The sequence below is a fragment of the Paramisgurnus dabryanus genome, chromosome 8, assembly GCF_030506205.2.
Source record: "Paramisgurnus dabryanus chromosome 8, PD_genome_1.1, whole genome shotgun sequence".
Lineage (NCBI taxonomy): Eukaryota > Metazoa > Chordata > Actinopteri > Cypriniformes > Cobitidae > Paramisgurnus > Paramisgurnus dabryanus.
In genome coordinates, this window is record NC_133344.1 from 33,782,171 (window position 1) to 34,224,587 (window position 442,417).

The 442,417-nt window shown below is 37.7% G+C and overlaps 3 protein-coding genes across 15 annotated transcripts; 1 reads left to right on the top strand and 2 right to left on the bottom strand.

The window, feature by feature from the left end:
* The first annotated feature begins 1,108 nt into the window (after positions 1-1,108).
* Positions 1,109-15,470, top strand: slc7a1b (solute carrier family 7 member 1b). Of its 2 annotated transcripts, none has more exons than XM_065281612.2 (12): positions 1,109-1,330; positions 8,917-9,320; positions 9,506-9,664; positions 9,750-9,906; positions 10,349-10,482; positions 10,666-10,888; positions 11,161-11,300; positions 12,655-12,757; positions 12,863-13,071; positions 13,176-13,327; positions 13,481-13,589; positions 13,667-15,470. In XM_065281612.2, exons 2-12 carry the CDS (start codon positions 8,951-8,953, stop codon positions 13,846-13,848), a joined length of 1,938 nt encoding a protein of 645 aa, XP_065137684.1. In that variant the 5' UTR covers positions 1,109-1,330; positions 8,917-8,950; the 3' UTR covers positions 13,849-15,470. The 2 variants fall into 2 exon arrangements, with proteins under 2 accessions (XP_065137684.1, XP_065137685.1); XM_065281613.2 differs by lacking the exon at positions 1,109-1,330 and adding an exon at positions 5,829-6,077.
* A 5,979-nt stretch (positions 15,471-21,449) lies between these two features.
* On the bottom strand, positions 21,450-117,312 carry LOC135771397 (asparaginyl-tRNA synthetase). Of its 4 annotated transcripts, XM_065281618.2 has the most exons (15): positions 116,917-117,312; positions 116,737-116,846; positions 116,442-116,562; positions 116,219-116,359; positions 115,858-115,938; positions 115,607-115,710; positions 114,400-114,532; positions 114,220-114,318; positions 114,077-114,114; positions 112,103-112,169; positions 111,135-111,272; positions 110,637-110,734; positions 110,137-110,163; positions 109,989-110,051; positions 59,923-60,085 (listed from the first exon to the last, which is right to left on the bottom strand). In XM_065281618.2, the coding sequence occupies exons 1-15, from the start codon at positions 117,079-117,081 to the stop codon at positions 60,043-60,045; spliced, it is 1,428 nt and encodes a 475-aa protein (XP_065137690.1). In that variant the 5' UTR covers positions 117,082-117,312; the 3' UTR covers positions 59,923-60,042. The 4 variants fall into 4 exon arrangements, with proteins under 4 accessions (XP_065137688.1, XP_065137686.1, XP_065137690.1 ...); XM_065281617.1 differs by lacking the exon at positions 59,923-60,085 and having other exon boundaries at positions 109,610-110,051; positions 116,917-117,311; XM_065281616.1 differs by lacking the exons at positions 110,637-110,734; positions 111,135-111,272; positions 112,103-112,169; ... (7 more) ...; positions 116,737-116,846; positions 116,917-117,312 and adding exons at positions 21,450-24,905; positions 27,466-27,588; positions 27,670-27,772; ... (3 more) ...; positions 31,987-32,561; positions 34,763-34,994 and having other exon boundaries at positions 59,782-60,085.
* A 19,354-nt stretch (positions 117,313-136,666) lies between these two features.
* tenm4 (teneurin transmembrane protein 4) lies at positions 136,667-405,415 on the bottom strand. 9 transcript variants are annotated; one of them, XM_065281627.1, is made up of 33 exons: positions 405,195-405,415; positions 329,935-330,215; positions 322,916-323,188; positions 290,321-290,539; positions 277,618-277,864; positions 267,714-267,788; positions 267,401-267,499; positions 266,290-266,525; positions 244,332-244,496; positions 240,510-240,724; positions 237,645-237,861; positions 230,497-230,598; positions 229,738-229,932; positions 225,375-225,575; positions 217,576-217,761; positions 214,275-214,301; positions 209,943-210,089; positions 208,098-208,314; positions 203,016-203,135; positions 198,163-198,424; positions 194,569-194,836; positions 194,262-194,405; positions 189,595-189,844; positions 187,972-187,992; positions 179,118-179,350; positions 177,120-177,274; positions 169,338-170,215; positions 164,770-164,942; positions 160,458-160,693; positions 150,869-151,165; positions 148,376-149,990; positions 146,522-146,664; positions 136,667-140,711 (listed from the first exon to the last, which is right to left on the bottom strand). In XM_065281627.1, the coding sequence occupies exons 2-33, from the start codon at positions 330,155-330,157 to the stop codon at positions 139,953-139,955; spliced, it is 8,598 nt and encodes a 2,865-aa protein (XP_065137699.1). In that variant the 5' UTR covers positions 330,158-330,215; positions 405,195-405,415; the 3' UTR covers positions 136,667-139,952. The 9 variants fall into 9 exon arrangements, with proteins under 9 accessions (XP_065137699.1, XP_065137691.1, XP_065137693.1 ...); XM_065281619.1 differs by lacking the exon at positions 267,714-267,788; XM_065281621.1 differs by lacking the exon at positions 267,401-267,499.
* Between the last annotated feature and the right edge of the window lie 37,002 nt (positions 405,416-442,417).

The window sequence follows — 442,417 nt, forward strand, 5'->3', positions numbered from 1 at the left end:
AAAGCACAAGATTACATTAACAACAGTTGCGAGTCAGAAAGGAACACACAAACAGTACAAACAACCAAACAACGCCATAAAAAGTCTCAGACTGTATTTGCCAATATTTGTGAATATTAGAAAAAAACTCATTGACTGATTTGGTCAGGTTATATATTGCTCATACTATTTTTATGCAATGTTTTACATGTTTTATCAGTTATCCATTTTCTACTTATTCTAATGTAACGTTTGATGGCTAATTCATTTCTAAATACAGTGTGTTATTGAAAACAACATGTGTAGACAATATGTACAGATAGCCTGTATTTATGTATCACATATAATCATTATCAGCAACCCACAATTCAATGATATTCTAATTATGTCACTTTTTGGAATATACATAACTATATGAGATGAAGTAAAGTACATACAAATAATGAACATAAAGTAAACTCAGGATATTGCATCATGTGTTTTTCTGAAGGTATTTGTTAATAATAAAGGGCATGGCTTGTGTCAACTGATTGGATCTCAAAAAGAAGGCGTTTCATTCAGAAATGGAGCGTTGAAAGGGAGGGGTTAACAGATCATGCCCAAGCCATCCAACTGACGTCATCAGTAAAGGACCGCCGTTCCAGGGCTTGAATACGTTTTCAAAATATAATTTTAGATTATAAAGACAATTTATCGATTTGTACGGAAAAATTGTTCACCACATCACTAGTATTCTATTATTTAGTTAAATATGACATGTGCTCCTGTTAACTAGAAATTTGCATCTACAAAAGAAGAAAACTGAATATGTTTGATGAATTATTATTATTATTTAGGAAATAAACTTGATAGGATCATGAACTTAGTGGATAGGAAGTAACACTTTAATGCAAATTAATCTTTAATGCACCTTAGTGAGGGTTTAACTGTTTTTTTTATTTATTTATTTTTTGCAAGTATCACATTTGAATTCATAAGGAACATCAAATTAAGTTTGGACGACAGTTAATGTAATAGCAAATAATTTGGATTTTGCACGAAAGCAAGGACATACATAATCTAAACATTGTATTTAAATTTTGACAGGGCTTCTTTTCACTTTACATGGACATGCGCTCAGCCGTAACATCCTCGCGCGCGGGTGTTGGCAGGCACACGGAAGGATGTGATAGACAATCGACCAATGATCAGTTAAGGGTGGGTTACTAGAACTCGTATGGGTAGTATTACTAGCAATAGTAAAGTCAACTAAACCTGGGTTTACGTGTAGTATTTACCGTGTTTAAATGTGCCAAATCGAATGTGGTAAATTGCTTATTTCGCCAAGAGATAAACCAGGAGCTCGTGCAAGGTAAGAAACGAAGCATATTCATTTAAACGGCATTTATATTTATTTATTTATGCACAAGTTACTTCCTCATACTATAAACGATTCGTTTTATATGAGAAAACCTTTTCCTGCTTATCCGCGGTGCACATTTTTGACTGAAACTTACACATTCAATGGCTGATGCAACACTTTAGTTGATTAAAAAAAGATCCGGAGATAACATTGAATTTCCCTCTCGCTGTGTTTTGCATATGTATTCGTTTCATTTTGATACATGTACCGCGTCAGAAAACTATTTCGTTTTTTATTTATAGATACATTTTAATCTTCGAGATTGACTTTTAAGAACTGCCGTCTCCTCGTGGCTAGACCAACACATGCGCTTTTACCTCATTGTGTTGTAGACGATGCGAAAGACAATAACCTAAAAGAAACCGGGACATAGCGATGGTTTGTGAAATGCGTGTTTCTGCATTTTACAATATTTGAACGTTTGCATAACTTTAAGATGTTAGGAGCGGTTTTACAACGATTTGTAGAGGATATGGAATTCGCGTCCGTACACCAACGAATTATTTTAAAGTGGTTCTTTAATGATTCGTTTGAACCGATTAGCTACACGATTCCTTTGCATATCCGCTGACTTGTAGAGTTTTGTTTGTAAGTTAAATTATTATAAAATGGTGTGGACGTTGGAAACAAATAATAAAATATGTAACACTGGCATTTAACTAATTGTCTTGTTACAAAATGACGTAAATTGGTATACAAAGGAGTTCTGACTGGAAGTAAAGTAATGCATCATTTATTCAAACATTTCGTTAATGAACCGTTCGAACGAACCGATTCTCTAAAAAACTCTGAATTCAGACGAAAGGGGCATCAGACGATCCACATTTTTACAGGTTTGGTGTGACGCCACGCTTTGACTTTTGAGAATTTGTGGGAATTTGTTTTACTGAAACTAGGACACAGAAAACTACAAATAAATGTCAGATTGAGTCATATAAATCCAGTGCATATTCACTTACTTATTATTTATATTTGTCTATATCAGTTTAATATGATGCTAACGCATTTTAAATGTAGATGAAATAATTAATTTAACGTTTAAATATAAATGTAAAATCTGATTTTACACTGAATGTCATTCTAGTGCAAGTATTCATGTGCAATGTTCATGGCAAATAGACTCAAAGTCTTTGAATGCAGTGCACCACAAACAACATATGCCCACTAAAACAATGATATATACTTATTAAAACCCTTTCAGTGGGTTAATTTGCAAAATACAAAGGCTAACTTTTACTACCATCACTAGACATGTAGTATACATGCAGGCGGTTTCCACACCCTATGACGTAAGTTTAGCAGGGTTCCCAAACCTGAATATTCCTGAGAACAACATTGTGATTTTTGGTTCTGGGAAAGTCACAAAACTTTGCATTAGTGTCACCTGTTTGGCTTAAATAAAATAAATAAAAACAAAATATAATAAAACATGAGGGAATAACAAAAAAATGCATTGCGAACTTGCTACTGTAAACAAAACCTTGCGACACTTGTCCCGCCTCCAGGGTTTCCTTATTGGTGGTAATGCACATATTGACCACGGTGGTTATTGAAAGTGTGTGTGTGGGAATGCGTTGATGCATATGATTATGTATATAATTCATAGGTATATTGGAGGATCAGATATACATTTCTTAACAAACGTGCTTGTTTAAAGGTGCTGGGTTCTTTTTCCGCCGGGGGTTGCTCGTCACAACATCAAGCCATGCTTAGGTTACATGGCAATCACCGATGCTCTGGAGCACCCATGCGCTTTTAAAAGAAAGAGGGAAGTGGCATGGCCAGATTTTCCATGTGAAGCAATTGAGCATATTTGCCTAGCCATTTTGCCATTTCGGGGGAGCCACCCAAGGGATCTGCGCCTATATGTGCGTGCTGTCCATCCGTATATACTTCCACCCGGTTCAAGTGAGAGATCTTTTTGGGGTTCTGGTGGTGTAGTGGTAGCGCAGATTGCTACTTTTTCGCAACCTTGAGTGACCAAGAGAGAATATCTTATCTCAATGATACACCCCCAAGCCAGCGGGTCATCACTGATATCAGTGACCTCCCGTGGCAAATAGCGCACTAACTCTACTGGCCGTTTATATTAACACGAACTTGAATACATCTTGCTGTGCGAGATCGTACTTGATATTTTTCATAGTATGTGATGTCACACCAACGCGGGTCGCACTTCGCCACCAAAAGTCCTGTACCGAATCTGTTCGGTACGAATACATATACCGTTACGCACCTAGTGACTACATATTGTTCTTGTTATTGTTTGCTTTAAAATACTTAATTGGCCAAAAGTAGTGGTTTGGGATGATTACGTGTACCATTAAACCCCAGTTAACAAAATGAAACCACTTTCACTTTGAAAATGTCAGATTAAAGCTGGCTATATTTTCTCATTAGTGGCAAAAATGTTTAGCGTAGTACTCCTGCGATCGTTTTGGGTGTTTGTGTCTTGCCTAAACACATACTGTATTGTGCTTAAAAACAGCGTTTCAAACGTTTAAACTCTGCAAAGCCTCTCCATGTTATTGTTTAATAGATTGTTACAGCTGGTCATTATCATCTTTCAGTAGCGTAATAAACGTCATATGATAGGGGCTTGACAAATTTATAAATGATACATAATGATCCAGAACAAAAATTAAAACCGAATCTGCAAGCATTTACAAAAATCTCCGTTTACAAAGTTTAAAACTCTGGAGTAGTTCAGATAATAGGCGTAACCGTAGCAAAAGTAATGCGTTTTAAAACAAAAATGCATGAATGTAAAAGTAGCCTTATTAAAAGCATCACTGTGTATCATAACATGACTTGTAGTCTATAGAAGTTGTTTGGTTTGGCTGTTTATTTTGGGAATTTCTATGGATCAAACACTTTGTCTGGAGTCATTTTGTCAACAGGATGGCTTTAGAAATGGCCGACACCTGGGCAGTGTCTTAGACTATCGACGTACACACAAATAACTGAGGACACTTTTACTTTAACTATGATGGGTATGAAGATGATTTGTAAACAACATCAAAGAGAAGGTCAGCAAAATAAAGTTCTTTGTGTCAGGGCTTTATTTTCTTCAGAAAATAATCTTCATGATAGCATAATGAGATGTCTCTCCCTTACTATCATCAATCTATTCACAAAAAAGCTCCTCCATGGTCCATTTTTTTACTGTCTTAAGGTTACAGCCTCCAAAATTGATTAAAGTAGTTATTTTTCAGATCGATGAACTTTGGACAAAATTAATGTGTTTGAGGAAGACAGGGAAATCTGGAGCTACAATAATGTTCGCTATGTGAAAAATGTGTTTTTTAACCATAAACCACGTGAACACATTGTATTATACCAAATACAAAAAAACATTGTTTTTAGCAATGAAATAAGTGCACTTTAAAAAACAACAACTAATGGACCATGTGTATTTGATTTCCACAGCATGTCAAGTTCAAATGTCATTGTGACTTTGTTGACAGAGATTTGTTTGGATAGGTTAAACTGCAGATAGAGGTTTTAAGGCTCTTGTTTTACTTGCATTACTGTTTCTCACCATTTGAAGATAATTTATAACAAGTACAATAAGTTACATTTTGGCTTTATTTTGCATTATTCTTAACAAGGAGTCAAAGTCGACCGACATGGACAACGTAACCAGATTAAACCATGTGTGTACGTAAACAGGCTGGCACAATGTGATTGTCTGACATTCCCAAATTCTTGCCAGTGTGTTCTCTGCGATAGGTGGAAAAAGGGGCAAGGCACGTTCCCCGCCCACATTCTTGATTTTACAGCGCTTGACTGAAGCACGTGTTATCGTGAATGTTGCTTGAGCACTTGTGAAAATAGATGCATTTATTAGTTTCTCCTTCAGTGTTGCGAATGGCAAATGTCACAAAAGCTCTTGCGCAATACGTGTTGCTACACAACAGCATCCGGCTGTATAATAATTCATGAGTTTATTTTCCGTGACCCACCTATAAGTAAATACAGAGATCAGTATGTGAATGTTGAAGTTGACTGGCGTCAATAGAGAATGTGTTCGGAAAATTCCTGCCTATTTTTGTTCCCAATATCAAGCGGTTGTTGTGCCTTTCGTAGCCTAATAATAGTTCATAGTTTTAAGAAAAGACACATTCACCTAATCTGTATGCGATTCTAGTATAATTTTAACCACTTTCAAACCAATATGATTTTCTATAGTTATAAAACATCCATGTTCATATGCAGTGAAAGTCTATATGATCATTTGCAAAATTAGCAGAAAGAAAATGACTCGCATCAGAAGTATGTTTCTGTTAGGTGTTCTTCTTTCATGTCACTCCCTACTTTTGGGCTATATCACTCCGCCCTAATGTGTCTCTGGCGTGTGAACTGACAGGAAGTGACTGAGGTAACAGAAGTGAACGTGAAATGAGTGCATGCCGACCACAGCTGCTGATGCGTGACCTCACTGAGTGCTATTTGTGGCTTTGAGCTTTGAATGGGTTAATAGCCAAAACGGCATCTGACTCGTGCTACAGCAGACACAGATTGTAAACGCCTCCTCATGTCTGTATTTATTAATGGTCAAGACAGAAAAGGGTCTCCTCAAACATAAAGGTTCTTCATTGTGTTGGAAACCCGAATCTCTGATCAAAGAATCTGAAAGAATCGACGGATTTGATCTGCGTCCGAGGGATTTCCTTGGCTCTGTTGTTTTAATTTGGTAAGAAAAGGACTTTAAATTTCAAAGCGCCCTAAAATAATTCGAACCTTTCTGTTTGTTTATAGAGTTTATGCAATCATTTACTGGCATTTTGTTATTTGTCTTATGTCTACAAATGGTGATTTTCACATGGTTTAGAGTCTTTCTTTTTGAGAGCCAATTTTTCAAATTATTTTCTGATGTCTTTCATTGAATGAATGCAATATAATTTTTTGCGTGTGTTTTCACCATAATATGTTGGTCATTTTTTGAATCAAGAAGGGGAACAAGACATTATTTTGTTTTAGTTTTGAATGAAACAAAGTCAAGTTTTAGGGATTTACTGTTTTCTACATAAAATCATCCGGTAACACTTTACTTAAAGGGGTGTTCATTAGAATGACATGATGACGCCTTTTATAATCATGATATGAATGAGATTTATGCACGTTTATAACAACTGTCATTAAGTGTCATTTTTTTAATTTTGTCATTTTTAATGCAAAGATGACATTGTTTAAAATTTGACTTGACATTAACCAATACATCATAACTTGTCATGACAACTTGACATTACCAAGACAACATAACTGACCACTTTTTACCAGTGATACAAACTGAATTTGTCATTAAAATGTAATTTCGTGTTAAAGCTCACGTAACACACGCTGTTTCTGCATTTCTGATGTTAATCTGGAGTACCTATAGAGTATTGCATCCTTTATATCTCTGAAGAGTCTTTAGTTTAATCAGATTTATAAAAGAAAAATTAGCTTTACCGAAGAAGGAGGAGTTACTACCGCGGGTGGAGCGAGTACGAGTAATGCAACACTATACAACACTGTTTAACTTATGATTCGCTACATGTTCGTGTCATTTATATAATATGCACGTGCCTATTTCCGACATAAGACATAAGTCTTACTTACAGCATGCAACTTATGACCCGGTTGCAGGGCTCCAGACTAACTTTTTTTACTAGGAGCACAATGGCCCCCAACTGAAAATTTTATGGGCGCAACCAAAAAATTTAGGGGCACAAACCGTAAATCAACATGCCAACCAAATAATCACATTTCTTCAAATTTCCACTGTATTACTAACTCATACTTTGATGATAGATGCAGAAAGTACAATGTGCGACTGGATGTAAAATTCAGTGGCACACTCTCAAATTTTGGTGGCAAAATGCCACTATTTTATGGCAGTCTTGAGCCCAAGTTATGACAAGTTACGATGTATTGATTTATGTCAAGTTGTCATTAAAAGTGACATAATTGAACAAATGATATTTAAAGTTGTCATAACCGTGTGTAAAATCTCCTTCATGTTCATGACAAGTCTCATGTCATGATTAGAAAGGTGTCACTTCAGTCGTATGAACACCCCTTCAAGTAAAGTGCTACCAATCATCCTATATAATATAAAGAGCATTCTGTGAAAATATAATCTTAAAAATCGAAAATTAAAGCAAATGTTGATGCTCCTAATCTCAATTGAGATTGAGACTTTAAAGGGCCCATGTCACAGGACTTTTTTAAGATGTCAAATACATCTTTGGTGTCCCCAGAGCACGTGTGAAGTTTTAGCTCAAAATACCATATAAATAATTTATTATAGCATGTTAAAATTGCCACTTTGTAGGTGTGTGCAAAAATGTGCCGTTTTTGGGTGTGTCCTCTAAAATGCACATGTGCAGATCAAGTGCAAACACTGATCACAATGATGGTGGTTTGTTGAAATTGAAACTCAATTGTTCTGTGAATTATTTTCTCTCTGCACTAAATAGCAGTGCTGTGGTTGGATTAAGGGGTTGGATTATTATAATAAGAGCTCCTTCTGACATCATAAGGAGAGCCAAATTTCAACGACCTATTTTTTCATGTGCTTGTAGAGAATTGATCTTTTTCAAATTTTCTAGGTTGATAGCATCACTAGGGACCCAATCATAGCACTTAAACATGGAAAAAGTCAGATTTTCATGTCATGGCCCCTTTAATCTGGATTTCACAGACAGGGTCCCAAATTATATTTATGGGATTTATTCACCCCTCCTCTTATAACTTTTGCATTATTTACACATGATAATGTGCTACATCCCGACACAACCACATTGCCTCCACCAATGGCGTGAGTTTGGGACGGGACCGTTTGTTTGCTTAGCCAATGACAGACGGGGGTGTGTTTGTGTTGGTTTTCTCTACAAACTTTATCTCGTGGTGCAGTATAACCCAAACATGAGATTTACTCAATTTCCATCCACCTGTTCAGATCTCACATGTGTTTGCTGACGTACATTCGTGCATTAGTCGTGACATGGTTAGCGTTAGCTCGGCACATGTTTAAAAAAAGATCCTACTGTAAAGTTCAAGCGATAGCTCGGCTTAACTCCAACCTGATATTAGCTGACAGCTATTACAGTAGAGATGAGTAAGAGAAATTAGACAGGTTGTAGTGGCAGCTCATATATCATCACCCATGTGGCTCTACCAGCAGGAGGTGTGCCAGGATATACCTTACTTAAAGGCATAATTCACCCAAAAATAAAAACTTCTCTTGTGATTTATTCACTGGCGTTTTGTTGCAAACTGCTATGGCTTTCTTCGATGGAAACCGATTGGAGAAGAATTAAAAACTGTGTTTGAAAATACTTTTTAATGTTCGTTACCTTGCCTTCTGTATTTCAATAGTAAGTGCTTTACTGTGACACTTGTTGTTTTGGAGGAAGGACGGCTCACAAATATTTTGAAGAATTGAAAGAGATTAAGCGGTAACTTTATCGCACTTAACGTTTTGACATGTCAAGACAACCTTTCACTGTACTGTAAATAAACAGTACTATCACTCTTGTGTTTTTTAGGTCTACCGTGAAGTTTGTGTGACAGAGAGCGAAGATGGTTCTTGCCCACCTGAAAGGATTTGGAAATAAGCTGCTGAGGGTGAAGGTGGTGGACTGCAGCACAGAAGAGTCTCGACTTTCTCGATGCCTCAACACGTTCGATCTGGTGGCCCTCGGAGTGGGCAGCACGTTGGGCGCCGGCGTGTACGTGTTGGCCGGAGCTGTGGCGCGAGAAAACGCCGGGCCGGCTATCATCTTGTCCTTTCTCATTGCGGCCCTGGCCTCGGTCATGGCCGGACTGTGTTACGCCGAGTTTGGAGCGCGTGTTCCAAGGACGGGCTCTGCATATCTTTACAGTTACGTTACTGTGGGCGAACTGTGGGCCTTCATCACTGGCTGGAACCTCATCCTCTCTTATGTCATAGGTACGAGTACTGCCCACCCAAATTTGATTGCTTTTGTGTTGTCCAATAGTAGTGGTTACATGTAGCAGGCGGTACCTGTACTGCTATATTGTAAATTTACCAAATATTAAATATATCAAGATTATAAAAAATGTAAATGAAAAATCAAAAACAATTAATTGTACAGCCCTACTTTACTCTCACAGGGACGTCTAGCGTCGCTCGGGCATGGAGCGCCACCTTTGATGAGCTTATTGGGAACCACATAGAAAAGTTTTGCAAGCTTAACATGAGCATGAACGTCCCAGGACTCCTAGCCGAGTATCCAGACTTGTTCGCCGTGCTCATAATCCTCACGCTAACAGGCAAGCCGATGACTTTCTGTAGTAATACGTCAGTGAATGTAATGGTTCTGAATGTACCATCTGATGTCTGGCTTTTGATCTGCAGGTTTGTTGGCGTTTGGGGTAAAGGAGTCCGCTATGATCAATAAGGTGTTCACCTGCATCAATGTTCTTGTCTTGATGTTTGTGGTGGTGTCGGGCCTGATCAAAGGAAAGTCCAGTAACTGGACTCTAAACCCTGACGAGATCCTCAACAATACGAAGTAAAGAACAGTTTGTACTGTTAGACTCTTTAATTGTATACGATATGCATGTTTTTGTTTAGAAATTTAAGCAGAAATATTGATTAGTCCATTGCATGTTCAACTAAATTTAAATATTTCTAAAGATGAAAATCATAGCAAAGTTTTGCCACCAATTTTCATAACCACAATGTAATTATCTATAGAGTGCCGCAGGAATGACGTATTTTTGTAGGCCAACCCAGAAGTTAGTGGGACACTGGTTGCCTTGCAAAAAAAAAAACATTCCAATATCGCAAAAATAAGCTATGTTTATGACACATTTTATCCATGAAGTCATGTAATGAGAATGAGGTTACAAACAAACAATCACACAACATCTCCACATGCTAATGAGAATTGTCATGCAAAATGTGTTTATTGCAAAAAAACAAACTTTTAATTGTTCAAAAACATTTGACAGTTCATCAGGGCCGTTACCATCTAAAGAGAGTTTGGGTACTGGCGGCTTCATGCCCTTTGGTTTCTCTGGAGTTTTGTCTGGTGCTGCGACCTGTTTCTACGCTTTCGTTGGGTTTGACTGTATCGCCACAACAGGTAAGCTTTTTACTTTGATCTTGAATATGCATCTGAATTTCCATTCATTTTAAAACTATTATGATCATATAAATTGTTATTTAAATGATATAGATTATAACATGCGTTGGTGATTTTTCTAATATGCAAATCAGAGTTGTTTATAGCTACGGTTTCAGTTGCCCTGTTCCTATTGTTTTTCAGGAGAGGAGGTGAAGAACCCACAGCGGGCGATACCCATCGGCATCGTTGCGTCACTGCTCATCTGTTTTTTCGCGTACTTCGGCGTGTCAGCCGCTCTCACGATGATGATGCCGTACTACATGCTGGATAAAAACAGTCCTCTACCTGTAGCCTTCAAATATGTAGGCTGGGAAGGTGCAACGTATGCGGTAGCTGTTGGCTCTCTGTGTGCTTTATCCACCAGGTAAGAGCTACACAACAATTTTTGAACAAGTCTTAGTGCTGTATATCGACATATTTGTGTGTGTGTTTGCACAACTGCTCCCAAATGCTTTACTCGGCTGCCAGTGGTTAACCAACAGGAAGTTCAACACTGCACCAGTGATTGAAAGACTGTACATTGTGAATGCATATATCCATTAAATATCATTGTAAGAAAACACAAGTGTGGATTAAATTCCTGAAACAAAATTTAGATTTTATGAAAATTTAATATGCTTCTCATTTTCTCTCTAGTCTTTTGGGCTCTATGTTCCCGATGCCCCGGGTAATATGGGCCATGGCTGAAGATGGGCTTCTCTTTGAGTTCCTGGCCAAAATCAATGAAAAATCCAAAACTCCTATAATGGCCACTATCACCTCAGGAGTAGTAGCAGGTGAGGGTGGCTTTTAAACTTCCAACAGATTTATTCCTTGTCTCTAATGATTTTATGTACGTTTCTCCTTTAAAGATGATCAAAGTAGGGGATTCTGTTGATCCTTTGTTGGCCTTTTTGATAATACTTACCAGCAGTTATTCAGCATTTTTTTGTTATAAATGTCATGTCGGCATGTATGGCTGCTTTCAAGATTTCCACATTATTCCAAAGTGAATTACAGTACATATCAAGTATGGCCTGGTTTCACAGACAGGGATTATGACGCTTTTCCATTGGAAAGTGCGGACAGGTCCTGCTCACTTTTGGGGGTTTTCTACTGTGTAGAGTACCTTAGTACCTGATTTGTTTTAGCACCACCTCAGTTGAGCCATACTGATATTGCAATGTTATGTGTAAACGCAGCAGATCACTGACTGGTCAGAGAGAATTGTCACTACTTGCGTCATTGCTAAATGGAAGATTAGCTTACCTTTGTGTGCCATCAAGGGAAGTCATCATCTGTGCTGTTTCAAACTCCCTTTAAGCAGTGAAAAACATCCACATGCCTAAAATCAGGAACACCATTGCATTGGCAAGCTTCATTGCTTCTGTGTTGAGTGTTTATTTGTATCGCTTTTACGATGATATCACCGCAGTTGAGGTGGCGCAACTACAATAAGTCTATAATCCCACCTACTATAAAACTGCAATGGAAAAGCAAACCGAGCCAAAGTAAAGCGAGTCGAGCCGTGTGGTGCCAAGCCGGAAAAGCAGCTTTAGTTTAAGCCAGGAGTAAGTTTTAGGTTCATCGTGTAACTTTTAGGAGGATATATAATAAAATGTACATAACTATATTATCAGTGGTGAATAGACCTTACATAATGAACTATTAGAATGCATGTATTGTTTTATTACCTTACAACAAGCCGTTTTTATCTACATACACCATGGGTCCCCTTACATGGAAGTCGACGCAAAGTTTCTACAGAAGCCCTAAACGGACAAACTGCTCTACAGAGTGCATTTCATCACTGTTGTCTCAGACAATTTCGTGTTTGTCTTGTGGCGGCTACTGTAGCTTATCTGTATGCAGAGGTGACATTTTGATTTTGTGCTCCATACTTTCATCAACGTGTCTGTCCCGTGAATTGAACCTAATGCTTCACCATGCACGGAACTACACAAGCGTGAACAACAATAAGTATATTTTTAGTTTAATAACACTGTGTTAGGCAGTAAAAAAAAAATTTATTGAGTTTTTACATCAGATTATTATCACTGGTGTGTTTTTGTCTATTAATATGCTTTATGTTTTTGTGCTTGTTGCTCTATGGTTGTCCTGTAGTAAAACTCTGTGTTTTTTTTTCAACAGCTGTGATGGCTTTCCTGTTTGATCTGAAAGATTTGGTTGATCTCATGTCTATTGGCACCCTGCTGGCATACACGCTAGTAGCAGCATGTGTTTTAGTATTGCGGTACGTCAGGAAATCTGTGTGCATACATTTGGAAAATGTTGTATACAAATCTTATATCAGATATAGATGGTTGTCTTCATTTCTCCCTGTCTGTCTGTGTCTCAGGTACCAGCCAGAGCAGCCCAGTGTAATCGTCCAGTATCAGGTAGCCAGCTGTCAGGAGGAAACCGAAGCAGAGTCCATAAATGACAGCAATGCCGACATCCTAACTGAATCTCAAGAAACCTGCACCCTGCGCAACGTCCTGTGTCCCGAAAACGAAGAGCCGTCCCGACTCTCTGGGTTTACGGTCAACATCTGCACCAGTGTATTAGGTCAGACATTCGTTTCAATTGAATTACTAATTGCATGATTTCCCATTCAAGTCCCTCAAATGATTTGACAACGTGTGATGTGAATATTGTTTGTATTTCTGCAGGTGTGCTGGTGTGTGTATTCTGTGTTGTGGCAGTACAGGGCGGTTTTCAGACCTGGACTTATGTCATTCTCATAGCTCTGGGCTTAGTTTGTTTCGTCATCACCGTGATAATTTGGCGTCAACCAGAGAGCAAGACGAAACTCTCTTTTAAGGTAAAAGCAAACTTGAAAGCATTGGTTGAAAGCAGGACTATACAAAGCTTAAGCTGGTTTGCTGGCCTGTTAGCCTGGTCTGAATAGTTTCAGTATTGCTCTCGGCAGGCAAGGCTTTGAGACTAAAGCTGTTTTTTGTGTGTTTTTCCTCAGGTTCCCTTGCTGCCGTTCCTCCCTGTCCTCAGCATGTTTATTAACGTCTACCTGATGATGCAGCTGGATACAGGCACCTGGATGCGTTTTGCCGTTTGGATGCTCATAGGTCAGTACGTTTGATATCAAGTTTAATAGTCCTTAAACGCAGTCTTTTTCAGCTTCTTTCTTAAATCTTTCCTCTAGGTTTTGTTATTTATTTTGCCTATGGGATCAGACACAGCAAAGAAAGAGAGTTGAGCATTACCGGCACAGAAGATAACGCCTTTAAACCATTGGAGACAGATGAATCTCCTTCACCGGAAAAAGAGGCTTTTCTGAGCAACGGTATTTCCGCCACAGCCGAAGAGGAGGACGGCGACCCTTGAAAACACAATTGATGTGTCAGTTTGTGAAGCGATTTTTCAAGTGCTAACTTGAGCTGACACCAAACCAACCTGCTACTGAAGTTCAAAATAACTTTTATGTGTTACTAGATCCAAAGCACCTTTAAGCAGCATTATGAGATGCGAGAGTCGGTTGTGAGGATTCATTTTTTACCTGATGGATGGATGGATGAATGGCCATCTTTTATTCATCTGAAACTTGAAGAACAGCGTTACTTAACATATGTAAGGACTTGCACTGCACTGTGTGAACAGTCGGTTCTTCCTTACTGTGTACATTTTTTAATCTATTTATTTGTGCATGTGTCCATCATGCTTTTCTATTGACTTCTTTTTAAAATGGTCCTGAGTGAGAGCACAACGTTACCCATAATTCCCCTGTGCTGTGCATGAGGTTACATTGGGCCCTATTCCTTTTGATGGTCAGAACTCTTGATATGCAAATTTTAGAGGTAGTTGCACAATTGTGTCAATACTGTGCTCTATTCGGCAAGTGTATTTTAATCAGCCAATGAAAAACAACATCATGTTTAGCAACTGTTTATGTGACGTCCCCTATTTAAAGTGCCTTGCAGGGGTGCAAAAATGGTGTTTGGGTTTTACCCGGTCTGTCAACATTGAAAAGCACTGATTATGTCTATGCAAATGGGAGCTGGTTTAAGATATATCTCAATTATTCAGAGAGATTTCAATGCTTTTCTTTGGTTAGTTATCCTAACCGAGTCGTCTATTGTGTGCACGCTGCTTGTCTGATAGTATGATGGAGTTTTATATTTGCATCTGGTGTTGGGTTGTTTATTTTTGTACAGTGTTAAGTGTATATTATTGTTTTAAAGAGCACAAATTGTCCGATTCACGATTTTACATTTCCTTTGGTGTGTATTAGTACATGTTAACAATATGCAAAAGGTACATACCCAAAAGTAAGTGATGATGCGAGTTATCATCTCCAATGTAAATCACTTTTCTACAACAAACACACGGATTGTAGGCAACAATTTACTTCCTGGGACTGGGGATGTAGACAAGACTGACATTATCTTAATTCCTGTAAGTTAACTCCTGTTAGCATTGCATTGTGACCGAATCCTTCAAACGTGGTAAGGAGCGTCACATTTCCTGCTGATGTCAGAGCTATTCAGGCCAGTACCAACGTACAGCTAATCTGCTGGCCAATCAGGGGCACAGAGCTTTTCAAATTGATGAGCTTTGTACAAAATCTGTGCATTTGAGAAAGGGAGGGATTTATGGATCTACACAAGTATACGGTATGTGGAAAATGGGTTTCTTTGAACCATTAACCACGCAAACACATTGTATTATACCAAATACACAAAATAACGTATTTAGCAACGTAATAGGTGCTCTTTAACCTTTAGTTTTGAAAAATGTTTTTTTTAACCATTTCAAAGCTTTAATTATCCTGATTGGATTTCAATTTCACAATGTGCATTACAAAAATCTTTTGGGAAAAATTACAATAAATATCAAGTCATGTATATAAAATTTGGATTGTTTCACAGCAAACGATGTTAAACGAAACTGTAAATTACTGTAAATAGCTGTTTTTTCGTGCAATAAATTATTTTCTTGTTTGTAAAGAACATTTGTGATTGTGTCACCAATTTTACCATGTAAGCAGTATTTAAAAAATGCTGGGTTATTTCAATTCCAAACCAACGTTGGGTCAAAAACCACGAAGCCAACCCGTTGCGTTGTAATTTAACCTATGCTGGGTTGTTTTAACTCTTTGTTCATACATATTTTGCCCAGCCTTTCGACCAAAAGGCTGGGCTTGTCTCTTTTTTCCCTACACTGGGTTGAAAATACCCCAGCATTTATTTATTTTTTAGAGTTTACATCATTTTAATAATAAGTCTCTATTCTCACTTTTATGTACTACATTTACTGTTACAGTATACTTCAGGGGTAGGCAACGTCAGTCCTGCAGATTTTAGCTTCAAACCCTGATAAAACCTTGCCTACCTGTAATTTCCAGGTGACTCTTTCGGTGATGGGTCGTTCGCGAAGAGCCGCTTCTTTGTAACGAACGAGAAGAGCCGACTCTCGTCAGCGAGAGAGCCGAATCTTCAGCCGCAGGCAGGGGCGGGAACTATTTGTATGTGGCACACGATGCGTCCAATCAAATGAAAAGACAGACTAGGGTTATACCATTATGCGAAAGAAGAAAGGGGGATAGACGCTCCAAAAAGCCAGTGTAGTGGTACAGGCCAGGGACACAAAGCGATAGAGAGAGGACGGGGAGCCGGATTTAAATGTAGGCGCGTTGGCAGAAAGAAAAGGCATTTACCAAAAAGAAGAAGAAAGATAAGTTATAAGTGAATAATTTTGCCTTTATTTATTAGGTTTGTTTGCTGTGGTTCTGTATGCATTGTTCAATTGTTTATTTAAAGTTTTAGTATAATGTTAAATAATAGTAACTGTGTATTTTTTCTAACAAAAACGTAAAAAAATAAGGCTTTTATAAAAACAATTGATACAAAATATTGCATACCAACACACAAACCGTTCACAGTTGCAAATTTGGGCTTAAAAATAAGTCTCCCAGTGATACTAAATGAAGAGTCGGCTCTTTTAAGGGAGCAGAGCCAGAAGTGCCGAACCTTTGACTCTTTACTCCTTGATTAGCTATTTTAGGTGTGCTTGAGTAGAGCTGAAGTTAATAGGCTTGTTTGACTTCATGCGGCGCCGCAAAAACCGATATCCAGATGACGTCAAAGTTCCGCGAGAGTATTTAAAAGCAAACTCCTCGTATGATTTCGCGAATGGCTCTCGCGGTACTTTAACATCATCCTGCTGTCGATTTGCGGCGCCGGATTAAGTCGAACAATCTTAAACTCTCCATGACCGACGTTGCCTAACCCTGAAGTATACTTGAACATGCTACATAACTTATTAAGCCTGTAAGTGCCTTGCAGATTTATCAAATATTAAATGTATAAGCTAAGGTATAATTAAAATAGCCATTTTTGTTTAATACCTCTAACACTGTGGTTCACCCAAGCATGATGGAGTTATTTTTAAAACATTATGTGATAAAGGTAAAGCCGAAACGACCGAATACTCAGTCAGAGCTCATCAACCCTCCTGCATACTTCCAACCCTGCTTTAGCGCACCTGCCTCTTATTTTTGGGTAGCCTTGCAAATCTGGACTAGCAGGTTCAGGTGTGTTGGAGGTGAACTTTGCAGGAACAGGATTGGTGACCACTGATAGAGACACAAAGCAGTGCTTTGGATCCTAATGCTATCACTCAAATGTCAGAAGAAAATAATCCCTAGCTGTCACTGAGGCGGTGCCCTTTCAAAAAAAATACACATTTGCACTTTTAAAAGTTCATATTGATACCAAGGTATAGACGGTTTCATTGGATGCATGCGAATTATGTTTGGACCATGAAAGTCTTTGTTTATATTGCTACTGCACACCTGTACCTAAACGGTACATGTTAGGACCATTTTTAAAGGGTACTACTGCCCCAGGGAGAATTTTTAAGAATTTTCTTTTTTGTTAAAACAATAAATACAAATAATATTTAATAATTTTCACATTTTTCTGTGCTTTTTCGTTCCTATGTAAAGCTGCTATGAAACAATGTACTATTGTTAAAAAGCACTATATAAATTAATCGCAATTGAATTGAAAGACACTAAAACATTTCTAGTAAATAACTCTCTGTTTCCAAACCTTTCATATAGTTAAGTATTTTAGACCTGTTAGCAATACTTCTGCTATACTGTGCACTTTGCCTGGACGCCAGCAGGGGGCGACAGTAATTAGTGTTTGAATAGTTATATGTGTTAAATGCATATGCAAATGTTTGTAAGACCAGTGTTTTTGTGGAAGCACACCAACAGTACATATTTTGCAAATTACTTTTATCTGAAACGCCTATTCCAGGTACTCTAGCTGAGTTGAACGAGGTCTGCTTCTTTGACAAACATCAACATGACTTAGTTTGAGCGTTAGGGGTCCTGACAGGAATTAAACGAGGATTGTATATAGCAGAGTTCTCCTTAATAACGTTTAGTGTCAAATAAATGTGTCCAATGTATATGTGGAAGTTTACGCCAAGCTGTCTTGTCTGCATCTGAAACCACATACTTTCCTACTACGTTAGCCTATATAGTATGCGAGAATAGGCAAAAGGTCCCCGGATGACCTCTTTCTTTCGGTTGGCTTCTGAAGTGTGCATTTGATGGATGAGGCAATGAGAGAGGATTTGTGAATGGAGATTACACCACACAACAGATGCATTTGAATGATTATAAATTCAAAATAAGATAATTTGACATTATTTTATGTTTGATAAAATGTAAACAAGATGTTTAGATGTGTAAAAGCAAGTCATACACTCGCCTGAAGGATTATTAGGAACACCTGTTCAATTTCTCATTAATGCAATTATCTAATCAACCAATCACATGGCAGTTGCTTCAATGCATTTAGGGGTGTGGTCCTGGTCAAGACAATCTCCTGAACTCCAAACTGAATGTCAGAATGGGAAAGAAAGGTGATTTAAGCAATTTTGAGCGTGGCATGGTTGTTGGTGCCAGACGGGCCGGTCTGAGTATTTCACAATCTGCTCATTTACATTTTTTTTTCACACACAACCATTTCTAGGGTTTTCAAAGAATGGTGTGAAAAGGAAAAAACACCCAGTATGCGGCAGTCCTGTGGGCGAAAATATCTTGTTGATGCTAGAGGTCAGAGGAGAATGGGCCGACTGATTCAAGCTGATAGAAGAGCAACTTTGACTGAAATAACCACTCGTTACAACCGAGGTATGCAGCAAAGCATTTGTGAAGCCACAACACGCACAACCTTGAGGCAGAATTTGCACGAGCTCACCAAAATTGGACAGTTGAAGACTGGAAAAATGTTGCCAAGTGTAATGAGTCTTGATTTCTGTTGATAAATTCAGATGGTAGAGTCAGAATTTGGCGTAAACAGAATAAGAACATGGATCCATCATGCCTTGTTACCACTGTGCAGGCTGGTGGTGGTGGTGTAATGGTGTGGGGGATGTTTTCTTGGCACACTTTAGGCCTCTTAGTGCCAATTGGGCATCGTTTAAATGCCACGGCCTATCTGAGCATTGTTTCTGACCATGTCCAACCCTTTATGACCACCATGTACCCATCCTCTGATGGCTACTTCCAGCAGGATAATGCACCATGTCACAAAGCTCGAATCATTTCAAATTGGTTTCTTGAACATGCCAATGAGTTCACTGTACTAAAATGCCCCCCACAGTCACCAGATCTCAACACAATTGAGGATCTTTGGGATGTGGTGGAACGGGAGCTTCGTGCCCTGGATGTGCATCCCACAAATCTCCATCAACTGCAAAATGCTATCCTATCAATATCGGCCAACATTTCTAAAGAATGCTTTCAGCACCTTGTTGAATCAATGCCATGTAGAATTAAGGCAGCTCTGAAGGCGAAAGGGGGTCAAACACAGTATTAGTATGGTGTTCCTAATAATCCTTTAAGTAAGTGTACATCAAGTTTGTTGAAGGAGTGCTGTAAAAATCTTTACAAATTTGTACTGAATGTGTTTAAAGGTGTGTGAGTTTAACATAATTGTAACATAGAAACGTTAGGTTAAATGGAAAACTTTTATTCAAACCGAAAATAAATAAAACTATTGTGCTAAACATGTTGAAACAATAATATTCATTAGCTACTTAAGTCTATCTGAAGATCATTCCAGTCTTTACCAGTAGGTGTCAGTGGGGGTTTAGGGCTGGGTCAGAAGTAATGGGGAGTGGTGCTGTTATCTGTCAAAGCTACTAAATAGACAACAAGCACCATAAAAGTCCCATAAACATAGTCCTTAAGTCTTTTCAGAAGCCATAGTTTTGCTGACTTTAAATAAACTGTAACCTCCTGTTTTGAGCATATGACATCAAACATAATTGATTCGTCTGCACTAAAATGAAACTAAAGTGTGTTCAAAACATGATGAATCATCAGGGCTATGAAGGACTCGGTCCAGAGATGTGTAGTGAGTCATTTCTGCCTTCACCAGGAGAGGTCAGTGGGGTTTGGGGGATGTGTCAGACTGCGGGAGTAACAGGGAGTGGCTATCTGCACTGTCATGGTGTCAAAGTCTGGTACTCATCAACAACAGATTTAGTCTTTATCTAAAAAAAAAACACTAGTTTAAAGGTATAAGTATCCATGCTTTCAATGAGCTCAATACATCTAATGCACAGCTTGCATTGGTTGGAGATTTATATTGCACACTCAGCAATAAGAATTTATATATATATATATATATATATATATATATATATATATATATATATATATATATATATATATATATATATATATATTGAAAATTTTCTTTATAATTTGTTTGTCTTTTAACTTAAGATCATGGTCTGTACACCACCTAAAAAATATAACCCAGTGTTCGGTCATAAGTGAATAATCATAAACTTGGGGCGTAAATTAACATGTGCTGGGTTATTTGTTTTTACGTATTGTTGGGTCAAATTAACCTTTTTCTGGGATAATTTAACCCAGCGTCTTGTTCCTTACTGACACAATAAACTGCACTATGTAATTTACAATTCTGATTATTTTAATTTTTTTAATTCAATGTTGGGTAAATATTGGACGGCACACATTTTGGGATATAAATAAACCTATGCTAGGTTGTTGTTAACCCAACTATCAGTTGAAACAACCCAGCATTGCATCAAATGGCACCAATTATACACCTATTTGGACATAAATGTGTGTTGGCAGTGTGAACACAACCACCCTACAATACAAAAAAATCTCATTAGACAAGCTGTTTTGATTCTCTTATAGCAATGTGATGTCACACTGCTAATGCTCCGCCCACGCCGATGACCAACGGTCTTGAATTACCATAGTTTCTGCTTTCAGTAAATTAGATGCTATCTGATATTTTTCTGTGCTTTTTTGCAAAATCCGATCTGTTTGAACCAAAGCATCTCTGTTGGTAAGGGAGAGAAGAGCTTATTTGCATTTAAAGGTACAAACACAAAACATTTTTAGCCCCCCAAATGGGAGCATTTTGGACATGCTATGATAAAATGATCTGTGAGGTATTTTGAGCCGAAACTTCACAGACAAATTCTGGACACACCTAAGACTTATATTACATCTTGTAAAAATGGGCATAATAGGTGCCCTTTAAAAAAACCCAGCATAGGTTTATTTATAACCTAATGTGTGTTCTGTTCAATATTTACCCAGCATTGGGTTAAAAATAACCCAGCAGAATTTAGAGTGTACGTTCAACAATTCTGTATGAAACAAAATTACATTTAAAATCTAAATTTAGGCATGTTTGCACCACTCATATTTTCCTCTAAACATATAAAATGTCTATTAGTTAGGCAAGGATAAAAATATGCTATTCCCAGAAAACATGTTTCATTTTCAACTTCTAAGAAACATGACAAAGTGTAATATTGTTTACTCTTTGATAAAAGGGGTTTTGGTTTATGCACTGCAATTTATTTTGCTCAGTATAATAATATGAAACAACAACACCAAAAAGATTTCACAAATGTACCACATTTGACCATTTTACTGGCTTTGCTTTCACAAAATCAGGACACGTAGCATAAATTAATGTTAGTAGAGCAACAAATTCGTTCTTTTTACATCTTCCTCTCGTCCATCTGCAAAACACGTAATAAATTAATAAATTAATTCACAAGCAACCAAGAGCGGAACAGAAATGCATACAGAAAAGATCAACATTTCTCTCGTGGCTTCGACAAGACCCCTTACAAACGACAGCACAGATTCTACTACAGCTTGCACACAAGCATTATACAGTATTCACCTACAAGTACTCTTCCATTACAATACATATTCATCATAAAAAAAAGTATTAAAAAAACATTTCAGCCACACATTTAACATCATAATGGCAGTCTTATAATGCATGTTTTAAATAAACCACTGAACACATGTAAGGATCTCGGTCTAGCAATATACATAATGCTTATTTAACAGTGAGCGCAGACCACCTCACATGTAAAGTTTAAATTAATACAAAACAGTTTCTTATTATATGAAATGATGAATTCAAAGGCAAAAAGTTGTCTCCCAAACTGAAAAAAAAAATTATATTTGGAGGTCCCAGCCCACCATAAAATACTGAATGAAACAGAGTCTTCTCAATGTAATAAAAAATCAATAATGCGCTTGTCTCATTACATATCAATATGCATGTTTGTTATACCCCAACTCAAGCGCTGATCATTTAAATGTTATTATATACATTTATTGTTTTGTAATATTATGGTATTCATATTTTGAAAAAAGAAATAGTCAGCACACTCATTTCGAAACAATTGGCACTGTTGTCTTCACTTTTTTTTGTTAAGCATCACACACCCTCTCTTGACCTTTCATGGATGTTTACAGCTACTTTCATTACACAGCCGGTTTAAAGGTAATGAGGTCAGCATTGGTTTTATGAGCTTTGTTGCTGTTAGTAAATGAAAACCTTTTGTTAACTTGAAATAAAGAGTTAAAATAAAACTGCTCTGAGAGCAAAATGTAGCAATAAAATGCTAATAGATGTGTCCCAAATGACATACTTTGCACTTAAACTATGTACTTAATCGCCTACACTATAAAAAAAAATATTGTTGCACTCACATTTTTAGGTTCAATTAACTTTTTAATCAAATTTCTTGGCTAATGAGGAGTTACTATAAATTAAAAAAATTATTATTATTGACCTATTTCAACTTTATTTTTATAATTTGCAGCACTAATGAATTGTAAATTCAGTTGATTAAACTTAAAAAAAAAAAAAATAATTCATGCATGCACTGTAAAAATAATTTTTTTAAGTATTGTCCAAAATGTAACACTTAATTTTTTTGTAAAATAAGTATTAATGGTTCCCAGATGAGGGCAAATGACGATAAATGCATATGAAAATCACTTTCTACATTGTTTTTTTTACGTCAGTTTTATCTATTTAGCCCATATCTATTTCTGCTCATAACCTCCGTAACAGTCAGCCTAAAGTGTAATCGCCTCCGCAGGTAAAAAAAAAATGGCAACCCCGCCTCTCTTCCGTAAAAGTGTACATTGGACTGTTGAGTACATCGATACAGACTTAATTTTCGGTTGAAGTTGTGAATTATATAAGTACCTAAAGTGCACTTTTTTTACTTACAGTACACTAATTATACTACAAAATGGCGTTGAATAGTGCAAAAGTATACAATTTGTGACACATCTGGAGTGATATTTTGAATATTAAACTGGCAGGCAGTGTTGGGAAAGTTACTTTTAAAAGTAATGCATTACAATATTAAGTTACTCCCAAAAAAAGTAACTAATTGCATTACTTAGTTACTTTTCATGGAAAGTAATGCTTACGTTACTTTTAGTTACTTTTGCAATACTTTTTCTTGGCTGAGGCTTGATCTCTTTCAGGCCTTGCAATTGTTTTTAATGACTGAAAAGTTCTGCATTCAGAAATTGCATATTTCATCACAAAAATGTTGAGCTCTGTCCTGCCATCTCTGTTTCTGACTCAAACTGTTCCCACACAGGCGCAGAGAGTGCATACATTTAGTTTAATTCAGTGCATACTTTTTAATCAAATTAATTAAACTAAACTTTTTGAAAAAGTAACTCAAATATGAATGTGTACATTTAAAAAGTAATGCATTACTTTACTCGTTACTTCAGAAAAGTAATATTATTAATGTAATGCGTTACCCCCAACACTGCTGGCAGCGATTAAAAATATTGGCAAAAGTGTTGTTTTATTATATTAATTGATTATTTATTGAGTTTTTGCATATGCTTTTTCGTTTTTGTTGTACTGTATAACTGAACGGTTAAACTTGAAGCATTTAGGTTGAAGAAACATTACACGGATGACTCCGATTCATTTCATATAGTCACATTATAAACATTCATACTGCATGCAAAGTTAAAAAAAATGCCCAGTATTGTGGTGTTTAGCTAATATCAAAAATGAACTTTGGTGTTTATTTTTTCCAATCAAAGAGTTTTATGTGTTAACATTTCCTAGGACATTTCACCTTAATGTTAACAATACACGACCTTCAAAAATGTACTTCAAAGTGTGAAAAGAAATATTTAATAAGACATAAACTGCAGGGTGGGGCTTGGTGATGTCAGCCAAGGGGAAGTTGTTTTAGAGGCGGAGCTACCTTTTGATTCAATTTTAGAAGACAACCTCCTTTTTGTATTATCATTCGGAATATACGCACCGATGAATCATGCATGACAAGACCAGGAATTTAGTTTATATAGGTCATTTCTGATTTTATTTTAGTTCAAATGTGTTTATTTTATTCTTTATTAAACTAAGAGATCGTTCAATTAAAAAGTTGAAATTGAAAAATTTCTTTCCAGTTTTAATGACCCATAATCTGAAACCTTTGACCTTTAAACCTGGTATTAATTCATGCTGAACCTTAAATCGAATAGACCCGGATGTTTGACTTTACCTCTCTTTGAATTAATAGACAAACCAGCACGAATGTAACAGCTTCGATGAGAGACGAACAGATCACACAAGTAAACCATTTCAGATTTGCTGCTTAAGCTCACATTCAAAGAGAGCAAGCAGCTAAGTTTAAAAAGTTGAGGATGCATCTAACATGCGCTGCATGACAGTCCTGAAGCATCAGCTGCGTTCGTGTCTTTGAAAGAGCAAATAAATGGGATCTATGGCTTTAGTTTGTCCATCTCGTTCAGTGTTCTGTCCCAGATATGAATCTTCTTTAAATCACGGTGTAACAGGATGAGGGCATTGTGGGTAACGGGGATGAACACAACGTGTTGAATTTTTTCCAGTGTTTGAGGAGCGTTCAGTTCATCAAGATTTGATGGCTTTGGCAGGCTCGCTCGACTGTCGCACGTCGGTCCACTCCTGCATGGTGTTCTGAAGAGCCTGCGTCTTCTCTTTGTCCACCTGGACGTAGTCCACTTTTTCATCTGAGGTCACTGAAGAGGTGGATGGCTGTGGGAAAGATGATAATGCAAATCATATATCAACAACAACTAAACGATTGTGCTGGACTTCATCATCATTGTGTAAGAACATGCGGTAATAAAACATATGAACGTAGAGGTGGAGTAGCTATTGTATGTGGAAGATAGCAGTCAAAGCAAACCTCTGAGGTGTGGTTGAGGCTTTGCATTCACTTAGGGCGCACTCACATTATCCAAACCAAACCGCGCTCGGGCGCGTTTGACCCCCAAAGCCTGGTTTGTTTGACTAGTGTGATCGCTTCGTTCCGCGCCCGGGCGCGGATTGTTTAATCGCGCCGCGGCCGGGTTGCAGAGGTGGGCCGGAGCGCGGTTCACTTGGGCTCAGGCGCGGAAGGCTGTGGTGTGAGCGCAATCGCGCCTGAGCGCGATTCAAAAGGTGAAGACGTCAGTTGCGCGACCACTCACCTTCATCTGCCTCCGTAAAAACCTTTTGATGCGCGCAGCGGGGTTACGTGACTGTCCGAGCTGCGCACGTGACAGATGAACTAAGCAATATGATGACATGTGAGATGGCTGTCTGTAATCGCGCACCAAACGACTCCGAATAAAAAACACAGACTTATCATTACGGTGGGTTCCAGTGTTAAGAGAGAGCTTTACTTCCTGCTTTTTTCAAAACAATCGCATCTTAATGACGAAAGCGCGCCCGGACTCGGATCGATACAAGTACAGTGTGAGTGCGTGCACCTGGGGGAGTAGGGAGGGGTGGCAATCGCACCCAGGCATGGTTTGGTTTGGATAATGTGAGTGCGCCCTTAAGTTCATTGATTCATTCGTTTCATTATACTTGATCCATCCATCCATTCCTTCTTTTGTTTCATCCATCCATCAGGTTCATCCATCCATGCACCATCCTTTTCATTCATCCAACCACCCATTCATCCATCCATCTGTTTCATTCGTCCATCTGTCCATTCATCTGTCTATCAATCCATCCAACCATTCATCAGTTTCATTTATCCGTCCATCCATCCATTCCTTATTTTGTTTCATTCATCCATCCATCCATCCATCCATCTATTTCATTCATCCATCCCATTCATTTATCCACCCATTTGTTTCATCCATTTATTTCATTCATCCATCTGTCCACTTATCTGTCTATCAATCCATCCATCCATTCCTTCTTTTGTTTCATTCATTCATCCATCCATGCATCCATTTAATTCATTCATCCATCCATGCACCCATCCATTTCATTCATCCAACCACCCATTCATCCATCCATCCATTTCATTCATTCATTTCATTTATCCATCCATCCATTTGTTTAATTTGTCCATTCATCTGTCTATCCTTCCATCCATCCATCCATCCATTCATCAGATTCATTTAGCCGTCCATCCATCCATTCCTTCTTTTGTTTCATTCATTCATCCATCCATTTCATTTATCCATCCATCTCTTTCTTTCATCCATCTTACCATCCATCCATCTGTTTCATTCGTCCATCCATCCATTCATCTGTCTTTCAATCCATCCATCCATTCCTTCTTTTGTTTCATCCATCCACCCATCCACTTCATTCATCCAACCACCCATTCATCCATCCATCCATTTCATTAATTTCATTTATCCATCCATTTGTTTAATTCCTCCATCTGTCCATTTTTCTGTCTATCAATCCAACCAACCATTCATCAGTTTCATTTATTCGTCCGTCCATCCATCCATTCTTCTTTTGTTTCATTCATTTATTCATCCATTTCATTCATCCATCCATCCCATTCATTTATCCACCCATTTGTTTCATTCATCCATCTGTCCATTTATCCGTCTATCAATCCATCCATCCAATCAACCAACCATTCATCTGTTTCCTTCATCCATCCATCCATCTATCCATTCCTTCTTTTGTTTCATTCATTCATCCATCCACCCATGCATCCATTTTATACACTCATCCATCCTTCTGTTTCATCCATCCATCCATCCGTTTCATTCATCTATCCCATTCATCAAACCACCCATTTATCCATTCGTTTCATTCATCCATCATCCATCCATTTCTTTCATTCATCCATCCATCCATTCGTTTCATTCGTCCATCTGTCCATTCAACTGTCTATCAATCCATCCAACCAATTCACCCATTTCATTCATCCGTCCCCACGTCTATTCCATCTTTTTTATCTGTTTCATTCATTCATCCATCCATCAGCTTCATTCATCCATCCATACGTTTCATTTGTCCTTCTGTCCATTAATTCATCCATCATTTCCTTTTCCCATTTGTTTTATTTATCCGTCCATCCATCCATTTTTTCATTTGTTCATCCATCTGTTTAATTTATCCATCCAACATCTATCCATCCATCCATTCCTTTGTTTTATCAACCATTCCATTTAATTTTTATTAATTCGTCTGTCTGTTCATTCATCCATTGGTTTCATTCATTTATTTACCCATCCATCTGTTTCATTCATCAACGTATGGTTTATACATCCATCTATTTCTTTGTTTCATTCATATATCCATCCATGCATGTGGACAACTGCAGGCTTTGTTGATGGTGTGACAGGTGTACCTTTCTGTGTGGACCTGGCGAATTAGGCTGAAAGTCCAGGGCCAAATAGTCCACATTTCCACAGTTTCTAGGTGCAGGGCTGTTGGTACCACTCATCGCCGGGGAGGTAGACGCTGGGTTTTGCTGTAAGAAAATGTGCATGTTGGTGGATAAATAGCAGACTGAAACAGGAAAGAAGATGTAAACCTGAAGACTCGTCCTCACCATTGCCACATAGTTCTCCTCACTGTCTGCTGAATCTGTACTGGTGATGCTCTGGGTGGAAATTGGGCGACAGTGTTGTGAAGACATGGAGTTCATGATGGGCCTGTAATATAAAGCAAAGCATTACTGACACGATAGGTTATTGCTCATATCTTAAATTTAGAGGCATTCTTGATTTGATGTCCTATACATGGTGCTTACATGGGTCTGGTCCAGGACATGGTGACGGGACTCTTGAAGGGAAGCTCATCAATGATGCCGTTGTTCCTCAAGTCAAGAGGTGTTGGTTTTGCTGCAAATCATGATCATAATAAATCAGCGTAACTGTTTATAGTTCACCCAAAATGAAAATGTGAGAAATGAAAATTAAATAATTATTTACTGAACCATATGGCACTCTGAGCGCATTTACATTTTACACAAATGGCAATTTTATCCAAAGTGCATTCAAGCTATACTATCCTTTTATAAGTGTGTGTGTTCCCTGGGATCTAATCTATGACCTTTGATCTGTAATCTCTATGACTCTCTACCACTGAGCAACAGGGAGGCATAAGACAAACCTATGTAAATTTTGTTTTCTGAGGAACTTCTGATGAATGTATTGGTGGCTCTTATTCATGCAATTCCAATGAACAAGGTTAATAAGAAGAACATGGGAGTGCATGGGATTTTTTTGTAATCATTAAAACATTTTTGAGGTAATGCACACCTTCCCCAAATACAATAAAACATAATGACATGATATAACACATCACGGTGACAGTTATGTTGAGCTATGTATAGTAAATGTATTGATGCCCCCTCACCTGTCCTGGGTTTAAGGTTGCGATTGATTGGCGGCGGTGTGACGTCGCTGAGACGTCCCGGTCGGAGACACAGCGATGCCGTACTGCCCTTCCTGGCCGGTAGAGTTGCTGAGAATCCTGGGAAATCAAAATGGTGAGGACCTGGGCTCATGGGAATATAATTATTTTTTGGACTGTCAGCCAGGGCAGCGCTGAGAGGGGAAGATGATGAGCCAGGATTCATGGGTACGTAGTTATCATCAGAACCGGCACTGTCAGAACGGGTCAATGGGACTTTAGTTCTCTGTAAAGGAGAGCAGAACAATCTTGCTTACACGGTTTACGGATCAGTGTAGAAAAGCACTGTGACAAACACACACACCATTTGTTCTGTCATGGTTGGAATAGACTTGCTATTGTCAGTCCTCTGTGAGTTATTTTCAGGAAATGTGCCGTTTGTGTCCCCATGACTTAATACGGATATAACTGACTCTTGATTTGGCTCTGTTCAGTATGTAATTTAAATATAGATTGGATAAAAACAATATCAAGAAGAATTTTGCTCAGTTATCTATTCAATTACAGTATATATGTGACCATGTCTGTGAAGTCAAGTCTCATAATCTGATTTTGATCATAATCTGAGATTTGGAGCATCAAAGTTTGATTTCACATTGATTTACTAATTCAATTACTAATTCAATATTAAAGATATCAAGATTATATTTTCACAAAATGTTCTTTACATTATTTAAGATGTATTTTTTTATACCTACATGGTCTTAAAGGGGTCGCACACCAGACACATTGTTTTCTAGGAGTATACACACACCAGCGCCAACAGGTGGCGCCTGTCCGTGGCGCCCAGCTACGACTCAGGAAGTTGTTTAAATCCCTGTCGCGCCACAGAGCGCCACTCACATAGTTTAACATTAAATAACATCATATTTGTCCCAAATCATTAACGATTAACATTGGCTGCTAGCGTATATTTGCATTTTGAAGTAGACGCTATCTGACTAAGCTCGCGCTATTTAATGTGAACTTCCGGTGTACGATACCTCTGAGTTGTCCTAGACGCGACGCGGTGCTGAGCTGCACATCCGGTGTGCGACCCATATTTAGGCACTGACGCCTGGTGACCTCTTTTTCGGTGCGAAGCTTGTCAAAACATGTATTTAGTCCATCATGTGTGTGGCTCATCATGTCAAAATATGTGTTTGGCGTGTCATGTCCATCATGCGTCATGTCAAAATACGAGCCTGCTGCAGACGCTTCGAAAGGGTTTATGATAAAAGAAACGCTCATGTTTGCCAGATATTCACTTAATCTCATGTGTAATCAGAGTTTAGTGTTGCGGGAGTGTCTTGCGTGTATTTTTATCATAATCTTGTTCACAGGCACGTATTTTGATGCATGATGCACATGGTTCACATGACGCAACGAACACATTTTTTGAATTTGCGCTCCTCGGAAAAGAAGTCACCGGCCATCTTGGGTGTTAACTGTAACACTTTATAGTGAAATTATTATAATAAACCTTCAGGCATAAATGTTGAGGAGAAGATTACTTTACCAAATATGAGCTATAGCCATCATTGACAGACTCCACTGACTGTCCAGAGTTGTTAAAGTAGACCGGTCGTTGGTGACTGCCCGTCTCAAAGGAGGAACCTAAAATACATTAGATAAATGATAAAAAAGCTTAACAAACCAAGCAAACCAAGTAATCATGAGTTTATAAATTCACAGAAAGTTTTAGAAAGAAAATATAAAAAGCTGTTTTTATTACTTTAAAATAATTCCTGAATCTGTGTTTTGTATGACACTGAACTCTAATCCGGCATATTTATTTTCTGTAACAAATGCTTTTACACAAAGGCAAAATGTGACCATGGACCACTAAACCCGTCATAAGGGTCAATTTTTGAAATTGAGATTTATACATACACGGCAAAAAATAGTGCTAAATAGCACTAAAAGCTTGTAATTACAGGGGAACCATTTTAGTGCTATATAGCACCTATAAAGCACCTACTGTATTAAGAACCGGGGGTAATATGGTACCACTATAGCACCAGATATGGTTCTATATAACACAATATGGTTCTACACAGGTGCTATATGGTACTAATTCCTTTATGATTACGAGCCAGTGAACCACTTTAAGTGCTATTTAGCACTGTTTGTTTTCAGAGTGTAATCTGAAAGCTGAATAAATGCTTTCCATTGTTGTATGGTTTATAAGGATAGGACAATATGTGGCCGAGATATAACTATTTGAAAATCTGGAATCTAAAGCCTTTTGTGCAGCTAAATTATTATAATTTTTTTGGACGACCTAGTTAAGGCGGTAGGGTTTCCAAGCTAAGGTGGGCCGCCTGAACTGAAATGTTGCTGCGGGAAACCCTGTTTTTTTATATATTTACGTCAGGAAATTTACAAAATATCTTCTTGGAGCATGATCTTTACATAAAGTAACAGTATGTAAGAAATTTATATCAATTAATCATAAAATGGCCCTGATATGTCCCTGATATGTCACTAGACATATGTCACTAATTTTCATTTCAAAAACTTCTATCACTCACAACAGTGATCCGGCCAGGATATTGTCATTTAAAAAGTGGAGTTGCAGCCCTCAACTGATGTTTATGTTGTCATTTTGTGTATTGGCAACCAGTTTTGTGAATGCAGTACCAGTTTTAGCCACAAGTTTTGTTATTGCAATACCAGTTTTGGCCACAATCCTACATACTGTTCCTTTAATAATAATTTTTGGCATTAAAAATAATTTTGACTCACAAAATGTATTGTTGACTATTGCTACAAATATACCCATATGATTTATGACTGGTTATGTGGTCCAGGGTCCCAAATGTGACTGCAATGTCTGTATGCCCCATTGGCTATAACTTTCCTCTCTGGTAACATGGCTACTTAGCACAGGTGTGGGAAAGAGGAGACGATGGTCAAAAAGTCACTTCCTGTTCCTCCAAACACTAGTCTAGCCTTGCTGAGCACTAGGAAATCACTGAATTGTGTCTGCTATTTTTTTCACTGCTTATCAGGCCGGAACAAGGCATTCTGGGGCGGCCTGCATGGCTTGAATTTCATTAGCCTCCCTGCAGATCAGAGTAAACCTTGACCAGATTGCCTCTTGGTTGTGCAGATGCACAAATTTAACAGAAAAGAACATGAATGAAAGAAAGCAGAGAAGTGGGAAGAAGAGTATGGTTTGTCAGCTGCATTATTAAAGCTACTAAAAATGTCAGGAACTAAATAATTTCATTGCTCTTTCTCAATTTTTATCCAAATTGTGAATATTAAATGCTAAAAACATTGAATTACGTATTTAGACATGTTCCAAGTTCTGGTACCCGCGTTGCAAAATGTATAAATGAAATTTGAAGTGGACAAACTAAATTTGACCTCACATCACTGACCGTTTGCTGAAACAACGAGTAAAGATTGAACATACAAGACTAAAGCAAAAACAAAATTGAATACAAAATGATGCTTTCACTACCTCTATGGAGTTTGACGTTCTCCACAGCTGGCAGCGTGTTTCTCCTGGGAATCACTGATACTGTCGCTACATCGCCATTTTGGGCTCCTGTGGACAGTGGGCTGCCCCATCGCGTCTCTGAGCCTTGACTGGGTTTGGGTGGCCTGGGTGGGGGTGCGCTCGTGGAGTCACCGCTGGACGGCAGCAGTGCATTGTGGTTCTTGTCAAAGGTGCGGGGGATCTGGTAGACGGAGCCGGGAACGCTGGGTAAATCGTAGTTATCGAGGGCCCTCTGCTCAGCGGCAAGTGGGGCCGCTAGAGTGTTACTGGGGGTCTTATAGATGTAGACGTCCTCCGAGTCGAGCTCTGATTGCTCTTCGGAGCTGTAACCTCTGGGCAGGACGTAGCAGGCATCCTGAGAATCGGTCCGTGATGAGAGCTGCTGAAGTTTTCCAGGTTTGGGCAGGCTATAAAAACCGTGAAGTTGCCCCCCCATGCCATTCAAACAGTGAGAGAAGCCATGAGTAAGTCTCTGAACCGCAGAGTCGCTGCCCACTAACAGACTGCTGCGAGAGGCTTGTGAGAAACTGGCACTCCTTTGGGAAGAAGAAGGTGAAGAAGGTTTGTTTTATGATAAATATATGTCAAATAAAAATATATCTTTATATAAATTAAAGATGCACTAATATATCAATATCGATCGATAAAGACAAATTGTCACACTATTGGCCGATAGTTTAATAACAGCTGATAGTCATGGCCAATCAAAAGAGAACAGGAAAATGCAATGAATTTGAGCACTGTGTATAGAACATGTAAAAAACACCACTACCGTATTTTCTGAAATATAAATCAAATTTTTTTCGTAGTTCGGCTGGTCCTGCGACTTCTAGTCAGGTGCGACTTGTAGTCAGTATGAATAAATTTTGACATGTATGAACCAAGAGACATCATTACCGACTACAGCCGCGAGAGTCCGCTTTATGCTGCTCCTGTATTTATGTAATTTAATGAATTCAGTTTATAATGAAACTGTTTATAACCCAACAGTTGGTTCTGTCCAATATTTACCCAACCATGGGTTAAACCAACCCGATTTTTTTCAGAGTGCAATAAATCTTTCCTTTTGAATGTTAAATCCAAAAGGACAGCAGCCATATCGCCCTGTAGCCCAAGACTGGTTGCCCACTGAAGCTAAGTAGGATTTATGCTGGCCAGTACTTGGATGGGAGACCTCCTGGGTCATTATATTTCTACTGTCTATGATTAATATAATATCATGTATGGATTGTACCTGTATGTTTTGATGCTAAGCTACAGGCCGCTAACAAGCACATAATGCAAAATACATTTTTTATTTAGCTTCATCAATTTTTTGTTTTTCTTATTTACTCTAATTACATTTGTGTTATGTCAGCCTCATATCGCCCTCTGCTTTCTCAATATTGGTATAAGCCATTAAAAAAATCCATGTCAGGTGGACCACTAGTTAAAATGAAAATATATACTTATTTTTCTGCATATAACTGTCATTTATACATTATTTATATATCCTGTCCCAAGTCTGGGAAATATGTCACCACAAAAAAGAAAACGGCATGAGACATTAACAATGAAAGCACATCAGACAGTTCTGTGTAATGCTGTGATCTGACCACTGGTGGCAGTGTTTCTCTTTGTTTTTCAGTGCTTTGTTTACATGGAGAGAGGCTCTGCTGTGTGACTTTGAGTCTGTTAGGAGATGATTGAGAGTGTTTATGATACATGGAGGGAGTAAAAACTGTCTCTATATTGAGCAATGAATACATGAACATTCCCACACTAATACTGGCACGGCTGGTACTCGTGGGACAAAACCCGAGTCTGTTTACTTCCTGCAGGTTTTGAACTTACAGGCTAAATGAAATGTTTGAATTGAGGAGACATACAATGAATGCTATGTTGATCGATATGTTTCATTAATAACAGGCATCATAATGTCGATGGTTTAGGATGAAACAGATCAAGGTGAAATGACTGTTGAGCATATCCTGAAAGTGAATCCCTCTGCAAACATCAGTAGACGTAACGTTAGTGTTTGCTACTGATTTTTTGAAAAGCTCTTCTAGGTGTTTGCTTTATACTTATAAGTCGTGAGATAACAATGTCATATTTAAACACTTGCACGTCAAGAATCATTTTGTGGGGAGCATGATGTCATCAGATGATGTCATTGTCATGATGTCATTATCAAATGCGGGCAAAACCAGAAAGATAGGTGAATCTAATGAAGAAATGGATCACTACAAATCAAGGTTTTGAACCGAATCACGGAACGAAAACCAGAAACTTTTGATGTTTTGCAAGGAACAGAAACTAAACGAGAAACTTTCAAAAAATATATGTTCCGGAAAAGAAACGTTATTTAAGATAATGGTAACCAGTTAATAACGTTTTTTTTGCGCATTATGACTCTGTGAAGCATCCAATCCAGTGACATCAGTAACCATTTTTAATCTTAATGCTTAATCAATAACCAACACTGTTTTCATTACATGATTCCTGAGCTATGTGTTGTTATATCATTCATCAGCACATGACATGTCTCATATGAAGAATAATCTGTCTATAGAAAGATATATGTGAGGCAGAAGTAGTCACAATCACAAATTAACAATTTTAGCAAAGTATTAGACGTTCTGCTGTTTGATTCTCTTTAAAACCAGTAATACATGATTTCATGTAAATAGAGAAAGGACAACACCTCATCTTAATTTGTGGTTTGTAAGCTGTAGGAAGATGAGATCGTGACTCTTACCGTGTACTCTCGCTCTTTCGGCTCATGCACTGATGTAGCAGGAGGTAGTCCTGTGGAGCGCTGTTGGACAGGGTACTGTGAGAGTGCCGTACAGGTGTGTCGAACGTGAACAGCATTGGCTGGCTGGAGTTGGTGGGTACTGAAGTCTTACGTTCACCAATCAGAGGGACCAAAGAGCCACCCAGGTCATTAGTCAAAGAGCGTGAAACGTGGGTGTTGGACGTCCTCTCATCTGTATGGAGAAACGAGAAAAACAAACCTTGAGGAATCTAACAAACACAAACCAGTTTCATTTTCGTTTTTGAAAGCTGTCAGTCAGCTTACAGCGACACCCAAAGTAAACAACCAAACCAAAGCTACCGATGCAGTCAAAAAGCAGGGACAGAAAAAATTTGGGTTTTATGTTGTGATATTCATTCAATTGTCATCCGGAGACTGTGTGCCGAGCCACTTGATCGCTATCTGTTTTTCTGTCTATGTGAACGTCATGGCCTTTGCTTTGGGCTGTTTCACTGTGACATCGCTGATTTGTACCGCACGGGTCCGCTGAAGAAATATCTCAGGCCTGTGGACTTAAAATAGACCAGGCGGTGAGCCAAAACCAGGATGCGTGTACGACCCTCCTCCTACTACCACCCCGAACTGCCCCTGAGACTGACAGAAAGTAAGATGGGAGTTAGGCCGACATATATGATTGTAAAGAGATAAGTGGGTGGATAAGCCGGCCTATTGCACTGTAGTGCATTCTTGCCAGTGTAGCAGAATTTCTATCCACACATTTTGGGAATGGGTGGGCACTGAAGCTTTGTATAAAGACTTGCAGTCTGAAGTCTACTTAAACAGCCACTTTAAAGTAGAATAATAAATTTTCACAAGTGACTGTAACCTACTAATAGACATAAAAGTCACTGATGTGCTTCACATAGATAATGCAGAGACCTCACTTGCACTTGGTTCCAACAGTTGGCTTACACCATTATGTATGCAGAAAAATACATAATGGGCAAATATGTGACCCTGGACCACAAAACCGTACAGGTATATATGTAGCAATGGCAATATTTTATATGGGTCAAAATTGAGGGGCAACCTTCTGATCTCTCTGATGAAGCCAATACAGAAGTGACTTAAACTTATAGATAGATTATGGATGGGTGGGTAGATAGATAGATAGATGGATAGGTGGAGGTGTAGATAGATAGATAGTAAGGGTGTAACGATTTTGATTTGAAATCAAAATCGACTGAAATTAAGTCACAACCTCGAACTTCGAATAAAAAAATGGGATCGTCGATGCTGCCACGCCCCCATGTCACGTCTGGTCGGCTTGCCAAGCGGGGGAAAAGGGCGAGAGTGAGGCGCCAAGATGCAGCGGATTATATTTTAAACAAAAGGGATAGTTTGCCTCAGCTCGCATAAAACGCATAAAACTGAACAAATACGTAAGGATTACTACTTTAGTTTATGTTTAGACTTTGGACAGATGTGAGAGCGCGTGCACGTGAGACAGAGAGAAGCGCAGCTGCTTGACGTGCTGGATTTATTTCAGATGAGTCCAAGACGCGTACATTAAGTCCATGTGCGTGCAAGAAGGAATCCTCTATCTACAAGCTCTCTCGCGTAAAGTAAAGCCCACAAACCCCCATGCGAGGAAAGCACGCAATTTGCATGTTAATGTGAAACTATAATAATAATAATAAATATTATTGGCATAGTATTTTCTGTCTTTCAAAAAAAGTAAAAATCGAGAATTGAATCGAATCGAGGCCTTAGAATCGAAAATGTAATCGAATTGAGGATTTGGAGAATCGTGACACCCCAGATAGATAGATAGATAGATAGATAGATAGATAGATAGATAGATAGATAGATAGATAGATAGAAAGATAGATAGATAGATAGATGGATGGATAGATGGATGGATGGAGGAATGGATGGAGGAATGGATGGATGGGTAGATAGATGGAGGAATGGGTTGGTGGGTGCAGTGGATGGATGGATGGATGAATGGATAAATGGATAGATAGATGCACTGTAAAAATATGCAGCATTTTTGTCAAATAAACATATAGTTTTATTTTACTTTAACTCTTTCCCCGCAATTGACGAGATATCTCGTCAATTAAGAGAAAACGCTTCCCCGCCAATGACGAGATTTTCCGTCTTTCCGCAATACCGCTATTATCCACCAGGTGGCGCCCTTCCGCAACTTTTTAAACCCGGAAGTATTGCCCTATGGCAAGCTGCTGCATGTCCGTGTCTGTTTTAAAGATCGCTCTGAATGGGATCTCTATGAAAAGTCCGTCACAAAAATTGAATTATCTCTGCTTTTTGCTCAAAATATGGTAAAATAAACCTACCCATATTCAAAAGCTGATTGCAAAAGAACCACTAAAGGAAGGATGAAAAATTTTTTTTGTTTGAAAGCAGAGGGTCTGTTCTTTCATTTGGTATATTGTATGTTTATATATTTAAAGAAGAACATTTTCTGGAAGGCATTAAACTTTGGTGAAAATCATAAAAAACGCTGGCGCTGGCAACTTTTTTTTAAAAACGCTGGCAGTGAAAGAGTTAACTTAAACTTAAACTTAAAATGAAGTTAAACAATTTCAACTTGATTTTATAAGTTATGTCAACTTTTCACAAGCAAGTACTTAAAATAGTAGGTTGATTAACTTGCAAAACCAGGTTGTTTTAATGTCATGCTGCATTTTTTACAGTGTGGAATGGATGGATGGATGGATTCCTGACTTTCAATTTAAAATACCATGATATTCCAGAAATCCCATGACTGTGGGAAACCTAACTACAGCCAGAGCCTGGTTAAACATAATAGACCCAACAAATAACCACAATGTATACTAAACAAGTTAAAAATAGAAACATTTAAAAATAAAACACAAATGTACAAAAGTATATTGATATAAACAACAAACAGTGTCACTGAAGCTTTAATACAGTTTAACTCTGACTTTTTCATTGACCTTGTTGTTATACATTCTGGGATTGCCTTATCTACAAAGGAAACATACATGCTGCATCAACATTAGTCCAAAATTAGGTTAACTTAGAAGCTAGCTACCATTCGTAACGGCCTACGCATTGGATGTGTCTACAATGCCTTTAAAGTCCTCTAAGTAGAGATCTTAGAATAGAGACCTTGCAGTGATGCAACAAGCCTTCACAGTTCTTCTTTTATTGTATTGAGATCAAACTGACCACCACGCCTGTGCAATGTCCGTGACAACAGTTCAAGACGGGATGGGAGTGCTTGTGAATCATAAACGAGGTCACGTATCTGCCCGAGGGCACAGAAAGAAGACAGGGAGAGAAGAAGACTTCCTGTCTTCAGAACACGGACACAGTGTCAGGGGTCTTCAATTACTCCATTGTTCACCAGGACCCCTAAGCTACATGGGACCGTACTTCTCCGTTTGCTTCAGAGAGCTTTGTGTATGTGCTCAACCGTGACAGCGAGCTCAGGGTCCACCGATCGCCATCATTGTATTGATTTGTGGTAGAAGAGCACTCTGAACCCATCCTCTGAGAGAAGAGAAAGTGAGACGGGTAATGAGGAGCTCAGATTAAGACTCAGGCTTTGGTCTGCATCTGTCAAGTGTTATTGGCTAATGCAGTAAGGTAAAGCCACTTTAGTGCTATGACCGGTAGCAGACGAATTCGGTGTTGTGTTTGATTATATTGATGCTAATGGCAAACAGCGTTAGAGGCATAAGAGATGAAAATAAAGAGAGACGCCCTTTGGATTAGATGAGTAATACTCCTTCTGTTTTACATTTACTCAATCATGGGAAATAAGACGCCCATTGTTGATCTGTTTTTAAGAGAAACAACTGATGCAAACTCTGAATTTGGTGGCTTTTCAGCTCATGGGATAGAACAATGTCCATCTCACCCACATATCAGAATGTAATTTTGACCTCAGGATCAAAATTAAGAAGCCTTTTGTAGAGCATGACATCATATCCTGTTTCCCACATGCATTTCAGTGTATTTTGTTTTGCATGCTAAGAGTGACCAAACATGAAAACTGAACGAGGAAGTCAACTAATATTTAGAATTAAATCTTCACAGTGATGGTGGTGGGCGATTTTCACTTCGGCCAATAGGGAACCACCTAGCAACATCCTTAACATCGACCTTAACAACCGCATAGCAATGCACTACAAACATCTTTGAACACTTGAGCAACCACGTAGTAAAACCCAACCACCCACAACAACCTTACATCACTGTGGTGAGTTTTGTTGCACCATATGTAAAAATGCAACATTTATTTGAACATAACAAAGGTAAAAACTTGCGGTATTTGCATTTTAAATATTTATTCCAGTATTTGATTGTTTGATTTTGTTTTTTTAGTGTTTGTGGATATGTAAAAATAACTTAAATCTTTTGTGTAATTAACTCATTCCCCACCAGACTTTGTTTTTATAAAGTTCCCCACCTGCATTTTTTTTTTCTTAGATTTTTGTGAAACGAAAAAAAAAAATTCATCCTATCTATATATTTTTTTCTCTGCTTTTAGGGGCGGTTTCCTGGACAGGGATTAGACTAGTCTTAGACTAAAATAAATGTAAGAGCTGTCTAAACTGAAAACAACTTGCAGTGACATATCTTAAAATACATCAGTGCCTTTTCTTTTGCCTTAAAATGCACACAAGTAATATTTTTAAGACATGCTTGTTAAAACTAGTTATAATTCCTAATAAAACCAAGGTCTAGTCCTGGTTTAAATTAATCTCTGTCCGGGAAACCATAGACTCTTAAATATGGGTATTTTTCTTAGCAAAAAGCTAAAATAATTGCATTTTTGTGAATTAATTTTGTTATCAAGATTCAGTACAATTATCAAAACATACACGGAGTGTAAAATTAATAAATAATTTCTTGCTTCAGTTTTTTATAAATTGGGTAAGTAGTCATTAGTGGATCTAGTGGATAATCACGGTATTACAGATAACCATAAAAACTCAAAAGGATCAAGTTTTATCATGCAAATGTTTTCTCTTAATTGACGAGATAACTCATCAATGGTGGGGAAAGAGTTAAAAACCTTTTAATTGCATATTGAATTATTACAAGTACATGGCACCAAAGAAGGGTCATGTCTGGAACCCAAGAAGGGTTAATATCCAAAAATGTTTTGCTGCACTATTGCAACTTTTTGTATATTTGGTCACTGTATAATAAATGTATGTGAGCCTTGTGGCTGGCCTTGCTTGTGTGCAGATCTTTTTCTATTCTTAGATTAACATAACTTAAGTAAAAAGAGTTTTAAATGGCACATATTTTGTCAATTTTACAAGATGTAATATAAGTCTCAGGTGTGCCTAGAATGTGTCTGTGAAGTTTTAGCTAAAAAATACCCCCAGATCATTTGTTATAGCATGTCAAAAATGCCCCTATTTGGGTGGGAGCAAAAAAGTACCATCCTCACTCCCTTACCAATAGACAGTGAGAGCTTTCGGTTAAAATAGATCTGAGACAATAGTATCTTTAGCCACATTAGTGCTACAGTGGGCTAACAAACACATTTAGAAAAGCTTTTGGGTCAAATGAACTAGTCAGTCAGTGGGAGTGGGTGGAGCATTGTTTGTGTGATGTCACATTAACATGAGAATCAAAACAGCATGTCTCATAAGACTACTTTGGTTTGTTTGGGATTAAAAATAAAGGAGAGGGTGTTTTTTTCAGTGTAGGGGTTGTTGTGTTCACACTGCCAACAAACATTAATGGCCAAACACTTTGTAAAAGTGGATTTTGCATAATATGTGCAACAGCAATAGAAAAAGAAGTCCAGTAAATAGATATTAAATAAAATAACACTTTACAAAAGCAAAAAAATTATTCTTGGAAAAAAGGGAAATGAGACATGCAACTGGCAAATACCAAACATAGTATATGGTATTATTATTTATCATGTATATTTATAAGTTTTCTCTTATATATAGAGCAGTCACATGGGTTCAACCAAGCGTGCCGCACAAGCCCTGAAAAGTGAAGCCAAAACGTCTCGATCGCTTCCCAGTGACTGGTCCCAGTATAGGTCATAAACCCCGCCTCCCCATGTTATTCAATGGGACTTGAGACCAACTAAACAATTTAATTACACTTCAATTTTCTTTTTTTTCCAAAGCTGGTTTCTGTCATTTACTGTAGTTTTTATCACGCTGATGTAAACTCAAGTGTTAGTCACATCATGATTGACAGCTGTGATATCGTGTGATATGTGCATTCTGCAAAAGCAAGGGCGGGGCCTTGATTTCACAGCTTTACTTCCTGCTCACTACTGCGCAGGACTGGTCCCGAAATCGCTACTGCGCAGACTCAAGACCCAAGATGTCAGCACCGTATCGGGACACTGGCGGCTTCACTTTTCACCAATGGAAGAGAGCGAACGGGCATCGTCTATCTTTTTTTACAGTCTATGAGTTCAACATTCATAGTGTAGTAGAAAGAGACAAGGCAGGCTTTATCTAGATCTCATTTCTTCCTCGAGTCACTTCACCACAAAAGACATTGTGATAATTTTTTTTTAATATCCATGAATTTACGCATTTCATAGCAGTGGGCTAAATTGCAAATAATGCTTTTGTTGATAAATAGTTTGCTTTGTAAAAGTTATATCTATAAATGAATCCTCATAATTCTGCATCCACTGCATTATTTGTTTACATTTATATTTATGCATTTTATTTAAAGTGACCTACAATACATTAGAAGGTATACATATTTAAATTTTTAAATACTTGTTTTATTGCACACCCTATACCAGTCTAATGATACATGACCTCCTCAAAGTAATAGTTGACCCAAAAATGAAACTGAAACCCGAAACTGAAATCAAAACAAATTCAAGCTCTACATTTAAATATGGTGACACATCAATAACTTCAAATGTTATTAGTTTGATAACATTTATTAACTCACTTGAGTTGTTTAGATTACAACAATTTGGGACTCATAGATGCATGTAAACTGATATTCTATAAATAAATAAACTTCGTGCTCAGATGAATAAATGCATATTCATCTGGGGGATGACATGAAGGCTAAAGGTAATTTTAATTTAGGCAAAACCCACTCATTAGTAAAAATACTGTAGTGTTGCACATCTCAAATAAAATTCAACAATGTTATCACACACAAAAGTATCATCACGTCTTTGTATTTCTGTAGGGGGTGTCTCACTTTTCTCTAGTTTTAATGCCTGACTGGTTACAAGGGAGAAGCGATTTGGCCAACAGTTTCAGAGAAAGAGAGTACTTAAGGAAACAAGCCTTCGGGGGTAGAGGGCAGAGTCCAGAAAATTGACTTTAGATATGACTACTTCACCGCAACCTACAGCCAGACAATACAGCCACTATTGTCTCGTGGGTCTCATGGCCTGAGCATGGACACTCAGACAACAATATGTCAAATCCCAAATGGCATGTCGGGAACCATTTGCATTCCTTAAATTGGGAGAATCCATTTTCCTAAATGAGTCTGACGTCAGAACTTAATAGCATCCCTGGTCACTTCGGGGTTACTTTGGCATAATGGAATGACTTATCAGGGAATGACAATAGTGCTGGTGTACGGGCCAAATGTGCTTATCTGTACATGTAGTATGTCTGTGACTATCATCTTGCTAATTCTATAACTCAATCCGTTTAACATTGAACAGAAAAATCTTAGCAAAACCATTTTGTCCTTTATACACGTTTTGTAAAACCACAGCTGCTATTGCATTAAGTATTTGTGCAACAACAAGCTCCAACTTCAACATGAAACAAATGAACACAACATTACTTATATTTAATATATATATATATATATATATATATATATATACACACACACACATATATACATATATATACACACATATATAAATATACATATATATACATATACATATACATATACATATATATATATATATATATATATATATGTATATATATATATATATATATATATATATATATATATATATATATATATATATATATATATATATATATATAAAAATAAATAAATATATATAAATAAATAAATAAATATATTATATATATATATATATATATATATATATATATATATATATATATATATATAATATATTTATTTATTTATATATATTTGATCAATATTTGTTTTTACTAGGATCAAACCCATGAGCTTTGTGCTGCAAACGCATTGCTCTACTGATTGAGCTCAGGAGCAACCATCAGGTTTACAGGCTTATTTTTTCTGGTGGATGATAAAATTGTTACTAACTTGACTTGGGCATGTTGGTCCAAGCTGTCCATTTATGGTCATTAGCTGTTACATGCTGGTCCAGATGGTTGATCAGCTGGAATACCAGCTGGTCAGGCTTAGGTCGACCTGGTAGACAATCTTGATCAAGCTGAGTGGAGCTGGTAGTTCACCGCAGGCAAGCAACAAATCAGCCACCATGATTTAAAAATCAAGATTGACCACCATAAGGTCATGCAGGGCTAGTGGTTCAGATTTTGACTTGCCCTGACAACATTTTCAATGGCACCACCACAAATAAAATTGTTGTTTTTATTGTTTTTGAACCATTTATCCTTAAAGGGACCCTCTACTTTTTTGAAAATATGCTTTTTGTCCAGCTCCCCTAGAGTGAAACATTTCATTTTTCCCATTTTGGAATCCATTCAGCCGATCTTCGGGTGTGGTGCTAGCACTTTTAGCATAGGTTAGCATAATTCATTGAATCTGATTAGACCATTAGCATCGCGCAAAAAAAATAACCAAAGAGTTTCGATATTTTTCCTATTTAAAACTTGACGTAGTGATATTACGCAGTGCCCAAAAATAGTCCCCTTGGTTACTTTCAATAGCAGGGGACTATTTTTGGGCATTGCATAATATCACTACGCCTGCTGCAGCCATATTACATCAGCAAAGTCCTTGATTATTACGCCAGAATGTGATTATAGTTCCTAGCCATATCTGCCTAAAAAAACACAACTTTTAATTGGTGTAACTACAGTAGAGTCAAGTTTTAAAAACGAAATAAATGGTTATTTTTAGCACGATGCTAATGGTCTAATCAGATAAGCTATGCTAAAAGTGGTAGCGCCAGACCCTGAGATCAGCTGAATAGATTCCAAAATGGTAAAAATCAAATGTTTAACTCTAGGGGAGCTGGAAAATTAGCATATTTTCAAAAAAAGTGGAGTGACCCTTAAGAACTACTAGCCTACCTTATAAATTTAAAATATTGTTAAATGCATAAATAAATACAATAGAACAAACATACAAATGAAGTAAGCACTTCACTCACTTAAGACATAATAAACAATGTTTACGAGCATAATTGCAGCATTTTGTGCTCTGTCTGAACCATTTGCGCGTATTTGTCTGACGTCTTTAATTGTGTCTTTCTAAGTGACTACTGCGGATATGTTAAAAACAAAACATGTCATCTCGGTCGCGTCTTTTTTGCTTGAATATCTAAATTAGCAAGGCATAACACATGTCCACATGATTGGCTTTCGTGACGGTGCAGCACAGGCCTGAACTGGACAGAGCATCGCTCACGCTTACCCCAGGCCATCGGTCACTCCTTACTCTCGAGACCCGTCATGTGACCTTTTCCACAAAAACCACCACGATTATCACTTAACATGGACATACTATAGTTTAAGCAAAACAGCCTAATCTCAAAGGAATTCATAACTGTTTTACAACAAGGCTAATTTGTACAACATGAATTATTCAAAAACATGATAATTAGAAAAAGCAATAATGAAGCCCCATCCCTAATGCATAACGAATGAATGGGATTAACCAAGTTCGTATGAATAAGCCATATCGTAACGCACTTACGAATTACCATAAGATTGTTTTGGAGCAAAATACACACAATCGTATACATTTATGCATTTGGCAAACACTAATATCTAAAAAAAACTTTCAGTGCATATATGAAATACAGTTTTAATTAGTATGCGTGTTCCCGGGTATTGAACCCACAACCGTTTTGCTGCTAACACACAATGGAGCCAACACCAACTGAGCTAGGGGTAACACAAACATTTGCGCCAATAAGAAACTATACAACTGTCAGAGAGAGACGATGCAAAAAAAGGCCACGTTCCAGGATTAAGTCGATCACATTGTCCCCAACCCCCTGCACCATGTGACCACACAACAACATCAATTAGCTTCAGCAACTCTGACTGATCAATTGGCGGCACAGTAGCTCTTCGTCAAAACAAATAAATCATCAGGTTCAGGGTGATTTCATTCTTACAGGAGCGGCTGCCTGGGGTGGGGCTTCAGTCTGCATCGCATTCCCTGCACTAAAGCCATGAGATAAACACTTTGGAAAGATCATACAGCTGTCACACCAGAATACAGAGACTTGATAGAGTTTCATGAGATGTTTGGAGACTATCATAATATAAAAACTGGTACATCTCAGAGGAAAACTTTTTTCAGTAGTTTCAGAACATTTGAAGAAGTTTTGTTTCATTTAGGTATCTACACTCAAAATTTGGTGCTAAATAGCACTTTAAGCTCATAATTCTTTTTGGTGCTGTATAGCACCTATGAAGGACCATACCGGGGTGATATAGCACCACTATAGCACCAGATATGGTTCTAAATAGCTACAGAGGTACTCCATCGGTGCTATATGGCACTAAAAATGGTTCCTATATGATTATGAGCCAATAACCACTTTTAGTGTTATTTAGCACCGTTTGATTTTAGAGTGAAAGTCTTGGATTTCTTAGTCGCCGATGTTTCTTCAGGAGAAATAAAAAAGAAACACTCAAATACAATACAAAAACAATAACTCGAATGCATTGTATGGAACTGTAAAATGAATGAAGATATTGTTTGTATAGCCAAAATTACACTCTAAAAACAAACGGTGCTAAATAGCACTAAAAGTGGTTCTTGGCTCGTAGTCATAGAGGAACCATTTTAAGTGCAATATTTCACAGATGAAGTACCTGTGTAGAACCATATTGTGCTATGTAGAACCATATGTGGTGCTATATGACCCCAGTTTGGTTCTTCATAGGTGCTATACAGCACTAAAAATGGTCAGCACCACTTGTTTGTGTAGTCTGGATTTGGGTAAATTCAATAAGACATGTTTGAGTTCATATTGAAATCTTCAATATTGGATAGTGACCCAAGCTCCAAAAATTACATCCAGCCATAATAAATAAATAAATAAATAGGGTTATTACATATCATTTATAGTAAAGCAATGTTTTTTTTTTTGTAAAGTTGGACCAACTCTTTCATGAAAACGCGTGTAGCCATAGTTTATAGAGTTAGAAATACAAATGTTTCCTAGGCATGGGCCGTATAAGATTTTAGCGGTATGATAACCTTAAGCAAAAATACCAAAGTTTATGGTTATTTTCAAATGCTTATACAATAACTTTTCAACTAGAAACAATATATATACATATATACACACATATATATATATATATATATAATAGGCATGGGCCGGTTACCGGTTTCAAGGTATATGTATATGTATATATATGTATATGTATATATATGTATATGTATATGTATATATATGTATATGTATATGTATATATATATATATGTATATATTATATATATATATATATATATATATATATATATATATATATATATATATACGTATATATATATATATATATATATATATATATACGTATATATATATATATATATATATATATATATATATATATATATATACATATATATATATATATATACATATATATATATATATATATATATATATATACATATACATATATATACATATACATATATATATATATATACATATACATATACCTTGAAACCGGTAACCGGCCCATGCCTATTATTTACTTACCTACTACTTTAAGTCAAGAGACTGCATGGATTATGAAGGATAGGTGCACTTTTTTGAGCTTTAAAAATGGGGCACTACCCAATGCCATTATAAAGCTGAAATGAGTCAGGATATTATTTAATTTAACTACAATTGTGTTTGGCTAAAAGAAGAAATTCTTATATACCTACGGTGAGTCAAATATGGGCTAATTTTCATTTTGGGATGAACTATTCCTTTAAAAATTTCCAGTTGCTTTCCATTTGATCTCATTGATGTCTGGGATAAATATTATTAGATATTAAAGAGATCTCATTGGATTTTCTTTCTTATGGGATGTTTTTGGTTATGAATTGAATTTCCTGCTTCACTAAGCGAAATGTCCAATTACAGTACAGAAGGAAAATGTGTTGTGGATGCAGATTTCTGTTGACTAGGCCAAAGTCAGCAATTATAATTGCTGGAGTATTCAGGTCTCAAAATCAAAGTGCTTTGGGCTCAGTATTCATGTTTTCATCCATCATAGATCTGTGAAGCCGAGAACTGATAGTTGGATGCATTGGTGTCATGAGAACAGTAATTTCACAGGAACAATATTCTGCAGTCTTCTGTAATGCATGAGGAGTGGGAGTGTTTAGCGATCTGCCATCTTGACACCTGGCACAGCATCTTAAAATATGAAAACCAGAAGCTACTTTTTCAGCAAAACAGCACGTTATATGAGTCAATGTGAGTCAACATGCCCACAATTTTAACCGAACAATGACTATCTATTGTAATCGAGCTTTCAAACAGATGTAATAATCTAATGGGACTGACGTCACCAGAAGAGCCGTATTTGTTTTCAATTGTCGTTGTTTGACCAAACCTTTTCTCATCTTGTCATTCCCCTATTGTTTGGTCAAGAAAACACGAAGGCTTTGTGCTAAAGTGCCGACTTCAGACAGATTTCGTTTGGATTCGCTTTGACGTTTGTGTTAGCCAGCCATACAGCCGATGGGTAATTAATCACCAAGGATAAAATTAAAGTTAAAGATAGGAAATGCTTACAACACAAGTGCTCCTAAAACACGAGTGCCTATCGAGAAACCTGGCAACTAAAAAAGGCAATTGTTTATGTGAAAGTATATCAACAGACAGAGAGGTCTTATGCCACACACAGTCTGTTTTGACCCAATATAAGCTTGTGAATGAAATGTAAACAGGGTGAAATGAGAAAGCTGATCCTGACACCATGTGTCTTTACAAAGAGGAAATACTTTAAACTACTTTTTTTTTTTTAAATGTTCATGTTTACTTGATTAGTCTGAATTAAAGCCTTTCATTGGATAATAAAGACGGCAACATTACTCAACCACGTTCTATAAATGCTGTACATAACTTTTCCCACTTTGATTCACACAGAAGTAAAAGCAAATAGAGTCAGGGATCAAGACCCGACACGGTTAGAGTCGAACCTCTCTCTCCCGCACGAACACCATGAAGCATGTTCACCAACTGGCCACAACTTTAAACATCTCTTCAGTCAACCATTGGCGGACATACAGTATCATGTGTTCAGTATTTTGCCGTTTCCTCATCCACTCAATCTTCCTCGCAGAGCCAGGTGTCTTATACTCTGGGAAAGGAATAGCTGGACTTTTATAAAGCTCGGTGGTGTAAACGCCAGCGTGATTGATGGAGGCTCCCCGCTCTTTCCATTTTCATTTCGACTCACTTTCATCCACTCCGGGTAGCTAAGACAGATTTACATAGAGATCTATGAGCTCACCGCGCACGGACGAAAATTACATCCGTCTTTTAATTTCGCCGGTGACATAAATGTGATCACTGGGCTATTTTTGAACAGGTGATCTCATCGGGCATTAACGGGTAAGGGGGATATCACAGTGAATGTAGCGGGTCAACAAGTAAAACTTAAGCTGTTTAAAATGTCATGGTCACATCCTACATGTGGGGTGATTTTTCACTTGGTTTCATATTGTACCCAAGTATGCTTTAGAGGCCACTGTTAAAAATATACATGTGAACTTAACACATTCATTTGATACAAATAATGCATTTAAAAATATGATGAGAGACTCTTTTCCCCTTTTCAGTTTGGAGTTAGCCAGCGAGAGCTTCAAAAAACAACACTATGGATAAAGATTAGTGGACGCTCTGACGCTCAAATGCATTTTCTGGAATCCTCTCAAGCGGAAGACTGCTATGGGTTTCCGCCTTCTGATTGGTTGCCGCCGAACCGTGTCATAGCTCATTACTATAAAGTTCAGCTAATTTTAACTCTTCTCTATGCCCACACCGTCGCTCTCATTGGCAGTGGTGTGAACGCACAGTTAGCGGTTGCCACAGAAAACAACAAAACTGTAAAAAATAAGCTGTAATTATGCAGCTGGTTTCCAGTAACTTACTGTAAAAGAAAAAAAACTGAATATGTTTTATGTTTCTTTTAACTTTGAACAAACTGTTTCCAGTAAATAACATGAATGTAAAATCTACAGTAAGTTACTGGCAAGCTGCCTGTAATACTGTAATTTCTACAGATTTTTTTACAGTTCGTACCGCGGATATAAAGTCATAACCCACTGCTGTTATAAATACAAATATATTACTAGTTTCGTCCCGCAATGGTTTAGAGGAAAGTTCTGCTTTCTGAGGTATTTTGGTATTGATGTGTGAACATTCTTTGATGGATTCAATTAATTTAGCTTTGTTAAAAGTTGAATGTTACCCCTTACAGCAAGGCTTCCAAAAATTTGTAACAAACAAGCCTTGCTGGTTACAACAGGATGCTGAATACAAGTAAACAAACAAACAAACAAAATATTCATTCAATTCACTCATTTTTTTTTTTAAGGTGAGTGGTTGCAATCAATTTATTTAAGCTACATTTAAACAAAAGTTTTTTTGTTTAGTTTTGTATTTCAAATTTTTTTTTGTTTAAATGTAGCTTTAATAAATTAATTGCGACCACTTAAAATTGAGTAAATTGAATATATAATTGTTTTCAGTGTATTTAGTCCATTGTCAAAGACTGGTAGTTTTGTAAATGTGTACATTCAAACATGTTTGCAACTGTAAATTGAGTGCTAAAAGTTTGAACAACTTAATTATGCAAGTCAATGTAACCTACTGTTTTAAGTTTTGACTTGATAAGTTGACATAACTTGTAATTGTTTAACTTAATTTGTTAATTAAAAGTAACATAAAAATATATGTTGATGTAATATAAATTTGTACAGTGCAGTATTGTGCAAAAAGTGTTAGGTTATAACCATCTTTGCTGTTTTAGCAAAGTTTTATTATCCATCTATAAAACCGGGATTTTTTTCTCCTAGGAGGTTTTTTAACCCCTAGAGAGTCAGCTGACACTGGCTTAACTTATCACTTTCGTCTATACGTTACATTATTACTACGCTCGGTAGTACGGTTTAATAGCCGTTGTATTCTGCTGCTTATGTTATCCATCAATTTTTCTGTGTTTTCTCCTGCATTTATTAATGTAAAGCTGATGTTAAACACTAAACACTTGACACTTTAGCCTTTTATTTAATTTTATCCTGTTTTTAATTACATACAAATCTCTTGTATTCTTATAATTATATATATGATCACTATACCATTGCAAAAACAACAAATCTAATGATGGCATGATGACCTAAGAGTTTTGCATACTACTGTACATACTAGCTATACTACTTTTCTAGTATCAGACATTTATTACTGCATGTGTTTATGGGTATGAGCGCGGGGATTCTGGGATGCTGAGCAGAAGTCCGGGCAGAGAGCTGAGTGGCATCAGCAATCTGACCCCGGAGAAGCGCGGCGTCTCGTTATTTCAGCAAAATCGATACGATTGAAGGGCATTTTGTGTGTGTGCGCTTGTGCATTTTAGGGAGGGGCCGTCCCAGTGCTATGCAGGGCCGGGATGACCTTGTCTAACCTTGGTGTGCATCCCATGAGCAGCTTGCCAACCCATCCCCATGTACCCCAGCCAAACCCTGACAGACAGATCAGAGCATCGATAACAGCCTGCTGCTATCTCACCATCCCCCTTCGGAGCAAAAAGCCTTTTAAACACACACACATGCGCGCACACACACAGAGAGAGACTTCTGTGCTTTATAAAAGCCCTGTGGTCTCGGGCATGCATATTCAACAACAAACATAAAATGTGTTCATAAAATGCAAATACATGACATTACCTACTGTTTTCATGATAATTTCACAAATTAAAGTGGACATAATCATATAATTCTGACTTTTTTCATGTTTAAGTGCTATAATTGGGTCCCCCGTGCTTCTATCAACCTAGAAAAATAGAAAAAAAAAACTAGATAAAAGATCAACCCAGTAACCATTCTCTGCAAACATGTGAGGAAATAGGTAATTGAAATTTGGCTCCCCTTGTGATGTCAGAAGGGGATAATACCACTCCTTAATATGCATTATCCAAATAGCACTGCCATTTAGTGCATCTCATTTGCATTTAAAAGGACACACCCAAAAACGGCACAATTTTGCTCACACATACAAAGTGGTGATTTTAACGTTATAATAAATGATCCGTGAGCTAAAACTTCATATACGTATCTCTTTAATATCTCAGTTGTTTTTCCATAAAAGTAATACAAGCAATGAAAGCAAACAAAGAGCAGAATGAAACTTGTGCATAAGTCTTTTAGAGACTTTACAAAAATGTCTCAGACTGGACTCAGAGGTTTCGAAATGAACACAGCCTAATTATTTGAGCTGTGCAATGCTTACTTTAAATCTCTCACTGCACATCAACAGTTTTTTTCGTGTTTACACGCATAAACAAACAGTCATGAGCGTTCTATTAGTCAGCATGGGGGTGTGGTTTACCTCACATTACTTAATACACACTCCTCAGTAGAACTTACTTGGAAAATGAAACCGGGGGCAGACAGATAAGAGTCGAGTCAGGCTTAAACTCTGAATCATTGTTTTGACTATGCTGAGGACACAGTACTGCAGTAATACTCATGAAGTGTCTGTCTGCTTGAAGAAACACAGACCAAATCATTTACTTGCCTGCTCATCCAGGGAATCCCCAAAGTTTCCTGACAGACAGACAGACATGGTTTAGAATGAACATTTTTCCATCTTTTTCTCATTTGATGTAACTAAAACCAGGAACAGCGGATAATATGCTGAAAAATGTGTTGTTGTCTATGTCTATGTTAAGCAGGCACTTACTACGGTACTTCACCCAGACAATCAGATAGTTTTGTTCAAATCTGAGAGACAGACATAACAGCGTTTCAAGTGTGCAACAACCAACAAAAGCCTTGGCTTGATGTGCAGTGACCTTAAAAACTATTTGGAAACTTAAGCCAAACATTGCATAGATTTTCAGAAATCTCTTCACTTTTCTGAGCTTTCTGCAATGACTTTAAAGCAGCTGGACTCAGGGTTCAGAGTTTTAGTGGATGTATGGGGTCAGGTACACACAGGTGCAATACATCACCTTGACAATTCATCACAGTGTATTTTATTTATATTATAATTTTCTTGTTTTCTGTAATTACCTAAACTTTATTCCCATATCTCTACTGTTTGCTCTAAATCTATTTTAAATAAAGCTGCATTGTAACATAGCAATACAAATATTGTGAATATAATATAATATAATATAATAATGTATTTATAATTTTTTTGTTGGGTAAGGTTACTATAATAGGCTTTATGCCGAGCTGCACTACTTCCTGAACTTCAGCCAGCTCCTTGTTTCCTGTCTGCCATTATTGGACAAACTGATTAATCCAGGTGTGCCTGACCTCAGTATAATCAGACACACCTGGATTAATCAGTTTGTCCAATAATGGCAGACAGGAAACAAGGAGCTGGCTGAAGTTCAGGAAGTAGTGCAGCTGGGCATAAAGCCTATTGCACATACTGTAAAATAAAGTGCAACCTAATTTTAATACCATTGTGACTTTAAACCCAGACACAAATTCCTTCATGCAACCTAGTATAAGCTTAAAATAATACATTATTCTTCTTAAACTTTCTAATTAAAGGCGCAGTGCATGATTTTTGAAAAACACTTTGGAAAAGTGAGTCGGGCCGAGTTCCAAAACACACTTGTAGCCAATCAGCAGTAAGGGGCGTGTCTACTAACCGACATCATTGCCTGGGTTGCGTATGTGTGGGGCGGGTCTATCAAAAGAAGGTCCAGATTCTATTGGGGTAGGGGCGTGTTTGTTTAGATGATTTTAAATATCAACATTGGCTTTCAGAGATCATGCACCCCGCCTTTAAAGGGGTCATGACATGTGTTTTATATTTTATTTTACCATGTTCCCTGAGGTGTACTTATAATATTACAAATTATTTAAGTAATGTATGATCATTTCCACCCTGTTTTTCATCCTCTAATTCAGAAAGTCTGATTTGTATGCTTCCCTTTAGAGCGTTCGGCGTGGCTCGGTGTCCCGCCCCCTTCTATGATTGACAGGCTACATGCTGCAAGTCCCGATGATGTCTGTAGTCCCATCCAGCAAGCTCTTTTAAAAACACTTAAAGCTTTAAAATTCATGAGTGGGGGTATTACTGTGTGTTTCATGTCGTAGAATAAAACGTGAAAATATCTTGGGCTAGTGTTCTTAAAATAAGATCTTATTTGAGGCGTTTAGCCAAAATTTCAGGAGGTTGGAACCATAAGTGCTAAAATGCTTACTAGCTTCTGGGTTTGCCTACAAAAATTTGTCACCCCTGCAGCCTCATTTGTGTCGCTCCCCTTGCTAAATGCGAGTAGGCGGAGCCAACAATATGACAATGTGCTGTGTCTTTTTCTGGGAGGACATTTTTTTTTTATTAATCTTGTCACATCACTAACCCAGCCATCTTTTTTACAGAAAATGATAACATAAATGATTTCGTAATTGAAAAGGAGGGCATTTTAAGCTATGAAACTTGCAGGATGTATTAATGATACTAAGACATGTTATATGTCAAAAGATCAAGACAATATTGATTCCGAATGTCATGACCCCTTTAAAGACATGATCAAATCCATACACAAAGCACATGTACTTTGTTTCACTAGGAAACATTACATGTGCAAAACACGTTCCCGAAGCTCAGGTAGACACACAAATACCGCACCGTCCGGCTCTCATCGAAAACTTCCTCAGAGGCAAACCGGGCTCCCTGTTTTTCACGCTCACAGTGCATATGGCAACTTGATACTGTACTTGCTTAGGGGAAAAATATATCAAATGTATGTGTGTATGTGTGCATATGGCTGTAATCTCCACTGCTGTTATGGTGCGTTTTATTCTCAAAGAGACGAGGCTGCATCTCATCAAACATTCTTCTGTTTCAAATCAGCATTAGCCAAAAGGGATATATGGATGCAACCAGAGCACTGCAGTCTGTGTGTGTGTGTGAATACATCAGGTCATAGGGTAGCTGGGAATATTTGTCTGATTATGTGGAAAAAATTTGGGAGTTTTATGAGAAGGTGAGTAGATGTTGTGGGTGTGTGACTGAAAAGTCAAGTGCTGGTCTGTTGTTAAAGGTCAGATAAGGTACTCGTGCTACGGACATGGACTACCAAAACCCATGCATGATTTTCTCATTATCAAATCCTTCAACCTATGTTGCTTTCTCATAGATCAGTAGGTGGAAACAGATCTCTACAAAATGTTAAGGTAAACAGTTTACTCAGGGTTCCCACACATTAATTTTCATGTATTTTTCCATTTTTTCCATCTGTTTGTGAATAATGGATGATGATTTCACCGTATAACTTAGATATATTTAACTGAACAGATTTTAAATAGGATGAAAAAATTACATTTACCATAAAATATTTTTGAATTCATTTCCCCGATATTCCAGATGTTTTCCAGACATTTTCCAAACCTATTTTCAGATCAAGTCTCCCAACATGAGCACTGTCTCCTTTCCAAAGAATCCACAGGGTGCAAAACTGCCTTTGCCGATTTTTACACCTCAATGAAAAATATCCAGTACTGTCAGGATTTACGAGGTAACAAAACAAGTTTTTGACATTCAAAGAGAAATAATTTCTACTTTATTTAACATAAACATGAGCTCTATGTGCTTAAAACATCTGGATTTGCTATGTTCATCAAAATATCACTTCAACTTGACATTAGAAATATGTAAGGATTTCCTAAAGCTGAAAAGTGAACCTAATACAGGAATAATTCACCCAAAAGTGAAAATTCTGTCAACATATACTCTCCCTCGAATTAATCCAGACCCCTATGACATTATGTCTTCTGTGGAATCCTGAGACACCTTAAGCCACATTTATACTTCTAAGTAGGACCTACGCCGTAGCCTGTATGCCGTAGACTACTTCTGCGTATTGTTCACGTTGACATGCAATTAATATGCAGATCGCTAGTAGGCAGTGCCTACAAACATGTTATAGTATCAAGGCAAAAGCCAAAGAAGCAGATTGTGTATGTTGTTTGAGAAGTATCAGCAGTGATATAAAGACTTTTGTTGCAACTGAGTTGTTAACTGTCATTAAATGTCGGAAGCGGAAACGTGAACCCGGACATGCAATGTAGATTTTTTGACCCGAGGGAGGGGTTCTAGCACACCAATCACAGCGCTTGCAGTCTGCGTAGCATTGTCGCGTTGTTACATTTTTGGAAAGGTGCGCGTCAGGCTGTGCCAAAGGCTACTGCGTAGGGTCTGCGTCTCTGCATAGTGATGCAATTGATGCAAAAGTATAAATCGTACTTTAGTACCAGACTAAAATGCATTTTTGAGCTGTAATAACAAAAAACAACTTGCACTAACATAATATTGAAGGAAAACGCCACAGTTTTTCAATATTTACTATGTTTTTACCTCAACTTAGACAAATTAATACATACCTACCTTTTTTCAATGCGTGCACTTAATCTATGAGGCTGTTTACACTTGGTATTAAGATGTGTTTTCATCGATCGGATCATAAATGGACGAGAGAGACACATCACGTTTACACCTGGTATTTAAATCCGTCTCTTTTGTCCACTTTCGACCGCTTCTGTCCTGAATACTATGAGGGTGTGGTCTGTCGAGACGGGTTGGCGAGTCTCTCTGCTGTCATTCAAACCCGAGCGGGAGTGATTATGAGTTTATATGGACGCAAACTAATATTATGTCGGAGTCCGCTGCTTGTTTAGCAAGTAAACATGCTGCACAGTGTTTTGTACGTTTATATGTTAGAGCTTTCTCTGAATTTTCAGCGCAAATGATGAAATAGGATCGGGCAACTTTCACACACTTTCCAATTGAAAATACAGAGATCTAGCCTGGCTCCGCCCTCCTACGTGCTTCCGCTTAATTTTCATTTCCCTTCAGCAGTACGTCTGGGATTGCTCTATAGAGTTTCGTTTTCTCCTTCAAAAATCTGCAGGACCAATCAGCGAACAGATGGGGGTGGCTAAGAACGATGACGTAGAGGTCGCGCGTCAGTTTGAGTTGTAGTTCAGTAATGGCAGCGGAGAAAGACGTGAGAAAAGCTATTCGGTCCGTTGTTGCAAAACTGCCGAATATACAGAAGTTAAAGCCGGAGCAAGAACCAGGTTTTCTAAGTTTTGTTTGTCTGATTATTCTGACTTGTTGTTTCCGTCCGGTTTCGGTGCATGATATACGTCACGACCTCACGTTAGCGATTGGCTTTGGCAGATCCTGACTACTCTGGGCAGATCCAATAGTTTTAAACTTCAACAATGGACCCTCCTTAACGAAAGTAACGCTTTCCAATGGAGCGTGGCCAGACTCTCTGTACAAATGAAATGAATGTACGAGTGTCTGGTTGGACCAGGCTAACAGAGATCAGCAGATTTAGTTTTATCATTGAATGGCTAAAAATAGCGATGTTCACCTAGTGTTTGCGCCAGAAGTCAGAAAAGACGTAAAACTTGTGTTTAGTACCTCAGATTATATAAATGGGTGGAGGGAAGGCGGTTGCGTGTGGCAGTTCGAACACATTCAACCACATGTGCATTTACACTACAAAAGCAATCTGATCGAAAGGAATTTCGACTACCTTTGAATGTGGTTGAAAGTGGCTGAAAGTGGACGAGCTCAAAACGTTTTGAACACCGTTTATGCCTGGCATTAACTAACTTGTGATCTGATCGATGAAAATGCATGTTAATGCCAAGTGTAAACAGACTCTTTGTACAGTACAGCACGTCATGAATGTGTTAGCATTTAGCCTAGCCCCTTTCATTCCTTAGGATCCAAACAGGGATACATTTAGAAGCCACCAAACACTTCCATGTTTTCCCTATTTAAAGACTGTTACACGAGTCTTTAGTACACTGCAAAAAAGGACTTTCTTATTTAGTATTTTTGTCTTGTTTTCAGTATAAATATCTAAAAATTCTTAAATCAAGATGTATTTTCTTGATAAGCAAAATGACCTAAGAAAATAAGTCTAGTTATTAGACAAAAAATATACAATTTATGTGAAGTTGTGTTTAAAACAAGCAAAAATATATGCCAATGGGATGAGAATTTTTTTCTTGAATTAATGTTTCTTGAAAAAAAAAAAAGAGTATTTATCTCCCCCCTTTGCAGATATTTTTGCTGGTTTTAAGCACAAATTCACATAAATTGTATATCTTTTGTCTAAAAACTAGACTTATTTTCTTGGGTCATTTTGCTCATCAAGAAAATGCATCTTAATTTAAGAATTTTTAGATATTTGAACTAAAAACAATACAAAAATACTAAGTAATAAAATAAGGACATGCTTTTTAACTGGAAGGTGGGAGTTTCGTCACCAGAGCGGCCATATTGAGCATTGCATTGTCCCCTATTTACAGTAATAGCACTGCCACATCTTGTTATATCTATTCTCTTTGGTTGAGATCCAAGAGTGTTTATGTTTGTTAAAGGGAAAGGGATGTTTCTGGAGCTTGAGACCATTGTTATACAGTACAGTTGGAGTATAAAGATATAGGGACCTATTTTAACGATCTGAAACGCAAGTGCGAAGCGCAAAGCACAAGTGACTTTGTGGGCGGATCTTGGGTGCTGTTGCTATTTTACCGGCGGGAGAAATAACTCTTGCGTCAGACGCAAATCAATAAGGGGTTGGTCTTAGGTAGGTTCATTATTCATAGGTGTGGTTTGGGCGTAACGTCAAATAAACCAATCAGAACGCTATCCAACATTCCCTTTAAACGCAAGTGCACAAGTTCCATGGCGGGTTGCTATTATTATGACGGATTTACCAGGCGCACGCCAGGAGCGGTTCACAGCCGAGGAGACCGACGTTCTTGTAAGAGCAGTCAAAGACAGAGAAGTTGTTTTGTATGGGGATAGGAGAAACCCGCCCAAATCAGCGTCAGTTAAACAGGCGTGAGATAGCCACAATTGTCTCATCAGCTGGCATCCCCAGGACGTTGCGCCGCAAGCGCTACAATGATGTCAGGAGACGGGGGAATCCCAAGCTTGCCAGCATAAATCGGGCACGCCGTGTAACTGGACGTGGATCTGCCTCTACACAGGACCTGACGCCAGCAGAGGACATCGCTGCGTCCACCCTCACCGCTGAAAGCCAAGAAACGCAAGCAGTCCAACCCCAAAGTACTCTTACAAATCAAGTTCATATACATTAAGGTTTCTTATGAAAACATTTTAATTATTATTTACATAAAATAAACGTAATACAGCCACACAACAAACTTATGAAAATATTTTAATTGTTATTTGCATGAGAATTTTTTAACGCAGCCACACAAAATAATTAAAAACTATCACCACAATGCTCACCACAATGATTTCCCTTATCTCATGTTTTAATATTTTTTATTGTATCAATTTATGATTTGCAAAAATAACTGTTGCATCTGTGTAGATTAGATAAGCAAAGTGTATGCGCGTTGTGCACGCTATACATTATGGTCAAGCATGCGCCCTTAAAATAGCATAATGAACAACACGCAACACGCAACTGACTTTAGACTAGTTTTTTCTGGTCAGTGGCGCAATTGTTTTTTGAAACTGCAAAATAGCATCAGGGATGGTTTGCGCTGGAACACGCCTCCTTTTTTGCGCTGAACCGCCCAGGGAGCGCAAGTTCATTCCCTAGTTTGCCGACGTGCGTCTGTGGAGGGAAAAACCCGCTGTGCGCCGGTGCAAAATATGAAAGATACATGCGTCACTGACAAAGTCAATTGCGCTGGGTGCAAGATAGGGCCCATAATGTTTTTGTAGGTAGCATAGTACTCATACTGACTTAAGATTGCTTGAGTAAAGACGTTTACTAGGATGACTCCAAATAAAACTGAGAAAATTCACTGAAAAAAATAACAATGAGAACATGTGACTGTACTATTGGATTCCACATACAGTATGTAATAGATTTCCAATATACTGCTGCATTGCATGCATTTGTTTCAGTAAAAAGTGAAATAAACTATAAAGCAATACAATATACCACAAACACAGGATTTTTTATATCAAAAAGAGCTAACGTTTAAGACGGTCTTCTGCATATACGCCAGCACTGGGTCTGAAATGATGGCCAGCGTTCACTCCCTATTCTTCAACAAAACAAAAGAGAAAATCAATAAACCTTTCAGTCTGCATCCATTTAGCAGGGCTGGTCCAGCACAACTTTCTCAAATGACAAGAGATGGAGGGGAAAAGGGAAAAGCTATAAGATATGGTATCAGGTTTCTTTTCTAGCCTCCTTGTTATCAGTTTAGAGAAAGAAATAGCACAGTGCTCTCTAGATGAAAGGAAAGCTACAGTAAAACCAGAGATATATAAAATTTCATTACAATTGTCATTTTATCTTTAGACTAATATAGATTTGTGAACTAAATTTAGATGGTGGTGTTGAAACAATACTAATACATCCATCCATTTTTTATTCTGCTTTTCTCTCTTAGGGTGCCAGGACTTGGTATGTTACGTAAACTGGATATAAATTTGCGTTAAGAATAAGCGGTTGTTTGATAAAATAATTTAAACAGTTCGAGGTCTTTCAAAGTGATTTGTAAAAGGGAATTTGCAGCAAAACCCCTCAATTTCACCATTTTATACATACACAGCATAACATTACAATGCCAAAAAGAGCCTGCTAGAGTTTGAATACAAAAGTTTAGGTTGATTCTCATACCGTGGTGGTTTTCTTCAGACTGGTTGAATCCACAAAGTTGACAGATCGAACGCACCCAGCGGCTCATCTCCTCTTCAGTTTCTGCGACCAGGTAGAACGTCCTCTCCGCCGTCTTGATGTCAAACACAAAGCTGTCCTGAAACTCCTTGCGTTTGAAGGTCAGGCCTGCGTCCACCTGCTCACAGCAGTGCAGGTCTATAATACGAATGGGCTTTTTGGCATGGTCGCTCTTGTAGTACTCTAGCACATCTGGATCCCCGCTCATCCGTCCACTGCGGAGGATAAACCAGCGCTTTTTCCAAGCCTACGGAAACGACAGTAATAAGTATGGAATGAGAATTCATAAAGTCGGTATTGTGTTACAGACAACGCTTGCAATATATATTATAGATAGACTGATAACTGTTTTATCCGACAAAACATTTTGTGAATATATTGATACAGTGCTCGATTTGAATCAGGTCTTATGGGGGGTCCCCACCATGCAACATTACATAGCAAAAATATATATAAAAAATAATGCTTTTTTTAAAGAACTACACAGATGCAGATGTCATCGGTTAATATACACTATACTTTGATCCATGGCTGCAGGATCGAAAAAAAGTGAAAAATTTGCTGAATGATGGAGCGGAGCCGAATCGCTGACGTTTTCAAATTAGATTTAAATAGGACTTAAAAGCAACCACGAATTTGTGTACCAATTGTGGAATAAATCCGATTTTTTTAGGTGGACTGGGCAGAAATTTAATAAAAGGACCTAGTGATCCACTGACAATAATTATGAAATTATTAAAGAAAAAGTAAACCTAAATGCATCCAATTTATGTTGGTAATGTGGTATTTATGTGGTAATTTACTCTCTTTTTTTTTAAGTTAAAATGAAAGGCAAGATAAACATTCGTTAAATTATTCATCATAACATTTTAAAGCCACAATGTTCAGAACATCACACAAAGAATTAACAAAAAAGCATTTTTGATAACTAAACCTAAAAAAAACCCCGATGTGATCCTGCCTGAAAATTCCCGACTAAGTTCAGCAATCTTATTTAATTTAGAGATTTAGCGTTTCAAAGTATTTATGATTAACCGTCAAATGACATATAATTTGTGATTGTTGCTGTAAATGATAAAAACTAAACTTTATATACAATTCCTTAAATGTTAATTTATAACAAGAAAAATTTATGATTTTATAGACACTACGCGTTATTATTTTGCACAGAAATACCTGCTTGATTACTTTGACTTTGATCATCTATTTGAGTTTGTCAGCATTATCTGTACTAAAATAAAAATATCTTAGGAGGGAAGTATAATTTTGACATCTTATAGGGGGTCCCTAATGCCTTAATGGGGGTCCCGGATCCCCCCAGCCCCCCCTCAATTCGAGCACTGTATTGATATCTTGTATATTGCCTGAGTAAGATCATTGGAAAGTTGGGGGTCTACTTATATTGATTTATACACTTTCCTAAGAGATTTGACTTTTGCATGTTGGATGAGAAACATTAGAGATACACGAGCTATATAGGGACCAGAAGATCATATTTTGCATCAGACAACCACGTATGAAACCACTCAGAGCACCAACTGGATGGCAACACCCTCAAACCACACCCTGTTATTGTGTCAGTGACTTCTTCAGAAAATGTAAACATTTAATTTGGTTTCATTATGTTCCTTTAAGAATGGTCTGCACGATACAGAATTAAAGGAAAATGTGCAATTATTTTCAAAAACTAGTTTAAAAATGTAAACCCTGTGAACAAAAATAAAACCAACCAAGTATGATCCAAGTATATGTGTGTGTATATGTCGCATATTGTGTAAGTGTGTGAGTGTGTGTGTGTGTGTGTGGCTTATTTAAGACAGGTGCTACTCCCACACACAGTTTCCTGCTCAGATAAAGCTTTGAGGACACAAACACACACACACACACATACGCAGACACATACGCACACTACATTATGACACCTGCGAGTCAACTGAGTCTACAGTACAATCCATAAAATATTAAATTGTACACACGCACACCACCACAGCAAATATACATACAAGGATTCCCAATGGTATACAAACACAAACAGGTGTTTTCAAGCAAATCAGTCGGGAATTTCCCTAATTTGAATGCAAATTTAAAGTCTTGCATTAACCACATGCGACAGGAAAGTAACTTATGATAAAAAAGATACAAAATGGTTCGTGATGACACAGCTATGTTTGTGGGGAGAAAACAGATGGCCAAAACGGTTCCATAGAGAAACATTCAAAATACTTGGGGTACAGATAAATGCTGACCAACCTTACTTTCTTTTTTAGGTGGTGATACAATTTCTTATGTGCATATAAATGTAAACATCATTTATTTATCACAATAACAATTCATTTTAGGAAAACATTGACTTGCTGCACATCATTGGAAGATGGATAGAGGTTCTGTGGCCCAGTGCCAGAAATTCACTTCCGCCCCATCCATTCCTCTTATTCGCTCCCCTCTCTGCAACTCTTGTTGACACACAGATCCCACAGGCTCTCTTTCCTCCATCAACACCAACACACACACAGTCACCTCCGCTACCAAAACCAGGGACCCAAGGACACTATTTCCACCGAGCACTACACCCCCTCTTTTCCTCGTCCTGCTTCCAGTCCCACTATCCGACAGGAAGCGGAAAATGGATCCCACTGCACATCCTGTGTTTTCTCAAGCCTGCTGTTGACTTCACATCACTCCGTTCTGTCTCTACTCTCACTATGTTCACAATACAGCATACTGCATGACACTTTAACTAAATTAAGTTCACATTGGGAGGAGCATGTTTATTTCATCCAGCGAATCACAACATTAGTGTTAGCCAGTGGTTCTCAAACTTTTCATTGCGTAGGGTGCATCCCTTTGCACCCCCCCCCCAAAAAAAAAAGAATGACAGAAAACAATCACAAATTAGAATTTGAATTAAACACAACATATTAGACAATACAATGTAGTTTTGTTGCTTAGTAAGCCTTATTTTTATGAGGTTTGATTGCATAGAATTTATCTAGCACCATCTCACACCCCCTAAAGTTTGAGAACCACTGGTGTAAGCATACAATGTATAAACCACCGCTTACCTAGTGCTTACCAATACCTAAAGCTGTAATATTGCACAATTTAAATAATCCATGTAATCAATTGATACATAAATACATACACATACTGTACTGTTCAAAGTGCATACATTCTGTTTATATCACATCATTACTGTCTGTGCGCTCTCAATATGACCACTATCCCATCAACCAGAAGTAAGGACGCGCTGACAGTTTTCTGTCATGTTCTGAGCAAAACAGGAAATTGATACGACCTCCAAATTTAGATGCAGTTCAGCTGAAGCAGTTTTCTCTGATGTCATTTCTTTGACATATATAATGCATGTATGAACATAAAACTTGCAAATGTCAGGAGACTTTGAAGATATAATTTCTTGTTTAGGTCTCAAGTTTGTCTTCTTTGCGCTCCTATACTTTTAGGATATTGTTGACATATTATAAAGTTATAATATAAAAATGTCTATCTAGAATTACCTAGAATCTCTGAAAATTTATCTTTATCCCAGGCAGAAAAAGGTGCACTAAAATATACTTTATATCAGTACACTTAGTAAATAATGTTTGTACTAAATATACATCAAAAAATCTTTAGTACTTAAAGGGATAGTTCACCCAAACATAAAAAAATTTTTTTTCACTTCCAAACATCATTTTGAAGTGGAAGGGAATGGGGTTCATGAACGGTTTGGTTCCAAACATTCCTCAAAATATCTTCTTTCGTGTTTATCAGAACAAAGAAATTTATAAAGGTTTGTTACAGCATGAGAGTGAGTAAATGATAACAGATTTTTCATTTTTTAAAGGAACACGCCCAGATTTTGGGAATTTAACTTATTCACCGTATCCCCCAGACTTAACTCTTTCGCTGCCATTGACAAGATATCTCTCGTCAATTAAGAGAAAACGCTTCCCCCCAATGACGAGATTTTCCGTCTTTCCGCAATACCGCTATTATGCACCTTCCGCAACTTTTTAAACCCGGAAGTATTGCCCTATGGCAAGCGGCTGCATGTCCGTGTCTGTTTTAAAGATCGCTCTGAATGGGATCTTTATGAAAAGTCCGTCACAAAAATGAAATTATCTCTGTTTTTTGCTCAAAATGTGGTGTTTTTGCAGAAACCTACCCATATTCAAAAGCTGATTACAAAAGAACCACTGAAGGTAGAATGAAACGGGGTTTTTTGTTTGAAAGCAGAGGGTCTGTCCTTTCATTTCATATATTGTATGTTTATATATTTAAAGAAGAACATTTTCTGGAAGTTATAATATAAAACATTTTTTCATGGTGAAAATTATGAAAAACGCTGGCGCTGGCTGGCAACTTTTTTTAAAAACGCTGGCGGTGAAAGAGTTAAATAAGTCCATTCATACCTTTCTCATCTCAGTGCGTGCTGTAACTCTGTCTGACGCAGCCCCCGCTAGCTTAGCTAGGAAAATGTTCGCGTTATTTTGTCACTTATTGGGAGCAGTTTGCTAGCTGGAGCCATTCACTTCCAGTCTTTGTGCTGTGCTAAGCTAAGCTAGCGAGGGCTTCCTCAGACAGAGTTACAGCACGCACGGAGATGAGAAAGGTATGTATGGACTTATCTAACTCGGGGGATACGGTGAATAAGCTAAATTCCCAAAATCTGGGCATGTTCCTTTAAGTAGATAAACATGGGAACATCTAAGTGTACTCAACCGTTCTATTCTGAGACAACGTTTATTTCAACACACTAAATCAGTGCTCTTCACTATTTTTTTCATGAGAGCCCCACTGATAGGTCAGGGTCAATAGGAGAGGGTCCGCCTTTACAAGCAAAGTATCAAAAGTTACATCCAGTCATAAATAGCATGCCTGCTTATCAATCTCTCAATCTGTTGCAATGCAATACATACAAGGGCAAATCATTCTTTATCATTTACCAGTCAAATTGAGACAATATGATTTCCCTTAATGACAAAAATAGGATTTTAATGCTTAGCATTCTTATAATGTGCTTATGCAGTGCCCCCCAAACCACCAGGGGGCCACCTTTCTCGTAGTTTCATGCGGCATTAATTGACATTACTGTGCTGCGAAAGCATAACAAGCAGTCTTATCTCACGGTACTTTGATGTAATATGACGATCGCTGCAAGCGCTGCATGCGATTGAACACGCTTATCAACGTGCATCTTGATCTTATATGTATGGTTTTCTAGCGTCCGGAGCAGAAAGGACAGAAAAAGCGCATTTCTGCATGATCATATCACTGTATTATTTACTGCCATGCGAGCCACAAGTTAAAGCTTGCCGAGCCACGCAATGAAGAACACTGCACAGATGGGAGTAATAATATCTGCAGGTTATTTACTAAAAAAGCACAAATTAAATAACACAGGCGGAACAGCTGATTTCCATAATGACCAACGCAATGTACTAGGAGCAGCGCAAATAAGTTCAGGGTCGCAAATAAGCAGAGCTGATGATGTGCAGGCGATCTACTAACGCCTGATGCGCTTGAGTTCAGCACCACGGACGTCACAGCGGAAAATTCGGGGTGTGTAATCCCAGCTAACGAAGCCATAGTACACTTAAAAGTCTGGTATTGTGTGACTTCTCCTAGCGACTCCTCTTTTATTTACTTCAGCAAATAAAAAATAACATGGCTTGGCAAACAATATTTTTGTTCCTGTGGCATTCCAAATAAAGTGTTACGTGTTAAAACAATCATCTGCTTGTATCATGCGCTCTCTGCTATGCCTCTTTTTTTTTAGCAACAATTGCAGCCATTTCAAGTGCAAAATGGTTTGCATGCTTTTTTCGTCGTTAAATAATGGCACAAATACCAGTCATAACACAAATAATCTCCTCCCATTAATGTTGCATGCATCTAAAACGAAATATCCTAGAAATTCTTACGCAATAAGGTCCGTCGCAAAAATAACTTCTGCACCTTCTCAGCGCTAATAATTCATTGCTCATTTTTAGTAAATCCAGACAGTTTGTTTATGGTTTATGCTGGTGCAAGCTGTAAGTAAATCTGGCCCTAAATACTTGTATATATTTAAGTATTCCTGCTATTTAGTATACCTTGTTTCAAGTACACTTAGATACTACTAATGTAGAGCTATAGGGAACTTTAAATGAGTATATTTGTAAAGTATAACTGTTAGCTAAAAAAAATGATGTACTACAAATATACTTTCTGGTATTTAAGTACAATTTTCAGTGCATTTAAGTACACTTTACTTATTACAAAAGTGTACAGACTAAAACAACCAGATAATTTCTGCATTTGCTCTCCATTTAATCTCATTGTGATGAATAAACAGACTTAAAAAATACAGTGAGGCATTTCGAGAGATTTGTGATGTATCCCAACGTCTTAGAAATTGACTCACAACCGCTTTGATAAACAAAAAATCATTGTGGGAGAAATTGTCTACATGTTTATAAATCAAGTAAGCTAGATTCATATCACAATAATACCATGCTTATGTTTATGTAAGTGTGACAGAGATGTTGCTGTATTGACACTTTACTGTATAACCATATTAACATTTTTACTTTAGTTGAATCGATCGTGGGTATAGATTTCCTGAAATCAATATTAGGTGGGTTTTCGGAAAACATCCAGCCTTAGGTCATCATCCTCTACTGTAAATAACTGCAGCACAACTGCATAGGTTAATACATAGCGATGGGCTTTTGTTGTTCAAAAACATCCGTAGTACATCCTCGTTTGTGGTTTTTGGAGTGGCATCTATTGTGGTATGTGAAGCTCCAGCCTCCAAGCACACCACGGCACGCCTATTTTGGGTAGGGCACAATGTAAACAAATACATGATGTAACAACTACCGTAAATGATTTCTTTTAAGTATGTCGTTTTGCCAGTTGCTGCCGTCTAGCTGATTGCTTTGTTTTACGAGCGAGCGAATGAGAGTGCACAGAATGAAAGAGAGCGGAACAAGCTAGAGAGAAAGAGATGTAATCACTTTATCCTCTCAATTGATTTTATGGCGCTCTCATGGCTGTAACATGACTGAATGAGATTTGGAACAAAGCCCGGTTGAAGGAGGTCAGGATGGCCCAGCTGGAGCACTGAGCACATTCGTCAGATCAGTGGAGCCTTTTATGTATTTAACAGGGTATAACTAAACATATGTTTTTCAACTTGAAGAAAGATTTAAAAGGAAATATATAAACTCAATCATAAATGTCACTTTAAATTGATCAGACTTGCAAATAACTTTTACATAACTAGTAAGCAACTATGCAGAACATCCAATCAACCATTTAGAGCAAATAATCAACCACAATACAACAGCCAGGCGATCACATTTTTGTTGCAAGTTGTACAGTGTTTTTCATTTACTTCCATATAACTTTTTTTTTTTTTTTTTTTTTAACCATTTATTTTAGTACTTTTTCTTTTAACAGAACAAAGACAACAAATCTAAGAAAAGGAAAAAAAAAAAAAAAAAAAAAATCTAAAACAAAACAAACAGAACAATTGAGGGAGGAATGTACAAAAAGAAAAATAATTTTTTTAGACAGGTAATGCTTAAGCTGAATACAAATTCGTAAATGTTGTAGAGCCATTTAATCCTATTAAAATATATTAAAATAAACTACCAATTAGCCTTACGACTAATACATTATGCATTACAACAAAAATAAAAAATAAAATGCATTATCCTGACTATGTCAGCTGTCTAATAAAAACTTTGGGCACTACATTACACATTGCCAATATGTACAAACACAAAGAGGTTACACTCCATACTAATTTTGACATCAACAGGGGTTATTGGCTATGAATTAACTACATTTTCTAAAATCTCTCCCCAGATTTTATCAAATACCTCAGGTTTATCATTATTAATATATCTCAATCTTTCTAGTGCAAGCATGTTGACAAGATCTCTACCCCACATTTCAAACTTAGGCACAGATTCATTTTTCCACATTCGTAAAATCAGCCTCTTAGCAATTGTCATACCAAATAAAAGAGCTTGTCTTTCATGTTTATCAGGCGTTTCCAGATTGCTAAATATCCCAAGAATAGCTAATAGTGGACATGGTTCGAGATTCTTTTTAAATGCTTTAGAAAAACATTTAAATATGCTTTCCCAATAAACCTGTAATTTAGGGCACAGCCATAGTGTGTGGGTCAGGGTACCTTCTGCTACTTTACATCTATTGCAGAGTGGTGAAACCTCTGGAAAGATGCTGTGCAGTTTCACCTTAGAAAAATATATTCTGTGCAAAGTTTTAAACTGAATTAAATTATGCCTTACATTAATTGAACAAGTGTGTATATTCTCAAGCCCTTCCTCCCAGCTATCTGGATCAATCTCAAGCCCTAATTCTATCTCCCAGGCCTGTTTAACTGTAATTCTGTCTACAGCTTCTTGTTTTAGCAGAATACTATAGAAATATGACATCGCTCTCTGGTGCAGAGGATTGAACTTGTTGATTTCCTCAAGCACCTCATGTTTTGTCATCACATTCGAATTTGACAACTGTTTCTTCACAAAATCCCTAACTTGTAGATATCTAAAAAAACTTGAGGTACTGATATTAAATGTCTTCTTTAGTTGTTCAAATGAGGCAAATGTCTCATCTATATATAAATGTTTTATACTTTGTATGCCATTCCTCTCCCATTGCGTAAAGCCCGAGTCAAGTAAACCAGGAGGAAAGGCATGATTCTGACATATAGGACTATCCAGGTACATGTCAGGGGCCTTTAAGTAGGTCTTAATCTGTTTCCATATTTTCAGTGCATTACTTATAACAAAATGATTATCATATAAGGCTGAATCAATTTTAGTAGGACTATTAAGAAGAGCAGCAAGAGACGTTTTGTTACAAAATGCTTGTTCCATTATAAGCCAAGATGGATCTCTATCTGTTTCAAAGGGCCACTTTTTCCACCATGCAAAAATACCAAGGTTAGCTGCCCAATAATAATATTTAAACTGTGGCAACCCAAACCCTCCATCTTTTTTAATTTTACATAAATGTTTTTTAGATATTCTCACATTCTTATAATCCCACAAAAACGGCACAATTAGTGCATCTAATTTTTTAAAAAAACTTTGTGGGATAAAACAGGGGAGTGCCTGGAAAATGTACAAAAATCTCGGGAGTACCACCATCTTGATTGAGTTAATTCTCCCTGCCATTGACATTGGTAGTGTTCTCCAAAATTCAGTGTTTTGTTTTAACTGATTTAACACTCGTTGCCAATTCGTCTTAAGCAGATCCTTTGGTTCTTTAGTAATAGTAATTCCAAGATATACAAAAGAATGATATGCTTTTTTTAAAGGTATGGATTTCAGAAATTGGGGATCAATATTTGTTGTGACAGGCATCAGTTCACTCTTTTCCCAATTAATTGTAAAGCCTGAAAATGACCCAAATGTTTTAATTAAAGCCAAAACTGAAGGTATAGACCTTTGAGGGTTGGAGATATATAACAGGATGTCATCCGCATATAATGAAAGATGATGGGGGATACCTTTAATGTTTACAGGACAAATCTCTGGATGTTGCCTAATACTTACAGCTAGAGGTTCAATAAGAATTGCAAATAAAAAAGGCGAAAGTGGGCAACCCTGTCGCGTGCCTCTACATATTTTAAAGGGGGGAGACATATTTTGATTAGTGATGACAGACGCAACAGGATGAGCATAGATAGTATTAATCCAGCCCCTAAAGACTGGCCCAAAACCAAATGTTTCTATGACCGATCGCATATATGACCACTCCACTTGGTCGAAGGCACGTTGTGCGTCAAGAGAAATAACAACCGTGTCTGTGTGGTGTTTGGCGTATAGGATGTTAAATAGACGGCGCAGATTAAAAAACATGTGTCTTCCTGGCATAAAGCCTGTTTGATCTGAATGTATAATAGTGCAAATATGACTTTTTAAGCGATTTGCCAATATTTTTCCGATAAGTTTTGTTTCTATTGGGATCAACGATATAGGACGATAAGAAGAGACTAATAATGGATCACGTCCTGGTTTAGGAATTAGGGCTATATTTGCCTGATATAAAGTAGGCGGCAATTCAAGTGTATCAAAACTATATTTATACATGCGTAGAAGGAAGGGAGAGATTATGTCGTTAAACTTCTTAAAGAATTCAATATTAAACCCATCTGGGCCAGGAGATTTATTGTTTGGAAAAGAAAAAATGGCTTTATTAATCTCTTTTAGGCTTATGTCTGCATCTAGATGTTTAACTGCTTCTTCGTTTAATTTAGGAAGATTCAAATTGGCTAGAAAATCTACTGCAGTGTTTGTAGTTGTATTGTCCTGAGATCTGTATACGTCCTCATAAAATTTAGCGAAGCTCCTATTTATATCAATCGGGTCATTAATGAGTTTGCCGTTGCTCGTTTTAATGGAGTGAATAACTCGGGATGTCTGAGCCTGCCTTAACTGGCGAGCAAGCAACTTTTGCGGCTTGTCTCCTAATTCGAAATGTTTTTGTTTAACTTGATTAAGCATCTTTAATACGGTTTTGGACATAAATGCATTGTATTGATATTTTAGCTTAATAATTTTGCTTAGCGTTTCGGCATTCTGAATGGACCTATATTCTTTCTCTAACTGCGCTAGCGCATCTTCGATTTCCTTCAGTTTACCTTTTTCATGTTTCCTTTCTGCTACCTCATATGCGATTATATTTCCTCTCAACACCGCTTTCATAGATTCCCATAAGGTTGCATCATGAACATCACCTTTATCATTTGTAGAAATAAAAAATTCTATTTTCTCCCTAAGATATTGACAGAAGCGAGAATCTTTTAATAAATTATTATTCATTCGCCAAGTATATTCTTTATTAATTACACCAAAATTCAAATCTAACGAGTGTGGGGAATGATCCGATATTAACACATTATGATATTTTGAGGCAACAGCCCTAGAAATTAATTTAGAATCAACTAAAAAATAATCAATTCTTGAATAAGATTTGTGCACAGAAGAAAAAAAAGAATAATCTCTGTCAGAGGGGTGGAGTACTCTCCAAATATCTACTATATTGAGATTTTTTATGTAATTATTAATAGTTGTACCTGACTTTGATACATTTAACTGACTTGGCTGTCTATCAAGGGCTGGGTCTAAGACGCAGTTAAAATCTCCTCCAATAATAACATTTGTTGATTCTAAGTTAGGAATAGCTTCAATTACTTTAGTGAAAAATGATGGATCATCGAAATTCGGGCCATATAAATTAACAAGTGTAACTGGAATTTTATTAATCATCCCCTGAACCACAATGTATCTGCCATTTTGATCTGTAATAGTTCGCTTATGTATAAATGGAAAATTCTTCCTAATAAGTATTGCAACTCCTCTGGTTTTTGTTGTAAAATTAGACTGATATACCTGAGAGGCCCAAGCTGGTTTGAGGCATCTCTGAGCTGTTTTTTTCAAATGCGTTTCTTGGAGAAAATGGATATCTGCTTTAAATGTCTTTAGGTGTGCAAATACTTTCCCCCTTTTCAATGGGCTATTTAAGCCACGTACATTCCAACTTAATAACCTAGCCAACCCCTCAGTTGAATTACTCAAAGCTGTAATCTAGGATTCATTAATGATAAAGTGCCCTTAAAACAACACAAATTATGTAACATAACTCAAGAACGCCGACATAATAAGTTGTACATAGTCCCTCATAGAACACAAAGAACATTTTCCCACACTCCCAGGAAGTCCATTTCCCTCTTCTTCACTTAAACCTAACATAACAGAACTGTTAATGTAGGTTTCCATCCGTTGTATCTCTCGCCGATATCAATCAAAACGAATATTGCTTATACTCCATCTAACCTCCCTTTGAGTTATCACATTATGGAAAAAAAATATATATATCTCACCATATTTCCTTTACCAAGTCAGTCTCCTAACTTGTACGAGTTTAATTTGCCACTCATCTTCATCGAAATAACAGAATCAAAATAACACATCGATCATTCAAAACTTCAAAGTTCTTGGCCGCCGCTGGACCAGCTCTCCACCTTGTCGCTCAGAAACTCGTTCGCAGATTCTGGGGTCTCGAATGTCGCCGTGATGCCGTCCGCTGTTACAATGAATCTTGCCGGGAAACGAAATCCACACCGTATCTTCATAGCTCTACATTTCTCTCTGATGTTGTTGAAAACCTGCCGTTTTTTTAAGGTATCAGTTGTAAGGTCTGGGTATATTGATACCCGTGTTCCCATATAGATCAGCGGTTGATTTTGTCTGGCCAAACGCAAAACGAGCTCCTTGGTCTGATAATGGTGAAGCCTGGCGATGATTGCTCTCGGCCTGCCGTTCGTCGCTGGTTTTAGGCTACGATGCGCCCGGTCCACTTGTACCGGAGTTTGAAAATGTTCCTCTCCCAAGAGCTTTGGAAGTAGCATTTCTACAAACTTTGTAGGTTGTCCTTGCTCCTCTTTTTCTTTTATACCCACTATCCGGATGTTTTGGCGACGAGATCGAGATTCCAAGTCGTCCAGTTTTGCATGCATTTGCGACGATTCTGCAGTCAGCTTTGAGCACAGCGACTCCAAGGCCTCGATACGTTGTTCGTGTGCATTCGATGCTTGCTCTATTCCGTCTACTCGCACGACAACTTCATCGACTACGGTTTTTAGCGTGGAGAGTGAGGCTGAGATATCGTTAAACCTCTTGTCCATATTGGTGCTAAGGGTGTTAATAGCGACCATTAGATCGTCATTACTAACCGAAGGTGCGGAGGAGCTCGTGTTAGCATCTGATCCTTTAGCGCCATCGCTAGCTTTCATCATCTTCGTTTCTTCCTCCTCTGCGCCTTTATCTGCTTTTTTAGCTTTGTTCGGCTTTGTCATTGTTCGATGGGTTGTGCGTGACTAAACTTGTACTGCTTTTTTCAAAATTTAAATGATATAAGTGAGAAAATTAGGGAAGGTGAGGCAGAGCTTCAGAAAATGCGTCTATTCCATTTCGCGCCACCGGAAGTCCCCCCTACTTCCATATAACTTTAAATAAATTTTTAATAATCTCCATATAAATTCAGCGTGAAAAGTTTCACACACTGGCTTACGCAGCATTCACACGGTCCGTCAGCATTAACGCTTAACGGAAGGCTTGTCTGAAGCGTGGCCAACAGCCAATCACTGTGGCCGCAACACAAGCTCCGGTCTTCCATAAACGTAATTGGCTGGGTCTGCTTAGGTTATTTGCATAAGGCGATATGATTGGCTGACGCACGCGTTGCCGCTTGAAAAGTTGAGAAATGTTCAACTTCTGCCGCGAGCAACGGCACTGACGCGGCGCCGACGGATCCACAATTCAGTTCGCCAATGCTTGACGTCACCCATTAAAAGTGAATGGGAAGCGTCAACGCTTACGCCCCGTGTGAATGCGCCGTTAAAGTGCTTTTCTAAAGTCGCGTCACTCCATCCGTCATATTTGCAACACCTCCCAGGTAAACAAGACGTGTCAATTCTGTGCATGCGCAAAGTCCCTCTCCCAGATGATTCTGATTGACGATTGGCTCTTTTTACTGGGAGGTGGGACTAGATTATGATCTTTGGGATTTCCCCCATTCATATTAATACCAATGATGCATCTTGTTAAAAACTTTTTGCCGAACTTCAAATATTATGATACTTTTTTGATATTAAATAAGTTGGTGATGGTTCAATTGTAATGGCTGGTGCTCTCCTGGACCGGTTGCATGACAAACTGCTTAACTGTAAGTAAGTGTTTATACTAAGTATTTTTACGATAGTCTCTGTCAAAACACGGCAATGGAGAAGCAGTTGGTATAGTTAAAAAAAACTCACAGCGTAAATAAATCAATGGACCCAGCTCGACAGACGGTGGATTTGTGTACATTGAAGATGTCGGCAATAACAGACTGTGAATAAATCCACAAAGCAATTAAAACTTGAAGCACTTTGGATTGACTGACGATCAGACTGCTATTCTCCTGTGCATCACTTTGTTCCAAGGGATTATTTTGATCATTATAAATGCAACTCGGTACTTTCTCTTCTTTAATAACCATGAAATCAGCCATGGCGTTTGATGTTAAAGCCCAATTTATACTTCTTTGTCGATTGAATGCCATAGCCTACGCATAGATGCCAACTCTAGGCCATAGCTTAAGGCAGGGGTAGGCAGCGTCGGTCCTGGAGTGCCGATGTCCTGCAGGGTTTAGCTCCAGCTCTAATCAAGCACACCTGAACAAGCTAATCAAGGTCTAAAGAGTCACCTGAAAACTACAGGTAGGCAAGATTTTATCAGGGTTGGAGCTAAAATCTGCAGGACATCGGCACTCCAGGACCGACGTTGCCTACCCCTGGCTTAAGGCATAGACTGATGAGAACCTCTCCAAAAATGTAACAATGCATCAGTTCTACGTGAACCGCGGACCTGTTGTAGTCCCTTATTTCTTTTTTTAAGTTATATTTTTTGGCCAGTTTTTGCCTTTATTTAACAGTGAGTTTAGGAGAGGACAGGAAAGTACAGGGAGGAGAGGGGGGTCCGGGATTGGCAAATGACCACTAGCCGGGAATCGAATTTGTGTCGCTGAAAGTGCGAAAGCACCACATGTCGGAGCGCTGCCCACTACACCATCAGCTCCGACATTCACTTATTTTTTAAGGTAAAGTGGGTACTAGGGGCTTTGTAGCAATGCATAACAGAACTTAAAGACACACTATGCAGTTATTTTACCTTAATATAACAGCTTCAAAGTTATTTCGGTTGTAAACAAAGTCATAGTAGGGGCGAATCATCCTCCTGTTGAAGCTCGGAGCGGACGCCGCTAAAAAAACAGCAATTCAAGCTTGAGAGGATCGCACCTGACAAATCTCGCAAGAATCGCGACTTGCTTTACGGCAACGACGTCACACACGTTAGGCTTGTTCGACTTCGTGCGGCGCCGCTAGAACTGACAGACGGATGACGTCAAAGTACCGTCTCGGACCATTCTCGCAGTACTTTGACGTCATCCGCTGTCGGTTCTTGCAGTGCCGCATGAAGTCGAACAAGCCTACAAACAACAACTGCACGCGCAAATTTGATACGTGATGCTCAACGATGAAAAAGTTAAGAAAGCGCATTCGGAAGAGAGTAGGAAAAGACAATCTGACCTTGTTAGGAACCGGCTTTTACTCGTTGGCGTGGAATTTTGTAATGTTTACATTACAATAAAAGAACACAAATGAAATGATACAGTAGACATAGACTATAGACTGTTTACTTGTGATTTAGCTGCAATCATGTAAAAACATTATAAGCCAGCAAACGCGGTAGGCTACATTATTATTATATGCCTACTCTACACGTGGAATAAACTACTTATTATCCTATTACCATCATCAGTAGTTTAGTAGACTATGCAGTAGCCTAATATTTGTATGAAATTGTGAAACATTACCTGGTCATTATCTTCAGAGGTGTTCAGAGTGGGAAATTGTGACAGTTGCAAGTTTTCTCCAAAAACGGAAAATGCATAGAGCACCTTCAAGGGAAAACTTTAGCATTTAAGGGTAAATACTTATTGAAGTAAAGCCTTTAGGAAGGTTTTTTCTTGCAACCCGTGTTTCATTAATGGCATCTTTAAAAATGTAAAGGTTTTCATGCAACCGGGCCCAGAATTCAGAAATTGCTTCATGAAACATTTTGATATACACAAGAGTATATGAGCACCATATTGGTATTGATATATTGGTATTGATGCATCCTACTCTGATTTAAAAGCAACATATTACATGTAGTTGTTTACATGTTTTCTGTTGTACTTATGTACAGTGTGGTACCTGTCACGCAACATCTGCAGGCATCGGGAATGTATTTTCGGTTTCAGGGAGTGTACGGTACAGTATCATGGGAAACTATTGAAATGTGATCTCAAGGTGATAAACTATTAACAAAGAAAGGAATGATCACATCATACCAACTTATGAGAGATAGTTAGCATGTAACTAAAGATGACAGTGTTGATCTCACTTCGATGGCAAAATCCAGTAGCTCATTATTGATTGGACGCTGCTCAAATGCTGTAGCTTATTAAAAAGAAATAAAAAATGGGTTGTTTATCTTTTAGCTAACATTTTCTATCAAACTGCTATCAAACTGCTCGAAGATTAAAATAAGCTTTGTTTAAAACAAACATCTAATGAAGACAGAAATACTTGTTTTGAAGGAGTCACTTTCTAAAATTAGTTGCAAAGGCCCTTTTGTTTATACTCTGGCAAGTGGCCTTTGTCTTTTCTGGGCTGATAACTCGCACGCCTCTTATTTTTAGAGACGTTTAACAATTCTGTAGGAGAAACAAATAAACATGACAAACTCCGCCTGGTCATCTATAAAGGAAGAGGAACTCAGCGAGGTTCTTCCACCATGGATGGGAAACAAATCATGTGCATCTATGTAGTTTAAAAGCGCACTGTGAGTAATAAAAAGATAAATGGTACAGTTTTATTCAAGGATGCAAACATATGTAAACTATATCTGGTCACAGCCTGGCAGTTAGCATATTTGCTGTTAATCACAAAAGAAACAAAAGTTAAAATTTTTGTAACTGGTCAAAATAAGCTTTAAAGTCAACATGACATTAAAGGAATAGTTCACCCAAAAATAAAAATCTTGTAGTAAATCTCATGTAGTAAATAAAATAAGTTATCAAAGTGTTGGAAAAACAGGCAGGATTCTCTGCTCTCAAATGCGTGGGGGTGTGCACCACAGATATGTAAAAAGGCTAGATGTCTCGCCCGCGCTGCTGGCCAATTGAGTGGAACATCCGCATTTGGTGGCCATCTTACCACAGGCAGTTCGCTCACTCGTAGCATTGAGTTTTAATGGCACATGTACTTTTAAATGACAATAACTTGCTTAATTTTTTACAGATTTTCAAACAGCTTGGTTTGTTATAAACATCAAAGATGTACCTATGACACTGCATACTTATACTAAACATTTTTTATTCATGAAACATGTTAAAGCAACCAGAATTATAGCCACGTTAATAACGTTTGTAAGAAACTTGGGGTGCACCGAAATTTCGGTCGCCGAACATTTCGGCCGAAAATGGCATTATCGGTTTCGGGCGAAATAAAAAATCCAGCCGAAAATGTAAACCGAAAATGAATGTCAACCGCGCCCCTCCCATCTGTGCGCTAGCGCTTGGGTTTCACTCACGGTGATCAGTCGTTTCCCACCCCTCCCCTTCGTCCTCAAGCAGGTTTCACTCACGGTCGAGCTGTTTGCACGCGTCTGCAAAGATTAAGCTGTCTTGATGTGTAAACTTTAGAGAGAGTCGCGCTAATGTGTCTCATACTGTAATCCATTAACATACATTTGGCGAATAAAGCAATGAAACACAACGTAACGTTTTTATGTGGAGCGACTGTTGCCCTGTTTGGGATTCACCCTCGGTCTCTGTATGTGCATGCGTTTAAGTGCCCTCGGTAGTGCACATCCGAGAGAAACGCTTTAAAAAAAAACAAGCAAACATAAAATCTTGCTGTTATTGACAGGGCACATATAAACAAAATTCTCTCCACAGTATTCTTTTTCTAATAAAAACATTTGTTTATGTCTTAAGTGTATGTATAGATTACAGTCAGATTAACCTACTTAAGTCTGTGTTATTAATGTTAATCAAACAACCCATGACAAATAGCTCTAAAAAATAATTATATATTTAATTGATTGTGTTATGATTCATTTAATTTGATTTCTGTACCTAATGCTAATGTTAGCCCTTATTAATGTACAACTTTGTTCTCTTTTATAAATGTTTGCAATTTCTTTATTGTTTATTAGATTTTTCCCACCTGCTTTTTGCTGATCCGAAAAATAATCTGATCTGTGCCTCAAAAACTGTAATGTGATCCGAACTGTGAGTTTTTTTTTATTCGTCACACACCCCTAGTAAAGTTAGTACACAGTGATGGCCATAAATGCAATTGTACTAATAATTGGCATAATAATTTATTTCGGTGTTTCGGTTTCGGTTTTTCGGCCTTGGTTTCCTTTTTTCGGTTTTCGGTTTCGGCCAAGAATTTTCATTTCGGTGCATCACTATAAGAAACCAAACAGTTTGACAATTGGTAGAAAATTGAGCAAGTTATGGTAATTTAAAAGTACCTGAACCATTAAACTCAATGCTACGAGTTAGTGAGCTGCCTGTGGTAAGATGGCCACCAGCTGATGAGGTTAGAGACTCCACCGTAACAGCCTTTATACATATATATATGGTGTGTACACTGTCGGAGCTGAAACCACGCCCACTCACAGGAAAGCTGCCGTCACAACCATTTTTTAAATACCGCTACATCTAAAATAGATGCTCATGATTGTGTTAGGGGCGGGGTCATGTTCAGTTACTCCAGTATGTCATCAAGCCACCGTTTTAGCCCCGCCCAAATAATCCTGAAAACAGAAATTTGGAAAAACTCCACAATTCAGTACTACGTAGTTCACAGTCTTTGTAATGTGTTTCAGCTAGGGCTGCACCATGTGAGGAAAAGTTGCGATGTGCGATGACATTGTTTAATGTTGCGATGACGATGTGAGTTGCGATAAATATTTTATATTTTTTTCATGTTTTAGGGGCCATTCACATGTCGCGTCTAAAAACGCTAGACACGTAGGTTATTGTCACATGACCTTCACGCTGCGCTTTTGTCATTCTGAAAAGTTAAAATGTTTTAGAAAAGCCTGGAAAAACGACCGCGTCGCACCCCGTGCGAGTCGCGACCGCGGCGCTTCCAGAGCGCACATACTGCATGCCTACATTTGAAATAATGAACTTGAATGCGCAATAGACGCAATATGTGGATCACCACTTCCACAGTTCCTGTGTTTGCGGCGTCATCTCTCCTAAATCCAAAATAATTCCATGATATAGCTGAAGTGCTGTTCCTTTTCACCACAAGGTCTTCGTCTGACAACACATTTTCCTCACTCTTCTCTCCTTCCTCCGCAATCGTTTTTGCTAACAGGCACAGCGTCGCAACTGACACCTCACAAATCAATCTGAGCATAGCTGACTAGGGGGTTCCCCTGATTGGCCTATAGCATGAATGCGCAAACCATCCGTGCGTCCCAAACTGCCTACTTCCATACTATATAGTATGCAAAGAGTACGAGAAGTAGTGCTTTTCGCCTACTATATAGTATGGAAGTATGCGGTTTGGGACGCAGGGCATGTCTTCAGGACTAAACGTGATAGGTCAAACGTTTATTACATGCGCTTACCGATTTCCCTTCATTCATCGCGGCAAGGCTGTCTGTTGCGATGTGTTCATCGCGTGAGTTCATATCGCAATGACGATGAAAATTCAATGTATCGTTCAGCCCTAGTTTCAGCAATACATTTTTTAGCATTTATAATGTGTTCTGAAACAATTCTTTAAAATGACTTTATACGCTGACCACAAATGAATAATTTTATATTTTATGTCACCATGTTATCTTCTTATACGGGACTCAAAAGGTTAATAGATTCTTTGAAAAAATGGTTAAAACAATTGCAGTGAGCTAATATATGTCTAGTGAAGCAAAACGATACATTTACAAACCCGATAAATAATTTAAGCTCATTAGGCAAAAAACTAAAAACAAACATCCAAATTCAAATATGGCGGCACATTGATAACTTTAAATCGCATTGGTTCTTGCATGTCTCCTGACTAGTTGTCATATGATATTTCGACTATTCATTCAATGTCAATAATTCATAGGCAATCGGTGACCCTACCTGTGAAAACCCAGCTTTCTTCAAAAAATCATTCTACATAATGTAAATAACCTTAAGATCTTTAATATTGACTGAGGGAGGTCATGTCAAAGATTAAAATCTTTATCTCTCAAATTACTTGTGTCACCACCTCTCCCATCTCATCTACTGATCTCCTTAAGTGGACACGTAGTGTGTCGACAGCACGTTAGCTTTCATGGGAACAAAAATCTGCCCACCTGTAGTACCTGTTCTGAACATACAAGCGCACACACACAAATACACAGCTGAGCAAACACACGCCTGTTCAGAGCTACATCACACATCCAGACTGTTTGTTAATGCACCCTGTCCTGTGATAGACCCTTATGCAGCCTATATAAAGGTCAGGTCTCAGTAGCACACAAGGCTTTGTTTTGCAGTAGAAAGCAATGGTTATGGCCAGGCAAACTTCAGGGGCAAGCAGCTGCTCTTTTGTAGGTCACACGGGCCGGTCACATGGTCTTCAGCTTCCTCTGACATCACCCCATGTCTCGACTTTATCTGTTTTACTCCAGGTCATTGTAATACATTTGTTTTAACTTTCAGCATAAAATTAGTTACAAATAAATTAAATGGAAACTAATCATTATTAAGAAATAAAAATGTGGATCGGTCTGGATGTTTTACTAAGTTACAGAATGTAAAAGGAAAAGTTCAACCAAAAATGAAAATCCTGTCATTGTTGTTGCAAATCTGTATTTCTTTCTTCTGTGAAACACAAAAGGAGAAATATAGAGCACTGTGCAGTGGTTTTACAATGAATGGAGACTGAAGCTTTCAAACAAAGAAGCAGCATAAAACATAACAGCACTATTTCAAACCATATGAAGCCATAAGTCTTCAGAACATCTCATTTTTCGTTTTACCAAAGTTTTCATTTTTAAGTGAACTACTTTGAAGCTAAACTATAAGGAAAACAAGTTTCATCAACCCAAACGTATGTCTGAAAGGTGTCAACGCACTTTTAAGATGTTTGGAGTGCAATTCTTTACAAAGTACAAGTGTGTGTTGCATTACTAGAGTTTCCACAGGGGGCACTATAACGAGTCTTAATGTAAAAAGTCGATCTTTTCCATTGCATAGTACCCCACGGTTTAGGTCGGGTCAGCTCACTTTGGCTTGGTTAGCATTTCCATTGAGTTTGGGAGTGGGAGGGATTATAGGCGTGTCGTTATATTTGCGCTGCCTACTTTTCTGACATCATACAAGTGAGGGCGTCGTTGTACATTCCCATACATTTATTTATTTCTCAGTCCAACACAAAATTAAAATTGACCACCACAAATAGATATTTGCACATCATGTTTATCAGTACCTCTGTACAGTTTCTTTACAAACACCTGTGGCGTCGTCAACGCGCTCCACTGAGCCTCATTTAAGCATATTTGAGGACGTGTGCGTAGCGAATGTGAAGCCACAAACTGCAAGTCTGGAAAAAACTGGTATGATGTTCTTGATTCTTAACCTGTGGATGTTTTTATCGCTAAAAGAGAGTTTGTGAACTTACAGCAAAGCACAGATGACAACAGGTTTACTCGAGACAGCGCAAGCTAGCATGAAGGTAAAGCAAATCTTTTACATTATAGTGATGACGCTGGTAGTGATGATTCTCTCAGACCAATCAGTGATCTACAGGGTTTTTGCATAATGTTTTGAGCTTGGAACCCCAACCGAGGTGGTAAAGTATTGGGTACTACGTACTGCACCCAGTGAAAAAGCCCCTAAAAGTAAACTGACTCGTCCCAAACCGTGGGGTACTATGCAATGGAAAAGCACCCCTTTTGTACCCCTGCCTATAAACTCAAATATGTTTGTCCTGGTATATATCGCTGCATGCAACTTTCAGTTGGAGGGTCCACTAGACAGGGCTTCAGACTAACTTTTTTCACTAGGAGCACAGTGGCCCCCAACTGAAAATTTTAGGGGCGCAACCAGAAAATTTAGGGGCACACACCGTAAATCAACATGCTAACCAAATATTCACATTTCTACTAATTACCACTGTATTACTAATAAATACTTTAATGATAGATGCAGAAAGTACAATGTGCTGTTTCAAATTCAGTGTCACATTTTATTGTGCACTTTTGGGAAAAAAAGGTCAAATTTACTGGTTGCACATGTGCGACTGGATGTAAAATTCAGTGGCACACTCTCAAATTTTAGGGGCAAAATGCCACCATTTGGGGGCAGTCTGGAGCCCTGCTAGAGACAGTTTTTTCTCTTTTTTGATGCGGGTTCATTCAAGTTTACAAAGCAGACAATACTTGACATTACTGGTTTATATTCTAAACATGAACACATGTTATATTGCGCACCATAAACACAATCAAAGCATCGAAAACACAGAAAAACATGACTTTTAATGCTTGTGTGACTCCGGAAAATAAACGTTTGATGTTTGACGATTTTATGGTCTGTTGTCATTGACAATGTACTACTGGAGCTTAGACATATTCTTCATGCAATTCTGGAAGTGATGTACTGTGATGACAGAGCAAACGATGGGGTCACACGACAACTCACATTCCAGGAACGAGGCAGAAAAAAGAAAGAGGAACATGCTAAAGCCATTCTTAAGTATAGATATAGACAGTCTCAACTGTACACATACTCAAGTGAATGCTAAGGTCTATGACAGAAATAGATAAATAAACCACATGTGTTTGGTAATAGCATTCCGTCTCATCAGTTTTAGTCACGTCTAACTCAAGAAACCACAGGTTATATTTAACATTAAATGTAATGCCATGGAATTTTTACGAATATATTTCAGTACCATTTAAATAGAGTAGAGGAGAGCGGGGCTGAAAGTAAAATTTTTCAGAAAAAAATAATTTTAAAAGATAATGTTTTAGACAGAGATATATTTTTGGCTGTGGTCACACTCACAAGTGTGGTCTTTCAATACCAGGGGGTATTTTGAACGAATGTAGAACGACTTCTGTATTAATTTCACTTTGAACATAAGTAGCTCATTGCTACTTTTGACCCTGTCAGCAGGTGGGTCAAAAGTAACACAACAGTACAAGATAGATTTGTTTTTAGTAAATATACATGACTATGACCTTGTTAATGTAACGGCAAACATATTTTGTCGCTTATCTTTGCAAAAAAAATAATGAAATTACATTTTAATTTTTATAAAATATTTCAAAAGCAACCCGACAGTACAAACTGGAATTGTTAAGAATAAAACTTTTCTTAAGAGTATAAACACTATCACTTTAGGAACAGGGTTTCCCGCAACATATTTCAGTTAAGGTGGCCCGCCTAAGCTTGGAAACCCTACCGCCTTAACTAGGTCGTCCAAAAGAAAAAGAAAAATTCGCTGCACAAAAGGCTTTCAAGTGCATCTCGGAGAATAGCGCGTACGCACATCAAACCGCGAGCGGGGATGCGCGCCACACGGCCGAAATGAGAAAGACGTGGTCCGGACCGTTACTGTCTGGAGGATAACTAGCCAGTTGATAAAACATCTCGGAATATAGCGCAGACGCGCGTCACACCGCGGCGTGCACGCGCACCACACGGCCAAAATGAGATGTGGTCCGTCATGTCTGGAGGATAGCCAGTTGATAAAACGTGTGTCGGTAAGAACTGTAAGTGGACTTATGTTTTGGGTTTATTTAAGCCTGTTATTGTATTAGTCTATAGTTCTTGCAAATTTAAGGTAAGTTAGCTGGTGATTTTGTTGTTTGAGCAACCTGCTAGCTAGGTTTCACGTGCCTGTTGATTAGATATAATTGTTGAGCGCTCTTGCTCACTTTATTCATGTGCATTATTTACATGCTACAGTAGTTACACTCCTTTAAGATAATGTAATTAATAGTGGGAAATAATGATTTTTTACAATTTTTGCGCTATCTATCATCGTTCGCCAGACGTTTTGTTTATTAACCCTTTAGTTTCAATTCATCACGCCGCTATTATTCCTGTTAGAGGTAAAAACATTTAATTCATTAATAATCTAGTATGTGTTCATTTTTTGTCATAATTTCTTCAAAATTACGTTTTATTTGAGTGTTTTAAAAATAAATATTTTATTTATTTATTTTATTAAAATATTTTAATTTTCATCCTGACGCATACGCTCCGCCCCTTTGATTGCCACGCCCTCGGTCCCACCCACCCATCCAACCCTACCACCTTAACAAATTTTCTGCGGGAAACCCTGAGGAATTTACTTATCATGGTCGAAAACAGCTTTCTGGACCTACACGCGGAAAAAGATGATGAAAGATTTAACGCAATATTTGTCAGCTTCTTCAAGGGTTGTGTGCTAAAGATGCTGTCATAATTTTGGATGCAAATGTAGTCAGGTCTCTGAGAAAATAGCTTTGTTGCTTTCGTCCCACGTTTCTTTCGCCCCGGTTCTCCCCTACCATGGTATATGAAAATGGTAATCCATGGTATATGTCAAATATCATTAAAAACAATCATATGAAACCCTAAAGAACTCAAAATGGCATAAAGTAACCATTAACCAACTGTAGTAAATGTATAAATAAATACAAAAAAAGTAGTATTTTTAACAGTTCCACAAATAAGTTAAAATTCTACTAGGCCAACACAAGCATATGAAGAGTTTGGTTCCAAAATGAGAAAACACGTTTTTTAATTTTTTTGTCGAAATATGTTTATTATTATGTTATCATGTTTTGTTGTGCTACTTAGCTGTATTTTTTTACTTATGAACGTTTAAATTAAAACAAAACAACTGCAGTTTGATATTATTTTGGATGCACAATCAAAAAAGGAGATTTCTAAAAAACATGTATCTCCTTTTGGAACCAAACTCTTCATATATTTCTTTCATGTAAACAACACATTCACACAACATTCTGTAGCTCTGCAAGATTACAGTTACTCAGTTTCACCATTATCATAACCACATCAACCAAACTGGGAGGAGACGGATCAAAAATAGCTTCACCTTGTCTGAGGGCTTAGTTCTAGGGAAACCAGGAGTAAAAAGGTTTCGTAAAAAGAAAAAAAAAAGGTCTTGTGAAACTCAGACAAGCAACCTTCTGCCGCATGCCATCTCTAGAAGAAAGAGGAAGCAGGCACTTTATGTCTCTCTACATCATGTAAAGCAGTTAAAAGCTGTGAGAATATAAACTAAAGTAAATCTGACACCAGTGATAATGTATTCAGTCACAGTGTGAACAACAGACAATAAATGTGAAGTCACAAAAATCACAGTAGCCTAGTCATTAAATAGAAAATCCATATTGTCTTCTGTTTATTATTTTCAAAGGTTTATATAAAGCTAGCAATGTCATGAACAAACTTTAAAGATTAAGTTTAAACATTTTTTGAATTGCGTTCTGTAATGCACTGTAAGTCACTTCAGATAATTGCGTCTGCTAAATTTAAATGTGACGGACTATTTTTATGCCAACTTTAGGTCATACTCTTGAAGCATGATGGAGTAAATGGCGACAGATTTTTTCCCTTTCGAAAACTCCTCTTAGTGGTCTTTTAATTTGCTTTGCATCTTTTTTGCATATAAGCAATTAAGATTGATTTGTGGCTAAAAATCAGTTGCATTGGACTTTCCCCATCATCTTGCTTCAATAAAAATGTCTAGTAGATGTTTTGTATGCACGCCACAGACATGTACACCCTCCCACAAATCACACGCACACACATAAACACGGCTGATCCAAGCTAGTTCCTGCATGTTGAGCAGGTGTCACGTTTCTGTGTTTACATAGGTGACATCAGTTTATGACACTGGAAAGTCGTTACAAAAAAAAAACAATCCCTGCGTGTGAATGTTCAATCTAAAGTATAAAGTCTAAAAGTCTAATAGTCATAAAAACACCCAGATATGTTTTATGATACATGCATTTCCTAAAGACATCTGGGGCCCTCCACAGCATTTGTCTGGTAAACAGCATGTAAAAGGGATCTCCCGGTCCTTTTAAAATAATAGTTCACATTTTTCTTTTACATTTTTGCCATCATTTACTCTTTGCGTGCTGTTATAAATCTTTATAAGGTCCCATTTTTTTTAGATGTCTGTAACTATAAGAAAACATAAGTCAAGAGCAAGACTCATTTTTATTAGAAACACAAAATATGTTCTCAGTTCTCATTTCATGAGTTTATTGATAGCTCATTGACAATTTGTTCATAAGTCACTTAAACAACACTACTAAAATTAAACACACACTGTAAAAAAATTTGTTGGTTCAACTTAAACAAGTAAGTTACCTTAAGTTATTTCAAGTTAAAAATATTAGTTCATCACTCACTAAATGTTGTATAAAATGTTTTTATTAAAAAATGTAGGGTTGAATTTTAAAGAGCACCCATTGTCCGATTCACGTTTTAAATTTCCTTTGGTGTGTAAGTGTGTATTAGTACATGTTAACAATATGCAAAAGGTTCAAACCCCAAAGTAAATGATGATGCGAGTTATCGTCTCCAACATAATTCTCTTTTCTTGGACTACAACAAACACACGAATTGTAGGCGACAGTTTACTTCCTGGGATTGGTGATGTAGTAAAGACCGACATTATCATAATTCCTCCCGCTTTGGACTCAGCCCTTTAAATTAAGTCCTGTTAGCATTGCATTGTGAGCGAATCTTTCAAACATGGTAAGGAGCGTCACATTTCCTGCTGACGTCAGAGGTATTCAGGCCAATCACAACGTACTGATTAGCTGGCCAATCAGGGACACAGAGCTTTTCAAATCTGTGTGATTCAGGAAGAGTGAAATCTGGAGCTAGAAAAATGTACGGTATGTGGAAAATAATGCACGAGAACACATTGCATTATAACAAATACAAAAAATAAAGTTGTTTTTATCAATAAAACAGGTGCTCTTTAAGGCAACCAGGTAACTTACTTTTTTAAGTTGAAACAACTTTTCTTTATTATAGTGCCAGAGTAATGGCAGAGGGTACGATTTTAAGTAAACAACTATCTAAATATTATTGTTTCTCAAAGTTATTATATGATTCAGACAAGTGTTGCATAACTGTCACGTGGTCGACTTTTCATGACTCTTTTGTGACTGTGAAACTTCGTAGTACAAATCACAATCTGGCATCTCCTTTGGTTAATGGGTTAGTAAATAAATTTCTAAAAATAAAAATTCATTTTGCGGTGAACTATTCCTTTAATGACAAGCAGCATACAGCCTCCCCCATTAGTTTGAGAAGATCCAAACTAGGGCTGTGACGGTGGCAAATTTTTACCACCGCGGTGGAACCGTCAAGAACAACCGCCGGTGTTGCGGTGGTGGGGTCCATGGGGGGGTTAGGGTGGTTTAAATGGTGAAAGAAAATAAAGTTTCACTAAATGCGCTTCCTGATGCGCGCGACTTTAACCTGGTAAAATGTTTATTTCACAACAAAAGACAAACGTGATGTGTATGTATCACTGTCACTGGAGACCAAAAGAAACTAAAGCAGAAGCACAACACAGTGACATGGCTAAACTCCAACGTGCTGAGTTATGCTAAAATCCACCAGTTTAGTGGAAACGCCATACATGGTAATGTAGCGGAGATTTGTGTATTAACATAAAACAATGTTATAAATTTGTATCTTAGGCTTTAAATTACTGTACAACTTTTGTTATTATTATTTCACGTGTAAAAAACCTGCAATTTTTACTTATTATTTTGTTTAATCATTCACCTGATATGTGACGTCACACAACCGCCGGTGGCACTTCACCACTGCGGTGGCATTGCACCACCGCGGTGGTGCGGTGGTCATGACAGCCGTCCCACCCCTAATCCAAACCCTCGGTGGCTGGTGAAGGCCCTCTTCTGACCCACATAGATGGGAAGCAGAAAGGAAGTTAAACATTGTCATTACCTTCAGAAGTAATCTCGGGGCAGATGCCTGAGAGTCCCACTGCAATTTGCGTTAAACCTTTCTAGTTCCCCAATAGTCAAAACAGTGGCGTTTTGAGGGTCAGCAGCTGTTAAGACACCCCCATACACGCAAACGTATGCTCCAGATTCAAATGACCTTACAAGGATATCAACATCCTACAGCGACAGCAGATATCAGCATGTGCGATTTAATTTTTACAGTGGCACTACACATATGGCTACAGTAGTTGATAGGAAACTATTCAAAACAGCTTAGTAACAGCTAAACGTTTCTATCCATTGCGCGTTCTGAAATGTCAGGTATACATTGTATTCTGAATGCTGCCAAAAGGGGCACTGCAGCAGGCTTTAGCGTAATTTTTTTGCTTCTGTGGTCAACTACTTAGGGCGCACACACATTAGGTCTAACCCATAGACTGTAAAAAAAATATGGACGTAGTGTCCGTGACGTCACCCATTGGTTTGTGATGATTGTTTTGAAGCTTAAAGTAGGCGTTGCTTGCCATCGCCATCTTGGCCGTGCATCACCACGAATCACTCGCGGAAAACTGAAAATGGGTAAAGAGGTGGGACGTGGGTGAAGCTGAAACCACGCCCACCTAGCTCGAGTCTAGTTACAGCAGTGGCTCATTCAGTCCATGAATTGCAGTTTAACCCCGGATTTCCACCGACTGCGGAACGGCTGCGGATCCGTTGCGGAGCGGAGTCAATCGGTTTCCATTCAAGTCAATGTGTGTATTTCCACTGACTGCGCTCCGAATCCGTCACAGCTCCGGCCATCCGCAGCCCTCCGGCACAAATACACAGAGCTTCTATTTTTGACGGATGCCGGACAGCTCCGCAGGGCGGAGCCATGACTTTATCGCGTGATCATACCTGAATTTGCGAGAACTCGTGTTTTTTTTTCTTTCTTTGCAATACAAACATTACAAACAAAGTCATTAATACAAAAACAACAAATAATAGACAGGAACAGAGCCAGGGGGAGTTTCAAATAAATACATTAAAGATAGAGCATAAATAAATGTTTTAGCAGCCTTCTTATTTTTTTAATTTTGGATGGATTTGATGTACTGCTCTGTCTACGCGAGATCTCGTGTTGTGATCTGGGCTGGTTTGTTAAAACGTCATAATTCAACGGCAGAGGCAGAACTAGGTATCGCGCGTTCATCACGTGAATTTGCGAGACCTCATGGGTCCTCGTCACTTCAGCACGCAGCCGCTCTGCAACAAATACGGAACCGGTGGGTATTGACGGACGGGGAAGTGCGGAGCGGTAACGCAGCGGATCTGATCTGCAGCCGCTCCGCAGTCGGTGGAAATCTGGGGTAAGTCACTTCCACATTGGCTTCATCAGAGAGATCGGAATGTTGCCCCTCAGTCTAACCTAACCAAACCGTGCCTCAGCATGAATGACCCCCTTCCCACTGCCACAGAAGCACGCACTCGCACTGTACTTTGAGAGATTCGAGCAATGGCACGCTTTCGTCATTAGGATGCGATTGTTTTGGAGAAAACAGGAAGTGCTCTCTTAACCCTGGAGCCCATAAAGTCTGTGTTTTTATTCAAAGTCTTTGGTGTGCGATGACATACTGCCCTCTCACATGCCAGGGTTAGGAGTGGGGTTAAAGTGAACTGCGCTCGAGCCCACCTCTGCAAGCCGGCCAGGGCGCGGTACAGAGCGATCACCCTAGTCAAACAAACCAGGTTTGAATAGTGTAAGTGTGCCTTTAATGCCAGAACAGTTCAAAGTAAATTTGCTGAGACAGTTACTTCAAATTAGTAACACTATCAACAGGTTTATAGCTAGATACCTGAATGTGGTGACTTCCAGATAATGCCATAAAGTTTAAGCTTACAATCGTTTAGAATGCCATTACTCGCCATTTTAAACATTTGCCTGAGCACTTTGGACAGTTATATGCTTTATTTTATGGATCTGTTAAGTTTAGGGTTAGGGTAACTGAAATAACCAAAACTATTTTAGGGTTAGGGGTAGGCATGGGCAGGATACCAGTTTCAAGGTATACCGAGGTTTTAAAAACCACTAAAATTTTATGTGATACCGTTTTCAAGGTATAAGCTGTTTTTACAGAAAATTAAGTCAAATAATTAAATCATGTAATTGATTTGAGGTTTACATTTAATTTGATTTATATTAATACATTTTTTATATATTTTCTGAAAGAATATTATAATTTAAGGCCTTATTTTTGCCTGGCATCCATGTTGTATGTTGCTTAAAAATAAAATGTATTGTGTCCAGTTGAAAAGTTTGTATATGCAGACATTTGAAAATAACACATTTATTAAGTGTTGCAATAGCAATACTGCAACACCGTGAAACCGTGGTATTTTTGCTTATCATAGGTTATCATATGATTATTAAGGTTATCATACCGCCAAAATCCCATACCGGCCCATGCCTAGTTAGGGGTAAGGTTAGGGTTACACCGATTTTAAATAAAAACGGAAAATTTTCATTTTGGACACAACAACGGCATTTTTCCTGCTATTTTTTCCTGCAACAATGGCCAGTTTTTGATGACATACCATTATCCTCTCCATGTAAACAACAAAAACCAAAATTTGTGAAAACAGTGACGTCATAAGCATGCGTATTACATGCTCAAGCATCATGTGACATGGCATGCATAGCTAAGTGTTTTTAGTCATGTTTGCGAATTAATGTTTTGACAACGTCATCTGTACGCTAAACTTAAATCTGTATGCTTTTTTTAACGTACTAGGGATGCATGACGATTAATCGCGATTAATCTATAGCAGAATAAAAAAATTTGTTTATATCATATATGTGTGTAAAATGTGTATAATAATTATTTATACATAAAAATGCACTCATGCATTATATATATTATATTTGTTTATATTATAAGTATTTATATTAATACATATATGATGTAAATAAAAACTTTTATTCTGCTATAGATTAATTGCGATTAATCGTTATGTGTACCCTATTGGGTCTGCATATTTTGTCAATGGTTTACAGCCCCTTAGTTGTATAGAGAAAACATCCGACCTTACAAAACAGCAGCGTCTGCAATCTACTGATGGCAATTTGGATAAAGAAAGATTTATTTGATAAACTTTCTTTTCGATCTTTTAACTCTAAATAAAGATGCATGTGCTTTGGGTGACAGGAAGCATGATGGAAAAAACAGAAACCAAATAAGCTGATTATAATCTTATACTGCTTGATGAGCCAAGCTGCAGTACAACTACAACGCTCTGCATTAATCTGGTCAAAGGTGCAGAGCTCTAGCAAACATTATTTTCAGTGTTTTAACAGAACTGATGATCAAAAGACTCGTGCGTCACTTCTGAATGAAGCCATCGGGTGCTGATCGCTGGATCCAATCAGACTTTTTTACTCGACACCCACTCGTATTTAAAAACTCCAAAGCTGGCGTTGAATGGGCGCCTGGTCCATTCATAAAGCCATGCATGCGAGCGCCGAGTGACAGGGAAGCATTCTGGCTCATCAAAATTCTTTGTGTCACTTCCTCTGCTATCTACCATCTGTGCTGTTTGTGTTGAAAGCTGAACTGGAGTCATTTGGGTTCGAAACAAAGCGTGACACATTTCTGATGGGTGTGCAGAAAAAGCGCCCAAAATCTTGTATTCTATGTAATTTATTTTAGGCATTGAGAAACATAAACTTCACAGACTCTTTATTATTCTACACTTTCAGTACTTGCCGACTAACTCGTGACCCTGTTAAAAACACATCTGCTGGAGGGGTTTGTGCTTTAAAGGTAAAAAATGTAACAGTGGGCCACATCCTCAGTCACATAGGCTGACCTGTAGATGTCAGTTTAAACCACAAGTTGTGCAAAAGGTGATGTTGCAATCCAGAGCACCTTTGATGCATGTGTTGATGTAGATGAGGTGCTTAAAGGAATATTCCACTTTCATAAATCCTGATAATTTACTCACCCCCATGTCATCCAAGATGTTTATGTCTTTCTTTGTTCAGTCGAGAAGAATTTAAGGAATAAATAAAGGGCATTCCCTTTAGTGGACCTCAACAGTTAGCATTTTTCAATGCAGCTTCAAAGGGCTAAAAATGATCCCAACCGAGGCATAAAGTCTTATTTAGCAAAACGATCATCATTTTTGCCAAACAAAAAAGTACTTTTTAACCACAACTTCTCACATGAAGTATGCAAAACTACCACTCCAGTGTTTACAAGTGTGGAGAAAGAGGTTCCCACACCTTAGTTAACTTCAAAATTCAAGGACCTATCAAGGACTTTCCAGGTCCAATACCCTCAAATTCAAGGATTAAATGTGGGGACACATTTCAAGTGAGAGCAAGGTTACATAGTGTTACCTTTTAAGATACATTGTTACAGTTTCCTTTTAAGGGAACTTGCGCTGCGTCACTGCAGTAACACTTTGGGGACGCCTCCAGCGTCTGAATGTGTATAACAAATTCAACCAATGGTGAGGCTTAACGACAAAGACAGGGTGACGTGGGAGCCAGGAAGTATATCGCTATCTGAAATATTGCCAAAGACAGCATTACAGGGAAGGAGGAAGTATGGCAAAGCAAGGGAGACGCAGCTTCCCGTTCCCTTCTCAGGGAACAACAGTTACATACATAACCCCAGATGTTTTCATGTGTCAAACACAACTATGCAAAAAAGCATTTTGGTATGAATCAACATTCGCATACAGAAGATATAAGCATTTAAAGCAAACAGTTTAGCACGTGTGCTTAAAAAGTCTAGAATTTGTATGATGACTTCTATCTATGTATGCATATTTTTAAAAACTTCCCAGGGCCTTGAATTTTTTCCCCAGACTCACAAACTTTCAAGGATTTCAAGGACCGTGGGAACCCTGCATTTGGAATGATTGTAATTAAAGGGACACTGCACTTTTGTTTGAAAATATGCTTATTTTCCAGCTCCCCTAGAGTTTAAACATTTGATTCTTACAGTTTTGGAATCCATTCAGCTGATCTCTGGGTCTGGCGCTAGCACTTTTAGCATAGCTTAGCATAATCCATTAATTCTGATTAGACCATTAGCATCACGCTAAAAATAACCAAAGAGTTTCAATATTTTTCCTACTTAAAACTTGACTCTTCTGTAGTTACATCATGTACTAAGACCGACAGAAAATTAAAAGTTGTGATTTTCTAGGCCGATATAGCTAGGAACTATACTCTCATTCTGGCGTAATAATCAAGGACTTTGCTGCTGTAACATGACCGCAGGACGCTCAATATTACGCAGCGTGAAGGAGAGAAACATCGAAATTCTTTGGTTATTTTTGAGTGCGATGCTAATGGTCTAATCAGATTCAATGGATTATGCTAAGCTATGCTAAAAGTGCTAACGCCAGACCCGGAGATCGGCTGATAAGATTCCAAGAAGGTAAAAATCAAATGAGCATATTTTCAAAAAAAGGGTGTCCCTTTAATGTCTTCGTGTCAGTTTATTGTTTAAAATGGTCCGCAAGTGTGCATGTCACATCTTCACATGGCTAATGCAAGATGATAATCTGTGGATAAAATGTGGTTCCTCACACCATCGACCATTTGATGTACTTCACACCTCTGTTCGTCTGCGCTCTAAATGCGGATAAAGACAACTTGAAATACCAGCTTGTTACAACATTACAGTCAACCAGAATGATTAACCCGTCCATCAAGAATGTGTGAACTGATGTGCACACAGAGAAATGCAGCAGGCCTCCTCCGTATTTCAACAGTAAGTGATAATGATTTAACAGAAGCTGTAGAGAGGATCACTAAGACCATGTCCACATGAAGCCAGACCTATCTTTTACAACATTGTCACCAAAAAATATCACACAAAACAACTAAAACTCTCTCAAATCGATGTAGTATACATGCCTGAAACATATGTGGCACTGTAATTCTGCCACAGAGATACAATAAAACAGAAAAGAATAGACTTTAAAATTAATTTAAAATTAACAAGGTTTATGCACCAAGTCTATTATTTTCTATTCTGTAAATACCCAAAATTACATGAAACCAAATTTAAGTTTATTTTGACTAAAAGTGAATTACTCATAGCCATCCCAAGTTAATCAAGATGTGGCGGTTGCTTGCTGGGTTTGTATTAGAAAACCCATTGTATTATGTAATACTTTCACTTTCATAATAAATAGGTTATGAATAAATATATTTGTACAATAATCGTAATGCTTTAGCTAGTTTGTAAACATCAAGTATGTTCTAAAAAAATGCAGGGTTGTGTTAGTCATGCTTGCGTAAAATATAAACAAACCCAAGCATTGGTTTTAAATAAAGAAAATTCGATATCATTTTATTATAATGTTCATTATATAACATGAATATTAATGTATTAACTAACACGAACAAACCATGAGCAATACATTTGTTACAGTATTTATTAATCTTTGTTAATGTTAGTTAATAGAAATAAAGCTGTTCATTGTTTGTTCATGTTATTTCACAGTGCATTAACTAACGTTAACCAAATTTTAATTTGAAATAAAGATTAATTAATGCTGTATAAGTGCAGTTCATCATTAGTTCATGTTAACTAATGTAGTTAACTAATGTTAACTAATGAACATTATTGTAAAGTGTTACCGAAAATTTAAGGTTAATTTTAATGCAGCCGCTTTGACCCAAACATGAGTTCAAAACAATCCAGCATTTTTATAGTGCAAAACGTCATGGTAGGTCTGTTTTGAAAAACATTTTCACATTATCACCAAAGAGTTTTTATAACAATGACCCAACGTATGCGCTCTATAATCAACAAACAAATATTTTTTTTTTTTAGATAACCAGTTTAAAATCCTTATGATAGCCATAACAAACACTTTAAATGTCTCTTGCTAATAACACAAACTTTTTTCAAAGCTTTTTTTAAGTCTCTTTCTTGGTGGTGGATGGGTATTTCACACAGGCCTGTGATAAGTACAGTACATTAACCGTGTCTTTGTCTTGGATCAGGGTCTGAAGCATACATGGAGCAAAGCCAACACGGCTCCACTCCCATCATGACCAAGCAGCATGAAGCACTTTTAATCAAGAGTCACATGACCTCTATCATCTGCCGCACACCCGCAGGAGCTCATCCAATCACACGCATCATCACTGATATGATGACATCACCGGTATGGATAGGCTCAAATGTCAAAACAGACAAATGCTTTAATGATCAGTTTCCATAAAAAAGCCCTACCGTAATAGCAGCTCATCATAACCGCTCATCGACTAATAGATCTTGACAAATCTGTAAAGTGCTATGCTAGGACACGGTGAACACTGGGAATTGGCGTGCATGTGACTAAGTCCATTTTTCCGAGAAGTGAAGGGAAGGTTATCAGGGTCGTTTCAGCAGTATATTGATTGTGTATTGTATGGAGATGGGTGAAATAAGATGCTGGGTACTGTATGGAGAGATATAGATTAAAAAATACATTTTTATAGCATCTACATATTAAATGGGTAATTATTATATCAAATTGATAAAAATTTGGATCAAAGGGTCAACAGCTATGTTTCCATCTATAGTAAAGTGGCAAATGAAACTGGAATAATCGCATAAAACATTTGCGAAAAAAAAAACAAAATAAAGTCGAAAAGCACAAATGCGCCACTTTCTCATCGACTGGCATCAAATGTCAAAAATAAAAATAAAATTTGCTTCAGCCCACTTTGGGCTTTTTCGTCTATAATAAATTACTTGCGTGCAGACGAAACGCAACAAACGCATTAAGTTCATCTTGCATTCGAAGATAAAAGCAGCGTGCTGTTTGGTAACACAGTCATATAAGACTTTTTTATGCGCAATAATGCGTATATTTAGTAAATCTGTTTCTAGTGGAGTTCATGCATATGTTTTGTTTATCGAATAAGACATTTCTGACTCAGTTGAGAACATACGTTTTTTATGCGCATTTTTAAATTATGGGCACCTTGGCGTTTCCATCCAGTGAAACGATACCCCAAAATGCGCACAAAAATTGTTGGATGTAAACATAATGTTTCCAAGTATTTTTAAAATGTTTAAAATTTTGTTTATTAAGTTTATGAATTAGCCTTTAGAGTATATTTATATTTTCTAAGTTATTTATTTATATCCTAAGTAGGGATGCACCGATAGGATTTTTTTGGGCCGATACCGATGCCGATTTAAACAGACAACTTCTGGCCAATACCGATGCCGATATTAAACACTTGTATACAATACTATACAGTTTATTTCTGCATCAAATTATTTTTACTTAACATGGATTTGATCTAGTTAACATTCAACTGACCAACATAATAAGAGAGGCACAAATTAAGCTAAAACAAATATAATAAGACAGCATGACAACCTTCAAAGGTGGTTTTTGCTATTCAGCATTTATTTTATTAACAACATTAACTCTTTTTTTTTTACATATAATGGATTTCTTTATTCAGTTAATTAATAAACAATCAGTATCTGCCTTTTTCTTGCTATTCCCGATATGCCGATGGTTTCAAATTCGGCCGATAAATATCGGCGGCTGATACATCGGTGCATCACTAATCCTAAGCGATTCATCAATCCATTTAAACAGATTAATTGAAAATGAACAGATTCTTCGAAAATGATTTTGACTTCTTAAACTTATTTTTGCTCATACCAGCGGAGCAAAATAGAAACAACATAGATTGATTTCCAATCCTACCTTCAAATTTATATATTAAGTTGTTCAAGCTTTATATTTAGATACAAAATACTTGATATCTGTAACACACGTGTACATAATCAGTTAGCATACTTTGCAAATTTGGAAAGGGAACGGTATGTGAACATATTTAAGCCTCGTTATGAATGTCACCCGGTTGTAATTTAGCTAATAAAACAGATGCCAAGTCTCAATGGAGGTATTAAATAACATCTGGTAGTGAGAAGCGACCTTACAGTATTTAGACTATAGGTCCAAATCCCCAATTGTAAGCGAGATTATATAAACATACATCTGAACTGTATTTCCTAGTACAAAACGACAGACATATATTTAGCACCGGTCTCCTTTATATAAATCCTTGAAATAAACTAATAAAGTTATAAGTCACAATACTAGTGGGATTTGATTTCCTATGTTAAAAACAGACACTTTGTTTCATCACTCTGAACAACAGCCGACTTAAAAAAAAAAGTCAGAAGAAACCCCAAACACATCCCACTCATTTCCCCTCGATCATGAGATCCAGAGCTGAACACTTCCTGTAGGTGCCATCCACAGGAAGTCTGGATCATGCTACTGGTGCTGCTGTACAGTGTTCAGCTCATAACACAAACAGGTAGATCCACAGGACATGCTGAAGGCCAGGCTTATTTACTATTTAAAGATCTTGACTGTAATTTCCTGACTCAAAAGAGGTCAAAGAATTGGGTCAAATAAGAGGATCATGTAAGGAAGCCCATTGTGGATAAATGATGTAATTTCTATCTGACATGTCTATGTAAGCACAAACTGAGCAGAGACTGATCTTTGTTAAACAATGTTTAGTATATTGTGAATTATTATCTTAATTAGATTCCTACTTTTGTCTGAAAACTTTTACGTTTTAAAAATGTTTACATTTTATGACCCCATAATGGGTTAAAAATGACCCTATGCTGGGTTTTTGTTATAATAACCCATTAGTTTGAAGAGTGCAAAAGTTACAAACTGGTCCTGGACAAAGAATTAGAAGAATTGTGTGCTATTAAAGGAGGGGTTCATTTAAAAATGAAAATTGGCCCATAATTGACTCACCCTCAAGCCATCCTAGGTGTTTATGATTTTCTTATTTAAGACAAACACAATCAGAGTTACATTAAATAATATGCTAGCTCTTTAAAACTTTATAATGCGATTGAATAGTGCAACATTTTAAAGCTTCAGAAAGCGCATCCGTCCATCAAAACCTAATCCCTACAATTAAGAAATGTCTTTTGAGACAAAGTGATAGGTTTTTGTACCCCACGGTTTGATTTGGGTCGGGTCAGCTTACTTTTGGTTGCTTTTCCACTAGGTGCAGTATACTTTTTTTTTTAATACCTCATCGGTTTGGGTTCCAAGAGACCAGAGCTGATACAAAATGTGACGCGAAAACACTGTAGATCACTGTTTGGTCTGGGGGAATCATCACTACCAGCATCATCGCTATAATGTAAAAGATTAGCTTTACCTTCATGCTAGCTTGCGCTGTCTCGAGTAAACCTGCTGTCATCTGTGCTTTGCTGTAAGTTCCCAAACTCCCTTTTAGTGATGAAAACATCCACAGCTTGAGAATCAGGAACACCATAACGATATTTTTACAGACTTGCAGTTTGTGGCGGCACATTCGCGACACGCACGTCCGCATACATGCTTAAATGCAACTTAAAGGAATATTCCATTTTCTTAAAAGAAAAATCCAGATAATTTACTCACCACCATGTCATCCAAAATGTTGATGTCTTTCTTTGTTCAGTCGAGAAGAAATTATGTTTTTTGAGGAAAACATTGCAGGATTTTTCTCATTTTAATGGACTTTAATAGAGCCCAACATTTAATACTTAACTCAACACTTAACAGTTTTTTTCAACGGAGTTTTAAAGGACTCTAAATGATCCCAAACGAGGCATAAGGGTCTTATCTAGCAAAACGATTTGTCAACATTTTTGACAAGAAAAATAAAAAATTTGCACTTTTAAAGCACAACTTCTCGTCTAGATCCGGTCGTGATGCGCCAGCGTGACCCCACGCAATACGTCATGACGTCAAGGGGTCACAGAGGACGAACGCGAAACTACGCACCAGTGTTTACAAGTGTGTTGAAAGAGGACCGTTCCTACGTTGTTGTATGTCAACTGATACTAATTAATGTCTTTGTGTCAGTTTATTGTTTACAATGGTCCGCAAACGTGCATTTTATGTATGTGACACGTGACCTCCCTACGTCACTACGCATTTATGTTAGGTCGCGCTGGACCGGATCTAGATGAAAAGTTGTGCTTTAAAAGAGCATATTTTTATTTTTCTTGTCAAAAATGACAATCGTTTCGCAAGATAAGACCCTTATGCCTCATTTGGGATCGTTTATAGTCCTTTGAAACTCTGTTGATAAAAACTGTTAAGTGTTGAGTTAAGCATTAAGTGTTGGGCTCTATTAAAGTCCATTAAAATGAGAAAAATCCTGCAATATTTCCTCAAAAAACATAATTTCTTCTCGACTGAACAAAGAAAGACATCAACATTTTGAATGACATGGTGGTGAGTAAATTATCTGGATTTTTCTATTAAGAAAATTGAATATTCCTTTAAATGAGGCTCAGTGGAGTGCGTCGACTGAAGCCATGGGTGTTTGTACAGAAACTGTCATGTGAGACAGAGGTAGTGATAAACGCGATGTGCAAACATTTATTTGTAGTGGTCAATTTTAATTTTGTGAAATAAATGAATGTATGGGAATGTATGAGGACGCTGTCACTTGAATGATGTCATAGCAGTAGGTAGAGCAAATATAACGACACGCCGATAATCACTCCCACTACGAACTCAATGGAAAAGCTAACCAAACCAAAGTGAGGTGAGCTGACCCGACCTGACCCAAACCAAACCGTGGGGTATTATGCAATGAAAAAAGCACTATAAGTAAACATTTATATTTCAAACTTTATAAACTTTCAAATTAATGTACACATGTTCACGAGAGAGCTGAGGTCAGGATGGAGGCTGACCTCTGACCCAACGTTATAAAACCCATTGCTTCACCTCGGAAGACATTTAATACCTGTATGGATTAGATTTTAATGGATGGAGCTTTAAAAATGGGGCACTATTCAATTCCATTATAAGACACATATACACCCAGGATGGCTTGAGGGTGAGTAAAATATGGACTAGTTTTCCATTTGCAGTGAACCATTACTTTAAAAAACTTCATTGCCTATGGTGCTTTGACTTCATGTTGGGGTATTCATACGTGGTTGCTTTTTTGAGTGGTTATTAGAGCAGTACTGGGTGACAGGTGGGTGTGCTGGATGTCTACTTAAAGCAACACCAAAGAGTTTTTTTTACCTTAAAATAACGTTTCCAAAAAAGTTTCAGTGGTTCATCCACTCAAAACAGGGTGAATGGCACTTTCACATTCGCTTTGCAGCCCTCTATCGGCCAAAACCGCACTAAAGAAGTTTCCAACCGTCGGGTCGCGGTCCTGTAGTTCGAGTGAAAACTACAAAAACTTGCTTTACGGCAGACCTACAATCCAATCAGAGCCAGCTATGCTGCAGTATTTACAACAGTGCTAATGAACAATTACACGTCTTACCTGAAGGGGGAGCAAAGAGCCAAAACTCTTTAGTGTTGCTTTAATAGCCCAGGTCTAAATACTGTAGTCCATCCAAGTCTCTAATAGTATGTTTATGTGGACCCATTGTTGTCAATCCTAAAGAATTCAGTCTGACTGACACTATGAAAGCATTGTTTGTATGAACCACAAACTTTGCAATTAAATGAAATTAAATTTTTTGCTTATCCAATTGAAACTTTACTCAGATCGAGCTAGGTCGGGTGTTTACATGAAGACTTTTCAGTCCGATTAAGGCATCAATCCCATTACTAACAGATTATTAGGTTGCATGGAACTAAAGATATTCTTGTTCCTAGATACGGTTCAAGTTAAACACTAAAGTTAACAGGCCTTCTTTTAGTTAGACCTTTGTTTCTATCCTACCAAGCACCAGCGATCACACAAACATGACTACTCAAGGTATTGAACTGTACATTGTAATGTCTATTAGCAATCAAAGGACATACAGATGCCTGCAATTTTGGTATTGAGAGCAAATCTGATGCGTGTCAGATGATTTGTAACAAGGAGAATGTGTGTTTGAGCACTGTCCTGTCTGTCAAAGCAGGAACTGGGAGGTGCTGGTGCTGACCTCCGAGAGTAAGACACATCAACCCTGTGCTTTTCAAACCCACAGACCCCTACCCAAACACACATATAGACACTACAACAAACGTAAACAAACAGCACACTTTCCAGACTACGAAACAGGGTAGTGGAGGAGTTCAGCCTTCTCCCGATATGATCATGCAGGAATGTAGCGATGGATTATGCAAACAGGGATGTTTGGGAGGTGAGGTCAGATCAGAACCAGCAGAGTGGGTGGTACCAACTACTGCTATTGCTGTTGAACACTCACGTTACACACGTAACACACACACAGCTGAGTTATTTTGACTACTCCTTCTGCAAAGAAAGACGCAAGTACCTTTCGAAAGTGAAATAGGATCGACAGATTTAAATGAGAGTGGTCACAGAGGAAGCCAATGGCGGTTGTAGGAAAAGGAAGTGAGAAGTTGTGGAGGGAAATGCCAGAATTGTCCCTCCATTTCCGACATTCGGTTTTATTTTATTGACACGGCCTTTGGTGCAGCTTTACGGGTCAAACAGGAAAATGACAGAAAGTATTAAAAGCACTAAGGGTAAATACAGTATAACACCTGTCAAGAATAAAATATGTCCTGATTCTAAATCAAAAGGAATAAAGACTATTCTTAAGGCCGTCAAGTTTCTGATTGCGTAATGGAAAAAAAACTCAGTTTTTTTACTGTAAAGCACAAAAAAGTAAAACAATTGATATTTGTTGTTTACATGCATTAATAGGGAGGTTTCCCGGACAGGGCGTAGATTTATGTTTTTAAATTAGGGCAGCTCAAATATGCATTTTAGTCTGGGACTAGGATAAGCCCTGTCTGGGAAACCACCCCTATATGTTTACCTTTTAAATGAAGACCAGTACTCCTTAAATAAAACTATTGCATGCATTGTTCTAGAGCCCGACCGATAAAGGATTTTGAAGGCCGATACCGATACAAATGTTTGGTGGTTTTAAAATCCGATATTCCAACATATCGGCTGGTTTTTTTTTAGAAACGCGCAACAAGATTTCCCTAACATTAGTTATTTTTTTGTTATTTATGAGTTTTAACTAAAATAATATGATAATGCATTTTAAAAAGAAATTTGTTTCTTTTATTGTCACAACAGAACAGAGGAACATCAAAATATATTAAAGTTCTGATTAGAGATGCTTAACGATTAATCACGATTAATCGATAGCAGAATAAAAGTTTTGTTTACATCATATATATGTGTGAACGGTATATAATAACTTTGTATAAATAAATGCACACACATGCATGTATATATTTAAGAAATGTTTACATGTGTATATACATTTGTATATTTATGTATAATTTATATTATTTATAAATATAAATACCTAATATATAAATATATTTTTTTCTTATAATTATACATGCATGTGTGCATATTTATATATACATAATTATTATACACAGTTCACACACATATATGATGTAAACAAAAACTTTTATTCTGCTATCGATTAATCGCGATTAATCGTTAAGCATCCCTAGTTCTGATAAATAAAATGTATAAAAATACAAACTTAAGCAGGGTTTCCCGCAGAAAATTTGTTAGTTAAGGGGGTAGGGTTGTGCGTGTGGGCGGGGCCGGGGGCATGGCAATCAAAGGGGCGGGGCGTACGCGTCATGATGAAAATATATTTTTTTAAACACTAGAAACTAGGACAGAAAGTGAACACATACTAGATTATTAATGAATTAAATGTTTTATCAACTGGCTGGTTATCCTCCAGACAGTGACGAACCATGTCTTTCTCTCATTTCGGCCATGTGGTGCCGTGCCCTGTTCACTATTCTCCAAGATGCTCTTGACGGCCTTTTGTGCGGCGAAATTTTTTTGGACGACCTAGTTAAGGTGGTAGGGTTTCCCAGCTTAGGTGGGCCGCCCGAACTGAAAAGTGCTGCGGGAAACCCTGTTAATATATGAAACGTAAAGGCCTTTGAACAAAAACACAAAAACAACATCAACCAAATCAAAGACTTGGTTCATAAATATAACTTTGAATAGGACTGGAGACAAATTCTTTTAAGTTCTGATAAATAACAACAACAGCAAAATATAAATTGCTGATCACTTGACTCAGGCAGTGGCTAGACGCCTAAATCTGGACCCCACCAGCAGCTACTGTTTCAGAGCGGTCTGTCAAAAACACCAACAGTGAGGAAATCTAATGAAGGCTGTTTTGTCCATTTTTTTTTTTAAATATTCATTTATCGGCCATTATGAATGCCGATACCGATAGTTTGGAAAATGCCTAATAGAGGCCGATAATTTGGCCTGCCGATATATCGGTCGGGCTCTACATTGTTCATCCAAAAATGAAAATACTTAATAAAAAAATGTCCCCTATTCCGTCATCATTTGAAGGAGCTAAATTACGATATTATATTTGTAATACAGTAAACTAACATAGGCGATAAAGCCCAATTTTATTTATAGCAGAAGTTGTGTGGTGTAGTAAAATCTGTCAAATGTTTTTCTCTTTCTTTATCATGAAATCTAAGAATAAAGGAAGACGGTGGTACAAAAGTTGTCACCTTTTTAAAAAGTACATATTTGTACCTATACGGTTTGTAATGGTATCTCAATGGTACACACATTAGAAGTGCATATTGGTACCTCAAATGTACATATCTGTATCAAAATGGTACCTTTTTTCTGAGAGGAAGAAGATGTTGTCTTTAGCATTACAATAAGGTTGTGTTAACATTACAAGAGTTAATGCATTAGCTAACACGAACAAACAATGAGTAGTTCTTTAGCATTTATGATCTTTATTCATGTTGGTTCATTGTGCATTAACTAATGTTAACAATACAACTTTTGATTTTAAAATGTATTAGTAAATGCTAAAATTAACCTGAACTAAGATTTCTATACGCTGCAGAAGAGTGATTCATTGCTAATTCAGCTTAGTTAATGAATTATGTTACCAAATACAGCATAATTGTAAAGTGTTACCTCTTTATGAAAAGCGCTATAAGGCGCAATGAAGGCACAGAATGTTCAATCTGATAAAAGAGAGGTGAAGGGGGGTAAGACTGGTATTGCTGCATCTGTGCCTTCAGTTACTCATTTGCTTTCATGTTTATACCGAAGCTAGATATATACCAGAGGTATTTTAACTCTTTAATAGCCCATAAATGATTCACTCCACAACAACAACAATAGCAACATAATAAAAAAACAGCAGAGTTATAAAACCATTAGCAGATAAAGACGGCTTTCCCAGAAAGGTCAAAAACAGCTTTTGCAAACTTACTACGTCAGGTTTCAACTGTTGCTACAGGGCTGTAACTGCCCAGAGTGTTTGCCTTGCGTATTTGCATATGATTTACATGACAGAACTGACGTTAGGAGATACCTTCTAATACGTGTATTTACCTGCTCTACTTTAAATACACCTGAATGCGTACATGTGCATGGCTATTACAAATACAAATGCAAACAAAAAAACATATATATTATTATAACGTATACTTATAGTCCTATTTCTTGAATATTTAGAAATCAAGGTAACATAAAAAAGAAGGAAACTGTGTCCTAACAAGGCATGACGTAAACAAAGAGGCAATCTACTGTATAAAATCTAATTTGCGTAAATCTGAGTTTCATTCTCGGCCACGACTGATAAGCGAGCAAAAAACAACATCTGTGGTTCAGCCCAATGAAAAATCTCATTGCTTCCCGTAACTGCACTTTAAACACATTCACTGGAAATAGACATATTGATCATTGCTAGTAATGTTGTTGGCTTGCATCTAGTTAGCACAAAATAGACCAAGCTATCATCATACTGTAGCTATAAACCGGTTAGTTCTTACGTTTATCAAAGAACTTGAGCTGTTTATGCCTATGACTACTTCACAGATCCAAAAAAGTAAAAAAAAAACAATTATTAACCCACAGACAGTTTCCTTGTCCTGAAAACACCTTCCTTATGGAATGCAGCGCTGAAATCCACAGATGCTTAAAATATCTCTCTACATTTGGATGTCAGATGACCACAATTCAGATGCTAAATAGCCATCATTGTCCAGCACCAGCCTGGTTAAGTGGAAGGAATTTTTAGATGGGACAATTATTCCCCTCAAGACAGGATCTCCCTGTGCTGTCTCGCCAATTCAAAACATCTGCTGAATGTCCACCTTACCTTTTCTTTTCTGATGGAAGGGACATTTTTGGACATACAACCCTTAAAACGGCTATTCTCTCTTTTTGATTAAAGTTATACCGAAAATTAAATAAAACTACACTACCGGTCAAAAGTTTTGGAACACTCGCTCGTTCTTTATTTATATATTTTCAGAATAATAATAATAGTTACAGAATAATAATAAACTTATTCAAACTATGGCATAACACAAATGTTACTGTGGGAATTAGGTTGTGACTAAAAGCATCCAAAATAAATCAAACTCTGTAGTAAAGGCACAATTTGCCTAAAAATTGCAAAACCGTTCTCGTGTCATTTTATCAAGAAACTTCTTGAAGTTTCACCTTAGAAAAATTTATTTGAAAGAATATTAAAGGAGTTCACATTTAATCTGGGATCTTATTGGCTGCTTTTCCTTTAATATTAAGTCATTTATTTAAAAAAAATATTATTTTAACATAAAATTATAGTTTTCTAATAAAAAAAATTAATCTGTTTGGTTCAGGTGTATTTTTGTCTATAAAAGTAATGTCAATCATTTAACCATACACCTTCAGATTAAATGATTTTTAAGATCAAAGTTAACATTTCAGTCAGATGCTGACCGCAAGTGTACGTATCATGTAGTCCTGTAGTCATACAACTAATGTTGCGTACACACACCAAAAGATAATCGGGCTGGTTTTGGGCCGATTTCCCCCCTTCCAACAATCCTAGCTATGTCCCGATTATCTTGATGGTTCTACAGATTATTTTATCAGATTTTCCCTTGGTGTGAGGAGTGTTAAGAGAGTCCGAACCTGATCGGAAGAACGTCAGAGCCACCCCAATCGCGAATCGTAAATATTAAACGTGTAATCCTGATGTGTTGGGGGAACCCTGAGGACAAACGTGCGCACACTCTTAAGATTATCACGTGAAACGAAACAATATCCAATCAGAAAGCAAAATGATGGAAGACGGAAGCAGTCATGGCGCAGCACAAAGTGAAGTTGATGCAAAGTGAACTTCTACAGACCATGTTCCCGCTGTCTCCATGACTTTTCATTCCAAACATCATTCCAAACACTATCATTGACATTTCTTCCTGCATATCTTCCGCCATGCTTTTTCTGAAGTCTAGCAAGAATTTGCGAGATTTCCTGTGTTCACAGTCAAGACTCTGCTTGAATATCTGTTTGTGGTGTGCTGTCTTTGACACATCATGGCACATCACACACTATAGGAGCAAAACTGTTAAAACTAGGATTTTTTATCTTCATGTTTTGATAAAAAAATATTTTGGTGTGTACCCAGCATAAAACTACAATTTTGTGTGAGGAACAAACCAAAATATGGGATGCTATTTATTAATGATCTTCATCCCAATAGTTCCCCTCACAAACATACAGGGGAGGTCTTTGACGATTGGTGCTTAGGTTGTATGGCCTTTATGATACTTCAGTGGTCATTTGTGTAAACGGACAGTTCCTGATGCAGAGAAAATGGGCAAAAAATGGTCCCTAGCTGTCACTGGGCTGGTACTGGTACCCTTTCAAAAATTATACATTTGCACCTAAAGAGTTCATATTAGTACCTAAGAGGTTCATACTGGTTCCAATGAGTGCATATTAATACCTTAAATGTAAACATTACTACCAAATATATACATATTTGCACCTAAATTATACATATATGGATCTTTTTAAAGGGTGCTGGCCCAGTGGCAGCTTTTGTGATGGTGCATAAACATGTACTGTTGTGTTTTAGGGGAAAAAAACAACATCATCAGGCAGTACAGACAACAAGCCCATTTGGGTGACTTGTGCCTTTAATGCAGTGTTTTTTATAATTTATGGAATATTGACCTTCAGTTAAAAGGTAAACATGTCTGTTTTTCCTCTTCCCGGCCCCAGCTGCCCACTTATTTTGACATGAGCAGTTCCTGTGCAGCTCCACATAAGACAGGACAGCTTTACGCGGAAGACAATGAGGAAATGACCTAGCATGTGTGAATCTGAGGACGCACAGATACGGGCTCTCCCGAAGAAACCGGGAGAGAAGGAATGAGAAAAAGAAAGAGATGACATCATGGCAAAGTTATAGGAGGATGGAAAGCAGGGTAACGCAACACTGTAGATAAACATGAGACAGCTGTATTTATGAGATCCAACACTGAGGGCGTTCCAGCTTTTTGGGTCGGGTGCATTATTTGGTCCGGCAAACCGGAATGCTGTAGACCCCACCAGATCTATACAGTAGGTCCAATCCGGTTAACAATAATGCAGCAACTGGCTTCCAACAAACCGATATCGGATGAAAGCAAGCAGCGCACGGTTTCTGTCCGTTTAACAGGAACAGTTGTGTAGCCAGCTGTCCGAAACAGAATTAGGAGACAGACGGTGTCTCTGTGGTATCCCATTGTGCACAGTTTCTTCAGTTCCAATTAAATTCAGATTATAATAGTATCATAATCTTATGACAAAGCAAGTATTAATGGTGACCATGGCAAAGTGTTTGTTTACAATCTAGGGTAAAGTTGAAAACAAGGTACGATGCTGAAGCAACATTGGTTGCACCTGCCAGGGCTGCACAACAATAGAGTAATGAAAGCTCTGTTGGTGGAGCATTGTGTTGGCAGTGCAAAGGTTGTGTGTTGGAATCTCAAAAAAAATAAAAAAATAATTATATATATATATATATATATATATATATATATATATATATATATATATATATATATATATATAGTTTGCATCTGCTAAATGCATAACATTTTTAAATACTGAGTTAAGAAATAATTGGCATGAACCAATGCTCTTAAAGATGCTTTTAGTAATTTCAGTCTAAACATTGTCTTAAATGTGTGTGAATTCAACATTTCAACAAAAGCACATTTTAAACGGTTTAATTTTGTGTTTAATTAATGCTTATAAGTTGTATAATAACCTAAAGTATACTACCCATCTCTAAACTGATACTTCTCAATACATTGACTTTCTCACTGATGTTACAAAAATGCAATTATTCGTAAAAAAGTTAAATCTTTAGCATCAGCAGAATATGATGGTGATATAAGTAAAAACACTCACATATCTCCTCAGTTTCTTCTCGGGTGGAGACTTTCTGAGCCAGCCCTGACAGATGATCTCTCCTTCACTCATTTTACGCGGAGAAAAACACAAACAACGCTGTAAATATCACTCTGAAGTCCTGAGATGATGCGGCTCCATCTATGTTGAACGCGAGTTACGCCGTACTACTGTGGATGTAAAGCGCGCTGTGCTGCCTTGGTACGTCATTTACTGCTGATGGATACGCTGCGCGGGCGGCGCGTCTCATGTGCGCGCACCGGGAACTCGGTTTCCATACAATACTACACGCGTCGGGAAACGAGCGGCGAGAATCGCTGGACGGAGATGAGGAGTACACGCGCTGATGGAGGAAGTGCTGTTAGTGCTGTCTGCTGTTAGTTTTCGCACTCGTACACACATTAACATACAAGCACGCCACGCCTACTGAACCGACGGGACGCGCGCTCGTGTGTGAATAGGAATGAAGATTACACGATTGGATTATTTTTACTTGTATAAAAGTATGGCAAAGTTGCTTACTGTATGCGATACAAAAAAATAATAATAATTTTAAGTAAGTTTATCGTGTTATTTTTTGTTTGTTAGAGTAGAAAATTAATTCTAGCCGAGTCATCTCTCAGGATTAAAGAGCTGTACACAAGTTTATCATCGAGCCATTAATAGTGAGTACGACGACATCTACTGGACGAATGTGGTTAATACAAGTGCCATTCACAAGCTACAATAAAAATGACTCTCGATAATAATTCACACTGCTTATTCTCTATTTTTGTATTTATACTATTTTTAGAATAATAAAAATTCAACAAAGCAACAATTGTGAATTAATAAATTATATTTGATTATCTTCAGTGTAGATAATAAAAATGTTCTTGTGGCATTTTATCAAGCTGGGCTCTGATTGGCTGGTTTTTCCTTATAATATATACCTTTCTTTATATAAAAAATTGTAATAAAAATAAAATGTTGGCAAAAATATATTTTGTCTACAAAAATAATTTCAAACGTATAAGCTTACATCTTCAGAAAAATCAGAAGGTTACGAGAAACATTTCGGGGTGGAGGGTTCCCGGACAGGTCTTAAGTAGTCCAAGACAAAAATGCATGTTTGAGCTGTCTTAAAATAAAAAAACGCTTGCACTGCAATATCTTTAAATATATCAGTGTCATTACTTTGCCTCAAAATGCACATCAGTAAAGGTTTTTGTAAGGTATGTTTGTAAAAACTACTTAAAGGGGACATTTCATAAAAATCGAACTTTTTCCATATTTAAGTGCTATAATGGGGTACCTAGTGCTTCTTTTAACCTAGAAAATGTGAAAAAGATCAACCCAGTAAATCATTCTCTGCAAGCATGTGAAAAAATAGGTCATTGAAATTTGGCTCCCCTTGTGATGTCAGAAGGGGATAATACCGCCCCTTTATCTGCACTATCCAACTACAGCACTGCCATTTAGTGCAGAGATCAGCTCATTTAGATTTAAAAAGAAAAAAAAAAATGCACATTTTTGCTCACACCTACAAAGTGGCAATTTTAACGTTATAATAAATTATCTATATGATATTTTGAGCTAAAACTTTACATATGTAATCTGGGGACACCAAATATTTTAAGAGGTGGTTTCCCAGACAGGGATTAAACAAAAAAAATGTAAGCTCTTAAAATACATCAGTACTCTTTGTTTTGCCTCAAAATAATTTTTGTAAGGCATGTTTGTTAAAACTATTTATATTTCCTAATTAAACTAAGGCCTAGTCCTGGTTTACCTGGTTTATAATCCCTGTCGGGAAACTGCCCCTAAATGTCCTAATATAACTAAGGCATAGTCCCGGCCTAATCTTAACCCTGTCTGGGAAACCGCCCCTGCAAGTCAAAGTTTTGAACGGTAGTAGGAAACCTTTATAAAAACCTTTATAAAAAGTGACCAAGAGCATATATAGCAAAGCAAATTTATTTACTCCAGAACAGTAAGGGGTGTTGACACATTTTGCTTTTCGAGATAAAGTTGATTTAATAATGTTGTTTATAAATATTCAAATGAAAAGACAAACAACTGTCAAAACAAATCTGTCATTGTTTTTACATTTTAAGCACACTGACCATCTGCTCCTATGCATAATGGAGAGGATGTTTCATAAAAACTGTATTAGTCACGGCACCAAAGCGATGACATGAATAAAAAATAAACATTACGGAGCACATTCCATCATTCTTGTATTTTATAACGCACAGTTTTAAAGCGGGCAGGAGTGTGAGGACCTTGCGAATGGAATCACATCTTTGATATTGTGAACTCCCAAAATGCACTGCAGGTACCTCTCAAATCCCATCCCGAAACCCCCGTGTGGGACGGAGCCAAACTCTCGCAGCTGCAGATACCTGCCAACCACAAACATTTATCTGTTATTGGAATAACAAAGATAAAAATATGGTCAGAAATCATGAACGGTTCACATGAACCTACCATGCATATGCGTCCTCCAATCCAGTTCTGTAAAATATGAGATGATAACAATAATGTATTGCAGAAGTAGCTTCACATGAACATATAAATGACAATATATGTGACCCTGGGCCACAAAACCATTTTTTGAAATTGAGATTTATACAACATCTGAAATGTGAATAAATAAGCTTTCCATTGATGTATGGTTTGTTACAATAGGACAATATTTGTTAACTATTTGAAAATCTGAAATCTGAAGGTGAAAAAAAAATAAAAATATTGCCTTTTAAGTTGTCCCAAATCAAGTCGTTAGCAGCAAATATTACTAATAATATTTTGTTTTATATATTTACGATAGGAAATGTACAAAATATATTTAAAATCTATTATTATGACCCATATAATGTATTATTAACTATTGCTACAAATATACCCATGTGCCTTATGACTAGTGTGGTTCAGGGTCAGATATTTTATGCATTTATGACTATAAGAAACTGGAAACATTGTGCTCGTACTGTGCTAGTCGACTCTTTAAAAGTTCAAGCCTCTCTTCTCTCAGAGATCCACCACAAAGCTCACCGACCCCAGGCACTAAGAGGTCTACAGCAGCCGCCTGTCAAAAAATACCAACACCAATAACTTACTGGGCAGGAAGTTAAGAGACAAAAGGCAAAATAATGGAGCTCAGCTAATCTTTCTTTGTGTCAGAGGGACAAAAATGCTAAACTAAAATATACAACTAATGTTTTTTACTACAATATATTTAACATAATTTCAATATATGAATTAGTTACATTATAACTTAAGATTTTTATGATTTAAATTAGTGTATTGTAGCTTTGTGCAAAATTAAAATGTTAGCCAGGATTCATCCATATGATTTACATAACATTTCACATTTTTACACAGCTGGTCTGGACAATAAAAAAAGTCTTTGGTAGACTGAGATTTTATTGAAACGTGTAACGGGTCCACATATGGAAAACATTGATATGTACTGAGAGTTCTCTCACAGTGTGACGGGGTTGATCTTGGTTGTCTCTGGCATAGAAAGGCTTTAAGTCGTAGGGATAGTCAACAACAAAGACTGGGACATTCCCACAGTGTTTCACCAGAAACTTCTCATGTTCTGTCTGAAGATCACAGCCCCACTAATGGAAACAAGCAGAGATGGCACGAGAACAAAAGCTAAACAGACACTCTTGAAACACAAATAAGGACTTTTTTTTAAAAAGGGACACGCCCAGATTTTGGGAATTTAGCTTATTCACCGTATCCCCCAGAGTTAGATAAGTCCATACATACCTTTCTCATCTCCGTGCGTGCTGTAACTCTGTCTGACGCAGCCCCCGCTAGCTTAGCTTAGCACAAAGACTGGAAGTGAATGGCCTCAGCTAGCATACTGCTCCCAATAAGTGACAAAATAATGCAGACATTTTCCTATTTATGTGTTGTGATTTGTATAGTCACACTGTGTACAAAAAACAAGGTCATATAAGACACAGCCATCTTTAACCTGTATACACACTGGGAACTACATTCTATATCATTCCGCCCAAGTAGCAGTGCTTCGCCTTCTGAGAATATAGTTCCCAGTATGTTTACTGTTAAAAGATGGCTGTGTCTCATATCACCTTGTTATTTGTACATGGTGTGACTATACAAATCACAACACATAAATAGGAAAATGTTCGCGTTATTTTGTCACTTATTGGGAGCAGTATGCTAGCTAAAGCCATTTACTTCCAGTCTTTGTGCTAAGCTAAGCTAGCGGGGGCTGCGTCAGACAGAGTTACAGCACGCACGGAGATGATAAAGGTATGTATGGACTTATCCAACTCTGGGGGATACGGTGAATAAGCTAAATTCCCAAAATCTGGGTGTGTTCCTTTAAATAAACATTTTTCGAAAGCCATGTCAAAACTAAAAGAGTGAGAAGTGTAGGATTAATAAACAGATTTATATGCTGTAGTTCACTTGCCTCTGTGCTGAATGTAAAGTTTTGTGAACTGTTGTTAAGAATGTCGATGGCTTCAGTGTAGGAAATGCTACAGAAAGCATACAATGTATTAATAAATTGCTAAAATGCTGATTTAAAAAAGCATCATTAACAGGCCTGGTTTCACAGAAAAGACTTAGCTAAAGCCAGGACTAGATGTTTAAGCATCTTTTATAAACATGCCTTGAAAAAAGACATTATTGGTGTGTATCTTGAGACAAATCAATGCTTTCAGGTGAGACAGCTCAAACATGTGTTTAAGTCTAGGACTAGCCTTAAAGGGACACTCCACTTTTTTTAAATATACTAATTTTCCAGCTCCCCTAGAGTTAAACATTTAATTTGTACAGTTTTGGAACCCATTCAGCTAATCTCCGGGCCTGGCGGTACCACTTTTAGCATAGCTTAGCATAATTTAATGAAACTGATATCCAAACTCTTTTAAAACTTGACTCTTCTGTAGTTACATCGTGTACTAAGACTGACAGAAAATTCAAAGTTGTAATTTTCTAGGCCAATATGGCTATGAACTATACTCTCATTCTGACGTAATAATCAAGGACTTTGCTGCCGTAACATGACTGCAGGAGGCGCAATGATATTACGCAGCGCCCAAAAATAGTCCCTTTAGTATCCTTCAATAGCTTTTAATTTTCAGTCTGTCTTAGTACACGATGTAACTACAGAAGAGTCAAGTTTTAAATAGGTAAAATATCTAAACTCTTTGGTCATTTTTGAGTGCAATGCTAATGAGATAAGATTCAATGGATTATGCTAAGCTATGCTAAAAATGGTAGCGCCAGACACGGAGATCATTAATGTTTTTAAAAATGAATGTTTAAAAATTAAATGTTTAACTCTAGGGATGCTGGAAAATGAGCATATTTTCAAAAAAAAGTGTAGTGTCCCTTTAAGCCTTGTCTGTGAAACTTGTTAAAAATTATAGTGCAGCAGGGATGATTTTTTTGCAGGCATAACCTGAATGCCAATTGGCATTTTAACACGTCCGGTTCCATCGTCCCACAGTCAATGGGGTTTTGGTTAAGCGCCTTAAATAAGATATTGGGTTAAAAGGGTGGTTGCTAACAAGCTGCTACAGACTTTGTGAAGTCATCACGTATGAAAATCTCAAAAGCAACGCAACATGGGCACAAATCCCAACAATAAAGTTTCAATAAAGTAGGAAATAGCTGTCGGTAGATTGGTGGTGTTGATGCTGAGACACGGTGGTGTAGTTCGCTTGTAACCTAAGGGGGTGTGCACACCAAAGCTTTAAACGCGGCTGAAATGACAGGCGGACGCCAACAGAAAACTTTTTTGAGCCGACTGCCAGCTTTCTTCAGCGTTCTTTATGATCAGTCGTTGTACGATGCACAGGTTGGTTGATGTGATTTTGTCCCGCCCCTCCACCACTGTGATTGGACAGCTGTGTGAGAACTGACGAGCTGAGCTTTTCACCCAAAGATGAATATTTTTTAACTTTCGACACTCAGCGTGGAAAAACCGCAGAGCGCCATCTTCCATTGCAAACAACTGAAAACATACGCCGGCCACCACTGTAAACCTTGTGGTGTGCACGCCTAAGGTTAGTTTTTTATTTCTAGTAAACACATTTAAGCTTTAAAATTAATAAAAGTTATGTTTGTCTGTGAAGATTATCTTGTTGGACAAATTGTGTAACTGCCATAAACTTAGTTAAACATAAAGCTTATTTTTTGTGATAATCCAAAAGTTTATTAGAATGGGAAAATTTAAATGAATGGGATTTTTGGTGAGGGAACCAGTGTCCCACTAACTTCTGGGTTGGCCTACAAAAATACACAATCCATGCAGCAGTCTATAAGAGGTGATACAGATAATTTTTCATAAAGATAATTACTAAGATCTTACTTAAATATATTTAGATCTCATCATATTAGGGAATCAAAACAGACCGTACCAAGATATAATACATACACATGAAATTTTCTTTTCAACATGAGATTCACTTGGTCCTGAGGAGATTAAGAGTTGAAAGGTTAACATGCAACAGGGCTCTAAAAACTTTACAAATCCAATTATGTCTCTCTTCATTAAAATCAACAGTATCTGCATCATACCCCATGTCCTGGTGCAATATATTTGTGAAATAATTCAATATCATCTGCGCAATGGGACATCAAATGCTCCGTGGTGGATTTAAACAGGTTCTCCATAACCTAGAAAGTTTCAGATTCACCTTTAAACCATTAATAGCTGCTTCAGAGATGTCAATGCTATAGTTGATGCAAAAGTTATACCTCCATTAGATCTCTTAATGATTCAGTAAAGGCAATTTCAGCTTCTACCATGTAAAACTCAGCCAGATGTCTCCTGCTTTGAGAGTTCTCCGCTCTGAATGTAGGACCAAAGGTGTAGACTGCTGAAAAAGCCCTAAAACAGTCCAACAATATGTATGTTACCACAGAATGGTAAAACATTCAACTTACAGTTTCTTTAAACCCACAATATGTCAGATTTTTGTAATACAATATCCAAAAACCACTTGTACAGTGTGATACATTTAATGCTGTTGTGTACTTATTTACATTATACCAAAAGTTCCTAAAGATTTGTAAATCCAGAGAAATTCCTGATTTAAATAATGGCTCGTACCTTGTCTCCCTTGTAATTGTCGCCATTTTAGTGAGTTAATATCTGCGCTATCCTCAGTTACCGGTTGTAAAAATTCATAGATATTAACACTAGATGTCGCATTGGCTACGGCAGTTCATTGGACCGAATGTGTCAAATAGAGCCGCCATCTTGAAACAGGGGAACCCCGCATCAGCTTCATTGTAGGCAATGGTGTAACGGAAATAAAATCCTCATGAATCAATTTTCTTGGTTTTCCTTTGGTTCGTTTCAACAGTCAGACATGTATTTAGCATTGAGTACAGAAAAAAATTAAAGTTTTGATATTTTGAAAATCTACTTTTTCTAACTATAATGCATAGTGCTAGTAGCCCTAACATCCACACGCAGCACAAAAGTCCGGCATCATCCATGAATTCGAAGTACAGGTGGAGATAGCAGTGTTACCTAGCTACTTCCAATGACAAGACCCCTGTTCTAAGATGGCGGCGATTTTGACGCATGCTTAGAACCCCAATGCGACATCTAGTGTATATTTCTATGGTAAAAATTATGGCAACATGGGTGGGCAAACGCGGAAGTGGCGGTTATATGGCCTCTAACACGAAGCTGTTGAGCCTTGCAGCTAATTCATTACGTTGGCATAAAATAATGTGATCAAATGTACATGTAAAAAAACATTAATTCATCCAAGAACATGATTAGAGAATTCCATACATAACAACATGTCCTGTTGTTCAACTTTCCTGCATAATGCCATTAAGCTTCACCTTTGTTATTGTGTAATAGCGACCTCTAGTGGTGAAAATCTACAAACTGTGGGCTTCAATATGTTTCATGCATATTATTAAAATAAAAAGGGTTTGTCTTTACCCTGCCATCACTTCTAGGTGCAATTGCCCTGATACTGTTAGATAAGCTGGCACAGAGAAGAAATGTGGGTTTGGGTCATCTGAGGCTTTTTTATCACCTGCAGGCTACAGACAGAACAAATAAATATATCAATTATCAGAATATCAGTTATTATTGTATCAGTGATACAATTTTAATTCGATTTACAATAAAAATGCTACCTCTAAACACTACATTTATACCTAATGCATGAAATTTGAGATTTTGAGTACCTCGACTTGAAAGAGTTCACCAGCACCCTCACAGTCATTTGAGGTGATTATTGGTGTGTGTATCTGCACATAACCATTATCCTAAAACAAGATTAAAAACAAGACTTAATTAATATTCATTGTAAATACACATACTGTTTTACATGCTGGACTATTTACTTGCCAACAATCTTTGATATATTTAGAATTACAGTAAGCAATTGTGCTCATAAGTTTATTTGCAAAAACTGTAAGGTGTTTGCAAAAACTAAATACATTTTTTGTGTTTTGTTTCATTCAGTAAAAATTGAATAGTCGTGTAAGGAATTTGTTCACTGAATTACACTTATGTGAAACAACAAGTTCATTAATATTCTCATACCCTGAAAAACGATTGGATGGCAGCTGTCGCTTCGCTGCGTATCCTGAGGAGGGAACTAAAGGCGTTTGTTCGGCATCTGAGATGGGGAAACTGTCTGATATATTCCAAAGGATGACGCTCTTTGATTTTAAAAGGAAATTCCTAGATCAGACATACAGTGATAGATTATAAGTGTTGTCACAATTCACTTTGTAATCATACGATGCGTGATGTCAGCACTTACCACGGGATCACATTCCCCGACCACTTGAATATGTTGAGCTTGTATCTCTACATTTTGTCTCTTGTTAGGACTCCTCTCCAATGTGCCAGTGATGTCAACAGCACACCCAAATGTAAGGTCTCTTGACAAAGAAAGCAAAATATATCAAACCAAGACCCTCGATTTAAAATAAGGAATTGGACATTAAAAATGTAAAATGAGTTTAACTTCTTCAAGAAACAAAATACTGTATCATGTGGCTTCTATGTCTGAATGCATCAAGCTACATTAAAATACACTTGAGCAAGAAACGTACCTGGTGTTCAGATGTGAGCTGGCAACCACCTGAAGAGGCTTCAATGAGCTGCCATCATTGACATGTAAGAAGAGATTGTCCTTCTGTGGTCTTACAGATCTGACCCACCCCTGCAACACAAGCATTCATGGTAACCTGATGTAAACATCACACGTGAATTGAAGACTACAGATGTCTCACCTGTATTCTAACATCTGATCCTATATCCGTACATTCCAGTATATCACATATCCTCATTTTTTTGGAGATCATGCGCCTGCAATGTCGTTGGAAGAATAATGCACCACATCGAGAAAACAACGATGTGGGTAAAACAGGTATGCGAAGTAATGTGACAGGTATCATTAAAGCTAAAAACAAGCGCACAAATAGATAAGATTTAAGAGATTTAATATATGCCCTGATTGCTTTTTCAGCTTTAAATGTAAGTGCAGCTCACGTCCATTTGTGTAATGTTATTGTGGATAATCTACGACTATAAAATGCATCCAAGAAAGCGTTATCATTTAATCTTTCTCTATTTTGGTTTTGACATTCACGTTGTTCTCAATGCGCTTCCTGAAATCGAAAAACGTCACAACTTACGTCATGTATAAGCAGATTCCGATTGGTTGAAACATGACATGCGCACTATGATTGTAGGTGTGTTCGACTTTATGTGGCGCCGCAAGAACTGACAGGGTTATGACGTCAAAGTACCGCGAGAGCGATTCGAAATTAGACTTCTCAGTAGGATTTCTCGAAAAGCTCTCGCGAGACTTTGACGCCGCATGAAAACGAACAAGCCTAATATCAGGTTTTATTTTTTAATTTAGCAGGACACACAAAGAGAACAACAGGTGAATGCGTATGTTAAATAAGTATACAACAGTCATAATGCATTTATATAAATACGTTTCTAAAAAGAAAGTGCTTTTTTATCAGTGGTCATGGTAGTCCAGTCATAAAATAAAAAAAATGTTTTAAATAATAGCGTAATCTGTTATGTGAAAGCCAGACTACAGTTTAGCAAGACCAGTTTAAAGTTATTTATGCCATTCAATGAAATGTCTTTGTGAAATAAATTTAAAATATTAATAAAGATCCGGAACCCAAAGTTTGCTGTGAAAACTACAGTCTTCCACGCTTTAACAAGTAAAACTATATTCCAGTAAGGTGGCAGCTGATTTTAGAAACTATGCTCCTCCTTTGAGGATAAACTTTAACTTTCTTCAGTTTCAGACTGTGTAGCTTCTACACAAGATGTCATGTAAGTCTTTTATAAGTTTTACATTAATGTGTTTGTATAAGTTAGTAAATTGTTTGGTTGTACCAAGGTCTCTTAAAAACAACATAAGACTGTCATTTGTATCTGTAAAAACAAAATGGGGAACAATGTAAGCAGTTTAAAATCTAGATCTCAAAGTGCCAATTATGTCAAACACCATTCACATTCCTTGTTATTGTATTTTAAATGGTCAGCATTAAATTAAATTAAGCGTCAACATACAGTGGTACTTTTTGATTAGCTGCAACTGTAATAATTAAAGCCCTGTTTACCTGTGTTGAATGAAATAATACAATTGCCTTCAGAAGTAGGCTAGTAATGTGAAGTTCACATGTGTTGAAATTTTGCATTCAGAGAAGTAACAGAACCTGACCAGCAAGACCAGCCGGTACATGAAAGATAACCTCATCTGATGATGTCACCCATGTCATGTGTCTAAATTAATTAAAAAGTTTGATCTGGGTTGGGTAACCAATAATTTAATTAAAAAAGCATAATGCATCTAGGCCTAAAGTCAAAGATCAATAGGATGCATGAGACAGCAAAACACATAATAAAATAATTTAAGCATATTTTCAGGTTACAAAATTGCAAAGAAATTACATCAGAAAATCAAGTAACATTTTCCATACCCACCTAACCAGGGTTTCATCAGGAAATATATTTAGTATTTGTGTTAGTTTATTTTCTTTCTTTTTTTCATTTAAATACATCATCGTATCCAGCTAGCCGTAATGATCAAACACTTAACCTTTTTGTGTACCTAAAGTTTTACCTGATTAGATTATTTGTAAAGACTGCTCTAGGTGGCGCAATAGAGACACTTTTACACCCCCAGTTCTGAAGCCTATTTCAAAAAAAAAATTGCCACATTTGACACGTATGCAACTTTTTGAGCTTGTTTAGGCGGTCAAAAATGCGATTCATTTAGCGATATTTTGCGAGGCAGCCACAGACACGCCCTTTAACGAAAAGTCAAGGTCGTCGCTATTTATCATCACAAAAGGTCTTGAGATTAGACTGATGAAATATGATGTTGATATGGTTAAATCTCTAAGAGCAGTAAATCACAGCGTAAAACATGGTATTTCCTGCTACCTCTAGGTGGCACTATGACTATAACTGAAAATTGTCATGTTGATGTGTTCAGACCAAGACCCTTATCAAACATGTGAACCGTGGTTCAGATTGAACATTGTATGCTTTAGTTATAACAACTTTCTGTTTCATGCGAAAATGGTGAAATTTGTCAGGCCGCCACGGACACACCCTCCAATGAAAAGTCAAAAGCTCCGCAATTTAACATCAAAAAGGCCTTTAGATGAGATTGACCAAATATGAAGATGATCTGATAAAATCTCTAGGAGGAGTTCGTTAAAGTACGAAGCCTGGAAATGGCAAAATTTGCACAGAAATCACAGCGAAAATTCAAGATGGTCAACTTCCTGTGGGGTTTTGAGTTTGGTTTCAAGGGACTTTTTTGTAGATCTTGGGGTGATAGATGACCCTAACAAATTTCTTATCGGTACGTTTTTCGTAGCGAGAGGGTTGTTCTTTTGAAATTTTGCAGGTGGCGCTATCGAGTCATTTCTACACGCCCACTTTTGACACCTATACCACATGTACATTTTTGTCACTTCTGACGCGTGTGCAAAGTTTCATGAGTTTACGAGCATGTTTAGGCCCTCAAAATACATTGACTTTGGGACCATGGAACCGGAAGTGCTAAAATGCTAACTTCCTACAAAAAATAAGTGCGGCAAAGTTCTTAAAGAGTAACTAAACCCCTGGTCAGAGCCTGACTCCACCCACTGGCAATATTTGAAAAATGCAAGAAAAGTGGGCAGATCCCAACGAAGATAGAGGGGACGAACTAAGTGTGTGGTGAGATCGAAACAAGGGCGTGGTGAGCTTGAACCTGCTTACGTCACGAGTCATTTTTTGGACCCAACATCCAATAGGAAAATTCAACTGCAGTAGCCACCGTTCAACCTGAAGAGGGCAGCACTCAGACGTTTTTACACCATATATTGTAGTATTGAAACACTTTATATCCAAATGTCAAAAAACTTACTAAAATCAATGAACAGCACTAATAAAGCGTCATTCTTACAGATCATTAACTAAAAAAAGTTGGTTTAGCGTTTAGTTACTCTTTAAAAGCCAACACTTCCTTTGTTTTGAAATACTCCTTTTTTATTTTGGGTAACAATGAATGACACCCAAGAAATAACATTTTTGTGTAATTATATGTTGATTGTAGCTACATTTTCTTTACTTAATAAATAAAGAATACTTAGGTTTGTAAAAAATCTTTTAATCATTTTTAAAAGCCATAAAACATGGATCAACTTTGAGTATTTTTAAAACAAGAGTGCTTTAAAACTCTGTGAATTATTTGCTGTATATGGATGAACCCTCTTGTAATGTTTTTTTTTTCTATTTTTGTGGTATGCTAAATATATTTTCTGTAAAAATGATTTATAAGAAAAACTGATATCACAAAAAGTATGCTAAGGTCACAATACAACATATATCCGGCCACTAGATGATGCTGTAACTCCATGTGTGATTTGTTATATGTCAAAAGTAGAGTGGAATGAGCAGCCATTCACTAGACAAATCTATTTAATCACTTATTTATTAGCTCAGCATCTTCACAGATGAATTATTAATACGGCTATAGTGTCTCCGTAGACTGCGTCCCACCAGTGCTGATGCTTATGTTGTTCTTACCAGCATGTTATATGATTTGTATTTTTGGAGCAGACATTTTTTTCAATCAAACACCATCATAAATTATTAAGTGATTTTAGTTTTAAATTACTAATGTGATATTTAATTATAGCTCTATAACCCATGTTGGATTGAACTTTTATGTTAAAACTGGTCTCCTTTACTGGAATATCTAAAAAGCAGCTCACCAGCCATGTTATAAAGGTCTAATAAAAAAATAGCTACTTGGGAGACCAGCTTAGGATATAAACTGGTTTGAGATGTTTGTTCCTAGTTGGGCCATGAAGAGAGAGATAAACTTGCATCTCATCGTTCATTGCATCTGCAGCTTGAGATTCAGTTTGGCTCCTGCCATTCTTATTTGTCTCAATTTTCTTGGTTTTAATCAATATGTGATTAGCCAACACAAACAGGGATCTTGTATTAAAAGCTTCAAGCTCAGCAGGGTCGAACTCGGAGGGCGAGAGTGTCTGCACCTTTTTCTGCAAGCATGGTATTGACCCCATAATTCAAAGGCTTATCTTCAGTTCCTCTGATGTATACGTTATGCATGTGCACTGTAAGGAGCATTGATTTTATGTCACATGGCTCATTTAGTTCTGATGAAGCCAAAATAGTGATGTCATTTAAGAGAAGGGTTTTAGATGGCTATCACCTTGAACATGTCAGTGATAAAAACAACAACAACTGTTGTCTGTTGAGGGATGCCACTCGCTTTAACTTGAAATATTGATATTTCATATTTGAAAGGTGTTTAGCTATTGTCTGCTGGATTGAACGTTTCTTGAGTCTGCCCATAGGAAAAAAAACATATTAAATGAAATCACAGCTGCTTCTCTTAGATAGCATAGCAATGAGATTAAATGAGTGAGTTTAAATTGAGACTTGCGGTATAAAGCCTTATGTTTCTTATCTTAGACACTTAAAAATCTCCTTTCAGAAGAGGTCTCAACCAGGTCTCATACTGTGCTAAGACTAAAGTGGATTTTATTTTGAACTTGGATATTTCTCATTAAAATTAAAATGTGAACTGCGCTGCTAATGATTTAATAGCTCTATGCTTTAACTCTATACCAATAATTGTCTCATTAACTATTTTTATTTCTCCTAAGGCATTTTATGTGAAAATGTGAACTGAATGTATACGAAGGATATGATGAAACTTTGATGTGTTTTGAGTATATTGTTCACACATAAAGGCCTGCAGTCATAAAGGGACATTAAAATTTAAAGCCTTTATGAAATCTGAATTGGAGTTTGGTGACTTTTAATAATATTATTGCCATTTAGGTTTGAGGCTGTCTCTGGTTTCTTGCACTCGCAAAGTTTACAAAAACTTTTCAAACTTTTTATCAGCCAAAAAACCTTAATTATTGTAATAACGAGTTTGCACGTTTAACTTTAAAACATATATTCCTCACCTTTTTTTAATAGTATTTTACATAGTTATTGTTGTTATTATTACCTGTTATTGCATTTTATTTGATTTTTACATTTGCATGAGTTCGCAGTTTTTTATATGTTGGTCGGCTGTAGGTCGGATATGTGTTGCTTTATCATATAAACAATAACTGCGTGAAAGTCTGCACTGAGTTCAGTCTCATCACACTTTCACTGGTTTTAAATTTTAATGAGTTACATAATTTGTTCCTGTGACTTGTGAACAAAAATGGTGGTAAAAATAAGTTTTAAGTGCAGTACACAATTATAAATATATATGGTAAACAGTCCTTATGATAAACGTTTTGTGTATAGTGTACATAAATATGAAATAAAATGAAAAGTCAACTTTTAAGTTTGGGTTGACTGAAATTTTGTAAGTATTCTTTACTTAGAATTTTTGATTAAAAAAAGTTGAGTTGGTTTATAACATACAGATTTTTGGAGCATCTTACCCCACCCTCACCCTAACCCAAACAGTTCTCAACCATATAAGACAGGTACAGTCACAGGTATTTAATGCATAGATTTTTAAAACAACAACATAAAAGTATTACAAACAATTTGTGTTGCAAACCTTGAACTGAAGCCAAACAATCACTTTATATGGAGAAATCCATGAATGCAGGGGCGCTGTAAAGGGGGGGTAAAAAATGACGATTCTCGGGGCCCACGAGTAAGAGGGGGCCCAGAGAAGCCCCCAAAATTGTGGTGCTAAAAATATTTAATAGTAAAAATTATTAACTTTAAATTAGTCTATTTGCTGTTTCCTGGTATCAAAAAAATGTATTTGTTTAGGAAACACAAACAGTTCAAGTGTTAAAGATAATTACCACACTGCAAAAAAATATTTTCAAGAAAAAAATTTCTTAGTATTTTTGTCTTGTTTTCAGTAAAAAATATCAAACATTTCTTAAATTAAGATGCTTTTTCTTGATGAGCAAAACGACCCAAGAAAATTAATCTAGTTTTTAGACCAAAAATATCAAATTTAAGTGATTTTGTGCATAAAACAAGCAAAAAATCTGCCAATGGGGTAAGCAAAAAATCTTGAAAATTTTTCTTAAACACTAAATTCAAGAAAAAATCAAGAAAAATGTGCTTACCCCATTGGCAGATTTTTTTTGTTTGTTTTATGCACAAAATCCCTTAAATGTAATATTTTGGTCTAAAAACTAGACTTATTTTCTTGGGTCGTTTTGCTCATCAAGAAAAAGCATCTTAATTTAAGAATTTTAAGATATTTTTACTGAAAACAAGAAAAAATTAAAAAAAAATTTCTTGAAAATCATTTTTTGCAATGCATAAGTTTCAATTTTGCGGTTAAAATGACTGCTGGTGGCCGTTATAGTGTTAAAAGTGCATGATAAGGGAACTCATTTTCTCCCCATGTTAGGTCAAGAAAACGCTGGAAAAAATAACAATACACAGTTTTAGTTAAATGTTCAACATTGCAAAAAATGACTTTCTTACTTAGTATTTTTGTCTTGTTTTCAGTAGAAATATCTAAAAATTCTTAAATTAAGATGCTTTTTCTTGATGAGCAAAATGACCTTAGTAAATGAGTCTAGTTTTAAGACAAATGAATATACAATTTAAGTGAAATTGTCCTTAAAACAAGCAAAATGATCTGCCAATGGGGTGAGAAAAGAATTGTGAAAAAAGATTTCTTTTTTTTTTAAACACTTAATTCAAGTAAAATTTTATCACCCCATTGGTAGTCAAAATACCATAAAAGCGCATGATTTTATGTAAATTAATATGAAAAAAGTCTCAGCTGTGTTGGGGGCCCTGTTAAGATTCTTTTCATGGGGCCCAAAATCCTTAGCAGCGCCCCTGCATGAATGCAATGCACACAGTCAGATCTCATGTAAACATAAACGGGATCATTAGAGCCTGACACAGTCGATCACCACAGCCGGTAACTCTTCACATTCTTACCTAACGTAATGATGCAGTTGGTCACGAGACGCATGAGAGCCATTGCTATTTCACAATCAAAATTGACGTATCATCGCTTCTCCTGGTGGTTTTTGAATAAGTGGATCTGATATTTTCAGCAGATTGTAATCACTTTTGCATCTTTTCTTTGTATAAATCGATCGTTTGACCTCGGTACACTTGGAATAATAAGTACCTTTTGAAATAAATTGTCACTGTTTTGTATGTTGTGTTTTATATCATATAATAAATGCCTAAATAGTGTAATGTAATATAAGTAAGGAATAATTGATGATGGGCTTTTGAATTGTAAGAAAGTAGTTAACACATCTGTTGGTCATATTTGGGGGAATGGACAAACAACAAAAACGAATTGTATGGATTGATCGTTTGGATTTATTAGATACGTTGATATATTCAGTTATAATGGTTTCTAAGTCTCTGGTAAAATGGTAAGCTACAAAAGACATTTCTGCACTTAGATATTAAAGAGAAACAAAGCAGGCAAGCATAAAAAGACAGTGTGCCAGTCCTATTGATCTCATGGAATTGTCACTGCTTAATGTTTCATGAGCTTAGCTAGACAAATCCTTCAGGACAGACCCAATATCTTAACAGCAGCACCTGAGCTCCCACATATCAATTTGCTTCTTTGTTTGCGAAAGGCTGATAAGGGAAAGTGGGACTTCAATGTGCCGATTACACCGATTTCTCCGTGCTGCGTCTTGTTGTTTTTTATCATCAAAAAGTGCAGGAGTCTGCTCTCACCGTTTTCATCCCACCGCATCTGAAAATGGCTTGAACACGAAAGAGTCATAAAATGAAAATAATGAGTTGTTATTTGAAATAGCATGAGGCCAAACAATATTCAGACACTTCTTTTAGTCTACTAAATTAGAAAACCTATACTGAAATTGCCTCTTGGCTTTTGCGTTCAGTGTCATTATCCTCCTGAACGATTTACAATGATTTTTAACCCTAGATTTCGATGAACAGGTTCTGTTGCATTACTTCTCTGGGTTTTGCTTTTTTCAAAACACCTAAAGGCCAAAATCTGCTTGGGATTGATCAGTTTAGGAGTTTTTAAATGAAATTGCTTGACAGACTTTAGTTTTTGTACCAATAAAAGGCTTATGATGCTGCCATTGCATGATTTCCTATTCGTGGTAGGTCGTTCCTATCCTAGAGAGTATTTGATTGGACAAAATTCAATGTAGTTCATAGTGCTGGTCCCAATTTTTTTAACTACTGTGTACTTGCATAAGACACGAGTATTTAATACAGTATATTGTATTTGTTGTGTATGCATGTTGTTCAGGGTGGGTTTAGGGTAAGGGTCAAGAGTATAATGTACAGAAAATGATCTTATAGACAATATACAATGTGACTGCAGTGCCTTTATTTATTCATTCTTTGCAATTTTCTGTAGCCTTTTTTCTGTAGAGTTTTGAAAGATAACTGTTTTTATGCAGTTTCTGTCTTTTCTCTTTAAATTCTCTTGAGTTTTCATTTCCATAAGGGTCCTTCGGGTTAAACTGTGAGTAATGATCCTCTTACTGTTTAATACTGTATCATAATGCGACGCTTTTTTAATGATTCACAAATAGAGGTCAAATAAAAGGCAACTATGCCCTTATTATAGGGTCATTATTCACTGTGCAAATTTAATGTGACACCGACAAAATTATTATATAAACTCTGTATATTATTTTTGCTACAGTTTTGTAACATAAACAAGTTTTACATAAAAATGTGTTATTTTTTGTCACAGGCTCCATAATATACAGGGCTGCATGTACTGTGCTTTTAGATATAAGACACACTTGAAACATTGAGGGGTGGTTTGTTTCCCAGATAAGGTTTAGATTAATCCAGGACAGGGACCATTTTCTGACTATTTTTTTCTGACAGTGTTCATGCATCTCATATTCAGCCAGCGTGCAAACAAAACAAGGGCAGGACATTTAAAATCACCGTTAGCTTTTCATACAACAGGTTGAAAATGTTCTTTTATTTTAATTTCTCAAGAAAAACTACCCTGAAAAGGCAAAGATGTGCTTAACGTATCAGAAGAGTTCAGAATAACATATGCGTCGTTCGCTGGCAGCCCTTGACAGAGAGTCAAGAACAGATTGTTAGTGCTGCTAGTGAAGGGGTGGGCTCGCTTAAAGCAACACAGTGGCATTGCTCTTATTTACAGCACCATCATGCTCATAAAGCAGGCCATATGCTACACTCGGAATGATATGCCATACATAACACTGCTATGAGATGCTTTGGCAGAGGAGAGCTTAAGCGAGGTCTTAAGGTGAAGGAAAAAGGCGTTGTCTTAAAACCCAAAGATACTGAGATAACAAGGTCAGAACAAGAACATCAGTGAAATTTATGACATTATGAATTTAAAGAACTGATGCAAGACTTGGATAATGATGCACAAAGCAGATTATATAAATGTAATATTGAAGTAAATGTTTTTGACTATGTTGTATATATTTCAGTGGTGTTTTTTTATTAGTTTTAAATTATCATTTTTTAATTAATATCGAATGTATTTGACAATTATTTGTAATGTAATGTTTTAAAATTGTGTGCAACTGCCCGGGGACTGCAGATGGAAATTAGCTTTTGCTAACTCTGGTACAAAACATATTTTCATAAGATTAATGTATTTTGTATTAATGTATACACTGAAAAATGATTCATTCAATTTACTCAATTTATTTAAGCAATTAAAAAAAAAATGTTTGTTTTGTTTTTCAATTTTTTTTACTTAAATGTAGCTTAAATAAATTGATTGCGACCACTTACCTTTAAAAATGTGAGTAAATTGAATGAATATTTTTTTCATTGTACATTAAACACATGTGTATATATAAATTAAGTAGTAAATAAATACTAAAGATTTCTTTACATTCACTTTTCTGAGTGATCCTTTCCATGGATCCCTCAAACGGTTCTAAAGCGTCCCCAGTATTTGAAGAGAATAAAGACAAAGAAAGTAAGTATCTGTGTTTGTAACTAATTATTTAAGTTTGCACCCAATTTTATGTTTTTTATATCACAATTACTGTGTATCTAACAGAGGTTAAAGTTTCTTTAAAATATTAACAAAATATGGATAAATAAAAAATATCCCTTGCTAAAGATTCATCATATGTGGGGGTCCCTGCCATCATAAAGTTTGAAAACCCCGATTTATGCAATTCATTTGAACCATCTGGTTGGTTTAATATGCACAATATTATAAATTCTGTGCTGCATCCTTGTCACTTTTCGGAGATTTTTGACGTTTTTTGATCGTGTTACATTACTTTATTCTGGCGGCAGGCTGCAGACAGCGCAGTCGCAGACGTCATCTGCTGTTGCTGCATTTTGCTATCTGAGGAATTAAAACGTGTTAGAAACGCTCACAACATTTACAAACCCCAGTACGGTAATGTGCAGTTAACCTCCTCTATGTAGAAAATGTATGGTTTAAAATGTGACAGTCCCGACGTTATAGATTTCTAGAATTATTTGGTACAACGCCAAAGTTCGTCAGAGTTCACGGGGGCGCAGAATAACACATGCTCCCATATGAGGTCAAATTTGATGCAATAATGCGTTCCTCTAATAATTTTATCTACATTCTTTAAATCATTATATTGAACATTTCTATATTTGATAGCCTATAGCAGGGGTTCTCAAAGTCCGGACTCCGGACACTTCATATTACAAGTGCATTAATTTCTATGTGATTGATTAAATGTGTGCATTTGCTACTTTACAAATGCATATTAAACTTGTAAACCATTCGTTTAGCTTTTTCTTTTTAGATTTAAGAGTATTCCTGGTCCGAAAAAAAACGAATTATTAAATTTTTCTGTGTGACGCTGTAGCCATCACACCCAGATATTATGCACAGCTACTTCATGTACTACGGCTTTTGATCAGTAAGTCCTTATCAATCTGAAATCACTGTTGGTTTGAGTCGTTTAAAACATGCATTTGAAAAAGCAACACTCGTCAAACATAATCTTATACATATTCTTTATTATCATGAAATACCTGAAAAGGTTTGAAGAACAGCAGTATAAATATATCCTTAAGACATTTCCTGGAGCTGCGTGTGTCTGGTTCTTCGTATGCAGCGCATATTAAGTTTTTAACCGAGAGCGCCCCCTGGCTTTTGGATGTAGCGGCATTTCCCCGTAATTAATTGAGAAGCAAAGCAAGAATCATAAGCCAATTTATAGGTGCACCCCTAATTTAGGTCAGTGTCTCTGCATACCAACCACACTTTTTTTTCCATGGTTTATACATCTGATGGAGAACAAACTGTGCCATTTCTCTTATTGGGTTGCTCTGTATTTTGCATATATTTTTACTTTTGGCATATTTTTTGTGTTTATGTTTAAAAAAATTTTTTTTACTTTAAATGCAAAATACACTTATGTTTTTCCCAAACTATTTGTGTTGATTTCTTATATAAACAAATGATTTACATAAAGTTTTTCCGGACCAATGAAAATTATGGGAATTCAGATTTGGACCTTTGAATGTAAACTTTGAGAACCCCTGGCCTATAGAATTATCTGTATATTTTATATTCTGTTTGAACAGTGCAATCAAACTTGCAGTATACATAAAATATAAGAAGTTATAACCTAGAAAATCTCTCATTGTGACTTTAATTTGCTTGAAAGGTGTTCTCGTGCTATCTGATTTTAAATGAAATGTCACTTGATTTGTTATTTTGTTATCTAATGGAATTCAATTATACATTTATGTGTGGTTTAAGTGTCCATTGCACTGTGTGTGCGCGTGTGTGTGTCCATTGGGGCCATTGCACATGCACATACATAAACAGGGAGCAATGCATACCAAAGGCTTTCTCTCAGTGGAAAAACTCCACACATATTCATGAGTAATTGCCTCTATTTATAAGACAAGAGCCACTCCTCACTAATTAACCCAAATATAAATGACAGAGCTTTGGCCTTCAACCAGAGCTTCGTTTTGAAGAGTATTCTCAATGCACACCTCTCCAAACTAACTAAAGGTAACTTTCAAGCTAAATGTACATCATTGCCCCATTAACAGCTGTAAGCATGCAATTTTGTTTCATCTGATTATGTTTACTGGTAGAAACTGGTGTTGTTCATATGCTGGTCATTCAATTCAAGTGATGATTGTGTAGTAAATCGTGTTCGGTTATGATCTACATTTTACTGCCTACAGGAATCTGGTTTTTATGGCATAATGTAACATTGCATTTTGATAGTTTTCCCATAGAAGGACGCTTTCAATGCTACCTTAGAGTTTTGTCAAAAAGGTAGAAGGATGCATAATAATACCTTTTGAAACAGCCTTTGCTTGATGGATTATCGGTTGATAAAGTGCATCATTCAGGTTTTAATAATAGCCTATAGTGCACTTTGTTTCAGTGTTTTCAGTGTGAGCACACTATGGTACTATTTATAATTTTGTGTTCCTGTAGCTCATTTGGTAGAGCATTGTGTTGGCGGCACAAACATTGCGGGTTGTTTTTAATGAACACATATAACGACAGCCACGACTCGTATGTATGGGCAGGTATTAGTCCAACTGAATCAAACCTTAATCGTTTACTTGTAAATATGTCTAACACTATTTAACAAATATTTTCAGATTTTCTAGACTATAATAAGTCATAAGTTGAGATGAATATATATGGAAATTAATAAATGGAAATGCAGCTTAATGAAATCTACTTGCAAATGGAAGGAGCTTACACCAAGAACTACAAGTGGGAGTAAGCATAGGCTTGCCTACGGCCTTTAACTTGCTGTTTCGAGTATGTTTAGTCCACTAGCAGTCAATAATAGGTTAGTCATATAGCCTACAGTATGACCCAGAATCTGCTCCCCCAGAATTTAGTCAGGAGCTGCTACTGCATACTAATAAAATGTATACCTTACACATTGCCTTAATTCACCTTGGATAAAACTCTGCCAAGTGCATAAAAATGCAAATATTTATTTACTAAACACTAAAATGAATTAGATGCACCTTTAATGTAATGACCACTGAAGTTTCCATAATATGTTAATACGTCAGATCAAATTTCAAAGTCTCTGCTACAGCTAATGATTTAAATAAGCCATCCGTCCTTATCTGCTGGACTACATTGAATAAAGTGTCTGAATTTTTTCTCATGAGCCTTTAAATTGAGCCTAATAGAGACTGATAGGACCATATCTAAACTGAATATGAAAATGCTAACTGTATTAATAGTGTAATATCACTCATGCATTGAATCTCAGGCTTCAGTTTGTAAGTAGACTACACTTTCCTTTAACACATGCACGCACACACACACACACAATAATATGCTGTTATACTCCATATAACTTAATGTACAAGTCAGAAATTAAGCTTTGTTTTTGCACAGGCCTACTAAAGGGTTAATGGTGCCACATGATGATCAAATGATACATTTGACCTCTTTGCAAAAGGAAAACCCACCAACAATCAAGAATGCATGATTATATGGTGTCATGGCTTCGCAATAAAAAATTTCATTATAATCAGTGGCCGTTTGTCACAATATGTATGTAGTCTGTCATGTGTGTGGTTCGTAATTTCAAAATATTTGTTCGCCGCGTCGAGTGAACCTGTGTGCATCACGTGTCTTGTCAAAATAAGTGCTTTCTGCAGATGCGTCTAAAAGGTTTATGATAAAAGAGACGCTCGTGTTTGCCAGATACTCACATAATCTCATGCGTAATCAGAGTTTACTGTTAAGGGAGTGTCTTGCATGTATTTGGGAACGTGAGCGTTTCTTTTATTATAAAAGGTTTTGATGTGTGTGGAGTTTGAAAAAACAAGTGATGCACATGATTCACACTACGCAACAAACACATATTTTGTAAACTCATATTTTGCATAAAGTAAAACATTTCTCAACTTTGTCGCGCGACTGGACAGTCGCCAACGGTTACTGTCGCTCGTGTTGCTGGAAGTCGCCAAGCTTCCATTGAAATCAATGAGATCACATCGCTCTGATACTGCTAGTCGCTGCTAGTCTGAATGCAGCTTAACAATGCATCAAAGCCCATGTTTTTACTAATCTTTGAAATGCCCAAAAGGTAAAAAAAATCCAGCCCACAATCACTTTATATAGTGAAAATCAATAATTTTGTGTATTTTTCCCAAATAAGTGACATCATTTATTAACTTGGCAATTAAAGAGTTAAAATCATGGAATTCTTTGTTTTTCATTTGGTAGTTTTGATCAGTACTGAGGTTGATTAACAGATTTATGCAAAAAAAAAAAAAAGATTAAATTGATAACTTTTTACAGCAATTTAATTTAGTGGATGTTTTCACAAAAGTGTAGTAATTTTGCCCATGGTGTATTGATGAGTTTTTGAAAAAATTCAAAGCAATTTCCCATAATATGTGTCAATATAAGAGTTATTATTATAAGGCCCCCCAAAAAACATAGTGGGTGAAAACATCCCCAAAAACACATAAAGGTTAAAATAGTAAAAACAATGATTTGCGCCACAGAATCCCCGTTTATAATGTTTTGTGCTTTTGGTCTTAAAATGAGACATTCAGAAATCACATATGACAACTGTGTTTTATGAAAGAGGGTTGTCAAAAATAATTACTGGTTACAATAAATCAAGATGAAAATATATGTTATGTATTATATATTTTCAATTTAGCCTGCTTTCAATCTACAGCATTTTGTTATGAAATATGCATGTGGTTTCTTTTAATCCCGACATCTCTAACAGACTTTATTGGTTGCATTGTGCCCTCTGGGCGTGATGAATTACAAGCTTACAGCTCTCTTTCTAGAAGTCTTACTGCATCCACAACGCTCATTACTGGATGTACAACTGGCTAGATGTCCATCATGCCTGTCACAAAGAAAACTGAGCTATTGAAAATAGAAGAGGGTTGCGTCAAGAAACCTTTTAAGCCGGTGCAAAGATTAGACTAATTTTCCAGAAGCCATTTGGACAATTATGGGAACTAAGTTTAGTGTGGAGCATCAAATTACTGAATCTTTTAAAAGTACCTTATTCATTTAACACAAAGGGCTAGAAAAACATGCATGCATATATACATACATATATGAATAGACCAGCACTCTTATGTCGGTGTTATCTATAAAAGACCTTGTTGGGATCAGTTTTAAAATGATAATAATCTCAGTAACAAATTATTTACATTTTCAAAAAAAAATCTAAGGGGTAAGAATTCACAACCATGCTAAAGTGTTGATGTCGGTGTAGCTAAGTGGTTGCTAAGGTTTTCCGGGTGTTTAAGATGTAAAGGGATTTTCTGGGTGGTTGCTAGTTGGTTGTTTACTGACCCAAGTCATTAGGTTCTGGTCTATTTTGTCTGTTATTGTCTTTAGATATGGCCTCTTATATCTTCAAGTCTATGTTTATGGGACCCCTTTTATCAGGCAAGTAATATATATTTTCCTTGCCACCAAAATGTGAGAGTTTTCCACTGAATTTTACATCAAGTCGCACATGTGCGACCAGTAAATTTGAATTTTTTTTGTGATGTGACACTGAATTTAAAACAGCACATTGTACTTTCTGCATCTATTATCAAAGGATTTATTAGTAAGTGTACAGTGTATTACTTATTAGAAATGTGAATATTTGGTTAGCATGTTGATTTACGGTATGTGCCCCTAAATTTTCTGATTGCGCCCCTAAAATTTTCAGTTGGGGCCACTGTGCTCCTAGTGAAAAAAGTGAGTCTGGAGCCCTGTATTGGGATATAATTTCAATTTAAACCGCCAGGATTAATTGTACAAACGAAAAAAAAAAAATGCTGGGTTATTTTCAACCAAGCATTGGGTCAAATAGGGACGAACCCAGCCCGTTGGGTTGTAATTTAACCTATGCTGGGTTGTTTTAACCCATTGTTGGGTCGAGTCTATACCTATTCTGCTAGGTTCATCTCTTTTTGACCCAATGCTGGGTTGAAAATATTTGGGATTTTTAAAGCGTAAAGAGGAAACATTCTGGATGGATGAGCGACAGAAAGAAAGACAGACATTGAAGGGGTCTCAGTTGCGTGTTGCAATGCTGCATTCCTCTTGACAGGTGTGAACAATGGCCGAGCCCTAAGAAATGTCTTTGTAACGCTCTGTAAACCCGGCTGACACCATGTGCGTTCTCTAATAAGACTGACTTCACACATTTTGCAAATCTTATTGACAGCATAGCTAATGCTTTTTATTAAGCTAATTACCCTTAAGGTCATTTCTGTTTTTGACACCAAGGCTACACTGCAGGAAAGGAATAAAAACATCCCAGCTTTTAGCAAATGAGTTTTTCTAGAGACATTCCACGGTGATAAAATGAACCACGTATTATAAAATAAATGAGATAAATCCTTACAACGAATATTGTTGCAGACGGAAGGACCCCTCAGGAAAGAAAAAAATAACAAAAATTTAAAAAAATGAAATACTTTAGTGTCTAAACTGATCTCTGAAACAAATACCTTGTCGAATATAAAATGTGTGTAATGTTTTTGTCATCAGGATCAAAACTATTATTTTGCTCTTGGCATTTATTCATGCATAGTTAACTTGAGATTAGTAAACAACTGGCTTATAAAAACCACATGGCATATAAAAGCAATGCTATAAAGCCAGCATATACAGTTACGCTGTTTTGATTGTGAAAGAAATTGAAACCCAAGCAAACAACTAAACAACCATTTGAAAAGGAAAAATGAAAAGGCTGTCCATCATTGTCTCATGCCTTTATGTTTTTCCGAACCTGGATGATTTTTCATTTTTCTGTAGAGCTTTCTTTATAATATTGTATTTTCATGCACTGAAAGTAAACAGGACAGACACAGCACAGTTCCCAAATGGACAAAAACAAACATAATTGTACCCAACAAATATGATTCATGTACTAATATACTAAAGTTTTCAAGTCTTTAGAGTATATGATGAATGCATACTGTAGTTTAGATATCAGGATAATGTGTCTTATACTGTGACCTTAGAATGACCTGTAAAAAATAGACAAAAGACACAAGACGGGTGTTGAGATCTCTTTCCCGCTTCTATTCATACTCCTGTGTCGTAATATTCGTCCAGACAGAAAGCACAAATAAACATGAGATTGAGTTTCTCTTTATGAGAGATGAAACTGCTCTATTCTTCATCATCTGTGTTGTTTCTGGTGACGGCTTGGTGATTGGCTTATGCAAAGATCTCCAGTTACCCTTTGTCTTCAAACTGGCATGTTTCTGCTCAAGTTTCATTACATTTCTGTTATGGTTTCATCAAGTGCATTGTGGGAAGTAATGTTGGGAAACATCAAAGGACTCTTGTTAGATTAAAGGGAAATGTATCAGCACAGCAAAGTGCTCAAACATCTCACAACACGGTTAAACCGTTTTTAGAAAGTAGTTGATCAGAAAAAAAATGAAGTTGTATTAGTCAAAACATTTATCATCTTCTGTCTGCTTCAAAAATCACAAATCCTTTTTTTATAAAACCCTCTTCTTCAACCACCTGCCTCCGATCTGTTACAGTATGTACTGCCAAGTTTTGACAAAAGCGATCAATTTCTGAAACAGTCTGACAAATGTCCTGCGTCCTAATTTTCGAATATCCAATGCCTAAATTCCAGTAAATACCTAAATGTCATATTACAGAAATGAAATGGGTTTTAAAGTATTTAAATAACAGTTCCTATGAACTTTGTCCTCAAAAATGCTTTTAAGTAAATTTATGCAATTTCCGTATTCATGTAAAATAAATAAACAAATAAAATTGTCTGCCTCTCAAAGAATGAAAGAGAAATCACTCCACTGATTTTAACAGCAAGCCACTTATATAATGTTTTCTCAACACTTATTCTCAAGGTTCAATTTACAGTCAAGTAGGAACAGATGGAGCGTACAAAGTCTCGGAGGAATGTTCTGTATTCAAGCCCTTAAAATCCGTCTTCAAAAGCCCATCATTTAATAACAGCATTTTGAGTTGAGGCATTCAGAAATAATAGTCAATCACTTAAATGTCACCTTAATCTTCTTGTATCATCATACATGGCAAAATGCAATGTTTATATACAGAGGGTGGACAAAACAACGTGGAAACCAGGGAAATTGCTGATAAGGTTATAGATGCTCCGGCTCAATGAGCCCATGATTGGCCCCCTTTCGAATTCTGATGCATGTTATGCTTTTCAACATTTTCTTGTACTAACCGCTGCTGAACACTTGTTGTTTGTTTTTGCATGCAACCTTGACAATTTTGGGGCATGGTTTCCTGGACAGGGCTTATCCTAGTCCCAGACTAAAATGCATTTTTCAGCTGACTTAATTTAAAAACACCTTGTACAAACATATATAAACATATACACTCACCTAAAGGATTATTAGGAACACCTGTTAAATTTCTCATTAATGCAATTATCTAATCAACCAATCACATGGCAGTTGTTTCAATGCATTTAGGGGTGTGGTCCTGGTCAAGACAATCTCCTGAACTCCAAACTGAATGTCAAAATGGGAAAGAAAGGTGATTTAAGCAATTTTGAGTGTGGCATGGTTGTTTGTGCCAGACGGGCTGGTTGCTCTGCTCAGTTACTGGGATTGTCACGCACAACCATGTTTAGGGTTTACAAAGAATGGTGTGAAAAGGGAAAAACATCGTTACAACTGAGGTATGCAGCAAAGCATGTGTGAAGCCACAACACGCATAACCTTGTTCTCTCTCTCTTTTTTTTGATTGGGCATTCAAATTAATATCAATCAAACTGTTGGTTGGTTGGTTTTGATTTAAGCCTTCATAACTAAAACAATATAACTAAGTAGCACAATAAAACACAATAAAAATATGATATCTCAATAATAAACATGTTTTAAGTTATCTCGTTTAACAACTCTAGCAGACAGTTTATGGGTTCTTTAAAACACAAAACAATACAGATTTTTTTACAAAGAACAGAAGGTTATCTGGTGGCATTTTTTGCTCTGACAGACAGACTATCAGAACAAACGCTTTTAAATATTTTCCTACAGTAGCATACGAAATAGTGCTACATATTTTTTTTACATTGCTTTACTGTAAATGTTTCAGTGTGATGGTACATTAATGTTTATGACAATATTCAGTGGATGGTTTTACTTTTGTCAGACTACCCCTTCCCCATCACTACTATTCCTACATTTCTGTGTATGAATTGTTTTAATCGCCAGTGCCAAACTTCCGAATATTGTAAACACCTCATTAGACACTGTACAATTAGATGCCACAATCACTTAACATCAAACTCCAAATTAAAGGCATTAATTTGCCGTTCCACTTCATGAGTAAATTTGACATGAAATGGAGTGAGACAGTAAACCTTTTGCCGTACTCCATATTTGTGCTTTTATAATTTGTGTATGCATGCAAAATCCAGCCACCTGATGCTCTCGAGTAAAGCAACAGTATAATCCAGGACTATATGCAATTGTGCGTTTATGGGAAAGGATAAGAGGCAATATTGCAATGTAAATGACAATAACGTGAAATGAATGTAAACACAAAATATCCTTTATTTTTTCGTCTTTAACTAAAGACTAAACAGATTGACTGCAGTAGCTCTAAAAGGTATCTACATCTGCATTGTATTTACAGCCCATTTTCTTCTCGTTTTATTTACAGCGTTTAGAAACACAGTGTTGAGAACAAACAAACAAACAATCAATCAAAATGAGTCCAAAACGTTAAGAAAAAATAAAAGCCTTACAATGTAGTTCTCAGTGCAATTTATCACGATGTGTTTATCCTTCATTCTTTCTTTTTAAATACAGCAATGTTGTCAGACTCATGATGCCACTGCATTTAATGACGATAAAAATAAAACAAAATATGCTTGATGGTATTTTACAGCTTAAAGCACTTGATCAGCTCGCCACTGTGACCGTTCCCAAGTGCTCATCCCAAGAGTGATAGCAGCGACAGATTCGTACACCGAATGGTAGTGTGATCCACCGATGTTCGGCGTACAGTATTAACGCCATCCGATCAGAAATGGGTCCCGCAAAATCATTTCAAGCTCTGGGAGACGTAGCGATGGTTTGTTGCCAGGTACGGTAGACGTGCATTTCAACCTCTAACCAGAGTTTCGAGGGTCTTATTTTTGCATTCAGAGCACTTGCGACACTGACCCTAGGGAGAAAAAGGCAAATTGCAGGGGTTGTCACCTGTCCTTACCGTAATATGCAATGTTCATAGCACTCCAAATATTTCTTTTAAAAAACCAACAAGTCGGAGAGCTTGTTTAAGTTATGTGCTTCATTTTTAAGCATTCATGCCATTGGACGCTTGAAGCGTTTATTTCATTGACAAAACGTGATGATGTTTACTCCTCAAAAAACACAGCTCTAAAATAAATACTGTCATTCTTAGGAATGGTCCATATGAATGGTCTTTTTGCTGAAGCCGTAAACCCGAATCAATTTAATTGACTGACCTTTTCTGGACTTTATTCCATGTGTTTAAACACTAGGCATTGTTCAAGTACAACAATTAGCAATATAAGGGACAACAGTTCACATTTTGTACGTTTCTCTGAGTGTTGCTAGGTATTAAACTAACGCTTATGTGAAATTATAGTGTTTTGTTAAAAGAAATAAATCTTTCTAATAATGACTTTAGTAAAGCTCTGTTGCAAAAACTAGCAAGCCACCGTGCTGTTTAATTCTAATGCTGCGTACACACCAAACACAAAACATCGCCTTCCTTGCTTTAGATTATTCGCAGGGTTTAACTTAAATTTTTCGCTTTAGTTAATTCTTTTCAACTTGCGCGAATACATGTTTGATGTGAATAGCGTATGTTTTCACGGCAATCGAACCGGCCAATTCGCGTAATTCGCACTGCACCATGCGAGTTTGCGTCTATACGTGTCTTTACATTAATTTTGTATGTAATCTACTTGCGCAAATTGTTGAATCTGCATGTGGTGTACGTCCCATAAGGCAGTGTCCAAGAAAAATATAAAATGGATGATGGGTTGTAGGTTATAGTGATGCATCACTAATCCCCCTCCCACAATCAGTTGTGTCAGTATCAGCGTTGTGCAAAAGTGTGCATTGATCTGAACTTCAAATTTTAACCAGAAATAGCAATTCAAGGATAGCCTGTTCAACATAGACTGAAAAAAAATATTCATTCAATTTACTAATTTTTTTAGGTAAGTGGTTGCAATCAATTAATTTAAGCTTAATTTTAACAAAAGTTTTTTATTTTATTTTTCTCTTTTTGTGTTTAAATGTAGCTTAAATAAATTCATTGCAACCACTTACCTTAAAAAATTGAGTAAATAAAATAATTAATTTTTTTCAGTGTACTATGATCGGGAACGTATGGAGGCCCTAAGGGCACATGGAGCAAAAATTAAATAAAGTTTAGTTTCGTGTGTGCACGTGCAATTATCGCGTGCTCACATAAAACTATCGCGTGCTCACGTAAAACTACCGCATTCTCACATAAAACTATCGCGTGCTCACGTAAAACTATCGCGTGCTCACGTGAAACTACCGCGTGTAGTTTTGCATGCTCACGTGAAACTTCCGCTTTCACATACGCCCGCGATAGTTTCATGTGCGCATGATAGTTTCACGTGCCTGCGCGATAGTTTCTCGTTAGCACGCAAAACTAAACTTTAAAAAAAATTCTGCACATGAAGGTTTCGCGTGAGCACATGAAAGTTTCACGTGAACACATGAAACTAAACTTTTATTTTTTTACTCCAATGTCACCTTAGGGGCTCTGTAGGAACATACTAATTCTAGTTTCAAATATTATTTAGGATGGATTGTGTGCAACAAAAATTGGAAAAACGGATGGATTCTGATATTAGCATGTGGCTATGCTAACATCTGCATTATTAAATTAGCATAAAAATACATGGCGCAAGAAAACCGTGGTTAAATAGTCCATTTAAAATTTAACTGAAATATTTTTTATAGATTTATTTAGTGCATTGTGGGATTAACTAATTTAAAAAGGACAGGCGAAAAGGAAGCATAATTTTCTACGGTAAAGAAAAACGATGTTCTGGTATGCGGCAAACTAGATTTTGCAACGGAGCTGTGCCAATTTCATACAAGGTAACTGGACCATAGGGCTAGCTATTTTCAGACATTTAATGTATGCTTACATACATCTTCCACATTAATTGAACTCAAGCTATTGATCAAAATAAAATAAAAACATATGGATGTTACTAGCAAACCACTCAGTCCCAAAATATTACAAGACATCACAACAAGTTTTCAACATGAGATGAGCTTAGTCGGGAACCTGAACTAGTAGCAATGAACCACAAACATCAACGTCCTTGTTTAAGTACTGTATGACACAGCCGGTGGGCTTTCAAGTATAAAAAGAAGCGATTAAAAGAGGTCTCTCCTTGGCGCGGGAAAAGGCAGAGTGGAGTGAAGCTTGTGAATAACAATCTGCTCGTCTGGCAGCAGGCTGAGCCAGTGAGCATAATGCGTTACCACTCCTCTTTCTATATTCATTTGAGCAAACCCACAAACACGAAGGCAGAACCAAATAAACCTCCAACACCGCCATATGTCCTCTTTTAGCAGCCGCACTCGAAGGGCAGAGAGGGTTTAAGTAGTACAAAAAAATGAGAAGGGCACTCCGCTGTCCATACAGTGCAATTGTTCGCAACCGCGTACGTCATGTATTAAAAAAACAAGTCAACGTAAAAATAAAGTAAAACAATATGGTCACAAAAGCAACTTGTCTTTGGCAAGAAGTCCTGGACGCCTTGTCCGAGCGTGCGTTTCCCCTGCGATCATGTCACCTGCGGCCCATCTCGGTCTGTCGCAAGAATTGGATGTTGTTTACGCTGTCAGCTAATTCGGGAAACTGATCGACCGACACTATGTAGAAGCCCTCGTAGCCCTGCGCGCGTCCAGAGCTCAGAAGTTGCTGCCGTTCTGCGTCCGTCCAAGCTCGAGTGCCTTCCTCTCCTTGCCTTAATCTGTGACGCTCACGAGCCCAGGCGGCCGCGACTGCCCTTTGCCGTGCAAGCTCCAGCACACGGACCTTTTCTTCGTCTGGACTGCTGCCGTAGCGAACGTTTAGGCTCAGCGCATCGTACTGCAGCTGAATGTCAGTTATGCGACGCGTACGGCCACCAAGCGCCGTGTTGACTTGTGAGACTGTTACATTAACACCAGTCTCCAGGGTCCGCTGGCCTACCGTCATGCCCAGAAGGGCAAGGTCACCCTCTACCGGTCCTGATTTGACAAAGTAGTGGGTGTCTAAGCCCACGATGGTGAAGTGTAAATCCTGCAGGTACAGGGACTTGTCGAGCACTGCCGCTATCCGCCGCCCATCTTCATTGGCCACGCTAATGATGTCGGCGGTCACCCGGCCCTCCCGGATTGCTATTTTGACGCCCTTGCCGAACAACGAGCTGCCCGTGGCAAAGAGGGTGCGGAGAGGCGTCTGAGGGCAACCAGAATCACTCGCTCCATAGATCTGTTCGAACCGCTCCAACCGTACGAAAGACTTCAGCTGCCTCTGGACTTCACACTGGACCCCCAACACAGACTGCAAACATACAAACAAAAAACTGTAAGTATTCAAACACTAACAATCAATGAAATCTCTAAAAAGATGGACAAAGTTTATAATATTCATTCAATCATCAAAACTTTGATAAGGCCTGATCATGGGTGACTACTTCCAATATGCAAATAAACAAACTATACAAACTATACAGTCATTGATTACTTTTGTCATTGTGAGCTCAATGACAGCATTTATTGACAGTGACATATTAAGGCACGTTTCATCTCTGTAGGAAAACACTGTATGTCATATCCTAAAAATTGCATGTCATTTTTACATTGATTATATTATCTATTCCAACGACATAAATTTACTTTCTTACTTGTCTTGTTTTCAGTTCAAATATATATTATTTTAAAATCAAGATGCATTTTCTTGATAAGCAAAATTACCTAAAACAACCTTGGTTTTACTGCCAATTGGGTAGCACTTAATTCAAGAAAAAAATATCACCCCATTGGCAGATAATTTTGCTTGTTTTAAGCATAAATTCACTTGAATTGTATTTTTATTTATTTTTTGCCTTATTTTGCTCATCAAGAAAATTAATCTTGATTTTTTGATATTCGTACTAAAACAATACTAAGTAAGAAACTCATTTTTTTTGCAGTGTACTATACATGTGAGCCACGAGATCTTTTATAAAAATTAAGATTAAAACCTAATTTAAACTAAATTACTGACTGTAGTTTTAAGTGGACCTTAACCTAATTTTTAACATTATCTTAAAAGTTAAACACAATCTCACGTCAATTTGTAACAGTTGCATGAGGTGGCTAATTTGTATGAATTTGCATAATCTTATTTGTGTATTTTATTACAATCTGCTTTTGCCCCAGTGGCGTTAGGATTGGGATGGGGCTTCATTATTGCTTTTACTAATAACTGCACATTTTTGAATAATTCACATCATACAAATTCAAACTAAATTGCCCCTTCATAAAATAATTATGTTTTCCAATGAGATTGGGTTGCCAAGTATCAAAATTGTAAATTTGTGGTGGATAACGGGGAACTATTTCCTCTTTTTTTTTTGTAATTTGCTTTTAATAGCTAAATCTTTATTGCATCAATATTAACTGACATTGCATTGCTGTGTTTTTAAGAATTTTAAGAAAACTACATTACCAACAGCAGCCTAAAAAGATGCCAAAACAGCTGACATTAAGTTACATTATCCAACGACCTGCATGGCCTTGGACAGTGGTTCTCAAACTGGGGACCGTGCCGGGGGGACCCAGTTTTATGAAATTTTACAAAATACATTTATTTATCATTACATTCTGTGCAACTCAACCTCAGAAAAATAAGGCTACTAGACAACAGTACAACGTTGTATCATTTAATATGTTTTGTTTAAATAAAAATGTAAGTTTTGAAATATTTTATGTCATACTTTTTCTTTGGGGGGCTGCAATGAGATGCACCATACACAAGGGAGGCTGCAAAGGGATGCACTGTACCCAAGGGGGGCCGCACGCTGAAAAAGTTTGAGAACCACTGGCCTAGGATGTCTGCCAAAGAGAGCTGAAATAATGTGCATGGCCTGGAATGACTATTAGACCAGGAACATGTATTAAGACAGGTAATCAGGTATGTTTTCATGTCGACTAAATTGAAAAGGAAGATAGTTTTCAAGCAGCCATAAGCCATTTGTTGATAAAAATACTCTAATAAATGAGGCACCCAAAACGGTAAACATAGTTTTTTTCTCAAAAAATGGAAAAGGGTTACACAGACTAAAAACCCTTTCCCTGTCGCACCGCTCTAAAGAACCCTTTATAAAACCTGTATATCTCAGAGTGATGAGTGACCATCCCCTTTAATGTGATCTGAAAAGAGATCTTGCCATGATAGCGTAAATGTACTGTATAGATAACCAGTAAAGGACTATGTGGGGCAGCAGATGGATTTTATTCATACTAGAAATAGCTTGGGGTTGGTGGCAGTCTTCAGAAAGAGAAATACAGAATCTAGTTGATGCTTCTTTTCTACTTTAATTATCTGGTAAAACTCCAGAACATATCTGGTCGACTCTGGTCGTCTGCTGTCTGGGAACTGTACATGAACATTTTTTCCTCATTGTTTTTCACAGCAAGAAATTCAATTTTAATTAATCACAAATTTTTAGGTTTGCCTCTCTTAATGTCGACTAAAGTAATTAAACAGAAACATAAAAAGGGACTGGTATTTTCATGAGCAATAATATGTTTTTGGGCTCCCATAGCGGGGTGTCCATGCGGCATCTAACCCATGTAGCAAACGACCCAAGGGAAAGTAAAGGAGGAATACATAATTCAAATAGCACTGGGTGGTCAGATCAAAGTCAGAATCTATCTGGCTGATATCTGGTGAATCACCAGCAGCACATTAACATCATTTCACATCTACACAAGTCTTTAAGATCCCGGGAGTCGGATTCATGAAACGTTTTTACTATCCAGCACACCCGGAAATTGAACGCTACGTTTTAAAGTCGTAAGATAAGCTTTTTGTGACAAACAGACCAAAATTATTTTCATTACTAAACCTCAAGTCATTCAAGAAACCCAATATGCATCTCTCAAATCACATATTGGAAGTTATTAACATCAAAAGTCAAATCTCAAGTCGCTGGTGCTCGTCTCAACATCACACCTGTGCCATTGAAAAGATATTTGATTTGAGAGCGCATACCAAATTATTCGATTTGAAAGTGAATAATGACTCAAATTGTGGTCCGTTCAGTTATCGTTCAGCTGCAGACGTCTTGGAGAATTTTCTTTTGTTGGGCTTTTATGAGGTATTCGAAGCTTGACGGATTGGACAATGCAGTGCCTCTCTATTGAAAACAGAGGGTCAAAAATGACGAATTTATCCTTGTGGGATTTAAAGTAAAAAAACACCAGCATACAGGTTTGGAAATTCATCAGGGTGAGCATACAATGACTCTTTTATTTTTTATTTTTGGGTGTACTTTTTGGCTTTAAGACAAAGCAGGAGTGTTGCTTCAAAGAAGCTCTAATTGAATTAGGAAGTTTTGGCCTGCAGGACGCACAATCAAGTAACAGCAAAACAGCAACTTTGAACCAGAAATGAATTAGAGAAGAAAAGGCTATGAGTAATGAATGCCCATTTCGTCTGTGCCCTCAGATACTCTGCACAGCAGATCTTGTTAATGTAACATGGGGACTATGGTATAAACAACCCACTTCAGACTCTCAAAAGAGCAAGCGTACAGCTGCAAGGCCATTAGTAGATATTTTTTTAATGCTGCTGCTTTAAAAGCCCATAAATGACCCCACAATTACATTGCCAAAAAGCAAATTGGATAGCAATTAGAAATGTTTACTACCTCCCTCAATAAAAGTGTAAAATGGATGGTAGTCGGGTTGAGCCAAAAGGCACTGATTTATGAGTAACTTGGTGGGCATGACTATGAAAAAGCTGTGGGGCGCAGCCCATTTTTTCTGGATTTACTTCCATAGTAAAGATAAAACAGTCTCGGAGAAAACATTCAAAAGTTTTACTGTCTCAAAAAGAAGAAAACGTTTGAAATGGAAAACTCGAGGTCTTAGGCTCGTCTTTTGAAAGCAGCTTTGAAAGAGTTCATGAGGTCCCACAAAAAAGAGGAATCCTATGGAATACAAAAGTAAGGGCTGACATGGGATCTCTGCATTAGACCATCCAAATTGATTTAAAGTAAAATAAACCCTGTAGATATCAGACCAGAGTACTATAGCTCACTTGGTGCAGGTGAGAATGCACACCAAAAGTGGACCAAACAAGTGGGCCGAGACCTCCTTGAAGAGGTAGTCTCGATACGTTTTCCAACGAGCTCTGGAGCGGTTTGTTTGTGGTGAAAATGCGATCCGAGATTAAACAGACCTAAACTGCAAAAAGTACTGCAAATTTTTGGACTCAACCAGCTGCTGTAGTGACCTGCACTGTGCATAATAGGATGAGTGTTTGTTTGTTGATCATTTCTATTAGCAATTAGCACAATGTTAGCACAACGTTATAACATGACTGCATTTTGCTTAGTTTCAACTGGTGCGGACCAGAACAATCAGTGTGGTGTGAAAATAACCAAAATTGCTAAAAAAAAACTACGTTTCATTTTTTGCCTTGGATCCAGACCAAATGAACTGAACTATAGATGTATAAAAAGCACCCATAGTGACTATTGCATTGCTTGCTTTCAACCTTCCAAGTATAGGTGAATCATTCTGTAACTTTCCCAGAAAAAACTCTTTGTACCTCAAAGGTACATATTGGTCCCAAAGAGTTCATAATAGTACCTCAAAGGTACATACCAATACCAAATGAATACATATGTGTACCTAAATGGCACATATGTGGACCTTTTTAAACAGCTTGGGATTATTCTTGATCATTTTTTCTGACAGTGTAGTGAATCCTAGATATCCAAAGATTGGAGTGGAAGTTCACGCTCGTAAGATTCTACCTGGATGAACTCCAATGCTTTTAAGGCATAATGGTCAGGACTTTTCAAGTACATAAAAATTAAACAGCTGCGTATGCAATAACGCACTCACATTGACAGAACACTGTGTGCTTCTGATTAAATTATAATGATCCGTTCCCCAAAGAGAATTCATTAGGGCAAGTCTGGTTTAATAGTGTCAACAACAGTGATGTTCTTCTGAGAGAGGCTGTTGAAACGAGTAAAGCCTTATATCACCAGGGCCGTCACAGGATGACAAAACTCTGGGACGCAGACGGAATTTTAAAAAACTCAACTGAATCTAAAAAGTCCGGGGTATCTACAACTTGAAAGCCTTTTTTGGTTACTTCAGTCCTTCTAGAGTTTATGTGAATGCCATATGAAACCTGCCAGGCTGATGGCTTCAAACAGCTCCATCGCATTACATTTAAAATCTCATATCTCAACTGTCTGAAGCACACCCATGCTGCTCAGCTTCAAATGCGTGCTTATTATAGAGTGTCTCTTGCCGATGGAGGCTTGATAGATGGAGGTTGCGCTGCTTATACTGGCAAATGCATGGAATGGAAGCTTGAAGAGATTTGGACTTCCTATGGGCTGCATTACTTTGAATAAAACTAGTTGCATTTATACATCAGTGTGGTTTTTTGGCTGGGCGATATGACTAAGATTGTGAAAATGTAGTGTGCAGTACACGTGAGCAATGGAAGAATATGAGCATTCATGGACAAAGCATGTAATTTGGCAATTTTTCCAAAATACATTGAGTCTATATTAAAACACATTCCAGCAGTAGTTTGCACCTGGAGTTTAAAAATAGTACAGTAGATTTGGAGACAACTCCGCAGGTTTTGGAAAACACTTAAGGTGTCCATAACAGCAGCCAACAGGTGTGGAACTCCATAACCCAATAAGACAAAAACTAAGATCTCAATTATTCATAAGACTTAAAAGAGACTTGATAATAAGTGCATGTCTGAGAGAGAGAGAGAGAAAGAGAGAGAGAGTCGGACATGAAGGGGAGGGAGTGTACATCTAGGAGGAAGCTAAAAAGTGTGTAAGACTGAGCTGAAATCAATGACTGCTGGTGAAGAAAATCTAGAGTGAATTTCCCTAATGGCAGTCCTATTACAAGAGCTCTTTAGCTTGACCCCCTTTCCTTCAGCTTGAAGAGACAGAGCAAAGGCCAAGGTTCATTCGCACCAGAATCTAGGTTGATTGCTGGGGACTCCGCCGGGAAACGGCAAACTTAAAGGTTGAGTTACTGCAAATAATGTCTGAAGTTGGGGCCAAAGGACAGGTGGGTGTTAAGAGGTGGCGAATTGCAAATTTGTTGAGTTACCTTGGTGCTGTCCCACTCCTGAGTCTTCATCTGAGTATGAATGAGCTCATAAGAAGGCTCCATGGCATCAGTGACAGGTTTGTGATAGCCCGGAATTACATTGTACAGTTGGAAACCAAACGTCACCAACCAGCTGTTAACATCTGTTGGAAGAAACAATGCTATGATTAATAAACTACTAATAGAGCAACACATTGGGAAAAGATGGTGTCTATAAACTGCAGAAGTTAATCAACAGCAGAAGACTTTTGGATTTGCGATTGTGTACCTTTGTTATAATTGTTTCTCTTACTGCATGTATGTAAATTATAAATCCCCAATGTTTTAAACTTCCACTGACATACCAGTTTAACCCTGACACACCCCTAGAGATGCTTTTGTTTAGTTTCAAATGATAGCAGACATTGGGATATACAGTTTAGAGTATTAACATCTCTTTCATTTCTTCTTGATTGGAGACATCTAAGTAAAATGTGGCACAGTTTACTCCAATCTCCAACTTACTGATATGCTCTTATAATGATTCTCCAGTATTTGTGACATTTCAGTGGTCCTACTGAGATTTATTACAAATGAGGAAACATGCCAAGCGAGATTCTGTTTGAAATAATCTCCTGCAGTCAATACAAGCAACACTAGTTTCAGAGTCTCCAGTAAATATGATTAATCCCCCACAGAAAGTGCCAACTCTATAAAAAGATGATCATCTGCAGCACTTCAAACACACAAAGGACTGATGAAACTTGCATTGAGCAAGTTTAAAACCCAACTGACATTGTGGATCTGTGTGCAAAATCATATTTCATGCTGTCTTTAAGACCAATCATGAGTATGTGTACTTTCATTTGTTGGCATGGGTGGCAAGTAATCATATTCCAAGTTTCAGAGTGAATAGTTAGTCAAGGGCAGTGGCAAGTTCACGCCAACAACAGCCTTTATTTGTAGATATGTCACTTGAGAGAGATGTTTTAAACATGAATGTGATTAAAGAAAATCAAAGAGGAATGGAAATGTCAATGTCATCAATCATAAGCTAAAAGGCTAACTGTAGTATATCACCATATCCAACAATCTCTGTATATATCCTCCTTCAAAGCTCGCTTTAATGATGTAGTGTAAAGCCTAGCGGCTAGGTGTTTAGCTGAGCTTGAAATACAGCTAGTGCCAAACAACACTGCCATGCAGACACAAACCTTGCTCAAAAGCAAAGACCAGGTTTACTTGGTATATGCATGGTATACTCACTAGGAAAATACCGCTAGTTAACTGCTAGATTAAATTGATGATGACTAGCTGGCAAATGCTGCCAATGTTAAGTTAGGGATGTTATGGAATACTATTGAAAAAAAATCTGTATAGCCAATAGAGGAAACAGTTCACTCGATAGCAAGGCTTTGATTTTAGCACAATCCCAGACTACAAATGCCACTGTACTATTTGTTTTTTGGCAAATGCGTTCGCTTTTTTGCTTTAAAGTGGAGAGACGGTAATAGCTTCTAGTTCTACTGACCACTTTGTGTTCTTTGTCTAACACTGGGTAGCATTCACTAGTATTTACCTACTGCACAAGCAGAGGAAGCAAAGACTGATGGGACATTTCAGAGGAATGACCTGACTGAAGAACAAAGGCGACTTTGTTGTGCTGTCATTGTTCACAAGCAGTAATTTATGGGGCCTGAAACACCCCAAGCTGAGGCTGGGATGTGAGCCTGGAAAAAAATCAAATCTGTTGCAAGGAGGAGCTCAAATCCATGTGCTTTGATTGTTGATGGTAACATGAACCCTAGTGCAGGGGACATAATATAAGCCTCAAGTGTATTCCAACAGAACATTTCTAAGAAGTCCTATGTTTACCTGTCATGTAGCACTTTGTTTCTTGGCTGTTGCTCAGGGGGTTGTTGTTCTTGAACATGTAGAGGTTGAAGGGCACAATGTTGTTGCTGTTAAGCCGCTTCCAAACATCATGGTCAGGAGTGGTCCAACGGCCAGCAAGAACATCGTAATCTCTGCGGCCCATGTGGACAAGTTTGGTAAGTGGCTCGTAGAGGCCACCCAGGTAGCCTACGACTAGCTGGAAGCTCGGGTTCGAGTCTAGATACACCTCTCCGAAAGCTGTACGTAGTATCTGTTTGATCATGATGCCAGCACCGCTAAAAACAGCCAACGGTGTGCCGATGTTGTCACAGGCGACATAAAACTCATCACCACTGCTCAGCTCCATGGCAAAGAGGTGGCCCTGAAGGTCATAGTAGAGTGAGGTGATTTCTGAGCTTGAGTGGTTATACATGTGAGTGACTCTGGTGGGGCTGGACAAGTCGGCATAGAAGAACTGCAGATGGTGGCCTTGGCTACTTCTGCTGGACACTCTCCTGCCCAATCCATCATAGCGGTACTTGATAGTCCATCCGCCGACTTTGCTGTAGGCTTTAACCAGCAGTCCAGCAGAGTTGTATTCAAAGAAATCATTGCCTCTTTGTCTGAGGAAACCATCCTCGTCCAGTCGGTACTGTACGTCACCTAATCGTGTGATGCGATCCCGTATGTCATAGCGCAGTGGTGTAAGTCTGGCGCTATTACCGGGACTCAGAAGATGTAAGTTTCCATTCAGGTCATAACTATAGCGCCACAGAGGTTTGTCATTGATGGACACGACCTGGAGCTGGCCATCGGCGTCATACTCATAGGCGTAACGAGTGGTATTTGCGTAAGGCCCAACCTTAAGCTCCTTGGCAACCACTCGACCCATGTTGTCGTACTGCACCATCATCCAGTACATTAGCGAACGGAAAATCTCGTACTGCACCTCTTTGACGCGTCCATAAGCGTCAAAGTGTTTGGTGTGGGTCATGACAGCTGTAGTAATGATCTGGTTGATATCATAGTAGATGACTCCAAACTTGCCAAACTGCTCAGTTTTGCCCGAAACGTCGTCGTAGCGGTAGAGGTCAATGGGCAGCGGCGTTTCATTGATGACCGCTTGCATGCTCGTAACTCGAAAGCTGTTGTCGTAGTTGTAGTCAAAGCGAGCGTTCACCATGCCTTCTTCACTGAAGCGAAAGATCTGCCTGTCAATCAGAGGTCCGATCTGCCTGTACCGTATGGTGCACGCGAAGCCATCGCTTTGTAGGCCCACGGTTTTAAGCATACCGGCAGATTCATCGTAAGAAAAGGCAATCCGTGTCGTATCGTAAAGGATTTCGAGCAAACGGGAGAGCTTGCCATACTTGTACATAACTCTACGCCCTGTTCCTTGATGGATGGTCTGAAGAAGCAGGCCACTTTCGCTGTAATCCTGCAAAACCGTAGCATTGCCCTCAGGGGGTCTGTATGTGTTTCTGTAGTAACCGATGGAACGGGTGGTCTCCAAGGTCTGTCTGGCAACATTGGGCATGGTGACCGAAGAGAGGCGGTCATTCTTGTCAAACTCAAAGATGTATTGTCGCTGGCTGTATAGGAGTAGTACCATAGACTGCCGAAGGAAAATGAAAAAAGAGAGATAGTCAGTAAGCAGATTTAATGAAGCATAGTAATTCCCAACACATTTTGAGAGCACTTCAAACTGTTAAATGTTAAATTCTCCACCCAATGAAATTGAAGGTCACCAAGAACCCAGGAGTCACATTACACCACATGACTAACTGCACAACAAACCGTAGGGTGTCACAGAATCACTTCAGGGTGCATAAAAATTACAAATAACCTTAATGCTGCTCCACAACACTGGCTGATAAATGAAGTTGGACAAAATCTCATTAAATGAGGATAAAATCATCATATCGCCCCCCCCCCCCCCCCCCCATAACATTACTAATAATGTCACCTTACTATAGAGGTCACTGAGAGGAGATTCTGGAGTTTATATTTCTACAGGAAGCAACTCCTCTTACTTTTTTCCGTTGTAGGTATTGATCTTGTCAGCACATGAGCGTTTTAAAATTGCAAAATTGTTAAATTGGGTCATAATCAATACTTCTAAACAATATATTGGGCTCACAGCCTCTCACACGCATAAATGCAATACATAGCTGGCGTTTTACAAAGTACACATTACAAGGTAAAACCTAAAAAATTGCAGTTCCTACATTTCTTTGATACTGGATCCGATTAACAAGACAGTGACATTTTATTTCTATCGCAGTGATATTTTAGGAGCGACGTGGCTGTCAAGCTGTGTACTGTAACAATGCATAATGCAAGCAGCGAATTAGACAGGGTTCGCCGTTGAAGCATGCAAGGTTAAAACTTATTAATGTCACACATTAACAGGGTTCAGCAAAGGGACGTCTAGAAAACAATCTAATGCGAGGGAGCCAGCCTTTCATGCATTTCTAAATCAAAGAAGTTTACCTTTTCAAGATAGGTGTAGCTCCACGACTTTCCGTCTGCAAATATCTTTGACGCGATCCTCCCATTCTGGTCATATTCCATTCGGACCGACATGGTTCCCCTCTGGATACCAGCGACATGGCCGCCCGGTGAGTATGTGACGTTGACGCCGTTCAGTCGACTGCTTGGAGCCCACAAAGTAGGTCTTCCGGCATGATCATAGTGAATCCTCAAGGTGAACTTTCTGTGGTCATCATACACTTTCTCAGTCCTGGTTACACGGTCAAAATCCATGGACAACAAGTTCCGGTTATGAACCTAGCAAATAAAAACAGATTTAGACTAATTTCTTGAATTTTATCTACTGAAATGAATAGAAAGAACTGCACTGATTGGGTAAATAACTTTTATTGTATTTGAAGAAAAACCAATGAGACTTTTGAATAGCAAGTAAAGTTCAAAGCTCACTGCACAGTTTGAATGACATGTCGATTGAGTTTGAATGTGCAGGAATCTTTGACCCCGACACATGCTAAGATCAGAGCCGGGAACTGATCCTACATGGGCTGTAATCCCTAATGCACATATGGGTCAGTGCAGGGGGCGACTGAGGATTTAGAGACCTTAAATACCTTCAATTCATAATTGCATGGCACAGTGCATTTGATGGGATACCTTTATTGCAGCAGTATGATTTTACAACTGTGTTGTAAACTAGAGCATCGAACTAGAGCTAATTCAATTTTTTTAGAGCCAAGACAGAATACGCACACTAGTAGTACAGATATGTTCAATATTGTCCTGTTAAATAACTGTAACAAACTCAATGGCCACTTTTTGACTCAACTTTGTTATAATGGCTGGATGGTCGAGTGAACGTTGGCTAAATGACCATCGGTGCCAAACTATTTTTAACACACGAATTAAGACGGATTTTGCTCACTCTTTCTTGAACAATGTCCTCTTTAATATTGGGTATGTTGGCACTCACAGTGCCTGGCATAGCCTAACAGAGTCTTAAAGTTATTGTAAGTTGTTCTTGGATTTGGTCCAGTGGTATAGGAGAGGGAAGATGCGAGCATGGCTGTCTCCTCCACATGGGCATGCTGGGAGCTCTCATCTGTGAAGGGACAATTACACAGGGGCCAATTAACGTCACTATTACCTAATTGAGAGGATTATTGTACATTAAAAGCGCACGGCTCATGAATAGAAGAATTCATGCTGGGTTGCCGAACAAAGAGGTTGAGAGAATAAAGGACAAATATTTCCTCCCGACTCTTTTAGTAACCACCCTGCCACATACTGATGGGAACATGACGGCCACCCCCATTTTTTACTCCCACCTTATTATGACCTGACCCCTTTTGATCAGATGATTACAGGAGCGAGATGATGCCTTGAAAATACAGAAATACTAAAAATACTCGCATCTCTCTGAAAACTGTTCAGTAGCCCCCACAGGTTCATGTAAGGACAAACCACTACTAGCAAACTACAAAAAAAGTGGATAGACTTAGCCAGTAAATAAGTAACCACCACGCAACCCTAACAACCGCAAAGAAATTTGCACTGGAAATGTAAAAGAACCCAGCGGTTATAACTTCACAGATGTTCATAGGCTTTATGGTGCCAGTGATGAGAGAACTTTGTTTGTCAAGGGCCAACTGGACCGGATCACGATGACGGGGGACCGAAGGGACGGACAAGAGGAGAAAGATACAGATGAAAAGAGAATGAAATGGAAAGGCTGGTTCCTCATGCCCAGCTCTGGATGAACAGAAGCCCAACGGGCTGGAAAAAAGCTTTTGGCAGTGAGATCCGGGCCCTCGAGAGAATAGAAACCCACTCAAGGGGAATGTTTTAAATTGGACATTCCTTTATACAGGCTCAGATATCATGGGGGAAAGGAGGGTTGGGGAAGGGTGGGAAATTCAGGGTGGTTCCAGAGGAATCTCTGACCTCCCTTATTGAGGCTTGAAGCCCCAAAAGGAAGTCAAAACCAAAGGGATGGGCTTAGAAAGTACTTTTTATCACACAACAATATGTACTTCAATAGCATATACCAAAATTGAAAAGTTAGCATACCGTGACCCTGCCTGTGAAAATCCATGAAAAGTCATTTTTAGTGATTTACTGTTTTCATAATATAAAGAGCATTTTGTGAAAATTTAACCTTGATATCTTTAATATTGAATAAGGTCATGTCAAAGATTGAATTCAATGTGAATCAAAATATTAAACTTAAATCAATATTTGATTTTTAGATTATGAGACTTTAATGTGGATTTCACAGACAGGGTCATACATTTTAATGTGACTATAACAACACCTTTGCATTGGGATCTTTTATTGGGATCTGTATTGGACATTATTTTCAAAATATAAACAGGTCCTTTAGTTGTTTGTCATGTTATTTTACAGTGTAAATATCATAGGTGTCATTTACAGTACACTGGGAACATGTCCCCACCACTTTTTGAAATGGCTGATTTTGTCCTCACCGCTTTTTGAAAGCATTTTGTTAAAATGTTCTGAAAAATCAAACAATACCTGTGTGACTTACACTGCAAAAATTACTTTCTAACTTAGTATTTTTGTCTTGTTTTCAGTAGAAATATCTAGAAATTCTTAAATGAAAATGCTTTTTCTTGATGAGCAAAATGACCTGAGAAAATAAGTCTAGTTTTTAGACACAAATATACAATTTAAGTGAATTCGTGATTAAAACAAGCAAAAATATTTGCCAATGGGGTGAGAAAAAAAATAAGATTTATTTTTTCTTAAACACTTAATTTAAGCAAAATTTTCTGACCGCATTGGCAGATATTTTGCTTGTTTTCAGCACAAATTCGCTTAAATTGTATAGTTTTTTGTCTAAAAACTAGACTTATTTTATCACGTCATTTTGTTCATCAAGAAAATACATCTTGATTGAAGAATTTTTATAGAGATTTCTACTAAAAACAAGACAAAAATAAAGTCAGATTTTCAAGAAAAAAGTTATTAGTACTTTTTTAGTAAAAATATCTAAAAATTCATAAATTAAGAAGCTTTTCTTGATGAGCAAAAATCTAGTTTGTAGACCAAAAATATCAAATTTAAGTGATTTTGTTCATAAAACAAGCAAAAAAAAATTGCCAATGGGTTAAGCAATTTTTTCTTGAATTTAGTGTTTAAGAAAAATTTTCAAGATTTTTTTGCTTACCCCATTGGCAGATTTTTTTGCTTGTTTTATGCACAAAAGCACTTACATTTGGTATTTTTGGTCTAAAACTAGACCTATTTTCATAGGTCGTTTTGCTCATCAAGAAAAAGCATCTTAATCTAAGATATTTTTAAATATTTCTACTGAAAACAAGACAAAAATACTAAGAATTTTTTTTCTTGAATTTTTTTTTTTTTGGCAGTGTACGACTGGTTTTGTGGTCCAGGGTCACATATGTTGCGTGGTATGCTTATGGTGTGTTTTCTTTTACATATGAAATGAATTTCATTGTAATCATTGACTTAACATGCTGCTGTTTTCTACAGTATGGTGCTTTGGCTTTTATGCTGAGTATTTTTGTGTTGTTGACTGGCCTACTAACACTATGCCCATTTTTGATGTGCCGTTATTCAATATTTTTCCGGTCCTGCTGTAATGTTTTTTCATCTGATCTTTTGTCCCCACCACTTTTCAACACAAACTGATGCCCCTGGTAAATATACATACAACAAGTGTGACAAGTGTGCGATGTAAAACAGAAGCGACTCGTGTTTCTCCTCACCCCTCACAATGACAAAGCTTCAGTGATCAAAATACATCTCCCGTGGTGTTATCTGTTTCCTCTTTACAAACAAACATCCATCAGAACTAGTAATAAGAGTCATTGGTCTTTTAAACTTGACTAATTAACAGAATATCTTAAAACCGTCACTAATGCACTTACTGTACGGGTAAAAAGAAAACAAAAACTTGTAAGCAATGCTTCAAACATCTTATTTCATATTCAATATGTAAACAAATCAATCAAACACCATTTGATTTTCATTTCTGCCATCATAAAAAAATGAATTCAAGTTTTTGTTCATCAAATTCAATATTTGCTTGCTGCCTAGCCATTAATTTTCCACATTTTTCTCTGTCCGACCGCTGTGGTAAGAACTATAATCTTGTTTATTCAGTGCGATTTGTCGCTTTCTTGAGCAAACACGCCTGCTCACACCATGGTTTTGTTTGTTTGGTGGCGGTATAGTATACACCGGTCTAATAATGTAAAGCAAACATTTGAAAAAACTCGAGTCGGTGGAGGTCTCGTGTTCAAGCTTTCCGTGGGCTTTTTGGGTTCGAGCGTGGTGTGAGGGGAGATTTTACCCTTTTGTATTTCCTAAGCTCTGTGGTTGACAAGAGATGTGGTTGCTATGGAGACAAGGAGATTTTTGGTGGCCTGGCAGCGCTAGCTCTTGTGATGGTGTGGAGTAGCAACGTTGATGGCCATGTGACCCTGTCACAAATACTCGAGGCAGCTAGTCATAAGCATGCCAATTAGCACTTGGTATTGCCAACTGCCTAAGGATCTTAAAGTCTGATCCAGAAAGATCACATTGAACATCTGGGATTCAAGCATTGAAATAAACAGATAAAAATGCACATAAATAAGTATTGAAAAAAAGTACAGTACACTTACTATGGTACGTTGATGAAAAATGGTGCTTCACTGGTAATATCATGGTATTAAATATATTTATACTTTTTTTGGAAGCATATACTGTAAATCTAAAAGCCTGTACTTGTTTCTCTTGGCTCCGTGTCATCATGATATTCTTCTGGCCAAAAGCACCACCTACTCGTACACTACACACACTTGACACACTACACATATTCACCCACGTAATCTCACTTGACATGTCACTCAAGGTTGCTGGATGATTTCAGCACAGATTGTCCCTCACTTCACGCTTATAAGCAGCTCTCGTCTCTACAGGGGTCGGTCTGGATACATGTCCTCTCCAAAGAGGCAACAGGTCCAAAAAAACCCACCCAGCAGCCAACCACAGAATGCTCCCCGAAAAGTGCACAGGTTAGCCAGAATGAAATTGTAGGTGGTTGTGTGATACTTAGGCTATGTTTACATTAATGCGTTTATCCTTTAAAACGCGTTACTTTTGCCACGTTTACGCCTTTCATTTACACTACACCACCGTTTTCGACCGCTGAAGACCCATGTTTTAGTTTGAGAACTCAGACGTTGCGCTGCAATGTAAATGAACGTCGACGGAGTCTTATGTAAACGAATAGCTGATGTTAACGTGACAGCGCATCATTTTCAAAGTAAAAATTATTTTTATTCAGGTAAATGGAGGTTTTCAATGGAGGTTTTGCCAAAAATAGTAAACATTTACCAACCAGCTATTATAAACGCTATATCAGATTGTTTTAACATGTATCCTTATAGATAATGTCTGTTTTATATTTATGTTTGAGTATTGTTGGGTTTGAATATTGTTGTAATGTTGTTTATGTTTTGTTTAAATTTAGTTAGCTTATTACGAAAGATAGACTGTAATTTTAAACGCCATATAGGGCGTTGTAAAGGCCAATATGAAGGGAGAGTTGTAATGGGTAAGACAAGTCGAGTTCAATTTAAGTTTTGTTTGCTATTTTAAAATAAATTTCGTTTCCTATAATTTGTCTCTTAATTTTAATCGATGTTTTGTTGATAAGTTTTGTGAATATAAATTAATAAAAACGATACAATCAATGTCATGTTAATATTTAATGCTCATTTAGCCGTGCTTTTTGCTATTTCTGTGTTGCTAGCGGAGGACGTGCACGGACCTCGCACACTTTTAAAAATTAATGTCATATTCATTTTGAATTAATTGATCGCACACTGAACAGCGAAAGGTAAGGGAAGTTAAGTTATTTGGTGTTTTTCTGAAGAATACAGTAAGAATACATAAAATTTTCAAATGGACTATAAGATCATAAATATGAACTGCGAACAATGAACTATTATAAATATAACAGCGTGAAATGGCTGAAGAAGAACTCCCTACATCAAAGCATAAGCGTTTGCTGAAATGTATTTTTGCTTCAAGTTCGCTACTGTTCACTTGAATGCTTCCTCATAAAGACATTTCTGTTTGGTTTATAACATCAACATTAACCTATTAATTATATTAATATGTTGTGGGGGAAGCTACAACAATATAAGACTTTCCCAAACACATTTTTATAGGTTCAAAAATAGTCTCTGTTGTAGTTGCCGGCAAAGGATCCAGGTATGACTTTTTGTCAATATTGCACACCCCTAGGCTGCATAATTGCGCAAAGTAAGCTATTATTAGAGTAATAAGTTATTTTACACTTTTATGCGCATGCCCAGTTACGTAATTGGTCATGTTTCATGCTTTTATGGTCGTGTATAGTGTGGATGAAGATTCTTTTTAAAATGCCAGTATAAACGAGGATTGTTTTCATTTTAAAATGCCGTTTTAAAACGCAAATGCTCTAATGTAAACAGGGCCTTAGTGTTGCATTTTAAATGATAGGGAAATAGGATTGAACACACTGCATAACCACATATTCGACCCTGGGCCACAAAACCAGTCACAGGGGTCTTTTTTTAAATTAAGACTATACATCATCTGAAAATGTAATAAATAATAGTTCAGAACAATATTTGTCCAAGATACAAGTAATTGAAAATCTGGATTTTGGGGGTGCAAAAAAAAAAAAAAAATCAAGAACATTGATGACTTTTACTATTTTACTAATGATAAGTACACTTTTCATATATATATATACAGTCGGAAATTTACAAAATATCTTTAAGAAACATGATCTTTACTTAATAAACCAATGATTTTGGCATTTAAAAAAAAAATCGACAATGTTTTTGGCTATTGCTACAAATATATCCGTGCGACTTATGACTGGTTTTGTGGTCCAGGGTCACATACATGAGCTTATTAAACATTATTTTTCAAAACCCTGAGCCTGAGGAGGGATATAATCAAATACTCCAATTTCCAATGGTGTAATATAAAACCTGGCTGTGTGAGGTCACATATTAAAGTTGGGTTATGGTGCTTGGCTCACAGTTAGTGTTTCAGTTCAAGGTGTTTAATGGAGTTCAGGTGTGGGTCTTCATATTAGGTCAGGGTTTTTTTTACAGTGGCTCCAATAAAGATTTTTATGTGCACAGGAGAAATGCTATGCTGAAATAGAAGATGCATTTTAAGTTGTACTAAAACTTTTGCTTAAGGTGATCAGGAATAGCCAAAGCTGTAAATTATAACAGTGGGTCCTATAGCAGTGCTTTAAAAAGTGTAATGTAAACAGGGCATCCATATAACTTTTAACCATGCAGTGCAAATTACAAATAGTTTTACATTTTATGTATTTGTATTCTACCCAAAGGTAACATTTTTATCAGTACTTGTGCTCCTTGGGAATCGAACCCATGACATTTTATGCTTCTAATGCAATACTCAACTAAACTACAGTACAGGAACACTCATTTTTACATTTCACAGTTATTGATTGTTCATAATGTTGCCAGGAACTATAAAGACATCAGACCCTGTCTGATTCAATGAGTCAGCCGTGCCCCAGTCCTCGGGGTCAGAGAAACGTGCCTGCTGCATGATGAATAGACCATTGAGACACGCACGCAAACGCTGACCTTGGGAGGCAGCAAACTGACTGGTAAGACCTGGCCTGACTCTACAGGGCATCCGTAATAAGGGCGATCAGTCTAAAGGACATACGCAGCGTGTGTGACTGAGACTGATGATGATAGAGATGAGGCAACAGAGATTATAATCGAGATGCAATTACTCCAAGAACAGGACCTCGATACTCAGATACTCGAGCTGCGATGTTTCGGAGGTGTGACTGCGAGGCATGGAGCGGTGCCTGCGTAAAATTAACAGAGGATGAGCAGATGATGATGGCTGGGAGTCGAGCGGATGCTGTGGTCCGTGTTAAATAGCATGCCTCTATTAAGGAGCTAACCATGAGAATACATGCAAGGTGGGCTGTACGCCATGTTTGAGCGATCCTTGTTGAAATGAAGCAGCATTTTATTCATTAAAATATAAAATTCTGTAATTAAGATACTGATAGAGATCAGTGCGTAGAAGGTATTGCGCATAATCAATAATAAATGCTGATTTAAAATAATAGTATTTAGTAACAGTTCAAAATAACGTTACATTTCAACTTTTTTTAATAGATTTTTTGATCAAAAATGTATTTGGTATCTGTTTACGTGAACTAATGCGCAGTGAATTAGCATGAACTATTTTACTGGTATTAATAAACGCTATAAATATATACGGCTTACTGTTAGTTAATGCATCAACTGATATTATTCAGTGTCACCTAATATTCTATAAGTATTCATATATGTTTTATATTTGTTATTTATTTATAACCACAATCAAATCATCTACTGCTATTTTCATGGTGACTACTGATTTAAACTAAGAAAATAACTAAATTTTTTTGACAAAACATATCAAATTTAAGCGAATTTGTGCTTATGACAAGCAAAGAAATCTGCCAGTGGAAAAATATTTTTTTTCTTGAATTTACTTAATATAAGAAAAATTCAGAAACAAATGTCTTATTCCACTGGCAGATTTTTTTGCTTGTTTTAAGCACAAATTCGCTTAAATTTGATATGTTTAGTCTAAAAAATAGAGTTATTTTCTTAGGTCATTTGCTTATCAAGAAAATACATCTTGATTTAAGAATTTTCAGATATTTCTACTGAAAAACAAGACAAAAATACTAAGAAAGTCATTTTTGCTCATACACTGCAAAAAAATATTTTCAAGAAAACATTTACTCAGTATTTTTGTCTTGTTTTCAGTAAAATATCTAAAAATTCTTAAATCAAGATGTATTTTCTTGAGGAGCAAAAACAACCAAGAAAATAAGTCTAGTTTTTAGACCAAAAATATCAAATTTAAGTGATTTGTGCATAAAACAAGCAAAGAAATCTGCCAATGGGGTAAGCTAATTTTTCTTGAATTTAGTGTTTAAGAAAAATTTTCACGATTTTTTTTTGCTTCCCCCATTGGCAGATTTTTTTGCTTGTTTTATGCACAAATCACGTACATTTGATATTTTTGGTCTAAAAACTAGACACATTTTCTTGGGTCATTGTGCTAATCAAGAAAAAGCATCTCAATTTAAGAATTTTTATATATTTTTACTAAAAACAAGACAAAAATACTAAGGTTATTTTTCTTGAAAAACCTTTTTTTTGCAGTGTAGTTCTGAATCTGATCTCTAACAAAAGGTCTTTACAAGAATGCAATTAGCTTTCAGCTCAAAATTTTGTATTTTTAAGAAATCTACCCATATTTGAGAGGTTATAAAAAGAGAACAAATGGGGATCGGATGAAAAGTTTTTTTTTTCGTTTTGTTTGTTTATTTGTTTTTAAAGCAGAGGGTCTTATATAAAATATATTTATAGAAAAACATTTTCCTGGAAGGCTTTTTTTTTTACTTTTGTGAAAATCACCAAAAATGCTGTTGGGCAACTTAAAAAAAAAAAGGCTGGCGGGGGAATATGTTAAGTTGGGGTAGATATAGAGGCGCTGCTCTTACCCGGAGTCTGCGTCCATACACCGTGACCTGCCCTCGCGCCTGTTCTTTGCGTTGTCTCCACTCCACCAAGTTGAGTCCGTTGTCGATGGGTAAGGTTACGTTTCTCTTGCTTATGGTCGGGTTGACGGTACCTGACAGCAAGTGAGGCTCCGTATAAAGAGACACTTCCATACCGTTGGCCAAAACCAGACGCAAGGAGCCATCCAAACCAATGTAGTAACTGTTTTTGACTTGATCTATAATTGTAAAGACAAAAAACATAAAAAGTCCATAAATATTGTAAACATTTATTTTTAAAATCCTGTAAGTATAGTTCACGCAGGTGACTGACTTTCATTGTTAACAAAAACAGCATTAGCATTTATCGTGTAGTTCTCCATATACACTGTAAACAGTAGAGAGTAAATGATGACAGAATTTAAACTTGTGGATAAGTTAACCCTTTGATATCTAGAGTATCTGTTATCAATTATGTGCACTGTTTCTCTCAAGATGGCGGCAGCTGTGAAATTTATAACAACACTTTTGTTTGTTCGACCAAGACCAGACAAAACAAAGCAATGTTTCAAAGCCTAGTTAAAGAGAGAGAGAGAGAGAGAGAGACATAGAGAGAGAGAGAGACATAGAGAGAGAGAGACTGAAAGAGGTGCAGAGAAACCAGAAAGCTACTGTATCATAGATGAGGCAGTCTGCCTCTGGCAATAGAGACACAACTAAATCTGAACTGAAAGTCTCCATCCCCAGGTGGTCTCACTAAGCGCTTTAGAGAGGCACGGAAGATGGAAGACACAGACAGACAGAAAGACAGATAGATAGATAGATAGACAGACAGACAGACAGATAGAGTGCTTTAGTGTGACTCTTATTACTGATCAAAGAGAATTAATTGCTCCTCAAAACCAATGCAGATGGCAGCCCCAACCTTATGCATCTATCTATCTATCTATCTATCTATCTATCTATCTATCTATCTATCTATCTATCTATCTATCTATCTATCTATCTATCTATCTATCTATCTATCTATCTATCTATCTATCTATCTATCTATCTATCTATCTATCGCACATGAACATTTTAATCATACAAAAAGGCTTAATTACATAAACAAACATTAAAGGAAAAGGGGGGACAGAGGGAATGTGTGTTTAACAGGCTGATGTAAATCTGAATATAGTGAGTAAAAGTCTCTCTCTCTCTCTCTCTCTCTCTCTCTCTCTCTCTCTCTCTCTCTCTCAAACACACACGCGCAAACACACTGATGCACAGTATGTCTCTCTGAGAGCACCACTGTTATATAAGTCACTCGCTGCATTAGTAAAAGGAGCCTGACGGGAGAAACCAGGCATGATTAAAATGAAGAATTTGAGGTATTTTTGATCTAGTCACCAAATGTTGATGTCAGAGCCACGAGTTTGCTATACTGTATGTGACCTAGTCTGTGCGAAATTGTGTAAAGTCATTTTTTTCTAAATAAAATCATCCTACATAATGTAAAGAACATTCTGTGAAAATAACCTTGATATATTTAATGCTGACTAAGTTCATGCCAAAGATTCAAATCAATGTGAAATCAAACCTGGATGCTCCTAAACTCAAAGCTACTATCCAGCTCCCTAGTTATACAATTTTAACGTTTAAATAGGGGTGCGCGGAGCAAAACTAACGCAGGGTTAGTTGTAACATGGACTATTTACATTATAGCACAAGGTTGAGCGTTTTGTTTTTCTGGTATTTTTTCACGCTGCCAAAAGATGATCTCCCGCAAATTATTGGAAATGTATAATGTTTTTCCATAGATTTATTGATTAACTAATAGAATAAAATTTCTTCATCATATGTTAGCAACTTTTTTGGTGGGCTTGAAAATTTTTGACCCAGCGGGGTTAATTGTAACGCTGTGTTACAACTAGCCCCTCAGCACTTACGATATGAAAACGTTAGCGTAATTCTTGTTGTTGTTTTAAATAGGCTAAACAGGAATGATTGCTGGCTGCCAACAAAATAAATGTGCCTGTCTTATCAAAAATCGTATGTCAAATTAATTTTTTTGTTCATATCTTTAATATTGATTGAATAAGGTCACATCAAAGATTGAAATCATAATGAAATGAATGGCTAAAATCAGACTTTGATGCTCATTATCTCAGAATTTGATTTTGAAACTGTAGTTTGGTTATTACAGACTGGGTCACATATAAAACAATTTTTTGACATAATTGTGCTGCTTTTTCTCACATATTTAGACATTTGTATCCATTTATAATTGAACTATTGTTAGAAAAGGGCTGGATGAATGAATACAGTGTGGATACCTGTCTATTATAGACAGATATATAAACAATATCCACTTCAAGTATATAGACAAAATAGTATTGAAATGTTTGCCTGCAAACTTAATTTTTAGCAAGTGTTACAACTAACCCCCTGCCTGTTACAATAAATCCCACCTATAGGGTAAGTTGTAACATTTGCACTTCTGTCAAGTTTGGTGTAATTGTCCAAAAATGTGTGTTGCTTGTGTAAAAATATAATGAATCAAACTCAAATATTTTTTGAATGATTGAGCCAAAACCAAAAAGCGTTAGGTTGAGCCCCGCTCTCCCCTTTATTAAAATATACTTTGTGGAAGGACAGAAAAAGCTTACATACATCAAATCAGTCCCCAATAAAATCTGACCAAAATGATTTCATAAACCTTACTATTTTACTTTAAATCAGGCGTACAAACGAATGCCTCTACCAATAAATCAACTGGCTCCACTCGCACAGACGCTCACACACACAACCTTTGAAAGTCAATAAACAGCACAAGGTCATCACCTCCGAGAAATGTATATCCAGATTGCATGCACGACACTAAGTGTTGGCGCTGAAGCCAAACTGGTTTCCATTTACAAAGCAGACAATGGTGAATTAATTAGCAGCAAAGCGTTTGGCTCGGTGCCCTCTTTCTCTCTAGCCAGATGTCCTGGACAAGGTCACAATGCGTGAGTGACCATTAGTTTGGTCTAGTGTTTGTTCACCAGCAGAACTTTACACCATTTTCCCCTCTTACAGTATATGCAGTCAACAGTAAACCAACAAAAGCCCAAGGGGAAGCCTTTCAAATCAAATGCTCACAGGAGCGCAAAAAAATCTTTACAGTTTCTTAGGAAATGAAATGCATGGGGCGAAAGAGTTCAGAGCTATTTATTGGTAATCGATGAAGCACTTGGTCAGGTGAAAAACTGGATATGAAAACGCCGAACTGTGCGAGGAAAATCACAAGTTAGGACGTCGACCCCTGGCCCCGTCCACGCCCCATTGTCTCCAGGCCAAAGTGATTAAAGTTTGGTTTTCTGAGGCAGCTATTAGAAACTGTCGATGAGTGAAGAAGGTGGGATGAAACCGACAGGAAATCAATTGAGTCGTGTCTTTGTGAGTGGGAGGTCTTGGGATTTTTTTAAAAAGAAAACACAAACACGTACTGTAAGCCTTCATTGATTTCGCCAACTGGATGTTTGTTTGTAGTTGAATGGACCATTAATTGCTTTTCACAAATATACAGATTTTCCCGGCACATGAGATTTACACAGTCAACTTTCAAATATGAATTTTCGATTCAAGGATTGATAAATGCCTAAAGTTGTAATGAAATCACAGAAATTGACTATGTACATTTTGCATTACAGTTCAAATACAGTAACTGCAATTTTTGCACATTTATTGCACATTTAGCACTAATATGTACATTCACTTAAATTTATTATTTTCAAAGATTAATACGTAGAAATAAAATGTCAGAAATAAATGTACCAATTTGTACCCAAGGCTGCATATTAGTACCTCAGAGGTACATATTAGTACCTTTCTGTACCTGTATTAGGACCCGTTTAAAGGGCATTGTCCCAGTGACAATACCTTGGAAGAATGAAAATCCACCCCAGCAATAATATGATTTTAAAACATTTATGCAGTGCTCATAAATGACTTGAAAAATCACCAGGAGCCAACTAATCATACCCAAAGTCTCACAGATCTCCCCGACTGCGGGTTGTTCCCCCCTAAAAATATAATTACATTAAATTGCAATACACATGCAAACGGGGCAGAAAAACATTTTGAGTCCCCCCTCCCTTGCCTCAAAGTGGTTTGGTCCACTGCCTGGTTTCTCCCTTTACCTCATCTACCACACACACTGTCCAATGATTGAAGTTAAACTTCGATGCTCCAAATCTCATCCTTAGATAATGAGACTTTAGCCTAGATTTCACAGACACATTATTATCACAAATAGGTTGTTTACTTGGAGTCTTACAGACATCCTTACCTTGCATAAGTGTGTAGAAGGTGCCAGATGCTGAGAGGTTGGTGGTAACGGTAATGTCTTCTTTGTTGGAGCCCTCGGTTTGCACCCGCACAGTGCTTTCTGAATCCGTGCGGTAGCTGCTCACCCTTCCTGTCGGGTAGGTTACGTTTGTCAGCCGCCCATAGTTATCATACCTGTGGAGGTATGAAAGAATATAAAGATGAGTAAGGAAGAATCAACTTGATTGCTTTTAGAAACAAATCCCTAACATGCGTATTGAAGGGAAGGGAACATATTCTGGATTTTTTTTTCATAAAAATTTGAATTTGAAAAAAAAATTTGAATTTGAAAAGAAAATTTATAGCATGATTTAAATGACCATAACTTGAAAAAGTTTCTACCGATTTTCAAACGGTTTGTTATAAATGTCAAAGACGTACCTATGACACTGTATGCTTATACTAAAAAATAAATAAATCTTGAAACATGTTAAATCATCCAGAATTCTAGCCACATTAATAACGTTTGTAAGAAACCAAACCATTTGAAAATAGGTAGAAAATTTTGCAAGTTATGGTCATTTAAAAGTACCTGAACCATTAAAACACAATGCTACGAGTGAGCGAGCTCCCTGAGGTAAGATGGCCGCCAGGTGATGACGTTAGAGACTCTGCCGTAACACGTCTAGCCTTGATTATACACATCTATGATCATCACAATTTAGTTAGTTAGTTTAATCTATTATTTTGTCTGTTTTTATGGGTTTAACAAAGCAAAATAAAAGTAGCCCTGTATCCAACCCAAGTACTCCCCGGTGTCCACATACCCCTATTAAAAAATCACTCATTGAGACAATGTACTGTACCAGCCTCAACTGCACGAATCTATTTCAGAAAAAAATCATTGTGCCACATACAGACTAAAAACGCTCTCATCTACAGTAGCAACAATAAAGAAGGCCACATCTATTGTTATACATATTTTAACCTGTGAATTTACTTCCAGTCCAAAATGGTTTTCATAATGTCTTAATCAAGGGATAAAGAAAATAGGTTGGGGCTGGAAACCAAATAGAGATAAAAATGGCTGTAGACGACCCACAACACTTCTGTTTCTTTCTTTCTTTGGCAAGCAAGCAAATGATCATGTTTTTTCCTCTACCCCTTCAGCCCAATCCCTTCCCCATATTTTCTATTCGCCAGAGTCCATGTGAGCTTTCTCTCAGCAGGCTGTGAAGTGTGGAGAGAAACGACCGATTCATCTCGGAGAGGGAAACGAGCCAAGACCTCAAAACATCTCCTTTTGGAGCTGTAATCTACTGTAGTCATGGATAACTGACCCAGTTAAAGGACTCTGGGACTGGAGCATTTCCTAAAATTGCCCCTTTAAATGGACAAATACTCACAACGTTATATCATAAACTACACTTTTTTGAGTGCTCAAATGTAGGTTGTATCTGTTTTGACCATTTGTGATCTAATTTACTATTTGGTGTTTATGTGACCAATAATATCTATGCAACCAATGATTAAATTCCTACTGGTGCACAGAATTGTTTACAAGGGTGCAAAATTCGTCATAGATCTAGTCACTTAAGTTTACCCCCGAAATCCCAACATATCACAAAATGTCTTATTATTTGTTTTTTACATTTACATTCATTTTTTTGTTCAATAGTTACATTTGATATAAGTTTTGTATACCATAATGGCATTAAAATGATTTGATGGGTAAAAATTGTGACCCCCCTTATTTCGAGTCGCTTAGTGATCCATTTGTCAGGTAACACTCCTGTTTTTTGGCGAAGGGTACTTGTTATGCTACTTTTGAAAACAAAAGTAATAGAAGTCGCTGCGCAATAATCTTTCTACACTGTAAAAAATGACTTGTTCCACTTAAATTTTTAGGTTAATTAACTTAAATTTACAATTACATTGAAAGTGCAAGAAGGAATTTTTATGCTGCGTTTACACCAGCCGTGGTAGAGGCGTCAAGCGCGAGTGATTTCAATGTTAAGTCAATGTGAAGACGTGTTGACGCACGTCTGGAGGTCTCGTGGCACGAAAGAGGTGTTTAACGTGGCGCGGTAGACGCAATTCTAGTTTGTGCGAATGGCGCGAATTGAGCGTATGGCGCGGTACGTGCGAATGGTGCTTTTTGTCCATTTTGCGTTTGACGCGAATTTGCGGCTGAAGCCCGAGTTGAAAATATTTACTTTGGCGAATTTTCGCGCTGCTGTGGCGGCAGCCCCGCCCAGAGTCACTCATTCAACATAGAGGAATGCTTGATATTGTCCGTGAGCAGTCACCTAAAGCTATTCGACAAAAGTTCTTATTTCTATAGAGACATGAATAAAAAGGACCTCGCTTGGAAGAGTGTCAGTGAGGACATTGGGCAACCTGATAAGTTGTAAATGCACATTTCACTTTTGAGTCACGTGATGCTTATCGACCTGCGGCATTCGCACAGCTTTTTAAAAATATTGTCCCTGTATAGTAAGGTGACCAAATACAAACCAGTAACTCTCTCGATAAATGCACCATCAACATCAGCCATCTTGCAAACATACTACCGCATAGCACTTTGCCCTCCCACAAGAAGCGAATTTCGCCTCTGATGTGCGTCAAATGCTTGCTTTTTCCGCGCGTCTAGAGAGAAGCATTCAAACTGTTCAAGTGGCAAACTAGGTGCAAACAGGATGAAAATAACAGCGTCTCGATGGCATGGTGACAAAAATACTCTACTAACGTGGAAGCACAACAAGGTCACGCCCAAAAATTCTGAATATTGTCCACATATACCTGGAAAGTAGAGGGCTGTAGTCCAAACTAGCCAACTTTGAGCTTTATAAATTTACAGGTATTATTACAGCAACATTACACATTAACTAAACTTTGAAAAATGGGATCACGAAAACGGCACCTTTAAATTTCTCCTTTAGTGTTCTATGGAGGAAACTTTCAAACAGATCAAATGGACCTGGAATGGCTTACACAGCAACACAACAAATCTGCAAAGATGAATAGAGTAGATGGACATTTATTCAACAGATGTCTTTGTTATGGTCCTGCTACTCTGTGTACAGTCCCCTGCACAGGTCCAGGCCGATTTAGCATCCGCAGGCGAACACGCTTCACAGAAACGTAATGAATTCAGGTGGCACAGATGATAAAGCGGTTGTGCTGTGTGTTGGAGAGAGCAGATAAATTGCCTGGGACGCTCTGTTGAAGTGCAGGAAAAACTGCGACTTTGGCCCTCAGATGGCAGCTCGACCTTTAAAGTCAATTATGCCGAATAAAATAAAACTAATTACAACTCCCAAAAAACAATCAAAACAAAACCAAACATAAACCAAACTTCCTTTATCGCAAAGACGACTCTATTCAGCCCAAGGGAAAGGAGGGATCTAATTACTTGGAAAAGAAATACAAGGGTGTAACTATTGCTGATGTTAATTATTGCTTCTCCCCCTCCGTCTCTAATTGCAATTATTGAGCAAATGTACTTTGCCTGCTATTTGTTCATTTAGCAAAGAGGGATTAAACAACTCGCATGACAGCTTGAGTCGTGATAAAACACAGGAGGAGGAAAAATGAAATGAATTAAGTTCGTCTGAACCAGGGAAGTATGCGCTTGAGGCACCTCTTAGAGTCAGTTATCTACAGTAGATTCGTTTAGCGTCTCTTATCAAATATGCAGCGTGTATGCATTAAAATAAACACTAAAACTGTGTGAAGTGATTTCGAGCATTCCGTTAAAAAGCCAAGGTCACATAAATATAAATGTGCCAATAAATACAGTAAGTGCATTACTGTAAACAAATCAAAATTATTTTCATCTGGCAGCAGGCATACAAATGCTGTCACGATATTTAACTTTGAATCGATTACGGTGATTAGGTGTAGTCAAAGAGAAAATAGCCTACAGGCAATTTTAAAATTGGCAAATACAATAAAACCACATTTCAGTTGCAAGCTGTTGTCTTATTACAAATGTCAATCTCATAAATTAACAGGGCCCTGGGACAAAAATAATTACTTGTAGGGGGGTGGTTCTCCTTCCAAAAGCTCAAAAAGTAAACCCTTCTATAGAGGACCTGAGTGGGACCCTTTAGAAGACCCCATAGAGGACCCTTTCACCATATGGCCAATGTTGACACACCTATGTTGTCGCCTACTTGAGCTAAACCACCTCAAAAAAATTTAGTTTGTAGGGATGCACCAAGATATAGGCCTATAATCGGTATCGGCAATCGGTAAACTATCGGACGATTGTTTTAAAACAGCTGATGATCAAGGTAGATTATTGTATATCCTGGAAATCAAAAGGGGTGGAAAAATGCACCATTGTGATCATCTTAATATGGGTCACTTTGACCACAGAATCGCAGTTTGTACTATCTAACATAATAATTTAAAACAAGGAGTTAAAAGCAAGCTATTTGTACCTATCGTATCAGTAAATCTCATTCCAAGTAACCGGATGTCAGTATCAGCACAGAAATGTTGTATCAGTGCATCCATAACACATTCTACCCCACGTATCATTGGGGAGTCTTTCGTTTATCAGTAAATATTGACTATACTCACTCATAGAAGGAAGTCCACCCATCTTCATTGCTTTTTGTGGCTAGCAATCCTGAGCTTCCATGATAAGTCATCATAGCTACTTCTTGACCCTGAGTAGCAACACTTTTCAGACCATTATTAGTTCCAATGGTAAACCAGAAGGTCTGACCATCAGGACCCATCAGCCAAAGAGGCAATCCAGTGGTGTCTCTTCGAATAGTCACTTTGTTCCTATTTTTGTCCATGACGCTGCTCAGATCACCGTCGCCTGAGTAAGTCAGGTTGTACAAGTAGTCTCCAGTGGTCAGGCTTTGAGTAAAGATGTGACTCCCGTTCACGTCAAACAGGTAGAGTTCGTCGTCAATAGGCGAGGAAATCTCGTACATATTTAGCGGGTTGAGGAACGGTTTGTTTTTTCTGACGTAACGTATTCGTATGTTACCCAGATCGGCGATGAAAAGTTCTCCATCGGGTGAGACCGCCAGCGAGGACGGTGCGTTCAGTTTGGCGTCTTTGGCGTAGCCGTCATCACCAGAGTAACAGTCGCAGTTTGCGTCGTTCTTGCAGTCGCAGCCACTAGGGGCGCCGGCGACCAGAGAGATCTCCCCATTGGTGGAAACCTGTCGCACGCGGTTGATCTTTTTCTCGTCCGATTCGGAAATGTAAAGTATGCCGTTGTGGGATACGGCGAGAGCGTTGGCGGATTCCAAGGTGGCGTGGATGGCGATTTTGCTGACCAGGAAGTGATCCAGGCCAGGTACCTGGCAGTGCATTGGCCTACCGGCTACGATTCTCACTTGGTGGTTTTCTGAGATCTGCAGGACGACATTGTTGTCCAGCACGTAAAGGGAATTGTCCATCGGGCTCACCGCAAGGTCTGTCGGCCATTCTAAACGTACCTGTCAGGAAAAAAGGAGCAAAGTGTTAGGTCAACATCAAAACAATATTTGATTTGTTTGGTAGGAAGTTCAGGCATTTACTATGGACTGAAGTTGAAGTCTATCAGGGTAAGAGTATATCTATAACTATAATCCAGTAAATATAAAAAAAATAAGTAGTATTTAATTATTTTGTCTTTCTATTTGTAATATGGTGGAGACAAAACAAATGGGTAAGTCTGGCATCAGTTATATTAACAGCACAAATACATCTACGTCAATATGACAACCGTTGAAATAAAAATTCACACTTTTTTTCTTCAACACAAAAACACAACAAATAGTTTTTCTGATGTGTGGGGATAAAAGCAGGTGGGTGAAGAAACGCAAGTCAAATTTTCAGATTAAACCATCACAGCAAGGAGGAAACGAACATGTGGACTTCCTTACTGTGAACCTCCCTAAACACCCTTGCACAGTATCTGTCAGCCTAACACATTAACGTCTTATTCTAGCTTTGGGTTATTCATTTAATAATAGAAAAAACTGAAATGTGAAACACTTATCGAACAGGGTTGTCGCCTTCTGCCCAGCCGTCTAAATTATTACATATTGTTCTGAAAATAATGCAGCTGGCTTTTTACACACATTAATGATTGAGTCGGGTGGATTTGAACAGGTCCTTTTTTTAATGGGGGGCTGTAATCTCTCTTAGGGGCCAAAAATAAGGTGACCAATTTCAATAATGTTCTTGGCAAGGAAACAATGCTGGCTGATTAAAAGATTTTTTAAATGCACTGAAAGAAAAGACCAAAAAGTTACCAAGCTGAGTCTTATATTAAAAATGATATCAATCGGAAACTAATTCGGAGTCGCTGACTGGGATTTTATGAATCAGTGAGAAAAGTTTGAGCTTTAATAAAAGGTTTTTGCCTATTTCATTATAGACTCCTAAATGGGACTCCAAAATGTGTTTAATTTATGAGACCAAAAACTGTTTGCTGACATTTTCACATGAAATTAAACAAAACAGAAGTGGCATTTAGACGAAGAAAGTTGTAAACTTAAATTCGAGAATGTCACTTAATATTAGTCATTTATATTTTAAGCATTAATACTTAATACAGTATGTCCTTAGATATTCTCTGTCATCTCGGCTCGCAATACCTAGGAAACATTTGGCATAAATAGTTGAACATTAGAACTTTCCGTGGGGATTTATGGGTAATTTTTGGGCTTATCCTGTATACTTTCTACTTCTTTTAGAAATGTTAGCCTACAGCATATAAAGGCAGCAGGCATTAATTCTTGTTCATTCATCACACTGGAAGGTAATGGAAGGTCAAGTCGAGTGCATTGTACATTTGTACATTTATCCATGCAGGTAGACTACATACAGTCAATAATTTTCAACCACCAATACTTAAAAATTGTATTTATATATTTGGCAAATGCTTTTATTAAAATCAACTTACAGTGCTTATAAAGGGAGAGAGTTTATCGCGCTACAGGCAAAAACGTTATCTGTTGACTTGATATGTCCCTGGGTAACTAGAAATGGAAAACCATTGAAAACGTGAAGGATACCATATTAAAGTTAGTCTCAAAAGCGAAAGGATTTTTCTGTCCTGAAACATTCTGGTCTGTCCGATAAGTCCTCGACATAAAACATAGCACTCAATACACCATCCCGCTCTCATTCCTGGAAATGATCCGTACGTCCCGAGCTGATCTATATCAAAACTGCCTCCTGGATGCTGGTCTGCAGTAATCTATTGGCCACAGCCACTGCCATGGTTTAAGTAGCACCGAGCATTGATTTTAAGATACGATAAGGTCAAAGTAAGATTTAAAGAAAGAAGACTCTGGGTGGCCGACTGAATCGTCGCGTCTTTTTTCGATATTGGTCAGCGATATCTCCCCCGGGCAAAAACTGACAATACGCACACATGACATGATATCAACCTTGCTGTATTTATGAGATTTATGTAAGAAGACACATTATGGCAACGCTGTGCAGAAGTAGTGGCAGTGTGGATAGGTTTATCCTTTTTAGGGAATGAAAAAGGCTACCCAGTAAGAAGTAAATGCCCTAACAATTTTATTTGTGTTAAAATCCAATAAATATCTTAAAAAGAACAGAGTCACATTATAAGTCATAAGAATTGCAAAAATATGATCGGATGGAGTTACACAACAATGTAATCAACCAGTTAAACTCAGGTTTAGGTTAGGTTAAGTTTAGGTTTACGGCAAAGTCCCAAAACTGTTATAAGGCAGTTTCTCTCTAATTTGGGGGTACATTAGGACCAGAGTTATATCTTTGGGGTTAAGGCTCTGACTGAATTTGGAAACAAGATGAGGTTACACTTTATTTTGATAGTCCACTTTAGACATTCAACTAACTACAAATAACTTAGCAACTACATGTCAACTTACTTTCAATAATTTGCAACTATACGTCAACTAACTGTCATTAGAGTATTAGTAGACTGTAAGTGTTGGGGTTAGGGAAGAGGTTTGGGTTAGTGGAATAAGTTGACATGCACCTGCAGAGATACTTATAGACAGTTGAATGTCTGTTGAGATATCATCACAATAAAGTGTTAGTAGATATTAAGCAGACAGTCTACTAATTCTCTAAAGATTGGTAGTTAATAAGTAGTTGCAAAGTAACTTATAATTAGTAAAATGTCTAAAGTGGACTATCGAAATAAAGTGTTACCCAAGATGATATGATATGTAGATGAGCTAATGTTTCAAAAGTCAATGAAAACACATACGCATCAAACAGGTGTCTCTGTGACATGTGCGCTATCAAGGCTAACATTCTTTTATTAAATCCATTTTCGTCTCAACAGTGCGAGCCGCGTATTTAACGCCTCTTCGTGTGCGGGATTTCACACCTGTGCGAGTGATTGACAGGATGTATCTGCTCAGTTTCTCTCCATTTCCTCACACGTTCACACACTAACAAAGACAGAATGGCTAGCACCCGCGTGAATCCGACACTAGAACAGCTGCCGTTAAATTTGCGCATACGCTCAAACACCCGCGATGAAAACATGCGAGATTGACCTTGCCCGAACAAATGTTAGCCAACTTAAACGGTTTTGGCTTGATTATTGTCATAAAAGGAAAAAAACAATTGCTTATCTGTCAATGGTCCCTAAACAAATGCATAATATCCCTGAAATAAAATGTATGGCTTTCGTTTAATTCAAATTTGTAGTGTGAATAAATACATGCTGAATAATTAATTAAATTAATCTTAAAAACTGTATCAAATAAAAAAGTGACCAAGTAACCAAATTAAATGAAAACACCGCCGTTTTTCAATATTTTATTATGTTCGTACCTCAAATTAGATGGATTAATACATACCTATCTTTTTTTAATGCTTGCACTTAATCTTTGTACAGTCGTGAATGTGTTAGCATTTAGCCTAGCCCCATTCATTCCTTAGGATCTAAACAGGGATGAATTTAAAAGCTACCAAACACTTTCACGTTTTCCCTATTTAAAGACTGTTACATGAGTAGTTACACGAGTAAGTATGGTCTTTAAAAAGGCAAAACATGGAAGTGTTTGGTGGCTTCTAAATTCATCCCTGTTTGGATCCTAAGGAATGAATGGGGCTAGGCTAAATGCTAACACATTCACAACACGCTGTACAAAGATAAAGTGCATGCGTTGAAAAAGATAGGTATGTATTCATTTGTCTAAGTTGAGGTAAAAACATAGTAAAATATAAAAAACTGTGGTGTTTTCCTTTAAGATAAGTCAAAGCCAAGTTAGACTAGGTAGGCTATAGTTTTGGCGGCAACAACATAAACAAATCGTGGCCCAAACGTAACTTTCGGTGGCAAAATAAATAACAAAAAATTACCTTAATTCAAATTATAGCTACGCCACCACTACACTAAGCTAATGTTACTTTGAACGTTACTTAAAATTAATATATAGGCTACAATATTAACTACAGATATTAACTCTTCACACAGTGATGATCCATGGTCGCTGTCTCCCCTCGTCTTTAGGAAACCAAATTTTTTTATATTCAGAGTTCAGTTTAGCCAGACCACTAAATAAACAGAGACCAGACGTTACCTCTGGGACAGACACGTAGCCACGACAATGCGCGTGTGTCCGATGAAACCGTCTATTGATAAGTTCACACACGATGGGCTCTTGCATTGTTTATATGCTTACATAAAATACTATAGGGTAACCTTTAACAACGAATGAATTTGGAATATAACTTGTGATGTGTTGCGCATAAGAGCTCTGTATGAAAAGTGTAAATCAAGTCATCCAAGATTTAAAACTACCAGTGGGCCGTATGAGAGCAGAGACATCGAGACCTACAGACTATATAGCGCACTAATGAATTCCCTCAGTATCAAATACATTTCTCACTCAGGTGAGAGTGGCGGACGGCGGATAAGAGGGAGGAAAGCGAGCTTCAGTCGAATCCTCAGAAGTGCAGCAGCAGGCTTAAGTAATGCGGCTGGGCGTTTGATGCAGCGAGTGTGCTGCCCATGCATTTTTAATAGATGCTTTTTACCGTCTGAGTGTCTTTTGCAGAAGCCAGTGTGATTTGTCATCATTGGGGCCGGGGACTGCAGTGGGCTTGTCTGCGTGTAAGTGTGTGTGTGTGTGTGTGTGTGTGTGTGTGTGTGTGTGTGTGTGTGTGTGTGTGTGTGTGTGTGTGTGTGTGTGTGTGTGTGTGTGTGTGTGTGTGTGATTTTCTCTGTGGTACAGCTGGAGGTTGACTCCCCAGTGCTCTGCCTTCTCTCAGCGAATATAAAACCTTTCTCAGTCAGGCATTATCGAGCAAACCGTGAGTCAGACAGGAACATGTGAGCAAAGCCAGGATGGAAGGGTGACGAATACAATTCAATAACACAGAAGATGGGTTTTTAGGTGATGGATTAAAGAAAACACTGGGCCTTTTTTATATCGTACACTTGATGCTCTTCATATAAAGGTTTTGAAGAATTACAATAGGCATGACTTACCAAAATCATCATATTAAGTCTATGTAGGCAGCTGTCCTTTAAAAGAAACTTAATTTACAACACATCATATTTAGCAAAAAAATTATTTCCCTGGCCAAGAATGTATATGCAAAATACAAAAGTAAAGCTTTTTTTAACTTAAAAGTATATTTAGTTTAAACCTTCATCTATCAACATAAATTTGAACATTTATTTAAGGAGCAAGCAACATTTAATTTAAAGTAATTTTACAATCTATACAGCAAAAATATATTTTTCATAACCAAAATATATTTTAAATATATGCTTAATACATTTCATTAAAAGTAAAGTTAGTTTTATGAAGTATACTTTTTCAGTTGAAAATATATTTTTTGTTACAATGCGACGTGAATGTATTTCCTTGGAACAAAATACATGGACGGCTAAATATTTTTAAATTCTTTAAAATATATTTATTTTAAAAATAAAATTCTAAATATACAAAAAATGGCCCAAAAATATATTTGTGAAAAATATATTTTGTAAACAACATACTAAAATATATATTATTTTAGCAAATATATTTTTTGGCCATTTTTTGTATATTTTGAAATATATCAAAAATTTTATTTGACAATATATTTTTTCCCATATGGGTTAAAAGACTTTGATTTTAGCAAGTTGCTAAGCTAACAAATCAATATTACTAAAGTGGACATTTCAGAAGACTTTTTAAAAATGTAAAATAAATCTTTGGTGTCCCCAGAGTATGTATGTGGAGTTCTAGCTCAAAATATCATATAGATAATTTATTATAACATGTTAAAATAGGCACTTTGTAGGTATGAGCAAAAATGTGCAAATTATGGGTTTTTTCTTTTAAAATGCAAATGAGCTGATCTCTGCACTAAATGGCAGTGCCGTGGTTTGATAGTGCAGATTAAGAGGCAGTATTATCCCCTTCTGACATCACAAGGGGAGTCAAATTTCAATGACCTATTTTTTCACACGATTGCAGAGAATTTGTTTAACAAAACTAAGTTACTGTGTTGATCCTTTTCAAATTTTCTAGGTTGATAGAAGCACTGGGTACCCAATAATAGCGCTTAAACATGGAAAAAGTCTGATTTTCATAATATGTCCCCTTTAAAAAAGTGTTTTACCCAATATTGATTTGTGCTATGCTTTTAAATTACATTTAACTGTTATTGTCTTACAGAATAGCAGGGTAATGGATGCATTTATATTAATACCAATTGACTTGTAAATTTCTAGTAATTCTAGTAAAAATAAAAGTCACCAGAAAAGTTCTACTGCCAAAAAAAATCTACATCCAAAATATAAAACTGGTCAAAACTATGCACAAGGCAGAGCTTTCCTTACAATTCAGCCAAAAGCTTAAACTAATAAAAAGAGGAAGTTTCAATATATTTTATTCATCATAATAACCGCAGGCCCTCTAAATTGTCTTGACACTAGCAGAATACTATAAGCAAAATAAAATGATGAAAAATCAAAGTAGCCTGAAATGCTCCAGGTCTGGACCTCTAGGACTGTCGCATCCCTATCAGAAGCTTTTGAGATCATAGTCAATGTAATGCCCTTGCCCTGGGTGAATGTTAACATTTGTATTGCTTAAGGGAGTGGCTAGGGTGAACACAGCATGCTCGTCTCTCCGAGCACGTATGCAGGCATGTCTTGGGACAGAGGGGGCAGATATGTCGCTCAGGTTGAAGGTCAGCTTACATCAACTGAAGCCCAACAACTTGGGACACACAGCGACATGTCCCTCCTTTCCTACCCATAGTCCTCCATTACCCTCCCCAAGGCTCTGGGCTGTACGACAACAGCACAGGAGCGCGACAGCATCCCAAACCATGCCATGAACCGTACCACAAATAGGCTGATAGCAGCGACAGAAATATCAGAAAAAAGCTCCACACCTGGGAGATGTCCATCACGGAGTCACAGCTCAGGGGTCGCGCAGAAGTCAAGTCATTGAAGCCCAGCAAGGTGGATATGATACCGTTCTGATCGATACGACGGATCATGGTGCCGTCTACGAAGAAGATCACGTCATATTTGTCCACAGTGATGCCTGTATAAGACACAAGTGGAGGGGAATTAATTTCTACTGAATGACTGTTTGATCTTATGTGGATGAAGTTTAAAAATAATCTGGTGGCAAAACATGTATGATAATATTTTATAATAATATCTTACATGGACATCAAAGGAATTGCTTACAGAAAATTAAGACTGATTTTATGTGCATTGTAAAATTATTTACATTACAAATTTATATCTCCCTCAGCAATGTTCATTAATGATAATCCCTCACATGTTAATGCGATAAATAAATAAATAAATAAATAAAATAAAATAAATTAAAACAAAACAAAACAAAACCAAACAAAACCAAACAAAACCAAACAAAACCAAACAAAACAAAACAAAACAAAACAAAACAAAACAAAACAAAACAAAACAAAACAAAACAAAACAAAACAAAACAAAACAAAACAAAACAAAACAAAACAAAACAAAACAAAACAAAACAAAACAAAACAAAACAAAACAAAAAACAAAAAACAAAAAACAAAAAACAAAAAACAAAACACAAAACACAAAACACAAAACACAAAACAAAACAAAACAAAACAAAACAAAACAAAACAAAACAAAACATAAATATAAATATAAACCCATTGTTTCAACCCAAAATGCACCTATTTTTTTGGTAACCCTATAATAAGATTAAATAAACATTAGTCAACTTTATTACTTAACATGAATTAATAATGAACTGCAAAGAAAAGAAAAAAAACTGGACACATTATAGTAATGACAACTTAAAAAAAAATCATTAACTGTCATGAACATATTACTAAGTGCCATTATTGGCTCAAAAATGAACTTTAATAAAGAAAATAATCAAAAAAGTGAAATGTCACCTAGACATTGTCACCTAGAGATTTATCTAAATTTATAAAGATTTATAAAAGCATTAATTAAAACTCACATTGCGTAAATACAGCTGCAAAATCTAGTTTCAGCCGAAGGGACCAAAAATTTTTACATGCCATGTGACAAATGTATTATTTATGTTCTAGAAAAAAACAATGATGGAGATCATAGGAAAAAGAAAGTACGGATGTACAGCTGTTCTCAAGCTATTTAGGAGCATGTGAATCATTTCAATTGCGTCCCAAATGACAAAAATGAAACATGTGACTTTGAGTGAGTCATCTTTCAAATAAAAATTGCAATGCTAATCACTGTCTTCTGTCGCAAACGCTTCTTTACTTTACTATTCGCCTTGGAAAACTATGTAATGCCATTATAGCATTGCTTTGATGATACAATAATAAAACATTGGCTGCATACCTGACAGGTATACATGTGCTGAATGCGCATCTTCTCTATTACAATCTACAACATTGACAAGCGTATAAAAACCACATCGCACAGCGGTGGTCTGCTATCAATTTCAAGCAGAAAGAATGATTTTCTGTGGTTTTGAGGCTGCCTCTGAATTTAAATCCCTTTGGCTTGCATCAATACAAATCTATGTAGGTAAACAGAATCAAAATTGCTTATATGAAAAGGTTTCAAGGTGAATATTTTAGGGTACAAGCCCTTCATATGCAATAAGTGTTTTTTTTTCCTGAAACACCACACAAAAATGTCACTACCACCTGACAGATATCACTGACGTGGGTGTTTTGAGATATCACACCTGTTTCAGTGACAGTCCTAGACTATGTGTACTGAAAAAAAAAGAGTCAGGTGTTTTTACACCTGCGTTGAAGACTAGCCAATCACATTTTACATTAAAATTTTAAAATTTATGCATATGGCAGATACTTTTATCTAAAGTGACACAAAATTACAGAGCACTGAAGTTATGTTTATGAAAAAGCAAAATGGTTCAGACTTACCTCTAGGGTTTGTAAGTGTGGCCTCCACGGCTTTCCCTCCGTCGCCGCAGCGCGTCTCGTCATACGGCAAACACTGATCTCCTGTGCCTGCCACTAGCTCGAGGTTCTTTGCCACATCCTTCACCGTATTCAAAGACTTCACCTTGAAGACCTTCCTGCTGCTGGTGTCTGACAGGTACAGTGCCCCCGAAACAGGGCTGGTAGCCAGGTAATATTTGTGCGCAGGACTATTGCTAAAAATGGCAGAAGAATAACAGATATCAATGGCTGCATTATGTGAAGTATTCTCTGTGTGTGTGCCTTTGAATAATCTGTACAATATGTGGAGAAATGCAGTTACTTAATAACCTCACATAAAGTGTTGTATATTTAATTAGGTAATATGGTACGAGAGACTGTGATGTATCTTAAATGCAGTCATGGCTAACGGGTGATATTAGGCATAAGTGTCTGCATTATTCAATTCACAATAAAGCATGACCTCAAATGAATTAGTTGTATAAAACACCTAATACATAAACTCATTTTAATGACACATATTTTCAATTATACGATCACTTTACCAAGCTAACACATTACATGCCATACTTCATTTATAAGATACAATCACTCAATATATTAGTTGGTCTCTATGTGTTATTCAGAGTGGAAATCGGTGCATAAAAAGCTTGGTTGCTCTTAAATTCCATTGAGAGATGAATTACTTTACAAATCAAACTGACAAAAAACCCTGACACTCCATCATTTTTTCAACGTATGCATCTACCATAGTTCAAACATAGAAACTTAAGGGGAGCTCAGATGCAAAAGCCACTAAATGCCACCTCAGTTAAAAAATAAGATATTGATATTCCCAGAATGCTCTCTAATCTGCTTAATCCCAGCCTCAGGTCATTTAGAAATACCGGTTTATTGACAGAATCTAATAAATGCAAACAATTTTTTCAGCAAAGTCCTCTAAGTGCACGGATGAAGAATTGTATGAATGACTGCGGTTACCAGGTTAAAGGAGGTTTAACGAATATATTTGAATAGTGACAAGTTTTTTTAGCCTTTTAACTTTTTTTCAGAACGGACATAAAAGAGTGACAGGAGACTTTTGCATGTACTTAGAGGGTTTTGCATCAAACACAGTCAAAAAATTTTAATACCAGTGAAATGACTAAAGTGACATTTGTGAAAATACGGCTTTTTAAAAACCTTTTCATTACCATTAAAGTGAAATTACCGAACCTAAACATAAGAGTCTGATAAAACTGCTCATTTAAATAAATATAAATATAAATTTGACCCAAAGCTGGGTTGACAGTATATACAGTCGTTTTGTGCTGTCTGTAATTTATGCTACTGTAAAAAAAATCACCATTGAGATTTATGAATTGCAAAAAAAAATCAACATTAACAGTTTTTTTAGCCTTTTAACTATTTTTCAGAATGGACATAAAAGAGTGACAGGAGACTTTTGCATGTACTTAGAGGGTTTTGCATCAAACACAGTCAAAACATTTTAATACCAGTAAAATGACTTAAGTGACATTTGTGAAAATACGGCTTTTTAATTACTGACTAAAAACCTTTTCATTGCCATTAAAGTGAAATTACCGAACCTTAACATAAGAGTCTGATAAAACTGCTCATTTAAATAAATATAAATATAAATATAAATATAAATATAAATATATTTGACCCAAAGCTGGGTTGACAGTAGATACAGTATTTTTGTGCTGTCTGTAATTTATGCTACTGTAAAAAATCACCATTGAGATTTATGAATTGCAAAAAAAAAACTGGACACATTACGGTAATGACAACTTAAAAAAAAAACATTAACTCTTTTTTAGCCTTTTAACTTTTTTCAGAACGTACATAAAAGAGTGACAGGAGACTTTTGCATGTACTTAGAGGGTTTTGCATCAAACACAGTCAAAAAATTTAATACCAGTGAAATGACTAAAGTGACATTTGTGAAAATACGGCTTTTTAATTACTAACAAAAAACCTTTTCATTGCCATTAAAGTGAAATTACCGAACCTTAACATAAGAGTCTGATAAAACTGCTGATTTAAATAAATATAAATATAAATATAAATTTGACCCAAAGCTGGGTTGACAGTAGATACAGTCTTTTTGTGCTGTCTGTAATTTATGCTACTGTAAAAAAAATCACCATGGAAATTTATGAATTTGCAAAAAAATTTAAGATAATGACAACTTAAATAAAAAAAAAACATTAACTCATGAACATATTAAAGTGCCATAATTAGCTCAAAAATAAACTTGTTTAATAAAGAAAATAATAAAAAAGTAAAATATCACCTTAACATTTAAATTTATCTAAATTTATAAAGGTTTATAAAACCATTCATTAAAACTCACATTGTGTAAATACAGTTGCAAAATCTAGTGTCAGCCGAAGGGACAAAAATGTTTACATGCTCAATAGGAAGCCAAAAGACTAATAAAATATCGATGTGACAAATTTATTATTTATGTTCTAAAAACAACCAAGAATGGGGACCCTGTAAAAAGCATGCAAGTCATTTCAATTGCGTCCCAAATGACAAAAATGAAACATCTGACTTATCTTTCAAATACAAACTGTAATGGTAATCACTCTTTTGTCGCAAATGCTTTACTATTTGCCTTGGAAAACTTTTCAGAAAACACGTCAGACGCACTTAGAGGGTTTTGGATGTGAAATCTTCATATGTAGTTTTGTGAAGTCGTCTCAGTGTTTGATGTGCTGCCAGTGTGCATGGTGTGTCGCCAAATCCCTGAGGGGAACTTCAATTTGGAGACGAATGTGGTCCAGAGCCGTTATCTAAACCCATTACGTATTCCTGGAGCAAAAATGGCCCACAGGCTGAAAAACGGGCCATTACACGGCAAAGCCGGATGGTTAAAGTTATCCCTCACAACCACACTGGTGGAACTCGAACGTGGCTCCAATCAGGCTGTAGAGTCTCGACGGTGGGAAAAAAACTTGAATCTGGAGGCGACATACTGAGTTAGTTTTCTATACGTTAATCAGATTCCAAGAAATAGGAAAAGGATAAGCGCCTGGGAATGCAATTGTAACAGTACTGCTTTCGAGTTGATTCGCAATGTGCTCTAATTGCAGCTGTGTTGATGGCTAGATCTGTGGTCAAAGACTACTTGTTGTGAAAAGCGCCTGATTTGTAGCATCAGCACAGGTTACCACTACTTCAGTTCATGCTATTTCTTGTTCAGTTGAAGTGTACTAGAAAACATGGACATTTGTGGTGCTTTCCATTGTGTGGTACAACACGGCTCATTACCATGCAGCCAGGCTTAGCTCGCTTTACTTTGGCTTGGTTTGCATTTACATTGGAGTTTAGTGCCGCTTTAGAGTGGGTGAGATTTTAGACTTATCGTTATAGACTGCCGTGACATCATTGTGAACGCGATACAAACAAAACGCACAACACAGGAGCAATGAAGCATATTGATGGAATTGGGTTCTTGATTCTCAGCATGCTTTTCACTGCTAAAAGGGAGTTTGGGAACTAGTACAAAAAAGAACAGATGACGACATCAATTGGTTTGCTCAATGGCGCATGAGGGTAAGGTTATCCTGCATTCAGCAATGATGCCAGTAGTGACTATGCTTTCTGACCAATCAGTGAATTGCAGTCACGTCACGATTTAGTATCAATACAGCTCACTTGGAACCTCAGTCGAGGTGGTAATAAAAAAAGTACTTTCCACAGTGGAAATCCCTTCAATGGTAAGCAGTAGCTGCACTAGGCCTTACTATCTAATAGAAAAACGCCAATGGAGTACTGGCAGACTTTGCTTTAATGAGTGAGAAATGTAGCAGCATTAGGGTGAAAATTGTGGAGCTCATGTTAAATTCAAGTCTGTTTCAAAGGGCAATCGGTACTTTTTATTCCACATGAGAAATAGCTCCGAAATGCTTTCTAAAATGGTGCCTTGATAGAGCAGTTTATTCTTTTCAAATAAAAGGTCACAGCAAGAGAACCAAAACACTAAAAGCAAAGCATTTTTGTAAAATGTACCACTCTACAGGGCTATGTTATTACTCCGCAGACAACTATCCGAAACAAATGTTGTCAAATACTATCATTACTAACCCCAGACTTTTCTTGGGATCACCATTTAAAACCTAACAAAGTGAGAAAGGTCACAGCAAAAGAACAAAAACCTTAAGTGAAGAGCATTTTTCGTATAAAGTGTCACACTAACTACGGCAGAGTTTTAACAGCGACAAGCCATGACAAATGCTATGACATAGGACTACTATTATCAAATACAATCATTACTGACACCCAGCTTGTCTTTGGAACAGCATTTTAAATCTAATGAAGTGAGAAAGGTCACAGCAAATAATATAAATCCTTAAGTGAAGTGTATTATTTTGTTTTTATAAAGTGACCGTACCATTAGGGCTATGTCGGTAACAATGACTAGCCACAACAAATGCTTTTGCCAAAAACCATCATTGCGGACACCCAGCCTGTCTTACAGCATTTCAAACCTAACAAAGTGAAAGAAGGGCACAGCAAAAGAACAAAAACCTTAAGTGAAGAGCATTTTTTGTATAAAGTGTCACTCTAACTACGGGAGAACGCTAACAGCGACTAGCCTCAACAAATTAAAATACTACTCCCAAGTATACCATCATTCCTGACACGCTTCTTGTCTTGGGAACATTAAACCTGAGAAAAGTCACAGCAAAAGAATGAATACCTTAACTTTTTCCCCACCATTGACTCGTCAATTAAGATAAAACGCTTCCTTGCCAATGACGAGTTTTTCCGGCAATCCGTATTTCCGCTATTATCCACCAGCGCCCTTACCCAACTTATAAAACCTGGAAATATTCCATTAGGGCAAACAGTTCAAACTCAGTTTACGTTTTGATTATTGCTCTGAATCTGATCTCTAGAAAAAATCAAATTTTGCTTAAAATTTGGTATTTTAGATGTTAGCAGTTTGCTAACAATGACTAGCCATGACATATCCCATGACACACTTCTACCAAAAACCATTGTTACTGACACCCAGCTTGCCTTAGGAGCATTAAGAACCTAACAAAGTGAGAAAGGTCACAGGGAGAAAACACATTCTTTGTTTAAAATGTCACTCTACAGCAAGGTCTATACTCTATAGCAAAGGTCCTCAACCACCAGGTCATGACCCAGTACCGGGCTATAGACAAGTTGCCACCGGGTCGCAAGAAGGTCCTGGAAAAAATGTGTGCTTTGCCCTTTAAGAGCCACATTCGGATAACCTCGATCATTTCCACTTTTGTACCAGCCCGCTCTCTGCGATCCCACAGGATTGCTGTCATTGGAGTTTAGGTATACTTTAAAATTGGCATTAATTATTAAGATTTATACTACGTGTCCGTTGAATGCTTGAGCCTGATTGGCTGATGAATGTTCTGAGGTGTGCAATTATTTTCTGGGAAAAGCACGGCAAACGTAGTTCCAGGCAGCTCTCTTGACCGCATTACAGTTCCATATCACTTCGCATAGTTAACTGTAATAACGGACTAACAAAAACAACATGACAGACGATTTTCCGAGGCAATAACAGCACTGTTAAGAGATGCACATAGGTAGCCCCGTTCACACAATCTCTCTTGCTCGCCCACCCTCTCTCTCTCTCTCTTTTTCTTTCTTTCTTTCTGTCTTTGTCGCTCTCTTTCAAATAACTTCACAAATAACTACATTAGAATGCTATCAACGACTCAAGCCTCCATTGCCAGCTTTTAAATGACGTTTTGGAACAACCAAAAGAGCCGTTGGATGAGAGGCGGAAGAAATAGTACTCACAATAGGGATTTAAGTACAAAAACCAAACAAATCCCTTTAAAAGGAACAGTAAGTAGGGTTTTAAGTATTTTATTAATCAAAATCAATGTCTTTATTCATAAATATGTCCTCATTGGTTTCAAATGACCTCTGCCAATAATCTTAATTCTTCTCTTTACTTACATTAAACGGGTAAATGCAAGGAGGCTTTCATGTCGTTTCGCCATATTGATAAACTATAATAGCAGAGAGCGACAAAAAGCACCAGCCTACCAACACGTTTCCACAATGCGTTTTCATTCAGAACACGTGAACCAGCTGCAACGGAGAAGGAGATAATGGAGTATATAACAGCTAGTTGCAACACGCATTTGGAAAAGCGAGGCGCTAGAGAGCACTGTTCGTTTGAATGCAAAATACAATTTCACCACTAGATGTGGTAAATCCCACTTATTTTCCCTTTAAATATATCAAGTGATCGATGTGGTAATCGTAGTATAAGCGGAATAATTGACTCCGGGCCGTTGAATTATTGAAAAATAATCCACACTCTATGTGCAATTTTCTAATAACTCAGCCGCCCATCGTCAATTATTCCTGACTTAATGGGCAGGTGAACTTGTGAAAACAATGAAGGTAAAAACAATCCACCAAAATATAGATCTACACTTCTACTAAAATAAAGGCGTTATTAATTTTCCTTTGATCTTTACTTCTGTATAAATCTTTATACATTACGCAAAGGAAGATTTTCAGCACCAACAGCCACTAAAAATAAGTGATGGAGCAATAAAGCAGGTACCCCCCTCCCCGATCTGCAAGAAAAATGTTCAGGCTAAAACCGGTCCGCGCTATAAAAAGGTTGGGGAGCCCTGCTCTTAGGTCCTCTAAAGATGACAACAGATGCTAGTACAGACTTCTGCCAAACACCATCATTATTAACACCCAACCTGTCTTTGGACCAACATTCAAAAGCCATTAAACAAACTGCCAAATCCCAGTGCCCTGTCACAATCACGTGGAAAAGAATAGCGCCAGGTCTGTAGCGCTGTCAGCTTCAATCCATTATTCAGTCCGACACCTGACCTCTAGAATATCAGCTGGCACTGGTTGACCCGAGGGCTGGCACTTCACTATGTGGCCGCTGAATGTGATGACTGATGTCCTCGTTTTGGAAAGAAGGCAAAACGGTTCGCCAAATAAAATCTGGATCACAGTTTACAAGTATCTATGAGGGATCGTGACGCTTCAGGTGGATGTTTGTTTAATCCCAGCGTTGTTGGTGTTCCAGTTCAATGTTTTATTGGAGGTATGTAGTGTCGAGAAAACCCTGACCTTCATAGAGTCCATCTATATTCACAGACTACAGCTGCTCCGGGGAAGATAATTGGATTTTTCAGCATGTTGCTGTGACGATGAAGGTGAGCGACTCTTGTGGAAGGAGGTCAGCGGTTATGGCAGAGAGATCATGGTTTAGCTTTACTCTCTCTCTACTCGGCTTGCGAACACATACACAAACACCTCAGATTTGTTTTTACGCAAGAATTGATGACTTTTCTTTTCTGGTTGCAAATATGACTTGAGGCTTCCTGCAGCTGTTTATACAAGCCTATGATTTTAAAATGAATTATGGCCGCATGTTACGGCTAGTCATCTAGCTTGTATACCCCAAAGCTGAAGTTATACAATGAAAAGAACAACAGAAACCTGGTTAAAGACCAACAGGACAAAACAGCTACTTACAACAAATCATAAAGCGACCCTTGGGAAGGACTTAGATGCTAAAAGAGGATTTGACGGATTGGAGTGATGATATTGATTTTAAGGCAAAGTTTGTCTTCAGATTACACTAAGATTGGTTACATATGCACCCATCTATGATTTATGATTTGTCAATAAACACAACATCATAATTGTGAGATTAGGAGCATCAATATTAAACATATCGTGATTATATTTTCACATTATTAAGGATTTTACATAGAAAACAGCAAATCACCAAGAATGACTTTAGCAGGGTTTTCCCAAACTGGGTCACGTTGCATCCAAATTTTGCTTAAAGGTCAAGGTCTCTTTTGTGTATGTGCCTTTAGCACGCATTGCCTATATAAAGCTTGCCACAATTCCAGGTATGGACACATCTAATTGGTGTGTCACACCAAAAACTCGACCTGAGGACACAGGGATCAACCGAAAGCTCATTACGAACGGCAGGGCATTTTTGAAGCCCGCAGGTGTCCCGGTTTAACCTAACCTCTCTCCGAGAAGCCAGTCACAATCTGTCAGTCATACCGGAGCATCACACCGTCACGCCGCTGCCTGTCAAAACCCACAGCTGGTTATGCCACGCGCTCTGTATTAAGGGTTCACGGCACCACGGGGAGGATGTGTGTTATATTTGAAAGCTTAGATCGAAGTTTGATGACTGGCGCTTTTTCCTCGATGCCACGCTGCCATTTGTCAAATCAAACATGTTAACGAACTGTGTATTTAGATCCGACGGCGCTTTGAATGTGTAATTTGTCATCCGGCGAAATATCACCCTGGATTGTGGGTAATGCAGCGCGGGGATTTTCGACGGGGAGGGGTGAGTAATTATATTCTTTCAGAAAGCCGCGTCCCCTGAGGGCGAGAAATATTTAAAATGCTGAAACCGGGCTTATGGTTAGCTCGTAACTGCTTTTCCATCTTCCTGTCTGACGTTTCAAATTATGTGCCCTGACTGAGGCTCTCTTCTACGTACGCGTAATTCGTTAAACGCTTTTTTCTACAGTGGTAGCCCACTTTCAGAGGTTACCCATGCATCAAAACAGTCTCGGTTCATCCACGGCACTATTTCAAAGCCCAGTCGCAGCACTGCCCGTTTAATCTGGTGTTTTAATGCACTCGCTGGCAGCTTTTATATGATAAACACCCGTGTTCCTCGGTTCACGGGCATCTATGAAAACAACAACTTTACATCAAACAGCCTCCTCCGAGGAATACATCGTACTACTGATATACATTCATTGTATAGGTGTAAAAAACTGTGTCTCTTTAGAAGATCGCTTACCTATGCCTGAAATCTTTATTTCTGTATTATGCGAAAGCATGGAGAGAAGAAAGAAAGTAGGAAACAAGAGGGTTAGCAGAGTTAGTACGTAATGCAATAATGTACATTGTCAGAGAAAATGGTTAAAAATATGGACCCCAGCTGTCACTAGGGCAGCACCCTTTAAAAGGACATTGCAATTTTTTTTTTAAAATATACTCATTTTACCCTAGAGTTTTGAAATCCATTCAGCTGTCTCCGGGTCTAGCGGTACCACTTTTAGCATAGCTTAGCACAATCCATTGAATCTGATTAGACCATTAGCATAAAAAATAACCAAAGAGTTTTGATATTTTTCCTATTTAAAACTTGACTCTTCTGTAGTTACATTGTGTACTACTAAGATCGACAGAAAATGTAACTACCGAAGATTCAAGTTTTAAAAAATTTGGAGCGCGATGCTAATGGTCTAATCAGACTCAATGGATTATGCTAAGCTATGCTAAAAGTGCTAGCGCCAGACCTGGAAATCAGCTGAATGGATTCCAAAACGAAAAAAATCTAATCAAAATCAAATATTTAACTCTAGGGGAGCTGGAAATTTTCAAAAAAAGTAAAGTGTCCCTTTAAAATGGTCCTAATATGTACCATTAGGTGCAGGTACATTTAAGAACATACATAAAAAAATATGAACTCTTTGGGTCAAAAGCGGTACTTTTTGAAAGGGTACCGCCCCAGTGTCAGCTGGGGTACATATTTGACCATTTTTTTCTGACGGTGTATGAAAAGAAAAATGCTGTAAAGTGATCAAAAAAGAAGATAGTGAAGAAAGTTTAAAGCGTATTTGTTACAATAGAGATTTTTTCCACACTGATAACATCAATGGTCCTCAACTGGTGCATCACAACCCAAAAAAAGTCAAAGGCTTTGCGCCGTATGAAGATTATGTGTCATTTTTTGGTGCAGATAAGGTAGACACCCAGACTGACAAGACTGCTTGACATCCACTCATTCTGGAAAACTGCACAATGTAAAAATAAAAAGTCTACATTAAATAAATCTTTTAACAAAAGATAGCATGGTCTGCGATGCACTACAACACATTTTGTCAAGTTAATTATTGACTAAATATTTATAAATTATTATTATTATATAAATAAAATTAGTATAAGTTTCTTGCTTCTGCTGAACACAAAAGAATAATAATAAGAATATTTCCTTTGTGTTCAACAGAAGAAACTCATGAGGGTAAGTGAATAATGACTGATAATGAGTATTCATTTTTGGGGTGAACTATTCATTTCAAGACTAATACATTTTAGTGCTGTGTTTGTCAACACTTTGTGTCTAATGTGAAAATTAGTTTTGAAAATTTTACAGTCCTAAAGTGAAACCAGTTGCGACCAGTGATGTCCTAAATGTCTTAGAGATGTATAGCTATGTGTGTTTATTGGGTAAGAAGGGAAATTGGGTGAAATTATAGAGATATCTGCCAAGACAATCTGACTTCATCCTATACCTCTTGGTGCTTGGCAACAGCAAATATAAAAGGCCAGTTATATTAAGTACTGCAGTTATATTGGTGTGCAAAGAAACTTTTTATTGCGTGGGTATAAGTTAGTATATCTATGCAGAATGTCATACCTGAGCTCTAAGACACTTGTGACATTTCCAGTGGTGAAAATTCGACGGACGTAGTTGAAATCTCCTACGTAAAGACTGCCGTCGGATCCGCAGGCTAAGGCTACGGGTGCGAGCAGCTTATTTCCGTCAGCTAGCCCGTTACAGCTCGGACAGGAGATACTGCGTCTCCTCCCGTTACCCATGATGCTTCCGATGACTGGGGGCTGCTGGGAGATGAAGATGTTTTCGCCGTTGCCCTTGTGCAGGATACCTATGAAACAAAGTGAGAAATGATCAGATCTTAAGTTTGTTATGTTGATAGAATATTTTAGATTGTGTACTTTGCTGATTTACTTTAATGAATCAGTATCTGCCTAAAATCTAGTAAACCTGCAAATCTACAGTAAAGGCAACATTTTAAGGCATTACCACTAAACACTTGAACGCTGACTTGAATCCTAGTCCAAATGACATGCAGCAAAATTATACTAGCATCAAGGCCATATTACATGTGTCATTCACAAATAACGCAACCCCAGAATGTGCAAGGAATTTTTTTTTGGCTAGAATGATAAATAGAGATACAAATACAGCAAAAAGTATTAACCCTTGTATTGTGTTCGATTTTTGTGACGATTTTGATGGAGCGGGTCAAATTGACCCGCATTGGATTCAATGCAATTTCTTAAATATCATATTATGAAAAACAAGAAGGAATTAGGTATGAACAGAACCATTTTAGTATCAGTCTTTGTCACACATTACAAACACTTCAAATTAAAAAGTATGATTTAAAAAAATGCATTTAACCACAATTTTTAACATTTTAACAAATGTTGCACAAAAACTGTTGCAACATTTAACATTTTTAATTTTAATTCAACATGTTTTTTTTAACATACCTATGTTTAAAACATCCTAAATAAACAATTTAATATTGCTGTGAAATGAAATTAAGCTTTTTTTTTCTAAACAGGCTCATCTTTTGTTCTTGAGACTCATTGTACAAATTCAAGAAATCACTGTTTACATGATGAGAACACATCAAGCATGTGCTTTCTGACTTCTTGCATTTTACACAAATGGTGCTTATTTGGTGTCATGTTTTGTACTGGCATCACCTGTATTCACCTCTGGATTTTCTGTGGGTCTGAATTAATCTGCATTACATAGTATTTCATATACATTGAAAATAGAAATGATAGTTCGCATTTACTTTTCTGTGTCTGAGGAAGTCTAAAAAGTACTGAAAATAGTGAGGAAAAGCTCACTTTTCTCTTTCCAGGGTAGTAAAACACCAACATATACGCAGTAAATGTATTTAATTTGTGTCTCTACAGTTGCCTTGGAACAAACAAATATGGGTCAAATTGACCCGCGAACATCAAAATCGTAACAAAAATCATTATTTGTGCTAAAAAAACCCACTTTAAAACACATCAGTGTATCCTAACTTTGCATGCATGTTCATGGCCCTAAATGAGAAAAAGTGACAAAATGTCTGGAAGAAAACTGTAACTTTAGTAGTATTTCATATAAATTGTAAATATAAATGATAGTTCACTTTTACCATCTGTGTCTGTAAAAGTCTTTTTCAGTACTCATAAGAGTGAGGAGAAGCATGTTTACCCCTATTTCAGGATAGTTAAACACCAATATAGCAACAAACACTAAAAATATAGTTGCTTTGTAACAAAACAAAATGCGGGTCAAATTGACCCGCGAACCTCAAAATCGTTACAAAATAATTTTGGTTCACTTCAAATCACATCAGCATATCCAAACTTTGCATGCATGTTCATGGCCATAAATGAGAAAAAGTCACAACATTTCAAGAATAAAATCACAGGTTAACTGGTTTAACAGACAGCTTAAAAATCAAAATGGGTCAAATTGATCCGGAACATAATATGAGGGTTTATATAAAAAAGCTCCAATTAAAAATAAACTTAATAACGCAATATTTATGAGTGCTACTTGGGTGTTGTAGAATTAGCATCATGCTAACTGTTTTGGAATCAACTGTGTACGTTAGCAAAGTTCCTTTAAAGGGGACAGAGAATGAAAAACCATTTTTACCTTGTCTTTGTTGAATAATGGTAGTCTACCCGCATTCACGAACATACAAAAAGTGCTAGACATGCTAAACATCTCAGTCTCATAGAAATTCCTCTTTTAGAAATGTCAGCCAGAAAACGGCCCAATCTGAAAAACTGATGCTTATGACATCACAGGCATCTAACTGCCCCTCCACTTTAAAATAATTGGCTACATTTTTTGAGTGGCAGCAAAGTCAGCCAATCAGTAATGAGATTGCAAGTTAAGCCAGTAGGGGGAGCCAAATAGGTGCAAAACCACTTGTTTAAAATCCCCCACCCTAATAGAGCTATCTGAGAGAGGTTTTTAGGAAGCTTCTAAGGCATTTTTTTGTCTACATGTCACATCACAGAACAAGGATAAATACCCCGTTCAATCATTCTATGTCACCTTTAAAAAAAGTCATTAGACTGTGCGGCCATATTAATACAGCTATTTCACTCATACAAGTCCTGTGTACTTGAAAGGGGGAAGTCTGATATTGTATCAAATTATTGCTAAAATCAGAATTACATTATTAAACCTGTCATCTGCACAGTCTTGTTTAGTCTTTGGCAGTAGTCATGTTCCTCATGAGCACTGTTTTTGGATGCTGCCCATTAACATTTGATGTTTACTAATGTCTTATGTAGACTACTTATGATTTGAATCAAACTCAGTGTTCGATGTGGTCAAAGGGGTGACTGCCAGCGCTCATGAAAGGATTTTGTTAAATAACCAACAGAGCGAAGATGTGTTGAACTCAATGGTATTTACATTTATTACAATAAAATAAAATACTTTTTTCTTTCCGGCAGATAGTTGCTCCTGTACAGAAACCAGCAAAGTGAAGGTCCACAGCCACCGCAGGAAAGACATCCTGCTCTTATTATCACTAACAGAGTCAATCTGAATCTCCATTGCACGCTTCAATGAACCTCCAGCTCTCCACCTCGGTGAACGGCTCGCCGCAAATTCCATTTGAAAGTGGCAGTGAGTGGAAGAGTCTGTGAAACTCAATTTTTAGTCATTTTCAATCCACACTGTTTTCTCCCCGAGCACCTGTTGAACCATGCAGTATTCTGAGAGATGCTAAATAACATTTGCAGTGCCGACTGGCTAGAAAAGCAGATGTTTTATTGGAGATCCAGTTTAAAATGCACTGATTTGTACAGCTCTTAAAGCCTGTCAATCAAAAAAATGCATTCCTGACCTGTTGGTAATACTAATTTAATGCTACAGTAATGCATTATTCAACGAACAAACTGAGCATTTACTAATCTCTGTTAATGTTAGTTAATAGAAATACAACTGTTTATTTTTCATTTTAGGTCAATGCACACTAATGCTTACAGATTAGTAATGCGCGGGTCAGTGTGTTTTTTCGAACACGCTTTTATGAAATATTTTAAGCCCCCAGCCCGCCCGCACCATTGCATCTATTGTTACAACCCCTCCGCCTAAAAGTGCTTGGAAACAGCCGTAAGATTACATCGCCCTGTAAACTGGCAACAACATACCAGCATGGTCATATTAAATATAGAGACAGGATAATGATAATAAACATAATAATATTTACAAAGCAGTGTTTGTATTATCTATTCACAAATTCTCGACCTTAAATTCTCCCGCACCTTGTCTTTCATCTTCACTTTTATTTCTCTGTTTGTTTTGATGTTGTGGCTGGCAGTGCGAGCTGCTTGGCGCTTTCATGACGTGAAGCCAAAGGTTTGGGGTCATCAAGTTACATTGCTACAAACCTAATAATATATGAAAATATATATTCCCAAATATTAACTATAGGCGATAGGGAATTGCACGTCAACATGTTTTTTTATTTTGTTTTTAATTTCTTTACTCTCCCCAACCCGACCCGTGCATCACTATAGCAGATACTACAATGATTTATAAAAAAATACAAAAATTAAATGAGGACCATGTTGGAGACCATTGCTTTAGGTACACATTACCGTGGCTTTACATTGTATTATACATGTGATTAACCACAACTTTGAGGCAATTAACTTTCAAGTAACCTATTTTTACAGAGCCTAGCAACCTGGTCAAAACTCTGCGTAATGGGCAGTATGAATATATTTTGGCGCTTAAAACCAATCCCTTTCGAAATAAATTTGCATCAGTGTGGCGGTTCTTGGGAAGCAGACAAAGGTTTTTGAGCAAGCTGTCTTCATGCTGACAGCTCTGACTTCTCATGACAGATCCAACTGCCACCTGCGCTCCTAATACTCCCGCTGCAGGTACGGCTCATTTACTGAGATGAGTGCGGCGCTACGTCGACGAGAACCAACCCTGACAGAAACCCAACTTAGCAGTTTGTGCACTCTGCTTTTAGGGCCAATTCAGCAGCAATAAGAAAATTGACCCGTCTCACCCCAATAAGGCCCCGTCAAACAGATAACGTCCGCTCCCGATCCAAATGTCAAGCTGTATTAAAGTTCAGCCTTCAAGTTTTTACAGGCATGCAGTGAAAATTAATGAATGTCTCCAATGCAGGATAAACGGACAGATCGAATTGTTAGCGGGTAATTGAGTGAGTGTGTTTGTCAGGGTGAGCATACATTTCTTTCAAGTTGCTTTGTGTGCCCGCTTACCACTCTGAATGTTCAGTGCGTGATGTTTGTCCAGGCTCCAGCCACCCAGATTGGACGCCGTGGTCTCGTATCCCTGCAGGACGGCCGTCCGCTTCTCCCAGAGGATAAGATCTGGGCAGGACTCATACTCGAAACCCACTGACACTAACGGGAGCAAAGAGAAAGCAAGTTTTGACTTGTTTGAAAGCAATGCCCCGATCAGCAACACTGTGTTTTGGGTGCAACACGCCACATTTGATGTTTAATAGAGATTACTTATTATTTTATATTTTACTTATATTAATGTAGTGGCAAAGGGTCCACTCACCAAAAGCTTCAGATAGGCCGTATACTTTTTGGCTGTAGACGTCTGCCTTGTCCCAGACAAAGTCATAGGAGAGATTTGGTGCTGCTGAGAACCATTTCCTAAAGAGCCTTCCTTCAACAGCCACCATGAGATGAACCTTCATCAGACTGAAGGGGATGGTTGAATGTGTCAGGGTGATACGCAGAAGCGATTTATACCCCGCTGTCCGGCTGCTCAGGTACCCCAGACGCATGTCTGTACCCGAGATTTGCACCTCTTCTTGGAGAGTCTGTGGAGAGATTAAAGTTTTTATACAGTAGTGACAAAAATAAGAATGCAAGATGAGCAAACAGTAACAAATCTTCTCATTTTATGGTAAATGTATCCTGCTGTGAAATGTTTGCATTATTTAACATCGTTATTATATAAATAACAGAGAATGAAATCATTTCTCATCACAACATTACAGTGTTTGTAGAAAAGAAATTATAATTTATTTAAATGTATATTATTACTTACAATTCAAAAGCCTATTTTAATAATCGTTTTTGCACTGACATTTTCAGAACCATTTATTTTAAATATATATAAAAATACTATCTAGAGCAAGGGTCTCCAACCTTTTTGTGAGCAAGGGCCACAACAATGGATAAAACAATCTAGAGGGCTACCTTTTGATATTTATCTACTCAAAATGTTTTACTTGTTTTTATTTTATTTTACTTGTTGATATGTTTTATCATTGTTTAAAATGTTAACATACATAAAAGATGCCAAGCTAAAATAAAAAATATGTATTAAATAAATATAAAAATTGAGGGTATTATTAGAATGTGATTTGGGGGGCAACTCATAGACTCACCATGGGCACTATGTTGGAGACCACTGATCAAGACACAAGATAAGGTTATAGCCCATCTCTATGCAAAATATAAACCTGGATTTTTTTAAAGTCTGTGTAAAATCTAATATTAAATGTCTTTTCAGTTTGTGACACCACAGAAAAACGCATACACGCCAAACGCGAGTTCAAGGTTTTGCGCGAGTAGATTACATACAAAGTCAATGCAAAGACGCAATCAGACGTGTCCTCGCGTGGGGCCATGCAAAAGACATGATATGGGCACCGCATTTGCCACGAAAAAAAAGCGCTATTGGCATTTTCGCCTAAGTTGAAAATCAACTCGAGCAAAAAATTCGCATGACACGAAGTTAAATCTCGCGAGTAATCTAGAGCGAGTAACGCGATGCCCTGCGTTTGGTGTGTCTGTAGCATTACTGTGGGTTCACACCAAATGCTAGTTCAACGATTTCTGCGAGTAGATTACATACAAAGTCAATGCAAAGACGCGATCAGACGCATCCTCGTGCAGAGCGATGCGAATGATGCGATATGGGCGGCGCGTTTGCCGCAAAAACACGCGCTATTCATCTCAAATGCATTTTCGCCTAAGTTGAAAATCAACTGGAGCAAAAAATTCGCATGACACAAAGTTAAATCTCGCGATTAATCTAGAGCGAGTAACGCGATGCCCTGCGTTTGGTGTGTACGTAGCATTACTGTAGGTTCACACCAGAAGCGAGTTCAACGATTTGCGCAAGTAGATTACATACAAAGTCAATGCAAAGACGCGATCAGATGCATCCTCGTGCAGAGCGATGCGAATGATGCGATATGGGCGGCGCGTTTGCCGCGAAAACACGCGCTATTCATCTCAAACGCGCCTTCGCACAAGTTGAAAATATTCAACTGGAGAGAAAAATACGCATGGCACGAAGTTAAATCCCGCGAGAAATCTAGAGCGAGTAACGCGATGCCCCACTTTGGTATGTACATAGCATTAGGGGTGATTCAAATATCGCGTCTTTTGCACGCTCAAACGCTCGTTTATTTCAGTCACGTCCGCACCACATCGAGTTAAAAACAGATCAACTTTTCAGAATGTTGCAAGCGCACCGCAGGTCATGTGACAAGAAGCTATGTGCCTAGCGTTTTTTTCACTCGTTTTTGGGCGCAACATGTGAACAGCCCCTTATCCACCAAGCCAAATATGAATGATTAAAAAAGGGGCAAAAAAATAAAATATGTTATTGAAATCCTGGAAAAACAGACAGGATTCTCTGTTCTCAAATGCTGGGGGCGTGTCCGCTGTGTGTGCTGAAACCACACCCACCCATGGGAAAGTTGCCGTCTCTCTCAACTATAAAAAACAGCTACGACCCAAATGGATGCTTGCGATTGTGTTAGGGGCGGGGCAATGCTCGGTGGATCCAGTGCTTCATCTAGCCACCGTTACAGCCCCACCCAAAATAATCCTTAACACAGAAATGTCTCCAAAATTTAGTCCTACATTGTTCACATTCTTTGCAATGATTTCAGCAATATATTTGTGATGTGTTTAGAAATAATTCCCTGAAATTACTTTACACAGCCTAAACTTTTTCATTGATTTGGGAAAGAAATATGATCCACATATTTCATAATCATATTGTGAACACTTCATTGTGTTAACCTTACGTGAGCATTACAAATTACACACCTGTGCTTTCTATCAGTAAGTCGAAGGTTTCTCATTGCATGCGACAGAGCTCTCATTGACTCTCAGTATCGGCTCACTCTAACAGTCGAGCACAGAGCTGACCAATAAACACTGCAATCATTTCGGCATCAATGAGTCCTTCGCTGATTAGAAAACCTTAATGGATGATTCCGTTTGTAAACTTTGTGTGCACGCGTGTGGATGCATGTGTAAGTGGGCGAAAATAACTTTGGGATCTGGGATGGGACAAATCTGTGCCGATAATAATAGCCCAGACAGCACAATCCATGTAAGACTGACTCATTAATCTTGTTAATCAAAGAAGGGACAAAATAATTAGGAGGGTGGCACACAGGTCCAAGAAGAGGTGCTGCACAAACACTCACACACACACACACACACACACACAAAAACACCAAGGGCATATACAAAGAGAAAACAACAGGCGAGCGCGCAAAAAAACAGAATGCAACATGCAAAACATAAACCAAAACGTAAAATCAAAAATACTTGCAATTATATTAAATGGTAACTGCTTTGAATTATTCAAATTATTGAGATTTCGCAATGATTAATTAATTATATATTTGCATTCCCAACAATGAATGTTAGACATTAGTACCTTTCAAGGCCCCAGTGGCATTCTGAATTAAAGTTGAATACATTCAAATATCTATGCACCCACACACCCTGAAAAACTACGCTGAAGTCCAAAACACAAATTCGTTTTCCAGCACTGACAGCGAAGCTCCTCCAGGATTTCAGACTCGAAAAGCCTCCACACGGCTTTCAGTCAAAATGTAATTATCGTTCTTCAGAAAACGCCTGGCATAGTAAATTGGACTGTGTATCTCTGGCCAGTTACGCACAGAAGATAAAATCACATTGCTCCCACAAGGGGCAGAGACTACGTGGTTCCCTTTTGATGTACATTTCCCGAAATCTGTGCTCTCTGTCGGACAAACGTATTTTAATGTTTGAGGATGTTGTACAATTTTGTATCAAAGTTTATACAACAAACACTACTGGAAGCATTAAAACAACAAATTAATGTCTAATGTCTAAATTAAAGCACCTGAATCTCTGGGACGACGGCACCCCTCTCGTTGCAGGTCCCGGCGAATGCCGTCAGCGGGGCGGGCAGAACTATGGGCATGGGCCGGGTGAAGCTGCTCAGATCACAACTGGGGATGTCGTTCACCTCGTGCCGCATCACGATGGTGTCCATAACGAAAAATCGTCCCCACGGCAACCACAAGGTGTGCTCTTGAGTGATAAACGGAGCACGTTCAAACCTTAGGGCTATGGCCACGCCCCCATTACTCACCAGGTCGAAGCTGAAACAGAGAGGATGGAGTTCGGTTACATCTACTGCTATGTATGCACATGAGAAACACATGAGGGTTTGGTAACAAAATTTATAAGTTGTATATAAGTACCACAAAGTACAACCCATCAGCATCAATGTTGTTTTTGAGCAATACACTTCATCGCACGTGCACGTCTTTATAATAATTTATGCTATTCCAGTGCTTTGTGGCTAATGGCCCTGTCTCAAATGCCACCTTCAGTCCTGGCAGTGACATAAAGCTGCTTAGATGGTTAGTGAGTCTGTTAAGCATGGGCTCTTTAACAGGGACACATTTAGGGATGCACACTGCTTCTGAATCATAAATGGCAAATGGGACACGACACGGTCTTCACGGACATGTGCAACAAACATAAAAATGGCACAAACGCAATTTGGGCCACCATATGAGTGCCCGCTGCTGCCACTGAGGTAAATGAAATCAAAATATATATTATTTATAAGTTGTTCCTCTGCATTTGTAGCATTACAATTGTCTGTTACTTTTTATCATTAAAATCCATTCATAAACGCATCAGAATTTGCCAAACGCTTAAAGCCGGGTCATTAAATACAGTTATTTTATTTAGCATGCTACAACCACAAGTTTAAAAATAGCATTTTGATTTACTATTCAGTGAATATCATTTCATTACCACATAAAACCATTTACTAACATTTTAATCAACAATATTCACCGTTACTATGCCCTGCTATTAAAGCCAGACTTAATAAAGGTTGTAATTCATTATGTTTCTTTAAATGATCGGACTGAATTGAAAAAGACTTGGCGACAGTTATTTGGTATGGTTTTTATCTGGCAGCTGCACAATGTGATTGCAACACAATGGAGCACTGGCTCAATTTAATACTCTGTGCTTTTGAATCTGCATTAATGAAATCAGTTTGAATGGGTGCCGTGCGATGTCGTTATTCTCTATTGGGGAATAAACTGGCAGGATTCCTCTTGCCGCAGTGGTTATGCATACGCCAGCGTGCGTCTTTGTTGCTCCGAGGCACGGTTTGCTTTGATAAATGAGTTGTGAGGGAAAATGGCTAAGGTATGAATCTGTGTGTCGCGGGTTGTCGGCATTAATCTAACTTTATATAGTACCGTATGATTCATTTAATAAAATATCCTAGGCTAGCAGGCTAAGCTTTTTAACTAACTGGAGCTAACAGTATAGTAGTCGATATGATGATTTTTTTAATAGATAAAAATCACATACATTATATTTGGTCTAATTCTAAATGATTTCTAATCAGGCATTAAATAGACTACCCATATGGGGTGGTTTCCTGGACAGGGTTTAAACCTATTCCCAGACTACAATGCATGCATGCTTGGACTGACCTATCTTCTTATCTACCTAGTGCCATTGTTGTGTCTGAAGATGCACACCGGTTATGTTTTTAGTAAGGTATGTTTGTAAAAATATACTTCAATTTCCTAATATAACCAAGGCCTAGTCCTGGTTTAATCCCATTAGAGTCCTTTCAGCCAATAGAAATGCCAGTGGGAACTGAATGTACATTTATGCTGTTTGGAAAGCTCCACCATATACAGCACTATAAACCGAATATTCAATTGTAAATTGTATGTGGGCTATGCTGTAAATGTTATCACAGCTTTCAAAAAGTCTCTGATCTTCTCCCTTGTGTACATACTTATAAAACATGCCCTGGTATATACAAAACAAACATGAGTCGATGCATCCAAACAGCTGGCTTGCACGGACACGTGGACCCGTGGAAAACGCTGTACTGTGTCTTAGTTTTGTAGCTGGCTCTGATGCGGTGTGCATCTGTAGTCACACCTCACGCCGCCTGAACATTAATTCGACTATATATCCCAACGGACTATTTACAGAGCACTCATTGGCAAGCCTGATAAACAAAGGTCCGCTTTGCCTTTGTTGCTGTGCCCTTGCTAAAATGTGAACGTTTTTCTGTGCTCTGTGGGAGTCTAAAAAGAGCATGTTGGGAAGCATTTGCAAGGAAAGAGAGGAAAAGGAAAACAGTAATGGGAACGAGCGCTTGTGCACATATATGTGACTGTACAGATAATAATAATTCACAGTTTTAGCTAGAATTGGGTTAAGATTGTTGATATGCTAGATTTACCTGTTTTAAGATGGTCTAGCCAGCCCAAGCTGGTCTATATGGTTTCCCATATAGTATTAATGTAGTGAAATGAAACAATGTTCACTTTAACAACCTACATTTTCCATCTAGCAATGGCGTTTTTTATCCACATTACACGCTACCGTTTCAAAGTCTAACTTGACAGACAACCTACAGGTAGTCAATTTAGAAAATATTGTATGTCATATTGCATGGCCAACGCAGTTACATGGGCTGAAGTTCACACATACCCATTACCCCTAAAGAACCTACAGGCTGCCACGCCAATCGATGAACAATTCGTAGGACCGATATCAATCACGCTAGTAGCCTACCTCAGGCAGAAGTGGCCAATTTTCTTAGGCCTTGTGCATCCAGCCTTTCAGGGGACTCTTTGAAGGGACGCAACTTTAACCCTTTGGGCTTAGCCCGATTGATGGGTTAGACGTCTACATGAATAATCCGATGTCCTATACCGCTTATAGCTCACCGATGACGCTACACATCCCTCCGATCTCTCCTTCAGGAAAACTGTGTTGCGTAACCTACTTTCAATACACCATAATAAATGTATTATGGATGGCTTTTGGATTTCCACAGTCTACTTTAGGCTACATTTTGTATTACATGAACATCCACCACAAGTGACTCGGTCAATCCGACTGTAGTGGTTGGCACAGGCTGAGAGATCTCTTGGATAGTGGGGAAAGTAGTAATTTAAAAATCTGAGCCACCAGGACAGTACAGATCACAATCAAATGAAATCAGTTATAAGAGCTTTCCTGTTTTAAAGCAAGCGAACAGGTGCATTTGGGATTTTATGCTGTACTGGGTCTGCAGGGCTTGATGGGTGGTTATTGGAGGGAGAGCATGTGTTTATGAAGAAATAGGGAAAGTTTGAGAAGACCAGAGAGATGGAAGATTGTTAACAGCTACAAAAAAGCCCTAAAAACAAAAGCTGTTCAATGATGCACTGGGGAAAAAATCAGTGAGCCAATATGTATACTTAACATTCAAGTATAAAGATGGCGACGTGAAAGGTTCCAATATAAAAAAGCAACGGTATACAAAAGTAGCAAGGAAAATTTATAATAAAACTACTTAAAGGAAAACACCTTCTTTTTTCAACATTTTACTATGTTTGTACATCAAATTAGATGAATTAATACATACATATCTTTTTTCAATGCGTGCACTTAATTTTTGTACAGCGCTTCGAGAATGTGTTAGCATTTAGCCTAGCCCCATTCATTCCTAAGGATCCAAACAGGGATGAAATTAGAAACCACCAAACACTTCCATGTTTTCTCTATTGAAAGACTGTTACATGAGTAGTTACACGAGTGGTGGCACAAAATAAAACGTGGCAATTTTTTAAAGCAGAAAAAAGGGAACTATATTGTATGGCGGAAGAGCACTTAGTTTGCAGCACTTCGCCACCATACTTACTTGTGTAACTAAAGGGCTCGTTATAGTCGTGTGTAGGTCCTACGGCGTAGCAGCGATGGCGTAGGTTCCGCGTCGGTTTTCATTTATACTTTTGCGTCGTCGTCCGCGTCGACGTGCAAACACAGGCGCGACCGCTGGTGGGCAATATTCACGCGTGTAACCACAGTAGCAGCGCGACCGTCAGAGAAGAAGAAGCTTGGCAAGTTAACCCACAAACGAAGAAGAAACAGCAACTTGTTGTGTATAATTTGAGAAGACCAGCAATGATGGAAGTAAATAAACAGCAACTTTTGATGCAGTTTGAGTTAAATCACTCCTCAACTTGGATCTTCTTTGTTTTCACAGTCACAAATGGAAATACCTATGACGCAGTTTTTTTTACCTGACGGGAGGGGTTCTGGTGGACCAATCACAGCGCTTGCGGTCCGCGTAGATCTGACGCGCTGTTAAAATTTTTGCGAGGTGCGTGTCAGGCTAAGCAGAGCTACGCACAGGCTACGGATAGCCTACGCCGTAGCTATGGCGTAGAACCTACGCACGACTATAAATCGCCCTTAACAGTCTTTAAATAGGGAAAACATGAAAGTGTTTGGTGGCTGATAAATTCCTCCCTGTTTGGATCCTAAGGATTGAATGGGGCTAGGCTAAATGCTAACACATTCACGACGCGCTGTACAAAGATTAAGTGTACGCATTGAAAAAAGATAGATGTGTTTTAATTCATCTAAGTTGAGGGAAGAACATTAAAAATTAAATGATAAATATTAAAAAATGCATTTATGTAAAAAATATGTAAACTAAAACCAGATGCTTTTTAAATACTTAAACCATAACAAATGTTATTATAAAAAGCTTACAGATATTTAAACAACACTGACTATAAGCTACAAAGCATACATTTTTTTATAGTTTTCATCACAAAACTAAAAGACATTAACTGTTTTTCGGAACTGTTTTTTTGACAATGATCAGAAACATGTGAAGAAAGATGTAAGCCATAATCTCACCTGCCATCCTGTCGGGTGATGCTATACCCATAGGCTGGTTTATTGATGAAGCTGATATTCACACCAACCAACGGCGTTCCGTCTGAAGTCACCACTTGTCCTCGGATAACACAAGCATGACTGCGGGATAACAAAACCCAGGTTTTAATTAGTTTAACTTTCATTGTGTCTGGTTACATCATGTCACATGGTGTTTGTAAACGCATATAATAAATTGAGTTAATCCCAAGGAGTCTCCAGTGAGGTTCCCCATTCCAGATAACAGATAAATGCGGTACTATTTGTGTCATTCCGGCACTTTGAGGGAATAATATGGAGGTATGAGTGCATTTAGTCACAGCAGATATCAGGACTTGAAACTGCCTGTCTGATGTAATCTGCCAGCCTTGGGAGCTCAGACATACTGATCGATATGAAAAAGGTCTAACACAGCTTCTTAAAATCCAGAACAAGTGCAAAACAACTTCCCGCTAGGCATGACTTCTTTCAGTGAATGACGCATAACAGAGATTTCTAATCAGGCTTTAGGCTCTTTATGAAAAGGAGATTTATAAAAGGACAAAAATTCAATGCAATACGACGGATATCTGAAATTGCAGCTTTTGCAGATATTGAAATGAAACACTTACAATATTGCACACCCTTGCAAAAGTCTATACGTATACAGTACTGACCAAAAGTGATGTCTAATTTTGGACGCTTAACATATTTGCTCTTTATTTAAAATATTTTATTAAAGATGCATTAAAAATGTTAAGCATTATGTTTGTCTATGCATTGTTTTGAATATATCCAAATATTTCCGAATATATCCAATATATCCGAATATATCCACAGCTTATCACTAATAAGCTGTGGCTCAATAAACACCTTAAAATGTGGAAATCATCACATTCAAGTACCATCATATTTACAAACAGGTGCTTAAAATGACGCATTGTATGCAAATACAAATGTTTGCCTATATTTGATTTTTTTATAAATTATACATTTCTAAAAAGACTTCAAAACATTAAATACAAATTCAAATAGGGTGAAGTCAAAAGTGTCCACAGTTCAATACAAAAATGATCATAGTTTAATATTACCGTAGTACTTACTGAACATGCTTTCTATTTAAATATATAATCTAGAAGCATACAAAAAAATTTTTTGCAATAAGCTTTAAACATTCGCCAAGTAGCGGAACAATTAACACTGGTGTGTAAGAGGTTGACCCTTTCCTGTCCTTACTTCGGGCAAGATCACGGTCCCAACAATATTCCCGTCCCAGGGAGACTAACGTTATGCTAATTTAAGCAGCCTTTCACCTTCAGCAGTCCTTGCCTCAGCTCCACGTCCCTGTAAACAAAGCTAGCAGAGATAACGTGCCAACGCACAGCCCCCCGCTACGACTATTATCAGACCGAGAGTGAACTCAGATGAAATAGAGAGACAGAGAAAGTGACAAAGAAATATTGCTAAAAAAGGGCAGAATGAAATAAAGAAAGAGAGAAAGAGAGAGATAAAATGTGTAAAGCTTTTGTCTATCCACGACATTGCTCGGGGTGACAGTTTGATTTAGAGAATTCTCATTCCGGAGGGGCACTGGTGCGAATTTTCACGGGGCGCACTGAGTGGAACTGTCGTCTTTGTGTCGCAGCGAAATATCTTGAGCTGATTCAACAACTACGAGACAAATGATTTAAATATTGATCCTAAACAAATCTGAAGAAGACAAAGGAGGGGACATTGAAGAGTTCTAGAGCCACCCCCACACTCAAAATGAGATCGTTGCAGAACGTGCAAGGTTTATGGAGTCGGTCGTGACAACATTTTCATGACAGATAAATCACCTTATAGCCCTATCACCATTGTGTCGGCAGAAGTGTAATTTCAAGAAAATTGTAGACCGCTCTCTGCTTTGATATTAGACACGACAACTGTACTGATAGGCAATTTCAGCGAGCATGTTATGAAGTGCTCTTTCTTCGTGTAAATAGTAAAGATCGTAAGTGTAAGACAAGCATGGCTATGCGCAGAAAACTGCATGGTCTCAATAGGCATATTTCAGGAACGCCTCTGAATTAATGTGTGCAAACCCTTGTAGAGTGCAGAATTAAATCAGCAAACTTCTTTACCACTGTAATGTTTTTACCATTTCATCACTTAACTTTTATTAACATTCTCAGAAGAAAACGAAGCTTGTTGTGCACAACTTGGTACCGTGAACTAACAGTCAGATGGATGCTAAAGTGCGCTGAGGTGTGTGTCTGGGGCTTTATTGTACATTTTTCTCATTTGCCGTGTAAATGTTGTAAGTGCAGTAAAAGCACACAAACATATGCAGTAGTCAAAGTGATGCTCGTCTTAGTAAGCACCATTAGTTACGAAACGACTTCAAAACAGGTCCTAAATATAAACGCGCTCCTTTTCTTGCATTCCTGTTACAGTAGTACCAGTCTTCCTCTTCACAGGAAATGCAACATGTTGTAAATAGGGTAAATGGAGAGCCATACTACCTGCATTTCCAAATGATGGTAAAAGGGTTTAAGTACACTCTGATGCACCAAGTAAACAACTTGACCCAAGTGCATCTCAAGCCAAGCGCATTTACGCTTTTGTGCGAACTCCGATGCGGAGATAAACAGACCTCATGCTGTTAATGTTAAAATATATGAAGATATCAGGAACGTCTCAGAAACCTAGCAAGAGCCTCACAGGTCAATAGGATGATGTGTCACTTTGATTGTCGCCATCCGTGTTGCTTTCTTGTGGTTGGACACACCAGACATGCATTTTGGACGTGTCTACTAGCAAGTGGTTATAGAATCAATAAAAAAGGCAGATCAGGTGATGACAGGGGGCTGTTTAAGATCCAGTGCGGTAAAGGCTCCATCTGGACTTGAGAGCCGCTGTCAGGCGCTCTCATATCTGTCAAGGGGTGGAGAAATGAAGGGGTGATAAATAATATATCAGGCCTGATATTTTTAGGTGAATCGAGGTCTGCGATCTTGCGGCTGGTGGTCGGCTTCTAAAGCTTTTATTTATTTACGCCTCTTTTTTCTCTGGAGACGTTGACGAAGGACGGCAAGACCCTCGTGTTGAAATAATGAAGAGGGTATTGAGAGACTCCCGTTGAGTTTCACGAAAATGTCACCTTGGGAAAATGTCACACTCTATTACAAGAGAATTTCATGAATGCTGGCTGACATGTCTGCAAAAAAGGCAATATCAAACAAAGTCCCGTGTTTCGTTTCTCAAGCATGAGAGCAGCTGAGGTTAGACATATCAGACATGAGCTGATTGAGGGCGCTCTGATTTATGCATGAGAGGAACGATTAGTAGATAGGACTGAGTGTGAGAAGGAAAGAGTGCTGGCCTCGGCTTTGAAGTGATCAGAGCCTCATTAGAATGGCACAGATTAGACAAAAGAAGCCTGTACTTGCCACAGGCTCAGTCACGCGAAGAAATGGGCCATTTGGTCCAAAGTCTGAGCTGGACTGTGGAAAATGTCCATTTAAGAGATTCAAAAACAATATTTTGCAAACCATAGCCCGGAAAAGGGTTGTCCATTGATCCGAAATCCTTTAAAACAAGAAATGTCTCTTTGACGAAAGAAAAACTAAGAAACAAACAAGACGGAAGCTAAAAACGGGAGGCTTTGAATCGAAGACCTCTTTGGCACATTATGCCTTATGGAGATGAGAATCGAAACGTCAAAGTACCCTAGGCGACACCATTAAAGCCATTCTCCATGGAGATTACAGAAAGATGCTCATTTGGTTGTTTCGTTTTTGCATTTTTGCTTTTGAAATGTCATGAAAGGAAAAATGGCAATACTCTACAAGATTTCAAAGGAGCACAATGTTTCCCCCAAGTCTTTGATAACGTCCTTTGTGAGGTTCTCAATTGAAAACAGAAAGAAAAACAAGACCTTTGCACGAGTGGGATGCAAATTAATTGCAGTTCACGTTTGCTATTGTTTACAGTTACACGAATGCCAAAAAATATAAGGAGTCACATAGGATCACACAGTGACAGCACCGTTCTCCCTTATGAAGGATGTTTGGTGCACCATGGGACAAGCCCCATGGCCTGTTTGTTTACTTGAACAAAGAATATGGATGGATTGACAGCATTCTCAATTTTTTACTTTTAACTCATTGATCTAAATATTGCTACTCTGGTGAATCAGGATAAAAATAGAAATGAGTACCAAAGCTGCAAATATTTACAAACATTAAAGGGACACTCCACTTAAAAAAAATTCTAATTTTCTAGCTCCCCTAGAGTGATACATTTGATTTTTACCGTTTTGGAATCCATTCAGCTGATTCCCGGCTCTGGCGCTACCACTTTTAGCATAGCTTAGCATAATCCATTGAATCTGATTAGACCATTAGCATAAAAAAAACCCCAAAGAGTTTTGATATTTTTCACTTTTTAAAACTTCACTCTTCTGTAGTTACATTGTTAAAATTAAAGTTGTGATTTTCTAGGCAGATATGGCTAGGAACTATACTCTCATTCTGGCGTAATAATCAAGGACTTTGCTGCTGTAACATGGCTGCAGTAGGCACGATAATATTACGCAGTTCCCGAAAATAGTCCCCTGCTATTGAAAGTTACTAAGGGGACTCTTTTTGGCTGGTGCATAATATCATTGCACCTCCTGCAGCCATGTTAAGGCAGTAAAGTCCTTGATTATTACACCAGAATGAGAGTATAGTTCCTAGCCAAATCTGCCTACAAAATCGCAACTTTAATTGGTCTTAATACACGATGTAACTACAGAAGAGTCAAGTTTTAAATAGGAAATATAGCAAAAGTCTTTGGTTGTTTTTAGCGCGATGCTAATGGTCTAATCAGATTCAATGGATTATGCTAAGCTACGCTAAAAGTGGTACCGCCAGACCCGGAGATCGCCTGAATGGATTCCAAAATGGTTAAATCAAATATTTAACTCTAGGGGAGCCGTAAAATGGAAATATTTTCTAAAAAAGTGGAGTGTCCCTTTAATGCTAAAAAACTAAAACATAATATCAAAATTAGCACCAAGAACACATCCAAATTCATTGCATGTGGCTAACAAACACTTACATGCCGTCAAACGGATTGACACCAGGGATGACGTGGGTACTGTCCCGGCCAACCAGAAAGCGGACACGGTGGTAAAATGACTGCAGGGTGCTCTGGGTAGAGGAGATCTGTGATTCCTGGATGATGTCTAGTGGATCAGGGGAGCCCACACATAGAGACGTGGTGTGACAAGAAGTCTGCAGGCAGCAATCCGGGTCCATGCAGTCCATCAAACCATCTATTGATAAAAATGAAAGGGAAAATTCAGAAGGTATATTTAGTTCTAAAAATGTTTTCCCTAAAGGGGAATTCTATGAAGACCAGTTTATATGGTAGAGCTAGTCTAGATTATTGCTCAGATTAACCACCAGAAGATGGACCAAGTGTGTAGAAAACTGCCCTATTCAGATTGTATAATGCTAATACATAAGGTGCTCTTTGTGCTCAATAGTCCAATCAACCCTAAATGCAGATTAAGAGTTGGGTTTAGTGCCAGCTTGACCAGGTATGACATTGCTCATAAGGTGAATAATTTACAGCATCATTGCTTTCCTGAATGCTCATGCTATCCATTGTAATGTCATTTTCCAAGTGTTGATGTCCATGTAATGTCCAAAGCATCTTTAAACAAGTGGTACGAAGATTTCATTATCCCAAAAGGAACACTAGTAAACTTAAAGCAGCCCCTTGAACACCGCTGAGCTTCTGAGCAATCACTGACTCTGCTGGGCGTCTTGCTCTGCCCTACAGCTGCGCTACTGCAGTAAGTTAAAGTCAGCGGTAGAGATGTCTGGCTTCGCACTTCATGTTTTTTCCTTCCTACCTCTACTGGCAGCTCAGCTTCTCTCTCTTGTAATTCGGCTGAAAAAATTCAGTACTCTGGGCCATGCTGAGAGGAACCCTTTAATGTAGTGAAGTGGGTCATCTCTTATTCTGTACTCTCTTCCTCTCTCTACGTTCAGGAACCTCTCCGACCAGATGGGCCAGATTACAAAAATAACAGCTCTCCAGGCGGATGTCTCACCGCTGCTCGTTTCAGTCGTTGCAATGGTGCTGCCAATTCGCAACTACATGGCTAGCATATGTACTAGCAGTTTGTGACTGTAAAATTGAAGCGGTGGAGCTGTGTGTATCATTTTTGGTCTGCATGTATTTGCCTCAGGGATGGCTACCCACATAGCCGTTCATGTCAGTCCCTCAGAGCGAATGGTTAGGATATCTTGTCACGAAAACACAAACAAGCCTATGCAGCCACATAAAATACTATGTCATTGGTGATGATTTGTAAAGTTTGTAAGCTACAACTGAAGAATAGCGGGTGAGCTCCCTAAACAAGTGATTATTGAAGTGAATATGTTCATGGCTCAGTGCAGTTTGTGACAGGACAATCCTACCGTTGATTTGGAGGCTTGGCAGGAGGTTAGTTCGAGGCAGATGCTTGCTGGCAAATGAAAACTGGGTGATGTGGACTCTTTTTAAACTTAGGGAGCATCTTACTTTTCTACAAGCCCCCCATGTATACATGGGTCAGACTGGAATATATGCACTGCTATTTAAATGACTTGCTTTTGTTTGATGTAGCTGTTTGAGGTGGACAATAGACAAGATATTACTGACAAAGACACTAAGATCAAAAAGAATTCCAGTAGAGACCCTAAAAAAATGTGAGATAGACAAGATGAGAGCGAGGACATGAGATAAGACAAGAAAGAGGATAAGAGACAGGAGACAAGATTGGAAGAAATGAGATAAGGTGAGACAACATAATAAGAGGAAGTAAAATAAGACAAAAAAAGGAAGAATAGAGAAAACAAGAACCACGTGAACTCATAATAAGTACAAATCAGTGTGCTGCCTGCGTTGTACCTCCATCGTTGTCCTTGCCGTCGCTGCAGGCCGTCTCCATTGATGTGTCGCAGCCTGCTCCCCGCCAGCCCAGCTGACAAACGCAGTACCAGCCATTATTACCGAGCGTGCATCTGCCGTTGCCATTGCACAGACCAGGACAGCCCTCTGTTCATACAAGAGCAAAGCAAACACATTAGAGGAGTCTAGGAAAGCAAAGCAAAAACATAAATATAGATACTACGAAACCTAGTCACTATCACATCCGACACAAGTTCTAAAATAAAGAGGTCTAAATAAAGGACTAGAGGTCAAAAGAGTGCATTGGTAATAATAGTGATAAATTTAAGTGATTAACTGATACACCTTTTCCTTAAGCCCTTATATCCTATTGAGGCAGCCTTATACTGCAGAGCTCAAGCGGATCAATACATTCTCATTAGTGTTGTACAATAGATGCAGAACTCGGCTCTAGAGAGAGCGAGAGAGAAAGAGAGAGACTGGAGATAATGAGATACAAATGAAAGTTAGAGGCAGAATATAACCTGAAAAAAATCATTATGTGTTTGTGATTTTGTGATAGCGTAACAAAAGACCCCATTAAATCAGATTTGGAGTTCCACGTCTGTTAGCTCGAAGATACTTTATATGCTATTTACATCTAAAAACTAAAAAATGGATTATCAAACGGTAAAACGAACCAGAAAAATTCTGATGACTCATTTTTGTTTGTCTGATAAAATGATTACTAGAATGCGAAGCAACATTGACTACCAACAGCAAGTATTTAAAGTTATTGAACATTTTAGTACCTACAGTATGAGCATACAGAATCTGCTGATTTTTTTTTATTCAAATAAGAGCATTTGTCTTGTAAATGGATTTGACTGTCGCGCTTCACATAGACGACAGAGTCAAGTAAGAGCTTAACTCGGCGGTAAATTTAATTTAATCTCAAATATCAAATGGTTCGTCCTCTCTATCATTAAAACGGTCAAAGCAAACAGCATGCGCAGGGTTAATGTACTTGTCAATGACGGCGGACAAACGCGAGAGATAGGCTGCGTATGTGTGCTTGTTGTCAATGATGGTTACTGGTCACAAACACGCTCAAGCGCGGGGTATGTGTGCTTGTCAATGGCGGGGATTAAATCCGCGGAATTCTGCTGGGTTTTCCGTGGAAATCTGAGGGCGCAGATTACGTTTGGGCCTGCCTATGTGCCCCCACACATTTCCTTTCCATTTAAAGGCGTTCTAAGCAAATCTGCGAGACATTAGTTTTTGTTGACGTTTGAATTGTTTTCAAACAGACCGAGCATAGCTAACTCCTCCCCCTCCCTTCCGTGCTTTCATGAACGCGCCCAACCCCCACCCCCAAATCATTCTTGTCGTTTATTGGCTGGAACACTTTGATATGGTTTCTGTTTGTAGGTTTGGCCACTGTGTTGTTATTGCCGTTTGTAAAGCCTGGGCTGTCTACACAGATCGCGTTTTTTTACAGTTTGATCAGCGGACAGGCAGCAAGCAGATAGTGAGGAGATGTTTGCTGTATGTAACAAAAAATGTTTTATGGTCTAAAACGCGTCAATTCGCTTAGAGCACCTTTAATTGGAAAAACATCAACAGAATTAACAGTGCCCCTGTAGTTCAGATGGTAAAGCATTGCATAAGCATTGCATTAGCATTGTATTAGCAACGCAAATATCTTGGGATCGATCCCAACAAAAAACACACACGCAGAATCGAACATAAGACCTAGCCTATAGTTTACTTTTCTATAATATGAACGCCGAGACAACATCTCAAAGGAGTTTGTGTGTTCGACAGGGAGTTTGATGCTGACAGGATGTAGATAGCACCGTTGGCACATGGTTCTACAGATACGGTACTAGAGGAAGGTTGGGGGGGCTTTGTCTGCTTCACATGACAGTGTAAAATGGCTGTCAATGTCCCATTTCTTCCTTTCCCCGCCACTTATCAGCTACCTGTCCGATTCTATTTCAAGAGATGAAAACAGAGGCGAAAGGCGAGAAATCCAGCGCCATCAAATGTAAAATCCTGACATGCTTTTTCACAATCCCAGAGCCTCGCTCTCTATGATGTCTGAGGTGACCTATTTTGTCAGCAACAGTTAGCAGAACCATTGCTGGAACATTATAAAGACTCAAATAACAAAGAGATAGAGGTTGTGAAAGGGAGACAGAGAAGGTTTGTAGAGATAGTAAGGTGTTGGTTGCCTGATAAGAAGGAAATTCGAGATGCTTCTAGCTTTCTAAATATGGCTCAATGTGAAATGGCGTGGAATGTTTTCATCCAGGCTTTGTGCATCGTGATCCTGTGCTCAGTGTGGTTTGTCTCAATATGTGATATATGTGGCATTTAGCACATTTAGCACCCTCTGAGGCAAAAATGGATCAATGATCCTTGCTGTAAATTTCACCTATATGGCGAAGCCATCAAGAATGTGGGCTGAAATGTTGAAATGTGAACGTGGGCTGAAATGTGTTGATTCTTAGTTACGCAACTGATATAAAGTCAGAGTTGACATTGCCGAAGTTCACAAGATTTAAATAACATCACCAAAGTCATAGGGGTCACAATGACAGAGGTTGCAATCTAAAAAATGCTGGGTAGATTCAACCCATGGCTGGATAAAATATGGACAAACCCAACTGTAGGGTTAAATTAACCTAGAAAACCCAGCGATGGGTTGAAACAGCTCACCATTGGTCATTGTAAACCAATAAATACAGCCTTTTTTAGAGTGCAGTTTTAGGGATGGGATGGTAGGTCCTATTTCAATTTTTTTATTTTATTAAAAGTGGCTGCTAACCTTTTTTTATATGCTAATTTTCCAGCTCCCCTAGAGTTAAACATTTGATTTTTACCGTTTTGGAATCCATTCAGCTGATCTCTGGGTCTGGCACTACCACTTTTAGCATAGCTTAGCATAATCCATTAAATCTGATTAGACCATTAGCATCACGCAAAAAAACCCCAAAGAGTTTCAATATTTTTCCTATTTAAAACTATTTAAACTGTAGTTACATCGTGTACTAAGACCGACGGAAAATTAAAAGTTGTGATTTTCTAGGCAGATATGGCTATGACTATACTCTCATTCTGGCGTAATAATCAAGGACTTTGCTGCCATAACATGGCTGCAGGAGGCGCAATGATATTACGCAGCACCCGAAAATAGTCCCCTTAGTAACTTTCAATGGCAGGGGACTATTTTCAGGCACTGTGTAATATCATATCACCTCCTGCAACCATGTTACGGCAGCAAAGTCTTAGTACATGATGAAACTACAGAAGAATATCGAAACTCTTTGGTTATTTTTTAGCGCAATGCTAATGGTCTAATCAGATTCAATGGATTATGCTAAGCTATGCTAAAAGTGGTAGCGCCAGAACCGGAGATCAGCTGAATGGATTCCAAATTGGTAAAAATCTAATGTTTAACTCTAGCAGAGCTGGAAAATGAGCATATTTTCAAAAAAAAGTGGAGTGTCCATTTAAATTGCTGTAAGTTCAACCTTTCTGTACTACAGGACATATGGTGACAGTGATGCTTTTGCTAAGCAAATGATTTTTTCTTTTATTATTATTATTATTCACAGCCGTAACCTTGGGTGAGCTCGCCCGGTAGACGACCGATTACTCCTCGAACAGACAAACAGCTGCGTGGCCCGCAGTGGCGAGACGTTTGAATGGTTTGTTCTGAATGCTTATTAAAGAGGAAAATAAATAAAGATCAGTGCACCGCTGGCAGCAGTTCAGCTTAATTGGCAGCCTTTTCAGAGAGCGGCCCCTGCGGAGCTCACCCGCGCGTCAGGCTGAAACGGCTCCTGAGGGCCACGAGCCGCCTCGCACGACCCCCGCGGCTCACACTATACTCTACACAGGAAGCAAGGGAGGGATGGGGTGGGCGCACAAAGAAAAAGTCAAAGGATGAAAGAATAAGTGAATGAGCAGGTAGGAGGTTTGGGCGGCTCGAGATTTCAACATCACCGGTGCATTGCATGCTTTAATTAGAAGGGGCATCGGGTCAGAACCTCACCAAACCCCCGCCCTTCCCTGTGCTCTCCTACACAGCTGCACCGGGCATCCATTATGCATGGTGGCAATCGTCAAGGTCTGCGACCTGTCGCCAACACTCCCTTGCTAAATACAATAAACTCTCAGAGGGTGCTAAGTGGCAACGTGTATTGGATGAGCACTGTGATTGGCAGAGGACCGGTGAGATGACATGTAAATATGAGTGCTGCCCTACGGATGCAAAGATGGGAAAATGATGGAAGACAGGATGGGAGACAGGAAGAAAGGATAGGGAAAGTAAGAGTGCCATACCTTTCACTACCTTATCCAGATAGTGAGCTTTAGGGGAAGATAAAAGACAAGGACATATAAGGGAGGTTTCGTACAGTGCTGCTTTCATGACAAGACACAGACAGCTAGAGACATGGACTGGTTGCTCGAGCCTACTACGTTTACTGAAACACAGACGAGGATTTGCACAAGCGATAGATAGGACAACGACAGTACATGCGATACAAGCAACACTTCACATAACAGGCTGGGAGCGAGTTTAAGGTATGGTGTGACAGGCTAGAAAGAGGGAGAGACAGAGAGAGATCCAGTAGAGATAGACTTAATGTCTGCATTATATTACTTCTTTCTAAAGTTATTTAGCTTATTTTTATTTACCATTTCACTTTTAAATCTGCACTATATGCTTTTTTACTTTTATTTGCACGCAGCCCAGCTGCAAATGCAGTGATAATACACATGTACAGTTTTTGTCATGCCAATGAAGCACACTAAAATTTAAACATTAGAGAGAGAGAGAGAGAGAGAGAGAGAGAGAGAGAGAGAGAACAGAGAGATAGATAATGGAGAAATAAATATCTTTGTTTATTAACATATATTATTTTTATAGTTATGTATAATGCATTAAAAGGTAATCGGTTATTAAAGCAATAAGCCATGAGAGCGTAAAAGTGATTTTATTAAAAATGAAATGGCTTTGTTTGTAAAAATTCTTCTGTCAAATGCCATAGTTCATTAACCTAACTCTAGGATGTTTTGGGTTGCCAGATAAGCGTCTTTATAATGATTTAACACAGAAAAACAATGCAAGTTTAATATATACACTGCTCATGGTTATTCCTTAAATAATGCATCAACCACACAAATACATTTTAACTTTAGTTTCAAATGTGTTTGCAGATGCATTAGGAATACTTTTATAATCCATTATATTTGCATACATGCACTTTTAATTACATTGCATTTTATCTGCAGAGAAAGTATCATTGTTTTTCAGATTGATAATGCAAAAAAAAAATAGAGAAAGAGCTGTTTCAGCATGGAAACACATCACGGATGGGACAGTTACACTTCAATCCAAGCAGAAGCCGAGAGGCATTATGTCAGGCATTCTGTATAATACCTCATGAACCGTCATACTTACCGCTTTTAAAGGGACAATTTACCCAAAAATGAAAATTCTGTCATAATTTTCTCCCTCTCATGTCGTTACAAACCTGTATACATTTCTTTGTTCTGATAAACATGAAGGAAGATATTTTGAGCCCCATTGACTTCCAAAGTAGGGAAAAATAATACTATGGAAGTGAATGAGGCTCATGAACAGTTTGGATACAAACATTCCTCAAAATATCTTTCTTCATGTTCAAGACAAAGTCAGGCCTAATCTCAGAGATGGGTTTGGCCAGTACTTATTTTATACAAATGTTGTTCCAGGTCAACCTAAGGATGTTGACCAATTTTATCTCCAACTTGCCTAAATCATCACATTAAGTTAAAAGTTAAAAGTAAAAAACAAAGTTTCTCGCTATCATTGTTTTTATTTTAAATGGAACTACGACAGAAGTACATTTAGTACTGTTCTGCATATAACAATATTATAACTGATATAATATTTAAAAATATATAACAATAATAATACATTCTGCTTAACCATCAGTAGAGGCGGACACTACTTAAGTATTTTTACTTTCTACATAAAAGTTGATTTTTAAGTATTCATATTTTATATATATGTATATCATCATCATGGAAACATTTGAAGATGTTAATTGTAAGTTGAATATAATGTGGATTATAATGTATCAGTGATGTTCTAAAATCCAATAAAATACAAATTATAAAAAAGTATTTGTATTTTTTCAGTGTTTTTTTCTTTGGAAAACATACATTCCAAAGCATATTATAATTTTTTTACTGCACTACAATTCATAATTTCAAGTTTTTGGTTTATATTTAATATTTAACTACATTAAACATCTAGTATTTTTTTTACTTTTACCTAAGTAAAAAGTATTTTTTTACTTTTACTCAAGAAAAGTAAAAGTACACAATTTTTATGTAATTAGGTATTAAATCAATTTTAATATGTAATATAAAAGGAATATGATTCTATGCTTTAGAATGTAGTGAAATTTTTTTTTTGTAAAGTAAAGCATTTTTTTTCCTAAAACAAAAACTCTGATAAAGCACAGATGCTTGGAAAATTTACTTAAAATACTCAAGTAGTGTCCGCCTCTGACCATCAGTAATAAAACATAAACATTGTTTAACTATAGTAACCACTGTTTTTGGTGTTATTTATGGTAAAACCCCACTAACCACAAATTTACTATGGTCTCACCACAATACACGCATAATTTAAGTCTACCTGCACTGTAATAAAGATGTAAATTACCTGGTTACCTTAAAATTTTGAGTTCATTCAACTTAAAATGACTGTAGTAAAACTATAACAATACAAATGGCAATGAATCTGCCAAAAACACTTTTACTATACTAAGTCCATGGTTTCTTGCTGAATGAGTCTTGTTACTACACTAGTCAACATTTGAAGTGGATCAAATCCTTTTATAAAAGTTGTCTTAAAACTAATACCCAAACCCGTTCTTGTCTTAAGACAACTTTGATAAACATTTTTGATCCACTTCAAATGTTGTATAGTTTTCTCAAAAACAATTTTTACCTCTGGCGATTAACATATCGGTTAAAGTCTGAGCCTGACACCACCCTATAAACCTGGTTCAACTATAGGACAATTTGTCCCGTACGATGTGCGTCATTATGCAAGAGAACTGACAGCAAAATCTATATGTAAACATCACAAATTATTATTTATTAGCATTAAGACTCCTTCCTATAACAAAAAAAAATTATTGCTACAAAAAACATTTGCTAAATATGTCAATTTCACTAAACTACATACTGGCATGTGCACTACACAACATTCCTGTGCTACGAAACGGATTTACATTTAAATTCAGAGCCGCAAACAAAGTCTTTCCAGTGACTGCTCTGCTCGTGACAATGCAAATGTTTGTGATGAAAATGAATAAACTGAAAAGAATGAGAACGTCGGGATAAGCAAATGGAGGATGAGACGAAGCGATGAGCAGAAATGAAATGACGCTCTAACACATTCCCACATTAAAATGCATGAAGGCGAGCTTCATATCCTTAAGCAAACCTGTTCATGCTATGCCGAGTTGCACAAATTCAATTACGCATGCTTCCTCACACCTCCCGGCACGCCCCTTCACCCTAGACGTAACCCCACCCTCGCCCGACACTTCACACACACACACACACACTCCGGCCTTACCGATGGTACAGTGCTCTCCGTTCCAGCCTGGGCTGCATTCGCATTTTCCATCTTTGCACGTCCCATGCTCGCTGCAGCGCGGGTGACACGCCCGTTGCTCACATCCGGTGCCCATCCAGCCCTCGTCGCAACGGCAGCTGCCCGCCACGCAGATGCCGTGTCCACCACAGTCGGCTGCGCACAGCTCTGTGGGACACGAGAAGAAGAGGAGGGGATGTAAAAGAGTAGATGGAACATGACAACAGGGGGTAAAGAGAGCAAATCCAGGAGTTATTGTCAGTGATGGGACGGCTACGCTTCGCTACCTTGTCTGATGGCTGGTGAAAAGAAATTCCTGCAACCTCATAAAAGGGACAATCCCCTTTGGACAATACAAATCTAATAAGACCATTACAAAGCAGGGGTTTGGGGATTGTGGGAGGTTTAACTGGGAAACGATTTTTTTTTTTGCTACGTCTCTTCTTTGCATTTGAGGGAATTCCTTTTGTGGAAAGGAGATGAGGGAAAAACTTGGAAAAAAGAATGAATATAAAAGTAACAGAACAGAATCCGATTTCCTCCTCCTATACAATCTGACACACTTGTTAGATCATTTTTAAGTGGGTTTTACCGTAAGGGAAATGAGGTCAAAGACTGGGTAAATGTTTCTAAATACAAGGCACCGTGCAATAAATATAGTTAGGGGTGCAATTTTTGTCCAAAGTATTAAGTGCTTTATATCACTGGAATCACTGGATCAAGACGAACATAGATTTTATTTAAAGGTGCAGTGTGTAATTTTTAGAAGGATCTCTTGACAGAAATGCACAATAATATACAAAACTATATTATCAGATGTGTATAAAGACCTTTTTAAAATGAACCATTATGTTTTATTACCTTAGAATGAGACGTTTTTATCTACATACACAGCGGGTCCCCTTACATGGAAGTCGCCATTTTGTGCCGCCATGTTTTCTACAGAAGCCCTTAACGGACAAACTTTTTTTACTAAGTATTCTCTGTCAATTACATGTTTTTCCAGTGGCGGCTACCATAGCTTCTCTATGCATTTAAAAACGAGGTGTGAGCAGTGGACTGAGCCGTCGGTTGCAATTTGCAACCTCACCACTGGATGCCGCCGAAATTTACACACTGCAGCTTTAAGTCATTCAAATTTTTTCGTTATTTTAGATTTTTTTGCAAAAACATTTAAACGAACTAGTCCTAGGTTTTTCGCCCGATGGGAACCAATCAAGTGCTGAAATATTTCTTGGAGTTTGTTTATGAAAAGTTATCAAAAAAGTTAAACTTTTGACTCATCGTCGACACGCCATGCCCAAACGCCTGAAGTGCGCGAAGCTGCTTGGACTTGATTGGCAATGACTGGGGACATGAATGAGGTATCGACACCAAATTTGGTACATTTATACATGAGCTTATTCTGGGGTCACGTGCAAAAAATTGCGGTGACTGATCACTAGTTGGCGCTACAGCGATGGCAAACACGTTGATGCTCATCCTCCCACAATTCGAGTCCAAATGTCAAATGCCTTATATCACTGGAATCCTTGGCTCACGACGAATAAAATGTTTATTTCTAATTTCATTTCAGTCATGAAAAAATTTTCGGTGAACTATCCCTTTAAGGGTAAGTCGCTTTGCATAGAAGCATCTGCCGAATGCATTAATATATCCTGGTCCTTTAACGACGTTTAAAGAATGTATACAATTAAAATAATATTTCCAGTGATGATAATTTTAATAAAATGATAAGTTAGGATGCAATCTCGAAAAGTTACATCTTCAAATTTGAATAAAATAAAGAAATTGGGACTGGTTTTATATACTTACAAGCCGCCAAACAACATCATGGAGACATGCTGGTTGGTTTATATAATTCATACTGGGCGTCAAGATACTAAAACCCTTGAACCTTGTTATACGCTGCTTGCAGCTATATTTCTATATAAATTTAGTACGAGGAGGATGTTGAACTCAAATCCTTGTTGAGTTCAATCTCCCATGTGACACATTTTTGACAAGTTAAACAGTCCCCTGTGCTTTACTTCCCACTTTAGCTTCTAGGAAGTGTGAACCGAGAGTGCCAATACCAAAGTGTAACACTTCACAGCATGTCTAGCGAGTTTAAAAACTTTCTGCAAACATTTCTGTTGATTTCCTGTTGCTTGGTGGTAGAGCATGCCGCTGGCAACCTAAACGTCACAGGTTTGATCCCAAGAATAAAATGCGTTGTTAAAACAAATCACAAAATAAATTACGGATAAAAGTGTGTGTCAAATTAACACATACGAACGTAAAAATATAACCGTGGTGTAAAAACAAATCGACAAAGCATACCAAACATCAGATGAATATGAGTTCCTTTCACTGAAGGAAAAGCAGCTTAGCGAAGATAGAAGAAAAATGGCTTTGTATTGCCGTTTAATTAGCCGAACGTATTCGTGATATCCAGAAGGAAGCGAGGGAGGTCTTCTATAGGCTATTAATGAGTCAATTATGTTCATGTGGTTCCCCATTTTGTCACTGTTACGAATTAAACAGAGTTAACTTAGTCTTTTCAGACGCAAACCATAACATGGCATTACCAGATTTAAAAGCCAGAAGAAAAAAATCTCTTCTCTCTTGCTAATTACATTGTCGGGTCTTTGTTAAATTATGTAAATGCCCTTAATTTCACATGCAACATTTCAATTAGACGCATCCTAATGGCATTTCATTCAGAACTGCTTAAAGTTGTCAAGGAGACACCCAGTTGTTCAATTTCTCTCTCTCTCTCTCTCTCTCTCTCTCTCTCTCTCTCTCTCTCTCTCTCTCTCTCTCTCTCTCAAAAAATATCTTGCTTGATTATACAAATATAATTTTCTCGTAAAGGTGTTCCTCCGAGCGATTCTCATAAAAGGTAACACAACAGCTATCTGACAGGACAAGACCATCTGTGGATCGTTCCCATAATGCCTCACCACGGGGCACAGACACAGAGAACGCTGTACAATAATTGGGCGAATCTCGCTCGTGTCCTTTAATGGAGGAGGAGAACTAATTGATGCAGATCGAGATTGTTTGCACCTCATTTCAGAATGTGGCAGAGCTGCCAGACTGCCCACATAACAGAGCTGAGAGACTGAGAGCTCCTTATTTAATTATAACCGGTGACCATAAGGATGACAACAGAGAGAAAGACAAAGAGAGACATTTTAGTAGCTTATGTTATAATACAATGCAATATAATTATTAAGGCTGTCAATAGATTAAAATATTTAATCTAGATTAATCGCATGATTTCATGAGTTAACTCGCGATTAATCGCAAATGAACTCACATTTTTATCTGTTCTAAATTAAAACACTTTCCAAGTTTTTAATGCTCTAATCAACATGGATTTGGACAAATATATATATATGCTATATGCAAATGTTTGTTTACAACAGCCTGTTTAAATTTTCAACAGAACCATCAGCCATAGTTTAATATATGATTTTCCCTTTAAAAAACCTTGTTGTTTCTCCATTTCTGTTTGCTGCTGCATCATTTGTGACCTGTGCTGGCAAATTGAGTTGGGATGAGCAAATTTTCAAAAATAAAAATTTATATTTTAACATTGTCTATAAAAAAACCTTCAAAACAATGCATGATTTGTTGGAATCATGCTGCATCTCAATTCATCCACCTGTGGGCTAGACCAAGGGTCAAACAGAAATTGCATGTTGCGTTAATCGCGCGTTAATACAATTTGTGATGAATGAATTTTCGTTAACGCGTTATTAACACATTAATTTTGATAGCTCTAATAATTATTTAACATTCCTGCAAAAAAAATCACTTATTTTTACTTAAATAAAAATTAAGAGAATTTTTTTATTTTATATTTTTCATGTTATTTTATAATATATACCTAGCGCTTTCAAATATCAACGAGAGATAGAGAAAGAGAATTTTATCAATTTTGAGTCTATTTGTATTTATTATTTTTTTCTGTTATTTAAATATCCTATATCCTGTACTGATCACCTTTTAATACCTATAATAGTTGTTATTGATATATGATATTTCATGTCATTACACAAAATGTTGGGCTGGTTTAATCCATGGTTTAGTACATATTGGAGACAGGGGCGTAGGCAGAAATTGTATTTTGGGCGGGCCGGAGCAAAAGTGAGTGGGCCTATAGTTTATCAGAATAAAATTACTTAAATAATAAATAAACCTTAGAGTGGAAAAAAAACAATAGACAAACTGCAAAAACAGTGACATCTTTACTTTTCAATTTTTGGCGAAGTCAATAATAAAACACTGTCTAAACATGTTAAACCAACAGAGCTCAATAAAGGCTGAACAAACCAGGCTTATTCAGGCTAGTCAGCAGTGCAAAAACAGTTCACCTGAAATAAAGTAGGCTAAAAATAAATTGAAATGACGAAAACTCTCAGCAGAGCACGGTTTGAAATAAATAACAACACACTGCCTAAGTTATGTTAAATCAACCATATACAGTGCAATCAGCCTGTTGGAAATTAAGCTTTTGTGCCAAAAATAGCAACTCATTTAAATTAAACAATGTAAGTTTAACCTATAAGGCTGGCATACATCTATACACAACACACCACTTAGTTAAATCACTTCACGAGCAAAAATAAGGAAATTAGTTAAACAGCATGCCTACCTTTGTTGTTTTAATTCTACAAAACAAGACGCAAACGCCTGGGTTTGATGTTGAAAACAGAAATGATCTCATTATAGTCCGAAGAGTCACAGAGTTCTTTTTCAAAAAAACAAAAGGTTGTTGAGGCGGGTAGTAACTCATGGATGCAAATTGGGTTGTGAAGGTGGTTCATCAATTGCAGTTAGATCGGCGGGTAACCTGTGTCAGACTGACCGGGAGAGAGCACTGAAACTGCCGCCAGGGAGCAAGCGGCAGCCGGCGCCACCAGCGTCTGAAGAACTGGGCTGGTAATACTCGGTAGATGGAGGCAGTGGCGTATCTTCTTCGTCAAATCTTGCTTTTTTAAATAACACATTAAAGAAACTTTAGCCATTATTGTGGCAATGTTAATATTAGCTAAAAAAGCAGTTAGAAAAGTTAGCTGGCAGACTGCCAGAGCCCGCCGGCCGCCGCCCCCCACAGAGTCTATCTGAACTCCTAGCAACCAAGCAACCAATTACGTTTCGGAAGCTTCCTACAACTTGCTTCAACAATTCCATTTTATTTAGAAAGCAAATTAAACACACACCAGTCAATAATAAATCCGGTTTATGTTAATATATTTTATTAAATACATTTGAATAATAAAAATAAACTAAAAATGTATTTTGGTTAAACTTGCCTGGGCGGGCCAGGGAGTTATGTGGGCGGGCCAGTGCCGCCCTGGCCCATTACTGGCTACGCCCCTGATTGGAGAGAACCAATTGATGGACAATCCAGCATTTGAGTTAAAACAATCCAGCATAGGTTTATTTACTGCAGGGGTCTTCAACTACTCTTCTTCGAGGGCCAGATTTTAAAATTGTAAATAAAATTGTATCCTTATTTTAACCTTTGACTTAAAATATATATAACTTATGTTGTTTTTGTTATATTTTAAAAACAATTGCAATTTAACACACCAAGAACCAAATTTTAGTAGTTGCACAAAGTGCAAGTGTAAATAATCAACACATGTAGAGCTCTTAAATTTCTTTTGTTTATAACTGTTTAACTTTTATAAATTGTTACATTTCAAGTATTCACAACATATAGTCAGTCTTCTCCTAATGACTAAAATTGCACTTCATGTTTTCTATTTTAATATTTTAAAGATATATAAGCTAAATCATCTTTCAATTGTACACTACATTCAGACACGACGGCCGGAGTTCGCCCCCTAGTGGCAGTCGTGATGAAATTTTGGTTTAATCGTAATTCTGTGTCAAGGCAAAAGCCTTTAATCTATGTATGTATTTATACTTATTAATTTACTTATCAGTAATCAATTGTTTTTTAAAGATTGTGTAACTGAAAAAAGTTAAACAAAAAATGATTAATCATTTTCTCGCACACAGTGTTTTTATTGGAACACACTAAAAATACATCACTTCTGGTCAGTCAGCGTGTCACACAGTTTAGTCGCACAAGTTCATTTTTTTTGCATCCAAAAGTTCAAATTAGATCCACCATACATTTTATGTTATTCTTTAATCTTAGCATGGCCTTAACACTGCGTTAATAGCATAGCATTTATTTTATCTGCAACAGCCCCTGCCAGGCATTTCAATTAACTTGTATCCTTGCAAATCTGCCAGACGGTGAAAACTAATGGATCTCATATTTTCCACAGTGTATCAACAATAAGAGTACACTTGCAAAATCACCTGAGTGCTTGAATGCATTAATGTTCACTACAGCAGCCTTCCTCTCTCTTAATGGAGACCCTTGAAGAAGAGTAGAGGCGGGCGGAGGAGAGTACAAGCCTGTCATCATTTACTCACGCTGAATCTTTTGCTCGAGCGGCGAGGCTTTAAATGGTTATTTCAAGCAAATCCCTCGGATTACCTAATAGGTCACTCTGTCTGTGTGGCATTAAAGTGAAATTCACAGTCACAGATAGCTGTTTTAAAAGTTTGCTGAAGCAAAATGTCCATGAGGTCTTTGATGTCTTAAAGCAGGGTGGTGTTAACAAGGGCAGTGAGCAAAATAATGATATCACGATGCTTTTTGGGGTACTTAGGGAGGATTTTTTATAATAAATAGTATTGGTTTAGTAATGCTTTTGGATTTATACCCTGTGTTATGAAGCTGGAGTGAAAATACAAAAATATAAAAGGTTAAACTAATGGAGCGTGTAAAAAATAAATAAATAAATAAATAAATATATATATATATATATATATATATATATATATATATATATATATATATATATATATATATATGCATAGTCAGCTACTTTTAAATAATTTTATATTGACTTTTTATGAACTTTAAAAGAATCATAAAACGTTATCTTAACTTCACTTACTGTACTTACCAAGCTTATATTTGTAATTTTTACAAATATCCTTTCTTTCATATGTATAATGTTGGATGGGAGATCTATAGGGCTCTGTTTAACCAAACCTGACTCTTTGTCTCTGCCGCGCGCTGCCAAAGCACATAAGCTGTATCAAACACTTTTCTTTCACCCCTTTCTGGCAAAGATCTAACTAGTGTGACAGAAACAGCTCAACTGTGGAAGGGTCTGCGTGAAAAGGCCGGTCAGCCGTGACTAGGAGGGGGGTCGGGTAGAGGGGACAAAATTGTTTTGAAACCATGCAGAATTTGACCGAAACGCCTATTCTAGTGGAGATAAGTGAGAGGAAGTTGTACTGTGGTAACTTTATCGAACTACTTTAATAATAGCTGCCAATTAAGTTTTGGGACGTTCAAAGATTCCCAGTTGAAAATCCTGATTGATAAGAAACGTACCGTTTATCGAATCACTTTACATAATATTGTTTCTCTGGGCTCTCTAAATCACACAAGCTGAGAACAGTAAGTTAAGTTACCTGGAGCGTGAAATTACATCCTGACACCTGTAGTCAATGCTGCCATGGCAACAGGTTGTGAGATTAGGAAAGATCACGCATCGAGTTTTATTTAAAGGGGTTACGGGATTTTAACATGAATCAACACTCGCGAAGAGATAAATTCAATATGCAGGTGTGCGATTTGCCCTTCAGATAAATATAAAGCTAATAGTATCAGATATGTGATATTATCAGAGCAACTGACACCTGACAGTTAAAAAAAATATATAGCTGTCATATTGTATCATGGTACTGACCTGTGGAGCAGTCGTGACCGGTCCAGTTGGGGTCACAATTACATGAATTGGTATCAGCCAAGAAGGTCCCATGACCCGAGCACTGCTCCATACATGAAGCGCGTGGACTTTCGCATCCAGGTCCTCCCCATCCAACAAAACAGTGACATTCTCCACGTACACAAACTCCTCTCCCTGAGCAGGTTGGGTCTATGCAGTCCACTGCAAAATAACAAAAACAAAAAACGTTAACACATTGTAAGAATATATTTTGATAATTGATGGTAAACACACAGTTGATGGTACCCATAGTAGGAAAACAAATAATATTGATGTCAATAGGTACCGTCAACTGTGTGTTTACCATCATTTAACAAAATATTTTCTTTTGCGTTCAACAAAATAAAGAAACTCATACATGACATTCAATAAATGATGACAGACGTTTTATTTTTGGGTGAGATATCCCTTTAAAATCTTGGTACTAATGTCTTAAATTTCCAGCCTGCTCTCATGAGAATATGTCGTATTTTACGAGTTGGCTAATTCGTATGATTTTGTACAAAGTTAACTCTTTCCCCACCATTGACGAGATATCTCGTCATTTAAGAGAAAACAATTGCATAAAAAACGTGTTACTGATGAGGATTTAGGGTTATCTGTAATACCGCGATTATCCACCAGCTAACCCCTAATTTATAAAAAAACTGAAGCAAAAAATTATTTATTAATTTTACAATGCGTTTATGTTTTCATAATCGTTCTAAATCTGATCTCTAACAAAATCTTTTAAAACTGCAATTATTTCAGCTTTTTTGCTAAAATTTTCCTTTTTAAGAAAAATACCCATATTAAGAGTTCATAAGCAGAGAAAAAAAAATATAGACAGGATAAAACGTCCCCCCCCGTTTTGTTTATTGTTTGTTTGAAAGGGTCTGTTCTTTCATTTAATATATATTTGTATGTTTATATATTTTTAGAAGATAAAATTCCTGGAAGGTTTTTTTTTGGAAACTTTTGTGAAAATCACAAATGCTGGCAGGCAACTTTTCAAAAAAGGCTGGCGGATGAATAAGTTAATTGTGCAAGAATGTACAATATCATAAAAAAACAGTGCTGGGAAAAGATTAATTGCATACAAAATAAAAGTGCTTTTTTGCATAATATTTGTATGTGTACTGTTTGTAATTATTATGTATATTTAACCACACACACATACATATCTTCATTTCAGTATTTTTTTATTTATATATAATTTTTTAAATGTATATATTATATAGAATATATAAAAATATAAATAAATAAATATATAATAATGTACGAGAGGCTGTGCTGTATCGTGATTAAGTAACGTTGTCAGGCACGACGCGAAGGTAACTGTTTTATAAAAGCAATAGGGCAAGTACCTTAATGCTTTTATAAAACGGTTACCACACAATATTAAAGTAAAAAAAATTAGTGCAACTTTCATGAAGTTAAATCAATAAAAAGCATTCCTTCCGCTAGAAAAAATAGTCCCTGACCATGAACAAAAATGTGTTCCAATGTATAGACGGTTTCAGCAGTAACAACATAAACAAGCGGCTGTCGCGGTACGCACGTAACTTCCGGTAAACTCCGCTAATAATAAATAACAACAAATACTTTAAACGTAGTTTATTTATATAACAAGCAAAACAAGAACACATAGATTACCGTAACATATTTTCAACGAGGCATTTGTTCAAGAGATCAGTTTAGCAACTAGTCAGACATTAAAAAAACAAAACCGGAAGTAAGGTTCGGATCCAGACGTGTATCACGTGCGTCCGATGAAACCGTCTATAAAATGCATGAAAGCTCAAATAAAAACAACAAACCGATACGTGTGGTTGCTAAGGGTGTTGCTAAGGGCGCAGTGATGAACAGAACCGTTGGGTGAAGCGGTCATAGCCGTGTTTTATCGTGAATAAAGCACACCTATTGACCAATCAGAATCAAGAATTGGAACTAACCGTTTTATATATATATATATATATATATATATATATAAACATGTACATGTTTCTTAAATACATACATTAATGTGTGTGTGTGTGTGTGTGTGTGTGTGTGTGTGTGTGTGTGTGTGTGTGTGTGTGTGTGTGTGTGTATTTATATATAGGTAATAATTACACACTCTTATTATGCAAAAAATTACTTTTATTTTGTATGCGATTAATCAGGATTAATCTTTGCCCAGCACTAAAAAAAACTAGAGGGAAACCCCACCCTTAACCCCACCATCACAGAGGTCAAGGCAAATTGTGGAAAAATGTACAAATGTGGTCACACGAATTAATACGAATTAACCACCTTGTAAAATGCGTACGAATTGCCATGAACTGTTGTTAAATTCATAAACACTATACTGTTTACCCTCCCATAGTTAATCTCGGAGTGTATTACAATATTTAATACAGTATATCAATTCAAGTTAAAACTACAGAATGCATGAACCAAGTGTAGTAATCACTATATATACAATGGTTAAAAAACTATAGTTAATTCCACAGAATACCACATTATACATTAACAAAGTGTTTAATTGCTACAATTCACTACAATTACTACAGTACTATAATAAATACTACAGATTGTGGATCCCAAATTTAGAGAGAGGACATGATCATTTTTAGATGAACTATTAATTTATTTTTGTTTAAATGTGCACAATAAACAACTGCGAGTTCTGAGTGGTTTTGAACCACTGCACTTCATCAAACCTAAACAGACCAAAAGCATCCACATTTAACTGTTAAAGCCCGATGTGCCCTGCTGTTTCTCATTCTGTCGAAGGATGAATTTGACTTTATTCATTCATACCAGACCACAAGACATTCAGCTCCCAACCTCTAGAGGTCGAGCTCTCCTACCGGATACTGCACCACATGCTGGTCGCATCTGAGGCGTGCAGCTTCCCTGAGAGAAAAACAATTTCCAAACGGTCAATTTAAATGACCGCATTTACTGTATGTCTGTGCCGTAACTGGCAGGTGGGAAGAGCGTTTTGTTGTTCCCTCTTTGACTCCACCAGATTCTGGTAATGGGATTTTCTCCCTGTGTCATAGAGGGACAGAACTGCCGTGGTCCAAACGTGTTCTGTTAAATTGAAAAGCGACAGTGGATGGGGTCCCCACTTACCACGAACCTAAAACCGAGCGTGACAGAATGCAAACCAAATGTCCCATGGGCGAATGAGCTCAGAATGTACAACTCTGTATTTCTTTTTAATCTTTAGCACATACTGGCGCAAATCATTCGGCCTACGGCCTATTTGTTTCGTTGAATGTGGCCCGATAACCAAAAGTCAAGAGTCGTAGGAAAATGAGTACCTTTATTCGAAAATGATGGTGTGAAACAGGAATGTACCCTCACAGATGGCAAACATGAGACCAGCTGGGGCATGATGGGAAAGGAGCGTTGGGGTCGCTACATTGCTGGCTCCCTTTACCATGACACAAATGGGTGGAGAGGCCGTTCCTATAGACGAGCAGGAGTTCAGGCCTCTTAGCAGATGGTTTGGGCACAAGGCACAGAGATCGTAGGCTAAATGACAAGAGTCCCTCTCCTGGCAATTAATCATCGCTGCCTGAAGGTCGTGGCGAAGAAAGGTAGAACCGTTAAAGGGCCAGCGTCTGCATTCTCACTCTGGAATGGCCGACGGTGAGACCCGAAATAGAATCGGTGGGGGTCAGAAGAGTCAGAACGTACCATTTGTCAAAACTGGCCGGTCTATTTATCATCTTGAGATGAGAAGCTTCAAAAACCGTCGGTCACAATGGGCGTATTCTCGGTTTGCCGAATTTCCTGTGCAAAAGTATTGTTTGGGCTTTTAATGAATTGGTCCGGACCCTCAGAAGTATCCATAATGTATGCAGAAGAGCACAGAGACTTCCTAAACGTGGGCTGCACCAAACTCGAAGGTCATGAGCCGATCTTACATATCGAAGGGTATGCATACTAAAAAGGCCATGATGGTGGAAAAAGATGGTGCTTTTACTGTGTGATTTGGTGCGTAAAATTCAGACTACGTCACTTCACTCATACAAATAAAGGTTCTTTGTTGTGCTGTATCCTTCTATGAAAAACCTAAACATCCCCTGCCGAAACACTGCTCTATGGTATTGGTGCAAAAAAACCTTTTGCACACTAGAAAACAGCATAGACATCAATTACAACCTACAGTACTGTTGGAACAGTGATGTTTCAGATGATATGATGAATGAAGAGTGACAAACTGATTTATCTGTACTAATAACATCCAGCACATACTACAAGCATCTACCCTTAGTGGTTGTTACAGTATTTGACATTCACTTGACCCTTTTGCTGTAATAGATATGAGACTCATATTTATCTGTACCTTCTTCACAGTTCTCCCCCTTGTAGCCTGGATTACAGATGCACGTTCCCACAATGCACGTGCCGTGTCCGCTGCAAGTGATGTCGATGCACTGGTTGGTAGGAACGTCACATTCGGACCCTTTCCAGCCACTGTGACACATGCAACGTCCTTTCAGGTACTGACCGTTTCCACTGCACAGTACGGGACAGGACGCTGAAGACATACAGAGATGACAAACGTTGGTACAAGAGAACAATGATTGTGGAAGACTGTTGGACTCGTAGTTTGTGTGAAAATCAATATCAATACAACATGACACAAGACTGACCAAAGGTTGATATAAAATTGTAAAAATAGTAAAAAAGAGAAAAAAAACTTTCAGAAGAAAAGAGAATGCAGAAGAAAATGATAGGAAACAAATGAGATCTATTTATTTTAACGGCACACAGAAATACTTCATTAAAGTATTGGAATAATGTTTTTTTAATTTAAAAATGTTATTTTATTTTTTGTAATTTTTTTCTAAATGCTACTTCCATTCATTATATTATTACACATTTTATTACACAATATATTATTATTATACAATTTTAATTTTGTTTCATATTAGTATTGTTATACTGTAAGCATTGTTTGCTATGAATTGTTATGGGATCTTTATCAAATGGGCATAGATGCTTATTATCATTTAATTTATGTTTTTTAATATTATCAGGGTAAATTCTTGTAAAGGAAAGAAAGATTGCAAGATACAATACGGGTAAACAGAACATTCACCTCTGCTGCAGTCAGGTCCTCTGAAGCCGGGAAAACAGTGGCAGTTTCCGGCTACGCAGTCTCCATTCCCAAAACAGTTACTAGGACAGTCATCAATCGAGTCTAGAAAAACAAAAACACTGTGGTCAGAAATTTTTTAAAGGGGTCATGTCTTAAAAAAAAATTAATCTTTTGAAATAAAAGCATTCAATATACTATAAAAAACACTTGCAGAGCATAAAACTCAGATCTCCAAGCCCATTTATTGAAACTAAGCTGTCTAATGTCACCTTCATTTAAGCGATTTTAATAATCATTTGTGTATAAACATTATTAAAAAATAAACAGTTTTTCTGGCCAGCCCAACATATAAACATTGGCTTAATTAATAGGTGTGTTCGAATTCATGCAGCGCCGCAAGAACCGACTGGTGGATGACTTCAAAAGCGATTCGAAAGGAGACTCATCCCTATCATCTTGAATCACTCTTGTGCCACTTTGAAGTACGGGGTGCCTCATTAAAGGTGCAATGTGGGACTCTTAAAAGGATCTTTTGACCGAAATGCAATATCATATACATAACTTTATTATCAGTGTGGTATAAAGACCCTACAAAATTTACTGTATTGTTTTATTACTTTACAATGAGCCATTTTTATCTTCATACGCCGCAGTTTACCTTTAATTGAAGTTGCCGTCATGTTTCTACAGTAGCCCTAAATGGACAAACTGCTCTATAGTTTTGTTTATACACTCACATAAGGGATTATTAGGAACACCTGTTCAATTTCTCATTAATGCAATGGTGTAATGGTGTGGGGATGTTTTACTTGGCAGACTTTAGGCCCCTTAGTGCCAATTGGGCATCGTTTAAATGCCACAGCCTACCTGAGCATTGTTTCTGACCATGTCTATCTCTTTATGACCACCGTGTTCCCATCCTCTGACGGCTACTTCCAGCAGGATAATGCACCATGTCACAAAGCTCGAATCATTTCAAATTGGTTTCTTGAACGTGACAATGAGTTCACTGTACTAAAATGGCCCCCACAGTCACCAGATCTCAACCCAATAGAGCATCTTTGGGATGTGGTGGAACGGAATCTTCGTGCCCTGGATGTGCATCCCACAAATCTCCATCAACTGCAAGATGCTATCCTATCAATATGGGCAAACATTTCTAAAGAATGCTTTCAGCCCCTTGTTGAATCAATGCCACGTAGAATTAAGGCGAAATGGGGTCAAACACAGTATTAGTATGGTGTTCCTAATAATCCTTTAGGTGAGTGTACGTTGTCATAGACGATGGCGTGTTTGTCCTGTGATGGCTACAGTAGCATAACTACGCGTTTTGAAAAAGAGGTGTGAGCTGTGGACTGAGCCGTTGGTTGCAATTCACAGATGCCGCTAAATTTCCAACATTGCACCTTTAAGTAAACACACCTAATGGATGACTTTGGGCCGGGACACATTTTAAAAATAAAAATAAATATATTCGCTGTTAGCTCAAGGTGAAGTTGAACTCAAGTAGATATGGTTGACAAACTTACCACAGCGTAATGACAATCTCGGTTCAATTAGCGAAGCTTTCTCATGACAAGTAACTAACGTTGACCGTCACAAAGCTGACAAGGGTTGCATGACACGTCTGGTGAACAGTCCCATGTACTGTGTGCTTTGGTGAAGCATGCTTATTTAAAATGCAACCAAAGTCAACAAGATAATTACAAGATTTCGGATTTGGAGAGCGTATCTACGTGAAGGGTTTATTTTAGATTGCGGGTATATTTGACTAGACTCCTGGTGTGAAGAAGTGGTGCTCGATTCTTGGAAGACACAAGCTGATAGCACTCGGGCTGCATTCAGAGGTCTATTAGGAGAAATAGTGAATTAAAATTGAAAATTTTGTCTTTATTTATTCTCAACATACACCAAAAAACCCTTATGCTGCTTTTTGACAACCAAGGATATTTACAGCACGCATATTTTTGCATACAATAAAGCTACAATGACACATAATTTATTTTTATATGGATTTAAATAATATATACACCGTATACAATAGTATGAACACCGTATTGTTTTAACACAATGGGTGGGTAAAATATGTACAAACCCAATTGGTGGGTTAAATGAACCTAGTAAATATATCCATATTTGACAAAAACATTGGTTAAAACAACCCAGCATAGGTTAATTTCAACGTAAGGTTTGTGTTGTTAATCCAAATTTTACCCAACAAAATATAAAAATTTTAGAGCATATAAATGGAAGGGGTGCAAATAATAACATATTTATCTTGTAAACTATTCCTAAAATATAAATTATGTAAACTTCTTATTTCTAAATAAGAAAATCCCACAATTCCTCGCAGATGAAATAAAAAACAGATGCATTCTGAATTAAACATGAAATAACAATAATAGTCTCTCTCCCTCTCTAAGGCACCCAATGAGCCGCTGGTGCGCTCCGGGCTCAGCTCTCTCGACAAAGATGCTTTTGTGTCGGACAAAGGGCTGGAAATGTGAGTCCGGACACAGCATTCCCCTTCCTCAAGAGACTTAATCATTGCGGAAGATGCAACAGACGGAAAGCTGAACGCTGAGAGAGAGGGGAGAAAGAAACACAGAGGGAGGGAGGTAAACAGGCTGGGGTGCGGAAGGAGTGTTTCTGAAAGGATTTTAAAGGCAAAGCTCACTTGATGTAAAAGGAAAAGGCTGTCCAACTGGATGTCCCCCGGTATGCCTGAGCCGATCAAGACTTTGCTGGGCATTTGATGCCCTCCAGCCTTTATTTCTAACCAGAGGCCGTGCGGGGCTCCCGAGTGTGTGTGGTAGCACAATGGAGTGTGTAAAGATGAATGAGATGTTTACAATTATACAAGTCGTATTCCTTGCACGATAACTTATTGCTTTGTTTCTCTGATATCAAGTGGGTACAGAGCTTTTCAATACAACACTTTCTCTTGCTGTCAAGTTCGTGTAAAGCACGTCGTGACTGATCAGAGTTCAGTGGCATGAGTCCAGACCTTGCACTGCCTTTTAGAACCGTCATGTATTTTGATCTCTCAGCAGTGACTTAGCACTAAAGTCCATGTTTGGGCTTTACTACAAAAAGGAGGAGTCCATAAATTTAGCATGCATTTGAAACTTTCATCTGCGCTGCATGCAGGGATGAAAGAAACTGCAATGCATACAGTACCATGATACGGTGTATTTGGGTGTAGTTCTTTCTGTTAATATATTTAGCCAAGAAGTAGCAATTTCAAGCCCCAGGCAGCTCCAAAGGGAAATGCAAAAATAACAAAGTGATGCTTGCATGTGAAAAACTCACTGTCACAATACTATGGCATGCTCCCATGCAGTTGCCATGCGGTTGCATACAGTATTAGAAAGTCTGCAAAGCCCAAATCTACACAAGCTGTAGGATATTATATATTATTCATGTGTGGAGCAAATATAATTGTGCAATATTGTTTTTGTCCACGGTTGCATTAAAGATACAGACAATCTATCAATGTGGATGTATAGATAGGAGTGAGTATTGTAACATCTAAGACACATTGTACACATTTCATTTCCTTCATAATAATCAGACGGTAATGAAATACTCCCGCATTTTTTAATACAGCAGAGCATCGCTATCCTTGGTTTTATTCTATCATGACTATTTAATGTAAGAGTTGTTGTTGAAGTGAAGGCTGAAGGACAGAAGCAATCAGCCAGTGATCGCTGAAGATGCATCCTTGATACTGTGAGGGCAAATGAGACCCTGTGGCACGTGGGACGGATACCCAAGCTTTGTAATGAGGAGTCGTGAGAATCAGGGATGAAGACCAGAAATACAAAGGAAGAAATAAAAATAAAAGTCACGGGGAAGGAAAAATCCAGAACAATAGAGGAATTCAACACCACAGTTTCTATGATGGACTGTTTGTATTCCCATCATATTTCTACCATAACCAGGTGCAGTCTGAATCCCACTGAAGGTAACCATTGAACTAACCCACTTTTTTCACTTTATTTCTCTCTCTCTGTCCTTTCAATCTTTCTTCACCTTTTCTTTCAGTCTCCCTCTGCGGCACACAGCCTAGAGTCAATTCATCTCAGGCGTGACTCCCATCCCCGGCCCTCCGCTGCGAAGCCCTCCATCCGCCCCGGAACCGCAGGCGGCCGACAAACCCCGATGGAGGTTGCATCCGAGAGCCAGCGATACAGGATAAACAGAGCGACTCCACCATGTCACATCTCGTATATAAAGTATCGTGTTTCGCGCTCGTCGGGGGTGGCGGGGCGTAATGTCGCCTTTTCCCTCGACAAGCTGGAACTGCAGAAATGGCTGCGTGGCATCGATCGACAGCCTGCCAAACTCCCTCCTCTCTCTCATCACAGATGGGCCGTGGCCCAGGAGCGTTTAATTAAAGAGCATGCGAGTACAGCTCCCAGCTGCCACCTCCACGTAAACCGAAACCTCAAGACGGCCCCGAGCTCTGCTCTTCCTCCTAGACACCTTTTGCGGTAATCAAAGGCGCACAGGAGAAAGGATGCAATCGGCGCCATCAGGGAGGCGACCGTGGCAAAAGCGAGGGTGGCAAAGTGCCTCTTTAATGGCAGAAATGCACATGCGAACACGATCAAATGACATTCGATAATATCCGCAGTGGGACGGAGGGGTCGACAAGCTTTAAATCAAGGCCGCTGTGTTCTATGCAAATAGAGAGCAGAGGACGAAATCACAATCAAATCTATAAACATGAATGGAAAATGTGTCTTTGATGGTGGAAAAGGCATGAAAGTGGTTGAATAATGAGCGACTGATTCTTGACCACTGGGAAAAAAAGATAAAAAAAAAGAATGATTTTGATTTTTGTTGTTTTTAGTAGCTATGAGACCTACTTAAAATGGGTAGGTGAACTCCAGAACAATTTCCCAGCAATTTATGTTATAGGTTAAGGAAGTGAAATATAAGCACATGTGACCCAGTCTATGAAAACCTAGCTAAAGTCATTGTCTACATAACGTAAAGAACATTCTGTGAAAATATAACCATGAAGTATTTAATATTGACGAAGTAAGGTTATATCAAAGATTAAAATCAATGTAAAATCAATGGTTAAAAATCAAACTTTGATGCTGTTAATCTCATCATTAGATTTTTCGACTTTGGAACGGATTTCACACCCAGAGTCACATATTTAAAATAACAATATTAATTCCCTCGAACTTGTGGGACCTTGTTACCCCATAGGATATAAAAACATGGATGTCCTTCACAGACACAAATGCTGTTTAATAAATATCTAATCGTGACATATTTTGTATTATTTTAGTTAACGTCTACCTGTCATGTTTCTTCAATGGATACATATGTACATTGCACCTTTTATAAGCTTTACATTTGGGACCCTGGACCACAAAACCAGTCATAGGGGTCAATTCTAAGACCCAAAAGTAAGATTTTTACATTTTAAAGCTTAATAAATAAGCTCTATTGTTGTATGGTTTGTTAGGATAGGACAATATTTGGTCGAGATAAAACAAATAAAAATCTGGAATCAGAGGGTGCAAAAAATCTAAATATTGAGAAAATCCCCTTTAAAGTTCAAAGTTTAGATTAAGTCATTAGCAACACATACAGCTGGGAAAGTAAGTATTTCATAATATACTTATTTTCACTTTATATTCACTTTAATTATTATGACTCAACTTGTATACTTAAATGTTCTGATTTTTTGTATGAATTCAATATTTGGTACATCAAGTGGAAATTTTGAGTCAATAGCCCACTTAGAAATCCCCTTACTGATAATAATGCTGATGTGTCAAATACTTATTTTCCCTGCTGTATTAATAATAATAAATACATGTTTTGGTATATTTATGGTAGCACATTTACAAAACATCTTAATGGAACATAATCTTTACTTAATATCCTAATGATTTTTGTCATATAAAAAACTATCAAGATCCATACAATGCATTGTTGGCTATTGCTACAAATATCGCAGTGCGACTTATGACTGCTTTTGTGGTCCAGGGTCACAAAAACCTACAGTATATAAAGTGGTTTAAGGGCAGCTGATTTAAGGACGTGACATTGCAACATCACCATTTTGACAAAATCAAAAAAATCGATTTTAAATCGAGTCCACGCCATTCTATGCAAATAAAGAGCAAATGAGAGCCGAGATTCACTGGCAGACACTCAGAAACTAACAAGAGTCTTACGGCCATCAGTGAAGAACGCATGCAGTCGGCTCATTTCCACAATCTTTCTTATTCAAATCCACCTTGATTACTCTGTAGAGGTCTGAGCTGGCGAAGATGGCAATGCTAAAAAGGGTAATATCACTTGTGCCTGCCTCTGATAAGTACTGCAAACTAGTCTTGTAATGCCTCATTCAAGTTTCGGTTGGGTAAAATGCCAGATCATTTTGGCTGAGACTGACTGCCAAGACCAGAAGATTTAAAATAGTTGATTTAAGTTGTGATGGCATGTACATTGAGTTTCAGTTTCCAAATCTGAACAGGCATTTTAATTAGTGCAAAAATTGACATGTAGCATTGTCTAACTGTGCTCTTGTGGTCCATTTTATAATGATTTAAAGGGCCAGCTCACCTAAAAATGAAAAATCTCTTTAAACCCTTGAGAAGTTTACATACTGTAAGTGCATAAAGTTGAGTGAATTTAAAGACGTACAGATGGTAGCTGCCAATTTTTTGCGGTTTAAATTGGAAATGTTTTTCCGAAACCATCCAAAGAGGAAATTGCGGACAGAGTTACCTACTGTTTTGACAAATGCCAAGTTGTGTTGTAATTTAATTCCTGAATTGACATTGCTGAATTTATGATGAAGAATTGGCCCAAAAACATTTTGAAAAGCTTACCGCTAAGTGCTCTACAGCAGTTACTCGACACTTCACACGTTGATGAGAAATTTTGCATAATGGATGTTTGTTTTTAAAATTACATTCAAGAATTAAATTACGCCGGCACTCCATCCTAGTCAATCGTAGCTAAGAAAACCAAGTTTCCGATTAGGTAAAAAGTTAAATGAGCCACTCCACACAAACTTGTACGGCGCCATTACGTTCATTTGACGTGCCATTAGCAAGCAGTATATGAAAAGTTACAAAACATACGCTAATGCAATTTAACATCATACTAACCAATTGCAGTTGTTAGAAACGACACCTGTTCTGTTTCCTTTCCATCATTGTACACGGCCAGGTGCCAGATGCCCGAGTCCATGTACTGTATGAATCCCGTATCGTGATTGGTTAGGGGAGCCAGGCTTCGTTGCTGGGCTGGAAAAGGTGGCCCTTCGATGCTCGGCACCCCCTGAGCCAGGAGCCGACGACCGTCCAACAGTTCCACAAAGTCAAACTGGAGACAGGAGAGAGACAGACAAACCACAGATAGACATTAGGGCCGACACATGAGCCTTCAGCAGCTGATAAGCTCTCGGTGTTGGAGTCAACGTTAGCGGGTCTCTGAGGAACGGCTGAGACTGTGATTGTGAGAAGACGACTAATGCAGGTGTTACAAAACAACACCTTATACTGGGCTATTTTTAAGGGTGACACTCATAGTAAGAACATGTCTGTGACATTACTTCAATTTAAAGTTAGCACAAAATCTACACAAATTGTTATTACTGTAAAGGGAAATATTCTCAGTTACCTCAACTTGCAGTGTTTTATATAATCAAGGCTGAGAAAAGATCATGTACTGAATGTTTGTGTATGTTTTGTAACATGTTCACAAAGTATGCATAAACTTTATATATACAAGACTTTTTAAAAAATGTGGCTGCAAGTGTTTTGTATGACATGCTATCAACAAATATTTTGCATTGTGCTGGTAAGACCATACTCCCGAGCTAATTTAGACCCCAAAAAGGCCAGTCCCGGTAATAAAATCATTCCCATGTCCTGTTTTGCAAACATGCCAACAAAGCGGGTAGTCCCACAAATAGTTTAGGTGCTATGAAAAGCTGATGCACGACGTACGACGTTGCTGACGTGTTATCTTCAGACATGTTTACGAAGATTTTTTTCCAAACTTACAGCGTGCGTTTCCCTCAGACTGTAAACGAAGCTCGGGCGAAAAAAAGCTGGGGCGCACCAGAAAACACGTCAGCCAGGTCACTGAAGTCACGTGACTTTAGTCTCGTGCACACAATTCACAACAGACCCAGAAGATAAGAAAGTGCTGAATAAAATCTTATTTTTTGTTATTTTTGGACCAAAATGTATTTTCGATGCTTCAACACATTCTAAATAACCCACTGATGTCAAATGGACTACTTTAATTATGTTTTTATTACCTTTCTGTACATGGACAGTTTACCGTACATAGATTTTCAGTGGAGGGTCAACAAGCTCTCTGACTAAATCTAAAACCCCTTAAACTGTCTTACGGGTTTGGAACAACATGACGGTGAGTCATTAATGACATTATTTTCATTTTTGGGTAAACTATCCCTTTAAAGTTTTCTATGGGTATTGTTTATTTTAAAATGATTGATCAAAAGTTTTTTTTTATTAAGGTAGTATTTTTAAACTTTACAATAAGTCTGTATTTATTAACATTAGTAAATGCATTAGTTACCCTGAAGTAACAACGAACAATACAGTTTTTTAGCATTTATTAATTTTTTTTATTTTGTTAATGTTTGTTAATGTCAATAAAGTTATTCATGTAAGTTCATATTGTATTAATTAACGTTAACAGTTACAACTTTTGATTTTAAAAATGTATAAGTAAATTTTAAAAACAACATATACTGAGATTAATAAATGCTGTAGAAGTATTGTTTATTCTTAGTTCATATTAGCTAATGCATTAACTAATGTCAACAAATAAAACTTTACTGTAAAAAAACTTAAGTTGTTTCAACCCATGGTTGGGTAAAATAGGACAAACCCCACCGCTGACTTAAATTAACCCAAAGGTTGAGTTTGTCAATAAATTGCCGAACCATTGGTTGAAATAATCCAGAATTTTTAAGTGTAATGTCTTCATATGCTGTTTAAAACTATATACTACTAAATGATTGCAGTAATGAGAAAAAAAAGAATGAAACCTCAAAAATATATTCCTTAACTTGTTTGGTTTTGGAGGGGAATTATGACATTTTTTGATATTGAACCTTAATGATTAAATAAGGGTGCATAAACATTGAATTCATAATTGTTTGGCAGTTGAATAATCATATTTACCAATTTTGACACATATGGACTGCATTGGATAGTTGATTTTTTGCATGGAAAAATAACAATCCCATTCAAAAAATATGTAACCACATGTTTCTTCAAAGAATAGAGATGCTTTATACATCATAATATAAACTTCACTGAAAATATTTAATGTATTATTCCTTACCGGGGCTCAATTGAAAGAGTCTATCAACCAAGACCTTAAAGTAATTTCCAGTGACACAACACCACTGCACCTATGGACCTGATCAATACTGGAAGGCTGCGATGCTCTGTGTTCAATACTGAAATTAAGTGTCTGTTTATGTCAAAGCCTTTGAGAGAAGTCTTTTTTGAGACAATAATATGCCTTGAAATGAAATGAAACCTTGCGGGAATACATCACTGCTATAACCCATTGACAAACGAATCATGTGGACAAACAGTCAAACAGCAGTGGGTAATGCATGTTTGATTGATTTGTGTTTAATTGAAAAAGCCCAGAACCTTTTGAGGGAAAGAACTACTTTGAAGCCCATCCATGACAGATCTATAAAGTGTTAAAATAACTTCTTACCCAGCAAAACTTGCAGAGGCAACATAAGTAAACCCAAGTTAGTTTGTGATCAAGTTTGTCTCAGCAATTGGTGGGAGTTTGGGGAGGTTTGTGTGACCAAATAACAATGGAGTGAGTGTTCAGAAAACATGCTTGAATAAAGTTTTACTTTTCCACATCCATTTAGCAGTAGTAAACCATTATGTTTAAGACACCTTAAGCTGTGATGTTAAAATATAGAAGTTATAATTTTGTTAAAAATTTTTGATCCTACCCACCTGTGTGTGTGATGGAGGCAGCCCTCTTCTTCCATAGATCCCCACCAATGCATCTTTACTGAGAGACACGTTGAATTTGAGGTACATGGGGTGGTCGATAAAGACCTGCGACCTCCAAAAGATTCCTGGCGGGATCAGCTGTCCGACTTTGCGTCCCACGTCTATCTCTCCCATGTCTATGAAGCTGTCCTCTGGGAAAAAGCCGTCTAGTTTACCTGCGGAAAATGAGATCTATCAGTCAGCTGGACGCCTCATAAATCTACCATATGGTGTGAGGAGAGGGGTCAGTGTGCTGGGTGAATGACCCTCTTGCTCATTTTCCATCATGTCAGAACAAAACCCTGACTGGCCACCGAAGATAACTTCCCTGAGGTAAAGCTTAGCTATGCAGGTACCATAACTTCGCATTTTGTATGTGGGAGATGATCCGTATGCGTACACATAATGCTGATGTCCCTTCCTTATTGGACCCAAAGGAAAAGGCAACATCTGTTTGATCGCGTGGATCGGCCAATTTCCGCAGTGATGGCGACAAAAGCAGACATCCTCGCAAACCGAGCCCGGAGGACTCTCAAGCAGCCGTCGCGTAGGGCTACACATGCTACGGCAGATGGCGGTCTCTTGAAAAGTCAATCATTTGTGATGTGCTATATCTGGAGACAAGACACGCTTTCCCGATTTTCAATTTACTGCCACTATAATGCGTCACCGCATGAGTTGCAATTATACAAAAACACTGAGTCATGCTGCTCAACTCTCATCATCTTCCCAACTCCCTTAAAATTATTATAAAAAAATGAAGAACTCATTTTCAGCAGAAATGTTTCTCACTCCTATAGTTGAAAAGGCTGAATGTCATGAATTTTACACCCCAAAACATGTTGGGTTGTTTGAACCCATATTGGACAGAACCAACTGTTGGGTTAAACCTATGCTGGGTTGCTTCAGCCGCAATGCTGTGTTGTTGGGTAATAACAACCAAGCATAGGTGTATTTTACCAGCAATGGATTAAAACCACAGAAACAATAAAAAACGATGTTTTACCGCAAAATCAGGAAAAATATATTGACATTATATATAAAAGTTTTTAAATGCCTTTATGTATTTATACAAATGTATATCTTAAAATTGTACATTTAATATTTAAAAAAAAATAATTATATAATTATTTAAATAAATTAACTATATAATTACATAAATATAAATTAATACATTAACTGTTTTTATATAAAATTCTAAAAAATAATATTATTAACATTTTTATATTTATATTTTATATTTTAATTCATTAATTAATATTTTATATTTTATATTTTAATTCATTTATCACTACGTTAGTTAATATAAACTAATAATGAACTGCACTTATACAGCATTTATTAATCTTTGTTAATGTTAATTTCAACAATAACTAATTCTTTATTCAAATTTTGTTAACGTTAGTTAATGCACTGTGAACTAACATGAATAAACAATTAAAGCTTTATTTCTATTAACCAATAATAAGAAAGATTAATAAATATTAGGGCTGTCAAAAAATGTATCGCATACAAAATAAAAGTTTTTTGCAACATTTATGTGTGTGTACTGTGTGTAATTATTTTATACATAAAAATACACACACACACGTTGTTGTTTGTATTTAAAGGTATAGTTCTGCCAAAAATGATATTAAACCCATGATTTACTCACCCCCAAGCTGTCCGAGTTGCATATGTCCATCGTTTTTCAGACAAACACATTTTCGGATATTTTAGAAAATGTTTTAGATCTTTCAGTTGATTAAATGTAATGTTACGGGGTCCACGACCTTCAAGTCCAAAAAAAGTGCGTCCATCCTTCACAAAATAAATCCAAACGGCTCCAGGATGATAAACAAAGGTCTTCTGAGGGTAATCCGAGCGGTGTTGTTGTAGAAATATCCATATTTAAAACTTTATTAACGTAAATAACTACCTTCCGGTAGCGCCGCCATCTTAGTCGCGTCCGCATTCAGGATGAGAGCTTACGCAGCCTACGGAGGCTTTAAATAACAGTTTTAAATATGGATATTTCTACAACAACACCGCGCGGATTACCCTCAGAAGACCTTTGTTTATCATCCTGGAGCCGTTTGGATTTAATTTGTGAAGGATGGATGCACTTTTTTTGGACTTGTAGGTCGTGGACCCCGTAACATTACATTTAATCAACTGAAAGATCTAAAACATTTTCTAAAATATCCGAAAATGTGTTTGTCTGAAAAAAAATTGACATATGCAACTCGGACAGCTTGGACAGCCCTGATAAATACTGTAACAAATGTATTGCTCATGGTTTGTTCATGTTAGTTCATACATAAACTAATGTTAACTAATGAACCTGTTACCGAATTTTCATTACCATAACACAAAATAACAAATTTTAATAACTGCACATAATACATTTAAAATGAAATAAAAAATGCAATTATTAATATTAAATGTTAATATTATTATATTGCACTATGAACACACAGTATGACAAATCATCAATGACCAAAAAAAAAAACTACAAAAAAGTACAATGTCTAGATGCATTATGGTAATGAAAATTGTGTGTGCTTGGATTTTATGAACTTAATAGTAGCTACAAATACATTTCAACACAAAATCTATGTTATCTTTTGATTTTGGGGTAAAATATGACCTGGATGCACCAGCAGTCCCCAAGGAGCGAATTACATTCCAGGCCTCGCCTCACAGCTGAGCACAAATGGTCAGCAGAGTTGGCAAATGCATGAATTTAAACAAGGTCTCGCTGGCACTTTCCAGATAACATGTTTATGGATAATTGAACTGATGACTGGAAGGTGCGAATATTCAGACTGTCAGAAAAGCTCACCGGTACAGTGTTTATTTAAGTTAATGCCGGGGATGTCCAGCGCAGTGACACCGAATTGATTCGCTGTGTTCCTGATGACAATGTTACTCTGACAGTCAGAATTAAAAAGCCCAGCCTATCGATTTCCTCTCAGGCACAGATGTCACTCAAACAGACGCCCTGTCGCAGCATTCGTGTTAGTGGCTTCGTTCGCTCCTCCGGACGCTAAATGAAAAAAGACGTCTGCTTGACTCATCTATATGGTAATGGTCTGATCTCGCACCTTTTGTCTGAGACCTGTGGCAAATCGAATGCCTAAATATGGGCTGTGCTCAGAAAACTTTTCCTACTGTAAGAATCACTGTCTTTGTAGCTGCAGGGGTTGGCGCTGCCTGCTTTCTTCCTCTGCCAGGAAAACTTCAGTCCAGTCTTAGGGATGAAAGAAATGCATGGATTTTCGGATGGGGCAACTTCTAATCTGTCATGAGCCCCTGGATACCCAATCCCTAAAGCTGTGCCATTCCTTCATCCAGGAACAAATAATTCCCTTTCCGCAACTTTCATTGGATTGAAACGCGGATCTCGTGGCACGCCACCGAAACTGGTCGCAGCATGGCATTGGCTGACAAGTAATCCTGGATCTTATTAAGTCTTTGAAAATCAAAAATAAGACGTTATAATACTGGCCAGCGCAGAGATAAATTAGCGGGGGATGAGTTCATGCAAATCTGGCAGGGAGTTAGCTGGAAAGTCTTGTTGGAGTTGAGATGATGGCTGAAGGACATGCATTCAAATGCTCGGCCAAAAGCGTTAGAGGAGCTAAATATTATTAAATCAAAATCTTGCACTTCATGTAGACATCAAGGTAGCTATCAGAACTTGACAGATTCAAAAGTTGATGTGAAACAGCATTCACAATTCTTTAAGTGACTTGGATTGGACTTTATTTTAAATACACATTGACTTTAATTCAGACATACCATCATCTTTGATTCCTCGGTCAGGGAACTCCAGACCCGTGTTGCCTAAAGGTGGCAAGCCCAGGTCCGTCGGTAGATGCAGGCCACTTGTGTTGTCCTCTGTCAACTGATAAATTTGCCTCTGCATCGGCTGCAAATGCCAGTTGAGTCCGAAGAGGTGCATGGCTGTGGAAAAGAGCAGCGGCAGATGGTAAATTTACGAGCGTGGGAGTAGCAATCGCTGAACGTGTGACTTGGTGTACATTAATGTAATTAAATCAAATTCACGGAGGAATACTATCGACGCCGCGTCTGGAAATTAACATCCTTGGGGCTGTGGGGCAATTAAAACGTCTATGTGAAAACAAATGCCTTCTGACTTGATCTTCATCTTTGGCAACTTATAAGCACAGAGAGAACCACAACTAACAACTGTCAGACAAAAAATTTATTTTATTTTGCATTTCCATAAAAAAAAACTATTGTTTGCGAGCAATAAACATTAAGATTTATGCTCTGAATTAATGAAATGTCATCTCAGAGCTGCTTTGCAATTGCTAGGGTACTCTGAGAGCATCTCACTTAAAGGAAAACACCACAGTTTTTCAATATTTTACTATGTTCTTACCTCAACTTAGACGAATCAATACATACTTATCTTTTTCAATGCGTGCACTTAATCTTTGTACAGCGTGACTTGAATGTGTTAGCATTTAGCCTTGCCACATTAATTCCTTAGGATCCAAACAGGGATGAATTTAGAAGCCACCAAACACTTCCATGTTTTCCCTATTTAAAGACTGTTACATGAGTAGTTACACGGTGGCACAAAATAAAAAGATAAAAAATGAAAACTTTGTTGTATGGTGGAAGAGCACTTCGACCTCGGGCGCAAACTAAGTGCTCTTCCGCCATACAATATAGTTCTCATTTTTTATCCGCTTAAAAAAATCGCCACATTTTATTTTGTGCCATCATACTAACTCGTGTAACTACTCATGTAACAGTCTTTAAATAGGGAAAACATGGAAGTGTTTGGTGGCTTCTAAATTCATCCCTGTTTGGATCCTAAGGAATGAATGGGGCTAGGCTAAATTATCACACATTCACGACTGTACAAAGATTAATTGTATGCATTGAAAAAAGATAGGTTTGTATTAATTTGTTTAAGTTGAGGTAAGAACACAGTAAAATATTGAAAAACAGTGTAGTTTTTATTTAACATCAGCTGTGCATATTTCCCATTTTAGCATTGGAACAGATGGAAATTTGGAAAGTCTGTATGTTAAATGTATCTGAGCTAAATTAACTGTGACGACAGACAAAAAAGTCAATGTTTCCTTAAGGCGCTGTAAAAAAAGCAGAACGAGAACTAAACAAAACCACAACCCCCCACCTTAGGGGCGAAGAAAAGTCTTGTACAACCAGCAGACAGAAAAGCCAGAGCCCACAGGGCAACACTTTTCTTTTCATCCCTATTAGCTTACTAATACCCCCCTACGGATAGAGGACAAGGAAATGATCAAGTCAGCACGAACACAAGTAGAGCTTTGGATGAATGCGTGAGTTACACCGGAAGACATGGTGATATTTCACAAGGTCAACAAAAGAAGCATCTATAGGGGTGAACGGTGATGGCGCAGTGAACAGGGGAGGAGGGGCCGGGCATGATGGATCACCAGGATGAGAATGGTCAAGACCAGCTTAGCCAGGCAAAACCTTGTTCTAGAAGTCTTCAGTCAGCAGATAAAATGCCAACAAAGGCCAAAGAGTTCATTTGTGTGTGGTTTCAATTGAGTTTCTATGTACAACGTCGAAATACAATTAAAGATTGCATAATTAGAATATGGGCTGCGTCTCAATTGTTTGTACCTCAGTGGTGATCATAAAAGCCTTTATTTTTGAGAAAGCAGTTTAATGGTATTAGTGCTGGGAAAATTAACTGTGCAACTTTTCATTACTTTAGTCAGATTGTGTCTATAAAAAAATATAAACCCACAAGGCATGCATGGAAACCCACTGTTAAAATTCACAGGAAATAATATTCCGTGCAAATACATTTTGGATGCACCCTGATTTGGGATGACTTTATTTTAACCATGCATACAGTACTATATAGTCCGGCTAGTATGCAAATTCGGACATAGTCGTGGTTTATAAAGACAGGTGCTGTTGACATGAACTACGGTAGACTACGGCTTGTGTCGAAGTAGATAAAACAAATGATTTCAAGCTTGTCTCTTTCCCATGGTCCATTTCTCTCCCTACGTGACTCCTCATTGCTCCTTTATAAGTGCAGAGCTGGTTTCAAATTGCACAAGTGCCTTTCTCTGCCACCCTCTCTTGACAACCTGTAGTGAGAATTCGGAGCTAAAAATTACTTTTCCCCTCCACTCAATATCACAGCGAGGAGAAAATGTATTTGTTTTCCGCCGTGGCAAATATCTTGTCTCCATAAGGGCGAGGGAAGGTCTAAATGAATGATTTATTGTTTTGTCAAAATATTTGCGAAAGTAACATAGCTCACATAATTATAAGAGATCAAATCAATCTTGATTTTTGTGTGACGCAAAGCACAAGTAACATTCTGCCATCGCTCAAAAAAAAAAAAGAAGAAACAATATAAACCATAGGAAGGTTTTTATACAGTAGCAATTCCTCAAGTGTTTACAAGACACTTTCCCAATAATAATGTAATATATGACCACCAATCCATGGGAATCGGAAATATTTGAGCAATTCCAGGCAAATGTCAACCTTACCAAACTTTTTTAATAGAGATGCACTGATAATATTTTTTTTTTACCAATACGATGGCCGATTATTCATACTGATATCTGCCGATACCAATGCTGATACCAATAGTTTGGTGGTTATATTAACTTGCATTATCTGAATTCTAAAGTTTACATTTTCAAAATATTATTCATTTATATAATGACCATTAATATCGAACATTAAACTATATTTTCCTTTACATTTTTATACACATTTATTGCATTTTCCTGTTCTCTTTGATTGACAGGATATATCGGTTATGATTATCAGCTGTTTTTAAACTATCGCCCGATAGTGTGAAAAATTTATTTTATCGACTGATTCCGATTATTGGTATATCGAGCATCTTTAGTTTTAAACATACTGATATCTCAGATGTCAATATTTGATGGTTTAACTACACTGAAAAAAATGATTCATTCAATTTACTCAATTTTTTAAGGGAAGTGGTTGCAATCAATTTATTTAAGCTACATTTAAACAAAAATGTCTAAATTGTCAAAAAAAAAATTCGTTTAAATGTAGCTTAAATAAATGGATTGCAACCACTTACCTTTAAATTGAGTAAATTGAATGAATCATTTTTTGCAGTGTACCAATGTGAGCTCTCTGTTTAAGTTTTTGCATACTTTTTTTTTAAATATAATAGTTTTCAAAACGGTCACATCCATAACAAAAAAATGTCACATCCATAATGCTGTACATAAATTAAAATATTTAAAATAAAACACATATCATTTGTTGTTTGAAGAGCTGTCCCTTCTCCATTTGTTGGGTATTATTGCTTCTGGTTTGTGCATTTTAATTCACAGAATTCATACAAAGTGTGTTGTCATCCAAAAAGTTGTTTCCTTTTTGTCACATCCATAACACATGTGTATTATCCTTATCTAAGATAGAAAACATGAAAACGTTTTCTGAAAAAATATTTTTTAATTTGACTATAAACGCCATACCCAAGGATTATACCATTATCTTATTATTTTTTTGTGAGAGACTGGTATTTGTTTCAAGACATTAAAGTGTTGTAGGATCTTTTCATCAATAATTTGGGCATATTAAATGTTTTTCTGTGTAATATGACAGACTTGGCATGCATCTAAAACATGATAATTCATAATTTTTTCATGAATGCAACGTAGATTATGTAAACTTTCTTTTATATTTCAACCTTAAAGGCGGGGTGTATGATTTTTGAAAAAAAAACACTTTGGGAAAGGCAGTCGAGTACCAAAACACACTTGTAACCAATCAGCAGTAAGGTGCGTGTCTAACCGTCATCGTTGCCTGGGTTGGTTATGTGTGCGGTGGATCTATCGGGGTAGAGGCATGTTTGCTTAGATGATTTCAAATATCAACATAGGCTTTTAGAGATCATGCACCCCGCCTTTAAATCATGAAGCTTTTATAATGACAAGGCCATATGAAGAGTTTTGTTTTTTTAATTGTTCAGAAATCTTGTTTTTTGGTTGTGCATTCCAATTAATATCAATTCAACTGTAGTTGGTTTGTTTGATTTAAACCTTCATAACTTAAAAAATACAGCTAAATAGCACCATAAAACAAAATAATAACATGATAACATAATAATAAACATGTTTTGACAATAATATTCTAGTTTTGCAACGAAACTCTTCATATGTTATTCCTAGACTTTTCTGTCATTTTTATTGCCTCTATTCCATGTAAAGCTGCTTCGTAGCATGAAAAATTGTGAAAAGCGCTATAATAAAAAAAAAACTGATTATCTTCCCATTTTATTATTAATTTTATGTTATTATTTGTATAGTTGTAATTTTAAATGTATAATCAATTGTATGTTATATATTTCATAATTATGGCACAAATGTGTCCATCTTTAAAAGCTAAATACGATAAACACTAATATTTATGCACAAAATAAACTAATGAACTTAACTAAAGACAAAAACATGATGGCCGACTGATGCTGTTCAATAGTATTGGTAAAATGGGATTATGATGGGAGTAATTCATAATGAAACCATGAGCAGTCACTAAGCAGGGAACTTTTCGATTAAAGCACTGTTTAAAGTGAGAAAACTACACTTGAATTCATAAAAAAGGGTTAACTAATTGCATCACTGGGCCTTTGGTTTGATATCCTTATGCTTTACATGTTTTAAAATCAATGATCCTTAAGATTCTGCAAAGATGTGCTTGCTCTAGCTTAACTACAAGAATCAAACTGGCAGTTTTAAAAGCTTGCACATAGCTGATAAACTACCGACCAGTGGTGATAAATGAAGATTTCTGCTTTGCATCCTTTCGCATGCTTGACTATTAATTAAATCCAATGCTACATGGAACCGGCCCATTTACTAAATGGTAAAAATGTGGTCTGAAAAACGATGAAGCTTTTGACAGACGTTGCCACTGCGGATGAAAGCAACCATCCTCTTTACTCAATCAATAGCCATTTGGAAAATTGCAGGGCGGGCGTTTTGTTGATTGCGTTCCGACAGATACTCGAAGAAATGGCTGAACGTTGCCGTTACTTTGCGAGGGAGCATTTGTGGAGGCGATAAAAAGTCGTGGCTGTCTTAAGAGACAATATAAATGCAAAAAACCTGTGCCTCTGCCCCCACCTGTACTGAGCCGATACGAGACGGATGGCTGGAGTAAGACTGAGTAAGGAATCCTTCTCGCTCAACTACTAGTTGATTTGTGGCCCACTATTGATAGGTGAGCAGTTGGCGCATGGGCAACGGGATACCGTTCCAAAACCTTCAAATAATTGCTCCTTCACAGTCCCATCTTCCATCTGGCCCCTTTGCAACTTTTCCCATCCGACTCTGATGTAAAATGCCTCACACATCGTGGCTACCCCCCACCATGGCACATCATTATGATTTATTTCCTTCCTACCCTGGTATCTGTGATTTCCAGAGTGCGTTGGGAAGGGTCCAGCTTATGAAATATGTTTCTCTGCCTGGCCCAAACTCTTCCATCATCCAAACTCACTGTTTTCTTCTCTCTCAGCTGTCAGCCAGACTCCCCAAGCAGAGAGCAACGCAGGGACAGGTGGAAGCGGTCTAAGCTCGGCGTTTTTAATGAGGGTCCCGCTGGAACGGCAAGTGGAAAGACCCTACGACCTGTTGAGAGTAAAACGGCAGCCGTGCGGAAATGCAAGTCCAAGCCTGGACGCGCACAATGTCCCTGCGATCTTTACTTTGGCAGAATATTTTGGCAGATTTGTGCAAGCCAATTAGAAAGCAGAAAGCCTGAACCAGCTACTGCTTCTGTCTAAAAGAAACACAAGGCTCATTACCTCTCCACTTCTGTGCTTCAAACCTCTACAAGACCTCCCAAGAAGCGAAAAACAATAAAATAGACCATACACTCTATAAATACCAAATATTCTTCATCCCATGTCAGAAAAAGAGGATGATGATGTGATCTATGAGGACAGGGCTGTCCTGGCTTAAGAAATGATTCTTGCCAATCCATCACAAAATGGATTGAAGACATTAGCAAGCATATGGTTAATTAATTTCTCTTAGACACTTGAATGGATGAGTGTTGAACACGGCAGCTCTCAGTCCTCTCATTAGGAGTCTAATTACTCTGACACCCTTCATGAAGAAGACATTATGGTGTGCAGACCTCTATGCCACTTTCTAGACAGACATCTCGTATTCACCTGTTGTACCAATAACTAAAAAAGATGCAATAAATATTGACATCTTGTTGTGCAGCATCTCTGCCACTTTCTGGATAAACATCTTGTCTTCATCTATGGTACCTACAACTAAAAGACGCAATGAATGTTGCTGCTACGTTTTCCTACGTCTCATATTTAAGTATTTTACCTACAAATAAATTTGCGTCTGATTTCTTTTACGTCTCATATTTACCTATGACACTTACAGCAAATAAAACAAAAACACAACAAATTTGCGGCAATTTTCTCTTATGTCTCATATCCAACAATGGTACTTATAGCCAATAAAACAAATGCGCGACAAATTTGTGGCTATTTTCTGTATTCTCTCATATTTAACTATGGCACCTACAACGAATAAAACAAAAATGCAACAAATTTGTGTCTGATTTCTTTTACGTCTCATATTTACCTATGACACTTACAGCAAATAAAACAAAAACACTACAAATTTGCGGCAATTTTCTCTTACGTCTCATATCCAACTATGGCACTTACAGCGAATAAAACAAAAGCCCGATGAATTTGTGGCTATTTTCTGTATTGTCTCATATCCAACTATGGCACTTACAGCGAATAAAACAAAAGCGCGATGAATTTGTGGCTATTTTCTGTATTGTCTCATATTTAACTATGGCACCTACAACGAATAAAACAAAAATGCAACAAATTTGTGTCTGATTTCTTTTACGTCTCATATTTACCTATGACACTTGCAGCAAATAAAACGAAAACACTACAAATTTGTGGAAATTTTCTCTTACGTCTCATATCCAACTATGCAACTTACAGCGAATAAAACAAAAGCGCGACGAATTTACAACGAATAAAACAAAAGCGCGATGAATTTGTGGCTATTTTCTGTATTGTCTCATATTTAAATATGGCACCTACAATGGATAAAACAAAAACGCAACAAATTTGCGTCTGTTTACTTTTACGTCTCATATTTACCTATGACACTTACAGCAAATAAAACAAAAACACTACAAATTTGCGGCAATTTTCTCTTACGTCTCATATCCAACTATGGCACTTACAGCGAATAAAACAAAAGCGCGACGTATTCGTGGCTATTTTCTCTATTGTCTCTTATTTAACTATGGCACCTACAACGAATAAAACAAAAATGCAACAAATTTGCGTCTGATTTCTTTTACGTCTCATATTTACCTCTGAAACTTACAGCAAATAAAACAAAAACACTACACATTTGCGGCAATTTTCAATTATGTCTCATATTCAACTATGGCACTTACAGCGAATAAAACAAAAGCGCGACGAATTTGTGGCTATTTTCTGTATTGTCTCATATTTAACTATGGCACCTACGGATAAAACAAAAACCTAACAAATTTGCGTCTGAGTTCTTTTAGGTCTCATATTTACCTATGAAACTTACAGCAAATAAAACAAAAGCGCGACGAATTTGTGGCTATTTTCTGTATTGTCTCATATTTACCTATGACACTTACAGCAAATAAAACAAAAACACTACAAATTTGCGGCAATTTTCTCTTACGTCTCATATTCAATTATGGCACTTACAGCGAATAAAACAAAAGCACGACAAATTTTTGGCTATTTTATGTATTGTCTCATATTTTACTATGGCACCTACAACAAATAAAACAAAAATGCAACGAATTTCATATTCAACTATGGCACATTTAATAAATAAAAAAATGCAACAAAATCGTGGCTATTTTCTCTATTGTCTCATATTTAACTATTTTACTTTTTTTAAAGCGAAAAAAAAAAACGCTATACATGTTGCAGTTATTTTCTTTACATCATATTCAACTATGGGACTTACATCAAATAAAACAAAAATGCAACAAATTTGCGGCTATTTTTCTTACGTCTTATACTCAACTATGGCACCTACACTGAATAAAGCTAAACTGCAACAAATTTGCAGGCAATTTTTTTCTCACGTCACATATTTACCTATGGCACTTACAGCGGAAAAATCAAAAACACTACAAATTTGCGGCAATTTTCTCTTACGTCTCATATTCAACTATGGCACCTTCAATAAATTAAACAAAAACGCTATGATTGTTGCAGCTATTTTCTCTTATGTTAAATATTCAACTATGGCACCTTCAAAAAAAAAAAAAAATGATTTTTTTTTACAGTTTACAACTAAAAACACAATGAATGTTGCTGCTATTTCTCTTACACTTCATATTCAACTATTGCAACTAAAAAATAAACATAATGAATGTTGGGGATACTTTGCGAGGGAGTACTTGAAGAGTTTGGTTCCAAAACGCGATAAACGCCATTTATTTATTTAAATGAGTTACCACCAAAATCATCTGGTTAGTATTAAAAGCAAATTCTTAATTTTACGTAACATCCAATATCCGCCGTGTTATTCTGTCATCATTCTGTATAACTTTTTCCCAGTCCTCCTTCTCTGCAGAATGCAATAAATCCGCTCAGCAAATCACAGCGCATCATTCCACGCATTGTAAACAACAATGGCGGCTGATTTTGTTTGTTTGTTGTGATCAACAAACAAACAAAATTATAATAATACTTTGATGGCATTGATAAACCTGTGGTGGTTTTCTGTGACGGGAAAGAAACGTAAGCCTTCAAAATCAAATTATTTATGTGAGAGGCACTCAAGTTTCTGTCATGCTAACACATTGACCCCAGGAGATCTTATGAAAAACTTTCCATTATTTTACTAAAAGTCAACAAAAATCAAGCAGGACCAAAACATTTTACAGCTGATCGCTGTGAAAAAAGTTCAGCGACGATGACCCAAGTATAACAGCAGCAATGACAGTGTTCTTAATATGACAAAGGAAGTGTTTTGATTAATGCCATTAATGTTTATTTTTTAATCCGTGTATACCACTAGTCAACTAAATGAATATAAAATGGCAAAGATGAATGCATATTTATACATTGATTGAATAGATTTATAGCATTTTGAAAAAAAAAAAACGTTTTTATAATAAATCTTTGAAAATCAAGTTATGGATTTGAATTTTTTATGTTTTTATAACCTAAAGATGCTATGTGAAAGTTTGTAACAGAAATAGTGGTTTTCATCTTGTCACTTTCTTGGTATAGAAAACACGTTTTTACCGAAATTAGTCAAAATGAATTTATTGCGTTTTGGAACCAATCTCTTCATTTGTAGATGACCAAACGTCGTGACTGTACAGATACATCTCTATTGGGTACCTACAATTAAAAAATTCAATCATTCACACAAGTAGCATAACAGACAAGCGCTCTGCAATTTTTGCAAATAGAAGTGACATAAAAGAATATAACAGATTGAAGAAGTGTCCTTGTTATTTCACAAGCCGGATACGTATCACTTCAGCTAAGTGTTTATTTCAATTAAAACTGAAGTGTGATGACTTAATTTAGTGTTTTACAGCTGAAATTTCTTACAGTTAATCTATAATGTCTCTTATTCTATCACCTTTTTTTCTCTCTTCTTTGCCCTATTCTTTCTTTCACATTTGTCTTTTTTTGTACAGTCATCACACATGGATTTAACCAAGTAGTTATAAACACATGTGGGTGTTAAAATCAATCCACAGTTAAAACAGCAAGACCTTTGAGAGCGCTCTTAAATGTAACGTTTCCTAGTCAAGAGTGCCTCATCTTTTCACAGAAACTCACAATGGAACCTCGTCTTGTTTTATGCGCATCCTCTCGTCTCACTTCACGATCAGACCACTGTCTATACTGTAAATGAGAGGCAGCGAAAAGCACATCATCAGCAAGTTAGCAGATCAAAAAGTCTCAAGCCATTTTTCACTTTCACGTTAAAGCTGGGCAGAATCTGTCAGGAGTGACTAATATCATCGCTCTGGTTTGTGTGTGTAAAGAATCATCCGATAAAACCACTTTGTTGCAGCTGCCTACTTTCTAACAACTTAACAATCAATTTAATCTATAATTAAGCTACACTTAAATGTAAAAGCTGTTCATCTGGGTGAGCTTGGTGGTAAAGGGATAGTGCACAAAAAATACTAATTCTGTCAACATTTGTGACCCTTCCTGTGAAAACCAAGCTAAAGTCATTTTTTATGTTTTCAACATAAAAATCATCCTATATAATGTAAAGAACATTCTGTGAAAATATAACCTTGATATATTTAACACTGACAGAAAAAAGGTCACGTCAATAATATTATTAAAAATCGTATTATTATCAAATCTTTTCATAGGCAGGGTTAAATGTATTTATGTTCGTGTTGTTCAAAACCTATGGCTCTTTCTTTTGTGGATCACGACTGAAGATATTTTTGACGAAAAGTTAGCTGTGAAAGTCAGCTGTTTGGTAATCAGTGTTCTTTAAAATATCTTCTTTTGTGTTCTGCAGAAGAAAGAAAGTCATATGGATTTGAAATAATGTGATGGTGAGTCAATAGCTGCGTTTCCATTAAAGATGTAAGCAAAACTTTAGCTTTATTTTCTAAATGTCGACAAAAACCGATTGCAAAATGACAGCGTTCCCATTAACCATTGTTATGCTACTAAAACGTAGTTTATTTAGTTATTATTCATTCCAAAAAACATGATGACGGGTGTATTCGACTTCATACGATGCTGTGCAGACCAACATGTGTAGAACATCGAAATACAGTGAGAGCGATGCGAAAGCATACAGAGCAGTCGACTTCCGAATTTCTTTCATGGTATTTTGATGTCATACGCTTGTCGGTTATTGCGTCGTACACACCTCTTCTGTCTTGTCCTCCAACCAAACATACCGTGCCATATTTAACTCTTTGGCCGCCAGTTGCCAGCCAGCGCCAGCATTTTTCATGATTTTCACAAAAGTTTATTGCCTTCCAGGAAACTTTCTTCTTTAAATGTATAAGCATACAATATATCAAATTAAAAAGAACAGACCCTCTGCTTCAAAAAAAAAAAAAAAAAAAAACGTTTCATCCTACCTTTATTATTTATCACCTCTCAAATATGGGTAGTTTTCTTCAAAAACACCAAAGCTGATGTAATTAAATTTTTCTGAAGGACTTTTGATAGAGATCAGATTCTTACTTATTCATTTAGCTGATGCTTTTATCTAAAAAAAACTTACAATTGCTATATATGTCAGAGGTCGTGTGTCAAGTGTCTTGCTCAGGGACACAATGGTGTGTCACGGTGGATTCGAACCCGGGTCTCTCACACCAAAGGCGAGTGTCTTATCCACTGCGCTATCACCACCCCACCCAGCTTCAAAGCGATCCTCAAAACTTACACGGACATGCAGCTGCTTGCCGTAGGGCGATACTTCCGGGTTTTATAAGTTAAAAATAGCGGTATTGCGGAAAGCCGGAAATACTCATTATTGGCAGGGCAGCGTTGTCTTTTAATTCTATTCATTTCTCTTAACTTGTCAATGGCGGCGAAAGAGTTAAAGACGGTTCATGTGAGTTTATGCACGGCAGATGACCTGTATATGCAAAATAGGTTTTTATTGCATTTTATTGATATATTCCTTTTTCGAATTGCCTAAAAAAAACACCTCACTCGAGCATACAAACTTTTTTACGATATATGGGAGTTTATGCGAAATTACAGTGTTTCAATTTAAAGGGTAATGGAAACGCAGCTAGTGAAAAAAATTTACATTTTTAGGTGAACTATCCCTTTAACTCTTTCCCTGCCGTTTATGAGCTATCTAATTAAAAGAAAATGCGTCCCTGCCAATGGCGAGTTTTTACTGTAATCTATTTTTCTGCTATTATCCACTAGGTGGTGCTCTTACCCAGCTTATAAAACATGGAATCATCCACTGATCAAAAAACAGTAAAAACTCTGTGTATGTTTTGATCATCACTTCGAAATCTGATCTCTATCAAAACTTATTCACAAAAATGCAATTATTTAAGCTTTTTGCTTAAAATTTGGTATTTTCTAAGAATCCTCCCCATATTTGAAAGGTAATAAAAAAGAACAAATAGAGATAGGATTTTGTTTGTTTGTTAAAAGAGCGCCTATTTCTTTGCTAAAAACAATGTTATTTTGTGTATTTGGTATAATACAATATGTTCACATGGTTTATGATAAAAAACACATTATTTTACTCTCTTTCTAAAACGCACGGATTTGAAAAGGTCTGTGTCCCTGATTGGCCAGCTAATCTATATGTTGCGATTGGTCTGAATACCTCTGATGTCAGCAGGAAATGTGATGCTCCTTACCATGTTTGAAAGATTCGCTCACAATGCAATACTTATAGGCTGTGAGTCGAAGCGGGAGGAATTATGATAATGTCGGTCTTTACTACATCACCAATCCCAAGAACTAAACTGTTGCCTACAATCCGTGTGTTTGTTGTAGTCCAAGAAAAGAGATTTACGTTGGAGACGATAACCCATGTCATTGTTTACTTTGGGGTTTGTACCTTTTGCATGTTGTTAACATGTACTAACACACACTTACACACCAAACGAAATGTAAAAACATGAATCGGACAATAGGTGCTCTTTAAAAGCAGAGGGTCTGTTCTTTCATTTGATATATTGTATGTTAATATATTGAAAAACATTTTCTGGAAGGCATTACACTTTTGTGAAAATCAAAAAAAAAAAAAAAAAACGCTGGTAGGGAAAGAGTTGCCTAGACAGGGGTTAAATTTAGTTCCAAGTTAAAATGCATGTTTGAATTGTCTCAACAGAAAACAGCTTGCACTGACATATCTTAAAATACATCAGTGCCACTGTTTGTAAAAACAACTGAAATGTCCTAATATAACTAAGCTCTAGTCCTGGATAAATCTAAACCCTGTCTGGGACACCGGCCCTAAGTGTCGTTTTCAATGTTCTTGTAACAGGGTCATCCATTTTTAGGTTAAAGCACCTACAGCACCTCATTTTTTTTACGCCACAATCACACAAAAACTGTAACTTTGCTATGACACAATGCATGCTAACCTGTAAACACAGACAATCATTCCAAACCCAGAGTTTTTAATAAACAATCCCAGGGTTTAAACTGGCCACTTACAGTAGATTTTCTACTTATTTAACTAAATATATAAATCATTGTTGACATTTCTCACTAATTTGACTCAATGTAAGAATCTCATGATGGAGCCTGTTGTTCGATTGCGACAAATATGCAGTATAAATCATTTGGTTGAAGATAAATATGAAAATACATTGAATCGGCTGTAATTCTTAAACAAATAGGTGGAGTGAAGCCTGTCTGACTGAGGTTGCGCATCGGGCGGTACGATCAGTGCCCAGCACGAGAAGAAATGAACGCGGAGGGAAGCTGATGACCTTCCGACGCCGAGGACATAATGACCTTTTTAATGAGTTTGCCACCACTGAGAAAATGGCACAAAACTCCTGATCTCACCCTTTCCGGGAAAGTGGTTGTTGCAGAAAACACAGAAAAGAAAAGTGGAAAACGGCAAAAGCGCGCAAGTGAAAACATCTGTCAGGAGATTTAATTGGGTTCATTAGACAACACAGCTAGAGTTTCCAATTACAGGCCTAGATAATTAATTGCACTTGAAATTAAATATATTTCCTCATCAGCTTTTAATTAAACGTGACCCCTTGTTGTTGATTGAAATCCCAGATTCTCAGGGTGATCTAAGCTTCCCAGCGTGTTTACCTGAGGTGCACGGGGAGATGAGCTTGATTTTAAAAGGGGGTTGGGGTGTCTGTAATTACATGAAGTGATTAAGATCTATCGGCTTTGTGGCCTTTGCTGTTCTGATAACAAGGTCAGACTTAAACTTGCCCACCGGCTACCACATAACTTCAAGCAAAGGGTTTATCGACTAGTATTTAAAAACTTAATCTAGACAACGCAAGCTCTGTTTCAAAAGTGATTTGGTAAACTCTAAATAGATAGCAAACCTTGTGTGCCACACAGATAGCCCTGTAGCTTAGCTGGTAGAGAATTGTGATAGCAGAAGAAAGCTTAAGGGTTCGAATACCAGCTAACACTGTAAGTTGCATTGGATAGAAGCATCAAATCAATAAAGATGTAAATAGCACTCTGGGAGCTCCGACTTGGGGTTAACACTCTAATCGAACCGAAATATAAATACACAGCATGCAAAAAATGTCAATTTAATTTAAAAAAATAACTGTTTTTACATGCTTTCAATAGTGAATAAAATATATTTGCAGCATTTCATTTTCCATCTTTTCTCCGTACTCATCCATCATCTTTATTTTTTCAATGAGCTTATTGCAGTGCATTCTGGGATTGGCTTTTCGCATATCAATTTTCAACCTTGTGCAAATGTCAATGCAAATAAATATTTACCTTTCTTCGATAAAATATCATTTGATTTTACATTCTAATGAATTTACATTCGAGGTAGTCATTCAAATCCATTTAAAGCTGTCCAATATAAAATCTTGGGACAATGCTGTTATTTTTTATCTACGTTTGCAGGCATGGACTAATACTTATTCGAAACTGACACACTCTCATCTTCTTACACTGGATTTTCATGGGATTATTTGAAATGCATAGCAGAATTACCAGCAGACACCTTGTAACATTGTGTCTATCAAAGCAGGCTTCAGGTATGCTCATAGGAATTGCCTATTCAACACAGTGCAAAACTACTAACTAGAGATGCACCGAATCCAGATTTTTGGGTTCGGCTGAATCCGAAACCGAATACAGAATCCTACACGCATCCTTATTCCATTAACACAGTAAAACCCATTAATGAAGTAAACAACGTCCACAGCAGTGTATTTTTCATTTTATTTAATTTTAACTGTAAAAAAAAGGATAGGCAACATTATGCCAGGATGACAAGTGGGAAAAACTATTTTGACAATTACCATAAGCCTATGCATAATGAAAGCTATGCGGTGCGACACGCACACGTCCGCGAAATGTGAACCACCCCTAAGGCTCACCGAAAGAAAAAGCTTATCTCCACGTTAGCACCCGATGTGTGTAATCAAGGGCCGTGTGACGTCGACCAGCGTAGCGCAAGCCTAGGGTTCGGTTCGGTGGAAAAAAAATCTAGGATTCGGCCGAATCTGAACCATGTCAAAAAGCCCAGTATTCGGCCGAATACGAATCCTGGATTCGGTGCATCCCTACTACTAACACTGATGCTTTTTCAACACATAGTGGATAGATAACCATTTTAGTAGCCTTAGTAGCCCAATAAAATACAAAAAGTTAACCATGCAGAAAAATCAAATCAAGACAATCACTGCGTCAAAAACCGTCTACCTCCATATTATAAAGTATGTGAAAAACAGTAGGTGAGTAGTATGTCCGGATTCATAGTATTAGAAAAACAGTAGGAGAAAAGTACCCGAATGACCTACTACTTCCGGCAAGATCCTGAAGTGTTTATTCAATGGACACTTTACTATCCTGTGAGCCCCAGGGAGAGGAGTTATCCAATGAAGAAGGAGAAGGAGAGGCGTTGTTTTATTATATAAAAATGTCCAAAAGCACGGCTCTATATATGCAAATACATATATTAAACAGCTGTCCCCTTTGGGTAAATTGTGCTTGCTTAACGCTATTCCAGTCCATGACTAACTTGTTGCTATGACGACATATGTAACGTGATGTATCATCTTGGTGAATGTAGTACGTCCGAATTCAAAAATACTAAACATATTGATACTATATGGTGCCTACTGTTACAGTATGAAGTTTCAGACTTAGTCCTCACTTTGTTTGTCTTTTATTATTAATATGCTTCCCCAAAATAAATATAGTTTTGGGACACTAGGTGACATGAAATTGTCGTATTAAACTCTCGGTAACACTTTACTTGAAGGGGTGTTCATAAGACTGCCAAGACACCTTATAATCCATAACCATGACATGACACATGCAGAGATGTTATGCAGTGTATGACAATTGTCATTAAGTGTCATTCATTCAGTAATGTTATTTTTAATGCAAAGATGATATTATTTGAGATGTCTTTGTTATGACAACTTGACATTAACCAATACATCATAACTTGTCATGACAACTTGACATTACCAAGAAAACATAACTAACCATTTTTTTTTTACCAGTGATACAAATTGAATTTGTCATTAAAATGTCATTAAGTGTTAATACTCTGTCATATAGTTTTATAACAGCATCATAAATATTTTTCTTGACCTCAACTACAGTCGTACGAATTGAATTTGTCATTAAAATGTCATTAAGTGTTAATACTCTGTCGTATAGTTTTATAACAGCATCATAAATATTTTTCTTGACCTCAACTACAGTCGTACAAATTGAATTTGTCATTAAAATGTCATTAAGTGTTAATACTCTGTCATATAGTTTTATAACAGCATCATAAATATTTTTCTTGACCTCAACTACAGTCGTACGAATTGAATTTGTCATTAAAATGTCATTAAGTGTTAATACTCTGTCGTATAGTTTTATAACAGCATCATAAATATTTTTCTTGACCTCAACTACAGTCGTACGAATTGAATTTGTCATTAAAATGTCATTAAGTGTTAATACTCTGTCGTATAGTTTTATAACAGCATCATAAATATTTTTCTTGACCTCAACTACAGTCGTACGAATTGAATTTGTCATTAAAATGTCATTAAGTGTTAATACTCTGTCATATAGTTTTATAACAGCATCATAAATATTTTTCTTGACCTCAACTACAGTCGTACGAATTGAATTTGTCATTAAAATGTCATTAAGTGTTAATACTCTGTCGTATAGTTTTATAACAGCATCATAAATATTTTTCTTGACCTCAACTACAGTCGTACGAATTGAATTTGTCATTAAAATGTCATTAAGTGTTAATACTCTGTCATATAGTTTTATAACAGCATCATAAATATTTTTCTTGACCTCAACTACAGTCGTACGAATTGAATTTGTCATTAAAATGTCATTAAGTGTTAATACTCTGTCATATAGTTTTATAACAGCATCATAAATATTTTTCTTGACCTCAACTACAGTCGTACGAATTGAATTTGTCATTAAAATGTCATTAAGTGTTAATACTCTGTCAATTAGTTTTATAACAGCATCATAAATATTTTTCTTGACCTCAACTACAGTCGTAGGAATTGAATTTGTCATTAAAATGTCATTAAGTGTTAATACTCTGTCGTATAGTTTTATAACAGCATCATAAATATTTTTCTTGACCTCAACTACAGTCGTACGAATTGAATTTGTCATTAAAATGTAATTAAGTGTTAATACTCTGTCAATTAGTTTTATAACAGCATCATAAATATTTTTCTTGACCTCAACTACAGTCGTACGAATTGAATTTGTCATTAAAATGTAATTAAGTGTTAATACTCTGTCATATAGTTTTATAACAGCATCATAAATATTTTTCTTGACCTCAACTACAGTCGTACGAATTGAATTTGTCATTAAAATGTCATTAAGTGTTAATACTCTGTCGTATAGTTTTATAACAGCATCATAAATATTTTTCTTGACCTCAACTACAGTCGTACAAATTGAATTTGTCATTAAAATGTCATTAAGTGTTAATACTCTGTCATATAGTTTTATAACAGCATCATAAATATTTTTCTTGACCTCAACTACAGTCGTACAAATTGAATTTGTCATTAAAATGTCATTAAGTGTTAATACTCTGTCATATAGTTTTATAACAGCATCATAAATATTTTTCTTGACCTCAACTACAGTCGTACGAATTGAATTTGTCATTAAAATGTCATTAAGTGTTAATACTCTGTCGTATAGTTTTATAACAGCATCATAAATATTTTTCTTGACCTCAACTACAGTCGTACGAATTGAATTTGTCATTAAAATGTCATTAAGTGTTAATACTCTGTCATATAGTTTTATAACAGCATCATAAATATTTTTCTTGACCTCAACTACAGTCGTACGAATTGAATTTGTCATTAACTTCTTCCACCCTGAAGCTATTTTGGGGATTTTCGCCTGGATTTGGCCTACCCAATTTCAAAAGCTTCCCATACCCACATGCAGAGGTTTACATACAAAAGTTTGGTATCATTTTACAGGAAACCTTTTGAAATTACATAAAACACTGTTGAAAGTGCTAAACATGGTTGTATGTGATGTCAGGCCTCTAATAAACACAAAAATAAATAGGCGCTTTTTATGTTTTTTTTCTAAAGTTTTTATTTGAAAGTATATAACTCTGGTTCTGGGTATCTCAGGTCCCTGCAGACAGTTTTGTTTGGTTCCAGCAATTGTCAGCTTACAGAGGAAAAAGGAATTTTTTCTCTATCATAATATATGCAAAAGTTATTTTACTCCAACTGATGGGAGGAATAATACGCTTATGGTGTACAATTTCTGCCAAAAAACATTTGAAGTGCTACCATAACCACATACAGTGGAATAAATGCAATTTCTTTATATCATTTTAAAGAAAACCCTTTGAAGTTACATAAAAAGCTGCTGTTTGTGACAAATATTGTTATTTATGTTGTTTTTCATATGATAAAACACCAAATTTTCCTTTTTATGTTGTAAATACTGTCTTTGATAGTGTATAACTCTGGTTCTGTGTGCTCTAGCAGACTGCAGACAGTTCTGGTTGTTACCAGCAGCAGACTGTAAACACCCAAAAAAAGAATGAACTCTTTAGCATGTCGCATTCAAAATATATTCTTATTTTACTGAAGGGTGCGGAAATACATTTTTCATAAAAATATTAATTTTTTGTTTTGCACATATAATAAAAAGCTAGGGATTAATTATGCAAACAACCAAAGAAAATGCTGTGAATGGACTCATTGTTTAGAGTAGGACCTAAGATAAAAGATGGTGTATCATTTGTGGCTATATGTGCTATCTGAGGCAGTTCACACTCAAGTTTCCCATATGTTTACAAAAGACCATTTTTTACCTTATTATTCATTCGATGATTGTTGGATATGTGTTGAAATTAGAACAAAAATAACGCTGTAGCCTTATTCCTGAGAGTGAGAGCTTTCATTTGATATAAGACTTGCCCATGTTTGTCATTTTTGAAAAATATGAAATATGTGAATATTATATGATATCAAAAAATATTGGGGGGGTGATAGTGTAAATTAAGTGTAAATAACTTTCTTACAGTAAAAGATATGTCAAAGTGATGCATATCTGCAGAAAGTAGAGACTCTAAGCTTTCAAACAGTATCTCATATGTGTTACTGGGGTCCATGACGGAGCATTAAAGATTAAAAGAATCTTTTATATTAAGTCAAAATACGAAATTTTGGACCCGGGACAGGGTCCTCAGGGTTGAAGAGGTTAAAATGTCATTAAGTGTTAATACTCTGTCGTATAGTTTTATAACAGCATCATAAATATTTTTCTTGACCTCAACTACAGTCGTACAAATTGAATTTGTCATTAAAATGTCATTAAGTGTTAATACTCTGTCATATAGTTTTATAACAGCATCATAAATATTTTTCTTGACCTCAACTACAGTCGTACGAATTGAATTTGTCATTAAAATGTCATTAAGTGTTAATACTCTGTCATATAGTTTTATAACAGCATCATAAATATTTTTCTTGACCTCAACTACAGTCGTACGAATTGAATTTGTCATTAAAATGTCATTAAGTGTTAATACTCTGTCATATAGTTTTATAACAGCATCATAAATATTTTTCTTGACCTCAACTACAGTCGTACGAATTGAATTTGTCATTAAAATGTCATTAAGTGTTAATACTCTGTCATATAGTTTTATAACAGCATCATAAATATTTTTCTTGACCTCAACTACAGTCGTACGAATTGAATTTGTCATTAAAATGTCATTAAGTGTTAATACTCTGTCGTATAGTTTTATAACAGCATCATAAATATTTTTCTTGACCTCAACTACAGTCGTACGAATTGAATTTGTCATTAAAATGTCATTAAGTGTTAATACTCTGTCATATAGTTTTATAACAGCATCATAAATATTTTTCTTGACCTCAACTACAGTCGTACGAATTGAATTTGTCATTAAAATGTCATTAAGTGTTAATACTCTGTCATATAGTTTTATAACAGCATCATAAATATTTTTCTTGACCTCAACTACAGTCGTACGAATTGAATTTGTCATTAAAATGTCATTAAGTGTTAATACTCTGTCAATTAGTTTTATAACAGCATCATAAATATTTTTCTTGACCTCAACTACAGTCGTAGGAATTGAATTTGTCATTAAAATGTCATTAAGTGTTAATACTCTGTCGTATAGTTTTATAACAGCATCATAAATATTTTTCTTGACCTCAACTACAGTCGTACGAATTGAATTTGTCATTAAAATGTAATTAAGTGTTAATACTCTGTCAATTAGTTTTATAACAGCATCATAAATATTTTTCTTGACCTCAACTACAGTCGTACGAATTGAATTTGTCATTAAAATGTAATTAAGTGTTAATACTCTGTCATATAGTTTTATAACAGCATCATAAATATTTTTCTTGACCTCAACTACAGTCGTACGAATTGAATTTGTCATTAAAATGTCATAAAGTGTTAATACTCTGTCGTATAGTTTTATAACAGCGTTGTGAATATTTTTCTTGACCTCAACTACAGTGGTACAAATAATTTTTTTTTTCATTAAAATGTCATTAAGTGTTAATACTCTGTCATAGAGTTTTATAACAGCGTCCTAGATATTCTTTAGTTCATATTTTTTTTACATTTCCTCCAGGTGTTAGAGAAATAAAAACAATCATCCAATAATAATAATTAAAATTAATAAAATTATATTTTTATATTTAAATGAAAACAGTACAATAATGGGTTAAGCCATGTAGCGCTGGGTCCATATTGCTGCAAAAACAGTTAATTACATTAAATTAATTAATTAAATTGATTTAATGTTTTGTTCGTTTTTTACTTTTATGTCAGAAAAAGTCAGAACCCTCTGTGTGAGGAATAACAAGTTCTGTTTTTTTATGAATTGTGCACATACATAAAGTTAAGTGTAATATTTTGATGTGTCTGTTGCATTTTGTTAAAATATTTAAAATTATTTGACAGTATTAACACTTTTTTAATCGTTCAATTTGTACCACTGTAGTTGAGGTCAAGAAAAATATTCATGATGCTGTTATAAAATTATTTGATAGAGTATTAACACTTAATGAAATTTAAATGACAGTTTAATGTAATGTTAACCCATAAAGCTAGGTAGTTTCTTAAGTTTAATAATTATTCTGCTATGTCATGTTTATGACAGATTAATTATAATGTATTGGTTTATGTCAAGTTGTCATAACAAAGATAATGAAGGTGTCATGTCAGTCTTATGAACACCCCTTCAAGTAAAGTGTTACAAAACTCTCTCTGCTTGCTCAACGCACAAAAAATAAGTTTTCGATATCCAAATAAAAACAAAAAAGATGGAATAACAAGACGACACACCATTTAATCCTAACATTACATTATTCAAGATTTTAATATGAGATTGTAATATCATACCATGACTGTATATGGATAAAGTCATGCCTCACTTACAATTCACGTTTCTCATAGAAAAAGAAAATATTAACTTACCAATAAAGTAGGCCAACAGGAACACCAGCGTGACAGAGATGAGAATGGCACTGAGGGCAGCACATTTCCAGTTGCAATGCTTGTAGGGTTTCTTCAGGGTGAAGGCGGGCCGCGAAAATGTGCTTCGTGGCAGGGGACGGGGTGGGGGCGAGTACACCGTGCTGGACGTCAAGGGGTAGCCGGGTGACGTAGTGCAGTATAAGGGCGAAGTCCCACCAGGCTTGAATAGAAAGTGTCTGGAGAGACGCAGAAAACGTTATTGCTTACGTTCAGAAAACATTGGTCGGACAGTACGTGTGTGTGTTTTGTAATCATGTTAACCAGTGTCTGTAGACTGTAAAGAGTCGTGTCCCCCGCACCGATCGGTACTGCTGTCGCTAAGCACTTTTCTGAGCAGTTGCCATAGTCACCTCTGAGCGCCGCCTGCCAGCAGGACGCACTGTGCCCCCGAGGGCTGCGTTATATCGAAATTTTGAATCAATATCAGATTTAATTTACAGCACGAGTAACCACGGTGCTTTCTTGTTAATACAAGCCATCGTGGTGACTTCTAATTCACCTTAAGGGCGCGTGTCAGGATATTGCAAGATGTACATTATAAGGACAGCTTAGTTGTACTACGAGGACAGTTCCCGTGAATTAAAAAGTGCGGTACCAACCAAATGAGGGGGCACTCAGAAACGCTACCCCAACAAAGTAAAGAAAACTTAACACATTTTAAAAAATCTAAAGCCAAGCACACACTAAATTGTGGAAGATTGTCACCCTTTCATGTTTAAGCCAATTAACGGGAGAAAAAAGTCCACTATTAATGCATTTATAGTTGTGCAAGAATAGAATTTGGTGATTGAACTGTGAATGCGATAGGTGACACGTCTCCATCCAATGTGTGCTTGGCCCTTTCAAACAGTTACTGAGCTAATAAGTCACATTAGGTGTTAGTATTAACAATCATCATCAATAAATGTGCAACTCGTACAGAAACAGGTTAGCTTTGGTTACATGAAGTTAGGTACGTATACTATGGTATGAAATGAAAATTGAGTGTGCACAGGTACCACGATGCAGCATGGCAAAGCAGATTCCGCCGCGGTCAGATCATGCAACATACCCATCGGTGTAAGCGCCGTCACGGCGAGCTGTGGCCAGTGTGTCCATCTCTATAAAGTTGTCCTGTAAAGTCTCTAGGAATGTCTGCTTTGCTATGTTTCTACACACAGGTGGAGAGATGGACAAATGGAAAGTGAGACGTGCAAGAGGAAGACACAGATGTGCAACAGAAAAATGCGACTGGTGAGTTTGCGTCAACGGCCGACGAGGACAAACAGAGAGACCCTTATGGAACTAAAGTGTGCGGTTTTCGGCCCAGTGAAACCTCCCCCCTCGGTCCCAGGAGCGTTCTCGCTCTTGTACCGCACATGTACCTTGTGTTGTACGACCCATGCCTCTCTCTGCAAGCGTCCTGTTCTTCTCTGATAAACATTAGAGTATTCTGGCTCCTTTATGATTGTGGTTAGAAGAAAACAAGGCATTACTTTTCCATTCACGCTCTTTGTGTTTCGGGGGCTGACACAACACTTTTCGGAAGAATCACACATTATACAGACAGATTTCCCGTGAGGTTATGCTAAATATGGCTTTAAAGAAAAGTTGGCTCTGAAGTGACAATTCTGTTATCATTTACTCATCCCAGTGTTGTTCCAAACGCATATAACTTGTGTTATGCTGTGAAAAGGAAACTGAAAGATGTTTTTAAAGAACTGTAATGGCTGTTTTCATGCAATTAAAATGAACGGGGATGTAAAAGCATCATAAAAGTGAACTACTATACAGTACAAATCTTCTAAAAACGTGATAGCTTTGGGTAAGGAACAAAAACGCTTAGGTTACTCACGTAACCCCGGTTCCCTGAAATAACGGGAACGAAGCATTGCGTCAGTTAGCTGACGCTATGGGGGAAACTCCTGTTTACTCCGTGACTGAAGCCTATTGGTTAACGTCTGTACAAAGTACAGACCAATGACGTTTGAACCCGCGCGCGGGAGGAACGCGTCCCTATATAAGCGCGGTTCAATCGTCAGGAGCTCATTATTATTCGACTGAAGCGCGCAGCCGAATAACACTCGCTGCGTAGACGTTTGTAGCACGGCAAGAGACGCAATGCTTCGTTCCCGTTATTTCAGGGAACCGGGGTTACGTGAGTAACCTAAGCGTTCCCTTTCAATACGATTCACTTCGCATTGCGTCAGTTAGCTGACGCTATGGGGGAACGTAATCCCATCACGCCGTGCATACACAACGTACTGAAGTGCCTTACCGGAGAGACACTGCGTGTGGCCCTATACCCGGCATATTCACAGCTTTAAAAGCAAATGTGTAAGCACCATATAAATTGTTGACGCGCACACGGTGGGGTTTTAAACGCACCGGGGGCACATAACATAGCACAAGACGGCGAGGTACGCGCCGCGGCTGTGCGAGATAAGTAAATTCAGAGTCACGTTGGTGAGCTCGCTGAGCGCACCGTGGTGTACACATAAAACGCATGAGCGTGCATGATTGAGCCGAGAGAACCTGCGCTCGTAGGGCAGGGACGTCTAAGCTGTACAATCTGACAACGTAGACGGCGAAGACCAGCCGGCCGCGTAGCAGATATTAAATATAGATATAGATACCCCTGTAGACCAAGTTCATGAAGAAGCCAAACTCGCACAGAGTGGGCTCTATATAGGACATAGCTCATAGAGGGGCGTGAGCCAGTGCGATGGTTTCAACGATCCATCTAAATAACCACTGTTAGCAACAGACATACGTAGTGAGTGATCTGCGAAGCTCACGAACGGCCGATCTGACTATAATATGCGGCAGAACGGTTCGTAGCGTGGGATTATACAGATACCACAATAGTGTGAACCCCGGTGCACCCTCGAGCGCATCGGGATGCATATAGGTAGTATTATAGTGCACAGATCGGTGAGCTTTCCAAGCGCGCCGTAAATGTGTATTGACTATAAATTGCACGGGCACAGGTGAACACTTGAATACATTTTGAATGCATATAGATGAATCAGAGTGTTATAATGCACAGGCCGGCAAGATTCTCGAGCGCGCCGTCATGTGTTCTGATAATAAATTGTGCGCACACGGGTGAACTCTTCAGTGCACCGTGAATGCGTATAGATAAATCAGTGCACACAACGCGCCGTGAATGTGTACAGATATGATTGATGGACGTAACGGTGGGCACCCAACGCACCGTGAACGTACACAGATGAACAACAATGTATGTGTCACAAAGCATAACACAGCTGTGTATACAGGTGAGCTTTCCCAAGCGCATCTTATTGTATACCAAAATGTTATAGCGTGTACATGTGAGCTTCTCTAAGCGCACGGTGGACGCATATAATTAAAACCCATATCGTGCATACAGGTGAGCTAATGGGCGCACCTTTAATGCAACAAACCTCAGTAGTGCGCGAAGCAGGGATGTCGAAGCTGTAAACTGACAACGTGGACGGCGGGGACCAGCCGGCCGTGTCACAATTGTCAAATGAGAAACCTCTAAGACCATGCCCATGCTCTAAGACAAGTGAGCATAATTGTCACGGGAGGTGATAACGTCAACGATCCATAAATAGCCTGTATTGACAGGTGCTCTAGTGAGTGATCTGTGACGCAGATAAACAGCTGATCGTCTGATGTACGTCAGACGTATGTGTCATACAGGACCTTGGACAGTTCCAGAGCGCTGTGCCTCGGGCACCGTCCGCATCTGAGAAATGACAGGCTTATGAATAAAGTGAATGGCCAGCCGTAAAAGCATGGTTCGCTGTTACCGCCGCCGTCCGCATCTGAGAGATGACAGGCTTGTGAATTAAATGAATGGTCGGTCGTAAAAGCGTGGTTCGCTGTTATCACGGCCACATAGATATTGGTAGGGGAGAGAGCCGCCGTGCCTCTGTAGTGAGGAGAAAAGTGTTCCACCGGCGATTCGCGGGGGGTTTTGACTTTCAAATGTCACTAGACAGAATGGATCAGACTTTGCATAAGGACGCCGTGAAAGGGGTCCTAGCAGCTTGTGTCAATGTGTCATAAGGCACGTAATGTAGGTCGTGTCCCACGGATGCCATCTCCGCACGCCCATCGTAATGGGTTAATATTGGTAGTTTAAGCATGAGATGCGTATCACTCTGATTGAACATAGCTTATAAAGCGATGCAATGAGTTTATAAAGGAGATGACTCGTCAGCTTGTTCAGGGGGCGAGATCTCAGTCTGGTTCGGTAAATAATGAAACCACCGTAGATTGCCCGACCGCATTATCACAATAACACGGTCGAGAGTGCTGCAGTGCTAAATCATCCTCATAATGTACCGTATTCACAGTACAAGGTGATTTATATGAGACAAACGGCATTCCACGCGCCGAAGGCTGATTGCCGTCGTAAAGCGTGTTCAACCCACAGCAAATGCTGGGCTAGCTCGTAATGACAGCACTTCATGCAGCCGTGTGTAACTTAAGCAAGCTTCCCGGCCGTCAGCTCGGGGCGGGACCTTTGCTTAGTCAAACTGAAGTGGACTTATGAACAGAATGCCACGATATTCAGCTTTCTGAGGCTCGTTAGAGGGGTACGTGTGCCCGTCTTAAACGAGATGCCGCGCGCGTCTGACTGTGCGCGCGCTTTAAGCTTTGAAACTTATTGTGGCGGGTAGCAAGCTCACTTGAGGTTGATATTACCCTTAATATCTCCGAGTATTGGAGCGGAGGTGTGAGCGTCTTCGGATCCGCTAATATAAATCAGCTATATGGCCGAAAAACGTCATAAACCGCTTGGCTGTAAGCCTTTGAGTGGCCGTCCGGAGAGGGCGCGATTCAAACGCTTGGAGCCATGCAAAAGTCTGAGGCTGTCCTTCCTCTAGGAAGAGAGAATAACAGCCGTAAGACCGTGCTCGTTTGCGCCATCAGCATCGTAGCGGAGAAACTGAGGTGGGCTGCGAGCGAATTTGGCAGAAAGGTGTTAGAGACACCGTACAGTCGTGGGGTGTCAATACACAGTATATGGCCAAACCGGGGTTTTTTCGGCTAGCGTCGATAGAATTATGGACAGCGGGCCGTGTGTGCGTATTACTGATTGCTTGTCAGTAAGGCGATAAAGTGTTTAGAGACACCGTACAACCGTGGGTGTCAAAACACAGTATAGTAAGCACGGAAATTACTCTTTTTAGAGGAATTAAATACCGTTCGCCACTATAGTGAGGTCGCATAGCCGACAGTATTACACAGTATGTTTGGATAAACAGCACACAGAAAACATTTCAGGGCAGTCCAGCCGAGGCGCGACATAACCCCTTTTCTCCCAGACAGTTTCGTTCTCTGTTGATGCAGCTGTGCTGCGGAGACCAGAGCTCAGCCGTTCAGGTGCACAAGCCTCAGTAGTGACGGTGACCGAACGGCTCACGGAGCAGGGTAGTATGTCTAGGTGGTTTAATGTCAGACTGAACCCATCGCAGAGAGGAAGTCTGCCGTGAGGCCCGCGGTTTTGCCGTTTATTAAAAGGGCAGAAAAACCGGGTATATATATAAGAATGTACCAATATTCAGCGCACTGATATAGGACGGGACTGAATAAAGGGAGGTATTCGGGCCTCAGTATATTATAAACAAATTCGTTCTGCCTCTGATTCCGTCTAAACCAGAGAGAAATTACCAGGCAGACAAAGAATGAGCTATCTGAAGTGAGATCGGCTCAGGCCAGTAAAGCTCTATAATAAGTGTTTTAGCGCTCCAATAGAGGCGTGTCCGCCTTATCGAGCAGACGAATGAGATCGTGCCGCTCCAGGAGGGGAGGGGCATGAAGCTCTCTTATAATGAGTGTTCTTGGTGCTCCAATAGCGGCGAATCGGCCCTATCGAGCAGACGAATGAGATCGCGCCGCTCCAGGAGGGGAGGGGCATGAAGCTCTGTAATCGTTGAACACTGGACAGCTGCATTTAGAGGCAGCGAGCCGTAATACCGCGTGCTAGCTAAGCCGTTAAGAGACCTCACCACTGTGGGGAAAGGAGCGAGGGACTCCGCGAGCGTGGAGCACGAGTGGCTGTGCTATGACAGAGACAGGGGCAGACCGCCCGTGTTTGCTTGTCGTATGCATCTATCCAGGTCTACGGTTCCCCGCTTGTTCATCTCAACAAGAGAGGAACGGCAGAGGGGAGCAGCAACACAGACAGAACAGCCATGCGTCGTGACGGTATCACCCGATGCACTCGGGGGATTAATATATGTGCCAGAGATCTCGCCACTGAATGTAAGAGGAGCGAAGGGACTCTGTAAGCATGAACGGTTGCGGTGTGACAGAACACAGGGGGGGTTAGTCCGTGTGTGCTTGTCTATGCATCCATCTAGTCTCATGGCTCGCCGTGTGTTCATCCCGGCGAGAGAGGAACAGCAGGGGGAGCACGAAACATGGATAAGACAACCAAAGCATAAGCGCGGTCCCGGCGTGGGAGGTGCCAGACCGGTAACGCGCTCGGAGGAAATTCATAGCAGAGAGGCTCACCGAGCCGCTGTGCTGGACGCTATTACAACAGCGCCTGCTCTTTTAGCTTATAGCTTTATATTAAAAATATTGATCTTACCGGGCGGCCGCAGGGGAGACCTCGTCAGGCGTGTGTCCACTGCACAGGGCTCGTACCACGGCAAGCGAAGGCTATCTTCGGTTCTCGGCCGGAAAGCGGCAGGGGAAGACGCTAGACCTGGACTCTGCTATCTTCGGTTCTCAGCCGGAAAACGGCAGGGGAAGACGCTAGGCCTGGACTCCGCTGCAGGGCTTTTGTCAACGGCGAGGTAAGGCTTCTTCTTTTCTTCGGAGCAGCGAGAGGTTCGCGCTGAAGGAGAAAAATAATGAGCTCCTGACGATTGAACCGCGCTTATATAGGGACGCGTTCCTCCCGCGCGCGGGTTCAAACGTCATTGGTCTGTACTTTGTACAGACGTTAACCAATAGGCTTCAGTCACGGAGTAAACAGGAGTTTCCCCCATAGCGTCAGCTAACTGACGCAATGCGAAGTGAACCGTATTGAAAGGGAACTGAGTTGTTATTCCCTGAAAATCTCTCTGGTACATTTGTGACATTCATGTGGATAAGGAACAATGTTTGATTTGTCAACAAATAAATTTGTTTTTAATCTGCATCTGGCAGAAAAAATAATTTTCCAGGCTGTTACTGGGGCGGTAAGTAACCTTTAAAAAGGTCCTAAAATGTAACATACATTTGGCACCAATATGAACCTTTGTGGTACTAATATGCACTCTATGGTACCAATATGTACATCTGAGGTGAGGGGTGCGCAGGCACAAACTAAAGCGGGGTTAATTGTAACACGGGCCGTTTACATTGCTGCACAAGGTTGAGCAATTTGTTTTTCTGGTATTGTATACAGGCTGCCAAAAGACTGTCTCACGCAAATTTATGTAAATGTATAATGTTTTTCCAGAGAGTCATTGATGAACGAGTGTTTTGGGGGCATGTAAGTCAATTTTTTCATTATACATTTTTTTTGGTTCCTAAGTTGGGTGTATAAGATACCAAACCCAATGCTATGTCATATTAATCACATCTGCAGCTCTTACCAACATTTTTGGTAGGCGTGAAAATTTTTGACCCAGTGGGGTTAATTGTAACGCTGTGTTACAACTAACCCCTCAGCAGTTACGATACCGCTAACATTAGCAGAATTCTTGTTGTTGTTTTAAATAGGCTACACAGGAATGATTGCTGGTTGCCAACAAAATAAATGTGCCTGTCCTTTCAAAAATTGTTTTTCAAATTGTATTTTTGTTCATATCTTTAATATTGATTTAATAAGGTCACGTCAAAGATTAAAATCATAAGGAAATTAATGGATAAAATCAGAATTTGATTTTTATCATCTCATAATTTGATTTTGAGACTTTAGTATGTTTTTAAAGACCACATATAAAAATGTTTTTTTTTTTTTTGTCATAACTGTGCTGCTTTTTCCTCACACATTTCGACATTTGTATCATTTATAATTGAACTATTGTTAGAAAAGGGCTGGATAAATGAATACAGTGTGGATAGCTGTCTATTATAGACAGATATATAAACAATATCCACTTCAAGTACATAGACAAAATAATATTGAAATATTTGCCTGCAAACTTAATTTTTAGCAAGTGTTACAACTAACCCCCTGCCTGTTACAATGAACCCCACCTATGGGGTAAGTTGTAACGTTTGCACTTCTGTCACGTTTGGTGTAATTGTCCAAGAATGGTAAGTACTAGAAACAAACGTTAAATGTTCATTTGTAGCAGAGATGTGTGTGTTGCTTGTGTAAAAATATAATTAATCAGACTCAAATATTTTTTTGAATGATTGAGCCAAAACCAAAAAGCGTTAGGTTGTGCCCGATGTACTTATTGGCAGGGTGCCGCCCCAGTGACAGCTAGGGATAATTCTGGACCATTTTTTTTTTCTGACAGAGTAATTTAAGATCACTGCTCTGAAATATTCATTCATATATCTGCTTTTTCAATTGCAAATTACCGATTTAACAATCCAGTGGCCGTGGATAGGTAGATTATTAGTGAACAATTACTTAAATTATAGCTTTTCACAGAAATCTATAGGCTAATGTATGAATTCACAGGATGTGGGATGCAGGTCTTTAATCGTACTTTACGAGGGCTCTTGAAAGCTAAAGTACCATACATTGTAATTGCCTGGAAATAACAACCATTACAATTCTCCTGGTTCTCAAGAATGGAAGATGTACGGATTAAAGCAACATGAGGGTGAATAAATGATAATAGAAGTTTATTCTAGTTATACTAATCCTACAAAATTGTGCTTTTGTCAATTAAAAAATGGTTTTGCAAAGCAGAAGGTTATTAGCATTCAGAAACTGTGTACAATATATTCAGTAAGCAAGTCTGCAGCGGCTCCACAGCCCCTGAGATCGCTGTTCCATAAGGTAAATCTGAGACAATGCAATGGGAAATGAACTTTCAACATGCAGGACGAAAGCTCAACACTTTCAATTCAACAAGAGAAAATGCTTGTTTCACATGGCCTGCTCCGTACATTTGTTTGTTTCGCGACTGGGAGGTAAATTGAAGTTTTACAATGAAGATAAGTCAGGCGCAGACAACAGATGAACACGCGGAAGCAGCCAATAACAGGGTAGCATTTCCTGGCTCTCATCCACTGAGGGTTCGGTAAGCCTACACATCCAGGGACTCATCCAATCCATTTCAGCCCGCCGTACAAAAGCTGTGAGAGGGTACCATTATAAGGCCATTAGCTAAAGCCCAAATGACAGACCATCTTTCACTGCCCTTGTGGATATTGCTAATGGTTCCAATTTCATCAGAGGGATTCAGATAATTGATCGCTCTTTTTTTAGATCGGAGGGAGGGATGTGAGTTTGTGTGATGTCACTGATTTATTTGATTTCTGTCACTCTGCTCATGCCGCAGATCGGCTCGCTTGGCCATCTGTTTCTCTGCCCCGCGGGAATACCTGGTCCAGATTAAAGTTTGGGAAAATCCACTGTGTTTAATCAGTCATTATGTTGCTAACTGTCCCACCGCAAATTCAAATTAACATTCATTTTCCTGTTGAGTGGACCGTTCAACCTAACCGGTCACGAGCACATCAAGACGACAGTGAGTACACGGCTTTCGTGTGAATTCCCTGGCGCTTACGAGTATTATTAGCACTATGCAATGGGAGGCGGTTCTGTCTAAGCTAAGATAATGTAAACATTATGAGCTGGGATGCTCATGTGGGTAATGGAGGTTCAAGTTTGGCTTGCAACTATTTTTATTATCATACCAAAATATGCTTTTAGAGTTTAATATTTAACAAGTTCGGTATTTTAGACTTAAAGCCCTGTTTTCAGATTGTTTATGGTGAAATAGAATGGTTTTGACTGAAATTTCGACATTTGCGGCTGCCCTGAGAATTTTCGCGTCTTTGTGTTTCAGCTCCTACCTTTACCTTTTTGGTTTAATGGTGCACTGGAACAATCCTTCCTAAAATGCATTAAACTTTCGTTTACAAAGACGTGAAACTCACCGAGTGGTCAGGGGTGTTCACTGATATGCTCACACAAAAATCGCTGCAATCGCTTGTGGACCTATTTTTCCAAACGCCTCACACCCGTATATTCTTCCGCTTAGAGCTTGAATAATAGACACTCCAGCCCAGGTGGTGGCGCTAATCCGCCTTTGCCAATCGCAAGAATAGAAACAAAGTTCCCGGTGCGGAGTAATACCGTACCTCACAGCACAACTAATACAAGTCAATGGAGTTGGCAAAAACTACGATAAAACCTGTTGGAATGCGTCTTTTGCAGCGACCACTCGGTGAGTTTCACGTCTTTGTAAACAAAAGTTTAATGCATTTTAGGAAGGATTGTTCCAGTGCACCATTAAACCCATTGTTAAGGTGTGAGGTGAAACACAAACACGCGAAAATTCTCAGGGCAGCCGCAAATGTCGAAATTTCAGTCAAAACCGTTCTATTTCACCATAAACAATCTGAAAACAGGGCTTTAAGTCTAAAATACCGAACTTGTCCTTTAAATAAAAAATACATGCACCTCCAAAAATCCCCTTAGCTGAACATTACACCTATACATCACAGGTCTCATAAGTGTCAAGTCAGAGAAACATAAAAACTTTTTCAGCATCTGAACTAAACATGAGGCATTTGAGCGGTCTGCCGGTTGGGCTGTACGATAGCTGGAGGTAATCTGAACATCAGCGTGTATCAATCCTCTTCAGGCTGCTCTGACAGAGCTGATTTCTCTTCACCATGCATGAGGAGCAGTCTGGGCAATGTAAACAGACATCTGAAAGGTTCTTGACTCATCTCCTCCACACGATAGAGGTAAACAGAGCGAGGGCTGATGGGAGATAAATAAAGAGCCGAGTTTGTGGCAAGGCCCTCCCATTCAGAGCCTTGAGAGAAATCACCCACTTATTGCGTTCGGGGCATGAGACACTGTATTTAATCAACAACATTACGGCACCGCGGTAGGCGAAATAAAACAACGCTTTTCTCTTGTTGTATATTTATGCTCTGAATGCATGTTGACCTGACGCAGGGATTTAAATAACAAGAGAGACGCATAAATCAAAACGTTACGTGACAGCCGAAATCTCAAATAAGCTACAATGCTGCTTATTAAAACCTAAAGACTCATTATTAGGCCTTACGAGAGCAGTTGATCTTTTAAGCGGATTGATTTTTCATGCAGCCAGCATATGCATGCCTAATATTATATATTCCCAAACGTACCTGGTCTCTAGTGGGACGTTGCTGTTTAAAAGCCAGTTGTCCTGGGCGCTGCCTGAGTCCTGGGCACTGGGAGGACCCTCATTGAGAGTCGAGTTATCGGTGGGTGCCGGGCTCGGGTTACTGCGCTGGGTGTAGTTGCTGTGACTCAGGGAGCCAACGGAGGCGCTGTGGTGCTGACTGGGCGAGTGGGAGTGAGAGAGGGGCAGCGGCGGCGTCCGTAAACGGGAATGATTCTGGAAGGAGCCTTCTGGATTAAAAAAGAGAAAGAAAAACAGAGTCAATAACATAAACAGTACTATCAGCAAACGCATTAAATTAAGTAATTAACATCTCTATTTAAGAAAGATTTTGCAGTGTTCATTAGCGTTTAATGCGCTGATTATTTATTTGTAGTGTGTGTCTGAAAAGTCAACAAGTCAATTTTCATTAGAAAGCATTTTATTGGAAATAGATAGCAATCTGCTAAGGCAGCAGATTGTCCTCTGGGGGCGCACTAACAAAATATCTGTGTACGAGAGGGTTACTGATGTTCGGCTTTTATTGACAAATAAAACTTAATTTTATAGCCAATACCAATAGCAGGCATTTAAGTAACAACTTTAGGATTAAATTATCGCACACTTTCATCTTCAAATTGTCTCTATTTGTGTTTAGCTAAACAAGTGTTGCATACTATTTAGATACCAGGTGTAGTTTACATATTTAAAGTCAAACTGCAGCTGCCGATTTAAAGAGTCATGAGCGACTGATTGACCTGACAGACGTATGCAAATTTTATGCTAATGCATAGCAACACAGAGCTGAAACAACAGCTAACATGATCTTCTACAACTATAGCGTTACAATTATACCGCAAATAGAGCGAAACTACTTTTAGGTTTAACAATTTAATAAAACAAACAAGAGCATAATTTGAATTTGGTTATTGTAGAAAAAAACTGTGCGTATGTGTGGCGCTATTAGCATGTTTAGGTGAGACAGGGTGATGGAGCGCTTAACCAACTGTCAGAGATAAACAGAAAGTGCACTTCACAAAGCTTCTCATTGTCACACTAAAACAGCAGGAATCACACAAACAGCATCAGTTAGAAAATACACCGCTGACAGTCTGTCATTATCAAGTAGACTAAATAACCAGCATCAACCTGTTTGAAATTCACGAACTTAACCAAGCCCAGTTTGTCTGGCTGTGCTTCGTTTTAAGCAACCGACAATGCGTCTGTCTCCAAATGTCACTTTGCGACATGGACGACGTATGGCTATCAGACTGAAGATCCTGAGCATCAGGTTGTGGCAATCCAGACGCAGATAAAGACCCTTGTGTCCTTGTGCGTGCCGCAGCCCTTCATTTCTATATCAGCTAACCCATTCATCAATCAATATGCTAACGCCTCATTGCGCTAAGAACCTGTACTTAACAAGAACAAAGCTGTTTCGTTTTACACCTGTCGACAACATTCAATGGCCTCTTAGCTAGAGAGACTTGTTTTGCTAGAGTTTTGCTTAAGTGGCTAGTGCGCTAGATGTTTATTTACATATGAGAAATGCAACCCTGGGTTGGTATGCTATGTAATGCAGATAGCACAAATGCTCAGACTTGACGTTATAATTTTGTCATGTAATTTAATTTACGAACTTTCAATTAAAATTAGGTGTTTATTATTTTTAAGTGGTCAAAATATGTACCCTAGCTGTCACTGGGGCGGTACCCTTTAAAAGTTCCTCATATGAACTATTAGGTGCAGATACTTACCGATATGTACCTTTGAAGTACTAATACGAACTCTTTAGGTGCAATGTTGTACTTTTTCAAAGGGTACAAGCACAGGCATTGCTCACAGTGGGTTATATAAAATATGAATATAGTTATCTTTTTATAAATTTCTATTTGAAGATGTCATAATTGTTAAAAAAGCAGTATATGCATGGTACTTAAAGGGGATAAAATATAGCATTTCTTTAATTTCTACACCCAATCCAAGATTAGCCCAAACATGATTGCAAATGAGGTTTATTGGTTGATTTATTGGGTTCTGCATGGCGGTGATGTTTTAAAGAGAAACTATCGTCCGATTCACAATTTTACATTTCCTTTGGTGTGTGTAGGTGTGTATTAGTACATGTTAACGATATGCAAAAGGTACAAACCCCAAAGTAAACGATAATGCGAGTTATCGTCTCCAATGTAAATCTCTTTTCTTGGACTACAACAAACACACAGATTGTAGGCAACAGTTTACTTCCTAGGATTGGTGATGTAGGCAAGACCGACATTATCATAATTCCTCTCGATTCAGACTCACAGCCTGTAAGTTTACTCCTGTTACCATTGCATTGTGAGCGAATCTTTCAAACATGGTAAGGAGGGTCACATTTCCAGATGACGTAAGAGGTATTCAGGCCAATCACAACGTACAGATTAGCTGGCCAATCAGAAACAGAGCTTTTCAAATCTGTGCGTTTCAGGAAGAAATGGAAATCTGGAGTTACAAAAATGTAAGGTATATTGAAAATAATGTGTTTTTTGAACCATAAATAACGCAAACACGTCGTATTATACAAAATACACAAAATATCGTTGTTTTTAGCAATAAAATATGTGCCCTTTAACTAACGTATCTAAGAACAGTTGTTGATCCAGTCCAAACCGGCCTTTCTAATCCATTTATATTCTCTATAGCACAAAGGTAGCAACAAGGACTACAATAGATGGCATTGAGCAAAATGCGTAAAAAACAACTCCGAGTCATTTTCTTCAATGCTGCCTCTTTACAGGTCTTACCGCAGTCTCACACACCAAGCGACACAGTATGTTCTCTGTTGGAGGCATGTCACCGGGGTAAAAGAATGGTAGTTCTCATATCTCTCATATGACTAAATGAGTGCGTTTGCACCATGTGGTGAATGCACATTTCTACTGAAGATCATTACGGGATGTGCACTGACAGGGACCCCGTTACTTTTTTTATTCGCTTTCATTTTAGGCATGGGGCCGGATCATTTGTCAGAGACTATGACAGATGGGCCCGTACCGAGCTGCATTCCCACAATCCTACGCCACCAATTACTCAGAGCTCTGTTGCTTCTTCGAGCCAAGCTGATGATGGCCCTGATGAAACCGGATCAAAACAGACAAAAAGCTGAAAGAGAGATGAACCATTTTCCTGCACTGCCAGGGAAAGTAATACTGTGCGGGCGTATGACTACTGCGAAAGCGATGAGGTTCAGGGAAGGTTAACGTCAACTTGGTAAATTGGCTTATCTGACTGTCTAAGTATTTTAAGATGAGAATATATTAGACCTAATTTTAATTTGCAAAGACAACTAAGGCAACACTATTGATGTTGAATCACATATTTTAGAGGCAACCACACAAATGCATGGGAATGTTAAATGATGATGAATGGGAATGCTGACAGATCACTTTTCATTGTTATTGACCTCCATGATCTTGAGCAGCCTGACATGTCAACTCCTGGCTCAACCAATGATGTGAGTTTGTATCGGGACTATCAGGGGTTGGAGCAGGAGGTGGAGAGGTTATAGAATTGGAAACAATTTCCATGATTTTGTCATGGAAAATAAATTGTACAAGTGAAAAGAAGAAACCAAAAAGCATTGCGCATTTTGGAAATGCTACAAACCACAACAGGCTAAAACATAGTTGGTTAGGCAATGCATCATCCAATTTTAAACACCTCACTAAACAGTGTTTTTAGAAGATGTTTGTCTTAACCCAGGTTTTGTGTTCCCTAAACAACAGCCAACAAGAATGCTGATGCAGCGTTCAGGGGTTAGAGCTTTATTTCCACTGAAAGGCACCAAAGGTAGAGTTCACTTGAGTCCTTGAGACAAAGAACATATCGGACGAGAAGCAATGATTCAGCAAGAACAATTCGGCACGGTTGAAAAGGACCAGAGAGAGTGGAAGGTCCTTCATCGATCTAGTTTGCACAACATCAGGCATCCGCAGAAAAGTTTGTTTTGCCATTCCTCTAGGAAATTCTTGGATTCTAACGGTCTTTAAAAGAATGATAAATCTACATTGCTTTCAAAGGGAAGGTGGCCAAACGTATTCTCTTGAGATAAAAAAATATAATAGGCAACTAATTACTCTAGATGATACTGGCAGTGAAATAAAATTACTTTATGATTACAAGACAGCAAATTAATAAATTGGAAATTGCAAAGAAAGACGGGCATCTCTCTGTGGACATTCCCTGGCACTCTTTTGTAGATTAACAACAATGCTTTTAAATGGGAAGGGTTATATATCCAAGACAGAATAACTTTACTGAAAAGTGTTAAAAAGCTCATTTGACCTGCCGGAGTGTTCTTGATGAGTTTGACTCCGTTTAGCAACTGATCACAGGCCAGAAATATTTCCCAAGCTTTTCTCTCGAGTTCAATATTCGCAGGCGTCAAAAGCCCATTAAACTTGTCTGAAGTCAATCTCCAAGGAAAATTGGGTTGCTCCAGTCAGCAGTGTTAGTTAACCAGCGGGTGACAGAAAAAAAACATCAAACCCTGGAGCAGAATTGATTTGTGCAAATGAATAATTGATAAAGAACAAGGTCAGCCAAATTTATTCTTTAAAGTGTCATAATATGAGCTTTTGAAACACAACAACAACAATAAAAGGTTTTGAATTTACATATTTGGGTGCATTTCCAGACACCTGTCAAGATCATTTACAGGTCATATTTTACTCACTTTCATTCTATATACTCAATACGTGAGTCAATAGCTGCATTTCCATTACCCTTCAATTTGCGCAAACTGAAATAGAGAATTGAAAATGTGCCCAATGGAAACATGCCAATTTTGCATAAACTTAAATAAGTTTGAACGCTCGGGTGAGGTGGATTTTCAGGCACTTTGAAAAAGAAATATATTGCAAAGCTGCAATGGAAACAGTATTTTTTCGCATTTACACGTCACCTGACGTGCATAAGTGTCACATGTTAATTCTTTAAAGGGGACAGAGAATGAAAAACCATTTTTACCTTGTCTTTGTTGAATAATGGTAGTCTACCCACATTCAAAAACATACAAAAAGTGCTAAACATGTTAAACATCTCAGTCTCGTAGAAATTCCTCTTTTAGAAATGTCAGCCAGAAAACGGCCCAATCTGAAAAACTGATGCTTATGACATCACAGGCATCTAACTGCCCCTCCACTTTAAAATAATTGGCTACATTTTTTGAGTGGCAGCTAAGTCAGCCAATCAGTAATGAGCTTGCAAGTTAAGCCAGTAGGGGGAGCCAAATAGGTGCAAAACCACTTGTTTAAAATCCCCCACCCTAATAGAGCTATCTGAGAGAGGTTTTTAGGAAGCTTCTAAGGCATTACAGACCCCCCAAAAAAAATTTGTTTACATGTCACATCACAGAACAAGGATAAATACTCCGTTCAATCATTCTATGTCACCTTTAAACATGCCGCAGTAAGTTTGGTTAGAGGACAAGACAGAAAAGATGTGGCTTAAGAAGAACCTACAAGCGCATGACATCAAAACACAGAAAACTCAATTTGGGAGTCGACTGCTCTGTATGCTCTAAAAATGTTGCTTTCGCAGTATTTTGATGTCAGTCATATGAAGTCGAACACACTCGTCATGGTCTTTGGGATGACTTTACAAAATTACGCTTTAGTCGCATAACGTCAGTTAATGTAATGCTGTAATTTCTCCGTTTTTGTCGACCTTTAGAAAATAACACTAAAATTTGGAAATCTTTCATGGAAACGCAGCGAATGTGAAGATCTTGTAAGTGTCAGTGCATATGATCATGGGAATGCACATATTCTTTGTAATGGACTCATCTTTTTAAAAAGCTCTGTGTCCCTGATTGGCCAGCTAATCTGTACGTTGTGATTGGCCTGAATACCTCTGACTTCAGCCGGAAATGTGATGCTCCTTACCATGTTTGAAAGATTTGGTCACAATGCAGTGCTAACATGAGTTAATTTACAGGCTGAGTCAGAAGCGGGATTATCAGAATTATTAATTATCAATTATTTAATTATCAGAATTATGATGTCAGTCTTGTCTACATCACCAATCCCAGGAAGTAAACTGTTGCCTACAATCCGTGTGTTTGTTTTATTCCAAAAAAAGAGATTTACGTTGGCTATCATTTATTACTTTGCGGTTTGTACCTTTTGCATATTGTCAACATGTACTAAAACACAATTAAACACCAAAGAAAACGTAAAAATGTGAATCGGATAATTGGTGCTTTTTAAGTTAACCCATATGTAGAGTGCCAATTTTCTAACCACATCATTGCTTTAGGGTTACAGGCTGATAAAAGTCTATTTAGGTTCATAGTTACGAAATAACAGTCTCGGAATAACAGTTGTCACACCTGAAAGTGAGATCTCGCATGACACGCCTCATACACCCGATCAAACACTCAAAGTGTGAGATTAGCTTCAGAATTAATCAAAATCCCTCTGCTAGCCAGAAGTATCATTAAACTCCATCCACTGCCGCGAGTGTGGCTAAAAATGGGAAGAAGGGTGAGCATTCGTCTGACCTGCTAGCTTTGTTTGCTAAGTTTGTTTCCAGTTTTTAATTGTTTGGATAAGGTTGTGGACTTGTATTCTCCAATCTGCACGAACAGCCGGCAGCTATCCTGGGCGTTAATGTAAGGCTGTGTGTTTACACTTTTCCTCCATTCAATCATCGACTGAGGTGTCGTTCCTAACCATTAGAGAAGACAGCGAGAAAGATGCATGCGTGAATGCAGGCTGTCTTCGCCGGTTTCATTTGAAGGCTATCAGATATAACTAACAGCACTCAGAATCTCTCAAACTCTCAAACTCATCAAGTGTGAGTAACCGACGGCTTAGCTGACACCTCCGCAGTTATATCACCAAAATCAAATGCGGAAAATATACATCTCAGTGTTTGAAAGCCCGCTGGAATGGCAGCGGCCAATTTTTGGTAGAAAAAGAAATCTTGTTGGATCAAAAGCAAGGGTGCTTTTTTTTGGGGGGGGGGGGGTGCATTGTTGTTTTTTTCTAGAAGACATATGATGTTGAAACGTGCAGATGGCTCTGTCTGGCGCTTTGTTATCTCCATGGTAACCTCAAGAATGGATTATCTAAATAAAGAGGCGATTCATGAGCCACATTTACCAAAGGTGACAACACATTAGCAAAACAGCTGGATGGCTGCAATTAAACGAATGGACTGTGGTTCCTGTGCAGGTATCTGGCTGAAATTAATATATAAATAACTCATATTTTCTCAAAAAGAGATATTGCAGGTAAAAGTTGCAACACCATCGGAAGGCCGACTGCATCTCCGGTGGATTTATGTTCCTCGTAAACCTCATTTGCTTTCCGCGAAGTGACAACAGGAGGCTGATTAAATAAGCTGGGATGAAACCAGACTGATCCACATGCGTAGCTGCAGGCTGACCCCGTAGCTTAATTTCCACCCGTTCATTCCTGTCTGGTCAACTGCAAAGGCATGTTGTGCAAGCCCCTACAGAGAGAATCCATACTACATTAGTGGCGCGAACCCCATGCTGCTCGCTGTTAAAGGATGCAAAGACAAGAGCCGCTCTGTGCCGAAGAACAGGGGCTCAGCAGGGAGCCTGTGGCCCTATAGCCATCTCCCCAGGAAATGGACCCGAAGAGAAAGCAAGGGGCCACGGAGCAACGCATGCTCAATAGACGGACCTTAAGCTTCATCGAGTCTGTCCCATCAGACTAACCAGGCTAAGCGGGCGTAGAGATCTTTCACTTTCTCTTTTCAAAGTCTTAATTTCGCTCTTTTTATACTCAAAGCATCTGGTTTGTGGACCATAGATTAAGGACGGTTGTGCAGCTGAGGTAGATGAATTGAAAATAAAAGTATATGCGAGAGCTATTTGGTCTATAAAATGCAACAGACACATTTTTCTATGATAATGTAGAATCACTATGGGAAAAGTGAAATTGGCTCAAACTGATAACTTTGTCTCCAGGTGATGGCTGTGAGCAGAGATGAATTTTAGTAGAGGAGATTTCCCTGTAGTGAAATTTGTGTAACTCCGGCTCTGAGGCCAAATCCTGCTTTATCTTGCATTATACACCCGGGACTTGGTGTTTCAGACGTTAACCACTTACAAATCTTTTTGATACTTCAGCTTTCTTTGCTATGTAGATGTCAGGAGTGGAGCTCCCATGTTTCAATATACAATTCCTCCTGAAATGGGAGAAAATCAAACATACAAAATTCCACAGTAGACCTTCAACCCTGAGCTAAATTCTGAATCAGATTCCTGGAAATAACCTGCATTTCTAAAGACCTGTATATAATCTTACACAATCAAATCACACAAAATTGACACCAGCGACATGAATGGAGCCATTACGGGTAGTTCAGGAACCTTTACTCAACCTGTATGTGTCCCTTTTTATCATTGTAATTTTGTAATTCTCAGATGGGAGTCAGGCTTGAAAAAGTCGTGTCACAACACAGTCACAAACGTTGTAAAGTGCTAGCTTCAAATCCTGACAAGGCGAATAAAGGGCACACAAGGTTTAACGCATGTCTTATTAAGCCCTACCAGTAGAAGCAAAGTAAAACATCAAAATATTACAGGGTAGCAAGTCTGACATATCTTTGCAGACATCTGCTTGTTTACGCAGCACATACGTTAAACGCAGCAAAAAATGGCCAGAAACTGTGAAATATTCTGCGCTAACTGTGGTAATGAATTGACAGTGTGGTTTTGGATGGCAGGCGGAGTGAATGAGGACACCTCTTATTTAAAACAAAAGACTTTAACAAAGGAGACCGCCACCTATTCAACAGTCTGTCATTACTGTATCGCTCTTTCAAAGCCTTGAGCTATCCCACATATCTGTTAAAATCTACAGCAGTATGCTAATGTAAGGTAAATGAAAGCAGTTGGCTGTTTGTTCTCAGGTTAAAAAAGGCCTGGGCTGAACTATAACAGCAGGAAAGATGGCTCAAATCGGTTCGTTAGGCTGTTTAAGTGAATAAAGAGCAGCATCTTTCTATTCTTATTATAATTGGGTCCTTGTTTTGTTTAATGGTACAGCAAATACAGTGGCCAAACAATGAAAAATGTCAATGAGGGTGCTTTTCAAAAGACAGGATAATTTCCATTATTTACACTTGTTTATTTATAATCATTCACAATGGTTGTGTTCACACAGTCATCGTTTGAGATTGACAACTGTATTTATGTATGTGCAGGTGCAACAGGACACAGGATCGAAACTATGTTTGTGTGAACAATTATGTTAATCTGCTTTTGTAGTTCATGAAAGTTTTGAGAAATGGCTGTAAATTTAGTGACAAATACCAATAGTCATTATAAAGACGATGTTGACAATAAGGACGGTTTCACATTTGGTGCGATTGCCTGTTCCGAACCCGAGTTCGATTGCTCCCCCCTCCCCATGCCCCCCATGGACTGTGTTCACATATTATTTTTGCATCCGAACCGCGGTACGCTTGCATCATCAACCGCTGTAAACGAGAAGACGACAAGCGTGATTGACGAACTGCAAGCAGAGAGATGATTTCTGAATGCCTCCGCAAAAATTGACGTCGGCGGACAGACCGTTGTCATCGAAACGACTTTAGTATGTTTGCGGCAGACAGACGCAAGTGCGTTTCTGTATTATTTCTTTGAAAACAAAACCAAAGGTTTAAAAAAAATAAGAACAAAAGTCAAGCAAGCATTCTATGCATTTTGTTGTCAAGGTAAGTGCATGCACACAAACACACACGTCTGTTTTGGTGGGACATTCCATATAATACGTAATTAACAGTGGTTCACATCCGCGATTTGGTATGATTGCGCTCACATTAGCAGCGAACCGATCTGGAGTTCACATGAACCGGACCCCAGACCACCCTTTTTAAGCGGACTCGAGTACGTTTCGCGGGTGCGCACCCGAGTTCGGAAGACAGCGTTCACATCATCCAAATGTACCGAACTCTGATATCAATCGAACCCGGGTGCGCACCAAAAGTGCTAATGTGAAAACGCCCTAAAACAAAAAGCTTAATTAATGCACAACATCACTATTTTGTACCAGTTTCGATTTACCTGAAAGTTTGACAAGTCAAACATGAAAGATTAATAGTAAATAATGTGAATTGTGGATCAAATAAACTAAAAATCTATATATTTTTCATTGATTTCGTGTACATTTTGAATGCATTTCCTGGTTAAAGTGTACCTAGCCAGCGTTTAAAAGTACACTTGCATTTACACTAGATGTGATGAAGCTAACAGACGTGGGTGTGAGTCTGTAAGCCAAAAATGACTGACAATGCAAATCCGCCCAGTTGTAAGAAACGAAGAAAAGAAAGCGATCAAACCTTGCATCGACCTTGTTCAACACAGCATAGCCTCTGGCAGGAACCCCACTATTTTACTACCAGGGGACGAAAAGCTTAACTCCAGTGGATAAACTTCTTCTCTTACGGCACTGTGGTATGTTACTTTGTCTCCGTCAAATAGAGCCTTATGGTGCCTTGCATAGCTCGAAGGCAAGGGACCGATTTCTTTGGTGAGTGTGCTACCCCTCGCTGGCAGCCCTAGGGTAACCTATATACCAATGCAAATCACAGCCATTTGTCGAAGAGATAAATCCCATTTCAGCGCTAGGGTGCCACCGCCAAGGTGACCAAAACGCTTGCTAGCTGCTGCGCAGATAAGGGAAAGTTACGGGAGATGATTCATTGCTTTACGGAAGCAGGCGACCAGAATACTTTGGAGTTTGATGTAATTCCAAGCCTTGGGTGGTTAACTTGTAAAGGCCGATCAATTATTTATAGCTTTTTTTTGTTCTGTTCTACTCTGTAAAGGAGCCTTGAGGGAAAAAGCCAAGAGGCGCTAGTGATGACAGGTTTCATATCGACTCCTCAGCATCGACGTGCTCTCTGCTTTCTTCTGATTACGAAAGCGATGTGAAGCTTTTTATCCGGACAGCATGTTAACGAAATACTTTTTGATCCTGTTTCTAATTATGTAGTCGTTTGTAGTATAAACATCTAGCATGGACATCAATGTAAGACAGATTTAGGCTAATAGTCTTGCCAGATTCGGCCCCTCTGGGATTCGGAAGTATAATGAATCGCCTGTCAATGTCAACATCCAACATTTCGTGCATTATTAGTTGAAATTTGACACATTGTGATTACACTTTTAAGGTTTTGCCATTTTCATGCTTTTAATGTGTGTCTCTGACGTCAGCCGGAAATGTGACGCTCCTTACCCTGTTTGAAAGATTCGCTCACAATGTAATGCTAACAGGAGTTAACTTACAGACTGTGAGTCAAAGCGGGATGAATTATGATAATGTCGATCTTGTCTACATCACCAATCCCAGGAAGTAAACTGTTGCCTACAATCCGTGTGTTTGTTGTAGTACAAGAAAAGAGGTATAAGTTGGAGACGATAACCCGGTCATCGTTTACTTCGGGGTTTGTACCTTTTGCATATCGTTAACATGTACTAATACACACTTATACACCAAAGGAAATTAAAAATTGTGAATCGGAAAATTTCAAATTTCAAATGTTTTTTTTTTATCCTACAACTGCAAGTAAAGGCAACTCTGCAATCTAAAATACATCAACAAATATAATAATCTTTCCAGACATATTTCAACACAACAAAGGTCTCTAAACAGCAAAAGTAAATGCAATCCAAGTTCAAACTGTGAAGTATATTGTAAACCGCATTAGAAGTCATGTCAAAGGGTGAAATTAGTCATGACAGCTGTAGTGAGGGTGAAGCTGCCAAACCTCCACTTAAATACTGAAGATACAAAGTGTGTTGAACAAAGCTTTGATTCCCACAATGCCAAAAACAACTGGATGAATATTCCAAATATAAATACAAATATGAACTTCAAGATAATAAAGTCCATAAAAAGCGCAATTTTTAAATCTTAGGGTTAAAACTTTACTATTTTGTTTATTTCGTAAAATGTTACCTTAAAAAGCATTGAATACAAAATTGGCTACTACTATATGTTACAACATGCAATACGACTGAATCAGAATATATGAATCAATCGCTACATATCACTACAAATTGCTACAATACATCTTTAATCCTAAATAAAAAAATGTGTTTATCTGTATTTCAATTATTTTTTTCAGAATGCCCCTAAAGTATAAAATTGCCTCTGGTGTCTTAAGAAAATAAGAAAAATCGAATGTAAGCCAAAACAGATTAACACAATTTTGATTCAACATTTCACTGCAACTTAATTGAGTCTAATCTTTATCAGATTAAATATAAATGTAAATATTACTCACATTTCTAGATCTTGTTACTGGTGTATCTTACAGGCAATATCCACACCATGATATGTTCAGTACTGGGCAGCACATAACTAAATGCACTTTTACAGTAAATTAGAAATTCACGTAGAACTACAATAAACTAGCAAATCCACTAATGGACAAAAATATACATCCATACAATTTTTCTTAATATTATTTGTAAAATAAAAAACGCAACACCTCTGTGACACTCCCTCGCTCTCTCTTGGTTTTCAAGCATGACATCTCTTCTCAGGCCTTATTTCAAGTTTCAACAAACTTCTCACCGCCTCCACAACTACTAACAAAACCTCCAAAAATAGATGTTCGCTCTAAAGCCCACCCAGCAGGGGATGATGGGACCGGCAGTGATATTTAAAGGAACTCACCGTTAGCAGTCGCAGTGGCCAGAGCACAGACGTTCCCTGAGCCGGTTTTAACTAAGAATGAATTGGGGCCAAACTCATCTTCTGACTCAGAGTCCCGGCCGGCCTGAGCCCCACTGTTACCTAGCAACCTTCCATGGCCCTGATTCGCTGCATGGGAGGGGGGAGGGTAGGGGGAGTCGACAGGGGAAGAGGATGCAGATGAGCAATGGAGAGGTGCACCTGTAGACCACAAACACAAAAAACAACACGGGGGGAACAACTTAAAAACACATCTCCAAATAACAGCAGACACAACAGAAATGAGTAAATGAACTACATGCAGAGAGAGTAAACAAAAGTTGTGGATGTGAAATAAAAGCGGTCTGTCTATTACCTTTTTCTCATTTAGATTTCTGCACCCGAGAAGAAATTTTAACCCCTCGAGTTGTTTTATTTTTATATCAAAAGACAGATAGACAGACAACCTTTAACACAGGGAATATCTAGAATGGATCACTGGTGACAAATAGTGGATAAAAACTATTCATCAACAGCAAGTCAAACAGATATTGAGTAAATCTCACATAAAGATGTCAATTTGATGTCAATTAAAATCCCCTTGTTTGTGGGTTAAATGTGAGATTCATCCAATCTTGTAAGATAATAACTCTAAAAAAATGCTTGGTTATTTTTAACCTACATGTATTGTTGGGTCAAAGGAGACAAATCCAGCCATTGAGGTAAAATAACCAAAAAATTTTTTTTGGGTTAAAACAATCCAACAGTTTAGGTTAAAACAACGCAACAGGCTGTGTTTGTCTGTTTTTGACCCAACACTGGTATGAACATAATTCAGTGTGCATGTTATCAACACAACACGTCCAAAAAGCAATGAAATTCAAGACAATTTAACAAAACAGAACCACATTTACAACACATAGGACAAAAGTAGCATACTTTGTGAAATGTATATACAGCTTCTGCTTCGTTTCCATTATAATTTCACTTGAGATGAGGTCACATGAGAACAATAGTAGTATTTCTGCATATGACCCATCACTTATATAAATGAGAATGCTAAACAAACTAATGGCATGAAGTCTGCAACGTTTTCCCAGTTGAAGGGCTCAGATGGCGTTTAAAGGGAAAAAACAGTCCCTTAAAACCACACACTTCATTTTAGCCTTTCATTTTAATTAGCACGTTTCATCCTCTGGTGTTCCCATTTTGACACATAATGTGTTATTTAACATCTAGGACATTACTACCATGCGTTTACTAAACTCACTATGGCAGGCAGTGGATCTAATAGTCGCACATTCACTGTCATTCACTGTAACGCCCCCCGCTGACTACAGATTTCCTCCAAATTTAAAGGAAATGTTGCCTTATTTCTGGTGCGGCCACATGCCGTTATGTCAGAGGAAAATTAACAATTGAGGATTTCAGATATAAAATCCACTACTGTCAAAAATTAGGTAATGATATTGGCCGAATACTCTCAGCATGTATTATACCGTTCATCAAATATCTTTGCATCAAACCCTCTTAATCATGGCCTCAGGCCATTCAGAAAGACCGCTTTGTTGACAGAATCTGCTCTGAATCGATTTTTCAACAAAGTCCTCTAAGTGCACAGAAGATGAATTGGATGAATGATGGCCCGCAAATTAACGGTAAGTTACATTCAACTTTGTGAGTATTTGGATCTGAATACAACCCATATGTGGAAGTCACATGGACCACAGCGCCCCCTAATTTTTACACACTTTTATAATTTGCAGTGTTTCTATTTGCATCTTTAGTAATTTTGCAACTGTTTACGGTTTTTTTTAGAAATGGAGGTTTTTGACAAAAAAGCTTGCTTGCACTTTTGGTTTTGCAGCGAAAAAAGTCAAATTTGTTAAATAGCAATGAAATGACTCAAGTGAGATTTGTGAAAATAAGACATTTCCTTTACTAAAGAATAACCTTTTCATTGCCATTAAAGAGAAATTACTGAATCTAAACATAAGGGCCTTAGTGGCACTTAGAGGGTTTTGCATCTGAACTCCTTAAATTGTGAATTGATCATATGATGCATTTAAACAACAACTGATGATTTGATATTACAATGTTTTACCCTTACAAAAATTAGCCATGTTTTTTTGTACCATGTACTTTTGGCCTATTGATTGCCATAGGCAAAACCATGGTTTTACTATCTTTACCATGGTTTACTCACAGCTTTTGCATTGGTATTTTGTAGTTACCATTGTTTAACTCATGTTTTTTGTTTTAACTTTAGTAAAATCATGGTTAATTTTGTTAATTAAGTTGTGCTTGTTTTCAATCACATTATAATTAGACGAGTCTTACAAAGCAATGCTAGGCTCAAATTGAGCAGTTCAACATTTATAACAACATGATAAACATTGGCATACAATCTATTCTTTGCATCAAACGAACTAAATGCATATTTATACTCATAAAATGCACGTATTTAAGCATTAAAAAACACTTACTTGAATCATTTACAAATGATAAATGTTTATATCGTGTATTCATTTCTGCCAACTAAGCTGCGTTATAAGAACAGCACCTCTAAACTAGGGTTAGTGTTAAAATGAATCACTATAATTAGACAGTGTTGCATTATATATCACAGTTCCACATGAATACTTCACTGATTTCATGGTGAAGCATGAAAGTCTCTGAAGTGTAAATCTCTGAATCGTGCATTGTTGAATCTTTGATCTCATGCTGGGAACACGACACAAGACAATAGGGACTATTAACAAAGTTTTAGAACTCTCACAAAAGGATGGGGGGTGGTTTGGTACGACCAAAATAAGGACACATTTTTTTATAATTGAAAGTCTTTATTTTAGGAATACCAAATGTAATTTAACCTGATAGCGTTAACTAAAACAAGTTTCCTAAGAAATATTTGTCAACCAGGCACCTATCAGAAAACAGGGAGATTTCTACAAATGTTGTATGTTTGGGGCAGGAATGCCTGTGTGCCTCACCAATGGCAAAGATGGAAAGTAAGATAAGCCTATTGGATGAATTTCATTCGAAAGTGAATCAATCCTATCAATCCCCTATGAATTGTCCTACTTTTTCCAAAAGGTGGAGCAATTTTGTGAGTACTGTGAAGGGTGCAAGATATTACCTTCTCTTATTTGTGACTCTGAACAACAAAACCAGTCATAAGGGTTGAGATGTATACATAATCTGAAAGCTGAATAAATAAGATTTCCATTGATGTATGGGCGAGTTTCTTGGGGAGTTGGAAGGTGCAAAACAATCCAAATATTGGGAAATCACTTTTAAATTAAGTCCTTAGCAACTGCATCCACTCACAAAAATAACTTTTTAATATATTTATGGTAAGAATTTCACAAAATATCTGCATGAAACATGATCTTTACATAATAATCCTAATGATTTTTGGCATATATTTATGTTATATTTCAGACTTTTCATGCCTAAAACTGATGCACCAATAGACCTGGTACTCCTTCCACAGATTTTATATAGATCAAAGGTAACAGAAAAAATAAGGATCAGTGCAGTGCAGAGACATTTGGAGGGGCAGGTGCTCAAGATTTTCCACCTATTCGCAGTCGCGTTCACATTGCTGCCAATCGCAAATGCCTTTTTCTAATAAAGGGAACTTTGGGCATCAAAAAGGGCACATTGGGCAAATGAGCAGAGGCAGCAACCTTCGACCCCCCAAGCCTGTCAAGAATCACATGATCCTAAAAGCAACACAACTTTCTAAAAATGACTTGGTATATTTACTTATAGCCTTGTTGAAATCCCTTTGTGAAGAGGAGATTGTACTCAATATCATTTGGAGTGACCCTATGAGTATCATCTTTTTTCACAGTGGCCTTCATGGGAACAAAATATGCCACTTAGAAACAGCCAATTATTTTTGACACTGCATTTTTGGAAAGCTAGTGGCACAGACATGAGTTACAGAAACTACGAATGAAGGCCTCATAAAATATAAGCATCTAACTACTGTCAATCAAAAATATTTTTCATTGATCTTATCTAGTGGAACGAGTCATAGACATTTATTTTTACCTAGGACAATGCAAATGATGGAGGTCTGGATAATGTATGGCAATGTTTTAAGAAAGAAAACAAAATAATTTTGCCTTCGTGCAAAAAATTTACAGAAAGTTTATGTTAAAGGTTAAACAAAATTTAACTTAATCTCACAACATGCATGAATGGAAATTCACTGATTTACTTTCTTCACCTAACTTTAACCTGCAGCCAAGACTTTAATTTCCTATTAATCATTTCTTCTCTGACAGAGAACTACATATTAAGGTCTGTTAGAAGTGCTGAAAGTCACAGAGGAGCCCGAGCAGATTCTGCATTCCTGCATGCGGAGGAGATGAAGCATTTGTCTTACAGATGAAGGCAGCTCTGCGTTTAATTAATTCTACCTTGTGTAATTTATTCTCATTTCTCCAACTTCCACAAGCACTGGAAAAGAGTCTAGTCTGAGGATGGGGATTTTAAATGGAGAATGTGTAATTTGAAATGCCCGTTTGCACTATTCTTTAAGAATATGGTTTATAGTACAGTGCAAAAGTCATTGGCCACCCTAATGGCACCATTACATTTGTTGTTTTTGCAATGGTATAGTCATCATATATAATTATTTCTCAGGCTTTTTGTTATAAAACAAGAAATTTGTATGCAATATATAAAACAATACAATTATAAGCAAAAGTGTATTTAAGTGTATTAAGTATTTAACATGATCTCGTCTATCACTTGAATAATAGCAGGCTGTCTTAAACCTAAATCTAATGACTACAGGACTTCAGCCTCCTCAGAAAAGTTTTAGAGGTGTTTAGTGCCAAGAGAGGTCACACCGAATACTGACTTTAACCAGAAGCCGCCATTTTGTCCTGAAAATTGTTTGTGTCAATTATTTTCTGTTTATATCTTAATAAAAAATAAAAGTGGATGGTCTTCATCCATAAAAACAAAGCTGACTTTTGGACAATACTATATGTGCACAAATGGTGTAGGTGTAAGTTTAAAGTTCCTGTAAGGTCAATCTTTAATTGTTTCTTAACACATTATAAATGCCTTTCTTAAAAAAAAACACATCACAAAGACTGTAAACAATGTAGTACTGAAGTGCCGAGTTCGATAGTTAAACAGTTTTTTACAATTTCTGAGTTCAGGCTCGATGACGCACTTGAGTCACCACGCATGGCCCCGCCCATTAAACAATTGCGAGCAACCATTCAGGTTGTAGCGATGTTTGAAAGTTGAGAAAGACTGCCGTTTTCCCGCGAGTGGGCGTGGTTTCAGCATCGTCAGTGGACACGGCCCCAGTGTTTGAGAGCAGAGTCCTCCCTGTTTTTTCAAGATTTTGATAACTTTTTTATTTAGTTGCCATTTTTCCAACATTCAAATTTGGTCGGGTGGTAAATAACAAGTTTTTCTATGGTGTAACAAATTCAGAACACATTTAATATCTGACTTTACAGGGAGTTAATAGTCAAGCGTAAGGGTGCGTGCACACCAAAGCTTTAAAACGCGTCTGAAATGTCGAAGGCCAGCTGTTTTTTTCAGCTGTGCGCCAGCTTTCTTTACCTGAGTGCTTTGGTTGCTGTGATACTTCTGCTTTGTTTATCAGTCGTTGTATGATGCGCCGGTTGGTTGTTGTGATATTTGTCCCTCCCCTCATCCACTGTGACTGGATGGTCGTGTGAGAAATGACATTGACAAGCTGAGCTTTTCACCCAAAACTGAACAGGTTGTGCACACCAAAACTTTTAAACACGGCTAAAAACACCGTATGTCAGCTGTTTTTTCAGTTGAGTGCCAGCTTTCTTCAGCTGAGCACGTTGGTAGCTGTGATACTTCAGCTGTGAGCCAATTGGTTACTTTGGTGATGTCTTGCCCCTCCTTCACCGTGATTGGACAGCCGTGTAAGAACTGACATTGACGAGCGGAGCTTTTTACCCAAAGTTGAATATTTTTCAACTCTCGGCGGTCAGCATTTGGAAACAATTGAAAACATGTGCCGGCCGCAGGCATAAAAGCTTTGGTGTGCACGCCCCCTAAGGGTTTGTTTAAATCCTAATCCTAATTACCCTAATTATAAGCAACATAGATAACAGTATTATTAACAATTATATACAAATTAGTTTCCCAAACAATTCTCCAACCCCTTTCGCTCTGCCCCCTTTCGTGCTACTGTAACCCTGCTCCAAACTTGTGGTGGAGTCAAAGCTGACACGTTAGATGGCTCAAACAAGCAGAACACAGTGCTTACATGCTTTGCAAAGAAACGGTAAAGTGTGTCATTTTTAAGTCACCATGAATCAGAGCAGTTCCTTTGTACAGACTTTCTAAGTCATGCACTCCTGTTTGCTTCTGGCAGGGAAGAACTTAAGCCAGAGTTCTCTCTTAGCTTGTTTGCTCTTTCTTCAGTTCCTGACACACTTTCCCCCCGTGGCCTGCCCTTCAAGCCTGGCCGATGACCGCCGCGGTCTCGGGCCCTGGACGCAGCGGGCCACCCACGCGAACAGAGATCCTTTTCTACTCAGAAGTCATCTAATTAAATGAGCGGGTGAACCGACGGCAGGCTCGGATTCGCAGGTAGGCAGAGTTTCAGCCGTCGCCGTGGCAACCCATTGTACCTTCCCATTTCCCGAGAAAGCGGGTTGAACAGAGAGCCAATTGCGAGGGCAATTGGTACAAACAGCGGGGGAAGCTTTCTTTTTTGCACAGACCCGACGTTTAAATTACACAGCCTTGGCCTTGAGGCCATCTTTAAACACACTTGGCGTTCTAAAGCGAACGCACGTAAATGAAGATGCTTTACTCGTCGAGGCCTTCAGTCTGGTTAATTCTCTCTTGCTAAGAGCTTTGTAAATGATGTCGTTAAAATCAGTAAGACTGCAATATGGTTAAGCAGTTTATACCATTACGCAGCTTCTTCCACCGAACTAAGCAGACGAATTAGGATGCCGCAAACATACGCAAGCAACATTAGCTGGATATATAACTACTCAACGAGACTAAAATGAACCTAGATTATCCTACAACAATCAGCCGGATTTAATCTACATTTATTCTTAAGCGAACAACAACAACAACAAAAATCGCAGTGCAGATGAAGGGGCATCGATTGCCCTCAGCACAAGAGCACAGCTGCTGATGGTGAATTGAAGGCTGAAATGGCAGGAAATGAGTTAGTACCACAGATCTTATATCCATAAAATGGTTGCAGTATACGAGACCATAGGGTAGTTTGGTTTACGACAGTGCTGTGCTTAGTGTGCAGAAAGACCAGAAGAGCATGTTCACGCATCAAATATTAAGCAAGGCTTCCTGCAGCTCCTTTCAAGCTCAAATGTGCTTTCAGTTCTCAGAGGGTTTGTAAAATTTTATAAGAAGAAACATTTATTAAACCAGAACTTTTCAGACATGTACTTTTTTGTGTAGTAGTACCATGATGTTCCACGTAAATAAGTAAGCGATGATCTAGCTTGCAAGTTTATTGCACGCCTACTTATCAGAAAAAAGAAACACTTCTTAAATCTGGTTAAAAAACATATTGTACTGTTATCATGGGCTGAATCCGGAAACGTATACTGTGACAGTACTGTACATACTGAATGAGATGAGGTACCAACTTACTTACCGTTAAAACAGTAGGTACTATATAGTATGAATGAGATTTGGACGTACAACATCCACCATGTTGCTACATCACGTGACATACGTCATCATCACGTCATGCCATTCCAACACGAATACAGCCACATCACCGTTTTCCGTCATTTCCTAATATGACGCCTCTTATTCTTCATTGGATAACTTTTCTCCTGGGGCATCATGGGATAGTAAAGTGTCCGTCGTATGCACACTGCAAAATCTTACCGGAAGTAGTAGGTTATCCGGGTACTTTTCTCATACTGTTTTTGCAATACTATGAATTACATACTACTCGCCTTGCCTACTGCATTACGCCTACTATATAGTATGGAAGTAGGCGGTTTCGGATGCAGCCATGGTACTGTGTGATTACCCTGTTCATACTATAGCATAACCATAGTACTAAATAAAAAAACTCCTAAAAAAAACCTATAGGACTTTCTATGTTCTAATTTCTTTGTCTTGCTATCATCCAGAGGTCTTTTGTCTTGAGGTGAGAGACGTCTTTACATTGACAATAACTATTATGGGCACAAAGCCGAAGGCTTGAAAAGCTCGGCAGCAGATTGGAAAAATAAAGAGCAATAAGTTATCCCAGACCACCAGACTCCAACATAATAAGACCTCTTCTGATTTACCAAATGAAAGCTTTACCAAGTGAAGTGGTAAAAAGTATAGTCCTTACGTAAAAATGGTACCTGGATGATACCATGTTACCTTTATAAGTACCATTATGGAAAATGATCCATTTTCATGTACAATGGTGTATTCATAGTACTTCATAGTACTGTACATCTAAAGCTTCTGTTATGAAACCCAGTGATCTAAAATCCTCACTAAACGTCAGATAACTAATCACTGACCGTGAGATTAGTCAGAAACCTTCATTAAGTGTAATTTGAGGAAATAGATTAATGATGCTAAAACATTTTCACATCCGCTGGCTAAATAGCTAAGCTCCAAACATAGCATAAATACCAATGTTTTTTGTTAGTTTTAGAAGAATAATACTTTCAAACAAACACAGTCATTCCCCTTGACTACCTTCTAACGTCAAGTTAATATTTATTTTGTCCCAGTCCCACCCTATAGACAAATCCTTATAAAACCATTGAACAATAAAAAAGTAAAATTTAAAATTGCAGGTGACAAAACATTTTGGTTCCCCAATAGTCGCATTGGTGACTTAAAAGCGCCCATCATCGCATCTGGCCAAGTCATGAAAGCGATACAATGGCTGTCAGGTTACAAGTACATCTCTCACACTAGATTGTATTAAGTCGTGTTCATCTGTTGTAGCACACTGGGCTTGCCGTCAATCATTACGTGATTACCTACTGTGACCTTGGAGTTCCTTCAAGTTTTATTATAAACGGGTAGCAAAATAACACATTCGCACAACGGGAAAGCTATTGTCTCCTGACATTTAGCATTTATGCACTGATGATTCATTCACTGATGATTCATTGGCCGGAACTTCAAAAGCATCCAGCCAAAAAACTTTTTGGCAAGGGTTGAAGAGTGAACATCATTATCATATTCACATGTCAAAGAATCACAAACACAAGAAACCACATAATAAGCAGAAGGCAGATTCGTTGATTCGCAGATTCGAAACTCATACAGTTTTCTGGACAACGCTATCTAGCAGAAAAAATCATTACGAGCTAACATTCGAGCAGTGGCGTAATGCGTGAAAGACGAGGACGTAATGTAAACCCACACAAATGTTTTCTTTTATTGACAACACATTAATGGAAATGATATTCTTGCGCAATAAAACGGCGTTTAACGACCACAGAGATGACAAATGCCTCCATTTAAGACTGACCCAAACACATTTCAACTTGCACTCCAGAACTTTCTCATCTTTGAAAGGACACAATAAAAATGGGCAATTAGGCATGACTGAAATGTCAGGTGAAACAGTTCATCAATATTATATAAAGTTGAATACCTGTCATCCTTTATCTCCTTTGGAATGTTGTTTCCAAATAAAAATAGCAAGCAATTATTAAAAAACAAAACAATACCCATCCCATTTTCATTGAATAGGACTATAGTTAGCAGAACAATGTGTTCTTCTAACCTAGTTTTGTGGTTCATTATTCAAATCTGAATAAATGTACTTGAAAACCAGACAATGTGCAGGAACATACAGTACTAGATTTTTACTTATTCTAGTGAAAATGCGAAAATGCTGTTTTCGACCTTTATGATGGATGTCATGAACATCTGGCATTGTGATGATGTGTCATTTCCAAAGTCAAAAAGTCCAGTTCACTGATCAGTGTTCCAGTTATGGGTTCATCTCCCATTGTATCATGGGAAATCGTGAATATCGAATGTACCCTCAAATTCAGAGTGCATTGTGGGTAAAAAGTAGTGAACGAATTAAGTTGTTCACTCAGGTTTCAGACACCACTACAAAATGGCTGACGCCAAATATAGTGCAATATATAGACGGTTTCATCGGCCGCACGTGCGGTGACGCGATATGCATCTGGTCTGAACTTTACTTCCGGTTCTGTTTGTTTCATGGTCTGACTAGTTGCTAAACTGAACTCTTGAACATATACCTCGTCGAAAATAACAAATGTTTTGGTTTCCTAGGTAATCTACGTGTTGTTTATTTTACTTGTTATATAAATAAGTACGTTTAAAGTACTTTGTTGTTCATTCTTAGTGGAGTTGACCGGACGTTACGTGTTGACCACGAAAGCCGCTTGTTTATGTTGTTACTGCTGAAACCGTCTATAGGAGATAGGGAGCAGTTTCGGACACAGCCCTAATCTTCTTCTCACCTTCCCAGTTCATGTTCTCCCATGTCCCTCTCCTTTATGCTTCCTTAGAGCGATAGAGACTCCTCTCTGCGGTTCTCCGCCTTGCTGAAAGGCACCATCTGTTCTCCCCGCTCGCTGGGCGGCACGCGACACGAGGGAACAGATTGAAGCCTGGAGACTGAAATCAAAAGAACCCTGAATGGCGATAGTTTTCCCTCCATCTAGGACGCAAATTTGACAACTGTTGTTAAGGTTCCACAGCTGAAGTTATTGAGATGCTTTAGCCAATAAGGCCTGTATACGGGTCTACTTCAGGTTTCTAGTTTTACATTACATTAAACACAGTAAGGCACAGTAAAACTATTGCTGTTTTTCTAATCCTAACAATAAAACAACAAACGACTACAAGTTGAATTCGTAATGATAGAGACGTCCTATACAATTCTCAACCCAACAACTTGCAGACTGAGCTCTACAAAGCTGCAATGTCTTATGCTGATAAAGCCTTCACAGTCTTTGCTATCAGGACTTAAGACCGAAATCTGGATCTGTCTGATCTTTGCCTGTCTGCTATTGATGTTTACACTCAGCTCGCATAACATGACAAGGGATGACACTGCCAAATCCTCTTCAAGATAGCCCATTCAAACATCCCTGGGGCTCTCTTTGCTCTGCAATAAGGAGGGCAGATTCACATCTCCCCAACGTTTTTTGTTAGCGATAATCTCTGAGCTCATCTCAAACGTCCTAACGGCCCTCACTGGCACGTGCGAGTGCTTTCGTCTCTGAAAACTTTCTACTAATCGTCTTCACGCCTCCTTTGCGTGACTCTCTATCCAAGCTCCTGCATGAAAGGGTCCAGTTCATGTTAATCAGTATAAAACACGCATTGCTCCAGTAGCATCTCTGTCATGTGCCGCCAGATCTAACTCACGTCAGACTCCATTCACAACAATGCTAATAACAGGCAGTTAGCGTCTTTATTCTGTGTGTTGGTTAGACAATAATCAAAAATAATCAAGCAATCCATCCCAATCCTCTTAAAGACTAATGAAAGACCGAAAGTTAACTTTTGGCGGAAAGCGCGAGCCAATCCTGAAATTATAAGTATCTCATTTGTGCTGCATGTTACGAGTCTAGGGTGGACTGTGTGGAGATCGCCCGGTATCCTTACCCACAGCCCCTCTACGCATCAAGGGTCGGCCTAATAAAATACTAAAGTACTCCCTGCAGAATGATAAAAGGATTTAGTAAATCCAGAGAAAATGCTATTGTAAATAATGGCTCATTGCTTGTCGCTGTCGCCTATCAATGAAGTAATACCCACCCTATTCTTAGATATCTTCTTTTAGAAACTTTGACAACACGTGTGGACAAATGCGGACTCATTACATGATTAGCGACTTTAATACGCCAATACGACTTCAATAAAATAGGTAGTTGAAATTTGGCTCCCCTTGTGATGTCAGAAGGAGATAATATTGCCCCTTAATCTGCGCTATCTAATCCCAGCACTGGCATTTAGTGCAGAGATCAGCTCATTTGCATTTAAAAGGACACACCCAAAAACGGCACATTTTTGCTTACACCTACAAAATGGCAATTTAACATGGTTTAATAAATTATCTTATGGTATTTTGAGCTAAAACTTCACATATGTACTCTGAGGAAACCAAAGATTTATTTTACATCTTAAAAACGTCTTGTGAAATGTCCCCTTTAATGGTTGATAAAGCTAACTTCAAGGTTGTTTATATTGCATTTACAGTGGAATTGTTTTTTCTTTACTATCTTTAACTTTTTTGGAACAAACTTTTGCTACGAAACAATTGAAAACCACTATTTGTAGCATACATTACATTTTACACATTTGGCTTTATTCCAAAGCGTCTTACAGTCCATATTTTTATCAGTATGTACGTTCCCTTGAAATCAAACCCACAACCTTTGCACTGCTACCGCAATTTTCTATCAATTGAACTACCGGACATACACAATGCATTAAACGTGAGCTGGACCATCGACCACTCTAGACGCAAATGAATATACATTAAAATCTCCATGCACAAAGCCACATACAGTATTTACAAGCCTTGTGGTGCTAAAGCTAAATGCTAATATAGCAATATCCTGACTTTAAAAGACTGCATGCATCTCTAAAGCAAGATACAAGACCAATCTCTGCCAGCTCTAGCTGTTGCTATGGTTTACGATTAGCTAGGGATGAGGTATCGATCCATTCTCCATGCATTTGCTGAGACCACTAAGAAAAATACGAAAGAGCTAGTATTTCAGAATGCTAGTAATATCATTCACACGCGACGGCACATTGCCACACTTATCCTACTGTATAAATGACAATAAATGATTGATAAGAATTGTTCTGCCATTAATGAAATGGGGTAATGAGGCATTTCTGTGACTATTTCGGTCTCAAACACAACACAAATCAGTCATAAGACAAATTTGCATGAAATCAATGCATGAGATGTGAGGCGATGAGAAAAAGCCTCCTGCTGCGTTAGTTTACACAGTACGGTGGTAGGCGAGCTAATGCTCTACATAGCAAATGCTCAGAGGAGAGATAATGTAACAAACAGTATCTCCATTAGATTTTGAGTGACGGATCTATGATCCGAAGCCCTAATTTAGTAATAAGCCCTACCTCATCCATTTGAAAATGGATGCTTGAGCCAATAAGTCGCATCATGCTGAAAATAAAAGAAAACATATCATACATCATTACGATAATGGCGCAGCCTCTACAGGCTCATTCATTGAAGTACCACAGCCCACTATCTCATTTCTCGTCCCTTTAATAAAAAGTCCCGGCTTTGATTTATGTGACATTCCTGTTGGGTCCTCTTTTTGAGCCAGTAATGAGAACAAGAGCAACAACTCATTACAAATAGTTCGGCCGCCACACTTCTATCCCAGCATTCGCTGATGAGGTTCAGCTTTTCTAGTCAGCACAAAGCTATTGGTGAAAAAGGCAGAGCGTAGCGAGGTTTCCTGCGCTATAGGTCATCCACCTCTGTGAAAATGTTTTCCTCGGGGTCAAACTAAGAAAGCGCGTCTTGTGTAACCTGCAAAAAGGGCGTCATCCATAAACTGCTCTTTATTTCCAAGAATGTGAAGGTTACTGTTAGTCACAGACCACGGTTTAGAGATGTACGTGCTAGAGCTGAATGATTAACTGTTTATCAGCATCATTACAAGCCCAAACAAACATGATGGTAGGGTGGCATGAAAAGCAAGTGCCTGTTAGGGCCAATAGCATGACTCAGTTACATCCTTATGTCCGAAGCTCCTATACACTTGAATTTGGAACGACCAAAATCTATATACAGAACAAACTGTAGTTAGTTGTTTAGCCTGTCAATCAAACAGCCTCTTCCTGTCTAAGTATCTGTTTATTTTTTGCCTGAAACGGCAGTAGTGTGGACCGGACATTATGCAAAAAGTCATTAGCGGCTCAAATAATAAGACATGCGTTCATCGACTAACATCATGTCACAGTCTATACGTATAAATTATTATTGCAACAATTCGGAGGAAGATAACTTCAGACATATCAGATGGTCTTTGCTGATAATGCTATCGGCTTGCTTCAGGTTATCGCTTGGTTGCATGCTAATCACATTAGCTTTGACAATCACTTCTCTCAAACAGTAGAGAGAGGAAGAACGTAATACATTTGTTTTCATTATTACTGTTGCTGAAAGGCACTTCATCATTAGCAATCATTCAAAGAGACAGGAAAGCAAATCTAATAAAGCTTCTGTTTCTATTCCTTTGTTTACTTTCACTTTTTGTAAATATGTTTTATTTATGCTGGCGGGATGTATAATTACTACATTTCCTTCAAATTAATCTAGTTGTTTAAGCAACTGTATTTTATACAGTGGAGCAAACTTTAAGTTTTCAGACAATTGACTTGTCAGTTTCACCCTTTACAAATTGTACAATGTTAGACAAATCTAAGCCATTTGCAGGTTTGTCTTACACAAAAAGTAAACGCTGTGGCTGTGTGGTGCTATTCAAACATTTCTTTGTTTGTTTGAGAATCCAACAAAGCACCACAGCAAAACAGACTAAACCAATAGTGTAAATCTGGGGCAGGATAATCAACTATAGTGATTTTCCATAGAGTTATTGTGGATTTATGTAAGCAAGCTATTATGGAAATAAGGACGTCTAAGGGGTGGTTCGCATTTCACGTCTTTAATGGTGTGGAAAACACGACCACCTTCCTCCTTCAATGAAAAATAATTCTGTAGATATTACAGTATCACTGGCAGCTGGTTGTCAGTATCTTACTGTAGATTTTACATTTATGTTATTTACCAGCAACAGTTTGTTCAAAGTTAAAAGCACATGAAACATTTTCAGTCTTTAACCTCTACAGTAAGTTACTGGCAACCAGCTGCATAATTATAGCTGATTTTTTTACAGTATTCTTTCCAACGAGGTTGGGCAGATTCACTCCGGGAACGTGTGCCCTTGCTAAGCAACATTGAGCCGCACTTCCCATATATTCAGTAATGTGTCTCCATCAAGCGTGCCGCACAAGCCCTGAAAAGTGAAGCCAAAACGTCTCGATCGCCCCCCAGTGACTGGTCCCAGTATAGGTCATAAACCCCGCCTCCCCATGTTATTCAATATAGGACTTGAGTCAAACTAAACTATTTAATTACACTTCAATTATCTTTTTTCCGAAGCTGGTTTCTGTCATTTACTGTAGTTTTTATCACGCTGATGTAAATTCAAGTGTTTGTTTTTAAAATAAGTTTGTTTTTAGTTAGTTATTTAATGCTATAAAAACAGTGGTGTCACGTCATGAATGACAGCTGTGATATCGTGTGATATGCGCGTTCTGTGAAATCGGGGGCGGGGCCTTGCTTTCGCGGCTTTACTTCTTGCTCACTACTGCGCAGGACTGGTCCCGATATCGCTACTGCGCAGACTCAAGACCCAAGATGTCAGCGCCGTAACGGGAGCGAATGGAAGAGAGCGAACGGGCGTCGTCCATTTTATTTTAGTCTATGGTCTCCATACATTGTTTCTTCTATTCGTGTCAAAGTTAACAGTTTGTTCGTTCTGTGTATCCCTTTATAGCTACGATCAGCTGTTCCTCCATCTTGAGTTATTACGGAATGACCCAATGCGGATACGTAAATGGTAAAGCTTATTGGTTGGTTCTGATCACATGACCTGCTGATGCGACATTCTGATAAGTTAAAAAAATTTCCACTCCATGTGGCACCCTCCCTATCTGATCGCACTTGCCGTGCGTTTGCATTTAAAATAACGTATTTGCGCACGAAAAAGACATGAAATGTAAAACGCCCCAAATTCATCACATTATTACACAACAAACACAGTATGGGGTCTAATATATATATATATATATATATATATATATATATATATATATATATATATATATATATATATATATATATATATATATATATATATATATATATATATATATATATATATATATATATATATATATATATACACATTGAGTTATAATATAAATTATATTGAATTAAATAAACATGCATTAAATATGTATACATAACATTATGTACAAATGTTTGTTTATGATGCATTTTTATTTTTGCATAAATATACAATATCCTACTTATATACTCAGTTAAAGCCCCATTGACATTTAAAGTCAAACCTGTTTAATAACTCATAATCCAGTGCAGTAAAACCCATTTTTTATGCTTTATTCAGTCCAGGTTTTACGTACTCTATAGCCTGAGTCATACTTCATATCATGTTTTTGCGCAAAGCTTCATGTTCCTGGTTCGATGCCACACATTTTTATGTCAGGGAGATAAGCTCTAATTACAGTCATTTGAGCACCCATAATAAATAAGAAATGTCTGTCATTTTGATACGCAGGACCCCATTAAGGCGATTTTCATCATTGACAGGTGGAAGAAAAAAAAGAATGAAAATTGCTCTACATTTGCACCATTTTGCAATCACAGAACATATAATTTCAGGTCAAGATGGGACTGCACGGCTAACTATTTATAAAGAGACACATACAGCACTGCGCGCACACTGCGCATGCATACGAATGAAAGACTAATGCATAAGACTTACGTTGGAGAATGTGGCATTTTGGCTTCATGAACTACTCTGGCTTATGCGAAGCTCTGAGGGCTTCGATGGAGAGTTAGCGAGATACGTCTGCGCTGTCAAAACCGAGCGCTCATGGAGCAGAGCAGATAACAGACGTGCATTGTCCACCAGGGTCTTTAGAGTCTCAGAACGAGCCGTCAAATGAGGCAGGACTAACTCTGCTAATCCTCCATCTGAGGAAAAGCTTCAGCCAAATGGAGTAAACAAATAAATAAGAATGTGATAAAAGAACCGCGAGTGTGATTCATCGTGACGAAAGTCAGCACTTTGGTGTCGGCTTTGAAGTAATGTTTGCGCTCTCACGCAAGCGTGACCGCTTTTTAGCACTCAACAGCCAACTTGGGAATCAGCCCGAAAAGCAGATTCGCCCCGATATTGGCACAGCGTGTTTTTTTACTTGATTCTATTTATGCAATGAAATATAAATAGATGTTCCTTCATGTTGACTAATAGAGTGTTCTGCGATAAATTATAAAACAAGATGTGTGCTTTGATCCAATCCCTGTGATTGTTTATCAGCACAAAACATGCTTTAGAAAAGGGAAAAATGTTGATAGCATAAACACAATTGCCTATTATTATTAATTGTTTTAATGAAAATATGAGTGCTTGTCTGAACAAAAAGCCTCCGAGACGCTTGGGTGGTTGCTTGCCCATGTCAAAAAGGCCCACATCTTTATTATATTATGTTTTTTATGACAGATACGGTTCAAGTCCTTCCCTCCTTACATAGGATTGTTCTGGCCATTTTATCATCCACTAGCCGATCATTTAGGAAGGCAATAGCACACCTCAATAATCTACACGATATGAGGTTTCTTTTTATAACACAGATATTGTGGGACTCGTTACACTCTAAATCTTATATTTACAATTTGGTTCAAATCCTTAAACCCTCAGTAAGAAGCCCAAGCAAGCTCCACCAATAAGCTAGTGCATGTAGAAAGAATGGCAAAGTAAAGTTCAGGTTACACAGAATAACATTAGATGTTATTAAAAGAAAAGGTCAGAATTAAATCCCGGCACATGATTTTCTCTCAGTAAGTCTGTAAACCATCATATTAATACTAACTGAAATGAATATCAATATTATTATAACTTCATATGAAATTTTATTATCAAGTGTGATATATAGTGTGCAATTTGTTACAGCGTGCTTTCTCACCTGGTATAACTCTTATACATAAGTTTGCAAACACCTTATTTTCTTTGAATTTCAATAAATAATACATGTTCACGCTTTCCGTTTGTCTCACTTTACGAAGGTGTGAGGGTGCTCTGAACTGCGCCAGTGTTAAAATCGAATGTGATACTGTGAAATGAATGCATCATTGGTGTGTAAGCGGAAAAACCAAAATGATTATTATTCTTTTAAAGAATATCGGATTTCGGATTAATCCTGTTTGACATACACAGTACACACACCTGTATCCATGCATCAGAATTGTATAATAATGTACATTATTTAATATTACATTGTTGCTCTTATATAATGCTTATATAATGCCAAACCCTAATATGTTAAGCATTTTTATGAGGCTCTTTTTTGTAGATTCAGTCATTTCACTTTAAAGGCAATAAAAAGGTTATTAGTCAGTTACTGAAATGCCTTATTTTACAAATGTCACTTCGTGGTCATCTTATTGGTATTTAATAAATTTGACTGTCTTTGTGTTTGGCATATTTTGGCAAAAAACATATTTTTAAAAGTAAAGAGTTGCGAAAGATGCATTGCAAATGATGAAAGGCAGAATTCAAAATGTAAAAATGAAGAAACTGATGCATATATTATGGGGGAGCTGTGATGCATGTGGCTGCCACATTCAGGTTCAATACTCAAGTGACCCAAGTTTGAATGTGATCCACCGTTGTTTCACATTCACCTTCCATGCACTTCGAGGACTTTGCTGAAAACCTGATGTGCCATTTAAAGGGATAGTTCGGCCAAAAATGATATTAAACCCATGATTTACTCACCCCTGAGCTGTCTGATATGCATATGTCCCTCGTTTTTCAGACAAACACATTTTCAGTTATTTTAGAAAATGTTTTAGTTACGGGGTCCACCTCCTTCAGGTCCAAAAAATGTGAGGTGGTCTCGGTACGCTTTCAAACAAACTCTAGAGCGGTTCGTTTGTCGTGAGAACACGATCCGAGATCTAACCGACCTAACTGCAAAATTACTGCGCATTTTGGACCAAACCAGATGCCGTAGTCAGCTGCCCAGTGCATTATCGGATGAGAAAGTGTTTGTTGACCATTTCCATTACCAATATTAGCACAATGAAAAATCGTGGACATATCTGGAGTTGTGAGGAGGTGAGGGCGGAGCCTCAGAAATTTGGTGTCTTCATGGTTTGTAGTCCATTAAACCGTTTTTTTTTCAAGCCGAATCCGCAATTCTTTCTGAAAATGAACGATTTGTCTAGACTGCTGTATACAAACTATGTATAACAACCACAGAGACATAATTACAGCAGACACCATAAAAGCTAAAGTCCGTTGTTCAAAACCTTCTTTTTAGTAAACTCTGTGTACACAAACAATGTTCTTAATGCTTAAGTTCACGTGTAGAGACACAGGTGATACTTCAAGCAAAGTATGATGTTGTGTCGAGCTTTCTTAGTGTTGTAAAAATAGCGATTTTGATGCTAACAGCATATTGAAGGCATAGCTTCTAGTTCTTTGGCGACCACTTCAGGTACTCAAAATGGCCGAAGACAAGTTTAAGATGTGAGTGACGTCAGCTGATATTCATGAATAGACTATATCAAGTAGAGAATGTTTCAAACCATAGATATTCTGACGTTTAACCCACCTACATATTACTAACTGCTGTGGTACTTAAGCACTTATACTGTGATTTGACTTTAATCGTCCCACATACTCTTTATGCAAAGCATCTTTTTGTCTCCAGCGCTTCAAGGTCAGATTATGTAACCTCATCTGGCCGTGTCTGCTGTCTCGCACCACTCAACACCACACCTTACTGAAGCCCTCCTGTAGGGCCGGAAGTGTCTCATCTAATAGCAGTCTGATTTAACTTCATGTCTTGGGTTAATGATATGGTGGGAGAGCTCGAGGGAAAAGTTCAAAGGATTAGAAATGAGAGAGGAAGATATTAATACGGAGCCTTGGGAAAACGTAGACTGTGATAGTTGGACGGTAGCGTGATAGTATCAAGTGGTCATTCTAGGGATGAGTCAGGAAAGTTGATATGTCATCCAACAACTGAGTTTATCTAAATTCATTAAGAGACTTAATTATTATTTTATATTTCCATTTGTGCATTTGCCAGATGCTTTAATCAAAACTGATTTACAGTGCATTCAACGTATACACTTTTTTAGTATGTGTCATCCTGGGATCAAACCCATGACCTTTGCATTGCCGGGACCATGCACCATGGTGTGAAAAAAATAATGGCTTTAATAAATTTTATTTTATATATATATATATATATATATATATATATATATATACATACATTCATGGGTACATGCATATATATATATATATATATATATATATATATATATATATATATATATATATATATATATATTATATACCATGGTAATACCATGGTTCTTTAATGCAAGTCCAGCTCGAATTTACAGCAAAACCTAAAAAATACACATAGTATGAAAAAATGCACATCCGCTTTCCACCAACCAATCTTCTCTTACTGAGTAAAACCATAATAATCATTATCTGTGACAGATGCCCAGTGGAGCACCATACACGCTATTAGCCAGATTGACTTTGAAGCATATTTTTCCAAAATGAGACAGATTTGATCATTAAAAGGCCCAAAACTAAAAGCCTAATTCATGCTACATTTGGACGATACAGAAGTAACTTCATTTAACCGCTTATCTGCCAGGCGGTGCCACAGCGAGGAGCTACAGTAGCACATTTGTCTCATTGTCAACATCGGCAATTACAGCAACGCTGATCACTTTCTCTGAGCTCCACTTAACCTCAATCGCTCAACAGTTCAGAGGCAGTTCAAAGTGACATCCTATACAGCTCATACAACAAACCAACACAGATGCAGTTTCAGTCAAATTTACCAATTATTCATTCTTGCCTTCAAACAAGAAGTGCCATCACAGATTGTGGCGTGTGTACATTCTTCTGATTTCTTCTGATCTTCGCATCTCTCTTGCCTTTTAAGTTCACACAGCAGTTTTCAAAGGACAACGCAGACGGTCTAATTTTGCAGCAAATTTAAGCTTTACAAACAACCGAAAAGCCACAAAGCAGGAAACAAAAGAATAAACTGTAATCTGCAGGTCTGAGGGTTCAGATTCGATTTCCCTATAGCTCAACATCCCCGCCGAGCTCCATAACAGGCATTAACCATAATCACATGGGGACATTATCACTTATATGCCTTCTGGGGAAAAATGCTGATGGATGGCTGCAGTTTAATCATGCATTAAAAACCTAACAACCCCTATGAAAATCATGCCATTGTTCATTTTCACCTCACGGTACATTACATGCCTTTTTAAAACCTTTATTATCACATTTTTTTTTACATGACAGTAAGGGCTCTCAGTACAGCAGTACGGTATGTTGGTCTTTAATGGCAATGCTGGCCTTTATTATTTTAAAAAGTCACTCAAAAAGGACATTAAAGATTTAGCTGTAAGGAGGTATGAAAACAACATGCGTTTAATGGCAATCGAAATTATGAAACATCGTTGTTTGGTGAATGTAAAGTTGTTTACATTTCCAGGTCAAATTTCTTACCAAAATCTAAAAGTTTTGCCTAATTAAAATGAAACTTTTTTATTTTTAAATCATTACATTATTCTTATTGTATTATTACTTTTTTATTAAATTAGGCACATTTCCTAATTTCTATTGTAATACAAAAAAGAAAAATTAAATGAATATTCCATTTTCTAAAAAAAATCCAGATAATTTACTCACCACCATGTCATCCAAAATGTTGATGTCTTTCTTTGTTCAGTCGAGAAGAAATTATGTTTTTTGAGGAAAACATTCCAGGATTTTTCTCATTTTATAGGACTTTAATAGAGCCCAACACTTAATACTCAACTCAACACTTAACAGTTTTTTTCAACGGAGTTTCAAAGGACTATAAACGATCCCAAACGAGGCATAAGGGTCTTATCTAGCGAAACGATTGTCATTTTTGACAAGAAAAATAACAAATATACACTTTTAAAGCACAACTTCTCGTCTAGATCCGTTCCTGTGATACGCCAGCACGACCTCACGTAAATGCGTAGTGATGTAGAGAGGTCACGTGTTACATATATGAAAAGGCACATTTGCGGACCATTGTAAACAATAAACTGACACAAAGACATTAATTAGTATCATTCCACATACAATAACGTCCGAACGGTCCTCTTTCTCAACACTTGTAAACACTGGGGCGGAGTTTCGCGTTCGTCCATTGTGACCTCTTGACGTATTGCGTGGGGTCACGCTGGTGTATCACATGACCGGACCTAGACGAGAAGTTGTGGTTATGCCTCGTTTGGGATCGTTTAGAGTCCTTTGAAACTCCGTAGAAAAAAACTGTTAAGTGTTGATTTAAGTGTTAAGTGTTGGGGTCCATTAAAGTCCATTAAAATGAGAAAAATCCTGCAATGTTTTCCTCAAAAAACATAATTTCTTCTCAACTGAACAAAGAAAGACATCAACATTTTGGATGAGATGGTGGTGAGTAAATTATCTGGATTTCTTTTTAAGAAAATTGACTATTCCTTTAAAAATAACAATAACACCAAACTTTAAAGTATTTCTAAATCATTGTTTGTAGTGTTTTATTATCTCATTTTACTAATTATTTAAAATAATCAAATCTGTCATCCATACCTGTCAACATTGGGATTTGAAAATAAGGAAAATTTCCCGAACCCGAAAATATGGCCAGTGGGATATTTAAAAAAAAATAAAAATATGGGAGAAATACGAGAAATTATTTAAACAGGATGATGGTGGGATAGAATGGTAAAATACGGGAAATCCAGGAAAAAACGGGAGGGTTGACAGGTATGTTCTCATCACTGTCAGAATTTTTTTTTAAATGTAGGCTACCTTTTCACCTTCAAAGGTTTATTTTTGTACCTTTATGGGTATACAACACATTGGGATACAATATTATACCAATTTTGTACCTTTAAAAGGTACACAGGTCCTTAAGGTACAGTAATGTACTAAAAAAGGTACAGCATTGTATCATGTTTTGTTAAGGTACAAAACAAAACAAAAAGTTAACACCCATCAACAGAAAATGTAGTTTTGTACCTTTATTTCTGACTTGTTTTGTGTTACTGTTTTTATTGCAGTATTAATTTGTTATTGCACTGTAAAAAAAAATTTTGTTACATGATTAAACAATTTAAACTTAATTTAAACGTATCACAAGTCAAAACTTAAAATAGTATGTTGAATTGACTTTCTTAAACCTCTAGCTGCATTTTTTACAGTGTGGATTTTTTTATCATTCCATTAATCTCAAACTTTAACATCATAATGCATTTCAGTGAGAATCTTTCAATCTGTGTGTGTATAAAAATATATATATATATTTTTTGTTAAACGCGACTAGTTTTCCCCTATTAATAATTCAACACACAATCTCCGTAACACAGATCCTGGTGGATTTCTTAAGAAAAAGGATACCCAAGGGGTAAAGTCGTCTCATTGAAACAATGGTGATATTAAATTCCCGTAATTCTCTCGAACATTTTCAAGCTGATGTCTATTCTGGATCTCTACACTAAGCTACCAATCCCCTTAAAACTGGACTGCCAGCAAACGGATGAAACATTTCAAAATACGCTAATAAGGAAATCGATTAAGATGGCCTCTAGATTAGATATGACTATTACAGCCATTTTGTGCCTCTTAACATCCATCTATTTGTGTTCGATTTACACTAATGACTAAAACTTTGAGCAGTGCTTATTATGTTACTGTATGGCCATTGCTGAAAATATCCTGCTGATCAATTTAGCCCTAGACTTTCCTGTTGCTCATGTCGGATTGAATGGTTGGGCAGACAAAGGACACAATGAATATATAGTGTTTACTGGTCAACAACTCTGAACTGCATCCCTGCGGTGCTCTTAACAGAACAAAAGACCAAAAATTAATAAACCACATGAAAACATGTTCGGTGCAGAACTTAGTGCCACAATGGTCTCATGCTGTCTGTGGTTGCCAAGCATTGCCATGAGGTGGTTTCTAGGGTTTTATGGGCTGTCCGAATAGGCCCACCCACATGCCTATATACTTTAAAAGAATATGACAATGTGTGTCAATTGAATGTTTTTCCTGGTTTAACTGGTCTACCAGGTGAAAGTCCAGATGATGGTCCCCAATATGCTCTTATAATTAAAAAACTAAATAATAAGCAATAAAAATAGAGATTATTGCTAATATTTTGTTCTCAACTAGCTTGATTATTGCATTAGCAATGCAAAGTCATAGGTTCGATCCCCAGGGAACACACATACTGATAACAATGTATACGTTACATGCACTGCAAGTCAGATAAAAGTGTTTGCCAAATGCATAACTGTAAGTTTTAGTACGTTGGTGTTGTATGCTAAATATGTGATCATACAGAATACGATGGTTATTCTTAAAACCTCCAATATTCTGATTCACAGCCATAAGGTACGAAAACACCCGCACTGCCCAAAGCGCTCACAAATAACCATAAAGCTCAGCTGGCGTAGGTAAAGCACAGCAGACAGAGGCCGTGTAAACAGCCCAGAGCAGCCAAACATGACTACTAAACATCAGTCCGTGCTTATTCAAGAGTGACTCTGCAATAATCCTGATAGTTAGCGCCTGGAGAAAGCTGCTTAGACATGAGGTTTATGGTAAGCGGGTGGTTGAAAACACAACTGCTATGTATTCACATACAGTATTTGCATGTTGACTGTGATTAATAAAGCGCTGGCTTCATAATGAAAATACTGCTGCCTTGATGAAAAATTCAATCTTGTTTGTTAAATTAATCAGAAATAGTTCCTACTTTAATGTAATTTATTTCAAGCAACTTTACATTCCCAACTGGCACAAGGATCAGTAGAAAATAGATTAGTCATTGTTTTTGTTAAAAAAAAAAATGCAGTATGGTCTCAAATGGCTGCATTTACCTCTATATATTAACTACATTATACTTATATACTGGTATATATAGCATAAATATCACATTTAGAGACTCCAAGGTACCATGTAACATACTGATAAAAGTTCTGTTTTGGAATATTTACACAGCACATATGACAATGTAAGATGCAAATTTATTTTAGTCACAGAAAATACAATTTATGTTTTATGCATTTTGGCTGCTTCGTTTATACAACAATCACGCTTTTGAATGTTTTCTCTAAAAATTATATATTTTTTTCTCTAAATCTAATTGAGTAGTTTTTTATTTTCCTTGTAATTTTATTAATGACATGTAAGTTTAATTTCAGTATTAAAATACCTTATGGTATACCATATCAAAATCATTGTCATTGCTTTGTTTTTGTGTCATTTACTGGTACAGCCAAGCGACTTTCGTGACCCTCCTTATCCCACTGTGCGACCCACAAGTGGGTCCCTTCCAGCGGCGGTCGGTGAATTCTCTTCTGAGGGGTGCAAATTTAAAATATGTGTTTGGACTGTGATGTGTGTGACTCGTCATTTCAAAATTTGTGTTCATTGCGTCATGTGAACCTATGTGCATATAGTGCCAGTCCTAGATGTTGGGGGCCCTAAGCAAACCTTTGTGAGGGGCCCTCTGTCAGTGCATTTATAAAACCCATTCAATGTTGCTGTTAGATATTTGTTAACTTACCACATAACGTATGATCTTACAGCTGTATATTATTCCCATATGCACATTACTTTAAAACCCTGAATGATAACCTTGCTGATAATAACATGAAACATGTATGTGCTGTAAAGCTGTTTTGATTTAAAATGTTTTGTGAGAAGCACTCAAAAATAAACCTGATTTAAATTTAAATTAATCTAATGAATCAAATTAAAGGAACAGTATGTAAGAAATTTATCAATTAATCATAAAATGGCCCTGATTTGTCACTAGACATTAAGAAATCATTTTCATTTCAAATACTTATATCACTGACAACAGTGGTCTGGCCAGGATATTGTCAATTAAAAAGTGGAGTTGCAGCCCTCAACTGATGTTTATGTTGTCATTTTGTGTATTGGCCACCAGTTGTGAGATTGCAGTACCAGTTTTTGCCACAATCCCACATACTGTTCCTTTAAATATAAATACAAACTGTTAATACAGTAAAAAATAACAATTTAAAACGTTACCCATTTCCCAAACCTAAACAAACTGAAATACAAACACGTTAAAGTGCATAAATGTGGTTCCCTTGCTTCACGTTTTATTCCCTTTAATCTGCTCCAGACGGATAGCTTCGTTTTAAAGCAATGGTGGGCATATATTATGCCCATCATTAGCACATCACTCTCCTGCGTAATGCACGCGACCGTCTCTCAATGCGTGTGCACTCTGCATACTTTATCAAGCTTGGTTATTTAAGTTATATGAGCATTTTATTCTTAAGTCATAAGCATATTTTAACAATTTACCATTAAACTAAGAATAACAGTCAACTTTATAATTGTTAATATTCTGAAATACGTTGTTATGATGCATTCAGCCTACAAATGTGACCTCTAAAAGCTGCAGCCGGCGGATTGAGAAACGGCCTGCATGTTGTCCGAGTACAGATCAGTGATTAAAGAAATCATTAAGTATTTTTTAAAAACCTGCATAAATGCACATGTTTGCAAATTATTAAAATTATAGCGTCTTGTTTTCATTAAACCTAATAATAATTTTGATTTGGTACAATGGAAAGAGCGGCACTGTGTGCATCATGGTCTTGTCAAATTACGTGCCTGCTGCACACACGTTGAAAGAAATTATGATAAAAGAGACACTCGCATTCATAAAATACTCACAAGACACTAACTTAACATTAAACTCTGATTACACATGAGATTAAATGAGTATCTGGCAAACGCAAGCGTCTCTTTTATTATAAATCCCTTCGAAGCGTCTACAGCAGGCACGTATTTTGACATTACACGTGATGCACATTACATGATGCGCCAAACACATAAATGACGAACTACACACATGACGGACTACATGTTGTGACGAGCTTCCCTTCGTGCCCTCGAAAATGAAGTCACCGAAAACCACTGGTCCCGGTTGGGGTTCCGGTTAGTTTATTAACAAAGTTTTAACTTTGTCCTCCATCTAAACAAAACTGCTTGACTCTTTTGCCATATTAATTGCTTGCATTTAGCATGACTTTCTTACTTAGTATTTTTGTCTTGTTTTAAATACAAATATGAATATATTCTTAAATCAAGATGCATTTTTGTGATAAGAAAAATCAAAAAGAAAATAAGTCTCAAATTTAAGTGAATTTGTGCATAAATCAAGCAAAAAAATCTGCCAGTTGGGTAAGCAAATTTTTTTTCTTAAACATTTAATTAATAAAAATGTGCTTACCCCCTTGCACATTCAGCGACCCACTGGAATTTACAACAAGGAACAGCACTCTTATTTTCATATGTGCTGCGAGAACAAACAAATTAGCAGAAATATTTAATAAGACACGTAAGGGTTGAGGCCAGAGCACTTTGTGAAAGACGAGCCTTTGAATTCTGGGGAAAGCTGTGTAGGTCTGCTGGCAGGATTCTGTGAGAGGCTGGTTAATAGGCATTACCTCAATAAACAGTAAACGCAAGTGGCGTTTCTGCATGAATGAACAGAATAAAAAGCATTTTCAAATTATTTCTGCTTTATAACGGTCCAGCAGAAACCTAGCCCTATGAATTAAGATTTACATTGAGGGCATTTTCTCAGAAATGCAGTTTAATGTGTATTTCGGGTACCTGAGCGTTTAATGGTGTTCAGAAAGACATATTCAATTTTCATTTTAAGTGGATGGCTGATGTTTATGCATAAAATTTGATTCGGGACAAAAGAACAGCCTTTTCGCTTTAAATAAGAATCTAATGCGAAGACTACCAATAAGAAACGTAATATATGTAGGTTTTAAGGGAGACTGCAGAGAAAAGGCAATGAGTGTTTTGCTGATTTTTAAAGGTCTCTATTAGATGTTGGGACTAAATATACTACATTGTAAACTAGAGCTGTATTAAAGCTGAAACAGGCTGCGTATATAAAGACTGTAAAACTACTGATGGTGAAAACCTTGAACAAAATGCATTTCTAAAAACCAAGATTTATGAGACAAGGAGCAAAATGTCCTTATAAGTGGTTTAGATCCAGGCACTATAGATATTATATCTGTGAGGACGTCCTATAGACCAATTTAGAGTAGACGTCACAGTTACGTCACTGCAAGCTGCGCGCGCAATGCGGTTGCAGAAAAACAGTGGAAATGAATTAGACACGAGTGAAAAGAGCAAGATAACTCACTAGAAAATGTCCGGTTGTGCTGTTAAGTGTCAGAATAAGAATGCCAAAAAAGATGGCTTTCATTTTTATAGAATACCATCGTCAAAGACATCATTTGAAGATAAACGTAGGTGTTTATGATTACAATAAGCCCTTAAACGGACAGAATGGAGCAAGGAAATGATCTGGAAATCTTTTAATAATTAGAATAGAAAATAAGTAGAGAAGATGTCCGGTGTTCTGTCGAAGTCTGTTCCCTCCATGTGTTTCTTATAGCGTTTTTATCATACAATTATAATTTATTAAGGAAGAAATAACAAAAAACAGGAAAATTATGAAATATTTAATAAACGCTATTATATATAATACATGATAGTATTGTTTTTATATGTACTTTAGCGATTCAAACTGTAAAGATATTTGATTAAGCAAAAAAGAACAATACATATACATTACATACATGCATATCAGTAGCCAAGCCATTTAAACTTTTTATCTATCTAAAAAAATAAACGTAACGCGATTAAAACGCTATAAGAAACATTGCACTAAAGGGAAACATAAAGGAATCAGACTTCGACAGAACACCGGATCCATAAAAATCACGGTTTAATGCTAAAACACTTCACAACCCTACTGCGGAGCAGTCACTTTCTGCAACCAGTTTGGCTCCGCCCACAAAAAGTCATCTCTGTTTGCAAACACGAAATTGGTCTATATGACAGATCTATAAATCGAGAGCTGAAACACACCACACCACAGAAAAGTGTGTTATTAACCACCCAGCCAAATTTGAAAGATAAAAAAACAGCAAATAAATTAAATAAGTTCAAAATTTTAGGAAACAAGGCAGGTTTATCTGATTTCAAATTTTGGGGCGTGTCCGCTGTCGACGCTGAAACCACGCCCACTCGCAGAAAGCATCTGTCTCTCCCAACTTTCAAATTCTGCACAATCTGAATGGATGGTCATGATTGTGTTAGGGGCGGGGCCAGGCTCAGTGGCTCGGTAACGCACTGGGGCCACCGAGCCTGGCTCCGCCCCTAACACAATCATAAGCATCCATACATTTTAGCTCCGCCCAAATAATAATGATTTTTTTTTAAACATTGGAAACTATTGAAAACATACGCCGGCACGCCCCCTAAGGCATAATAAAATGATTTACAGCCTATTGAGCCACATAGTTGTGTAGTTTGCTGTTATAATAATAATAAAAATACGTTTTATTTACAAAGCGCCTTTACCAAGGTCGGGGTCTGGCTTGCATGTCGCCATTCAAACCCATTTCAAAGGTGCCCAGTATGATTCAGATCTAGGCATTCAGTAATCAGTTTCTCTATGAAAATACGCTTGTTGCAAAAAGATTAAAAGCATGCTGGCATTAATACTGGAATGCATTCAGTGGTGTTCACATTTTTCTAACCTGTGTATTGAAAATAAAGAAACGATACAATTTTCATTCCAAACATACAGTAAATGTAATACCACTGACTTTATTATTGTGTTTTCCCATATAGGGCTGTTCCTCTAGCATAATCTGTCCCTGTGCTTGAGAGGTTTTCACTGTGGCACTCGCTCAGTAAAATTGTGACCTCCCTTGCAAGCAAATACAATCATTAGGCTCTTGGGGTTCATATGAAAGCACAAAGCCAGAGGAGGAGAGATCCAGGGTGGCTGCCTGCTTCATTCGGACCATTATTAGACAGAAGGCACCTGACACCTAGTAGCTATATTTTTCACACACCTTTACAAAAAAATGTTAAATAAATGGTTATTGCTCTTTTTAAATGCTTAAGTGTTATTGCTGCTAACCTACTGTAAAACTATGCATCACTGGTAACTGAACTTTCACGAGCCTCACATTTACTTATTGTTGCAGTAGCCAATGACCTTAAAGAATCTGAGGCGTTCAATTGGTGTCATTTCACACTGTGCCTAAGAACACCCATTATCTGTGGTAAAATCACTGTAACACGGCCTCTTGTGGCTTTAGTATGAAAGACTGAATTTAAACCCACCATCACACTGCTCAAGGTCACTGTGGGCAAATACAGTAATGGACTGACCAATCAGAATAAAGGAATAAAGCAGAGATTTTCACACCTATTATTAGGATTGCTGTATTAATAATACAACCAACCTCTACTCAGGGCAGATATGCAATATATAATCCGCATATTACCAGGACATTAAATAACTTGCAAATTTGCACATAAAAGGTCAACATATAATACATTAAAAATATCAGAAGAGCCATACAGATGTAAGTTAGTGTGCAGTGTACAGTATACTGTAGAAAATGACTTTCTTAGTTAGTATTTTTGTCTTGTTTTAAGCACAAATATTAAAAAATTCTCAGGTCAAGATGCATTTTCTTGATGAGCAAAATAACCTAAGAAAAAAAGCATAGTTTAAAGACAAAAAATATCAAATTTAAGTGAATTTGTGGATTAAACAAGCAAAAAAATCTGCCAACTTTTTTCTTAAACACTTAATTCCAGAAAAAATTCAAGAAAAATTTGCTTACCCCATTGACAGATTTTTTTCTTCTTTTATCCACAAATTCACTTAAATCTGATACATTTGGTCTAAAAACTAGAAGGTCATTTTGCTTATCAAGAAAATTTTGATTTAAGAATTTTTAGATATTTGTACTGAAAACAAGACAAAAATACTAAGTAAGAAAGTCATTTTTTACACAACATAAACTGCAAAAAAGTATTTTTAAGAAAAAAATTCTTAGCATTTTTGTCTGGTTTTCAGTAAAAATATCTAACATTTTTTAAATTAAGATGCTTTTTCTTGACAAAAATATAAAATTTATGTGATTTTGTGCATAAAACGAGCAAAAAAATCTGCCAAATGGGTAAGCAAAAAATCATGAAAATTAATTAAATTCAAGAAAAAATCAAGAAATATTTGCTTACCCCATTGGCAGATTATTATTTTTTTTGCTTGTTTTATGCACAAAATCACTTAAATTTGATATTTTTGGTCTAAAAACTAGACTTATTTTCTTGTGTGGTTTTGCTCCTTAAAGCATCTTAATTTAAGAATTTTTAGATATTTTTACTGAAAAAAAGACAAAAATACTAAGATTTTTTTTCTTGAAAATATTTTTTTTTTTTGCGGTGTATGTTTTAATTGTTTCCAATGGAAGTGCCACACTTAAAAAAAAATGTCAGTAGCTGACATTTTTGTCTCTACTCGGTGCTGATTTTTATCTATTGCCGAGAGCTGAAAAATGTTCAACTTCTGGAAGAACGGTGGACTCGTCAGTATCACTCAGTTGTCCAATCACAGTGGAGGAAGAGCGGGACAAATACCACATCAACCAACTGGCGTATCATACAACAACTGATAAATAAAACAAAAGTATCACAGCAAACAAAGCTCTCAGCTAAAGAAACACTGGCACGTGCCCACAGTCGGCATGCCCCTGGCATTTTCAGACGTGTTTAAACGGTTTGGTGGGTATGTGACCTCAGTTTTGTTTAAAATGACATTTAATGTAAATGTAAATGAAAAATAAAATGCAAAGCTCAGTAATAAAAGACTATGGGGTGGTTTCCCGGACAGGGTTTAGATTAATCTACGTTATATTGGGACATTTAAGTATTTTTTACAAACAAACCTTACAAAAAACTATACTGGTGTGCATCTTGAGACAAAACAATGGTACTAATATATGTTAAAGGTGCAGTGTGTACATTTTTGTGACATCTAGTGGTGAGGTTGCACATTGCAACCAAACAGCTCAGTCCACTGCTCACCCCTTGCTTTTGAAATGCATAGAGAAGCTACGTTAGCCTCCACCGAACAAACATATCATCGTCGGAGACAACTTCGCAAAAAAACTTGTCCGCTAAGGGCTTCTGTAGAAACATGGTGGCACAAAATGGCGACTTCCATGTTGGGGGACCCTCGGTGTTTGTAGATAAAAACAGTTCATTATGAAAGGTCTTTATACACCACTGATAATATAGTTTTGTATAATATTTTGCATTTATGTCAAGAGATCCTTTTAAAAATGACACAATGCACCTTTAAGATATGTCAGTGCAATGTGTTTTGCAGCTCAAACCAGCATTTTAGTTTGGGAATAGGATAAACCCTGTCCAGGAAACCCCTATTTCATTTTCTAATGTTCCACATTTGTGTAATTTCAATACACTTTAAGTCTAATGTAAAGAAAATAGAGAAATAACATTGCTTTTAAAGAATAAAGCACTTGGAAGTTAGCGAAGAAAACCACCCATTCGATTATCATATTATTGCAAAGCTCATCTCCATAAATCAGCATACAAGAGACGTTTAAAGCAGAAGCGTTTTGAAAAGAACAAAATCTGCCTCCCAAAACCACAAATCATTTCCATATAAAAGGCACATCACACATTCAATATGAAACCTCAGTGTAAAACTTGAGACATCCCTCTGTGTCTGCTGCTGTAATCCTGCACTCGGCAGTGCGTTGAGTAGCACAGGAACAACCGAACTTACCGTTTTCTGTGTTTTCGTGCTCCGTGTCGGTTAAGGTGAGGTTGGAATTGGCCCTGCTGGATAGGCAGGAGCTACGGCCTGATTTGGGGTTGCTGCGACCCCAGAGACGGACAGCGTGCTCCGGGGACATGATCCCATCCGTTTCTGTGTCAGCATCCGACCCCACGCTGACAGAGTAGTCACGATGGGGCAGGCCCATTTCTGTCCTATATGATGTCATATGGGGCAACACTGGATCCGCAAAGGCCATGTCTCTAAGAGAGAAGTCTGCACCTGTAGTGACAAGAGATAACCATTACTAAACAGAGTTAAGTAATCCATGAGCGCTTCCTCTGTCTACTGACTAGTAGACTACTAATAGGGTTCTTGTTACTCAACTTGTAGAGCATAGCCATCTGCTCAGTCCTGGTAGTGTCGGTGCCCTAAACGATGTTATAATGGAATATTTCACATCCACAGATGAAGAATCAGATGATAGAGATGTTAATAAAGAGGAGGAATCCCGATGAAGGTACCCTAGTCATGCTATTGTCATGCTTTGCTTGCTATTCTAAATAAAAAGTACAGAGTAAAATAGTCGTGCCATCTAAACATACAAGAGACGATCAAAAGTTCAAAGACTATGCCCATGATAAACAACTTAAAACTTCACTAAAACAGTTAAATACAATAAAAGTGAATAAATGTGGTTGAGATGATATAATAACATAATTATGTTCAAATGTTTCTAAGGGCCAGATTACTAAACGGGGCAAATTACATACCTGTCAACATTGGGATTTAAAAATAAGGGAAATTTTCCAAACCCTAACAACACAACCCCAGTTTTCACAAGGGAATGGATGGGTACACTGCAAAAATGACTTTCTAACTTAGTATTTTTTTATTATTTTCAGTACAAATATCTAAGAATTCTTGAATCAAGATGTGTTTTCTTAATGAGCAAAATTACCTGAGAAAAAAGTACTTTTTTCTTAAACACTTAATTCAAGAAAAATTAATGTAACATTTTCATACCCAATTGGCAGATTTTTTTCTTGTTTTAATCACAAATTCACTAAACTTATTTTCTTAGGTAATTTTGCTGATCAAGAAAACGTATCTTGCTTTAGGAATGTTTAGATATTTGTACTGAAAACAAGACAAAACTACTAAGTAAAAAAGTCATTTTTGCAGTATACCTTGTATTATTATTTGTATGGCTCTCTTGCATTTGCAAGTGACTTGTTATACCAGGGTTTCCCGCAAAAAAATTGTTAGTTAAGGTGGTAGGGTTGTGCAGGTGGGCGGGCCGGGGGCGTGGCAATCAAAGGGGCGGGGCGTACGCGTCATGATGAAAATATTTGTATTTAAAACACTCAAAAAAATCTCAATTTTGAAGAAATTATGACAAAAATAGAACGTCCACGCTATTCTCAGAGATGCACTTGACGGCCTTTTGTGCAGCGAATTTTTTTTTTTTTTTTTTTTGGACGACCTTGTTAAGGTGGTAGGGTATCCCAGCTTAGGTGGGCCGCCCGAACTGAAAAGTGCTGCGGGAAACCCTGTATACACATAGGCTGAAGAGTTGCATTCCTTAACACCTTCTGAGTTAAGTAATAAAGCAAAAAAGCTATGTTTTCCTACACGCAAAGTTCGAAAAAAAACGCACACCCTGCCACACGCATCAGCCCACACATTCAAATGTGCGAGTTTGTGGCCGTGGCTGTTGTACGATTCACTTTGTACGTATTCATACGAATTAAACAACTCATAATATTCGTACAAATTCCCGTGAAATCAGGCTAAAATAGTCTGGTATAAACAAATAGTTGCCTATATGAAAATCACAGCCAAGAAAACTTAATTATTGCAATTACATCTACACATAAATGAGATTAAATGAGAAGTATTTAACATTTATCTTAAATATCTCCCGCATCAGATATTTCTCCTGGGAAAAAACTGTAATCTCAATATTGTCTCAGAGTTTCAGATCTCAACAATTTCACAAACTGAGCACCAATTTGCCATTTTTGCAATCAAAAGTCAATATTACTTAAGATTTTAATAATTGAACTCATCCATTTTTATGCAATTTAACAAAATGCTGATTATTTTAACTATACAATCAACATTCATTTTACAGCTTCATAATCTTAATGAATTTTAAAGGGGCCATGGCATGAAAATCTGACTTTTTCCATGTTTAAGTCCTATGACTGGGTCCCTAGTGTTGCTATCAAGAAAAGTGTTGCTATAGAAAATGTGAAAATATGTAACTTTGAGATAATAATTTTTAGTTTTGTGATACTAATATGTACCTCTGAGATACTAATGTGTAGTTTTAAGATACCAATATGAACCTTTGAGATACTAATATGTACCTATCTCAGGGGTACATATAAGTATCTCAAAGATACATATTTTAAGATACTAATATGTACCCCTGAGATGCTAATATGTACTTTGAGATACTAATATGTACTTTTGAGATACCAATATGAACCTTTGAGATACTAATATGTAACTTTGATATACTAATTTTTACTTTTGAGATACTAATATGTGCCTCTGAGATACTAATGTGTAGTTTTAAGATACCAATAACCTTTGAGATACTAATATATACCTATCTCAGGGGTACATTTTAGTATCTCAAAGATACATATTTTGAGATACTAATATGTACCCCTGAGATGCTAATATGTAACTTTGAGATACTAATTTGTAACTTTAAGATACTAATATGTACTTTTGAGATACTAATTGATTTTCCTCTGTATGAGTGTAAAAGCAACTCTATTAAGTTATTCAATTTCAGTTCAAATCAAATTTATTTCTATAGCACTTTTCACAACATTGCATTGTGTCAGTGTTTATTTTTTAATGGGTTTTAAAAACAAAAAATCATATTTTAACATATTTAACATATAAAACAAAAGCAATAAATCATGGTACCGTGTTCCTGCTTTTTATATGATTAAATTGACCGAAAAATATGCAACATATGCCACTTGTGAATACATAACAAGACCTTTATTCTCAACACTCAACCCTCTTTGAGTGTACACAACCTCTATAAACATTTAGAGCATGCAAAGGCCACACATACGAGAAAAAGGAAATTACAGATTCATGCTTGAGAGTGAATGCAATAAATGTAAGTGTGTCTGATGCATTTAGTATTCAAGGAGAGGAAACGGATATAAGTCACCATCAACTGGACACATTAGAAGGTCATAAAAGACATCAGCCAATCAGCATTCACAGTAACCCTCTCTCATTAAAGTCCCGGCACGCTAATGGGAAAGCTGCAACGCCGCATTCAGCGTTCCTTTTATCTTTCCACTTTTAGCTATTGCTTTTTCATAGCGGGTGAAATATATTAACAGGGGATCAAATCGTCACCGCAGTCTCTTAATTGCTTGAATGCAATCAGTCTCTGAAGCATCGTGCATCTTCAGTCTGCAAGATGAGATCCGCCAAAGCCTTCGATAGCTCATCTCATGTCAGAAAGTAAATGTAATAGATATCAGCTTCAATATGAAGTCGGAGAGCACAGTGATCAAGGGAAGAATGTCTCTCGCTTCAGAGGAAACACGTGGATCATGTGTCAGGGATTTTTTCAATTTTCAACTAATTTTTTGCTTTAAACATTTTAATATGATACATTTACAGTTACAGTAGCTATAGAAATCCAGACTAAAGTCTCAATGTAATTATCAAATCAACCTCTCAAATATTCAAAAAAATATTCCTTTGAAGTCAAGCTCAATGGTACCCCCTTTTGGGTCTCTTCTTACATTGTATTACTTGGCTGTGGTACATTTTTGTCATGCAGTTACAGTAAGTAGCACCATGAGTACCGTTTCTGTAGCTCAACTGATGGAGGATGGTGCTAGCGGTGCCAAAGTTGTTAGTTAAAATCCCAGGAAGCACACATCTTCATTGAATGAACTGTTTGAATGAGGGGTTGTAACCTTTAAGCTCATAATTTGATTCCAAATTGATACTTAACACATCTTGCAATTTCAGCAACAGCGTAGGGGTGCAATTCTTTGGCGAGTTAAGGTGACTTGTTGCCAAATTCTGTGTGAGAAAAATATGCCTGTTAGGACTCGCCGATAAAAATAGGATATCGAAAGCTAGCATCGGAGGGGCGTTTGGATATTGTTTAGTGTAAATCAAATGCCTGCTGTTTACTGAAGCGGAACATAGGATCGCTCTCAACACCACCATCTTGTTCCAAAAACTAGACAATTTAATTATGCTGCCTCTTAAGAAACCTAGTTTGGCCAAAATAATAAGGCAACATTGCACATCCATTTACAGAGAAGGCAATCCCAGAATGCATTACAGGACATTCACATATTCAGGATAAATGAAGAAAAGTAATGGATTGTCTGATAAATCAACTGTGCACTGCTGCTTTTCTCACTCATTCCGAACTTAAACTATGAAGACTACTGCCACCCACAGTCCGCTCGAATCAGCGCGGGATTATTTGCGCTTAAATAGTTAATCTAAATAATTAACAATTAGATTTTACATTTTATTTCTCCCGTCGCTTGGGCCCTGACTGCGCGTGGGCCCCTGGGCACGTGCCCATAATGCCCATTGGTTAATCCGGCCCTGATTGTTGCATGAAGCTGATGGAGAAATGAGAACATTTATTGTGATTATATCAGTAGGGTTGCACCTTATCTAACAATACAAGCACTTACAGTATACTTACAGTCCACATACCCCCCCCCCCAAAAAAAAAACACTGATACTATATGCATATGTATGGGTTAGGTTCAGCACTGGTACCTAGAATTTACACAGAGTACATACAGTGTTAGAAAAAATGTTTAAAAAATGTACCCCAGCTGTTACTGGGAAAGTGGCTTTCAAAAAAGGCCTAATATATAACATAAGGCACAGATATGTATGCATTTTGTACAGTAATGTACCTTTGAGATAATAATATGTAACTTTGAGATACTAATTTGTACATTTGAGATAATAATTTGTACCTATTATTATCTCAAAATATGTATATTTGAGATACTAATATGTACTTTTGAGTTACTAATATGTACCTTTGAGATACTAATTTGTACGTTTGAGATACTAATATGTACCTTTGAGATACTAATATGTAACTTTGAGATACTAATTTTTAACTTTGAGATACTAATATGTACCTATTTCAGGGGTACATATTAGTATCTAAAAGATACATATTTTGAAGTGCTAATACGTACCTTTGAGATACTAATATCTACCTTTGAGATACTAATATGTAACTTTGAGATACTAATTTGTACGTTTGAGATACTAATATGTACCTTTAAGATACTAATTTGTAACTTTGAGATAGTAATATGTACTTTTGAGTTACTAATACATACTTTTGAGATACTAATATGTACGTTTGAGACTAATAATATGTACTTTTGAGATACTATTGTGTAGTTTTGAAATACCAACATGAACCTTTGAGATACTAATATTTACCTCTGAGATACTAATGTGTAGTTTTGAGATACTAATGTGTACTTTTGAGATACCAATATGAACCTTTGAGATACTAATATGTACTTTTGAGATACTAATGCCTTTGAGACTAAAAATATGTACTTTTGAGATACTAATATGTACCTCTGAGATACTAATGTGTAGTTTTGAGATACCAATATGAACCTTTCAGATACTAATATGTAACTTTGAGATACTAATGTGTAGTTTTGAGATACTAATATGTACCTTTTGAGATACTAATGTGTACTTTTGAGATACCAATATGAACCTTTGAAATACTAATATAAACTTTTTGAAAGTGTACTGCCCCATTGACAGCTGGGTTACATTTTGACATTTTTTCTGACATTTATTCTTTCAATTGGCAAAGGCGGATTAGCGCCACCACCTGGGCTGGAGTGTCTATTATTCAAGCTCTAAGCGGAAGAATGTACGGGTGTGAGGCGTTTGGAAAAATAGGTCCACAAGTTAACAACGAATGCTAAAACAGCTGTTGGAAAGCATCTTTTGCAGCGATTTTTTTGTGAGCATATCAGTGAACACCCCTGACCACTCGGTGAGTTTCACGTCTTTTTAAACGAAAGTTTAATGCATTTTAGAAAGGATTGTTCCAGTGCTCCATTAAACCCATTGTAGAGGTGTGAGGTGAAACACAAACATCCGAAAATTCTCAGGGCAGCCGCATATGTCGAAATTTCAGTCAAAACCGTTCTATTTCACCATAAACAATCTGAAAACAGGGCTTTAAGTCTAAAATACCGAACTTGTCCTTTAAGGTTTTTGTTCCAGCTGCCTATGTAAGCTATAGTGAGCAACACACATGATTTTGAAACACACAGCTACTGTGGCCTGATCGTGGTTTCAGTATAAATACTGTACATTTATACCCTTTAAATAAAGAGTGGATGATTCATAGCACGTTGGTTTTCTTTAAGATGGTGTAAAATAAAGCTTATTCAGCCTTTTTCTCCCTGGCTGTTGAACTTCTCAAATCTTCTGCTTGTACACCTTTTCATGCTATAATTGCTGTAGCATTTTTTTGCAGTGTTGCATAATGCGTGGCAGTCCCTTCTGAAAAGGCACCCATTTCCATACTGGTTAGTGCTAGTTTGGTGCTGGTCTAGCTGGTGGACTGGCACAGCTACTGTATATTGTATACTGTATATTGAAAATGTCATTATTAAAGGATTCTGGTGACAAGCAATGATGGTCCTTTCAACAGGGTTATTCATATGGGTAATATTTCGTGCTGTATTCAAGTTTTCCAAGTACAAACCTTATCCTTGTAAACCTTATCTTACAAAAATTTGGCCCTTAATTGTTCAGGTACACTTAGTTGTGGTTCCAAGATAAACGTGCATTGAACATTCAAAAAACAGATTTCACAGTAAACAATCAATCCGATAATCTGATTTGTGCCTTAATCAATCTAACTAAAATCTAAGTTGTGTCTGAAAGTCAACCAGTAGTTTGATCCATGCCATCCTGTTAAGAAATCTTGTTCTCCTTACCCTGCCTGCTGAACTCGTCGGCCTCATGGTGCACAACGTCTTTGACCCGGCTGCCATAAGCTAATCTGGAGTCCTGGTCGAAAGCTTTGAGGGTCTCACTGGAGCTGTAAGACTTTGGGTTGAGCTTGCCATCCTCGCTGTCGGCTGATGAACTGGTGTACCGACGCTCCGTGTCCCGTCTGGAGGTCAGGGAGCGGTAAGGTCTGCGTTCTTTCACTTCCATGGCAATCTTGTCTCTCGACTCAACATCAAATGAAAGGGCTGAATCAGTCCTTAGGATTCTAAAGAAACAGACACAGATAAAAGCTTAAGTTAAACACATAGTATTTAACATTTATGTATTTGTATGTTCAGAATATTCACAAATTATAAATTATTTCATAGCAAAAATATAGTTAGAGTTTGATTCATTTTCATTTCAATTAACTGATTCAAGACTCTGATTCATCACTTGTAATATGTTAACTGAAGTGTCCATTATGCTGATAGAATTGAAAAAATGCATTACAATTTGTAAAAAATATTACATTGATATTTTTAATATTGACTGAATAAGGTCATGTCAAATATCGAAATCAATGTGAAATCAAACTTCAAAATTTGATTATGAGACTTTATAGCCTGAATTTCACATAAGGTTAAAAAAAGTTGGTAAATGTTTAATTTTATTACTCATTAATTTTATATTTTTGCAAATGTATAAAATAGTTTTTTTTTTCATTCTTGTATGTGTATTTTTTGTGAAACAATTTTACCCTATCTATTTTTATTCCACTAGCAAATATCATCAAAAAAAAAAAAAAAAAATGTATCACATCTAAAACACATTATATATTTATATATATTTTTTTGTCATGTGTTTTTAAATCCAGTTCAACATGATTGAATCAAGTTTTCTCAAAATGAAAATTGTTTTAATTAATGTTAATTTCATTTTTAATCATGTGGAACCGATGTCCAGAAGGTTTTTTTTCAGTGCACTGAAAAAAAACTTCTGGACATCGGTTCCACATGATTAAATTAGGTTTTCTTAAAATGAAATGATTTGATTCAATCATGTTGAACTGGTGTACAAAATTAAATTACGTAGATCCAACATTTTTTTTAAGAAAAATAATTTTAAGAAAACTTAATTCAATCATGTGCAACCGGAGATTCTTTTCAGTGCATGTGATTGTTTCTCCAGGTATGATTTAACTACTCATCTATTTTAACCATGTCACTCTGACCACTGCAAGCCTTTTGTTCACAGTTCAAATGTGCACTTGTAAACAAATAAAAAAATAAAAGATGCATCGTCAAGCAAATTTCCGCAGAAACATTTCTAACAAGAAAATGGACAATCATTAAAGGAAGGAAGATTTCTGTTCAATCTCTTAAAATAGCTCTCTCAGTCAGGACAACGTTATGCAGCACAGCAAATTTTGGAGCAGAATCCATTTTGATAAAATACAGCACAACAAGCGTAGCGCCTGTAAACTTTACGACTCAAATCCCCCGCCCTCCTATTTTAACCCGCCTCTGAGAGAAAACCTGCATTTGCAGCAGATTTTTAAGTGGCGGTTGTCGTTCAGTGGGCTCTGCTGTTTATATGATGTGAATGGCTGTTCGATGCAACAATGCACTTTTATGACTTTCATCAGGAGCGGCAAACCAGCACTGTTCAGGACTCATTAATAAAAGACTTATAATTCACAAAAACACAGAAAAATTCATTCATGTAAAATTTTAAAAATGTTGAACCAAATCCATTACTTTTATAATGTAACACAAATTAAGAAAAAGCTATTACATTACAATACAAAAAAGCATCACATAGGTATTATAAAATATGCATTTTTAAATATTCCCTCGAATGACACCAAAACCCATCAAAATTGAAGTCATTCTTCATAGAAAATCTTTATTTCAGCATTTTTCATGATTTTCACAAACGTTTAATGCCTTACAGAAAATGTTCTTCTTTAAATATATAAACAAACAATATATCAAACAAAATGCTTAAAAAAAAAACTTCAAATCCTACCTTTATTAGTTCTCTTTATAATCTCTCAAATATGGGTAGATTTCTTGAAAAACACCAATTTTTGAGCAAAAAAATGAGAAAATTCAATTTTTGTGAAGGACTTTTGATAGAGATCAGATTCAGAGCGATCTTTAAAACATACACGGAAGTCTTACTCTTTCACGTGAGGCGCTACTTTGGGGTTTTATAAGTTGCAGAAAACCTGGTGGATAATAGTGGTATCGCGAAAAGCCGGAAATTCTCGTCATTGGCAGAAAGCGTATTCTCTTAATTGACGAGTTATCTCGTCAATGGCGGGGAAAGAGTTAAGAGTATATCTGATATCAATAACACCAACCACACCAATATATTAAAAAGTGTGAAAGAGATTTTAGAGATTTCAAATAAATACTGGATTAAAATGTGTTCTGTTCCTCACATTCCAAACCCATTGAATTGATTGAAACATCTAAAATATCTTGCATTTTATAGTGCATATACTTCCTTTGTGTTGGATGGCAATCTGAACATCAATTCATATTCAATCTGCATGCTGCAAAACATTTTCTTTGGTGTTGTACAGAAGAAATCAAATAACAGATCTGTGCTACACTACGTATCATTGTCTCCCTTTGTAATACACCATCCACGACCAACATCATTACACCACCAACAGCATTGTACAAAACAATCCACCATGATAATAAAAGCTGCTTCGCACCAATGCATGCGTCTCTGACTAAATCACGCAATGCTGCCCGGTGCAAAAAACAAAATGGCTGCGTGCAGACAAGAGAAATATATCTGTAGATGCACAGCAACAGTGCATCACGTAACCTGACATCAATTTATAAGTCCCCGGATCCTCCGTGGACAAGATATCACCCGGCCCTGCAGCAGCAGAGGAGATCTTAAACGTGTCAATGTGGATTTATGAAGTTGATTAGAGGTTGGGTCGTTGTTTTCTCGGAGGCTCGCTTAAGATTTCACTGCTTGATTCATTTTATTTCCTGCAAGAGCTCAGATCCGCATCAGATGTGTCAGACTGCGCGGACTGTGCGATCTGTAATAGATTAAACTGTATGCTGGACAGTTTTCAGACCCCAGAGCACTTTTTGCATCCGCCGCATCTATTGATGGAGCGAGCACTGATGTATATAAAACAGAATATACAATAAAGTTGGTTGACATCCTAACAATGTTTATTTGATTTACTTATTCCCCCTTACCCCACCCTCTCCTTTTTATATGACATCTGTATATACACTCCAAAAAAATGCTGGGTTATTTTCAAACCCAATGCTGGGACAAATAGTGACAAACCGTTGAGTAAAATTCCAGAAAACATCTACATTTTATCTAACAATAGGTTAAAACAACCCAGCATTTGGGCTGAAACAACCCAAAGTAGGTAACAACAACTCAACGGGTTGGGTTCGTCCCTTTATAACCCAACACTGGGCATTTTTTAGTGTGTAGTTCATTTGAACTTTGATATATGTTCTTGATATGGGAAACACACATCAGTTTAAGCTTACATAAATGTCAAGAAACTATTTTGAAGAGAGAAATATAATTGTTGGCTAAAGACCGTTTCATTAGATGCACGTGTGGTGACGCGATACGTGTCTGGTCCGAACTTTACTTCCGGTTTCAGTTTTTTTAGTGGTCTGACTAGTTGCTAAACTGAACTTTTGAACAAAAACCTTGTCGAAAATAACAAATGTTTTGGTTTCCTAGGTAACCTACATGTTGTTTATTTTGCTTGTTAATAGGGGTGTAACGATTAACCGTGCAAATGCGCGTTTTCTCAATGAATGAATTTGAATGAATTACGATGAAATCCCGGCACATTCGAACGCCAGGGGGCGCTCTCATGCAGAAACTGCCTTTGTGCCACACAAGAAGTATCATTGCAAACACTATTCCAGGAAATGTCTACACAGGAATATTTATACGCTGTTCTTCAAATTGTTTCAGGTATTTTCATGATAATAAAGAATATTTTGAATGATTTTGCTTAACGAGTGTTATTTTTTTAAATGCACGTTATAAACGACTCCGACTCGTTATGATTTTAGATTGATAAGGACTTCCTACTGACCAAATGCCGTAGTACACGCACAAGCTGTGCATAAAACAAAGAATCGCAGCCTTGCGATTCAGAATCGATTTCAGACAGGCATTTTTAATGGGGACCGCGATTGAATTGTGATTGAATCGTTACATCCCTACTTGTTATATAAATAAACTATGTTTAAAGTACTTTGTTGTTATTTATTCTTAGCGGAGTTTACCGGAAGTTACGTGTTGACCACGAAAAGCCACTTGTTTATGTTGTTACTGCTAAAGCCGTCTATAATTAAACCTATGCTGGGTTGTCGTTATAACCAACCACAGGTTAAAACATCCCAGCATAGATTTATAACCCATTAGTTGGTTCTGTCCAATATTAACCCAACCATGGCTTAAACCAATTCAATATTTTTTCATGTATATGCTTTACCATGTTTTACTGCGTTTCATTGAATCATTGTGCATTGATGATTCATTTATGAGATTCACCCAGAGCAATATCTTTTTAACACTTTAAAAATTTTAATAAAAACAATAATGATTCATAAATCAACTCAATCATCAACATAAGAAGGCTTAGCCATGATGAAATGTAGGTCTAGATCCTCTTTACAGCCAAAAAACAAATGCACCATAAGTGGGACAATATGTCTAAATCACAACAGAAAAGCTCTTTAATGTCACTGTAATATAAATGTGCGACACTGTGGCAGTAATCCCCAGTAAACTATATCTAACCCCCCTTAAACAGCCTCTTTATTGCCAAGCCTATTGAAAAGCCGGGTCACCTTTTGTAAGGACTGGCAGCTCAAAAGATGGCCATGATTAATGACTCTGGGACCTCTGCTCCGGGACCTCCGCTGTGGACAAAAACTGCTTTTCTCCTAAAGACCCACAAGAGCACTTCAGCTGTTGGCCTGGAATCTCAAAAACATTTGCTTTAAGGTTACTAATTTTTTAGCATTTAGAAAGAGACTTATAGCTTATGCTAATTCGTTCAGAGACAAAAGAGGCTTTGTAGCAGCTCTTCAGGGTGTTTTGTTCAACCACATTGTCTTAATTTCCTTAAGACGGGTTTTCGTGAAAAAGCAAGTCGTGGTTAGATTTCGCACATATGCCTTCCTCCTGAATATCAGAGGTCTCGCGTGCACAAGGGTGCACACCTTTGGGGGCCATGGGAACGGGTTTTTTTTATCGGTTCAGCCAGGCGACAGCCGTCACTTAAACTTGTGACAGCTGATGTCTAGTGCAAATATTTAACTTTGAAAGGAAAGATGCGTTTGATTGACATTTCTGCGTAACGGCATGACTATTTTTGCTCTGTGTGTGTTTTTCTATGATAATGCGTTAAGCTGTGTGAATCATTTTACGAAAAAATAAAAAATAGGCAGATAGGTAACAGTTTCTATCTAATCCCCAGAGCCCCGTGGCGGCCAAAAATCAAAAGGTTGACAAAAGAGATGACAGCAAGACTTATTTCTTGCCCTGGGTTTGCTGAACAACTCGGAAAGTTGGAAACAATATGAACCTGATAGTCACAGGTGTCAAAATTTTTCTTTTGTGAAAAAAAGATAAATAAAAATCCTGTCATCATTTACTTTACCTTCATAAATTTCTTTGTTCTGCTGAAGATATTTTGAGCAATGTTAAGTTTTGATGCACCATTGCATTTTTTTTCTTACTGTGGAAGTTTAACACAATGTAAAGAAAAGCAATTGCATCTTACTTGTGGGCTGTTTGTGTTACCGATATCAACAAATGACTTTAAATCTACATAAAAAAACATGTTAAGCCAATTATATTACCCTGAATGTTGCCGCAGTAGCATAACAGCCCTAACTGAACAACTTCACAATGAACAGTATTGCTGATTTGGTGATTTGAGGTTTCGAGCTCCCAGCATGCACTGCAGCATGAATAAATTATGCACTTACTGTTAAAATATGCTTGCGTAGCTGTTTGCTTTATTTATGCTGTTGTTGTTTGTCACCGGAGCTAGTTACTGTATGTGTTGTACGGCTATGTTTATTAACTCTTTATTTTTTATATAATGGTGTTTGTCGATTGCCGTCATTATTGTGTCTAACACTACTGCACATACAGTTATTGCTTTGCAAGATAGTCTCTGCTTCAGAAGTGAGTTTCATAGAGTTTATTACAACCCATATAAAACCATATTTAGGTACAACAATTTCTTGTGTTCCTAATTTGATAACTTGGATTTTATAGAAATAAAATAGATTTATATTGTTGATACTGACAGTCTTATGTAAAAGTGAAAGTTGGATCACCTTAAAAAAAAAATACTTCAATTGGTAACACCTAAAAAATGTGTTTTTTTAACTTAAAAATCTTCATTAATGAGAAATATCATGAAATCTGACTTTTTCAATGTTTAAGTGCTATAAATGGGTCCCCGGTGCTTCAATCGACCTAAAAAAATTGGAAAAATATCAACCCAGCAACTTGGTTTTGGTAAACCATTCTCTGCAAGCATTTGGAAAAATAGGTAATTGAAATTTGGCTCCCCTTGTGATGTCAGAAGAGGATAATACTGCCACTTCATCGGCACTAAACAACCACGGCACTGCCATTTAATGCAAATATCAGCTCATTTGCATATAAAAGGACATACCCAATAAAAAGTAGCAATTTTGAACTTTTAATAGCATACTGTACTGATCCAGCCAGTGTTTCTACAAAAGCAACCAATGAAAAAAATAATACATTATCCTGTAGTATTCAGTGTTTTAGTGAAATGTTATTGAATTCTTTATCGAAAAAGTAATAAATGGCTCCTTGTTGTTTAGGTTTTGCCTTGTTTTCTTTGATTTTCATTCATTTTAAACGCAGCTGATGCAATAAGGCTTTCTCTTGGGAAAGTATCAAACAGCATATCTGCGAAACGGTACTCAGCTCAGGTTACAGTTTCCTTACACATTCGATGCTATTGATCGGCTCGTCTGCATTCGATAAACACTTGTTCAGTTCTCATTTCTGGTTTGGAGCCAAAAAACGCATATGCCATTATGATGTGTTTTTCTTATAAGTGAACAATGCAACATTTGAATGCCTCAAGATATGGATTTTGAAGCGTATGTATACTGTCAACAAACAAAAATAGTGCATGTTTGAACATCTGCTGTGGAGGAAATCTTGGCGAAAGGCCGTAAAGCGCAAGTGTCGGTTTCTGTTTTGTAAACTTTCAAATGCCATCAATCTCCATTGAGGTTTGAATGAACAGTTTGTGCAAATATACATTGTTCTGTAACTTTTATGAAGATTATGTCATGTAATAAAGAGAATGGGGACATTTTATTTAAAATGCCCAATTGGGCAAAACAGAGCCCAAAAATGACAACTAAGAACCATTTTATTTTGACAGTTGATGATTATTCGTGTGTGTGGATCAAAATTTTGGTTGTATGACTTCAAAGGTCATCCGAATGCTTTTGTCATATTTTTATGGTTCTCTTTATAATTCTGGAGATTGACAGCCTCAGTTCTTATTCATCTGAATTTCTGTACAAAACAGTATGATATTCTTTAAAAAATATCCCCTGTGCTTTGGATAAAAGAATTTCCCTTTCTGCGTGTCCTGTTCCTTTAACAGCATATAGTCAGTCCTTACATGAATCATGGGGTTTTGAGTCCTGCTGTGGTATTATTAGCTCTCTGCGTCCCTGACTGGTGGCTTATGGGGCCTTCATACCAAGGCTGGGATGAAAGGTTGCCATCTATATGCAAATTGTTTCGGTCTATTCTTGCAACAATTAGTGTGTTTGACAGTGTGAAAGTGGAGCTATTGAGCTCTGAATGCAAACTTGGCCACCTAACTGTTAAATTGTTAGAGGTTTTGAGTTGGGTACATTGCTAATACTCGTGCGGCACAATTGTTTTTGGTGATTAAATGACACTAAGCATTACATCAATGCCTTTCAGAGGATTACCGCAATCAATATGGTTTGCTGAACAACAACAAGAACACAAAATGTGTCATTGTCAAAACTCCAAAACATGATAATTAAGCATGTTATAACCAGAGGCAGATATCTGACTGGCCACCCCAGGTGCCACCCCAATTTTTATGTGCTACTTTCACTCCCTCCAATAACTGATTTCTCGTTAATCAACATGTTTATTTCAATGTGTGGCACATTGTTAAAATCAAACATTAAAGGGGTGGTTTAATGGTATTTCAAGCATTCTGACTTATTAACACAGTTATAGAGTTGTTTCCTCATGCTAAACATAGGCAAAGTGTCAAAAAGCAGTTAGGCGTGTTACAGAGTATTTCTGAATGCGGCCGCCATCTTAGTCGCGTCCGCATTCAGGATGAGAGCTTACGCAGCCTACGGAGGCTACTCTGCTGCTGCTTTGTGCCCCCGCCCTCCGAATTTGTCATACGTCACTAAGAAAAGTGCGTACACTACGCTAATACTCTCTCCTGAATACAGAGGAGTCTAAGATGGTGCCGCTATTTATTTTTGTTAATAAAGTTTTAAATATAAATTTTTTTCTACAACAACACCGCGCGGATTACCCTCAGAAGACCTTTGTTTATCATCCTGGAGTCGTTTGGATTTAATTTGTGAAGGATGGATGCACTTTTTTTGGACTTGAAGGTCGTGGACTATGGGTGGACCCCGTAACATTACATTTAATCAACTGAAAGATCTAAAACATTTTCTAAAATATCCGAAAATGTGTTTGTCTGAAAAACGATGGACATATGCAACTCGGACAGCTTGGGGGTGAGTAAATTATGGGTTTAATATCATTTTTGATTAACATCAGAAATGCAGAAACCGCATGTGTTATGTGAGCTTTAAGATAATATTAAAGTACGTTACAAATACCACATAATGATTTTATCATAAGCTGGAAGAGTGTGTTTATATTAGCCATTTTGTCTTTCTGTGGACTCAATAAAGCCTACAGTTATGCATATATAATATAGATGGGCTTTTCTTTTTCTCTCTGGCCTTTTGCACTCTTTTTCTTGCATTTACTACAAAACTCAACACCACGTTTTTATTCTTGAAGTGATCTTTTTATTGTATGATTATTAAATTCACTGTGTTGGACTGGACTAGCGCCTGGAACTTAAAAAACGCGAGTACTGCCTCTTACCTACACAGTCTCACAGGGTTTCGTGATATAGTCACGTAATTTTTTAATTCTTTTTTGTGATATTTTCACAAATTTCCATGTTTTTTCGTGATTGTATAACTAAGGGTCGATTCACACCGGATGCATGGAATGTCTGTTTCGTGTCTTTTGCATGGCTGCTGCGTGGCGTTTTCTATGCCCTTGCTTACCAGAAGCGTTTCTGATGTGGCGGTGCTGCTGCTAGGCTATTCTGTATACATGTATGCTTCCTATTGATAAACTGACCTGCCGCTTCCAAGACGATTGCGTGTGGCATGAAAAATAGGCGTCGGTCCTATTCCTAGCATGCACGCATTTTCGCCGCAGCTCAAGCCGCGCCTAAGACGTGCGTGTCATGCAGGCGGTGTGCACGGTCAAACCTGCTAACATGGGAGCCTAAATAAAAACGGACACACCATGCAGCTGAGACGCACACGCCACGCATCCGGTGTGAAACGGCTCTAATTGCTGTTTTCGTGTGATTATCACGTATTGGTTACTCAACTGCTTTTTCCTATTCTTAAACCATTATCGCTTCGGTTTAGGGTTAGATTTGGTGCATTTGAATGTCACTTTATATATTGGTTTATACTATTTTTTTTCTGAATTATTTTGTTATATGTCGCCTGGCGTTAGGGTTAGAGTTGGGTTTGGGTAGGGGTGTCATTTTTTGTAAGTCTAACCCTAAACCGAAGCGACAATGGTAAAAAAAAAAAAGGAGAAAACAGTTGAGTAACCAATACGTGATAATCACATGAAAACAGGAATTTGTTATACGATCACTAAAAACGTGGAAATTTGTGATAATATCACGAAAAAAGAATCAAAAAATTATGTGACTACATAACAAAATTTCATGAGACTGGGCTGAGTAACTACTGGTAGTGCATGGAGATTAAATCAGTATTAGGGATGGGCATGATTAATCGACGATCGATAATTGATCGTTAAGAATTTAGTCGATGACGTTAATTTGTTATTGATTAATCGAATACTTTTTTTTATCTAATGCAGGTTGCGTTGCGTAGCGTAGCGTGTGTCTTGAAGCAATTAAATGAATTTCACTGTGTGGCAGCAATTCAACATTTTACCACCAGGGTGCAATATTTGACACCATACTCCGTTATCTGTGACCTTCTGTGTTTTGATTTAAAAAAAAAAAATCATGAAGAGGTCATGATTTTTTTGGAACAAATGAGGTCTCTGTTTAAGAATGCGGCTTGCAGCTGCAGGTTCCGCTGCTTTAGAGCACCGCATATTCAAGCGCATATATGTTCCGTTTGTCTAACAAAATGTAGTTTAACTGTCTGCCACAAGTTGATATTGTAATAAAGGTCTCATGGAGGAAAACACGCTGTATTTTTGTGTTCAACATTTTTGAATTATAAAAGTTAAATAATAATTTTTTATTATAAAAATATTAATGATTAATCGATAGTCGATCGTTAATTCTCCCGACAATCGACTAAAAAAATTAAATCGAATGCCCATCCCTAATCAGTATTTGTGTCTTTTTGGCTTAAAAAGACTATACACGGAAATACACATAAACACTTGAAACACTCAAAATAATTGTCTTAGTTGGTATCACAGAAAACAATTGGTTATGTCAGAATATAAAAATTTTATTGCATTTGGTCTTATAAGCCTATAATAAACAGTACCTGCTTAAGTCTCTGTCATCATTACAGTTAATTTAGTAGTAAAAGAAGAAGAGAAAATCACTCACTAACCAAAAATGTTTTACATATTATAAACCTGACTGAAATGTTCAATTTAAGCATCTTGCACCTGTGAACGCACATGTGTTAAATATTAATGCACCAAGTTGCAATGTTGCTAAGCAACCACAAACAGCCTACAGTTAAGGATACTACGATTTTTTAATGCACAGCTTTGCAAAGTATACTTCATTTGACTTGTACACGTACACATGTGTTTGATGCAAGCACATTGGCACAAATTGCAATATCTCTTCTAGCCTACATACTCCTGTACACGCATACACAACCTGCGAGTACAAAGTATTCTTACAGTAGGCCTTTACACCATTGCTGTGTCCTATACTTTTCTACATTTATTATCTCTGTAATGTTTACTTTAAATTGTATTTATTAATTCAGTGTAGTGTCAACTAAACCCCTCCCTCTCACAATGAGTTGTGTTACTGTTAGGATCTGCACTAGAAATACTGTAATAGACCATCCAGTTACTTTCAGCATACTATAATTTGGGACATACTAATTCTAATTTTCAATAATATTATTTAGGACAAATAGACTAGTATGCGAATTGGGATGCAGAATGTGTCTACACTGGCTTTTGCACAGCTCTACCCACGTCCGAAGGTAAATCACTATAATAAACAAAGCTGTCTACAGTATATCTGCACCACTGATATACCACATTATAAAAATGCCACTGCAGAAGCTCAGCTCACTCTTTTTTTCTGCTATGTGATATATACCATCATAACACCCAGCTATTGCAACTGTTGCCACGGTGATGACATCAGAGAAAAGTGTTATAAGACCTCGTGTGGTTTGATGTTAATGCTTCAGGGGTCAAATCAATTAGAAAATTTGACCTTGAGTAAATGAACTGAAAATAAAAATGTCATGCTGAAATTTAAGGGGCTTTATATGAAATCAGTCGATGTTTTATGGGAGGGGGCTGTCAATAACCACACTACCATCATAAATGCTGGTTAATGGTGGTCTGGTGAATGGATAGCATGAAGTTTTATGGAAAAAAATAGACAGGTTTGTTGGTAAAGCCGTTAATTCTTACTGGGGATGCAACACCTATGTATTCAGGTAAACCAGTCTCTTCATTTCACACCATACAGCAACTGGTGAATCGACAGAGTCCAGCTAAAGACTAAGAAGTGGTTTCCTGGACAGGGTTTAGATTAACCCAGGACTAGGCCTTAGTTATACTGGGACATTTAAGTAGCTTTTACAAACAAACCTCACAATGCAATGCAAAAAACAATCCAGGTGTGCATCTTGAGACAAAACAATGATATATGCTAAGACGAGGTGTTTTTAAATTAAGGCAGCTCAAACATTCATTTTAGTTTGGAACTAGGATATCCCTATCCAGGAAACCGCCCCTATAGTATACCGCAGAAAGTTTCAAATGAGATACAATCTGGGCCTTCAAAACAGTTTCAGAAGTACCCTTAAGCATGCTGGTTAAACTTGATTTTAAGGATCTTCTGAAACACCCTTAAGTTGGAAAAACAACAGCAAGAATTGTCTGATCAAAGCTCACCTGTGAAATTGATGATTTGACTTAATGGCAGCTCTCAAAGTACAAATCAAAGAAGTAAATCAAGCTTTAAATGAGCCTTGACTATCTAGCACTGATGATCCACAGATGTTCTTCATTGCGACGGCAGTTAACAAGCTTGTTTACAAGCCGAGCTCCGTCTTTGAGTTCCTCCTACTCAGCTTCGCTTACAGCCAAACAATAGCGGCGCTGGAGCCAAAGAGCAGGACCACAATTGCGTCCCTGCGGGTTTTTAAAGTGTGCTGAAAGCTGGCGGAGAGCACACCTCGCTCCTTTCGCGGCGCTTCATTCACATGCCTGTCCTGTGCTGAAAAGCCTCCTGGGTCAACAGAAAGGTTTGCTTTCAATGAGAGAGAGAGAGTGGGAAGCGTATTAGCGCGGGGGTTGTTATTGATGCATGGGTGCGAAGCTGCGCCTGTGTGTGCTCTTTGCGAGACAGTCCCCTTCTGAGATCAAAACGAGAACGGTGCAAGCATTTAGAAGAGTTTGAGTAAAAGCTTCAAGGTAAACAATAGCAGACCAGGACTCTTTCATTTACTGGGCGCTCTTTTAGGCAAGGTGGGGCGAGTAAATCCATCCCATTAAATTACCAACCCTCTCAAATGGGGCGTGGATGGGGGCTTGAGCCTATTTATTTACTATCCGTGCTGGTGTACATCCCCGACCTTGACCAGGAGCTACAGCAACACCCTTACACCACTGCATCACGACACATGTCGAAAACGCCCTTTATCTTACAACAACACGGCAACGAAAGACACCCTAAATCATTTTGATGATGTGCTTAAGTCATAAAAATGGGAGACGGGTACTGTAGGAGGCAGAAAAAGAAAGAGCCACACTTTATATAAGGTGTGCTTACATACGCAAAAATGTGATATTTAAAGAGCACCTATTGTCCAATTAACAATTTTACATTTCCTTTGGTGTTTAGGTGTGTATTAGTACATGTTAACGATATGCAACAGGTACAAACTCTAAAGTAAACGATGACGCAAATTATCGTCTTCAACGTCAATCTCTTTTCATGGACTCCAACAACCACACGGATTGTAGGCAATAGTTTACTTCCAAGGCTTTGACTCCTGTTAACTCCTGTTAGCAACCAAATCTTTCAAACATGGTAAGGAGCGTCAACTTTCTGGCTTATGTCAGGAGTATTCAGACCAATCCTAACGTACACATTAGCTGGCCGATCAGGGACACAGAGCTTTCCAAATCCATGCGTTTCAGGAAGAGAGTGAAATCTGGAGACTAAAATTTTGGCCCCAATAGATGGTGGCCAAAACTGGCCACTAGCCCAAAACCCTAAATCATTTGAATAGATTAACAGTAAAAGAAGTGTTGAATTTTAATACTAAAGGTCACAGGTTTCGGACTAAGCTATCGCTAAGTGAGCAATAGTACAGTACCTGTAATGCTTGTTCTAGTAAGCACAACTAATGAATGAAAGAAAGAAATGGCAGTGTTGTGGCGGACGCAGAGGGACAGGTGGGTGTTCGGAGGCACTTCGGCTCATTAGCAAACGATTACTGCTCATTACACCCCTATGGCCGGGCATGACTTGATTTATAACCCCGGAAGACATGAGAGCAATCCTAATACTCGCTTAAGCAATAATCAACTACTTATAATCCCTCAGCACTAAGCCCAGAATCCCTAAACTCAAAACATGTTGACTTAACACAGCTGCCGCTAAGAGGAAAAGGACACGGCCGTCGTTCTGCACTATTCCCAGATAGATCACTGAAGCACAGAAGCTTTCCCTTGCTTTCGTTTATTCCATTGCTTTCTCTGTTCCCTGTTGTGTTTCATTTATTGTGCGGTTGGCTTTTAGGGCGTGAGAGGAGGCAATGGCAAAATGCACTGCAGCAAAATATTCAAGATGGTGAATCAACCAAGAGCAATTTAAATAATTCATTAACTACTTATAACTGTCAATAAAAATATTTTACACACATTCGCCAAATATTTGTTAGTGTTTTGCACGCCTCAGTGGAAAGATATTGAAGATGTGCAATCCTAACAATGTGATATTTTTATGCAAAACAATAATGCTTTAAGTTGGTGAAATGGATTTAAATCATTTTAAATATATTTTAAATAAGTATAACTAACACAAATTTCACATTCTATCTTTCCGTTGATAATTTTTAACACGTCAGAGCATGCATATGTATAATAACTAGTGATGCACCAACGTATCGGCCGCCAATATTTATCGGCCGATTTTTGATGAATTTGAAAACATCGGCATATCGGCAATAGCACGAGAAAGGCCGATACAGATTGTTTATTAATCAACTGCATAAAGAAATCCATTATATGTAAAAAAAATGAGTTAATGTTGTTAATAAAATAAATGCTGAATAGCAAAAACCACCTTTGAAAGTTGTCATGCTGTCTTATTATATTTTTTTAGCTTAATTTGTGCCATTCCCTTTTATGTTGGTCAGTTAAATGTTAATTAGATCAAATCCATGTTCAGTAAAAAATTATTTGATGCAGAAATAAACCACTAATAGACCAACTGTATAGTATTGTATACAAGTGTTTAATATCGGTATCGGCATCGGCCAGAAGTTGTCTGTTTAAATCGGTAAATCGGTGCATCCCCAATAATAACGCATATTCAAAAAAAACCTGGGTTATTTTCAACCCAGCGTTGGGTCATAAGGGAATGAACCCAGGTGTTGGATTAAATTAACCAAGAAAATGTTCATATTTGACCAAAGAATTTAGGGTGACCATACGTGCCAGAATTTCGGGTGCGTCTTCCGGAAGTCATATTTGTTGACCGCACATGTCATCGAGGTTTATTATTTCAGGTTCTATTTTAGAAAAGTAATGGTTACATTTTCAAGGTAAAAATGAAACTACAATGATTGTATGTGTTTTTAATTGAAATGTGAGAACATTGAGGACATATGCGGTTAACAAATATGACTTCAGGAAGACACACGCGAAATCCTGGCCAGGACACGTCCCGGAAAAATGGCACTCATGGTCACCCTACAATAACTGGTTAAAACAAAACAAAATTTTGAGTTGAAACAACCCTGCGTAGGTTAAATTACAACCCAGCAGGTCGGGCTCATCCCTTTATGACCTAATGCTGGGTCAAAATGTTTTAGAGTACTTATAAACACACAGGCCCAAAAAAAAAAAAACATTTACTGTACTGAATGTGTCAACGTTGACTAAACATAACTTTGATGTAAAAAACATTCATATTACAAATCATTGTCATATCGCGAATTGCAATATGTAAATTTTTGCCTTTTTTATTTTGGTATGTTGTGCAGTAGGGGTGTCACGATTCTCCAAATCCTCGATTCTCCTGCATCTGGTGTCTCCTGCATGCCATGCTATCTTTTAACTGGCTGTAACTAACAAAGTAAGAGGAGGTTGACTCGCAGCACTCAACACGTGTTTTTTTCCGCTTGGCAAGCCGACCGGACGCGACATTGGGAGCATCAACGATACCATTTTTTAATTCGAAGTTCAAGGTTGTGACTTAATTTAAAATGGAAATCTTGACCAACTTATTGTGCAGCCCTAATCTGAAGTTAGCTTAGCAACGTGCTAACTCCAAACTCTACCATAATCAATATCACATCTTGCAGAACATATAAACCACTATTTATGTGGCGCACCAACCTGCTTCCTAGTCACTGAGGTTACAGGATGCAGTCTTAGAAGAAAGCTGCCAATTTTAGGCAGCAGACAGCAGGGATCTCACTAGGTTTTGGAACAGATCTTACCGATTTTTAACAGCAGATAATCATGCACAGATCTCACGTACGCATTGGACAACGAAAAAAGTGTTTTGCAGTAAAGGGTGTAAAATAGGAAACGGCACTGAATATTTTTGCTTCACACTGGAGTGGTTTAAAAATACTTTTCTCTGTCCTTGAAGTGAAAATGATGTGGCAGTGATGGGGCCATCAAATGCCTCCATGTGTGTCACAGTCTGGAAAGGCACAGCCTGTTCTCGTGTTGTGCGGCACTATTATTTTTTCCCAGTGCAGCATTGTGCTTTTCTCTTCCATCACGCCAGCCGGAGGGCTGATTGGTTGGGGCTGTGCGTGTGACACAGGAAGCAGATTAGGAAGCGAGCACAGCCGTGCTACTACATTTGATGCAAACAGCCCTGATGCAAAGCAAAGAGACAAACTGTGCGCTGACTAAGCTCCAGAATGACTGCATTAACAGCATGTTATTATTTATTTATTTTAAGTGATTTGTTTTGAAACGGAGACATGATGCATGTGGGTTCAAGCTATTTATTATTGCATAACCTGACAGAACCTTCTCAACCTAACTTACATGTATCAATAAATGAAGCTATTGCGAGTAACACACGCTCAGTACCAACCTGCCGACCATGAGACTCAAAGCGACAACTTTCGGGTTACAAGTCTGGCTCTCTAACCATTAGGCTATGACTGCCCCACGACTGCCTTGATGTTATTTCATCAAGTGTACATGCTAAAATACCAAGTCATCGCCCATTTCAAGTGGCTTTTTGTAAAGATATGTGCTATTACTTTTCTAAGTAATCAGATTCATGAAATGAGGGAACTGAAAATATCATATAGACTTACCACACTGCAAAAAAATTATTTTCAAGAAAAAAAAATCTTAGTATTTTTGTCTTGTTTTCAGTAAAAATATCTAAAAATTCTTAAATCAAGATGCTTTTCTTGATGAGCAAAACGACCCAATAAAATTAGTCTAGTTTTTAGACCAAAAATATCACATTTATCAAATTTTTGCATAAAACAAGCAAAAAAAATCTGCCAATGGGGTAAACAAAAAAATTGTGAAAAATTTTCTTAAACACTAAATTCAAGAAAAATTTGCTTACCCCATTAGCAGATTTCTTTGCTTGTTTTATGCACAAAATCACTTAAATTTGATATTTTTGTTCTAAAAACTAGACTTATTTTCTTGGGTGGTTTTGCTCCTCAAGAAAAAGCATCTTAATTTAAGAATTTTTAGATATTTTTACTAAAAGCAAGACAAAAATACCAAGAACGTACAGTACTTGTGCAGTGCAAGACATAAAGCAACCTGTCAGATCACCCTGGCAACTGTATAGCAATGCCCTTATATGTTATATGGCTATATATAAACTTAATATTAGAAGTAACTGGTAAAGATAGACAAATATTTTGAGTATTGCAAAAGTTACCCAATACACTAGGTCAAATGCTGATGTTGAATAAGTGTTTTAGCACATTATTGCTGCACACTCAGTATTTACTATGTGTCAACTTGGCATAAAATGTAAAAATAGCAAATTATAAATAAATCAAATTGCTTTGTTCAGATTAAAAATGCTGATTTCATGAGAAGCACAAACAGCTTTCCAGACTTTGAAACCACTGTCTGTTTTCAAAGGAAGCTGATATGAACGATCCCATGATAAGAGGGTCACTGCACTATTTCAGTGATTTATCTTTGCAGAGTAATTCTTTGTAGTCACTGATGCCGAACCCGAATCTGTCCTCCTTCTATCAGCTAAAAGAGGATCTGCATGCTAGACAGAGTGGTACATCTAAAGCCAACTTGAAATCGAGTGGTTATGTATGCGCTGTGGATCTGCAGGCGAACGTTTTAATGTCAGCTTAAATTAAAATAAACACTTATTGTTCTTTTAAGCAGGCGTACCAGGTCTTATGCATGATTTATCGATGCACATCACGCCAAAGAAAATGTTTAATTTTCGGCATAACTAGCCCCTCAAGCCCCTCCCCTTCAACCACCCGTCAAACAAGAGTGCCCTTCTGATGAATCACTCAGCACACCACAATTAGTTTTTTTACACTGAATATCCTTTTTCACTTGTGAAAAGAATCACAATTAGAAATTTAAATGTGTATAGGCAAGATGTATAGGCCTACTGTTACTATAACAATATGCAAATTAATAACCATAGTCAAATCCCCAGACGCCATATGATTGCGCAGAAAAGAAAAGCATGTGAGCAAATATCACCCTGTGACACTCGGCAGGATTCAGACTGATTTAAGGTTCGGATGAAACATCAAATCTTCGCCCGGCTTACCTCAACCACCGGGCTGACAATTTCAAACCCTTGCAGCCAGAAAGCCACACACCAGTGCACACACCGTGAATGGAAACTACATTGTGAGCTAATCTAACACAGTCTCACCCCATGGCGTCAATTTTTGACGACACTTGACCATGCGTCAATATGTTGACGCGGAGGGTATACCTTTCGCGTCATTTTTTGACGAACTGGGGACTTCAATACTATTACGTCCGTTGCATTCTCTTTCCTATTTTCTTACCATTTTCGCGTCGGTTTAGGGTTAGATTACGCAAAATTAAACAGTGTATGCGAAATTAAACAGTTGTCACCTGGCGTTGGGGTTAGAGTTAGGTACGCGAAATTAAACAGTTGTCACCTGGTGTTGGGGTTAGAGTTAGGTTTGGGTAGGGATGTCATTATGTAAATCTAACCCTAAACCGACGCGAAAATGGTAAGAAAATAGGAAAGAGAATGCAACGGACTTAATAGTATTGAAGTCCCCAGTTCATCAAAAAATGAAGGAACAAAGGTATACCCTCCGCGTCAACATATTGACGCATGGTCAAGTGTCGTCAAATATTGACGCCATGGGGTGAGACTGGGTTGGCTAATCGACATGTAGCTTAAAGTAAACACATGGTCAGGCTTTCATAAAATGTAGTCCACATGGTAGCTTTTTCTGACCAAGAACCACTTATATATATATATGTTATAGCATGTCCAAAATGCCCCTATTTGGGCAGGAGCAAAAAAGCAATGTTGCCATGTATGTACGATTAAATGCAAATGAGCTTTCAATAAAAATACATCTGATTCCTGTAAATACAGTCTGGATAATAGTATATTTAGTCTCATTATTGTTACAACGTGCCAAGAAACACATTTAGAAAGCTTTTGGATAAAGTTGGCTGTGGGCGGGGCTATGTTTGTGTGACAACACATTAACAAAAGAATCAAACAGCATGTCTAATGATTTTTTTTCTTCATTGTAATGTGGTTGTGTTCACACACTGCCAACACACATTTATGTCCAAACACCTAATAAATGTGAATTTTGCATAATATGGGGCCTTTAACAGGTAATCTAGCATATTACATTTATACATTCACCAGACACTTTTATCCAAAGCGACTGCTATCCCAAGGCTCTCCCAATTAATCTACTGAAACACTTCTTTAAGGTTTCTTGAAGATTTGATGGCGCTACAGTAGCAAACCCAGTAGATTGTGACGCAACAATTTCCAAGAGGGATGAAAAATACCTTATATGTCTACTTAAATCCAGCTTGGGCTTATCACACATGTCAGCCGGTCAGAGAGCAGACTGTTAGCGGTCTGTGAACATGCTGTCTGAAACGAGACCAGGTTGCTCATTAGTGATGAAATATAGAGATTTTCTCTCTTTATTTCTCAGAAATGAAGTCCAAAGAAATTAATTGCATTATAACCACAATGGGACGTCGACGGGACATTCAGTCAGCTGCTGGAAACCTCCCGAGACCAAGGACTTGTTTTCCAAAGTTTTTGGAGATAGGCGGTGGCTTGGCAGAAATATGTTGTGTTTGGGGCATTCAGCGGTGTCAGTTTGTTTCTATTCTCTCTTTCATCACAAAGATAAAATGGAGGCCAAGAGTTTTGGACCGAATTCTCTCAACTGCATCTGCCCCGAAAGCAGACAGGCAAAGAGACAGTGACAGGTTGATATACTACCTAGCATCAGGTTTCCCCAAGTAATGAAAAGCCGAGCTGAAAATTGAGTCTGTACACCTGTATTTTCACGTCTACTCTGCCAAAACCCCCACACATTTCACTGCATTGAGCTTTCTCCAGAGACTTTTCTGTTTTCCAAATGCAATATGAGGATTTGTTATATGTGACAGTGCCTGTCAAGTTTAGTGTCGTTAATTTTCTAAGCCGTGGTTTGGACTAAAACAAACTTGAATGGTCATGTTTCCAAGTAGGATTTATCTATATTTATTTACTAAATATGATATCTGAAAATGTAGAACAATATCCCCTTTCACACAAATACTGGGATATAATGAGTAAATAGTAAATTAAGAGATCATTTGTAAACAAAACATTTACAACTGATTCATTTACATTGAATCTGATAAGACCATTTAGCATTGCGCTCAAAAATAACCAAAGAGTTTCGATATTTTTCCTTTTCAAAACTCGACTCTGTGCCTGAAAATAGTCCCCTTGGTAACTTTCAATAGCAAGGGACTATTTTTGGGCACTGCATAAAGTCACTACGCCTGTTGCAGCCATGTTACAGCAGCAAAGCTTGATTATTACGCCAGAATGAGAGTATAGTTCCTAACCATATCTGCCTAAACAAAACACAACTTTTAATTTTTCATCGGTCTAAGCACACAATGTAACTACAGAAGAGTCAAGTTTTAAATAGCAAAAATATCCAAGTTCTTTGGTTATTTTTAGCGTGATGCTAATGATCTAATCAGATTCAATGGATTATGCTAAGCTATGCTAAAAGTGGTACCGCCAGACCCGGAGATCGGCTAAATGGATTCCAAAATGGTAAAAATCAAATCTTTACCTCTAGGGGAAAAATGGAGTGTCCCTTTAAAACTTAAGAGTCGTAATTGGCCAAAATGGTGTTTTAAAGATAATTTTAACTGCACTGGCGCAGTCGGAATATCAGAAAACAGAAAAAAATAAAATGTTACGTAGCAACCTTCCTAAAAACACTCATCTTCCTCAAAAGCACCACCAATACTGTAGCATTTTCATCCTCGATTGTGGGTGGGGTGAATCTTTCAATAGCATGAGTGCAGGCAGCGTGTTGGCTTTGTAAAAATGCTTAACAAGATAAATCTCCTGGAATTCAATTATGGGATATATTAAGGATGCCAAAAAGACAGAGAAAGCACATATGCCGCTTTCATCCTTTTATGTTTGGCATATGCAGTTACCAGGATAAGATTTAGAAAAGCTTTGCAAACAATAACACGGTATGGCGATCTATGATGCGATGCCACACATATCTAAAAATCTAATGAGTCTGGTAAAGCAGTCTGGTTTCAATGGAAGAGGCTAATGTCTTTTCAGTGGTTCAGCTATGACATCACAATCCGAAACAAATGAATTATGCTCATAAGTATGACTGGCATGTGCACGAACTCTCAATGTAATACAACCATCATTACTGTAATAAAGAACATGGCTATCTGAAACATAATCCCTGTTTTATTTTCATGTAAAGCTTCATGTAAGCAATGCAACACCGTAAAAACTGCAATATAAACATCTGAAAAGAAAACAACACACCGGTTTTAAAATACTACACACATATACTAGAAAACATTCAGTAGAAATATTTTAGTGTGAACTACCCCTTTAAGACTTTATTATAAATGCACGACAGTGAGACATCCTCTCATCGAGCAGGTCAGTGCACTGTATCTTTTCTATATTAATCTAATTCTGCCGGCAAATCAGGATTGATCACTGTAGCTCTGGGCCACAGTCATCATCCGGGATCTAATCAGAGCGTGGAGGGTTGGAGAGGGGCGCTGGCTGTGGCCAGAACTCCCCATAAATATAAAACATATGAAAAGAGGTGAACGGCCATAACAGCAAGAGGGAAATCCGATTAGCCTCCCCGATCTCCACAGGTGTGCTTTCAGCCTGCCGCTTAACTGCCTGGCTGCAGTCCGCTAGCACGGCAAGCTAACAATTTTCACATCTATTGTCCGTCTCCAGCAGGGGCTACTTTGCTCCATGCCTGCGATTGCGGGCGTGTGTGAGAGGGGGTCTCGGTTAGCCGGGTTACGGGGGATCTCCTTGGTGCAATTTGAGCTTTCACAAATTAATCTGATTTAACACATGCCACGCTTCCCTTTCTTTTGGCTAATGGTTAGTTGCCAGGTACTGTAGTAGGTCGCCTCCAAAAATAAATGGATCACAGGTCTACTCTGATAGGGTTGTGGACAGCATATGTAAAACTTGATGAAACTGTGCATTAGGAAATTGTGCAAATCAAAAACGCCCATCAGAATCTTATTCTATTTATTTTGAGCACAAGACCAGCTTAAAATAGGAACCTTTGCTTCACCAAATGACATGAGTTTGGGGCGGGGCTAATGATTGTGTTCGAAAGTGTTTTTACAAATCTGGTAGATCCTAAGACCATGACAATAGGGGAGAACCGGGACAAAAGTAACGTGGGACGAAAGTAACAAAGCGATTTTCTCCGAGACCTGACTACATTTGCATTTCAAACTATGAAAGTATGTTCAGCACGCAACTTTTGACAGAGCTGACAAATATAGCATTATTTCATCATCGTTTCACGCGTGTAAGTCCAGAAAGCTGTTTTCGTAGCCTGGTTAGCCAGAACTACATCAAGATATAAGCCAACTCGTCACACAGACTGCTCAATCCGAGGGGTGGGATAAAAGGTTGTCCCTCACAATGCCTTTGCACGCAATAGGATAGCGCTACGACCAATCAGAGCAACGAAGAAGGTTTAACTTTTACTGTAGCCAGTCGGCAAAACTCCAAACACATCTTCCTTGCTTAAAAAAGGACTTCAGTAGGGTTCTTTGCTCTTTTCTCAAAGAAAAACATAACTCTAAGTCCTCCAGAGTCGTGGCCAAAGCCGATTCAAAAGACAGCTGTTCGCCAGCAGCAGCCATTCTTTGTTTTACAAGTACCAGGGAACCGTCGCAACTCTGTCATCATTATGTTAAGCCTGCCCCACATACGCTATACACGATGTGATTGGCCTGACACAATTTGGGGTTTTGGAGCTCTTAAGTCTATGGAGAGTTTTCAAAGTGTTTATACTGTTGAAAAAATGTTTTAAGGACCAAACACATAACGATAACTATAAAAACAAATAGTTTAAAAATCGTTTTATATTACAGAGAATAGCAGAGTTTACACCACAATTTTTCCCACCCGATAAACTAACTAAATCTATTTGAATTTCAAGTGTACCACAAAAGGTAAGATATTAGATTACACAAACTACTTGATTTACCGTTAGAAGTTAAAGTTACGCAAACAGACATCTGCTGGTTATACCTGCTGTGTAAATGCAACAAGAACAGCATATTTACACATTTAATGACATGTAAATCATTACAAGCATTTTTATTAAAGAACATTTTCAGTATTAGTTAATGTCAATTGAAGTTTTATGATTTGCGCGAGTACTGCGCCTCACAAGCGAATTAGTATAAAGGTGGTGTGGAAGCTAATATATTTCTCATTAATGTTATAGTTATTTTTATAATGTGAATGGCCCTTTATTGTCAACAATTTAAGTTTGTACGGTCGGGTTGCTTTTGAAAAATTTGATGAAAGTGAAATAAAAAATGAAAATGTAATTTAATAATTTTGGCAAAGATAAATTACAAAATATGTTTGCAGTTACATCTTAACAAGATCATAGTCAGGTACATTTACTAAAAAGTGTAAAAAAAAATCTTGTTCTGTAGTGTTACTTTCATCCCAGCTGACAGGGTCAAACGACAATGTGCTAGTTATGTTCGAAGTGAAATTATACTGAAGTCGTTTTAGATCTGTATAAAATTCCTACTGGTATTGATAGACCACACTTGTGAGTTATTGACCGCATCAAAAATATTATCTCTGTTTAACATTTACCCTTTAAAAATTACGTTTTTCTGAAAAATTGTACTTTCCCCCCTGCCCTCCCCTTCTAGGCAATGTAATAAAAAATACATCCTAGGCTTCAAAACATCTCATTTCATTACCACCATGCCACAACATGAAATGGACATTTAAGCAAATTTTGAGTTTTAGGTTCATCTAGGCAAGTTTTGCATGGGTTCACGGTGTGCTGACTCAACCGTTTTATTGCCATCATCCTTTGCATGCCGAACTAAAAGTTAATGGGGTGGAAAAGTGATTGAGAATAAAATGAATGTAGGGCTCCTGAAGAGATAAGAGATAGAAATGCTATTAATGATAAAAACACACTCATTTGTCTGCAGTGTTGTGTAACTGATGTCCATTGCGAATGAAACAACCTCGAGCCGGGTCGGATTCTAGCTATGTGAAGCGATTTTCTTCAGCATTCAATCCACAAACACATTTCACAATAAAATAGTCCATGGCTGGGAGGGATTAACTATAATGCACATCAGCTCTCTGCGACACGGCTCTGTGAACCTGTGACAGGTGTGAATGTGCTGCCGTCCATAGACTTTAAGGAGATTTCTTTAGTGGTGACAACAATCCCTGTCTCCTTTGATGGCTGTTACTGATAGTTGCCGTATACAGGATGCCACCTAAATACATTACCATACAATCTTAAAGGGACAGTTCCACAAAAATTTAAATTCTATTATAATTTACTCACCGTCAAGATTCTCTTGTTAAAGCAACACTATGTAGTTTTTTTACCTTTAAATAATGTCTCTAAAATTATTTCAGTGATAAAACAACTTTAAACTGGACAAATTGTACTGTTGCTGCAACCTGAGCAACCTCCTAGCTGCTACAAGCACACTCTGAAAGTGGCGGTGGAGGGTAGAGCACACAGCCCCACCCCCTCCCCATGCCTGCAGAAAAGTGTCTGATACCGCTTTTCAACCACATGGGGGAGCTGTAAGTCATTTTTACATGGAATCTACATAGTGTTGCTTTAATGTGATGTCACATTGCTAAAGCCCCACCCACTGACTGACAAACTGCACGATTTTGCCCAAAAGCTTTTTTAAATGTGTTTGTAAGCTTCTGCTTATTCTCAATCAGCATTTATTCTTCGTATTTTTCACACAAAAAAATCAAAACTTTTATGATGTGGTTTTCTGTTTGGACCTTGACAGTCTGAAGTATGCACATTCTTCAAAATTTCCTTTTCTGTACCATGAAAAAGAAGTACAGGTTTGCAATGTCACACAATCTGCCCACATTTAAGCCACATAAAGTCAGAGTTGTTATCTAAATAAAGTTATGAACTGAAATATGAAACTAAAATCAAGATACTGCAGAGATGCAAACCCTGATGAACTCCTCCCACTTTTTCTATATCTTTACATTGCAAGGTGAGGATCGAGTCTAATGTGTCAGAATCATCCACAGAGAGCCAAGCCGATTCATAGATAAACATACAGTAGCATATCTAAAGCAACCAGCCAACACAAAAGCAAGTAAAAACCCATCTGTCACTTTTCATTTTCGCGGTCACATAAATCAGAGACCAACACTCGATTCTCAGCACATTTAGATTCTCATGGTTGTAAAATTAATTTAAGCGTAGGTGCATTACTCAATTCGAGCGGAACTGTGCCGACTTAGTCCATAAATGAGTATGCAAGGTGCAAGTCTAGAGGTTCATTTATACACAGCAAAGCATAACTCACTCGTGGCACGCCGAGTTATTAAGTAGGGGCCCCACATTAACTCCTACGGGCCTCCTTTCTCTATACCCCCGAAAACAGACTGATTACTACAGAGCAAAGGAAGCCAGTTATGAGCATGAATCCCATGGCTGTACTTTGCATTAATTAGCTCGTTCACTATAGCCCTTGAAGACCCTCCGGCCCCTTCACGCTCTTTAGACACATTTACTGTTTTAAAAAATTGCTTTGCACAGCGCAGGGGTCCGTTAAGATTTTACTTCTCGTAAACGCTGTAATTGCAATGCAACCAATTATGCACCAGCCCGAGCGCAACTTGTACATTCCAACCGGTGTTTCGGAGACAGGCCTGGGAAATTAAAAACCTGAACTTCTTTAGGGGTGGCATCCTAATAAAATCCAGCGAATGCGGCATGCGCGATGTAAATTCGAAGAACTCTTACAAGACCTACAACGAGGAGACACAATGAAGGTAAATCGTTCGGCGCAGAGGTAAGGTCCTTTTACGTCAGCACAAAGAGGAAGGACAGACAAAAAGGCTTTTCAAGGGTGTTCATTGTCTTGCCCAAAGTGGGGTCACGAGAGGGCCATGTTGAGCACGGTCCCTCTCAGAGGCCTTTCACTTAACATACTACACCGACATCTCTTCAACACAAAGACTTGCTTCTTTACTGTCCTTAAATTCTTCCTCGCAAGCTACTTTAAAGCAACATTTAAAGAGACAGTTTACCGAAAAATACATTTGTTCACCCACATTCCATTTGGCTGAGAACAGAACCATCGTGAGCCAACGTAACAACAAGAAACCAAAGGCGTAAGAGAAACTTAACCGGAACCAAACAACTCTTAATTAAGGTGTTGCTTGATCTGGAGTCTCCGTGGGTCTGGCAGAGCTTTCCATATGGCAGGTTGTTATTTCACCATGCCTTGCTAATGCAGCAGGATGCGACGGCGGTAACCCGAGCCATCCCCAGAGGCCGCTCCCTCTTCTCCGGCACAGTTCTGGAATCAGGGCCAGTGCGGCATCTATTGACACAGAGCAACACATCTAGCATCCTCTCGCTGCAATGCAAAGCAACAATCCGCTGTCCATCCAGTGTTAGCCAACGGCAATGCAGGAATACCTAATGGTAATGGCCGTGCATTTGTTTAACAAGCCGACTTGCTAGCGGTTTTCATAGGAGGGGACGAAAATGGCCTTACATGTCCCAGTGGAAAGTGAGGCAAAAGCTTCTTAATCATCCTGATATAAAGGATGATTCTGTGAAAACCCAGCTAACGCAATTTTTTGTCATATACTGTTTACTGTAAAAAACATAAAAAATATAACCTTGATATATCTCATATTGACTGAGTAAGATTACGTCAACGATTGAAGTCAATGTGTCTTCTAAGCCGTTATACTAAGTTTCATGTACAGTACCTATAACTACATTATATTTTTCCTGAAAAGATTTTAATGCAAAATAAAAAATGCCATGAAAATTTCTTAATCAAATCAGAAAATGCAGAGTTATAAATACATTTATTGAAGCAGACAGTTTGAACTGACTCATGGGAATGAGTCACAAATGGGGCTAAAACAGCATGTGAGTTCATGTAAACCCATCTGTTTCAGATTTTGTGGCTTTTTAATAAAAATATGAATTAATATCTGATTGTGTTTATATGCATCATTATGCTAAATAAGCTGGCATGTAAGATCATTTAAACTGCTTCATTTATTATATCACAGACAGGTCAACCAAAACCTTATAAACCTGGATTCTTGCTTATTATCCCAATTTTGCTTTGAGGTAAACACATTTGTCAGCGTCAGTTAATGTGGGTAAAACTGACTGTGTGACACCTTTGAGGTAAAGCTTAGAAACCGTATTAATTTCACATTCTCAAGTAAACTGTGAACAGACTATTTTTTTGTGTGTTTTGTTGTACTTGTGCTGTACAAAATGTCGAAATATACAATTGTATATTTTGTACTTTTTGTACTTATACCGTACAAAAAACAGCCCCTCAATAACAACTACCGCATTGCAAAAGTGTGAAAATGATCCATTAACTATAAAACACACAGTAATGCATTCAACAGGAATGAAGTTATATCCAATGCTATCTCATGGCAATTCATACGTATCTTATGAAGTGGCTAATTCGTATTAATTCGTACAACCAAATTCATATATTTTTATACGATTTGCTTTGACCACACAAATGTTGGGGTTAGGGATGGGTGCGGTCATAGTTTTGAGTCCAGATCGTGACAGCCCCATGTATGTTATGTATAGCACATGGTCATTGTTGTTTGTTGACTTTGGCCACCGTCTCCTGTCGTGACCCCGCCCCCCTTGTTTCCCCATTCATGTCACCTATTTCTCCCTTATTTAATACCCTTGTGTTTGCTATCTTGTGCCAGTTTGTTTTATAACGTTGTTACTTTGTAAAATCCCATGTCCTGTCAAGTCCTGCAAGAGTGTTTCATAGCCTTGTTAAAGTCTTAGTCTGTCTATTGTTAGTTTTCATGATTGTATGTTAGTTTTTCCCCCTCGTGTTTTTTTGTGTTCCTGTTTTGCCTTAATAAAGTCCTTTGAGATCATCCATTTGTCTGCACTTTGTTTCTGCCTCCACCGCACTTGTCAGGTGAGGTGTGTTTATTGTTTTATTCAAGATAATCGTACATTTTGCATAACTTCGTATGAATTCATCCAGCTCGTAAATTACGTACGAATTCCTGTAAGATCAGGCTGTTATTATCTCAAAATCGTATTCCAGTTCAGAATAACATTAGGACAATATGATTTTCTTATATCAGATGGTCCTGCATAAACCGTACAGCTTACACAACCAAAGATATGCTGTAAAACGAAGCCTTTAACAAGGTTAAATCTGTCTGCTGAATGTTGCCCTAAGACTAAGCAAAACCTTTATAAATCTGGCGGCCAGTGGAAGATAAATTCATTTATATTACCTAGTTTCTTCTAAGGACGAAAGCACTAAAATGAAACAGACGTCTCAAATGTGCCGACCCAGCAAACAGCCACAAATGCAAATTAGCCTTTGACTGTAAAAAGCGAACATCAGCATTGGACTCTATGGAGGATAAGAGAAAACGTGAATCTACTGCTGCCTTATTATGATGTTGTCCTGCCCTTATGGTGAGATATCATCACAACAGTCAACAAAGATTATTGGGCAATTATCCCTATATTGCAAAATGTCAGATAACTGCTTATTTGGGACCTTTCGAGTTGAGCATAACTGTGCATATAATTATAAAGGGGGAACCTGAAGCCCGTCTCTTTCATCTTAATGCTTTAATGCTGTATTGCATTTACTCCTCAGAGAGAGGTGCTTTTAAACTGTTTATACTGATTACTGTAAAGATCAGTTCACTTGAGTAACTACTTACTAATATCAGTGGCGGTGTAATATATTTATTTACATATTTGTTCAAGTTATTTTAGTGGTTAAATGTCTCAAAAACAATTAATTGACACTGAATAAAAGCTTCATTTAATTAAGTGATAAGCGTTTATTGATATTTGGAGATAACTGTGTTTGCTCGGGCAATTAGCTTCTGTAGCTTTTAAAATCTTACATTTAAAGGTGCAGTGTGTAAATTTTAGCAGCATCTAGTGGTGAGGTTGCAAATTGCAACCAACGGCTCAGTCCACTGCTACCCATCACTTTTGAAACGCATAGAGAAACTACGGTAGCCGCCACCGGACAAAAATGTCATCATCAGAGACAACTTAGTTAAAAAAAGTTTGTCCATTAACTCTTTCCCCACCAGCGTTTTTTTAAAAAGTTGCCAGCCAGCGCCAGCATTTTTCATGATTTTCACAAAAGTTTAATGCCTTCCAGAAAATATTATTCTTTAAATATATAAACAAACAATATATCAGATGAAAGAACAGACGCTCTGCTTTCAAACAAAAAAACTGTTTCATCCTACCTTCATTAGTTCTCTTGTAATCACCTCTCAAACATGGGTAAGTTTCTTCAAAAACACCCAATTTTGAGCAAAAAGCTGAGATAATTCCATTTTTGAGAAGGACTTTTGATAGAGATCAGATGCAGAGCGATCTTTAAAACATACACGGAGTTCTTTCTCTTTCACGTGAGGCGCTAATTCTGGGTTGTATAAGTTGCGGAATAGCGGTATTGCGGGAAGGCCGGAAAATCTCGTCATTGGCGGGGAATCTTTTTCTCTTAATTGACGAGATATCTTGGCGAAATGGCGACTTCTATGTAAGGGGACCCTCGTATATGTAGATAAAAACGTCTCATTCTAAGGTAATAAAAACATAATGGTTCATTATAAAAAGGTCTTTATACACCCCTGATAATATGAATTTGTATATTATTTTGCATTCCTGTCAAGAGATCCTTCTGAAAATTACACACTGCACCTTTAAGCCAAGTAGTATTGTTTATAACACCAAACCCTAATTTAATATTAATAAATATTAATTTCTTTCTATTACAATCATGAAAAATATTTCACATCATGCAACTTATTGAGAAGTGTGCCTTACTGATTGTCACTACCAACAAAACATATGTCATTTTATATTCTCACTTTATCACATTATCTCTTATTTAAAAGCTTTAAAGTTATCATGAGAATTCAATTAGGATTTGTGGACCGGATCACAACAGGACAGACTGACAAGAGCTCAACTACAATCCCCCTGAAGACTTCCAGGACTGTCAATCAAAACGATTGACATCATTACCATCGCTCAAGCTTGCTTTGCACAGGCAACAAATATCCCAGAATTGACACGATAAAATCCCAACAGAACCCACATTAGTCAAATCATCAAAGATCAATATTCCACCTACATACTGTATCTGTATGTACACCAAAAACCTACACATAATCCTCTATATGGTGGATTCTGAATGCAAAGTAAATCACAGAGTGCTGTGAGGAAACCAGATGTATTTATTCACATCTTCACGGATCACATAACCAGTTACCATCAAAGAGAAATTTCACAAGGAAAACAAAAATGCTATTCTCACAGAGAATGCTTTATTTAACCTCTAGGGACGCACATGCTTCTTTTGTATTCTTTTGATTTATATACAACCTGTAGTCTGTGTCTCTGATTATACATAAGCCGCTGCATACCATCACAGCAAATAAAACAAAAGCAACCAATAAATTCCCATGTGACCTTCAAAAGACAATTGTGATTTTCAAACAGAAGTCAATATTCTGTCTGCATCAAAAGACGACCTTATGCATCACCCCTGATGTTTTAATAGGACTACTGAGAATATTAATATTCATAAGAGTGCATATTAATACATTGAGAAATGTAACAAATGTTCACGACAGAAACCATTCGCCTGGAATAGCAAAAAGGCATCTTTCTCTGACACTATGAAATGCTACCAAACTGCCGACATGTTTGCTGCATTTATGAAGCGTGCACTCCTCTCTTACTATTTCAAAAAGTCCACCTTTGCACCTAAAGAGTTAATTTCAGTACCTCAAAAGTACATACTGGCTCTTAACAGTGTATATTAGACTAGTACTTCGAAAGTACATATTGATACCAAATGTGTACCTGCCCCAGTGACAGCTTGCAAGCATTATTGTAAAATTTGTTCGATCTTTTCACAAATGTTTTTTTTTTTTTTTTTGCTTATTTTTGGTTGCCAAACATTTGGTGCATACCTAATTAAAATAATGGAATTGTTGTAAAAAAATTGTAATGGTAAATACTCTATATGTGACCCTAGGGACTTTTTTTTAGATTTATACATCATAACCTGAATAAATAAGCTTTCCATTGATGTATGGTTTGTTAGGATAGGACAATATTTCAAAATCTCAAATCTGAGAGTCTAAAATATTGAGAAAAACGCATTTAATTGTCCAAATGAAGTCAAAATCAACTGCATCCACTCACAAAAATAAAGTTTTGATATATTTAAGGTATAAAATGTACTAGCTATCTTTAGGGAACATGATCTTTATATAACATCCTAATGACTTAAAAGAAAAATCAATAAATTTGACCCATACAAGATATTTTTGGCTTTTGCTACAAATACGCCTGTGCGACTTAAGACTGGTTTTGTGGTCCAGGCTGTATACAGTGTATACAGTATCTTTACAAGCAACAAGGTCGCATGAAGACAATAAGCTTTACCTCTCGCTATACTGTCCTGGGCTAAGCACATAAGCACAATTTAAGAAACTCCGCCCCTTTTCAATTCATAAGTTAGATTTTAAATTGGATGTTACATTTAGATTTTGAATTAAAATGACAGGAAGTTGACTTTACTGAGTCTTTAAGATGCTCATATTGTTTGGCTTCACTTTAAAGGCTTGGTGGTCTATAACCACAAATTACTTCTAAAAAAATATTAATTTTTGAGTTTGAAAAGAGGTATTAACAGTTTTATTGAAATTTTTGTTTACCAAAGTTAAATAGCTAAAAATTAGAGCTGGGCAAAGATTATTCGCGATTAATCGCATACAAAATATTTTTGCGTAATATATGTGTGTGTGTACTGTGTGTAATTATTATGTACATTCATCCCACTGGTCTGTTGAATGCTGTATTCTGATTGGTTGAAAAATGTTCCGTGGGTATGCATTATTTTTTGATAACTGCACACCTAACTTGTCAAATGTCTTAAAAATAGGCACCAGAGCAATGTTTGTTGTAACTGTGGTATAAAAGGAATAATTGACTCCGGTCCTTTGAATTATTGGAAAATAATGCACACCTGTCGTGCCGCATTACCACCTTGGGTGTGCATTATTTTCTTATAAATCAATGGCCCGTAGTCAATTTTCTTACTTAAAGCAACACTATGTAGTTTTTTTTACCTTTAAATAATGTCTCTAAAATTATTTCATTGATAGAACAACTTTTAACTTGACAAATTGTACTGTTGCTGCAACCTGAGCAGCCTCCTAGCTGCTACAAGCACACTCTGAAAGTGGCGGTGGAGGGTAGAGCACACAGCCCCACCCCTCCCCCTGCTTGCAGAAGAGTGTCTGATACCAGGCACTGTTGCACTTTTCAACCACATGGGGGAGCTGTAAGTCATTTTTACATGGAAACTACATAGTGTTGCTTTAACCACACACACATACATATATTCCTTTTAAAAAAAAATATTTATATATAATTTTTATTTATTTATATATCATATAGAATATATAAATAAATATATATACACACATGTAAATGTTTGTGTGTGTATTTATATGTACCAAAAAATTACACACAAAAATCTCTTTTATTTTGTATGTGGTTAATCGCGATTAATCTTTGCCCAGCACCACTAACAATAAAAAACAAGTTGTTTTATTGTTATTTTTTTACAGGTATAAAATGAATGAGAAATAGGGCTACATAAATTCTTAGACCCACGGTTGCCCTTTTAAGTAATCAAAGATCAGCATCACTTACTGACAACCATAAACAGAAACATAACTGCTTTCTGTAAAAATTATCATTCTAAAGCAAAAAGCAGACAAAGAGTACATGTCTTGTGATAAAGACCAAAGGCAGCACTCCACAGAAAGTAAAGGTCAGATGAGGAAGATCAAGTGTCAGAGTGAATAAACATAATGTCAAAACTAAAATACTTAAGATAAATTTTTTACTTTAAATAAATCTTTCCATTTGTTACCCTGTGATAACACCCTCAAGGTTTTTTTAAAAAAAGGCAGTAAGTGTCGATTTGTTAGTACCATTACTCCCAATCTCTACTTTTCACACCCTACATGGTGCTAACATAAATTTACATCTTTAAAAGGCACTTAATTAATATTGCTCACACAAGGGGTTAGAAAAGATTGCTATTGCTTAAATTCTGACACATATCCAACAATGTTTTTTTATATACTTTTTGGATGATAAAACATTGACTAAATTTTGGCTAAAGCAACCCAACAACAACTTGCTTCAAAACAACCCAGAATCTTCAAGCATTTGGTCTGTATTTTGCATATCACCACATTTTCTTTAGAAAAAGTAAGAAATACAAGTTTCTTGAAAGAATGGTAACTCGAGTCATTTTTACAGCTTAAACTATAAAACAGCCATTAAGAGCTTGTGAGTGTTGTAGGCAGCCTTAAGGGGACAACCTGTCTTACTGATACAAACTGAAGTACAACAGAAAGTACAACATGTACTTCAGATTTGGCTTCGCTAATTCAAAGAATGCCGAAAAGGGCAGTTCCTGCCTACGGATACCGCCGGTTTGAATTAAATCTTCCATCGGATGATCCATTTAATAACATTCTTTACAAATTTTCTTTTCATTTACACTAAGCATCCACACAGTGCTACATGCACAACTTATATTTATACCTAAATCAAGTAACAAAATCTTGTTTTTAGATTCAACATAATGACCAATATAATCACATCTTCATCAACTAAAATGGATGTCAAGTGAACATTGTTTAAAGGTTATGCATTGAAGATAAATTCTCTTTTAATAGATGCGTCTGGCACATGCCGCTGTCGGTGGGTAGCCTGTCACACGCCAGATACACAATGAAGCAGACAAGATCAATTTCATCAGGAACATAATCCACTGTAACAGAAAGCACTGTAAGTTCCTTCAGGAAGAACCCTAGAGAACTCAAGGTTCTGACTCACGGTCATAAACACCAGATAAATAACATGAGTAATGCTGTTAGTAAAACGTTTCAGGGAAAGTGGTTTATATCATTAGTTCATTAGTTAAGGGCACAGTGTGTAATTTTTATGCCTGTATGAGCACCGAACTAAGGGGCCGTTTACACCACAAGTTTTTATGCGGTTTAGCTTTTCGTTTACACAACGATGGTATTGAAAACACAAAGTGCAAGTTTTTAAAAACTATGCATTGTCATCTCTGTGAAAACTACGTAAAAGTGATAACAGTGATGTCATGCGCGTGTGATAATTCAGTCTATAGGAAGCCTATGTGCAAGTATAACCAAAACAGAAATGGCGGCCTACAGGACTATGTTTGTGCTGCTTAACTCTTTCACCGCCAGCGTTTTAAAAAAAGTTGCCAGCCAGCGCCAGCGTTTTTCATGATTTTCACCAAAGTTTAATGCCTTCCAGAAAATGTTCTTCTTTAAATATATAAACATACAATATATCAAATGAAAGAACAGACCCTCTGCTTTCAAAAAAAAATAAAAAATAAAATACTTCCGGGTTTAAAACGTTGCGGAACCTGGTGAATAATAGCGGTATTGCGGAAAGACGGAAAATCTCGTCATTGGCGGGGAAGCGTTTTCTCTTGATTGACAAAACAAATTTTACAAAACTAACAATTTGCATGTAGTCAGAAAAATATTTGAAAAAATTAATAAAAAATAATGTTTCATCCTACCTTCATTAGTTCTCTTTTATCACCTCTCAAATATGGGTAAGTTTCTTCAAAAACACAAAATTTTGAGCAAAAAGCTGAGATAATAAATTTTCCGAACCTCAAAACATACAAGGACATACAGCCGTTTGCCTTTGGGCGAATCTTCTGGGTTTTATAAGTTGCGGAAGTGGATAATAGCGGTTTTGCAGATTTACGAGATAACTCGTCAATGGCGGAGAAAGAGTTAAGTTAAGGGTAAGGAGTAGGTAAGGGTGTATGATATAACGATATTCGATTGTGAATGATTAAACTGTCTCCCCAATCCACTTTTTCAGAAATATCATTGTATCGTGCGTACATCAAGTACTCAACAACTGCAAGTACTTGACAAACTGAACGCACGCATCCGCACGCTTTTAAAAGTATACTCGCCGCGGCTACGTGCGGATGACCGCGTTCTACACATACGCAATGCAAATGATTTCTTATTCAAATTATTACTTTACTAGGCCATCAGGGCAACACCGATTTGCATCATTTATAGTACATTAAAGTGAAGAAAAGTAGCCGATCCACCATTGCTAACAAAGAACATGAATCCAACATTATGGTGACGAAAATGCTCCACAGCTTTCTGTTCTTGGAAGAAGTGAAAATAAAAGAAGAGAAAATGAGAGTGTGTGTGTGCAAATGCTGTCTATTTCCTTTAAATATGTGTTATTGTTGTATTAAAGTGTCCTTTCTCGACACATGTTTTCTTGCAATGCGCTGTTGTATGCACACTGTCCGCGCATATTTTGTTACCTTGTAGGTCTGCATTTTTAAATAGGGGCATTAGTATGGCTCAGTAATGGCAAAATAGTCTTTAAAAAACCAATATGAAAAAGAACCATGAGAAAATCCTATGATATTTTCCCATATCGCCCACCCGAGTAGGGTTAAGGTTTTGGCATACACTCTAAAAATGGCTGGGTTATTTTTGACCCATGATAGGCAAATTATTGGACAGAACACATGCTGGGTTAAAAATTACCCCATCCTGGTTTAAAAATGACCCAATGATGGGTTGTTGTTATGCAACCATTGGGTCTAATAACCCAGCAGTTGGTTTAAAATAACCCAGCATTGGGTCAATTTTTACCCCACGTGTTCTGTCCAATATTCACCCATTATGGGTCAAAAATAACCCAGCCATTTTGAGAGTGTAGATGATGATAAGTACAAGGCACTTGGAAGCGTGAAGGGATCTCTGACGTAATCTTGTAAACTTTGGGAAATTTGTGCCACAAGGCACTTGCGGGCATGAAGCCTACCTTCCATAGGAATGAACTAAAAGCATTATTCTTGCTTTGCGCCAGTGCACACGCACCACTTGCACACTAGCTTGGAGCAGAGCGAGACCTTCAGCCTACTGTATGTGGCGTGTAGTGTTTTTTACATGTATTGAACTTCTTAATTTTTATTTCAAAATTTGCTTTCCTTTTTAATTCTTACTTTTTATTGCAATTTCTTTTTCTAATATTTTTTATTAACTTTTTATTGTAATTTAATGTTCATTGCCCTTCTAGCCCATGTTTTCATGAGGTAAAAACTAAATATGAATACATCTACTGCACTGACACACATAAAACAGCATCTTAGTCTTCTTTTTGACAGAGTTGACGAGTCAATGTGATATTTTTCAAAATCGCAAAAATACATATTTCTGTTTTTCACTACAAACATAGCCTTAATAGCACCATGAAGCTCTGAATAGCACACTGTCATACAGTTTCTAGTTTGTATACTATGCACAGTAGTCTGTTTGAATCATCCGTATGCATGGACTCTCCGGATGGCCTCGGATTAGTTTTACAAGGACATGTGCAGTACACACTGAAGACACAAATGCTGTATCGCACAATGCAAATCATTCAACCTCGACCTTTAAGCAAAATGCACAGTTCTTACCTCACTCATTGTAGCTTTTCATTTGCAAGATGAGTCAACCACAAGACAAATGGCTTACTTACAGCTATTTCTGCACAATAACATGAGAAAAAATTATTTTACATGTAAAGTGTTTTTTTTTAGGTTTAATATAAGGAATGCACATCTATTGTCTTCAGCATGTGCAGGATCAAAAGATATCATATACAGTATGAAGATAAATAAGTGAAATTTAAAGTTTGTGGGTTTAATCTCTTTTTGGATAAACTATTAACCAGGTACCTGAGGTTAACCAAAGGGACCGTCCATGCATTTACCATTCTGTGCATTGCTTTGGATACAAAGTTGCCAGTCATGGTAATCCAGCAGTTTAACCACCGATTGTAGTCATGTTTGTTATGCTCTTTCTTGACACAGATCACACTGCTATCTTGGCATCCCAGACGGCAGTGTATTTCCACTGACCCGAGTGTGCCCGGGAGAAAAACCGAGCAATGAAGTGTGAGGAATCAGAACGGACATGCTTCTTCTAATAACGGACGACAAACCTTTTTACAAACCTTCCCTGATTCTGTTTTCCTGGAATCCTGTCAAATTCGATATTCTTTCACAAAGCTAACCAACATTCGATACGCAGCCCTATGGAATGATAATAAAGACAGACTAATTCACTATGAATTGCTGGTTGTGTTCAGATCAATAAAAGCAGGTAGGAATTTTCTTTTCCAGTCTGTTGACCCACCAGAGGTGACTGCATTTATATCTTATTCAATAATAATATATTCTTCTGCACATTGTGAAATAATTGCACAACTTTATTTCATCATTACACACTCCTCGCAGGCAAACCCACACTGGACTGTATATACCATAGGGATCAATTCTGCAACAGCAACCTGCCTGGAGCAATATAGTAGTAATAATGATCAAATATCTAAACATTAAATACATATTTATGAGAAGATGCTTTAAGACAGTGATAGTAGTAAAAATTCAGCTTCAGTTCACAACAAATCCTTTTTAATGTAACTCATTTCAAATCGCTGTGACATAAATGCTCCAATATTGAACACTGTCAAAATGCATTATTTTCATCTTTCATACTGTAGCTCATAAATCACTCAAATCTGCATTTGAACCTTCAAGTTTTGCACTTGGCAACCCACATTTCTTACCACTAAGCCTCACAACCCTACTGTATATAGCTCAGCACTTCATCTAATAAATGTATAGCTTGTGACAATTCTTTGCTGTATGCATATAACATATGCATATAACATATGCATATAACATCAACAAAGGGCACACGCACTACAAAACACTGCTTTAGAGTTAAAAAAAAATGTTCCTCAAGTAAAAAAGTGCAGGTGATATAAACGCTTCCTGGCCCAGCAACTCAAAAAGGCATAACAATATTTAAAGATGCATAATATTTTATTCGCAAACACTAAAAGGGAAGTTTCACTCTCCCTGTGGAAACATTATTTATGCCAAGGTCAGATTGTGCCGTGTTTGAATTGAGCGCCGGGCTGCCACCGATCGCAACACAAAGCCACCTGCCACTTATCAGCTCCATCAGTCAGATCAAAAGTGTAGACTTAAAATGATATCAAAACAGAGAAAGTACAGAAAACGAACAAGATATGCCAGCCAGCTCTTCATAAGCTATCTGTGGGTCTCAGAAACAAGGTAGATGCATTTATATATAAGACGCATCAGACCACAGGGCATGTGGATAAAAGGTTTTTCACATTACGAATTGGTTTACTTTTAACCTATTTTTTACAAAACATTGTGATATGGGAAATTGGAAAAAAATACGTAGGCATGCTAGCCTATTCATTATATTAGGCCCATTAAAATAATGATTGTTTTGTATTCGAGGCACTTAATTTTCAATCCGGTATGATAACAATGTATTTCATTAGACGAATGCCTCACAGAGGCATGAACGTTCACACCCTGTTATATATTTTTAGCAGCCTGAAATAAAGGATATGAATATGAATGAATGTGGATGAATATTAATAACCCTATTACTAACCCCGATTTGTGACTGGCATTTTTATTAGTCGATTTTCATGGAAAGTTTCAGGGAAATGGATTCTGACACAAATCTACTGACACTTAGCCATTCCGTAATTTTTCTGTTCTCTGTCGCGCCCCGGGTTTGGGTGTCGAATAATGAGTGTCGAAATGAAAGTGGGTCAGGGAAAGGTAATCCATCTGATATCGCTCGTATTATGGGAGAAAAGATCATACTCGGGTGTACAACCATATCAGCAGAGGTGACCCAGAAATACATTTGCCATGAAATTATGCCAGGTTATATGAGCACTATTAAAGATGTAAACTCTCATAAACAAAAGAAAAGCCCCTAATACTATCAATTTTCACACTGTTAAAAAATGAGCCGTTTTTGTGTACTTTTAAAATGCAAATGAGCTGATCTCTGCACTAAATGGCAGTGCCGTAGTTGGATAGTGCAGATTAAGGGGCGGTATTATCCCCTTCTGACATCACAAAGGGAGCCAAATTTCAATGACCTATTTTTTAACATGCTTGCAGAGGTTTGATCTTTTTTCACATTTTCTAGATATGATACAAGCACAGGAGACCCAATTATTGCACTTAAACAGTGAAAAAGATTTTTTAGGAATTTTATTTATTATTTTTTTAGGATTTTTAGGCTTTAAATGAATTACCAACGTTTATTTATTTATTTATTTTTGTTTTTTGCTGTCGATCTTAACACTAGGGTTGCAAAATTTTGGTAGTTTTGAAAACTTTCTATAAAAAACTTACACGGGAATATATCAGAATTGTGGCACATGGATGAAGATGAGTCAGATGTTGAGGAAGCTAATGTTTGTATGTGATAATGTTTGTATAAATTACCCAAAATTTACAAATAACTTTTGGAATATTTCCAAAATTCCAAAACTAAAAGTCCAGGACTCCATGTGTCATGAAGTAAAGCAGGCAGGCAAAGGCAGCGAATCCAAGTGCAGTTTTGATTTTATAAAAAAAACAACGAATACAAATCCACGGAGGAACTCGGGCAGCATAAGACACAACTGACAAAGGACAACAGAAACACTAGGGCAATATTTACACATTGTAATGAGGGTAAACAAGACACATCGGTGTAACAAACAACACAAGGAGTAATTTATGAAATAACTACAAGGCACAACAAACATGGCTGACAGAGACAGAACTTCAAAATAAGTGAACAGGACCAGGGAACATAGAACAAGGCCGTAATAAAAAAAACTTTCAATGGAAATTACATTGCAATTTATGTGAATTGTGGCACATGGATGAAGTTGAGTCAGATGTTGAGGAAGCTAATGTTTATATGTGACGTTTGGTATAGACCGTTTCATCGGACACATGTGCGGTGACGCTATAAACCAAACCTATCTCTTGAACATATACCTCGTCGAAAATAAGAAATGTTTTGGTTTCCTAAGTAATCTACGTGTTGTTTATTTTGCTTGTTATATAAATAAACTACGTTTAAAGTACTTTGTTGTTATTTATTCTTAGCGGAGTTTACCAAAATTTACGCATTTACCACGAAAGACGCTTTTTATTTTGTTACTGCTGAACAACATTAAAACTTTATTTAACTTTATTTACACTAAATTTGGCCACCATTGACCAGGCTTGACCAATTTTCCATGCACACCAACACATAGAATTGTGGGACAGGACATGGAGCTTTCTCAGGAGACAGAAAGTAAACCAAACATTGGATTCGGACATGACTTGATGCCTTGATGCCTATGCCTTTAGAGCTTTCAGACGCGGCCATTGTATGTCGAAGGAACCTTCCTGGTAATGTTTACTTGTATGTTTATTGCTAAATAATACACTCACGTAAAGGATTATTAGCAAAACCATACTAATACTGTGTTTGACCCCCTTTTGCCTTCAGAGCTGCCTTAAATCTACGTGGCATTGATTCAACAAGGTGCTGAAAGCATTCTTTAGAAATGTTGACTCATATTGATAGGATTTTGCAGTTGATGGAGATTTGTGGGATGCACATTCAGGGCACGAAGCTCCCGTTACACCACCTCCCAAAGATGCTCTATTGGGTTGAGATCTGGTGACTGTGGGAGCCATTTTAGTACAGTGAACTCATTGTCATATTCAAGAAACCAATTTGAAACAATTCGATCTTTGTGACATGGTGCATTATCCTGCTGGAAGTAGCCATTAGAGGATGGGTACATGGTGGTCATAAAGGGATGGACATGGTCAGAAACAATCCTCAGGTAGGCTGTGGCATTTAAACGATGCCCAATTGGCACTAAGGGGCCTAAAATGTGCCAAGAAAACATCCACCACACCATTACACCACCACCACCAGCCTGCACAGTGATAACAATGCAAGGCGGATCCATGTTCTCATTTTGTTTCCGACTCTACCATCTGAATGTCTCAACAGAAATCGAGACTCATCAGACCAGGCAACATTTTTCCAGTCTTCAACTGTCCAATTTTGGTGAGCTCGTTCAAATTGTAGCCTCTTTTTATTATTTGTAGTGGAGATGAGTGGTACCCGGTGGGGTCTTCTGCTGTTGTAGCCCATCTGCCACAAGGTTGTGCGTGTTGTGGCTTCACAAATGCTTTGTTGCATACCTCGGTTGTAACGAGTGATTATTTCAGTCAAAGTTGCTCTTCTATCAGCTTGAATCAGTCGGCCCATTCTCCTCTGACCTCTAGCATCAACAAGGCATTTTTCACCAACAGGACTGCGGCATACTGGATGTTTTTCCATTTTCACACCATTCTTTGTAAACCCTAGAAATGGTTGTGCGTGAAAATCCCAGTAACTGAGCAGATTGTGAAATACTCAGGCACCAACAACCATGCCATGCTCAGAATTGCTTAAATCACCTGTCTTGACCAGGACCACACCCCTAAATGCATTGAAGCAACTGCCATGTGATTGGTTGATTAGATAATTGCAATAATGAGAAATTAAACAGGTGTTCCTAATAATCCTTTAGGTGAGTTCCATCTAAACTTAGCATTTTAATAGGAACTAAATGTAATCCAGTAATTGTAATAGTATATGTGTAGTAGCAAGTATATAATAGCAAAGTATAACCATTTTAATAGAAAATGCGTACACAAATATATCTTATTACAGTAAAAAAAGTGCTGCAAGTGTCACATCTTATTTCACAATCTACAATGTGCAAACTATTGTTAATTGGTTCATTTCCTTAGCAACATCCTTTAAATGCCATATTAAATCTAAAATCAGCCATACAAAGAAAGATGCCCCTCAGAGCAAAAGATGCCAACTAATCAACACGTCCCCTCCAATCTAAATAAACTGCTCTACGCAGAAGCGGCACCTCTCCGCGCCGGAGCTATCTTGCCTCTGCAGTCGGCATAAAGACGGATCTTTAAAACAAAGATCTCAGAATAGGATGTCGCCATATAACAGATACAGCTGTGATGGGATAATCGGTTCCACTTTGGTCCCCAAAGCTCTCAGATTATACCAGAACAATTCAGTAAAGCAGCAGTTTGCATTTACTGTGTGCCTAAATTTTGTAGCATTTAGGATTTTGGATAAAATTCAGATGCAACATTCGCAGTGTGGCTGGAGTTATAACAACAGCTCACTACATGTAGCGGGATTTTTGATGGAAAATTTATGCTAATATTCATGCATTGCTGATCCAAACTTTTCTTATGCTGCGCTGTATGAATACAACAAACTTTAAAGGATCAAAGGATGAGCGGATGCATTTGTTCGTGGTGTTTTCGAGTGAATCTTTCTGGTGAATGAATCGTAACTCCTAACTTCAATAGGCTGCATATCACTTTACTCTAAATATATACTTAGTAATGTAACCTACAGAATGAGTCACTGAATGAATCAAATGATTCAAATCACAGGGATGAACCTCTTTCTATCTCTGCTAGAAACAAGGAAACATAGGAAGTAAAAAATGAGCAGGCAGATATGATTATTCACCAGCAGCTTTAAAGATCAGATCTGGTCAGGTGGATGATTCTTCTCAGATGAAACCCATACTTTTACTTGCAAAAAACCCAGTGTGTTTCCCCTTTAAAGGTCATTCCTCATCAACGATGTCTTCGTATGGGAAAAAGTCAGAGGATAAACTCTTCTGACAGCCAACAATGCATTATGTATGACATGGTTTTTTATAGACCTTACTGTGCCACTGAAATATAATTACATATCTCTATTCATCTGCGGATGGCTCTGAAGAATGCCGCTTTTACCAGAGATTCAGGATGCCTCGCTGACTTCGCTATCGTGGCTTGTGGGTGAAAGCATTTTCTCATCTTTTACTGGTAAGACACGTGTGCTTAATAAAGTAGCAATGATGTCACTTAGTAATTTACCTTCAGTATTTTCTTTCTAATGGAAGATGATTATAACAAGTGCAGTAATTTGGAGGTGTTAAAGTGAGCGAGGCCAAATAAAATAAGTATCGTTATATTGCGATCGTTCCTTGAACACTTTGAATATAATTGGTACATCAGTGCCACATGTAACCCCAAAAACCTAAGAAAACAGATTTAAAGCTTTAAAAATAAGGAATAAATGTGCAATTATTATAATGGGACATTGACACGCAAAATGTCTGGCAAACATAACTAAGGTTTTCACTGGCTGTCAAAAAATGACAACCTCAAGCCTCCATGACATTTTGCTTTCCATGCTGTCTGAAAAATGTAAGCGGTCATGGTACCCTTTAAAAGGTACTAATATATACCATTTATGCACAGATATGTAACTTTGAGGTACCAATATGTGTCTTTGAAGCGTCATTTGAGGTACTAATGTACAACCTTTACACTATACAAAAAAACTAAAACTACAAAAAACTGTTGATTCGACCTAAAAAAGTCAAGTTGCCTGCTTGCCTTAAAATGTTTAGCTAATTCAACTTCGTTAACATTTTTTACATAACTTTTTAAAGTTAACTAATATTTTTCAGTTAAATTTACAATTACAACTTACAGTGTAGGTATAATGGTGTACCTTTTGAAAGGGTACCGCCCCAGTGATAGATTGATACCTTTATTTTTGACAGTGTGGAGAGATCTGGTTTCTTCTTAACACAAAGTTTACTTGAAAAAGTAAAAGCACACCACCTCAATACACTTTAAATATTAGTTTAAACCCTATATATCTATCAAGCAATTTAATTAAAATTTTTCCTAGATGTTGTTAATAAGGGAATCTGCATTAAACTCTTGAATGTGCATGTTCACAAAGCAGCAAATTATTCGAAATTAACATCAATACAACGTAACCCTGCTGAACCACATCGTCATAACCCTAGGATTTTGTTAAAGGGGACATATCATGAAAATTTGAGTTTTTCCATGTTTACGTGCTATAATTGAGCAGTGCTTTATTTGCATATAAAAGGATACACCCAAAAACGGCACATTTTTGCTCACACCTATTTTTACATGCTTTAAAGGGACACAAGGCAGCATTTTTATGTTAATAAATCATCTTCGTAAGTCGGTATATGGTTAAATGACTCATTACATGACGAATGAAGACTCTCTCGCCCGCCCCTACCGTCTGTAGGAAGAATACCCCACTTGCAAGTTCGCTGTATCCGACCCGGTGTCCTTCAGTCTCGTGTAGTCTTAGATATAGAACGCATTTACTCCCAGACACTAGGGGTAGCTAGTAGAGAAATAATACTCAGACTTGCCTTGTGTGCCTTTAATACATTTTCTATATAGGATTTTTAAGCTAAAACTTCACATATGTACACTGGGGACACCAAATATTTATTTGACATCTTAAAATAGTCTTGTGAATGTCCCCTTTAAGACGTAGATGAATAGCAGAGAACTACACAGTAAGCATAAGGGAGGAGTCAAGCAGGAATTTCAATGTTGGACTGAACTTTTGATTTACGACAACATAGGGTATTTAGTTCGTCATAAAGAAATAATAAAATATGAACAAAAGCTAAAGCATTATATTCCATAAATAAGAATGGGAATTTAGGCAATGTAGATGCAATACCACAAGTTTGAGATTTTTAATATTTATTAATTTATGTTTCGACAATGATCTGATATTATGATATTTGTATCACCATTACCAGTTATTGATTTTTCTTTTTAGGTCAACTTGGCAGATGTTGAATTTTGTAATAAGAACAGAAACGAGATTTGTCATCTCATCTGTCCCTTCACAACTTGTCAAGTTAAGATACAGTCAATGGCACACGCCAAAAAAAAAGCGCTGAGCCACCTTCAAGGCAAGCTTGTGGGCCTGATTAATATTTATAGAAAAACGGCTTAAGGGCAGTGCCCTTAAGAGCTATCATTACACTTTGCTGCCTAACACTTGCAAAATATATTGACAAATCCCTCTCAGCACTGGGCCCTTTCCCTTGAAAACCTTACGGGACCTTGAACCGACGCCAGTTTGCTTTGAAAAAGTAAGTAGAGCCTCTGCCTTCTGGCTAGCAATGTCAGTCCAATTACCAAACCCCTTATTTACAATCTTATAGTTTCTTTATAGTTTTCTTTATGTCGGAGAGCATTCAATTATAAAAAATTATGTTTTTGAGTGTTCGTATAATACTGTAAACAAAGAAAATTACAGTGTGAAGGACTCCACTTTTTACTTTTCTATACACTGTAAAAATTCCTTATTTAACTTTCTTGACTAGTAAGGAGTTGCTATAAATTATATAAAAAAAGTCTAAATAACTTGTGCCAATTTAATAGCAACTCCTCACTAGTCAAGAAAGTTGAAAATAATTGTAAATAAAAAAATGTACACTGTACTTTTCTTAGATCTAACTGTGAACGCAAACATCAATATTGCTTTTACTCATATTTGCGGTACATTTTTTATTCCCCTGTGCCATTTTTTTTTTTTTTGTACATGAATGACATCAAATCTTGCAGCTTTGTACGGAGCCCGCGAGGGGACATGGTGGTGGATAATATTTGGGATAAGAGGGAATTTTTTTTTATAGCTTTTGCGTTCCCCCGAGAAGCTTTTTGCGTTCTCTCGCAAAACTTTTGCGTTCCCCCGAGAAACTTTGCGTTCTCTCGCAAAACTTTTGCGTTCCCCCGAGAAACCTTTTGCGTCCCCCTGAGAAACTTTTTGCGTTCCCCCGAGAAACTTTTTGCGTTCGCTCGCAAAAAGAGCCTACGTTTTTGCAAGAAACTACGGCGCTTACAGCGTCACCTGAGGCAGTTCATTGATGCCAGCTGTTTAAATATGATATATAACTACTGTTATTAAAGAATTATACGGTATTTCTTTGTATTTAAGTCCAAGTTCAAAATAAACAGTGGCATGTAAGTGGCTATAGTCTTGCATAGCCTTAGTTCACTCCAAAATGGTCTAGTATTGTCACTTATCTTATGCTGATTGGCTCCTCAGCATTAGGATCATTATAGAAATTATATTAATATTTAATATTTCACATTTAGAGGTGGATATAGGCTACCCCATGCCATCTAATAAGGGTACTCCCTACGTATAGCTATAGCTACGTGTTCCCAGCACTACACCATATGGCATCATTGATGTCCGCTGTTATAACTACTGTTATTAAATAATGATATTGTATTTCTTTGTATTTAAGTCCAAGTTCAAAATAACACTCTTTAAACCACTCCATTGTGAAACAGGTCATGTTTTTAGTTCAGATAAACACTTTATCTTCCGTCAGCAATGGTTCAGACAGCTCAATGCATTCACAATGTAGCGGTTTATAGAGTGTTATTTTGAACTTGGACTTAAATACAAAGAAATACGGTATAATTCTTTAATAACAGTAGTTATATATCATATCTACAAACAGCTGGCATCAATGATGCCATTACCTTGTGAACTGTCTCAGGTGGCGCTGTGAAGCGCTGTGGGTCCTCACGGAAACATAGGCTCTTTTTGCGAGCGAACGCAAAAAGTTTCTCGGGGGAACGCAAAAAGTTTCTCAGGGGAACGCAAAAGGTTTCTCGGGGGAACGCAAAAGTTTTGCGAGCGAACGCAAAAAGTTTATCGGGGGAACGCAAAAAGTTTCTCAGGGGAACGCAAAAGGTTTCTCGGGGAACGCAAAAGTTTTGCGAGATAACGCAAAGTTTCTCGGGGGAATGCAAAAGCTATAAAAAAAAAATTCCCTCTCATCCCAAATATTATCCACCACCATGTCCCCTCGCGGTCTCCGTAGCTTTGCAGAGGTGCATTGTTTTTTTCTAAGGTTTTGCACATTCGATTTTCACATAGTTGATTTTAACCTGCAGCAAGTTTTGTCATTTTGTTTCATAAAATGTTCAAATTTAAATGAATAATTCTTCCAGAAATGAAACGTTTACTCTCCCTGTTGAAATTTTCCTAAAGAACATGCAGCACAAAAACTAAAAATGCATCAAATGTTTTTACTAATCTTTGACAACCCCAAGACTGTGAAAAAGTTAAACCAAAAAATCCAATCCACAATCACTTTTTATATTAAAAATCTGTAATTTTGTATTTTTTTTTCATTAAATCAGTTACACCACTTATAAACTTGGCAATTGAAGAGTTAAAATCATGGACATTTTTTAAGCATTTGGTAGTTTTGATTAGTACTGAGTGTGATTATGTAGCCATTTAATTTAGTGGCTTTAAAAAAAAATTCAAAGCATTTTCTTAAAATATGTGTCAATATAAGATTTGTCACCAAAAATCACAGAGTAAGTGGCCAAATTAAGACATAAAAATGGCCAAAAATGACCTCAAAAACCCATAAGGTTTAAAAGTTTGTCAGGCTAATAATGTATTGTCAAGTTTAGTACATTGCTTTCTGGGATACATTGCATGTATACTGCACATTTTGCCAAATATAGAACAGTGGTTCTCTAACTTTTTGTTGTGCAGCCCCCCTTGTGTACAGTGCCACCTTTCGTGGTCCCCCAAAGAAACTTTGTGACAAAAAAATTACAAAACTTTAAATTTGAATTAAACAAAACATATTTAATTATACAATGTAGTGCTGTTGGTTTAGTAGCCTTATTCTTCTGAGATTTAAATACACTGAATTTATAATAAATTAATGTATTTTTTAAAGTCATAAAACCGGGGCCCCCTGGCACCATCTCAGGGCCCCCAGCGGGTCAGGGCCCCCAGTTTGAGAACCACTGATATAGAAGATCTAATTTCATCCTTAAAATCTGCACACAATGCATACTGCAAAAAATCCCTAGAGTTGTACGCTAGTATGCCATGCGAAACATACCCAGTTAGAGAGAGAGAGAGAATGAGAAAGAGAGAGAGAGAGAGAGAGAGAGAGAGAGAGAGAGAGAGAGTGAGAGGGAGGTATAAAAGCAAATTAGGGGTGATCAATATTTCTGTCTGACTGGCTCAGGTCTTAGTGAAGTGGTCTTAACAAAGTGCTGCGGATATTCTCTCGCCGTACGTTACGGACTGAGACACGACTGCGAATCAACAAACAAATGAAGATGTATGAGACTCCTGCCAGTCAAATGAGAGGTCACTGTCTACACGTCACATAATGCAGATGAAATGTTCGCACTTAACATTTGTCTCGACCAAAACAAACTATGTTAAATAAATATGGGGACAGCGTTACTTTATAAAATAACTTAATTTTCATCATTGTTATTTATGGAAGAAATAAAATAGGGCACAAAGATTGTGTGAGAGTAGAAAAGTGGGTCATGGGCAATAACAAAAAATTATGACACAAACAATTAGGCCTTTTTTAAGACACAGAAACGAATTTCAGTGTCAAAACTTGTGTTAATTGTTGCTTTTAATTCAACAGAATGTTTGGGCTTGAGCTGGAAATGTTTTGGTAATTACGTCCAACAAACGAAAGTATCAAATCTGTAACTGTAACAAATTCATCTTAATCTTTCAAATCTCTGAATTATTTTAGCTTTGGCTGTTCGTTTCCATCGTTCAGTTTCATTTCCCAAATATAACATGATTCGATTTCCTCAAACACCCACCCATAGTTATCCGCAGTGTCCGTGCCATGTTTCTGCTTGACCGCACCCACGTTATAAGAGCTGCATGGGCGAGATTCCTTAGTAAGCCTTTTAATTGTCAGACTGTAATTGCTGTTGTACTGTATTTCATTACTGAATCTGAGGTACTATTCCCTTAAGACCCTCTTAATGGGTTTATTTTTTGATACATGCTTTGTATTTGACTCGCTTGTCTGAGGATGAAGAGGTCGAGAGTCGGGGGAACAATTGTCAGAATCCGAACATATTTTTTATATAATTCTTGTTTATAGCCCTGCTTCTCTTCTTTTAGGTTGTGACTCAACAAGATGCTTCGAAGGCACTGCGAGCCAAACAATCGATTGGGTGAGCAGTGCAGAATAAAATAAAGCAAAAAGGCACATTTTCACAGCAGGACATGGCCCTAAATGCATTTCTAAAATAACAATAATGTTTTATAATAAAAACAGTACAGAAGGAGTCCATTTCATCGCAGTGATGCTTTTATATCGAGCGGCGGAACTGTGACAAATAATAAAGTTTTATCCTGTAAAGGCCTGTTCGGGCAAGTCTGATGCAACAAAAGGTCGCAAATGTGTAGCGTTTGCAAAAGCAGTTGAAAGTCACAAAAACATATCAGTCTAGCCTTTATACAGAGCAATATTTTGGAATCAGCAGGGAACACACACATTTACTAATAAAAATAAAGGTGTTTGAGAGGTTTTTCAAAGTAGCTGCGTTTACGTGGACAACTGTAATTAAATGTTCAATCTGAATGAAAATGCTCCATGTGAACACCTTAATCGGAATAAAAAGACCCAAACCGATTCAAGATAGGAGTTGTTCATACCTTTGTAATCCGCTCAAAAAGACATGTAAACACTTGATCAAATTAATAACTGAAACTGGGATGCTATGCGCATGTGTATGAGGCAAAGATCGAGCATGTGTTGTTGAAGGAAGTCACATGAAGTGACTGTCTTGTCAATGTCGTTCTTAAATTTTCCCAATCTCCTTCCAATCCTCTGTGAAGTGATACAAGACAGCAATGTCCGGCCAGTCTCCGATTTATACTCTGATCCATGTCAACCTATCAAATCTGATTTAAAGCATGTGCAATACTGTATAAACACGCACATCAATCCGATCACATTACTTAGTGTTCATGCAAATGCTAATGATAGGATTTACCGATCTGAATGATTTCATTCTGATTGAGGCAAAAGTTGTCCATGTAAACGTAGCTACTGATGTCATCGAATAACCAATTTTGGTTCCTCAAAAAAAAGCTTTTCAAGTTTTTTTTATTTTATTTTATTTATCAGTCCCTCCAGAAAAACGCAATTATGCGATCGCATGATTCAATGCATAATCAGCCAAAGTCCACATATTTATGCGGGTGCCGCATTTTTTAAATACGCCGCACTTTCACAGCATAAATTGCAGATTTCTGCTCGCCAAATATGCGAGCTTGCATGATTTCATAATCCCCATTTTTTCTTAGCCAAAAGTCATATATATTTTAGCAGTAAGTTATTTTGTCATGAGAATGTTAAGAAGTAACGTAATTACTAGAAGTGAACATCAATGAAAAGCTGCAAAAACTGCAAACATGCAATTCACGCAATTTTGGCAAGTTCACGCAATTTCATTGCATAAAATTGCATAAAAATGCATAAAAATCCTGCATATTCCATCGCATTTTTTAAGAAAACGTGCCGCAAGATCAAGGATTTTTGCCCGCAACAATCACAAAAAAACTCAGCGTTTTTCTGGAAGGGCTGATTTATTTATTACCTTATAACCTAAAGAACCTTAATTTGCCACACTGAAAAAAAAAGGTTATTCAGAACTCATTCGCTGCCAGACTTTTTCTTTTTTTTTAAGTTGCCAATCAGCATTTTTTGTGATTTTCACAAAAGTTTCACAAAATGCCTTCCAGAAAAAAATTCTTCTAAAAATATATAAACATACAAATATATCAAATGAAAGAACAGAACCTTTGCTTTAAAAAAAAAAATGGGAAAAAAAAAACATTTCATCCAATCTATATTTTTTTCTCTGCTTATAAACTTTTAAATATGGGTATTTTTCTTAAAAAAAAAAAAATTGTTAGCAAAAAGCTGAAATAATTGCATTTTTGTGAAGGAATTTAGTTAGAGATCAGATTCAGAATGATTATCAAAACATACAGAGTTTAAAATTAGTAAAAAAATTGCTTCAGTTTTTTTATACATTGGGTATCTAGTGGATAATCATGGAATTACAGATTAACATAAAAATTAATCAGGAACACATTCTTTTATGCAAATGTTTTCTCTAAATTGACAAGATAACTCGTCAATGGCAGGGAAAGAGTTAAGTGCCATTAGAAAGAGTTACACGGCACTCTAAAATGCTCGATTCTGATTGGCCAGTCGACTCATTCCAAGAAATAACTGATAACTAATAAAACTAATAACAAACGGTAACCCGGATGCTGCTAATCATTTTGACATGTACAGTTTAATATTTGTAAAGGTTCTGTCTTGTGTTCTGTTTTGTTTTGTGTTTAGGACTTTTATTTTGATATCCTGTTCTGTTTTCAGTCTTTTTTATTTTGTATTCTGGTCATGTCATGCTTCACTTCCCTATTCCTGTTTGTTCAGTATAAAACCGGTAAAATCTGATCATTCCCGGCAAAGAATTGTATGAATGTGTAAAAAGCTGCATTAAAAAGCGTCTATAGTTTTGTGTCCTGTTTCCTGATTCTGTCCCTGTCTGTTTAGTATTTTTAGTCCTGTCTTGTTTTGGATATTTTGGATTTTGACCTGTGCCTGTTTTGGATAACTCTTTTGGATTACCCTGATTTGATTTGTTTGCTTGCCCTTCTGGGATTTTCTAATAAAACCTCTTGCACATGGATTCTCACATCTCTCGCTTTGTGTAAAGCAGCCCACGTTACAGCACGTTACAATATTACACAAAGTTCAAAATAAATATGTCTTTTAATAACACATATGACATTATATTTACAAATTAAACCAAATAGTGTGTTCGTGACATTTGTACGTATAATCTTAAAATCCAATATAAATGGATTTTTACTCTTGGAAGGTCTGCATTCGATATAAATGAGCAAATCAAATATTTCAAATCAATATTTAATGTTTCTCACTTTACTTATGAGGTAAATAGCCATGTATTAAGCGGTGTAATGCACAGGTTGTTATCACGAAATAAGACCCTTCATTGAGTACGTTTACATGCACAGAATAAGCGGATAACTATCAAAAATCTGCTTATTATAGAAAACTGTTTTCATGCGTTTACATGCAAATCAATAAGCCGGCTAAGCAGACAAATGCGTTTACATGGGACTTGGAGAATTATCAGTTTTCTCGCAGGCAGTGACGTCACCACCTATAGTACATAATAGCCGATCAAAAAGTAGACGGCATATCTGTCTTAAGCTATATTGTTGTATCTCTTCTCGTCTCTACAGAACCTGTAAATGTAACATGAGCTTCTATTTTCACAGTTTCTCTGCCAACTGCTTTAGTCAAGCGGAGACTTTTATGCGTTACTTTGCGCTTACTTCTGCGTGTGACGTTTATCTTTCACACGCGGAGACATGCGCACATGGACAAAACTGGGAGAAAGCCGGTTAAGGTGTTTACATGCCACGCGAAATTTGCGTAATGAGCAAAAAACTACCTGTGCCGATCGGTTTTTGCTTACGCCGTTTATGAGCTTTCCGCGATTAAAGAAAACAGTTTTACGCGTTTACATGGCGTTAACAGTTTTACACGAAGCATAATTGGCGTAAGACTGTGCATGTAAACGCACTCATTGTGATACAATATCCTCCGCTTCACGCAAGATCACACTGTCAGGCTTGAATGCACTGTAGATCGTTTCAGATAAATTGTCAGCCAAATTGGTTAAAAATCATGTTTTTACATGGTAAAATACTTTCTCATATCCCAACTTAATATGCAAAGAAAGCTGTAACAGAAATCTATTTGTTCGATCGGTACTGAAAAGTATAAAACTGTCGATCTTTCAAAACATCACTCTGTGGACCTTTCCAACATCAAATCAATAGCGTGAATTTGGGACGGTGTGATCCATTCAACTAATCGACAGCACGTTGGATGAGTGTTCTGGTACGCACACTTCATCTTTAACATAAAGGTGAACCATCACAAAGTTTCAATGTGAAATACAGCACATCAATGAGACAATTCTGTTTAATCGGCCAGAAATTACTGTACGTCTAATGTACTGTATCTAAAGTAATATTACGTGACTTTCAGTGATTAATGGCTCATTACGTAGCAATTCTTCCGATAAAAACATACCTAATGCAAAGAGTGCCACAGCCTCTATGACATTTAAACGTAGACTTCAGTTATACGCTGTCCTTTCAATGGCAAATCACTAGGGCCTAATTACCTGCAAATTAACTGCCATTTCACCATCTTGCATAAGATTATGTGCCACATGATGAAACGCCACTAGGGAGCCTAATCTAAAGAGAGGAACCCGTACAGGCAGAAAATTTTAGGCGGCACTACGTTTGTCTGATAGAGGTAAAGATGTGAAGTCTGCCAGAATAAGTACCCATGCAGTGTAACCAGCATAAGGACATCTTATTATTTACACATCACTTTGTTCTCTTTCCAAAGCTTCTTATTTGTCTCTCTCTCTCTCTGTGTCTTTTCCTTTCGCTCGGATACATACTCATCCCTGGAGTCTTTTTATTGAAGGAGGGGGAAGATACTGTATGCCACAGGATGGAGTGAGTTTCATCAGCGACCCGAGCTTAGTCACAGTTTTAATATTCCTGTTCTCTAGAGCTGAGGTTACAGCATGGCCACTGGAGTTCAGCGCCTCTCACCCGAATTAGTAAATCGCGCAGGATAATGAAAACATAATGTGTCGCTTCTTTATTTAATGATGCAATCTGAACTTCTGGAAAGCTGTGCTTTGGTTACATCATATAGATGTTTACATTGCACATAGAAATAAAAGACGTACACAATTTTAAACATTAGACAAACAAAATTGCACACTGTGCACATGTTTAACAAATAAACAGGCTAAATGTTGTATTTCACCAGAGAAAACGATAAATGAAGGATGCATTATTACATAAAAGCAAGCAATTTTCAATATGTGACACTGGACCACAAAAGCAGTGATAAGTCGCACGGGTATATTTGTAGCAATAGCCATTTGCCAATATCCAACAATACATTGTATGGGTCAAAATTATAGATTTTATGCCGAAAATCATTAGGATATTAAGTAAAGATATTTATTTTGTAAATTTCCTACCGTAAATATATATATAAATGTATTTGGGTCAATGACGTGACGTCATTTTTTTTCTGTCCGTATGGTTTAATTAAATGTAAAAGGGTTAAAATTTCAAAATAAATTTGCAGATTACTTGCATACATTCTCTTTTTTGAGGACCAAGTCTAAAATTTCTGGTTCCCTTTCAGTCGGTCACTATGACGTCACGTCGTGACCGACGAATTGGGAACTCGCTTAGAGAGACCAATCTGCTTCGAATACTACTAAAACACCAATGAACTTGGCATTGAGATATTTGCATAATGCTGGCGCCGCCCCGCCAGGTGCATATATAAGCAGCAGGTGCAAATAGGGAAATTAGCTTTTTATCGCTTAGAAAGCCGGCAGTATCTGCTACTGAGAAGCTACTTTACTCTGTTGGGATTTGATTGCTGAAGTTGGTTGAACTAGCAGTATCACAGCGGACGCTTCGCTTATTCCACGGCTCTACATCTGTTTATTGTTTTGAGTTTAGTGTGTGCGTTGCCTTCCTGTGCGCTCATCAACTAAGCATCTGAGTGAATTTCCCTAAAAGAGTGATACGAGAGAGCTTTGTGCCTTGTTAAAGGCAGCCACTCTCTCGTATATGCGGAGATCAGCGTCCTTTTCAGGATAGCTTTTCGTCCGTGCGATCTTGGATGCGAGAAGTATAAGGGTTCCAGTGACGGTCACGAGCGCTGTCTTCGTGCTCAGGCATCGAGCACTCCGGGGCTGCGTTCGTGGAGAGTTTCTGTTCTCTCTGTGAGAGCATAACCCTCTTGGATTGCGGAGACGACTGTCGTTTCTACGGGAACGCTGTCTGCGCCTTTGCAGTGCTGACGCCGCCATGGTGCGGCTGTCAAGCGCTCGCAGGGCACCCTTCGCGTCACTACGCTGAGTAGGACGGAGGATGCGTCCTCCACCTACCGGCCTTCTCATCCTCAGCCGGTCGAGGCTCCGGTGGAGACTGCAGAGTCGTGTTCTACGATGTCTGCCGAATCCATTGGACCTCCTTCTGGTCCCGTCACTTCTGCAGCATCAGAGGGGTGTCCATTTTTCCTCCGAGGCAGAGTCGTTCCGGAGATGGCGGCCGTGCCCGCTCGAGCGGCGGAGACGGTAGAGTTGGAAAGGTTAACCCCTCTCCGCCCGAACCGTCCCGCCCACATGATTGGTACTTCGGAGCTGCTCGGGCCTCTCGGTCCTCTCCTCCTGTGCCTTTCTTCCCCGACGGCACGAAGAGCTGACGTGATTTGCGGCCGTCCGGCCGTTCAGCTTTCACCCCTCACCTCCCTCACCAACGGAGCCGCTAAGGGCGGGGACCCCTTCAGTGGAGCGGGATGCGTTCCTGGAGGGACCACCCAACCCTTCCCTCCCGTGTTTGTAGACAGTCGTCCGGTTACGGACGCTGCCCATCAGGCATGCCGGAGAGGCGGCTTCAGCCCTGCACGTAATAACGTTGCTGCAGGCTCACCAAGGATTTACCAGGGAGGCCGCGACCTTCAGTCGTGCGATGTCCACCTCAGTGTTTCAAGATTGCCACCTTTGGCTGTGTCTGGCTGACATGACGGACGAGAACAACTTGAATGCTCCTGTCTCACAGACCGGCCTCTTCGGCGAGCCAGGGGAGTCGTACAGCTCCGCTGCGCAGACTGAGGCGATCTCCTAGGTCATGCCCCGGCGGAAGAGAGCTGCCCTTGGTCCACCACGCCGGCTCCTCAGTCTGCCTCTCGCCGTCGGCGTCCTGCGGCGACCACCTCCGTTCCCCTCCTCGGACCCCATCTCGGCAGCGCAGGGGAACCGGTCGTCAGCAGCTCGCCCCGCCCGCTTAGCCGCTTCCCGTGAAATTCGGGAGTTTAAGTGGCCAGTGAAGGGCGACCCGGATTGGCAGAGGATCACTCTTCAGGAGATGGAGCTCCTTCCCCCGATAGAGGGTCGGGTGGAAAATCCTTGGTTTGCATATGTTCCACCGGCTGTTCGGCCGGTACCCACTTAACCACACATAAGAGTGCATTCCTCTTCCCTCTCTAAGTCTCCGGAGGATCGAGAGAGCCGTGAGCGGGTTCACACCAGCTCCCCTACCTCTCCTCTATCGCCAGCGGGTGACCTGAGGAGTCCGAGCTCTCCGCTGAGGAGACCGGACCACCAGCACCCTCATCGGAGTCTGCGCTCTCCGTAGAGGAGACCAGACGACCGTTACCCTCAGCGGGCTCAGGTCAGTGTCACACACACACATACTGTAGATGTTTATGCTGTCACAGCAGACGCACCGGCAGTCCCACCTGTCTCGCTTCGCTGCCCCACCGCGGGTACTTCGGTAGTGTCGTTATTTCTCCTCTTACGGTGCCTGGGTGCTTGGCTTCAGTTCCCAGCCCGTTTCGTTGGGTTTTACGCACGATCCGCCTCGGTTACGAATCCGGCACACCCCAAATTCGGGCTTTCGTTTCACTGTGGTGAAAGCATCCGATGCACATGTACTGCGTGCAAAAGTCGATATCCTGTTGGCGAAGGATGTTCGAGCCGGTCCCTCTTACCGAGATGATGATGATGATAGGGTTTTTCCAGCCTTTATCTCATAGTACCCAAAATACGCGGCGGGTTACGATCGATTTGATTTACGCACCGGCTCTACGAAGGTGTTCTTTTTGGATGATAACGCCGAGGCTCGTATTTCAATATTCAGATCGGTTTGCAGCCTTAGACCTGTAAGACGTGTACTTTATTGTGTCCATCTCCCCTCGCTTTAGACCGTTTTTTCGCTCTGCGTCGTGGGGTGGGCATATTAATACCAAGTACACCATTCGAGCTGTCTCTCTCTCTCCGTGTCTCCATGTGCTAGTCACGGCATTAAAATGTCAGAGAGAGAGCGTTGTTCGCATTCTGCTTTTTTCTACGTCGACTTATAATAGCCCGTTCTTGGCAGACGTGCGCGAACACAGAGAGTTAATGCTTCGGCATCTCGCTCGTTTAAGTCTTCAGGTCGACTGGGAAAGAGCAACTTTGCCCCGTGCAGAGGATCCTTTTTCTCAGTATGGAAATAAGACTCGATCGACTAACTGGCGTGTTTAACAAGAGCGCGCATCCAGTCAGTTCTGACTTGCCTCGGTTTAATTCGAGGGAAGTACGCGGTCCCTCTGAAACAATTTCAGAAGCTCCTGGACATATGACAGCATGCTGCGGCTGTGACGCCGCCCGAGCTGCTTCATATGAGACCGCTTCAGCGTTGGCTTACGATCGAGTCTCGAGGAGAGCGTGGCACACCGACATACACCGTGTAAACATTGCACCTGCGTGTCATTTAAATTTTTCCCCGTGGTAGACCCGGCATTTCCGATTGAAGATATGCCCCTGAGGGGTCTCCTGGCATTCTGTATATTGCAATGCCCTCAGCACGGGACGATCAGCCACGTATGACGGGCTTGCAGTCTCAGGGGTGTGCATAGCACCCCAACTGCCGCGAGCGGTGCGCTGTATATCTGGGACTTGTACGCTCCGCTTTGGAGATGCGAGGGAAGGATGTATTAGCCGACACCAATAACATTGCGACTGTTGCGTTATTTACCGTTAAGGCGGTTTTGCGCTCTCGTCACCTGTCGCATCTCGCTCGTCATCTCCTCCTTTGGAGTCAGAAGCATCTGAGGTCCCTTCGTGCCATTTACATCCCGGGTTCGCTCAGTACAGCGGCAGACGCGCTTCCCGAGCTGCGCCCCCGGTGAATGGCGACTCCACCCCCAGACGGTCCAGCTAATTTGGAAGAAGTTCGGTTGTGCGTAGATAGATCTGTTTGCGTCGCTGGACGATACCCATTGTCGCCTATTTTATTCACTAACCGAGGGCAGCCTCGGCGTGGATGCGTTGGCACACAGCTGGCCGCGGGGGGTGCGTAAATACGCATTCCTTCCAGTGAGCTTTATTGCGCAGACACTGTGCAAAGTCATGCAGGACGAGGAGAGCCTTTATTAATCGTCCGTACTGGACGACCAAGAATTGGTTTTCATAGTTAATGCTCCTCGCGACAGCCCTCCCTGGCGGATTCCCCTGAGGAAGGACTTTCTTTCTTAAGGAAGGGGCACATTGGCACTCGCGCCCGACCTGTGCGATCTCCATGTATGGTCGTTGAGCGCGCGCAAGGTTTAGGTGATTTATCGCAAGCGGTATCTAACACCATCGACGCGGTTCGAGCACCGTCCACAAGACGGGCTTACGCGCTTAATGAAACCTTTTTTGTCACCCGGTGCTCTTCGCAACGCGAGGACCCCAGAGAATGCCCATTAACATTGTGCTTTTATGTCTTTAACATAGGTTAGATGGTAGGCTGTCCCTCCGCCATTTAAGTTGATATCGCCGCTATTTCTGCTCATCACTCACTTATCAACGGCAGATCAGTTGGCCAGCATGATTTAATTATTACATTTTAAGAGGCGCTCGCAGGCTAAACCCCTCGCGGCCTCCCTCTTTTCCTGAGACCTGTCCATGGTGCTGAAGCCTTCAGGTCTCCCTTTTGAGCCTTTGCAGTCTACGAGTCTGATGTTTTTATCAATGAAAACTCTGACCCTGATAGCATTGGCCTCCATGAAGAGAGTAGGGGATTTACATGCATTCTCTGTTGACGTTTTGTGCTTTTAGTTTGGTCCTGCTGTCTCACTGAGACCCAGACCAGGCTACGTGCCCAAAGTTTCCACCACTCCCTTCAGAGATAGGTGGTGAGCTTGCAAGCGCTGCCCCCGGAGGACGCAGACCCAACCATGGCTTTGTTGTGCCCCGTACGCGCACTGCGACTCTACGTGGTTCGCACGCAAAGCCTCAGGACCTCAGACCAGCTCTTGTTTGTTATGGTGGCCAGCAGAAAGGGAAAGCTGTCACTAGCAGAGGATGTCTCATTGGATAGTTGATACTATCGCCCTGGCTTATAATCTTCAGGGTATTCCTTGCCCCTTTAATTTGAGAGCGCACTCCACACGGAGCGTTGCCTCATCTTGGGCTTTAGCTCGTGGTTCCTCGCTAACAGACATCTGCAGAGCTGCTGGTTGGGCGACACCTAATACGTTCATTAGATTTTACAGTGTTCGTATCGAGCCTGTATCCTCTCGTGTTCTTTCCTCACCAGGGAGGGCACGGAGAGCAGACTCGCAAGTCGGCTTGCAGCCTCCGACTGAGGCTCCTAATTGAGTTTCAGTATGGAAGGCCATCAGAGCAAAAATGCGTAATGGTTTGAATTGCTCTTCCTCCGCTGCCTTGGCAGCCTTTGTTGCGGAGCATTGGCTGTCAGCCTTTTCACTAGCTGTATTCTTATGAACCTACGTGTTTGGCTTGGGCTCCACATTGTGTCCCAACGGGTTCCTTTGTGAGTATTATTCCGTGGGGTTAATCCTACCAGCCCACGTTTCCCTTAGCAGAGCACTGCTTTGCTTACACAGCCACGGCTGTCATTTTTACCTCAACTATGGTTGACTTTCGCCCACCATTAGCCCTTAAGAGGGGCGGTGGCTTCCGCAGCGTTCCTATCCCGCTCAGGTAGGGCGCTTCCCAGTCGCTGGCACTTCTGTGGGGTTAAAGGAACAACTAGTGCCCGGCCTTCTGCCTTAAAACCTACCTCCTCCTCCTTAAGTGGAACCGGAGGGCTTTTACGCAGACACTGGAAGAGGTCAGCCCCTAGTGGCGTTTTGGTAGGGATTCCCAATTCGTCGGTCACGACGTGACGTCGTAGTGACCGACTGAAAGGGAACGTCTCGGTTACGGATGTAACCCTCGTTCCCTGAAGGAGGGAACGGAGACGTCACGTCCCGTCGCCACAGGTGCTGCCACCTGCTGTTACGGCCGGTCACACTTTCCGGCTTTCTCAGCGAAAAAGAAGCTAATTTCCCTATTTGCACCTGCTGCTTATATATGCACCTGGCGGGGCGGCGCCAGCATTATGCAAATATCTCAATGCCAAGTTCATTGGCGTTTTAGTAGTATTCGAAGCAGATTGGTCTCTCTAAGCGAGTTCCCAATTCGTCGGTCACGACGTGACGTCTCCGTTCCCTCCTTCAGGGAACGAGGGTTACATCCGTAACCGAGACGTTTCATTTCATTTTGAAAGAATAATTGGGGGATAATTGCAAAAAATGCAACCATGTGGTGTAACCATTCTGTGTAACTAAGATTTTAATGAAAATATAAATATATATTTATAAAAAATGTGGAATAAAATATAATCATATAGTTTAGTGTAATATGATTTTTTTTACATACATTTTTACATCATTTGTTAAAGATTATTTAGAAAACAGAGCTGTTTTCAGCATATGTCAGGACAAATATGACAAAAACGCATTAACATTTACATTTAGAAATAACTAATAAAATTATATATTTTAAAATGATTCTTTTTTATGATTACACTTACATGCCATCAAGGTGGATAAAATATTTAATATTTCTCATTCTTTGGCACAATTGGCGGTTACCCCGTTTGACATTTTCAGGTCCATTCAGTCTTAACTTTCATAAAAATGGTGCAAATGTATTTTTTATTGAATAAAATTAACATAATACACTGTGTGCATTGAAATAAACCTGATGTATGCTTTTAATTTCTCATCTTGCCAAACAATTTTTGTCACTAACACATGTAGCATAGGTGTTTCTAAGGACTTTAAAGGCAATTTTTTAATATTTAGATTTTAGATACTGTGGTTGTATCTCAGCCAAATATTGTCCTATCCTCACAAACCGTACATCAATAGAAAGCTTATTTATTCAGTTTTTAAATGATGAAAAGATTAATAAAAGACCCTTATGACAGTTTTTGTAGTCCAAGGTCACATACAGTATACTTTTTAAAATATAATATCTTAAACACATGTTGATTGCTTGAGTATCGTAGCTTACTGCGTTTAAGAATATGCACCAACAACTAAATTGTAGCTTTGTATGTATTAAAGAGCAAGAAATACGATCGGTACGATAAAGGGAGAATAGGAGTAAAACGCATGATAGGCTGGGCTTGAACCTGCAGTACCCACAGAAAATACCAAGTTACATGTTTATATAAAAAAAACTGCAAAACTAGCACATTTTTCAGCTAAAGCATTGCAAGCATCAGTTACTCCGGATGCAACACATTAAATGTCCGTCCAATGTAATTAACTGTGTCTAGATTCAGAGACTGGCTTTTATATTAGACACTAACAAGATTTAAGCCTGTAAAAACCTCAAACATCTTATAAAACCTCCTGCATTTCCTATTTAAGTCCAGGAGACTAGCTATAATAATTGCCAAGCGCACGTAAAACTCCTTACAACTATAAAAAAGTAACTCATTTTCTGACAAAAAAACACCTTATAAGATCTATGAATTATTGCAGACAAATGGCCGGCTTTCAAAGGTGCGATTCCAGATACCTGAGCAGAAATATATGAGGGGCGTATAAAGTCTGTGGCAGTAAATTAAACTCCTGTGACAAAAGCTGAAATCCGAGTCTCGTGCAAGTAGATTGTGATTAGCTTTCAGCGACTTATGCGAGTCATCATAGAAATTGTTACATGTGTAGCGTGAAACGCAGGACACAATGGACGCACTGTTTTCCTCCCTGCAAGAAAGGTAACATAAACCTCCATCCTCTTTGGAAAGGGGCTCAAGTGCACATATTAAGCCCCCCTCCTTTCACACAAAGCCCACTCCTGAAGTCCGGTTCAAGAACAGATTCTGCCCGATACGGCTGAAGAGATTCTCCAAAAGAAAAGACACCTATTCGACAGCAATGTCACGCTAGCCTTTCGGTGAAGAGAAAATAAATCAATAGGACACAAAGGTGTTCATTAATGTTGGTTGCTGAGGCAAGAATCACTATTACTATTGATAATACTTAGTGCTTGCGATTTTAACAAACCCTTAATCCCACATAAGAAACTTTGGCGCTTCTGAATCGATTATGCTACAGACATGAGTGATACCTCAAAGCTTATTGAGAAGAGATCTGCCGTTGCTTTTCTAGGTTATAGGACTTGCAGGTAATAAGTTATGACTAAGGAGCAGAAAGTTATAGAGCAACCACACAAAATACACTAGAAACTTTCAGCAACAGACTGAACTGAAAAACTGCTTCCATTTTCTCTTTAGGTAAAGACCTAAACCACCACAGATGAGATGTGACCACATGGGGGCCAGTAACCCCATATCATTGTAAAAGGCAGATGTTTTGGGCACAAAAGGTTTAGAGGTCAAAAAGGCGACGGTTGACTCTTATCAAAACCCAACTATACAGAGAGCATTCATCACCTACCTATTCAACCAATTGGCTAACAAAGAAAAACAGTTTGTATTAAACACAACCATGTGAATCGTATTCTTTCCTGCGATGAGTAATAAGGTCGTTTACAGGCCACGAGGTGCATTAGCATGCTCAAGCCATACAGACAATGCCACGGTACAAGGATAAATGGAGGAACCTCAAATCTGACCTCACTTTGGCATTGCACCACTGATAATGGCAAATCGCCAGTAATTGATTAATTACCCGAGATTCAAAGGCGCTATTTCATTGGCATGTCAAGCGAAGCGAGCTCATCATTTGTTTAATTATTTCAACCGCTATTTTTCAAAATCGCAGTCATCTGTATTCAGCGATGAGAGCGAATGCACAACGCACAAATACACAACTCGGCTCATTCCCAGAACGCAATTCTATTGCTCAGATGTTGGCCTTTCAGTCTTGTCAGTTTAATTTATGCATTGACTGTCTCAGATGTTTTTATTTCTTACACTTTTACAAATAAAGGTGGTGCAAAAGATTCAATAGAAGAACCATTTTTGGTTAAAAGTACTTAAAAGAGTCATGTCTATCTTAACTTTTTATGGTATAAAGAACCTTTTTAACACTTTAAAAACCTATAGAGGTAATATACAGCCAAAAAATGTTTTTATTTTCTATGGCATCATGCAGCACCATAATATTTTAGAGATAGTGTAAGAGTGAAAAATAGATATGAGACAATTGCAAGTGCAAACGCTATCTCACAAGAATTGGCTAATTCATATTAATTCATACGACCACATTTGTAAGTTTTTGTATGATTTTCCTTGACCCCTGTGACGTTGGGGTTAGGTACGAGGTTAGGGGTTCGGTTTTGTTGTTGTTGTTTTTACGAGAATCGTACGTTTTTGCACAATTCACTTAGTATGAATTCATACGAATTAGGCAACTCGTAAAATATGTTTCTCATAAGGTCAGGCTACAGATGTGGCCTTTAAAAACGGGCGTTTTCTCCCGCGGCATTCGCCAATTCGTCTCACAGAGTCTCGCAGCATTCTGCAAGTGCTTTCGGGGGGTCTACTTTCCATTTTCCCTTAATGTGTTTCGCTTCACAGAATATCCACCAGGTGGCGCATAAAAACATTGTCATTGCCGTTGTTTCCAGAAGTTAATAAGGGCATTGCTGAATAGGGCAATGCTGTAGTCTGACATGTTTTCTTGCAAAGTAGCATTTTTATCAGGCTCTTTGTTAATGTTTAGTAATTTCTCTTTAATAGCAGTAAAAAGGTTATTGGGCAGTAATTGAAATTATTGCAATTATTTTCAATGCCTTATTTTGACAAATTTCACTGGTATTTAACAAATTTGATTGTCGTTTGATGCGAAACCCTCCAAGTGCATTTTACATTTATGCCTTTAGCTTTTATCCAAAGCGACTTACATTGCATTACAACACATACATTTTTATCACCATGTGTGTTCCCTGGGTTCGAGCCTATGACCTTTTGGCTGCTAACGCAATGCTCTACCACTGAGCTCTACAGGAGTACGTAAGCTTTTTTGGCCAAATACATCCCTTCTAAAAATATTCACCTCTTTGGTTAAGTCATAGTAAACAGGTGCAAAATCACTAAAGATGCAACAAGAAACACTGCAAATGGTGAAAGTCAGAATGTAAAAATGAAGAAAATCAACTACAGATTAGGGAAGGTGGCATTTAGCGGCTTTTGCGTTTGAACTCTTAAAGGTCCCGTTCTTTCTGTGTTTTTGAAGCTTTGTTTCACGTGTAAAAAAACGCGTTATTTTTCACACAATTTACTTATCTGTATAGCGCTGTTTTCATTGTCCGGGCTGATGTCTGTCTTGTTCTATGAAGTTGCTCCTTCAGAAATACGTATCGAGTTCTGATTGTGTAGCTTTTTAAATGTGTTGTGATTCGATAGCAGCTTAGCTTGCCGTTAGCTCAGCTGGCGACTGACGTATTCCTGTGGGCGGAGTTTAGTCAAAAAACTGTTTTATTGACATCATGCAGTGCCGGCACCAGCTGAGCGCTGACGAGGGGGCATCTGAAATAACAACAAAAACGCATACCTACATATTAGCACAACACTGCTTACAGTGTTGCCAACTTGGCGACTTTGTCGCTAGATTTAGCGACTTTTCAGACCCCTTTAACGACTTATTTTCAAAAAAGCGACTAGCGACAAATCTAGCGACTTTTTCTGGCGTTGTTGGAGACTTTTGGAGACTTTTTACTTGACATTCACTCTTCTCAATGAGCAGCTACCGCTGCTTCTGTGGGCTCCACCCCCGTCCCAAAGCATTCACAGGCGGTCTAGTCCTCGCGCAGCAGAGCAGAGTCTCTCTCAGCTGCAGTCAGGGCAGGAGAAGTGGTTATCTATCCGCGTCCAGACGGCATAATCATGCATGCGGGAAGCCGGAGCAGGCGGATCCCGCGATGGCTTACATTAATGGCGAGATGTAAATGTAAAATGGTCTTTGAATAAAATGAATCACTGTACATAAAAAAAAATTTACTTGAGGGAGCTGAGCAGCAGCACATTTAGAACAGACAAACTGTTTGGAGCTGACGCGTTAATGGGCTATTTACCTACAAAACAACGTTTCCCATCATTTATCAGTGTATGTTTTGAAACTGGACTGTTTGGCCATATAAACATCAACATACACACATTTCGTTTTATGAGAACATAAGCAGATAAACAACGAGAAAACATTTTCAAGCATTCACGTGTTTTAAAATGAAATTTTTGACAGTTCAGAGAGAAAGAGAAATGTGAAATAATGTAGTAAGCCAATGTAGTAAGAATGCAAATGCGACGTGATGACGTCACTGTTATGCAAATGACGCAATGACGTAATCGGCGACATTTAGCGACTTTCCAAGCAAGCTTTAGCTACTTTCCATTGAAAATAGTTGGCAACACTGACTGCTTATTTGGAGCTCAGACCCCGAGTGGCAGATGCTGTAGTTTCTTTCTTTTAAATCCATATTCGAATGTCTGTAGTGAAATTAGTTAAATCAATATACAGTACAACCTTGAAATTAAGGATTGTTCTTAGCCTTTGTGTTTGCTTTTCGTAGTGCAAGAAATTTAACGTAACGTTATTAGGGTGGGGAGCACGCTTAGGTAAGCGACCAGTCAAAATTCGACCTTGCCTTAAAGACTGACCGTCCTTAACTAAAATATTGCTATTTTAGCTTATTATTTGCTTTATAAAGAAAATACGGCTCTCCTGATTTTTCAATCAACCAATCAGATTTCAGAAATAAGTTTACAGTTTGTTTTAAGTTTAAGCTTACAACCAGGATTAGCTGCTTCTAGACCATTGTTTTTCACTTTTTCATCATGTCCCTCTACTTTTAGGGTTTGTTTATGGTTAGGGTTTGGGTTTGGGGTGGGTTTAGGTTTTATTTAGAAAAATGTTGTCCTTGGGTCAACACAATATAATGTTGCCCTGAGGACATCAACCACTTGGCAAAATCAGTTTGAGCAAGAAAATACACTAGGCAAATGTGATTTTTAAATAGCACATTTTATCATTAAAATCCCATTCAACATTAATCATGATCTGAAGGGGCGGGATAGTGCCGGCCCTGCTCTCATGTTGTTCTTCACATGTTTGAGTTTCTTTATTATGTTGAACACAAAATATGATATTTTGATAAATGATGGCAAGCACACAGTCGACAGTATTCATTGACTTCAATAGTACCAGTCAAGTCAATGGTTACTGCCAACTGTGTGCTTTCCATAATTTATTAAATTATCTTCTTTTGTCTTCAAAGGAATAATGAAACCCATACTCAAGTTTAGAGCAACACGAGTAAATGACAGAATTTTCATTTGGGGTTGAACTAGCCCTTTAATTAGAGTCGTTCACATTATAACTATAAAAATATAGTTTTAAAAATCTTTTTTTAAGAGAATGGCGGAGTTCACACCACAACTACAATGATAAAGATACAGGGAACAATATCGTTGGGATCACTCGCTGAGTGATTTTTTCACAAATGATTATTACTTAAACGACTTTACGTAAAATTACTTCAGGTGTCCAGCGCTGTTGCAGTTGCAGGGAAATTGACTTCATAATGATTTTATTCTACTACACTGACTATACCAAAAGGTAAATATTAGATTACACAAACTACTGTAGAGATACGCAAAACGCAGTGTTTTGAGAAATCTGCTGGTTGTAGCCGCTGTAAATGCAACAAGAACAGCATATTATACATTTAATGACATGTGACAACATGTCATAACATAATGACATAACAATAAAAAAAAAATTTGAAGAGTATAGCACCTCGTGAGCAAACTAGCATAAAGTTATTGTTAAAGTCCGGTGATGTAGACGCTAATATAGTTATCATTATAATGTGAACAGCCCTTAAAAGTATGCTGGCTATAAATTAATGTGGATGAAATCAATCGGCCAACTTGATCTCTGAAGAATCTGATGAGAAATGTTTAAATTTAAACTTAAATATCTGACATTTTGCAGACTTGACATCACATCAAATCCAAACACAAAGATCTCTGAAAACTTTACAGGAGATCACTTAAGGTTGTATTTTCTCAAAAGAAAAATCTGAGAAGCAGGAACCCAAAACTAAAGTCTCCATTTGTCCTCCGTGTACCATAATTGTGACCGTCCAGGAGAAACAATTGTGAGATCTCATCTGTGATTTTTTATTTCTATGGGTTTACGAGAAACTGTGCCTTCCCCATTCACTGGGAAAAAATTAAAACCTTGGAAAATAGATGTTTTGTTTAAAATCTGAAATTGCAGCAAAACTTATTTCGTTCTTTGTGTAAAATAGCTAGATCGGGGGGAGTATACCTGCTGAAATTGCATGGGAATAGGTGCCCAGACTATGAAGCAGGATATCTTAAAAGTCATTTGAATGTAAATGTGGCAGCTGTTATCCCTGATACCACTTTCAGAATACACAATGTCCAGGCCCACTGGAGTGAAGAAAAAGCTTTTCTTTCCTCCAACTGTGTGAAAAAACAGTCGTCAAGAGAAAAGCCAGAATCACATTTCATAAAAACACAAGCTACACTTCACATTTAAAACGCAACGCCGCAAAGCCCCGACAGCTGCTCGGCCGCACCGACAATCCGTCTTTTCAAAGAGAATTTTCTCAAGATTAACCAAGTTTCACAAGAGAAAGAGTGAGAAAATTCCCTCATTCAGCAAATCCAAGCGGTTCGGTTGACCAGTCACCGTTGAGTGATTTTGGAAATGAAGAGAATTACGGTATTTTCACCCCTCTTCCAACTTTCAAGTCCAATAAAACGCCGTTATCTCGACAGGCTGCCATTAGCCGTACTGTACGTGCGATAAATCACAGCATGACAGGGCGCAGCTTCAACTAAACCAATGCTCCGGGCAAGCAAACACCCCCCCGCCCTGCACCCTATGCACTCATCATCACATTAATAGCGCTCGTGTTGAGAAGGTGAACGCGTTCGTGAAGTCGAGCTAATGCGTGAACTGTATCGAGTGACAATGATGTATATGCTGTCTGATGGGGACAAAGCAGTCGCTTGAGCGTAACAAACATTAGCGGATCCCTCCCTAAACAAGTGATCATGACAATGAGCTTCATGTACTGTAGGATTTACTCTTGCTGTCGAGTGTAACGCTGTTTAAACAAACAGGAGCGGAAAACTATTGTTATGCGTAAGACCTTCCGACTGCTACCACTTGTAGCATAAGCTTGTCTTCACAGAATTTCGGGAAAAGTGTTAAATAATTCATCAATTATCACAACTGGAGTAAAAATGAATATTAAGCTATCAAAGCATGTCCATCAAGGTTGAATTAATTTTGCAATATACCACTGATATGCAAGATAACATGTCAAACGTTAGTTTCGTATTTGCACAGAAATATTTATTTAAGTATAAAATATATTTATTAACATACCAACATATATTTAGTTTGAAGGTTTCTTCTTTGTTAATCACGCACAAATTAAGCAAACATACAATGCAAGACTTTTTCCAATGTTCCCGCTGTCGAAAACAAATCCAGGATTAAAAACTAAATTCTCACAATTCTATGCATTTATTTATTTTGCAAACTGACTATTGGGACAAACTGGTTAGGTGTAAGTCATGCTTTTAATCTTGGTGAAAACACATGCATAATGAGGGAGTGGGTGGTATTTACAACGCTATAAATTGACATACAATAAAACCCTAATTGTATAAGCAGCAAAAGAGCCACAGAGGGTCACACAACTTTCCCATTGATCCCAAATGGACTGAGCACCCAGTGGGTCACTGCTTTAATGCAGTTCATTGATCTGGTTTTGCACGTATACACTTTTCCCCCACACCACAAAAAATAAAATAAAATTCACTATCAAGCAATGTACTGAACATGAGCTTTATCTTATGGAAACACTACACCGATTACAGTTTATTACAACATACCTTACATTACATGTAGTTTTGATGGGAATTTCACAATTTAAAGTTAAAACTTGGTTAAAATTTAAATATTTGCATGGTACCAATTACCAATAAGGGCTGTCACAGTATCAGACCCCCCCCCCCCCCAAAAAAACACGATAATGGTAATGTCGACCAATTGCTCCATTTGCAAAACAGGTCACATCACTACAGGTTTTGGGCATGTGCTGCATGAAATGAAGATGTACAACTTAAAATGCCTTAAAAAAGCCTTACCAAAGATAAGCATAATCAGTAAGATTATACCCAAGTTAGCTAAATGCCTTAAAACTCAATATTGCCAGCAGTGCTGTTAACCCTTTCTCGGCAAGCAGATGAGATAAGCTCTGTTTTTGGGTTTGATTTATTTAACATGATATGAATATTTTCTTATTTTAATATCATGATAATTGCCAAAACCAGTATATTGCAATCCCCTAGTAACAATATATTATCATGTCACCTTCCTATGTTCTTTATTCCTTTAATGCTTTCATAGAAACCTCTATACTGGTGTTAAAACAGCACACATACTGTCTGAACATGCTGAAGTTAATTTAAAGGGGCGGTTTAATGCTATTTCATGCATTCTGACTTATTACTAGGTTTAAGAGCTGTAATTTGCTAAACAAATGCAAAGTGTCAAAAAAAGCAGTTAGGCATTTTTAACGGTGACATCATATTTAAGCATATATGCGGATGTGCATGTCGCGAATGTGCTGCCACATTGTATTGTATTGTAATGAAATTTGTTATTATGTTGATTTAATGTAATTAGATGCTCAAATAAACTAAAAATGATGATGATGATGATGATGAGGTTTTTCATCGCTAAAAGAGAGTTAGGCAACTTACAGCAAAGCACAAATGACAACAGGTTTACTCGAGACAGCGCGAGCTAGCATGAAGGTAAAGCTAATCTTTTACATTATAGCCATGACGCAGTGAAGATTCTCTCAGACCAATCAGTGATCTACAGTGTTTTCGCATCACGTTTTGGTATCAGCTCGGGTAGCTTGGAACCCCAACCGAGGTGGTACTAAAAAAAGTATTGGGTACAACTGCACCCAGTGGAAAACCCCCCAAAAGTAAGCTGACACGACACAAACCAAAACCGTGGGGTACTATGCAATGGAAAAGCGCCATTAGTGACCCCATATTCCTTTTATGGGCACTTCCCTCCGGAAAAAGCACGCCCACACGTCTATCAGAGTGAGAATCCTTCGAGTAGAAGTCACAGGTATTACTTTATGTTACAGCTTTGTATTTTAATCTCAACAATGAAACAAAAGAAGACATTTGTTTTTGGATATAAGGAGAAGAAAGCCTTGTTCAGCGTTCCAAGTAAGCCAGCCTTATGAAAACAATGGATATAGTTTGGTTATCCAGGGTAGCAGCGAAGTTATTTGTTCGTGTTTGTTTAACGCTGGATTTTGTTGAAATGGTGCGGTCCCAAACGGGTCATGAGTTGCAGGCGGTAAGTAAAACTGCATCAAATGTGTTTTGTTGGCAATCAGCGCATAAGTGCATATAATGTAAACGACACCAACATAGCGAATCAAAAGTTATCCAGAGATAGTGACTCGCCATCTTGGATTTCATGCTTTTCCGAATCCAGTCTCATGGAGATGCGTATAAATAGCACGAAGTGTGAAAAATCGTGCAATACATATGATACGCCAGTCGTTCCCGTTCACTTAAAACGGCGCATCTCTTTTGTCGTTTTGTGTCATTGGTTTCTCAAATTTTTTTCTATTTTTTTACCATTGTCGCTTGGGTTTGGAACAACTTTTTGTTACATAAAATGACATCCTAACCCAAACCCCAATTCTAACCCCAACTCCAAGCGACCATGGCCTAAAAACTGACAAAACATGGAGAAACCTATATATCAAATAAAATCCTAAAGCAAATCTCAAATCTAACCCCAAACCCAAGGGAAAATGTGGTTTAAAAAACAGAAAAAAATTAAGAAACCAATACATAAAACGAAAAAAAAGATGTGCCGTTTTAAGTGAATGTTTTCACACTTTGTGCCATGTATATCTATATGAGACTGGGTAGGCTTTTCCAGAAACAATTTCTTTGCAAACTGCGTCATCAAACATGACTGAATTCATAAAGTTTCTCTTTGAATCTATTGGTCAGACAAAACGAGAGTTCCCGCCCTTAAACCCACACCATTGGTGAGCCAATGATGCTCCTGTAGCTGTTTGCAATGCTAAAACAAACACAGCAATGTTTTGATAGCACCACCGAGTTTACACGTTTAGCAGAAATCAATCAACAGCTGGCTTAGCGCTTGTGTTTCCATATTAAGATGGGATAGGAAAATCATATTTATTTATTTATTCTTAAAGCAATTCCAGCATCTCTGAATATATTCATGGCAAAAGCCGGTTAATCTTCACAAAATTTTGTTGATCTACACACTCGTTGGGAGAAGGAAAATTGTGACATCTCCAATTCACCTAGCTTGCAAGTTTTTGGACTGTGAAAGGACACAAGAGTTGTAAACCCATGTTGTCACAGCGAGAACATGGAAATGCCACACAGAAAGACCTTCTGACCCAGCCAGGGCCGAAAAGCTTTTTAATATCGATAATCTAAAAACATCTCCTTTAAGACAAATGAGAAAGGATTAAACTTGTTAAACCACGCAAACCTTAATGCATGGGTAGTCCAACTCTTCTTTTGGACTAATGGTGTATCACGATATGTTCCTGGGCAGTGGCTGAACGGTAAAAAAAAAACTTCACCGCACGAGAGGCTTGTGAAGACAGAGATCAGATGAGTGCAGCACTGCAGGGATAAAGAGTCATGGCAGGGGTGCAATTCGGGGCTCCTTAATAAGAAGGAAGGTGCAACAGAGGAACAATGAGCAACACTTCACCACACACCTTCCAATGAAGTCTATATTCTCAGCAGCTCAGCTATGAAGCCTTATTACACAAGAGACTCCCTATACATACTAGAAGATTCACTGGGGAGCCTGAGCAATTCATTGGTTTGCTTCTATCATTGTTTCGTCTCGTTGTGGTTCTTTGGATGACTTCAAACAACATAGTGGTTTATGAAATGAAACTACAACCACAGGGGAAGCCCTTAGATCAACTGAACGAAGGAATTTTGGCAAACTTACTGGAAATAATGTAAATCATGTACGCTTTCAAGACATCTAATTTAACTGTATAATAAATATACCATGTGGACTTTTATACCTCACAACATATACTGGCTGAGTTTTCATTTTTTTCACAGAAATACAAGCTCTGGTTCTATTCAATTCATCCATAATACAGAGCGTGCTGAGAATATAAAGCACCAACATCCAATGCAGATGAAAGAAAAACAAGTGAGTAAAAGATTTAAATAGGTAAGTTTATATATATTTATAGACCCTTTTACAGCCCACATGATCAAATAGCTTGCGCACGCATTTTGGCAACAGAAGTGGTGTTATTCCCCATTGGTTCTAATGTGTTAGCAACTAAGAAAGTTTATTAAAATGGTTTCTCAGCATCAAAACGTCTGGTTGTTGCGTTTGGTTGCACTAATATAATATACTAATATACGTATATATGTATCTAGCAACTTCATATTTGGCCAACTGCTAACGTCTTCTATCCACTCCACTACAGTACACGGATCTGGTAACTGTGTTGAAAAGTTGATAAAGTTAACTTTTTAAAATATAATTTTCTCTGTCTGTGTTGCTTCACTGTTGATTCTTGCCATACTTCCTTAGCCAAAATGCGCGCATACGTTGCCACGTCATCATTGTGTACAAACAGTAAAAGAGTCTTTATGCACTAGACTATATGTCTATATGTAACTTACTAAAAGATGCACTACGATAATGCTTTATGTTTGTAAAATATATCTGAACTTATTAAAATATATTTAACAAGTGAATATTCTTTCTGATCCCTCTTTACTTAATATACTTATTATACATAACCTTTGGAAGTATTAAAATCATTCAGTTATTGCGAAATATTGAAACGTGCATATTGCCCCATTGACACTACTTCAATGTATTGTGTAGCCTTAATATGCACTTAACATAAAAATGCATCTGCGAATTTAATATATCAATATCATATTCTATAACCAGGTCCCTGCTGATTCACACCTCTTATACACACATAGGCAAAAAGTATTGTCTGTGTAAGTATAGTCTATTTGCAGTACTTTATAAAAACAAGTTCACATCTTCTAAGTGAAAGAAAAATGCATATATAAAATATGAAATGACTAGAACAAGAGAAATTTGCCTACTTTATTCTTTCTCAATGCAAGGGTGAACAATAGGAGACTTGTGTAGGCTGTACTTTTCATTGAAATCGCTTGCGGTGGCCATCCCAGTCCTAATCAACTTCAACCATAACAAGCAGGAGAATACTGGACTGTCCTCAAAAGGTCAAGCCCACAGGAATCCATCAACTTCAAACTTATTTAGTGTCAATATGTGACACCCTAGACAAGAACTTACATTTATCCTTAACGGATGCACACTTGTACAACCACTGAGAGTTACTTGCTACCTATTTACTTAAAAAATGTAAAACTGGAATTCAAACAAAATTTCTAAATGTTTAGATTTCATTATAATTGCATTATTGTTGAGCTCTGGTTATTTCCCTTGTTGGTGTCTAATGTTTTAAATTGGGCTTAAATGCCTGCATTGCATAAGATCACAAATAAAAAGTGTCATATTATTTGCAAATCTAAAAAGAAAACACAGAGACATTTTACCATTAATTTAACCAACCGGTCCCAATTTTATTTCTTGTAGATGTATAAAGTCACTTGACAAAGATTCACACAGGTGTCCACAGCCCAGGGCAACCAAAATGTAGTTCATCACATGGGCATGTTCAACAAAGCTTGCCAGACAATTTCCAAATATATAATTTATTGTTTAATAAATCTAAACAAAAATTCTCTCTCTTTTTTTTTTTTGCTTAAAACCTGTTGTTGTTATCTAATAAATCACAATTCATTTGGGGACCAGTAATGCATAAAACTGTTCTGTTTGGAAATACCAGACTGTATTTGTGTGCACGTGTGTTACTGTGTGCATTTTGCTTCAAATCGCTTAATTTGGCTGTGTATACATCCGAAGTCTACAACATTAATTCTTAACATAAACGAAACCTGAATCAAAACCGTTATATGTGTGTTTGCCTGACAAATACAACTATTCAAAACCTGTAGCAATACAAAATAAATGACAATGTAACTGATCAACTACAGTAACCCTGTTATGTTACACATCCCATCAGCAGGGAGTGCGCAAATATGTTCAATTTGCCAGTAAAAATCCAACATCATAGTGAGCACTAAATTCCCATCACACCCGCCCAACAAATCTTTACACCCGAAATGTTTGGTGGGTGCACTAAAACAGGCTGTAAAATCCCATTTGTTAATACTGCAGGGTTGTGGAAACGCAGTACCTCAGCCCTCTATCCAGAAGAAATAACGGCGAAGTACCACCTAAAAAAGTGAAACGCTATTATTGTCTGTATCGTTTAACTACAGTCACGCATCCCTGTAGCATCGCTGAATGATCGTAGTGAAACATGCGGCGGTAAGCAGGTACGCGCTCGTCCCGTTAACACGCGTTTACTGTTCAGCAGCAAAAAGACAAAACGCGTCAGTTAATGCGGATAAACTTCTATTTGACAGATTAGAGAAAGCCCGAATTGTTCAATACACATACAACCACATTAATAATTTATTCCCGAGCAATAATTTATGGTTTTATAAGGTAACAGTGCGCAGCCAAACCCTCTTTACGCGGTCCATCCACATCCACAGTTTACAACACGCTCCGTATTAAATAAAATACGAGGTTGCGCGTAATCGTATTAAGCATCCTCGCGCACATCCCGTGCCAAACACATCACCCTGTGCTGCATCACGGTCCAGTTGTTTGTGCACCAACACGCACTTTTCCCCGATAAAGCAACTCACCATTTCTGGAAAGGAAGGCGTCTATCCAGCGTATCGGAGGTTAGAAATGTGTCCTTTAAACCAGTGTGGTGTTTAAGAGATGTTTGGCTGTTAATGTAGCTCTCTCGTCATTATCATGTCCCGTTTGGAAAATCAAAAGCAGGAGAAATGTCCAATGGGCAGCGTTTCACGCGTGGATGATACGAGCCGTGTGTTTTGCTGCAGTCGTGTAGTGCTGCATCCGTGCGCGCGCTGAAGGGAATGCCGAGGAATGACAAGCGGGTTCCACCATCAGTCGGCGCGTACCATGTGCGCAGACGGGAGGGGGGTTGAATGGGGGGGTGCGTGTGCGTGTTGTGGGCGCGAAGCCTGGGTCACTGGCACAGCATAAGTTTATAGGCTACATTTACACAGAAAAAATAAGGGTAATCAATAAAAACACAAATTAAGTTATGTTCTTCTGTTTCCTAAAGACACATATATACACCGATAAGCCATAACATTATGAACACCTGCCTAATATTGTGTAGGTCCCCTTTTGCGAATAAATCAGTGCCGACCCGCAGAGGCATGGACTCCTTTATATCAGAAAAAGCTCAGATCCTTACGCTTTCCTGCTTCTAACACATTGACTTATCCTCAAAGTTGATGTTTTAGATGCAGGAAACATGGGTAAACGTAAGAATCTGAGGGACGTTGGACAAGGGCCTAATTTTGGTTGCTGGATGACTGGGTCAGAGCATCTCCAAAACTGCAGCTCTTGTGGGGTGTTCCCATTCTGCAGTGGTTAGTACCTATCAAAAGTGGTCTAAGGAAGAAAAACTGTGAACCGGCGACAGGGTCATGGGCGGCCAAGGCTCATTGATGCACATGGGGAGCAAAGGCTGGCCTGTGTGGTCTGATCCAACAGACGAGATGTCTGTAACTGAAATTGCTGAAAAGGTGAATGCTGGTTCTGATAGAAAGGTCTAGGCTTCCATGCCTCGACAGGTCAGGGCTGTTTTGGTGGCAAAAGGGGGACTTACGCAATATCGGGCAGGTTGTCATAATGTTATGGATGATCAGTGTACATGGTAAAGAAAAAGCAATCATGAAATAAATAAATAAGAATGATAAATATTTGTCATTGTTGTTTTTCGCTTTAAATACACTAAAAATGCTGGGTTTCACTCCATGAATGGGCAACAACTACGCAACATACTGTACATTTAACCAAGCCGTTGGTTCTGTCCATACCATGTTGTATTTCAATTTTTTTCTACTATTTTTCTTCTCTTCTCTTTATTTCAGTACTGTTTGTTCTGCAGTGTGTTTTCTGTAACAGTGCTTTGCAACATTGTAAAATTGTAAAAAAGCTATAGAATTTAAAGGGGCCATGGCATGAAAATTTGACTTTTTCCATGTTTAAGTGCTATAATTGGGTCCCCAGTGCTTCTATGAACCGAGAAAATGTGAAAAAGATCAACCCAGTAACTTAGTTTTTGTTAACCATTCTCTGCAAGCATGTGAAAAAATAGGTCATTGAAAAATGGCTCTCCTTATGATGTCATAAGGAGCTCTTATTATAATAATACCACCCTTTAATCTGCACTATCCAACCACGTGCATTTAGTGCAGAGATCAGCTCATTTGCATTTTAAAGGACACACCCAAAATGGCAACATTTTGCTCACACCTACAAAGTGTCAATTTAAAATGTTATAATAAATTATCTATATGATATTTTGAGCTTAAACTTCAAATATGTACACTGGGGACACCAAAGATTTATTTCACATCTTAGAAAAGTCTTGTGACATGGCCCCTTTAATTGAATTGAAATGAATCAGACAGTTGATTGAAATATATATATATTGTACTCAATTAATAAATTATTTTATGTGTACATTTACGCATTTGGCATACTTACAGCACATTATTGTTTACCGTTATAAGTTTTCCCTGGGGTTCAAACCCATGATCTTTTGCACTGCATGCAACTTTTTTAGAAAATACAGATGACATGCCTGCAAAAAGAGATATTATCATTGTACAGTTTCCAAAAACATGGTAGTGTGCAAGATGAACAAAAACAGAATTGATAACTTTAATATATATTATAGTTCCCATAATTCAATTCATTTTCACAATTATTTTCATGATTGTGCATTGTAAAACAGAAGAGGCAAAAACATCAAAAGGGACATTTCACAAGACTTTTCTAAGATGTCAAAAATCTTTGGTGTCCCCAGAGTTCGTATATGAAGTTCTAGCTCAAAATACCATATAGATAATTTATTATAAGATGTTAAAATTACCACTTTGTAAGTGTGGGCAAAAATGCCATATTTGTGTGTGTCCTTTAAAATGCAAATGAGCTGATCTCTGCACTAAATGGCAGTGCTGTGGTTGGATAGTGCAGATTAAGGGGCGGTATTATCCCCTTCTGACATCACAGGGGAGCCAAATTTCAATGACCTAATTTTTCACATGCTTGCAGAGAATGATTTACCAAAACTAAGTTACTGGGTTGATCTTTTTCACATTTCTAGGTTGATACAAGCACTGGGGACCAAATTATAACACTTTAACATTAAGATTTTCATGATATGTCCCCTTTAAATTCTGAACCAAAAACATAGAATTGAAAATAAATAAATAGAAAACAAGACAATTATCAAACACAAAATATAACACATCATATTAAAATAATTCATCATAGTGTCAGGAAAATGATCTAAAAATGGCCCCTAGTTACAACTTTTTTTAAAGTAAACCTTTGCACCTAAAGAGATCATTGTTAGAACCTCAGGAGGTACATATTGGTACCAAAAAGTGCATATTAAAGATATTAATGTATACTTATTTATACCTAAATGGTACATATAAGAATCTAAAGGGTACTGCCCCATTGACTGCTTGGGACCATGTTTCAACTTTTTATTTTTTTGACAGTGCATGTATGAATAAAATTGTTACTCTTATATCTACCAATAGAAAACTGAATACAAAAGAACACCAACAAGTAGTGATTAATATACAGATCACTTAAATGCTCTGACAGTGTTTAAAGTCTACTTCAATGCAAGTGAGTTTGGGAAGGAAATCTCATTTTTGCAACATATTCTGGCCAAACCTCTGACATCTGAAATGTGTGGGTTAATACAGAACACAACCTTTGTGTTTTTCTACCTCACTATTCCTTTGTTCGGTCAAGTCATTTAAGGCCTGCTTCCAAAGCTATATATGAAAACTCTTCTTTTCTGCCCTGCTTCTCTGCAAGGTTTAAAAGAATGGTCAAGGGTCTCTATCCCTCCAAGTATGTTTGGTTGCCCTGAGAACAAGAGAAAGGCCAGGAGGTGGTATGTGTGGGGTTCAATTCACCACATTATCCTCTGAAAGCTAATCTCAGGCCAAGCTTAAAGCTTCTTGCTGCTCCCAGCCTGAGAGTGGCTGAGTGAAAAGTTAAATATTCTTTCACATGTAAAACCGCCGGGCCAAGTTGGGATTGTTATCGTGTCATTGTGGGATTTAGAAACCCTTGGTTGACATAGGCAACAGGAAGACGGGGTTAACCTTATTGTTAATGGTCCCATATGTGCCTGGTGCACTCCGGCATACAGGAGGCTGGAGGGCCATGTGAATAATACAGTCAGGTAGTGTAAAGTGAAGTGCATGGAAATATGAAATTTACGTTTTGGTAAAAGTGTCTGACAGATATGTGAAAAATGCAAATGATTCTTGGCACATTGTTGGCCTGAGCATAAACCTTAAACCTACATGCTAATCTTACTCTCCATGTCCATTGTTATATTACCACATGTTTGAAGGTGTAGCATACAATTTTGCCTTATTTGCAGCTACATCTCACAAATAGTTACCATTTTTGCCTGGACTGGAATTTGTAAGTATATGATTACAAAAAGACAGCAGGGTTGGAATGCTCCACGCTCAAATCTCCTGTCATCAAGTTTTACCTTCACCTGAATCAGTGAAAGCCTGAAGGCACCGACAGCGACACAGCTCTGGATTCACTCCAAGCATGAAACCCCAAAGGAAACACAGGCTACAGCGTATTACAGGGTCATTGCCAAGCACTGCCCTTCAGGCACAGGATACAAAACTGAGGACAGCATCCCCGCTGTTGTAGTGTTGGTGCATTGTTGTCCGAGGTTCAGCAAAGCAAGCCAAGAGGACAATCATTATCCCAACCAGAGCCTATATCAATGCAACTCACTTTTAAAAAGAAGATGCAGTCCATATTCTACTGTCTTGCTTTATATTTTTATACTTTTCTATTTTTGTAATAATATCACAGTGAGCTGTAATTTGCATGGTTCCTGATTCCATTGTTTTACTGTGATTTATTTGATTTTTGGAAATTCGTGCTGATCTTAGCTCAAGGAAAACATATCCTCAAGACTTTTCGTCAGTTGCAAAAAAAGAAAAGAAAAATGTTTGTCATAAAAGTATAAATAGTTTCGAAACCTTCAAATCTATTGCCTCGATAACATGCACAAACAAAAATATCCAAAAATTACTCCTCATCTTGTCCAAACACAAAAGGCCTTTATTGGATAAGAATCGACTTGCAAAAAAAAACATTTAGAGTTATTTTCATAGTTATTTCATAGTAATGGCTCTGTCATTTGTAAATGCAGTTTAATCTTTTGGGAAGCAACCTCTCTAGAGTTTAAGAAGAAATTATGATTAGTTTTAATGTTGGGAATGCTTCAGAATGAAAGTCAAGGGCCATGCACAAACATGTCATTAAAACAACACTTAACGTTCATTTTCAAAACTGTGCTACTCACCGAGTGGTTCGTGGTGTTTGTTGATGATTAAAAACAAGTTGTGTAGCGAAATACAGTTTCTGTCGTGTTTTATTTGGCATTTTGTAAAATTCCATTGACTTCTCTTGGAAGACTCATTGCTCGCTGATATATCACTCCGCTGCCGGGAAACAGAAAAGGGTCTGTTTACATGTGGTTGTAGTTTTTTCGCTCGGTTTCTCTCAGAAGAAATTTTTCCCATATTTAATGGCTCAGTGACCAGCTTTAGGTTTGAAGCTGAGCCGATTGTGACTGTCTATACGCTAGACACTGAGCGTACTTGTACGGCAAAGTGGTTGTCGCCATCAAGTGGTCAGGAGTGTGCTAACGCTTCAGACTCAAATATAGAGCGGAAGTATATACGCGGCTGTGAGGTATCTGAAAAAATAGTTCCACTATAGCAAATAACACGGATTGAAATCATACATTGCGCCAATATATTTGTTTTTAATCATCAACGAACACCACGAACCACTCGGTGAGTAGTACAGTTTTGAAAATGAACGTTAAGTTTTGTTTTAATGACTTGTTTGTGCATGGTCATTGACTTCCAGTCTGAAGCAGTCAAGAGACGCTTCTAAACGAGTCAAAAAGTCAAGACACGACCCATTGTCAAAATTTCTGTGTCCATCACTGTAGATAACAACTGCCTGAACCTAATAACACACGGTTATGTTTGTTAACAAGTTTTGACTTGTGATAAGTTAACATAACTTATAAAAACAAGTTGAAATTGTTTCACTTAATTTATTAAGTTAAAGTTACATTAAATATGTTTTAATTTTATATAATTTTTTACAGTGCAGGTGGCATACCTGTCAACATTGAGATTTGAAAATAAGGGAAATTTGCCGAACACTACAAAATATCTAAAAACTAGGGCGGATGTGTGCGCTAAAGCTATAATGCGCGTTGCGGTATAGCTTTGCGTGTGGCTCTTCATCCCCCACCGTTCCACCGTCGCTTGAATAATGTGTTTCAGATATACTGCTGCCTGCTTTACCCGAGCTGAATATAGCAAACATCAAATACGGCCAGAGGGATTTTTTTATAGAAAGAATAAAAATAAGAGAAATTTTTTTTGAAATTGTTTAAATGGGATGATGGGGGGGAAAGAATGGTAAAATACCGGAGAATCCCTGAAAAAACTGGATGGTTGACAGGTATGGAAGGGTGGCACCTGATTATATTCCACACTGTAAAAAATTATTTGCTTAAAAACTACTTATAAAATTAAGCTTTTTTCAACTACATTTGTAACTATCTCTAGTCAAGATAAATAAAAGTAAGTTGAAATGACTTGATTTAACAAAAACATTAAGACAGCAAAGATTTTTTACAGTGCATAGGAAGTCATCACAAATTGTTTTTTCCTTATGAGGGGTTTAAATGAAGGAGGAGTTAAAATGAAAAGGTGTGGCAACATCTAAGTTAATGCATTTTAATGAAAGACGTTTATTTCTTTGGAACATGTGGCTTTTACCCCATTGAATCTGATCTAATCAAGTTTATATGTGAATCAGAAAGATCATTAGTCTATTTAAATATTATTCTTAATACTACAGACATTTTATGTGTTTCATTTAATATCTACAGAAGCATGGGCTTCTATGTCTTATTTTCAGACAAAGTGATGATGGCGCAGTGAGACCTATATGACATGCACCATAAATCCCATAATTAGTGTTGGTTGGGCGATGTCCAACCCCTCCCTATTAATGAGATAATCAGAGTAAATCATTGTAATGCTCCAGAGGCAGGCAGGGCTTTAGCTGTACGAAAATAATAGACATTTTTGGATCACTGTTCATTTGTTTTCTCCAATGTAGGTTGGATCTTCCAGTGGGCACTGTGAAATTTTAAGAAGTCACAAAGGGCTTTATTATTGTCTATATGTACTGACTTAAAGTTTTACACTGAAGTTAAATTAAAGGGATAGTTCACCCAAAAATTAAAATTCTGTCATCTTTTATTCACCCTCATATTGTTCTAAATCTGTATGAGTTTCTTTATTCTGAAAAGACAATATATTATTAAACGATGGTAACCAATGACTTATGTATTTTGTAATATTTGTTTTGTTTTTTATAATGCTAGATAACATACTAGGGATGTGCATTTATGTCATTTTTTCATTTCGATTAATCCATAGGTCTGAGGAATGAGTACTCGATTAACTGGGGGCGGGGCAATCAAAGGGGCGGGGCGTACACGTCATGGTGAAAATGAAAATATTTTTATTAAAAACACTCAAATGAAACTTAATTTCGAAGAAACTATGACAGAACAATCAACACATACAAGAGTTTTAATGAATTAAATGTTTTTAACAGAAACCTCTAACAGGAAAAGCTGCGTGATGGAATGAAACTAAAGGGTTAACAAACACAAACCGAAGCCCTTTCTATATGACGCACTCTGCATAATATTAAGCCTTTATACAACAAAAATGTACAACGTCCATCTATCTGCATAAATGCAAGACTTCAACTAAGTTTTCAACTAAGTTATCTAAAAAAAAGAAAGTTTAACTCCCTTTGTGGATGTGCATCATAAACAGCGCACTTTTAAACACGTCCAGTCAAAGCACAAGCTTCATAACATTAAGCAGCTTTAAGTGTTTTGCTATCATTTTAGCATTTAGCTGTGTCGTGTCGTCCTCTTACCTCAGTCAAGATGTAATGTAAATGCTCATATGGCTCTCTGGTATCTCTTGACATTTGATGTTTAAATATGAGATGATAACCCATTGAACTTTTGACGGCGCTGTACATTTTGCAACTGACTGACTGTATTTCCGAAGATCACGGCATCCTTTTAAACCATAGTGCCTCAGTGATGTGTGACCGGCTTCGCGGGCTCGCGGGCTGCTGCGCATTCGCAGACTGGCGGGTTGCTGATGCGCGGTCGCGCGGAATCTGTTTGTTTTTGAATCACGCATGGTAATGCTACTGATGTCATACGTCGGTCTGCGTAGCTCAACACGACGTCAAACACGCATCTCCAGACCCAGTCTTTACTACCACATGCGCTCGTAACGCTAACCAGATACCCAAATGCCGCCATATCCACAATAAATAAATAAATAAACCCACATGATCATCGTTTTCGTGATCGATCATCGATGCCACGTTCGAGTACTCGAGCAATCGAGTACTTGTGCCCATCCCTATAACATACCTGCATATATTATAGAAATATACATGTTTCAGATCTTACATTGACACCTTTCAAAGTATAAAGCCTAAAACGCGAAAGACAGCATATCACTGTAAAAAAAAATATTTTTGCACTTACATTTTTAAGTTTAATTAACTTGGATTTACAAGTCATTTCAACTTTGACTAGTGATGAGTTGGACTGAAAAAAATGATTCATTCAATTTACTCATTTTTTTAAGGTAAGTGGTTGCAATCAATTTATTTAAGCTACATTTAAACAAAAAATTAAAATACAATAAAAAACGTTTGTTTAAATGTAGCTTAAATAAATTGATTGCAACCACTTACCTTAAAAAAATGAGTAAATTGAATGAATCATTTTTTTCAGTCCAACTCATCACTAGTCAAAGTGTCAAAAAATGACTTATATCAAGATGTATTTCTTGATAAGCAAAATGAACTAAGAAAATAAGTCTAGTTTTAAGGCAAAAAATATACAATGTAAGTGATTTTGTGCTTAAAACAAGCAAAATCATCTGCCAATGGGGTGAGAACAACCTGATCTCACGAATTTCGGTGGCATAGTCACGGAATTTTTGCTCGCTTTTCCGTGGCATTCTCACTGATGGGTTACTCAACTGTTTTGTCCTATTTTCTTTCCATTGTCGCTTCAGTTTAGGGTTAGATTTACATAAAATGACATCACTACCCAAACCCAACTCTAACCCCAACGCCAGGCGACAATTGTTTAAACTTTAGAAAATATTTAAGAATACATCAGAAAAATATAGTATAAACCAATACATAAAGTCACTTACTAACGCAAACACCAAATCTAACCCTAAACCAAAGCGAAAATGGTTGGAAAAAGCTGTTGAGTAACCAATCCATGAGAATGCCACGAAAAAGAAAGTCTGTGGCAGGGCCACGGAAAAATGTGGAAATCCGTGACAATGCCACGGAAAAATTAGCAAAAAAAAAAAAACTTTGTGAGATCATGTTTGGTGAGAAAATTTAGCTTAAATTAAGTGTTTAAGTGTGCTTTTTTTCTCACCCCATTAGCAGATATTTTTGCTTGTTTTAAGTTTCTTAGGACATTTTGCTCATCAAGAAAAAGCATCCTAATTTAAGAGTTTTCCGATATTTCTACTGAAAACAAGACAAAATACTAAGTAAGAAAGTCATTTTTTGCAGTGCAAATTTATCTTGATTTTATAAATTACAGCAACTCATAACTTGTCAAGATACAATAGTGGAAATCCTAAACTTTTTAAAAGTACACAATCCTTATGTATGCATTGGTGCATAAATGAGCAGAACCTGATAACAAACATTCTTATCTGAATCCTAGTTAGAAATAAACATCATGATTTCATTGTCTATTGTTAATAGAGTTGCAAAGACCATTAGCAAACAAAGTATCGCACGTTTTTAACAGCACATCTGAAACAAAGCTGATCAGTAACATATTGTTAAAATGTGTTAAACATCTCCCAAAACCACCAGGCGCTGGACAGCTCAGCCGCATTTGCGTCTCCACGCATCATTGTCTTGGGTGTTTATTTAAAGAGCTTGTGTATGAGACACTGGGTAATTTGTTCCCTCGATTACTTGATCCAACTTGTCATCACCAACAATTGCGCTGTTGCCAACTTTCACAGCCGATTGCAGGTTGTCTACACTCAGGGATAGCAATTTCCCTCCGAACGGTAATAGGATCAGGGCCTCTACGCCACTTCCAGATGATTGATGAGAGATTAAAAGGATTATTGAGGTTGAAGGCACTTTTAGCACCCAGCCGGGCTCCAATTTCCAGCGTTGAGGTTGCTGCCATGCAGATGGGGTCTCAGTGGTACGCATGGAAATTGCAAAACGGTCGTTTTGGACGTGAGCAGCAGGTGGATTTTGCAAAGAGAGTGAGACAATCATCTCAAACAAACCGTCTGTCATGGAAAGTTTTGCAAATCAATTCAGTTCTTTTGCTGGGAGAAAGTATATCTACATAGTATATGTTTATCATGTTGGAATGATTTATTGTGAAATGTAGTCATTTTGCATATTTTAATAGATATTACCAATCTCAGGAGTTACTCTGAATATTCAGTATATTTACTTTGAGATGAATATGAGGCTGTGTATTTGGTCAATATGCGGTACTGCTGTGCCGATTATTCAGCAGAGAAACATGGCTTTCCACAAAATACCTCTCAACAATGAAAAACACTGGTTATTAGAAGGACAAATATAGATCCAAAACGAAAGAACACAAAAGGAGTTGCTGGGTGATTTTCCATAGGGGGTGGAAAAGAATCGCTGTGATTTTTGCCTGTTGTTGGTCTTGAATAACATTAAAAAATATAGTCCTAATACAAACCTTTCCCATATAACCCCAACTTACCCTGAAAAACAAATGGTATACAAGCTCAAACCTAGTCCTAAGCCTAAACCAAACATTGACTCTAAACCTAATCCTCCAATCTGATTGGTTGATAAAAAGGCTGTGCAGGACAAACAATGAGGTTTTCTACTCAATGATGTCGTATTGAGGAAAACACAATCACTGACTGTAAAAATCCAGCAAATTACAAAAAACATAAAAGTTGCCCTTATGACTGACATGTTGTTTTGTACGACAATGTGTTTTTCTAGTAGTAAAACCTGTTTTCACTTAAACTTTTGAAATCAAATCTCATCATTTCACTATTTAAAAATTAAATGTGTCAGATTCAGCATCGATTACATTTAACCACATTGTCTCTTGTAAGTTTCATGACCCATTGTTATTGATGTCAAACCTGGCACGATGTGTCTTCACATGCCATATGTGACCCTGGTAAATTTTTTTAAAAGCTGAATAATTTGATGACTGTGTTAGGTTTGTTAGGATAAGACAATATTTGGCTGACAATTTCAACTATTTGAAGAGTTTGGTTCCAAAACGCAATAAACGCCCTTTTTGAAAAAAATTAGTTACTGCCAAAATCAGTATTATATCAGGTCAGTATTTAAAAGTAAATTCTTAATTTTACGCAAAATCCAATATCTGCCGTGTTATTCTGTCATCTTTTCTCCCTTTTTTCCCAAAACGCAATAAACGCCACGCCTCCTTTTCTCCAGAAAGCAATAAATCCGCTCAACCAATCACAGCGCACCATTCCACGCAACAAACGATGGTGGCGCGTTGAGTACACAGAGTCCTAATTTTCCTCATCTACTTTGTACTTCGTGATCAACAAACAAACAAAAACAAAATAATACTTTTGATGGCATTGATAAACCTGTGGTGTTTTTTTGTGATGGGGAAGAAACGTAAGCCATCAACATCTAATAATTTACGCGAGAGGCACTCGGGAGACGATCGCTTGTTCTCGCGACAGCATCTAGCTTCTCTCGTGCTAACACATTGACCTCAGGGGATCTTATCATCAAATTAAACTTTTCATTATTTTACTCAAAGTCAACGAGAATCACAGCTGATCGCTGTGAATAATGTTAAGCGACGACGTCAAGTATAACCGCGCAGCAATGACAGTGTTCTTAATATCACAAAGTAAGTGTTTTGATTAATGCCATTAATGTTTATTTTTAATCAGTGTAAACTACTATTCAACTAAATGAATATAACATTGCAAAGATGAATGCACATTTATATATTGATTCAATAGATTTATAGCATTTTGAAAAAAAAAACTTCAGAAAAATCATCAGTTTTTATAATAAATCTTTGAAAATTTAAATTATGGATTTGAATTTTTTATGTTATTATAACATAAAGATGCTATGTGAAAGTTTGTAACAGAAAATAATGTTTTTCAATGGTTTTCATCTTTCTTGGTATAGAAAACACATTTTTCCCCAAATTAGTCAAAATGGATTTATTGCTTTTTGGAACCAAACTCTTCAAAAATACCCTGGTGGGTCACATATTTAAATATGATGAGCTGGAAAAGGGTATTTTCATTCCTTTCGCTTCGTTTTGACCCGCATCACATTAAATGTGTTGTCTACTTTGTCTAAGGTCTGTTACATACTAAACAATCCCTTTGAGATTTTGACCAAGTTCTGGTTAAAATATAAAAATATACAATACGTGTGCACATTTTTTAGCACTGTGTTCTATACAAAAAACATATTAAAATGTCTGCACATTAAAATCCCATCACCCAAAAATATGTTTCAATGCTAATGAATAATATAAACATCTACATTCAATATCCATTTATACAACTGTGATATAACTGATGAGGAAGAGTTCAGGGTCTCATTTAACCATCATATCATCTCATTACATTTAAGATTGAATTGAAACGATCCAAATTTAGCTGGTGGTCACGAGGCAACTGATGCCCTTCAAAGGTTTTTGTCTGCTTGACCTGAGCCGTGGGGAGGCCTCATCAAAACGACCTCTTGTCTGTCACAATCTAATGACGACTCCTAACACTTCGTTCCCTTAACACGAGCTGACGGTTGGTGTTGGGGGCCCTGCGGTAAACACACTGTATTAAGTCGGCTCTCAGTCCAGCTGACATTTATTTATACGTGACTCCTGGGGCATGAGTTTAAGCCGGTCTCAAACATGTCACTGCGCACACACCTCTACAGTATGTAAACAGAATCATGTGAATCATGGCCAGTGTGGTCATCCCATTCACCAATCACTGTGCTCGTGTCGGCGGTTGAACACTGGATGGAAACCAATGGGCCACGGCTAAGCCATCGACCTTGAGACGGGATGATGGTTATGGAACGGTTTATGGTGTAAATGAAAACACACAGGTTGGTCATGTGTAAACTGATATAAAGGCTGGCTTAGACCAACATGAACTTGAAGGTTCAAGAATAGGCAAGTTTGATCCTGGTCTGGTTTGTATATGTATGCTGTTCATCTTAGTGTTGAAGGTTCTACTTTACTAAATGTCTTGACAGCCCACAGAGAAAAAAAATCTTGCTCTCTAATACCTCAGGAGACTTAATTAAGATCTTAGTCGGTTTCTCAGTACAGATCACTTTCCAATAACAGCTGGCTTTTCTAACAAGACTTTATTTACATTTTGGACAGTGTTTTTTAATACTGTAAGGCAGTGTTTCCCAACTCGAGTCCTCATGTACCTTCTCCCAAAAAATCTTTTAGATGTCTCTTTATATAAAACACCTGGTTGTACTAATCAGCCTCCTTCCAAGATGTTTGAAATAGGTGTGTTGACTTCATGCGGTGCAGCAAAAACTGACAGGCGGATAATATCAAATTAGCACAAAAGCGATTCGAGAAATCATACGGAGGTCACCATGGTTCGTGTAGTAAAACCATGGTTTTGCTAATAGTAATCAATACACACACACACACACACAAAAAACATGGTCTACACTTTTACCACAAAAAAAGTGGCGAAGACACCTATTTCTAGAAATAAGAACTCTAAAACATTCTTGGAGGGGATATGCAAGGACTAGAGTCACTTAAAACAAGCAAAACAATCTACCAAGAGGATTTTTTTCATGAATATTTCTTGAATTAAGCATTTAAGAAAAAAGTAAACTTATTTTTTTTAAGATTTCAAATTTGACTTATTTTCTTAGGTAATTTTGCTCATCAAGAAAATGCATCTTGATTCAAAGGGGCCATGTCACAAGACTTTTTTAAGATGTAAAATAAATATATATACATGTGAAGTTTTAGCTCAAAATACCATATTGTTGCTGTCCGATGAAAACCACGTATGTCCATTTTGCCGATTTTGAGATTTTTCAACGGATTGAATGTCCAGGTTCATTTCCGTATACAGTATGATTCACATATCTAAATGTCCAATGAAAAGTTGTGAAATCATGTCATCTGATTTTCACGTATATCCATTTGGTGTCAAAGCTGTCAATCACGCCGCGTATCTCCCGCCCTGTGGAAGCATCTCGCCGGTATCGTGAAGTTTCATCAAAGCTCAGCACTGGATAGCCGAATAAACATAGCCTGGTGAGACAATGACTTTCCTTCATCGAGGTAAACGTTTCCCCCCTGACGCCAGACGTACGTCTAGGAGTGACAAAATTACGGTAGGACTGTGCAAACAAAGTATCTGTCTAGCATTACCATGTCAGTGTATTGATTCATTGTCCCTTCATAGTTTGCAAGAGACATTTAATAAATTTATGATTAATATTAAATAAACTAAGCGTATTTAATAAACTAAGACGTGTACTAAGATTTGTACTAAAAACAAGACAAAAAAAGTGAGAAAGTCATAAGCTATTTTGTTGAGTTCAGGTCACTTATATTTACTTTGTAAAAGCAAACACCACAGTTTTTTTCAAAATTTTACTACAGTATGTTTTTACTTCAAATTAATACAAACCTCTCTTTTTTCCTTGGGCGCAGTAAAATTGAAGAATGTTTGAGTGAGAGGAGTAGTCAGGAGGAGTGATGATGTTACTGCAAGTCGAAGTGGAAGTGCTGCAAACTAAGTGTGCTTCCACCATACAATATAGTTCTCATTTTTGTCCACTTATAAAATCAGCACATTTTATTTTGTGGCACCATACTTACTCTTGTAACTACTCATGTAACAGTCTTTAAATATGGAAACATGGAAGTGTTTGGTGGCATCTAAATTAACTCTTTCACCGCCATTGACGAGATATCTCGTCAATTAAGAGAAAACGCTTCCCCGCCAATGACGATATTTTCCGTCTTTCCGCAATACCGCTATTATCCACCAGGTGGCGCCCTTCCGCAACTTTTTAAACCCGGAAGTATTGCCCTATGGCAAGCGGCTGCATGTCCGTGTCTGTTTTTAAGATGGCTCTGAATGGGATCTCTATGAAAAGTCCGTCACAAAAATGGAATTATCTCTGCTTTTTGCTCAAAATGTGGTGTTTTTGCAGAAACCTACCCATATTTAAAAGCTGATTACAAAAGAAACACTAAAGGTAGGATGAAATGTTTTTTTTGTTTGTTTGAAAGCAGAGGGTCTGTTCTTTCATTTGGTATATTGTATGTTTATATATTTAAAGAAGAACATTTTCTGGAAGGCATTAAACTTTGGTGAAAATCATGAAAACGCTGGCGCTGGCTGGCAACTTTTTAAAAAAACGCTGGCGGTGAAAGAGTTAATTCCTGTTTGGATCCTAAGGAATGAATGGGGCTAGGCTAAATGCTAACACATTCACAATAAGCTGAACAAAGATTATGTGCACTCATTGAAAAAAATAGGTATGTATTCATTTGTATAAGTTGAGGTAAGAACATAGTAAAATATTGAAAAACGGTGGTGTTCTCCTTTAAGGCTCAGTTTCGCAGACTCAAAGGGATAGTTCACCCAAATATTAAAATTCTGTCATATTTTACTCACCATCTTGTTGCTCTAGCCTCTATGCATTTCTTTATTCTGTTAAACACACAAAAAAAATTTCCCACTATGAAAAAGTAAATGGGTCCCTTCAACAGTGTACTTCCCATCATTTCTCAAAATAGTCCTAAGCCCTATTCAGACAGTAATTGTTTGTCGTGTGGACGTAATATATTTTCATCATTTACAGAGGGTTGTCAGTCATTTTATTGCCAACTGAATCCAGAATGTCATTGTTTTCTCTGACCACCCACGTAAAAATCCAGACCGAATTACCTACTGTTTTTGACGAACACCAAGGTTGTGTGGTAATTAAATTGCCGTCTGAATCCAGATCTCTGAGTATATAAAAGGAGATCAATGCAAAAGTCATTCTGCACTTCCTTTTAGACCATTGAAAAGTACTGAATGGTCACACGCTTTGCATTTATTCAGCATCAGGGAAGCGACTTTCTTTGCATGCATTTTAAACATTGACATCTTCATAACTGAAATGAGAAGTATATGGGAACAAAGTTTCATCATTGCGCCACTACAGCGAGTTGGAGCTCATTTATACAAAGAGAAGAAAATTACGAAAACTTAAAAAATGTCTATTAGTGCTAAATACAATTTTATAAATACAATTTTAAAAGGTATTAAAAGGTATTCAATTACACAACAGTATTCCATATACATATAATCAAGTATCCCGGTGATGTGAATGATCATGTAGCCTAAATAACCACACGTGCAACTCATTTCCATTTTAATTATAAACTCACACATCCAGCGCAAATTAATGTTCATCCGAATGCATGAGTTTTATTACGGAGGAGACATGCAATATATTTTTACAGACATCCTGATGAGAAACAATTACCGTCAGAATAGGGTTATAGTCTATTATATGCAACACAGACATCAACATCCCTTATAGATGTTACAATCATACCATCTAAATTATCTTAACTGTGTTCAAAAGAATAAGCTATTATTTACAAATTTCATCTTTTACCTTGTCATAAATAACATTTAGCATTAACACAAGGACTTGCTTGGGTTTGTACAACAGCATTTCAATTCCACACCCCACCATCAGAAAATGACACCATTGATACATGCATTGTGACCAAAGTCTCATATTGCACAGTTTGACATAAAAGACATATGATGTCATACAAATCACAAATCATGAGAGAATTGTCGCATTTCAGTGAACTATTTCTTTCAGCCTTGATTATGTTTAACATGACAGTCATATCCTCTCAAAAGCATCTTTGTTTGCTTAATAAATGTCTCTCTACTAATGTAGGAATCAATACATTGCTATGCACACAGACGTGGAGACTCATCTCTGTAATTAAGACTTTTACAGCTGTGGTGAAATGAAGAGGTGCTCTCCTCACAGCGCCATTGAAGACTTGATCAGCTCAGGGCTCCGACAAGCCCCCAAATTAATCTTTAATCAAGAGCCTGTTCACCGATATCATCCACGGCTAAGTGCAGTCTGCATATGTTGATGTACTCTCCAAGAACTGTATCTGTGAGCTGGAGATGCGCCACACCACGTTCCTCGCAGTTGCTTTTTCAAACCAAATTACGAAAAGCTATAAAACAGCTCTCGGCCTGAGAGCGGCTTTCAAGGCATCAACACGCGTTGGTCTGTTGCAAGTGAAACACTAATGCGCACCATTAGCTAGCAGAATCATTACTGGCAAAAGGGCAGCGTAGACAGCAGTGGTCTTGTAAATGAGCGTGAAGCCTCATGGTGTCTCCGGGCATGAGATGTGCTTCTCATTACTGATGCTGTTTTACAGTTGTTGGGTTGATGAAGATGTAGATTGAGGCCGGAGGTCAGTTGAACTCAAGCCTATTTGGTTCTTCTCAATGAAGTAAGTAATGGTTCTCCACCTCATTGAGATGTCACTTTGAGGGTGATGTGTGTAGTTTTCAAAACACCCCATGTTGTTTCCTTAAACAGCGATATTCCAGAAGGTTCAAAGCGGTCCCTTACTTCAACAACGTGTTAGCTCGCTAGTGGCCAGTCAGCCAGAAAAATGCAAAAAGGACCAAAGCTTTCCATGAAAGCATGGCATTCATGTTAGGTGCGAGTTTGTATTAGCCCACTTTCTGACCCTAAAGAAAACAAAAAGATTTAATGTTGTATACTTTGGTCATGGCTCAACATGTTGAAAAAATCAACAAACTGAACTTGACAGGTAAAAATTACAGGAGATATAGAAAGGAAGTTTTTTCTTTGAGTAACCAGAATGCCCATCCTCAGTGGCGGCTCTTGACTGCTCATCCGAGGGGCACTAATTCAAAATATGTTTTCAGAGTGTCATGTGTGTTGTTCGTGTTTTCAAAATATGTGTTTGTTGCGTCATGAGAACCATGTGCATCACATGTTTTGTCAAAATAAGTGCCTGCTGCACACGCGTCAAAACGGTTTATGAGACGCTCATGTTCACAAAATACACGCAAGACACTCCCTTAACAGTAAAATCTGATTACACATGAGGTTTTGCGCAGTGTTGGTAAAGTAGTTCTACTAGTTCAGTTCATCGTTCATATTTCAAAATTTTGAACTAGTTCACAGTTCCAAAAATGAACTCTTTTATAGTTCTTTTTCTCCATATTATTTTTTTTTAATTATTGCCATTATAGCCCATATAGAACCACAGACAGCAATTATTTGATCAGTTTTAACACTGAAGCTAAATGCGTCAGATTTCATCTTCATATCCATGTTCATGTCTGCAGCAGGCACTTATTTTGACAAGACACGTGATGCACACAGGATCTCTTGATGCGCAGAACACATATTTTGAAAAAGGAACCACACACATGACAGGCTACATATATGTTGTGACAAACATTTTTCCGAACCGGACTTTAGCTTAAATGGTTTTGACACCCCTGCTTTAGACTGTACATAAAAAATATAAATGGGTATTAAAAAGGGGGGGGGGGTCCTCACAAAAAGTTGATTATATATGGGGGTCCTTCGGATTGGAAGTAATAAAAGATAACAATCTTTAATTCTTAATAGAGAAACAAGGGAAAGTTTGCAAAAGATCATTTATTAAAGGGACACTCCACTTTTTTAAAATAAGCTTATTTTTCAGCCCCCCTAGAGTTAAACAATTGAGTTTTACTATTTTGGTATCCATTTGGTACCACTTTTAGCATAGCTTAGCATAAATGATTGAATCTGGTTAGACTAGTGTTGGGCGATATGCCCCATTTTGGGATCGTCCTATTGTCAGCCTGTGAGATACACAATAGTATCAGGGGGCGGGGCAGTAGTTTTTATTTATTTATTTGTTAATTATTTACTCATTAGGACAAGTCACTTGATTGGTGGACAAAAAAAAAGAAGCAAGAGCAACACCGTCATGACCGCAACCTTCTAAAAATTGATGCTTTTATTGCGAGTGCGTCATTAACTCTTTCACCGCCATTGACGAGATATCTCGTCAATTAAGAGAAAACGCTTCCCCACCAATGACGAGATTTTCCGTCTTTCCGCAATACCGCTATTATCCACCAGGTGGTGCCCTTCCGCAACTTTTTAAACCCGGAAGTTTTGCCCTATGGCAAGCGGCTGCATGTACGTGTCTGTTTTAAAGATCGCTCTGAATGGGATCTCTATGAAAAGTCCGTCACAAAAATGGAATTATCTCTGCTTTTTGCTCAAAATGTGGTGTTTTGCAGAAACTTTCCCATATTTTTTTTGTTTGAAAGCAGAGGGTCTGTTCTTTCATTTGGTATATTGTATGTTAATATATTTAAAGAAGAACATTTTCTGGAAGGCATTAAACTTTGGTGAAAATCATGAAAAACGCTGACGCTGGCTGGCAACTTTCTTAAAAAACGCTGGCGGTGAAAGAGTTAAAGCCCAAGCACTCTAAAATTTCCTGTCAGGGGGCGAGAACAAGACAGTCGCTGGTTTTAACTCTCTGCGCGCTAACTACCTCTCTGTTGCAAGGAAATGTCAGAGCCAAGACTGCTCAATTATGGGAAAAATCATAATCCTGATTATTTAACATGATTACTTAATGACTGTAAAAACATGCACCTGCACACATACAAACAATTTAATGCATTTGTTTAGTGCTGTTGCAGAAAGCTACACGTGTCAAGCAGTGGTGCTCTCAGAGGTGCCTTTTAAACACATCGGTCCAGCGGAACGCAATCATATTTTAAACACAATCATATTTTAAACACGAGGGATGCATTGCTACAACTCCTTGAAATGCATATCATAAACAGGATTACTATAGTGATCTGACTTCGGACAGAGCACATCTCTCTGCACATCCGCGAGAGTGAGAGATTCGCCAATATGCAGCGAGTTTTATTTTAAACAAAGGGGATAGTCTGCCTCAGCTTACATGAAACGCATTAAACTGAACAAATACATTTGCTCGATTTATTTCAGATGCTAGGAGGAGTCCAAGACGCGCACATTAAGTGCATGTGCGTGCAAGAAGGAATCCTCTCTCTACAAGCTCTCCACGTAAAGTGAAGCCCACAAACCCCCATGCGAGGAAAAGCATGCAATGTGCATGTTAAGGTTAAACGATGATGATAATAGTCATAACCATTCGCCAACTATCATCATGACTATCACCACAAAAGCCATTGGCGATATGTCAGAAGATCGTAGGTAAACGATACTATTGGCTATCGGCACAACCCAAGGTTAGACCATTAGCATCGCGCTCAAAAATAACTAAAGAGTTTACGAAAATAGTCCCCAACTATTGAAAGTTACCAAGGGGACTATTTTCGGTCACTGCGTAATTTCATTGCGCCTGCTGCACCCATGGTACTGTATGGCAGCAAAGTCCTTGATTATTAGGCTGGAATGAGAGTATAGTTCCTAGCCATATCACAACTTTAATTTTCGTTCGATGTAACTACAGAAGAGTCAAGTTTTAAATAGGAAAATTTCCAAACTCTTTGGTTATTTTTGAGCGCGATGCTAATGGTCTAATCAGATTCAATGGATTATGCTAAGCTATGCTATAAGTGGTACCCCCAGAAGACGGCTGAATGGATTCAAAACAGTAAAACTAAATTGTTTAACTGTAGGGGAGCTGGAAAATAAGCCTATTTTCAAAAAAAGTGAAGTGTCCCTTTAACTGAGCAGACTAAAGCAGTACTATTCCAGCCATCAAGGTTGCAGAAAAGTCTAAAATATTGCTCTTTCCCAGCAGTTTTCTTAACTTTTGCAAGTTTGAAGTTACTTCTTCAATAAATGTTTTGTGGAAAAAAATCCTTCATCATTTTCTTTGAATGCTGGGTTTCTCTGTGCCAGTGCTCCTTTAGATTTCTCAAAGAGATTTGGCCTCTCACTTCTTTGCCCTCAAGTTTTTTAACGGGAGCAATGTAACTTTATATCCTGCTGCATATGAAGGCACTGATGCAATTTGTTGAATCACTGGCAGAGCTTTACCAGAAATCTTGGCACACTTCATTTCACAGCTACAATTTGGAAATTTAAAGAAGCCTAGCATCTTGGCATTAACAGAGATTTTTAACAAAGTCACCATCAGAGGCGGCTTCATATGATGAGCTATTTCTGAAATATTTTCTCACATGAATAAAGTGCACAGATTCAAGGATTTAAGAGTTGACACAGCGTATGTCCATTCGAAATGAAGTTCTCACAATAATTTACTTCCTTTTACCAGATAAAGCTTAAGATGTGCTGTTAACTGTTGACTGCTTTCCCTCATTTGCAACAACTTATCTTACAGCTGACTCCTGTTTACTTTGTCAAAAACAGCCTGCAGTCTGAGCATCAGATCCCATGTTCTCCTACCTGTTTTCCACATAAGTCTCCCTCCAGACACCATTTCCCATGATCCTCCATGTTCTCGCCCCTGTTTTATGCCTGTAATAACAATTACCTGCCAGCCATCATCCTCATCAACTACACTCACTCTGTTTTCCCCTTTGTTGTCCAGTCTACCATATTGTTACATATATTGTTACCCAGTCTGTGTATTTATCAAGGTTATTTGATATCCTCAGTCCGTCATCATCCACAGAAGCACTGTTACTCAGATGCATGTTTTATGTTTCAGAATGTTTCAAAGGTAAATTAGCATAGGAAGCTAAAAAAAGTATCAAAACTGTGTCATTTCTGAGATGTTTTCAAAAGATAACATGGTCATCTGATTTAAATATGTCACATAATGTGCTCTTTTTCATTCATAGCGACTTATCATTACATAACTTAAAAATATATTTATTAAAAGTATTTTGTCTACGTGCTTCGACACGAGAAAAACAAATGTTGTGGTAGTTCTTGCATGACAGATTCTAAAAGCACTTGTACTGTTGCCATAGTAGTACAAGTCGATATTCTTTCTTAATACTCCTCTTTCATGTCATGTTTGTGGCTGTCGATAAAAGCATGCCACATACGGTTGAAGCTTGCACGCTCTCACTGGCTATTGCAGCTGTCATGTAGGAGGCAGCCTGATCAGGTGTTACCGTGGGTTCACACCAGCCGCGTTTGAAGCAACAAATTTGAGTCTACCGCGTCTAGTTTGCCGCTTGAACATTTTAAGTTTACTCTCTTCATTAATTTGTGAAAGACGCACTTGTAAAATTCTAGTTATCAAGACATTCAGGGGCTTCTGCCACTCCGCATGATTTCTGGAATCACGTCACTACTAGAGCAAGCTCCTGATTGGTTAACGCTGCACATTTTTCCGCCCAAGTTCATATTTTTCAACTCACTCATTTTCCGTGGCAACGATCAATTTGCGCCATTCGCGCAAACTAGATCCGAATGGCGTGAATGTTAAGTCTTAACATTGACTTAACATTGAAATCACTCACACTTGACACCTCTACCGCGGCTGGTCTGAACGCAGCAATACTGTGGGTTCACACCAGCCGCGTTTGAGGCGTCAAATTTCGCGTCTACCATGTCTAGTTTGCCGCTTGAACATTTTCAGTTAAATCGCGTGAAAGACGCACGTGAAATTCTAGTTATCAAGACATTCACACGGAAATTCGCGTCATGGGAGGGGCTTCTGCAACCCTGCTCGGCTTCTGTAATCACATGACTACTACAGCAAGCTCTTGATTGGTAAACGTGATACGTTTTTCCACCAAAGATCAAATTTTTCAACTCGCACGTTTCCCGCGGCAACACTCAAATCGCTCCAATGAGGCAGAATCACATCTACCGCGCCGCGCTACATGCCTCATTCACGCCGCGAGACCTCCAGACGTGCGTCAACGCGTCTTAACATTGACTAAACATTGAAATCACTCGCACTTGACACCTCTACCGCGGCTGGTCTGAACGCAGTATTACTGTCGGTTCACATCAGCCGCGTTTGAGTCGTCAAATTCGCGTCTACCATGTCTAGTTTGCCACTTGAACATTTTGAGTTGAATCGCGTGAAAGACGCACGTGAAATTCTAGTTATCAAGACATTCACACGGAAATTTGTGTCATGGGAGAGGCTTCTGCAACCCTGCTTGGTCTCTGTAATCACATGACTACTACAGCAAGCTCTTGATTGGTTAACGTGATACGTTCAAATTTTTCAACTCGCACATTTCCCGCGGCAACGCTCAAATCGCGAGAAAGAGGCAGAATCACATCTACTGCGCCGCGCTACATGCCTCATTCGCGCCGCGAGACCTCCAGACGTGCGTCAACGCGTCTTTACATTGACTTAACATTGAAATCACTCGCGCTTGATGCCTCTACCTTCGCTGGTCTGAATGCAGCATTCGTAAATATCAAACATGTTGGATTTTTACGATTTTGTTCGGGGAGGACTAACAGAATCTGGAGCAAAATAATCGCAATGACAACACACAGTTTTTTAGACAAAAAAAATGGGCTGCAGTAAAAACTTTTTGGACCACGCCCCCTTTTCGATTGCAGAGGGTGCAAATGCATCTTTACATGTGTGGCCGGCTGCAACCAAAGATATTAATGTAATTCAATAAAGGTTATACAGAAATGATACCTAGCATTATATACCAAAACCCTAAACAACCTAAATATCAGAGCAAATATCATATAGCAACGGACTTTTCCACCTGCTGACTTTCGACACCGGCAGGAACATCCAAACTCGCCAGAGTTACAGATCAAATCGTCGTGATTCGGCAAACAACCAGAAAGAGAAGTGTCACGCTGACCAAACGGGTAAGTTAGCGTGACTATCACTCTTGACACAGGCTCTCTACCTTCCTCTAAATCTAATGAACATTTTCAACAGGGCACAACTAAGAGACCACTGCAACTCAGTATGAATCTGAATTGTTGAGTGACTCTCAAACGCTCTCCAAAGACACTATCCACTTTCCAAGTTAAGGGGAATGCAGCAGATACCGCCGAAATGTCACCAGCATTGAATAGCATTGTGGAAGATGTCATATTAGCGCACACCTCAGCGATATGCCACTGGCGGTTACGATTGCTACGTTTAGGGCGGGAATGGCTTTGTGCCAATATGTGCATGGATGCATCTGAGAGAAAAGGAAGTGGATTACAACTGATTCACATTTTTGTCAGTAATTTCCTAATTTCATGTTAATTTCATGTTAATTCCGTGAAGATTCCCTCCCTTTTGTCGGCTACTGAATAGAGGCTAATTAGTGTCAGTCGTTACCGCAGGCTTTGATGCTAATGAATTCATGCAGCAATAGCATTCAGAATTTCACCGAAGTTACGGTTTAAGGAAAAGCAAAGATAGTTTTAACTGAGCTCAACTATTACAGCTGAGAGACTCGTACACAACTATAATTTTTTCAAGCAGTATTGCCTTTTAGAAACTACCTAAAATGACAAATTTTCTCAAGTACAAATGGACTCGATTATCCTGTTCAAAAGTTTACAAACCTCTGGCTCCTATGTTTTGTGTTGCCTCGAAGATCACCAGTGATTCATTTCCATCACTCTTTTCTTATGCGATACTTCAAAATGCACATAAAATCATGGTGATGTATAACATGGCTACTGACAGTGAATGGTGACTGAAGCTGTCAATCACAACATCATCTTTTGTGTTACGCAGAAAAAAATGTATGGCTAAAGGGCTTGTTATAGTCGTGCGTAGGTCCTACGGCGTAGCCGCGACGGCGTAGGTTCCGCGTTGGTTTTCGTTTATACTTTAACACACGCGCAGACCGCTGGTAGGCAGTATCCACGCGTGTAACCACAGTAGCAGACCGTCAGAAAATAAAAAGCTTGGCAAGTTAACCCACAAACGAAGAAGAAACAGCAACTTGTTGTGTATAATTTGAGAAGACCAGCAATGATGGAAGTAAATAAACAGCGACTTTTGATGCAGTTTGAGTTAAATCACTCCTCAACTTGGCTCATCTTTGTTTTCACCGTCACAAACGGAAATACCTATGACGCAGTTTTTTTTACCTGATGGGAGGGGTTCGAACCTACGCACGACTATAAATCGCCCTTTAGGAGTAACATGAGGGTGAGTGAATGATAACAGAATTTCCACTTTAATAATGAAAGGATGCCATTTTATTGATTTACAATGCAACACATGTTAGAAACCATTAAAAGTCATCTTAAGGTTATAATCAGGCCATGCATTATTTTTTATGAGCTCCACGTCCATAACACAGCCATTATCAACATATCTATGCAGTTTATGCTCCATAATTCTGCAGTATTGTATTTCTTTATGTAGATTACCTCTGTAATGTTTGTTCAGTGCATTTAAAATCGAATCAATCTCAACAGTGTCGGCAAAACTGCTGAAGTGTTGCTATTTTAATGCAAGCCTGGCATTATCTCACCCGTAACAGTACAGTCTGTCCACGCAAGGCTGCCGCTTTTCTTGTGGTTCGCTGGCTCTGTTTCAAACTGATTTTAACGTCCAGTGATCGGTGACCTGCTTTGAGGTTACAGCATGCCGCCCTGACCATCCCACATGCGCTAGCGTAGGTGGTTAAGGGACGGCTATGAAATGTGCTCATGTTAACAGAGAGATAGAAATATTTACTCAGATCTCCGCTAGTGCACATTCAATCCACCAGGTGAGCCAGCTGTTAGCCCTTACTTACACAGTGTGTGTGTGCGTGTGTTTGCTGGATACTTCTCTCACATTTTCAAAGGAATCTTAAGCTCTATTTACACCTGGCATTAAGATCCGTCTTAAGTGATCTTATCTTAAGTGGTCAGATGAGACACATTGTTGTCTTAAATGCGTCTCCTGTGACCACTTTATGGATTTTGAAAGAAGATTTTCTTATTTTGTGACTGCGTATATCATTCACTATGTCAGGATGTTACTGTTGATTTACTTGAATGTAAATATACTGTAGGCTTAGACGAGATACCTGAAATTCAGATGAGCTTGTTGATAACTTTTATACCATTTTTATATACCTTTTAATGAAACAATTCCTGTAGTGCAGCAGGTGAAAGTAGTGACATTTTCAAAAACATGAAATGAAGTTTACATTATATGGACTTTAAATGAGGCAAGTGGAATGGATTTGAGGAAGCAGCAGCATGGAAGTCAAAATTAGCGTGGAAGCTAAATTAGAGAAAAGTGTGTGGGACCAATATCATTGGTGGGTCTTGTCCCACCCACATAATGGTTTTGATGCCCATAACAAGCAAGCAATAGCCATCATTTTACCATCTAGGTTAACTATAGACCTGATAGAGTCTGGCTATGAGTAACCTACCTCTAGCCAAAATAAACTTTGCAATGCCGTTTTTACAAAAAAAAAAAAACAAACTTGAGAGATGTAAAATATTCCATCATGTAAGCAAAGTCAACAGTGATACAAAGTGTTTAGTTTCATTTATTTATTTTGGTGCTATGGTTAGACAACTATAACATTTCCACTTTATCCAAATTTTACCTTGATTTAGCCTCCATGTCTTGGCTTTTCCTGGTTTGTGTCTGTGAAGTTTCAGCTCAAAATATCCCACAGATTATTTATTATGGCATGTCCAAAATGTCCCTATTCGGGTGGGAGCAAAACAATAACAGATTAATGTGATAATTAACTTTAACAGCTAAAATATGTCTCTTTGGAAAGAGCAATTCTTTTAAAGGCATAAACCTAAAAAATATGTGAAATGTATAGTAGTGTATGTTGTAATTTGTTATTGAAGAGATCTGATGTCACAAACCTTGCAAATATCACAGACAGTTGCAACAGGTATTGCCATTTTGCTTCTCATTTTTGTGGGGAATTTGCTTTATGAAGTGTCCATGCCATTCAAAGCTTCTCAAAATGAAACTATCTAAATAACTAAAGAAATGAGATTCTTGCAACTATTCAAGTATTATTAAGATAGCTCAGGTCTTGCTTTCAGCTTAATATTCACAGTTTTGCTAAAGCTGTGTTAAAGATGTTGAGTTGTGCCAATAGGAAATTTTGTTATTTCTTCTAGGATGAATCAGGCATTGACAAGAAAGAAACTATTGAGAAAATCAAATAATTCCCAAAGAGCTGTATTACATAAAGCTACAATGATCATGCCCACTGTATGGTTTCGAATATATGTCTTTTATATCTTGTACTTGTCACATCTTACAAAAAATCTTTAATGGCCTTTCTATTTATATCCATCCAACCAACATCTACAGTAGCTTGCTCTTCACCGCTGTCTCCGTGACGACCTCACCAGCATGACCCAATGTATCATGTGATCTGAGAATGGTCTGCACCTGGTTTTAAAGACAACAATTTTTTTTCCTTGTCTCTGCATCTCTGTCTGTTGGTCTGATAAATGGGTCTGCATTGATGAGCAGCTGGTTGTGGTCTGCCTTTGCTCCGCGGATTCATTTCACCAAAGATCTCTTAGTTACTGAGCTGTCAAGCGTGAGATACGGTCGATTCTGGCTTTTGCAGACCCGATATTCTTGATGCAAAGCAAGACATGCTTTCAGACATTGATCACTCCATCTGTTTTGCGTTATATCAGTTTTAAAGCTGTTTGTTAAAACCAAACAGAAATCTTTTTTTATTTAAAGCATAAGTGGTTGTTGATTATATCTGTGCAAGTAAAACTACTTAGCAATCCAGCTTACTCGAAAACATCTGTTTAAGTTGACTTGTTTCGCTTTTCTGGATTATGATATGCAGTCACTTTGTCCGCTCTGACAATCTTAAAGGAGCTTTATTTTCAGAAAATACATTTTGTCATTGTTTATTCACCTTCATGTTGATAGAAACCCGTGTTTTAAGAACACAAAAGTAGACACAAAAAAATCTCACATGAAAAATAAAACACCAAATATATAAACAAATACTTAAGTTTGTTTATTACCTTAAAGGTCCATAGATATTGCCAAATTGTCATATTTCTGTTAACAATTTTTCCAACAAGCGGATGCGATGAGAGCTGTTTTCCTGTTTCTAATGTTCTGCATAAAGTCTTTTATTTATTGATGGATTTGTGCTTCTCAGAAACTTTTATCAAGCCCATGCACTGCAAAAAATCTAAGTCAGAATCTTATTTCTAGAAAATATATCTTGCATTTTGTTATGAAAGATATAAAAGTCTTAAAAACACATTGAACACTATTGTATAAATTTACATTTATGTAATCTAGTCTTTATTGGTCATGAAAAGTAAATGTAAATTCCTGCTTAGAATTTATTAGAAACAAGTAAGAGATATCACATGCAAGTTTTTGTGCTTGTTCAGTTAGATTTTTACATTTATTTGGGTTGTTTTGAGAATATTGATAAACTTTTAAAATAAGATTAATTTAAAGTTAAATATTCTAGTTTAATGCAATCTTAATAAAAATTACTTATGATTTAGTGCTTTTAAATAGTTTTAAAAAAATGTATTTTTGTCTAATTTTAAAGGGACAACACACTTTTTTTGAAAATATGCTCATTTTCAAGCTCCCCTACTTAAACATTTGGTTCTTACCGTTTTTGGATTCCATACAGGCACGTGCACAGATAGGGCTCAACCTGGGCAGAACACATGCCCTTTTTGTCCTTACACTCCGAAGTGCCCTTTTTTTTCTAAAGAATTTGATTCTATTTTTTTTTTATTTTCTTTAATAAATTAATGCTATTGGTGACCCTTTACGTATGTCTGTCTGTTTTACAAATATATTTATCAAATAAAAGTTATTAAAAAACAAAACCTTTTTGGATCCGCTCAAACTGTCAGTCAAACCTCTTAACTCCGCCCCCTGATTGCGACGAGCTGAAGTTCCATAGCAGAGCAGCTGAACGTCTTGCAACGATAAATAAATATCTTGTTGTTTGAGTACAATTCTGTCTCATTACGAAAGAAAAGCTAGTATGTCTATAACGGCGCATGTTTTATAAATTTGAGCAGGGCCGGTTAGATGAGATTGGGCGAGAGGGCAATCAGGGAGGCATCAAGGGCTCCAAACTGTGACCAAAATGAGTTTTTGACACAGCGCAAGCAGTTTTCACTGCTGTTCACGTATGTGCAGGACACCCGTGACAACAATACAGAATGCAGGATCAGGTTTTACCGCTTATTTGCATGACGCGTCTCAATCGTTTACCGATGGGTCTACGCAGCCCGGGTGAACCGCGAGAAGATGCGCCCGCGCGGGTTTAAAATTAAACATTGCAGAGATGAGAGATAGAGAAAACTTCTAGCCTACATTAACACCAAAAACATTACAGATTAGAAACGCAGATTTTTTTTATTTCAGTGCATCACTAATAGCAGCAAATGGGGGTTTTAATTAAGGCTAGCTTAATATGCAAAACCTATGTTTCTAAGCCGAAAACTATAAAATATAAGGTAGCATGTCATGTACAATAAATAATTTGGAAAAAAACTAATGGAATATCTCTGGTTTACCATGGAATCATGCATAGATTTGCTACCAAACTTGGAGGCTGGAAATATTAATGTTACCAGACTGGTTAGTGTTTGCTAACTTTATCAATAGATGTTGCTGATAGCTACATTATGGTTAGACCCTATGGTACCAATCCCATGCATGACATGGTAAAATATAAGATAGCATGCAGACTAAATGACAAGAAGCTGGAAAACATATGAATACTAAAAAGTTTGGTTTAGCATGGAATCATTAATAGATTTTGTTTTTCCATTAGCTGTTCATGTTAGCTGTGCTGTCAGACAAACTGTTTGTGCTATATTATATATGTGTGTGTGTGTGTGTGCCATATTTTTACTTTTTAAAATCCAAAATGTGAATGTATTTTGTATGTCTGGGGGGGCGCCAAATTTGTTGCTGCATACCCCTCTGGCACTGGATAATGACCCTGCATTTAAGTTACATTTATTCTAGTTTAAATGTGGTTTTCACTAAATGTAATACTTATAAAAAGTGAAAACTGCAAAGTTTTAATTATTTTTGTCTAGTTTTAAGACACTTTCATTATTTTAGTGACTAAATATAAAAAATTAAGAATTCCTATCAAGTAAGTTTTGTTTACCCCATTGGTCAATTTATTATTTAGTAATTTTTTTTGCTTAATGTTATTACATTTTATTAGATTCAAGTGTGTCTTGCTTGTTTCAAGAAGGGCATTTTTTGCTGTTTTGAATTTCAGAATTAACGCCATTTTGATCTAAAACTATAATACAAAAGTAGCTGTGACAGATTGTTTTATCGTGTGACAAACGAATAGAAAAACTTATTTCTTCGTTGTCTTTTATTTGCCCTTTTTTAATCAAGAACAATGTCTAATTTCCCAGCAACAGCTCTATGTAATTTGTTTGCTCCTGTCTAATTGCATTTGTTTGATGAGCGGGTGCTAATTGTCCCCATAAATTGATTTTTGTAGAATCAGGAAAACTTCAATACAACAACACAATCACTACAATTGTACTTGGCTGGTATGTTTTCCTCTTTTATTGTTTAAATAAACCTTTTTGATACACTTTGGTTTATTTAAAAAATTTCTTTTACGAACATATGTGTACATCGCAAATCACACAATGAAGCAATATACAGGAACACAACAATTTCATGCATATATAAAAGGAACCTCTTTTGCTGCACAAGATTGGGTTTTGGGTCAGTGATGATCCAATCCTGGGCTGCATATGTGAAGCATGAAGATGCGACCAGCTGGCCTTCTCTCGCGTTTACTTCTGAGGGGTCAGCCATGCAAAAATGTCATCCCGCATTGCAACCCGTGCCCAAAAGCCAGACACAGCTCCACCATCGAGATGGCCATACATAGGCGTTAGGACTTTGATAACGTTGCCCTTTTCCTGCCCCCTGTGGAAGGGATGCACAATGTATGGCCAGCCCTGCGGAAAATGTCAATGGTCCATCACATCAAATAATCCACTTTTCGGAATAGTAAGCATATCAAACCCCAGGCTTCATATAATCATGCATTTCGCAACCAGTGGACTATCTTTCCACGTATTGACTTGAAAATGATGAAAGACAAAAAAATCCTGTCAGTGAAAACTCATTTGCTTTACGGTATCATTTTTAACTGCCGCAGAAATCTTCAGGGCATTCATGCGCAAAAAAACACAGCAACATCCCTCAAGGAAAATGTTTTTCTAAGTGTGCAGAGAAGAAACAATTTTTCTTTCCCACAGACAAAATGCAGTCGCTGCAGCACTTCGCCGTTAACGGACCGCTTTCGGTTTTAATTTATTTTATTTGTTTGTCTTTTGAACAAACATCATTTTAAGGGTTCAGCACAGGGCCATGGGGCCATTTTGAGGAGTCGATGTTGAATTTTGCAGGACTGAAGATGTGTGGGTCATTAGGGAACCATGTACTGCACTCTCTGTGAATTCCAACGCCAGCTCGCCGACAATTGTTTGGCTACACTCTTCATTAATGCACATGAACTACTCGCAGGCAAACTCAGCATTGCTAATGAGCATATTAGTTATCTCCAGGGCCATCCGCTGTCTTTTTGTCAAGTAAATAGTGGAGGATCCAGTGCTTTACAGCTGCAGGGGACAAACTAGGTGTTTGGTCAGTGGTTGGCAGATTAAAGCTAGACCTTAGTCAGCACAACCTGTGGCTAACATTGCTCACTGTTCTAATCCCATTTTGAGATCATCCTATTGTGAGATCGCCGATACACGATAGTTTAGGCGGGGTAATACCCAGATAGAATGCAAACCATTGAAACAATGTTAAAAATAGTTGATTTGTCAATGTTAACTGCATTGGATCAATATCAGGTTTGCACCCTCCATTAATATTGAAAAAATATTGAAATTTCAACAAACCACCACTATTGTGATGGGGTTAGGGTTAGTTGGGTCCTTGAAGTAAAATCATTCTTTTCTTTTTTTGTGTGTTTGTATGTATTTGTGTAGAAACTCATGTGCATTGGAAAAGAAAGATGTGTTTCAAAGTTAAGTTGAAACTGATTGCTTTTTGTGAAGAAGTCAAGATTATATAAAATTAAGCTGCTTTACATGATTATGTTGATCCATTTTTGACATTTATAATTGTTTTGGTTTGTAAATACACTGTGACAAGACAACCAGAAAAAATGCTGACACATTCAGACATCATTAATCATCCTACAAATCTCAACAATGGTGACAATCATCAAACAAATTCAGATAAAATGATCAACTGCAATGCATGCTGGGAGTTATACATTAGTTTAGTAGTACAATGTTACCCAGCATGCATTGCAGCATGAAGCTTTCTTTTGTTGATTGTCACCATTGATGAGATTCCTAGACCAATTCATGATGTCAGAGATAGATTCATCAGTTTAACTTTTTAAATGTGTTTTTGTAATCCTCAAGATAACCGACCTCACACTGCTTCCAACTAGTACTGTAACATCCATTTCTTGCACAACTTCAACAGTATTTCATTAATATTATTTAGAAATATCTACAGGAATTAAACTACTTGATAACATTAGATCTTTGTTTTCTTTGCAATAGCAGATGTATTTTGAAACACTGCTACAGCAGCCAAAGAAAACTTACCATTACAACACAAGAGTCACGGGCCCAACTAAAGCAAACACTGATCACGATAATGGTGATTTGTTGAAATTTCAATATTTTTTCAATATTAATGGAGGGTGCAAACGTGATATTGATTCAATGGTATTAACATTGACAAATCAACGATTTTTAACATTGTTTCAATGGTTGCATGCTATCTGGGTAGTTTTCTCATTTATTTATTTGTTAATTTTGTACTAATTTATGACAGCCCACATGATTGATGGACACAAAAGAAGCCGATTTACACTAAGGGCAACACTGTCATGGCGCAACCTTCTTAAAACTGATGACATTAATCCAAACCCTCTCATGCGAGAAAAAGCATGCAATGCGTATGTTAATGTGACACTATGATGATAGTAATAATAACTATCTCCAGCTATCATCATGAAAGCCTGCACTCGGCCATATGTCTGACAATCGTCTATTCACGATAGTATCGTCTACCGGCACAACCCTACCATACGGTATACTACGAAGCCCGGCAGGCCCCCCCTTGAAGAAAAGTAAACAAGTTGCCTGTAAAAAAATAAACTGCGGGAACAGATTAATAATCTGTGATTACAGTTTATAAACCGAGTTGACGAATTACTAAACCATGATCATGGATTTGCGAGTCTTGTTTTCTTTTCCCCAAGGAGTGACCTGCCGGGCTCCGCAATATACAGTATTATTAGTTATTATTATTATTAGTTACATTTATATAGCGCTTTTCCAGAGCTCAAAGCGCTTTACATATGAATGGGGGAATCTCCTCAACCACCACCAATGTGCAGCATCCACCTGGATGATGCGACGGCAGCCATATTGCGCCAGAACGCCCACCACACACCAGCTTATTAGTGGAGAGGACACTAAACTAAACTAAAATTAATTTGTGTTTTATCATGCTTAAGGTGTTTGCTCACCTAGTTGTCATTCAAAATCTTTTTTTTGAGTGGAAAATAAACTTTCCATGCAATGAAGGCCGACATGAGCAGAGGGTGTCAATATTTATAAAAGGCATCATAACACTATTAGAAAATTGCTTGTATATGTCATATGAGCGACCCAATAAGCTCTTCAGCATACTGTATTTAACAATTTGTTTCAAATTATATTACAATTGGCTTTTAGTTGTTTATTTTTCTTTTTTCACCAGGTATAATTCCATTGAGATATACAGTAGATCTCTTCTACTAGAGACCTGGGCCCGGTTGCATAAAGCACCTTAAGTTTTTCCCTTAAGTATGATACTTAAGGGGTAAATTCCCCTTACCAAAGAGAATAATTTAAGGGTGTTACATACAGCACAATCCCTTAAACAGTTCTCTTAGGTAAGGGTAATCGTTAAGTGTTTCACAACAGCGACCCAGGTTTGCCGTTATAAAATACTATTGTTGCCATGGAGACGCAACAGTAAAAAACTTGAGGGTTTTTTCTGCAACACCCTTAAGTTTAAGGGAAACATAAGGGTGAACTTAAAGGGATAGTCTACTCATTTTCAATATTAAAATATGTTATTACCTTAACTAAGAAGAGTTGATACATCCCTCTATCATCTTAGTGCGTGCACGTAAGCGCTGGGGCGCGCTGCTACACTTCGATAGCATTTAGCTTAGCCCCATTCATTCAATGGTACCAGTTAGAAGTGACCAAAAACATCAACGTTTTTCCTATTTAAGACGAGTAGTTATACGAGCAAGTTTGGTGGTACAAAATAAAACGTAGCGCTTTTCTAAGCGGATTTAAAAGAGGAACTATATTGTAAGGCGGAACAGCACTTTTGGGAGTACTTCAACTCGCCTGAAAAGTCCGCTCCCCTTCTCCCTCTCATAATGGGAGAGGGAGGGTGTTACTGCGCCGAGTCGAAGTACTCCCAAAAATGCTGTTCCGCCATACATTATAGTTCCTCTTTTAAATCCTTTTTTTCCTATTTTTAAATCATTGTCCGTTGGGGTTAGATTTGGGGTTTGGATGTACTTTTATGCGAGAAACTATTCATAGAAATTTGTGTTGGTGACACAACAAAGACGTTCGTGCTCAAGGCATGGACACGAATAAATTAATCAAATTTCTTGTGACTATAACACGACTTTCCATGAGATCAGTTTCTTATGAAGTAATAGGAATTAACGAATTATACACAATAAGAGTCAGACTGTGTATTAAGAAATCAAATTATCTTTAGTTTTGACTTGATGTTGACTTCAATTTGTCCCACAACTGAAAAGATTTTGTTACAGCTCAAACAAATTCAATTTATACCTTTGGTTCCTAGCAAGTTGTAAGTGTCAAATCTTTTGTCAGATTCATTTTGTCATATCATCTCCAATAATTGTATTCAGTGTTGCTCATTTACCAAAATAGCATGCTTCAAAAACAGATCCAGACAACTGCGGGCCAACAACACACACTACAGAAAGCTTACATCTACAATTACTGCCTCTCTTTTGAGTCTTACAACCTGGCCACCTATCAGGAGAAACAATATTCAGATCATATTTTGAAGCTGCTGCTCGGGTTTGGAAATTGCCTGATGCAAATTCTCCGAGTTGGTGATGTGAATGCTAATTTAAACAGGCAACTCATTTCCATACTCAAATTGGAGTGCGTAGTTTTAACCACATCCAGATCATCTTTTCTTTGCTAAGCATGGAATATTTTACGGTAAGGAAACGTGCTATGTCCAGCAAAATAACATCATGCAAAACATCGCATTGGACACTCACAGGAAGTGTGTCTTGTCAACATGATTAAAATGAGCATGTTTGTGCGTAGCTAAACAATGCTGGCACATTTTAAAACAGACATGTGAAACGGTCACGCAAATTGGCTGTGTATCTGAAAAGTCACGCCAAACGAAATGCTCCAAACTTGGAGCTTTTTTAACACTTTTCTCGCCCACAGACAGAAAATGTCAGCGAATTGCCATTTACGTAATGTATAAATAAATAATAAATGTAGCTTAGATTATGTAAACACCAAATCATCTCATTAGTGTACAGTATATTGGCACTATTCTTGAGCAATACTAAAATTATAAATGCTACTAACTTGCACTCAGCTGTTTTAGTTACAAGCATGACAAATGGCTATATTTATTTTTTGTCATAGTTTATTCAACTGTACAGCTACACATGCAATACACTAAGACGATAATAGGACAAAATCCCTAAACATCCTCTGTATAAGGCATATGCAGGTCTGATTCATTTTAGTGAAGCGATTTGTATATGCCTAATGCAGATCAATGTTTCCCAACCGTGTCTGTGTAACGCACCCACACAACCCCATCAATAATCTTCATCAAAGCAGGAGTTTGTTCCTTTCAACTCTTATTATCATTCAGCATTATCATTAACAATACCAAAGATCTCATTAAAACAATGAGTCACTTTTAAACTCAAAACAATCAATACTGTGGGTGAAAAACACAAAGTAACTCATTTCCTTTAATGACACATCTGTGCTTGTTTGTGTTTTGCAAGCTGTACAGTTCAGGGGCCTTAAAGAAACTTTCTCTGAAAGCACATTAATGTGATATACAGTATTTGATATGATTTAATTGGTCCCTGAAGCAAAACATCACTCTCAAGCCAAGCAATTATCAACCATTCAAACTAGCCAACTGTAATGGTAAAGTTTTTGTTAGGGTAGGACAATATTGTGGTTTTGTGGTCCAGGGTCACATATGGTAAAACAATTTGATTAATTAATTGCAATTTGATTAAGTGCTGTTAAAATGACACTGCATGTATGCTGCGTAAGTGTCATAAGTATACGCAATCTGGTGTAAACTATCTTACATGGAGAAGAATGCCAGAAGGAGAAGCGATGGTGACTATTTATCCAATTTTAAAGGTTAAAGTCGGAGGTAACACATACTGTAGAAACAAATAGCCGAACCAGGCCTGGCTCCAGATATGAGATGAAAGGTGGGCCAAGTGATATTCCAGGTGGGCTGGTCAGATTGGGGGGGGGGGGGGTTAAGGCTTTAATCTCTCATGTCTATAGTTTAATATCTATTTAAGACAATTGTTATGGATGCTTGTTGTTGTTGTTGTGCTTTCGTCATTTTTAATATTTATTGTGCATATTTGGAACTATTTAATAACCTCATATATATAAAAAAAAATTTTTTTTACATTTTTTCTTTTTGTATTTGTATTTTTTGACCCCTTAACAGATCTTTTTAAGATTTGATAAAAAGGTCAGTTGTTATAAAAAAAACATTTGTTGCAAAATGAGATAGTCTCTCTTCGAGATAATTTTTTCAGAAATCTAGTTTTTTGGTTGTGCATTCCAATAAATATCAATTCAACTTCAGTTGGTTTGTTTTGATTTAAACCTTCATAACTTAAAAAATACAGCTAAGTAGCACTTTTACACTCTGAGGCTATTTTGGGGATTTTCGCCTGGATTTGGCCTACCCAATTTCAAAAGCTTCTCATACCCACATGCAGAGGTGCACATACAAAAGTTTGGTATCATTTTACAGGAAACCCTTTGAAATTACATAAAACAATGTTAAAAGTGCTCAACATGGTTGTATGTGTTGTCAGTCCTCTAATAGACACAAAAATAAATAGGCGCTTTTTGATGTTTTTTTCTAAAGTCTGTATTTAAAAGTGTATAACTCTGGTCCTGAGTGGTAACGAAACCTGCAGACCGTTTTGTTTGATTCCAGCAATTGCCAGCTTACAGAGGAAAAATGATTTTTTTTTCTATCATAATAAATGCAAAAGTTATTTTACTCCAACTGATGGGAGGAATAATACGCTTTTTGTATACAATTTCTGCCTAAAAACATTTGAAGTGCTCCCATAACCACATACAGTGGAATAAATGCAATATCTTTATATCATTTTGCAGAAACCCCTTTGAAGTTACATGAAAAGCTGCTGTTTGTGACAAATTTTGTTATTTATGTTGTTTTTCATATGATGAAACACAAAATTTTCTTTTTTATGTTGTAAACACTGTCTTTGATAGTGTATAA

Excerpts from the sequence above, each read along its gene's own strand:
- tenm4 (XM_065281627.1), bottom strand. The coding sequence starts at position 330,157 with ATGGAAGTGAAAGAACGCAGACCTTACCGCTCCCTGACCTCCAGACGG. Across the intron at positions 323,189-329,934 it reads CGACGAGTTCAGCAGGCAGG|GTGCAGACTTCTCTCTTAGA; the intron begins GTAAGGAGAACA and ends TTGTCACTACAG. Across the intron at positions 237,862-240,509 it reads TGCCTCCATCACACACACAG|TTTGACTTTGTGGAACTGTT; the intron begins GTGGGTAGGATC and ends TCCTGTCTCCAG.
- slc7a1b (XM_065281612.2), top strand. The coding sequence starts at position 8,951 with ATGGTTCTTGCCCACCTGAAAGGATTTGGAAATAAGCTGCTGAGGGTG. Across the intron at positions 9,907-10,348 it reads GAGATCCTCAACAATACGAA|TTCATCAGGGCCGTTACCAT; the intron begins GTAAAGAACAGT and ends AACATTTGACAG. Across the intron at positions 11,301-12,654 it reads CACCTCAGGAGTAGTAGCAG|CTGTGATGGCTTTCCTGTTT; the intron begins GTGAGGGTGGCT and ends TTTTTTCAACAG.
- LOC135771397 (XM_065281614.1), bottom strand. The coding sequence starts at position 107,739 with ATGAGTGAAGGAGAGATCATCTGTCAGGGCTGGCTCAGAAAGTCTCCA. Across the intron at positions 60,086-107,667 it reads AGAAGAAACTGAGGAGATAT|GCTTGGAAAAAGCGCTGGTT; the intron begins GTGAGTGTTTTT and ends TCGTTTCCGTAG. Across the intron at positions 27,589-27,669 it reads AGGAGAACTATGTGGCAATG|CAAAACCCAGCGTCTACCTC; the intron begins GTGAGGACGAGT and ends ATTTTCTTACAG.